General features: G+C 45.4%; 3 protein-coding genes across 5 annotated transcripts; 2 read left to right on the plus strand and 1 right to left on the minus strand.

Moving 5' to 3' along the window:
* Positions 1 to 35,543: 35,543 nt before the first annotated feature.
* LOC115079905 lies at positions 35,544 to 41,519 on the minus strand. Its single transcript, XM_029583856.1, has 2 exons — positions 41,390 to 41,519; positions 35,544 to 38,273 (listed from the first exon to the last, which is right to left on the minus strand). The coding sequence occupies exon 2, from the start codon at positions 37,963 to 37,965 to the stop codon at positions 36,724 to 36,726; it is 1,242 nt and encodes a 413-aa protein (XP_029439716.1). The 5' UTR covers positions 37,966 to 38,273; positions 41,390 to 41,519; the 3' UTR covers positions 35,544 to 36,723.
* A 72,464-nt stretch (positions 41,520 to 113,983) lies between these two features.
* On the plus strand, positions 113,984 to 197,753 carry NPM1 (nucleophosmin 1). Its single transcript, XM_029583629.1, has 11 exons — positions 113,984 to 114,134; positions 117,180 to 117,262; positions 124,347 to 124,466; positions 132,279 to 132,372; positions 139,227 to 139,336; positions 149,179 to 149,246; positions 155,483 to 155,549; positions 166,510 to 166,590; positions 173,282 to 173,386; positions 181,211 to 181,285; positions 197,408 to 197,753. Exons 1-11 carry the CDS (start codon positions 114,074 to 114,076, stop codon positions 197,456 to 197,458), a joined length of 915 nt encoding a protein of 304 aa, XP_029439489.1. The 5' UTR covers positions 113,984 to 114,073; the 3' UTR covers positions 197,459 to 197,753.
* Positions 197,754 to 218,168: 20,415 nt separating this feature from the next.
* FGF18 (fibroblast growth factor 18) lies at positions 218,169 to 464,398 on the plus strand. Of its 3 annotated transcripts, XM_029583966.1 has the most exons (5): positions 218,169 to 218,945; positions 219,136 to 219,172; positions 327,024 to 327,204; positions 425,130 to 425,236; positions 463,445 to 464,396. In XM_029583966.1, the coding sequence occupies exons 1-5, from the start codon at positions 218,914 to 218,916 to the stop codon at positions 463,709 to 463,711; spliced, it is 624 nt and encodes a 207-aa protein (XP_029439826.1). In that variant the 5' UTR covers positions 218,169 to 218,913; the 3' UTR covers positions 463,712 to 464,396. The 3 variants fall into 3 exon arrangements, with proteins under 3 accessions (XP_029439826.1, XP_029439827.1, XP_029439825.1); XM_029583967.1 differs by lacking the exons at positions 218,169 to 218,945; positions 219,136 to 219,172 and adding an exon at positions 253,322 to 253,440 and having other exon boundaries at positions 327,024 to 327,155; positions 425,135 to 425,236; positions 463,445 to 464,398; XM_029583965.1 differs by lacking the exons at positions 218,169 to 218,945; positions 219,136 to 219,172 and adding an exon at positions 253,322 to 253,440 and having other exon boundaries at positions 463,445 to 464,397.
* Positions 464,399 to 576,716: the final 112,318 nt, after the last annotated feature.

A 576,716-nucleotide genomic window follows, 5' to 3' on the forward strand; every position in this document is an offset into this window, starting at 1 on the left:
ATCTCAAAAAAAGATATAATTGCGATGGAGAAGGTACAGAGAAGGGCTACCAAAATGATAAGGGGAATGGAACAACTCCCCTATGAGGAAAGACTAAAGAGGTTAGGACTTTTCAGCTTGGAGAAGAGACGACTGAGGGGGGGATATGATAGAGGTGTTTAAAATCATGAGAGGTCTAGAACGGGTAGATGTGAATCGGTTATTTACTCTTTCGGATAGTAGAAGGACTAGGGGACACTCCATGAAGTTAGCATGGGGCACATTTAAAACTAATCGGAGAAAGTTCTTTTTTACTCAACGCACAATTAAACTCTGGAATTTGTTGCCAGAGAATGTGGTTCGTGCAGTTAGTATAGCTGTGTTTAAAAAAGGATTGGATAAGTTCTTGGAGGAGAAGTCCATTACCTGCTATTAAGTTCACTTAGAGAATAGCCACTGCCATTAGCAATGGTTACATGGAATAGACTTAGTTTTTGGGTACTTGCCAGGTTCTTATGGCCTGGATTGGCCACTGTTGGAAACAGGATGCTGGGCTTGATGGACCCTTGGTCTGACCCAGTATGGCATTTTCTTATGTTTCTTATGTTTCCCCAAAAGGGTATCAGGCAAATACTACCCCTAGCAGAAGGAATGGGGATTACTACCCTTAACCAATGAGTCTTGATGCTTTTGACACAATTGCCCAACAAATCAACCAAAAAATAAGGTGATAGTCAATGTAAACAAAAACTCCCATCTTACTGTAAATATTTTTGACTATATTGTTTTTGTTATTGTCACAAAATGCTATAACGCTTAATCATTCCAAATGGATTATTCTAGAATATACCTTCTATAAAAAAAACTTCTGAATCCAAAATAATTGTTGTCTCACAAAAAAACTTTTACCACAAAATGTGAAAAAATAATTTCTAAAAATGTTTGTGTGGAAAGGGTTGTGGTTTCATATTTATTTGATTACCACCCAATGTAACATAATCACTAACCTCCAACCTCCTTCCCAATAAACTCCACAACTGCAACACTGTTCTCCACTTCGACTGTGGGATAAAAAGGGGAATTGGATTCAGATGACAGCCAGTGCTGGGCCCCCACTTTTACGATCTGGGGCACTGATATTCAGACATAAGGGAAAAAGCATAGGACTGCTTCTTCGGCCAAGTCCAAAAGCAAGAACATCAAGCAGCATAGTCTGAATTATCAAGAAGGCTGCTCACTCCATAAAAATGTTGCTAGCAGTAATTTTGTTATGGGTTTGACAGTTGCTTAGTTTAGACTGTAAATATTATTACCCTTAACATAAAGCTTGGGGGTAATCTGCACGGAGCAGCAGTTACTACCAAAAGAAACTTGCTGGGCAGACTGGATGGACCATTTGGACTTTTTCTGCCTTTATTACTATGTAACTAAGAAGAGCAGCCTACTGTCAAGGTCAACACAAGTAAGCAACACAACAGCCGTCTTAACCTACAGGACCTGCAGTTTAGAGTACAAAGTACCCGGCCGGTAGCTCTTCAGAACAGGTTCCATTTACAATTACACCCTGTCTCCAGTCAACCAGTATGTAATCCACTCCATCACCTTGGTGCCCACTCCCAAGCTTCTCATTGTATTCATGAGACTCTTATGCGGGACCGGATCAAAAGCTTTACTGATATCCAAATAAATTACATCCAATGCTCTTCCTTTATTCAACTCTTTAGTCACCCAATCAAAAAAAAATCTATCAGATTTGTCTCACAGGACCTTCCCCTGGCAAAGCTATGCTGCCTTGGCTTGTACACTATCCTTTCCTTCAGCAGGGTCTCCATTCGTTTTCCCATCACCACGGTGAGCATAACCAGCCTGTAGTTTCCAGCCTCGGAGCACCATGCAGGGGTTCACAATTGCCCCAATAACTGCATCACCAAAATTCAAAAAACAGTCAAGACAGAGAACTGGTCTTTTTCTGCCAATAGTACTATGGGACCGATTGCCACTTTTGAGATGAACAAGTGATGATCCACGTGAACAGATAACAAATTAAATTAATTCTGCGTAAAACATTTAGCAGTTGAGCTCACGTGCAGGTGACCTGGATTTCATTCCTAGATTTAACGTCTGCTCATCCAGCCTGCAGAGGCTAAGGATGCAATGGAGGCAGCGTTCACTGCTGAGGTGGGGGGGAGAATTCCCATCATCATGCAGGAGCGACCCCCACAGATGGAGTTCAAGGAAGCCACGGTCTGGGGCCTTCTGCTGAGGCCCTGCTGCTCCAAGGGTTGAGTTATTGAGGGTGAAGGGGGGGATATAATTGGGGGGGGGGGGGGGGAGGGGGGGAAAGCTTGTCAATCACAAAAACCCACGGCACCTTGACCTGGGATCCCTACTGTCCTAAATGGCAGTGGGGTTGGAGCAGGTTATGACTGGGCTGGAAACTCAGGTGTGGAGAAAGGAGAGTCAAGCCCCCAAAAAACCCTGTGTGAAAGAGGCCTGAGCTAGTGAGGGCCGAGCTCTTTTTCTAAATCTCTGCCTGACATAAAATTGGGTTGTTTAGAAACTGGACTATGAGTCATTTGTCTTACAAAAATAAGCCCAGTGGAAATATTTCAAATTTGATCACATTTAATTCTTTGAACTTCTAGAAATTTAATTTAAAACAATTTACAGGAGAACGTTCGGGTGTAAAACTCAGTGAAGTTTATGGTCCCGCTCAGTCTGTTCTGCATTCTTCTAGTTGTTCTCCGGCTGTGGGGTGCTGGCAATCTTATCCACAGATGACCTGATCCTTGTATTTGCTGTTTTTCTTCATAGAGTAGTTTGACTTAAATGTGAAAGCTGTGATTTACACTAGAACTGAACCATGAGATCCTCTCAAAAAAAATGACATACCACTTTGCTCCAGATTTAAGGAGATTAGTGAACAAAAAGTGCACACAAATGCGAATAAAACTGTGCACACCAATTAGTGCTCCTGCATGCAAATCAAATGTTAATCAAGGCATTAGCTATTACTCCTCCAATGCAGAAGATGCATAGGCTTAACTTGTTTTCTGGAATCTGGAAACTTCGCTCTTGTTCAGAGGTGCCAGTAAAGTTTCTGGAGCCAGGGTACAATTATGGGGCTGAACCTGGAGTTTGTGGTGCAGAGGTCCTGTATTTGGAATTTATGCGCATAAACATGATTTATATGCATAAAATTTGTGAGCACAGCTTTTATGCTCATGAATTCTGTTTTCTGCACACAACGGGGTAGATTTTAAAAAAGAGCGCATAGCCGCACGTATCTTATAAAATCCTGGATCGGCGCGTGCAAAGCTGCCGATTTTGGGCAGCCTGCGCGCGCTGAGCCGCGCAGCCTGCCTCCGTTCCCTCCGAGGCCGCTCTGAAATCGAAGCGGCCTCGGAGGGAACTTTCTTTTGCCCTCCCCTCACCTTCCCCTCCCTTCCCCTACCTAACCCACCCCCCGGCCCTATCTAAAACCCCCCCTTACCTTTGTCCCTCGATTTACGCCTGCTAGAAGCAGATGTAAATCTACGCGCGCCAGTGGACTGCTGGCGTGCCGTCATCCGACCCGGGGGCTGGTCCGGAGGCCTCGACCATACCCCCGGGCCGGCGCCACGCCCCCAATCCCGCCCCCAAAATGCTACGTCCCGCCCCTGAAACGACGCGTCATTCGGCCCCGCCCCCTTAAAAAAAACCCGGGACTTACGCGTGTCCCGGGCTCTGCGCGCGCGAGGGCCCTGCTCGCGTAAATCCAGGTGGATTTACGTGAGCAGGGCATTTAAAATCCGCCCGAACATGTTTTGCGAGCACGTTTTTGAGCTAATGCATTTGTTAAACACTTGATGCTTTGGCATACTATTAACTTACTATAAAAAGGACAGAGACAGGATGGAGGCAGTCCAGAGAAGGGGGACCAAAATGGTGTGGGGTCTGTATCGGAAGACTTGTGAGGAGAGGCTGAAGGATCTGAATATGTGCACCCTGGAGGAGAGGAGGAGCAGGGGAGATATGAAACTGACCTTCAGATACCTGAAAGGTTTGAATGATGTACGACCCGCAAACCTTTTCCATTGGAAAACAAGCAGCAGACCTAGAAAACACAAAATGAAACTCCAGGGAGGATGACTTAGAACCAACATCAGGAAATATTTCTTCATGGAAAGGATGGTGGATGCCTAGAATGTTCTTCCGGAAGAGTTGATGAAGATGAAAACAGTAAAAGAATTCAAAAAGGCATGGGATAAACACTGTGGATCCCTAAAGGCTAGAGGAGGAAATGAAGGAGCTGGTGCATAGGAGGAACCTGCATGGAGCAGCAGCTCCTTCCCCTAACAGAAAGCATGGGGATTACTACCCCTAACCAATTAGCTGTCATGATTTTGACACAACTGCAACATCGCTCTCAGCTTTGACGGCAGGGGTGGGGGATGGGGGGGACCCTGGCTTTTACGCTCTGGGGTACTGATTCACAGACATTAGGGTAAAAGTGCAGGATCGCTTCTATGGCCAAATGCAAAAGCAAAACACGTCAAGCAGCATTGTCTGAATTATCAGGAAGGCTGCTCACCCTGTAAAAATGTTGATAGTAATTTAGATATGGGTTTGACAGTGCTTGGTTTTGATTGTTAATATTACTACCGTAATCTTAAGACTTGGGGGGATAACCCGCATGGAGCGGCAGGTACTTCCATAAGAAACTTGCCGTGCAGGCTGGATGGACTATTTGGTCTTTTTCTGCCGTCAATACTATGTTTGTAATTTATTTTTCCTGTCATTTTTTTCCAAAATTTGTAAATGCATTTTGGCCATCTCAGCCCATATTCCCAATCTGTCTCTTCAATGTAGAAATGGTTTGATTGTCTTTCAAAAAAAAAAAAACTAATGAAATTGGCCTCAGCACCGTTTCTGTGCAGAGTCTATGAGCGCTAAAGTGGTACTTACCATCACTGGTGTTAAAAGCAGCTTCTGAATTATGAAGCCATTTATCATCACCGCTGTCCAGAGTAAGTTTAAATGATCCTTATAATTCCTGTTTTACCAAATTTCCTTTCTCTCCTGAGGATCCTTCTGATTAACTTATGCACATTTAAGTGCTTTTTAAATTTATCTTTTATTGTCATTATGCCCTAAATTTCTCAGCAAGTCTCAAAAATGGATAATAAAACTTGAGATAAAATGCTTTGGTTTAAAATCAGTGCAGACATATCCCGCCAGAGCTAAAGGAATCATGTTTCATGTTTATAACAGTTGGACTTGCATCATTGCTACAGGATTGGAATTCTGTTCCAGGATGAGGTGAGGAATTCACCAATTTATTAACCAGTAACTTCTAACTCTAGCTGATCACATCCCGTTACTGGGCCAATCAGTTTATTTAGAATTAAGTGCTACCCTTTCGGATTGTCAGTTTATTGAGTGAAAACCTCATGGTAAAACAAATTAATCAATGAAAGTGAAATATAATCATTTTTCCAAGAATTAACTTTTCCATATTTACTGCATATGTCACCTTGATGAGACTGTTACAGACTTCATGTATGTTGCCAAACCAAAATACCAACTCCCAAATCCAAAAGCAGTGTCACAGCACTGAAGTACCTCACCCCAATCCCATACACAGGAGCAGTGTCACAGCACTGAAGTACCTCACCCCAATCCCATACACAGGAGCAGTGTCACAGCACTGACGTACCACACCCAATCCCATATACAGGGGCAGAGTCACAGCACTGACGTACCACACCCAATCCCATACATAGGAGCATTGTCACAGCATCGAAGTACCACACCCAATCCCATACACAGGAGCAGTGTCACAGTATCCCATACACAGGAGCAGTGTCACAGCATCCCATACACAGGGGCAGAGTCACAGCACTGATGTACCTCACCCCAATCCCATACACAGGAGCAGTGTCAAAGCATCAACATACCACACCCAATCCCATACACAGGAGCAGTGTCACAGCATCGACATACCACACCCAATCCCATACACAGGAGCAGTGTCACAGTACCATGTACCACACCCAATCCCATATACAGGAGCAGTGTTACAGCACCCATGTACCACACCCAATCCCATACACAGGAGCAGTGTCACAGCATCCCATACACAGGGGGCAGAGTCACAGCACCGACGTACCACACCCAATCCCATACACAGGAGCAGTTTCACGGCACCGACGTACCACACCCAATCCCATACACAGGAGCAGTTTCACGGCACCGACGTACTACACCCAATCCTATACACAGGAGCAGTGTCACGGCACCAACGTACCACACCCAATCTCATACACAGGAGCAGTGACACGGCACCGACGTACCACACCCAATCCCATACACAGGAGCAGTGTCACAGCACTGAAGTACCACACCCAATCCCATATACAGGGGCAGAGTCACAGCACTGACGTACCACACCCAATCCCATACATAGGAGCATTGTCACAGCATCGAAGTACCACACCCAATCCCATACACAGGAGCAGTGTCACAATATCCCATACACAGGAGCAGTGTCACAGCATCCCATACACAGGGGCAGAGTCACAGCACTGATGTACCTCACCCCAATCCCATACACAGGAGCAGTGTCAAAGCATCAACATACCACACCCAATCCCATACACAGGAGCAGTGTCACAGCATCGACATACCACACCCAATCCCATACACAGGAGCAGTGTCACAGTACCATGTACCACACCCAATCCCATATACAGGAGCAGTGTTACAGCACCCATGTACCACACCCAATCCCATACACAGGAGCAGTGTCACAGCATCCCATACACAGGGGGCAGAGTCACAGCACCGACGTACCACACCCAATCCCATACACAGGAGCAGTTTCACGGCACCGACGTACCACACCCAATCCCATACACAGGAGCAGTTTCACGGCACCGACGTACTACACCCAATCCTATACACAGGAGCAGTGTCACGGCACCAACGTACCACACCCAATCTCATACACAGGAGCAGTGACACGGCACCGACGTACCACACCCAATCCCATACACAGGAGCAGTGTCACAGCACCGTTGTACCACACCCAATCCCATACACAGGAGCAGTGTCACAGCACCGACGTACCACACCCAATCCCATACACAGGAGCAGTGTCACGGCACCGACGTACCACACCCAATCCCATACACAGGAGCAGTGTCACGGCACCGACGTAACACACCCAATCCCATACACAGGAGCAGTGTCATGGTACTGACGTACCACACCCAATCCCATACACAGGAGCAGTGTCACGGTACTGACGTACCACACCCAATCTCATACACAGGAGCAGTGTCACGGTACTGACGTACCACACCCAATCCCATACACAGGAGCAGTGTCACGGCACCGATGTACCACACTCAATACCACACCCAATCCCATACACAGGAGCAGTGTCACGGCACCAACGTACCACACTCAATCCCATATACAGGAGCAGTGTCACGGCACCGACGTACCGCACTCAATACCACACCCAATCCCATACACAGGACTGATGTCACAGAGCTGATGGTCACAGTGGAATAGAAGATGTTCTGATTGGGTTGAAAGAAACTTTTGGAAGCTGGAAAATGCTCATGATTTTTGGTTAAATAAAATGGAGCCCCTCACCCTTTTAAATAACACAGAGATAGAAACAAGGGATTTCCTGTATTTAGATCATTTAGTGATAGCAAACCATGCAGTAATTTGTTTCTTGTAATGGGCCTGGCATTTGGTGCTACAGTTCTACTGCTATTATAGAAATTAAAATATCACTTTACAACTGTCTGAGGGTGGAGTAAGCTGAAAGAAATATGATTAGAGAAACCAAGTTTGCAGGTCTCCATTAATCTAGCTATAAATGTCATCCTAAACAGACATGGTAAGGAAATGAATGAGAGCAAAAACAAAAAGGATGTTTTTATACAGGTACTAAAACAAACAAAATGAACTTTAGTATCATTTACAAATTAGGGTAACTGGCTAAAAAATACAATTTATCCTAACATAACTCACACAAAGTCGCAAATATAGTAGATCAGATAATATATAAAATTAAAAACAGTTAATCCATTTCTTCCACACCAACCCCCATAATATATCAAAATACACATACCAAAAAATCAGAAACATATACTGTATCAAAGAATCAAAACGACATATTAACCCTCAAACAAAATTAGATAATTTATTTAGTTAGTTATTTTATATACCATCGTTCCAAGTGAAGATCTGTTGTGTCCGTCGCTGCTCGACTCCCTCCCTCCACCCTCCTTACCACTGTGGCGACTCCCTCCGAGCCTGATGGACAGCTTGCTGCCGCGGCGTCTTCTTGCCATCTTCCTCCAGCGTCCCCGGAGCAGCACGACGCTGTGGATCCGCCATGTTCCTGATGATGTACGGCCTGCGCGCTCCGAATGATGTACCGGCAAGGGCGCGAACCTCGGGGGCATCCCCCTGAACTGACGTCAACCGCTTCCAATATAAAAGGTCTCAGAAATTGCTAACAGATCGAGTTAGCAAAGGATTTCGCTACCTAAGCTACTCTGCCTCCTCGGACTTAACAGGGGTACCCGCTCCTTGTGGGCCTCGCTCTCTTTTCTTTATTTCAGATTGCCGATAGGAACCGGTACTCGCTCCTCAAGGGCCCATGTTCCTGAAAACTCTGAAGATTCTCTACTGCCTGGAAGCTATTACAGATACAGACAATTGTGAGTTACCATCGCTCTCTCAGAGCTTTCCCTGGAACCAGGTACTCGCTCCTCGAGGGCCTAACCCTTTCCAGCTACTGAGCTTTCTAAAGACCTTATGTGAGATCTGTCATCCATTTCTGGATATGAACACAGCATACTCACCATCTTTAGTTTCTCCACAGCTCAGCAACTCTGGGATTACGGTTCCAGTACCTGAAGGACCTCAGCCCTGCCGGGCATAGTAGCTCACCACTGCCACCTCTGGTGGTTCTTCTAACCTGTCTAATAAAAGAATTATCTGTGTCTGTCTCCATACTCAAGCCTAACCGGTGGTCCCTCTCAGGATATCCTCCTGGGGGCGCAGTCTTCTGCCATCGGCCCAAGGATTCACCTATCTACATTCCTCTACAGCTGAGTGTCCTCTCCAAGCACTCCGCTGGTAACAGATGGCTACTCCTTTCCTACCAGGAGTCTTCAGCAACAGATTCATTAACAATTTGTTACTACTCCCTCTACAGGAGCTGAGCATATCACTTTACTATTTCTCCTTCCACAGGAGCAGATTCCTAACTCCGTACAGAGATTCATAAAAGCTTGCTAACTCCTCCTCCTTCAGGAACTAGTACACAACAGATTGCTACTCCTAGCTCTATTACAGAGCTTTCCTAACAAGATTGCTAACTCCTCCCCTTCATAGAAGTTTAACCATAACAGATTGCTAGCTCCTCCCTCCAGAGGAGCTCGCACATAACAAGATTGCTAACTCCTCCCCTTTTAGGAGTCGAAGCATAAGAGATTGCTAACTCCCTAGCAGATCTCTAACAAGATCACAATGGTTTACAAAAATAACAATCATCTTTGGGTCATTCCATAAATTGGTGTTAACACAATTTGCTATAGCAATTTTTCATTAATCTCACACATCAATACCACTATCAATATCAAGCACCATTCTTTTGATTATATAACAATAACAATCCAAGCCCTTCTCGTTGCGCTCCTGCTCGTGGGCCTAGCCGCGAGCAGGCACTTACCTCCGTGGCCCGGAGGCCACTATCTTGCCGCCAATGTTTGCCTCTTCCACGTGGCCTGGAGGCCGTGTTCCTTCTTCAGCACGGCAGGGCCGTGCCAGCGTTCCAGAGCGGCAGGAGCCGCTGACGTCATCGCTCCATGGAGGCCGCAGTCCCCGGCCTCACTTGCAGTTTGGAGCCACCCTCACTCTTTCTCCGTGGCGGCAGCCGCTTCCCACGTCGTGCCTGCTCCTGCTCAGCGTCTTCAGCGTCACCACTCTCCATGGTCCTGCACTTCCTGCTTCCTTCTCCTTAGGCACGGGGCCGCACCTCCTTCTGTGATTTAAAGGGCCCGCGGCCGGATATGCCCTGGGCCACACCTCTGGACTCCTCCCTGGGCGTCTCCTCCTTCGGCCCTAAAAAAGGGCTCCGTTGCCATTCCTTCCTTGCTTTCGCAAGGGGCTAGTCCTTCCAAGGACTTCTTGTCTTTGCTCCTGCCTGGCTTCTATGTGTCTTCATGGGATCCCTCGTCGTCTGTGTTCCTGGTCTCTGATGATGTTTCGTGTTCCTGTCCTGATGTTCCGTGATCCAGTCTTGATGTTCCATTATCCAAGTTCTGATGTTCCGCAACCCATTCCTGATGTTCCAAGTCCTGATGATCCAGTCCTGAAGATCCAAGTCTTGATGTTCCAGGTTCTGAGTAACGCGTGCCCCATTCCTTGTTTTTAAGTTCTGAGTTCCGGGTTCCAAGTTCCGAGTTTTAATTCTGTCCAGTTTCCTGTTCCGACCTTGGAGGATCCAAGGGGTTGCTTCGTTCCAAGTCCCATGTCTGATGTCCAGAGCTTGCCCCACTCCCCTCGTGGTCCGTGACCAGCCGATCGGCTGTGTAGGAGCGTAGGGGACAGTGTGGTCCGCGACCAGCCCGGCTGGGCTGTGTAGGGCGCCCAAGGGACCTTGCTCGCCTGTGTCTAAGTCTCCACGTTCCAAGTTCCTTGTCTGAGTCTCCACGTTCCAAGTTCCTCATCTGAGTCCTCATGCTCCAGAGTCTTCGTCCACTCTTGTCTCCTGTTCGGCAGGTCCAAAAGGGTTTGGAGTGGTTGGAGGACTACTCAGAAACCAACCTTGCGTGGTTGGCCTCATGGAGGCCGTGCAGGTCAGCAGGGGCTTGAGCTACCGATCTCCACCAGAGGAGGACCCGTCTCACCTGCCTCGGCATTTCCTGGAGCTCCTCTCCTGGTTCGCCAAGGTCCAAGGGCATACTTCTCCCTGGATTGGGAGTGCCCCCTAGCGCTCCCTCCTACGGCTCCAGAACACTTCTTACTTAAATCCAACCAACAACATCCCCTGGCATGGACTGTGCATCACTCCATAGGAGTTTTATTAGGGGGAATTTTTCAAGAAATTTTACATACTGCTTATTACATATATTATATATCACTGATCTCAATCCAGGTCATCAAAATCAGTAGGTGTACCTATCAAATAAGCATCCACAAATTGCAATTAAATCAAAGGGACAAAGCTGAAAAAACTTCAAACACAATTTAACCTTGAAAAATGCAATCAAGCAAAATATAACAAAAGAACATTTATTATTAACAAGAATACAAAAAAAAAGTGTTGATTGTGTATATTTTTTGTATATGTGGATTTTTTTAAAATTAATATTTTTAATGTATGTAGCCCAATACTGATTTGGTTCTAGGTACAGGAAGGAGGCTCATGGCCAAGAGCAGGCTCCATGAAACTGACTGACTGACTGAGGTAGGATTGCCAGTGATTCCAGATTTTCAAGACAGACTGATCCAGTCCTGATTTTACTTCATTACCTACTTGGACTTGTAGTTCTGCTATTCCTATTGACATCTCTAAGAAAAGCAAAACTCAACTCCAGGCAGGCAGTGGAGTAAAACTAGTTCTATTTTACAACAGTTTCAATCTAGTGCCACCTAATGATGGCACCGGGTCAATACATAGGCCTGAAGGGGGACGGGGGGTTCTTTTTTTTTGGAACCATGGGAAAAAAAACAATCTAACCTAATTTTAATGAAAACCAGTGTAACGTATCTGTAAATCAAAAATGAAAACCTCTCTAACCTGGCTCCCTTTGCTCCTCGGCAGGATCAGTGGATGCCTCAGCCGATGGTGGCAGTGTTGGGATGGCTGCCACATTTTCGTTGTGATTTAAGATCCATTATGAATTATCGTGAATCCTTTTGGATTCGGTATCTCCAGCGGGGAAGATTGAAGAACTCGATTGGTAGACATTATTGTGAGTTAGTTCCTACTGGATATTCATTGAGAACATTAAGTAAACAGCATTAAGTAAAAGAGCTTTCTCCACTGCCGGTCCCAAACTTTGGAACTCTCTCCCATCAGACCTCAGACTAGTGCAATGCCCTATTGTATTTAAGAAAAGACTCAAGACCTGGTTATTCAACCAAGCATTCTCCTAACTTCAGCTTTTATGTGTATTCCAACCTATGATCCCTTTCATTGGTAACCCCCAGAGAGAAATATTAAAACCTAGCCTTATGCCCACACCCGTTCTTAACTCCAGCCTACATTAGGCCCCATATCTTTTACTTTATGTTGTTAAGCCCAATTATTTTTTTCCAAGTTCAATCTACCTGTTTATTGTAAGTCATCCTCTTGTCATGGTTATTGTTTAGAATGTAAACCAACTTGATTAGTAATTCTGTTTACTGGAAAATCAGTATATAAAAGTGCTAAATAAACAAATAAATAAATAAATAAATAAACATTTAATTGGTTGTTGTTTCTTTAGTGATAATTCTGATTGGTTTGCTTTCAATCACATGGGTATGTTTAAATGGACACTAGAAGAATGTTTAGATTGGGTGTAAGAAGGTGACACATAGTAAGTAAAGATCCACTCCAGAAAAAAATGTTATGAGGCCATCGTGGATTAAACCCTGATCCCTGAGGAAGGATTTTTAAAAAATATTTTATATTTATTAAATTATATCATTTATTACAATGAAACAATCCCAAAAAAATAGAATCAATATAATACGTAAACATGGAATATTTCCAAAAAATATATCCGTAAATTCAAAACTTACTAGCCCATATCTAGGGGAAAAAGAAAGAAAAGAAAAAAAAAGAAAAAGAAAAAATGTAACAAACATTATAATAAACAAGATCCATGAGTAAGCCAGCTAATTTATTATCCAGCCATCATTATTACCCTACTAATCATTACTAAGGACAGTGGGAGTTTCCTGATTATTATCCCTTAGAAAGCGGTCTAAATACAAAGGATCAAGAAAAACAAATGTTTTATTCTGATGGGTTACTAAACATTTGCATGGAAATTTAAGAAAAACCTAGCTCCAATATCTAGAGCTCTTTGTTTAAGGGAAATAAAATGTTTCCTATGGGCTTGGGTAGCCCTGGAAACATCAGGAACGATTTGAATTTTTTGCTCACAAAAGGACAAATCTTTACATTGGAAATATTTATGAAAAACCAGATCTTTATCCTGTTTTAATGAGAAGGAAACTAATAAAGTAGCTCTAGTAGGAATATTGTCTAAAGAATCTTCTAAGAAGGTGGAAATACCTGGACTATGCAGGACATCCATTTCTCCTTCCTTATCAGAAACCATTTTCTTTTTAGGAAGATAATACAATTTAGAAAGAATAGGAATCTTCATCAAAATCTAATACTTCACAAATATACTTCCTAAATAGCTCTCTAGGTGAAAGTAATCGAGAAATAGGAAAATTAAAAAAGCGTATATTATAAGATCTCATTTCATTTTCTAATATCTCAATCTGATTATGAACAATAAGGTTATCCTTAATAAAGGATGTACAAACAGCTTGTAGTGAAGTTAACTGAGAATGAATTGTAGAAATAGAACCCTCTATGCTTTTGATCCTACTATCTTGATCTTCCATCTTAGCTCTCGCTTACATTGAGAAAATATGAATCTGAGACACTGAACTAGCTACGTTTTTATCAACCTTAGCAACCAATCTCCACCCATCCAAAAGAATAACATAAGTTGGTTCTTCAATTCCTTCGGCTACCCCACACAAAGGGGGAATTATTGAAGGAAGAGAGACAGCTGAGGGATTTATCCCTGAAGCCACCAATACTGGTGATCTAAGCTTCGACTGGTTCTCCACCCTAGGAGTCTCTGGAACCAGTTGAGGATAGGTGGCAGCCACTGCAGTATCATAAATATTCCTAGACAGTCAAATCTTCCAGCAGGCTAAAGAGGTGGCTGAATGGGCCCAGGACTTAAAGATATTCCAGAGAGTGAATTTTCACCCACACAGTCTCAGTTGGATGACTCACCGGTATGAGTAATGTAGTCATCCATGGGTCCATGAATTGCTGTGAAGGAAGGAGCAGGAGAGGAGGTCCTGGCTTTAAGTTTTCTCTTCTTCCCCATTTTGCGCCCAGGAGCTCGCCTCTTTGGCGCGCGGCTTTGGCTGCGCACTGCAGGGCCCTGAAATTTAAAGATCATCCGGGCGCTCTTAGATGACATCAGCAGGGCTCGACTGGGGGAGAGGGTGGCCTTACCACCTCTCTCCAGGGCCATGTCAGGTTCAACTTTATGAGATTACCACCTTCCACTACTTGTGATGACAGCCTATTTTTCTGTCCATGAATGTAGGTTATAGTGTGTGTTTCTAGTATTTTAATGCCACATTTTTTGTTAGTGGCAGACCTATGCCAGTTCATATTCTCAGGGGTGACTGACACATTCTCCTCAGAGGCAGTTTCCCGTAAGGTAACTGCCTCAGTGGTATTGGGATGAGGGGCATAGATTGGTAAGCAGAGAGAATGCACCCACACTACTGCACTGCAGTGCCCTATTGGTTTTCTTTGTGGTTTTTGTTTGGCATGCCAGACGAAGTTGTCACTTTATTGCCAGGTTTGGCAGTAAAGTTTTTTGCATTGGTGGTCTTGGGGACCTCTGAGATGTTATTGGAGGTCCCGCCTATTGAGGCCTGATCTTCCTCAGCACTGGTAGTTATGTTGCTGTGGTGGGTATCTGCAATTGGGTGGTGGATGGGGGTTCCCTGGTGGTGTCAACTGTGCAGGTCCTAGCAGCAGTGGTAGGGATGCTAGGACCTTGGCCCTCAGAGGTACAGGTGGATTTTGAGGTGGAGAACTTTGCAGCTGCTGAGGTGTTGGTAGCAACTGCAGATGAGGGGCCCACGGAGGAGAGAGGCTTGGGGTGGCAGCATTCCCCACCTCCTGGGAGAGGAAGCACTTCACCTTCTCTGTGCTATAGTATGCAGGGCCCTTTCATGTGGAATGACAAAAGAGCCCTTCACGTCCTCTCTTGCCTGTGGCAGCTTTATGGTCACCTGCAGTCTATAGGACAGGACATGGAATATAGTCCTGGTCTTGCACCTCAGCAGAAGCACAGTAATGAGAGAGCAGATCTCCCCCAGGGTGCACAGGTACCCCATTAATACAGCCTCAAATAGATAGGGTGGTGCATTTGATAGTACCACCCTGGTTCCAGGGACCTCCAGAGGCTCAATTGGTATGAAGAGCCCCTCCACCACTATGCCATTCACAATTGTCGCGTCACTAGGCACCTAACCCCATGCTTCCAGGTTAGCTAGTGGAAGGGGTAGGTGATGTATCTACTGGGAGAGGGGCCCTACTACCTGAACCTGACTGCTATGCTCCCCCTCTATTCCCCCCGGCAGTTCTAAAATGCCATGGTTTAACTGCAGCAGAGGTGGATGCAGTGACATGGGAGGAAGATGGTGACAAGATGTGCTTCCATTTACATCAGTGTGGTCTACAGGCCTCCGACTCTATCCAAAAGGTGGAGAAGAAGGGAGAAGTATTGCTAGTTGGAGATTTCAATCTGCCGGATGTGGATTGGAGTATCCCTTCTGTGGAATCTACAAAAAGTAGAGAAATAGTGGATGCTTTTCAAGGGGCTCTGTTCTAACAAATGATAGTAGAACTTATGAGGGAGGGTGTGATACTTGACCTAGTGCTCACAAATGGGGATAATGTCTCATATGTCCAAGTAGGTGCCCACCTGAGGACCAGTGATCATCAGATGCAAATAAAGAGAAGACACAAAAAGACCCGAGTTCTGAATTTCACAAATACAGACTTTGTCAAAATAGGAATGTTCCTAGAGGAAGAACTGGAAGACTGGGAGAAAATGGGTGGGTGCAGTGAAACCACAGTGTGCCAAATTGAAAGGAACTATAAGAAAGGCAACAAATCTGTGTTAGAAAAGTGAACAAAAGTAAGGAAAAAGAAACCGATCTGGCTCTCTAAGGAAGTGGCTGAAAAAATAAAGGCAAAAAGAACAATGTTCAAGAAGTATAAAGGATCCCAAAAAGAGGAATATGGGGAAGAATAACTGGTGAAACTGAGGGAGACGAAGAAAGAAATCAGGAAAACAAAAGGACAAGTGGAAGAAAGGATTGCCAAAGAGGTTAAGCGAGGTGACAAAACATTTTTCAGATATATTAGAGAAAGAAGAAAGGTCAGAAGTGGTATAGTGAAATTGAAAGGTGACAAGGAACTATGTGTGGAGAGAGATGAAGGAATGGCAGAAATATTAAATAAACAGTTTGGTGTTCACTAAAGAAGACCGTAGAGAAGACCGTAGATAGGGATGAGGTAGATGAAACTGTTTACAGAAAAGAATGTATGAGAAGGGCTAGGCAAACTGAAAGTGGACAAGGCCATGGGGCTGAATGAGGTACATCCCAGGATACTGAGGGAGTTCAGAAATGTGCTGGTGGGTCTGCTGAAGGACCTATTCAATAGATCCCTGGAAATGAGAGTGGTCCCACAAGATTGGAGAAGAACGGTGGTGGTCCCGCTTCACAAAGGTGGTAGTAGAAAGGAGGCTGGAAACTACAGACCAGTTAGCCTCACATCGGTGGTGGGAAAATTAATGGGGACCCTGCTGAAGGAAAGTAGAATGAACTATCTACAATCTGGTGGGTTGCTGGACCTGAGGTAGCATGGATTCACTAGGGGAAGGTCCTGTCAAACAAATCTGATTGATTTTTTTATTGTATTACTAGAGAATTGGATCGAGGAAGAGCGCTCGATGTGATCTTGGATTTCAGCAAAGCATTTGACATGGTGTCACACAGAAGGTTTGTGAGTGAGCACCAAGGTGGTGACATGGATTACAAACTGGTTGACCAATAGGAGACAGCATGTAATGGTAACTGGAACCTCTCTGAAGAGAAAGCCGTGTTAAACAGACTGCCACAGGGATCAGTGTTGGGACCAGTTCATTTCAATATCTTTCTGAGCGACATCGAGGAAAGGATAGAAAGTACAGTATGTCTATCTGCAGATGATACTAAGATCTGCAACAGAGTGGACATGCCTGAAAGAATAGAGAGAATGAAAAGTGATTTTAAAAAGCCTGAAGGGTAGTCGAGGATTTGGCAGCTGGGATTCAATGCCAAGAATTGCACAGTCATACATCTGGGATGCGGTAATCCAAAAGAACTGTATGTGATGGAGGGTAAAAGATTGATGTGCACGGATCAAAAGAAGAATCTTGGGGTGATAGAGTCTGGGGATCTGAAGATGGCAAAGCAATGTGACCAGGTGATAGCTAAAGCCAGAAAGAATGCTGGGCTGCATAGAGAGAGAGGAATAACCAGTAAGAAAAAGGAGGTGATAATGCCCTTGTACAGCTCCTTGGTGAGGCCTACCTGGAGTATTGTGTTCAGTTCTGAAGCCCGTAACTCAAAAGGCATAGAGATAGGATGGAGGCTATTCAGAGAAGGGCAACAAAAATGGTCTGAGGTCTGTATCTGAAGACCTATGAGGAGAGGCTGAAGGATCTGAATAAGTATGCCCTGGAAGAGAGGAGGTGCAGGAGAGAAATGATACAGACCTTCGGACACCTAAAAGGTTTCAATGATGTATGGACTTCGAACCTTTTCCGTTGGAAAGAAAACAATAGAACTAGGGGTCATGAAATCAAACTCCAGGGGGGACGACTCAGAACCAACATTAGGAAATATTACTTCACAGAGAGTCTGGTGGAGGCCTGGAATACCCTTCTAGAGGAGGTGGTGAAGAAGAAAACAGTAAAATAATTCAAAGCCGTATGGAATAAACACTGTGGATCTCTAAAGGCTAGAGGTCGGAAATTAGATAAGCTTGCAGGGGGGTAACTTGCTGGTAAGGCAGTTATTACCCTTAGCATAAGGCATGGAAATGACTACACTTAACTAATATGCTTTGATGCTTTTAATACAACTGCAACATTGCTCCCAGCTTAGACGGCAGGGGGAAAAGAGAAACTGGATTGATATAACAAACGAGAGCCCGACTTCCATGGTCTGGGATACTGATATGCAGACATAAGGACTGCTGCTATGGGCAAGTCCTAAAGGAAACGAAGAAAACATGCATGGAGGTAACTTGCTGGTGCGGCGGTTACTACCCTTAATCAATAAGCCTTGATACTTTTGATGCAACTCCAACATTGCTCTCTGCTTCAGCAGCAGGGGAAAAGGGGCATTGGATTCAGACAGCAACCAACAAGGACCCTGACTTTTACAGTCTGGGGAATTGATAAGCATGGGGGTAACCTGCACAGAGCAGCAGTTACTCCCCTTAACAGAAGGCATGGGACTACTACACCTAACCAATAAGCCTTGATGTTTTTGATGCAACTGCAACATTGCTCTCTGCTTTGGAGGGAAGTGAGGGTGGAGGAAAAGTGGGAAAGAGAAATTTGGACTCAGAGAAAACCAACATGAGCCATGAATTTTTTACGTAGTGTACTGATGCACAGACATTAAGGAAAAAACACAGGATTGTTTCTTCTGCCAAGTCCATAAGCAAGCACATCAAGCAGCACTAACTGATACATGGGGGTAAGCTGCACGACACGGCAGATACTACCATGGGAAGCTCGCTGGGCAGACTGGATGGACCACTGGTCCTTTTCTGCCATCATTTCTATGTTTCCCTGTTGCTGCCTGAAACGTACTGATATTGTCTGCAACAGCAGGGACACTACTTTTCTCTCTGGCCGGCAATGCAGTCACCTCTGAGCTGGAAGGAGTCTTACCAGCCAGAGTAGCTGCCTCAGCATTGGATGAAGTTGAGGCAGGAATGGTGTTAATAGTCACTGATATGGTTCCAGCTACTGAAGATTTCCTCAAAAGAGGGGTCTCTGTCTCAGGGTTTAGCAGTGCTGGGGCAGCAGGAGTGTGCCCAGCAGCGCAGGGATGATTTTATTCTTAGGTGCTGCTGAAGTTGAGGCTACACATTTGGGAGGTGTAGCAATTGGTGGTGCCTAGGGGTTGCTGCAGCTGATGTTCTTGGTGCAGCTTTATGGGTGCCAGAAAGAAGTTGGTGGATGTTTCCATTTGGCATAGACTTCTAACTGGCTCCTCTCTTGTGATTTCCCTCCAGCTTTACTGGAGCCCGTTTAAGGCTGCTTCTTCCTCATTGTCTTAGCTGATGTTTACTTCTTTTGAGGTAAGGGCAGTGGGGAATGGGATCAGAGTAATAAAATAAAAAGAAGGGTCCTTTTGAAAAAAAATATATATATAAACCAAAAAGTGATTTGTTTTATTTTATTTTGTAGCAATAAATGAAATATCTATGAAAACTAACAAAAAGTAAACTTGTGAATCAAAAACATTAAAGAAGGGAAGGCCCAAGGAAGTGAATGTTAAAAACAACTGAAAATTAAACTCTTTTTTAAAAAAGTGCTTGACTCCAATGCTCTACAGGGAGAGCTACTGCAGCAGGTGTCTGATAATTAGCTCAGCTGGGCTTCAGAGTTTGTAGCCCAGCTGAGTGGCCGAGTTACTCCCCCTCCAGGATCCTCAGTAAACAAAGAGGGAAAAAAAAGGTAAGAGTTGGGTGTTCTTTTAAGTTATAAAACTAAAATAAAATAGGCAAGGGTTGAAATTAAATAACTAATCAAACAAACAAAACAGTTGTGAGAGAATCCTGCACTTCAGCTCCTATGGGAGACTGAAGAACAGCACGAATGAATTTAAAACTTTAAATAAAATATTAAGATGAAAATGTGCCCTAGGATTAACCCTGCCTACATAAAGCTTCTCCCTAAAGCTAATGAGAGAGAGAGAGACTGCAGACAGTGTACAACAGACATTGTTTAAAAATACCATCTTAAAAGTGCAGACCATACATTAAGAAAGGAGGAAAGAAAGACAAATGATTACCAGCAAGGTTAAAAGGCAAGGTGAAAGAAGCTATTTTAACCAAAAAGAAGCTCCTTTGAAAACTGGAAAAAGGATCCATCTGAAAAAAACAAGAAAAAGCATAAGTATTGGTAAGTTAAATGTAAAACATTGATAAGACAGGCTAAGAGAGAATTTGAAAAGAAGTTGGCATAGAGAGAAAAACTCATAATAAAAACCTTTAAAAATATATCCAAAGCAGGAAGCCTATGAGGGAGTCTGATGGACTGTTAGATGATTGAGGAGTTAAAGGGGCACGTAGGGAATGTGGCACCCCTATGGGTTGGCCACTAGATATCACCAAGTCCCTGTATAGAACATACTTTCATTGAGCCTTTCATCCCTCACAGCCGCCCTCCCAACCTGAAAGGTCTGGATTGGATGTCTCAACATTATTTAGCCCAGCCATTTTAGGGCTCTTTGGGATCAGTTTTAGGAAGCCTTGTGACAGTAAGGATGGTTTGATTTTACATTCTGATGAGGCCTCCATTCTTCACCCTGGATTTTCAGTTGGAAGTGATACCTCATCATTCACTCCCTGCAAGAGGATCTTTCTCCTACTAATTTATAGAGAGAGATTTTTAACCTAATTCCCTTTGGGGTGAAAGGGCTCTCATCCAGGAGACTGAAGACCTATAAGTCCACACTAAACTCCAGGTGAGCAAGCAGCAGTGATGGATCCTGCTGCAAGAGATAGTGATGGCTAAAGATGTGTCCAGCCTTAGCTTTAGAAGTATTTTTTGGACACACAAAGTGTGGGGAGGTTTGTGGGTACCTCCTCCCCACTGGGATGCTGCGCTGGTATAGCCTGATCTCATCTGACTTTTCCCCAAGAGAAGACCCCAGTAGCAAGAAGCACGGATGAAGGAAAAGACCGGAAGACCCCAATCAGATCTCCACACTCATGGGACCAGGATGGGCTGGATGTCCAGAAAGGAGATGGATTAAGGTAGGACTGTTTTTGCTGTGAAGTTGGGGACCTCTCCAGTGAGATTCCCGGTTAGCCGCTGGGTGAGTTTTGTGCACTTAAAATCACCATGGGAGCTCTACCCAGATATCTAAAACTAAGGATACCTATCTACAGAGAAATACACACATGTACCAGCAGTCAAACTTCAACATTATGAATAAATTGACTTTTTAAAAAATTATTACCGATCAGTAAACTTTATTTTAACACCCAAAGCCTGGTCCTTTCTGATTTAACCCAGCATCTCACCCCTTGCGATGCAGCTGCTATCTACACACATTAAAAAAAAGACTCCATGGGCTGGGCCATAGGCAAGAGCTTCCCCACCTGGGATAGAGTCCATGCATGGGATGTAATTTGCTAGCTGGAGCAGCCCCCCCCAAAACAAATGTAGTGTGCCTTTGGGATTAAAACCCCTGGTAAGGGTTACATAAATTGGCACTCAAAGGATGTGGGGCTTGAAGCCATGGGAAAAATGTGCATTGTGGGGCAGATTTTAAAAAAGTACGCGCACTCAGCGCAAACAAGAGTACGCCGGATTTTAATAGATACGCGCGTAGCCTTTAAAATCCGGGGTCGGCGCGCGCTAGGTTGCACAAAATCGGCAGCCTGCGGTGCCGAGCCGTGCAGCCTGCCTCCGTTCCCTCCGAGGCCACTCCGAAATCGGAGCGGCCTCGGAGGGAACTTTCTTTCCGGCACCCCCCACCTTCCCTTTCCTTCCCCTAACTAATTCCCCCCCCCCTACCTTTATTTCAAAAGTTACGCCTGCGGGCCAGCAGCAGGCGCGCCATGTTCCGGTCTGGGGGCTGGTCCGGAGGCCGCAGCCACGCACCCCCATGACGCGCCGGCCACGACACGCCCCCGACACGCCCCCAGGAAAGCCCCGGGACTTACGCGCGCCACCAAGCCTATGCAACATAGGCTCGGCGCGCGCAGGGGGTGGAAGGGGCAGCTTTTCGGGGGTTACGCGCGTATCCATTTGAAAATCTGCCCCTGTGTTTTAATGAGAGGTATTATGTTTGGCATTTGTACAAGGAAGTAAGGGAAAATAACTGCGATATTTACAGCAAAATGGTGCTTATTCCCACACTTGAGCATTAGAAGGAAGAGAAGCGCACCAGAGAAGAATACATGTGTGATGTATGTATCTGACGTCGTCATAGCAAATGCGGCATACTACCAATAAAGCACTATAAACATGGCAGTTTGCTAGTGATATCATCCTCAGCATGAAGGACTGTGTGGTATGGGCATGGTACAGAACAGATCTGTGAGCGAAAGCTGTGATTCCTGACTACAAAAAGAATAAAGGGAACAATCTCTCTCCTCAAATACTACTATTTATTAAATACCTACGGACATTCTGATCTTGACCACAACCTTGCAGCTCCTGATGCCTTGTGCGAGGCAGCAAAACAAAAGCAGTATAGTTTTTAATGTTTAAACGGTTTTTATTAATTTTTAACAGCAGTGAATATGACAACATTGTGGAGGGTGGGTTTCTGAGCCCTCCTCAGGTCTTGACACTTTACAAAAAACAAACGTCAGGTTATTCCCTTCCCCTCCTGCCCCCCCCCCCCTCCCTCCCTGATCCCTACAAGGAACAGTGTGGTGAGTACAAGTCATCTAGTCAACATACTCTATCCAAAACATTCCACTTTACCAAACCAGAAAATCAATCGAGTGCAAGACTACGGATGCGATGTGGGAGTGACTGAAGGTAGGCCTGCCAGGTAGTAAGGAAGCGCCTATAGCGTGGCATTTGTCGAGAGGCCAGGCATTCCATTGACATCGTAGCATGTAAACAGTTTCTCCAAGCCCAAAAGGACGGGACATCAGAAGAACGCCAAACGGAGAGAATTACCTTTTTGCCCACAAGACAAGCTTTATGCAAAAGCATGCGCGAGCCAGGATCTCAGATCTGAATAGGGGATATACACCCAAACAGCAGCCAGAGGTGAGTCACTGGGAAAGCGACATCCAGTAGGTCAACCAGATAGTCCGCCACTCGGCACCAAAAGCGCAATATGGGAGGGCAAGACCAAAAAACATGAGACAGAGTACCCGTTGGAAAACCACATCGGATGCAATTCGCCGATTGAGCTATGGTTAAATGAAACGCCACGAGGCGACACATATGCCCGGCTCAAAAATTTAAATTGTAATTCTCTGTAATATGTGTTGACCGAGATCCTGGTTATGCGCCGAAAACAGACCTTTAAAACATTCTGAGTAACAACAAAGTCGACATCGCTATTCCAACGAGATTCCAGGATGGAGCACTTATCTCCTGCAGAGCGGTTTCAGAGATATTTATAATAGATCGACAAGGATGGGGCCTTAAGTTTTTCAAAGTGGAACATCTGATCCAGGGCATGAAACACTAAGGGATTTTTATGGGCGTCAGAGATGGCCCGGATATAATGTCCAATTTGTAGGTGCGCGAAAGTGTGTGTGACCCCCAATCCATATATGGCCTGGAAGTCCTTAAAAGGAACAATCTCCCCTTCTTGTGTGAGCAAGTGGCCCAGTCGAGTAATATCTCGGGATTCACAAACCTGAAAGCTAGAGGATTGTGTGCCTGGTGTAAATTCAGCATTCCCCGGACATTGGAAGAAAGTAGGCGCTCAAGGTGAGTATCTGCAAGAATTTTGTCACTCTCTTACAAGTTAGGCGAAGCGGACGCACAGCAGCATCCAGTGCCATGGTCCTACTGACACTCAAGTCTCCAAAGTTGTTGCAACAAACTCCTTGGCACTAATAAAAAAAACAACTGCACAATTCCAGTATCCACCCCATATAGGGCCCAAAGAGGGATAGAACAAGTCCAACCGTGGTATTACCAAACTAATGCGCTCGGGGAAGCGTCTCCGCCATGCCTGGTTCGGTAGCAGAAAGAAGAGACAGGCCGTCCTTTGTGATCCCAGCATTTTGATTACAAAAAAAATAGCGCCGGTCTCAGGGCAAGCATAAGTCACCGGGCCCAAAGAAAAGCTTCGTTAACATGGCAAGTCATCCCATTTCAAGGAGCAATAGAGTCCACAAATCCCTTTGCTAGATTCACCGAGTCAAAGTTGTGAATTTTATTGGCATGCCAGATCCGTAAATGTGCAGGGAACATCAGGGCAAATGTAATGCCTCGATTATGCAGTCGAACAGATAGGGGGAAAAACCCCTTCGCGCCTCTGATGGGTCTGGTAGAGTAATTCTGATTTGGAGCAGGAGGCCCTCTAGATCTCAGCCATATGTGCTGAATTTAGGATTTTTGCTATCACGAGCCGGGGGCACCCCGAGTTCGGAGCTCGCCCCCCAGCCGATGTGCATGCTCCACTACCAGCTTGCTCTGTAAATGCAGGAGTCCTAACACTTCTGGGAGCCATATTTAGATGTGATATTTTTGTATTTTTATTATTTTATATAATTTATAACACTTGTTTGTTTTAGTTTTTGTCAAATTTTTGTGCTTTTATTATGTATGTTTATTTTGTATATCACTTAGGCCTTTTGTGTTAAGCGATTAATAAATCTTTCTAAATGAAAAAATGAAAATGAAAAATGTTCGTCTATGTGCTCGGGGAACCCCAGGAACCGCAAGTTGTCCTGCCAGGCCCTGGAGGGCCTGCAGTGTTTTATCTCAGGCCGTCATCTTGGGGATGTCAGCATTCTCGGAATCCTCGAGCTCGGACATCCGCGCTTCCACCTGCTCCCGCCTCGGAGGTAGAGTAGCAAGAGATTCTCGGACCTCTCCCAGCTGCGCGGTTATTAAGGCCCATTTCTCGTCAAGCGCCTCTCGTATGGCGTCTTTAATATCAGCGATGGTAAGTGGCACCGAGGAGGGGGGAGACTCACTGTCAGGCGCGGTCGCCATCTTGGGATCCGGAACCCGCGGCATTTCTCTTTCGCTTTTTACACTTTTACTCATCGATGACAGCGTAGTCTTGCTCTGAGCTCGAGCTGTGGACATATGCCCTGTCCCTGGTGATGTCCCGTTCTAAAAATCTGGTCTGTGCGCGGTCAGATTACCCACGATTGGCAAAGTGGGCCTGGAGCTAGAAAATAATGCAACTTCCCAGCTACCACATCACGTGACCTCTCAGCAGTATAGTTTTTAAAGAGCATCATAGCTGATAAATTTGAGTTCTGGCCATCTACTTCTCAAACGGACAGCCCAACGGAGATGATTCGTGAAGAAGCGTATGCGGTACAAACCTTCTGAGGCCCGTGGATGAGTGAGACAGTGGTACCCAGTCATGTTTTTGGTGTGTGGACCCAGTCTTGTTTTTGGACTTACCGAGTTGGCGCGATCCATGCAATATAGAGCAGGTCTGCGAATGTCATTTGCCGGGACTGAAGATATTCTGGCAGCCGAGTGCACAGGCTGCTGAGCCTGCCAACGCCCTGCAATTGCCCTCTGTTTCAGGACATTGTGAGTCACCCTGGAGTCACCCTAGGATGGAGAGCTGGCCCCTCCACTACCAATGCTGTTCGCTAGATGGCGATTCACCAACCTGGTGATCAGACTTCTCTGGTAGAATTGGAGGAGAGCAGCAGCAGAACTGGGAAAGACAAGGTGACAAGTGAAAAACCTCTCTCGCTGAGAGTACCGTGTGCCCCAGTTGGAGCTAGCTCACCCAAGCCTGAGACAGGGTGTGGTCAGGTTTTCCTCAGCAGGTATAGGCCTGACGTGGTGGTGGAGGCTACTGTAGAAGAACACCCTGCAGGTAGGGCCAGTGGTGATCCTGGCAAACTCTCTTGGGCTGAGCAAATGGAAGCCCTAGAGCAACAAGAACTGGCTGGTGGATAATAAAATCGGTGGAGCTGACCGTGCAGCCATTAACCCCAATACAAATCCCACCTGGGCAACTTAAAGTTACATCTGCCTTTCATCTGGTTTGGGGCAGAGCGAAGTTGTTGGACATTGGATCCACCAGCTCAGTGTCCTCAGGCTGTCCGAGGCCTGCATCATTTTACTGAAAAGCTGAGCACTGGGAGTGGAGTATGGCTGTTATGCCAGCTCAGGCCAAGGAGCTGTATGGGGTAGTTAACCTCATGGTAAGGGGATACAAGACTTTCTGAGAGTTGTGCTGGATAGCGATGGAACTGCCTGCCCTGCCATCAAGTTCAGGAGTCTCCTCCAGAGCGGAGTCAGCGCTGCATAGTGTTTTGCTAAGTGCTTCAGGAAGGACAGCGACATCAGTAGCTGCTTTCCTTTCTGAGGCTTCGGATCTCTGCAGAGAAGAGGATCCCCTTGAACAGCCTTTACCCCTCTAAGGTGAGAGAGATCAGTCCTGAGCTGTGCCTAGTTCCTTGGTGAGAAACCAAACTCTTACAAGTTCTCTTGAGGACAGAGGATAGTTGACCGAAAGGTACAGGGTATTTTCAGCCTCCAGTACCCTTACATCCCTGTTCATGTGATGAACTTTGTAGAGGAGAACAGGGATGCCTGGCTGGCCAAGCATACAGACAGAACTAGTGTGAAGGACTCCACAAATCCCCCAGGAGTAAGGGGACATCCTGAGTGCCGGAGAGCTTTGGACTATAAAGTGTTGGACCTGTGACTAGAGTAGAACATAAAGAAACATGCTGTGAAGAGTGCTGAACAGAGGCATCACTACGTGAACTGCCTCCTTCTCAATGGAGTGACAATTAAAAAGCTGAGTCCTGAACATTACGAGCCCCGCAGGATTCCTAAGAAAGAGGCTGCCCCCAGTGAGGACAGAAAAGGACCAATGGTCCATCCAGTCTGCCCAGCAAGTTTAAGGTAGTAACTACTGTCGCTCTGTGCAGTTATCCCCAAACCTTATGATACCCATAAAAATTTCAGCTAGTAACATTTTTTTCTGGGCGATGAACTTTCTTGAAAATTCAGACAATGTTGCTTAACGTGCTTTGCTTAGGGACTTGGCCATAGAAGCAGTCCTGTGCTTTTTCCCATATGTCTGCGAATCAGTACCCCAGACTGTAGAAGTTGGGGCCCTCTTGGTTGTTGTCTGAATCCAATTCCTCTTTCCCCCCCTGCCGTCTCAGCGTGGAGCATATGTTAAGGGGTAGAAACTGCTGCACCAGCAAGTTATCCCCCTGCAAACTATTCTTCATTTCTGTTCTCTAACCGTTTAAGCAGGGAGCAATGTTGCAGATGCATTAAAAGCATCAAGGTTTATTGGTTAAGGATAGTAATTTCCATGCCTTCTGCTATGTGTAGTAACCGCCACATCAGCAAGTTACCCCCCTGCATGCTTTTCTCATTTCTGACCTCTAGTCTTTAGGGTCCGCTGTGTTTATCCCATGTCCCTTTGAATTCTTTGACTCTTTTTGTTACATGGGAGGTGCTTTTGTGTGCCCTTGGGCCTCAGCCCGACCCCAGATGGATCCAGGACCGAACCGAGGGTTGGCGACGTGTCCCAGGATAGCAGAGACACGGTCTTACCCTCTGCCGGGCCTGCAAGCTCCCAGCGCCAACAACAAGATGATGTTGGTAGAAGAATGGTCCTCCGACCGTTCCGAGCCCTTTCGGACCTGCCGCTTGGATCGGCATGGAGCAGCAGGCTGGCCTGAGGATGAGGGCAGACGGAGGCCTTGACACGAAGACATGACACCAAGGTTGATGCGACGGCATCACAGATGAGGGTTGAAGCGAAGACATGACACCAAGGCTGTTGAAGACATGACACCAGGGCTACTGAAGACATGACATCAAAGCTGATGCAACGGCATCAGAAACGAGACGAGGAACTTGACAACGTCCAGACAAGACAAGAAGCTGGGCAGGTAGACATTGGCACTGTCTCTCAGGGCACCCTACTCAGCCCACCTTCACGGGCGGACCCAATGGGCTGGTCGCGGACTACCCTGTCCCACTGCGCGCCCTACACAGCCCGAGGAGGCTGGTCACGGACCACTCGGAGAGCGGGACAAGCGCAGGGAAGAATCCAGCTGAGGCAGAACTTCGACGACGGAGCCAGATGTCATCCGAAGCAAGACAAGACGGCTCAGGAGCACAAGAACTTCGAAGTCCACTGCCGACATCTCCCATGACGGCCACCCGTCACCCGGAGATCCACGGCCAGCAGAACAGAAGGCTTCGGAGCAAGTATGAACACCAAGGAGGGCTAGAACACCAGGAAGTGAGACATCAGAAGATGAGACACCAGGACACCTGGACAGGGACCTCAGGCAATGAAGACATGGCATGACGAGACGAGGAGCTCCACGAAGAAGACAGAAGACCTGACTGAGTTCTGGCAGGCAGGAGCCTCTAGGACTGAAGTAACTCCGATGCAAGGCGAAGAGCAATTGCAAGACCAGCCCTTTTATAGGGCTGCAACAGGAAACAGTCACTAGGTGGGGGCCCAGGGCATATCCGGCCGTGGGCCCTTTAAATGTAGAAGAGAGGCATGGCCGCATGCCTAGAGGAAGCAGGAAGCTGTGCAGGACCGTGGACAGCGGTCCTGCACTGACGTAGCGACGTAGCAGCAGGGCTGGGCCTGAAGACAGGCCCCGATGACGGCAGCGGCTCCAGCCGCTGCAGGAGGCACCAGGGGTGGTTCCAGCCGCCAATCCAGGCCGGGGCTTGTGGCCTCCAGCCCCGGGGATCCTAAGGACGGAGGCGGCGGCTCCGTGCCGCAACGGACGGTGGAGAAGTCTGTGGCATCGGCCGCGGTGAAGCAAGACAAGGTGGGCGGCCTCCGGGCCGCAAAGGAAACTAAGTCCATGGCTCCAGCCGCATGGGAAGGCCCGACCTCAGCGGCGTCCGGCCGCGTCGGGCAGCAGGAAAAGGCAGCAAGGTGAGCGGAGCCTGCTCGCGGGGAAACCTGCGGGCAGCATTCATAACAGTTTTTTGTCTTCACCATATCCTCCGGAAGGGCATTCCAGGCCTCCACCACCCTTTCCATGAATAAATATTTCCTGATGTTGGTTCTGACTCGTCCCCCTGGAGTTTCATTTAGTGACCCCTAGTTCTATTGTTTTCTTTCTAATGGAAAAGGTTCAATATTTGTGCATTGTTAAAACCTTTCAGGTATCTGATGGTCTGTATCACATCTCCCCTGCACTTCCAGGGTATACTTATTCAGATCCTTCAGCCTCTTCTCGTAGGTCTTCTGATACAGACCACACATCATTTTGGTCACCCCTCTCTTGACTGCCCCCCCTCCTATCTCTATCCTTCTTGAGATATGATCTCCAGAACTGAACACAGTACTCCAGATGTGACCTCACCAAGTATCTGTATGAGGGCATTATAATCTCCTTTTTCTTACTTGTTATTCCTCTCTTTATGCAGCCCAGCATTCTTCTGGCTTTAGCTATCGCCTTGTCACATTGTTTTGCCATCTTCAGATCACCAGACTCTATCACCCCAAGATCCCTCTCTTGGTCTGTGCACATCAGTCTTTTACCCCCCATCACATACAGTTCTTTTGGATTACTGCACCCTAGATGCATGACTCTGTACTTCTTGGCATTGAATCCCAGCTGTCAAATCTTTGACCACTGTTCAAGCTTTCTTAAATCTCTTTTCATTCTCTCTACTCCTTCAGGCATGTCCACTCTGTTGCAGATCTTAGTATCATCTGCAAACAGACAATGTAACTGTCAAAGATATTGAACAAAACCGGTCTTACCGTGGATTCCTGTCCACTTAACACCGATCTCTCTCTTCAGAGTAGGTTCCATTTACCATTACGCGCTGCCTCCTATCAGTTTGTAATCTATGCCACCACCTTGGCGCTGGCTCCCAAGCTTCTTATTAAATACCCTGGTTTGTCTTTTTGTTGTTTGTCATGAGTTTCCTTTCTGGTTTGGTAAAGTTTCCTTTCTGGTTTGTCATGAGTTTCCTTTCTGGAGGTATTCTGCTGGTTTGGTAAAGTTCCATTTAAAGAAACTTCATGCCCTTCATGGGAGGGTGAAGAGTAGATATCCCCTCTGTGTGAGGGTGGACTGTCCTCTACGGAGAGAATTCTTCTGTCAAGGCCTGGACCAGAGACCAAGAAGAGTAGAAGGTTTCACAGAATTTCTGAACTTTCAGCCCTTTGGGGAAGGGACTTATAATTAAAATCACCTTCATCACAGGGATATTTATACTGATTCTAATGCAAATTTTCACACACACAAAAATAAAATCAGCCCTATCACTTCACTTCATGAATTCCCCACAGCTTTTTGAGAGTTTGATCATTAACTTGTAGGCCATTACCAGATATATAGGGGCGGATTTTCAGAGCCCTGCTCGCCGGGAAGCCTATTTTACATAGGCCTCCCGGCGCGCGCAGAGCCCCGGGACTCGCGTAAGTCCCGGGGTTTTCGGAGGGGGCGTGTCGGGGGGCGGGCCCGAACCGCGCGGCGTTTTTGGGGCGTGTCAGGAGCGTTCCGGGGGCGTGGCTACGGCCCGGGGCGGCCCGGGGGCGTGGCCGCGCCCTCCGGACCCGCCCCCAGGTCGCGTCCCGGCGCGCAGGAGGCCCGCTGACGCGCGGGGATTTACGCCTCCCTCTGGGAGGCGTAAATCCCCCGACAAAGGTAAGGGGGGGGTTTAGACAGGGCCGGGCGGGTGGGTTAGGTAGGGGAAGGGAGGGGAAGGTGAGGGGAGGGCAAAGGAAAGTTCCCTCCGAGGCCGCTCCGATTTCGGAGCGGCCTTGGAGGGAACGGGGGTAGGCTGCGCGGCTCGGCGCGCGCCGGCTATACGAAATCGATAGCCTTGCGCGCGCCGATCCAGGATTTTAGCGGATATCTACTAAAATCCAGCGTACTTTTGTTTGCGCCTGGAGCGCAAACAAAAGTAGGCTATTCGCGCTCGTTTTAAAATCCGCCCCATAGTGAATACACTAATACATTTAAAGAACCCTAATTTAAGACACATTCCTACTCCCATAGCACCCCAAAATTTAATTAGGAACTGAACAAATTTGAGATGAAGGCAGCAGTCCAGCAATTACAAGTTCATTCTCTCACAAACTCCCTCTTTCTCATATACATAGGCTCATTCTCCCTCATATAAACATGCTCTCTCACATACATGCGCACACACACATGTTTTTTCTCTGACTCACTCCCTCTCTCATACACATGCCCATGCAACAACTCTACAAATGAAAAGGCAGCACTGCAAATATTACACCAGGCAGTGGAACACCAATACACATCCTATTAGGAAAACAGAACAAGCCAGGCTGCTATAGATCCCTACACAAAAACTACATGCCAGCAAAATACCTCACCTCGGTCACATATGCAGAACTCAGAGAGAGCCTGACCAAATACAGAATAAAGAGATCAGAAAGTATTAACAGAAACGTTCTGAGAAGAACTGAACTGGAACCCAGAACAAGTAAGCCTCAATATGTACAGCAACAATGGAAAAAACAGAAATGTTACCATTCTTCATAAGTCCATAAACATCAAAAGGAGCGAGTACTGCTCTCCACAATCAATATTAGAGTCACCACGGAGATGCAGGAAAATTAAGTCAGTCCCAGAAATTCCAAATTTTAAATATGCAAATATTTTTATTCATCAAATCGGCAACTCCATTGCTCAAAAAGTACAGAATTTGTTTAACACAGGGTCCCCCGACATGGACCCGTGTTTCGCCAAACGCAGCTGCGTCGGGGGGGACGACAGTATATTCTTTGTGGCATTCAAACTAAAATTAAAAGGAAAAACAATAAATTAATACTTAAAGTAAGGGGCTGATTACAGAAGTAGATCCTATATTGTCAGAACAATAAATATAATGTACCATGTAGGTATGGCGTTTTTTATATTTCTAAACCACAGAGAGAGACAGTGCTTATGAAAGACATCGATAAACAAAAACAAAAACAAAAATCAGAACGGAATTCACCAAGTTATTAAGCACCAATTGGACACAAGAAATTTGTGGACATCAATATTGTGAACTCCTAACCTAAAAAATAGCGACAAAATATGAAGCATATAACAAATTAAATCATAAGTATATTTAGTAAGTTGTGCGGATCACAAGAGATCTTCCCTTAATCAAATAATTAATCGAAATAAATTGACTTTCAGTATGGACCTTATAACATATCTAAAGTTTAAATGCTTATCAGTAATTCTAATCGTGTATCGAAACAATATAAATAGAAAGCCGGGTACCTTTAAATTTCAGCGTCTTTGGCGGCAGTTTTGGCAAGGAGAGCCAAGAGCGCCGGCATTACCCAATATTTAAAGTGTCAAATTTGGCGCCAAAATTGACCAATCCGAGAAGGTCACCATAGTAACTTACATAAGAAATTGCCATGCTGGGTCTGACCAAGGGTCCATCAAGCCCAGCATCCTGTTTCCAACAGAGGCCAAACCAGGCCACAAGAACCTGGCAAGTACCCAAACACCAAGAAGATCCCATGTTACTGATGCCAGTAATAGCAGAAGCCATTCCCTAAGTCATCTTGATTAATAGTAGTTAATGGACTTCTCCTCCAAGAACTTATCCAAACCTTTTTTGAACCCAGCTACATTAACTGCACTAACTACATCCTCTGGCAACAAATTCCAGAGCTTAATTGTGTGTTGAGTGAAAAAGAAATTTCTCCGATTAGTCTTAAATGAACTACTTGCTAACTTCATGGAATGCCCCCTAGTCCTTCTATTATTCGAAAGTGTAAATAACTGAGTCACATCTACTCGTTCAAGACCTCTCATGATCTTAAAGGCCTCTATCATATCCCCCCTCAGCCGTCCCTTCTCCAAGCTGAACAGCCCTAACCTCTTCAGCCTTTCCTCATAGGGGAGCTGTTCCATCACCTTAAAGGATCGATACCCCCTACCTCTTATTGCGGAGCTGTTATGATCCGCAATAAGAGCAAGGAGCCCGGATTTTCTCCAAGCTCATTTTAGTGTTTTCCAAGGACCTTCAGATCCATCACCTAGACGTGGCTCGGGTACAATGCCTGGGCCTGCTTCATCTTCGCCACGAGCAGGCTGGGCTCCATTCGTGGCGTGCCGGGACTTGTTCCATCTTTGCCGCAAGCAGGATGGCCTTCGCTCACGGCATGCCAGGGCCTGCCAAATTCTGCGCAGAAAAGGGAATTGCTGTGCAGGAGGCAAATTCTGCGCAAATTCTGCAGCCCCCAGGAGCGCAGAATTCCCCGCAGGACTACAGGCTCCAGTTGAGAACCACAGCATAGGGCACTGCAATGTTCCCTCTAAGCTGCACATGTCATTTCAAACAAAAACGCATCCCTAGCACAGGAGTTCACTATCCGCAATCTAACATGGGGCCTGCCACAGTCCTGTGGTCTGAACTGCACCAGACGAGCAGATCTCAGGGAGTCCTCCAGGATCTTCCTGCCCCACCTCTGAAATTGCAAGAGGCCTGCAGCAAGTCCTGTGATTAGAACACAGGCAGCAGACTCCCGTGACTGGTCAGATGCTGTTATAAAGATGAAACCCCTGTTCATCGGGGGTCACCATCCAAGCTTCAGGGAGCCCGGGATACTCACCCAAAGTGAGGAAAGCAGTTCTCAGCTGGATCGTGGGCTGGGGGGAAGATATTCTGCAGGACCAAATGGGGGGCACAGGGCACACACACAGGCACTTCCAAAAAAGCCACTGTCCAAATCAAAGATTGTGCTCCAAATGAAAAGTTAATTTATTAGAAGTATCTTCAGTTATTGCAGAAAAAAAGTATAACCTGCAACTTCACAGCAAATCCAGCAAGACTTTGCTCTCAGTCTTCCAGAAAACCTCAGACAAATGATGTCCTAGTCTATATACACCACTCTCCATCCTATACAAGGCCACATTGACCCTCTTCTCTCATCAAACCCCCAGCAGTTCTCAGGGTACTCACTTTTACTCTCGGATGGCTTCAAGCTACACACTTCCCTTTCTTGTTGGAGGTTACAAGAAACTTTCAACCCTGTTTCCAGGATCCAACCAGGCACACGTGTTTTCTTTTCTGGTCCCAAACGGTCCCTTCACAGTTCCATTTCTTTTACGTACTTTTTACTCTTAGATCTTCCAGATACTTCACGCAGGCCCCCTGAGACACTGTTGGGAGTGTCCCTGGCACCCCAGGAGATGCTGCCTTCTCTTGGCTTGGTGACTCTGGGGGCGCCCCCAGGATAATATTCCCTTTCCAAAACCCAGCCCTTAGGGGGCCGAAGCAGTCTGTCAGTCAGACGCTCCCTCTGACCATTAGGTGACCCCCATACTTTCATCCCCCCCCCTATCAATTTCCTTTAGCAGGAAACAGCAAATTCTCCCCATTACACACTTTGCAATCTTCTCTGTGGCACGGAGAATATTTTCCCTTCCAAGACATTTTAGATTCCCCATTCTGTTCCACTACATAGGCAGAAAAAGGACAAAATGATGCATCCAGTTTGCCCAGTACTAGAAATGCTCTGTTCTACCTTGCCAGCTTTCTAGCCTTAGAACTTCCATTAAGGTAGCATTGCCTCTTGAAATATGTTTAAATAATTCAGAAAGCACAGAAAACAAACACAATCATTAAGATGCTCTTTGTTTCTTTTTTTGTTTTTATTTGATCATGGTTTGCAGAAACCCCCCCCCCCCCCAATTATCTATTTCTGAAAGTTATTCCTAATTAGTTACTCCAGCCACAAAAGATAAACGTAGATTAGGGAGTTGCTGAGTTGCTAAAGCTCAGAAATCTGTTCTAGAACCCAAACATCAAATAATAAAACCAGCACGACAGCTCCAGTAGTCTCCCGATACTCCCAATGAAGTTCGTGTACTGAAGTGCACGTTTTTTGTGCGCACTATCAGGTTTTTCAGGTGCTATTTTTCTACACATGCAGATGATCCCTGTAGAAAAACAGCATGCATAATTTAGCTATATAAAATTTTGCAAAAAAAGCCCCTGACCCTCCAAAAAGTTCTGCACATAGTTTTGCACATAGTTCACCTACATTGTAATAGTTTATTTATTTATTTATTTAGCATTTTTTTTATATACCGAGGTATAGCAGAGTTGCCTTCACTCCGGTGTTACATTGAACGATGTATGAAGTTTACAATTTAAAATTAACGATAAATAAAGACATAACAAGGAGAATGTATAACAAGATAACACAGGATAGAATCCTGATGTACATATAACTCATGAAGTATTAAAGGGTATCTGTATCATTGAAACAGGGAGATTGGAAAATAGCAGAATATAAAAGTATTTTCAAGTCATAGAGAGCTATCTTTAAAAGATTGGCTGAGTAGCCAGGGTTTTAGGTCTTTTTTGAAGGATTTTAAGTTTTCTTGATTGGTGAGGAAATGAGGTAACGAGTTCCAGAGCTTAGGGCCGATGATGGAGAAGGCTCTGTTTCTGGTGGAGGATAATTTAGCCTGAGGAAGTGAGGGAATCACTAGATTAATTTTGCTGGCAGTTCTTGTAGTTCGTTGAGAGCAATGAATGTGAATGATGTCATCAAAGGCGGAGTAGTCGGCTTTGTATATTACTTTGTGGAGAATGGTGAGAACTTTGAATTCTGCTCTTTTTTCAATAGGGAGCCACTGTAATTGGTTGAGAACAGGTGTAATGTGATCAGCTTTTCTTTTGCCTGTTAGTACTCTGGCTGCAGCATTCTGAAGGAGCTGTAAGGGTCTCAAAGAAGATTTTGGAAGGCCGATCAAAAGGGAGTTGCAGTAATCCAAACCTGAAAAAATGAGGGCTTGAAGGACGGTTTTGAAATCATGGGGGTGAAGTAGGGGTTTTAGATGTTTTATTATTTGAAGTTTGTGAAAGCCTTCCTTTATTTTTGTGGAGATGTGTTTTTTGTAGATTAGGTCAGTGTCTAACCAAACACCTAGGTCTTTAACGCTCTCTTTGAGATGGACGAGGGTCTTGTCAAAGTGGAAGGGTGGAATTGTTAAATGACCAGGATTTTTTTTGGCAATTAGGATACATTTGGTTTTGCTTGTATTTAGACATAATTTAAGATGGATTAGCAAGCTTCTGATTGCATCCAGGTGTGAGGCTGCTTTAGACATAGCATCTTCTATCGAGGAAGAAATAGGAATGAGTAATTGTATATCGTCTGCATACATGTAATACGTTATGTCAAGTCTAGATAAGAGATGGCATAGAGGGGTCAGGTAGATGTTGAATAAAATTGGTGAAAGTGCTGATCCTTGAGGTACACCAGTATCGAGGGGGATAGGAGACGAAGAACTACTGTTGTGAAAAACTTTGAAGTGTCTGTTACTGAGGAAGGATGTGAACCAACTGAGAGTTTTGCCAGCTAGTCCAATGGATTCTAGACAGGAGATGAGAATTTTATGATCCACTGTGTCGAAGGCTGCGGAGAGGTCTAAGAGTATCAGAAGGTATCCTTTTTTGTTGTCAAAACCTCTTAGGATGGTATTGGAGAGTTTAAGGAGGAGGGTTTCAGTGCTGTGGTTTTTTCTGAAGCCGAATTGGGAGGGGTAAAGAATTTTATTATCGTCTAGATGGTCGTTGAGTTGTTTCAAAGCCGCCTTCTCTATCATTTTTGCGAAGAAGGGTAGGTTGGAGATTGGGCGGTAATTGTTTAGGTCGTCTGGGTTGAGGTTTTTTTTTTTTTAATAAAGGAGTGACAGTGGCGATTTTTAACTTGGGAGGCAGCTCGCCTTCCTCAAGCGATTTGTTAATGATTGCTGAGATTGTTGGAGCTAAAGGATAGGCAATTTCTTTAAGAACTCGAGTGGGAATGGTGTCAAGTTCGTGACGTGAAGGATTGATTTTCTTCAACATTTTTTCTGTTTCTGTGATGGATATAGGTCTGAAGTCTAGCCAAGGAGGGATGTTATTTGATGAAGTTTGTAAATTGAAGATTGAAGAGGTGATGAAGGTGTTTGTTATTTTAGAGATTTTATCCTTAAAGTAGATGGCTAAATCTTGGCTTAGGTTTTTTTTTGGTAATAGAAGCGTTGGAGATGTGGATATCAGAGATGAGGTTGTTTACAAAGTTGAATAAGGATTTGGGTTTGTTAGAGGAATTTATAATTTTATTGCCGAAGTAGTTCCGTTTTGTGTTTTGGATAGATTTCTTGTAGGCTGCTAATTGTGAACGGTATTTTTGTAGTGTAGCAGGCAGCTTATTTTTTTGCCATTCTTTCTCTGTTTTCCTGAGAGCTGATTTCATATTTTTTAGGGTGGTGTTAAACCAGGGGTTTTGAATTTCTTTTTTGTTCTTTAGGTGTTTGATCTTCTCTGGGTTGATGTTGTTAGCGGTTGTTTCAGTGATTGAGGACCAAGATTGGATAGCGTTGTTTATGTTTGATAAGTCAAGATTCGCTAGTTGTAGTCCCAGCTCTTGAAGGAGAAGATTAATTTGATAAGGGGGACGGAATTTGAAGGATTTTTTTGAAGAGTTATTATTTGTTGGGTTGTTGAAGTTCGTTTGGGATTTGCAGAGTAAGAGATGGTGGTCAGACCATGGGACTGGGTTGTGAGAAATGGAAGAGTTCATGAAGTTGTTGGTGAAAATCAGGTCAAGAGTGTGACCTGCTTTGTGTGTGGGGTTGTTCACTTGAAGGATGAAGTTTAAACTTGATAGCATGTCGAGAAGAGTTTCGCAGCTAGAAGAACGGGGGTTGGCGTCTGTATGGAGGTTGAAGTCTCCAAGAATGATAACAGGTTTTTTTGTGTTGATGTTAGAGATGAGAAATTCAATGAGCGGAGAAATGTTGTTGTCTAGTAGTTTAGGAGGGCAATAAACGAGGCAGATTTGTAGATGTTGGGAGTCGAAGAGAGTAACTTCAAATTGTTTAGGGAGGTTATGTGGGATTATTTTCATTGAAAAGTGTTTTCTTATGATAAGTAGCAGGCCTCCTCCTCTTTTGTAGTTACGGGGAATTGAAAAGGTATCGTAGTCATTGTGGTTAAGGTGGTTCAGAATTACTTGATCGGTGTTTTTTAGCCAGGATTCAGTTATGGCGAAGAAGTCAGGATTGTTTTCTTGTAGTAAGTCAGAAATTAACATGTGTTTCTTAGACAAGGACTGAGCATTGATGAGAAGAAAGGTGAGACATAGAAAGTTTTTGTTGTTTTTCAGTAGGGGGATGTTTATAAGGTGGCTGTGTCTGTTTTGGAAATGAGGGTTGGAGAAAGTCGCCATCTTTGATTGGGTGAGGGAGAGGAAGAAGGAATCGGGAGAGGGGTACAGGAAGCGGAAAGTGACTGAAAGGACTGAGTGGTGGACGCTGGAAGTTGAATGCAGTCCGAGTGGTGGAAGCTAGAGGTTGAATGCAGTTCGGGTGGTGGAAGCTGGAGGTTGAATGCAGTCCTAGTGGAGGAAGCTGGAGGTTGAATGCAGTCCGAGTGGTGGAAGCTGAGGTTGAATGCAATCCGAGTGGAGGAAGCTGGAGGTTGAATGCAGTCCGAGTGGAGGAAGCTGGAGGTTGAATGCAGTCCGAGTGGTGGACGCTGGAAAAAAAAAAAGTTAATGAGCTGCTTTGCATAATGATTCTAAATACTTGATTTGAATAAAATTTCACGTGTGGAAAATTGCACATGAAATTGTATTCACTGCAAATGCAATAAACTTTGCAAAAGGTTTTTGGGGTCTGATTTTCAAAAACATTTATGCCCAGGAAGAAGACAGCACCACCCTGACAATTCAAATTATGAATACAGTATAAAGGGCTAAGAGGAGAAGCTTTCAGGAAGCAGCTCCCCGATACATACAAAGTATGAATACAGGATGAACCGCTGACTACAGACCTCAAGAGAGGAGAGAGCAGCATCTCGCTACACCCGTAGTATGAATACAGCATAAAAGGCTGACTACAGACCTCAAGAGAGGAGAGAACAGCATCCCGCTACACCCGTAGTATGAATACAGCATGAAAGGCTGAGTACAGACCTCAAGAGAGGAGAGAGCAGCATCCCGCTACACTCGTAGTATGAATACAGCATGAACGGCTGACCACAGACCTCAAGAGAGGAGAGAGCAGCATCCCGCTACACCCGTGGTATGAATACACCATGAACGGCTGACTACAGACCTCAAGAGAGGAGAAAGCAGCATCCCGCTACACCCGTAGTATGAATGCAGCATGAAAGGCTGACTACAGACCTCAAGAGAGGAGAGAGCAGCATCCCGCTACACCCGTAGTATGAATACAGCATGAAAGGCTGACTACAGACCTCGAGAGGAGAGAGCAGCATCCTGCTACACCCGTAGTATGAATACAGCATGAACAGCTGACTGGTATGAATACAGCATGAACAGCTGACTACAGACCTCAAGAGAGGAGAGAGCAGCATCCCGCTACACCCGTAGTATGAATACAGCATGAAAGGCTGACTACAGACCTCAAGAGAGGAGAGAGCAGCATCCCGATACACCCGTAGTATGAATACACCATGAACAGCTGACTGGTATGAATACAGCATGAACAGCTGACTACAGACCTCAAGAGAGGAGAGAGCAGCATCCCGCCGTGGTATGAATACACCATGAACGGCTGACTACAGACCTCAAGAGAGGAGAGAGCAGCATCCCGCTACACCCGTAGTATGAATACAGCATGAAAGGCTGACTACAGACCTCAAGAGAGGAGAGAGCAGCATCCCGCTACACCCGTAGTATGAATACAGCATGAACAGCTGACCACAGACCTCAAGAGAGGAGAGAGCAGCATCCCGCTACACCCGTGGTATGAATACACCATGAACGGCTGACTACAGACCTCAAGAGAGGAGAGAGCAGCATCCCGCTACACCCGTAGTATGAATACAGCATGAAAGGCTGACTACAGACCTCAAGAGAGGAGAGAGCAGCATCCCGCTACACCCGTAGTATGAATACAGCATGAACAGCTGACTGGTATGAATACAGCATGAACAGCTGACTACAGACCTCAAGAGAGGAGAGAGCAGCATCCCGCTACACCCGTGGTATGAATACACCATGAACAGCTGACTACAGACCTCAAGAGAGGAGAGAGCAGCATCCCGCTACACCCGTAGTATGAATACAGCATGAACGGCTGAAGGATAACCACACAACAAAGCACAGGAGGTTTATTTTCTAAAATATTCTGAGCTCCTGACTTAGCTGGCTAAATTAAGTTCATTTTGAGCTACAACTTGGCAGAGAAAAAGCTGAACTCTTGCTGGATAAATTTAGCTTTTGGAGTGCTCAGATTTGGCTTGGCAATCCTAGGGGTGCATTTACAAAATCTTTTTTTCCCTTTTCTATGTGTATGGGGAAACAATCTTAGTAAATCAGGCTCAGCCATCTAGCATTGAACATTTAGTACTTGTTGGCTAGGTTGGTATTCTGATCGAACACGACCCCCGGACGCTTATTTTTTGAGCAGCTAAATTCAGCTTTAGCTGCTCAATTGCAGGAAACGTCAGCAGCTTGATCTGCAACCCATCAATTTCCTGAATATCTCAAAAAGCAAGCATGAGTTAGTCCATAATCAGTACCGGCAAATAACATATTGTGAAAGCGCTGTGCGTTGATGTAACCCATATTCTGACTCTCTGAATGCTGCAGCCCAAATCAAATCACTCCATGCAGCTCACCATCACGGCAAGAAGCAGAAGCAGGTAACCCTAGCGCATACTGACAAAATTAGGAATTGTCAGCCCTATTAGGCAGCTAGATCTAGTGCTATATAAATGCTTTCATTCTTCCACATGTAACGCCCCTCTCAATGTACGGTTACTTAGTGCCAAGAAAGGCTGCATAAGAATAGCTCCCACTAGCACCCGGGTAGGAGGGGACAGAGTGCACTGCTGTGGGTTGCGTTTGCAGCTCTAGGAAACATAATCCAAGTGCCCCTGGTACTCTTTTCTCTGGGTCCCTGTGATTTGCACCCCGGTCTTGGGAATGGGGTACAGCAAGAAAATCACCACGCCAAATGCTTTTACTACCAACTTGGGAGTAAGACAATAGATTACAGTACTGAAAAGGCAGGAAGAGTGGCAAACGTAAAGGAAAAACAATATAAAGCAGTTAAGTACAATTTCTCTGGTAATGGTGTGGTACTTTAGAGATACTTTTCGGGTGACCAATAAGCCCTGGGACTATACATACTGGTGCAGTTAGAGAGGGATAATTAGGGGGAGCATCCACTCATGTGTAACCCTTTCTTGGTGGATGCACACATCCTAAAGGGCCGTAAAATAATGTACTAACCGGGGTTTGCTCCTCAGTCTGCTGCCCCACATTCTTTTCCCAAGGGGTGGGAGGTGAAGGAAAACCTTCTTGGCCCAGATAGGGTTGTGTAGTATCCCACAGGGGTGTGTTACCCTCGCTCTTCGGGACAGGGACACTTACAAACCAGGCCGGACTCTCTGGATGGATGTTTAAATGAAAGTTTACTTTGACTGAGTTTGAAATAATCAAGAGGTGCAGCAAATAAAATGTCCAGGTGCACTCAGGGCCCTGAGATGTACATGAGCCAGGATTTAATTGACCTTTAACTCTGTGGGGCTTGAAACTGGTTTATCCTCCATAGCAGGGAATGGAAGTGTCCCAAGTGGGCTGGGGGTGTCCTAACCGTTTTGGGAACCCTACCCAGTACCTGAGGTCCACGAAGAATCCCGTACTCCCTCCAGCCTGGCAGCGTCCTGTGTCCCGGGGGTGGAAACTCCGTTGGGGCCTCCAGATATCCTCCTTCTGTTTTCTCCTTTCAAACTCCCTCTTCAAAACAGATGCAGCCCTCAGGGAGGAAAGGCCAGCACTGAAAGCAGTCCTTACAGCTTCCTGTTCAGGGCAAGGAAGGGGCCAGAAACAGCTTCCTTTCCTTCTGGTAAAAAAAACTAAATCTGCACGGTCACTGCGGCCTCCTCTTGGGAAAGAGGCACAGAGCTCCCTCCTGAGCCACTGAGCAGGGGATTCTGCCTGTCAGAAGGCTCAGGGAAACCTGTGAGAAAACTTCAGACAAACGTCTTCCTCTCTCTCTCTCCCCCCCTCCAGTCTCCCTCTCTGTGCTAAACTGAGGGCCCAGCTTGGAGAGCTCACTGAAAACACCCCTCCTCCCTCGAAATCAAATCTACCCTGCCTCACTCTCACAAGGGCTCACCCCCACCCCGTGGCCTGGGAGATCGTCATCCATAGGCAGCCTCAGGGCGAGGGTCCATGCTGTCTTCACTTACGCTGATATAAATCCCAAGGGCTAGGAGCTAGGGTCAGTTAGTGGCTGACCAAAGGTCCGACCACACATGGGCAGGCCCTCCCATTGAGGGTGCTGTAATGGATCTCCCCTGCAGGAGGTTTTATAGCAGAGGGCTCTGGGGGCAGTCTTGGTTGGCAGTTTGAGAGTACGGTTGGAGATTTTCCTGAGTTGCATTTTGGGCTTATCTGGAGCCTCCGGTATAGGTCAGGGCTCCACCTGAGGTGCAGAGTGGTTGCCCAGGGGCTATAATTTGGATTTTTGGACGTTTGCTGAACACATGGGCCTTTCCAGGACTTAGGGATGGGGGAGCCCAGGCATGGGGATAAGAAGTGACTTTTTGCAAGGTATCTCCCGGTATTATCTGCATTTGGGGATCCAGAAGAAGTTGATTTTCCAAGACCTGGGAGGAAGTGGTTTCTGCCCCCCTCTTCGTACCCATCCATGGACCTGTGCGACCTGCAGCTCCTTCCAGGATCCCTTCCACCAGGGATCCCCATCAAGACCCAGGACATTTAGCTAGGAGTAAGAACTCATCTACAATTGGAGGGCACACAGTCTGAGTCTTTACCACCCCTGGGAAAAGAGAGAAATTCACTCCCTGTGCAGGGACAGATTTTTGCCACCTGGAAAGGGTTTTCCCATCCACTAAAGGGGCCCTGCCCACAGGGGAGTCCCCACTTAATCTAAGCCAGGAGGGTGGCTGCACTCCCGGCCTGTTCAAAAGCCTCTTGCACAGATAGAGATTGGTAACCAAAGAAAGAACTGTGGTGCTGGACATTCATATTTATTGGGCCATCAATTCATCGTTGTCTTCAGTGAAATAATTATTTTTTTGGACACTAATCCAGTGGTCCCGGCACCCATGGAATTGAAGGGAGAAAATCAGTCCCCCCCACCCTGGGACCTGGGAGGACCGCTTTCTGCACCTTGGGAGTTAAGGAAAGACTGCGAGCTAGTCAGGGTCCCTGCCCCACAGAAACTATAAATAACTTGATGGCCCTAGCCATGCTGGACCTGCACCCCGGGGTGGGGTTACACTAGGGTAGCAATGGCAATAAACAATACAGATCTCTAAAAGCAATAATAAAAATGCTTGCTTGGGCTATACTTTGTGAAGGATACCAAATTACACCTCAAAACCCTGAGGGGAACTTCACACACCCGCACACGAAAGGCACAAGATGTTGGTAAACCACCATCTCGAGAGTGCTGCTGCATTTTGGTGCGGAAAACCTCCAGTTCCATAAATACTCAACTTGCCCAGAGAAGCGGGAACCCCCACCAGCCCTGTAGTGGGTCCTCGTCCACCTGAATTGGTCTATTCTCAGTCTGGCACAACCAGCAGTGTCCCCGGAAACTTTAGTCCTGGGGGAATTCTGCGCTACTGCACAGAAAATGGCAGAGGAGACCCTGGCATGGCGCAAACGGAGCACGCGCTGCTCGTGGCAAAGATGAAGGCCCCGGTGAGAGTGTGTGTGTGTAAGGGGAGGGGTGTTAGAGAGGAAAGGGAGGGGGAGGAAGGGGGAGTGAGAGAGAAGGGGAGGGGTGTGAGAGAGGGGAAGGGGAGGAGGAGGGGGAGTGAGAAAGAGAAAGGGGAGTGAGAAGGGGAAGGGGAGGAAGGGAGAGGAGGAGAGTGAGAGAAGGGGAGGTGGTGTGAGAGAGGGGAAGGAGAGGGGTGTGAAAGAGAACAGGGGGAGTGAGTGAGAGAGCAGGGGGGCTGAGCAGAGGGGTGAGCAGGAGGGTGTGAGAGAGAGCAGGGGAGGTAAGAGAGAGCCGGAGGGGGGGGGGGGGGGAAGCAGGGCGTGTGAGAGAGCGAGCAGGGGGGATGAGATAGAACGGGGGGGGGGGGGTGCTTGAGTGTGGGTGCCAGAGAGAGGGAGCCTATATGATGAGAGTGTGAAGGAGTGTGTATGTATGTGTGAGAGATTGGGAGCTCATATGTATGAAAAAGGGATCGTGTGTATGTGAGGGTGGTAGCCTATGTTGAAGGCCTGTGTGAAGGGGTGCGTGAGAAGAGACATAGGTAGCCTGTGTGAAGGTGTATGCATGAGACAGAAAGGGAGTTTGTGAGGGTGAGTATGCAAGAGAGAGGGACCCTGTATAAGATGTGTGTGCAAGAGAGAGGGACCCTGAATGTGTATAAGATGTGTGTGTGTGTGCAAGAGTGAGGGACCCTGTATAAGATGTGTGTGCAAGAGAGTGAGGGAGCCTGTATGAGGGAGTGTTTATGTGCACTAGAGAGAGGGAGCATGTGTGTGAGACGAGGAGGGAGCCTACGTGAGGGGCAGTACTGAGAACAGGGTTAAACTCTGGGAGTGGCGATAGAGTGGAAGGGATTGAGCTGAGAGGTGGAGGGGAGAGATACTGGCAGATGGAGGAGTTGGGGCCTAAGAAGGCAAACTGGCCAGGGGAGTAGGGAAAGCGAAAGGAAGGGTCACTCTAGTGAAATTCTGCTCAAAATATTTAAAATTCTGCATCTTTAAGTAATAGCTTTCTGTATTAATTTAAAATGCAATTACTTAAAGATTCAAACTAAATTTCAAAAACTTGAGGAAAACTGCAAACAAGCAGATTTTATATTGACAATAACACTTAAAAGAAGACCATTCAAAAAAACAACAACCACTCAAGTTTTTGAAATTTTGTTTGAATATAAATTTGAGGAAGTGAGCCAGTATTGAGTAAAAATTACTTAAAGATTGTCATGTAAATTGTGTTATTTTGCCCAATATAAAATATGCAAAATTTTAAGATTTTATGCGCATAATTTGTTTTTTGCCCAGAATTTAAAACGTTTTTGCGCAGGAGTAAAACTTAACTGATGAGCCAGGTTAACAGTTACTGTGGCTGTGTATATGTTACAATGCAGCTCTGAGTTGGTTTGTATTTTTTCATTTCCTTAGCTCTGACAGGTCCAGCAAGCTTCTCTGCACTCAGAGTGCAGCCTTCTCTCCAGATTCTTCCCCGGGGACACTCTCCTTCCTTTATATCCTGTCTCTGGCTAACAGCACACACAGCACCACTGTGCTCCTTTTTCCTCATCTGGCTCTCCATTGGCTGGGTTCCCCTTGATTCTGCTTCCTGGATCTTTGTTGAGCTCCCATTCGCTGAATCAAGGCATGTGACCTCCTGGGTTACATCACTCTCAGGAAGAGAGGTCCTACACTGAAGCATGTGGTTCTGAAAAGGTGCAACTGCTGCAGTGAAACAAGTCTGGTAGCACCTTCAGAGTTTCTTCTGGTTTCTTTTATTATTTTTCCTAAAGATTGTGCCTCCCTCTTAATACGCAACTGGGAGTCAGTATAGCAATTCAATAACACTCGTTTTCCAAGCCCAAGCCTCACACAAATACATGCTCAAGAGGGCAGGGACCTGTACTGCAATACCCCGCAATACACATAATGTTAAAGTAAGATAAATAAAATATTTTTGAAGAAAACAGAAACGAGACCAGGGAATAAGACCAAGAAAGATAGCTGCCAGGCCAAGAAGCAGGTCAGCTATGCTGTGAAGGCCTGCAGGAGGCTGGCACTACTGCTTTAAGAGTCTAGTGAGCTCCAGCATCTGTGGGCTAGAAATTCAATCATCTGCAGCCCAACGATTCCCTGAATAACCATAAATGCAAGCACGAGTTATTTAATAGCAGTACCAGCAAATAACATATTGTGAGAACACTGTGCATTAATCTAACCCCAGTTCTGAATCCCTGAATGCTGCAGTCCAAATCAAAAGCAGAAAAGACAGAGGTTCACAGCATGCAGCTCACCATCACGGCAAGGAGAGCAAATTTATATGAAATGGAAGGGAGTGAAACCAAGCGCAGGCTGACAAAATTAAAAATTGTAGACATAAGCCCCTTCAAGCGATTTTACAGAATCAATATATTAATAACTTAGGAAACAAAGGCAGGGATTTACTCACCAGTTCCCCTCGTTCTTGTGCTGCAGAATCAACTTTTCTCCTTCACCCTGAGAGAGCAGGGGCTTGAAAACTCTTAACCCTTTGGTGGTGCAGGTGCAGCCAGGAGGAGAGTTCCCTTCAAGATACCGATGGCGATGTTGTCTCCCTCTGCAAATTCCCCAGGGTCCCGCTGCTACAGAGATTCTTTACCTCTCATACTTTTCCTTGCCAAAAACAGGGAGGACAATTTCCCCCCCCCCCCCCCCCCCCCCCCCCCCACTTATCTGCCGAAATCCCTTTGAAATTTGCCCCCTCCCCATCTCCAAACAGTGAGCTGGCAACCAGGCACCTCTTCGAGTCGATGAAAAGGAACTGCCCCCCCCCAGCACTGCTGCAACCCCCACCACCTGCCCTGATGTTCTCTCTTGAACTCTGGAAATCAAAATTGATAAGATGGGTTAACCTGTCAACTGACACTGTGCTCAAATGTACCCGCTAGAATTATTCCATTGTTATAAACGCATGCAACTCCTCTCTTACCCTCTCCGGAGTGTAACTTAGGCCCTCCTTAAAAGCCTGGGACCAGGAATTCACCTGGTCCACCTTAAACCACAGACAGGAAGGGAGTATCACCTTGAGGGTGGTCTGCTTAGAAAGGGGATAAGAAGCTTAGGCCATGGGAAAACCAGGAGGCCTCAGAAAAGAAGGAAGCCTGGAGAAAGCTAATACTGTTGAACTGTGAGTTTTCTTGCAGTCTATTTTGTGAACTGTGGAGATAAGCAGAGCTGCTTCTCTTCTGTTTCTTTTTATTAATAAAGAAGGTTTTTGAGAGAACAGCCAGAGTCCAGCCTGGATCTGTTCTCTGGCTAGCCCAAGGTCGCTCATGGTGTCACACCCTCTTTTCCTCCTTGGGTCTAGTGTGTGTTGCTCCTGCATTCCTGATTGCTCTGCATTCTAGCTTTTCCTGTTTTCCTGTCCCAGACTCCTGTGTTCAAGTTTGTTCCTGTGTTCCTGTTCCACCTTTGCCTTGCCCAGCCTGCTTTGCCTATCCTGACTTGTCCAGCTTGTCCAGTGTCCCCTGCATGTCTTCGTCCCTCTCCGGTCTGATCTGGTATTGACCTCTCGCCCTGGACCTGGCCACGCTTGCCTGCCTCCTGGACCTGAACTCTTGCCTTGGACCCAACCATGCTTGTCTGCGGCCTGCCCTGACTTTGACCTGTCTCCGGCTTCTCCGGTCTGCTGCCTATCCTGACCCTGGTGTGCCTTCGACTCTTGCTCTATTGACCGCCCTCAGGACTCAGTTAAGCCCTGCCACCCGCCAGAGCCCAAGGGCTCAAACTGTGGGGAAGGCATCTGGTATAGGTGAGGCTCAAACCTGTCCTGCTTCAGGGCATGTTTGCCAGCTGTTGACGTAGGCCTCGTAGGTTCAGCTACGAGGCAGTGTCAGCTAATCCCCAGCACTAAGGGCTCACTTCCATATCACTCATCACGGTTTGCTAAGGACATGAGTTTGGCGGCCTCATCCCACGCCTCCTGCATTGCTGGGTTAGTTCACCAGCTTCAACAGCAGCAAAACCAATTGAATACAATCTTCAGTGGATGGCTGCCCATCCTAGTCCTTAGATGCCTGCTTTGGCACCCATGGCACAGCCTACTCCTTCCATAGCCACTTCCTCCGAGGTATGATGAAGATCCCGTTAAATGTAGACACTTCTTAAAACAATGCTGGATGCAGTTTGAACTACAGGCACCATTGTTCCCATCTGATCTGGTCAAAGTTACCTGCATTCTGTCCTTGTTGGGTGGTCCCGCCCTAGCCTTTGGGAGAGAGAGGGGATCTGAACAACTTCATGTGCGAATTTTGCCTGATTTTTGATGAGCCAGGCTGCTCTTCTTCCATGGCACGCGAGCTCCTGCAGATCCGACAAGGCTCCAGGTCTGTTGGGGAGCATGCAGTTCATTTCCGCATCCTGGCCTCTAAACTTCAGTCAGACAGTGGTAGCCTAATTGCAATCTTTAGGAACACATTAAGAATGAGCTGGCTGGTCGGGATTTGCCTGATACCTTGGAGGGATTAGCCCAGCCATACGCCTGGATCTCAGGCTCGAGAGAAGGGCTTGGCTCTTCACCCTATTTGCCTCGCCCCTAATTTCCAGCGACTGGTGGCTTTCAGGTCACCACCTGGAGCTGGGACCGGCACCAGTCTTGGGCCCTATAAATTGTACCCAGGTATAGCACTTTCCCATTGGTTATGCTCCTTCCACCAGTTTTATGAGATACCAATTAATTCTACCTCTTCATTCAGTGCTGTATATTCTGTCATCTTAGTTTTTAGACTTATGGCATTAGCATTCACACATTTCAAGGTATGTCTTTTTTATTTGTATTAACAATCTGCTTAGCGGTTGACGGGGTAATTTGGAATCTTTTAACTCAGGTGGCTTTTTCTTTATAGGCATAGAGGCTACTTTTGCTTTTATTGGAACCTCTCTATTGGGATGCTCTTCCTCTATTAGTTTAGTATCCTTTGAAGATACCTCCCTCCGAACCATGCGCTGCTGAGTGACTGTCGGCTTTCCCTCATGCTCTAGTTTAAAAGCTGCTCTGCCTTCTTTTTGAAGGTTAGTGCCAGCAGCCTGGTTCCACCCTGGTTAAGATGGAGGCCCATCCTTTTGGAATTGGCTCCCCCCTTCCCCAAAATGTGGCCCAGTTCCTAGCAAACCTAAAGCCCTCTTCCCTGAACCATTGTCTCATCCTCCTTCCTAAACAGGTGAATCACAAAGTAATCTTCCCCTTCTGATGACAGCTCCTCTTCTTCTAAAGAATCCTCCTCCTCCTCCTCCTCCTCCTCCTCCTCTTCCTCCAGATCCTTCAAAGAACCTAGGGGAGAGTCTAGATCCTCCTCCCTGTCCTGCACCTCCCTGGACAGTCTCAGGCATTTGGGGGCAAAGGAACTTTGAGGGACTGCCCCGGAATGAGATTCAGTGATGACTTCCCCAGTGGCTAAAGCGCTACCCCCCCTCCCCCCAGGAAGCCCCACAGTATTTCCCATCAGACCCTTCTCTAAAGCCAGAACTACTTGCTGCATGAGCTGCCCAAGCAAATCCTGAGGAACTGGTGGGCCTTCTTCCTCCGGAGTCAGAATCTGAGGCCCCACATGCTCTCCCCCCCCCCCCCCCCAAGCATCTCCACAAAAGGGGGCCATGCACAGATGGTAAAATGGTGGTTTCCCGCCAGAGTTCTCCATGGTGATTGCTGACGCATCTCTCACCCAAGGCTGCTATGAAGGCCCCGTAGACTGCTCACAGACAGGACAGGAGGAGCTGGAAATGCAATTGGGAAGGCCTCCTCCACAAATCTTGCATCAGTGGCTGCGGGCTGGCATGGCCGCTGATTCCCCTCCCCTCTGACAGATGTGCCAGAACAAAAAATAAATACCTGGTCAAGCTTCTTCCCAAGCAAGATGATAAAGAAGTGCTAGATACACGTTTACTGCTTCTATAGGTGTAGCACATTCTTGCTAGTATGGCAGCAGCTACCAATTCTATCACCAATTAAAGCAATCATCATATTACTTTCTTTCCTCTGTATTGGTTTCTTCCTTCAGCGATTCAGACTTGATTTTTCCGTTCTTCCCCCTTATGTCCCTTTTACAAGAGTTCACATGCTTGTGCAATTGCCTGAAGGCTTTACACTTTCACGGCTGTAGTAATGGTGCTCCCAAAGTATACACTTTCAAGAACTACACAAATTCTAGAGAATGGCATTCGCAGCCCTTGAGGTGGTGGGAGGAGGGAGCACATGAGAATGGGGAAGAGAGTTTGCCGTGGCAGATTTGTACCCTCACCTGCTCTCAGGCATGGGCTCTGCTGACTGCCCTCCACCCCCATAAGATGACAGTGCCACACAGTAGGGCAGCTGCCCATAGGTACTTACCTACCCTGCCTTTTTGCTAAATCTGCCCCTGTGCTCACAATAGTGGGTTCCATAGGAAGCCATAGTCCGTGGCCCTTTGCTGAGGATTGTCTGTGATGGCTGAGATAGAATGGGTATTTAAAGGGATTAAAAACATAATAGGCAGTTGTAAATGAAGGCTCAGGGCATCACAGCCTCAGGTGAGGCTGGTTCTGATTGAACTGGAAGCACAAAAGGAGCAGGAGAAAAACTTCCTGGTAAAGGGAAAATATCGATATTCCTGAAGTTGGCAGTGATGCACATTTCCAAGTGTTCCGTTGTATCAGGCATTAGGTGTTAAGAGGCACAAGCCTTGTTAAATTCCAGGTACAATACTGCCACCTACTGGATCTTTGCTAACATGCATAGTACAGGAACTCGCCCAAAGGACGTTATATTTTATTTAATGAAGGGCAAGATCCTTAGCGAGCTCTTTTGGGTTCAGCTACTCTGAGGTGAAACTTATGAGTAATTTCTTTGCATTCTGGGAGGGTCTGAGACGATGTTTGTATAGATTAGTTTAATTAATACCTTGGCTCAAAATAAGAAGTGAAGCTAGTTCCTGCCACTGAAGCACTAATGACACCATCGATCCTGAGAAACACTGCAGGGACCTGCTATTATATCACAACCTGCTATTATAACATGGTCTTCTTCTGATGATGGATGATCATTTATTGCTTGACATTAAATGGGATGTGACATAAACAGATCTGACAGTTAGGCCTAGCCCACACTTGCTAGCTATTCTGTAGAATCGGATAAGTGTGCCCAAGCTGAGGCCATGTCAGAACGAAAAAGTAGACCAGAGTCACGATTAGTTTTACTGAGCTACTACCTGAAAGTTCATTGTTTTACAGTCTGCTACTGAAACTAAAATCCACAAAATTTAAACCCATTCATTAACATCTTTGGGTTCTGTTTGGCATCTCACTGGTTAAAATCCATTCATTCATCATGGAGAAGCTTCTGGAATAGACAGAGATAGGAAGAACTCTTACTAGGTAGGATAGACAATATGGGATGGAAGGAAATTTAAAGTCTATCGGGCCCACCACTGAGAGCTCGGGATAACTTCTGATCCCATTTGCTAGCAGGATTTATCAGCCCCAAATCTGGAGCTAAATACTGAGCAGTAAACACATCTTCAGCGCAATTAAGGCAAATGCCAGAAAGAAGAAGTGTGTTCACATAGTATCAAGAGCCGACCGGTCCACTGTAATCCCTAGGTTTTCACATTTTAGATCGACTTTTCAACCCCAAAACCTTTGGACAAATAAATGTATAAAACAAAAACAAATAGCAACGGCTGTAAAAGAAGATATGTGATGAACAAAGCAGATCTGGAATGACTTTCAAGAAAGTATTTGGCGCACGCAGGAAAAGGAGCCACCACAGTTGCTGCATTGTCACTCTCCACACTACCCATAGCTTAGCTCCCACACACACTGATTTCCCCAAATAAATGCACATCTTTAATTTGTCTCCTGGATCCTTCAGATCCAAATGTGTGCACTGCTACTCCAGAGGCCAGTGCACCGTTGCACTCTCCTTTATACACCTTTATAGTTTATTCTTTGCATACAGCCCCCACACACCCAAACCTATATATATATACTTTAAAAAATGAATATTACCAGGCAATCATTACAAGCAGCGGCTTTGGAAGCCGCAGGTGCTGCAGTCTTTGTTTGCAAAGCCCAGTTCTATCATCCATGGCCCTAAGCTACATCCAAAAAATTACCAAAAGAAAAAGTAAAACTTGAAATTTAGTCTTTTTTCTTTTTTTTTTATTTAAAGGCCCTAAATTGTAGTTGAGTTAGCTTGTGCTTAAATCTGGCACTGCTACCATCACTGTAGCTGTCCTTATCATCTGGACAGTTAAACACAACTTCCTGTTATTTCAAGGAAGCACTGCTGCAATATTCAAATGCTAGGATGGTCTGAGCTTGGATATACTTGACCACTGTAAAGTAGCTTTGCAAAAAGGAGGGGAGAATGAAAAGGTGCCATGGCACACCTTCAGCGGAGAAGCTCCTGAAAAAAGCAGCCCTGTCTTATGTTCTTATATGTGTGTTCTTGGGAAAGCCAGCACTTATCCCTGGGAGCGAACTGCAAGAAACAGATCAACTATTGGGCATCTGCCGGCTACGTGCGACCTGGCCTGGACACTGCTGGAGACAGGACCCTGGACCCAGGATGGCACTTCTCATGTCACTGCTGGCCAACAGCACAAACATGGTCAGAAGACAAATTTCAAAACATTTCTGCACGGACTTATAGGTGCATTCAGATGATTAGATGAAGTGTTCCCAGGGATGTATTTAGGTTAAGGAGGAAAATGAGCGTAGACTGTAATTTTTAACTTATGAGCATTATTTTCTATGAAAAAATTATCTGCCTAAAAGCAGGTGAAATTGTCCACAGGAACTTTCTACCCACAGTAAGTTTCAAAGTGAGACTGCGTGCATACTTTCATCTTCAGAATGAGTCCATGCGTAAAAAGTGCTTGCTAACTTTGTCCCAATGGGAGTCATTTTGTAACAGCATGCATATTTTCACCAATTTTCAAAGCAAACTGATATGCATGTTTGCTTTGAAAGTTGCTCCACCTAAATTATCTGAACACACTTACCCCTGCCATCATGTGTGCAGAAGTATTTCTTGAATTATTCACACACATTTTTGTTAGGAGTTCGCCTGCTACGCAGCCTTATCCTACCTTTATGACACCTCCCCACCAGCACGCACCTCTAGCCTTGTCAAGCTCATCCTCACTGCCCTTGCAATGCCCAGGTCCCAGCCCTATGTAAACCCGACTTGCCATAGTAGACTTGTCTTCTCATGGTGTAGCTTCCAGCTCCATGACCTGACTCTTGTTCTTGTCTTGCCTTGTGGCCTATGGGCCTTCTGTCTTGCCTTGCCTTGAGGTCCTTGGGCCTTTCTTGCCTTGTTCTCTGTTTTGAGGCCTCTGGCCTATTCTCTCTTGTATCCTGCCTTGAGGCCTTCGGGCCTATTCTACCTGTTCCAAGCCTTCCTTGCTGCCTTCGGGCTTCTGTGTTTTTTCTTTTTTTCTTTTTGTTCAGTGTTTCCCTTGTCTGCCTTGACTAAGTTTTGCCCTAGTTTGACTTGTTGATCTTGTCCTGTCTGTTCCAGTCTCCAGTCCTACTTGTACCAGAGTCCTGTCCTTGCCTTGTCTCATCCTTGTTTTGTCTAGTTTCGGGTCCTGCTTAGAATCCAGCCTTGCCTTATCCTACCTGCCAAGCCTGCTTTTGTCCAAGTTTTGTCTCTAGCCTTCCTTTATCCACACCTTGCCTGTGTGGACTCACCACTATGTGTTACGGAGATATGTGGAACCACGACAACTGATCGCTTACCTTGCCTCGTGGGGTTCGCGTAGTACAAGGTAGAACAGCCCACGGACCATAGTCCAAGACAGTCCGGGTCCGAGCGGTCAGCAGGCAGCCGGAACCAAGAGACCTATCCAGAGACAGGCTGCTGGCAGAGTAGTCAGAGGCAGTCCGGATCAGGGCAGGCAGCAGGCAGCGTAGTCAGGCAGTCCGGGTCTAGGCAGGCAGCAGGCAGCATAGTCAGAGCAATCCAGATCAGGGCAGTCCGGGTCTAGGCAGGCAGCAGGCAGAGTAGTCCGAACAATCCAGATCAGGGCAGGCAGCAGGCAGCGAGGTCGGGCAGTCCGGGTCTAGGCAGGCAGCAGGTGGTGTAGTCAGAGCAATCCAGATCAGGGCAGGCAGCAGGCAGTGAAGTCGAGCAGTCCGGGTCTAGCAGGCAACAGCAGCAGGAAAAACGGGCAAACAACTTCCCAAAGCTACTAGTGGCCGAAGCAGCGAGGAAGTGAAAGAGCTCTCTTTAAATAGCTCATCCTTCCCGCGCAGAACCTTGCTTCCGCCGGCGTCTGACGTCAACAAGGGGCATGGTCATGCCCCGATTCGTGCGCGCCGTGCTGAGAGGGAAGTCGGCGTCGGGGGAATTCGCCGGTGCCTTCAGGAACTCGCTTGCAGGTAACAGTACCCCCCCTGCAAGACCCTCCTCTCTTCTCTCTAGGTCTGGGCTTGAGAGGAAAACGCTGATGGAATTTCTTGAGCAAACGGGGTGCCTGAATATTATGAGCCGGCTCCCAAGAATTCTCCTCGGGTCCAAAATGTTTCCAGGAAATTAAATATTGTAGTTGCCCCCTACATCTTCTGGAATCCAATATCTCCTTAACCTCGAATTGAGCATCACTCTGTATTATGTGCGTATTGGGCTTCCTCCTTCTAGAAGGCCATGAAAAAACTGCAGGTTTAAGCAACGCCACATGGAAGATGTCATGAATCTGCAAAGAAGGTGGCAAACGTAATTTGAAGGTGACTGCATTGATCTGTTTCTCAATAGGGAAAGGCCCAATAAAGCGAGGAACAAATTTCAAGGAGGGTAGGCGCAAACGAAGATTGTGCGTACTTAACCAAACGAGGTCTCCTGCCTGAAATCGAGGAGCCGGGCACCTTTTCCTATCGGCTTGGACCTTCATTTTAGAGGCATTCTTTAGTAATAAGGCTCGGATCTCTTTCTATAATTTAGTCATAGAGGCGACAGTAGTGTTGACAGCTGGACATGTGGAAGGCGTTTCAATAGGTACCGGAAGTCGTGGATGCCTTCCAAAGACAAGAAAAAAAGGAGATTTCCCAGTAGCTTGAGCCTGAAGATTATTGTGACAGATTTCTGCCCAAACCAACAGAGAAGCCCAATTATCTTGTCACTGGTTAACATAGGATCGAAGAAAGGTTTTCAAAGATTGATTCGTATGTTCCGTAAGTCCATTGGTTTAGGGATGGTAGGCGGAAGAGAACGTAAGCTTAACTTTCAGAAGTTTACACAGTTCCCTCCAAAATCGAGCTGTAAATTGTATCCCTCTATCAGACACAATACTGAGAGGCAACCCATGGAGGCGAAAAATATGGTGAAGGAATAACCGAGCTAGTTCTGTTGCTGAAGGTAATCCAGGAAGCGGAATGAAATGAGCCATTCTGGAAAAACGGTCAATGACCACCCAAATAACTGTATTCTTGTCAGAAGCCGGCAGATCCGTGATAAAATCTGTGGCAATGTGAGTCCAAGGTTTGGTAGGGACTGGTAATGGTTGTAAAAGACCCAAGGGCTTCTGTCGAGGAGTCTTCTGAGTCGCGCATATAGAGCAGGAGTCTACATAGGCCTTAACGTCTTTCCTCCATTGTGGCCACCAATAATACCTAGAGATCAGGTCCTTGGTACGTGATACTCCCGCATGACCAGCAATTGGTTATCATGCGCCCAGTGAAGAACTTTTACTCTTAGACGTTTAGGGACCACTGTCTTACCGATGGGCACCGTAAATGTAGCCGCTATCTGTATCTGTGCTGGGTCTATTATGTAACGAGGAGGATCGGGCATATCGTCCAAATTAAAGCTTCTGGAGAGGGCTTTTGCCCGAAGGTTCTTCTGTGCAGGTCGAAAATGGAGAACAAAATTGAACCTGCTAAAAAAAAGGGCCCACCGAGCTTGTCGGGCGTTTAACCGTTGAGCTTTTGCAAGATATTCTAAATTTTTATGATCCGTGTAGACAGATACAGTGTGTCAAGCCCCCTCAAGAAGATGACACCATTCCTCAAAGTCTAATTTTATAGCCAAAAGTTCTTGATCTCCAATGGTATAGTTGTTCTCCGCCGCTGAAAACTTTTTTGAAAAGAAGGCACATGTCACTAGTCTCCCGTCATCCGTAGGTTGTAGCAACACTGCACCAACTCCGACTGCAGAGGCGTCCACTTCTAATATAAAAGGTTTGTTGGAATCGGGGCGTTGCAGACATGGATCCTTAATGAATTCTTTCTTTAATTTGCAAAAAGCATGAACAGCCTCCTCTGGCCACTCCTGGATAGAGGGTCCCTTTTTTGTGAGGGCGTTAAGTGGAGCCACCAAAGAAGAAAATTCCGGAATAGTCTATAGTAGTTGGAGAATCCCAGGAATCTTTGTAAGGCTTTTAATCCTCTGGGTTGCGGCCAGTCTACAATGGCTTTGAGTTTCTGTGGATCCATGGATAAGCCTTTATTGGAAATGATGTATCCCAGGAATGGTAACTGATTTTTGTGGAAGATACATTTTTCTAATTTGGCATAGAGTTTATGATCTCTAAGACAATGAAGAACTTGTCGCACATGCTCCTGGTGTTGTTCCAAGTTGTTGGAGAAAATTAAGATATCATATAAATAGACGATGATGTGAGAATACAGAATATCGCGAAATATGTCATTGATCATAGCCTGGAAGACGGCAGGAGCATTATATAGTCCAAAGGGCATTACTCTGTATTCATAATGTCCATTGTGCGTATTAAATGCCGTCTTCCATTTGTCTCCTTCCCGAATTTGAATTAAATTGTAGGCTCCCCTTAAATCTAACTTCGTAAAGACTTGAGCTCTTTTAATCCGGTCGAACAATTCTGAAATAAGAGGGATAGGATATCTGTTCTTCTTGGTAATGTTGTTTAACCCCCGGTAATCAATACAAGGTCTTAAGGACCCATCCTTCTTTTTAACAAAAAAGAATCCCGCTCCAGCTGGTGAGGTAGAAGGTCTTATGAATCCTCGTGCTAAATTTTCTTGAATATATTGGGTCAAAGCTGCCGACTCAGGTTCAGATAGAGCATAAATCCTGCCCCTTGGAGGAACTTTTCCAGGGATGATCTCAATAGCGCAATCGTAGTCTCGATGAGGTGGTAAAATTTCTGCTTGTTGTTGACTGAAAACATCTTTAAATTCTTCATATGGAGCGGGAATCCCAGAAGAAGTCTGTGTATAATGGATTTGACAATGAGGAATTTGTTTTAGGCAGTTTTGAAAACAAAATGGACTCCAACTGGTTAACTGAAGTGTCGCCCAATCTAGCTGGGGTTGGTGTTTACTTAACCACGGTAGACCTAATATTACTTGATTAACCGAGGATGGGAGTATATAAAGTTGAATGCTTTCTTGATGTAGTACTCCGGAATTCATAACAAGAGGTTTGGTAATGTGCGATATGCGAATTCCCAAGGGTTGTCCAGAAACAGAAGTGACGGATAGGGGAATAGGTAACGGTTCGACAGGAATCTTATGGCTTATTACCAGGCTTTCCTGTATGAAATTGCCAGCCGCCCCTGAGTCTATGAACGCCTGGAGGTGAATAGATGCATCCTTTATACGAATGGTTACTGGAATCAAGAGTTGGGGAGAGGAAATGACAGAACCCAGGGAGGCCTCTCCTACCCGACCTAGGTCCGGGAGTTCCCCGCTTTATTCGGACATCTATTAACAAAATGCCCTGCTCCCGCACAGTACATACAGAGATTCTTTAATCTTCGCCGTTGCCGTTCTTCCAGGGATAATCGGAATCTATCAGTCTGCATCGGTTCCTCTGCATTAGTGGAATCCTCAGCTGGTCGCGGTGCGACCATAGGTTGTTGAAAGGTGGGCGCTAGACGAAATGTCCTGCGAGTGGCAGACTGTTCTCGGGCTCTTTCTTGGAAACGTAAGTCCAGACGAATTGCTAAACGAATTAGTTCTTCCAAAGATTCTGGGGGATCTCTCCCGGCCAGTTCATCCTTTATTCTTTCAGACAATCCCTGTCGGAAGATGGCGGTGAGACTATCTTCCCCCCAAGCAAGTTCGGCCGCCAAGGTCCGAAATTGAATGGCGTACTCTCCCACAGATCGGGACCCTTGTCTAATTTGTAATAAGTCATTAGCTGCAGAAGAGGATCGTCCTGGTTCATCAAAGATGAGACGAAATTCCTTCAGAAATCGGTCTAGACTGTTCAGAATGAAATCGTCTCTTTCCCATAAAGGCGAAGCCCAAGCCAGTGCTGGGCCTTCCAGTAATGACAGAATGAAGGTCACCTTTGTCTTATCTGATGGAAACGCATACGGTTGAAGTGCAAAGTGCATTCGACACTTGTTAATGAAGCCCCGACATTGCGCTGAGTTTCCGTTAAATCGGGGTGGCGGTGGTAGAAGTATAGGGTTTGAACCAGCATTGTTGGGCGCTGCTGCAGCCATAGGTGCCTGAGCGATAGCATCCACACGAGCTACTAATCGATCCAATACTCCAGTTACTTGATCGAGGACCCCCTGGTATTGCTGTAACCGAGAGGCTAAGCCTGGGATGGCCTGAAGTGTGGTCAAATCGACTGGTTCCATGGCTTCGGCCAACTGTTACGGAGATATGTGGAACCATGACGACTGATCGCTTACCTTGCCTCGTGGGGTTCGCGTAGTACAAGGTAGAACAGCCCACGGACCGTAGTCCAAGACAGTCCGGGTCCGAGTGGTCAGCAGGCAGCCGGAACCAAGAGAACAATCCAGAGACAGGCTGCTGGCAGAGTAGTCAGAGGCAGTCCGGATCAGGGCAGGCAGCAGGCAGCGTAGTCAGAACAATCCAGATCAGGGCAGGCAGCATAGTCAGGCAGTCGGGTCTAGGCAGGCAGCAGGCAGCTTAGTCAGAGCAATCCAGATCAGGGCAGGCAGCAGGCAGCGTCGTCGGGCAGTCCGGGTCTAGGCAGGCAGCAGGCAGCGTAGTCCGAGCAATCCAGATCAGGGCAGGCAGCAGGCAGTGAGGTCGGGCAGTCCGGGTCTAGGCAGGCAGCAGGTGGTGTAGTCAGAGCAATCCAGATCAGGGCAGGCAGCAGGCAGCGTAGTCGAGCAGTCCGGGTCTAGCAGGAAAAACCGGCAAACAACTTCCCAAAGCTACTAGTGGCCGAAGCAGCGAGGAAGTGAAAGAGCTCTCTTTAAATAGCTCATCCTTCCCACGCAGAACCTTGCTTCCGCCGGCGTCTGACGTCAACAAGGGGCGTGGTCATGCCCTGATTTGCGCGCGCCACGCTGAGAGGGAAGTCGGTGTCGGGGGAATTCGCCAGTGCCTTCAGGAACTCGCTTGCAGGTAACACTATGATGTACTGCCACTGCAGAGACCTACTGGCCCCCAGACCCAGAGGCTCAACCTGCGGAGGAGGGGATTGGCTAGGCGGATGACTGACCCTTGTCTTGTCACGCATCCTCCCTTGCAGTGCTGTGCCGCTCCCCAGGTGGGTTTCCTGGACTCCAGGACCCAGAACATTTGGAAAATACAAAAATGTATATGTAAGTGAAAATCCCTCCCTAACCCACCCCCAAAAACTCCTCTTCTCTATCCAGGTAAATTTACATGCATACTGGACATAACCTGAATAAGTTTATCCACACATCAGGCAGATAACATATGTGACCCTTGCCACTATTTCTTCGTGTGCTATGTTTTATCATGGGGAAGTTTCCAGCAATGGGAGGTCAAGGGAGGAGTGATGTATAGAAGGATCCTTTCCTGAAAGGGGATGGGTTCAAAGGTGGTATAAAAGAACATAAGTTGCCATACTGGGTCAGACCAAGGGTCCATCAAGTCCAGCGTCCTGTTTCCAACAGTAACCAATGGAGGTCTCAAGTACCTGGCAGGATCCCAAATAGTAAATATATCCCATACTGCTATCATGTAGTGATAAGAAGTGGCTATTTCTTAAGTCTATTTGGTTAATAACAGTTCATGGACCTCTCCTCCAGGAATTTGTCCAAACGTTTTTTAAAGCCCGGCTATGCTAACTGCTTTAACCACAACTTCCAGCAATGAATTCCAGAGCTTAACTGTGCATTGAGTAAAAGGTTAAGGGGGGATATGATAGAGGTGTTTAACATCATGAGAGTCTAGAACGGGTAGATGTGAATCGGTTATTTACTCTTTCGGATAGTAGAAAGACTAGGGGGCACTCCATGAAGTTAGCATGGGGCACATTTAAAACTAATCGGAGAAAGTTCTTTTTTACTCAACGCACAATTAAACTCTGGAATTTGTTGCCAGAGGATGTGGTTAGTGCAGTTAGTATAGCTGTGTTTAAAAAAGGATTGGATAAGTTCTTGGAGGAGAAGTCCATTACCTGCTATTAAGTTCACTTAGAGAATAGCCACTGCCATTAGCAATGGTTACATGGAATAGACTTAGTTTTTGGGCACTTGCCAGGTTCTTATGGCCTGGATTGGCCACTGTTGGAAACAGGATGCTGGGCTTGATGGACCCTTGGTCTGACCCAGTATGGCATTTTCTTATGTTCTTATGTTCTCTGATTTGTTTTAAATGTGTACTTGCTAACTTCATGGAGTGCTCCCTAGTCCTTGTATTATCTGAAAAATTAAATAAGCGATTCACATTTACCAGTTCTAATCCTCTCAAAATTTTATAGACCTCTATCATATCCCTCCTAAGCTGTCTCAAAGCTAAGTAGCCCAAACATCTTTAGCCTTTCCTCATAGGAGAGCTATTCCATCCCCTTTATCATTTTGGTCGCTCTTCTTTGTACCTTTTCTAGTGCAACTAAATCTTTTTGAAATGTGGTCACTAGAACTGCATACAGCAGTGTTTCCCAACCCTCTCCTGGAGGCACACCTAACCAGTCAGGTTTTCAGAATATCCATAATGAATATGCATGAGAGAGATTTGCATACATTGGAGACCCAGGGTATGCAAATCAATCTCATGCATATTTATTGCGGCAATCCTGAAAACCTGACCGGCTAGGTGTGCCTCCAGGAGAGGGTTGGGAAACACTGGCATACAGTACTCATGGTGCAGTCTCAACAATGAGCACTACAGAGGCATTATGATATTCTCCATTTTATTCACCATTCCTTTCCTAATAATTCCTAACATTCTGTTTGCTTTTTTGACCGCCGCAGCACACTGAACAGACAATTTCAATGTATTGCCCATTTTCTTGAGTGGTAGGGAATATGGAACCTAACACTGTATAACTATGGAATGGATTATTTTACCCTGTGAGATAGTGCCCCTAGTATTCCCCTATTTACCTGTGCAGACCCAAGCTAGATGCCTGATCCACCTTAAATCCACTAAGGAGATTTATGCTCTATGGGCGGGATCCTGTGGGGCAGGTGGAGCTCAAAGGGCATAACGAGAGACTGGGGAATAAGAGCAGGGATCCAGGTGGGGATAACCAGACCAGGCCTGAGTCTGCAGGAGGAAGGCAGCTCCTATAACATAACACTGTCCAAGCACTGAGCTGAAAGCAGTATTGAACTGTAAGGAAAGAGAGTCCACTGTTCTGAGGGGAAGACAGTGTGAAGCTGTAATTAAGATATACTGTCTTAAGAAAGGCTGGAATCAGACTAGTTGGTCTCCAGGCCTGTGAGAATTACTGTTTGTTCCCACATATGGTATCGTGCATGGGATTTTTTTCTAAAGTTTTGCACAGAAAAAAAACAAACCGGACTCTGAGAAAGTGTTTGTTTGAAATACAGAAAGAGTTGTGAAGAGGACCTGTGGTTCTAAACATAGTACAGAACACAGGAGGCCTGTGGCTCTAAGTACAGAGTGCAGAGGTACACAGTGGTTTATGAAAGGGTGTCAGAAGCTGCACTGAAAGAAAACATCCTTTTACTTTCAGGTAGAGAGGAATGGGCTTGGTTGCAGGGACTGCTAGGAAGTGGTAGGTTTGTACCGGAGAAGCCCGGCTGGAGGTAGAAAGGGATTAAAAGCGATTTAGTTAATGCTGTTATGCAGGCATTTTTTTTACTTTTTTTTTTTTTTTGCCTTGAAAAAAGAGGAAGGGACCCTGGTGCTGCAGGGCTGTGCTGAACAAGGTGTGGCCCTGAAAAAGCTGCCACAGTGGGCTGTGAGTGTAGTGAATGGAAACAGGGTGAGCAAGCAAGCCACTCTGCAGGGAAGGTATGCAGCCACTAAGAAACCTGGCGTGGAGAGGTCAGGGTACTGCAGCACCAGAATGCAGCAGTCTGAGAGTATGAATAAAGGAAGCTGGCAAGCACTGATCCAGAGTCGGGAGAAGGGAGATAAGAAGTTATAAGAGAACCTTGCAAGGAGTCAGCAAGACTGGGCTGAGCAAAAACAGAACCAGGAAGCACAGGGGGTAGTGGTCAACATCTGTTTGGAGTGGACCCTCATGGCCTTGTCAAGAAGTGGCAACACAGACTACCCAGGAGGGGGCGCTACAGAGTGGCCAGCGGGCTGCCACACCGATTGGCCAGAGGATAGAATTATAGGTGGTCCTGAGGAAGACCCAGTAGGATGCCCAAACATTATAGAGAGTCCAGAGACTGCTTCCGTGAGAAGCCCCTAGAAGGGGGTGGTGAAGAACCCTGAGAAGTGGGTCCCGGAGAGCCCTGGAAAGGGCAACATAGACTGCCCAGAAGGAGGCAGTATTGAGAATTGAAAGCTGGCGTTACATGAGGTCCTGAGGAAGACCCTATAGGGTACCCAAACACTACTGACAGTCCAGAGACAACTCTTGTGAGAACCCCAGAGAGAGAGGGCACAGAAAGGCAAGTGAGGGATGCCATGGAGGTGGTGCTGCAGAGACCCCAGTGAGGGAGGCTGTGGAGGAGCCAGCGACCACCATGGGCAAGTGGCCAGAGATGGAAACTGCGGAGAGCCCAGGGGAAGGCACTAGTGTGTACAGAGGAGGAACCCACAGAAAGCCCAAAGGGAGGTACTACGGAGAACCTGGAGGAAAAGTTCACGGAGAGCCTAGAGGATGGCACTGTGAAGACTCCAGCAACTGACAATACAGAGAGCTAAGGAGGGGCTCTACATCAGAGATACCAGATGCCAGGAAGCAGGTGTAGCTGGTTACAGAGGAGCTAGCACTGGTGGTTCCCCAGTCAGTGCATAAAGCTCCATCGGGGAGGAATTTGAAACCAGAGCCAGCAAAGGAATTAGTTAAGACTGGGGATATGCACTGCACGAATGGCACACTGGATTGTGGTCATGACACTGTCAAGGATAAAACTAAGATGTGGGGTTGAGTGTGTCGTTAGGTCCCCGTTCCCAAGCGTAGCTAGTGGGAAGCCAGAGGAAGGGGAATTGGATGTCTTGGACTCTCCTGGATGGAATCCAGGAGGGACGCTTGGCCCAATGACGCCAAGCTGAGGGAAGGGGGTAAGTGAAATAGTGCCCTTAGTGTTATTCTATTTACCTGTGCAGGACCAGGCTAGATGCCTGGTCCACCTTAAGGACATAAGAAAATGCCATACTGGGTCAGACCAAGGGTCCATCAAGCCCAGCATCCTGTTTCCAACAGTGGCCAATCCAGGCCATAAAAACCTGGCAAGTACCCAAAAACTAAGTCTATTCCATGTAACCATTGCTAATGGCAGTGGCTATTCTCTAGGTGAACTTAATAGCAGGTAATGGACTTCTCCTCCAAGAACCTATCCAATCCTTTTTTAAACACAGCTATACTAACTGCACTAACCACATCCTCTGGCAACAAATTCCAGAGTTTAATTGTGCGTTGAGTAAAAAAGAACTTTCTCCGATTAGTTTTAAATGTGCCCCATGCTAACTTCATGGAGTGCCCCCTAGTCTTTCTACTATCCGAAAGAGTAAATAACCGATTCACATCTACCCGTTCTAGACCTCTCATGATTTTAAACACCTCTATCATATCCCCCCTCAGTCGTCTCTTCTCCAAGCTGAAAAGTCCTAACCTCTTTAGTCTTTCCTCATAGGGGAGTTGTTCCATTCCCCTTATCATTTTGGTAGCCCTTCTCTGTACCTTCTCCATCGCAATTATATCTTTTTTGAGATGCGGCGACCAGAATTGTACACAGTATTCAAGGTGCGGTCTCACCTTAAATCCACTAAGGAGAGTATGTTTTATAGATGGGATCCTGCGGGACAGGTGGAGCTCAGAGGGTGTAATCAGAGACTGGGGAATAAGAGCTGGGATCCAGATGGGGATAACCAGACCAGGCCCGAGTCTCCTGGAGGAAGGCAGCTCCTTTAACATAACACAGTCCAAACTCTGAGCTGTGATAAAACTGAACCATTAGTACTGAGGGATAATAGAAAGACTAGGGGGGCACTCCATGAAGTTAGCATGTGGCACATTTAAAACTAATCGGAGAAAGTTCTTTTTTACTCAACGCACAATTAAACTCTGGCATTTATTGCCAGAGGATGTGGTTAGTGCAGTTAGTATAGCTGTGTTTAAAAAAGGATTGGATAAGTTCTTGGAGGAGAAGTCCATTACCTGCTATTAATTAAATTGACTTAGAAAATAGCCACTGCTATTACTAGCAGCGGTAACATGGAATAGACTTAGTTTTTGGGTACTTGCCAGGTTCTTATGGCCTGGATTGGCCACTGTTGGAAACAGGATGCTGGGCTTGATGGACCCATGGTCTGACCCAGTATGGCATGTTTTTATGTTCTTATGAACTGTATGTAAAGAGAGTCCACTGTTCTGAGGGGAAGACAGTCTAGTGTTGTGCATGTATGAAGCTGTAATAAAGATATACTGTTTTTAAAAAGGCTGGAAGACTAGTTGGTCTCCAGGCCTTTGGGAATCACCGCTCGTTCCCGCATTACTTTGTGCATGTCCACATTAAATTTCATCTGCCATGTGGATGACCAGTCTTCTAGTCTTGCAAGGTCCTACTGTAATTTATTACAATCTGCTCTTGATTTAACTTGGAATAATTTTGTGTCATCTGCAAATTTGATCATCTCATTTAGCGTTCCCCTTTCCAGATCATTTATAAATATATTAAAAAGCACCGATCCCTGAAACACTCCACTATCTTTCTTCACTGAGAAAACTGACCATTTAAGCCTACTCTCTGTTTTCTATCTTTTCACTAGTTTGCAATCTGCAAAAGGACATTGCCTCTAATCCCATAACTTTTACATGTTCTTGACAAACGCCTTCTGAAAATTCAAAAACACTATGAGGTCCTGGTTAGCTGGATAACTTTTCTCATATATTCAGTGGGATAAACATCCTCGCTGAAAATTCGTGCCTTAAATAATCTGGCTAAATACAGCGCTATTCTGGAGGCGCCGGGAGCAAGGCGGAGGGTCGGATAAAATAGATATTGGGCGGGATGGGGAGGGTCAGAGGGGAATGCGCCACTATTCTTTCCGGTGGGTGGGTGTTTGTACCTGAAAACTGGGACCGAGGCTGGTGTACAACGCCGGCCCCTTCCTAGGTCTGTAAAAAGATTTAGGAGGAGGGGGTTGGAGATCATGGTTTTCGCACTACACTGAGGGGGAGGGAGGGAGGGGATTGCCCCACAGAAGCAGGACTAAATTTATCCAGTTAACCTAGCTGTATATACCCAATATTCAGCTGGATCAGTTGGATATTTTAGCCCCTCCCTGGAATGCCCCCCAAATACCCTTTGTTTCTCCAGCTAAATTATACCCAGATAATTACTTATCTGGTTATAATTTAGATAGATAAGTGGCTGAATATGCCATTTATGCCGATAACTTTTTCAGTTATTCATATAAATGGCTTTTGAATTTGGACCTCAACATCTACTGGCTCACCTTTCTCCACATATTTATTCACCCCTTGTGAGGGAGTGTATAAGAAACTCCCTCAAACGATCTTAAAGGACCGCTTACAGGTAGCTGGCCCGGTCCTCCTTAAGGATCAACACTGCAAGGGATTCTGGTCTAGGAGAGTTCCCTGTTTGTTTATTTATTTTATTTAATGGTTTTATATACCGTTTTACCAACATTAAATGCTGACCAAAGCGGTTTACAATACTTCCAAAAAAGAAAGATTAAATTCAAAGGAATAAAACTTCAATAAAATAAAAGCAAGAATAAAAATACAATAAATAATATTATTAATAACATAAAAATTAAGTGACATGGGATAAGAAATCTGGCTATTATTTTTTTAAAAACTTAAAGAGCAGAAAATAAAGCAAAGTATGATATATTCAGTATCACTGATCTACAGTAAGAATTAAATCTAGTACAGCTCAAATCCGATTACTGAGTGTAAACCAAGGCCTAAAAAAACCCCCAAAAAACCCAAAAACTCCTAAAGACTTGTTGGCAGGGCAGAGAGCTTGGAGAGGCCCCGGGAAGCAGAGAGAGAGCTACCGGTTACAAGGACCTCCCAAGAGTAAAGGTTTGAGCTATACCTGAAGTAAGGTGAGCAATATTGTTTTGTGTTACCTGAAATGAAGGCGTGTGGCCAGATTGTTCGATGTTAATCCCACTGTAAATAAAGTGTACTTAAGCAACAGCCAGAGCTTATCTGTTGTTTCTCTTGCTGTTATCAAGCTACTCACCACTGGAGCTGTACACCCCTTCAAAAATATGTAGCAGATTTGTAAGGCAAGACTTCCCTTGGGTAAATCCATGCTGGCTGTGTCCTATTAAACCATGTCTATCTATATGTTTTCTGATTTTGTTCTTTAGAATAGTTTCCACGATGTTTCCTGGCAATGAAGTCATGCTTGCCGGTCTATAGTTTCCCGGATCACCCCTGGAGCACCTTTTAAAGATTAGGATTACAATGGCCAATATGTATAATGAAAAATTTTAATGATTGGTTACAAATTACTAGTAATAAATCAAATTTCATTTTTTAGTTCTTTCAGAACCCTGGGGTGTATACTATCTGGTCCAGGTGATTTGCTACTCTTCAGTTTGTCAATCTGACTTACTACAACATCCAGGTTCACTGTGATTTGGTTCAGTTCATCTGAAAAATGTTACTGGAACGGATATCTCCCCAACAGCCTCATTAGTAAACACCGAAGCAAAGAATTAATTTAGTCTTTCCGCTATGGCCTTATCTTCCCTAAGTATCCCTTTAAGCCCTCGATCATCTAATGATCCAACTGATTTCCTCTCAGGCTTTCTGTTTTGAACATATTTTAAACAATTTTTGTTATGAGTTTTTGTCTCTACGGCCAGCTTCTTTTCAACTTCTCTTTTAGCCTGTCTTGTCAATGTTTTACATTTAACTTGCCAATGCATATGCATTTTCCTATTTTCTTCAGATGGCTTCTTCCAATTTTTGAAGGAAGTTCTTTTGACATGGTTAAAAGGCGAGGTGATAGAGGCCTAAAATAGCCTCTGTCACCTCTCCTTTTAACCATGTCAGGACCTGCAGTCATTTGACCTTCCTTCCATTTTTCTTAATGTGTGGAATACATCTGGATTGCGCTTCTAAGATGGTATTTTTAAATAATATCCATGACTGTTGTATACTCTTAACCTTTGTATTTATTTATTTCGAAGTTTTTTATATACCATGGCACGTTAATAACATCACCTCGGTTCACAATCAACAGTAAATCAGCAACAAGCTTTACAATCGAAAAGAGAAAAAAAAACAAAACTCGTGTGTACATAATAAATCAATTAAGAACAAATTAATGATATAGTTAAGCACTAATCAAATTAACTTAAAGATAATCATAATCTATTGAAGATAATAATAATATAATCCCAAATTGTAGCCACACCTTTCAGATTTTTTTCTATTTTCCTCGTTTTATCAAAGTCTCCCTTTTGAAAGAGCAGTGTGTGACATCTAAGGAGAATGCCCCCCCCCCCCTTGTAAGATTGCTTTTCATAGTGTTGAATATATTAGGCTTTTTGGGTTTTTTTTGGAGTTTTACACCAAGACACCTGATCCTACTCCTGTTGATGCAGAAGAAGACATCGAATACAAGGTAGATGCTATCCTTGACGTAAGAAAGAGAGGCAAAGTTTGGGAATACCTCCTGTCATGGGAGGGTTACGGACCTGAAGAAAACTCTTGGGAACCTTTGGCTAATATCATGGACAAGGAGATGCTGCATCAGTTCCACTGATCGCATCCTCAAAAACCAAGACCAGGTAGGGGGTCTGGAGGAGGCTCTTTGAAGGGGGGTACTGTTGCATCCGTCAGACTCAGACGGCTTCGTCCTCTGTGCCTCACCTTTCTTCATGCTTTCTCCACTAGCCTCGGGAAGATGGCTACCTCCGCGTCTGCAAGCTGTGCTCCCCGGCATCCCCGGAACGGCTATGGCAAGGCAATCTGCCATGTTTCTCCTGAGGGCCTCCTAGGGTGCGCGCACGCATGCCACCCACATCTTTATCCATGTCATGGCAGGAACCACGGGGGCGTCCCCCTCGAGTGATGTCATGCCATCCGGGTATTTAGCCTGCCCTTTGTTTGCTAACAAACGGAGTTAGCAAGAATTGGAATGCCTCCGGTCTAAGCTACTCTGCCGCTTCCTTGCTGCTGCTGGAAGCTCTCTCTGCCCTTCGGGGTCATTCTCCTAACTTGGGTACCCTCTCCTCGGGGGCCCTATGCTTTCTTCCAGGTACTCTCTTCTCGAGGGCCTGCGCTGTCTGCCTTGGTGCCTTTAATCCTACTACTTCTGCCTGCTGGGATCTACATCTATACAGCTACAACTTAGTGAGTATTCTAACCTTTGTCAGTCTGTCTCACCTACAGTTCCATACTGAGAATCTGCATCGGAACTCCCTATACCACCACTGTGGGACAGGTCTTCTCTGCCGAGGACCCCTACACTATCTCTACTGGATCAACTCACTGCTGCCACCTCTGGTGCTATCTTCAAGCTGTATAATAAAAGATAATCTTCTGTGTTTGCGTGTCTCAAGTCTAGCCTGGCGCTGCGGTTCCTCACGGGGCTCCTGCCTGTGGGCGTGACCATCGCCGCAGTGCCCCAGAATCCACTCAAACACCTCAAAACCATAACAACATGCAGTTACGGGACCTGGATGCCAGGCGGAGATTCTGGAGATTAAATGACAGCCTGTTAAAAGATGAGGATTTATGTAACACCTTGGCTTTTAATCTCCAACAATATTTCCATTTGAATACCTCTCCATCTCTGTCTCCAGGGTCCCTTTGAGAGGGCTCTAAAGCTGTGATGGGATTTAGTCCTTGTTTTTGAATTGGGTTGGGACACTATCAAGCACTGACAGTGTGTGTTAAGGTTAATGGGGGTTATGGTTTATATTTAGATGTGGGGAGAGGGACAAGGCCTTCTTTTGCTTCTAGGGTTCTCACGTCTCCTCAGATTACAGGGATCCAGGTAGGGGAATTAAATTTCAAGTTGTCACTTTTTGCTGATGACATTCTGTGTACCCTGACTGATCCCTTTTCTTCCCTTAGAGATATTACTGTAGAACTTGAGTATTTTAGCTCAGTTTCTGGAGATGAGGTCCACAAAATAATGATTACGTTCAAATAGGCCAAACATTCTGTTAAATATTTAGGAGTTCAGCTGAGCCCAAATGTTCAGGATCTCTTTTCTCTAAATTATATACCCTTAGTGAAGGCTCTGGAGACTGATATGGCAAAATGGGACAGGGAGCATTTTTCATGGTTGGGACATATTGCCATGCTGAAAATGAATGTTCTACCCCACTTGTATTTGTTTATGACTCTGCCAATTTTTTTATTTCTTCTGCAATCCTTCACACCTGGCAAAAGAAGGTTTTTGATTTTATCTGGAGGTGACGCCTGCCTAGAGTAACACGTCTTTTAAAGGTTCAGCCTAAAGTTAGGGGAGGCTTGGGCTGTGGAAAATGCTGTGTGATCTGCAGTACTGCTGTGGTCAAATTATTGATTGATTTTTGCCATGGTGGTATAGCCCTGTGTAATGGCCACAGTTTGCTGCTGTACAGCATGGATGTGCTATACCTGAGCCCTCCTCAATCGGATCAGCTCTGCCCAGTTATGGTATAACTACAGCCCGTGCCTCCTCTTGATGCAGTCAAGTATGGCATGCAGATTTGCATCCACTACTGCTGATGCTGCTGGTAGTGGGGTTGCAGGTTGCTGGGATGAGGTCTGTGGCGGCAATGCTGGCATTGATGGGCTCATGAGCTGAGCTTTCTGGGTATCATCTTGGAGAGGACACGTAGTGTGCTGAAGGCAGCTGGTGACTGTGCATCTTCTTCCCATGGCAGGGCATTGCCCTCTAATAAGCAGAACAAGTTGAGGCTCATGTCAAGGGATATGGGCACCACCAGTTGCTCAAGTAGTAGCTGCTGCTGCTCCTCCTCTTCCTCCATCCACTATGTCTCTGCCTCCAGCTGAAAGGAGATGCTGAGACCTAGGGCTGCATGGCTAGAACTGGGGGCAACCTGGGTGGCTGCTATGAAAACAAAGAAGATATAAGTATGAATGCCAACAGAGACCAAACCAGGCCACAAGAACCTGGCAATTACCCAAACACTAAGAAGATCCCATGCCACTGATGCAATTAATAGCAGTGGCTATTCCCTAAGTAAATTTGATTAATTACAGTTAATTGACTTATTCAAACCTTTTTTAAACCCAGCTACATTAACTGCACATCCAGAGGTAAATAAGAAGACCCTTATTGTGGCCCTTCACCATTACCTCTTGTTGGCTTTTTCACATTCCATATTGTTAGATAACGTCTACTTATATGGCCCTTTATGTCACCAGCCCTATACCTTAAAATCCAACACATGATATAGTGTGTGTATGTAGAGGGTGGGTGGTGTCATGGGTGAAATTAAAGTGCTCATAAGAACATTGGAACATAAGAAATTGCCATGCTGGGTCAGACCAAGGGTCCATCAAGCCCAGCATCCTGTTTCCAACAGTGGCCAATCCAGGCCATAAGAACCTGGCAAGTACCCAAAAACTAAGTATATTCCATGTTACCATTGCTAGTAATAGCAGTGGTTATTATCTAAGTCAACTTAATAAATAGCAGGTAAAGGACTTCTCCTCCAAGAACTTATCCAAACTAAACAGCCCTAACCTCTTCAGCCTTTCCTCATAAGGGAGCTGTTCCATCCCCTTTAACATTTTGGTTACCCTTCTCTGTACTTTCTCCATCGCAACTATATCTTTTTTGAGATGCGGTGACCAGAATTGTACACAGTATTCCAGGTGCGGTCTCACCCTGGAGCGATACAGAGACATTATGACATTTTCTGTTTTATTAACCATTCCCTTCCTAATAATTCCTAACATTCTGTTTGCTCTTTTGACTGCTGCAGCACACTGAGCCGACGATTTTTTTTTTTTTTTACTTTTTATTTTTAGAATTTTTTATACCATACAATACAGGTAAATTAAAGGCAAAATACAAAATAGGAGTTGCAGTTATTCTACCTAAATACATGTTATCTAACATAACTCTAACTGCTAGTTCGTTTTTATCCTATGTAATATTAAAGAAAAAGAAATTCCAAGATATGAACAACTTAAGCGGAACAATAAAGAAATAAAGTGTAAGAATATATAGCGGCTGTCATAGATCATTTTCCATTACATTCCGTAATCAAAAACAGATTAAACTGGAGACATCGAGGTACGTGCATCTAGGAAATTACATAACAATTCAGGTTCAAAGTAAACATTTTTAACACCCTTCATATTGACTATACATTGACATGGAAACCTGAGATTAAATCTGGCCCCCATACCCACTACTTCAGCTCGCATAGCTAAGAATTTTTTTCTTCGTTCCTGAGTGGAACGTGTAATATCTGGGAAAACCCAAACCAATTGACCAAAAAACTGAGATGTTCTGTTACGAAAAAAGGCTTTCAATAACATTTCTCTATCTTGAGAAAAAACACATTGTAGAAACAAAGTTCCTCGTCTTGTTATCTTTATTTCTGTGGATGTCTCCAGGAACTGCGTCAGATCTAATTCAGGTTCAGACACCTGACCAGGTTGTTCAATCCTTTCAGATTTTGTCATATAGACCTTAGCTATGGTAGGCGTCAATTCTTTAGGGGGTGAAGGAGAGAGAGAAAGGAGCTCGAGCCAGTTTCCTGGAGGTTATACTTACCTAACTAATTGCTTGGACTTTTTCTTGGCCCAACCGAGGGTGAGGCTGCTGTCCCGGCCCGTCGGAAAGGAGTCGCACATGTGACATCATCGAGGAGGGACCGGAAGGCCATAAAACCGGCCCCTCCTGCGCGTCTCTTTGGGGTGAAGGAGAGAGAGAAAGGAGCTCGAGCCAGTTTCCTGGAGGTTATACTTACCTAACTAATTGCTTGGACTTTTTCTTGGCCCAACCGAGGGTGAGGCTGCTGTCCCGGCCCGTCGGAAAGGAGTCGCACATGTGACATCATCGAGGAGGGACCGGAAGGCCATAAAACCGGCCCCTCCTGTGGCACGCAAGTGACGCCGGCGCGCTGCCGAAGCCGCGCGCGGCTTAGAGAAACATCGTGGACTCGAGAGGGCCATACATTAAATTAACTTGGAATTAGTAAGTAAAATTTGCTTCTCTTTGTATCTCTCTCCTAATCGCCCCCACTCAAAGTAATTCCAAGAGTTTAAAGAGTAATTAGTGGCATTGGAAGTAAGCCCCATACTTTATCTCTACTACATTTGTATTTTCTTAAATGCCACATTCTAAGAGAAAAGCTAGGATCAGGGAATTGGGATGAATACCCCTAACCCAGATTCCTCTCAACCTACCATCACGGGGTTTATGGTTCCAGTCGTGGATTCTTTAGCTCCACAGGCGTCCTTGGTGGTGATTCCACAGGAGCGGGTGGATCAGGCACCGGACATGCAGGTCACCTTAAGCCCAGGAGCTCAGTCTACCCCCCCCCCCCCCCTTTCCCTCTGAAGGTTTGAGGACATCAAGCAGTCTAGTGGGCAATGGAGAGTTATCTCCTATTGCAAGCAGAGCAGATCTAAGGATTAGCTCCGTTTTAGATCCCGGACTGGTGGGATCCCAGGAGGGCCTAGCACAGGGAGTAGATATGTCGTCTCCCTCTGCATTAAAGGCCTCTACTCCTAGAGGGAATATAGAAACACCGGGGGAATCAAAATGACAACAAGAGAATCAAGCTACAGTGCTGAATTTATTGCGCCCTGCTATTCCTAACCCACTGAGATAACTCTGGACTCTATTTGGAGTGCCATAATGGTACTGGAGAAATCCATTACTTCATTAGTAGATGTTACTTCAAATTCAGCTGGAAAACTATTAAATGTGGAAACAAATACCTCTTTAAATACCCAGAAAATTACAACTTTGGAATCTAAAGTTTCTCTTTTGCAACAAAATCAAAATCAATTGATAAAATCGGATCGGATACAACAACGTAAATTGGAAAATATTGAGAACTCTATTAGATACCAAAATTTGCGTATATTAAATTTTCCGATTTCGAAGTGGATTTCTCCTTTGGAAATGGTCAAAAAATATATATCGGAGATCCTAAAAATTCCTAAAGAATTGAGCCGACGATTTTAAAGTATTATCCACTATGATACCTAGATCTCTTTCCTGGGTGGTTCCTAATTTGGAACCTAACATCGTGTAACTACAGCAAGGGTTGTTTTTCCCTATGTGCAACACCTTGCACTTGTCCACATTAAATTTCATCTGCTATTTGGATGCCCAATCTTCCAGTCTTGCAAGGTCCTCCTGTAATGTATCACAATCCGCTTTTTTTTTTCTGTCCACTTAGTACAGTCAGGAGCGCAAGGGTATGTGACGACATTCATTTGTAGCTTACATTGTAAACCTTGAAAGTTGTGTACTTTGCCTTCTTAAGAAGGAATGACATGTGAAGTGAAAGGTTCCCAATCTGTACCTTCTTATAGGCAATGTTGCTAGCAAAGTGTGCAGAAATGCCATGCACAGAACTATTGGCAGTCAATTTAGTATTTCCATGTGTTTTCATAATTCCTTGCTTTTCCCCCAGGGAATGCTGTTTTGGCGTGGCTTCATCAGTTGGAAGTATGCATGCTGCTATGTTTCTTTTGATTATATTTTTACACATAGCAGCAAGCATACTTCCTGACGATGAAGCCACGCCAAAACACCGTTCCCTGGGGAGAAACCAAAGATTGGTCTAAAGACATGCAAGTGCTCAGTGTACTCCCACTACTACTTACTAAATGTGTGCATGGAATTTATACACAACTTGCTTGCAACTTTGCCTCTAACAATGTCCAGACCTGGGAACCTTTCACTGCACACCCCATGTGTTCTTACCAATTGCGATAATATTGTCATTTAACAATCTTACACATCTTTAGCGGTGTTATGGTGCACACTCTCAACCTGCTGCTTTAAAAGTAGGGATGATGTACCATATGCTGTGGAATGGGAAATCAGCAGAGGCCCTAGAAGGCTGCTGCAGCTGATGGGGACTTTGGTATATGGACACAATGTGAAAGCAGAGCCTTTAATTACATGTAATATAATGCCTCCCAAGGCAGGACAGTACAGGCATGGCAGGCTGTCTGAGGAAGTCTGCTTTGAGCACAGCACCAGCAGGATACCTCCTTGTCCTGTTCTCTGCACCTCTGCAGATGGTGCAGCACACAGGAATCAGTCACTCCTCATCCCTACTTGTCATACAGCAGCTGAGACAGTGTTGCATGATTCACCAAGTACACAGTGTACCGAAGCACACGTTTGCATACTGAACACGTGAAGCTCCTACAGTGTTCAATAAACAGGCTTGGTAATTAGGTATAGGCAGAAGACATGTAGGTTGGCACAGTAAGGGTATTGTGCTACATATGGCAGATAGACAGGTGTTCCCTTCCTTCGTGTTCACAGCACAGAGGGAGTAATAAAAAATGTGGGCTGGTGTGGCTACCTCTGTCAACTATGCATGATATTAAATATTATATACACACTAAGGGGCGGATTTTCAGAGCCCTGCTCGCCTAAATCCGCCTAAATCCGGGCGGATTTAGGCGAGCAGGGCCCTGCGCGCCGGTGCGCCTATGTTCAATAGGCCTACCGGCGCGCGCAGACCCCGGGACTCGCGTAAGTCCCGGGGTTTTCCGAGGGGTGTGTGTCGGGGGCGGGCCCGATCCGCGCGGCGTTTTCGGGGCGGGCCGTAGCGTTTCGGGGGCGGGCCCAGGGGCATGGTTACGGCCTGGGGCGGTCTGGGGGCGTGGCCGCGCCCTCCGGACCCGCCCCCAGGTTGCGTCCTGGCGCGCTAGCGGCCTGCTGGCGCGCGGGGATTTACGTCTCCCTCCAGGAGGCATAAATCCCCCGACAAAGGTAAGGGGGGGGGGTTTAGACAGGGCCGGGCGGGTGGGTTAGGTAGGGGAAGGGAGGGGAAGGTGAGGGGAGGGCAAAAGAAAGTTCCCTCTGAGGCCGCTCCGATTTTGGAGCGGCCTCGGAGGAAACGGAGGTAGGCTGCGCGGCTCGGCGCGCGCCGGCTATACGGAATCGATAGCCTGATGCGCCAACAAAAGTACGCCAAATCGCGCTATTTGAAAATCTATCCCTAAAGGATAAAATAATCATTTAAATAATCCTACCTACATTTTTAATGAAAATATATCAATTTATTTTTCCAAAACCCATATCAATTCCTACCTATACACATTAAAAACTATCTCACGCATCATCCATACAAACTCTATACCACAGTCACTCATTCATACATCATTAAAAACACAATGTATCAAATTGTACAAAATCACTGAAATATAACAATATACCATACACTTCTAATATATAATGACACATATAATCAATGTTTCAAATAGCTCTTTAAACATTAAATAGTTCATAAAATCATGACTAAAGGCAATAACTTCAAGAGTCTGTTTCAATAGTTCTAATCAAACGTTCTTCTTTGTATTACTCCGATTCAAATATGCTCTTAGCTCCTCCTTTATTCATGTAGGGAATCTTCTACAATATTTCCCAACAAAGAATTCTTCATTTTGTCCTCTTCAAAACGGGCTTCATCAGGGGAATACTAAATTCTTTGACCCTATAACATAAATTTAATAAAATCAACTGTTGCGATCCCGGGTCGGCCCCGGGATCGGCGCCTACCCGCTCGCGGTCCCGGCACCAGCCCGCGTTCCTCGGGCCTCCAGGGACCTCCGCCACCGCAGCCCCGACGTCGGCCGACCTCACCCGGGCCTGCAGGCTTCCCTACCGCCGCGTTTCCACCTCGCCGGAGCAGCCGGCGTCCCGCGGTGGCTGGCCCCACCCCCTAGGCGCACGCGCGTGCCTCTGCCTCGGATTTAAAGGGGCCAGCGCGGGAAAAGTCGGGGACTGCCTCCTATGACGTCAGACGCTGCAGGGCTACTTAAGCCCTGCAGTTGCCCCTCTTCTCTGCCTTGCAACGAGGTTCCCAGGTTTTCCTGTCTCCAGTTGCTGCGTTCCTGTGTCGTTTGGCTCTGCTTGGCTTCTGACCCCGGACTGGCTTACGTTGACTCTTTGGCTCCTGACCCCGGACTGGCTTACGGTGATTCTCTGGCTTCTGATCCCGGACTGGCTTACGTTGACTCTTTGGCTCCTGACCTCGGACTGGCTGACGGTGATCCTTTGGTTCTTGACTCTGGACTGGCGAGCGACGTCCCTCCGGCACTCAACCTTGGACTCCATCTGACTCTGCCCCCGCGGGCCCTCCTAAGTCCCAGCGGCCGGGTTCCTACGGGCTCCTCCTGGGGGAACTCCGGCTTCCAGGGTGAATCTCCTAAGTCCCAGCGGCCGAACTCCTACGAGCCCCTCTCGGGGGAGGATCGGCTTCCAGGGCGAAGATCTTCCCACTGCTGCGCCAACTCCATCGTCTCCTTCTTCCTCGCCAAGGCCCTTGGTCGCATAGGGCTTCCAGAGTTCCTCCTTCGGCCATCCACGAGTCTGTCCTTGCCGCCTCCCGGTCGGGGCCACTGCTGCAACCACCTTCAGCAATTCATCCTTCGGTTTCGATCGGCCCAAGGGTCCACGAATCCTACATCAACTATAGATACTAATGCTAGATAAAGACATAATTTATGATGAATATAAACTCTCACCACTTTCTCTGCATTATATCACCTTATCCTTATACAACCCAATCACTTCCGATTCAAACCAGAGTACTACATAATCGATACAAAGTATCACAAACTTTTTTGACTCCTTTATTTAATGATTCCATTGTTCAACTAAGTATTGTCAAAACCACTATATATATTCACACTGATTGGGAAATCTTTTAATTAAAGCCACTTAAAATAAATTAATCAATAAAGACACCTTAACCAAATGGTTCAATTAATATAAATTCTCCTACACAGAAAATGCTAAACTTAGCTAAATAAGTAAACACAAGATATTGCCTGAGGCGAGGACTGGTAAATAAAAACCATTATTACTTGCTTACTTTCAGATGCTTCTTAAATTACTAAAAAGAATACGGCAGGTGATGTGGTGAGCTGGGACAGCTGTGTCTGGGCTAGCTCTGGGTGCCACGTCCCTATATCCCCAGTGATTTTCCAACCTGGGCTGTTCTGAAGCCTTGCAAAGCAATTAGTAGACTCTTCTTATGTCAATCACTTCTTATATGCAAAAATCTCCCTCTTCTATGCGGAAACAAAAAGAAAAACCGCGTGCTCCGGAAGGCAAGATGGCGGCGGTTCCTGGAGCGGAGGCTGAGAAGAAAATGCCTAGCACCCGTCCATTGTGGAGATCAGAGAAGTGGTGATTGCAGCTTTGGAAGGTAAATTAGCCGGCATTTCTACACAAATAGAGTTTGCTCCCCACATTAACCAGTTTAAGAGAGAACGTCGATATTGGAAGACGACATGCTTGCCCTCACCAGACAAGTCTCATCAATGGAAAAATTATAAAAGACCATTCCGACAAGATCGACAATCTAGAAAACAGACCGCATCAATCCAACCTTCGCCTTGTCAGAGTTCCTGAAATGGTGGAAGAAAAACGCTTCGAGGTCTCCTGCTGGAGTAGCTTCCTGAGGCCTTTGGCCTACCCAACTTCTGGGAGGGGGGGTGGTAATGGAAATTGAGCGGGCACACAGGTTAGGCCCACATTCAACACTTTCTCAATGTCCAAGGACAGTGATCTTTAAAATCCTAAACTACTTTAGGATTTTAAAGATCACTGTCCTTGGACATTGAGAAAGTGTTGAATGTGGGCCTAACCTGTGTGCCCGCTCAATTTCCATTACCACCCCCCCTCCCAGAAGTTGGGTAGGCCAAAGGCCTCAGGAAGCTACTCCAGCAGGAGACCTCGAAGCGTTTTTCTTCCACCATTTCAGGAACTCTGACAAGGCGAAGGTTGGATTGATGCGGTCTGTTTTCTAGATTGTCGATCTTGTCGGAATGGTCTTTTATAATTTTTCCATTGATGAGACTTGTCTGGTGAGGGCAAGCATGTCGTCTTCCAATATCACAAGCAACGGATCTTACAGGCAGCGAGGAAACATCTGATCTACAATTTCAAGGTGCTCCAGTTTGTCTGACTCCGGATTATTCAACGAGAGTTTCGGCCATGAGAAGAGCTTTTTTGGTGGTTTGTGGCAAGCTGCTGCGCAAGCAAATCTGTTTTTCACTATTATTCCCCGCTAAGCGAGTATTATATGAAGGGAAATGGTCTTTATATGAGTCTCCTGAAGCTGCACAAAAATGGCTTGACAAGCTCAATAAGTGATTTTCAATTTTCTTCTTTTATTGATATCTCTTTGTTCTGATGCTGGGGAGCAGGGATGTGGCATGAGATAAAATTTGCATGTTATGGAGGCAGTATATGCAAATGTTCTCTCATGCATATTCATTGTGGATATCCTGAAAACTCGACTGGTTGGTGGGCCCCCAGGACAGGGTTGGGGACCACTGCTTTAGGGAGTGTGAAACTGCATAGAGAGTGGGCCATGGCTCCCCTATGAGGAAAGACTAAAGAGGTTAGGACTTTTCAGCTTGGAGAAGAGACGACTGAGGGGGGGATATGATAGAGGTGTTTAAAATCATGAGAGGTCTAGAACGGGTAGATGTGAATCGGTTATTTACTCTTTCGGATAGTAGAAAGACTAGGGGGCACTCCATGAAGTTAGCATGGGGCACATTTAAAACTAATCGGAGAAAGTTCTTTTTTACTCAACGCACAATTAAACTCTGGAATTTGTTGCCAGAGAATGTGGTTCGTGCAGTTAGTATAGCTGTGTTTAAAAAAGGATTGGATAAGTTCTTGGAGGAGAAGTCCATTACCTGCTATTAAGTTCACTTAGAGAATAGCCACTGCCATTAGCAATGGTTACATGGAATAGACTTAGTTTTTGGGTGCTTGCCAGGTTCTTATGGCCTGGATTGGCCACTGTTGGAAACAGGATGCTGGGCTTGATGGACCCTTGGTCTGACCCAGTATGGCATTTTCTTATGTTCTTATGTTCTTTTCCCCTGTGAAAGGCCAGAAGGGAGGGGTGGCAATACTCGTTAAAAAGAACATAGATTTTGTTGTGTCCAGTGAGTTGAAGGACCTAGATGGTCGTTATATCATTGTAATTGGCCATTTGGAGGGCAAACCGCTTACCCTATACAATATTTATGCTCCAAACACACCAGATCCTGCTTTTTTCATTATTATTAATTTGCTGCTCACTCATATGCAAGGCTCATTAATTGTAATGGGAGACTTTAATAGTATGTGCGATGCAACTCTAGAGACTTTAATAGTATGTACGATGCAACGCTAGACAAATCGATGCTTCCCAAATGTTTTAGGCAGCATGTAGAAATGGGTGTTAAGTACACTTCTCACCGAATACAGTTACTGGATATCTGGCAGGTATTACACTCTGAAATGTGGGAGTAAACACATGTCTCCCATGCTCATACAACTATGTCAAGGATAGATTATTGTTACGCTCTCCTTCTTCGAAGGGGAGGAGCTAGCAATCTGTTACGCTCGCCTCCTCCAGAGGGGAGGAATTAGCAATCTGCTGTCACTCACTCCACCAGGAGGGCGGAGTTGGCAAGCTGTTCTGCTATACTCCTGAAAGGGGAAGGAGTAGCGATATGACATGACCTGCTCCTCCAGAGGGGAGGAGTTAGCTATCTGTAGATCTGTTAGCGAACTGCTGTTAGATGCTCCTGTAAGGAAAGGAAGTAGCAAGCTGTTACCAATCTGCTAAGGATCTGTTATGGATCAACTCTACAAGGAAGAGGAGTTGGCAATAGGTATATAGTACTTCACTACTGAGATAGCAATCTATCATGCCCCCCGCTACGGAGTAGCAATTTGTATATATATAAGCTGCTGGCAAGTCTCAGAGAAAGAGAAGTAGCTGTCTATATAATACTTCTGTGAGCGGAGTCAGTGGTCTGTAGTGGTTGGCTCCCACAAGGTGACAATAGTGAAAGGAATGACCACTTGGAGGAAATGGTGAATCCCTGGGCCAATGGCAGATGACAGCGCCCCCAGGAAGAGATCCTGAGAGGAACCACCGGCTAGGCTAGAATATGAGATAAGCACAATAGTTCTTTATTAGACTGGAAGCTGGACCACCAGACACTGGACATTCCAGTGGGAGCACTGAGAGGAGAGGATCACCTTGCTGGTGGCTGAAAGGAATCAGTAAGTTTTTGCTTGGGACATTGTCTTTTTTAAAAGTATTGGGGCAAAGTTAACTATTTGGGAATATTATTTAGTGTGTTTGTGCTTTTAATAGTCAGTAAGGCAGTGAATAAACAAGTTAGACTGTATTTTTAAATAGTCAATAAGGCAGCTAGTAAGCAGTAGGTAGTGTTTTTTTTTTAAGTCTGTAAGGCAGCTAGTAAGCAGAACTGAGTGTTTGTATTTAAAAAAAAAACAAAAAAAAAACACAACCCCCCCCCCCAAAAAAAAAAGTAGCCAGAAGCTAGAAATAAGCTAGGAGCAGTGTATACCTAAGTAAAAAGGTTGAAAAGTTCAGCTCAGTTACTCACCTTGGAAAGGTGTTGAGGTAGTGTGATTTGGTTTGAATAGGTACCAACATTTGTTAATCAAGAGAGCAGTGAGTCTCTCTGGCTGACTAACTGAAGTTAGACTGTTTGTATTTCCCAACCCTCCCACCCCTCGCCCACTCACCCCTAGCTCATCCTTTAATTTATAGGCAGGTGCCACTTCCACAAAAAAACCCAAAAAAACAAAAACTTTATTGAGAGTTTGATCAGACCCCCAGTAGGCCACTACCAGACATATAGTGAATTCACTAATACATTTAAAGGACGTTAATTAGACACATTCCTACTCCCATAGCAACCTAAAACTTAACTAGGAACTGAACAAAATTGAGATGAAGGCAGCAGTCCAGCAGCAAGAGGGGGGCTTCCCAGTCTTTTGCATCGAGTGTCACATGTATGATTTTTTACCCACTGGTAAGAAGTTGTACATGTGCATGCGATGCAAAGAGCTCCTGGCTCTCAGAGAACGAGTCCGATCTCTGGAGGTTGGAATGGCAGACCTGGAAGAGCTGAGGCAGAGATGTATATAGATGAGACCTTCAGGGACATAGTAGCCAAGTCCCAACTTCAGACTGGCAGCCCTAGTGTTGCCTTGGAGGAAGAAGGTCTCATGATCAGAGAGCATCAACCGGGTGCAGCAGGAAAGGATCCTGTAGCAAGGACCTGCTCTCCAGGTGATGCATTGTCCTTTCACACTGAGGATATCTCCCCAAGGCCTACTGCCAAGGAGGGAAGGGTTAGGTCGGCCATCATAGTTGGTGATTCGATTATTAGGAATGTAGATAGCTGGGTGGCTGTTGGGCGTGAGAATCGCCTGGTAACATGCCTACCTGGTGCGAAGGTGGCGGACCTCACGCATCACCTAGATAGGATTTTAGACAGTGCTGGGGAGGAGCCGGCTGTATTGGTACATGTGGGCACCAACGATATAGGAAAATGTGGGAGGGAGGTTCTGGAAGCCAAATTTAGGCTCAGGGAGAAAGCTTAAATCCAGAACCTCCAGGATAGCATTCTCTGAAATGCTCCCTGTTCCATGCGCAGGTCACCAGAGGCAGGCAGAGCTCCGGAGTTTCAATGCGTGGATGAGACGATGGTGCAAGGAAGAGGGATTCAGTTTTGTTAGGAACTAGGGAACCTTTTGGGGGAGTCTCTTCCGAAGGGATGGGCTCCACCTTAACCAGGGTGGAACCAGACTGCTGGCGCTAACCTTTAAAAAGGAGATACAGCAGCTTTTAAACTAGAACAAAGGGGAAAGCCGACAGTCGCTCAGCAGCGCATGGTTTGGAGGGAGGTATCTTCAAAGGATACTAATGATGCATTAGAATTAGGGCATCCCGACAGTAAGGTTCCAATAATAAGAAAAGCAGTCCAAGTGCCTGTAACTAAAAACTCACCTGAGCTAAAAAATTCTAACTTATCCCTATCAATTAAAAAGCAGAATGAAAATACAAACAAAAAACAAACTTTGACATGTTTGTATGCTAATGCCAGAAGTCTAAGAAGTAAGATGGGAGAATTAGAATGTATAGCAGTGAATGATGACAGACTTAATTGGGATCTCAGAGACATGGTGGAAGGAGGATAACTAATGGGACAGTGCTATACCGGGGTACAAATTATATCGCAATGACAGAGAGGAGCACCCGGGAGGCGGTGTGGCGCTTTATGTCCGGGATGGCATAGAGTCCAACAGGATAAACATCCTGCATGAGACTAAATGCAAAATTGAATCTTTATGGGTAGAAATCCCTTGTGTGTCGGGGAAGACTATAGTGATAGGAGTATACTACCTTCCACCTTCCACCTGGTCAAGATGGTGAGACGGACAGTGGAATGCTAAGAGAAATTAGGGAAGCTAACCAAATTGGTAGTGCGGTAATAATGGGAGACTTCAATTATCCCAATATTGACTGGGTAAATGTATCATCGGGACACTCTAGAGAGATAACGTTCCTGGATGGAATAAATGATAGCTTTATGGAGCAATTGGTTCAGGAACCGACGAGAGAGGGAGCAATTTTAGATCTAATTCTCAGTGGAGCACAGAAATTGGTGAGAGAGATAACGGTGGTGGGGCCGTTTGGCAATAGTGATCATAATATGGTCAAATTTGAATTAATGACTGGAAGAGGAACAGTATGCAAATCCACGGCTCTCGTGCTAAACTTTCAAAAGGGAAACTTTGATAAAATGAGAAAAATTGTTAGAAAAAAACTGAAAGGAGCAGCTACAAAAGTAAAAAATGTCCAAGAGGCGTGGTCATTATTAAAAAATACCATTCTAGAAGCACAGTCCAGATGTATTCCACACAAGAAAGGTGGAAAGAAGGCAAAACGATTACCGGCATGGTTAAAAGGAGAGGGGAAAGAAGCTATTTTAGCCAAAAGATCTTCATTCAAAAATCGGAAGAAGGATCCAATAGAAGAAAATAGGATAATGCATAAACGTTGGCAAGTTATATGTAAGACATTGATAAGACAAGCTAAAAGAAAATTTGAAACGAAGTTGGCCATAGAGGCAAAAACTCACAGTAAAAACTTTTTAAAATATATCTGAAGCAGAAAGCCTGTGAGGGAATCAGTTGGACCGTTAGATGATCGAGGGGTTAAAGGGGCACTTAGAGAGGATAAGGCCATCGCGGAGAGATTAAATGATTTCTTTGCTTCGGTGTTTACTGAAGAGGATGTTGGGGAGGTACCCGTACTGGAGAAGGTTTTCATGGGCAATGATTCCGATGGACTGAATCAAATCACGGGGAACCTAGAAGATGTGGTAGACCTGATTGACAAACTGAAGAGTAGTAAATCACCTGGACCAGATAGTATACACCCCAGAGTTCTGAAGGAACTAAAAAATGAAATTTCAGACCTATTACTTGTAATTTCAGACCCTGTTACTTGTAATTTCCGTTGCTTTTGTTCCATGTAAACTGAGGTGATGTTTCGACTAACATCGGTATAGAAGACTTTTAAATAAATAAATAAATAAATAAATAAAATATTAGTAAAATTTTATAACCTATCATTAAAATCATCCGTTGTACCTGAAGACTGGAGGATAGCTAATGTAACCCCCATATTTAAAAAGGGCTCCAGGGGCGATCTGGGAAACTAGACCAGTTAGCCTGACTTCAGTGCCAGGAAAAATAGCGGAAAGTGTTCTAAACATCAAAATCACAGAACATATAGAAAGACATGGTTTAATGGAACAAAGTCAGCATGGCTTTACCCAAGGCAAGTCTTGCCTCACAAATCTGCTTCACTTTTTTGAAGGAGTTAATAACATGTGGATAAAGGTGAACCGGTAGATGTAGTATACTTGGATTTTCAGAAGGCATTTGACAAAGTTCCTCATGAGAGGCTTCTAGGAAAAGTAAAAAGTCATGGGATAGGTGGCGATGTCCTTTTGTGGATTGCAAACTGGCTAAAAGACAGGAAACAGAGAGTAGGATTAAATGGACAATTTTCTCAGTGGAAGGGAGTGGGCAGTGGAGTGCCTCAGGGATCTGTATTGGGACCCTTACTTTTTAATATATTTATAAATGATCTGGAAAGAAATATGACGAGTGAGATAATCAAATTTGCAGATGACACAAAATTATTCAGAGTAGTTAAATCACAAGCAGATTGTGATAAATTGCAGGAAGACCTTGTGAGACTGGAAAATTGGGCATCAAAATGGCAGATGAAATTTAATGTGGATAAGTGCAAGGTGATGCATATAGGGAAAAATAACCCATGCTATAGTTACACAATGTTAGATTCCATATTAGGTGCTACAACCCAAGAAAGAGATCAAGGCGTCATAGTGGATAACACATTGACGTCATCGGTTCAGTGTGCTGCGGCAGTCAAAAAAGCAAACAGAATGTTGGGAATTATTAGAAAGGGAATGGTGAATAAAACGGAAAATGTCATAATGCTTCTGTATAGCTCCATGGTGAGACTGCACCTTGAATACTGTGTACAATTCTGGTCGCCGCATCTCAAAAAAGATATAATTGCGATGGAGAAGGTACAGAGAAGGGCTACCAAAATGATAAGGGGAATGGAACAGCTCCCCTATGAGGAAAGACTAAAGAGGTTAGGACTTTTCAGCTTGGAGAAGAGATGGCTGAGGGGGGATATGATAGAGGTGTTTAAAATCATGAGAGGTCTAGAACGGGTAGGTATGAATCAGTTATTTACTCAGACTAGGGGGCACTTCATGAAGTTAGCAAGTAACACATTTAAGACTAATCGGAGAAAATTCTTTTTCACTCAACGCACAATAAAGCTCTGGAATTTGTTGCCAGAGAAGGTAGTTAGTGCAGTTAGTGTAGCTGGGTTCAAAAAAGGTTTGGATAAGTTCTTGGAGGAGAAGTCTATTACCTGCTAGTAATTAAGTTGACTTAGAAAATAGCCACTGCTATTATTAGCAACAATAACATGGAATAGACTTAGTTTTTGGGTACTTGCCAGGTTAAGAACATAAGAACATAAGAAATTGCCATGCTGGGACAGACCAAGGGTCAATCAAGCCCAGCATCCTGTTTCCAACAGAGGCCAAAAACCAGGCCACAAGAACCTGGCAATTACCCAAACACTAAGAAGAACCCATGCTACTGATGCAATTAATAGCCATTAATGGACTTCTCCTCCAAGAACTTATCCAAACCTTTTTTGAACCCAGCTACACTAACTGCACTAACTACCTTCTCTGGCAACAAATTCCAGAGCTTTATTGTGCGTTGAGTGAAAGACTTTTCTCCGATTAGTCTTATATGTGTTACTTGCTAACTTCATGGAATGCCCCCTAGTCATTCTATTATTCGAAAGGTTAAATAACCGAGTCACCTCTACTCGTTCAAGACCTCTCATGATCTTAAAGACCTCTATCATATAAGAACATAAGAACATAGGAAAATGCCATACTGGGTCAGACCAAGGGTCCATCAAGCCCAGCATCCTGTTTCCAACAGTGGCCAATCCAGGCCATAAGAACCTGGCAAGCACCCAAAAACTAAGTCCATTCCATGCAACCATTGCCAATGGCAGTGGCTATTCTCTAAGTGAACCTAATAGCAGGTAATGGACTTCTCCTCCAAGAACTTATCCAATCCTTTTTTAAACACAGCTATACTAACTGCACGAACCACATTCTCTGGCAACAAATTCCAGAGTTTAATTGTGCGTTGAGTAAAAAAGAACTTTCTCCGATTAGTTTTAAATGTGCCCCATGCTAACTTCATGGAGTGTCCCCTAGTCCTTCTACTATCCGAAAGAGTAAATAACCGATTCACATCTACCCGTTCTAGACCTCTCATGATTTTAAACACCTCTATCATATCCCCCCTCAGCCGTCTCTTCTCCAAGCTGAACAGCCCTAACCTCTTCAACCTTTCCTCATAGGGGAGCTGTTCCATCCCCTTTATCATTTTGGTTGCCCTTCTCTGTACCTTCTCCATCGCAACTATATCTTTTTTGAGATGCGGCGACCAGAATTGTACACAGTATTCAAGGTGCGGTCTCACCATGGAGCGATACAGAAGCATTATGACATTTTCCGTTCTATTAACCATTTCCTTCCTAATAATTCCTAACATTCTATTTGCTTTTTTGACTGCTGCAGCACACTGATGCCTAGATCTTTTTCCTGGGTGGTAGCTCCTAATATGGTTCTTATGGCCTGGATTGGCCACTGTTGGAAACAGGATGCTGGGCTTGATGGACCCTTGGTCTGACCCAGTATGGCATGTTCTTAGTAAGTCGCTGTGTCCGGCAAGGCTGAAGTCCTTATGATACTGGAATATAATCTCTGGGTCGCTGAGCTGTAGAGAGAGACTTGAAGTAGTGAGTAGACAGGGTATACTGGATACAGGATGGTACACTCACAATAGTAGATGTCTGCAATGGTCTCTATGCCACAGAGTCTTCAGTACATTCAGGAACAGTAGCCGTAGGTGAGCACTGGTTCCCACAAACAGTCTGTAATAAGAACTCACAATTGCTGTATATGAAATGACTTCTACAGTAGAAGAGAGTCTGTATAAGATTCTAGGAACATGGGCCCTCGTGGAGCGAGTACTGGTTCCTATCTGTAACCTTGCCAATGTAACTCTTGATCTCTGTACCTGCGATAACGTCTAGGACAGAAGGGAGTCTTCAGAGCTATAGGAATGTAGGCCCTCGTGGAGCGAGTACCGATTCCTATCTGCAATAGAACTCACTGTGTTCACATCTGCGATCGCTTCCAGGCAATGAGGAGTCTTCGAGTGTTCTGGCAATCTGAAATCAAGAATAGGGAGCGGAGCCCCCGTGGAGTGGGTACTCCTGGTAAGTTTGAAAAGGCTGAGCAGTGGGGACCGTTTCCCTGACTGACTCAGATCGTTGTTGCAAGTATTGTGGACTGCCAAAGCAAGTCCCGTTGGAGTTCCTTGCTAACTCGTTAGAGGTTAGCAAACAAAGACCTTTTAAAGTGCGAATGGATGACTTCACTACGGGGGGACGCCCCTGAGGTTTGCGCCCTTGCTGGTACAAAGTCTGGAGCGCATGCCCTTACGTCATCAGGAACATGGCGGATCCCTAGCATCAGGCCAGCCCAGGGGAATTGAGACCAAGAGGCGGAGAGAAGCCGTGGCTGCACTGTCCGTCAGAGCCAAAGGGAGTCACATCCCAGGTAGAGAGGGTGGAGCGAGGGGCAAGAAGAGGCACGAACGCAACAGTTATATCCTTATTTTATTTATTTGTATGTTTTTATATACAGAAGTTTAGCGCTGGCCTTCACTCCAGTTTACAGGAACAACAACAGTTTACATGAATAGTCAAACATATTACATTAAATAACTGTGGGAGGTGGTGCAGGCCATCACTCCGAAATACAAGTATAACAATGGTTTCCATGAACAGTCAAACGGTTTACATTAATAACTGTAGGAGAGGGTATAGCAAAAGTTTATATGAACAGTCTTACTATGTACATTATCTCACAAGATTTATTCCCTAAAGTAGATGCAGCGGATATAGGACCTATAGAAGTGGCAGACCATTCCCCAATATGGACAGATCTCTGGTTTTCTACTAATGGGTCACCCCCCAAAATGTAGCACTTTCCTAGCCACTTAACAGAAGACAAACACTTCCATCAGTTTCTGACCCAAAAATGGGAAGAATTTTTTCAAATTAATGTACAACATCAGGACAACCCCTCACTGTTTTGGGAAACCTGCAAAGCGGAATTGCGAGGGGAAATCATAGCGACCATTTTGGACTTGGAGGCCAAGCTGCAGGTAGCCAAATAGAATTTAGCAAAGGTCCCTTCTCAAATGCACAGGGATACATACTGGACTACTTTGAATGCTCTTAATACTCACATTTCAGAGCCCAAAAAGCCCTGCGGCTCTATGAGCACTCCTTCTTTAGATTTAGAAATAAATCTGGGAAACCCCTTGCACGGCTTGTCTCCATTAGGAAAGGGAAATCCCTAATCAGGCACTTAAAATCTAAGTCCGGCGACCTAGTTAGAACTGGACCCGAAATCTGTGAGACTCAGGCAGTTTTATGAGGATCTTTAGATTGGGTAACGCCAATGATGAAGCTAGATTTTTTGAAGATCTCCCTTTACCCAAAATTTCGGAGTCTCACTTAGCTTACTTAAATCGCCCGATGTCTGCGAGCGAAGTTTTGGCAGTGATAAAGAATAGCAAGTCTCACAAGACCCCTGGTCCCGACGGGTTCACAGCTGATTTTTATAAAATTCTATGCCCCCACTTAGTTGATCTCTTGAGCCATTTTTTCCAGGAAGCCTGCCAAAAACATGTGTCCCCCCCTGTTTTAATAAGGGGGGAATGAAGTGCACTGGTGATGGCTCTCAGGCCACATCATGCTAGGTAGGCCACACGGGCCTAATTTTCTGTCACTAACAAGCAGAACACATGGTGGTGGCCACATTTATTTGTATTTGTTTTTATATACCGATATTCAAACATAAGTATCACATCGGTTTACATAATAACTTAAGTGACAGTGTGACCACAGGTCATATTATCTTTACATTGTAACATTGTAACATAGTAAAAAACTGCATCTACGTATTGCTCTAACAATTATAATATTATTATACTGAAAAACAAACACGGCTAACATTATTGTGCAAAGGATGGGCCTTTGGTTGGAGCTGTATTGAGATCTCTAGTGGGTTATGTGTGGGGTTATAGAGCTGGTTGTTTGGGTTGGATCTCAGTGGCGAGGGTTAATTGTTGGCGGGATAGGCTTTTCGGAAAAGCCAGGTTTATAGTGCTTTCTTGAAGTTTTGTGAAGCGGGTTCTGTTCGGAGTTTTGCTGGCAGTTTGTTCCACAGTGCAGGGCCTGCTATTGAGATTTCGCGTTGTCGTGTTGAGGTGAGGTGGGCCTGTTTGATGGAGGGGATAGTGAGTAGTCCAATATTTTTTAGAGCGCAGGTTGTTGATGGATTTGTGCATGAGGGTGAGGGCTTTATATTGAATTCTGTGGGTTATGGAGAGCCAGTGTAGGTCTTTTAGTATGGGGGTGATGTGTGTGGAGCATTTGCAGTTTGTGAGGGATCTGGCTGTCGCATTTTGCAGTAGCTGGAGTGGCTGGAGGGTGGAGGCGGGGAGTCTGAGGAGGATGGAGTTACAGTAGTCTAGTTTCGATAGGATGAGGGCCTGGAGTATTGACTGGTAGTCTTGAGTGAGTAGTAGTGGTTTGATTTTTTTGAGAACTTGTAGTTTGAAGTAGCCCTCTTTTATTATAGTATTGATGAAGGTTTTCAGGTTGACTATAATCACTATAATCATTACATGTCTATCATGTAATGATTATAGTGAAAACTTTATTTCAAGTACACTGTTATGGCCCATCGTCAACACAAATCCTGAGCTGCCATATGTGTTTGTAATGCTACACAGTGAACTACTCAGCCAAGAAGTGATAAAAAGAAAAGGGATAGCGAGTAGAGGAGTAGCTAACATGCCTCAGGCAGACTACCCTGGAAGGGGAATTGGTATGTGAGGCCTATCAGCCAAAGTGTGTTAATATAAGGTTTTGCCGAATTTGGCTGCCACTCAGCATGGTCTCCTGGGCTTGTGCAGGGAGACATGGGGGATCCCGTGGGAGATTTGGACATAGGTCCATTGGTAGTCCGTAGCGTACAGCCACGTTACGGAAAAGTTTGGGTGGGGCATACATTAAAGCTCCACCTGTCTTGTACAAACAGAGAAAGCGACTTTTCAGAAGGCCGAAGGTGTATTCTATGACACAGAGGGTAGCACATAAGGCCTCGTATCTCGTCTGTGCTGGCGTGTTTGGCATGTGAGTAGGAGTGAGAAGCCAGGGCCTGCAACCGTACCCTGAGTCTCCTGCAGCAATGACAGAAGAAAGGCATTAATGTTTGCATCGTTACTGGCAGATGTGAATGGCTAACCACAAAATCCAGTAAGACTGTATAAGGTAGCCTGTACCTTTGCTGATCCTTCAAACCTGATTAATGTTGCCTGAGAGCATTTAACATTGTTGTTGGCTGCTATATGTGCAGGCAAGCTGTAGCCAAAAGGAGCTGATCTGTTCATTACTACAGCATCTGATGTGCCTATTGGAATTATTGTATGACAGGCCTTCACAACCCAGCAAAGGTTACTGGTGGGTAGCTGCCTGCCAGTCTTCAAGACATATGTAAGAGGTGAGACACCTGTGGTACCAGCAAATGGCATACCTCATGCGGTGCAGGTGAATGTCCATGGCAGCTGTGCAGTCTGTCCAGCATAGAAAACCATTAGTGAACCCCCACACAGGGAATATGACAGGCCTGCAACATGCACTACAGACTGCTCGTGGTACAGGTGTGTGAGGCTGTACAGAAACTGTAGGTGACTATCTTCCTGACGTCTCTGTTACAGCCCACACTTAAAGGTGCTGTGCTGGCAGTATGCACAGTGCACGGTTTGGATTCACCTGAGCTATTGTAACAGCTCCCAAGGGAAGGATAGGAACAAGGCCTTTCAGGTAATAAATACATGTTACATATATAATGAATCCTCACTTTAGGTCCTATGCCTTGTTTGCCCGCACTACTTTGGCAGGCCTCTGAAACATGGGTGGAAAAAGGCATGCCCTTGGGCAATGACCTGCATTCACAACCGCAAAGCCAGTTGTTATGCCACCAATCGTGTCTTCTCCCCACAGCCCTTCCCGCCCCATTTGGGCGCCATTATCCACACACCCATAGGGCAAGATGGAACTGAGAAAGAAAAGTGTGTCTTACCTACGAGCCAAGCATCACCGTACAGGCCGGCCTCAAAATTGTCAAAGAGGGACGATTGCCTAAGTATAGAGGAATCTTGCGCCACTCCCAGGTACCTGGCCACCATGTGCAGGATGCGCATTCGAGCATCACAGACCACTTGCAAGTTGAAGGAATAGAAGAGCTTTCTGTTGCGGTAAGTCTGACGGGGTTGAATGATGGCCACGTGAGTGCAGTCGATAGCTCCAATGACATTGGGAAAGTGTGCGAATGCATAAAACCTCTCCAAGTCCATCCTGTATGAGGAAATTTTATATATCAATTAATGCACTCAGTGACAGCTTCGATGACCTAGTCCAGACAGCGTGAGAATGTGCCTTGGGACTTTCCCCCATAACCACTACTGTGGTTTGGAAGAAGCCACTCGCCATGAAATAGAGGGCGGCCAAGAGTTTGGTGATTCCGGGGACGGTGTGGGACCTCATGGTGACAGGATCTAGAACCCCTCGGATGTCTTCATATAATTCTAGGATTGCCCGAGAGCTGAGACGATACCTGCTAATGACAAAGTCCTCGGTCATGCCCAACAAGGCTGTTCGTGGAGGAAAGATATGCTCCCTGTATCTCCTGGCCAGTGACAGCGGAGCCTCTGTCTGCACTACTGGTACTTCCCTTGGACGTCTTAGAAGTGGCCTTGGCTGTTGTTCTGGTTGTCCTTCTTTCACATCTTGTCGTCTGTGACGAGCCTGGCGAGGCATGGTGTGCTTGTACAAGTACACTTGACAGTGACAAAATGGTGTTAGGAAGGTTGTCCTGGTAAAAACAGACATTTTTATTGGTCCAGGAACGATTGGTAGGTGTGCTGGGATTGTTTGCAGTATTTATTGCGCTCGATAATACCGTGGCCCGCAATACTGCCCGCGATCTAACTGTACTGCCAAAAAAAAAAGGTGTAGCTAGTACCTGCGTTATTGACCCACGATAATGTGTGATACCTATCGCATGCCATGCTATCACCCCCTACATTTATCCAGCCCCAACTCCTCCCACTTGAATATCAATTTTGACATTTGCATATGCTATATGCGATAGGCCGTTTTAGCGAGCTGTGCGGTAGTACTGCATGTGATAATGCCATAGCGTGCGCAATAACGGCCTATCGCAATTTGATAAATGACCCTATTGGTTCAGTGTGCCACAAGGATCAAGCAAACTTGAAAATGTGCCCTGATATAAAAATGTATGAGAAGCTCTTCCCTAAGGAAAAGAATAAATGGACATAAATGTGACTTTAGAAATGACAACAATCAGAAACCAGTGGGTGAACATTTCAACCTTCCAGGACATTCTGGGGCCACTGCAATATCATGCACGTAAAAACGTGCACCCAGCTGGGAGCCTGTTCTATCAATCTATGTACATCCAGCTCTCCTGGGCACCCAATGCAATAATCAAATGAGCTGCTGTGCTAAAAAGGACGCGCTAGGGATACATTGTGCGTCCAGGAGATATGGCTGAGTGCAGTTTACAAAAACAGATGCTCAATATGAGCGTCCATTTTATCCCACAGCAGCTAATTTACCAGCACAATGTACATGGCCTGGAGTGTGTAGATTGTGGGTGTATATTGTGTGCCCAGAATTTTTTTTTTTTACATGAAGCCTTTTTATTTTTGCATGATGCTGCTTTCTGTAGCTCCTTCTTCTTAAGTATTACGATGATACTAAGTAGGAGGAACCACAGAAAAATAGTATTTTTGGTTTTATAGTTGAGCCTTGTCGCGCAGTAAAACTTTACGCCAGCTCCAGGGCAGGCATTAAATTTCATGGGTTAAAAAGTGTATGTTGGATGCACGGTGATTTTTTTTTTTTTGCATCGGGATGGGGATTGGGGGGGGGGGGGGGGGGGGGTTAATAGCTAATAGCCTCACCAACATGGCACGTTTGGGATGCACTGATCTCCTTATTGCATTGGGGGTTAGTCTAGAGCATCAAAAATGTGCATCCAACCGCGCTAGGCTGGGCGTGCTTTATTGCATCGGCCCCTCTATCTGACCTTACTCCTAAAAAGGAACATTCCAGCGTGAAACTGTTGAACTGGAACTCATCAAAAAAAATTAACACCATCAGTCTGGATCTGAACAGAAACAATGGCTTCATTGCACAACTACCTATCAGGGTGATCCAGTACTGAGCGGTAGGAAGAGCTGCGTTAGTGCCTACGGCACCCGCGGTTACCGCCCGCACAGTGCAGCTCACCTACCGCTTGATCCTGAAGCCTAATTATATGTAAATGTAAGCCGCGTCCAAAAAGCCTTAGGCCCGCGCAACCCAGGATACTGGATAGAGCGCCTATACAGGATCCTGGGTGCGCGGGGCTAAGGCTTCACGCCACGCTGGTATCTGTCATTTCAAATGGAAATGACAGATACCAGAAGTCGGGACTGCCAGTCCCCCTCCCCTCCTCCCGAAGCAGGGCGCGAAAAGCAGCCTTGCTCCGGGAGGAGGGGAGAAGAGACACTGACAGCGGCGAAGCTTTCCCCCAGCCCGAACCCGACCCGGACCCCCAACCGGACCCGGCCTGACCGCTGTCAGTCTGTTCCCCCTCCTCCCGGAGCAAGGCTGCTTTTCGCGCCCTGCTCCGGGAGAGGGGAGAAGATGACAGCGGCGAAACTGAGCGGCAAAGCCCGAACCCGACCCGGCGAAGCCCGAACCCGACCCGACCGGACCCCCAACCCCAAACCCGGACCCGACAAGCGACGAAACTGAGCGGCGAAACTAAAAAAAAAAGAAAAGCAAATTATTTTTTTTTTCCAAAATTGACAATTTTGGTTTTTTTCCAAAAGCGACTTACTTTTGGGATCTGTCAAGATCCCAAAAGTAAGTCGCTTTTGGACGCCAGCAAAACTTACTTTTTGCAGCCATCATCAGTAACACGACCTGGCTCCGTAGCTCCTCCCGACAAGATGGCCGCCTGCACGGGGAAAGCGCACAATTGGCCGCTGAAGACGTGACGTTGTGACGCCATGTCTTCAGCGGCCAATTGTGCGCTTTCCCCGTGCAGGCGGCCATCTTGTCGGGAGGAGCTACGGAGCCAGGTCGTGTTACTGATGATGGCTGCAAAAAGTAAGTTTTGCTGGCGTCCAAAGCGACTCACTTTTGGGATCTTGACAGATCCCAAAAGTAAGTCGCTTTTGGAAAAAAACCCAAAATTGTCAATTTTGAAAAAAAAAAAAAAATTGCTTTTCTTTTTTTTTTAGTTTCGCCGCTCAGTTTCGTCGCTTGTCGGGTCCGGGTTTGGGGTTGGGGGTCCGGGTTGGGTCGGGTTCGGGCTTCGCCGGGTCGGGTTCGGGCTTTGCCGCTCAGTTTCGCCGCTTGTCTCTTCTCCCCCCGCCCTCCGGGAGGGGGGAGAAGAGACAAGCGGCGAAACAACTTACTTGCACGGGGAAAGCGGTCTCCGTGGCAGCCCCAGTCCTCTCCCCTGCTCCCGAAGCCAAAAAAAAAAGCAAAAAAAACTTTGCAGCCCCCTCCGGACATCGGAGGGGGGCTGCAACTTTTTTTCGCTTTTTTTTTTTTTTTGCTTCGGGAGCAGGGGAGAGGACTGGGGCTGCCACGGAGAGCGGCACCCACGATCGTGGCCGGGGCAGGTGAGCGGGGGCTGGGGGAAAGCTTGCCACCTACCCTTACCCATGCCTCTACCGCCTGGGTCAGGGTAGGCGGTAAGTTTGCAGGTTAAACGCGCGACAAAACGGCAGGGAAAGGTAGCGTTAGTCGGGGCGCGGGTTACGGGATGCTAGGGGAATAGCTAATTGGCTCGTTTGCATGCAATATCGAGCTAATTCGCTCGTTTGCATGCAATATGCATGCCGCGGGCGGAAGGGGTTACCCGGGGAATTTAGGACGCGGTAGGAGTAGGTTAAAGGGGATTACGGGATCGCAGGAAGGGCTAACGCGGCCGGAACGTGAGTTAAAAGTGGCTTAGGAGCAGGGTAAACGCGGCCGCACTTTACAGGATAGGCCTGTATGAACCTAACTGTTCTCCCATCATTCTGTCTTTTCACACTTACCTCAGTCGTTAGTGGTCTGAATTTATAAAGCCATTATCCCCTTGTTTCCACACCTTGCCTGCCTATTCAATGCCTCCTCTTTGTTCTGTATCCTCCCCCATCCCCATACATTTTACTCTCCTCGTACTTCACTTCATGCACCTGAGGAAGCTCATGCCTCAATAAATTGGTTAGGCTGTAAGGGGCCACCCGCGAAAGGCCATTTATACCTACAGTACCTGAATGTAATCCACTTTGAAGTGCCAAAAAGCAGAATATAAAATAAATATATATGCTGTTTAAGTTTCTACATTGCTTAGAACAAGTTTTGCCATAATGCAGTTTATAAATGTTTTTAATATATAAATCATAATAGTAAAGACATACTAAGAAAAGAATATATCAAGATAGCTGAAAAATAGAACATTCAATAATTAAATTCAGAGAAACATTTTTCAAAAGATTCCAAAAATGAATGAAATATTTCAAAAGGGAAGACATGTCAAATAACCCCCAACAATTAAAACTAATAAGGATAAAAGAAGTTGGCCATTCTCCATACCTGGGAACTTTTGATTTCCATTGAGACTGTTATGGATTCGTCTTTGCCCTCTCTCTCATATACGCAGACACTAACACACACCTGCTCTTTCTCTCCTATACACACACTCTCACACTCACACGTTCTTCCGACGGGAAGACTCCTAGGTCCTCTCTGGGTGTGGGCCAATGCTGCTCCTGCTCCTTCTCTCTCACTCACCCACCTCCCTTCCCTTCCTGCTTCTCTCTTGTTCACACATTCACTTTCCTTTCTCACCCACTCTTCCTCCCTTTTCTTCCCTCCCTTCTAACCCACTCCTCCCTTTCCTCTCCGCTCACCCTTACTCTTTCCCTCTAACCCACTCCTCCTCCCTTTCCTTCCCTCCTCACCCCTCTCTCTCATCCCCTTTTCTTCCCTCTCATCCTTCCCATTCACTCATCCCCCTTTCCTTCCCCTCACTCATTCCTCCTCCCATCCTTTCCCTCCTCCTTCCCTTCCCCTCACTCACTCCTCCTCCCTCCCCTCACTCATTCCCCTCCTTTTCCCCTTACCCACTCCTCCCTTTCCTCCCCCTTCATTCACCCCCTCCCCTCAATCACAACCTTCTTCTTTCTCTTCTCTTCCCTTCAGCTCAGCTCAGCTCCCTTTTCCTCCTCTCCTTTGTCAATAAGAAGGAAGGAGAGGGGAAGGGAGGGTGGGGAAACAAGAAGAGCTGAGCGAGCGAGGCAGATGGGAAGAGGAAAGGATGCCTGCCTCAGTCCTTTCACCTCCTCCTCCACATCGCTACGGTTTTCTTCAGCCTGTGGAAAGGGGGGGGGGGGGGGGGCTCCAGAGGTGCATCATCACTGTGCCAGCATGGTTTCCTTCAGTACTGCCCATGGGGGTAGGGTGGGCACCTTGGCAGCACTCATTACCATGCTGCCGTGGTTAAAATGCAATAAGAGGGGAGTCACAGCGTGAGCATGTGAGACCCCCCTCCTGATGCTTGAGACTTGGCATGTTTGCGCTGATCTTCCAGCCCTAATGAGACTCCTGCTGCGCCTCTCTTAAGTCCGGGGGGGTCTTGGTCCCCCTGCCTCCCACCTTGGTACACCACTGGCTTTCTGTAATCATTTGCCTTAGAGACATTAATTGCCAGTCCTTGGGAAGTCAAAATAGCAGGGTGGTGTGTGCATTGTTTTTTCAGTTGTGACAGCGATTTGATTAGATCTGAGGCTCCGGCATTCTAAAGGAAGTGCAGAATCTCAAGGCAAACCCTGAAATGCTGCTGAAGTGGCCTGTATGGGCCACCTAAAAGGAAATCACCTGGGTTTGCATGGGCAAGAAGATGGAATCCCATCGACTCATGTGGCCAGAAGGAATAGGAGCAGTGTCGACCTGTGTGGCCGGAAGAAGGAAGAGTTCAGTCAGCCCCATAGCTGAAAGAAGGAGCAGGGGCAGTGTCAGCCTGCGGTGCCAAGAGAAGGAGAGGTCCACAGGAGAAGGCTGCTGCTACTGGTGGGTGCAGTGAGAAAAGAGAGAATGGATGAGCATGGATGAGAGAGTGTGTGTAGAAAGAGAGAAGTGTGAGTGGGTGTGTGTGTGTGTGTGTGAGAGAGTGTGTGTGGAAAAGAAAGAGAAGTGAGAGTGAAGGGGCATATATATGTGAGTATGGGTTTCCAACTTTCAATTCTTAAATTTCCGAACATTTGGAAATGCTGTTTAATATCTTCGCTGATGGAGTTTACACACACTTCTACCGTAACTATTGTCGCCACTCTTCACTATTAGAAAAACACGGAAATATTTATTTATTTTATAAGACGAAGGTCTTATCGTACCGGTTTACAAAAGAACAGGGGGAAACCAACTAACAATTTAAGTAACATTAAAAAGGGAGCGAAAAACCTGGATATATATAAGCATACAATTGCCCAGTTTACTTTCTGTGACAGTATCACAGACTCTAGTTCATCTCTGACTTTCCCCTCATTTCTTTGCAATTAATGATCCTCCGTACTTGTCCCATGCTTTCTTGAACTGTTGTTGTTTTGACCTCTATCACCTCCACTGGGAGGATATTCCTTGCATCCACCACCCTTTCTCTGATTTTATTCCTGAGTCTACTCCGTCAGGACCCCATATCATGACCACTAGTTCTCAAACTTCTTTACGCTGGAAAAGGTTTGCTTTTACCAGCTCAGGGGGCCCCAAATACCATTTTGTAAAATTTAGGCCTCTCATTAATTTGTGGGCTGACGTCTGTGTAAAAATTTCATGTATCTACTGTATTGAGGACCTTCCAAAGCGCACATTTGGTATAATTGTAGGGGAGGAGCTAACCTGTAGCTGGAGGGCTAAAATCAGGCCATTCCCTAATATTTTAGCCCTTCCTCTTTTTCTGTACAGTCCATACTCCTGGGAGAATTCTGCACTATTGCGGAGCGCAGAATTTCCATTTTTTGCGCAGAATTTGGAGCAGGCCCCGGTGCGCCATGAGCGGAGCCCATCCTCCTCACGGTGAAGATGGTACAGGTCCTGGCAGCCACGAATGGAGCTCATCCCGCTCACGGCAAAGATGGTGCAGGCTCCAGCAGATGCGAGCAGAGCCCATCCTGCTCATAGCAAAAATGGAGCAGGCCCTGCTCGAGGTGAAGATGGGGCAAGCCCCCTTAAGAATGAGTCTGTGTGTAAGGCGGCGAGCTTGTGTGTAGGAGTGTGTGTGTGTGTGCCAAAGAGAGGAAGCCTATGAAGAGATTGTGAAGGAGTGTGTATTGTTGCGCTCCGCTGCTAGCGGGTCCCGACCGCGAGCAGCCTCACTCACCCCACCATCCTGGCCCGACATTGCTGCAGGCCTCTTCCTTCTTTGCGGACTATGCCGCCCCGGAACGCTGCTGTTGCTCCCTTGCGGCCTGACGCCACTGTACATGGAAGGAGGGGCCACTGCTGTTTCTACGCGGCATGGAAGCCGCTGCCGGGACACCTCTTCTCGCTGCAAGGAGCTGCCATCATCGCTGCTGATTCCTCCTCTTCTTGCGGCTGGGAAGCTGTTGCCGTTGGTCCTCTCTTCATGGCCTGAGTGCCACCAACATTTCTCCTTGCAGTAGGAGTGCTGCTGATGCTGCCGTTCTTCTCCTGTCTGTCCTGGGTCCTGCATAGGCGCGCACGTGCCTCTTCTCATCATTTAAAGTGCCAGTGGCAGGAAAAGCCCCATGGCTCCAACAGATGATATCAACCAGTTCCATCACCAGCCCTATAAAAGGGCTCTGCTTGTTCTCAGGGCCTTCACATTGGGTCTTCACAGTTATCTGTGGTCTCTTCTCTTGTCAAGGTCCTCCATGGTCTCCTCGTGTCTAGATGGCTCTTCGTTAGATGTTCCTGGTCTTCTTCGTTGGATGTTCCTGATGTTCCTGGTCTCGTTCTTTATCGGAGCTCCGTCGCCTGTTCCATGTTCCTGATGTTCCATGTTCCTGATGTTACAGTCCTGGTCCTGATGTTCCCATCTCCTGCTCTGTCCTGCTTCCAGGTTTCCTGCTTGTCCACCTTTCCTGGCATGCCACCGTCATGGACCATGACCAGCCCATGGGGGGCTGTGTAGAGCGCTTCATAGCACAAGGCCTATCTTCACAATTGCAGCTCAAGTCTCCGGAAGGCCTTTGCTTTTAATGCCGAGGTCTATTCCTGAATCCGAGTTCTGAATCCTGAGTCTTGAATCCTTGAATCCTGTTCCCGGTCTTCAGAGTTCCTTGTTCCTGCTTCCGTCCATGCCCTAGACTCAAGCCAGAACCTGTTCTGCTTCAGAGTGCTCCGCGACCAGCCACAGGCAGCTGTGTAGGGCGTGCCTTGGTGCAAGCCTCTCCTGAATCTTCGTCATGTTTCCAGTTCCAAATTGTTACAATTCCCGGCCTCAAGAAGCCTGTTCCTACCTCCCAGCACCGGGCCTGGGCCGCAGCCTTTCTCGCTCTGGCCGCACCTGCCGGCAGCCTCCGTGGTCCTGCCGCTTCCCAGCTCAGCTCAGGACTGCTCCTCGCTTCCCCCTCCGCATGGGCCGCCTCCCAGCCGTGGCGAAGGAACAACACCATGCCGCCCTTGCCGTTGCAGTCGACTTGCTCGGCCCCTGCTCCTAGATGCGCACGTGCACAGCCAGTCAGAACTTAAAGGGGCCGCGGCAGGAAAAGTTCACACGACCCCTAGTGATGACGTTGCCAGCCTTTATATAAGATAAGCTCTGACAGTCAGAGCTTGCCTTGGCAATGGATCTCTTCGCTCTTGTTTCCTCGAGTTCCTGAGTTGCTGTTCCAATTCCTGCCTCCGTTCCTGCTCCGGATATCCTCATTCCTGTTCCTGCTTGTCCCTTGCTTCTTTGGATGGACCTCCACCTGCCTGACCTCTGGACCGGACCTAACAACGCATTCTGCTGCCTGCCTCTGACCCCTGGACCAGGCCTGGCCATGCTCTCCGCCTCTCACCTGGCCCATTGGACTGGATGTGATTCTGCTCTTAGCTTCGGCCTTGGGACTGTCTCTCCTGGTTGCCTCCGTGCTCTCTTGCCAACTCCCTGGGATCATCCATGCAGAGGCCCACCTAAGACCAGCCGGCCCTGGTACCCAAGGGCTCAACCTGCAGGGAACATGGGCTGGTAGTGGTGAAGCTCCAGCTGGCCTCTGCTTCCCATCTGGCCTCGCCACCTGACGGTGGGGACCTGTGGGGGTTGGGGCATCTCCTTACAGGCCATTCCAGGCCTGGCACTCAAGATGCAGCAACACAGCAGTATCTTGAGGCTTTGGCAGCTTCCATCGAGCGGCTAAATGCCCACCTTGATTCAGGTCACGTCCCTGCTGCGCCACCGTCAGCTCCCAGCCCCCGGCGCAGTCTTCACCTCCATAGTCACAACTTTCGCTCCAAGCTCCACCTCGCTTCAATGGTGACCCTTCGCAGTGCAGAGTTTTCATTAACCAAATCTATATGCACTTCATGCTTCAAGCCGCCACCTTTCCAAATGCCATGACGAAGACTACCTTCATCCTCTCACAACTTGAGGGCAGGGCCCTGTCCTGGGTTTCCCTGCTCTGGGAATGCTCTGACACCCTTTTCCAGGATCTGCCTCGTTTCATCGCCGAATTCCGGAAAACCTTCGACGACCCGGGGAGGGCCATGAATGCCAGCTACAACCTCCTGCCCCTCCGTCAGGGCTGATGGCCCCTCAGTGATTACATAATAGGATTTCATACGTTGGCCTCCGAGCTGGGTTGGCAAGAGGACTGCCTCTGTCCCATTTTCTGAATGGGCTATCTGCCCCACTAAAGGATGAACTCGCTGCCCGCGAATTGCCCAACTCCCTGGAGGGGCTGATCGACCTAGCCGGTCATATTGATCATCGAGCCCAAGAACGCAGCTGGGAGCTGCGGTCTTCCCGTCGTAACCCTTCCAAAGCATCCCATCCGATTCCCACTGGAGAAGGGCCCCCATAGGGAGCTTCTAGACCCCAAACTGAAGAGCCCATGCTGTTGGGTCAGGGCAAATTATCCCCCGAGGAACGCCTTCGCAGGAGACAGTTTGGGCTCTGTCTATATTGTGGAGCTGAGGGGCATCATTTGACCAAATGCCCAGTCTGTCCGGGAAACTCCCTGGCCTAGGGCCAGCAGGGGCCCTGACCCTAGGAACTGCCAATCCGGCCCTTCAGCTCTCTCTTCCAGCCAAACTCTCTTGCGGAACCCGCTCCTCTCCAACATTAGCCCTGGTCAACTCAGGAGCTGGCGGGAACTTCCTGTGGGATAACCTGGCACATCACCTGCAAATCCCCATCAAGATGCTCAAGGTACTCCTGTCCATTGCCTCCATATACGGGGATCCTCTGCCAGGGAGGATATCCCGGTCACTGTACCCATCCAACTGCAGGTTAGCGCCCTCCACCACGAGGAAATTGAGTTCTACGTTCTGGAAAAGTCCATCCGTCCGGTGGTTCTGGGCCTGCCATAGCTCCAACGCCACTCCCCCCAGTTCGACTGGGCCACCCTACAGCTCTGAAGCCTGTTGAACCAATGGAAGTCTCCCGGCCTCTCTCCCTTGCCTCTGCAACCCCTGGGATACAAGCACCTTACTCCAACTATGCCGACGTTTTCTCCAAACAGAAGGCCGACATCCTACTGCCTCTCTGAAAATTCGATTGTGCCATCAAACTGTTGCCCGGGACCTCTCCCTCTCGGGGTCAGGTCTAGCCACTTTCCATTCCCAAGACTCAGGCGATGGCCGACTACATCAAGGAAAACCTGCCGAAAGGCTTATCAGGCCCTCTTCCTCACCTGCAGGGGCTGGCTTCTTCTTCATAACCAAGAAGGACAGGTCCCTGCACTCCTGTATTGGTTACAGGGGCCTCAATGCCATCACCCGCAAAGATAAATATCTGCTACCCTTAATCAACAAGCTCTTCGACTGCCTGCAAGGCGCCACCATCTTTTCCAAGCTTGACTTAAGGGGCGCATACAACCTGGTCTGGTTTCGGCCCGTGGATTTTTGGAAGACCGCCTTCAACACTCGAGATGGGCATTATGAGTATCTCGTAATGCCCTTTGGCCTTTGCAATGCCCCGGTGATCTTCCAATGAATGATAAATGAAATATTCCAGGACCTGTTCTACTCCAAAGTACTTGTCTATCTGGATGACATCCTGTGCGCCAAGTCCTTCAGCGCCTCCGGGATCATTACTTGTATGCCAAACTGAACAAGTGTGTCTTTGAAAAACTGAGCCTACCTTTCCTCGGCTACATTGTATCCAGGAACGGTTTCGCCATAGACCCTGGCAAGCTTCAGTCAATCCGAGATTGGCCCCAGCCATCCAGCCTCGGCTCGCTCCAGCGCTTTCTGGGATTCGACAACTACTACCGCCAGTTCATCGCCAACTATTCCGTCATTGCAGTGCCCCTCACAGCCCTCACCAGAAGGGCGCAGACCCAAAGAATTGGACACCTGAAGCCATCTCGGCTTTTCAGACCCTCAAGGAGGCTTTTTTTTAAAAGATGGTGCCTGCAACACCCGGATCCCAGCCGGAAGTTCTTCGTTGAGGTGAATGTCTCCTTTGTGGGAGTTGGGGCCGTCCTCAGCCAATGCTCTTCCAAGGGCAAGCTCTATCCGTGCTTGTTTTATTCCCACAAGTTCTCTCCCACCAAAAGCAATTACGGAGTCGGCGATCGCGAGTTGCTCGCCATCAAGCTAGCCCTGAAAGAGTGGCGTCCCTGGCTCGAGGGAGCACAACACCAGTTCCTTGTCAACACTGACCACAAGAATCTCGAGCATCTGAAAGAAGGCCCAGCATCTCAATGCCAGGCATGCTCATTGGTCGTTCTTCTTTTCTCAAATTGATTTTGACCTCAGATACCGCCTGGGAGAAAAGAAACTACATGCAAACGCGCTCATTTGAACCAGAAGACGCAGCCGACGCTCCTCAAAACATTATCGATCCTGCTCGCATCCACCTGCTTGCCTCCACCCCAGTGCCCATAGAGAAGATGGTAGTTCCCCGAAGAATCTGCGACAAGGTCTTGCAATGGGCTCACAAGACCCGGCTCACTGGGCAACCCGGGCGGGCTTGCACCTTAAGTCTTCTTCAGCGGTACTACTGGTGACCCAACATGATCCAGGATGCTTGTGCCTACCTGGATTCCTGCGCCATGTGTGCCCAACAGAAGGTGCCCATGGGTCGGCCATGGGGGCTCCTCCAATCCTTACCCATTCCAAAGGCTCCATGGGTTCATGTATCCATGGACTTCGTGGTGGACCTCCCTAAGTTTGGCCATACCATGATCTGGGTAATCATGGACCGCTTCTCTAAAATGGCCCATTTTGTCCCTCTTCCTACTCTGCCATCTGCTCCTGAACTGGCCCACCTCTTCTTTGTCCATATCTTCCGGCTGCAATATCTGCCCAGGTATATCACCTCCAACTGCGGGCCCCAGTTTGTAGCCCGGTACTGGCGAGCCCTATGTCAAAGGTTCAGGGTAAAGTAATGCTTCATCACCGTGTACCATCCTCAAGCGAATGGGCAGGCAGAGCGCACTAATCGCTCCCTGAAAACCTTCCTACTCCAACAAGTGACAGGACAATTGGGTGCAACTGCTACCCTGGGTGGAATTTTAACATAATTCCCAACTCTGTAAATCCACCGGGGCCTCACCGTTCTCTATTGTCTACGGCCAACAGCCACAGCCTCTGCTGCCTGTACGACTATCCATTTCTTCTCCTGCGGCCCACACTACCGCCCAAGCCTGACATGCGGTATGGGTGCGTACGACCAAGATGCTCCATTAGGTCACCAACCGTGCCAAAAGAACCACGGACGCTCATCGCAGACCAGCACCCGTCTTCCACCCGGGAGATAAAGTGTGGCTGAGCACACACCACATACGCCTGAAATTGCCTTTGCAATGGTTGGCACCAAAGTACATTGGTCCATTCTCTGTTGCCAGATGCGTAGGACCAGTCTCCTACCTCCGACTTCCGCACTCCTTAAGCATCCACAACACATTCCACGTTTCCTTACTGAAGCCGCTGGTCCTTTCTTGGCCATCTCTCAAACCTCCCGAATCTCCTCCGCTGTCCTCAGACCCGGACCCTACCCACCAGGTGCAAGAGGTCCTCAACGTCTGGAAGAGAGGGCAAAGGTTGCCCTTCTCTCCTGGGAGGGATATGGCCCTGAAGAGAATTCATGGGAGCCAGCTTCTAGCATTCTGAACAAAGAACTTTTGAGACAGTTCCATGCACTTCATCCCGGTAAGCCCAGACCTCCCTGGGCAGGCCGTGGGGGGTACCGTTACAGCGTCTGGCCTCAAGAAGCCTGTTCCTACCTCCCAGCACCGGGTCCAGGCTGCGGATCTTCTCTCTCCGGCCGCACCTGCCGGCTGCGGCTGTGGTCCTGCCACTTCCCGGCTCTCTGGCTCAGCTCAGGACTGCTCCTTGCTTCCCCCTCAGTGATGGAGGGTTGCCACCGCTGCGACATCCGCATGAGCTGCCTCCCAGCCACGGCAAAGGAACGAAGCCATGCCGCCCTTGCCGTCGCAGCTGCCTTGCTCGGATCCTGCTCCTAGGCACGTGCACGCCGCCGGTCAGAGCTTATAGGGGCCGCGGCGGGAAAAGTTCCCGCGGCTCCTAGTGATGACGTTGCCAGTCTTGAGTATATAAGGCAAGCTCTGTGTTACAGATTTGATAGTGGAACCAAGGTAGAGAACCGCCTTACCTTATTTTGTGAGATGATCAGGGTTGTCCGAGAGCCAGTCCGGTCGGGGCAGGCAGCAGACAAAGTTCCAAAGCAAACAGATCCGAAGGCAGGCAGCGAGACAAGGCAGCTCTGAGGAGCAATCTGGGTCAAGACAAACAGCAAACAAGAATGCAGGGAGGGACCACCGAAGCTTCAGCACAAGCAAGCCTGTAGCCGAGGCGATGCTGTGCTGGAGAGTTCCCTTTAAATACAATATTTTTCCCGCACTACCGCAGGAACTTCCAGCTGGGCTGCTGACAACAAAAAGGGGGCGGAGTCATGCCGCGAGTCGCTCGGTGTTGCACCGAGCCGAACGATGCCGTCGAGCTGCATACCGCGGGAGCCTGATGGAGCCTTGCTGAATGGTAACACTCTGACAGTCAGAGCTTGCCTTGGCAACGGGTCTTCTCGCTCTTGTTTGCTCGAGTTCCTGAGTCGCTGTTCCAGGTCCTGCGTTCCTGTTCCTGCACCCGTCTCTTGCCTCCGTTCCTGCTCCGGATCTCCTTGTTCCTGTTCCCGCTTGTCCCTTGCTTCCTTGGACAGACCTCCTCCTGTCTGACCTCTGGACCGGACCTGACTACGCCTCTTGCCGCCTGTCTCTGACCCTGGCCCCTGGACCAGGCCTGGTCACACTCTCTGCCTCTTGCCTGGCCCACTGGGCTGGACGTGATTCTGCTCTTGGCTTCGGCCTCGGACCACTCTCTCCTGGTTGCCACGTGCTCTCTCACCAACTCCCTGAGATCATCCATGCAGAGGCCCACCTATGACCAAGGGTTCAACCTGCAGGGAATGTGGGCTGGTAGTAGCGAAGCTCCAGATGGCCTCTGCTTCCCATCTGGCCTCGCCACCCGACCGGTAGGGACCTGTGGGGATTCCCCCCACAGTTGGCGTCAACACCAAGGGTCCACGAACGCAACACAAGTCTTCACCTTTTCATCTGGAGTCTGCTTCGTTTCCGACGTGGTCCGCAACAAACCATGGGTAGCTGTGTAGGGTGCGCTGCGGTGCAGTACTCACCCTGTACTAGTGTCTGATTCCTCGTCTGAGTCTTCCAAGTTCCTCAGTTTCATGTCTCGTCTTGTTCCTGCCTTCAGCCTCCGTCTGGCCTCACGCACTCATCGTTCCCAAGCGTCGTGTCCGGAAGGGCTACCGAGTGGCTGGAGGCTACTTTTGAGACCAGCATTGCGTTGCTCAGTCTCACTTGTGCGTGTAGACCCAGTGGAAGTCTGAGCCTGCCTTGTTCCTGTTCCTCGAAGTTCCATGTCTCGATCCTGGTCCAGCCTTGCTCCAGCCCGTGCTTGGACACTCTCGCCTCCCATGGTGTGTGCCTTGGGGCTCCTCCCTGAGCTGTGCCGTGGCCCAAAAGATCACATCCCCCTAGAGCAAGTGTCCACACCCTCGCGTTCGCAGCAGGATGCAAAGGCGGTCGCAACATGTATATGTGTAAGAGATTGGGAGCTGGTGTGTGAAAAAGGGATTGTGTGTATGTGAGGGAGTGAAGGTGCTTGTTTGTGAGAGAGGGAGCCTTTGTGACTGTGTGTGTGTGAGAAAGAGAACCTGTGTGAAAGGGTGTATGTGAGAGAGAGAGAGCCTGTGTGAAGGGATGTTTGTGAAAGAGAAGGATCCTGTGTGTAGGGGTGTGTGAGAGAGAGAGAGAAATAGGTAGAATGTGCGAAGATGTATGCATGAGAGAGTGAGGAAGCCTGCATGGGTGTAGGTGCAATAGAGAGAGGGAGTGTGTGTGTGTGTGTGTGTGTGTGTGTGTGTGTGTGTGAGCATCCAAGAGGCAGCCTATATGAGGGGGTGTGTATGTGCATGACAGAGAGGAAGCTTGTTTGCATGAGAGAGGGACAGAGGGAGCCTGTGTGAGGGGCAGTACTGAAAAGAAGAGTCAAACTCTGAGAGTGGAGATAGAGTGGAAAGGGTTGAAGGGAGGAGGACAGAGACGGTGGAGGAGTTGGAGCTTGAGAGGGCAAAGTGCAAGGAGATTACAAGGAATTTAAAAGGAAAATTAAAACTTTTCTTTTTAAACTGGCTTTTAACAATATTCAGGTTTCATAAATGCACACTATTACACAACACACATAAACCAGCCCACTCACTGATACATAAATAGCTATTTTTTGTGTGGTCTTAGTTTGTTTTTATTTAGATGCTTTTATATTGAATTTAATTTGCTCGTTTGTTTTTTAAAAATATGTATGTTGAACCTATAAATTATTTATGTTTAGAAGTCTTATAAAAGCGGTATACAAACATTTTAAAATAAATAATAAATAAAGGAGACTGGCCAAGGGAGTAGGGAGAGAGGGTGGAAGGGACACTCTTACAGTGTACTTCTAGGTCATTTCTACTCAAAATATTTAAAACTCTGCATCTTTAAGTAATAAGAGCATAAAATATGCCATATTGGGTCAGACCAAGGGTTCATCAAGCCAAGCATCCTGTTTCCAATAGTGTCCAATCCAAGTCACAAGTACCTGCCAAGTACCCAAGCATTAAATAGATCCCATGCTACTAATGCTGGCAACAAGCAGGGACTATTCCCTAGGGATGTGAATCGTTTTTCAACGATTAAAATTATCGTCCGATAATGTTTATATCGTCTTAAATCGTTATAGAACACGATACAATAGAAATTCTAACGATTTATCGTTAAAAATCGTTAAATCGTGTTAGTGCGCACTAACTCGAGTTAGTGCGCACTAACTCCCCGTTAGTGCGCACTAACTCGATTTAGTGCGCACTAACTGAAAATGATACAAATAAACACTTTCCAGGTCACTGAAGGTCAGTTAGGAATGAATATGTGTTCCTATTGGCTGGCTGCCCTCTTATCTATTGATGTTACCAAGGTTACCACTGAGGTGATGGTTGGGGGGATGGGAAATGGAACTGGAAACTAACGAACACCAACAGAAAATGAAACAAAGTGTTCACACTTCCCAGGTCAGTAAAGGTCACTTAGGAATGAATATGTATGTATGTATTCCTATTGGCTGGCTGTGCTCCTATCTATTGATGTTACCAATATGGTTGGGGGGATGTGAAATGGAAACAGTTGGAAGCTTGACAAAAAAAGTAATGTAATGATCAGCACTCACGTGACTAGAACTTGTTTGTTTATTATTTTTGTTAGCAGGCACCTGAAATGCTAGTGCATGTTGAATTTGCCAATCACTGTGCATTTTAGAAAGGTGGTCCTGGCTGGAACTGTACACAGTTCAAATATATGTAATTGATTGTTGGTAAGTGTATTTTTTAAGTAGCCACACTGGCACCAGTATGTTTACTTTTCCTCCTACTTAACTCACTAGCTCAGCTTTGTAAGAAGGGCTTCTCTGCTTGTGTGTTGTTTTTGTTTGGTGTGAGGAGAGCAGAAACATCAGATCTTTATTCAATCTACTACAGTCATCTCTTACAGTGCCCTATCCCTATTAATACCAGGAGTGTTGTGATCTTCCTGCACACAGTGTCCTAACCCTGATACCAGTCTGAGACAGCTCCCTCCCTGCATTACTAGTGAGAGGCTGGCTTCACAGACAGGGGGGAGCTGCCTGACCCTCACTCCTGACTTCCCCCATGTCCCAGTTAGTGAATGGTGTGTGGGTGAGGGGGGGGGGGGGGGAGGATGGTGAAGTCTGAGACAGCTCCCTCCCTGCATTACTAGTGAGAGGCTGGCTTCACAGACAGGGGGGAGCTGCCTGACCCTCACTCCTGACTTCCCCCATGTCCCAGCTAGTGAATGGTGTGTGGGTGAGGGGGGGGGGGGGGGAGGATGGTGAAGTCTGAGACAGCTCCCTCCCTGCATTACTAGTGAGAGGCTGGCTTCACAGACAGGGGGGAGCTGCCTGACCCTCACTCCTGACTTCCCCCATGTCCCAGCTAGTGAATGGTGTGTGGGTGAGGGGGGGGGGGGAGGATGGTGAAGTCTGAGACAGCTCCCTCCCTGCATTACTAGTGAGAGGCTGGCTTCACAGACAGGGGGGAGCTGCCTGACCCTCACTCCTGACTTCCCCCATGTCCCAGCTAGTGAATGGTGTGTGGGTGAGGGGGGGGGGGGGAGGATGGTGAAGTCTGAGACAGCTCCCTCCCTGCATTACTAGTGAGAGGCTGGCTTCACAGACAGGGGGGAGCTGCCTGACCCTCACTCCTGACTTCCCCCATGTCCCAGCTAGTGAATGGTGTGTGGGTGAGGGGGGGGGGGGGAGGATGGTGAAGTCTGAGACAGCTCCCTCCCTGCATTACTAGTGAGAGGCTGGCTTCACAGACAGGGGGGAGCTGCCTGACCCTCACTCCTGACTTCCCCCATGTCCCAGCTAGTGAATGGTGTGTGGGTAAGGGGGGGGGGGGGGGAGGATGGTGAAGTCTGAGACAGCTCCCTCCCTGCATTACTAGTGAGAGGCTGGCTTCACAGACAGGGGGGAGCTGCCTGACCCTCACTCCTCCGGGGTATTGTGATCTTCCTGCACACAGTGCCCTATCCCTGATACCAGGGGTGTTGTGATCTTCCTGCATGCAGTGCCCTATCCCTATTAATACCAGGAGTGTTGTGATCTTCCTGCATGCAGTGCCCTATCCCTATTAATACCAGGAGTGTTGTGATCTTCCTGCATGCAGTGCCCTATCCCTGATATCGGGATGTGTGCAAGAAGATCACAACACCCCCGGTATCAGGAATAGGGCACTGTGTGCAGGAAGATCACAACACCCCCAGTATCAGGAATAGGGCACTGTGTGCAGGAAGATCACAACACCCCTGGTATTAGGGATAGGGCACTGTGTGCAGGAAGATCACAACACTCCTGGTATTAATAGGGATAGGGCACTGTGTGCAGGAAGATCACAATACCCCTGGTATCAGGGTTAGGGCACAAGTTCTAGTCACATTGACTGATCACATTACTTGTTTTGTCAAGCTACCAACTGTTTCCATTTCCCATCCCCCATATACTGTCAGTAGGAAACTTGGTAACATGAATAAATAAGAGGGCAGCCAATAGGAATACATATTCATTCCTAAACTGACCTTAACTGACCTGAAAAGTGTCAAATTGTATCATTTTCAGTTAGTGCGCACTAACTCCCAGTTAGTGCGCACTAACTCCCGTTAGTGCGCACTAATCGGAAAAAAACGATTTTTTAACGATTTTTTAACTAAAAAATCGTGCCTAAGACGATTTTCTTGCCCTGCCACACGATTTCTATCGTTAAGACGATATGGAAAACGATTCACATCCCTACTATTCCCTATTGATTAATAGCAGTTTATGGACATCACCTCCCGGAGCTTATCCAAATCATTTTTAAACCGAGTTTTTCTGTATTACATTTTAAATGAATTACTTATAGACTGTCATGTATATTGTATTATTTTGACCAATATAAAGAATGCAGAATTTGCAGAATTTTAAGTTATTTTGCACAGAATTTTAAATTTTTGTATGCAGAATTGTTATTTTTATTTTTGCACAGGATTCCCCCAGGAGAGAAAAATCTGTACAGTCCGGAAACCTCAAAACATTCAGCAACCCTACTGTGTATGCATATGTGTGGGAGAACGAAGAGTGTTGTGATTCTGCCCGCAGGGTCCTCCACCTACCTCGAATGCGGCCAGCGCCATCCCTCGCAGCAAGCCAAGCCGCGACGCTCCGGGCTCCCCCGCGGTCCTAGTGCCGCCGCCAGGAGTTCCTCCTTCGCGGCACGGAGCCGCTGCTGCAGCCAGTCTCTTCTCTTCGTGGCAGGGCTGCCGCCGCTGATGCTGCTGTCTTCTGGGCCTCCCAAGCGGCAGGGATGCTGCCGCTGATGTCCTGCTTCCTGCTTCTTCCTAGGCGCGGGCCTCTTCTCAGCATTTAAAGGACCAGCGGTGGGAAAAGCACCGCGGCCCTCTGTGATGACATCATCAGTCTCGTCTGCTTTAGCCCTATAAAAGGGCCCTTTGTCTGTCTCCTCTTGGCCTTGGCAAGGAGCCAGTCGCTCCTGGATGTTCCAGTCCATCGGTCCAGGAGGCTTCTGAGGTCCATCGCTTCTTCAAGGTCCTATGTTTCTCGTTGGAGCCCCTTTGTCTTCGTCTGAGCCTTCGTTCCTGGAAATCCTGATGTTCCATGTCCAGATGTTCTGTTGTTTTGTGGTTCCGTTCCTGAAAGCCCTGTTGTTCCCCATCCTGATGTTCCAGGAGTTCCGTGTTCCTGTTGTCTTGATCTTAACACCCTTGCCTTCACTTCTGCAGCCAGTTCCCAGGTTACTTGTGCCCACCTTTCCTGGCGTGCCATGTCGTGGTCCATGACCAGCCCCGGGGAGGCTGTGTAGGGCGCTTGGTGGTACAAGTCCTTCTTCTCATCTGCAGCGCAAGCCTCCGGGAGACTTCTGTTTTTAAAGCCCGAGTCCCCTTGTGCCTGCTCCGTCCATGCCTAAGACTCTACCAGAACCTACTCTGCTTCAGCGTGGTCCACGACCAGCCACAGGTGGCTGTGTAGGATGTGCCCCGGTGCAGGCCTCTACTGAATCTTCGTCATGTTCCAGTCTCAACTTCCATTACCTCATCTGGAGTCTGCTTCGCGTTCAGCGTGGTCCGCGACCAGCCATGGGCAGCTGTGTAGGGCGCGCTGCGGTGCAGTTCTCACCCAGTACTTCGCCTGACTCCGGAATCCCTGTCCAAGTCTTCTGAGTGACCCGAATCCCTGTCCGAGTCTTCTGAGTGACCTGCACCTTTGTCTGACTCCTGAGTATCCAGTCTTCGTCCGAGTCTTCTGAGTGTCCAAGTCTTCGTCCGAGTCACCTGACTCTTCGTCTGAATCTCTTGAGTATCCACATCTTCGTTGAGTCTCCTGAGTATCCAAGTCTTTGAGTATCCAAGTCTTCGTCTGAACCCTCTGAGTATCCTGAGTCTTCATCTGAGTCTTCTTGTTTGTGCCCTCAGCCTCCGTTCCCAAGCGGCGGGTCCGAAAGGGCTTTCGAGTGGCCGGAGGGCTACTCTCGTGACCAGCATTGCGTTGCTGGGTCACACTGGTGCGTGTGGGTAGAGTGGAGACTGGGCCCAGCCTTGCTCCTGTTCTGGATGCCCTCGCTTGTCTTCAGTCCAGCCCTGCTCCTGACCTGCCCATGCTCGGCCTCGGCACTTCTTCGGAGTTCCACTGGGGTCAAGCCGTGGCCCAGCAACACTCTCTCTCCCTGAAAGTGGAACCGCTTCCTAGCGCTTCCTAACAAAGAGTGCATGTGGGAATAAGCATATGATTTTTTTGTGTGTGTTTCTGTCTGTCTGTGTGGGGCAGGAGCGACAATGAGGAATGCACGTGATTATGTGGGTGTGTGTGAGAATGAGCATGCTTGTCAGTGAGAGTAAACATGTGAGGGTGTTAAAGTGTGTATGTGTGGATATGTGATATAAGAAAGTTTGTGTGCTCTGCCCCAATCCATGACTTTCTCAGGGTGAATGAAAATCAAAGGTTTCCAGGTGTGACGTATATTCACCTTTCTGAGGTCCAATTCTACAGCTCCATGGCTTGGTATGGACCGCATGTCTGTGTTAATGCTAAATAAAAAATAAATGACTACAAGCAACCTCATTTATGATTCAAATGCAGAGAGAGGTGGTGGTGGTGGTGGGCGGGACAGGGGGGCTTGAGGAGCTCCTCCCCTCTCCAGAGATTCGAAAGTTTTCATCCTCAGTTCCTGCCCTTGCACACTTACAGGCTGATACAATAAAGATGTGCGGAAAACGGGCGCATGATACAATATTTAAATGAGGGGGTTACGCTAAAAATGGCGGCGCTAGGGACAATTGCGCACCCCTAGCACCTCCTTGGCAGCAGACGTCCAGGAGAGGTGGCTGACAGTTGATTAGGAAAACGGATGCGCCATTTTACGAATGTCCCTTTTCCTAACCTGTGCACAGCCACAGGTTAGGAAAAGGGACTTAATATTGATATTAAGTAGGAGAATGTACAGAAAAGCAGTATTTTCTGTACATTTTCTGTACAATTTTTTGGGCTGCTCAGAAATTAACGCTTGCTCTGGACTGGTGTTACTTTCTGAGTTTTAAAACGTGTGGATTGGGTGCACAATTTTTTTTGTATTGGGGCGAATAGCTAATAGCCTCATCAACATGTATTTGCATATGATAAGCGCTATTAGTTTTGGGAGGTGGTTGGACGAGCTAATCCCCTTATGGTATAAGGGGTTGTGGATACATGCCCAACCGCAGGTTAAACAGTGCTCTCACAGCAGTCGGGCCGATGCAATATCAGCGTACATTAAAGGGCTGCTCATGATTGAGCGCCCGCTCCCTTAATGTGCGCAGATCCACCTCTCCAGGGCACCCAATTGCAAAATGCAAATGGGCTTCCATACAGGCCAATACAGTACAGTGCGCTCCGATGGAGCGCACTGTCACCCTGCTCTGGACGTGTGTTTTCCCTTACCCCTTATTCAGTAAGGGGAGGAAAATGCGCGTCCAACCTGCGGCACCTAATAGGGCCCTCAACATGCAAATGCATGTTGAGGGCCCTATTAAGTATGCACGCGGGATACAGAAAGTAAAATGTGCAGCCAAGCCGCACATTTTACTTTCAGAAATTAGCGCCGACCCAAAGATCGGCGCTAATTTCTTCCGGCACCGGGAAAGTGCACAGAAAAGCAGTAAAAACTGCTTTTCTGTGCACCCTCCGACTTAATATCATAGCAATATTAAGTCGGAGGTCCCGAAGAGTAAAAAAAGTTAAAAAAAAAAATTTTTTAATTCGGCCCGCGGCTGTCGGGCCGAAAACCGGATGCTCAATTTTGCTGGCGTCCGGTTTCCGAGCCCGTGGCTGTCAGCGGGCTCGAGAACCGACGCCGGCAAAATTGAGTGTCGGCTGTCGAACCCACTGACAGCCGCCCCTCCTTTTGCCCGTTTTTACCGCTGGGCCTAATTTAAATACTGAATCGCGCGCACCGGCCACTTGCCGGTGCGCGCGATTAGGCCCAGCGGACTTTACTGTATCAGCCTGATAGTAAAAAAGAAGGTGCTAGGGGAAATTACGCGACCCTAGCACCTCCTCAGCAGCAGGCGCCTGGAAGAGCCACTTAGGAAAACGAATGCTCAATTTTAGAGCGTCCTTTTTCCTAACCTGACTGCCAGCACACTTTTTTTTTTTTCTAATTTTTTTTTTTGGACGTTTCTAACTTTTTATTTCCTCTGACTTAATATCGCCACCATATTAAGTCGGGGGAAGTACAGAAAAGCAGTATTTTCTTTCTGTACACTTTTGGGGCTCCTCCGGCACACATCTTTTTTTTTTTTTTTTGCATAGGGGGGGGGGGGGCAGGAATCGATAACAGCCTCATTAACATACATTTACATGTGATGAGCACTATTACCTACGCGCGTTTTGGATACATCGGGGGGGGGGGGGGGGGTTATGAAGCACATCCAAAACAGGCGTCCAATCGCGTGTTAACCGTGCGTTGCAGCCAGTTTACGGTATAACATAAGCCCGTGTATTGTATCGGCCTGTAATTGAACCGAGCGCTCGCGCGGGCACCTGTTCTCGCGAGACACGCGAGTCTATAAAAGGAGACGGATGCGGCTGCGCGTGCTCTTTCAGCGCTGCTTTCCCGCCGTGAGACGTGTACCCTGCGGACCCAGGCCCAGTAATGGAGGACAGCATGGATGTGGAGAGCATGGCGCCGCTGCGACCGCAGAACTTTCTCTTTGGTAAGGAGGGCGAGGCACGGGGTCTCTCCAGGAGCCGCCTTTAGTCTCGTGGCGGCGTGGATGAAGAACGGGGGGTTCTCACGCTTTCCGCCGCGTGTCTCCAGCCCTCCGCTGCCAGCGCGACCTCGGTCCGGGCTGCATGCGTTGCAGGCCGTGGCGATCAGGGGAGGAGAGGGGGGAGCCCATCGTTTTCCGGGGGCCTATACCGAGAAAGTTATGAGAACAAATTAAACAAACAAACAAAAAAAAAAAAGCTGAGTAGAAAAATTGTACGGCCTGTAGCCGGAGCCTCCGTGCTCCCTTAAATTCACATGCGGGTATTGTTGCCAGATTTTAAATGGGATTTGTAGCCCAAAGTAAGACTAACTGTATCCAAAAGTAGTTCAAGTAATTGGTGGGGGTGTGGTCCAAGCCCCAAAGTAATCTAATCCTCAGAGTCTTTGTTTTTTGACTATTTTTCTTTGTTTGCTTTTTATTTACATTTAATACAAATGTTAGCTGTTCTATTTCATTTATCGTTTTTAGATTTATATTTTGTTTTCTTTGTCGTAATTTGTGCGATTGTGTATGGTTTTTGTTCCCTGCCGAGACTTTAGGATTGTGTGAGTTAGAAATTGGTTTAATAAAAAATCATAAAGACCAATATGAATGGTATTTTCAATAATTTTATTTAATTGGTTTTTTTTTTTACTATATCTGCAATGTGGTAACCTATCCAAACTGCATCAAGCAAAATTGAAGAGTTTGAACTTTTGTAATAGAAAATTCCTTATTAAAATATTTACCTATGTCATAATAGTACTAAGTGGAGTACAAGCTTTCAATACAATCTTAAAATACAAATTATAACAAATATAAAATTACAGTTGAACTTAGTTAAAATTAAAACTAATTAAACTTCTTGGAAAAGTAAAGTTTTGAGGTGCTTTCTAAAGTACTATATCTCTCTGATCGCAGTGGGCAAGGAATTCCAGCAAATAGGCACAAAAGCATACTAACCAAATGAGTGGCTTTAGCAAACAGAAACTGCTAAAGCTATGCAACTGTGTATATTAGCAGGGCAATCTTCAACCATTTCTGTACATAATTTCTAGAAATCCTAACAATCCAGGTGCTCACATAGCAGTTTGCCTGGCAGACTACAGGAGGGATCTGGGCAGTAACTATTTAGGTTATTGTATTTTTTATATTTCTTTTAACTGTTGTATTCCATTTCATTATATAAACCGTTATGATATATTCCCAATGATGGTCTATAAAAAATTATAAATAAATAATAAATAGATAATACTGTCGGATTCGAAGCTAGCATCTGGGTTTGTCTGACAGTCTCCAACTAGAAGTCCTATATTGCTGAAGTCCTCTGGCATGCTTTGCAGAGAACCTAGGAAGCCAGATGTTACACCTATTTCGGTAGATTTCCACGTAAAATTATGCATGTACCTTTGAAAATGTAAATATAACTATATAGATTACAGAGTGTTTTGTCAAAGCATTAAAAGGCTAATTTCAGGAGGGGGGAGGGTGAGCCAAGTGGATATAGGAAGTTGGAAAACAAGATTGCCTTGGATAAGGTGATTTCAGTCTGTGGCTAGCAGCTATGATGTATCCTTAGGGTGGACAGAATAACTGTTTAACTAGATGGGTAGGATAGTCTTTTTCCTGCTATCGTTTACAATGAAACTAAATGGCTTTTGAAAATTGCCAGCCCTATATATGCCCTGTATATAATTATACATGGCGTGGCAAATAATTTTATTTGTAGTGTGGAGGCATTTCTGGGTGTTTGGGGCATTTACATTTTCAAAGGTACATGCATAATTTTACGTGGAAATCTACCGAAATAGGTGTAAACTTATGTACTCATATTTAGGAAACTTTCAAAAGGGAAGGATTTCCCATTTGTAAATTGGTGTAAAGTCCATAGGTAAAAAGTACCCAGGGACTTTGCACTTAGATGATCAGTTTGAAAATTTCCCTGATAGATGCAAAATGCAACACTTAATTCTACTGATATCCTATTCCAATTCTCCCCTCCCCCCCCCTGCAAGTGCCCAAGAACTTCCTCCCTCACCCTTTTCTACTCTACCTCTCACCCATTCACTCCACCCTCACCTCTTTCTGCACCTATCCTTTCTACTCTTTTCTTTCCATGTCCCTTTCCTCAACCCATCTTTCCTTGTCCTCCCCCCTTTCCACTCTCACCATTTTTTCTCTTCTTGTCCCACAGTGCTACTCTTTACTGTCCTGTAGCAGGTTAACCCTTAGTTACCAGGCAAAAAGTCTTCACTTCCTTCTGCTGTTCTCCAGTTCCCAGGCAGCAGAAGGGTTTAGGAGGAGGTTAGGCACAAAGGGGCAGGTTGAGCAACTTTGGCAAGTTTAGGGCTAAGGGATGGAAAGAGCAGGCTGTGGGAGGGGGGGGGAGGGTGGATTTGCCACTTCAGTGGGCTAACAGCAGTGGAGCTCTGTGTATGCAGTGGGGGGCTGTGCAGCACTGCACCTTTGCACCCTACTTTGTAACAAGCCCAAGACAGGAAGACTGGGCTGTGCAGGTGGGATGGTGCTCATCTCAGTAATAAGCTGGGAGCGTGGTGTTGGTGGCGGCATGTTTCTATCAGCGACTCCTTTTGCACACTCCAACTGTCTCTGGCTGCTCCTCTTGCTCATCACATTTTGCAGGATGCAGGCCATGGTGAAGAAAAACAAGGCACCAGTCGGGAACACTAGTGTGCATGACTGAGTTGAAGACTTAGCCTAAAACTAGCCCAACCTGCATATATAACTTTCTCACACAAGAAAAAAGTAACCCAATTGGGCATGAAATAGCCTAATCTGGCAACTTTGGAGCTGAGATATGGTGGGGGTATTGTTCTTTTCATTACTTACGTTATATAGATGTCCAAGTAAATAAGACTGGAATATTGATGGTAGCAAATGAATTGTCCAGTTGATTAACTGGAAAGCATAAGTTTGTTGCTGTAAAAACGAAAACATATGAACAGATTTTGCTGAATTACAATTTTCTTCTGTGTGTACCTCTATTAGGCTGTGAACTGAAAGCAGACAAAAAGGAGTATCGGTTTACCATGGAAGATGATGAGAATGAGCATCAGTTATCTCTAAGGACAGTAAGTTGAGCACAGTATAAAGTGTGGCAGTGCACTAACATTCTTTCCTGAACATACCCAGATCAGTCCAGACAAATGGTTTTATTCATCCCTTCCAGCAGATGGAGGGGGAGAACAAAACTTCGGGCAATGCCACATATTTGAGTGCCACCTGCCAGTCCCTCAGTATTTCTCTACCTCCAAAAGATGGTAGAGTTGCTATTCCTGCAGTCCTGACTGACTGGTGGGCCGATTCAGTAAAGTCCGCAGGAGAGCGGGCGATTCAGTATTTAAATGAGGCCCGAAGGTAGAAACAGGCAAAAGGAGGAGCTAGGGACACTAGCGTGTCCCTAGCGCCTCCTTTTGGCCCGGAGCGATGGCTGTCAGCGGGTTTGACAGCCGACGCTTAATTTTGCCGGTGTCTGTTCTCAAGCCCGCTGACAGCCATGGGCTCAGAAACTGGACGCCGGCAAAATTGAGCGACCGGTTTTCTACCAGACAGCCGCCGGCCCATTTTTTTAAATTTACTTCTTTTACCCTTCGGGACCTCAGACTTAATATCGCCATATTAAGTCGGAGGTTGCACAGAAAAGCAATTTACTGCTTTTCTGTGCACTTTCCCGGTGCCCGAAGAAATTAGCGCCTACCTTTGGGTAGGCGCTAATTTCTGAAAGCAAAATGTGCGGCTTGGCTGCACATTTTGTTTTCTGAATCGCGCGGGAATACCTAATAGGGCCATTTACAATTTGAGGGCGCTATTAGGTTCGGTGGGTTGGATGCGCGTTTTCGGCCCCTTACTGAATAAGGGTTAAGGGAAAACGCGCATCTAGTGGCGGGTTAACAGTGCGCTCCGGAGCGCACTGTTAACCCGCCACTAGATGCACTATTGGCCTGTGGGTTTGTTGAAGAAAATTTGCTTCCTGAGGTGACATGTTCCTGTGCGAGGGCCATCCCTCGGGTGGAGCCGGGTGAACCCTGGCCTGTTCAGCCTGCAACCCTGGGACCCGATTAACGTGGTCTGGTTCCCTTGGAGTCTCCCGAAGCCCCTCCGCCAGCTACAAAAGGGAAGTACCCTAATTTTTTATTAGCTCCTTTTTATGGTAACAGGGTGCTTTAAGGCTCTGAGTATAAAAAATAAAAAAGTAAAGTAGCTATGTTGCAGCAGAGGCAGCTCAAGCGTCAGCGGCGGGCCTGCTTGTCATCGGCCGGAGTGGGATTGGCGGGGTCAGGGCCCGGATGGGAACCAGTACCTCCGTTTTGGAGCTCTTTGCCCTGCCGTTTTCAGTGCGTGATTTTCGGCCGGTGGGAAACTTTTTCTTTGAGATAGGCACCCTCTGTCGTGTCTTGTGCCTCCCGTGGCCGTGTGGTGGCCCCCCCCCTTGCGATCCCGGCTGCGTTGCTGCGTTTTTTTTGCCGTGGCATTGCTGGTAATTGTGTGTTAAAAATAAAGTGAAAAAAGAACAGCAGAAGGGATTGGGGTCTGGCAGAGAAACAGCTCAGGGAGGTTTGCTGAGCTTGTGGGAGTCGGGTGGCTCCTCTTAATGAGCTCTTCCTATGTGCAGCATGTGCAGAAGGGGGGGGGGGTAAGGGGTGTCAGCTAAAATGTTAAAACCCCCAGAGCAGCGCAAGACTGATCCTTGGTACTACAGGAACGAAAATTAGCAGGTAAGGAATAATTTTCTTCTATGGCTGCTGAAGCAGAGACAGAGCGGGGGGTGCCGCCTCGAGGGTTCGGGGGGCCCCTGCTATCTCTTCCTGTTTCAAAGTCCCAGCAGAGGCCAGAGGATCAGAATGGGGCAGGTCCTAGCAGCCCCAAGCACCCTTCGGGACCCCGGGGGGGGGGGGGGGGGGGGGTTCACCTAAATTTGTGTTTCTCATGCACGAAGCCTTTCTGGCTGAGCAGGAGGGAAAGTGTGGTTTGCAGATTAGCCCAATGGACTCTGCGTAGCGGAAGAAAGCTTCAGCCAAGGGGTGCGCGGGACTGTTCATTGTCTCCCAAGAGGGCCGGCCGGCGCGTGTGGAGTCTGCTTCGGAGGAGTCAGGCGAGTCTCAAGAGGAAGTAGACATCTATTTGGAGGCCGACCCTGATAAGGACCAGATAAGGGATCAACCTCTGGATCCCACTAGATGTGAAAACGGAGCTGGGAGCGGAGCCTGCGGAGGCAGAAGGCGATGATCCGCGAGTGATCAGTCTTCTTAGAAGGGAGGAGCTGCGTTTGCTTATCCCCCAGATGTTAAAGGAGTTGGGGGTCAAGCTGATGCTAGAGGATTTGGATGCAGAAAGGGTTAATCCGGTGGTAGATGGCATTAGGAACCCCCCCCCCCCCCCCCGTGCCTTTCAAATTCCTAAGAAAATTAGAAGTTGTTTGACCGGGAGTGGGATTCCCCTGACTGGATTGCGAGTCGGTGGGGTCATGACAAAGCTTTATCCGCTTATGCAGGAGCATTTGGATGTTCTTAAGCTTCCGAAAGTGGATGTGGCGGTTTCAGCGGTCACCAAGAAGACTACCATCCCGGTGGCTGGAGCTTCCACCCTGAAGGATGTTCAGGATCGGAAGCTGGAGGTGCACCTCAAGCCGGCCTTTGAGTTTCTGGGGTTAGGCCTGCGAGCGGCGGTCTGTCAGCCTCATGCAACGGGCCTGTTTGTGTTGGATCCAGAAGCCACAGGAACAGACTGCCTCTGTGATCCTGTCCCCAGTCCAGGCGGCTTGACTGGAGGCGGGGGTTGTGTATGGCGCTATTGCCTTATATGACCTGGTACGGGCCACTGCTCATGGTATGGTCTAGGTGGTGGCAGCCCGGCATCACTTGTGGTTGCGAAATTGGTCGGCTGATCTTTCGTCGAAATCACAAATTTTTAATTTGCCTTTTCAGGGAAAGCTTTTGTTTGGTGAGGATCTGGATCGCCTGATGAAGTCGCTAGTGGAGACAAAAGGAAATAGACTGCCGGAGGATCGGAAGTCAATCAGGAAGTCTTTCTCCTCACAGCCTCATTTTCGAGACTCAAGGTGTTTTCGTCTGACCAGATCCTCAGGGACCTTGGCTCCAAAACAGGCTTCGCATAGACAGCAGTCCTTTCGAGGGAGGGGCAGGTCATCTAGAGGCATGAGATCCGGCAGGTCCACTCTTTGGCTCTGGTAATCGGGGGCAGGCTAGCCCGATTTTACGGGGAGTGGACCAAAATAACATCCGACCAGTGGGTATTAAGCGTAGTGAGAGAAGGTTACGCCTTAGAATTTGGTCGTCCTCTCAGGCTGGCCTTTCTGGAGTTGTGCTGTCTTTCCTGAAACAAGCGGGCAGCGGTCCAGGAAACACTTCAGCCATTAAGTCTACAGGCTGTGCTGCCGGTGCCCGTGGCCGAACGGGGGCAAGGCAGATATTCCTTCTATTTTGTAATGCCAAAAAAGGAGAGAATTTTCCAGCCTATCCTGGATCTCAAAAAGGACAACCAGGCTTTGAATGAAGATGTTATGTACTGTAATTGCGTTATGTACTGTAATTGCGTTATGTACTGCGTTATGTACTGTAATTGCGGATGAAGACGTTATGTACTGTAATTGCGGTGGTAAGGAGCGGAGCGTTTTTGGCATCTCTGGATCTCACCAAAGCTTATCTTTATATCCCCATCCGGCAAGAACAGAAGTTCCTCAGGGTCATGGTGTTGGGGCAACATTATCAGTTTCAAGCGTTTCGCTTCGATCTGGCCACTGCTCCGCGTACCTTCACAAAGGTGATGGTGGCTTCGGCCCTGCGACAGGAGGGACTGCACCCGTACCTGGATGACTGGCTGATTCGGGGGAAGTCACTGGAAGAGTGTGTGCAGTCTGTGGACTGCGTGAGGTCTCTCCTGGAATCTCTGGGCTGGATCATCAACGTGCAGAAGTCATCTGCTGCCATCTCGTATCCTCGAGTACTTGGGAGCCCATTTCGACACCTTGCTGGGCAGGGTGTTCCTTATAGACAACAGGTTGAACAAAATCCAGGGGCAGATAGCTCGGCTTCTTCGTCTACTGCAGCCGAAGGTTTGGGAACTATTTGCAGGTCCTCGGCTCGATGGCATCCACGTTGGAACTGGTGCCGTGGGCGTTTGCTCATTTTGAGGTCCCTTCAGAGGGCGTTGCTGTCGCGCTGGAATCCTCGATCGCAGCAATACTTTTACCCCTTCCTCTGACGGATTCTGGCCTGGTTGACGCGGAGAAATCTGGAGAAGGGAATGCCTCTTGAAGTCCCGGATTGGGTGGTGGTCACCACGGATGCCAGTCTTCACGGATGGGGAGCAGTGTGCCTGGTCAAGTCGGCGCAGGGACTTTGGTCGACGACGGAACAGGAGTGGTCCATCAATCGACTGGAGATGAGTGGTGCGCAGGGCTCTGGAGTTTCTACCCTGGGTTCGCAGTTGGATGATATGAGTTTTTTTGGACAACTCGATCATTGTGGCTTACATCAACCGCCAGAGGGGAACCAAGAGTCCGGCGGTAGTGCAGGAGGCTCGACTGTTGTTTAAGGGGATCGCTGCCTCCCATGTAGCAGGAGTCGACAACGTCCAAGTGGATTATCTCAGCCGGCAGCAGTTAGATCCGGGGGAGTGAGAACTATCTCCGGAAGCCTGGAATCTTCTCTGGGATCGATGGGGGACTCCTCAGTTCAATCTGATGGCAACAAGTCTCAAGGCCAAGACGCAAAGGTTCTTCAGCCGTTGAAGGGAATCCGGGGCAGTAGGGATCGATGCTCTGGTATGCCCGTGGCCGATCGGAATTCTCCTGTACGTTTTTCCTCCGTGGCCTCTTATAGCAAGGGTACTCAGAGGGATAGAAAGTTATTGGGGGTCGGTCGTAGTAGTGGCTCCGGAATCGCCTCCTCGTCCTTGGTTCGCAGACCTCCTTCGGTTTGTGGACAGACCGGTTCGACTGTCCCACTTGCCGAATCTGTTACGTCAGGGTCCCATATTTTCGGATCGGGAGGATCACTTTTGTCTCGTGGCCTGGCTTTTGAGAAGAGGCGGTTGCGTGTGAGAAGTTACTCCGATCCGGTAATAGCTACACTACGCTTCTTCAAGCATGTCGTCCTTCTACCTCATTGGCTTATTTCAGAGTATGGAAGGTTTTTGAGATCTGGTGTGGACAACAGGGGTTGGACCCTTTTAGGTTTTCAGTCTCTCATATTTTGTCTTTTTTTGCAGGAGAGCTTAACCAAGGGGTTGGCCCATAGTTTTCTTCGAGTCCAGGTCTCAGCCTTAGGTTGTCTGAGGGAGAGTACAGGGAAAACTGTTGACTGCCCATCCGGATGTGGTGCATTTTTTGCGTGGAGTTAAGCATCTCCGTCCCCCTCTGCAGAATATTTGTCCGGAGTGGAATCTGTTTCGTGTTGAAGGTCCTTTGCGAGGAGCCCTTCGAGCCTTTGAGTCGCATGTCGGTGAAAAGCCTCACTCTGAAGATGTTCTTTTTGGTCGCTATCTGTTCAGCTAGGAGGATATCAGAGTTGCAGGCGCTTTCTTGTTGGGATCCATTTCTGCAGATTTCATTGGACAAGGTGTCTTTACGAACGGTGCCTTTGTTCCTTCCCAGAGTGGTGTCCAGTTTTCATGTGAACCAAACTGTGGAGTTGCCGGGATTTCCGGTTTGGTGTCGGGATCCCTCGATAGGTCGGGATCTCCATCTCTTAGATGTAAGACGGGTGATATTGCGCTACTTGAAACTCACTAATGAGTTCCGGCACTGTGATCATTGTTAGTCCTCTTCGGGGGTGCAAAGAAGGGAGAGAAGGCTTCAAAATCCTCTTTATCTCGGTGGATAAAAGAGATGATGGCGGCTTATGTCTCCAAGGGAAGACCAGTTCCGGGGGTTCTTTGGGCACATTTGACGTGGGCTCAGGCGACGTCTTGGGCTGAGTGTCAGTGTCCCAGGAGAATATGTAGAGCCGCGGTGTGGTCTTCATTACACACTTTCACCAAACATTATCATTTGGATTTGCGTGATTCGGAGGCTGTCCCCTTTGGGGAGAGTGTTCTGTGAGTGGGTCTTTCGTGTTCCCTCCTGGTGTAGGAGGGTTTTGGTACATCCCACTTGTCTGGACCGATCTGGGTATGCTCAGGAAAGGAAAATTGGTACTTACCTGCTAATATTTGTTCCTGTAATACAACAGATCAGTCCAGAGACCCGCTCTATGAATCTTTTGCCGAAAGACTGCTGTAGTTTTTTGTTTGCGATGCAGAGTTGCCATTTTTGGCTGACATTTTTCTCAATTACGGTTTTGTTGCATTGGTTTCCAGTTGGTCAGGGGTATCCATTTTGGGAGTTGCCCTTTTAAATAGTTTTCTTATCTTGGCTTGAGTACAGGTCAGTACTGAGGGACTGCAGGTGGCACTCTCGAATGTGGCAGTGCCCAGAGTTTTATTCTCTACCTCCATCTGCTGGTAGGGATGAATAAAACCACTTGTCTGGACTGATCTGTGGTATTACAGGAACGGAAATTAGCAGGTAAGTACCAATTTTCCTTTGTACTTTAAAAGATAAAGTATATGGTGTAGGTAAATAGGTGACAAACATAAGGAAACAAGATGTATTTACAAATGTTCATCTGATGCAGTGGGACTCTGTCATTTTTCATAATCCTACGTTAGATATGAACTGTCGTGAACTGATTTGTATTGCTGAAAATGGATCTTTATTATTCTCACATGTTGGAGCCCATTCTGCTAGTATTATATTAAGGTCTTGGTACATGGCTGTTATATGCTTGTATTGGTATTCTAAAGTGCTATCACATTTTTTTTTTTAAAATCGGGTTTGTGCAAACTTTGGGGCCTTAAGACCACATTGGGGAGCTGAGTACAAAGAGGAATGGGGGAGTGTGGAATCCAATGAGCCAATGACAACATCTTTGGTACGCTGTAGCTATGGCAAGGTTCACACTTGCAGCCATGGGCTGCATGTGGCCCAAGCTGTAATTTGCCCACCTCTCACCTAGGCATGTTTTGTGTGCATGCACCTAGGCTTATGATATTAGAATGTTTAGATATTGATGGCTTTCCCAGGGTAATATTTTTTCTTTCCCTGTACATACCCGGATCAGCTTTCCCAGTGTAATATTTTTTCTTTACTCACAGGTCAGTTTAGGAGTTGGGGCCAAAGATGATCTGCATGTTGTGGAAGCTGAAGGTCTCAATTATGAAGGAAAAGTCATCAAAGTCACGCTTGCATCTCTGAAAGCATCAGTGCAGCCAACGGTATGGGTATTTCCAGACTATAGACTTTGGTAGATGTAAAGGAGCAAAAAAGGTTCTGATCTTGAGAACCTACCCCAGAAGCTTCACATTTCTGTCATGGAAATGAATAATGGTCAGTCTAGACAGTTCAAAGTGGCATCTTTTCCTTCCCTAAGCTAACAGAACCATGGGAGTATTTCTCAGCTGTTTTAAAGCTTTTGTGCATATTAGCTCACACTTGAACATAACATGCTTTTATACATTTTATTTGATTCATGTTTTGCCTTTCAGGCATTTCAGAGTGGATCACTTTTGGGTACTGTAGCTATTTCCCTGTCCAGAGAGCTTACAATCTTAACTTTGCATTTGAAGCAATGGAGCATGAAGTGACTTGCCCAAAGATACAAGGAGCATCAGTGGAGCTTGTAGCCTGCTATTCTAATGAAGCTACTACTCCATACATTTGTGTGTAGTGGAAATTAAATTTGACAGAGTAGGTTTTTAGTATATTTTGTGACCCTGGTAGGAACAGTGGAGCAGATGTAACAAGCTATGCGTTAATTGTTTGCTGAAATTCAGCACATACCTTTTAACTTTAACTCCTAATGCACTAACAGGCTGATACTGTACTGTGTGCTGGCTGCAGTGCACGATTTAACCTGCAGTTTGGACATGTCCATAAACTCTGATGGAAAACGGGGGTTAGCACGTCCAAAACACATGTCTGTAATGGTGCTCATCACATGCAAATGCATGTTGATGAGGCTATTATCTATTCCCCCATGCAAAAATAAAAATGTTCGCCCAAGGCACACATTTTTACTCACCAAAATTAATGCCTGCTATGGAGCAGATGTTAATTTTGGAGGAGCCCAAAAGGTGTACAGAAAGGCAGAAAACTGCTTTTCTGTACTTCGACTTAATATCATGGTGATATTAAGTTGGAGGAACTAAATGTCCCCCAAAAAGTGTGCTGTGGTCAGGTTAGGAAAACAGATGCTCTAAAATTGAGTCTCTTTTCCTAATCTGCTGACAGCCACCTCTCTTGGGCGCCCACTGTCTGAGGTGCTTGGGGGGGGGAGGGGGGGGGTGAGGGCGCAGTTTCCCCTAGCGCCGCCTTTTTACCGTGGCAGCTTATTTGCATTTTGCAATTGGGTACCCTGGAGAGGTGGATCGGTGCATGTTAAGGGAGTGGGCGCTCAATGTGTGCTGAGATTGCATCTGTCTGCAAGTGCATAGTTAATGCATCAAGAGTTGGAAAAAAGTATTAATCCTACAATGTGTATAAAAAATTAGTGTGCCCAAGCTTTCTGTATGTATTTTATTTATTACAATTTCTATACCGGTATTTAGCATGGCCATCATATCTGTTTACATCATACATATAACAAAAATTAAAACACATAATGTTATCACAAACATTAAAACAATACTGATAAAATGTAACTTCTTATACATTTTTTAATTAGTCCTAAACATACAAACACATAGTGTGGGACATTCAGCAGACATTCTTACTCATAGTCTTTTTCAGGATGGATTTGTAATACTCAAGTACTGTTGCCTTCATTGAATGCCTGGTGAAACAGCATTGTGTGCATAAATAATTTTATGTATAGCAAACATTTCCTAGCATGTAGACAGATGGACTCAGGATCAGTGGGTCATGCTCCCCTGCCAGCAGATGGAGTTGGAGCAAGCAGACATCACAGTATATAGCACTGCAGTGACTCCAGCCTTGCCAGTTATTCTCAGACTCCAGCAGATAGTGGACGTGCAACTCCCTATGGGGATTGCTTAAGATTTTGGAAGGAGAGCTTTAAATTGAATAAAGAAAAGTCCTGCTCTCTTGTGTAATATCAAGTGATCCCCTCCCTCAGCTGAGAATTCCTGTGATCCCTTAGATGTGTGCCTTGGTCCTGTAGCTGGGTTTTCCGGCATGGGCTTAGCTGATTATACAGCTTAAAGGCTGCAGATGCAGGAGGCTGAGCGTGGTGGTGACAGCAGATGCCCTGCACCCAGAGACAGTTTCTGTACTCAGCCACTAAGTGCTGAGGTCTGGTAAGTTTAAAAAATGGAAGTTTTTTACCTTCTGAAACAGAGGCAGTTAGGGGTTTTAGGACTTCCTCTGGTCTCCGTGCTGGATCCGCTGGTAAGGCCCCTGGGGGGGGGGGGGGGCGGCTCAGCCTGGTAACGTCAAAGGAACTCCAGCAGTGGAAGGTGACGACCCGAAGGTAGTATGGCTTTTTTAAGAAGGATGAGCTGGCACCACTCATCCCGGCCATTCTTCAGGAGCTCGGCTTAGATGCTCTGCCGGTAGAGTCCCGGCTGGGAGCCAAAATGGATCCGGTTTTGTTGGGCCTCAGGTCTGGTGGCTTTCCCATTCCACCTTTCGGTGACTGACCTCCTATTCTGGGAAGGGGACACTCCGGATTTGGGTCTGAAGGTTAGTAAGGCCATGGACAAGCTATATCCTCTCCCAGAGGATGCTTTGGTGTTTCTCAGACTACCTAGAGTGGATGCAGCAGTGTCAGCCGTGACTAAGAAGTCGATGATTCCAGTCACGGGGGCTACAGCCCTTAAGGACGTACAGGATAGGAAACTGGAGCTTCAGCTTAAGAAGGTCTTTGAGGTCTCTATATATCACTGCGTTCGCGCAGCGATATGTAGTAATTTTGCCTTACGGGCGGGCCTGCGCTGGGCTCAGCAACTCCAGGCCAATGCCGATCTCTCAGAAGAAGAAGCTGCTCAAGCGAATCGTTTGGAGGTGGTGATCGCTTACAGCGCGGATGCGCTGTATGACCTTTTGCGCACGTCGGCCAGATCCATGGTCTCTGTTTCCGCGCACCGTCTCCTTTGGCTTCAGAATTGGGCGGCGGATGGTTCTTCCAAGGCTCACCTTGGCTCCCTTCCGTTCAAGGGAAAGTTGTTTGGCAAGCAGTTGGATGATCTGATGCAATCCCTCGGAGAAAACAAGGCTTATAAACTGCCTGAGGACAGGCCTCGGCCTTGGAATTCCTTTTCCAATAGGACCCTGTTCCGGGGAAACAGGAAGTCTCGTCCAGCGAGGTCTTCAGGGCCGTCTTACCGTACAAGCTCGTCCCGGCAGCCGTCTTGGCCTCAGTCCTTTCGTGGCAGAAGATTTGGGAAACAAAGTGGCCCTCCATTGGGAACGGGGGCTAAGACTTCCCAATGAAAATCGTCCGGTCCATTCCTCTCTGCAGGTTCCTCACCTGGTGCCAAACGGAGCCAGACTGGCGCTATTTGTCGAGGAATGGACCAAAATAACGTCGGACCAGTGGGTCCTCACCGTGATAAGTCAAGGTTACGCTTTAGATTTTGTACAGATTCCTGCAGACAAGTTCCTCGTCTCACCTTGCGAATACCGGGAGAAGCGAGTGGCTGTGCAGGGAACCCTACAGCGCCTGCAGGACTTGGGAGCGATAATCCCCGTGCCTCCCGAGCAACAACGCAAAGGCCGATACTTCATAGTCCCCGAAAAGGAGGTGACATTCAAGCCAATATTAGACTTGAAGAAGGTCAACAGGTGTCTTCGGATACCGCGCTTCAAAATGGAGATGATTCGGTCAATTTATTTATTTAAAGGCTTTTGTATACCGAAGTTCATGTACTAGTACATCGGTTTACACAGAACCAATATTGGAAAATTACATCAAACAAGTGGGTATAAAATAACAAGGCTAACTTTGTAGGAACTTAGAACTTGAGGTAAAGGAGAGAACAGGACCAAGTGGTAACAGATCAATGTAAAAAGTAAATAAAAATACAAATTCTTACAATAAATACAAATGCTTACAGATTACAGTCTTCAAAATCTAAGTTTACATCTTCAGAATAAGGTTTAAATCTACAAGAACTAACGGTTACATCTTCAAGGTTTGTATACTTCAAGGCTGAGGTTACATCTGACTTAAAAAGGTATTGGTGTAGCATGCTGTAAATTTAACGATTGGGAATATGAGACTAAGAAATACAATTAAGAGTTGTAGCATCAGACATCTGGTTAAAGTGATTATGAAAAGCATGAATGAGTCTAGTTCTGGGACGTGGCTCTGAGCGAAAACTTTAAGTGAAGGCTTTTGTAAAGAGCTAGGTTTTGAGTTTCTTTTTGAATGTTCGAGTACAGGTTTCAAGACGAATGTCCGTGGGGAGGGCATTCCAATGGAAGGGGCTGGCAGTCGAGAATGCACGTTTCATGAGTGAGGACTTGGCTGAAGGTACGTGTAAGGTGCCTAAGTAACTGTTGCCTTAGTTGTCGCCTTAGTTCGGCCAGGCGAATTCCTGGCCTCTCTGGATCTCACGGAAGCATATCTCCATATAGGCATTCAACCGTTTTACCAGAGGTTTCTCAGGTTCTGCATTCTGGGCAGGCACTATCAATTCCAAGCTCTCCCTTTAGGCTTCGCTACCGCTCCTCGCACATTCACTAAGGTGGTGGTGGTGGCGACACAGCTCCGGAGAGAGGGTTTCCTGGTGCATCCCTACTTGGACGATTGGCTGATGCGGGCGAAGTCCGAGCTGCAGTGTCAGATGGCGGTCACCAGGATCCTTCAACTCTTGCGCTCTCTCGGATGGATGGTCAACCTTGCCAAGAGTAATTTGACTCCTACTCAGTCCCTGGAGTTTCTGGGAGCACTGTTCGACACGAGGCAGGGCAAGGTATTTCTCACCAAGGAATGAGTGGTCAAGCTACAGTCATGTGAGGCACCTATTGTCCCTACAGATGCCTCAGGTACGAGATTACCTGAAGGTCTTGGGTTCCATGGCGTCCACGCTAGCTTTGGTTCCCTGGGCCTTCGCTCATCTGCGTCCTTTGCAAACAGCATTGCTGTCCCGCTGGAAGCCGGTGTCAGAACAATTTCATCTACCGCTCACGGACCAGGCGAGAGCCAGTCTCCACTGGTGGCTGGTATCGGATCATCTGATGGGTGGAGTGTCCCTGGTCATGCCCGACTGGACGGTAGTCACCACGGACGCCAGTCTCTCTGGATGGGGAGCGGTGTATCTTGGACGATCGGTGCAGGACAGTGGTCAAGGGCACAATCTCAGTGGTCCAATTGCTTGGAGACCAGGCAGTGGCTCTGGCTCTGCAATCCTTCCTCCCACTTCTTCGGGGGAAGGCGGTCAGAGTATTGTCGGACAATGCAGCTTCAGTGACATACATCAATCCCCAGGGCGGGACAAGGAGTTGGCTAGTGGTGATGGAGGCGCGACATTTGATGAGCTGGGGGGAGCGGAATCTCAGCAACATTGCGGCGTCTCACATTGCTGGGGTAGACAACGTTCAGGCAGACTTTTTCAGTCTGCACCATCTAGATCCCTGAGAATGGGAGCTAGCGGAGGAAGCGTTTCAACTCATCTGCGAAAGGTGGGACACACCACACATGGACCTGATGGCCACCTTCCAGAACGCAAAGGCTCCACGATTGTACAGCTGGCGCAGAGAGAGAGGGGCCGAAGGGGTCGATGTGCTAGCGCTTCCCTGGCCCACAAACGTGTTACTGTACATGTTCCCTCCCTGGTCCCTGATGGGCAAGGTGCTTCGGCGCATAGAACTTCATCCGGATGTGATTCTGGTGGCGCCGGAGTGGCCGCGGCGTCCGTGGTTCGCGGACCTCCTCCACTTGGCGGTCGAGCCGCCCCTTCGCTTTCGGGAGTCCACAGCTCTTCATCAAGGCCCCGTCTGTTTGGAGGAAGCGGATCACTTCTGTCTCGCGGCCTGGCTTTTGAAAGGCAACGCTTGAAGAATAAAGGGTATTTTGATGCGGTGGTAGCCACGTTGTTGAGGTCTAGGAAACAGTCTATGTCCTTAGCCTACGTTTGGGTCTGGACTGTGTTTGAAGACTGGTGTAGGGATCGCGGAATGGATCCCACGACGGCTTCAGTGTCCGATGTCCTACCTTTTCTCCAGGCAAGGTCTCTCTTGTAGTACCCTTCGGGTCCAGGTGGTGGCTCTTGGTTGTCTCCGAGGTAAGGTGCACAGGGTGTCTTTGGCTTTACACCCAGATGTAGTGCATTTTCTTCGGGGGCTAAGCATTTACGTCCTCCATTGCGCCATCCTTGCCCATCCTGGAACCTTAAGTGGGTGCTTTCGGCCTTATGTTCGCCGCCTTTTGAGCCTATCAAGCGGGCGACGCTGAAGGATCTTGCGCTAAAAGTGGTGTTCCTTGTCACGATTATTTCGGCTAGGTCAGTATCTGAATTGCAGGCTCTGACGTGCAGGGAGCTGTTTTTGCGAATCTCGGATTCAGGGGTATCCTTGAGGACAGTTCCTTCCTTTCTGCCTAAGGTGGTGTCTTTCCACTTGAATCAGTCGATTGAGCTTCCCTCCTTTCCAGAGGGAGAGCGGGCAGATCCTAGGGCGAGAGATTTACGGAAGCTGGATGTTCACAGGGTCCTGCTCAGATATCTTGAGGTTACAAATTCCTTCCGTGTCTCTGACCATCTTTGTCTTGTGTAATGGTCCAAAGAGGGGAGGTGCGGCTTCGAAAACCACGATCGCTTGCTGGCTCAAGGAGGCCATTGGATCTGCATACTTGCTGCGGGGGAAACCTGTTCCCGTGGGCCTTCAGGCTCATTCTACGCGGTCTCAGGCCGCTTCTTGGGCGGAATCTTCTCAGGTGTCGCCTCAGGAAATTTGCAGGGCGGCTACTTGGAAGTTGTTGCATTCTTTTGCAAGACATTACCGCTTGGATGTCCAAGCCTCGTCTTCGGGTGTTTTTGGTGAGGGAGTGCTCCAAGCGGGACTCTCTGGTTCCCACCCTCAGTAAGTTGGCTCTGGTACATCCCAGGTGTCTGGACTGATCTGGGTACGTACAGGGAAAGGAAAATTAGTTTCTTACCTGATAATTTTCGTTCCTGTAGTACCACTGATCAGTCCAGAGACCCGCCCATGTCTGTGTCCTCTGAAGTAACGAGAGTCCGCTTGTGGATTCAATTTTCTTGATATTAGTTATATTATCGTTCACTCCTTTGGCTCTGTGAGTTCTGTTCCAGTTGGGAGTTTGGACTGGGCCTTGTTTAGGCGAAACATAGGTAGTTTGGTTGTTCCATTCTGCTTTGACATTACGTAAGACTGAGAGGCTGTGGGTGGCACCCTGCTATATGTGGCCGAGCCCATCAAATCTTGCTCTGTCTCCATCTGCTGGTGCGGAGGCAAAACCCAGGTGTCTGGACTGATCCGGGTACTACAGGAACGAAAATTATCAGGTAAGAAACTAATTTTCCTTTATTTAAGCAAAGATATATCTACAATGTCTTTTCGAAGAGAATACTGAAGAGCTGAGGTTACTGCAGGGTTATATCTAGAGTGACGTCAGCATTGAAATCTGACTCAGTCTCTCATCTGCTAGCAGAAGAGCACAATACCCATTGGTCCTGAGCCCATCTGTCTACACTAAGGAAAACAAAATTATCAGGTAAGTAATTTCTCCATTTGGGGCCATTTGTTTACTGATCTGGCAAGACTAAAGGAATGGAAATTAACAGGGAAGTTGAAATGCCTTAAAGCTTTATAGACATACTAATGTTCTACTAGTGCTGTGTTCATTTCTTAGCCTATAATTATAGGAGAGAGCTTCCTTCTCACTGGCAGTTTCAGTGGCAGTGTCCTGTTGAAGAGCATTCCACTGCATAGGGAGTTGTCTGCAGAATTATGGGTCTTGCCGCCTTTAGCCAATGCAGTTAAGTTTCCACCTGTGCTTGCTATTCCTTTTTCAAAAACCTGGCTTTCTGCATAAGGGAAGAATTGTCTTCATAGTATGCAGACTATATTCTGTGATTCACTTAAGTATCCATGTTTTTTTATTTCAGGTTTCCTTAGGTGGCTTTGAGATTACCCCACCAGTAGTTTTGCGGTTAAAATCTGGTTCAGGACCTGTGTTTATAAGTGGACAACATTTAGTAGGTAAATATTTATTTATTTATTTATTTAAAAACTTTTATATACCGGTATTAGTATGCATACATCATACCGGTTTACAATGTAACTTTAAAGGTAGAAATTACAATGAACAGGGAGGGCGAACAAGGAGGAGTATACAAAGAGCAGGAGGTGGAGGAATTAAAGCAATAAATAAAAACTGCAACGGACTATTTACAGGAATATACAAGGCGTAGGCAAGATACTTGCCGAAGTCGGTGTACTTAATCAGGGTAGGCTTGTCGGAAGAGCCATGTTTTAAGTTTTTTTCTGAACTTGGCGTAACATGGCTCTAGCCTGAGAGTGGTAGGGAGGGTGTTCCATTGTTTAGGGCCTGCAATGGATAGTGCACGGTCCCTAGTAGAGGAGAGGTGGGCTTTTTTCAAAGGGGGAATGGAGAGGGTGCCTTTGTTGACAGTGCGAGTGGGTCGTTCAGTGCGTATAGGACGAAAGGGTTCATCCAACCAATTGGAATTGTGCGAGTGGATGGACTTGTGCACTATGGTTAGAATTTTGAAGAGAATTCGGGATGCGATGGGGAGCCAGTGGAGTTCTTTGAGTATTGGGGTAATGTGATCAGCTTTCCTTGAGTTGGTGATGACCCTGGCGATGGCATTCTGGAGCATTTGTAAGGGTTTGGTGGTGGAGGAGGGTAGGCCAAGGAAGAGGGCATTACAGTAGTCCAGCTTTGAGGAAAGGGTGGCTTGGACGACGGTGCGGAAGTCATGATAGTGGAGGAGGGGTCTGAGTTTCTTCAGGATGTGAAGCTTGAAGAAACCTTCTTTGAGGATGGAGTTGATCTGTTTTTTGAGATTGAGTTGTTGATCTATGATAACCCCAAGGTCTCTTACTGTGGGTTGGGGTGTTATGATGTTGAAAGCTGGATCGTTGGAGATCGGTGGTTTGGGAGGGAGGTGAGGAGAGATAAGGAGCAGCTCTGTTTTGGAGGAGTTTAGAGCGAGGTGGATGTTGGTGAGGAAGTCATTGATGTTGGCAAGACATGTGTTCCAGAAGGCAAGGGCATCTGAGAGAGAGTTGTGAATGGGAATGACGATTTGAACGTCATCTGCATAGAGGTAGAATTTGAGGCCGAGGTCTGTGAGGAGCTGACATAGAGGTGTGAGATAAATGTTGAAAAGGGTGGAGGAGAGGGAGGAGCCTTGTGGGACACCTTGAGACAAGGGATAGAGTGTGGAGTTGGCGTTTCCTATCTTGACGGAGAACTTTCTGTTAGATAAGTAGGATTTAAACCATAGTAGGGCTAGGCCTGAGATGCCTATTTCGGATAGCCGGTTGATGAGGAGGTTATGGTTGATGGTATCAAAGGCAGCTGAGATGTCGAGTAGGGCGAGGAGGTAACAGTTGCCTCGGTCCATGCCTATGAGTAAGTGGTCCGTGAGGGAGAGCAGGAGGGTTTCTGTATTGAGGTATTTACGGAAGCCGTATTGGGCTGGATGCAGAATGTTGTTGCTTTCTAGATATTCTGTAAGTTGGATGTTTACAATCTTTTCCATAATTTTGGATAGGAAGGGCAGGTTAGAGATAGGGCGGAAGTTAGCGGGGTCTTTAGGGTCTAGTGTTGGTTTTTTTAGGAGGGGCTTGACAATAGCTTGTTTAAGAGCATCTGGGACAGAGCCTGAAGAGAGGGAGGAGTTTATGATGTCTGCGATGGGTTTGGATATAGTGTTCGGGATGGAGAGGAGGGATTTTGTGGGAATGGTGTCTGAAGGGTGGGAAGCTGGTTTAAGTTTTCTGAGAATAGATTCCACTTCTTAGCGGAAGTCAGGTCAAGGGTTTGGAGGGTGGGTGAAGTGGGGGAAGGTTGGAGGGAGGGGGAAGGGGAGGTGGATGGAGAAGGGTGTTGAAATCTGCGGAGGATGTTGGTGATTTTTGTGAGGAAATACTGGGCGATTTCTTCGCTCTTAGTGGAGGCATCATTCTCAGGGATAGTGGGCTGAGAGGATTTGGTGAGGTTGGCAACATAATTGAAAAGGGCTTTCGGGTTGTACATGTATTGGTGGATCTTAGCTGAAAAGTAGTCTCTTTTTGTTTTGAGGGTGGTTATTCTATATTGGTGAAGGGTAGTTTTGAAACTTGAGGCGAGTTGGGGTGAGGGGGCTTTACGCCAGTTTCTCTCACGCTGCCTGAGGGTATTCTTTAGGGATCTTAGTTCAGTCGTGTACCAGGGTTGATGATTTTTTGTGGGTTGGGTAATGTTACGTCTGGAGATGGGGCATAGTTTGTCAGCAATTTCAAGAGTCATGCTGAGCCAGGATTTGATGGCAGTCTCTGGACTGGAGCAGTCAAGGCTAGTGGATGTGTTGGAAATGGCAAGAGCCAGTTCATCTCCAGAGCAGGGTTTCCTGAAGGTGAAGGTGGTGTTGTTTGAGGGAGTGGGGGTAGTAGGGAAGTTAAGGGGGAGGAGGGCTTTTATGAGGAAGTGGTCTGACCAAGGTACAGGGGAGCAGGTGGGGGGGTGGGATGGTAGGAAGCAGTGGTTGATGAATATAAGGTCAAGGGAGTGACCAGCTTGGTGCGTGGGGGAGGCAACAATTTGTCTAAGGCCTAGAGCTTGGAGTGCAGTAAGGAATGCCTCACAAGAAGGGGTAAGGGGGGTGGCATCGACATGGAGGTTGAAGTCTCCTAGTATGATGGAAGGGATTTCAATGTTTATGTTGGCAGATAAGAATTCAATTAAGGGGGAGGGGTCCCGTTCGATGGATCCAGGAGGGGCATAAATGAGACAGATTTGCAGTGAGGGGGCTTTGAAGAGGCCAATTTCTAGCTTGGAGGGTGATGTGGTGTGGGAGAGTTTGAGATTAAGGTGTTTCTTGAAGGCTAGGAGGATGCCACCTCCTCTTTTCTTGGGTCTTGGAATGGATAGGAATTCGTAGGATTGTGTAGGTAGCTGGTTCAGGAGGACAATGTCTGTTTCTTTGAGCCAGGTTTCCGTGATGGCACAGATGTCTGGCTTGGTGTCAGTGAGGAGGTCATTTAGGATGGGGGTTTTTTTGGAGAGTGATTGGGCGTTGAACAGAATGATGGAGAGGGTAGTGAGTCCAAGGAATTGGTTGAGGGGGGTAGTGAGGATAGGGAGGAGGGATTTGTAGGGGGGGGGGGGGGACGGGGGGGATGGGAATGGGGGTGTCTGTTGTGGGGGAGGTGGATGCGGTTGATGTGTTGTGTGGTCATAGTGGGTGGGTAGGCAAAGGAGGAGGGAGGGAGAGGGGGTAGGTAAAAAGGAAACTGAGAGGATATAGGGTAGTACAAGGCGGGGATTAAGGTATCAAGGAGTTAAACTGAGAGAAGGGCACTGAGGAAAGGGCACAAAGCTGATTAGGTAGGGTAAGAGGTGTAAATAGTGTACCATGCAGGTTATACAATGCAGGTCAGACAATGCAGGTTATACAGCTTAGATAACATGCACAAATAACAGAATAGAGCAATTTAAGGTGTTAGGGGGAGTAGTCCAGTGGCTGGGAGGCAGGCTCATGAGCACCTGTGAGAGGTGGGATAGGCACTTTGAGGAGGTGCCCACTCACTCGGAGGTCCTGGAGCTGGATGGGTCTTGGCTGAGAGGCTGGCAAGTGAGCGGCGATACTTCAGGGTCAAAAGGGACTGCTGGGTGAGAAGGAGGTCCGTGTAGTACTTTAGGGTCTTCCAGGGTCCTTCAGGGCAGTCCGAAGGGGCTGCCCGAAGGGGCGCTCAAAGGGGCAGGCCCCTTTGTCGCACTCCTTCGGCGCGTGACGCTTGACCAGGTTAGATTTTTATAGATGACTCTTTTTTGTGTCGCTCAAAAGTGATGTCATCAATATGGGTCTTAGCATCCAGCACAGAGATTTAAAAGCGGAGTCGTTAGAAGCAGGGCAGTCTTCCAGCTGGGGGAGGGGTCAACAGCCACGAGGTGGAGGAGGAGGAGAGGGTCCAATGGAGGGCTGGGTGCAGGAAACAGCTCAATCCAAGCCCTGGATCCTGGCTTGCAGAGCAGAGAAAAGAAAGGCAAGTACCTGTACGGAGATTTAAAAGCACATTCGTTAGAAGCAGGGCAGTCTTCCAGCTGGGGGAGGGGTCAACAGCCACGAGGTGGAGGAGGAGGAGAGGGTCCAATGGAGGGCTGGGTGCAGGAAACAGCTCAATCCAAGCCCTGGATCCTGGCTTGCAGAGCAGAGAAAAGAAAGGCAAGTACCTGTACGGAGATTTAAAAGCACATTCGTTAGAAGCAGGGCAGTCTTCCAGCTGGGGGAGGGGTCAACAGCCACGAGGAGGAGGAGAGGGTCCAATGGAGGGCTGGGTGCAGGAAACAGCTCAATCCAAGCCCTGGATCCTGGCTTGCAGAGCAGAGAAAAGAAAGGCAAGTACCTGTACGGAGATTTAAAAGCACATTCGTTAGAAGCTGGGCAGTCTTCCAGCTGGGGGAGGGGTCAACAGCCACGAGGTGGAGGAGGAGGAGAGGGTCCAATGGAGGGCTGGGTGCAGGAAACAGCTCAATCCAAGCCCTGGATCCTGGCTTGCAGAGCAGAGAAAAGAAAGGCAAGTACCTGTACGGAGATTTAAAAGCACATTCGTTAGAAGCAGGGCAGTCTTCCAGCTGGGGGAGGGGTCAACAGCCACGAGGTGGAGGAGGGCTGGGTGCAAGTTGAGTGCAAGTGGTTTTTCGTTTACAACTTTGAACACCAGTTCGACCCAAGGTTATATAAATTAGAACTGGCTTGGAAAATTGACCCAAAATTGGACTGCAAAATGAACTGGTCTAATTAGAGAGTATCCTTGAGGCAATATAAATCTATTGACTGACTTCACACATTAAACATAGCTGCCTCAAAAACCCAAATGTATTGCATGAACATGTCTACATGGGTATATATGCATTCTAACAAGTTCGTTCAGATTCATTTTTACTGTATGTATCAATGAAGCTGTAGTTTTACTGTAAGTTAATGCTCAGTTACGTTTCTCAAAATTTACCATAAGATTAGGAAATCTTTATAAAGGCAGCACAATGATATCTTAGAGGGCTAAGTTTTAAAATGAATTTTGTCAACTTTATCTATTCTGTAGGACATTAATCAAGCTCTTTGATTTACTGTATTTTTAAAGCCCACATTGAGTTAAAAATAAAAGGGCCAACATGGTTTTCAGCAATATCAGAGGTAATTACTGTTATGGCTACAAAAATATAAAAGCATACTTCTTCCCGTTTTTAGTCTCGAGTCAGTGTCCTTTTGCCTGTCAGCTTTTACAGATCTGTTGCTTGATATTGTGCAGCATAATTTTTGTGGTCTTCAATTAGGCACAAGGGGTAAGGGATTAAGAAACCATTTAAGTAGGCTTTATATTTTTAAACACGAAGAAATATATTTACCATAGCTGTTGGGTTTTTCAGTTTTGGGATTCTATGTATACTTTAATTTTAATTTAGGCTTTGGATTATTGATTGTGATTTTATAAGTACCACACTGGTTTTTCAGTTGAAGACATTGGATGCTTGGTTTTACTTAACTGTGGAATCTATCAAACTGTGCACTGTGTTGCTGCAGCTCTCACTTTTTTGAAGGGAGCTATTCACCAATACATGTATCTTTTACTACCATACCAGTCCATGCTTCCTGCCAGCAGGTGTAGACAGAACTACAAGCTGTCTGTTACTCAAGTACATGATCTTGTTTAGCAGCAAACCTTTCCAGTTTTTGTTCCAGCAGGTACAGACATATTTTGCTGTGCAGTGTTTGGAGAACTTAGGCTGACTGTTCTTGAAGAACCAGTAGAGCCCAAGGTGTGAGAGTACTCAAGTAGCCTCAGGTGGTATATTAAACCCAAGTAAAATGTTTTCTGGTGCAGGAGACTGCGTGGGCATCAGAGCTCAGCCTGCTGCGGCAGGGGGACACAAGATAGCTGATTCTCAAGCAGTGTCCCAAACTCTGCTTTCCTTGGGGAATCAGAGGCCCACCTGCCCAATGAAGACATTGCTCTGGTAGAGAGAGCTTTTCATAGAATATCTAGGAGATAATTACTTCTAGCCAGTCCACCTTGGGATGAAGGTAGTCAGAGGAGGAAGGGGAAATTCTCTCAGCAGGTAGTCCTCTTGTCTTCCAGCTGTTTAAAAGTGAGTCTCATATCCTAAGTGCTAAAATCCCTTATGACTTATGATCAGCAGATCAGGAATTCCAAATTAGATGGGAATCCCATTCTGAAGAGCTGCAGGTAACATCCAAAATCCTTTCCTTTGCACAGGGCTTATCTGCTACGTAATTAATGTAGAGTGGGAAGTCCCTGATGGTCTGAAAATGAGAAGTGATTAGAAAGCTTTATCTCCTAGCTTGATGGCCAAGAGCACATTACTGGGCCCCTAGGGTAGATGCCTTGCTTACAGGATAAGCAGGATGACAGTCCTCACGCATTGACATTTGATGAAGCCCAGCACAGAAAACTTGTTAGTTTCTAGAACATTGACCAAGTTTTAATGAACATTCCCAAGCATGCATTATGCCACATGGGGTTTCTTTAGGTTTTTTTTTCTGTGGAGCCCAGTGGTTGCGTTCTCTTGTTTCACCACTTTTCCTCAGAGTTTTTCCTTTTTTCTTAGAGAATTCTTTGCCTGGTGGTTGCAGAGTTCCCACTATTCTACCTTATGTTACTCCTGACTCTTTCCCTGAAACTTATACCATGACCTCTTGTTCACAGAAAAGAATGCTTTAGGTTTACTTCCTGTATCTGATTTATACCCGACGCAGGAATTAAACACCAGTCCCTCTGTGTGGCAACACTGCCACTGGGTCATAGGGCCATTCCTAGTAGTTGTATTCTTATATGCATTAAATAAGATGTCTTTACATTGTTAGCATTAGAGGAAGACCTAGAGTCTTCGGAGGATGAAGAGGAGAAGGAAGATGTGAAGACGTCCAAAACTGTTGTGAAGAGAGCAGCCCCTGGACTAGCTGCTAAATCCCCGGTAAGTTTCATGGCAGTTTTATTTTGAGACTGCTTTAACCTTGGAAGCTGTAAGATTCAGCTCCATTATCTGGCTGTGCATAAAAATTTGGTTTCATTAGACCCCAAAGGTGCTAGGTGGTTGAAAATTGATTTTTAAATGGTTTCTTCCCTTTCCTGGACAGCTTGTCTGAATAATATTTGGAAAAGGGCAAAATATTTCATTTTCTGAGCCATGCTATTCTATAGCCAGTGTGTGGGTCACTGCTATTGTAGCAGTTGCACGTCCTCCCCATGGAAGTGTGCTGTAATGGGCAAGAAACTCGAGCATAAGTCTTGTGTGTTTGGCAGAGCAAGGGGGGCTAATACATAATATGAAAGACTATCGGTGGGATAGGCAGAATAAAACAAAAATGTACAAATTCTTATGTCTTCATACCCTTGTAACTTTTCACAATCTCCTGGCTAAAAAGTTCAAATCAAAATGCATTAAAGTAGGAGCTTGCTACACTGGTCTGCATATTCTCCATTGACAAGCAGGCCTGAATTAGTCATGTGGATGTCATCTGACAAGGCCAAATGGACCCTTCTCTTTTCTCTCATAGAGCTTTTGCCCTGAGCATGTGAGGAGTTCCCTCGCAGGTGTAGCCTTGTGAGCTCCTCACTTTTTTGTCAAAGGCAGAACTAACCATAATCTATGGGTGATATCATCTGATATCACTGAACGGACTCTTCTCTCCACTGAGCATATGCTGGAGTTCCTGGGTAGGTAATACCTCAGAAGCCTCCTTGGTCATTTTTTGTCCAAGCATAGCTCAGATGTGCACTCACTTTCCAGTTCTTTTTCAAAATCCTTATTTTTTTTTTGCCTTGCTGCACTGCATCATCTACAACAGCACTTTTCTGTTCTCCAAAAAATAAAATAAAATTTTACCAACATGAATTAATCTCTGTAGTCTGGTATGGTAATGTCCCTCAATGAATATTCCCTGTACGTACCTGGATCAGTCCAGACTGGGTTTTGCCTCCCTTCCAGCAGATGGAGACACAGAAAAACTTGTAAGGCACCCCTCTTAACCTGATGTGCTACCTGCATCTCCTCAGTGTTTGTCTCCAGCAGATAGAAGTGGTGTAAAACCTGCGGTCTGCATCTTTTTATTGAGGTGTAGGCTAATCTTAAAAAAAGTGAGGAAGAGTAAAGTTTTACACAACCCCCCCCTCCCACCCGAAAGAGCAGTTTCCCGAGATCTTTGCAGAGCAGTGGATCCAGCCTCCCAGGGGGGTAGGCAGGTCCCAGGGAGACATCTCTCCTGGTAGCAGGCAGTTCTGGAGCTGGGGTTTATGATCCTGCGTGGCTCCACTTTGGTAAGACACCAGGGGTGATACGGTAGTCTGGTCCCTCCCTCTGTCCTGGTCGGCTCGAAGCAAAAAAAAAGCCTTCTGGTGGTTCAGCAGCTTCTGAAAAAAAAAAGGGGGGGGAGGTAGGAACAGAGCGGCCAGACCGGGAGTAGGAGTAGTGTTTTACTGTGGGAGCGCTCGGCCAGCGGGGCGCACGCTTTCGGCTTCAGCTGCGGTGCTCGCGCCATTTTCTTTTCTCGCTACCTCTCCCCCACACCAGTCATGCCGCGACAGTCTCGCTGTACCACCTGCGGGGAGTCCGATTCTCTGCTCTCCCACACAGGTCTGTGTTCGGTGCCTTCATGGCGGGGAAGGCACCTCGGATTTGTTGCCTGGGTCGTGGAAGAGGCAGGCTAATTGGGGCAGTCAGGCCGATCCTTTCCTGCTGAGTGCGGGAACGGCGGCCATCTTGGAGACTTTTGCTACGGCACAGGCAAGAGCATTAGGGGTAGGGGAACTCCCGACCTTTCTCCAGTCCCCGGCAGCCCACTGCCACCGGGGGGGGGGGGGGGGGGGGGGGGGCCTAAGGCTTTTTTGCTGGACTTTGTGCTCCTTATGCACAAAGCATTTCTTGCCACTCAGGCACACCAGAAGAGGGAGCTACTGTGCAAGGGTGACCTGAGGGACGCCCAAGTAAAGTTCCTAGGTCTCAGGACCCCCAGGGATCTCTACATGTAAAGAAGCTTTGAGGCTATTGCTTTCCTGGGGCTGGAGCCTCTGTATCTGACGGAGTGGGCCAGGCGGATGCGTCCCTGGCGCCTCCACTCCTCCCTGGGGGGGACCTGGATGAGGACCTTGGCAAGGCGATGATCCTAAGGTGGTCCGCCTGTTTCACAAGGAGGAATTGGACCCGTTTATTCCGTGGGTCTTGGCGGAGCTCTGAGTGGACCTTCCTCAAGAAGCACTTCTACAGGGTTCCGTGGACCCGGTTCTTGATGGGTTGCGGGGCTCCTCCAGGACTTTTCCTCTTCATCCCATGCTCCAACAGTTGATGACTCGGGAGTGGGATGTTGCAGATGCAGGCCTCCGAGTGGGGTGAGCGATGGAAAAGTTGTACCCATTGCCCGAGGAGATCTTGAGAGCTCTTGAGGTTCCCCAAGGTGATGCTTCTGTGTCAGCAGTCACAGAGGACTACGATCCCGGTTGCCGGGGCGGCGGCCCTGAAGGATCTCAAAGACAAAGTTGGAGGTTCTTCTAAAGAGGATTTTTGAGGTTTCCCCCCTGGGCATTCGGGCGGCCGTCTGCAGTAGCTTTATGCTCCGGGTTAGTTTACGTTGGGTGCAACAGTTAACTTCCCAGGAGCTTCCGCCTCAGGAATCGGTTCAGGCAGAGCGCCTGGAGGCAGCGGTCGCATATGGGGGCGGATGCTTTATATGATCTGCAGACTTCTTCCAGGACCATGGCATCGGCGGTCTCATCCAGGAGACTTCTTTGGCTACGCAACTGGTCGGCTGATGTCTCTAAGGCCCAGTTGAGCTCTTTACCTTTCAAGGGAAAGTTGCTTTTTGGAGAGGATTTGGAGCAGTTGATCAAGTCGCTGGGTGAAAAGAAGGTTCATAGTCTTCTGGAGGATAGGCCGAGGCCCTCCAGAGGATTTCCTATGGCCCGCACTCTGTTTCAGGTCCAAAGAAGATTCCGGCAGAATAGGACCCCTGGGGCGTCTCAGCGGCAATCTGCCGGTAGGGCTCAGCCCTGGTCTCATTTCTTTCGAGGTCGATGGCCCGCTAGAGACTGTGCCGGTTCTGCTTCCCTTGGGACCAAGTCAGCTCAGTGAGATGCGGTCGGCCCATTCCTCTGTTCCCAGAGTGGGAGGACGGCTGTCCGGATTTTACAAGGAATGGGTCAAGATAACCTCCGACCAATGGGTCCTCCATGTCATCAAACACTGTTATGTATTGGAATTTGCTTGGCCCATCCGAGACCTGTTTCTTGTGTCCCCTTGCGGTTCTCACGCCAAAGGACGGTTTGTGTGTCACTCTTGACCGGCTCCTGAGTCTGGGGGCCATTGAACCCGTCCCCCAGACGGCATGCATGAAAGGACAGTATTCCATCTACTTCATCGTCCTCAAGAAGGAGGGATCCTTCTGGCTGATCCTTAACCTTGGAAAGTTAAACAGGGCCCTCAAGATTCCACGTTTCAGGATGGAGACCCTAAGAACATAAGAACATAAGAAAATGCCATACTGGGTCAGACCAAGGGTCCATCAAGCCCAGCATCCTGTTTCCAACAGTGGCCAATCCAGGCCATAAGAACCTGGCAAGTACCCAAAAACTAAGTCTATTCCATGTAACCATTGCTAATGGCAGTGGCTATTCTCTAAGTGAACTTAATAGCAGGTAATGGACTTCTCCTCCAAGAACTTATCCAATCCTTTTTTAAACACAGCTATACTAACTGCACGAACCACATTCTCTGGCAACAAATTCCAGAGTTTAATTGTGCGTTGAGTAAAAAAGAACTTTCTCCGATTAGTTTTAAATGTGCCCCATGCTAACTTCATGGAGTGTCCCCTAGTCTTTCTACTATCCGAAAGAGTAAATAACCGATTCACATCTACCCGTTCTAGACCTCTCATGATTTTAAACACCTCTATCATATCCCCCCTCAGTCGTCTCTTCTCCAAGCTGAAAAGTCCTAACCTCTTTAGTCTTTCCTCATAGGGGAGTTGTTCCATTCCCCTTATCATTTTGGTAGCCCTTCTCTGTACCTTCTCCATCGCAATTATATCTTTTTTGAGATGCGGCGACCAGAATTGTACACAGTATTCAAGGTGCAGTCTCACCATGGAGCGATACAGAGGCATTATGACATTTTCCATTTTATTCATCATTCCTTTTCTAATAATTCCCAACATTCTGTTTGCTTTTTTGACTGCCGCAGCACACTGAACCGACGATTTCAATGTGTTATCCACTATGACACCTAGATCTCTTTCTTGGGTTGTAGCACCTAATATGGAACCCAACATCGTGTAATTATAGCATGGGTTATTTTTCCCTATATGCATCACCTTGCACTTATCCACATTAAATTTCATCTGCCATTTGGATGCCCAATTTTCCAGTCTCACAAGGTCTTCCTGCAATTTATCACAATCTGCTTGTGATTTAACTACTCTGAACAATTTTGTGTCATCTGCAAATTTGATTATCTCACTCGTCGTCTTTCTTTCCAGATCATTTATAAATATATTGAACAGTAAGGGTCCCAATACAGATCCCTGAGGCACTCCACTGTCCACTCCCTTCCACTGAGAAAATTGCCCATTTAATCCTACTCTCTGTTTCCTGTCTTTTAGCCAGTTTGCAATCCATGAAAGGACATCGCCACCTATCCCATGACTTTTTACTTTTCCTAGAAGCCTCTCATGAGGAACTTTGTCAAACGCCTTCTGAAAATCCAAGTATACTATATCTACCGGTTCACCTTTATCCACATGTTTATTAACTCCTTCAAAAAAGTGAAGCAGATTTGTGAGGCAAGACTTGCCCTGGCTAAAGCCATGCTGACTTTGTTCCATTAAACCGTCTTTCTATATGTTCTGTGATTTTGATGTTTAGAACACTTTCCAGTCATAGCTCAGTCATAGCGGTGGTCTGCAGCGGCGAGTTCTTGGCTTACCTGGACTTGACCGAGGCATACTTGCACGTAGCCATTCGCAAGGATCATCTGAGGTTTCTTCACTTCAAGATTCTCTGTAACCATTTCCAGTTTTGTGCTCTGCTGTTCGGGCTCGCGACAGCAACTCGTACATTCACCAAGGTGATGGTGGTAGTGGCAGCAGCCCTTTGGAGGGAGGATGTGCTAGTTCACCCTTATCTGGAGGACTGGCTCATTCAGGTGAAGTCGAAGGAGTTGTGCAAGGCAGCAGTCAGCAGAGATGTGGGTCTCCTGGAGTTGCTGGGATGGGTAGTCAATCAGGTGAAAACCAACCTTCTTCTGTCTCAGGTGTTGGACTTCTTGGGAGCCTGATTTGATACCTGAGTGGAGAAGGTATTCCTCCAAACAGACAGGATCACCAAGTTGACGCAACAAATCTGCCTGTTGTCGCTTCCGATCCCCACGGTTTGGGACTACTTGCAGGTCCTTGGTTCCATGGCATCCACTCTGGAGTTGGTCCCTTGGGTGTTTTCTCATGTGAGACCGTTGCAGAGTGCATTACTTTCTCGATGGGATCCGAATTCGGAGCAGTTTCAGATTCCATTGCCGCTCATAGAATCCGCAAGATCCAGTCTTGGCTGGTGGCTGATTCCAGAGCACCTGCGTCGTGGAGTGGATCTCTAAGTTCCTCAGCGGTCTGCCAATCACAGGCGGTCCAAGGAAACTGGTCGACGGAGGAGTTGCAGTGGTCTATCAATCGCCTGGACACGAAGGCAGTCCATCTGGCGCTACAGCTTTTTCTACCGATTGTATGCAAACGTGAGGTACGGGTGCTGTCAGACAATGCGACGGTGGCCTCCATCAACCGTCAGGGCGGCACCAAAAGTCACCCTGTAGCCGCAGAGGCGGCACGGCTCATGGACTGGGCGGAAAATCATCTTGCCATTCTGGCAGCATCACACATCGCAGGCACGGACAACATGCAGGCGGATTACTTGAGTCGACAACAGATCGATCCCAGGGAGTGGGAACTATCCGAGGAAGTGATGGCCCTCATTCGTAGGTGGGGCTTCCCCCATCTGGACTTGATGGCAACTCAGAGGAACACAAAGGCCCTCCCGCTTTTCCAGTTGCAGTTGGGGAACACAGAGCAGAAGGGGTCGACGCCTTGGTTCTCCCGTGGCTGACCAAGATTCTACTCTTCCGTCCGTCATTCCATATGACATGTTTTTCAGGGCAGAGGTGGATGGATGATCAGAAACACACAGGCTGCTGCCTGAAAGTCTTCACTAACTTTTTGGCAGTGCTGGTAGCATACTTACAACTTGGGAGAATGTATATCTGCTCATGCCTAGGCGAACGGCTGATGTCTAGACCTTAAACTCAGTCCTCAGTTCTTAAGTTAACACTTCTGGACATTGGATAGCTTTGGTGAAGGAAGATACTTTTCTTTCCATCAGATAATTGCTTGAGTCAATATTTTTGAGCCATATGGCAGCAGGGCTTGTAGAATCCTTATGCCCCTAAACCTGAGAGCTCTTCATCTGCTCACTGAATTCTGTTACTTTTCGCTTATTAATACCTTGATGGTGAGCATGTCCCTTCATGCATGATTAAACCTGTTGGTCTGGGGATTACGCCCCAGTTCTATTTTCTTCTGTATTGGTGTCGCTGCTGGTTACTTATGTTCAAGGACCATAGTCTATTATGGAATACTGTTTTTCCATATAAATCTCTTGGAGCTATGAACTATTTGTTTGCACTAGCAGTATTCTCCCATCTTATACAAAGAATGGGATAGTTGATCCAAACTGATAGTCTATGAAGTAAGGAGGCAGTGGGTCTGAGACTCTCGGCCAAGATTCTCAGCAGTTTAGGTATGAGCTCTTCGTTGCAAAGCCGCCTTCCACGGAATAGACCTTCCCAGAGTCTGACTCATTAGTGGATTACCTTTGCAGGGTCTTCTAACCTAAAATGGGCCACTCTTTTGGGCCCTCATCCTTAGTCCTTTTTCTGTTGAAAAATGTCAAGGCTGAAATAACACTGGTAAACAAAGTTTTTTTTTTCCTTCAGGCTTTTTGGTGCTCCAAATAGATTTTTTGATGCTGATCACAGATATTACTTTGAAATTTGTACATCACGTAAGGTTTTTGAGAAATGGTCAATTTTGTTACAATAATTTTGAAATTTTAAAACAATCTCGCGTACATAAATTTCTTGCTGGACAGGTAGTTTTTATGATTTTTAAAATTCATCATATTTTTGACGGCCATAAGCAACGTAACACGTAACAGATTAGCTTTTTAAAAAATACACCAAGAAACTCTGCCTGATCGTGCCAGAACTTGCTCAGGCAAGCCCCAGCTCGGCTGCAAGATTCCAACTTGTTTCCATGATGACGTTGGCCCACAAATCCGAGCTGTGATGGACAGCCACTTGGGTCTGCAAGGTATAGAACATGTTGCATGGACAGTCTTCAAGAATGTCTTAACTTTTTAGGCAGCTGTAAAGGCAGCAGACTGTCGAACAAGTTGAAAATCTGCTTCAGGCATACAAATTGATGAAGTGCAACATGTCATTGAAGATACACTTTTTTCATTCCCACTTGGACTTGGTGCTGTGAGTGACGAGCATGGTGAAATGTTTCATCAAGACATTGTCAAAATGGAGAAACTGTATCAAGGCAAGTGGAACCCCTCCATGCTGGGTGACTATTGTTGGACACTCATGGCAAAGCGTCGGACAGTGATTACAAACGAAAATCTGTGGCAAAACATTGTTTTCTTTTCTGGTGCCAACATTGCCATTATAGCTTATGCTGCTACAGACAAGTAACAATGCTTAATGTAGGTCATACTTTTCTGGCAAACGGTATGTGATGGACATAATGCATATTTGTGTTCAGCTTGTTAAAATCTACCTTCACCGAAGGTTGTGGAGGAAACAAAATGTTCCCAGAAATTTGTTTACCAGTGTAATTGGTTCCATCCTACAGAGTGAATACAGATTTACTCTGGCTATTTGGCTAACATGGGAGCATACTTACTGTCTGCATTTTCCACAACTGAATGCCCACAAGAATCCTTCAGAAAGTTCTTAGGCTTGGGATGATTTTTCTTCATTATAGCATGATTCACTCAGGGTGTGTTCCTCATGTCAATGTAGTTGATCCTCCTTCCGATTCCACTGAATCGCACTCACACCTTACTTCAGAGGAAAGCTCTACTTTATGAACGTTCCCTCACTGAAAGTGACAGTTGAGTGCTCTGTAATTTCCCTCTTTCACTATTCATAGGTCCAGGAATTCTATTTGAGGAGGAGGCTGTACCCCAAAGAGGAGTACAGATTTAGACAGAAGATATCATCATCCAGGTACCAGGCGTACTCTTCACCTGATCCATCAAGGATCTTGAAATTGACGGTTAAGTGCCAGTAAAACTTCCATAACAAGCTTTCCTATACTTGGAAGCAGCAAGCCATGACAGCAGTAAGGCACTAGCCTCTGTGAAGAAGCATTGCAACTTGTAGGTGAAAGATAGGTATAGACCTGTTTTATGCCTCTTGAAGTATCTTACCTAGAAGGTGGTGGTCCTAATTGCAATCTCTTTGACTAGATGAATAAGTAAATGCAGTTCTTTCACAACAGAAGGGTGCCCCACACTCATCTTGAACTTCAAGTGGTTTGTTCACCAAAATCATGCCATGTGTTCTGAGGGCTGTGCCACATTACTGGAGCACAGTTCTTACATTGCCAGGCCTCTCAGAATGTCTGTGTTCTATGAACCAGTTGGTCTGTGGGTAACAGTAACTGTTCATTCCTTGTCCAGCTGGCTAGTGGGCTGTTGTACACTGCGTGCATTCACTGGTCTTTATAGACTGTCAAGGCTCATCGTCAGAACCATATATATTTTTGTTGCTCTCCTGAGAGTAGTGCCATAGTCATCCTTAAAGCTGTAGCTTGATCACCTATATATTCCACGACTGTCTGTACAGTCTTCTGGATAGGTTGTACAAACAGCTTTGGTGTAACCTGTTGCCGGTAGTTTACTCTCCAGTAAGTGCTTCACTGAAATCCTCATCTTGGGACTTCCCCACATGTCATGGCTAATTCAGCCCTGCTTATTGACGGAGAAAACAAGTTTGTTTACTATAAATGATAGTCTTAGACAGCTGGATGAATTAGCTATGCTTAATTTCCACCCAGTACCCTGGAGAATCAACTGTAGAGCTAGATCTAGCTTTAGTATCAACTGAGGTTTAGTATCAAACTGAGGTTTTATTGACGGAGAAAACAAGTTTGTTTACTATAAATGATAGTCTTAGACAGTTGGATGAATTAGCTATGCTTAATTTCCACCCAGTACCCTGGAGAATCAACTGTACAGCTAGATCTAGCTTTAGTATCAACTGAGGAGCTCACAAGGCAATGCATACAAGCAAAAGCTCTGAGTTGGATATGGGTCCGTTTTGTGCTGTCAGATGACATCACCCCACGTGTCAAGGAAAATTCATCCTACTGTATGTGAGAACACTGTTTACCGTAAGCAAACTTGTTTTTGCCATCTCTACAGAGGGAACAATAGGCCTCAGAATTCAGATCCCAGCCACTGCTTCATAGAGGTGACACAAATTTCTGCTATTTGTCTCCAGTAACATTTTTAGTGGTATTTCTGGTTGCGCCTCTCTACTGCCATGGTCCCATTCATCTTACTTCTTGGTGTCAACAGGCCTGCATCCTTCTTTCTATTGATAGCACTTATAAGATTCATATCTCATTCCTGAGCTTGCATACTTGCATTTGGATGGCTTGAGCAGTGACTTGGGAAGCAAAATGGTTTCCTGAGCTGTTTAAAATTTTTTCTTAGAAAAAAGCAAAGCTGGAGGAAGACGATGAAGAAGATGAGGAAGATGATGATTTTGATGAAGAGGATGAGTGAGTATTTCTCATGCCATATTTGCTTCAGGTTTTAAGAATGTCTATAATAGCATCTGAGGACAATTTCTAAATCCTGTGGTCTTGTCTTCAGTTCCTGGACTTGCTCTTGCTTGGCCAGCTTATCTACCATTCTCATTTTTGTTTTAATCTATAGCACTTTCTTCTCTTGGTACTTGATATAGCACTATTGGTGTTTCTGCTGACTCACTAATCACTCATTTGCTGTTTTGGTAAACTATTTTCTGATCTCTTGCCTCTCACAGCCAGATTATTCCTAGGTTTTGTGCTTATTTGTTGAGTTTTATATACCATCATTCGGTGAAGCCATCACAATGGTTTACAAGATTCAAAAGGTAGTGTCTTAACATATGCGAATTAAGGGTATAACAGGATACATATTATATTCGAAAATGAGCGGATAAAGGGGATCGGAGTGGGTAAGGATTAGAGGGGTTGGGGGGGTGGAAGTGCTACGGAGGGGGGGGGGGTGAAAGGAAAGAGTGGGGAAAGGAGGGTTACAAAGGAGAGGAAATTAGTTAAACGTAAAGTTATTCTTTTTATAGACATAAAATCATTTTTGAATGAGAAGGGTTTGCTTGGGTGTTGGTTGATGTCTTGTTTTTGCGTGGTTTCGGTTGGTAATTCTGTTGGGTGTTTGTATGTTGTGATACTTGATTGTCAATGTAGACTTTGTAAAACAGCCATGTTTTTAGATCCTTTTTGAATGTTTTGAGTTTAGGTTGGGTTCTCAAATCTTTTGGGAGTGAGTTCCATATTTTAGGGCAGGCGATGGAAAATGCTCTTTCTCTGGTTGCTGTCAAGTGAGTATATCTGATGGGGGGGGAGGGGATGACTGTTAAACGGCCTGTTTGAACTTAAGTCTTTGGGGATTCTGGGGAGTTATGTTTGACCTTGATGTTCGTTGTGTAGTAATTTGTGTATGATGGTCATGGATTTGTGTTCAATTCGGGATTTAATTGGAAGCCAGTGTAGTGAAATCAGTATTGGCGTTATGTGATCATTCCTCTTAGTTCCAGTCAGAATTCTGGCTGCTGGGTTTTGCAGAATCTGGAGAGGTTTGATGTATGGTATTCCGTTCAGATGGGAGTTGCAGTAGTCGATGGTTGAGAATATGAGTAGCTGTAGTACAGTTTTGAAGTCAGGGTTAAGAAATGGTTTCAGACGTCTTAAGGTTAATAGTTTGTGATATCCTTCTTTGATTTTGTTTGATATATGGTTCTTGTAGGAAAGATCTTTGTCAATATACGATTGGTGCAGCTTCCTGACATTTGCAGGGCTGCTACCTGGAGTTCTCTCCACACCTTTGCAGCCCACTATTGCTTGGACAAAGCCGGAAGACAAGATTCCATCTTCGGCCAGTCTGTCCTTCGTAACCTATTTACAACGTGACGTATCTACACCCTTCCGCCTGCCCGGTGGGGTTCAGGATGCCCTCTACCAAATTCCACCCGTTGTGCCTGTTGCACACCTTTGGGTACATTTGGTGCATGTTCGGACATCCTCAGCTCCACCCATATGTGAGGACTACCATCCTTGTCCTGTGAGAAAGCAAATGTTGCTTACCTGTAACATAACAGGACAGCTTTTCATCACTGCTTGTAGCTTTTAAATAAGACTGAAGGGGGACCCCTGCTGGCTGCAGGGTTGGTGGCATGCTGGGCATGTCAAAGTTCTGGAAACTTTGACAAGTTTTCCGTGATTGGGCTCCATCCTGATGATGTCACCCATATGTGAGGACTAACATCCTGCTGTTCTGTGAGAACAACTGTTCCAGGTAAGTAACATTTGCTTTCTCCAATCTGAGGACTAACATCCTGCTTGTCCTAGGAGAAAGCGCAGTTGCTTATCCTTAACAGGTGTTCTAGGACAGCAGGATGTTCATCCTCAGGAAACCTGCCCACCACCCTGTGGAGTTGGTTTTTTCCTATGTTTTATTATTTTTTTTTTTTGCTCATACTTTGCTATACTACGAGACCTCGTGTGGACACGCTGATAGTGGCATGCTGGGCATTCTCAGTGTGCCAGTCAAATCTTCTAGAAACTGACAAACGTTTTCCCTGCTGGGCTCCATCTGATGTCACCCTTCTGTGAGGACTAACATCCTGCTATCCTAGAACACCTGTTTCAGGTAAGAAACTGCACTTTACCACCTCATCCAGTCAGGCCAATCCAGCCAATGGTGGTATGCTCACAGTCCAGCAGATGGAGCCAGATCAACTTGTGTTGTTATGCCTTATAAGTATCTGTGCCGACACCAGCCGGTAGGCAAGCATCCTGTGCTATGAACTTTGGCCCAGTAGGCTGGATTGGATAGATGCTTGCAGGGCTCCTGAGGTGAATTTTTCACTACCTCAGTTGAACAGTCCTTAGGAGTAATGAGTGGCTCTAGAAGCCTAGAGCTTCCTCCCTCCTATTGAGGGGATTCTGCACCTATGGCCTGCACAGAGGGGCAAGAGCAGATTCCTTCCCATCTTTCCTTGGAGTATGTGCTCCCTCTTCCTTCTCTCTGATTTGGGTGGCCACTGTTCTAGGCAGTGGCTGCAGGAAAGTGAAAACTGTTCCTTGCTGCTCTAGTAACTGATGCAACAGTAGCGATTTGTGCTGCTGAGACTTCAGGTAAACTGCAAAATTGGAAGTTTTACTCCTGTCAGAATTCTGCGCACGTTTAAAATTCTACAAAATTCTGCATACTCTCAGGCTGATGCAATAAAATGTGTGGGAGAGCCAGCGCTCCAAGGCGAGCGCCACTCTCCTGACGCATGCCCAGGCATACCTCCTGGGCGTGTGATTTTGTATTTAAATTAGGGCCCACACTAATAGAGGCAGTGGCTGTCAGTGGGTCTGACAGCTGACGCTTAATTTTACTGGCATCTGTTTTCAAATTCGCCGACAACCATGGGTTCGGAAAACAAATGCTGGCAAAATTGAGTGTCTGTTCGAACCCGCCGACTGGCGAACATATTTATTTTTTTTATTTTTGGTGCCTCCGACTTAATATCGCTATGATATTAAGTTGGAGGGTGTACAGAAAAGCAGTTTTTCTGCTTTTCTGTACACTTTTCCAGTGCTTTCTATGGTTAACGCCTGCCCTTGGGCAGGCATTAATTTGAGTTAAATGTATGGCTTCCGAGGTAATAACTAATAGGCTCATCAACATGCATTTGCATGTGATGAGCTCTATTAGTTTCAGGGTGGTTGGCAGCACGTTTTTCACACGCTGTTTCCCCTTACAGTATAAGGGGTGGTAATAGCGTGTCTAAAACGTGTGGCCAAACGGGGGCTTGCACCGTTCTGTGTCGGCCTGTCTATTAAAACCCGAAGTGAATTGGGTTATTTTAAATTATTTAAAATGCAGTACAGAAAAGTTATTACTCAAAGGTGCAGAGTTTTTTTTAAATATTTTGAGCAGAATTCCTCTAGAAGTACACTGTAAGGGTGTCCCTTCCACCTCCCTCCCTACTCCCCTGACCAGACCTTTCACTCTGCCCTTTTAGACCCCTTCCTCTGCTCTCCCCTATCTCCACTCCTGCTCCACGCTCAAGTCCTATTTCCACCTCCATGCCCAGTTTGACCCCTTTCTCATTCAGGCTTCCCTCTCATAAACACATCCTTTCACACAGGCTCTTCCTGTCTCACACACACACACACACCCTCTCACAGGCTCCCTTTGTACCTCTGACACACCCCTCTCACAGGCTTCCTCTTTCTCACATGCATATACTCTCACATAGGTTCTCTGTCCCACTCTCAAACCCCCCCCCCCCCCCCCCCGGCTCCCTCTGTCCTCACACCCTCACACAAGCATCCTCTCTATTGCGCGCACACACACCCTCACATAGGCTACACCTCTCTCTCATATACACAGTCCCTCACACAAAGGATCCAAATCTCTCATACTCACACAGGCACCCTCACAAGCACACTGCCTCACAAAGGCTCAAGAGCTTTCTTGCCTCTTCCACTGGGCCTTCTCTGTTGCTAGGCCTGCTGATCTTTGCCGCACTGCTCGTGGCCAGTTGATCCTCTGGTTTGATCTTCACCATGAGTGGGACAGACTCCGCTTGCGGCCAGCTGGTGCCCTGGGCCTGATCTTCGCCATGAGCAGGACAGACTCCACGTGCTCACAGGGCCTTTCTCTGAAAGTCTGCGCAAAAACTAAATTCTGCATGGAAGGGGAATTCTGCGCAAATTCTTTGCTCCGCAGTAGCGCAGAATTCCCTCAGTACTAAAGTTCTCTTGGGACCATGTTTTCCCTTAAAGAATTATGGTCAGCAAGATGGCACCTGCTGTAGAGCATAGGAGAAAAAACAATCTTTGTGCAGCCTGCAGCCTTTGGAAGGCAGGCAGAGGTGCGAGGCTGTGCTGTGTAAGTTTGGCTCGAGGTGATCTCTGGAGCCATAACTTTCTGTCCATGGGAGGGTCTAGGGCTGAGATCAAGGATGGGCTGCAGCTGTTTGGGAGCCCTCAGATCTCAAAAGCAGGCCTGGAGACCACTTTGCAACCATGGGATCAGTGAGATCTTGGGTTGCCTCCCCTCAGCCTGGAGCAGCATATTGGATTAGCAGTAGAAATTAGCACAGCTCCTGCTCCAATTTTTTGAGGCTCCTCTCTGTATTGTGCAGAGATTTCCAAAGAATTTTTCAAAACTTGTAAGCCTATTTTTGTCAGGATACTCCAGGTGTGTCTTCAGCCCTTCCAAAGTCCTCTGGTGGTTCTGCTAGGCAGGACAGAAAAAGGGCCAGAGTAAGGTTTTCAGAGAGGGGCTCTTCACCAGATTCCTTGGATGAGTTTAAGGCCCCACAGCGGGATTGTGATGAGGACTTTGAGGAGGGTATATGCTGCCCTGAAAGAGTCACTCTAATTCTGTGCCTCTTTCGTAAAGAGGAACTGTCCTCCCTAATTACGCAGTTCCTGCTTAAGCTGAATACTGGGGAGGACAATAAGGAAGAGCCTTCATGTCTGAGGACCCTATAATTCTCAGCATTCAGAAGTCATCTAGGTTTTTTTTCCTCTACACCAAATCATGAAGGATTTAATTGGTTTGGAGTGGGTAACGCCTGAAGCAAATTTTAAGGATGGCTGCTAGCTGGCTAGAGCTCTATCCTTTGGATACTTAGGAGTATGAGGAAACTCCACTTTTATCAGTGTAGATGCCTGTCCGCTCAGTAATTTGAGGACCACTATTGGGGTTGAATTGCTCTTGATGCTCAAAATTGGAAAATAGAATCTGTGCTTCCTGCAATATTGTGGCATGGTATGGTCTCCGCCTTGCCCAGGAGGTACAGGATAATTCTGATGAGGACTCTTTACAACTGGAACCAGGGGTTATGTACTTTGTGGATGCCCGTTTTGATTTGGTGCACCTCTCGGCGAGAACAGCTTCTTTTTCCTAGCGTGTAGCCAGATGGACTCGGGACCAATGAGCAGATGGAGATTGAGTCCAGTTTCAAAGCTGACATAACCTTAGATGTACCCCTGTAGTGACCTCAGCCCTTTAGTATCTCTCCGTTTCCTAACAAATGTGGATGTGCTTTCCCTTTCAGGATTGCTGTATAGAAGAAGAAATGTTACCTTTAAATTGGAGAAAGATTGAGCCCCGCTCTCCTAAAGGTCCCTCCCTAGTTGAGAATTCCTAAGGGGATTTCTGAGATCCCTCAGAGGTGTGCCTTGGTCCGGTAGCTGGTTCCCAGCGTGGACTTTGCTGCTGAAGCAGCTGAAAGTCAGCGAGTGCAAGAAGCTGAGCCATGGCGGTGACAGCCAAATCCCTCTGCCCCCGCAGAGGGATTTGGCTGTCTCTGTATTCAGCTGGTAAGTGCTGAGCCCAGGTGAGTTAAAAAAAAAAAAAAAAATTCCCCTTCAGAGACTGAGGGATTTCGGTAAGACTTCCTCTGGTCTCCTTGCTCATCGCACCGTTCCGATGTTCCCAATCCGTTGCTGTAAAGGATAAAATAATAAATAAGGGCTAGGGGGGTGGGGGAAGAACCTTGGATAAATGTGAATGAGGGCTCTTGTCATAAGCCCAGCTGGAGTAAGTTCTAATTAAGCTGGAAATTGGACCAAACCTGTCTTCCCTGCTGCCCCGAAACCCCAATAAAAATACATTTCAGCAAACTGTTAAAACAGATTTTTAAAATGCTGTGGGTAACTGCTTTTGCTTCTCTGAAAAAATGGCACAGACACCAATAGCTGTTAACATGGGCCCTTTGTTGTAGAGATGATTTTGATGATGATGAGGAAGATGATGAGGATGAAGAGGATGAAGACACGCCCGTGAAAAAAGTTAGTCACTAATTTTACTATCTGATTAGCTGAGCCTTTGAGTGGTTTCTCTTTGTAGAGGGAAAGATGTTGGTTATCTCAAACTTCTGTCGCATTAGATATGAACTTAATTTTTATCTGCTCTCCAGAGCAGAGAATGAAATGTGGGCTCTGATGTCCCTGTTTCCCATAGTGTGTGGAGATGTTCTTACTAAATTAGAACCTTTGCCCCTCACCTCTTTGAAACTTTACACTTGGGTAATGAAGATTGAATAAGGTAATTCTTTTGTTATCAAGCCTTGATACCATTATACAAGAATTTGATAGTGGTATTCTCAGAGGATAAGCAGGATGGTAGTCACACGTGGGTGAGGGCATGTGGTGTGGGGCATACTGGGCATGCTGAGTGTGGCAAGATATAGTTCTAGAAATGTTGACATGAGTTTTCTCTGGGGATCCATCTGCTGTCACACTCGTGTGAGGACTTAACATCCTGCTGTCCTTGGAGAATACCTGTTACAGGTAAGCAACTCTGCTTTATTTATGAAATAGTACTACTAGATATATCAGCCGTGTTCAGCACAGTTGACCATAAGATCCTTTTAGCTAGGCTTAATGCATTTGGTTTATCAGGTGTGATTTTTAAGTGGTTTAATCCTCTATCAAATGGGTTTCATAAAGAGGCTAGGCAGTGCTTTGTCAAATTTGCAGCCTGTGGCCACTGGAGTTCCTCAGGGCTCTGCATATTCGCAGCCCTATTCCATATTTACTTGTACCCTCTCTGTAAAATATTTGCATGTCTCAGCATAAATAACCAAGTTTACATTGACAAACAATTTTTCATTCCATTTGTTTCTTCATGGGAAAAAACCTTTGACCTAGTTTCACTGTTTAAAATTTGTGCTTTGCTTTGGTTATCTCAAAAATGCTAAATGTCCAATAAACTGAACTAATTTTGAGCAGCTATCCATTATCCAGTGCCCTGACTCTTTTATACTCCGATGGTTATGGCATTCCCATCTCTCAAACTGTTTGGAGCTTGGTTATATTTCCTGACTTCACGCTCATCCAGAGATTAAATCAGTAGTAAAATCCACTTTTTATAAATTACATCTACTTAGATGTCTAAAGCCTGTTAGAACTGCAGGACTATCCTTCAAGCACTTGTTAACTCTCTGAACTACTGCAATTCGTTCTATGTAGGTTTACCTGCAAACACTATTCGAACATAATGCCACAGCCAGGATTATAACAGGTATACGAATACATGATCATATTTATTCAGTCCTTGCCTCCAATAAAATGCTAAGTGCAGTATAAAGCTACTGCGTAATGATTTAGCAGTATTAGGTATATAAGGACCTTTATGTACCTTGCGGTCCGCTAATAAATAATCATAGTTCCTGAACATTAGTCCAGAAAAGTGGGTTGTGTATCTACCAGCAGGTGGAGTCAGAACAATTAGGCTACATATCAAGAGTGCCACCTGCAGTCACTCAGTATTTCTCTGAATCCAGCGGGTGGTACAGATGCACACCTGCAGTCTTTTAGTTATATTTTTTATTTAGTTTTGAATTTAATTTTTTGGTTTACAGTCGCTTCCTGAGGTGTTAGGCGGCTTCGTGGGCCATCCCTCAGTAGAAGCCGGGTGTCCGGGGAATTGGATATTCCTGTCAGGGTTTTGCCCGTCACAGTTCGGTGTCTGACGACCAGGGGCTCCTAGCTACTCATCACTGTCTCTACTACACCTGCTCCCTTGTCTCCTGCAACAGCTTTTCTCTGAGTCTTGGTAAAGTTTATTTTAAAAAAAAGCTGTTTTCACTGCGGCTGACTGACAGACTTCAGTGCTGAGGTAAGGAGAGGTGCAGGAGGGACGGGGTCTTTTAAGGCCAGCCGGGGAAGCTGTCAGCAGTGTTCCCCTCAGCTCCCGGGGCTTCGGGTTATTTTCTGAGGGCAAGGATGAGGTATTTTTCTCCGTGTGCCTCGTTTACTCGCCGCTTCCCTGCTGGGGGCCTTGCGTTTCACTATAGACAGGCTCCTTTCCTGCGGCATGGCTACGCATTTTTTTTTCTCCTCAGTTAATAGTCTCTTAGCCCGCACCACGAAAAGTTTGTTTTTCTGGTCCTGCCTGACTGAAATTTTCTCCTCGTCGCGGCTCTGAGCGTTTTTTATTCGCACCCTTCTCTATTTCACTTCAGACTATCGGCGCGCTGCTGCAGATGGGACCGAAAACAGATTCGCAGGTCTGCCGCGCGTGTGGGTCACACGGCCAGGTGTTAGATGCGGCCTCCTTATGCGCAGCATGTTCCCCAGGGTTAGAGGGCTCTTCAGGGCTTCTTGCCTCCTCCCTTGGGGAGGGAACGTCTCTCGCCTTTGGCTTCGCGTGACGAGGATTCTCCGCCTGTACTAGTCCTGGTGAGGGAAGACCTCACCAGGGGAACTGATATCACCCCAGCAGTTCTCCAGTGGGGGAGGGGGCCCAGAGGGGTGTTCCCCAGAATTTGTCATCCTTATGCACCAGGCTTTCCTGGCAATGAAATGCTCGGCGGTAAAGCGGTCCGGTCTCCTGGGGGCAGGTTCGTACCCGCCTGAGAAGAGGTCTGGGTATGGACCCTCGTCAGGACCTCCTTGATCAGGCTCACCCCACGGGATTCTCCCCAGGGTACACGAGATCTGATCCCAGGGTCTGGGGCTTCGCTGGCTTCTGGGGTAGTAGGGGCGGCAGACCCGGATCTGCGGCCGGATCCGGCTGATGTGGATACAGATGAGCCTGATGACCCTCCTGCGGAGGGGGGTGACCCCAGCGTGGTGCGTTTTTTCAAGCGGGATGAGTTAAGACCCCTTATTCCCCAGATCCTTGAAGTTCTGGGACTTAAGGTTTCTCAAGAAGAGTCTGACAACGAGGTCGTCAATCCAGTCCTCGACAGCATTAGGGGTCCCACAACATCTTTTCCTCTGTCTAAGAAGGTTTGCAAACTAGTGACCCGGGAGTGGGAGACTCTGGCTTGAAGATGGGCAGAGCCATGGCGAAACTGTACCTGTTATAGTCTGTTTTGGATTTACCGAAGATTCCAAAGGTGGACGCCGCGGTCTCCACAGTCACGAAAAAGACCACTATTCCGGTTGCTGGGGCGGCTGCCCTTAAGGATATGCAGGACTGCAAGCTGGAGATCCAGTTTGAAGCGAGCATTCGAGGTTGCCACGCTCAACCTTCGGGCAGCGGTTTGCGCTAGCCTCATGCAGAGGGGCCTGTCTGTTGGGTCCGGGAGTCGGCTGCCGGGGCTGGTACGAGCAACAGTGGGGCTCTACAGTCTGCCCGCCTAGAAGCAGGTATCGCTTAGTTTGCAGATGCTTTGTATGATCTGGTGTGGACCTCGGCGAGAGTTATGGTGTCCTTGGTGTCAGAGCGATGTTTCCTCTGGCTGTGAAATTGGGCGGCAGATTTGTCCTCCAAGTCCCAGCTTTGTAATCTACCCTTTAAACGCAAGCTCTTGTTTGGGGAAGGATCTGGATCAGCTGGTAAAGCTGCTTGCTGAATCCAAGGGCAATCGGTTGCTGGAAGATAAAAGATCTAAGAAAGTCTTCCCTCCTCGAGCTAGGTTTCGGGACTCTCGCCGCTTCAGAGCGGGTAGATACTCCGCACCTCCTGCTTCTAAACCTGCTTCGGGGATGACAGCAGTTCTTTCAAGGGGGTCGCCGGCCCGGAAAAGATTCGGGACATATTGTGCAGGAAGTAATAAACCCCCCCAATGAAGCCACGAGTACCCATTCCGTCGTCGAAGCTGTCTGAGGCAGATTATCCAACTTTTACACGGAATGGGCAAGAATTACATCAGACCGCTGGGTCTTAGAAGTGATCAAAGACAGGTATGCTCTGGAGTTCTCGTGCCCGGTCCGGGAGGTTTTTGTGGAGTCCCGAGTGGCCTCAAGTGTCAAGCGAGAGGCGGTCCAGGTGAGACTGCAACGACTTCTCGAGCTCAAAGCTATTGTCCCAGTTCCGGAGGCTCAACAGGGACGAGGTCAGTACTCCATGTACTTTGTAGTCCCCAAGAAGGAGGGCACGTTTCAGCCCATCCTCGGTCTGCAGAAGATGAACCGTTGCCTTCAGGTTCCTCGCTTTCATATGGAAACCCTGAGGACAGTGGCCGCGGTTCGAAAAGGGGAATTTCTTGCTTCTCTGGACCTCATGGAGGAGTATTTACACATTCCAATCCGGCTGAATCACCAGAGGTTTCTGCGGTTCAAGGTTTTGGGATGACACTTCCAATTTCGAGCCCCCCCCATATGCTCTTGCAACAGCGCCTCGCACGTTCACCAATGTGATGGTGGTGGCAGCCTTCCTTCTCAGGAGGGAATCTTGGTCCACCCGTACCTGGACGACTGGTTGATTCGCATGAAGTCTCTGGAGGACTGTGAGAAATCAGTGCACATGGTGATGTTCACATTGCAATCCCTAAGTTGGGTAATCAATGTGCAGAAGAGTCACTTGGAACCCACTCAGAAGTTGGTTTATCTCAGAGCACAATTTGATGCCTTGCTGGGCAAAGTGTTTCTAGTGGCAGACTGAATAGGAAAGTTGCAGGAACAAATACCTTCCTTTCTTCGAAGGAACAATCCCACAGTGTGGCATCATCTTCAGGTCCTGGGCTCCATGGCTTCAACTTTGAACTTGGTTCCTTGGGCATACTCTCACTTAAGACCTTTACAGCGTGCGCCTTTGTTTCACTGGAGCCCGGTGTCTGAGCAGTTCCATCTACCAATGCCTCTACTTCTGGAATCCAGAGCCAGTCTCATGGTGGCTGTCACTGGACAATCTGGAATGGGGGGTGGATTTGGACATTCTGAATTGGCTGATAATCTCCACCGATGCCAGCCTCTCAGGTTGAGGGACGGTGTGTGCAGACAGGTCCGCCCAAGGGCTCTGGTCGGCAATGGAAAGATCTTGGTCCATAAACCGGCTCGAGACCAGGGCTGTATGTCTGGCCCTGCGGGCATTTGAATGGTGTAAGTCTTCTCGGACAATGCGACAACGGTGGCGTACATCAACCGGCAAGGCGGGACTCGAAGTCCCGCCGTAGCACTGGAGGCACGTCTTCTGTTCACCTGAGCGGAGCACCATCTCAAGGGCATTGCCGCATCCCATGTCGCGGGAGTAGAGAATGTGCAAGCCGATTATCTCAGCCACTGGACCCAGGGGAATGGGAACTCTCGAGGCGTGGAATCTCATTTGTGCCAGATGGGGGAATTCGTCAGCTGGATCTGATGGCAACGCAGGCGAACGCAAAAACAGTTTGGTTTTTTTTCAGCCGTCGCAGAGAACAGGGCTCAGTGGGCATAGACGCTCTTGTGTGTCCTTGGCCCACGGGGATTCTTTTGTATGCCTTCCCACCCTGGCCCCTCATATGTCGGCTTCTCCGTCGCATAGAGCGGCATCTGGGAAGGGTGATTCTGGTGGCGCCAGAGTGGCCACGTTGTCCATGGTTCGTGGATCTGGTATGCTTATCCAAACCTTTTTTGAACCCAGCTACACTAACTGTACTAATCATATCCTCTGGCAACAAATTCCAGATCTTAATTGTGCTGAGTGAAAAATAATTCTCAGATTAGTCTTAAATGTTAGGCCTCATCGGAGGAGAGCATGGCTAGTCGGTGAGGTGACTCTAGCACTTCTGAGAGAGGCTCACATAGGAAGAGTTTCTCAAAGGGTCCTATGTTCAAAACTCTGACCTAACACCTCTGATTAGGATGACAGTGGTGAGGCTGTCAGTCAATCTTGCTTACACGCATGGGGTTAAACCATCCTCTTGCCTAAGAAGGAAGAATGTTTCATGTCGATTGATGTTGCCTGATACCATATGACTGCTTTTGGATATCGACGAAGCAGTGTTAGTTGTGACTGGGACACCAGTTATCCTGATACAGTGCTGAGGAAGCTGGCCTTGCTATGGCACATGGGGCCCAAACCCTTCAACTCATTGCAGAAAGGGATGACTTGAGACTTTAACAATGTGTTAGACCAGGAAAACTAAGTGCCAAATTTGGCAAATTTCTTTGGCTGTCCTAGGCAACAGTCGGCATAAAGGAAAAATCCAAGGACCATGGTCTGTGGCTGGATTAGTGGCAGGGCACAGTGCCCAGCCAGCAAGTGTCAACCAGTCAGAAAATGATAGCGGCGTCAGCCATGCGGTTATTTTATTTATTTATTTATTTAGTGGTGTTTTTTTTTTTATATATACCGCGGCACGTTAAAAACATCACCTCGGTTTACAATAAACAATAACACAGCAATAAGCTTTACATTCAACAGGAAATACAGTGTACAAAATGGTTCAATTATTAACAAGAATTTAAAACAAGTACAATAAACCAATGAACGAATGCAAAGAACAGTTCAATGTTAAATAGTAAGTCGAGTGTTAACCATGTGATCAGAGACAGTAAAGTCAATTTATAGCAGCGAGGTTATACGTAACCACTAATAATCGAGGCGGGCAACATGGAGATGCAATGCCTGCCCCCCCTCACCAGGCCAGATCTACATATGACAAGTGTAAGGTGGTAATTCTGGTGTATGTCACCCTCCACCGTGGCCCAAAAGAGGGCCATCCACCAATGGATGTACCACACCTCCAATGAAGACAGGGCGCCAATACACAGATTCAAACCCAAGCGATTCCGGTGAGGGCAGTAATCATGGCCCACATGGGTGGCCAGATGACGATCCCCTATACAGACGAAGGAGGAAGATAGACTCCGCAGACGGCTGCCGAGAAGCAGCACTTGTCTGGCAGTAGACAGGAGCCCAGGCCTCACACTGATTAGCCACAGCCTGTGCTGGGATTCCACAGTAAACGAACGTGGTGACACCTTACTCCTGAGAATGGGAATCTAGCCACGCAGTGGCAGGTTACCTCGTCAGGCAGGGGACTGCCCTGGCCACCAAAAGCAATAGGGAATCCAGCTCCCCCATCTGCCCACACGGGCTTCGCCTAGTACAAGATGCTTCCCTCTTCCCAGAGACGAATAGACTACTGTATAATTTCCTTGTATCCCACATACGAGGACCACTCAGACTAAGCTCGAATGGGATCGGTATCTCACACAGGACCTCTGGTCCCTGGAGACCATGGGACGTTTGCCTGGTTTGTCCACCCATTGGGAAGCTAACGCCCATTGACACACACGAGACCTGTCAGGAAGGTGAATCTTCCTCCACCTGATGAGCTCCTGCTAGCATCCAACATTTGGGAGGTTGAAGGACACATCAACATACCTGAACCTACTGATCTGGGAGTAGGGGAGTACCCTGCCTGGAAGGACTATCATGGTAATTGCCACCAAGTCAGAGCATTTGCGGCATCTATCACACTACGAGGGATGCGCTCGTCATGGACATTCGTGAGCCACCATGTGACCGTTGTTTCATGCCTTACACATTACACCCTGCTGATCAGCAGGTAGCTGCAGAGGGTAGAGAGGATAGACTCATCCTCTCTTAAGGACAAGTGAGAGACTGTTCGTGGCCACGAATCAGGTTGATCATGTCATTGGAAACTGGAAGAGGTGGTACGCTGCCCCCAGGGGGTGCTGATGCTCCAACCTTCCAGCTTGGAATTCCCCAAAGTCATGGCTAATTCATGCTGCTTATCTGCAGAAGAGCAAGTTTGCTTACCATAAACAGTGTTTTCCATTGCAGAATGAATTAGCCATGTAATCCCCACCCGCCTCCCCAGACAGTCTCCTGGACTCAGTCCAGAGCTTGGATAACAGACTGAGGCAGGAATGGGAGTCACATGAGAGATACTTCCACGCAGGCACATAGAGCCACAGCTCTGTGTTTTGAGAGAGCTCCGCCACCTAGAGCAGTGGTCCCCAACCTTTTTTTGCACCAGGGACCAGTTTCAAGCAAGACCATTTTTCCATGGCCCGGCAGGGCGGTGTGGAGGTGGGGCAGGGGAGGGGTTATGGATGGGGTTGGATTTTAGTGCATACTTTAATTATGACATTTATAAATCCTGCACCTCCAGTTCTCTAACTCTGTGCATCCACTGAAATTCCCCCAAACAATGGAGCTTGGATGTTTCCCTTACAGCTCATCATACTAAGATATTTTCAAATTCTGGTGTCACCTCACAGTAACAGCAGCACAAACACCTTCCACTGCCAGACACATTGTGAACTAACACAAAACCCCACAAAAAAACCACTCAAAATCTATGCTGCAATCCCATCGTAACATAACAGTAATAACACCAAGGACTCAAACAACAATAACCCTACCTGTGAATAAGCAAAGGTAAATATTACACTGGGTCCTAGGATAACAATACACCACCTACTGAGGAAACAAAACAAACCTGATTGCTATAGATCCCTATTCAGACACTACATGCTAGCAGAATCTCTCATCATGGTCACACTCACAGAGCAGAGACAGACCCTCACCAAATACAGAATACAAAATAAAGGAGCACAAATTAGAAAAAACTGAAATGGAAACCCCAAGAAGCCAGACTCCATGTATTAACAATGGAAAAACAGAACCACCATTCCTCATAAAACAAAATAAAAAAACATAAAGCATCAGTTATAATAGTAAAACATACTAATAAAAGAATACTTTAAAACTACTGATAAATAGAATTTCTATTAATTAAAATCATATACATTTTTTACAATTTCCCAAACACCAATAAAATATTTCAAAACAGCACATATATCAAATAACATCCAATAATTAAAACTAATAAGGATTTTAAAAAGCCCCTGCTGTGTCCATACGTGGGAGCTCTTGATTTCCAGTCACCCTGATATTATCGAGGATTAGGTTATCCTCTCTCACACATACTCACATGTCCATTCTCTCTCACACATACACTGTCACATACATACACATTCATGCTCTATCCACCATAACCTCTCGCTCAGACACACCCTCAGGCTGTAAGATACTCTCTCCTGCTCCACACACACCCCTCCCACACACACACACTCTTACTCCCCTGGATTTTCTCGTACACACACATGCTCTCACTCTCACTGGCTCCCTCACAACCTCAGAGCCTCTCATTCCTCTGCTGCCGCGTGGCTATTGGGGAAGTGCTGATTGCTGCTACTGGCACTGAAGCCCATTCTGCTGCCGCCTCTGTGCAGGCCCCGTGGGCTTCCACTTCTCCATGCTGATCTCGTACATTGTGAGATCTGCATAGAGAAAGTGCTACTCTTGCACATTCCCAAAGATTACATGTGCCAATCACTAAAAAGTAAATTTTTTTTTTTTTACATCTGCTGTCTGATCTTAGTTTTCTAATCGGTTGGTCACAGGCTTTTTTTTCCCCATCTTCCCTTTCTTATTTTTTTGCCAATTCCTTTTATATTGCCTTTTTTCTATTTCATTTCTCTCCATCTGTCTTCTTCCCTCAAACACAGTCAGGTTCTCATTCTCATATTCTCTCACACACTCACACACAGTCAGTCTCTCACTGGCACATGCTCTCTCATACAATCATTCATACACACTGTCTCTCAATGTCACATGCTGTCTCTCACATGCTGTGTCTGCAAACATTCAGGTCTTCACTCCCACACACAGTCTATCAACTCATCTCATACACGCACACATACACACTCTACAAATAGCCTCTCTCACACCTCTGGGCCTCCTCTTCACGGGCCACGCTGCTCCTCTTCTGCACGCGGCTGATGCTCCTCCTCCTTCCTGCCCATGCGGCTCCGGCAGTGTTTTTCTTCCAGGGCCGCGTGGGCAGAAGAAAAAGGAGCACCTGCACGTTTAGACTCGACTGTTATCTTCGGGCCGTGGTGATGTGAGCTCCACCACGGCCCTGCTGATCTTCTTGCTTTTCGGGTCATGTCTCCTCCCTTTTGGGGTTGGAGGAGGTGGGTCTCCAGCCTCGCCCCGCCTCCCCGCAGCAGCGGCAGCCAATGAACGGTAGCCGGGGCGAGCAGCGCTGCGGACCGGCAAAAAACCCCCGACGACCCAGTCCGGGACCGGTGGTTGGAGACCCTGGACCTAGAGGACCGGAGAAATGTTCCCAAAGTCATGGCTAACTTGTTCTTGTGACCTGTGATGAATGTAGTAATTACCCATCTTTGATTCATCTTCCCTCATTTTGACACCTCTCTACCAAGTTCTCATTGCACCACTGGGGCTCACTGTAGTGCTATGGAGATGACGTCAGCAGAGGCTGCAATGTAAGCTTATAAAAATGCATTTGTATGCTGCAGAATTCTTTCTTCCTGACAAGATGCTTGCTGGAGCTCTTCTATGAAGTTTAATAGCTTAAGCTAAATGAAGTTGTCCTGGTTGCTGAAATCTAAATAGTTTTTTTCCCTTTGATACAAAGATCTAACATTGAGCAAAACTTCTTTAAAAGCATTTGTAGGCTGCCACTCCAACTGTTGCTCCTTGTGGCCTTGGGCAAGTCACTCTCCATTGCCTCGAGTACAAACAGATTGTGAGCCCTTTTCAAGATAGTAGAAATACCTTTAGTACATGAATGTAAATCCACATTGAAGTGCTGACAAGCGGAATATAAAAATCTAAAATAACATACACAGTATATAAAAACATTCATTTACAAAGACAGACATTGCAGTTTCTCTTGAAATTGACATTTTTCCTTGTACTTAGCAAGGAAAAGTATTTGACAAATGAGGTGGGTAATCAAATAGTTGCAGACAAAGTAACTTGCTATTTTATTGCTGCTTTGCCCAGTGATGTAATGTGTTTTACTCTACTTCTAAAAGAGTGTGAACCATATTTTAATGTACTAGAAGTTTTAAGAAAAAGCCACTGTGAATCAAAACAAGCTAGCCTTAATATGTAGTAACTATAGAAACTGAGGTATAGATTTGGAGTCTTTGTTTTCAAAAGTGCTATTTGAGATTGTGGGAAGAATTTTGAATGTTCTGTTTTTGCAATTAAATCTTAAAATAGCCACTTAAATTTTTAACCCATTAGGATTCCAAAGCAAAGGCTCCACAGAAGGCGAGCCAAAATGGGAAAGCCAGCAAGCAGTCCACACCAGCACCTAAACAAACTGTGAGTTGCTGCAATCTGCTTCAGTGTCGTGGAGTGTTGGGACAAAGGCACCTTACTGTTAGGCGGGTCTAGGAGCATTTTATTCCAGCTCCAGCATCTTGAACCATGCTAAGTTAACTAGTTTCTCAAAAATACCAAAACATTTCTTACACAGGCCGATATAGTACAGTGCGCTACGGTAGAATGCACTGTTCGCCCGGGTTTGGAAGCGCGTTTGACGTGCTAGCTTTACGTGCTACAATAAGGGGTAATAGCTCGTCGAAAACGCACGTCCAACCCCCCCAAAACTAATAGCGCCTGCAACATGCAAATGCATGTTGATGGCCCTATTAGTTATTCCCGTGCGATACAGAAAGCAAAATGTGCAGCCAGGCCGCACATTTTACTTTCATAGCGATATTAAGTCTGAGGCCCCAAAAGAAAAAAAAAAGTAAAAATCGGCCCGCAGGTCGGAAGACGGATGCTCAATTATGCCGGTGTCTGTTTTCCGAACCCTTGGCTGTTAGCGGGTTTGAGAACCGCCGGCAAAATTGAGCGTCGGCTGTCAAACCTGCTGACAGCAGTCTCTCCTGTCAAAAAGGAGGCGCTAGGGATGCGCTAGTGTCCCTAGCGCCTCCTTTTACTGAGGCCCTAATTTGCATAGGCCACCCTCCTGAATCGCGTGCCCAGGAGAGTGGCCTGTGCGCTCTCCTGTGCGTTTTTCTGTATCGGCCTGTAAATATTTTTTCAGTTTTGGATTGTTTATGATCCATGTATCATAAATGGAGATTAGAACAGCCCCAGGATTGGTGTCCTGGCAGAGCAGGGATTAAAATGTTCATGAATCTTTTATTTCCTGACTCTAATGTTCAAGTTCTAAACTACTAGCTGAATCTTCTAAATTTGCTAGTCTGCTTGTCTTAGCCTTTGATTGTGTACTCAAATATTGCTTGTATTGCTGACTTTCCATTACGCTTTTGGTATTTTGTAGACCAATTCTGAAAAGTGTTCAGGTTTATAATGCTTCCTAGTTTATCCAGAATCAGTCTTGGTTCCCATGTCCAGTTTTGGTTTTCTTTCCTGTGCTTTAACCTGAGGGAAAGGTGCAGTTGGAGTACTCCATCCAATATGTGCCGTCATAAGCAGAGACCTTTTTGTGGTGGGGAACTAGTTATTCAGGTTGACTATCAAAGACTGACAGAATTTTTACAGCTTAACGCTTCTCTGTGCTTCGCTATCCGTGGTGTAATCAATCAGAATTTTGAGCTGTTGGAAGATACAAATTAAAGATGTAGTGATCTGTCTGTGGTATGTTAAATATGGTTGCTGAACATACTCTGATCAGTCCAAACAAGTGAGTTTTATTCATTCCTACCAGCAGATGGAGGCAGAGAATAAAACTTTGGGCACTGCCATTTATCCGAGAGTGCCACCTGCAGTCCCTTAGTATTTCTCTTCCTTCAGCAAATGGTAGAGGTGCCAAACCTGCAGTCCTGACATATTAGGATTTTTGGAGGACTTCTGCACCCTGAGGTGCCAGGTTCGTATGGAGGGCCATCCCTCGGGTTGAGCCGGGCGACCGGGAGGTTGGATATGCCTGCCAGGTTTTAGCCCGTGACCACTGACAGCCGTTGGGATTCAGGAAAGTATCGCACTGTTAAGTATCTTTGCCTTTGCCTGTGATTATATTTGCTGTGTCTTTATTTTATTTTTTTTGAGAAGCTCAGGAGCAGCGACAGCTCAGACTTAGTGTCTGAGCAGCCTGTCAGGCGGCCTGCTCGGTGGGATCGCCGAGAGTTGGCCCCGGAGGCATAGGGCTGTGCGGGGAGGAGGGATTGGAGCAGGTCGTGGTAGGAGGGTGTCCCTGGCCGGAGAAAGTACCTCCTTGTTTTTTGTGCCAGGGCGATCGCGTGCTTGTCCTGCAGTGGCAGGACCTTTGCGCGGTGGTGCGCCCTCTCGCTTCTGTGCCGGCTACGTGGTGTACCCCTCCCCCATGATTTTTGACGGACGGTGCCTTTTTTAGGACCAATGATGGCTAGGCCACTAGTGGAGGCCTGCTGGGCCTGCGGAGTGTGGTCTGCCTCTTAATTCTCTTTCCCTCTGCATGGTTTGTGCAGTGGGTGGGGGGAGGGGGCTTCTATCAAGTACTCTAAAACTTGGAGTCTCTCAGTCCGCGGAAGAATGGGGGCGGGGTGGCACAGGGACATGATTCTTCCTCCATGGAAGGGGATCTAGATAAAGCAGTACTTCCCCGGGGCTCCGGGGATTCCCCCCTTCCCCCGCGGTGCGGCTTCGGGTGGAGAGCCTGGTGGGATTGGGTCCCAGCAGTCCGGAAGGGCCCTTGGGAGACCCGGGAGGGTTTTTGCCTGAGTTGTCCTCTTCTAGGCCTTCCTAGCTTGGGAGGAGGGAAAGCGGTGATTTATGGACAGCCCAGCAGACTCCGCTAAGAGAGCAAGGGGGCTTCCTAAGAGTTCCGCGGGCTTGCGGGGCCAGTCTTGGGGGGGGGGGCCATCCGGCGAGACTGGACTCAGATTCTGAGGATTCGAATGAGCCTCAGGGTGAAGGGGGTTTATCTCCAGTGGGAGATCTGGATGGGGGGCACCTGGAGGACCCTAAGGAAGATCAGGGTGCCTTTGAGGGCATGAAAGTGGACGGTGATGACCTGAGGGTGATCCACCTGTTAAAAGAGGGAAGAGCTGCGCCCGCTTATCCCCCAGGTGTTGGAGGAATTGGGTTAAGCTCTCTGGAGGACTCTGGTAATTAAGGGGTTAATCCAGTGTTGGATGGACTAAGGAGACCCCCCCAGTGCTTTTCCCATTCCTAAGATCCAGAAGCTGATCAGCCGTCAGTGGGAGTCCCCAGACTCCGGCTTGAAAGTGGGAAGAGCGATGTCTATCCTTTGCAGGAACATTTAGATTCCCTTAGGGTCCCTAAGGTGGATGCCGCAGTTTTGGCGGTCACCAAGAAGACCACAGTTCTGGTCGCCGGCGCCACCACTCTGAAGGACGTTAAGGATCGGAAATTGGAGGTGCAGCTCAAGCAGGCTTTTGAGGTATCTACCCTGGGGCTCCGAGCGGCCGACTGCCAGCCTGATCAGCGAACCTATTTGTGTTGGATCCAGAGGCTGCAGGAACAATCTGCCACTGGGACGCTGTCCCCGGTCCAGGTGAGCCCGCCTTGAGGCGGGAGTCGCTTATGTGGCCGATGCCTTATGACCTCGCACGCACCACAGCTTGTGGCATGGTCTCTGTGGTGGCAGTGAGACGGCTGTTGTGGCTGTGCAACTGGTCGGCGGACCTTTAAGTCGCAGCTGTGTAACCTTCCTTTTAAGGGCAAGCTGTTCGGTGAGGACCTCAATCAGCTTAAGAAATCCTTGGGGGAGACCAAAGGCAACAGGCTGCTGGAGGATAAGAAGTTGACATGGAAGTCTTTCTCCTCTCGACACCGTTTTCGTGAGTCGAGGTGATTCCATCCTGGCAGATCTGCTGGGTCTTCAGCGACGAGGTCATAGAGTAGAAGGCAATCCTTTCGAGGCTCCGGAAGATCTGCTAGAGGCACTCAGGGAGCTGGCAGAGTTAAATTCTTCCAATAAAGTCAGGCAGGTCCACTCCTTGTCATTGGCAATTGGAGGCAGGCTGACCCGTTGAGGACCAAGATATCTCAGACCAGTGGGTGCTGGAAGTCATCGGTTTTCTCACCCTCTCCGGTCGGTCTTTCTGGAGTCGCGCTCTTTCCCAAAGCAAGCGGGTGGCAGTCCAGGAAGACCCTTCAAAGATTGTTAAGCCTATAGGTGGTAGTCCTGTACCCATTTCCGAACAGGGGCGAGGAAGGTACTCCATTATTTCGTGGTCCCCAAGAAAGAGGGCACCTTTCATCCTATCTGCACATCCCTATTCGACAGGACCACTAGAAGTTTCTAAGGTTCAAGGTGCTGGGCCAGCATTTCCACTTTTGGGCCCCTCCCCTTCGGCCTTGCCATGGCTCTTCAGACCTTCACAAAGGTGATGGTGGTTGTGGCAGCCCTGAATCAGGAAGGGGTCTTGGTGCACCCCTATCTGGATGACTGGCTGATCAGTGCAAAGTCACAGGAGGAGTGTGCATGGTCAGTATTCCGGGTGAGATCTCTCCTAGAATCATTGGGCTGGATCATCAATCTACCAGTCACCTTGTGCCTTCCCAATCCCTGGAGTACTTGGGCGCCGATTCGACACCCAGCAAGGCAGTGTGTTTCTCACCTCCGACAGGGTAGTGAAGATTCAAGCTCAGCTTGCTTGCTTCGCCTGCCGGTCCCCAAAGTCTGGGATTTACAGGTCCTGGGATCGATGGAGTCAACTTTGGAGCTGGTACCTTGGGCATTTGCTCATATGCGCCCCCTACAGAGAGTGGCATTGTCCCGCTGGAGCCCCCTATCAGAGCAGTATTTTCTGCCTCTGCCCCTTCTGGTGGAGGCCAGATCCAGTCTGACCTGGTGGATGACAAGAAGCAGTCTGGAGAAGGGGATGCCCCTTGAAGTCCCGGATTGGGTGGTGGTCACTACGGATGCCAGTCTTTGGGGCTGGGGTGCGGTGTGCCTGGGCAAGTCAGCGCAGGGTCTCTGGTCGGCGTTGGAACAGCCGTGGTACATCAATTGGTTGGAGAGGTGTTTCTCCCCTTGGTCTGCGATCGCATGGTGCGAGTGTTCAGACAACGCAACGACGGTGGCCTACATTAACCGCCAGGGGGATCCAAGAGTCCCGCTGTGGCTCGGGTGGCTCAACTATTTGTGTGGGCAGAGCTCCATCTTGAGGAGATTTGCTTCTCATGTCGCAGGAGTGGACAACATCCAAGCGGACTATCGCAGCCGACAGCAGTTGGACCCAGGGGAGTGGGAACTGTCCACGGAAGCCTGGGATCTCCTCTGCACCCGTTGGGGGACTTCTCAGCTGGACCTCATGGCGATGAGCCTCGACGCCAAGACGGAGAAGTTCTTCAGCCGCCGGAGGGAGTCAGGGGCGGTGGACCTTGATGCTCTCGTGTGCCCATGGCCATCCAGAATCCTTCTGTATGTCTTCCCTTCGTGGACCCTCATAGTGCGGGTACTCTGGAGAATGGAGGCTCATACAGGTTCTGTGGTGCTAGTTGCGCCGGAGTGGCCAAGACGTCCATGGTTTGCAGATCTGGTTCATCTAGCGGTGGATGAGCCCCTACGTCTAGCCCACTTGCAGGGACTGCTGCATCAAGGTCCCATCTTTTCAGATTGGGAGGATCGCTTCTGTCTCGAGGCCTGGCTTTTGAGAGGCAGTGATTGCGTTTGAAGGGGTATTCAGAACCGGTAACTGCTACCCTTCTTCAGACTAGATGTCCGGCTACCTCCCTGGCCTATTCCAGAGTATGGAAAGTGTTTGAGACCTGGTGTGGGCAATAGGGGTTGGATCCTCTGGTTCCCTTACCGCACATTTTGACCTTTTTGCAGCAGGGCTTGTCCAAAGTACTGGCTCCTAGTTTGCTTAGGGTCCGGGCTTCGGCTTTAGATTGTCTCAGGAGGAAGGTACAGGGCAAGGTACAGGACAAAAGATGCATTTTCTGAGGGGAGTTAAACATCTGTCCACCTCTTCGCAGTGCATGTCCGGAATAGTCTCAATTTGGTGTTGCGGGCCCTCTGCGAAGATCCTTTTGAACCGCTGGGTCGAGCATCTTTAAAGGTTCTTACCTTGAGCGCTGTCTTTTTGGTAGCTATTTGCTCGGCTATGAGGATTTTGGAGTTGCAGGCTTTTTCTTGCCATGATCAGTTTCTGCAGATTGTCTAAGGTTTCTTTACGGGATGGTGCCTTCATTCCTGCCTAAGGTGGTTTCTGCCTTTCATGCGGACCAGACTGTGGAGTTGCCAGGTTTCCCGGACTGGGCTCAGGATCCCTCTATGGGCAGGAATCTCCATCTTTTAGATGAGTGGCATGCCTTGTTGCGTTACTTGAAGGTCACCAACTCTGATCATTTATTTGTGCCCTTCGGGGGGGACAGGAAAGGGAGAGAAGGCGTCAAAGGCCTCCTTAGCTCGCTGGTTGACTAAGCATTACCGTTTGGATGTGTGCGCCCCAGAGGCCATTCCTTTTGGTGAGTGTTCTGAGAGCGGGTCTTTTGGGTTCCCATCCGGTATAGGGGTTTGGTACATCCCACTTGACTGGACTGATCTGGGTATGCTCAGGAAAGGAAAATTGGTTCTTACCTGCTAATTTTCGTTTCTGTAATACCACAGATGAGTCCAGAGGCCCACCCTTGGAGTCTGTGCGGAAAGACTGCTTGTTCTGTTGCTGGGCCTTTGGGCTCATACAAAGGTTTTTAAAGATCTATTGGGATTAACATGTTCTAGAGTTTGTGTTTGGTTATGCAGTTCAGGGGTATCCATCCCAGGGGCTTAGTTCGCCCGGTTAAGTTATCTTGGCTTGGGTACAGGTCAGTACTGAGGGACTGCAGGTGGCACTCTTGGATATATGGCAGTACCCAAAGTTTTGTTCTCTACCTCCATCTGCTGGGAGGGAAGAATAAAACCCACTTGTCTGGACTGATCTGTGGTATTACAGGAACGAAAATTAGCAGGTAAACCAATTTTCCTTTCTGGGATTGTGGTATTTTTGTCAAATAGGCTTTGAGGAGGGGAGAACATGAAAGGGTCTGATCTTTCCTAGTCATGAGCTTGCATGTAGTTGTCAGATCTAAAAATAGTTCTCTATTTCAGACTCCAGGTCAGAAAAAACAGGAGAAGCTGCAGACTCCAAAGACACCAAAACAGCCTTTGTCAATAGAGGACATTAAAGCAAAGATTCAGTCATCTGTAGAAAAGGTGAGTTCTTTAAACACTTCAAAAGGAGAAACTTGTTCTTACAATTTGTGCTGGTTTCTCATGGATCAGCCAAGGCTAATATGTCAGATGTTCTTGCTAGCACTAACTTTAAGGGCATTTGCTTGCTTTAGTCAGATTACTGAGACTGAGATGACAGTCAGGCTCTACTCCTGGAGAGCAGCAAGCAGGATAAGACACAACCACATACAGATGAGCCTCAAATATTTCCTAGATCAGACTGTATAGAGCTCTTGAGGGACCAGATTTTGATGCTCCCAGTATTACAGCAAAGCTTAGGGTGGCATGGTTAAGCTTTCCCCGTAGAATTGTAGTCTTGACTTTGCCAGATATATAAATGCTTTAAAAAAAAACCTATAGCTTAATCTGGATAACCTTGCAGCAGATGCATTCCAAACATGTCATTTGGCTTTCAAATTTATACACTGAAGTTTTCAAGCAGTTGGAATTTTTCAAATTGCTTTTTGGAAAAGGTAAACAAGGCTTTACTGTGATACCTTAATTCTTACATTTTTACATGCGAGAATAAATCTGTTACAGGAGCATCCCCATAAGCCTTGTATTTTGAATGTTAGAGAGCTGGGAATAGATGATGGTGAAGCTGGGCATTTCCCATGGGGCTGTGAACCATCAATGCATAGCTCTGGCTATCAGTATTGGCTACATCTTCCATTACAGGGAATGGCTGGACCATAGTTTCATTAACATGGAAATGTGATTTCAGAGCTGTGGAGAATTGAACAAATACTGCAATGGGGTGTAGTTCCCACATGCTGATTCTTGCGGTTTGGGATGCATGGAAAGCATTTGACAGCTTTGCCATCACTTAATGGGGAATGCTGGGGTTTTATGCTTCAATAGGATTTAACAGCTCCTCCTTTCTCCACTTGCCAGATAGCAGCAATGTTTCACAACATTGCTGTTTAGTAGTAAATACTGAAAATAATTTTATTTGAAGCGTTTGGAAAAAGATACAAAAGTCAGAACAGAAACATTTACGAGGACATGAACTTTATTATGATAAACTAAAACTATTTCCTAGTGTGTAGCCAGATGGACTCAGGACTAATGGGTATTGTGCTCTCCTGATAGCAGATGGGAGACTGAGTCAGATTTCAAAACTGATGTCAGTCTACATATACCCATGCAGCATGCCTAGCTCTTCAGTATTTCTCAGCCTCCCATAGCAGATGCGGACACTATCCCAGTCGAATAGTGTAACATTTACAAGAAAAGAAGAATTACCTTTAAGGAAGGGAGCCCCGCTTCTCCTGTGATGAAACCTAAGGGTCCCTCCCCCAGTTGAGTTTTCCGGAGGTGATTCGCAATCCCTCAGAGGTGAGCCTTGGTCCGCCGGCTGATTCCCGGTGTAGACTTAGCCCCCAGAGTGGCTGAAAGGCAGCGGGTGCAGTTTCGGGCGTGGTGGTGAAGGTATTCCCCTCTCCCCCTGCAGCTGGAGACCACCTGGCACGTGACCAGTAAGCACCAAGACCAGGTAAGATAGAAAATTTGACTTCTAAGGCTCCGGTCTCCAAGGCGTGAATAGCCGTACCGACCTTCCTCAGAGGGTTTAAATTGGGTTGAGCAGCCTCACTTTGGCTAGGCCCCGATTCATTGCGAGGCTCCACACACATGGAGACCCTCGGGGGGGGGTCGCCATCTTGCCGCCAGGATCGTCTGACCATTCCCCTCCCCTCGCCGACGGTACACACGGGACAGGCCTGAAGCCCAAGGCGCCTAACTTGAGCGTGACCCTAGGGATACACGCTTATCTGCGTGCAGATCTGAGTTGTGCGCATAGCGGCGCACACAACTAGGCTGCAGGCACAACTGGCGCATAACTGTGCCGCACGCAAAAAACTTGCTGCCCGCTCGCACAACTTGTGTACACTACATGCACATAACTTCTGCGCTCCCGGCGTGCATAACCCTCACATGGGCAAGTTTTTAAGCCCTACACGCTCACAAACAATGGCACCACCTTCCAAGAAGGCCAAGGGACCCTTCCTTTCCCCAGCCTGCCACTTGAACATAAGAACATAAGAAATTGCCATACTGGGTCAGACCAAGGGTCCATCAAGCCCAGCATCCTGTTTCCAACAGTGGCCAATCCAGGCCATAAGAACCTGGCAAGTACCCAAAAACTAAGTCTATTCCATGTAACCATTGCTAATGGCAGTGGCAGTGGCTATTCTCTAAGTTTGAGAGCTGCGCAGCCTGAATTTAGAATCCCTCGTGTGCCAACAGTGTGAACAGAACCAGGGAGAGCCAAATCAAGACCTCCCATAGCCAGGAGAGGGATCTGGAACCACTGATGATGGCACCCTGGACCTAAGTATTTCCACCTCTGCGCCCCCACTGGAAAGGTTCCTCCGGGGCTTCCACTACAATCCCTCCTGGTATCAACATGGACCCAGGAACCTTCTCCTAGGTGGAATTTTTTAAAGGGCTGCAAACCTTTGTCTAGGCTGTCCACTTGACTCAAACTCTGCTGGAAGCACAAGCCCTTCCCAGCACCTCCTGAGGCTCTCAAGACATGCCTCTCCTAACCAAGAGCCTTCCGGATGGGGATCCAGACACCTCAGATGAGGAAACAGACTCCCTGGAAGAAGGGGATATCCCCCCAGGACTGGAGCCATACCGGACCATGCTTTGATTCTTCCACAAGGACGAATTACCAGCCCTTGTGTCCCAGACTATGAAGACACTGGGTCTCCCAGGCGTGGAACCTACATCGGAACCAAAGAAGAATCCCATTTGGGGTACCTCCCTAAGGCCTCATGCTATTTTCCTATGTTGGAGCCCATCAAGGAACTGATTGACCTAGAATGGAATGCTCCAGGGGCCAGTTTTAAAGGGGGGGGGGTGGGCACTAGAAGCCCTGTACCTGCTGGAACCCACAGCTAAGGAACTTCTACGTTTCCTCAAAGTGGATGCTATGATCTGTGCAGTCTCAATGCACTACGATCCCAGTGGAGGGAGGAGTGGCACTGAAGGACGCCCAGGATAGAAGGCTGGAAGCCATCCTTAAGCAGTCCTTTGTTTCAGCAATGACGCTACAAATTGCTTCCTGCTGCGCATCGGTGGCACGTTCCTGTTTGATCCTCTCCACAGACGCTACCACGCCCGGAGAAGCGATGGAACCTGTGGTCCCCTTCCTCACCGATGCTACCGCAGACCTCGTGCGCACATCATCCAGAGGTGTCGTCGCCGCAGTGGCGGCCAGAAGACAATTATGGCTCTGAAATTGGTCTGCTGACGCGACTTCCAAAGCGAACCTCACAAAAATGCCCTTTAAAGGATCCCTCCTATTCCTGAACATACCCAGATCAGTCCAGAGAAGTAGGTTGTGTATCCCTACCAGCAGATGAAGTCAGAGAACAAAACTGGGCACTGCCATATATACAAGAGTGCCACCTGCAGTCCCTCAGTATTTCTCAGACTCCAGCAGATGGTAGAGATGCAATCCTGCAGTTTTGAGTTTTTCAGTTAGAATTTTTTCTTTTAGTTGCAGTCGCTTCCTGAGGTGTTAGGCACCTTCGTGGGCCATCCCCAAGCATCCGGGGGATTGGACATCTGTCAGGGTCTCGCCTGCCACGGTTCGGTGTGTAAAGGCCAGGGGCTCCTGGTTACTCACCACTGACACTGCTACAGCTGCTCCCTCAATCCCTGCTAGAGCATCCCCTGTCTTGCCTCAGTAAAGTTTAAAAAGAAAAAAAAGTAAAGTTTACACAGTCTGAGCATCTGGCCGGCTGCCTTTGGCTCTGAGGTAAGTAGTCTGTGCAGGGGAATCGGGTCCTCTGAGACTGTGCGGGGAGGCATTATTCAATCTTTCATTGTACCCAAGGAAGGTTTCTTTTGCCGCATCCTAGACATCAAGTGTCAACAGACACCCACATCTAATTCATTTCTGCATGGAAATCCTGCTCCGTGATAATGGCCATACAACCGGGAGAGTTCTTAACCTCCCTGGACCTCTGAGGCGTACCTTCATATTCCAATCCGGCAAGAACATCAGCGTTTCCTACACTTTGTGGTACTGGGCCGCCATTATCAGTTCCAGGTGTTGCCCTTTGGCCTGGACACCACCCCCACAATATATTCCAAGATTATGGTGGTCGTATCTGTACTTGGACAACTGGTTGATCTGGTTGAAGTCATGGGAAGAGTCTCCAGGTGACCAGCAGGATGAAGTCCCTGCTTCAGGAGCATGGTTGGGTCGCAAATATGGACAAAAGCAGCATCAAGCCCTCCCAGTCCTTGGAATATCTGGGAGTCCAGTTCGACACTAAGCAAGGCAAGCTCTCCCTCCCACCTTCACGGATAAGGAATTTGATATCAAGAGTGCGTTGTTTGACTAACACGATGCGCTCCAAGGTGTGGAGCTATATTCAGGTCCTTGGTTTGGTGTCAACCCTGGAGGGTAGTACTTTGAGTGAGGGCACACTTGCAGCTACTTCAACGCTCCCTGCTGTCACGTTGGAACCCGCTGTCTCAAGACTATTCAATTCACTTCCATCTACTGATGGAAGTATGTTCCCGGTTCCAGTGGTGGCCATAGGAAGCTCACCTGGGCAAGGGTATAAGCCTGTCCCTGTCCCCTGCCGAACTGGTTGGTCCTTACGACAGATGCGAGCCTCCGGGGTTGGGGAGCACTCTATCTGGAACTGATGGCCCAGGAGCGTTGGACCAAAGAAGAAACACTGGAACATAAGCTGCCTGAAAGCCCAGGTGGTCAGATTGACGTGTCAAAAGTTTAGCCACATGCTCCAACATCACACGTATCGCTTGACCCTGGACAACGCAATAACGGTAGCCTACATCAACTGCTAGGGGGGAACCAAGAGCAGCACGTGTTTCTGGAGGTATATCTCCTCCTGGAATGGGCAGAATTGAATCTACAGATGATCCTGGCCTCTCATATCGCAGGAAAAGACATCAGAGCAGACTTTCTAAGCAGGGAGAGTCTGGATCCAGGAGGATGGGCATTGTTGGCCAGAGCCTTTCAACTGCTGGTAGATCACTGGGGCCTCCTGTCCATTGACCTGCTAGCCGCATCTAACAATGTGAAGGTTTCCCAATTCTACAGTCGCGTAAGAGGTCAGTGGTCCCTGGGGATCGAAGCCCTTGTTCAGACCTGGCCAGAAGATTATTTCACTCGCCTTATTCCTTTCCCAGATCATTTATAAATATATTGAAAAGCACAGGTCCTAGTATAGATCCCTGAGGCACTCCACTGTATACCCTGTTCCACTGAGAAAATTGTCCATTTAATCTGTTTCCTGTCTTTTAACCAGCTTGTAATCCACAAAAGGACATCGCCACCAATCCCATAACTTACTTTTCTTAAAAGCCTCTCATGAGGAACTTTGTCAAATGCCTTCTGAAAATCCAAATCCAAAACAGCCACCGGTTCACCTATATGTACATGTTTATTAACCCCTTCAAAAAAGTGAAGCAGGTTTGTGAGGCAAGACTTGCCTTGGGTAAAGCCAGGCTGACTTTGTTTCATTAAACTGTCTTTCTATATGTTCTGTGATTTTGATCTTTAGAACACTTTCCACTATTTTTCCTGGCACTGAAGTCAGGCTGACTGGTCAGTAGTTTCCCGAATTACCCCGGAGCCCTTTTTAAATATTGGGGTTACATTAGCCACCCTCCAGTACAATGGATGACTTTAATGATACGTTGCAAATTTTAACTAATAGATCTGAAATTTAATTTTTTAGTTCCTTCAGAACACTGGGGTGTATACATCCTGTCCAGGTGATCAACTACTCTTCAGTTTCAGGCCCACCACATCTAAGTTCACTGTGATTTGGTTCAGTCCATCTGAATCATTACCCATGAAAACCTTCTCCAGAACGGGTATCTCCTCAACATCCTCTTCAGTAAACACCAAAGCAAAGAAATCATTTAATCTTTCCGCGATGGCCTTATCTTCTCTAAGTGCCCCTTTAACCCCTCGATCATCTAACGGTCCAACTGACTCCCTTGCAGGCTTTCTGCTTCGGATAAATTAAAAGTTTTACTGTGAGTTTTGTATCTACGGCCGACTTCTTTTCAAATTCTCTTAGCCTGTCTTATCAATGTCTTACATTTAATTTGCCAGTGCTTATGCTTTATCCTATTTTCTTCTGTTGGATCCTTCTTCCAATTTTTGAATGAAGATCTTTTGGCTAAAATAGCCTCTTTCACCTCACCTTTTAACCATGCCTGTAATTGTTTTGCCTAACTTCCACCTTAATGTATGGAATACATCTGATCTGTGCTTCTAGGATGGTATTTTTTTTAACAATGCCCACTCTTCTTGCACATTTTTTTTACCTTTGTAGCTGCTCCTTTCAGTGTGTTCCATTTTTCCCATTTTATTAAAGTTTCCCTTTTGAAAGTTTAGTGCTAGAGCCATAGATTTACTTACTGTTTCCCTTCCTGTCATTAATTCAAATATGATCACTATTGCTAAGTGGCCCCATCACAGTTACCTCTCACCAAATCCATCCAGGAACTTTATCTCTCTAGCATGTCATTATGTTACATTTACCCAGTCAGTATTGGGGTAATTGAAATCTCCCATTAGTGCACTACCAGTTTGGTTAGCTTCCCTAATTTCTCTTAGCATTTCACTGTCTTGTCTCACCATCTTGACCAGGTGGATGGTAGTATGCTCCTATCACTATAATCTTCCCCAACACACAAGGGATTTCTACCTATAAAGATTTGATTGTGCATTTAGTCTCATGCAGGATGTTTATCCTGTTGGACTCTTATGCCATCCCGAACATAAAGCGCCACACCGCCTCCCGGGTGCTCCTCTCTGTCACTGCGATATAATTTGTACCCCGGTATAGCACTGGCCCATTGGTTGTCCTCCTTCCACCATGTCTCTGAGATGCCAATTAAGTCTGTCATCATTCACTGCTATACATTCTAATTCTCCCATCTTTCTTCTTAGTCTTCTGGCATTAGCATACAAACATTTGAAAGTGTGTGTTTTGTTTGTATTTTCATTCTGCTTTCTAATTGATAGGGATCAATTGGAATCTTTTATGAAGGCAGGAAAGCCATTACCCTTTCAGGTAAAGCTCATTCCACTAGAGCTCAGGTAGTATCCTGGGCGGAAGCTAAACTGCTGTCTCCCGTCAACATTTGCTGAGCCGCGACGTGGTCCTCCTGCACACCTTCTCCAGGTTCTAGTGCCTGGACGGGCAGGCCCAAGAGGACGCAGCCTTTGCAAGGGCGGTGCTAACCGGACCGCAGGCAGCGTCCCGCCCCGATCGGGAGTAGCTTTTGTACATCCCATTGGTCCTGAGTCCATCTGGCGCTACACTAGAAAATGGAGAAATTACCTGATTTCCTTTTCCTTAGTGTAGACAGATGGACTCAGCATCCTGGCCTCGGCTGCCCAAGAACAGTGCCAAGGAATCTTCCTGTAGGTGAATATCGATTCCAAGAGGTTACGGGTAAGTTTTAATCAAATTTTTTCAGTAGTATGTCGACAATGTCTTTTAAACAGAATACAGAAGGACTGAGTTCACTACAGGGGTATATCTAAGGTGATGTCAGCTTTGAAACCTGATTCCGTCTCCATCTGATAGCAGGAGAGTATATAACCCATTGGTCCTGAGTCCATCTGTCTGCACTAAGGAAAGCAAAATTATCAGCTAAGTAATTTCTCCATTTGACGCCTAGAAATGTGCTTAAATACAGGAACCTTTAGGGTGGAGAAGAGCAGTACAGGAGTGGGCAAGTAACGTTTTGCCTTTGAATACATTTTTGTTAAAACTAGCTGTTTATCCACAACAGGGGGGTACCCTTCCAAAACTGGAGCCCAAATTTGTCAACTATGTGAAGAATTGCTTCAGGACTACTGACCAGAAAGTAAGTGTGAATAGGAATGCAATGAACTACTCTGGCATTTTACATTTTATGAGTGCTCTCTTCAGGTTTCCACCTTTGCCTGTTTTGAAGTGGTTGTCAAGAGACCACAAATTTGCATTCAAGAGAAATAGGAATTCCTAGGCTTTAGCTGGGCAGGGGATCCCTTGATTTTAAGTTCTGGTTAAGGGGTCTCTTGGCAGTGGAAATCAGTTGTGGTTTTAGTTGCTTATTTTGGCCTTCAGTTTTAGGGGGGATGGTTGGAATTGTGTATGTATATATAAAAACAGTTGTAAGGGAGTTTGATATGGAAAATGCTTTTCCTTCAAATATAGCCTGACTTTTGTGAAAGAAATAGCTGGAGACAGTAGAATGTAGATTTAAGCTGGCTGTTGCTTCACATATGATAAAAACCAAACTGTGCTGGAATTTCTCCGAATATTTTTTAAATCTTAATTGGTCTGCTTCCTTTGAGTGACTTGAGTTAAACTGGTTAAATACAAGTGCATTTGAAAAGTATTTCCCTGTAGCGGCCATAATTCAATCACAGCACCACCTACTGAGTGGTTTTATAGAAGACAGGGTTCAGCCAATATTTGCCCAACTGTACCACACCACCTTGCTTCCTTTACTAGCAATATAACTTTAAATGTGCAGTTTATAAAGCTATATACTTGCCACGTGGGTAATTAAAGACTTCATTTAAAAAATGGGGTTAGTGGAAATATACTTGTAATGGGTATGCTCTTGAGGGATTTGCGGGCAAGCTTACCGGTTGGTGCTTTTTCCGGCGCAGTTGGTATTTTCCTTTTTACTACTGTCTTTCCAGTCTATTCCCGGTGTGTTGTTCCAAGGTGGCTGCTAGCCATCGACCTTTTGCTGGCTTACTTTTATGGCAGCGTCCAGTTTTCGTCAGTGCCCCCAGTGCTCGTGGACCATGTCCATTACGGATCCACATGAGGTCTGCATCCGCATGAGGTCTGCATCTGCCTGTGAGCATCACATGATGTCTGCTTGTGTTAGCTATGCGATCAGATGACTTCCAAAGGTGTTATGCTTGGCTAGATAAGATAGAGAAACTTTTGGAGCCAAAGAAGTTTACTCCATCCACACCTGCTTCGGAATCTCCGATGCCCAGGGTCGAGGGGAACTGTTGAACACCCTGCCCCTTTCCACGCCCCTGGCAAGTTCTTCCAAGGAGTGAGGAGCTGGCAATCGCCCCTCACCGATCTCTCTGCTCTCCAGGACTTTTGGAATTCCAGCTTCCTCGGTGCTGGGGAAAGACTTGTGGAAAGTCCCGCAAGCATAGACACTGGTTGCTGTCTGCGCACGGCTCTGATTCTGGTGTGGCAGCTGTGGTAGCCGTGCCGCCACCTAAGAGACTCCATGGCAGGCCTGGGAGTCCCAGTCATTCCCATCGTTAGTAGTGCCGGGCACCGAGCCGCCTCAGGATTCTGTGGAGGCTCCGGTGAGTCCCCATCCCCCTCCATCAGTCCTGTCTTCACTGGACTTCCAGGAGGAGTTGGACTGCAGGGTGCAGAGTGTGGTGCTTTGAGCCCTGCAGGGCGTTGAACTGGCACCGGAGCCTGCACAGTCTCTTGACACCCCTGTTTGAGCAGCTGGACTTCATACTCTGTCCTTCCGATGCAACAGATGCCCAGGGGCTCTTCGGTTCCCCAGCAGCCACCTATGCCCTCTTTGGGACCGATTTCCATCACCATGTCCTCCAAGGAGGATGACACACAGCAGCCATCTATGCCATCCAGTCCTTTGGTCCTGTGACCAGAGTTCCCAGAGCCGGTGGCTGGGATGTCTGGTCTCTCATGGCCATCGGCACCATTGATGCTGGTAGGGCTCCCGGTACACTCGATGCCCTCTGTGTCTGCAAGGCCTTCGGTGCCCAGGCCCAGTGAGGACCTTAGCAAGGAGGAAGGCCTGTATGACACTTGGGAAGATGTCCTTCTCTGAAGGCTCTGGTGATCTCTCTGAGCCCTAGCCACCAGAAGAAAGGTGTCTATCTCCTCCAGAGTATCTCGCCTTTGCGGATTTTGTCCAGGCCATGGCTGAAGCCATCCCCTTCCAACTCCTCAGAGGAAGATACCCACCATAAGATGCTGGATGTGCTCCAGTTCGTTGATGCCCCAAAGGAGATAGTGGCTGTTCTGATCCGCGACATATTTAAGGAACTCTCCTTAAGATTAGGGAACACCCGATTATAGATTCCTCCCATAAATAGAAAGGCGGATGCCACCTATTTGGTACAGCAAGCCTTAGGGTTCGAACGATGCCACCTCCCTCACCAGCCAGGGGTAATAGTCTGCTCTTAAAAAGGCCAAGCATTCTTGCACCCATGCCTCCATCCCTTTGGGCCAGGAACACAAGGAGCTGTATGCCTTGGGTAAGAAAGTCTTTCAGGGTGCTATGCTCATCGCCCGTATCACTTCCTACCAGTTATATATGACCCAGTACAATCGGAACCTGTGGAAGCAAGTCCAAGAACCTCCTGAATGCCTACCACAGCAGCAACAGGAATTGTTCTCTGCAGTTCAACAGGGTCTAGAAGCTGGAAAATACAAGGTGAGATCCACCTATGATGTTTTTGAAACAGCAGCCAGGATGGCTGCAGTGGGGATCAGTGCCCGTAGAATGGCCTGGCTCCGCGCCTCAGACACTTGTTGAGGTACAGGAGACGTTGGCTAATCTTCCCTGTAAAGGAGAGAATCTCTTCGGGTATGAGGTCAGGGATGTGGCAGCTCAGTTAAAGGATCACCAGGAAACCCTTCAACAGCTGTCAGCTAGTGCTTCCGATCTGCCATCCTCTGCCATGAAGGACCAAGTTCCAGGAAGTCCTTTTACAGGCAGAGGAAATAATACCCTCCTGGGCTTGCACATCCTGGGCTGGTTCCAGCGGTCGCTCTGGTCAGCAGTGAACCCTCAACCCAGCCAACTCCCCAGCAAGCTCCAGCTTCAGGCTTTTGACTGGAGGCAAGGGAGCATGGGTTAACAAGTCATAACCCGGCGCATGATCCCCCAGAAGGGGACGAGTGTTTCGCCCACCACTGGCTGCTCATCACTTCCGGCCGATGGGTGCTCACCATCATTCAGCAGGGGTATTGTCTGAATTTCAGAGAAGTCAGAGCGAATTTTCCCCATGTCCATTGTGGAGTTCTTCTGCCCCACAGGAAATACTCTTGATAGAGCTTTCCGCTCTCCTGACAGCAGGAGAGGTAGAATCTGTTCCCCATTGTCAGCAAGGCCAAGGGTTCTAATCAAAGTATTTCCTGATACCAAGGGGAACTGGAGGCCTACGTCCCATTCTCTCCCTCAGGGACTTGAACAAATTCCTTTAAAGGGAAAAGTACAAAATGGTTTCTCTGGGCACTCTGATCCTGTTCCTCAGAAAAGGAGATTGGCTCTGCTTCCTCGATCTCAAGGAGGCTTACGCTCACATTGCAATCTTCCAAACCACAGGAAGGCTCACTACCAGCACAGAGTACTGCCATTTATTTATTTGTTGGCGCTTTTATATAATGTCAATCTGTAATACAGCCTTAACGGTCTACAGAGTAACAAGACATAATCATAAAATAAATTAAAAAAAATATTCATAATACAAACATTCAAACCAAAAATAAATGGTAGCAGAAAACATGGTCTTAAAATAAATTACAAAAAATGTTCTTAATGGAGGAGGAAGTGACGTCACCCTCAGGGATGGCTGCTTAATTCGTGAGCTCCTCCAACCTTAATCAGAATCCCTGAGATATCAAACCATCCGCATTGCTACCTCAGGCTAAAGTGCTTAATATTGCTGTCCCATCTTGCCCGGATGACTACGAGGCGAAAGCAAATTGATTTTCGCAAATATTCGTATCAAAAACTTGTGGAGCACGGGCCTACTCAGGAAGCCGAGATGGCGGAACAGGAGGTGGCTGATTCTGGGCCGGCAATTCAGGAGGCTCCGGCAGGAGTCGTTGACGGGTTATTACCGACTAAAGGAGAAATGAAAAGCTGGTTCTCCGAAATAAAACGGGAACTTACCTCGAATACGAGGGATATTATGGAATCGATTGAAGAGCTCAAGGGTGAGCTGGCTGACCACGGGCGCCGCATTTTTGAGCTGGAAACCCGTGTGGACGCCTCTGAGGACCATGTTAAAAAACTTCGGGAAAGTCAATCGTGCACCCAGGCGGACGTGGAGCGGATAAATGATAAACTGGAGGACCTCGAAAACTGCTCGCGCAGGAACAATTTACGATTTAGAGGTGTGCCGGAATCACCAGAGAACCAAAACTGTTCATCGGTGGTACAACAAATTTGTTCTATGCTGCTCGCATCTGACTCCACACAGCCCACTGGGGTTCTGGACGGTGAAATAAAAATCGACCGTGCCCATAGGGTCATGGGACCCCGTGCCGGTAACAAGCCCAAAGATCTCCTTGCCTGCTTTCATGATTTTCACAAGAAAGAACAGCTACTGAATATTGCGCGGAAGCAAGCCACGTGGCAATGGCAGGGGGAAGCCATAATGGTGTTTGCTGACTTGTCTCCCATTACAGTTAAGCGACGTCAGGAAATGCAACCGGTTACCAAATTGCTGAGGGAGGAAAATATAAGATATCGATGGCTGTACCCCTTTGGCTTGAGTTTCTCGTTGAAGGGTGAGACTCACCGTACCAAATCCTTACCGGAAGCGGCGGCCCTTCTCCACAATGCCGGTTTCCCTGGCTTGGATCAGTTCAAAACGGCGCCACAAGCAACCGCTCGATGAGAAGAATACCCAAAATGGCAACGGGTGCAGAAAGGGGATAAACGGTTGCAACGCAATGCCGATCCTTCTGTTCCTCATCATGCAAAGACCTGAGAGACTGGTATCTGTAAATGATTTGGGGGTACTGCTGGTACTCTGAGTACTCGGTATCATTGGCTGGTTTGACTTTTATACGCTTTGGGTTTGCAATTTCTAAGGGGAATTAAATGTACTTAATTGTTGTTTAATTTACACAGTTGGTTGGGCTGGAAGGGCAGTCTCACGGGGATGATTCTTCCTCCCTTCAGAAGCTATTTTGGATGCGAGCTGCATACCAAATACAGGGGAAAGGGGTAGAGCGGGAGGGGGGAGGGGGATTGGGGAAGGGGGAACGTCTCAACAATGCTAGGTTGCTCCAATATTTTAACCAGATTAAGGGGGTATCTTACGTTCCTCTATGCTGTGAGTATTGCCATGTCCTGCGGTGGTCCAGGGGTTGTTCTTCTCAGCGGGGTAGCGATGGTATTAGATAGGTTTCAGGACCAGTCATGGCTGCTTTGACGCTTCTGTCCCTTAATGTCAAGGGTCTTAATTCTCCATATAAAAGGCACTGTCTCTATTCTGATTTACTACACCATAGTGCCTCTATTATTTTCCTTCAGGAGACGCATTTAAAAAAACGTTATGAATCTCTCTTGAAACACCAGGCGTATCCAGCACAATATTGGGCAGCTAGACCTCTCACCCATAAATATCTAGGGGTTGGAATTCTAAACTCCAAAGATGTAATGTACGAAGAGGTGGCATGTTACAGGGACCCCGTGGGAGGCTATCTTATTCTTATTATTAATATTGGAGGGGAAAAGTTCACTTTAGTTAATATATATGCTCCTAACTCTGGTCAGGGGCTATTTCTCCAACATATCAGCCACTTGCTAGAGCAACACAGTGAGGGGCATTTAGTGGTCGGGGGCGACTTTAACTTGACCCTCAACCCTCATTTGGATAATTCCAGGGGTAGCGTTACTTCCTCTGGTACTTATCGTAGACTTTTTAAGTCCTTTATATCCCAATGGCACCTGATTGATGTCTGGCGATGTTGGAATCCTAAGGGCAAGGGTTATACATTTTATTCTAAAGTGCATCAGACATACTCCAGGATTGATGCTTTGCTAATCTCTAAAAGTTGTGTTAACTTAGTAGAGAATCCGGTTTTGGGGCCCATTACCTGGTCCGACCATGGTCCCATCATGTGTCAGGTAGTGCTCAGTTCTTATGATAAAGGCCTTCAATACTGGAAGTTAAATGAAAGTTTATTGGATGATGATTCTTTTGTGCAACAGCTACAAACGGGGATACAGGAGTACCTGGAACACAATGACACGTCTGACGTTTCCCCCATGACGCTGTGGGACTGCCTAAAGGCAGTACTCCAAGGTAAACTTATAGCCCGAGGGGCATATTTAAAAAAACAACGCAATAAAGTCAAAACAGATACTCTACAACTTTTACATAGATTAAGCTTACAACATCAGCGATCTGGAACTCCCACTTTACTGGAGGAGATAGATACACTGAGGGCACAGTTGGAAAAATTAGAATCCGCCCATATAGCGTATAAGCTAACGATCACCAAACAATTATATTATGAAGGGGGAAATAAAGCGGGAAAACAATTAGCAAGAAAGCTTAAGACTCAACAACTGCAGAATAATATCATCAAAATAAAGGATGAGTGCGGCAATATGCTCACTTCTAATACAGACATCAGGAAGAGATTTATCAGATTTTACTCTGCGTTATATACAGCTGAAGGACAGATTGAATTGGGAAAGATAGATTCTAATTTAGCCCAAACATCGCTCCCGGCCATATCCCCGTCCATTCAAGAATCTTTAGATCGTCATATTTCCCCGGCTGAAGTTACCTGGGCTATAAAAACTTTGAAAATGGGGAAATCTCCGGGGCTAGACGGGTTCACGGCTGCCTTTTATAAAAAGTTTAGTGGTTTGCTAACTCCCCTATTAGTAAATCTCTTTAATGCTCTCCAGGGAGACCTATCCCTTTCCTCTGCCGCCAATTTAGCTGGGGTGACTATCCTGGTGAAACCTGGAAGGGACCCTACTAATTGTGGTTCTTATCGACCTATTTCACTCATAAATTTAGATATGAAAATATTAGCAAAAATATTGGCAAACAGGCTAAATAATTATCTCCCTCAAATTATTCACTTGGATCAATCGGGGTTTATCCCAGGCCGAATGGCGTCAGACTACGTGAAAACTCATTGATCTCATAGGACTGGCTCGCGCGGAGCGTATTCCTTTGGCCCTTTTGGCAATAGATGCTGAGAAAGCTTTTGACATGGTCCATTGGCCTTTTCTGTTCCAGACAATGAAGGCTTTCCAGTTTGGTGAGAAATTCCTTCGTTGGGTAATGAAATTGTATGAGGCGCCTCAAGCATGCTTGAAAATTAATGGGGGATATTCCTCTCCTTTTCTTGTGGAACGGGGCACTCGTCAGGGATGCCCTCTATCTCCTTTACTATTTGCCCTCTTTTTAGAGCCTTTTACCCACCATATTAGGGCTAATACAAAGATCTCTGGATTAGGAGTGGGGTCCTTTTACTCTAAAATGTCCCTTTTCGCGGACGACATATTGTTTACCATTACTAACCCCAAAGTCTCTCTTGCGGCACTTACGGCAGAGATGAAATCATTCAGTGAGGTGTCCGGATTCAAAGTAAATTGGGACAAATCTGAGTTGCTAAATATAACTTTGTCTGCCTCGCTAGTGGATCAGCTTAAAAAGTCGCATCCATTTAAATGGGCCAAAGGGAAATTGAAATACTTGGGAATCTACATTGGTAGTCATTCAGATCTCTTTCGGCTTAATTATCCACCCTTGTTGTTGAAGATTTATAGAGAGCTGGAGGAATGGGATCGCTGCCATATCTCGTGGTTAGGACGCCTGGCCATCATAAAAATGAACATTCTCCCCAGACTTCTTTACCTCTTTCAGACCTTACCCTTGGTGGTGCCTACCAAATTGATTGCTAAATGGCAAGGCAGGTTGTTTAAATTCTTGTGGCGGGCTAAACAGCCCAGGATTAAAAGGACACTTTTATATTTCCCTAAATCTCAAGGCGGATTGGGGATGCCATACTTATTGGGATATTATGGAGCTGCCCATTTAAAGGCGGCAGTGGATTGGCATAACTCTCAGTTAATAAAGCCCTGGGTGCAGTTAGAACAGGAGCTAGTGGGTGGTCTCCCTTTATCCGCTCTTCTGTGGCAACCCCGTAAAACTTGGAATCCGAGGCCTACCCTTCCCGAGACTGTACTAGCGACGTTGGCCGTGTGGAACAGATGGCGGAGCGTGCTGGTGAATGACCGGGCTGTCTTTTCTAGCACGCATTTGTTCCACCACCAAGCTTTTTTACATGCTGGACAATCACAAAGGGCTTCCCGCTGGCAATCGTTGGGTATTACCAAGGTGGCACACTTGTGGGACCCGGGGGGCCTTGTTTCATTTCCTATCATACAAGAACGTTATCATGTGGACCCAAGAGATTATTACTTTTATTTACAAACGCGTCATTTTCTGACACATACACTTCAGATAGGAAATAGCCCCATGAGCACGTCTCCTTTTGAAGCGTTGTGCCTGCAGGCCCTATACCCACTGGAACCCTCAGCCAAAGAACCAGAGTTCCCAAAGTGGACTCCATGGTCTTCGCTGTCACAAAACACACTAACATTCCAGTCTGAGGAGCGGCACTCAAGGATGCCCAGGACAGATGTCAGGAATCCATCCTTAGTCATTTGATGCAGCAGCTATGTCACTACAGATCGCTGCCTGCTGTGCCGTGGTGACACGTGCCTGTTTATCACTTGCCAGGAACGCTACCACGTCCGTCGAAACATCAGAACCAGCGATATCCTTCCTCATGGATGCAATGTCCGACCTGGTGTGCACCTCAGCCAGGGGCGTCTCATCCATTGTGGCAGCCGGAAGGCAACTCTGGCTCCGAAGCTGGTCAGCCGACACGACCTCCAAGACGAAACTCACAAGAATGCCCTTTAAAGGGGCCCTCCTGTTCAGAAGTGAACTGGAGAAGTTAGCTGACAAATGGGGCGAATCCCCCAGTACCTCGGCTACCAGAGGACAAGAACAAAAGAAGCCAACGCCCCTCTCCCTGAACATCCAAGGGCAGAGGATCACAGCGTTTTAGGCCGTACAAGAATACATACCAAGCACCTCACCCCGCAGAGGTGCTTGGTACGCAAGAGGAGAGCTGTCTCAAGTCCAGGCCCCAGCTGCACCCCACAATAAGAATCAACCGACCCATCCACAGGAAGAAGCCATAGGGGGCAGGCTTGCCCTATTCTACCAAAGATGGGTCGAGATAACGTCGGACAAGTGGGTCTTAACCATCATTCGAGAGGGATACTATCTGGACTTCCACAGCATCCCTCCAAATTTGTGAAATCCCCCTTGCCACTCCCCCTCAGAGGACGGCAGTGGAAACCACAAAGACAAAATTGCTCTCCCTAGAGGCTATAACACCGGTGCCCACGCACCAACAAAATACTGGGCATTATTCCATCTATTTTATCGTCCCCAAGAAAGAGGGAACGTTCCGGCCCATCCTGGACCTCTAGTCTGTCGACCACTTCCTGAGGGTACCACACTTCTGCATGGAAACCCTTCGCTCGGTCATAAGGGCAGTACAGCTGGGAGAATTTCTGACCTCCCTGGACCTGTCAGAAGCCTATCTGCACATCCTGGTCCATCACGACCACCAGTGCTTTCAACGCTTCGCGATTATGGACCACCACTATCAGTTCCGGGCACTACCCTTCGGACTAGCCACTGCCCCTCGGACGTTCACAAAAATCATGGTTGTAGTGGCAGCGACACTGAGGAAAGAAGGAATCCTTGTACACCGTACCTGGACAATTGGCTGATCAGGACAAAATCTCCAGAAGAAAGTCATCAGGCGACCTCCAGAGTCAAGAATCTACTGCAGAATCTCGGGTGGGTCGTCAACACAACCAAGAGCTGCCTGCAGCCCTCCCAATCACTAGAATACCTGGGAGACCAGTTTGACACCCAACAAGACAAGGTCATCCTTCCCCTTACAAGGAGAAGGAAATTGATGGACCAATTGAGAACTATTGAACAGCACTCACCCCACGGTATGGGACTACCTCTAAGTCCTTGGCCTCATGACATCAACCCTAGAAGTTGTCCCATGGGCAAGGGCCCACATGCGACCACTACAATGTTCCCTACTATCACGATGGAATCAGATGTCCCAGCTCCTATGGTGGCTACAAGAAGACCATCTGAGTAAGGGAGTAAGACTATCCCCCACCGACCTGGGTCTTGCTCACCATAGATACGAGCCTATGAGGGTGGGGAGCCCACTGCCAGGAACTGACCGTCCAGGGACAATGGAACATCGCCCGCCTGGAAGCCTGGGCAGTCAGACTAGCCTGCCTACGATTCAGTTACAGACTCCGAGGAGAATCTGTCAGTCATGTTGGACAACAGCACAACAGTGGCCTACATCAACCGCCGGGGAGGAACCAGAAGCCAACAGGTTTATCTGGAAATAGACCCCCTAATAGCGTGGGCGGAAGCAAACCTGCAAGGGATCTCGGCCGCCCACATCACGGGAAAAGACATCACTGCGGGCTACCTCAGCAAAGAAAGTCTAGACCCAGGGGAATGGAAGCTGTCGACCACAGCCTTCCAGCTGATAATAAACCGCTGGGGATCTCCAGCCATGGATCTTCTGTCAACCCGGTCCAACTCCCAAGTTCCCAACTTCTTCAGTCGCAGATGAGTCACACAATCTCAGGGGATCAATGCCCTCATCCAAACCTGGCCACAGGAAGACCTGCTGTGTACGCCTTTCCTCCATGGCCACTACTGGGCAGGATCATCCGCAAGATAGAACACCTCAGGGGGGTTAGTACTTCTAGTGGCCCCGGACTGGCCAAAGAAGACCATGGTGCACGGACATGCGAAGACTTCTGGCGGGGAGCCCTCTCTTTGCCTCCACACAGGGATCTGCTCCAGCAAGGGCCTATCCTCCACGAAGACCCAACTCTATTCTCTCTTATGGTCTGGCTATTGAGAGGACGTGCCTGAAGAAGAGCGGATACTTGGGGGCAGTGATTGACACCTTGCTCCGAGCACGCAAGTTTTCCACGTCTCTAACCTACATACGAATATGGAGAATATTCGAAGCCTGCTGTGAAGACCGTGACATCCTTCGGACAGTCACAATTCCCACGATGCTGGAATTTCTGCAGGACGGCCTACAGAAGGGGGGTGTCTCTCAACTCCATCAAGGTTCAGGTTGCCGCGTTGGTCTGCTTCAGAGCCAAAGTGGACGGCATCAGTCTATCTTCACATCCAGATGTCTCCTGCTTCATGAGAAGTGTCAAGCAAATCTGACTGCCATTATAGTGGCCGGTACCTCTATGGAACCTCAATCTAGTTCTAGACTTCCTTCAGACCCACTCGCGGGCTATCTCTATGGCTTCTAACCCTGAAGACCGCATTCCTAGTGGCAATATGTTCAGCCCTTTGTATCTCCACAAGCACTATCCTGCCGGGAACCGTTCCTCAGACTCACTGGGATCCATACAGCTACGCACTGTCCCCTCCTTCCTTCCAAAGGTGGTTTCTCATTTCTATCTAAACCAAACCATCTCGCTGCCATCTCCAGATGAGCATAAGGACTCTGAAGACTCTCGCCTCCTTTGCCATCTTAACGTCGGCAGACTCCTAGTCTGATATCTGGAAAGGTCAGAATCCATATGAAAGACGGACCACCTATTCGTCCTTCACAGCAGGAAGAAACAAGGGGAAGCGGCCTCGTGGGCAACCATAGCCCACTGGATCAAAGAAGTAAGGCCGCCTACGTAGTGGCAGGGAAGCCCCCCACCTCTACAAGCCAAGGTCATTCCACAAGAGCTCAGGCAGTGTCCTGGGCAGAAACCAAGATGCTGTCACCTGCCGAGATCTGTTGGGCGGCGACATGGTCCTCCATTCACACCTTCTCTAGGTTCTACTGCCTGGATGTTCAGGCTCAGGAGGATACAGCATTTGCAAGGGCAGTACTAAGGGGGCCACAGGCAGCCTCCCATCTGGTTCGGGCGTAGCTTTTGTACATCCCATTGGTCCTGAGTCCATCTGCTACACGCTAGGAAATGGAGAAATTACTTAGCTGATAATTTAGTTTTCCTTAGTGTAGACAGATGGACAGTATCCCGACCACGGCTGCCTCAAAGTATGGAAACCTCGGGGGACAGTTCCTGAGAGCAAGACAAGCACAAGTAAGCCAGATGTTACCCCTAGTTAAGACACCCATAGTTACCGGGTGTTGGCATTTCTCGGTTGAGTTCACTGGCGGTCTCCAGCTAGAATTCACATCAACCAGTTCAAGCTAATCAAGTTATCCAAACACACAAATATATATCTACTATTGCTTTTTGAGGAGAATACTGAAGTACAGAGCTTCCTACACGGGTGTATGTGGTGCTGATGTCAGATTGGAATCTGACAGTCTCCAACTGCTATCGGGAGCACACTATACCCATTGGTCCTGAGTCCAGCTGTCTACACTAAGGAAAACTAAATTATCAGGTAAGTAATTTCTCCATTACTCCGCGTGCGGAAGTTCTCTACATCCCTAGCGTATGTGCGGGTCTGGAGAGTATTTGAGGCCTGGTGCAAGGAACGCGGTGTTCCCCCTGGGCAGTAAAGGTTCCAGTAATTCTGGAATTTTTGCAGGATGGCTTGAATAAAGGTTTGACCCTTAACGCCTTGAAGGTCCAAGTAGCAGCTTTCTCCTGTTTCAGGTGTGAGGTGCATGGAAAAACCCGCCTGTTGGCTCACCCAGAAGTGGTCTGTTTTTTGAAAGGGGTGAAGCACCTCCGGCCACCCCTATCATGGCTTGTTCCCTTGTGGAATCTTAATGTAGTATTGGAGTTTTTGGCAGGGCCCTCCTTTCGGCTGCTGCGCAGTTTTCCTTGCATTTATTAAAATGCAAGGAAATGGTGTTCCTGGTGGTTATATACTTGGCACATCGAATCTGTGAACTACAGTTTCTCCGGATGACTCCAGGAGCGTTACAGCTTCGTACCATTCCATCCTTGCCCAAGGTAGTCTTGGACTTTCATTTCAATCAGTCCATTTCGTTACCAACCCTGGATGTGGAAGAATACAGTCTTCTCCATCAATGAAACATCAGTCGGTTTTTGGTGTGCTATCTGGAAGTTTCAGAACCGGTCTGAAAGATGGACTGCCTGTTTGTCCTTCACAATAGAAGGAAGCAGGGCGAACCAGCTTCGTGGGCTACCATAGCTCGCTGGATTAAGGAGGTGGTCATGGGAGCCTATGTGGAGGTAGGAAAGCCATTACCTTCTCAGGTTAAAGTTCATTCCACTAGGGCTCAGGCGGTCTCATGGGTGGAAGCTAAACTGCTGTCTCCTGTTGACATCTGCCGAGCAGCGACATGGCGGTCCTTGCACACCTTCTCCAGGTTCTATTGCCTGGACGTGCAGGCCCAAGAGGATGCAGCCTTTGCAAGGGCAGTGTTAACTGGACCGCGGGCAGCCTCCCACCCCGATCTGGAGTAGCTTTTGTACATCCACTGGTCCTCCGGCTAGACGCTTGGAAATGGAGAAATTACTTACCTGATAATTTAGTTTTCCTTAGTGTAGACAGATGGACTCAGCATCCCAAAGATTCACCCATGGTATGATTGATTCCAAGAGATGGGGGGGGCCCTTGGCTTTCTTGGATGGCAGTGCCATTATTTGTGCGCGCTTAGAGCTTAAATGCTTGCCGGAGCGCGGAGTTATGAGCGCGGATGCGCTTGGTTAATGGCGTCGGATGTGCAGAAGTTATGCACACGGCACAGATATGTGCACAGTTGTTCGCGTCACCGTGCATACAAGCGAGATGTGCGCGCCACTGTGCACTTACCCCGTAGATAAGCGTTTAAGCTAGGCGCTTCGGGCCTCTGACCTGCTGCGTGCGTACCGCCCGTCGAGGGGGGGGGGGGAATGGCGCAGACCCCGAAGGCAAGATGGCGACACCCCCCTCCCCGGGAGGGTCTACAGGTGTGGACCCTCATACTGAATCGGGGCCTGCCCAAGGGGGGCTGCACAACCAGATTTTAAAACCTCTGAGGAAGGACGGTATGGCTATTCGAGCCTTGGAGACCGGAGACTTAGAAGTAAAGGTTTCTACCTAACCTGGTCTCAGTGCTTACTGGTCGTGTGCCGGGCGGTCTCCAACTGCGGGGGTAGAGGGAAATACCTTCACCGCCGTGCTTGAATCTGCACCCGCTGCCTTTCAGCTACCCTGGGGGCTAAGTCCATGCCGGGATTCAGACCAAGGCTCACCTCTGAGGAATATCGCGAATCAACCCCAGGAAAATCTTTGCTGGGGGAGGGACCATTAGGTTTCACCACAGGAGAAGCGGAGCTCTCTTGGTAAATTTTCTCTTTCTTGCTGAATATGTTACACTATTCTTGTTTGGGATAGTGTCTGCATCTGCTATGGAGACTGAGAAATACTGAGATAAGCACACTGCACGGCTATGTAGACTGACATCAGTTTTGAAATCTGACTCAGTCTCCCATCTGCTATCAGGAGAGCACAATATCCATTGGTCCTGAGTCAATCTGTCGACACTAAGGAAAACGAAATTATCAGGTAAGTAATTTCTCCATTCTTAATTCAAGCAAGTTTGGAAAAAATATATGAAAATATATATAAATATATGAGAATAATATAGCAGGGGAGAAGAAAAACTGATACTTCACGCATATCCAGCATAGCTCCCTGCTTCAACGGCAGGGGAGAAGAAAAACTCATACTACACGCATATCCAGCATAGCTCCCTGCTTCAACGGCAGGGGAGAAGAAAAACAACCAATAAGGGCTGAATAACATAGTCTGGGTAAAACAAATAAGCATGGGTGTAGCTTGCTTATTGCGGCGGTTACTTCCCCTACTACCCCTAACTAATCAAGCTTGATATTTCACTTGGATGCAGCTCCATCACTGCTCTCTACATTAATGGTGGGGGTGGAAGGGAAATAGAACCAAAGAGCTAAGAGAAACAGATAAGTATGAGAAAAAATGTGTGAAGCTTGCTGGGCAGACTGGATGGGCCGTTTGGTCTTCTTCTGCCGTCATTTCTATGTTTCTATATATATGTTAGAATAGTTAGCCTAGCATCAATGAATAAAGCCTCAGGAGAGCTAGATATATTGGCATTAGGGGACATGATATGAAGTTGCAAGGGTTATAAGTCAATTTTTTCTTGAAATGGGTGGTGCATACCTGGAATGCCCTCCTAGTATAGGAATAAAAGTATCAAAATGCAGAATGCACAGAATCCCTAGAATGGTAATGGAGCAATGGGGTAAATGCTCACAGTTACAAACCTAAACGAGGTGTGGGGTAGCTTGCACAGAGAAGTCTTGCTATGTAGACTTGGACCATTTGTATCATTTTCTGCTGTCATTTTCTATGTGACTGGTGTTTCCCAACCAATATGCCTTCAGACATGATTAGGTGGGCCATGGAAGTACTTGAGATCTGCTCAGCACATTACAGCAACACTAACAGTGGTTAAATATATAGGAGCTCTTTTCTGAAAATGTATAATTGTGCATGCCTCTTCTCCCTAGCCATAGTATGAGCCTGAGTATGCTAATCAATGGGTGGCATGTGGGGTATTGTGTAGAATACATGTTGCACAGCATCACCTCTTCTTCAGCTGCTACTTTTGAGTCCTACCAGTCTGTCCTATCCCTGGGCTGAATGAGATGAGCACTGAGCAGTGGATGTAACTTACTGAGTGTTGGGGAGTAGCAGCAAAGGAGCTCTGACAGCCACATTCAGCTGCCATGGTAAATGAGCTGGCTACCTGCAGCACACTGACTTCTGCCTTCTAAATAGAGCAGTGCTTCTCGACACAGTCCTCTGGGCACACTTAACCAATTAGGTTTTCTGGATATCCATAATGGTAGCAATGCATGGAAATCTCTCATGAATATTCATTGTGTGTTTTCTGAAAACCTGACTGGCTTAGGTGTGCCTGAGGACTGGATTAAGAAGCACTGGTAAAGAGGGAGAAAGATTCATTGTGACAGGTTCATGTATCTGTGCCCTCTCTCTCCCTTTGTTCTAAAATTTTAGAAGAAACTAGTGGAGCTTTCAATGCTTCCTTAGCTCTTCCTTTCGCCATATGAATCCTCTTCATGTACTGTGGAAGCTAGTGTGCCACATTTTAGTTGGGCATAAAAATATTAATAATTATTTTGTATTTCTTTCAGGTTATTCAAGATCTCTGGAAATGGAGACAGGCTCTGAAGGATGGGAAATAGTTAAATGTGCAGTTTTTTTTTTTTCATGGGATCTGCAACAGTCCTGTCTTTTTTTTTTTTTAATTTTTCATTTTTTAAATAAACGCTGAGAGAACTTTCCTTTCGGTCTGATACCAGTTGTCCAAAACCTTGTGGTGAGATTGTGTTGTCCAAAATGACTGTTAAATTTTAACATGTAATTCCACCCTTTTGCACATTTTAACTGTTTGGAATGTTGTGTTAAGGCTGTGGTGGTCAGGTGAATGGGAAAGGTGAGGTGATAAATGTAAATGTGAAAATAAAACCAGTATTTTGATATAGTTGACATTCATTTAAAAGGTGGTAATCATAATTGCCAAGTTACTGATTAACTTTGCAATAGTTGCTTGAGTTGTTAATATGCATGCATCCTAAAGTCCTACTATACTAAACACTTCATAGCTGTACGCAGTATACGCAGTGCTGTAAAAGAAAGTCCCCTGCTCACTACAACTTACTGTCTAATCAAGACAAAAAAGCAGGTCAAAAGCGTTGGGGAATTTCATTTATTAAGACAATGTCCTGCTTACAGCTTCATTAATTTTAACGAATCTGGGGTTAAGATTTAAAAGCAGCCTTATATCATGAGGCAGCCCATGCCCTACCACCTTTGTAGCCTATTCCATGCATTTTTCATTGATAAGCAGGCTGAATTAGCTATGCTATGTGGGTGACGACATGAAGGCACTCTGGACATCCACATCTTCAAGCTAAGGTTTTTGAACTTCACACGCAAAGTGCAAGTCCGGTCTCTTCAGTTAGTTTTTTTTCTGTGCTCAGGCATGGATCTCTTGATCTCTCCATGTCTCTTCACAATATCTTGTTTTCTTTTTTCAGTTGCATTAGTGATTCCCCAAACAGCCCTTTTCAGTGCTACGGTGTCAAACCCCAAAACAAAACAGTTTAAATACGGTCAGTGCAGACACGTCTGTATCTGACAACCATAATTACTGCTACATTTGCCTAGGTCCAGCCCATGACCAGGCAAAATGTAGCAAAATGTATGTCTCCTAGGGCAAGAAGACAGACTCTCTCTAGCCTCTGGGAGCAGGAAGGTACTTCATCGTCGGACAGGTATGCACCCTCTCCGAGGCACTCCGTTCACTCCTCCCTGGGACCCAAGTTGATGATGCAGGACGTACCCAGGAGAGTCTCATTGGAAGAGCCTAGGCTAAGAAACAATTCCTCAAGGGGTAGAGGTTGCCTAAAAAATCTAAATCAGCTTTGATTTCGAAAGCTCCTGAAAAAGGCATCAAAATTGCCATCGGAGCGCAGATGCCAGACTAAAGAACATGATGCATCAGAACTGTCAAAAAGCATTGAAACGTGCCGATACATGTGATGCATCTATGCGTTCTTTGACATTGACACAGCTCACAACACACGAAGCACCTGCAGCAAGACTAGCCAAGTTCTGCGCATTGACGCAATCAGTCTTTCTAAATCTGTCACAGTCTCCACAAAGCACTCTACTAAGCATGCAATATAAAAAAGCAAACATTTGCCTTACAGTCGAATCACACAAATCTTTGATCATGTCGACTGATACCTTCCAGGAGATTCTTCCTCAGCCTCTCTGGGTATCACCATGTACTATACCAATTAGCTCTAGATCAGCGTTATCACCTGAGGCTCAGTCCGTATGTTCTGGCTTGTCATCCTGTTCACACCTACAACACTTTATTCTTCAGGAGGATCTTTTACCAAAAGCTAGACTTCCTGACCAAGAACAGGGATCTTGGAAGCCGCAACAGTCTACCAAAATTTTAGCTGCAGAACTTCACGCTCAAGGAAGACGCTTTCATTCTCCTCGGGGGAGAACACCACCATAGGAATTCTGATTTACAGGTCATTCGATATCAACAAGCCATAGACCAGAGGATGTGGTTAGTGCAGTTAGTGTAGCTGGGTTCAAAAAAGGTTTGGATAAGTTCTTGGAGGAGAAGTCCATTAATGGCTATTAATCAATTATACTTAGGGAATAGCCACTGCTATTAATTGCATCAGTAGCATGGGTTCTTCTTAGTGTTTGGGTAATTGCCAGGTTCTTGTGGCCTGGTTTTGGCCTCTGTTGGAAACAGGATACTGGGCTTGATGGACCCTTGGTCTGACCCAGCATGGCAATTTCTTATGTTCTTATGTAGATCTCCTCTACCTTTAAGAATCTGTTCTCAGCGTTGCATCCAGAAATTTCTCCTCTGCACCTTCCCAGTCCAAATGGAGATGTAAATCCACCATCCAGTCTTCCTTCTGGGGAGCAACCAGCTCCGGAGGATCATCCTCATACAGTCCAACACTCTCCACTAGTCACTAACTACTGTTCTCCATGGGATTACTCTCCCATGTGATTATTTCCCAGCCAACTCAGTGTGAATCCCCTCTGATCACCCTGAGGAGCCTCCAGACCATTCCTTTCCTCCTGAGGATTTCACTTACTCAACATTTGTGGAAAAACTGGGCAATTTACTGGGAATGGACGTCCATAAGATCCCCTGAGTGTTGAAGTGTTCAGGTTACTAAGGATTCTATATGTATCAGCCAAGCCATCAGCTCTTCCATCACATAAGCTGCTGGATTCAGTCATGTCCAAGATGTGGGAGACCCTTAGTCAATTTATCCAGCCTCCAGGAAGTTAGATTTAAAGTTTAGACTACAAAAGTCTGCCACATACGGTGGTGGTCAGTTTACTCACCAATCAGTTGTTGTGGAGTTTGCGATGAAACAGGTGAAGTCTAAACTGTGCTTCTAGTCCTCTGTTGCAAGATATTGTCAAGAATTCAACAGCACCAATTTTATATGGTGGAGTACCTCTGAGACTTGACAACTGCTGAAGTCATTTTTATGCTGTGACTCAGGCCAACTGGTTATACCTCAGCTATTCTATGACCTGCAGGAAGGTCTACACTGCCTCCTCAGGGCAGTATATGAATCCTTTGAAGCTTCCTCCTGAACATCAGCTACTGCTATAGTGGTTCGTTGAATGGCCTGCCTCCATCAGAGAAGATGTACACAAGCTAACCAATCTTCCATGCTTTCCAGACACCTTGTTTGAGAAGCTTAGGGATACAGTGGTGCTATTAAAAGATCAGAACTTAGCTGTTCAGTCTTTCAGCAGTTTCTTCAAGATGCTACTATCAGTACAGGAAACTGTACAAATATTTTCTACCTTACAGACCACAACAGTTTCAACCATTCCATCAGCCATGTACCTAGACTCAACCAACTCCATCTAGAAACTGTCCAAGGGATAGAAAAAGGCCATCCCAGCCCTCACTTCAAAAAACTCCATTGTCTTTTTAAAGAACATTGAACCACAGCCGTATCTTCCAGTGGTGGGTAAGATATCCTTTGCCATGCAATGGAGTCACATCACCTTGGACCAATGAGTTTTCAGATTGTGAGTGTATATCACCTGAATTTTCTATCCCATCCTCTTCCACAACTTATCTGTTTCAAGGATTCTTCTTAGTCACTTCTTCTGGAGAGGAGATACATGTCCTTCTACATCAAAAGGCTGTTCAAGAAGTGCCCAAGCACCAGATAAATATGGGTTACTACTCCCTCATTACCAAATGCTCAGGGGATCTCTGCCCAATTCTGGATCTATGCTCCTTAAACAGATATCTTCGTAAAGAGATTCAAGATGACTTCCCTGAAAGTAGTACTCCTTTTAATGCAGGGGAATGATTGAATGTGCTTGTTAGAGCTCAAGGCCACCCATATTCCAATGCACCCCTCCTGTTGGCAATTCCTGTGCTTAAAAGTGAATTCCAGACGCTATTGATACAAAGTTCTGTCCTTTGGTCTATCCGCTGATCCTAGAGTCTTTACCAAGAGTTTGGCTGTGGCTGTGTCTCACCTAAGCCATTAGGGGATCTGCCTATTTCTTTATGTGGATGATTGGTTGAATGGTTGGGGGAAGTGTCTGTGTCAACATCTAGAATCTACAATCTCCTGCCTTGAGGCCCTGGGATTCCTCCCTAGCTATGAGAAATCAGTACTCTGACTCAGATTTTGCAATTTATAGGAGCCAGAATAGAGTTGATCCAGATCATCTCGAGCCTTCTGGCCCCCCTCCCCCGCGAAAGGATCAGTCATCTTTATCATTTCTGCACAGACATGCTCCTCTAAGGATCACGGCCTTTCAAGTACTAGTATTACAAGGTCACATAGCAGCTATCCATGTACTATTTCACATTTGTCTTCATATGCACAGTCTACAATGGGGACTAAAAGCACAATGACACAATATCCACTCAGATAACCATATCAAACTCCAAGGAGGTCATTCATTGATAGTTAAATCTGGAAGTCCTAATCATTGGATCACTTTGAAATTCCACCCACACTCATATTAACCACAGATGCTTCCACTCAGGTGTGGGGAGTGCATCTACTCCATTACAAGCGACAGGGTCAATAGTCGAAAGGTGAACTTGCCAAATAAATCTCTTGGAACTCAGGGCCACGAGATATGCCTTAATGACCTTTACACATCTATGAGGTCATACTGTCCTGATTCACATGCCAATCAGATTGCCATGTTACAGTATGGAGATGGGAATGGGTTCTAAATTCACTAACCTTGAAAGCCACATACTTACCGGGATAGTGAACACCTTAGCCAACCATCTCGCTGGACTTTCATCTCCACGAATGGTCTCAACCCATCAGTAGTTGACCAAATCTTTCTACACTGGGGTCAGCCTTGGAGAGATCTTTTTGCACAGAACAAAATCAGGTTCCTCAGTTTCCTTCCGTAAACCCAAGCTGTCTTAGGGCACAAGATGCCCTTCCTATGTTGTGGTCGACAGGTCTCCTTTATGCTTTCTCTGATTCCTCTCACCTCAAGAACAGTTCAGAAAATGATACTCGACAAAGTTTTTATGATACTCATAGCACCCGGATGGCTGAGATAACCCTGGTTTGCTTATCTTGTGCAATACTCCGAGACCAATCCCTTAGATCTCTGTCAAAACCCAGATTTCCTGACTAAAGGAAGGCTCTCTTCTGCAGCCTCTTCACTCCTCCCTCCATCTGTGGCCTGGATATTGTACATGAGGCTTTATAAACCTTAACACTTTCTGCAGTTTTCCAGAGGATTATCATAGCAGCAAGGAAACCATCAACCAGATGCAATTATTCCTTTAAATGGAGAAAATATGCTGACTGGGGTCAGTCGAAACAGCCCTTTCTCCTCGTCCACAGAAATCCTTTCCTACTTAATACATCTAACATGGGGTTAGCAGCATCATCAATTAGTTCATCTAAGTGCTGTTGCTGCGTATCATGAAAGGATCGAAGATTCTTCAGTAGCTTCTCATCCATTAGTTTCACATTTTATGAAAGGACTTTTTAATCTTTATCCTCCAATTCGCAAACCTCCAGGGCCCTGGGATTTGAATGTGGTCTTGTCAGCTCTGAAATCCCCTTTCGAACCACTTCAGTCTGTGCATTTGAAGTATCTCACTTGGAAAGTGGTTTTTCTCATAGCAATCACCTTGGCCCTCTATTGTGGGAAGGAGGGGAGGCATTAGTTCACTTTTCTCCCTACTTGGAATTTTACCACAACAGTCATAGTCAGGACTTAACCCAAGTTTCTGCCTAAAGTAGTTTCAGCTTTTCACATTAATGAAGACTTTTCATTATCCATTTTCTTTCCCAAACCTCACAGGAACAGAAGAGAATCTCTGCTCTATACTTTGGACTGTAAAACAGCTTTGGCTTACTATAAACAGCTTCACTGTTGAGCCTCACAACTGTTCATCTCATTTAACCCTGCTAGGAGTAGCAGTTTCAAAGAGAACAATCTCCAACTGGATCACAAATTGCAATCAATTCTGTCACTCCTCAGCACAACTGCCCTTATCCAGTTCAGTCACTGCTCATCAGGTGCGGGCTACAGCATCCTCTCTGGCACATCTCTGTAATGTTCCTATGGCAGACATCTGTAAAGCGGCTACTAGGTTATCAGTACACACCTTTACTGCACATTACTGCCTTGACCAACTATCGGCTTCAGCCAGTGGTCTGGGAAGAGTAGTTTTATCAAGTGTGCTTGGCCGATAAGACATGACCACGGGGAAGTAGGAAAGACTCAATGATGTTGCCTAAACAAAGGTTCATCAGCTGACTTCAATATATGGTTTTCTTTTTTCCTTTGGACTTGGAACTCCAAAATGGCATGGCTAATTCAGCCTGCTTATCAATGGAAAACAAGCAAGCTTGCTTACTATAAATGGTGTTCTCCGTAGATAGGATGAATTAGCCATGCATGCCCTTCCTCCCTGGATGTGTCTCCTGTGCAAGATTTCTCTTTCTGCTGCCTTCTATCTTTCTCAGTAACTGAAGAGACCAGGCAGGTGTGGCAGCTCAAAAACTTTAGCTTCGTGATGATGGCTAATTCATCCTGCTATCTACAGAAAACAGTTTCTGGTAAGCAAACTTGCTTCTACAATGCAAGCAAGTGGAAAGCAGTCAGGAATTGGCAGTATAGCAATATGACACAGATAGAAGTGATTTGCCTGTTGAGTGTACACGGAGGGGTGTAGAGAGATAGGAGAAAGGTAGAGAGGAGCTGAGGGTGGGAGGCCCTTTTACATGAATAAGAGGAACTTGAACTATATGTAGGAATGGATAGGGAGCCAATGTAGTGACTTGAGAACTGGGGTTATTTGGGTGTAGTGAACATAAGAATATGCCATGCTGGGTCAAACAAAGGGGTCTATGAAGCCCAGCATCCTGTTTCCAACAGAGGCCAAACCAGGCCACAAGAACCTGGCAAGTACCCAAACACAAGAAGATCCCTTGCTACTGATGCCAGTAATATCAGAGGCCATTTCCTAAGTCAACTTGATTAATAGCAGTTAATGGACTTCACCTCCAAGATTAAACCCAGCTACACTAGATGCACTAACCCCATCCTCTGGCAATAAATTCCAGAGCTTAAATGTGTGTTGAGTGAAAAAGAATTTTCTCCGATTAGTCTTAAATGTGATACCTGCTAACTTCATGGGAGTGCCCCCCTAGTCCTATTATCTGAAAGTGTAAATAACTGATTCACATCTACTCGTTTAAGACCTCTCATGATTTTAAAGACCTCTATCCTATCCCCCCTCAGCTGTCTCTTCTCCAAGCTGAACAGCCCTAACCTCTTCAGCCTTTCCTCATAGGGGAGTGTTCTACCCCCCTTTATCATTTTGGTTGCCCTTCTCTGTACCTTCTCCATCGCAACTATATCTTTTTTGAGATGCAGCGACCAGAATTGTACACAGTATTCAAGGTGCAGTCTCACCATGGAGCAATACTGAAGCATTATGACATTCCATTTTATTAAACATTCCCTTCCTAATAATTCCTAACATTGTTTGTTTTTTTTTTACTGCTGCAGCACACTGAGCCAATGATTTCAAAGTATTATCCACTATGATGCCTAGATCTTTTTCCTGGGTGGTAGCTTTTAATATGGAACCTAACATCGTGTAAATTTAGCATGGGTTATTTTTCCCTATATGCACACTGCACATGTCCACATTAAATTTCATCTGCCATTTGTATGCCCAATCTTCTAGTCTTGCAAGGTCCTCCTATACTGTATCACAATCCACTTGTGATTTAATTACTCTGAATAATTTTGTATCATCTGCAAATTTGATAACCTCATCATTGTATTCCTTTCCAGATCATTTATAAATATATTAAAAAGCACCGGTCCAAGTACAGATCCCTGAGGCACTCCACTGTTTACCCTTTTCCAGTGAGAAAATTGACCATTTAATCCTACTCTGTTTCCTGTCCTTTAACCAATTTGTAATCCATGAAAGGACATTGCCTCCTATCCCTTGACTTTTTAGTTTGGGACATTGTCAAACACCTTCTGAAAATCCAAATACACTACATCTACTGGGTCACTTTTAACCACATGTTTATTAACTCCTCCAAAAAAAAAAAAAAAAAAATGAAGCAGATTTGTTAAACAAGACTTCCTTTGGGTACATCCATGTTGACTGTGTTCCATTAAACCATGTCTTTCTATCTGCTCTATGATTTTGATCTTTAGAATAGTTTCCACTATTTTCCTGGCATTGAAGTCAGGCTCACTGGTCTATAGTTTTTCCAGGGTCTGAAGGCTTTTCAGCAGTGGTGCCCAGCGGAGGGAAAACAACCTACTAAGAAGGGGTTGTGTGGTCCAGACTCCCATTTGTCAGCCATTGCTAGCAAGTGCTGCAGGGAGGCTGTCCCTAGTGATGTTCCAGGGGACAGTGATGATACCTTGGATGACTCAGATAGGGACTTGGGTTTCTCCCCTTTGGAAGAGGGAGAAATTCCACCTGATTTGGAGCTGCATCAAACTTTACTCCTTTTTTTTTTCTTCCCCCAAAAAGATGAGTTGTCGAATCTGTTGACTCAGACCCTGAAGATACTCAGTATGGATGGGGTGATGCAGGCTTGCAAAAGAAAGATCCCATATTTGTCACCTTACCCAAGACATCCTGTTTGTTTCCCCTTCTAGATCTAATTCAAGAGTAGATTTGCTTTGATTGGAGGGCCCCAGGTCCACATTTTAAAAAAGGGGGGGGGGGAGGGGGGGCTTTAGTGGGTTTGTATCCCTTGGATCCGAAGTTAAGGAATAAGTTGCAATTCCCAAAGATGGATGCCTTGCTATACACTGTTACCAAGCAAGCCACCATTTCAGTAAGAGGAGCAGCTCTAAAAGATTCTCATGATAGATTTGAGGCTATCCTTAAGCAGGCCTTTCAGGCCAGGGCAATGAATTTGCAGATTGCTTGGGCTGGTTTACCTCTTTCTCGGGATGCAAGGAGTGGGGTCTGATGGAGGATTAGTGATGAAACCAGGTGCTACATTCTTAGTTGATGTGGGCTGTGACTTGGTATGGATGGTTGCTAGAGGGGTGACTTCCATGATAGTGGCTAAAAAGCCAGTTGTGGCTGTGAAATTGGTCGGAAGACACTATTTCCAAGTCCAATTTCACAAGGTTACCTTTAAGGCTTACCATTTATTCAGCAGTAAAAAAATGGTGATTTCCTAGCGTGTAGCAGATGGACTCAGGACCAATGGGTATAGTGTACTCCTGATAGCAGTTGGAGACTGATCAGATTTCAATCTGACGTCAGCCCCAGTACATATACCCCTGCAGGAAGTGCAGCTGTTTAGTATTTTCTGTCTCCTTAGCAGTTAGGGACTACCTGCATGATCTCACAGCGTTAGAGCAAATTCAACGGAGAAAAATCCTAAATTCAGAAGAAAACTTACCTCTACGGACAAGCCCCACTCTCCTGCGGTGATAACCTTGGGTCCCTCCCCCAGTTGAGAATTCCCGAGATGATTTCCGTGGTCCCTCGGAGGTAAGCCTCGGTCCGGCGGCCGATCCTCTGCAGGGACCTAGCCCCCAACCGGGTGCAGCTGAGAGGCAGCGGGTGCACCCTTGAGCGCGGCGGTGAAGGTATTTTTCCCTCTCCCCCCGCAGCCAGAGACCACCCAGAACGAAACCGGGAAGCGCCGAAGACAAGGTATGGTAGAAATCTTCGTCTAAGACTCCGGTCTCCGAGGTTCGAGGAGTCGCACAGGTTGCCGGCCAGGACCAGTGCCACCGAGTTGATCCGCCCTAGCAGGGCCAGGCCCCGGTTAGATTCAAGGGTCCTCCCATGTGGAGACTCTCTGAGGTGGTCACCATATTGCCCGCGTGGTCGCCATCGCCATTTTGGCCCTATTCGCCACTCTGTCCGCCGCCTCGACCCTGGTGCACAAGGCTCGCTAGGCGCACAAAAGTACATGTGCGCATGAGATACGCGCGCAGCATGAGCTTACTAGGCCGGGCGCATAACTGCGGCTTAAGCGCACACCTGCGCGCACACAACCCGCACACACATCGTCGACGCACTTAAGCGCATAAAGATTTATGCGCCATGGCATCACTGGAAACGGAGATCAAGGCTCAAGGCCTCTGCCCAGCATGCCATTTCAGAGCCGCACAAAACGAAGAGGCCAACGCCCTGTGCGTCCAGTGCGAGGAGGCCCTGGGAGATCCAGCCCAGGGCCAGTCCCACCCAGGGCCGAGTACTAGCTCCTCAATGAGTACGCTGGACCTAGCAAATTCCAGCAGGAATCCTCCTCAAACAGGGACCCCCAGGGACTCAGCGCCCCCTAGCTTGGACCCAGCATCCATCTCATGGGTGGAATTCTTCAAAGGCCTACACACCTTTGTTCACATGCAGACGGAGCCTCCGGAAAAACAGCCACAGCCTCCACCAGAAGACCTTCATGTCCCAGGCCCCTTTAGGCCCAGACAAATGTTTCCACTGCCCAGAAGTCCCACCTACGGGGACACGGATAACTCTGAAGAGGAATCAGAACCCCTAGAAGAGGGGGAACCCCCCCGGGGACAGAACCTCACCGGACCATGAGATGCTTCTTCACCAAGGATGAGCTCCCAGACCTGGTCACCCACAGCCTGAAGGAGCTTGCTATCCTGGGCACAAGCGCTTCAGGAGACCCTAAGACGAACCCCTGCTAGAGGGACTCCGCCAGACTTCCTGCCATTTCCCTCTGTTACAAGCCATCCAGCAGCTAATTGACCTGGAATGGAGTGCTCCAGAGTCTTCATTCAAAGGGGGACAGGCTATGGCAGCCAAGTATCCTCTGGACCCGGTGGCCAAAGACCTTCTGACATGCCCAAAAGTGGATGCCATGATCTGCGCGGTCTCGAAGCGCACCACCATCCCAATGGAGGGAGGTTCAGCGCTCAAAGATGCTCCTGACCGACGTCTGGTATCCATCCTCAAACAATCCTTTGCTGCCGCTATGTCCCTACAAATGGCCTGCTGCACCATGGTGACACGTGCCTGCCTATCACAGACCAGGAGCAACACCCCTGGGGAAGCCATGGAACCAGCAGTATCATTCCTTGCAGATCCTGCTTCTGATCTGGTGCGCACAGCGGCTAGAGGAGTGGCATCAGCTGTGGCAGCTAGGAGGCAACTCTGGCTCCGAAGCTGGTCAGCCGACGCATCATCCAAAACATGACTCACAAGGATGCCTTTCAAGGGATCCCTTCTATTTGGCAGCGAACTAGAGAAACTGGCTAACAAATGGGGAGAGTCCCCATTGCCGTGACTACCAGAGGACAGGAATAAGAAACACCAACGCCCCTTCCCCTGATCTTCCAGGGGCAGAGGTTTGCAGCGCTTCAATTCATACAGAAGCTCTTATCAAGCGCCTCATCCTACAGGCAGGAACCAGTCCTTTTGGAACAAGCACAACAAAAGGGGAACCAGCTCAGGCCCCAGCCGCATCCCACAATGAGATTCGGCTGACCCGTCCAAAGGAAGAAGCCATAGGGGGCAGAGTTGCCCTATTCTACCAAAGATGGGTCGAGATAACTTCGGACAAGTGGGTCCTAACCATCATTCGAGAGGGGTACTATTTGGACTTCCTCCGAACCCCTCCAGACAAGTTTTTGGAATCCCCTTGCCACGACCCCTCCAAGAGGGTGGCAGTGGAGGCGACTCTAACCAGATTACTGGCCCGAGAGGCCATAACCCCAGTGCTTCCGCAACAAATAAATACTGGACACTATTCAATCTATTTTATCATCCCCAAGAAAGAGGGAGCGTTCAGGCCCATCTTGGACCTCAAGTCAGTCAATCGCCACCTGAGGATCCCCCGCTTCCGCATGGAAGCCCTACGCTCTGTAATAAGGGCGATACAACCGTGAGAATTCCTCACATCCCTGGATCTGTCGGAAGCCTACCTACACATTCCGATCCATCAGGAACATCAGCGCTTCCTTTGCTTCAAAATCCTGGACCGTTGCTACCAGTTCCAGGCATTACCCTTCAGGTTAGCCACAGCACCCCGGACGTTCACCAAAATAATAGTGGTGGTGGCGGCAACACTGAGGAAGGAAGGAATCCTCGTACACCCTTACCTAGATGACTGGTTGATCAGAGCGAAATCCCCAGAGGAAAGTCGCCAAGCAACCAGCAGAGTCCAGACCCTACTGGAGAGTCTCGGATGGGTGGTCAACACAAACAAGAGCTGTCTGCAACCCTCACAGACCCTCAAATACTTAGGAGTCTGATTCGACACCAGGGAAGACAAGGTCATCCTGACACCAGCGAGGAGATTAAAACTGATGAGCCAGTTACGAACCCTGCTGAGCGAACATCGCCCCACAGCATGGGATTACCTACAAGTCCTCTGTCTCATGGCATCCATGCTGGAAGTAGTACCATGGGCACGAACTCATAGGCCCCTACAGCGCTCACTCCTATCACGATGGAGCCCACTGTCTCAGAACTACACCGTACGTCTACCGCTCCCGGGCAAAGTTTAAACCCAACTATGGGGGTGGCTACAAGATGACCACCTGAGCCAGGGAACAAGACTATCCTCACCGACCTGGATCCTGCTCACCACGGATGCCAGCTTACGAGGGTGGGAAGCACACTGCGAAGAGCAAACCGCCCAAGGGCAATGGAATGCAGAAGAGTCAGGGTGAAACATCAGTCACCTAGAAGCCAGGGCAGTCAGACTAGCCTGCCTACGGTTCGGTCACAGACTCCGAGACAAAGCGGTCAGGGTAATGTCGGACAACACTACAACAGTGGCATACATCAACCGTCAGGGAGGAACCAGAAACCAACAGGTGTCCCTGGAAATAGACCCCCTAATGTCATGGGCGGAAGGGAATCTCCAGGAGATCTCGGCCGTCCACATCGCTGGGAAAGACAACATCACGGCGGATTACCTCAGCAGAGAAAGTCTAGACCCAGGAGAATGGAAGCTGTCGACCACAGAGTTCCAACTGATAGTGAACTGTTTGGGGAACACCAACCATGGACCTTCTGGCAAACCGGTCCAACGCCCAAGTACCCAGTTACTTCAGCCGCAGACAGGAACCTCAGTCCCAAGGCATCAATACCCTGGTTCAGACATGGCCACAGGAACCTCTGCTATATGCCTTCCCACCATGGCCCCTACTAGGGGCGATCATTCATGATAAGTCTATACAGGGGACAGTTACTTCTTGTGGCCCTGGACTGGCCAAGACCACCATGGTACGCAGACATGCGGAGATTACTGACGGGAAATCCCCTGCCACTACCTCCACACAGAGACCTGCTCCAACAGGGACCGATCCTTTACGAGGACCCAGCTTGATTCTCTCTTACAGTCTGGCCATTGAGAGGGCTTGCCTGAGAAAGAGCGGATACTCGGGAGCTGTAATCGACACCATACTCCGAGCATGCAAATTCTCCACATCTCTAACATACACAAGGATGTGGAGAGTATTCGAAGCCTGGTGTGAGGACCACAACATCATACCTCGCTCAGTCAAAATCCCCGCGGTCTTGAAATTCCTACAGAACGGCCTACAGAAGGCATTGTCCATCAAGGTACAGGTAGCCGCATTATCATGCTACGGCGCCAAGAACGAGGGCGGAAGCATAGCCTCTCACCCGGATGTCTCCCGCTTCCTGAAAGGAGTTAAACACATCCGACCACCCCTAAAGTGTCCGGTACCTCTTTGGAGCCTCAACCTGGTCCTGGATTTCTTAGCAGGAGCCTCGTTCAGACCTCTCCGAGGCCTCTCTCCGACTGTTAACATTGAAAACAGCTTTCCTACTGGCAGTATGTTCAGCCTGTTGCATATCTGAGCTACAAGCACTGTCCTGTCGTGAGCTGTTCCTCAGGCTCACCCCTGGCACCATCCAGTTGCGCACGGTTCCCTCATTCCTCCCCAAAGTGGTGTCTCATTTCCACCTTAACCAAACCATCTCGCTACCATCGCCAGATGAACATAAGAATTCGGAAGAGGCCAAAAGTCTACGCCACCTCAACATCGGCAGACTCCTGGCCAGATATCTGGAGTTGTCGGAATCCATACGAAAGACAGACCACCTGTTCGTCCTTCACAGCTTGTCCACTCTGGAATTCTCCTCCCCGGGTAGGTAGGTTGCCTGAAGGATGATGAAGTGCTCCTCCGCCCATTCTAGGATGCACACCACTTCCCTGCACAACATCGAGGAACCGGACCCTCCTTCCTTGTTTATGTAGAACATAACAACCTGATTGTTCATGTGAACCATGACAGTTCTCCCTCGCAGGAACTCTTTGAACGTGTGTACGGCATTTACGATTGCTTGGAGCTCTAGGAGGTTTATCTGCTGGAGATTCTCCCAGCAGGACCAGAGTCCTTGTGTTTACGTGATCCAAATAGGCTCCCCACCCCTTGCTTGAAGCATCCATGTGAGGATTAACTGATGAGTTGGAGGGTGAAGTGGGGCCCTGACATAGAGAGCTGTGGGGCATAGCCACCAGTCCAGGTCCACTGTCAAGCTTCAGGTTAGATATACTCACTGGGACAGCGGATGTGAGATCTCTGTCCATTGAGATGTGAGCCCCCATTGCAGGCGCCATATGTGCAAATGTGTATGGGGCACCACATAGATGGCTGCTGCCATGAGGCCCAGGAGGGTCAAGAGCAGGCAGGCTGAAGTGTGAGTAGAGTCTCTCAGCTATATGGCCAGGTTGTGCAGTGCATGGGCCCTGTCTGCTGGAAGGAATTCTCTTCCCTGAGCTGCACTTATGCGGGCACCAATAAACTGTGGGTTCTGCGTTGGTCAGAGACTGGACTTCTCGTAATTGCTAATCAATAGGCATTTGATTGTAGTCTGTAAGTTGCTTTTAAGAGTGGCAGGCGTGGTGCTGATAAACTAATCATTGAGGTATGGGGACAACTGGATTCCCTGTTTCTTGAGGTGGGCCACTGCTACCGCTAAGGATTTGGTGAAGACTCTTGGGGCAGAAGAGAGACCGAAGGGGAGTACCTTGTATTGATAGTGGCAATTGTTGACCTGAAAGCACTGGTACTATCGGGAAGAACAGTGCATGGGAACGTGAGTATGCATCCTTGAGGTCCAGCAAGCACATCCAATCGGGCTGCAGGAAAGGAAGGATGGACTTGAGAGATGTCATTTTGAACTTCTCCTTCACCAGGAATTTGTTGAGAGCTCTTTAGTCCAAAATTGGATGGAATCCTCCTGATTTCTTGGGAATGAGGAAGTATTAGGAGTAGAATCCCTGGTCCAGTTGGGAGCTGAGGACCTGCTGGATCGAACGCTGCTGGAGCAGCATGGAGACCTCCTCCTGAAGCCAGCGATGGTTCCCTGAGGTGGACCGATGCATACTCACTCAGTGGGGAAGAGACGGTGTGCTCTTGAAATGCAGGGAATAGCCCTCTCTGACAATGGTGAGTACCCAACGGTTGGAGGTGATTGCTTCCTAAGTGTGGTAAAAACTGGAAATCCTCCCTCCTACATGCAGCAGTAAAAGCGGCCTATGTGCTCCTAAAATCCTTACTGGGTTTTTGTGTTACTCTGTGACAGGTGCTATTGTCTCTGGCTTCTCTGCCTGCCATGAGTCTGTTATGGCTGTGGTGGCTGAGACCAGGTTGGAGTATAAGAAGAGAATACGTGGAATACGGCCTATATGGTTGCCTCTGGAAGTAGGCCTTCCTGTACATTGGGTAATACTTTTTAGTCGCAGATTGTTCTGCAGGGGATGCCAGTGACAACACTGCAATGTTCTGTTCCTTTAATTGGGCCACTGTCTTGCGGAGCTTGCCCCCAAAGAGGTTGACTGGGAGACGAGGGAGGTCTGCCAATTTCTTACGGATGTCTTCTCGAATGGAGCTGGCCAATGCCACCTGCCACGGTATGAGCAGTGAATGCCTTAGACCTTCTTCTGTTTCATTAAACTCTTGAGGCAGGGCTTCCTCCAGCGAAGCGACAGCAAAGAAAGGCTTGAGCAACGAAGACATTCATAAAGGTACTGGATGATATAAAATTGGTGGTGTTGGATCTTGGCGTTCAGCATCCCCGCCTGGAACGCTCTTCTGCTGAAGTCATCCAAGTACTTACTTGTGTCCTGGAGGAGTGTTGGAATGTAAGCGTGATTTTTTGGCTCTCTTAATGGCCGACTCGACCACAATGGATGCATGTGGTAGCTGAACTATGCTATAAAATGCAGATTGCCGCATCTAGAACTTAAGGTCCATCTTGCGAGAGGTTACTTGCCCCAAGAAGAGGGACTCCCAAGCCTTTGTCATGACTGCATCTAACACAGCACGTGAAGGCAAGGCAGTTGGCAGTTGTATTTTGAAGATCTTTAGTATTCCTCAGCACGGGGGTGGGGGGGGGGGGGGGGTCTGGCACCTTTCGTGTCTTGATGTTGAGTCTGGAACCCACCTTCTCCATGCATTTTGAATAGGAGAGGTCCTCTGGAGGGGCGGCTGGCTCCGGTTTTTCTTCCGGTGGGTCAGATGGGGTACCCTGTTGAGGAACCTGGTGATGTGGGGGGTGAAAGGGAGTGCCCCAGAGCCGGGCTGCTGGATTGGCAGTCGGGATTAACGTCCTCTTGCGGAGGTGAAGGTGGCCTGCCCTGGAGGTAGTCCTCACATGGAATAAGGCAGAACTTGCTGTTCCCCTGATCAGGATCTTAGAGATCTGAGACATCACCTGAGAAGCTAAGGTCCCTTGCCCAGGGCAAGGTGACGAGTCTTCTTCCGGGGGGCCTTGGCAGTATTGCTGCCAGAAGGATGTCTGAGTCAGGGCCTCGGGGCCAGATCTTCACTCGTTCTATTGAAGCAGATCTCTTGTATCTTTTTTGAAGGGCTCCTGCCATCATCCCACCAATCTCTTCTGCCTGGAGACTGAAAACAAATCAGAGTAAACTTGGTCCGAGGAGAGAAAGGAGCCTGTGGATTCATAGTCAGACATCGGTACATTGTCTGAGAAAATGAGATCTAAGGGAAGATGGCCCCATGTGGTTCTGTGGTCGGGGCTGGATCCTCAGAGGATTTTGGATCCTGGTCACTTGCAGGTGGTTTTTGCGTGCATCTGCATCGGTGTTCTTGCTGATGAGTCATCCTGAGTCGATTCGGACGTCTTTCGGTGACTGTGCGTTGAGTGCTGAATCCTCCTTGTACTTCGATTTTGATGCATGTGTCAATGGTGCTTGACACGTGTGGTGCTTTTTGGGGCAGTGCGACACATTGGATGGCTGCATCGGCGCTTCGGCGCTGGACGATGCAGGGTGCCGTGGTGGATGTGTCTGTGCGTCTCCCGATGCTTTTGCACCTGGATGGTCTGGGAGCACTGAGAGGTGGAGGTTTTGCCTACTTGGCCCCATTGCTTATCCGGTGGTCCCACCGAGGATGCCCTTTTAGACATCTTGGACTGGTCCAGATGGGGCCTCTGAGAGAAGTGGGCCGACAGGCACTCTAAACTGGGGGCATAGGACCCTGAGTTATCTTCTCCTAGTCGAGCGATCTTGGTGACGTGCTGGGCCTAGGGGGACATGCGGCCGCAGTCCCAACATGCCATCTAGTTGTGGTCTGGACCGAGGCACAAATAGCAGCTGTACCTGTCGGTAACAGACGCCACACTGGCAGAATTTGAAGCCAGGTGGCCAAAGTGGCATGTTTTTGATCCTTTTTATTTTTTTTTTTGAACATGGTGCTCTCTGAGGAGAGGGAAAAAGCTCCACATGCAGCCTGAAGCATGGAAGAAACAGACTAAGGAGAAAATGGTGCTGCATGGGAAAGGACGCACAGCTGCACCCAGAGCAAAACTCAGTCATCTTTGTCAAGCTCTGCCCAGCTGTCCCGGAAGGACGTCCCCAGACAGCATGGCTAATTCAGCCTGCTTATCTACGGGGAAAGAAATGGCTTTGAATATTGGCCTTTTAAGACAGAACTCTGGAAAAGAAGCAATATGGGAAACAGTAGAAGGTAAGCAATGCAACTGTGTTATGATATTATTTTTCTATATTCCACCCTTCCCTCCCCCCTCCAATGGGCACGTACGGTTTTGTTTTTTCTTCAGTCTTTTATGCAGTGGCCATATAACTGTAAGGGAGAGAGAGCCAGTCCCAGTGGTGCCTGCTTGCATGCACAGAGGTGTAATCCTACTTTTCTTAGAGGAATCACAGCTCCATCACCATTCTCTTTTCAAATAAGCTGCAGTACTGCTTTCAGCTTCTTTTTTGTTTTATGGGCCTTCTGCCTGAGACTGAGAATCTGAACTGTAGGGAGGGAGAGGAGTGTTAACACCCTGTTACCTGACCACAATGGGGCCGCAATGAAGTAACCGCCATTGTCGCAGCAGGAATATTCTATCTCCCGCAAAAATAAATATTCATAAGTAAAAAAATAAATAAATCTCCATCTGTACCATGGAATGAAGCCAGGATGGGTTCAGCCTGAATATTTTCTTGGTGGCATAAACAGTCTGGCTCTGCCATGAATGAGTGTGACAAAAGTTGACAGCTGTCTGTAAATTTCCTGACACTAAAAAGAAACAAACAAAAAAACCCCCAAAACAAGCCTCTGTCTAAAAATAATTTGTCAGTAAAATATCATGAGGGATGGGGTCTGTTTCTAGCACTGTGGCCACAACGATCTGGTAAGCTGTACTAGAGAGTTGGGGGACCAGATCTGACACTATAAAGTCCAGCTGTGCCCAAAATGGTGGTAAAACCATGTTTCATGTATTGGCAACCCTGCCTGTGAGTCTTTGCAGACTGGTGATCTTTAACATATTTATTTATTTATTTGCAGTTTTTATATACCAACATTTGTTTAGTAACCTCACATCGGTTCAGAGATAACAGAAACATTGCAGCTGTGAGAACTAGAACAAACATATGCAACAGTGCTTTACAATAAACATTTACAATAATCAATAAACTTTACAATAAACTTGTTAATGAAAATATGCTTTACAATAAACATTTACAATAATCAATAAACTTTACAATAAACTTAACGAAAATATGCAACAGTGCTTTATAATAAACTTATTTAACCAGGGGGGGGGAGGAGGGGTAACAGTGGAAACAATGGAAGGGAAATCAAATAGCGGTACATAGCAAAAAAAACATAGGGAAGGGAACTATGAAGGCAGCAGCTGCACGCACTCAGGCAGTACAAGTCACTTTCAAATTGTTCTGTAGCTGAATCCCCGAGGTTTGAAGAGTGACTTGCAGCCATTTGATTTTAAAACCATTTATTTACACCAGGGTTATTGAGAAGAATGCAGTGGATGAGGGGTGTGATGGCTGCAATACCAGGCTTTTCCCACTAGATGGCAAGCGAAGTGTTTTGAAACTTAATATTTGGAGCCTGGGACGCGAGGACCTGTTTTTGTAGTAAAACCTAAAAAATTCATTCTGATATTAATATAAAAACGTAGACGAGTTGGCAGAAACAAAATCGGCTGCAAGAACTTAGTTTTCCACCAGTTTAATCGATGCCAAATGACTTCTGTAACGTGTTTTACTTGCAGGTTGAAACCCGTTTTTAGGTTGAGCACTGCGGTGCGGGACGCGCGCACAAGTGCAAGGTCCGAGGTGGCACTAGGTGGTCTTTTTTACTGTGACTTAGCTCAAACATTTCCAGGCCGTGCCACGATCCTGATCGTTCTGCTTTGATTGAAACATGACTTTAAACAAGCTAATGGCTGGATTTTTTTCTGAAAGTTAAATCCGAAGGCTGATTTTATTTTTTTTAAGTGGCCGCAAGTGAAGCAGCACTGAGCATCTTGCAGATACGTTGCCTGCCGTGATCCCTGGGCGGGTGATTGCTGGCGAGTTAAAGTGTTTCTAACACTTCCAGCCCGGGCGAACGCCGCATTCCCTCAGCCCTGGCTGGCTCGCCGAGCTGTCATTTGGCAGCGGCCCTGCAAAAGCTGCTGTTAAGCGTGGGATCCGGGCTGCAGACGCTGCTGCTGCCAATCAACAAGCAAGGTGGAAGCCCCGGGCTGGGAGCTGCAGACTGGGGCAGGTTCTCCTCTGCTCCCGGCGCTCCCTCCCTTCTCGGCAGCTCGAATGTTGGCCCAGATTTGCTGAAAGGGGGGGGGGGGAGGTTTCTCCTATCTCTCTGGGCAAGGAGAGAGCGGAGGCTGCCCCCGGGGGTGGGGGAGTCCCACCGGCCAGGAGCCGAGAGTTTGTTTTCTTTGCTGGATATGCCAGGAGCTTTTACCTTGCGCTTGCCATCAGAGCCCCCTTTCCCCCACTTAAGTCCTGCACTTTTTTTTTTTTTTGTAAAGATGATTCATGGCTTATGTTAGAAATATGAACTTTTGTTTTTATTTCACTGGTCTGGATCAGGAATGACGACCCGCCTTCACCAGATTCAAGAGCCTTTTTTTTCCCTGCAGTTCTTCCTGTTCTGTAGAGCACAGCACACTTTTCTCCTCTCACTTTTTTTTTTATAGTCCAAAATTGAGAACATTCAGTTTTAATAAACTCCAGCCCCCACCCTCCATCCGATGCGCTTTATTAGTCCTGCCAACGGCAGCCTTTGCCCCGTTTATTTCATCTATTTTATTTCCCCCAGCCAGAGCTGATTACCTAATAACGGGATGTGTTGATTTTTATATTATCGCTTTATCCCCATTCCAGGCTATTGTCGCTATTTGTCTCTTGCGGGTTTGAGTGTTAAAAGGGGGGGGTCACAGGTGCGGGGAGAGAGATCGGGGGTGAAACAGAAGCTTAGGTGGTCGGGGGGCAGATCTCGGGAAAGATTTGGGCAGACAGGACGGGGGCGGAGGTCACCAAGGAGCAGGACGATGCGGGAGGGGGGGCGAGCTTTAGAGTGAAGAGCAGAGTGCGCGAGATCGTGAGGGGGGACTCGCAGGCGTGGAGAGAGATCGGGGCGGGGGTCGCTGCTGCTGCTGCTCGGCGCTCTCTTGGGTAGCCGGTGATGCTGAGGATGGAGGATGCAGGGCGAGGGGCAGCACCTGGAAGAGATCAGGAGTGAGAGAGAGAAGAGAGAGAGAGAGAGAGCGAGCGCTTCCCAGCCACCGAGCGTCTGCAGCCAGTTCCCCTCCCTCCCTCCCTGGAACTGACTAGCACTGGGTGCACTTTCCAACCCCCACCCTAGCCCTCCTCCCCGGTGACATCTGAAGAACCGCGTCGATCCAGGGACCTGTGAGCTGCCTCCTGTCATGCTCCTACCGAAATAACCTCCGGCAAAGCATTAGCGCGTCCGAAGGGGTGGACTATCCGGGACCGGAGCGGGGAGCGAGGGAAGAGCAGCCATCGGGGCCCGGAGTGCTCCATCCTCCTGAGGATTTCCCCCCCTCCCAGGGCTGGGCTACCGATCCCCGTCTCTCGTGGGCAGCGCCTCCGAGCCCTTTCCCCTGCACGGGCCCCGGGGGCCGGGGAGGGCTGATGCCTGACGGAGGCTCTCGGACCCAGAGCCAGGATCGCAGCTCGGCAGCCCGGGGCAGCAGCGCCAAGCGCGACCGCTGGAAACCTGCGGGATAATTTGCCTCACGTGTTGGGAGCAGCCTGGGATTGAGTGAAGAACTTGATGTGCTAGAAAACCACTTAACCTTCCTTCCTCAGCGATGTATTCGCTCTTCTCAGCCTGCACTTGCATGTAAGGATCAGTCTGAATTTTTTTTTTTTTTAAACTTTCATCCTTTTTAGCGGCGTTTTCTATGGTAATCGGTTTAATTAAGCGCTAATGTTTTAAAGGGGACCTGCAAAGATGTGTGTGCTTGCTCCTGTCCTTGAAACCTGCTTCTCACCACATCATTTGTTCTGTTGCTTTTTTTTTCCCCCTCCAGATGTTTACATTTCCTGCTGATGTGCTTTCAGCTACAGGTATGTGGGGCATTCTCTCTTTCTCTTTGTTGTGCTGTATCGGAAAGGGACTTGGGTTTCTCTCCTTTACCGAGGCTGCCCGGAAGCCATGTGGCGGTGCCCTGCTCTGTACTGAGCTCGGGCTGCCTGGCCAGACCCGCTGGGCAATAATGCATTGATCTGACTATGGAGGGGACCCAAAGCCAGGGCGGGTATCTGTGGCACTTTGGTCCCGGTTACTTTAGGGAAGGATGACTGATACTCTTGCTTTGCAATCGGTGCCCCTGAGAGCTGTTTACTGAGGAACTTTTGCTTAAGAGAAGTTTTCTTAGCCAGGGAAAGAAGACCTTTCCATCTGCCAAGGGGCGGAGGTGCTGCTTTGCTTTCTTTTTTTATTTTTTTGCGTGCATGGATGGTGTTGGTAGTAAGAGTGCAAGGTGGGTCGGTGCGGATCGGAGGCGGGCCCGCCAGAGGAGGGTTTCCAACATTCCCAGCCTCTCGGCAACCTCGCAAAATCCGCTTGTTTTAATTTCACGTTAACCCTCTAGGGGCGAGTGCAGCCCCGCAGCCACACACACACACACACACTGCTACACAAAAGGCACCTATGGACCCGCACGCGTTTATAGCCCACACCCTCCCCCCCAGCGCGCGCACCGGTCCATCGGTGCTACAAATTGCCAAATCTGCTACAATTATGGAAATGCTTTCCTGGTGACCTTCCTGCCCCCGCGATTGTAAACAGAGCAAATGGAAAGAGGCAGCGCCTGAGTCCCAGGGGTCAGGACCGCGGAGAGCCGGGAATGCACCTGTCAGTGCAGCCCCCCCCCCCCCCCTCCAGGCAGGCTAAATGGCAGATGCCCTGCAAAAAAAAAGAGCAAGCGCAGCAATGCACAGCTGGAAAGCGCGCTCTCCCGGGGCCGGCTCTCCGCAGTAAGGACACGGATCTGGGATTGTGGCAACTGCACGTAATCCAAGTTTCGTTGGCTCTCGGTGCATCGGCGCAGAGCTGGGCAGGCTGCCTGGAAAGCACTTGCTAAAATCTGATCTTCAGCGGCTTTAGAACTTCGCAGGCTGTTGGCGTCGGTGCAGCGGGAGCTCGCGGCCTCCCCGAGCAATAAAAGAATCCGAAAGGGAGGGCCGGGCGGCGCGAGGCGAGGGGAGCCCTGCGTCGCAGCCCGAGCTGGAGCGCGGCTCGGGGTGGGCGGGGAGGAAGGGGCAGGAGAGAAGGCTCAGCGCCCCGGCACCTGCAGAATGAGGGTCGCTGGCACACGAAATGCTCGAATTAGCCCAAGTTTGAAACTTTAGCAGCAGTCATCACAGCTCAGAAGCTTCACATTTGTGCTGATTCAACCATTTTTTTTTTTGTGTGCGTGGGGTTTTTTTGTTGGGGGTTTTTTTTTACCATTTTTTTTTTTTTAAATATAGGCGTGTGTTTTCACTATTAACGAACTGTGTTTTCATGGGAGAGAAACATAATGAAACAGGCTGGTGGCTGCTTATAGATGCACAGCTTTATTGAGGCAGGAGCGGTTTGGACAGGAGTCTGCGGTGTCAGACGTGCACTGCTCCCTTCCGCCTCTGTGACCTTTTTCCTACTGCAGACGGACAGGGCGCGCTCTCTCTCTCTCTCTCACTCTCTCTCTCTCTGAGACTTCCACGGACTTTTAGCCTGAGATCGGATTCTGTTCTGTAAATGCGTGGTATTTATTTAAAATCACTTACATCCCGCGCCCCCTGAGTGGGTAACAAAAAACAAACCAGAATCTGTAAAATTCCCAAGAATCAAGAGACCTGGTTCCATGATGGGACGGGGGAGAGGGCGCATTTGCTCGATGGCTCAATCTCCGAAAGCTTGGCTGCAGGAGCAGCTTTTTACAGCTTTCCTGAGCTCCTGTGCGGGATGTCAGAGCCGCGGCTGCTGTGAGAGACGCAGGCGCAGGTGTCGTTTCTCTTCCAAAGGGGCCGCACGTATCGCTTTCCTTTAGACTTTGTGGGTTAAAATAAATCTGAGGAAAACCAGAGCTTAAGATAAAAAAACAACAAGGTGTGGGGTAGTGGGGAAGGCAGCAAGGGGTAACGACTGAGCCTGTGCTCCACTGAACTTACAGTGCTCTCACTAAAAAAACCCAAAAAACCCAAACCCCCCAACAGAACAGTGCAGGGCACCTCTCACCGAGGAGCAGGAGAGCTCTCCACACCCCTAAGCTTTGGGCAGAAAGGGCATCGCCCCTGACCGTCCCGGAACTGCCCAACAAGCCAGTGCTGCTGACTCAGCGGCTCTGCAGCCTCGCCAGTGCACTGCCTGCTCGTTCAGGGCATCCTTTGCACATTTTGTGCTGATTTTGCATTTGTAGGCCTTTTGTGCTTCTTCTTTATTTTGCATTACATGGTTGTTTTTTTTTTTATTGTACACTGCTTCCTGCATTGAAAGGGCCAGGGTATCCAACTGGAAGCCGAAATGGAAATGGCGTTTGCGCTTCTTTGGGGAGAAATCTGCGCTGTCTCGGTGTTACCTAAGGACAGCAAACATGATAAAGGGGATTGGAAAGCTTCCTGCAGGAGAGGGGCTAAGCAGATGAGGGCTCTTCAGCTTGGAAAAGAGACAGCTGAGAGGGGATAGGATCTGAAATGTATAAAATCATGAGGGTTGGAACTGGTAAATAAGAAATGATGATTTACCCTTTCAAACGCTAGGACTGGGGGACACTCCATGAAAGTAGCAACCGGCAGATTTAATACAAATCATGGGGAGCATTTTTTTTCACTGAGCGCACAATCAAGCTATGGAATCTGCTGGCAATTACCATACGGGCCGATGCAATAGAGGCATCTGCACTGGGCGCCCGTTTTTCTAACGCGCGCCCATCCACCTGTCCCGGGCACGCGATGCGATATGCAAATGAACAGCCATGTTAAAAAGGACACGCTAGGGGGAATTGCGCGACCAGAAGATGTGGCTGTGCGCACAGCTGCAGGTTAGGAAAACTGACCCTCAATTAATGAGCATCCCTTTTCCAAATCTGCACACAGCCATGGGCTGTCAAGACTTTTTTTTTTCATGTTGCTGCTTTCTGTGGTTGCTCCTATTTAATATGATATTAAGCCGTATTTTCTGCTTTTCTGTTGATGGTTTGGGGCACCACAAGACAACGCCAGCTCTGGGGCTGGCATTAATTTTTGAGGGGTAAAATGTGTGCATTGGGTGCACGGTGATTTTTTTTTTTTTTTTTTTACATTGGGGGTACTAGCTAAGTAGCTAATAGCCTCATCAACGTGGCATTTACATGTGGTGAGTGCTGTTAGCTACGCTCAGGTTTGGATGCATTTTTTGGATGCACTGATCCCATTATTCCATCGGGAGTTATTCTAGCACATCCAAAATGCGCGTCCAGCTGCACACAAAGCTGTGCCCTAGGCTGAGTGCCCTATATTGCATTGGTCCCACAGTGAGGGGTCAAAAGAGGATCGGACAGTTTCTGAAGGACACATCCATAAACAGGTATTAGCCAGGAAGATTTGAGAAGGCCGGCACTTATCCCTGGGCGTGTGAACTAAAAGAAAGATCTGCCGGGTACTTGTGATCCGGCCTGGCCACTGTTGGAGGCAGGATGCTGGGTTTGATGGACTTTGCTCTGACTCAGCATGGCACTTCTTATGTCGGTGCTCTTTCACTGTTATCTGTGTTATGTCTGCACTGGATCCATGCTGGCTCCGGAGCTGCTGCTAGCACTCTGGACGGCGGCCATTGTTCAGTGACATCAGCTGCTGACTGATGACATCATCTCAGGAAATGGCACAGTCTGAGCTCTGCAGGGGAGATGAACCAGGGCTGTCGGAGGGAGATCTTCCCATGCCTCCTCCTCTTACTAGGAGAGCTGCTCCTCTGCTCTGTCTGGTAGAAGTTTCATTCAGTGTTTCCTGGGCATCCACCTATTCACATTTTTTTTTTTAAACAAAGTGCTTTAGAAGTTTCTTAAGTCGCAGTGCGACTTGTTTTCTTTGCAGCTTCAGCTGCGCAAGAAACCTTAGTCAAACTGGACTATGGGCAAAGGTTCTAGAAGCAATGGAACTGATTTACATTTATTTCAATTTATTATTTCCTTAAAGCAAAAGGTCTGAGTGATGTACAAGTCAAAACATTGAAATTCCCAAAATGTTGTACATGACAAAGTCCATAACCATACAAGAATAAGAGCTCAAGCAAGTGCAAAAATTGTACTCGCCGAGTCCAGGCCAAATTAGAAGGGTGTCTCCATTATAATATAGAGCCTACTCTCATTACAGAAAAGCTCGTTTAAATACAAATGTTTTCAGAGGGCCTCAGACTGAGCCACAATTCTAGTGGAAAAGAGGTCCCTAAAGCTGGAGCTGCTACAGAAAAGGCGGACTCTCTGGTCAGATTTCAAGGAAGGGACACCCAGCATGGCTCCCTGCCATGACCTTAGTAAACGTGAGGGCTGCTCCAGTTTAAGGAGCGCATTGGACCAAGGACGGGAGCCAACATTAATAAGTCTAAATGCAGTCATTCCGGGTTTAGATGCCAATCACTGTTGTAAAGGGAGCCAGTGTAGATGCACAAGAGTCGGCATAACTTGCTCATTGTGCTTGACTCCAGTAATCAGATGAGCAGTTGCATTTAATAAATTGGAGAGGTCTGCAAAGAAACATCTGGAAGTCCAAGATAAAGAGCATTACAATAATCCACATGAGGAAAAGTAGAGCCTTGAACAAGTGTCTGAAAATCAGTTTCATGCAAAAGATGCTTTAATCCTGAGCGTGCTGGTAATTTGTAGAAGCTCGTTTTAGTAATGGACTTAATGTGCGTGCGAAATGGAAGGTGAGGATCCAACCAAACAGCCAAACTCTTCATGCTTTGATGAATACAAAAAAGGCACATTCTCCAGAACGACTGAAGAATGCTGAATCCTGGAATGTACCCTGTGAATAAGAGAGAATTCAGTTTTAGACCTGTTCATAGATAATTGATTGTGGTGAAGCCACCACTTAAGAGTTGAGATAACAAATTTGCAGACAGTCAAGTGTCTTGCCATGTTGTATGAAGACAAAAAATGTGTAGCTTAGCGAAATATACTTTGTATCCATCGCACAGATTTATACATTTATTTGCCTTTTAAAGGGACCATTAGACTGGGGGGAAACGTTTTCAGGCCGATACAATAAAGCGCACTCGGCCTAGCACACGGCTTAACGAGTGCTTGGACGCGCTAGGCTAATACCCAATGCAATAAGGGGATTAGCGCGTCCAAAACGTGTGGCCAAACTCATGCATAGCTAACAGCGCTCATTACATGTAAATGCCATGAAGATGAGGCTATTAACGATTCCCAGCCCCCTGCCCCGATGCAGGAAATTGCTGATCAGCAAATGCACCCATGTTAATGTGGAAAATTCTAACGCCAGCCCCGGAGCTGGCATTGTTATCCCATGAGTCAAGGGCCTGTTATCCGAGCGGCCATTTTCTTCTACTTCCTACTTGCAAAACTGGGTTTGGACCTTAAAGGACTTCAGAGCGCAGACTCTGGGTGGTTTCTGGAGCAAGCACAAAATACTTTGAGGCAAACCTGGAAGAAGGAAGACTGAGAATGAAAGGATAAATAGGGAGGGTATCTATGGCTCTTTAGCTCCCTGCTGGATCAATGACGATGCGCCGGCTTTTCTTTTGTGGGGTGAGAAAACGGATGCTCGTATTGAGCGTCTGTTTCCCTAATGTGCGCACAGCCACAGCTCCCCTGGGCGCCCCATGCTTTTGAGCGCTAGGGGACGCACGAGTTTCCCTGGCATGTCCTTTTTAACACAGCTGTTCATTAAAATATTGCATCACGCGCCCAGGGGAGGTGGATGTGCGCTCGTTTTAACTGCGTTTTTATTGCATCGGCCCCTTTGTGTGTGTGTGTGAGTGTGTGTGTGAGTGTGTGAGAGAGTGTGAGAGTGGATTGGATCTGTAACTCGCTCAGAGCTATTTTTTGATGGAGCCTTGTAGTAAAGTGTACACAAATTCTGTTTTTGTTTGCTGGCTGAGGGTGAAGCAGGCATCCTGGATTCAGCCTTCATTTTTAAATGATTTATTTACTATGGCTACCTGCTGACCTCGGCACTACTGTGCCCATCCCCGTCCTCTCCATTTAGAAAAGGTCACCAACAAAAGACGCTTAAAAGCACATAAAACCGAACCATACGTGTGAGAGAATCCACCTTGCAGCATGGCTGGCTCCTGTATATAATCCATCCTGCTCAGGGCAGGGGGTGCATGGCGCTGCCATCTCAGTGTCTGCAGATGCTGTAAGGTTTGGCGAGCCTGGCTGGAACGGTTTTTGATTCTGCCCACTTGATCAGAGCCGGCAGCTCAGCCAAGCCAGAAGTCATAATGCCTGCAGCTTGGGTAGACCATGAAAGAAAGCTCTGCTCCCGAAATGCAAAATGCTGCCCTCTGGGAACCCGGGCAGTGTAACTGCAGAGCTCTGCTTCACGAGGATTTTCCGAGTGGAAGAAGGGGGCAAAAACCTGCAGATACCCAGAGGGAATTGGAAGCCGCCATGGTTGGAAATCAAATCGACGCAGTTTAGAGAAACTGGGCCCAAGCTTTAAAGTCCAGCAAAACAAACTGGGGTCAAAATGGATTGGGATGGCAGTGAGAAAAGCATTGACCTTTCTTGGTGACCCAGAATCAGCTGACGGCACGGCAGGGCTAAAAATCTTTTTAAAGAAATTAGGGTATAAGGAGAGCAATGGCTTCTAGACCTGATGAGGGGACTGCAAGCTGGACAATTGCCCAGGGTCCTTGGCATTGAGGCAGAGCTTCAGGGCGCCTGGCACTAGCCCGGCCGTGGGCCCCGGGGTGTCTGACTCAGGCCCTGCAGGCCCCCTCAGTACTCTGCCTGGAAGAGCAAGTCTCCAAAAGCCATCCTGTTCGTTTTATGGAAGCAGCCCCAGTATCTCCCTTTCTGTAGAAGTAATTCCTGGAATATTCTGCTTATAAGAACATTTTTTTTTTTTTTTTTGCCTGAGCTCCGCAATAATCCCCTTGTAATATCTGCTGGGATGATGAATTGGTTTGGGTCTGCCATGCTGCGACTCTCGGCGCCCCCTTCAGGCTGAGCACAGGCTGCCTGGCTTGGGGCCTTTGACTTTTTGCTAATTTCAAGGCCTTTGGCTTAAGCTGTGAGCGGGGATGGACGGGCTTTGGTTGCCAGGCCTGCAGCGGGTCACTGAGAGTGCAGCCCCCCCCCACGGTCCTCCTGGCCCAGGATGTTTGCATAATTGCAGGTCGGTCACGCTGCACTGCACCGTCTCTTCCTGGCCATTGTCCTCTCTCTCTTACCTGATCCAGTCACAAAGACCCTTTCAGCCGCTTTCTCACCTGACTGACTCCTTCCCATAGGCGACAGTGCTCTCCAGGGCCCCCCGATTTCCAGCTGCTCCTACACCTTCCCCCCAACTGGGGCTGGAACGCCTGGAGCCTCCATCCTGCACCCCCCCTCTCCCCCCTCCCACCTCCTGCCCAGCTCATTTCTCCCTCTGAGCGTGAAAGGGGTGCCCTTCTCAGCCAGGGGGGCAGGGGGTCCTCAGTGACAAAAATAATATTGAGTCAACGTGATAAAATAACTGCGAGGGAGGTCTCTCAGCTAGTAATACACTTCAGTAATGAATGCAAGCCTTCTCCCCACAAGCTACAGAGAAAGGGAGAACCCTTCTGGGCTAGGACAATAGAAACTTCTTTGTGTGAACCAGGAAAATGTGGTTGTGATTTGCATCGTGGATGGTTTATGGCTTGGTTTCAAGGTACAATGCTTTGCCTCGGTTTGCAGAAATGCCGAGAATAAAGCTTAAGGGGGTGAGTCCTCGGCAAACATGGTACAGGGGGTCTCCAGACCGTCTCATAACGGCCAGCCCAGGAGCATACCCGGGAAGGGATAGCACCTTTTCTAGTGCTACGCAGATACCTGACTGCACTATGCAGCTGAAGAGGACGTAACGGGGAAAGGAGCAAAAGAGCAAACTAATCCACCTCCTACCGTCTCTCCCAATCACGTTGCTATCCAAAGAGGACCTTTTACTGCCACTGGTGCTTCACCCTAATACTCCCCCCCTACCTCTCCCACCCTACGTCTACTGGTTCACCACCCTTCCCATATCGCTGAACTCCACCGCTCCCATCCTGCCACTCTGAAAGGTGAATTTTAAGAGACGCGGGTGCAAAACCGGCAGATGCGCGCGCGTATGGCAGACACGCGTTTGTCCTCTTTTATAAAGCTCGCACACGCGCGCTCAAGTACTGGAGTGTGAAGGAAGTGGCGTGCCTAGAAACAGGTGTGACGGAGGCGGGGCAGAAGCGTTCCAGGGTGGGGCCCACAGTTACGTGCGCAAGCAGCACGCGCAGGGCTCCTACCAGCTAATTACTGACCGGGTGAAAGGTCAGGGCACACGGGGGGGGGGGGTGTCCTAGATAGACTGGGCAAACTGGTGGACTAATTGGTTAAACTGGTGATTTCCTGCACGCACGCATCTTACAAAATATGCTGACTTACGAAGGTATGGGCTGAGGCATGCTAAGGAAAATACGCAAATATTTCCTCGTGCAACTGCTTAAAATTAGGGGCACCCATGTGCACAAAGAAGAATATTTGTTATAATATGTGCACACTTGCGTGAACAGTACAAAATAATACTAGGGCACGTGCACTCCTGCTCACATAGGGGCAGATGCTCGTTTCCTTTTCCCTTAGCATACTCCTCCCACTTCACCACCCCTAACGTATTGACCTCAGCCGACCACTTTTAGCATCCTTCTCTATTGCTCCCGACCTACTGCTCCCATCGTGTTGCTTGACCCTACCACTCCCATCACTTGTACAGTATTGCTGCTTCACTACGCTCCACCTTAGCATGGCGCTGCCACGCCACTGTTCCCCGCCAAGCTGCTTCCAGAAATTCTTCTGGCTCTGCTCGCTTCAGACTCCCCGTGGCAGGGATTCTCAGCCATCTCGGTCACCCCGTTAAAGCAAAAGGGCCTAAAACATCTCTCCCAGTACAATTATATCGAATGCAGAGTAGACACAAGGCAACATTACAGACGGGACCCTGATTCCCAGCTCGCCCAGGCCCAGGGATCTGCAGCCTTTCACTGAAGAGGCCTTTCTGGATTTTGTATGTGACCAAGAGCCCCGTCACCCATTTGAAAATTTTTTTTTAAATTTATTTTAGATTTATATTCCAGTTTTGCACTTTTTTCATGCTTCAAAGTGGATTACATTCAGGTACTGTAGGTATTAATATTAATACATCCCCCCCAAACACACACACATGATACGTGCATACGTGTAGGGGATCATTTTCAAGGCCATTGCATAAAGCACTGCTCTATTAAATGTGCCATTTCTTCTGTGTAGATGTCTGTTTTGTGCGTCCTTTTGTGTGGGGGCAGAGTGTGGATTGACCTGCTCCCTTTTGATTTTAAAACGTATGCATGTAAACCAATACACGCAAGTTACCCCATGCCAGGCGCAGGCGTGTCTTTATGGGGCAGTTTGTGTGCGTCATTTTCAAAGCGAACGTATTGTGCCATTTTGCTTTGAAAATGTGTGGAACGTCTGCAGGTAAAAGTACCCGCAGGCGTCCTCCTACCTGAGGGCCATCTTCAGAGTTAGGTCTGCGGGTGAAACACTGCTTTCCCCGTGAAATGAACTTTCTGAAAATTGCTCACCTGCTGTGCAGGTGAATGTGCGATGCACGTTGGCTCCCAACAGACGTCCTCTTTACCTGCATGATGCAGTGGTGGGATTAGGTCGAAGGATGAAATCCCCGGCAGAAAAAGGAGGTGCAGATCTCTAGGGGTTTATCCCCCGGTGATGTATCTCCATAGTTCTGGTGCAAACCCTGCGGGGTGAGAACTAGCTCTGGTATTTACAGCAGTGTGCCGAGTCTAATTATTGCCCCATAATGCAGATACGAAATGCCTAACAGATCTATAATGTATTACAAACTCATTGTGCGAAAGAGAGAAATGTGTGGGAGAATAAAACTAAAACTTTCACAATAAGTCTCTTCTGTTCGGTCTTTTTCACATAGTCCCAGCCCTCTTCCACACGTTCTCCCAGTAAGATCTGAAGTCCCCCATCGCATCCAGGTCCCCGCTCCTCTCCCCGGAGCGATTCTTGCTGCTGTCAGAAAGGAAGGTTCTCTTGGAAGGCCAAGCGAGCAGCAGCCCCTTTTCCAGGCGCTGGGATAACGGGGGCCGCCCCATGAACAGTGGGGAATCTTGTGGGACCTGCGAGCCCGAGAGGTGAAGCTGCCTAGTATAAGATCATGATCTCCTCTGCTGGGGTTAGGAGGGCAGGGGGAATAAAGCCACATGTGATCAGGAGCGCCCGGGGAGAGATCCCTGCGCTAACCCCAGTGATTAGAAACCACACCTTGAAATATAGTGTGGATAACAGGAACCAAAGACCGGAAGCTCTAAGAGGCACTGTTTAATACAAAGGGAGTTTTGCGCTACGTGTATCAGGTCTTGCTTTCCCTCTCTGAAGTCTTACTGTGATTCTCGGCCATTGCCTATAGGGCGATAGGTTTTAAAATAAATATATAAACACACAGCTGTGGAAGATCCTGCATAGGGAGACCCAGTTACAGAAAGACTATCTTTGTTTCAGCAGGCAATTAAAATAGTGTAAATATAGCTTGATTTGTCCTGTGGGATTTGGAGTATCCTGATGGGTGCTGATATACAGAATTTAATTTAGGTGAATTTTATTAGTGAAAGTGTGATTATTATTTAAGTAAAGAGGGTTTTATTAAAGGATGCTTCCCTCTTAGATGGTTTTGTGTGTTGCTAAATCAGTGCTTAGTGGTATGTTGTACTGGTTTTTATTTACATATTGATTATGGTGTTTTTATTATGTAGCAAGCTTTAATTTGTAATTTGTTTTGTAGATCGATGTCAGCAGTATTTTTTACCTTCTTTTTATTAGCAAGAAGTAGAAGTACAGTACGAACAAACAACCAAGTTACCAGTTCCATCAATCCTCAGTAAGTCCTAAGTTCCATAATAGCCGTCATATCCCAGTAGAGGTGCCCTCACTTCTTCCAGATAAGCTACAAAATGAATCCTCAGTTCACCGTTGTGTCTTCCGGCACCGATGAGAAAAGGCCCCCAGATCTGCCAGAAGGCTTTAGCAGAAGAACTAGTTTTCAGCAGGATAGATTTAGCTTTTATTTTTTTTTATTTCAAGTCTAAGCTAATGTTTATTTTTGGAATAACCATTAACTGTAATGAGATGACACATTTGAAATTGTCCATCCAGAAAGTCACAGTTCTCCCATTATAAATTCATTAGCACACTCAGTGCAGCAAGATTCTCCCTGTGCATAAGGCTGGGTTCAGAGATCCTCAATAACCCTTAAGGAAAAGGCACTCATCTGCTACTTATTTCTGTATCTCACGTTTTAGTTTTGCCCAACACAATACATTAATTATATCACGAGGGGGAAAACAGTCTGAAGTGGTGGAATTAGCACCCGAACCATCAGACTGCTTACACACACCCACGTTACACCCTTACACTCCCTCCAACTCCAGCTTGCCGCACACATGGGCATCTCTACATGGCTCTCTTTCTGGACTTTCTTTCAATTTAGCTCGCCTTCAGTCTGTGCTTGCTATTTCCGCCCCTTCCTGCTCCCTCAGCTCACCGGGCCCAGCTATTCCTTCTTTTCAGAGAAATCGCCATTGCCGCGCCTGCATTGCCAGATTCCCTCCCTGTAGACGTAGTTACAGAGATGTGATCTAACTTTCCACCAAATGGTAAAAGTAATGCAGGCCTTTGCTAAGGCTAAGAATTCATATATTTGTAATGAGATTTGTTTCATATACTCTGCTGAGAACCTGATTGTGGCTTGATGGATTATAAATGTTTAAATGAATGAATCTGTGTGGCACAGCATCTTGCAATGAGGGTTTTCCTGGGGAACACCTAGGTGTGCTCATAACACTGGAACACGGTCCTGGCACAAGGGGCTCTTCCATGCACATATATTGCAGGGCCTGGCAGACTTAAGACTTCCAATATTTCGTTTTAAATTGTGGATAAGTGCAAAGTGATGCACAGCAGGAAGAGCAAACCAAAATATTAGCTACAGAGTGCAAGTCTCCGCATCCGTGTGGATAATATGTTAAAATCCTCTGCTCAGTGTGTGGCGGCAGCCAAGAAAGCCAGCCGAATGCTAGGCCTTATCAGGAAAGGAAGGGAGAATAAAACAGAGGGTGTCGTCGTGCCCTGTGGTGAAACCAATTCTGAAGGTGCAGAGAAGGGCGACCGAAAGGGTAAAGGGGATGAAACTATTCCCATGTGAGGAAAGGCTAAGGAGGTTAGGGCTCTTCAGCTTGGAGAAGAGGCGGCTGAGGGGGATATGATAGAGGTCTTTAAGATCATGAGAGGAGTGGAATGGGTAAATACGAATCGGTTGTTTACTCTTTCTAAAAGTACACTGAATGAAATTACTAGGCAATGCATTCAAGACAAATAGAATAACTTTTTTTTTTTACTCGAAGCATAATGAAACTCTGGAATTGGTTGTTGGAGGATATGGGATGTAGCTGGGTTTAAAAAAAAAAAAAGGTGTGGGCAAGATCCTGGAAGAAAGTCTCTAAACCATTATTGAGGTGGATTTGGAGAAATTCACTGCCTGACCTTAGGATCAGCGACATGGAGTCTGTTGGCTTCCTGGGATCCTGCCAGTGGGACAGGACTTGGTCTGAACCAGCGTGGCAAATATTTATAGGAGATTGAGCATTTCAAACCCAGGAAACAAGCAGCACGAAACTGAATCCCGTCCTGGTTTTCAGGAGGAGGCTGGCAGGGTGGTGCATGGCCAGGGACCGTGCTCTCTGGGAATTTATCAGTGCTTGTTATAACCAGCAAAACAGGGAGAAAATCAGCGGGGGAAAAAGTTACTTTTTTTCTGATTTTTTTTTTTCCTTTTTGTTATAAGAAACAGTGATAAATTCCCAGGAAAAATGTAACAAAAATGGAAAAGGAAGATCCGTGGGTAAAGCTTAGGGCACAAAGCAGCGAATCCTAGAGATGCCGTTCACCTGCCTTCTCCCTTCACTATGTGGTCTTGAGCAAGTTGTCTCCCCTTCCTTGTGCTGATATTTATGATTATAAGCTCTTCTGAACAGGAACCTTCTCACGAAGGTCTTTTCTTACTGTGCCTTCGGTAGTTCTGCCCACCCAGTGGCATCCAGGACTGGGTGGATACGGAGCGTCTTGCCGTAAAGGAGCCGTGCAGTAGAATCGCCATTTTCCGCCCCTTGCCAGCTCACCTGTTGCGATTGACGGGCTCTTTTCATACGCGGGCCGTGCCTTGCAGGCAGAACCGAGGGCCACCAGCTTGTAATACTTTTCTGCAAATTGCTATGAACACAGCCAGCTGCAGTTCAGCTTTCAGAAATGCTTTGTACCAAAAAAAAAAAAGGAATATTTTAAAGGAGCAGAGCAGGGCCTATGGCCAGAAAATCAATCCCAAGTATCAGAGAATAAAGATTACTAGTGACGAGTGGTGGCGGGAGAATGGCCCCAGCTCTTAAAGCCAGGCTTGATGTTTACCACTGATAGACCCCCCCCGGGTTCCTAATTTCACTAATGGCAGATGGTTGGGGAAGGGATTTGTTAAGACAGCAGTGAGTGGATTTTAACAAGATTTAAGGCTGCAAAAAGTGATCCACTCATGGCAAAAGCTTGGCAGTGGCAAATGCAACTGAATGAAGGATTCTGTGCATATTCTGGGACTCCCGCGTGGGTGGCAGAGCAGCAGCGTTACAGACCGAAGGCACAGGCCTTGGCCCAGACAGCTCTGCATGAGCTACGGTTTGCATTTTCTGGCTGCAGCATCACTGCTTGGAAACAAACAGCAACTATTACTATCGTACCCAGACCTTCTGGGATAATAACCAGCCAAGCATGGTCTCCTTTTTTAGCCGGGGTACGCATGGCCTCTGTACTGCGTGCGCATGTGCAAATGACACTTCGTGCTGCAGAACCACAGATAGGGATTGTGTGTGTGTGGGGGGGGGGGGGGGGTGTAGTGCAGACGTGATTGTCGTTTCTATCACAAAACTCTTTTTCGCTCGAGCTTGTTCAGTCTTGTATCAGCTAACATTACCCACTGGCTTAATTACCAGCCTTGCTACAGTGCTCATACTAAACAGCTTTATTAATACTGCATCTTTCACACAATATAATTAAGGCTTCTGATTTTAGGTTTTAACCAGTAAACCCCGATAAAACATGCCGGAAACCCATTGCTTCCCTTCGTACTCTCACCCTGTCTTGGATCCTCCACTTTGCTTTTGTATGTTTTCCACACTGACTCCTCAGCGGCACCGATGTATTTCTCATCTGGAACAGGTACCCAACAATAGTGCCTGCACTGCCAATGCTCCAGTTTTTGGTATCCCCATAGAGCCTCTCGCTGGAAAATAAACACCTACATTTGCAATTAATAAACACCTAAAATTAGAAGCCTTAAGTAAGATCTTTAATTAGACAAAGACAAAAAAGAAGTCATAAATATTATTTTAAAACAACTGACAGGACAGTAAAAGACCTTTATAGAGAAAGGAGGCCTGGAGAGGAGCAGCCATGGTGATAAACAGCGAGACCCTGACGAGCTATGGAAGACAGGCCAAGGGGAAGAGTCAAGAAGGGAGGCAAATAAGGGAGCAGGAAATCAAAGAAATGGCAGACTGCAAGGAGAGAGATACTAGCTGGAGTGCAGGAGAGAGAAGAGTAACCTCCTTTTATGGCCACACCGGGGTGGGCTTACACACAGCAAGAAGGAGCCTGATGCACCAGTTCCAAGCACACGGCACAGCCAGGTGGAACGCACGGAGTCGGGAATTGGCGGTAGAGGAGAAGGGCACGGATAGGAGTGACTTGCCCAATGAGCGGTGCATGAGGGAGGGGTGTAGAGAGAGAGATGGGCGAGGTAGTGAGGTGCTGCAGAGGGGAAGGCATTTCTAGGTGAGAAAGAGGAGCTTAAACTATATGTGGGAGTGTATAGGGAGCCAATGCAGTGACTTTAAAAGAAGGGTTATGTGGGCATAGCGACTGGCGAAGGATAAGTTGTGCAGCTGAATTTAAGACAGATTGCAATGAAGAGAGCTGGCTTGCTGGAAGACCTGTAAGGAGCAGGTCTGAACTTAACCTTCCAAATATTGGCACTTACCTGGATAAGTAGCACCACCCCGAACGGTCATGGCTTGCCCACAAGATATCTGACTATCAAACTTATCCAGACAAGTGGCGACCACTGAATGTAGCCAGATAAGTAGGGACTTATCTGGCTAAGTAGCACAGACTATTGACCTCTGGGGCAGTTTTACCATTCCAGTCAGGGGGGAGAGTATAGCCCGAGGGACCCTATGCTGCAGAGTTTACAGGTAGTACTTCCTCTCCTGCCAGCAGTGAATGGAGAAGGGGGTAAAGGCAAGCGTTACAACACAGCTTTGGGTAGAGTGTTGGGAGTCTGAGAAGAGCAAGCTCTGCTCTTTAGGGAGTGTCAGTAAATCTTGCTGTGAGCTGTGGAGAGAGACGGCACCTCCCACCTAAAGTGTGTCTGTGCTGGAGTCCGGGCTCTGAAGCCTTAGTAGACAATTTCAGACCAGGAGGGGAAACAACTAGTGTGACTGCATCACTATAACTTAGTGAGGTAGAACGTATGCTGTTAACTTATATTAACCAGGGAGACTTGGGGAAATCCACTTCTTATCTCTGGGATCCTGCCAGGTACTTGTGACCTGGATTGGCCACTGTTGGAAACAGGATACTGGGCTTGGTGGACCCTTGGTCTGACCCAGTATGGTGGTTCTTATGCTCTAACTGGAAACTGAGATGTAATTTTCCAAGGGGCATGCAGGCGTACATTGACGCATGTGCGTCGGCGTGCACCCAGGGACGTGACTATTGTACAGTGTATGCGCACAAACATGTGTATGTTACAAAATAGCCTGGGCACGCGTATGTGTGTGCCCTATTTTGCAACTGGGCGCGTACTGCCTCGCACATCGTAAGTGGGGGAACGTTATAACCTGTGTGCATCCACGCCATGTCCAGTTTTACCGATTCATCCCCCAGTTCACCCAGTGTAGAGCTGGATTTTCGAACCCCTCCCCCCTCCTGGTTTAATAGTCTGCACTCTGGATCCTTGAAATCCCCTCAGGAATGGCTGTGGTTTTGTTGTTTTTTGTTACACCTCCTCCATAGCAGAAGCAAAGTTTCACGGGTAAGTATTTGTGTGCACAAGCCTACGCCTGAACTGGTCTTTTATAACACTATCCCTTCCAGGTCAATTTCATTCTATCCCACATTGCTTAATAATCCTTGAATTACTTTCAATTTACCTCCTCCCAATATGTCAACCACTTGCTATATGTTTGATCCTAATCTCCTATTTATATGATTTCTGCTATTTAAAATTGTACATATGTTATAAGGTGCTACTTAATTTATTCAATTTTTTCCAAGTTCCTCATTTTCCCTGTTCTATGTAAGACACTTGTGTTAAGTCATTTTTAAGTTTTATATAAACCGAGGTGATTAGTAACATTGTTACCAGAACCTCGGTATATAAAAATGTTAAATAAATAAATAAATAAACATCTCTTGGGCCCTGTCCGCACCACGCCCTTTCCTCAATCGGAGAGAGAGATTCGCGCATCAGGAGATACGCGCGCATGTAGGTGGCTTTTAAAATCTGCTGGGGGTGCGCCTATCTCCCAATTCTGGTGCACACTGGGCTTATAAAATGTACCTTTGTGTCTCGGGGATAATGGAGAGAAGGCACAAGTTAAGAACAGGCGTGCACCAAAGGCTGTATCAGCGCACGATTGTTCTCAAGGAGTGTGTCTCGGTCTTTTGTACACTACAACTCACCAGTGTAGGGAGCCTGACCAGGGTCCGGAGGGTTTTCCCTCCAATCTATTGACTAGCTGGTTGGGACCTCTCTCTGGGTTGTTTTTGGGTTTAAGATTTTCATGGAAAGAGCCTTACTGAACACCTGGGTCACGGGGAACCCTTGTTTCTGGGACGCTCAGGAATAGGGAAGACTTGCCCATCGGAGGTAGTGGCTCTTTATAAGGAGGAACTCCGCTGTTGTTCTTGGTTAAATGGGAAAAGGACATTGAGTTAAAAGATCCAGGAGGAAGATTGCTTGACTGCCCCTTCCTTCCTGTATTGGAGAAGGGCAAGTCTCCTGCATCCAGAGATCCCTCCCATCAGGTCCAGAACAGAGACTGAGAAACCTAAAAGGAATTTGAAGAGCTATCTGTGAGTAAAATCTGTAAAGATCATTGAGGGCACCCATCTGGAGTCTTCACCCTCTGGAGGGAGAGAACATGTTCTCTCCATGCAAGGACAGAGTACGTTTTGGCATCTCTGGAAGGGCTTTTTTTGCTCAGCATATAGGGTTGCCCGGCTCCCGGGACCTCCATTCCAACTAAACCAGGAGGGTGGATGGATCCCCAGCCTGCACCGACGGAAAGGAATCAAGGAAGCCTGTGGTGCTGGAACCCTATCTATTGTGCCATTTGCATCACTGTTGACAGTAAAAAGACTTTAATTTCAGATCAGTGACTCCAGAGCATTTATTTGGGGGCCCAACATCCAACACCGTGAAGAAAATTGCCCCTCTCCCAGGGACAACCAGAGGGAAGTCAGTCACCCCGGTCCTGGGCCCTGAAAGTTCACTCTGTTCCCCCACACCCTGGGGAAAGAGTCAGATAGAAGAGCTAGCCAGAGTCCCGGCCCCAAACGTTTTATGGCTCCACCCATGCGGGACAGGCACACCGAGATGGGATTACCTATAAAATCAGAATCCGGACTATAACCAGGGAAGTACTGGGAGCAGGACCTTGCCAGAATTTCAGAGAGTGAAGACTTTTATTGATCTCTATTTTAAATGAAATGTTCTCAAAACAATGCTGGTACCATCTGATGGTTTGTTCATATTTTTATGTCTGTGCTTTGTACGACTCTTGTATTATTTTGTACATTTGTTTTGTATTTTGTGTTCTTAGTGTTCCAGATGGGTAATTAAGAAACTGAAATAAATTCATGCTGGCTTTCCCATACCAACCCCCAAAAAAAAGCTTGGCAGCAGAAAGTCAGTAGAAACAGGGATATATTCACTAAACTTCAGACTTACATTAATTAGTGTGTATTTGCCAAATCTTTTAGGTCATGTGGTAAAATTGCATTTAATGTGCAATTCACTGTCTTACACAGAGCATGCAAGAGCTTAGGGAAGACAAGGATAAATGAATTCTTTACTTCGGTGTTTACCGAGAGGACATACCCGTAAGGTCAAATGATTGCTCAGATTGACTGGGTGGCATTTTTGTAGATGTTGCATGTTTGAATGTAGCTAGCTGATCGCTTCTTTTGAACAAGGTAAATAGTTGGGAGGTAGGCAGGCACAGAATCTTACCAATGCTGGTCTGAGCCTTTGATGGAACAGATAGGTGGTGAGAGTAGCACTGTGAGTGTACATTTGATTTATGAAGCATAAATTGGATTTAAGAGGTGTAATAGTTTTTGGTTGAGAGAGTGATTTCATGATATGATTTATTGTTTGTAGGCAGACAGTTCGAGCCACAGTGGGGTCATGGCGATACTGGACAATAGAATGGCGTATTAATAAGAGCGAGATGGAGTTGTGATAGTTCCATGTAGGAGTGCAGTATATGATGATAAGGTACTTCAGCGTCTGTTTTTTTAAAAAAATAATTATATATTACTGCGAGTTGAGAAACAGGCATGATATATTATAAGAGATTATGGTTAATCTTGCTTTGGCAGACTGTTATACAGTTCTGTTGAGAAAGGCAGATGTTGTTCGGCCATTCAAGCATTAAAATATTGGAAAAAAGGAGCTGCAGCTCATGAGGAAGCACTGTGATTGAATTTCCCCCTATCGAAGCCTTAAAGTAGCGAAACAAATTGGATCCTGTTATTTGTTGTGATAGGTTATGGTTTATGGGATATATTTTGTTAATAAGATGAGTGTGAGAAATGATATGGTAGAATGTAATATGTGTATATTGGTGAGTGGTAAAAATATTTGGAGTTTATGGAATAGCTGATCAATATTTTTATCGATACATTGGTTTATACATTGGTGCTGTTTATAGTGTTTTTTTAATGTTTAATACACTGTATATTGTATGTAAAATCAATGGTATTTTAGTAAAGTTTTGAATAAACAAGTATTAAATTGAGATTCCTTGTTTAGGTATTGTGTAAGGACATGCCCATGCCAGAAAAGATATTTAATGGTAACGATTTGCAGGAACTAAAACAAATGGTGAAGCTGGAAGATGTATTAGGGAAAATTGACAAACTGAAGATTAGCCAATTACCTGAACTAGATTGTTTAGATCTGAGTTCTGAAAGAACTAAAAAATAAAATTGCAGCTTTATTACTAGTAATTTGTAACAACATTAAAATCCTGAAGTTTGGAGGGTGGTCAATGTAATGCTAATCATTTACTGGGCTCCAAAAGTGATCCAGGAAACCATAGAGCAATGTGCTTGATAACAGTGCTGGGAAACATCATAGTAACTATTCTAAGGAATAAAATTACAGAACATGCAGATAAACACGGTTTAATGGGGCACAGCTAGCATGGATTTACCTAAAGGAAGTCTTACCTCACTAATCTGCTATACATTTTTAAGGCATGTGTAAATGTGGATAAAGATGAGCCGGTGGATATAGTATATCTGGATTTTCAGAAGGTATTTGTCAAAGTCCCACATGAGACTCCTCGGAAAATTAAAAAGTCATGGGATAGGAGGAAATGTCCTGTTGTGGATTGCAAACTGGTTAAATGATAGGAAACAGAGAGTAGAACTAAATGGTCAGTTTTGCCAAAGGAGGAACATAAGAACATAAATTGCCATACTGGGTCAGACCAAGGGTCCATCAAGCCCAGCATCCTGTTTCCAACAGAGGCCAAACCAGGCCACAAGAACCTGACAATTACCAAACACTAAGAAGATCCCATGTTACTGATGCAATTAATAGCAGTGGCTATTCCCTAAGTAAACTTGATTAATAGCAGTTAATGGACTTCTCCTCCAAGAACTTATCCAAACCTTTTTTGAACCCAGCTACACTAACTGCACTAACCACATCCTCTGGCAACAAATTCCAGAGCTTTATTGTGCATTGAGTGAAAAAGAATTTTCTCCGATTAGTCTTAAATGTGTTACTTGCTAACTTCATGGAATGCCCCCTAGTCCTTCTATTATTCAAAAGTGTAAATAACCGATTCTCATCTACTGGTTCTAGACCTCTCATGATTTTAAACACCTCTATCATATCCCCCCTCAACCGTCTCTTCTCCAAGCTGAACAGTCCTAATCTCTTCAGCCTTTCCTCATAGGGGAGCTGTTCCATCCCCTTTATCATTTTGGTTGCCCTTCTCTTTACTTTCTCCATCGCAAGGAGCCTCATGCTTGCCAGGGCTGCTTCGAAATCTATGTAAGGAGTGCAGTGAGGCAGGAGCATTGGTGGGAGAACACTGAGGGTGTGAGCACTGCATGGGGGGATAGAGGGATGAAAGCACTGAGGGCACTAGGCAGAGGGCAGATAGAGATGAGATCACTGAGTGCAGGGCCCTGGCAGGAGAGCAGAGCAGCCAGGGCTGGGGTTGGGGATAGGGATATTGGTGGATGGGGGGGAGAGAGATGACAGCCTTGGGCAGGGAAGAAAGATGAAAGAATGGTAGGAGGACTGAGGGGGGTGGGGTTTGTGTTGGAGCCCCAAAATAAAAATGTGTACTGGATCCCATGTGATCAATGCTTGGCCACTGGGAGCTTTCATATGCAGACAGTGCTGGGGAGAAGCTGTGCCGTGGCACTTTGAGCCAGCACTAACCCCATCCAGAATGTGTCCTGCGGTGTGCTGAGAATCCCTCCATGCCAGCCTAGGGCAGGGGGTCAGGAATGGGTTTACCACAAGCTCGTGCCGTAGGAAAGCTCAGGCAGGGCTCATGTTCCTGTTGGCCTGCTGATTGTAGGAACAAGGGGGATTATTCTTCCAGTGCCGGGAATGCTGCCTTCCTGATTCCCAGCCTGGGATTTGCTGCACTGTGCTGTCATTTGCTTGGTGCAGTTTCCTATCGACTAACTGTACAAGAAATGCTGATGTATGTAATGGCACTTTCTGACCTCAAGGTCCTGACCTCACTTTGATTAGCCAGACTTCCCCGCAGCTGCGATCAGAGCAGCAAACAGCCTTTTGGCAATCAATAGCCTGTCAGACCGGCAGTGCTCAGCCATAGCCCCTTCTTGGAAATGGACAAAGCATTATGCTGTATATACAAGAAAACACATGAGGTGTGGTTTGTATGGGGGGGCATGTGGTGTCCTAATCTCGGAAAGAGCATTGCTTGATGTGTTCAGAAGGAAGTGTGGTATAGCATACGTTGGAGAGAGCCTTGCATTGCGTATACAGGGGAGAGTATTGTGTAGTGTGTACTGGGGAGAGCGTTATTTCTTTTAAGTGATTTCTATCCTGTGCCCTCCATGGTTCATAAAAACACACGTAATCCACAGTCACATACAATAATAACAATAAAACATACAATACGATCAAACTTAAAATTGTTTATCAGTCACTTAATGTTGCTCTATAAGACAGAGAATTGTTACTTGGAGTATTTATTGTTCCTGGAAATCCTTAAATGCTTTTTTGAACACATTTTAAGAATCTTCCTGAACTCTTTTTGGGTCTGTAATACGCTGGAGCTGTAGTGGTAAATTGTTACAGTCTGTGGTTCCTGCCATATGTAGTGTGTACTGGGGAGAACATTATGTAGTGTGTGCTGGGGAGAGTGTTATGTAGTGTGTGCTGGGGAGAGAGTTGTATGGAATGTACTGGGGAGAGTGTTATGTAGTATGTGCTGGGGAGAGAGTTGTGCGGAATGAACTGGGGAGAGTGTTATGTAGTATGTGCTGGGGAGAGAGTTGTGCGGAATGAACTGGGGAGAGTGTTATGTAGTGTGTGCTGGGGAGGGAGTTGTGTGGAATGTACTGGGGAGAGTGTTATGTAGTGTGTGCTGGGGAGGGAGTTGCGTGGAATGTACGGGGAGGGTGTTATGTAGTGTGTGCTGGGGAGGGAGTTGTATAGAATGTACCGGGGAGCGTGTTATGTAGTGTGTGCTGGGGAGAGAGTTGCGTGGAATGTACCGGGGAGGGTGTTATGTAGTGTGTGCTGGGGAGAGAGTTGCGTGGGATGTATTAGGGAGCATGTTATGTAGTGTGTGCTGGGGAGAGAGTTGCGTGGAATGTACCGGGGAGGGTGTTATGTAGTGTGTGCTGGGGAGGGAGTTGCGTGGGATGTACTAGGGAGCATATTATGTAGTGTGTGCTGGGGAGAGAGTTGTATGGCGTGTACTGGGGAGAACATTATGCAATGTAAGAATGTTGTGTGTTGTGTACTGGAATAAGTATTGCATGATTGTGCTGAAAGGAGCACTGTGTGATGTGCATTGATGATAACATTGCCTGGTGTGTATTGGAGAGAGTGCTGTGTGTTATGTACTGGAGTAAGCTTTACATGGTGTCTCCCAGCTGCTATAAATGTGGGAAAGCATTGCCTGGTGTATTAACAATAATAACCTCGGGCTTTTTAGAAATGCATCTTAAATTTAGTTGAAAGGTTGCACACCATAAGAGAGTCAGCCTGAGTTAGATATGTGGAATCTTTGGCGGTCATGGTATTTGATTGAACAGACATAAAAGTTATCCAAAGTTACAGTATACAAACCAGGAGACCAAAGTCTCTTCTTTATATGCAGAAACATGGAAAGAGTACCACATTCACTCTGAGTAAAGGTTTGTGTTTTGTGGATACCTGTTGGGCAGTCACTGAATGCCCTGCCTTAAATATTTGTCCACTCAGTGCATCCTCAGGGGAGGAATTGATTAGTGGAAGAATTAAGTTGAGCCACCTACTGACTCGGGCGTGTTACAGAGCAGGGGCCAGTGCCCAGAATATCACAGATGAAGCTGTCTCCTGCTCTACCTTTCTTCTATTAATGCTGGAAAAGAAGAGAAGATGGACATAGTAAAGTGAGGGAAATCTTTTACATGCTCAGACCTGCCCACAGGCTCCAGGTCAGGGGTCGCAGCATTCCTGTATGCCCATATCCCAGAACACATTGTCATGATACAAGTCCCTCTCACTCTCCTCTCACGCCCTATCTCCTCCTGCTTCCAGACCCTGATCAGGGCCAGTGCCACTTCAGCTACATTTTGCTCCCTGGGCCTTCACTGGGGATGAAGATACTTTTCTTGTCAGTTGCTCCCCAGGCTATCTTGCCAACCAAGAAGATGGATTCTCTCCGGACAAACGGGCAAGCACATTTATTGGGACCCTGAGCAGGAGTATAAATGTTGTACTTTGGGTATACATGCTGCATGCATGGGGTATGGAAATGCATGGCATGCAGGTATACATGCTGCATACTAGGAGCTTCATTCATTCTGTCACATAGCTGACTTAATCTAAATAGCCATTATTACTAGCATGGCCATTGACCAAACATCCTGAGGCCAATATTCAAAGGCATTTAGCTAGATAACTCACAAATCATCTGGCTAAATACTAATGTTTCATAATCACCTTTACCAGCTAACCTTTAGCCAGATAAATCATTCAGCTAAAAATAAGCCAAAATATGGGTGTTACAGGGGTGTTCCTGGTAGGGACAAGGTAGCCGAGAAACTTATCTGGCTAACTCCACTATTAGGAATTAACCGAATAATTTAATTGGCTACCTCTAAACCTACCCTGAAGCAAATCTAACGTTATCTATAAATGTGTTCCCAGATATCATTAGCCGTAATATTTTATTTATTTATTTATTTGATTTTACATACAGACATTCGATTTGACATGACATATATCGGTTTACGGAGAAAACAAATGTGCTAGTAACAACGATGTTGGCACATTATTCATTACAGTAAAACTTAGAAATACATTAACTGATTTTAAGTAAAAACAAATACAATTATTTTAAATAAAAAATTAAATTATAAAAAATTAAATTGTAAATAAATTATAAAACACATAAAATGTATTCTAAAAATTATTTTAGAATTGTTATTATATTATAATTATTATAAAAACATTATTATAAAAAATTAAATGATAAAAAATTAAATTATTTTAAATAAAAATATAGCAGTTACAAGTCGATGAGGGAGGGAGGCAGGTACAGGAAGGTTCACTGTGGCAAAAATGATTCAGAACCGGGGAAGGAGAGCCAAGCACAGACTCCTATTTGTAAAGAATCCTTTGAGAGGTTTGCAGAGGTGGAGGCTCAGAGTCAGGGCACTTATTTTTTCATTGAATGAGGGGGGTGTTGGGAATACGGCTGCCTACCCCATCCTCCACCTTTTTATAAAGCTTGTCACTACTTGACCAGATAACTTTAAACCTAGCCGGCGATATTCATAAACTAGCCAGCTAAAGGTAGCGAGGTAACTTTAATTGGGAATATTCAGCAAAACATTTATCCTACTGTCTGAACTTTAGCTAATTAAGGTATCTGCTGTTGGCTTTTTTGAATGTTATCAAACACCACCTTGGGAATCATTACCTAATACCCCATCAAATTTTCATCAGAAATATCACATATTTTTTAACTGACGTTTAATACATTTTAATACATAAGTCCAAAAACTCAAACTATCATATTATAACAATGGATTCACAAGAATGTTTTTATTATATATTGCATTTACCCCACATACCACATAAACTATTAACTTATTACATATCAACCAACAATATAATATGTATAATATGACACTGAATTGGACAACATTAATTCAGTCTTTTTAACATCCTTTTAATATCCTTTTAACATCATCAAAATCCCATATCCCCTGGACTTATGTATTAAACGTCAGTTAAAAAATATGTGATATTTCTGATGAAAATTTGATGGGGTATTAGGTAATGATTCCCAAGGTGGTGTTTGATGTCTAAATTGGGGGGATCAGGTAGTGACTCTCGTTGTTGAGTGCCGTTTTTTGAATGCTAGCCTTCCCTGTCTCCTAGGTCCCATGTAGCCTGCCAAACAGACCTGACTATGTCAGCACCTGCATTTCTGCTAGGACTTCTCATTATTAAAGGATTTGCAGCCTTAGTAGACATGCAGAAGCTCACATTGCAAGGTTTATCTGGCCGACTATGCAGGGCATCCAGGAGGCTGACTACATTGTGATAGCTATTTCTGTTGCAGGAATAAATAAATAAATAAAAAAGGTGTAGCAGTAGTACATGAGGTTTTGAGATCTCCCATGTGACTTCTTAAGATGTCGGATTTGAGCTATACCACATCTTTATTCTTGGGGCAAAGTTCGAGGATTGACCCTTGAACCCCCAATGACTTTAATGTTCATCTTTGTGGGGGGGGGGGGGGGGGGGGGGTATCACCGTGTGTGATTTTTAACTTTTTTTTTTTTTTTTACATGGAGGAATTGGGGTTGTCTCCAGTGGTATTCATGCATGCAAATCACATGCAAAGCAGGTCATTGCAATAGGAGAGGGTACCAGGGCTGGGCCATGCAAATGATCCCAGATATTATGCGATAAATGCTGTTTAATGTGTTAGAGCACTACCACAGCTTGATGCATCTCACAATTAGCCAGGTAAGTGCCGATTTTCAGCTAAAATAGCTAGATAAGTCTAGGATAGCTGTTTAGTTGTCCTGTTAGCTAGATAAACTTAATAAACTAAGTATAAGATAGAGTATATTCACAGGCATGGCCATGCTGGTTCACATTATATGGTAACAAACCAAGAGAGAATTATCAGATCCCCCAATCAATTTGAATAATAATACATCAGTATTGGGAATCACATCTATTAAATCACACAACCCTTGTTACGCTCCCCGTCCGCGGCTGTCCCACGCATGGGCCTGCTCACCTTCACAGTCCCATGGCAGGTCCCGGGTCGGCCTCCCTAGTGGTAGTTGCCAGCTCCTCTAGGCCCTGGCTTCCCGTGGCGGTGGTCTCCGGCCCTTCTACTGCGCGCCAGGCCTCATGCTTGGCGTCCTTAACGATGCTGGCCATGCCCCTACGCACACACGCGCGTTCCTTGCCTTGTCATCGCCTATGTTGTTCCAGTCCTCCTTACTCCATCGGACCTCTAGTCTCAAACCCGATCGTGCTCTCCGTGATGGTGGGCACGCTGGACTTCTCCTCTTCCAGGAGACCCTGTGAGGCCCACCTAAGTCCAAGCGGCCTGGGTCCCTACGGGCTCCTCCCGGGAGGACCTCAGACTTCCAGTGGTGAAGCTCATCCGAGCCTCTGTCTCCTCCAGTGCTCCGCCCCCTGGGGGCAGTTGCCTTGTTCCCTATCAGGAGGTGTCTCTCCACTGCCCCAGGACAAGGCTCCACCTCCGAGCGCAACAACCCTGTATTAATTTGTACATAAATCAATATACAAATCATATCTCAATTTTAATACAAAAGATATTTCACAAAATATGTTAATAATTTTATTTATTGCATTTTATCCCTTTGTAAACATAATTTTTTAATGTATAAATTTGTGTGTATAAATTAATACAGGGTTGTATGATTTAATAGATGTGATTCCCATTATGATGTGTTATTATTCATGCTGGTTCACAGCCAATGTTTTCAGGTAAATTACTATTTATCTGCATCTGCTTTGGAAATTGTCTTCCCAAAGCTATCGCATCTTACAAAGACTCCAGTTTTCTGTAGGACTAAATACAGCTAAGTGCAGGGCCATCGGGACCATTTGGCGGACTAGGTGGCTGCCAGGGGTGCCATAATGCGATGCCAGGGTGGCATTTTTGAAATAGGAGGCTGGAGAGGTGGGTGCGGGGATGCGGCTGAGATTGCGGATGCGGACGGTGCAGTAAAGGTGTGTTCTGTGCAAGTTGTGTGGGGGGAGTGTCGAGAGAGAGAGATGTGATGATGGTGTCACTGCCTCGGGTGGCTACACACCCTTCAAGTGGCACTGGTTATACATGACATGAAAATGCAGCAGCAAAATCTTATTTGAACTGGGAGCATTGTCCTAGGATGTCTCTTATATTATATGGTACCAGTAGCTGCAGCTTAGGCAGCTTGTATGTGGCTCCCTCTTAGTCCGGACTATGACTCACCGCTATGCTTAGAGAGGAGAGTATTTAATAATATGATTTACCTTTGGGTTCGTGGCCTGAATGGGGGATGAGACAGGGTCCCGGACACCCTGATACCACAATTAAATGCCCTTTCCAAACAACCTCTTGCTTGAGGCACCACAGACCAGATAAAATCATCACACCAGAATATTTATTTATTTATTTAACAGCTCTTAATATACCGGCGTTCGTGGGGCACATCACGCCGGTTTACAACAAAACTTGAGAAAGGAGGAAAATTACAAAAAACAGGGGGCGGGTGTGGGAGCAGGTGAGAAAGAGGGCGGGGGGAGGGGGGATAGACAGAAGAAGAAGGGATAGAAGCAGAGAAGATAGAGAAGAGTAACCATAATTGAGGAGGAAAAAGTTATTTACAGCAGAATAACTGCAGAGGTGAAATTATTTAAAGCAGGTTATAAACTACAACTTCAGTTTGTTAGATACAAAAAATATTCAGATAGCATGCTAATGAGAAATTACGTTCATAGGAGCATTCAAAATATTGCGAAGGATGAGGAGAAGCGGGGGGGGGGGGGGGGAAGGTGTCTATGGGGGGTTGGTTTCAGGGTAGGCCTGTCTGAAAAGCCAGGTCTTGATGCCTTTTTTGAAACTGGGCAGGGGAGGGTTCAAGGTGGAGGTGAGTGGGGAGGGGAGTTCCAGAGGGCAGGGCCTGCGATGGTGAAGGCTCTTTCCCTGGTGATGGAGAGGTGCGCAAGTCTTGGGGGGGGGGGGGGGTGTGTGTAGCTCATCACATGTAATTCATGTTGATGAGGCTATTACCTGTGATACAACCTCAGATTTAAAAAAAAAAAAAGTTTGCCTGCAAAAAAAAAAATTAACGCCTGCCTGGAGCAGGCATTTTATTTATTTATTTTATCTATGTAAAATCTTTTCTATACCATAATTTAGTTATATACCATCACAATGTTTACATATAAGGCCACCTAATTCAGTAGCTGAATGTGATACATTGGTACATTCTAACAAGTGATGAAATTTGGTTTATTGTCATATAGAAGGTCTTTGATATTGGGAACTTCTTGTGATTGATTGCTCGTTTACTAGAAGGAATGTTAACATAGTAGATTGTTTATGGATGTATCCTTGTGTCATTGGCCCTTTTTATCTATATAAGGTTACTCTGTATCATTTTTCTAGTATCTCTCGTTAGATTTCTGTCTTTGTTTTCTTTAAAAAAATCATTCCCCTATATTTACCTCTGTTCAGGCAGACTTAATTGCTTGCATTACTGGATCTTTCTTTCCATATCCATGTCCATTGTCAATCAATTTCGTGGGTGATTTAATTGGTTGTCCTCAGGGTCTCTGGGGTGTACGAAGGAGTGTACAAAGGGGCATGCCCCTTTGGTGCGTGACGCCTCCGGCTCTCCTCCGCGGTTTTAAATCCCCTCTCTTGGCGCGCTTTCCGACGTCGATGACGTCAGTGGTCATCAGCCAAGGGGGAGGAGCGCGTCTGTCCTTCCGGGGTCCTGGGGCGTCCTTGGAAACGGCGTCTGTAGTGAGAAGGGAGAGAGAAGAGCAGAGAAAACCAGGTGAAACAGAGAGGGAGGCAGGGGATACAAAGAGGGAGGGAGAGCAGAAAGAAATGCAGAGCCTTTGGTGATTCTTGCAGGCAGGTCATCCAGCTTGCAGGGCACTGCTGGAGGAGCCGCAAAAAATTACAGAAAAGCAGAAAAGCCTGCTTTTCTGTTCCTTTTTTCGGATCCTCTGACTTAATATCATTGCAATATTAAGTTGGAGGAACTGAAATAGGAGAGTTAAAAAAAAAAAAAAAAAAAAGTGTGCCAGCGGTCAGATTAGGAAAAGGGACGCTCATAAAATTGTCAATTTTCCTAATCTAACAGCCACCTCTCCTGGGCACTTGCTGCTCAGGAGCCGCTAGGGTGCATAATTTTCCCCTAGTGCCTCCTTTTTACTGTGACACCCGATTTCAAATTAAATTGGGCGCCAGGGAGAGGTGGATCGGCACGTGTTACAGGAGTGGGCACTGATATTGTATCAGCCTGCTAGCCTTTTCTTCCTTAAAGGGTCTCCCAGCTTACTCTTCTGCTGGCTATGTCCTGCTGGTCTCTGGACAGGCTTTTTTCAACTTAACACTGTGAGTGCTGGATGCTGGTTCTTGCAGAACATTTTTCATTCATAGGAGAGCCCACAGATGTATTTTTATATTCCTTCACCTTGACTGGTGGCTTGCGGTCTCTGCAGGGTTGAAAAACCCTTTCTAGCAGGTCCAAAACACAGCACTCTGATCCAGACGCAGCTTGGTCCACATTGTAAGCCTCCAACACATAAGCTCGGGGGAGCAGGAACCTGGTTTTTAGTAGCTTTCTACATGTAGTGAGTAGATGGAAGTTTGCTTGAAGGCTGAGCAGGAGCTGAGCACCCAAACACCTTCATGAGCTGAACACAAACTCCATCATGGACCAAGCCTGCCACACAAAATTAGTTTACTGCGTGCTCAGCTTCTTTCAGCAGGTAGTCCCTAACGACTCCTTTAGAATGCAGCTGTAAATTCAGTATACGGCTGCAAGAAAGGTTGATGACTTTAGTTAAGACTTTCCTTGGTTGCTACTTGACACATCCTTCTCAGGCTCGAGCATCTGCCTGTATTTATATTTACATTGAATTATCCAGTGGGGTTCCTGATAAAATACCGCCTGCCAGCTTAGGCCTGTGTTTGTGCAATTAACCAAAGCCTCTTCCTCCCTAGCAAGCAGAATACATTATTGACATTGATTTGCTGAGTAATAATGGCTCATCCAGCCCTCCCGTAAATTAGGAACCAGAGTGCTCTTTCCAAGCTGTAATCTTTTCCCTGTTAGGTAAGTTTTACGCTGGACAAGACCCAGTAGAGGTTCTGATGGTATCCTCGCCACTCAGAGAGAAACAATGTGTTCTCTAGCCAGGGCGACCCACTGGAATGGAAAAGAGGGAAAAGATGGTCTGTCCTGTAGGTTGACGTGAATTGTATTTAGCTCGTTCATCATCAGCCGCAGATGGTGCGCCAGGTTGCGCATTCAGTGTATCAGGTATGCTGTATATATTTGTTGGTTTCTGATACTCTTGGGTACATCCATTCTTGGGTACATCCATTCTATGACCTTGGTATTCCTTTGATGGTCAAGGTGGGCGTTGTGCGATCAGGCTCTTGAAAGTGTAGTCACAGCAGTCTGAGGGCCCTTGAGTTTGTCACTATTAGCACACGCCGCATCGTTACTCTTATTGTGATGTCTAGTCTAGCTCCCCGGGAAGCCCTACCAGCACATCACTGCATTTAGAGGGGAAAGACAAATTAATTAATGCCTCATATATTTGCCACATGGGGCATTTCCTTTTTTTTTTGTCTTTTCACCACTTCGTTCCCTCAGAGGTCACTTGTCTAGATGGCATGCCTGGGCAGCTTGGGGAGGGGGGCGTACCCTTGCTAGGCTGGAGGAATACATTCTCCAAGGTGCACCGTCAGTACCACTCATTTGCCAGCATAGGCTGTTACAATAATGGCAGCCATCTTCCCTCACTTCCCAGTCCTGTGTACATTTTCTCCGCGGTATGCCCAGGCTTGACTGACCCTGAATCCCCTATACTACAGGACTACTACTTGAACTGTGGGTCTGGGCCTGCTGAATTAGCTCTGCCTCCAGTCTGTGACAGATTTAGGATTTTGTCACCCCTAAGCACTTTTGGTGCTGTTGCTCTCATTCCTCCTTCTAGAGCAGGGATAGCAGAGCAGACAGTCTAAGGCATAACCTTCTTTGCTCTGCTCTATCTGCTCCAGGCTCACCTCCTCCCCCTCAGGTTCCTGAATGACGGAGCAGAGGGGCTGGATTAGGGGCAGTCACCCTGCTGGGTGTTCTGGTGTCACCCCGATCCTCCTGTTCCCTGCACAGGACAGGAGGGGAGGGACTGAAATCTCCTTTCTAGCCTCTCCCATCCCCAATCCCCTTCTCTCCTCTCCTCTCTTCTCCGCTCCCCTTCCCAATCCCCTTCCCTCCTTTTCTCTGAATTGGGAGGGAAGGGGCTGAAGCAGGAAGCAGAAGGATCTTTTCTGCTGAGTGAGATCAAGCACAGCTGGTAGGTAGCAAATCTTCAGCTGTACTGCTGTTCCTCAGATTTTTGCCACCCTAGGCACAGGCCCATTGTGCTTATTGGCAAATCTAGGCCTGCCTCCAGTGAAGTGCTAAATGCGTCATAGTCTGGCAGGCTGGAGTCAGAGAGTACCACCGCAGAGGTGATACAGGATCACAGGGAAGGACTGGAGCTGGTCTTCTGTCTAACCAACTCCTTTCCCCCACAGGTTGAGCCCTCAAGTTCTGGGGCCAGTAGGACTTGTCTTCTGCAGAACATCATGGCTGGAGTAGGCACAGACTAGGAGCTGTGTACAGGCTGGGAGCTGGAGTCAGGTTCAGGCAGGGCTGAACCAAGGGCAAGGCCTGGGAAACAGACAAGGGACTGAACTGGGCTGGGTAAGACAAGGACTTGACAAGATATGGACAGGTCTGGAAAAGGACAGGACTAGGACAGAAGGACATGCAATAGTAAACAAGAAAGCTTGATAGGGCACAAGACAGGGCTCGGTAACCCTAGTAGGCTCAAAGGCCACCAGGACAGGTAGACCCAGAAGGCTACAGAGCAAGGCAAGAAGTCAAGGTTGACTTTAGAACCGTTCTACTAGCCCTCATACTCTCTGAACTGGATTACTGCAACTCATTATACATAGGCCTTCCAGATTCAACACATCGTCCACTACCGTTCGTTCAAAATGCTGCAGTCCACCTCCTAACAAATGTTAAAATCAGAGAACACATCGTGCCAGTCCTCACTGATCTTCATTGGCTTTCAATCCAACAACGTACTCATTACAAAATTCTAACATTGATTTTCAATTTAATTCATAATCCCTCTGCAGTCTAGTTATGTACGTCTCTACGTTTATACCAACCCTTGCGTCAATTACGTTCAGCAGTTAAAAACCTGCTTCAGATCCCAACATTCAAAATAACCAGGCTTGATATAACCAGAAAACGAGATTTTTCAGTGGCAGGTTCATCTCTCTGGGACTCCATCCCAGCAACTCTCTTGACCAACCCCAAAGAATTTAGAAAAAAACTAAAAACCTACTTATGGTCTATCACTTTCAGTACATCACCTTTTAACTGATATTCTTCTTTTGTTTATATACTTAAAGTATTCAACGTTTTTATACTGTAACAACCACTGTATTATCTTGTATTAATTTTGTTTTTTATTATGTATGTTATACTATGTAAACTGCCTAGATCTCATTTTGTATAAATGGTACACAAAAAATTTTAAATAAATAAGGTAAGCCGAAAGATAAGACAGGCCTGGGTGGGCTGCAAGGCAGAATAAGGCAAGGCTGGCCAGGTTAGAGAGCCGAGGTGCCTCAATAGGCACCCAAAGAATGGAATATGGGTTAAGTAGGGCTGGGTCATCAGGCGATCCGAGAGGCGGTAACTTGTGCAACTGGGAATATGGCTCGCTGAAGATCCCTGGTTCAGGGGAGGCTGTGCAACAAGCAGAATCGTAAAAGTAACCCCCCGTTTAAGACTACCTCTTCTTGGGTCCCTATAGACAGTAAGTTGGATATTTGAGGTGTAAGCAGAAGCTTTAAGTGCCTGGCCAGGAGGTTCTGGGTTAAAGTTTCTCCAAAGCTGAGGTACTGGGGCAGAGTATCTGGGGCAGAAGCCTTGAAAAAGGTTTGTTTGCACTGAATCAGGTTCTCTCAGGTCCTGAAGTGCTGAGTCCCTCTGATGCCAGATGTATTTATTTATTTATAACATTTTATATACCATCATTTAGAGAGGTTCCATCACAACGATTTACACTATCTTAAAAACATAAAACAGTACCATAAAAGTCAAAAACGTAAAACAACAGATATTAACTGTTATACTTCAAATCACAAAACATTAAAAACAAATTAATAAAGAACAGCATCCCTCTGGTGCCTGGTGGTTGAAATGGGCAGATTGGGCTCCTCCCGGAGTGGGTCAAGTGGCCTGGACACCTCCTGAAGAGGACTGGTTGCAGGGACTGGATCATCTGGCTGCAGAGACAGTGTAGACAAAGCTGAATCTAGAGTCTTGGGAACAATGGCTGAAACAACCTGAACCAGATTCAGAGAAACTGGGCTGGTCTTAGCTGATGGACCTGATTTAATCAGGCAGGATCCTGAGGACAGGTGTGAGAAAAGCACTCATCTTGGAGTCAGAGCTGATCTCCTTAAGAGTACACTGCAAGCAGCAGATTCAACCTGCTTCCCTAGGGCTGAACTAACAGCTTCTGTCTGCACCAGAACTGCAGACTGATACAGTGGCCCTGGAACAGGATTACCCTGTGCACTTATTTGCGCTTGACTATCTGGACTGGACCCAGGTACAGACTGCAGCTGAATAGCTATGATTTTCAAAGAGGCTGTGCTGCTCTTGAGAGGCAACTCTCCTGCTGTTTAAAGTTTGTATCGTAGGAGCTGGTTTTGAAACTGCAGTAATCTGACATAGCAGCAGAAGAAAAAAAGAGAGTGCTACATACTGAAACAGGATTTGCCCTTGCAGGTAAGGTATTTAAGTTAATTTGGCAAATTGTGGTTGTGTTAGCTGTGCTTTCCAAGGGGAGACTCTGCTGGATATGAAAGCAGAATTTACCTTCAAAGGTGCTGGTTTGAATTTTCTTTGGCTGATTTTACTTGTGTCTGGATGGGCTCTGCTTTTCGAGGAAGATGGGCCGGGTGCTTCCTCAGCAGCTTGCGCGCTGACAGACACCAGTGTTTATTGTTTGGAAGGCATTTTCCAAGAATCGCAACTGAAATAGGTTTCTGTGAACTGAGGATTTGCAAGCCGGCACCTTTTACATATCCACAAAGCAGGGTTGGGAAAATGGCACCTGAAAGGAAAAGGGTTTGGTGTGTTCCAGATTTGGAAAGCAGGGCAGACTTCATGCAACAGAGCATTCAGGTGCTGCAGCTGGAGCAGGCTTTGCCCTTAGAGGTACCGAGTTGAAATCACTTTGGCAGATTGTGACTGGATTTACTGTGGTTTTCAGGGAAGTTGTGCTGTGTATTTTTTCAGAGGGCTATTTCCTGTTGTTTAAGTCTAGAGCTTGTGGCCTGGGTCTCAGCTTGAGTGTAGTACAGAGTTCACCACTTTGCATCCACCAGACTGGGTTTAGAGAGCTACACTTAGTACATTCCAGGAATGGTGGTGGGATCAGACACGGACACTGCTTACAAAAATAGGTAGTGGTACAAAACCTTTTTCTTTTCTCACCAGGCTGATAGGGAGTCCTGCACACACTCCTGTAGGGGTTGTTTGGCTTCTTCATTAGGTCAGTCTGGCAGGCTGGAGTCAGGGAGCACCTCCGCAGAGGTGGTATAGGACCGCAGGACTGGAACTGGTCTTCTGCCTATCCAGCCCCCTCCCGCAGGTTGAACTCTTGGATTCTGGGGGCAGGTAGGACTTGTCTCCTGCAGAACATCATGGTTGGAGCAGGCACAGGCTGGGAGCTGTGTACAGGCTGGGACTTGGTCCAAGCACTTGGCAGAAAGGCTGGTATAGAGGACAGGCAGGGGCTAGATACAAGCAGAGCTGAACAAAGGACAAGGGCAAGGCCTGGGAAACAGACAAGGGACTGAACTGGGCTGGTCAGGACAATGATTGAACAAGATAAGGACAGAACTAGGGCATGCAACAATAATCAAGAAGGCCCAACAGGCTAGGTAACTCTAGTAGGTTTGAAGACCACAAGGCAAGTAGGCCCAGAAGGCCACTGAGCAATGAAGGAAAGCCTAGAAGGATGCAGATCAAGGCAAGGAAACCTGGAAGGCTTACAAAGAAAGGCAGGAGATCTGAATAGGTCACAAGGCCGACCAAGTCAGAGAACTGAAGTGGCTCAAGGAAGAGGCACTGAGGGAATGGACAGGTTTGGGGTAAGTAGGGCTGGGGCTGAGGCATCAGGTGATCAGCGAGGAGATAACTTGTACAACTGGGAGTGGGCTCTCCGAGGATCCGTGATGGAGGGTAGGCTGCGCAGCAGGCAGAGCCATAACATAATGAATACGTGGAAATAGAATGATTGGAAATGCTTCAGCCACAGGTCCCTAATCTGAAATTTCTCCTCTAGACTGGATCTCCCATCTAAGAGGACATGGGCTGTATTTCAAAGGCTGACACTGCTGGAAACTTGTGGGGCCTGCTGGAGTCTCAGATCCTGAAAATGGCAGAGGAACCAGCAGAAAGCAAAGTCATGGACTGTGGAAATAATGGAAACCCCAGCAAAGAGCAGAGTGCAGGAGGTTGTGGCATTAGAATATCTGCTCTTCTTTGTCCTCTGTTTGTTTAGTGAAAGATGCAAGGTGCTGGATTAGAAAGTGATGTGCTGGGCCGAGGGTCTGTTTGCTGGAGGTCCCGGGAATATCTTCCTCTTGTGCTGCTCCTGTGACATCATCATCAGCCCGTACCCTATTTAAACGAGGAGGTAGCGGCGCACAGTCACCGGCGCACTGCTGAAGCTCACGCGCCAAAGGGGCGTGCCCCTTGGGAAGAGTTTGGAAGGCTCCTGTTCTTTTGGATGGGAAGGACAAGGAAGACTACGCCTGCAGTGAGCAGAGTGAAGGGACCAATGGGTAATCATTTGACCCCGAGAGTCCATTCCTGATATTTCGTTTTCATCGGGGGCCTCAGTTAGGCGAGCAGAGCGCACAGTTTTACCATCAGTTTTATGTGTGTAAACCCTACTTCCAAATCAGCAAGGAGGTTTGCACCCAAAAATGTGGGCCTAGAACTGTAGGAGGAAGGAGATCCCCTGCTAGTGAAAGCATTGACTATTACCCCTCCCCCTTCCTAATGCAGGGAAGTGCTCTGGCTTGACTCCTGGAAATGGTACTCCTGGTCTGTCTCTGGGCAGAAGCAAGAGTTCTGGGGCTGGGGTTTTCTGATATATGCAGATAAACCATGTTTTGCTGAGCACTAAGCCTTTTCTTTGTGCACATTTTCTGGTTTGTGCACATCGGTTAACTCCTGATGCATTAGCATGCCATTAGCATAACTCCTGATGCATTAGCATGCCATTAACTTATTGCATCGGGAGCTAAAAAAAAAAAAAAAAGCTTGTGCATTAAGAAACTGAGCTGTGCACAGTTTAACGCTTACATCTGCCCCAAAGGTAGCAAGGGATGGTGGCAGGGAAGGGAGCCTGCACCTTTACTAAATGGGGTTTCTGTTCTGAAACCATTGGGTGCCCAGGCCTCTCACTTTTGCTTGGAGCCAAAGCTCCAGTGAGCGATTTCTTGTCACGAGGTCTGTTCTACAGTACTTTTGGGCTTGTTTTAAATGTGGGTTGAAATGGTTGAAAACTTGCTTGTATTGCACTTCAGAATTGGTGTGAAACTCGTTCATCAAGCAACCTGAAGGAGGGCCCTGTTGTAAAGCAGTGAGTAGGATTCAAATCCTTTTCTTCGCTGAATGAGCAGCAGAACAAGGACGTGAATGAGAATCAAATAATCAGATCTCAGCTGCTGGGAGTCCCGTCTTATGAACCAGTCCTGCTTTTACCCCCAGTGGATTTCTGGATTTCCAATTTCTCCATGAAAAGCAGGTAGAATGAGATAAAACCAGGAGTGGCTGAACCTGACCCTTATGCAGGGGCAGATTCCCGTTGACGACCGGTCCGGGGATTCGCCGCCCAGGCCGGCCCAGGAGATACCATGTGGTCTGCCAAGCGTGGCTCTGTCACGGCCTTGCTCGGTAGACCACGTGACTAGAGCGACTGGCCCACCGGGGGATGCCCGATCCCCGATAGGCCAATCCACCCCTGCCCTTATGGGAAAAAGCTATCTGGTCATCTTACTCTTCTACAATGGTCCAGAGTCTGAAAAGTGACGAGTAGGGAATGTTTGACTATAGCCTTCTGTTGAAGCCACTCATAAAATGATCACCACGCTCAGGAACTCTTCTTTGCACATGAGGGCTGCTCTCACTGGATGATCGCCATACTCAAGGGCTGATGTCTCTGCTGGGGCAGGTGGCTTTTGCTGAGTGATCATCATGCTCAGAGAATTGTTTACTGATGAGGGTCACGGGGTGATCACTGTGCTGATGGCCTCATGCCTCTTGCTGGTGAGGGTCATCCTTGCTAGATCAATGTACTTGGGACTTTGTATTGTGCCAGCAAGAGTCTTTGGGTGATCACAATGAGGAAGGACGTGGGTCTGCTGGTGAAGGTTGCTCTCACTAGATGAATGCTGTTCTCTTGTACTTGTGTCTTTGTTGATGAGGGTCCTTGCTGAGGGCTCCCCATGTTCACGGACTGCTGGTGACGATCACTCTCACTGGGTGACCTTCATGCTCAGGAACTTGTGATTGCTGGTGAAGGTTGCATTCGTTGGGTGATACCTGCGCTTAGGCACTCATGTCTGTTGGTGAGAATCTCCCTCACTGAGTGATCACCGTGCTAACGTATCATAACATCTGATGGCAAATAAGGACAATAGGCCCAAACATCCTGCCCCATTCTTATTACACTGGTTTTCTATTATTTTGAGTTAGGTGAGCCTATATATTCTTCACCAGCTCTGCCCCCATGGCTTTTAACCAGCCTCTCAATCCTATTTCTACCACAACCTTCTCACTATCTATTCCAAGTATGTTAAACATTTTTACAATGCTGGCCACTACTATTCTAGCCTTTATTATCTTCCTCTGTGATTCTTACAAGTCCCAGACTTATTACAACACTTGAGAGGTTCTGATGATTTACCATGAAGTTTTGTATAATCCACACAGCCACCAGAACTAGTGAGGCTATTGACTGAAATATCTGACTACTCTGGGCTTGTATTTTTGTTTTAACTTTATTTTGAGCTTGTTAATGTTATGGTTGAATCCATGGCTGCTCCATGCAGGTGACCCTAGCCCGGTGTAGCTATACCCTTTGCCCATTGGCTCGTATTTTCCCCTCTTTGGCCCTTGTGAAGATCCACAGGACTGAACAAACACTGAAGCCCCTCCCTCATTTCTTCTACCTCTTACCCTGCACCTGTACTCCGCATCTGTCCCAAGTAGATTTCAGTTCTGTCTACCTCTGGAGGCTATTCCAGGTATCCATCACACTCGCAGGCTTCATTTGCACCTTCCTCCTTGTAACTTCATGTCATGACCCCATGTACTTTCTTTTCTATAGAAAATTCACCTTCTGTACTTATTTATTTGTTTGTTTGTTTAAAAATGTTTCTATACTGCTTTTACAAACATAGTTTAATCAAAACGGTGTACAATGTGTCAATTGAAACTAAAAATGTAAAAATAAAAAACTCTTAAAAATTACAAAAAACATATATAAAATAATAAAATTAAAATCTTGAAGTCTGTCAGATATTTGACTGCTTGTTACTTATCCCCTTTCCCATCTTTTTTCCACTGAGTACATTGAGTCTTAATCTTCTCCATTCACCATGAGTTAGTTACCAGCACCTCTTCCAAGTGGTCATAGATCACCCTTACACCATCTTGCCTTGGCCTCTCTGGCTGTCTTTTTTTCTGTAGGTCGACATAGAAGATCTTCTTTCAGGAATCTTTCATGTTCCGTTCTTTCTGTATGTTGCTTCCCTTATTCTTTATGATACTCGAATTTTTTGGAATAGATATTCAATTCTTTTCTTATACCTTCATTCCTAATCCTATCTTGTCTATTACATCCTTTAACTGATTGTAAACATTTTATTTCTGTTGACATCTTTTTTATGCAGAAGCCATATTTTGCATCTCTAAAGGTGGTGCTGTTATAACTTTATAAAATAAGTGGTGTTTCTCATGTAATTTTCCCCCTCCATGTTCTATGGATGGTATCACATATTGATTAAAATCAATGTAACTTTTTATTCTCATTGTCAGAACTAGAAGTAATGTCACAACCAAGAGAATTTAAAATACGAAACATGTTCAAGAATATTGTTATCAATGATAGTCTTAGCTCTAATAGGCCATTTCCTTAGTTTATAGTTCTTACTCAAAGCATAATTAAGCTCTGGAATTCATTGCCAGAGGATGTGGTAAAAGCTATTACTGTAGCTGAGTTTAAAAAAAAAAAGGTTTGGACAAGTTCCTGAAGGAAAAGTCCATTAAACATTAAGGTAGAGTTGCAGAAATCCATAGCTTATTCTTGGAATAAACAGCTTGGAATCTATCTACCCCATGGGATCCTGCCAAGTACCTGTGACCTGGCTTGGCCACTGTTGGAAACAAGTTACTGGGCTTGATGAAACTTTGCTCTGACCCGTATGGGAAGTCTTATTTTATGCTGGTGGACCCTTGGACCGAGGGGGAGATGGTGCTTACCTGTAGGGAGGAGCCCCACAGATCCCCACCGTCAGTAGGCGGAGCTGGTGGAAGCAGAGGCCCAGTTGGAACTTCATCAATACCAGCCCACATTCCCCTTAGGTTGAGCCCTTGGGTGCCCGGGCAGGCTGGTATTAGGAGGGGCCTCTGCGGTGATGGAAGTCCAGGCAGCAGAACACTGCAGCTAGCATGCTGAGGGGTCAGCGGAGGAACAGCCAGGAGTCAGGAGATGCTGAGCGAATTAGGTACACAGGCAGTGGTCAAGGTAGGTGGTGAGAAGCTCAAGGTCGTAATCCAGTCTGGGGTCAAGCCAAAGATCAATCCGAAGGGGAGACAAGGAGGAAGGCAAGGACCACAGACGAAGGACGGGATGCTGGAGAGCTAGACCAGGAAGACAAGAACTCAGGAAACAAACTGAAAAGCTGGGTATCCAGAACAGGAACTCAGGAAGTGAGAAGCAGGGTACAGGAACCTGGAATGCAGGCAAACCGCTACTCCCAAAGGAGTCAACCTATTGCCAAGGCAAGAACTGAAGGCAGGAGCCGATCTTAAATAGTCCTAGGGGTGATGAGGTCATCAATGGGCATCAGACCCCGTGTCCCGCTGTTGGCCCTTTAAGAAGGGCAGGATCTGGAGCACGCACACCTACGGGAGTGGTGTATTGGGGCCAGAGGAATCGCGGCGGCAGCCATGCGAGCAGGGGGGGACTCTGTTTAGTGCCCCTGCACAGGTCCTGACTTCCCCGGCATCTGGGAAAGTCGAGGTGAGTGCGGCAGCTTGCGGGAGGCTGTGAGTCACCAAGCGCAACAGTAATTGATAAACTGATTTGAGGTTCAGTTTCAGTTTTGTAGTATAACTTGGTTATCAGCAAAAATTACAATATTTATAAATATATTGTTCAATGTAATTCCAGGGTCAACTAAGCTCTTCCATTCTCCAAGAAGATCCTCAGTATAGATATTAGATTTGTTTCAATCAGTTTTTTTTAATCCTCTTTGAGGTTTGTGTTTCAGTAGCCCTTCTCTGAACTGTTTCCACCCCCTCGATGTCCCTATGAAGGTATAACCTCCAGAATGGAGCTTAGTATTCAAGGGGGGGTCTCACTAGCGACTACATAAGATCAAACTTACCTCCTTTTTTTTTTTTTTTTTTTTCCCCCTACTGATGATACCTCTATTTATGAAACCTGGTATAGGATTAACTTTCCAGTTGCTATCTTGAGGTCGTCAGTGATGATTACTCCTAGATCTTTCTCATTTGGCATTTTCCAGTTCTTGTTCTAATTTCTATGTGGCTACTGGAGTTTTGCATCCCAAATGTGGGATTTGACACTTTTTGAGCCTTTGACTATTGTTCCAGAGGTCTATATTCAGCCACTGTGCAACTCTGCAAGTTAGCTGGATAAACTTATCTGGCCAACTTAAACCTAGATTCATCATTTTGCTATCAATATAGCAAAAATAGTGCCTGTGATTTAAAAAAAAAAAAAAAAAAAGGCACTTTTTAGGCTGCCGCTGGCTGGAGAGAGAGACTCTTTATAAAGCTCTCGTATAAGTAAACTATTTATACCACTGTAGGAGGAGCAGCTAGTAACTCGAGGTGAGGTTTTGGTTGTGGGCTAGATTTTGGGGGGCAGATTTACATGCACAGTCAGAGGTACAGACAGCACAGTACACATCAGTGAAGGTTTGATATGATTTGGAGTGAGGAAAGGTACAGAAAGATGAGATTTCTACTTTGTACTCTCAACCTAGCTTGATAGCAACTAGGTAGATGAATCAAGCTAGGTTGAGAGTACATTGTACAAATCTCTTCTTTTTATACCTTTCCTCACTCCAAATCACATTAAATCTTTACGGATGGTAAACTGTGCTGTTCGTACAGCTGACTGTGCATGTAAAACTGCCCCCCAAAACCTACCACACCACCATAACCTTACCCCTACTTACTAGTTGCCCCTCTTACAGTGTGCCTCCCCAGAGGATCTCTCTCTCTCCCCACGCAATGTTAAACACCCCTCATTGTCATAAACTCCTCCCTTTTGAGTAAATTTTGAAAATTTGCATAGGCATCTCGCGATACGTTATCTCATGCGTTATGGCGTTATTATGGGCGTTAGGGTCCTAACGCGATTTGATTAATGACCCTGTTAGTTAGCCAGTAACTTTAGGACAGGTCTATAGACCAAATAGAGGCAGCCGCATAAGTTATCTGGCTAACTCTGAATATAAGAGTAAGCCGGATAACTTAGCCAGATAACTTAACTCTTCCCCATTACGCCCATTCCCCTACCACAACCAGATAAATAAATATTTATCCAGCTAAGTGGCAGTTGCTGACCATGACTGATTACACTGGGCAACAATGAAAGTGTTACTGACCTAAAAAGGTCCTACTCTGAAGTATCTTGATGTGCTGAACACGAATATGACCATGAAAAGTTTTTATTGGCTCTCGTTTTGAAGATATTTAATATAGTTCACTTTCTATGTTTAGTCATGTAAATTTATCCAGTAGGACTGTAAATAAGCCTAGAATGATGTAATATTGCATCATATTGCATAATACCATCAAGCACACATCATCCAGAGTTTATTACATCATTTTCTGATGCAATGCAGTTCTATTGCCATGCTGCTGCTGAGTAAGCTGAGGTCAGCAGTGTACTATATGAAGCCCAGTCAGAAAGGGTGAGCATTTGAAATATTCATGCTGGCTGACTACTACTGGACACTCCGCAGAGATGCTCCCGAACAGGTGTACAAGAGACAAGCAAAGAAATCTAAGACGTAGTCTATGACTTCATTTTTCAAACAGTATTAACCATAGGTCTCCTACTATTGGCATGCAGTTCAAGATGTAATTATATTATTGCATATTACAAAAAAACTAGAGCCAATTTTGCATTTTCACAGTCACATTCGTGTTTAGCACATGGAAATGTATAAGAATTGACTAATTTCATTTCCGTAACATGACTTTTGTGAAAATTTGTTGCCCAGTGTTTAAAACGTGCCACTCTTCTGGATAAGTTGGAACTTATTAGGCTAAGTGGTGCAGAATATGGACTTTCCAATGTTTTGCAAGTCCTCCTTTCATTATTTTCACACGTTCCAATTACAGATTATGTATCATCTGCAGATAAGCAGGTTTTTCCTTCAGGTACCTCAACAATATCTGATACTGTCTCTGCTGATGAGGGTTTCTTTTGTTGGTGATCACTGCAAAAAGGCTTTAGTAGTTTGTGAAGGTCTCGTTTGTTGAGTGAACGCTGTGCTAAAGGACTTGTCTTTACTTGCCAGGGTGGCCCTTGCTGGGAAACTATTATTGGAATATACTTTTTTGTAAATTGCTTTGGGTTGTTTCTCAGTACAAGGAAGAATATTTTATTTCTAATCTAACATTAATGTTATCTGCTGCTGATGGCCTTGTTCAATGGGTGATTACCCTACCCAGGAATTCATCTCTTTGCTAGTGAGGATTGCCCTCTCTATGCAGCTCTGGACTGAAATACTCCTATCTGTGTTTTGATGGTGAAGGGATGCTTTAGTTGGGTGAAGGACTCATCTCCCTGATGCTGAGGGTTGTCCTTGCTGCTTGATCACTATACTTGGGAACTCATATTTGTTGGTGAGATTCATACTCAATGGGTAATCACTGTGCTAGGAAAGTCATGTCTACTGGTGTGGGTCACTAGATGAGGAATCACCATACACAGATACTTGTGTTTTTGCTGATTAGCATCACTCTAGCAAGGTGATCATTGAACAGCGGGATTGTGAGGGTCACTCTGGCTGGGTGGTCACTGTGCATAAGAACATAAGTTATGCCATACTGGGTCAGACCAAGGGTCCATCAAGCCCAGCATCCTGTTTTCAACAGTGGCCAATCCAGGCTTCAAGTAACTGGCAAGTACCTAAACATTAAATAGATCCCATGCTACTATTGCCAGCAACAAGCAGTGGGTATTCTCTATTGATTAACAGCAGTTCATGGACTTCTTCTCCAGGAACTTAGCCAAACCTTTTGTAAACCGAATTACATTAACTGCCTTAACCACATCTTCTTGCAACGAATTCCAGAGCTTAATTGTGCGTTGAGTGAAAAAGAATTTTCTTAGATTTATTTTAAATGTGCTACTTGCTAACTTCATGGAGTGCCCCCTAGCCCTTGTATTATCCAAAAGAGTAAATAACCGATTAACATTTACCCGTTCAAGCCCTTTCATGGTTTTGTAGACCTCTATCATATCCCCACCTTGACCATCTCCAAATTGATCAGCCCTAACCTTTTAGCCTTTCCTCATAGGGGAATGTTCTATCCCCATTATCATTTTGATCCTGTTCTCTGTAATTTATCTTTTTTTGAGATGTACGACCAGAACTGCATACAGTATTCAAGGTGTGGTCTCACCATGGACCGATACAGAGCTATTAGGACATCTTCTATTTTATTTGTCATTCTATTCCCAATAATTCCTAAAATTCTGTTTGCTGTTTTGATTGCCACAGCACACTGAGCTGATGATTTCAATATAATATCAACTATGATGCCTAGATCTTTTTCCTGGGTGGTAACTCCTAATATGAGACCTAACATATGCATTACCTTGCACTTATCCACATTAAATTTCATCTGCCATTTGGTCGCCCGATCTTCCAGTCTCACAAGGTCCTCCTGCAATTTATCACATTCTGCTTGAGATTTAACTACTCTGCATAATTTTGTCATCCACAAATTTGATCACCTCACTCATCGTATTCCTTTCCAGATCATTTATAAATATAGGGGCGGATTTTAAGAGCCCTGCGCGCCGGTGCGCCTATGTTAAATAGGCCTACCGGCGCGCGCAGAGCCCCGGGACTCGCGTAAGTCCCGGGGTTTTCCGAGGGGGGCGGGCCTGGGGGCGTGGTTTCGGCCCGGGGCGGTCCGGGGGCGTGGCCGCGCCCTCCGGAACCGCCCCCGGGTTGCGTCTATGCGCGCCAGCGGCCCACTGGCGCGCGGGGATTTACTTCTCCCTCTGGGAGGCGTAAATCCCCCAACAAAGGTAGGGGGGGGTTTAGACAGGGCCGGGGGGGTGGGTTAGGTAGAGGAAGGGAGGGGAAGGTGAGGGGAGGGCGTTAGCAAATTCCCTCCGAGGCCGCTCCGAAATCGGAGCGGCCTTGGAGGGAACGGCGGCAGGCTGCGCGGCTCGGCACTCGCCAGCTACACGGAATAGGTAGCCTTGCGCGCGCCGATCCAGGAAAATCCCGCGTACTTTTGTTTGCGCCTGGAGCGCCAACAAAAGTACACGAATGCGCAGTTTTTTAAAATCCTACCCCATATTGAAAAGCACCGGTCCAAGTACAGATCCCTGAGGCACTCCACTGTTTACCCTTTTCCACTGAGAAAATTGACCATTTAATCCTACTCTCTGTTTCCTGTCTTTTAACCAGTTTGCAATCCACGAAAGGAAATCGCCACCTATCCCATGACTTTTTAGTTTTCCTAGAAGCCTCTCATGAGGAACTTTGTCAAACGCCTTCTGAAAATCCAAGTATACTACATCTACCGGTTCACCTTTATCCACATGTTTATTAACTCCTTCAAAAAAGTGAAGCAGATTTGTGAGGCAAGACTTCCCTTGGGTTTATCCATGCTGGCTGTGTCCCATTAAACTTCGTCTATCTAAATGTTTTGTGATATTATTCTTTATAACAGTTTCCACAATTTTTCATGGCACTCAAGGGCGGATTGCTGGAAAATATCGGCCCGAGGGATTTTTTCAAAACTGGCCCATGGGGTACCTGACGCCCTCATGCACTTTCCCTGCAGCACATGTATCTTCCGGCCATGGCAGGATGGGCTCTGCCGTGGCCTTATAGGCCTCCAGGGCCAGTGCTAGCTTTTTTGCTGCCCTGTGTGAACAATTACTGTGCTTCCCCCGTCTCCCCCCTCCACCCCCAGCATCATTCAGTCTCTGTCCCGTGCCCATCAAAAATAAGCCCAGCTCCCTCCAGCAATCTATAGTTTTAAAAACTGACACCCCCCAAATGGGAACCCATAGTCAAGGGAAGGGTATTAGGCATCCTAAGCAAACCTTACAGCCTTGCATGCACACACCACACGCACACACACACGCACACACACACACACACACATCCTCTACAGACATGCACATGATTCAATTATGCATTTATAACAGATTTTACATGAAAAAAGAACATTCAAAAGCACAGTCTTCTAAGGCAAAATATCACTTACAGCATGCATGTTATATTTATATACACGGCTGTGATACCAACCAGAAAATCCTGCAAAAAGTCACTTGGATCTCCTATGGAATTACATTTTTTGTAATGTGTGCTGGGTGTGAGCTTGGCCCTCAGAAAGCCATGAATAAACGTAATTACCATTATAATATAGTAAATCCTACAATCCAACATGAAAAAAAGCTATATTCAAATTCTGGGGTCACCTCACCAAAAAAAAAAAAAAAAAAAAAAAAAGACCCTCTATCACTGCTAAACATTTTGTGAAGTAGCACAAACCCATGCAGAAAAAAAAAAAAGGTGCCTAGAACCTTGCCCCAAACCATATAACAGGACTCAGGTAATAGCAACCTTATGAAAAAGCAGCAATGCAAATACTACAGCAAGCCTTAGAACATTAATACACCACCTACTGGGGTAACAGAACAAGCCAGTCTGCTACAAATCTCTCCAGAGAAACTACACGCTAGCAGCAATACTGCACCTCAGTCACACACAGGCAGAACACAGACAGACCCTTACCTAATACAGAAATAAGGGACTATAATTTAGAAATAGAAATCTGCAAACAAAACCGAAATAGTCTGAGAAACCAGACTCTGAACAGTGGAAGGCTAAAGAGCAAAATACAAAATTGTAAGAAATCCACGTACCCAAAGATGGCATATTCCAATTGCTAAAATCTAAAATAAATAAATAAATAAATGAATGAATAAATATATATTAAAAAAGAAAATATATATATATAATTTATTTATTTTTTTTTACCTTTCCTGTTCTTTTTATTTTTCTAATCAGTTATTCCAGGTCTTTTTTTCCACTTCCCCTTGTCAGTCTTTTTCCTAATTTTTTCTCCAGGGTCACTCTTCTCTTTCTTCTTCTTTTCTCTCCTATCTTCTTCCCTTCCTCGTCCTCTCACACAAACCCAAAGGGACCGATGCAATACAGTGCGTTCAGCCGAGCGCACTCTTTAACCGCAGTTGGACGCGGGTTGTGTAGGCGCTACCTTATCTCCCTATGCAATGCACATCCAAGGCGGGGGCGAAACTAATAGTGCTCATCACATGCAAATGCCTATGAATAAGTTATTCACTCATTCACATGCATTTGCGCCCAGAAATTAACACCTGCACGGAGCAGGCATTAATTGCTGAGCGCTCCCAAACGTTGTACAGAAAAGCAGAAAAAACTGCTTTTCTGTACATCCTCCTTCTTAATGTCATTGCGATATTAAGCAGAAGGAACAAATCTTTAAAAAAATAAAAAAAACAAAAAACTGCCAGCGGTCAGGCTCAGGAAATGGATGCTCAGTTAACAAGCGTCCATTTCCTGAACCACTAGCTGTGCGCCAATTAGGAAAACAGATGCTGATAATTTCAGCGTCTGTTTTTCTAACCAGTGGACGGCCGACTGCTCGAGGGCTCCCGTTCTCAAGGAGGCGCTAGGGCACGCAGGCGACCCTAGCGCCTTCTTGATAATGCGACCCCTAATTTAAATATTGCATGATCCCCCCCCCCCCCCCAGGAGGGTTGCCCGGGGGCGCATTAGGAAAGCGGGCACTGAGTGTTCAGCGCCTTCTTTCAGCACGCATTTATTGCATCGGCTGGTTAGGCTCATGCTTTCTCTCACTCTCCTACATAGAAACATAGAAATGACGGCAGAAGAAGACCAAATGGCCCATCCAGTCTGCCCAGCAAGCTTCCCTCATTTCTTCTCCCATACTTATCTGTTTCTCTTAGCTCTTGGTTCTAATTCCCTTCCACCCCCGCCATTAATGTAGAGAGCGGTGGAGGAGCTGCATCCAAGTGAAATATCTAGCTTGATTAGTTAGAGGTAGTAGGAGTAGTAACCGCCGCAATAAGCAAGCTACACCCATGCTTATTGTTTTTACCCAGATTATGTTATACAGCCCTTATTGGTTGTTTATCTTCTCCCCTGCCGTTGAAGCAGGGAGCTATGCTGGATATGCATCGAAAGTGAAGTATCAGGCACATTTGGTTTGGGGTAGTAACCGCCGTGACAAGCCAGCTACTCCCCGCTTTGAGTGTGAATCCTTTTTTCTTCTCCCCTGCCGTTGAAGTTTTGCTGGATATGCGTGAAGTATCAGTTTTTCTTTTCCCCTGCCGTTGAAGCAGAGAGCTATGCTGGAAATTCGTGATGTATCAGTCTTTCTCCCATGCCGTTGAAGTAGAGAGCCATGCTGGATATGCGTCGAGAGTGAAGTATCAGGTACATTTGGTTTGGGGTAGTAACCGCCGTAACAAGCCAGCTACTCCCGTCTTTGTGAGTGCAAATCCTTTTTTCCACATTTCCTCTTGCTGTTGAATCTTAGAGTGATGTTGGAGTCACAGTAACCATGTGTATGTTTATTGACTAAGGGTATTGTCTCCAGGCAGTAGCCATCATTCTGGCGAGTCACCCACTCTTCATTGGCGGCCTCTTGACTTTATGGATCCACAGTGTTTATCCCACGCCCCTTTGAAGTCCTTCACAGTTCTGGTCTTCACCACTTCCTCCGGAAGGGCATTCCAGGCATCCACCACCCTCTCCGTGAAGAAATACTTCCTGACATTGGTTCTGAATCTTCCTCCCTGGAGCTTCAAATCGTGACCCCTGGTTCTGCTGATTTTTTTCTTATGGTAAAGGTTTGTCGTTGCCTTTGGATCATTAAAACCTTTCAAGTATCTGAAAGTCTGTATCATATCACCTCTGCTCCTCCTTTCCTCCAGGGTGTACATATTTAGATTCTTCAATCTCTCCTCATAAGTCATTTGATGAAGACCTTCCACCTTTTTGGTCACCCTTCTCTGTACCGCTTCCATCTTGTCTTTGTCTTTTTGTAGATACGGTCTCCAGAACTGAACACAGTACTCCAAGTGAGGCCTCACCAAGGACCTGTACAAGGGAATAATCACTTCCCTTTTCTTACTCGATATTCCTCTCTCTATGCAGCCCAGCATTCTTCTGGCTTTTGCTATCGCCTTGTCGCATTGTTTCGCAGACTTCATATCATTAGACACTATCACCCCAAGGTCCCTCTCCTGCTCCGTGCACGTCAGCCTTTCCCCCCCCATCGAATACAGTTCATTCGGATTTCCGCTCCCCATATGCATGACTTTGCACTTCTTGGCATTGAATCTCAGCTGCCATATCTTCGACCACTCTTCCAGTTTCCTTAGATCCCGTCTCATTCTCTCCACTCCTTCCGGCGTGTCCACTCTGTTGCAGATCTTAGTGTCATCCGCAAAAAGACAAACCTTACCTTCTATCCCATCCGCAATGTCGCTCACAAAGATATTGAACAGGACCGGTCCCAACACCGATCCTTGCGGTACACCACTTAAAACCGCTCTCTCTTCAGAGAAGGTTCCGTTTACCATCACACATTGTCTTCTGTCCGTCAACCAATTTGCAATCCAGGTCACCACCTTGTCACTCACTCCCAAGCTTCTCGTTTTATTCACCAGTCTCCTGTGCGGAACCGTATCAAAAGCTTTGCTGAAATCCAAGTATATGACATCGAGCGCTCTTCCTTGGTCCAATTCCTTGGTTACCCAGTCAAAAAAGCTACACACACAAGCTCACTCTCACGTGTTCTACCACACCCACCCACACACACACACACCCAGGCTCCCATTCTCACTCGCACGCACCGGGGGCTCACTGCCAAACCCCTTCTTCACCGCCACGGGGACGGGCTCCTGTGGCAGCCTTCCTTCAGCCATTCTTCTTTGCCGCCCCGCAGCCTCTCATAGAAACATAGAAATGATGGCAGAAGAAGACCAAACGGCCCATCCAGTCTGCCCAGCAAGCCATGCACTCTTTTTTTTTTTTTTCTCATACTTGTTACGCCTGGCTTTTAGTACCCCTTAGTTCCATTTCCCCTCCACCCCACCACCAATGTAGAGAGCAGTGCCAGAACCACATCCAAGTGAATATCTAGCTTAATTAGGGGTAGTAACCACAGCAATAAGCAGGCTACACCCATGCCTTTGTCCACTCAGACTAGGTAATTCAGACCTTGTTGGTGTTGTCCATATACAGATCCTCTTTTCCACATTCCCCCTGCCACTGAAGCAGAGAGCTATGCTGGATATGCATTGAAAGTAAAGTATCGGCTTATTTGGTTTTGGGGAAGTAACCGCCGTAACAAGCAAGCTACACCTCGCTTTTTTGTGAATGCAAATCCTTTTTTTTTTCTTCCACATTACCTCTCGCCATTGAAGCCCAGAGCAATGATGGAGTCTCATTAACCGTGTGTATGTACACTGAACAAGGGTATTATCTCCAGGTAGTAGCCCTCATTCTCGTGAGCCACATTAACAATCAACAAATATTGAACAAGCCTAATAATTGGCAATACCTAGAGCCTATGTCCTCACCGGTAATTTTACATACTCTTACCCACCCCTCTGCTTTTTTTTTTGGAGATGGCAGCCCTCCATCTTTCCGCTCCGTGAAGGTGGAACACCGACCTCTCCTTCTGCTGCCGCTGCCCTCCCAGGTGTGCTGGGATTAAAAAAAAAAATCACTTGATGGGAGTGACCGGCCCCCCTGGGGAAGGCTGATCCCTCGATAGGGCAATCTGCTCCTGTTAGCACTGAAGTCAGGCTCACCGGACTATAGCTTCCTGGATCACCTCTGGAGCTCTTTTTTTAAATATCGGGGTTACATTGGCCACCTCCCAGTCTTCAGGTACAACAGATAATTTTAATGACAGGTTACAAATTACTTGAAATAGGTCTGAAATTTCATTTTTAAGTTCTTTGAGAGCGCTGGTCCAGATGCTTTTACTACTCTTCAGTTTGTCAATCTGGCCTATTATATCTTCCAGGCTCACCTTGATTGGGTTCAGTTCATTCAAATCATCGCCCTTGAAAACCCTCTGAATGGTATCTCTCCATCCTCATCAGTAAACACCAAAGCAATGAATACATTTAGTCTTTCTGCCATGGCCTTATCTTCCCTAAGTGCCCCTCTAGCCCCTCACTCATCCAGCGGTCCAACCCCCTCCCTCCCAGGCTTCCTGCTTCGCATAGGCGGTTTCTGTTGAGGAGGGCCTTTCTTGCCTGGTGCTCACTGTGCTTATGAATGGATGGGTAATCATGGTGCTAAGGGACTTGTCTCTGCTCTCACTGGATTGATCACCGTGCTGAGCCATGTCTGCTGGTGAGGGTCCCGCTGGCTGAAGGATTTGCTTTTGCATCACTGGCTGGGTGATCCGAGGGACGCTCTTGCTGGGTGCTCACCTCGCAGAGGCACCTGTGGTGGGGCTGGTTAGGGTGAATGAGCTCCATGCTCTGAAACTCAGGGTCTCCAGCAGCAGCAGCCTTCGCATTTTTGGGTTATTAAAGCTTCCCTGCTTGTTGTGGTGCCCTGGTCTCCATCATGCGATGTCTGGCTATGTCACAGCTCGAGAATGTCGTCCGGGAGAGGACTTCTCGCAAGCTCTGGGTGAGTTGACCTCATTCTTTCCAGCTGCAGCCCAGACCCATGAGGTGTAGGAAAGGGTGGGGAGCGTTTGCTCGCTGCGTCTTTCCTTTGCTCCCCAGCCTTCACAGCATTTTCAGCGTCTTTCAGTACAGAAACCCATTCTGACAAGCAGCTGGTAATACCATCCTAAGCTAAGCTTTTATCATCTGCTCTGTGCATGCTTTAATGTGCAGAGAATATTCTGGCATTCACAACTTGATGTGAGATGATAAAAGTGAAAATGTGGTTCTGCAGTGCTGAATACCTGCAAATGTGCATCACTCTCCTCCCCACAATGTGCAATGCCCTCCTCCCCACTGTGCATCGTTACTCCTCACTGGGCATTGCACCCTCCCCACCCACAATGTATACTGCTCTCCCTCCCCACTATCCTCGTATACCTTGCAGTCCCACCATCATGTGTGCCGCCTTTCTCCCCACTGTGCCTTGTACCCTTTCCTCCCATAATATGCGTCCTCCTCCTCCTCCTTTCAGGGTGCTTGCTATCTGCGCTCTCCCCACAATGTCTATCACTGTCCTCCCCACTGTGGTGCACGACCCCTCTTCCCACTGTCCACGGTCTGCCTTACTGTGCATGTTCACCACCACCGCACTGTGCACTGCAGCTCTCCTCGGGAAAACCCCCGCGGCTCGGCCTGTGGTGAGGAGGGAACGGCGGGAGCCAGGAGAAGGCTGTGACGCTGACTGTAGCGAGAGGATGCAGGCAGGAATGGAGAGAAATTCCAGAGGAAGGGAAGAGGCGGAGGAATGCAGTTCCTCCCTCAGCTGGTGGAAATGCTTGCGGGGCCCAGAAAGCAGGGAAACTTTCTGTAGCTGTTTTGGAATGACATCCGTGCTGGATGTTCCCGCCCTTGGTGACGGTCATCCATCTGGAAGCTGGAAAACTGAAAGCACTTCGCGGCTTTGTGTGAAAGATCTAGGTCACTGAACATTCAAGGCAAAGGCGTTGCAGTTCCTTTGAATGGCGGCCCCTGGACATCAGTCAGCAGGGCCGGCTCTGAGTCCATTCTTGTCCCTCGCCCACGTTAGTGCCTTAGTGGGGAGGAGGGATGGGGAGGTGGCAGGGCAACAGTGCAGGATGGGGGGGGGGAGAGCACTCTCATTAGGGATTCAGCACCTGGGGAGGTGCAGGAAATCCTGAATTTAACAAAGCTGCTCTTTTAGCCCCCTAGGTCCCAGGTGGTGCCTGCTCTGATGGGAGTCTGTCCTGCCTCACAGGCCAATACAGTACAGTGCACTCCGGCGGAGCGCACTGTTAACCCGCAATTGCGCTAGCGTTGCCCCTTATTCAGTAAGGAGTCAAAAATGTGCATCCAACACCCCCCCCCCCCCCCCCCCGAACCTAATAGCGCCCGCAACATGCAAATGCACATTGATGGCCCTATTAGGTATTCCCGTGCGATTCAGAAAGCAAAATGTGCAGCCAAGCCATACATCTTACTCTCAGAAATTAGCGCCTACCCAAAGGTAAAAACTGCTTTTCTGTGCACCCTCCGACTTAATATCATGGCGATATTAAGTCAGAGGTCCCAAAAGTTACAAAAAGTAAAAAAAAAAATAAAAATTTGAAGTTGGCCCACGGCTCGCGGGTTGAAAACCGGATGCTCAATTTTGCCGGTGTCCGGTTTCTGAACCTATGGCTGTCAGCGGGTTTGAGAACAGACACCGGCAAAATTGAGCGTCGGCTGTTAAACCCGCTGACAGCCGCCGCTCCTGTCTGAAAAGAGGCGCTAGGGACGCGCTAGTGTCCCTAGTGCCTCTTTTTACCGCCGGCCCTAATTTGAATAATGAATCACGCGCACAGGAGAGTGGCCTGTGCGCTCGCCGGGAGAGCGGGCATTCGCCCGCTCTCCTGCAGCTTTTACTGTATCGGCCGTCAGTGAGCCTTTCTGAGTGACCCTTCTCTGCTCAGGGAATTCCTGCTCCTGGCTGGGATGCGCAGTAAAAGCGTTTTCGTCCACATCATTGAATGTTGGTTAGAAAGGGAGAGGGTGAAAGAGGAAGTAGGAAAATCAAGGAGATACTGAAAAGTTGCTGAGCATTTCCCGATTAAAATGGGGCACAGGAAACAGCCAGTAATGGCTATCTAGGGCTTCTACTTTTAGGTTTTTAGAAATGTAAATATCGGTAGGTTTTTTTTTCCGCCAGCAATTAGAGTTTCTTTGGGATATGGTGCAGATACTATTGCTTGGATACCTTTTCTGGCTGCCATATCCAAAGCCCCGCCAGTCTCTCTCGCTGACCACTGGGAGGAGGGAAAGGGGAATGGATTCTCAGCTGCTAAGGAGCCGTCTGTGCCCACAAGATGGGCAGTGGTGCTTATCCAATTAACACCTATTTGGGCATGGGGGGGGGAGCGGTGTTAGTGTTTGCTCTTTAAAACCCAAGGGAAGGAAGCTTTATCTTCTGGCCAACTCTGCAGGGCACTTCTGCCAAGACAGGAAAAACAAGGAGTCCGAGTAAAAAGGACGAAAAGAGCCTTGTCTTCAGGCTGCAATTGTGGAGGAGGAGCCGGCTGTCAACCAGGTGTTAAATCCGGCTGCTACTCCATATGACCTCGGGCAAAGCGGGTTATCCGTTATCACCTCAAGTAGGAACCTAGGGCCCTGTTTACTAAGCACTGTCTCACAGACACAAAGGGGCCGATGCAGTGCGCTGCGCTCAGCCGAGCGCACTGTTAAACACGTGGTCGGACGCACGTTTTGAACGTGCGTCCTCAGCCCCGTATGCTTTAAGGGGATTAGCGCCTCCACAACACGCATCCAACGTGCCGGGAAACTAATAGCGCTCATCACATGCAGTAAAAAAATGTATGTCCAATACACACATTTTTGCACTCAGAAATTAATGCCTGTCCGGAGCAGGCGTTAATTTCTGAGCACCTCAAAAGGTTGTACAGAAAAGCAGAAAATACTGCTTTCCTGTACATCCTCTGACTTAATATTGTGGCAATATTAAGTTGGAGGAACGAAAGATTTAGAAAAATTTTTTTTTTAAAGTCCTGGCATTCAAGTTCAGTTAACCAGGGTCCATTTTCCGAACTTGTGGCTGTGCGCCGATTAGGAAACGGACACTGATAAATTCAGCATCCATTTCCTTAACCAGCAGACAGCCAACCTCATCCGGGCGCCGGCTGTGAAGGAGGCGCTAGGGGTGCGCAATCGACCCTAGCACCTCCTAGAGAGAGTGACCACTAATTAAAATATTGTATGGCACCCCCAGAAGGAGGTGCCTGGGGGTGCGTTAGGAAAGTGGGCACTGAACACTGAGTGCCTGCTTTCAACACTTTTTTTTTTTTTAACATCGGCCCCAAATGGGAGAAAACCTTTAGCAAATAGGCCCCTTAGACTGGGGACAGGGAAATGGCTCCAGCACCTGAAAAGTGGAATATAAATCAAATAAAAGCAGCTGCAGAACTATGGCAATGACTTCTGTTATGTGGCTGTGCTGCTGGTGTCTTACATTCACAGCTATGTGTAGAAATGCAGTAAAAGTCACCCTGGCTTTCACATTTAAATGGCAGCAGCAGCAGCTCTAGCCTAGTACCAATGATACTAAGCAGAAGGTGCACCTTGGTATAGAAAATCTTGCTCTGGTACTGCAGTGGACTTCATTTTGTGCCAAAAGCCAGAATGAAATATGGACTTTGATTGCTGGTATATGTGTGCTTTGCAACTTTCAGATCATATCTGCTCAGTTACATATTTAAGTCAATTTTACAATGAAATCCTGCAAGGAGAAATTGGAATAGTCTTCCTATGTAGTGCTGAACCACATGGGAGGGGGAGGATCATGGCCAGAGAGTTGAACTATGGGCAGAAGTAGTCCTAGGATGTGAGTCAAGACTTTTACCCCTGCGGCTGTGTAACCTTGAGTTTCACTAACCTGCCTAGGTACTGCCACCTCGTGTTTTTATATAGGTTGTAGTCTTGTAACTCCAGGTTATCTGTAACCTTCATTCTCATAGATCATGAGAGCTGTATTATGGGAGGTTTGACCTACTGTGATTGGACCCTTCTTGCTTTTCATGTCCTGTCTCAGGATAGAAGTCCTACATCTATCCTGACTGGTCACACCAGAACATAAGGAGTGCCATGCTGGGTCAGATCAGAGTCCATCAAGCCCAGAATCCTGTCTCCAACAGTCGTCAGTCTGGGTTGCAAGTACCTGGCAGATCTTCAATAGTTTATCTATTTCTATCTCACACCCAAGATTAAGTGCTAGCTTTCCCAAATCTTCCTGGCTAATACCTGTTTATGGATGTTTCCTTCAGGAACTTGTCCAATCCTCTTTTGAACCCCACATCTACTAGTTGCCTTGACCACATCTACTAGTATTTATTATATTTTATTTCATTTTATTTATATACTTATTGCTCCGTTCACCCCTTCTTTATTTTCCTACTCCAAGTTAAGGCTTCCTTGTTATAATGTAACTGTATGCTCCGTATCTCTTGTTGATTGGTTAATTGTATACTCTGCTTAGTTCATTGTAAACCGAATTGATTTGATTTGTATCAAGAAAGTCGGTATATAAAAGCCTTAATAAATAAAATAAATAAATAAAAATCTTCTGGCAATAGATTCCATAGCTTTAATAGTGCAATGAATGAAAGAAAAACTTCCCATGATTTTTAAAAAATATGCTGGTGTTATGATTGTTGCTCATGGGACAGCCGCACTTACCCTGATGGCTGCAGCCTTACCTTTGGCCGGGATGCTGTCATGGCGATCATGCCTTCCTCCTATCAAATTCACCTGACAACCCCAGCTATATCAGGCCCGCAGCAGGAAAGAGCCGTGGTGCCTATTTATGACGTCAGTATCTTTGGTCCTATAAGATGGCATCTCTGACCTCACTTCATTGCCTCAGCAAATAGGCAATGCTTGGTTCTTGCCAGGGGTCTGCAGCCTTGCCTGCCTCATTAGCCTGGCCGGTTCTTGCCAGGGGTCTGCAGCCTTGCCTGACTCGTCAGCCTGGTCTCTAACCTTGCTTTACTCCAGCCTTGCCTGCCTCGTCAGCCTGGTCTCTAACCTTGCTTTACTCCAGCCTTGCCTGCCTCGTCAGCCTGGTCTCCCACCTTGCTTTACTCCAGCCTTGCCTGCCTTGCTTTACTCCAGCCTTGCCTGCCTCGTCAGCCTGGTCTCCCGCCTTGCTTTACTCCAGCCTGGTCTCCCGCCTTGCTTTACTCCAGCCTTGCCTGCCTCGTCAGCCTGGTCTCCCGCCTTGCTTTACTCCAGCCTTGCCTGCCTCGTCAGCCTGGTTCCCGCCTTGCCCCATCCTGTTCGTCTTTCTCCCTGGCCTCCAGCCTGCCCCATCCTGTTCGTCTTTCTCCCTGGCCTCCAGCCTGCCCCATCCTGTTCGTCTTTCTCCCTGGCCTTGTCTGTCTCTTGTGTCAGTCTTGCCCGTGTCCCAGAGTCTTGTCCTGGTTGTTTCTGTCTTGTCATCCTTATTCTCCTGTGCTCCGCTCTTCTGTTTGCGCTTACTAAGACTCTTTTCAATTCTCTGCTGGCTACCTGGATCTGACTCTAGCCTTGGACTTGACTTCTTGTCAGCCACCTGCCCAGACTTTCAGACCATTCCAGACTCTGCCCTAGCACGGCCCACATAGACTCTTTCACCCGCTGTTGGCATAGACCTTGGGACTCTGACCACAAGGTTGCACCAATTGTGCTGCAGCAAAAGGGCCTCACGTTCATGTTGTCCACAACAGCTGGTTCCTAGTTTCCTAGTCTGTGTTGTTTGAAAGGGTAAATTACTGTTTCCTATTTGCTCACACCACTCCACTCATGATTTAATAAATCTCAATCATATATCCTAAATACCCGGTGCAGAAAAGAGGCAGAGAAGGAAAAAAAAACAAAAAAAAACAAAAAACCAAGGATACAAAACAGTGACACCAGACCAGCAATACAATAGAACGCCACGAACTAAAGATATTCTATCATCATATTCCAGCGGCCTAAGTCTCGCCTGGGACAAAGGTGAGGAATATTCCGTTATCCTCCAGCAACTCAAACCCGCTACCTAATCTATCCCCTCCACAGAACGACCGGAAGAAATGCTAACTCATCAGATTCCCATCAGATACCAACGTCTCCTCACTAACTCATATCCTGATCGAGAAAGACCTTCAAGAAGTCATAGATCCCTCATTCCTATCATGGCCACTCCCCTTACCCAGTTCTTAGGACTCTCCCTTCTTACAGTAACACTATTTGACGCACATCCTCAACGACTATCTACTGGATTCCGCCCCAGATATCTGTGCCATCACAGAAACTTGGTTAAAAAATTCAGACATTGCGCTAATTAACCAATTACCTATACACAAGTACGACTTTTTACCATTCCACAGACACAAAAAAAGAGGAGGCGGTTTACTATTAGCTACAAAAAAAGAACTCAGACTTACTTCACATACCATCAGAACAGAGTCAAAACTGGAACTGGGCCTAGGCAAATCGCATCATCTTCAAATACTACTAGTCTACGCTTCCCCAGGATTACTAGAAGCTGACGCCTCTCCTCTTATTGAAACCATCGTGAAGCACATCGATACTGACCTTCCGACCATGATCATGGGAGATTTCAATTTACATACTGATGCCTCGCCCCGCTCCCCCAACTGCGAAATATTCCTCAGCTCCCTCAGCGCAATGGGATTCACGCAGATCGTCAAACCTACACACAAAGCAGGACATACGCTGGACCTCATCTTTATTAATTCGAAACTCTCCTGTTCCTCAGCTCCCTCATGTACTCCAGTCCCCTGGTCAGATCACTGTCAGATAACCACCAAGATCGCCGCAAAACAACAGACTCACAGCCAGCAGTATCCCTCTACCATCCACTTCAAGAAAGCTTGCCCTTCCAAGATCCTCAGCGACAATCTGGCAAAAGAACTCTCAAACCTCGACTTATCCAATCCCAATTCAGCTGTTCTCTCCTGGCACAACATTACGGAAACAGTAGCAAACAAATTATGCCCCGCAGTCTCCAAAATTATAAATCCAGTAAAAAAAAAGGAAACCAACCCTGGTTCTCTACAGAGCTCAAGCAGATGAAACAAGTCCTTCGACACAAGGAAAATAATTGGCGCAAAGCCCCCAACCCCTCTACACTATCGACCTACAAAGGAACCTTACATCACTACAGGACCTCTATTCTAAAGTCAAAGAGAGAATACTACGCCAACAAAATACACGATCTTCAATATGATGCCAAGGCGCTGTTCTCTTATGTGGCTCAAATTACTAAGCCATCTCCATCATCAATACCAGATGATCAGGCACAATCTAAGGCCAACGAACTTGCATCATTCTTTCAACAGAAGATTTCAAACACGCTGGCTCTTCTACCAACCAATACTACCCCTTGCCCGACATTCTTTAACACTCACTCCTGCACGGGAGTTAAACTCAACAACTTCGAATTAACATCCTCAAAGGAGATAGAAGCCCTCCTCAAGAGACAGAAACCCTCTAGTCACCCAGATGACAACATACCATCTAAACTTCTGCTACTGATTCCTAACTGTATCTCAGGCCCCCTTGCCAATGTTATAAACTGCTCTTTAGCCCAAGGGTTGTACCCAGACAGCCTTAAAACTGCCTCTCTGAAACCCCTCCTTCAGAAACCCAATTTAGACCCCAAAGAACTTTCCAACTTCTGCCCCATCTCGAATCTCCCTTTCCTCGCCAAATTAACAGAGAAACTGGTGAATTCTCAGCTTTCCGAATTTCTAGAAGAACACAACATCCTATTCCCATCCCAAAACGGATTCCGAAAATCTCGCAGTACTGAAACTCTTCTCATATCACTAACAGACCATATAATCATGGGATTAGACAAGGGCTATTCCTTTCTCCTGGTACTCCTAGACATTTCAGCGGCATTTGACACCGTCAACCACTCCATCCTCCTCAAGCGCCTAGCCGACATAGGGATAGCTGGTTTAGCCCATAGCTGGTTAACGTCATTTCTATATAACAGAAGCTTCAAAGTTAAAATCAACGATAAAGAATCGCCTTCGACCAGATCCTCAATTGGTGTTCCCCAAGGATCCTCGTTATCACCCACACTCTTTAACATTTACCTCCTCCCCCTCTGCCAGCTTCTAACAGACCTCAACCTAATTCATTACCTGTATGCAGATGACGTGCAGATTCTGATTCCTATAACAGAATCCATCGCTAAATCTCTCACGCACTGGAACAAATGCCTAGAATCAATCACCAGTCTTCTCAACAGTCTTAATCTGGTACTTAATGCAGCCAAGACCGAACTCCTCCTCATCTCCCCCAACCAAGACAACTCACTCCCTCAGACAATCCACAATATCCAACTCACACACACCCATGTGAGAGACCTCGGAGTCCTACTCGATAATCGCCTAAACCTCAAGAACATGATCAACCCCACAACCAAAGACTGTTTCTATAGACTCCAGGTTCTAAAAAGGCTCAAACCTTTACTATTCTTCCATGACTTTAGGACGGTTCTGCAAGCGGTGCTATTTTCCAAAATAGATTACTGCAGTGCTCTACTCATGGGTCTACCCAACTCCTCCACCAAGCCTCTACAGTTGATACAGAATACCGCGGCAAGACTCCTAACCAACACCAAACGTGGAGAACACATCTCACCCATACTCCGTAACTTACATTGGCTTCCAGTGAACTTCAGAATCCTCCACAAATCGCTCACCATAATCCACAAATCAATTTATAATCACCTTCATCTGGACCTGGAATACCCTCTCAAACTCCATACCTCCAATCGACCAACAAGAGAACTATACAAAGGAACCCTACAAGCACCGCCTTCCAAAGCAACACGCCTCATCTCGACCAAAGAACGATCCTTCTCTACAGCAGGCCCAGCTGCCTGGAATAACATACCTCCAGACCTTAGGCTGGAACCCTGCCTCCTAACATTCAGGAAAAAGCTGAAGACATGGCTTTTCCGCCAAGCATTCTCAGATCCCCTGGATACACACTAGACCGAACATCAACTTGTACTATGAGTCTTGTACTATGAATCTTGAACTATGAATCACTATACCCCCTCCAACACTTAATAAGACCCTTTATCATATTGTTTACACTTCTGGTTTCTGCATTCCTATGCCTTTTTCCTTCCAACAATATACAGCTCCAAGTTTACCTACCTTGTTAAATGTAACTTTATTCTTCCGGTTTTTTACTATTATTTACTATTATTTACTGTTTTTTGTTACTATTGTTACTATTACCCTGTTCGATGTAAACCGGTCTGATATGGTCTTCCAACCATGAAGATCGGTATAGAAAAGCGTTAAATAAATAAATATCCTCTCTGTCTCTCTTCAAAGCTAAAGAGCCCTAATCTGTTCAGCAATTCTCTGTACCTTATACAGAATCTAGAAATCTGCTATATCATTTTTTTTAAATTTATTTTTATCATATTTGAACAAAATCCAAGAAAAACAAGAAAAGTGTTAATAAATAAATAAATCATATTGTATCACACACAGGGGAAAAAAAAATAACTACACAAAAGTCCACAAATATAAAGGAGGGGGGAGGAATATACACAATTCAAAGGAAAAGAAAAGCAAGAAATAAAGGGGAAGCTCAATGATTTATCAGCCCTTAAATACATCGAAGCTATTTACCCAAGAACATTAAGGCAAAATTCAAACATTTTCAGAGAAAGCCTTTCCCGCAAGAAAAGCAGACAAATGAGCAGGTAAAAAAAAATACATAATTAACATTTCGATATTTAACTAAACATTTGGCTGGATATTTTAAATAAAACAATGCACCAATTTGAGTGTCTTGAGGTTTTAACAATATAAATTGCCTTCGTCTCAATTGAGTGACCCATGCTACATCTGGAAAAATACTTATTTTACGATGGTAGAACTCATCTTTATGTTCGAAAAATAATTTCATAAGCCAAGCTTTATCAGGTTCCAAGGCCAGATTAACTACCAATGTAGCTACGCTGACCTGACCCTCACCAGAATCTTCTAAGATAGCAGTAAGGTTGCCAATGTCCAAAGGAGTGGATGAGCTATATCTTCCTCTAGACCTGCAGGTTTATCCTTACAGGAAACCAGTAAGTAGAAAGCATGGGCAACTAGAGGAATAGATTCAACTGGAACCTTTAAAACTTCAAGTACTTCTGAAGCATTTCTTGGGGGGAAATAATTTCAGTCTTAGGAAAATTAATCAAATGGAGATTCTTGGCTTTGGAAAGATTTTCAAATTTTCAAGTTTCCTATGAATGAGAGTTATTTTTAATTAGAGCAGAGACATTTGTTTGTAATTGCTCCACTTCATCTATACTTTTAGTATGTTCTGACAATTTCTCCTGAACATCGAGACGCAGATTAGTATCTTTTTTTTTTTTCTATATTAATAACAACTTGGGAGATCTGTGTGGTCAAAGTTCTCCCAAGTCCTTCAATCACCAGCCATATTGACTCCAAGGAAAACTCTTGAGCTTTAGGCAATGTGAAAAACAGTACCTGTAGCCTGATCTGAGCCTTCAAACAGTTGGGCTCCCTCTTGAAAAATTACCAACTCTTGGGCATCCAAATGGGTAGTCTTCGGCAGCCTGACCATTGTCTCTTCAGGACAGCATGCTCTTGCCATCATAGGGGGGTTCAATCCGGGTCCTCCACGATGCGTTGGCAAGAATGATGTCCTCAACTGGGGTGAAGAGCTTCCTCCAGTCAAAATCGCCAGAGCTCTCTTCAACTCTGGACTCAACAAGATGTCCGCTGAAGGAGATGGTAGCAAACCCTTCCCTACTATCTCATTTCAAGGCAAACTCATGAAGGCATTTGGCTGGGCACTTTCCCATATTACAAAGCACTTGATAGGCCCTGATGGAATATCAGAGAGCTCAGTTGGGTAAGCTCTTACTTTCCCCTTTTGCTTCACCAAATTAGCAAGAGAAGGAGAGCAGGCTAGAAAGAAGAATTGGAAGGAAGGGGGCTCACTCACAAGAAAGATCAGTGAAATGCTGCCACATTGCTCCACCCCTCTGCTATGTCTTCTTTTTGAGATGGGGCAACCAGAGCTACACACAAGTCAAAGTATGATTGCACCATGGATCTATACAAAGGCATTATGACATTCTCAGCTTTGTTCTCTATTCCTTTCTAAATAATTCCTAACATTCCATTTGTATTTTTGGCTGCTACTGCACATTGAGCCAAAGATTTCAAGGTATTGCCCATCATGACTCCAAAGTCATTTTCCTGGGTGGTGACTCCTAACATGGAACCCACCATTGTGTACCTGTAGTTGGGATTATTTTTCCTACATGCATTAAGAACATAAGAAATTGCCATACTGGGTTAGACCAAGGGTCCATCGAGCCCAGCATCCTGTTTCCAACAGTGGCCAATCCAGGCCATAAGAACCTGACAAGTACCCACATTAGAGTGCATCTGCCATTTAGATGCCCAATCTCTTGTCTCACAAGTTCTTCTGCAGTTCCTTCCTATCTTAATGACTCCAAACTAGTTTGTGACATCTTTAAATTTGTTAACCTCATTTGTTTCTTTCTGCAGATATTCCACTAACAACCATTCTCCATTTGGAAAACTGACCATTTAGTCTTACCTTGGTGTAACATTGGCCCCCTGCTACCATGGCTATTTTAAATGATAGCTGGCAAATCACCAGAACCAGGTTTATTTCATGTTTGAGTTCCTTTAGAACTCTTGGGTGAATACCATCCAATCCTGGTCATTTGTTATTCTTTAGGCTGTCAGTCTGATTTATTATATCCTCCAGTTTCACAGTGATTTTGTTTTTACTCAGAATCATCACCATCAGAAAATGGTTCTAGTGTGTGTGTATGACCCCCCTTAGAAGCAAAGAATTCACTAAGTGTTTTTGCTGTTTCCTTGTCTTTCCTGAGCATTTTTTTATCCCTTTGTCATCTAGTGGTTTTATCCCTTGGTTCAGCTGACTCCTTCAGCTTCTTTTCAAATTCTTTTAGTATGCTTAATTATGTTTTTACATCTAATTTGTCAGTGCATATGCTAGTAACATAGTAAATGATTGAAGAAAAAGACCCAAGAGCTCCATCCAGTTTGCCGAGCAAGCTTTATATATGTATTCTTTTAATTCTTTTTTTTAATTCTGTTAATGTAGTAACTACTGCTCTGTCAGGTTACCCCTTATCTTCATTTCCATCCTTTAGCCACTAGAGATCCTCTTTGTTTATCCCAAACAGTTTTGAATTCCATTATTTCTCGTCTAAAACTACCTCTACCGGAAGGCCATTCCATGCATCTACCACTCTTTCCGTGAAGAAGCATTTCCTGATCCCTAATTCTACAGTTTTGCTTCCATTGGAAAAGGCTTGATTCCCACGTATCATTTATACTCTTCCAGTATTTAAATGTCTGTTTCACATCACCCCTGTCCCTCCTCTCCGACAGGGTATACATATTTCGGTCCTTCAGTCTCTCCTCATATAGCTTTTGATGCAGACCCCACATTTTGGTTGTCTCATTGGACTGCTTCGATCCCATCTCGATGGTCTTTAGAACTTAACACAGTATTCCAGAAGAGGACTCACCAAAGGTATGTACAGAGGAAATATTTCCTCCTTTTTCCTGCTGCTTATGCCTCTTTTGATAGTCCAACATTCTTCTGACCTTAGTTACTGCCTTGTCGTTTTGCTGCTTTCAGATCATCTGACACTATCAGACTGTTGTATTTCGTATTGTAACCCCCCGTTTTTGTAAGTAGTAACTTCTTTCAGAGCACACAACTAATTCATATCTTTAGGGGCTGCTCGAACTAGCAATTCCATCCCACGCTGACTCTTAATCCCTGGGGGAGTGTTGTTGTAGGAGGAAGTTCTCGCTTATGGCCCAGATGATGAGGAAAGGTCACCAGTATGTCAGAACTGTAGGTGCTTCATCGCTGTTCTTTAAAATTTTAAATGGATTTGATATCACCACCTCTTTCTGTTAGAGTTACAACTTCCAGTACTGTCAAATAAATGCTGATGCTCCAAACAATGTTTTACAATGGGCGCTTAGATCTCCCTTTGCTTGTCTAGATGGAATAGAAAAACTTTTCAATAAATAAAATATAAATAAATAAAAGCGTTGCTTGTACAAAAATGGCCACATATTCATTTATACGGGCCTTGTGCGAGCAACACACATTTTAAGAAGTATGCACGTAATACCCAGGCATGCGTCAAGAATGGGGCGGAAAGGGGCGGGTATGGGAGTTCTGAGGTGAGGCCAAGTCTTATCCGCAAAAGTCTGCATTTAAAAAAAACAAATGACCATGGTGTGTGTCCTGATGAGGAGCAAGTCCGGAGATCTTGAGTTTTAGGGTGTTTATCACAGTGTGAGGGTTCGGGGGTCAAGTGGGGGGGGCTTTCAAGATGAAGAAGCAGAGGGGTCTTGAAGACCTCGATATGAACTGGGCAAACTGGTGGACTACTTGGAAAAACTGTTTTCCCCTCACGTGAGCAGGTTTTAAAATTTGCCTGCATACATGCGTAAACGTCGCTAAAGCCCTAGCCGAAATATGGGGCTGACGCAATAAATTTGCATAGAAAGCGGGTGCTGAATAGTCAGCGCCCGCTTTAACGTGCCCCAGGCGCCCCCAAAGGGGGCGCCATGCAATATTTAAATTAGGGGGTCACGTTACCAAGGAGGTGCTAGTTACGGAAACTGATTGGTTTCCGTAACTAGGCCATCTGCCGGTTAGGAAAACCGACGCCGGGGGTTCAGGAAACGGACACTTGTCAGTTGAGCATCAGTTTCCTGCACCCGACTTTCAACTGTATTTTTCTTTTTTTAAAACCTTTTTTCTTTTTCATAAAATTTATTTAAGCATTTCAAACAAGTACAGAAAAGCATTTTTTTTTCTGCTTATTTTACATGCGCTCAGCTATTAACGTCTGCTCCAGGCAGGTGTTAATTGCTGAGTGTTAAATGTGCGTCTTAGACGCACACTTTTTTTTTTTTTTGCATCTGGAGTGAATGCTAATAGCCTCAATCACATGTGTTTGCATGTGATTAGCGCTATTCGACTCACTCTGCGTTGGACACGCATTAAATAGGCGCTAATCCCCTTATTGCATTAGGGGATTCATTAGTGCCTATTCAACCCGCATCCGAATGCGGGTTATACAGTGTGCTGAGCGCACTGTATTGCATCGGCCCCTATATGTGAGGGGGGGTACTTGTGAGCACAATTTAAAATTGCAGCTTTCCTAGCATGTAGACACTCAGGACCAGTGGGTTTTTGCTTCCCTGCCAGCAGATGGAGCAAGCTGGCATCATAGTATATATAACCCTGCAGTTACCCAGTATTCTCTGTCTCCAGCAGATGGTGGATGTGCATCTCCCTTGGGGATTGCATTGAGCTTTTTGAAGGGAGAAATTTGACGTTCTAAATTCAGGAAAAGAAAGCCCCATTCTCCTGCGGTGATACCTAAAGGTCCCTCCCCCAGTTGAGAATTTCTGAGGCAATTTCCCTCAGAGGTGCACCTTGGTCCGGTAGCTGGGCTTCCCGGCGTGGACTTAGTTGCCAGTTCATCTGAAAGACAGCGGGTGTAGGAGGCCGAACATGGCGGAGATGGCAGATGCCCTCTCCCCCCACAGCCAGAGACCATCTCTGTGTTCAGCTGGTAAGCGCTGAGCTCAGGTAAAGTTAAAAAAAAAAAAAAAAAAAGTTTTACCTGAATCAGAGAGAGAGGGGTTTCAGGACTTCCTCTGGTTTCCGTTTGTAGCGCGCTATGCTGGTGTTCATTCCTGCTCCCGTTGGAGTTGGGGAACTGGAGAGCCTGGCGGTTGAGTGGCCCCCGGTGGGCTAGGCCCTGCACTTGAGCTTTTATCTTGCACGCTGTGTGATAGGCTGCGGCGGCCATTTTTGTGCGCTCTTGTGCGTGTTCTGCTGCCCTCTGTAGGCCGTCAGTGTGTGCATTATGTTGGCTCTGAGCACGTGTTGTGAGCTCGGTTTTTGGGCGCACTTTTTACATGCACAAATTTTTTTTTACACACTTAACTTGGCACACCAGGTTGTGGGTGCGTCTTGTTGTGCTTTCTTGCGCTTATTTTTTGGGTGTGTTTCATTTTTGAGTGTGAGCTCATTTACCACAGCGATAATGCCGGTAAGCAAGAAGCCTATTATCTTCCTATTTGTGTTGCCTGACATATTAAGGCTTCTCAGCCTGACCTGGCTTTTAACCTGTCAGTGCTGCTCAGACATTCAGGGAGAGTTGTCTTCCTCGGACTTTTCTAAGCCTAGGTCTTCCCATACTGATGATGGATTGGTCATGGCCTTGACTGGGGAACGCCAGATCTTGATTCTCCCTTGACTGGCTCCTTCGCTGGCAAGGGCAATTCTTTGGGACCAGCTCCAGTTCCTTCTAGGCTTGGTCTGGAACCGGCCGCTTTTTCTTGGGTGGAATTTTTCAAGGTTTACAAGCCTTTCTTCAGGCACAGTTCTCCACTTCACACATTTCTGTCCAGTCGGACCCTCAGTGGCTCCTCCCTCTTTCAGTCCTATGCTTAAACGCCAGGGCTTGCCTCGGCTATCTGCAGGTATTCCCGACAGGAATCCGGATAGCAGTGATGAATGATGTTGATCCTTATTCCCTGGAAGATGGGGAAATTCCTCCAGGGCTGGAACCAAATCAAACCATGTTGCAGTTCTTTCATTGAAATGAATTGCTGGCCCTGATTTCCCAAACATTGAAACAGCTGGATGTTCCTGGTTTGGATGCTATGTCAAAGCTGAGGAAGAATCCCATTTTGGTTTCCTTACAAAAAGCCTCTTGTTTTTTCCCAGTGATGGATGCCATCCAGGAATTGATTGATCTGGAATGGGCTGCCCCAGAGGCAAATTTTAAATATGGTCAAACATTGGAAGGCCTGTTCCCCCTGGATCCAGTTCTGAGAGAGTGTTTGTGTTTTCCCAAAGTGGATGCTCTGGTATATGCCGAGTCTATGCGGACAACTATCCCCTTAGAGGGAGGAGCGGCCTTGAAGGATGTACATGATAGAAGGACTGAGGCTATTCTTAAGCAAGCCTTTGAGGCAGTGGCGATGAATTTACAGATTGTCTCCTGTTGCGCCCTAGTGGCGAAATCTTGTCTGCTTCTCTCTCAGGAGGCTGATGAGTCTGAAGGGAATTCCAGAGCGGTTATGGAGCCTTCTGCCGCCATTTTAGCAGGCACAGGCTGTGATTTGGTCCGAACCTTGGCCAGAGGAATGGCTTCGGTGATAGTGGCCAAGCGTCAACTCTGGTTGCAAAATTGGTCAGCTGAATTGGTCAGCAAAATTGGTCAGCAAAATTCCAAAGCCAATCATACCAAGATGCTCTTTAAAGGCTCGCTCTTGTTTGGGAGTAAGTAGGAGAAACTGGCCAGTAAGTGCAGCGAGTCATCTCATTTGCTGGAGGATAAGAAACTGTAACTGTATGAGGTGTTGTTTCCGGGGTTTCAGGCATTTTTGTTCCTACAGAGGGATGGCCTTACAGCGAATTTGGCCTTTTGGTAGGTCTGTCCTATCGTCCCTGGCAGCCCAGGAGAAGAGTGGGCTTGGGTGGTGGACCTTCCTGAGCTTCCCAATGAAGGTTTGCTGACCCACCTTCTAGGACATCAGGGGAAGTCTCTCTCTTATTGGAGGTGGGTCAAGATCATGTTGGACCAGTCGGTCCTGGAGGTGATACGCGAAGGGTATGCACTGGAATTTCACTGTATTCTTCAGGGCATGTTCATGGTGTCCCCTTACCACTCCCCACAGAAGAAGCAGGCAGAGGAGTTCATGATTCAAAGGCTCCTCAGACTGAGGGCTGTGGTTCCTGTGCCCATGTCTCAAAGTATGGGGTGATATTCCATTTATTTTGCTGTGCCCAAGAAGGAGGGCTCCTTTTTTCCCATCTTGGATCTCAATATGGTCAACCATCACTTGAAGGTGACTCATTTTCGAATGGAAACCATACGCTCTGTAATAATGTCAGTGCAGTTGGGGGAATTTCTGACCCCCTTGGATCTGTCAGAGGCTTACCTCCATCTTCCCATCTGATTGGAACCCCAATGCTTTCTACGCTTTGTGGTGTTGGGGTGCCATTATCAGTTTCAGGCACTGCCTTTTGGTCTCTCCATTGCTCCCAGACGATTATGGTGGTGGTAGCAGCAGCCTTGCAAAAAGAAGGAATCCTGGTGTACCCGTATTTGGATGACTGGCTGATTCAAGCCAAGTCTCAGGAGGAGAACCGACTGGTGACACATAAGGTGATCTCCTTATTTCAGGAGCACAGTGGGGTGGTGAACCTGACCAAGAGCAATCTTCATCCAACTAAGTCATAGGAGACATGGGACAAGATAGAGTTTTCCTATTGGAAGTTCTGATCCAGAGGTTGATATCTCAAGTGCGTCAGTTGATGAACACCATACGCCCGACGGTGTGGTCCTACCTACAGTTACTCAGTTTGATGGCAGCTACCCTGGAAATGGTGCCATGGGCAAGTGTGCATATGCGTCCTCTTCAGTGCTCTCTGCTGTCTTGTTGGAACCTGCAGTCTCAGGATTATGCGGTTCTGCTGCACTTGCTGATGGAAATCGGCTCCTGCCTCCAGTGGTGGTTGCAGGAGGATCATCTGAGAAAGGGAGTTCCCTTGTCCTCTCTCTCCTGGTTGGTACAACAGATGCGAGTATCCATGTTTGGGGGCTCACTGTCTGGAGTTAATGGCCCAGGGGTGCTGGGATGCCGAAGACTCCCGCTGGAACATCAGTCGCCTGGAGGCTCAGGCCGTATGGCTGGCATGCTTGCAGTTCAGCCACAGGCTGCGGAATCAAGTGGTTTGCATGATGTAAGACAGCGCGATGACGGTGGCCTATATCATTCGACAGGGAGGAATCAAGAGCCAGCAAGTGTTGCAGGAAATAGACCAGCTGATGGAATGGGCAGAAGGTCATCTGCAGATCTCTGCCTCTCACATTGCAGGAAAAGATAATGTAAGAGCGGACAAAATGATAAAGGGGATGGAACAGCTCCCCTATGAGGAAAGGCTGAAGAGGTTAGGGCTATTCAGCTTGAAGAAGAGATGGCTGAGGGGAGGGGGGGGGGGGGGCGGATATGAAAGAGGTCTTTAAGATCATGAGAGGTCTTGAACAAATAGATGTGAATCGGTTATTTACAATTTTTGAAGGACTAGGGGGCATTCCATGAAGTTATCAAGTAGCACATTTAAGACTAATCAGAGAAAAATCTTTTTCACTCAATGCACAATAATGCTCTGGAATTTGTTGCCAGAGGATGTGGTTAGTGCAGATAGTGAAGTTGGGTTCAAAAAGGGTTTGGATAAGTTCTTGGAGGAGAAGTCCATTAACTGCTATTAATCAAGTTTACTTGGGGAATAGCCACTGCTATTAAATGCATCAGTAGCATGGGATCTTCTTAGTGTTTGGGTAATTGCCAGGGAGTGTTCTGTCCCCAGCAGTGGGTACATGTTTGTATCTGTATATATTGTAGTTTAACTGTGTTTAGTGCAGTCCTCCCTTCTGAGGATTCTTGATACTGAAACACTTTTTGTAACCCATGATAAAAGTCTGTGAGCCTTTGCCCTTAAGAGAATCTCCCTCCCTCCTCCACTTTCTCTCACTATCGGAAGAGCTTGAATGCCCCTCAATCGAACTTGAGTCTTCCTAGGTGCCTTATAGGCTCAAGGGACTGTCCTTCATGCTCTTCCTGTGTCACATGATTCTTAGGCTCGCTGCCATTGGACCTTGCCCCCTGCCCCCAGCTTGTGGAGACGTTTCCCTTAGCAGCTCTCCACGAGAGCCCAGTCTTGCCTATGCTTTCTTCAGAGCCAGCAGCGCTCTGTAAAACTCCCTGAAACGATCGAGTTTTTACCTTCTTTTTTACTGTCTTTGTTACGATCCTGCCCGCGAGGAGTGCGGGCAGGCCCTCACCTTCACGCGGCCAGCCGGGCCGCTGACGTCGCCGCTGCTGCGGCGGTCCCTTGGGGGCATCTGGGCTCCTCCCCGGCTGCCTTCTGCTTCATGCAGCGGGGTCGATCCCCCGCAAGCTCTCCCTCGCGGTCAGGACCCCCGCTGCTGCTCCTGTGCTCCCCAGCGTGTTGCCGACGATCCCGGGGTCCTCCGCCGGCAGGGAGGGCGTCCCTGCCGGTGCCTGCAGCTCCCCACCTTGCCTGCGGTCTGCAACCGCTCTTCCAGCCTCCCTGCAACCAGCCTTACCTCTCTGCCTGCAGCCTGCTACAGCTACCGGCTTTTCCTGCAGTCAGCCTTCTACAGCTCTCTTCCTGCTCTCCTGCTTTCGTCCTTGTAGCTGGAAGCCGCTCCAGCAGCCTGCCACTTCTCCAGCTCCAGGGCAGGCCTGCTTCGCTGCTTGCCTGCTTCCATGGATCCTCCACGTGGCGGAGGACGCCGCCAGCTTCCAGCACTCATCTCTCCAGCTTCCTAGGGCGCGAGCGCGCGCCTCTCGTCTGTTCTTCAAGGGCCAGCCAGGTGTGGCCCCTGCTGGCTCCTCCCTGGGCGTTGTCCACCTCAGCTCTACAAAGGGATTCAACGTTCAGTCTGTCTTTGCCTTCGCAAGGAGTTGGTCACTCCTGAGACCCTCGTTCCAGGAGCTGCCTTGAGTTCCAGCCTTCTGCAAGGTCTAAGTGTTCTATGTTTTCCTGTCGGAGCTTCTTGTCCAGTTGTTCCAGTCCTGATGTCTCCAGTTGTTCCAGTCCTGATGTTCGCTTGTTCCTGTTCCTGCCTTGAGGTCTGATTCCTATCTGGTATCCATGATCCAGTCCAGATATTACAAGCCTTGCACCTTGTTCCTGAAACTCGCCTGAAAGCTAAGTACCTTGCCCTTGAACCTCTTGAAAGCTAGCACCTTGATCTTGTGTCCTCCAATGTCCTGGTACCTCGCGGCAAGCCACGCCGTGGTCCGTGACAGCCCTCGGGACGGGCTGATTAGGGCCATCTGTGACGCAAGCCATGTACCTCGTTTCTACGTCTCTGAGAAGTCCTTGTTCCTGACCCTGTCTCCTGCTTTGGCTGCCGGTGTGCAGCAAACCAGCTTCTTCCCTGTTACCTTGATGTCGGTGCCAGATCCAGTTCCTGATCCAGTCCCATATGTTCTGCCCTTCGTCTTCGTCTGGCTCCTGAGCCTTCTGGCCTGTTGGGCCCAGGAGTGGCCAACAGGTGGGATTCGTCCCTGTGCTTTGGAGCTTCCCTTCCTGCCAGCCGACGGGGCTTCGGATGTCAGTATCCCAGCATCGGAGTTCGCTTCGCCTGGATCTCTCCTGCATTTTCCCATTCTCAGTGTGGTCCATGACCTGCCCTCCAAGGCAGTGTTGGGGATGCGTGGGACAGGGTGGCCCGTGACTCAGTCCCAGGAGTGGTCTGAGCAGGGTACCCTGAGGGACTGTGCGCATGTCTTCCTTCAGTCCTTGTTCCTGAGTCTACATCTGCACCTTCAGTACCTCGCTTCTGAATCTACCTCTGCACCTTCAGTACCTTGCTTCTGAGTCTACGTCAACACGCCCAGTATCTTGTCTCTGAGTCTTCGTCTGCACTTCCAGTACCTTGCTTCTGAGTCTACGTCTGCACTCCCAGTACCTTGCTTCTGAGTCTACGTCTGCACTCCCAGTACCCTGTTCCTGAGTCTCATCTGAATCTATGTTCCAGTCTTCGCTGTCCTGGCCTCTGTCCGGCCTGCCGCTTCGTGCCGTACCCTGCGGCAGGTCCGAAAGGGCTGAGAACGGTCGGAGGACTGTTCACAAGACCAACATTGCGTTGTTGGGTCTTCCGAAGCGTGCAGGTCCGGAGGAGGGCCTGTCGCCTGGTCATCACTCCAGTCTTGCTTCCATCCTACCCATGCTCGGGCATGTCACGCCTCCCGCGGCCCTCTTTGGAATCCTCTGGGGTTGAGCCGCGGCCCAAGGACACACCTCTCTCAGGAAGTGGGATCGCTCTCCGAGCGCTTCGCAACAGTCTTCTTCTGAAGACTAAATCAGCCTCATATCCCTCAAGCTCCCTACTTCCACCATAAACTAATTCCTGCAACTCAAGAGACTTCCTTCTCCCTCCTGCTACCCTGTCTCCAGTTACCAAAGATCTTTGCCTTGGGGCTTATGTTTGAGATGCAACAATTGTAAGTAGAATCTACCTGTACAATAAATAATTTCAAACTTAAAGAATCTTTGTCTTGAGGACTGATTGGAAAGAAAGTTTATCTGCCTGGCAAACTCTGATGTCTGTCTGATCCAGAACACCAGGTTCTTGTGGCCTGGTTTGGCCTCTGTTGGAAACAGGATGCTGGGCTTGATGGACCCTTGATCTGCCCCGGTATGGCAATTTCTTATATTCTTATGTTCTTATTGTAGGTTTTAAGAATATGAGTATGGTATGAATGGTGTGATGTGTGGATTAGATTATCGCGGGAAAATGGGGGGTTGTTTTAAATCACATGCTGTTTGTATACAATAATGTATTAATAAATGGATAACTTGCAATAAAGTTAATGGTCTTACTCATATCAGACCACGTGTGGGATCATAGTTTTACAATGAGATGGTTAGTCGATTTCTTTAGTTATTTAAGGATAGTACTACATAGAGGCTCGATGCAATTATATAAAATGCATTTCCAAAAATTATTGGGGATTACAAAAACAATACTGCAAAATTGGAAAGATTTTCTTTTATCTTTGACAGGAAGGATGAATCTTTTCTAAATGATTATTCTGTCTAAATGGCGCTATATGGTTCAAACGATCCCGTTTATATTTCTAGAGCAGACGTGCCAAAAACCAAGGATAGCCTTGACCAAGTTAACCTGTAAATGGGATAAGGTGGGGTTAGGACTAGCAAACCTGAAGTTGTATAACATAGCATGTAATTTGTGGTATGTTGCTGATTGATTACTAGGGGTACAGAGCTTTATTTTTCCTCTGGGACTGAGATATGCTTTGCATTCTTCATTAGTTTCTCTGCCTAATAATTACAAGTAGCCCCTTGGTGTCACCTCTGGTTAAATCTTGGAAATATCTTTGCTGCTTGCTCCAATTAAAGAGCTCAATATGACAATTCCTGCCTATTGTTGGCAATAAACACTTTTTTGCCTGGGACCCACAGCAGGAGTTTTAGGATGTGGAATGCTCAAGGATTGAAAGTGATAGCGTGATTTTTGTAATGAAGAGGGAATAGGGTTGCCAACGTTTCTACACTGAAGGACCGAGGTGTGTGAATCTCCCCTCATTTGAATACATTTGAATAAAACGTATTCAAATGTTGTTGGTTTTCGGATTGTGGGTCTGTAGTCTATTGGAGGCACAGTGGTGCTGAGCCAGACAGTGCAGGCCCCGGGTCACCCCCAGGTGACGGCAGCAGGAGCAGGTCTCAGCTCTGTCACAGTCACTGCAAGCTACACGCACAGTAGCAGTGGCAGACACTGTAGGAGCAGTTCCTTTTCTTGGTCAGTGACTGCAAGCAGCTTGCAGAAGGAGGCAGCGTAGACCTGCCAGCAGCAGCACTGCACCAGCGGTAAGAGGATGTTGAAGCACTGTCCCAGCTGCCTGGCCCTGGTGGCAACAGAAGGCTGAGTTACCACTACCAGCAGTGGCAGCAAAAAGGGCGAACACATGAACTACCTTTTTAAATTCTTCTTTTTTTAACTTACAGCAAAAATTGCATCTTTACGATGTAACTTCTTCTGCAAGCAAGTTGTAGGAAGGGGGGAAATCAACGCAGCATGACTCAGCTACCTGCAGCATTCTAGTTGGTGGGCCAATTGGAGTAATTTGATTGGTACCTGGCCTGGAGCAAGAGGTAATGTGATTGGTCCCCGCTGCGGCCACCATATTTTAGCTCTGCTGGATTTTACAGTGTCTGGTTACACTTGTAACCAGACAGTGTACAGCTGAGGGGAAAATCGGACTGTCTGGTTCAAAACCAAGCAGTTGGTCACCCTAAGAGGGAAACACAAGATCTTTCCAAGACATAGATGTTTATGCACCAGTTCAAATTCAGCTATTTGCTTACTTGCAAATTCGACATTATATTCAGTCCCTGAAAGTGCGGGATTGGGGTAATGAAAAAGATTTTTAATGGATTTATTTGTCAAGGACCCAGATTGCCATACAACATAAGAACATGCCATACTGGGTCAGACCAAGGGTCCATCAAGCCCAGCATCCTGTTTCCAACAGTGGCCAATCCAGGCCATAAGAACCTGGCAAGTACCCAAAAACTAAGTCTATTCCATGTAACCATTGCTAATGGCAGTGGCTATTCTCTAAGTGAACTTAATAGCAGGTAATGGACTTCTCCAAGAACTTATCCAATCCTTTTTTAAACACAGCTATACTAACTGCACTAACCACATCCTCTGGCAACAAATTCCAGAATTTAATTGTGCATTGAGTGAAAAAGAATTTTCTCCAATTAGTTTTAAATGTGCTACTTGCTAACTTCATGGAGTGCCCCCTGGTCCTATTATCCGAAAGAGTAAATAACCGATTCACATCTACCCATTCTAGATCTCTCATGATTTTAAACACCTCTATCATATCCCCCCTCAGTCGTCTCTTCTCCAAGCTGAAAAGTCCTAACCTCTTTAGTCTTTCCTCATAGGGGAGCTGTTCCATTCCCCTTATCATTTTGGCTGCCCTTCTCTGTACCTTCTCCATTGCAATTATATCTTTTTGAGTTGCGGCGACCAGAATTGTACACAGTGTATCTTCCCTATACCACACTTTAGTAGGAAAGACACCATGTGAAGGGCATGAAAAGATTCTGTGAGGTTGGAAGGCGGAAATTGAAATAAATTTGACAGAGTTCCAATATGCTCAGGGCTTTAAAAGAATAAGATCTCTCACTGGTAATGTTGCATTGCAGGAAATGCAATATAAATGTTCAATGTGGTACTATTGTCCTCAAAAACTAGCCTTCATGATGAAGCTTGCTGTATCCGATCAGTGTGTTAAATGCAAAGCACGTTCTGGATCCCGGGGCCATCAATTTTGGGGCTGTTCGGTGATTAGTAAACTTTGGAAATCTGTTGTAAGATGCATTCATCAGATTACAAATGTTTTGCTCCCAGTCCAGGCTCCAGTGCTCTTGGTTGATATTGTGGGTGGAGCTGCTCTTGGTGAAAAATCTGTGAGACTTTGGATAAGTAAAGGTCTTGTGTTGGCAGAGAAAGCCGTACCTCAGTATTGGCTACGGGAAGAGGGATCAGCTTGACCGTGTGTGCATAAGCGAGCAGTGCATGGAAAAGACTGATTTACGTAAAAGAAAAGTCATCTTATTAGTTTGGGACCTTTATTGCAATCCCTGTTCCATAAAGCTTGCAGTTTAATTCTGAATGATTTCTAATGAAACGTACTACGGTGCTGTGTGTGACCTGAGGGGAAAGATGATTTCATTCTGTGATGGGGGCACTGGGTAGTGTCAACCAGTGGTCCTGAATATGGTGCATATTCCTGTGATGGATGGTTTGTATATGTTGTGGAAAATAAAAGAAATTTAAATATAAAGTAACGAGAGATGGCTACAGGCCTCCTTGCTTTAAAAAAAAAAAAAAAAAAAAAAAAGTACATTACCCCTTCTGCCCTCCCACCCACCCGCGTTATTACCTAAGTAACTCTGGAAGCGGCCAGGATCGCATAGCTCAGCGATCCCGGCAGGACAAGGGGGCTGATTATGAAGGTTACGGGTGGGAGGGAGGGGGATCTGCCCGGGTGGGGGGGGGGGGGGGGAAGGGGTAATAGAAAGGGGTTTTTTCTTTTTTTTTTTTTTTAGCAGGTAGGGAAGGAAGGCCTGGGCCGGTGGCGAGCCACTTGTTACTTTAAATGCAAATTTTCAGTTGCGGCAGCTTTCTTGGTCAGCGGTGGTAGAGGGGAGGGCCATTTGGTGTGGGGGTGGGCATTGGGCCGGGAATCCTGCGACTTGGTGGTTTTTTTTTCGTTGCGCTACTTAACCTGGATATATCTGAAGATAGAAGAGTATGTAGCAAGTCATCTGGCCATATGAGGTTTGTTCAGCGAGACGCTTATCCTGCTAAATATATGGGACAAGTTATCTGGTTAACTTTAGCCGGATGACTTGTCCACTAAATGACTTACTGAATATTGACCTCATGTCTAGCTCAAAGTTAATTTGCACACCTCAAATATATTGCCAATTATCTACCCCAGTTTAAAGTAGAAACTTAGCCAGTTAATCTTGTGCTGAGCAGGTGTGCATGAAGACGACTTGGGGCTGATCTCAGGCACTCACTCCCCACTGCTCTTGGGTCTTCATTCTGGAGACTCTGGGTCCTGTCCTGTCGCACAGAGGACGGTCGGCTGGACCTCCAGTGGGCAAATGAAGGTTAATACCATTGTCTCAGGGCGGCAGAAGCAGAGCTTATAAAAGCCTCTACAAACTGTGCAGGCAAAGGACAGGAGTGAAGATTGGCTTAGCCTGCAAATGCTGGTGCGAGGATGAGATTGGTTAATGGAGCAGGGCCATGCTGAGCTGAGCTCAGCCTTGAGCTTCATTAAAAGTCTCGGGTGCAAAGTCCCATGTCTGAAATGTGCATGTGTGGTAATATGGGAAGAGGAGCGCCTACATCTCCACAATCTCCTTCGGCAGAACTTCATGCATACGCACAGGATCAAAAGCCAATATTAATTGGAGATTGTCCCAGTCCACTGGCATAGGATTGGTGGGTTTCTGATATGACTTCTTAGCTAGTACATGTATGTAGATTTTCACATGGATGATAACGAGGGCAGGAAGACATCAGTTGAATGGAATTACGCCTCATTTCTGGATGCAAGGTTTGTCAAGGGCACAGCTTAGCAAGTCTGAGTCTTGTCAGTACAAGCTAAATCGTAAGGTGAAGCCAGATTGCTAGATATGGAGAACAATAGCAGCTTTTCTGTGCAGTACGCTGGCATTCGTATTAAAACGGTAGGGGCCATCACCTGGCTTGTCTTCCATCTTGGGTTGCTCGGGTCTGCACACAATTTGGTTCAGTTGCACACTCCTTTTAGGGTGAGTGGCTTATCCCTAAAGCCCCCCTTTGAGATGGGATGCATTACCTTTTAAACCTAACTAGCAAATATAGTTCTGCAAGTTGAACTAAAATAATTTTTTCATTTCATTGCTTAATATCAATGTAAAAATGAATAAAATAAGCACAATCAGACATTTTCCATTGGAGCAAATGGGTGCTCTAATAGAATATCATATTAATTGATGAATATTTTAAAGTAGTGTGATAAAATTGTGCATGAGTAAATATATTTCACTTAACAGACTGTGAAAAATGAAAATAAAAAGTTTAGCATGAGCTAAGTGTGTTATATCGGATTACTGATACTGCTGTCTAGCTCTCTAAGTCATTGGTGAGAGCTTGACTAGGTGGAACAAAAATATATTCCTCATTGAACACTTAAGGATACACAAATTATGTCCATTAAGTTCAATGGCTTGTGCGTATAAATTAATTAAAGTCGCAGTATCCCTTGGTGTTGTACCAGTGTTTTACTCTGATGTATCTGTAACCCGGGTGCCTTTTCAGGTTAGTAGAAATCCCTGGAAAGTGTTAGTGCAGTTAGATAATTAGGGGAGGATCCATTCGTGTTCAGCCCCTCCCCTGGAGGGTGCAGGAGCGGACTTCCCTCTCAGAGCTCCGCCGAGGGCTCTGGGCGCAGTCTGTTTGCAGTTCAGGAGGAAGGTTGGAGATTTTCTCCTCAGTTGTGTTTTGGCCTACCTGGGGGCCTGGGCTCCATTCTGCCTGGAATCCTTCAGGGCAGGGTGAGGGCTCCACTACCGTACTCTTCTCCCAAGGTGATTGTCCTGGGAATATTTTGGACTTTACTTGGTAGGATCCTGGGCCTTTCCTGGATCCCAGGGCATGGGGGAGCCCTGTGTCTGGGACACCCAGGGATAGGGAAGACCTGCTTCTGAAGTGGTGGTGATCCATTGCAAGGGACAATTCCACTCTTATTTCCTTTTTGGGAGCCAGAAGAAGTTATTTTTGAAGATCTGGGAGGAAGGGTTTTCTGCCTCTCTTCCTACCCATAAGCGGCCCTGTGAAGCAGCAGTCCATCCAGGATACCTCCCAAAAGGGATCCCCATCGAGGAAACAGAACTGCTAACCATGAGTGAGAATGATTTACAATTTAACGGACACCCAAGCGCGTTCAGGCCCCTGGGGAGGGAGAGGGAATTTGTTCTTTGTGCAGGGACCGGTTTTGTCCAGCTTGGAAGGGGTTTCCTGACCATCTAAGGTTTGCTCTGTCCACTGGGGCTGCCATTCTCTAAGTCCAGACGGGCGGAAAGCTTCCTTGCCTACTAGAAGACTTCTGCACTGATAGAGGATTAAAGAATTTTAACCAGAGAAGAGAAGACTGTGGCTCATGGTATATTTATTTGCGCCATTATCCAACTGATGTTTACAGTAAAGATTTTAAGTTCCCTGGAAAGTGTTAGTGCAGTTAGATAATTAGAGGAGGATCCATTCATGTTCATCCCTCCCCTGGAGGGTGCAGGAGCGGACGTCCCTCTCAGAGTTTTATAGCAGAGCTCCGCCGAGGGCTCTGGGCGCAGTGGATCCACTCAGCGCTCAGCAAATAGGACTCCTCCCCCAGGGATACCAAAAGGGAAGTTAGGCACCCCTGCACTGGGATCTGAGAGGAACCCTTTCATCCCCAAACCAAAGGGTTCTGGGAAAAGGGGCAAAGAAAAAGCTAGTCCGGGTCCCAGTCCTAAAGAGACTATAAATAACGTTATGGCCCCAAGCAGGCCATGCTGGGGGTTACATATCTGAACTGAGGTACTTTGCATGTCAGCTTGTAACTCCAGAACGCTATTCTGTAAGTTTTTCGCAAAACGTGGCACTTGCTATGAGCAACAAAGTCCATGTTCAAAAGCATTTAGCCAGCTAACTCAGGAAAAACCACAAAATGGCTGATTACAAAGGGCCTGAGTAACCAATCCCTGCTCTCCTAAGAGGGGATGGCTAGCTCAAGATGCTTTAGAAAAGGGAAATAGACTGAGGGGTTTGGGTCACTTGTAATAAAACGTAACCGTTTTTATTATTGGTGCATGGAAGTTGTTTTCCTCTCCTGCAGATGCGAAAATGTATCTTCAACAGTGGCCCGAGAACTCTGCAAAATGGGGAGCCGCTTCTCCGTGCTCACATCCAGGCACTTAGGCGCTAGAGCAAGTAAAATCAAAGGGAGTTTGTCCATGTGCAGGACCCGCTCCCCGACTCTTTCTGACAGCAACGAGGCAGGCCAAGCACTGAATGCAGACGAAACGTCGTTTCCCAGGACAGTACCCGCTTCCATCGCCTGAGGTCTGGAGTCTGAGCGGTCTTGACAGCAGGCTGCAAAGTGGGGCTCTGGTATTTTTGTGCACCCTTTTCAATCCCTAAAAGGGTAAATACTTGGGACCAGGCTCTCTTCCCACCCTCCATGTGATCTGTTGACTGTTGTGTGCAGTATTTGCTTGTTCTGCATTTACTATAGTTGGGTAAGTGCGATGCTGCGGTATCTGGCCTGATACTGTCTTTTGTGGGGTATGCTGGGGTGTAAGTGTGCTGACCTTATGGGGAGGGTTTGGTCCGATATGGGAGTGGGGGGTGGGCAGGGGAGGGTATGCAGTTAGTTTTGTGGGGTTGGCCTTGTTGGGAGTCTCGGGAAGATGGCATGATTTTTTTTTTTTTTTTGGAGGGGGGATATGTTTTGTGGAAATATACCGTGCTATTATTATATTTAATGCTTACTAGATGGGCTGTCTTTGGCTGTGCACCTGGAATGTAAAGGGACGAAGAAAGTGATCCATAGACTGAAACAATTGAATGTGGACATTAGTTTTTATTCAAGAAATGCATTGGCCAGAAGTTTCTGAGGTATATAAGCTTAAGGCAAAATGGATTGCAGAATGCTCTTCTTTTAAAGGGAAGAAAAGAAGGCGGGTTGCTATCTTTATTAAGAACATAAGACCATGCCATACTGGGTCAGACCAAGGGTCCATCAAGCCCAGCATCCTGTTTCCAACAGTGGCCAATCCAGGCCAGAAGAACCTGGCAATTACCCAAAAACTAAGTCTGTTCCATGTAACCATTGCTAATGGCAGTGGCTATTCTCTAAGTGAACTTAATAGCAGGTAATGGACTTCTCCTCCAAGAACTTATCCAATCCTTTTAAAACACAGCTACACTAACTGCACTAACCACATCCTCTGGCAACAAATTCCAGAGTTTAATTGTGCGTTGAGTAAAAAAGAACTTTCTCCGATTAGTTTTAAATGTGCCCCATGCTAACTTCATGGAGTGTCCCCTAGTCTTTCTACTATCCGAAAGAGTAAATAACCGATTCACATCTACCCGTTCTAGAGCTCTCATGATTTTAAACACCTCTATCATATCCCCCCTCAGCCGTCTCTTCTCCAAGCTGAAAAGTCCTAACCTCTTTAGTCTTTCCTCACAGGGGAGCTGTTCCATTCCCCTTATTTTGGTCGCCCTTCTCTGTACCTGTACTCTGTATTGCGTGAACTGTTAATTTCCATTCTGAAAAAATAATTTGTGATCCCAAGGGGAGATTTTTGATTAGAGGGTGGTTGGATGGGAATATGGTCACTATGTTTAATGTATATGCACCTAATGCATGGTCTAAACACATTTTTCATTTGCTATCCATGGAAGGAAGGGGGCCTTATTGGTGAGTAGAGACTTCAAAGTTGTTTTGGACCCTAATTTGGACAGAAGTGGTATGTCAAGTCTGGGGAATTGTGGAAAAGGCACTTCTAAGTTTTTGCAGAATAATCTTAGGGATATTGGGTTAATGGATGTTTGGCAAAGGTGCCATGCAGGGAAAAAAAGATTTACTTTTTTTTTTCTGCTCCACATCACTCATACACCAGAACTGATATATGGTGGTTGGGACATGAAGAATATGTGACAGGTCACACACTGTGAAACTGATACTTTTACAGTTTTGGGCCATGTATCGATCACCATTGATTGACAGTGGGCATCAGGCTCTCAGTTGGTCAGAAGCTGTTGGAGATTGAATGATTCTCTCCTGCAAGATGCTGATATGTCAGATAGTTCATAGTTGGGATGAGTTATTGGAATTTAATGACTTACCTGAGACTGATTTTAAGACCTTGTGGAAAGCTAAGAATGCCACCATAAGAGGGCATCTTATTTCAGTTGCCTTCAAAAAGAGGGAAAAGGAGGCCAAACTTACTGAATTATTGAAGGTTACAGGAATTAGAGAGAGCATAAATAGTCAGGGCAGGATTCGGTATTCAGAGAATTGTTAGTTTCTTAGCATCCAGTCAGATGAATCCAGAACAAGTGGGTTATACACTCCTACCAGCAGATGGAGACAGAGCAAGCTGACATCACAGTACATATACCCCTGCAGTGACATCAGCCTGCCAGTATTCTCCATCTCCATCAGATGGTGGACATGCATCTCCCTGCTGGGTATTGCTTCAGTTTTAAGAAGGAGAATTTTGGATGGAAAATTAATGCCCCATTCTCTTGCAGTGATAGCAAATAGTCCCTCCCCAGTTGAGAATTCCTAAGGTGATTTCCTTGGTTTCTCAGATGTGTGCCTTGGTCCAGTAGCTGGTTTTGCCAGTGTGGACTTAGCTGCTTAGGCAGCTGAAAGGCAGCGGGTGCAGGAAGGAGAGCGTGGCGGTGACGGCAGATGCCCTCTCCCCCTGGAGCTGGAGACAGTCTCTGTGCTTGCCCAGGTAAGGATGAGCTCCGATAAGTTAAAAAAATATATATAGAGACAGTGGGAGGTTTTACTGTCTGGTCTCCGAGCTTGGTGCCCCAATCTGACATTCATTTCACTCCGTGGGAGGTTGAGGGACATGGGCAGCCTGGTGGGTTGATCAGCCTGTGTTGGCTATGCCCTACTCCAAGGCTTTTCACTGCACGCAATGTGGTAGGTCACAACAGCATTTCACGTGCTTTGAGGCTGTCCTCTATAGGCTTGTCGGTTTAGCGTATGCACTTCACTGTGCATCCAGTTGTTCGCACAGTAAAGCTTTGAATTCTGGGCGCCCATGTTCACTGCTGCCTATTGCCTGCATGCTTGTTTTTGTACATGTTTCCTTTGGTGAGCGCTTAAGTCTTGGACGCATAATTTTTGGGCGTATAGTTGACACCTAGGGTATGTGCGCTAGTGTGGGACACAATTTTTGGCCGCCAAGTTAAGCGCATATATATATGTGTGTGTGTATAAAAAGCAGTTTGTGCACGCCTCCAGCCACCACTTAGCGCATTGTTAGCCATAATAGCACCTGTGCTTAAGAAGCCTCAGCACCCCTCTCTTTGCACTGATTGTCATATTTGGGCGTCTCAGTCAGGAGTGCCTGCTGAATTGTGCCAGTGCTGTTTTGGAGGCTCAAGGTGAATTGTCTTTTTCTGATTTTGCTAAGCCTGGTTCTTCCCAGCTGGATGTGGGTCTGGGTAAAAATGTCTTGGATGGGCACCTGAATTTGGAACTCCCCTAACTGGTTCATTAGCAGGGGAAGGTAGCTCAGTGAGTATTCCTCAGGTATCTTCTGGTCTGGAAGCTTCTACTCTTCCTGGGTAGAATTTTTTCAAGGGTTACAATCATTTTTTCAGGCGCAATCCTCTGTTCTGTCCCTTGCTTCTAAAGCAGAGACACAAGTGTGGAACCTTGCCTGGACCTTCTGTTCTGTGCCGGAGTACACCCTGAGCGACAGCGGCTCTTCTGGTTGGAGATCTGGATGATGACGCCGATCCTGCTTCTCTTGAGGATGGAGAAATCCCACCAGATTGGGACCATAGAGAACCCTGTTGCAGTTCTTTCATAGGGATGAACTGCCAGCCTTGATTTCACAGACCTTGACCATGCTTGGAGTTCCTGGGGCAGATTCCGTTTCTGAGCCAAAAAAAAAAAATCCTATTTTAGTTTCCATGTGTAAAGCCTCTTATTTTTCTTTTACCTGTGATGGAAGCCATTCAAGAATTAATTGATCTTCAGTGGGGTGCTCCAGAGTCTAATTTCAAAGGGGGTCATATTTTGGAAGACCTATACCCTCTGGACCCAGTGATAAGAGAGCACTTAACATTTTCACACTGGTGTGTGCGATCTCCAAGCGGACCACTATTCCCTTGGAAGGAGGAGCAGCTTTGAAGGATGCTCATGATAGAAAGAGTAAGCCTATCCTTAAGCAGGCGTTTGAAGCTGTGGCAATGTCCTTGCAGATCACTTCTTGTTCTTTGGTGGTTTACTCTTGTTTGCTTCTCTCCTAGGAGGTTGATGACTGGAGTAAATCCCAGGTCAGTAATGGAATCATTTGCTGCCTTTTTGGCTGATGCTAGTTGTGGTTTGGTCTGCCAGAGGAGTGGCTTTGATTGTGGTGGCCAGGCACCAGTTATGGGTTGAGAAATTGGTTGGCCGATGTGACCTCCAAGACTAATCTCACCAAATTGCCTTTTCACAGATCACTCTTTGTTTGGCAGCAAGTTAGAGAAACTGACCAATAAGTGGGGGTGAATCTCCGGTTCCTCATTTGCCGGAAAATGAAATAGGTGCAGTGCTCCCTTATCATGAGTGATCATTCTAGAGGATCCAGCCATTTTCATTCCTATAGAGGAGCAGCATTTCAGAGGACTTGGCCCTTCAGTACGTCTCGGTCCTTTCGTCCCCAACAGTCCAGAAAAGGCACAGGCTTGGGTGATGGTTCCTCCCGACCCTCCCAATTAAGATTTGCTGACCCACCCCCAAGAACAGGAGAGAGGGGTCACCTCTCATTTATCAGAGGTGGGTCAAGGTCACATTGGATCAGTGGGTTCTGGAGGTAAGAGAAGGTTATGTGATGGAGTTTTGCAGTATTCCTTGGGATGTGTTCATGGTGTCTCCCTGCCACTCCCCGCAGAAGAAGCAGGAGGTGGAGGTTATATTGATAAGGCTCCTCAGTCTAAGGGCTGTAGTCCCAGTGTCCTCATCTCAACTATGGGGTGATATTCCATTTATTTCATTGTGCCAAAGAAGGAGGGGTCCTTTTATCCCATCCTGAACCTCAAAGGCTTCAACCGTCATCTGCGAGTGAGGCATTTTTGCATGTGCTCAGTGATAACGACTGTGCAGTCGGGGGAATTCCTGACCTCCCTTGATCTGTCCGAGGTATATCTTCACATTCTCATCAGACTAGAGCATCAACGATTCCTGCAGTTTGCAATTCTAGGATGCCTCTTTTACTTTCAGGTGCTGCCCTTTGGTGTAGCCACTGCTCCCAGAATCTTTTCCAAGATAATGGTGGTAGTTGCGGCAGCATTGAAAAAGGATGGAATCCTGGTTATACACGTATTTGGACGACTGGCTGATTCACGCCAAGTTGCTGGAAGAGAGCCACCCAATAACATGCAAGGTGAACCTGGTCAAGAGAAGCCTTCAGCCTACTCAGTCACTGGAATACCTGGGGGTTTGGTTCGACATGTAGCAAGACAAGGTGTTCCTGCCGGAAGCTCAAATTCAGAAATTGCTATCTCAAATCAGTCTGAACACTCTGCACCTGACTGTATGGCCTTACCTGCAGGTCCTTGGCTTAATGGTGGCGATCTTGGAAGTCGTACCATGGATGAGGATACATATGCGCCCTCTTCAGCACTCCCTACTGTCTTGGTGGAATACGCAGTCTCAGGACTATTTGGTTTGGCTACACCTGCCATGGAGGTCTCCTTCCAACTGCAGTGGTGGCTACAGGTGGATCATCTATGGTAGGGAGTCTCCTTGTTCCCAACGGACTGGCTAGTAATAACAACAGATGTGAATCTCCTAGGTTGTTAGGAGCTGACGGCGCAAGGGCGCGGGAATGCAGAACAGCCCCTCTGGAACATCAATCAGCTAGAAGCCAGGGCCGTCTGGTTAGCATGTTTGCAGTTTGACGACAGCTGTAAGGTCAATCAGTCTGAATAAAATCGAACAATGCAACAACCACAGTTTACTTCAATTGGCTGGAGGTATCAGGAGCCAGCAGGTCTTTCTGGAAATAGATCAACTTATGGAACAGGTTGAGGTGCATCTTCAGATGCTCTCAACCTCACACATTGCAGGCAAAGGCAACGTCAGAGTAGACTTTTTCAGAAGAGGGAGTCTGGACCCAGGAGAGTGGGCATTGTCAGGTGAGGTGTTTCAGCTGATTCAGGATTGCCGTGGTCTCCCATTCTTGTACCTGTTGGCGACTCTGTGCAATGTGAAAGTTCAGCGATTCTTCAGCCACAGAAGAGATCTGAGGTCATTGTGGATTGATGCCCTGGTGAAGGAGTGACCGGAAGACAAGCTGATGTTTGCCTTTCCTCCATGGCCCATGTTAGGCAGATTGATTCGAAGGATCGAACGCCACAGAAGGATGGTGCTCTTGGTCATTCCAGATTGGCCCAGGAGATCTACAGAGGTATGCAGATCTACAGAGGTTTCTGGTGAATTTGCCTCTTTGACTTCCAGCGCATAGGAACCTGTTGAGCAGGAGCCTGTCATTCACAAAGATTTGTCACTTGTCTTATGATTTGCCCTTTGAAAGGGCTTGCTTGCTGAAACTCTGCGGCAGTGATTTCCACTTTGCTAAGAGCTAGAAAGTTCTCCTCTTCCTTGGCCTAAGTGGAGAGTATTTGAGGTCTGGTGTGCGTGCCGTCAAGATTCTGCTTCTTTTGGAATTTTGCAGGATGGTTTGAATAAAGGCTTGGTTCTTGATTCCTTAAAGATACAAGTAGCGGCTCTTGCCTGTTTCAGGGGTCAGATAAATGGTGGCTCCTTGTTGACTAATTGTGATGTGGCCCATTTTCTGAAAGGAGTGAAACATTTTATTTGCTGACCTTAAAAATGATGTTCCTGGTGGCAATTTGTTCGGTGCATAGGGTTTCCGAACTACAGGCCTTGTCTTGTCAGGAGCAATTTCTTCAGGTGAGTTCAGGGGTGGTACAGCTGCGTACTGTTCTTTCCTTTTTACTGAAGTTGGTCTGATGTGACCTTTGGATGTCAAGAGACACATTGTCAGGTATCTGGAGGTTACTGAGCCTTTGTGGAAGTCGAATCGCTTATTTGTCCTTCCTTGTGGTACTAGACAGGGAGAGCTAGCCTTGCGTGATATAATAGCTCGCTGGATTAAGGAGGTATTCATGGCTGCGTACATTTATTTTATTTATTTATTTATTGGGTCATATACTGTCACTGAGATTCCATCGTAACGGTTTACAACAATAAATACATTATAAACAGTAAAACAGCCAGGTAAAACATAAAATAATATAAAACTTAAAAGATTACAACTAATAGTGACATTTCATAAAATGGATGCTGGAGAGCTGTTACCTAGTTAGATTCGGGCTCAGGCAGTGTCATAGGCAGAAGTTAAATTGTTGTCTCCTGTCACAATAATCTAGTCTGTCCACATTTGCTTTTGAAGAGAATATTGGCGGGCTGAGGTCACTGCAGGGGTATATATATTGTGATGTTAGCTTGCTCCGTCTCCATATGCTGATAAAGTCCATGACCCACTTGTTCTGGATTCATCTGACTGTCCTAAAGAAAAGGAAATTATCAGGTAAGTAGTAATTTCTCATTACATGCCTAATACAATGGACCCAGAAAACAGCAAAGAAGGCAATCTATGAACGCTGTGAGAGTTCAAAATAGAATACATGCCAAATGTCCTTAAAAATACTTTATTATGATGGAGACAAACTGCAGTTTTTAAGGAGATTTGGCATCTATTCTATTAGGCCTAATACAATGCCTTCTTGACTAAGAGATTTGGATACTTAATATTTTGAGAAATATTAGTGCAACAGCTTAGATGGAGGGCTAACAATGTGATCAAAGGAATCAAGGTGGGAAGGAAACTAGTGGATTCCCTTGTGGCAATTGCTGATGTCTTTACAAATTTTTTAGCAAAATTTATATTCCTGTCAATGGAAGGATGTGGCTGAAATTAGGTTTTCTGAAATATATTCCTCTGCCTAGGCTTAATGGTAAAGACAGAGATAGATTTGATGCTCCAATTATGGAATTTGAGGTGTTAGAAGCTATTAAAGTATTGAAAAGCAGGAAGGCTAATAGTAAGAATGAATTTAGCACTGAGTATTACAAGAAGTTTTGAGAGGTTGGCTTCCACTATTTCAGAATGTGTTAGTGGATGGTTTATTGTGCCTCCTGTCATCCTATTTCCTTATTGACCACTGACTTTTGTTTGCAAAATTGTTAGCAAATAGATTGGATAGAATGATGAAGAAATGTATTCAAAGGGATCAAACAAGTTTCATTTTGGGTAGGTATTCCAGTGATAGCATGCTGAGGATGTTAGCTATAATAGGGTCAGTGTCTGACAAAGGTGGAGATTCAATGATATCATCTTTATCAAACGTTTTATCCGCATCTAGAGTTGAGTGGAGCTTTTTAGAGAAAATTTTGGGGGAATTCAGGTTTGGTTTTAGAAATAATTTGGGGGTTAAAGCATTTTATAAATCCTTCAGAGTAAAGGTGCGAGGTAAGGGTGTGTCCTCGGACAGGTTTGACTTACATAGGGGAATTAGGCAGGACTGCCTTTATCACCTCTGCCTTTTCCTCTTGTAATTGAACCCCTGGCAGAACATATTAGAAGAGCAGATTGTATCAAAGATAATAAGTTTCAGGGCCAGGAGCATAAAGTGGTATATCGGTCAATGTTTTGGTTTATATGTCAGAACTCACAGTATCTACCCTGCCTTGCTGGAAAAACTGGAAGTTTTTGGGGAGGTATCTGGGTAAAAAAATCTTAAATCTAAAATTATGCCATTGACTAGGACAAACTTTGGTAAACTCTGAGGAAGTTTGCAGTGCCCTTTTAAATGGACAAGCAAGAATTTGAAGTACCTTGGGGTAAGAATGTCTGCAAATCTAAGAACATAAAAAAATAAGAATTGTCATACTGGGTCAGACCAAGGGTCCATCAAGCCCAGCATCCTGTTTCCAACAGTGGCCAATCCAAGTCACAAGTATCTGGCAAGTACCCAAACATTAGATAGATCACAAGCTATTATTGTTTTTTAATTACCATCATAGCAGTTTATGGATTTTTCCTCTAAGAACTTATCCAAACCTTTTTTTAAACCCAGTTACACTAACTGCTGTAACCACTATGCACTGAGTGAAAGAATTTTCTTCGATTTGTTTTAAATGAGCTATTTGCTAGCTTCATGGCATATCCCCTAGTCGTCCTATTATCTGAGAGAATAAATAAGCGATTTACATTAACTTGTTCAAGTCATTTCATGATTTTGTAGACTTCTATCATTTCCCTCCTCAGTTGTCTCTTCTCCAAACTGAACAACTCTAACTCCTTTAGCCTTTCCTCATAGGGTAGCCGTTCCATGCCCCTTATCATTTTGGTCACTCTTCTCTGCACTTTCTCCAGTGCAGCTGTATCCTTTTTGAGATGCGGTGACCAGAACTGCACACAGTATTCAAAGTATGGCCTCACCATGGAGCGATACAGAGGCATTATGTCATCCTCTGTTTTATTTTCCATTCCCTTCTTAATTCCTAACATCCTGTTTGCTTTTTTGATCGCCACAGTACACTGGGCCAATGATTTCAATGTATGAGGATCTACCAGCTGAATTATCTTCTTTTGTTGAAAGTGCTTAAGGAAGATGTTTAAAATGGAAAAGATATCTGAGTTGGTTAGGTAGAGCATATGCTGTTTGTATGAATTGGCTACCAAGACTTGTTTGTTTATAATGTTCCCTTACAATTGCCCACTCTAATTTTTAATACCTTAAACAACCTGATATAGATGGGTTAAGTAGTGCAGATTAGTTAAATAATTTTGCCAAGAATCAAGGCAGATGGAGGACTCAATCTTCCCAACTTTCATGACTATTATAAAACTGAGTTGTTTAATATATTAGCTCAGTGGCAGTTCCCAGATGATGATCAGCATTGGATGGATTCTGAACGGCAAGCATTATGTAGTAGAAGTGGGTGGTTCCCTTTGAGTAATTGCACCAAAAAGATCAATGGTTCAGAGATTGCCTTGAGGGAATGATGGGCTCAAAAGAAAATTGGGCTTGGGAAATTGTTGAGAGTATCCATAATAGGGTGCAAGGAGTTGTGTAGGATCTGGCACCCCTGTATCAGGGACATAAATTATAACTTTGTAGTTGAAGATTGTCTTAGTTATTCACTTAAGGAACCTTTTGTACATGGACAGATTTTAAATCTAAATTTAATTTGGAGCATTTTTCCCCTTTTTACATTTTTTCAGTTAAGAGATGTAGACAATAGAGCGGATGTGCAAGGTCAGTTGTCAAGATCCCCCTTGATTCTAGAAAAGATGATTTTTCTCAATACTAATCTGAAGGGACTGATTACTAAAATGTATTAAACTTTACAGGGGGTTAAAGACTAGAATCAGCCGGGAAACACAACAGGATCAGATATTGATTGACTTCTCGAAATGTTCAAGATCTTTAGAGATTGAGTAACAGCAATATAAGAGCATAGCCTGCTAAACCGTGACATTCTCGGAGTTAATCATTATGGAACTGCAACAACCAAAGGAAATGTTGAAGCTTAATACGGAGATTACTTGAGCTATTAAGTTGGATCTTTCAGCGAACGAAATGGTGGCACTGCAGAGAGATGTGGAATATCTCTCTAACAGAAATCATAGGAACAACCTATGTGTATTGGGGATTTCAGTAGGAAAAGGCTTGTATATCCTCATCTTTCTATGCACCCTAATTCTGGCATGCTTACAACTTTCCTTTGACTTACCGCTTGAAATTGAGCGTGCACACTGGCTTCCCCTTTTGACCGCTATCCCATGTGCCCTACCCACAGCCGTTGATTTTGAAAGTACTGCGATACCAACAAGCCGTGGTGATTTTCCAAGCAGCAAAGTCAGGACTGCCTATTCACTATGATTTGATGCGTTTTCTGTTTGTTCGGGATCTATCAAAAATGACAGCTTAGAGGAAGAAAGCTTTTTTTTGGCACTGAGGTCCCAGTTTTACTTTGTAATGTCTATGCTCTTAACTTAAATGTTTCTTCTTTCTTTCATGGTGTCTTAACTGTTCTGTTTAAACATGATGCTCTTCCAATAATACTGGGGGATGATTTCAACAAGCTTTTTGATTTAATTATGGACCAACAATCTTCCTGCCCTAGCAGAATTTCTCCTTCATACACAGCTTTTTATAATAATATGGATACCCATGGTTTCATTGATCCATGGAGACTTTGACACTTGACTCATAGATTTTATTTTTTATTGATTCCCACGTCAGTCGTATTCTTGCATTGACTACTTTTAATATATAAAAGTCTTTTGAATCCCACTTTTTTGACTAAAATTTACCCTATTTTAATATCTGATCATGCTTTAATTTCCCTGTCTATTCACTGGGATCTTCCTCCTTCTGATGTCCCAAGCTGGTGTTTTAATGCCGAAGTTTTGGAAGACTCCACTTTTATTGCTCAAACTTCTGAAGAAATTCGTAAATTTTTTGCCATCAATGCAATACCTGAAACTCCCCTCTGTACTGTGTGGGAGGCTTTTAAAGTACCTCACTGAGGTTTGGTTATTAGTTATTCAGCAAAACTCAAGACAATGTAGAACCAGATTAGACTCTAGTTCCTTACAAGCTAACACTATAGATAAACTTAAATACCGATATAACAAATTTCTAAGTACTTCTGCTGGCAAATATATTTTTCTTCAAAATTCCAGATATTATGCAGAGAATAACAAAGCTGGAAGACTATTAGGTGCTCATTTGCAGGGGCAAAAAGAATATAGAAGGATTGTCACTCTTAAGTCAAAATCAGCTGCTTTGGTTACCAAATGGGATGATATTTTGCAGCAGTTTTGTGAATTTTACACTGCAGTGTACTCCTCTGAATTGTGACATGAGCCATCTTTAATCACAAATTTTCTTTCACGCCTGGATCATCCAAGTTTGAACCTCATAGACAGTGAAATCTTGAATTCACCCTTGACTTTGTCTGGACTCTGAAGTGGGTAAGGCTCTTTCCTCCCTTCAGCTTGGTAAAGCCCCTGGGGTGGATGGGTTCACGGTTGAATTTTATAAGGTATTTTCTTCCCTTTTGGTTCCTAAATTACATTTGTTTCTATCTATGTGTTCCAGGGGTTGTCTTTCAACACATTTTAATGAAGCTAAAATTGTGGTATTCCCTTAACCCAATATAGATCCTCTATCTCCCTCCAATTACAGACCAATTTCCCTTCTCAATATTGATTATAAGATTCTAGCTAAAATATTGCCCTTCAGATTAGAGCACATTCTGGATAAACTTATATACCTGACTCACACAGGTTTTATGAAGGCTCGTTACATCACTGATACCTCTTATCTGTTTCTTAACTTCAGGCTTCTAATAAGCTGACCATCCCAATGGTTGCAATTTCATTAGATGCCGAAAAAGCTTTTGACTGTTTTGAATGGGTTTATTTGATGCCCTCTGTTGGTTTGGTTATGGCCATTCTTTTATTTCTTATGTTGGCTCTTTATATTGTTCCCCTACCTTATAATTAATGGGAAATTATCTGAAACTTTTAGTTTACAAAGAGGTATAATGCTAGGTTGTCCTCGCTCCCTGTGTCCTTTTAATTTATCATTAGAACCATTACTGCTTGTTTTCATGATGGGATCCGCTGGGTCAGGGTATATATTATAATAATGCAGAATATAAACTGTCAATGTATGCGGATGATGTTTTACTATGTCTTTCAGCCAAAACAGTGTGGCCGGTCATCATGCAGCATATTGTCTCCTTTTCTCCCATTTCCGGATACCACATAAATTGGAATAAATCTGAAATGATGACCCTTACTATATATGCAGATCTCTTTGCTTCTGCTTCTGACTTTCATTGGATTCCTAATGGCCTAAAATACTTGGGCATGTATTTTTATCCAACACTTAATTTAATGATTGCTAAAGCTGCAGATAAGATAGTCCTATGGAAACAGATTTAGTTGCATGTTTGTTACCACTTCATCTCTCGTGGTGGGGCTGCTTGGATACAGTTAAAATGGTTGTAGCTCCTAAAGTTAACGTCTTACTTAGTATGCTTCCTAATAATTTTTTTTTTTTAGATAAAACATTTTATAGATGGTGGTGTTTCTCACTTTTTGTGGAAGAATAAACAGTCTCTGATTGCCCTGTCTAAGCTTAAATTACCCAGAGATAGCATGGAGTTAATTTCCCTGATTTTCATGCTTATCGTACCACCTTCATTTTGTGCCAAGGTAGTGCTTGGTTGACGGAGCACCTTTATAGATGTCCACAAACTGATTTGGTATGAAGTTGAAGCAGGTGTCACCTTTCCTCTGCTTTTGTGTGCAGTTGCTGACCTCCACTCTTTCTCTCGCCTGCATGATCAGCCCATTATACCGGCAACCTGTTATCTGTTTAGACAACTTGAATTGATCATTGACAATCTCTCTTTACATTGGGATGCTTTTTCATTAACTCAGATTTGGCTCAATTCTCATTTAATTGATGAAAAAATTCTTAATTGGATACGTTGGTATTTGGTCCCTAGCTCAATCAAGGGTCAATTTTCGAAGGCCCGTCGGAACATTCATGTGAGTGTGGTTTCTAGTGTGCACATATAGACGCGACTATTCTATAACATGTCCACAGGTATCAACTTCATATGTACCAAATTCTTTTTTGCCTGCTAAACATGGACTCTAGCAGTCCTAAGTGAATTTCCACTGACAGAACATCGTCCCAACCTTTGACTCTTTCAAGAAGCACAGATATTTTCTGTGTAAACATGCCTCTGAGACAAAAGTATAATCATCCCCATTAAATTACAGGGTGTGCTCCCCTGTCATTTGGAAGCTGTATCTTGTGGATACAGCTTCCAAACTGCAACAAGCCAGAGAGACTGTATGCAGTGTAACAAAGGAAAAAGAGAAACAAATCAAGTAATATAAAATCAGTAGCAGTAAAACCATACTAACAAAAAGAACAGATTTCAAAATAGCTGAGGAATGGAATATCCAATAATTAAAAACAGATAAAAAAAATTTCTAGATGCTAATAAAATATTTCAAAATAGTAGACATAAAGACCCAATAATGAAAGATAAGGATAAAAAAAATGCTTTGCTTTGCATACTTTGGAACGTTTGATATCCAGGTGCCCTGAGATTGTTTTGAATTCGCAGGAGGAGGGATGGTTTGGTTGCAACTTTCTCTTTCCTCTGGCAGACACAAGCTCTCTCTTTCTTTCATTGGCTCTCAATCACACATATTTAACATGCTGTTTCTCACTTACATAGGCTCTCAATCATGCACATATACATATGCTTTTCTCTCTTATATAGGCTCTTAATCACACATTTACATACATACTCTTTTCTAGGGATGTGCAGACAAAAAGTTTATGTTCATAAGTCCATAAGTCGAAAGGGGGGGGGGGTCAATTTCGGTCAATATGGACATATGGAGAATTCCATAAGTTGAGTCTATGTCCATACGTGCACCGATTCCCTAAATAAAAATTTAAACCCCTCACCCTCCTTAATCCCCCCCCAAGACTTACCAAAACTCCCTGGTGGTCGAGCGGGGAGTCAGGACGCCATTTCTGTATTCCTTTGCGAAGAGCACGTGACGTCGGCGTCACGTGATTCCCCGCGCGTTCACTCTGGGACCCTCGTTCGACTCAACCGGAACTTTTGGCCAGCTTGGGGGGGTCAGGAGGCCCCCCCCAAGCTGGCCCCCCACAAGCTGGACGTAGGCGTCACATCGGCGTCCGCGTCACTCCGACGTGACGCCGACGTCACGTGCTCCTCGCAAAGGAATACAGAAATGGCGTCCTGACTCCCCGCTCGACCTCCAGGGAGTTTTGGTAAGTCTTGGGGGGGGATTAAGGAGGGTGAGGGGTTTAAATTTTTATTTAGGATCAACAATCGCGATTTCCAACGTATTCAACATAGCTATGTTGAATACGTTGGAAATCCGATCGTTTTCGCCTCATCACTTTTTTAAGTTAAAAAAAAAAATTACGTTGCGTTTTACATATGCGTTCAAAACGAATGCACACCCCTACTCTTTTCACACACACACACAGGCTTTCAATCAGACACGTACATACTTGCTGTTCCTTTCTCTCACTCACAGACTCTCATTCACACACTTACATGCATGCTCTCGAGCACATACTCACATGCTTTCTCACCTACTCCGGCTCTCAATCACACACAGACACACATGCTCTCTCTTACTTATACAGACAGGCTCTTAATCAAACATACGTGATCTCTCGCTCACTTACAGATACAGGTTCTCTATCACACTTACATTCATGCTATTTCTCACACAAAGGCTCTCAATCACACACATACTCTTTCACACAAATAGGTCTTCAATCACACATTTACACATACAAGCTCTCAATACTCACTTTTACATGCTGTTTCTCTCTCTCTCTCTCTCTCTCTCTCTCACACACACACACACACACACACACACACACACACACACACACACACACACACACACACAATCTCAAACACATATGCTTGCTCACTCATTCTCTCTCTCACCGAACTAGCAGCAGCAACAGCCTCCTTCATTTCCTGCTTTTGCGGCAGCAGCAGTCTCTTCCACTTCCAGCCTCACAGCCTCGAGAAAGCACTTCTATCCATTGTGGGGGCTGACGTTACTCCTCTTTTGCTCCGCGCCATGCTTCTCTTCTTCAGGCCACACCTCTCTTCTTCGAGCCAATGATGCACACACTAGCATGGCCTTTTCTTCCTGCATGCACGGCACTTCCTTTTCAGGGCTGCGGGGGTGGGGGGCGGGAAGAAGAGACTATGCTGGTGCCATTGACTCCAGCTCTCCTGCCACGTTCCACCTGGGCTATCGGCATTTTAAACCTGAGCGGAGGATGAGTTCTTATTTTGCTGGGGCAGGGGCATCAGCGGGGGACTGGAAAATGTTGTGACACCGGTTGAGAACCACTGTGCTATAGAACGAAGACCACTGATAGCTACCCTCTGGACCAACTCCAACTGGTTTATATCATTTTAGTGGACCTTATTCTATTATTCTATTTCCTTAGTTTTCTTTTTTTTTTTTTTATTCTTTATTTCTCAATTTTCAAATGTAAAGTACATATAATTATAATTGAACTTACATACGAAATGTTTGGTCTGGATAGATTACAAAATAAAAGAATACTTCATATCAATAAATTCAATAATAGAAAAAACATTAATCATTTCCAGGCACATTAGTATTAAGCATAAGTGAGGGTTCATTACACGTGATGAAATTTATTGGGAGTTTATACAAAAGAAAAATTTGCTCAAAAAGGGCATCATATAAACTTGCTTATTTTCTTGTCTATTTATTGCTTAACTCAAAATTGGGGATGAGGTTGGGACCTTCCTCTGTTCTAAGAAATTCTTAAGTTGATCGGGCGAGAAAAAAATGTAAACATCATTCTGTTTTCTTAAGACGCACTTGCACGGAAATCTAAGGGTAAAAATATAACCCTCATCAATAACCCCTTGGCATAAAGCCAAAAAGGCTTTCCTCCGTAATTGTGTTGTTAGAGCTAGATTGGGGAATATTTTAACCTGTTTACCCATGAAATTAACAGGATATTTTTGAAAATAAGTTTTCATTATTAAGTTTATATCCTCGAATAGAGAGAAATTTACCAAAAGTGTGCCCCAATCTATTATTTGGGCACTAGATTCAAGGAAGTTTGTCAAATCTCCCTGAAAGGGCTGTTCTAGTCTATCACTTACATTTCTTTTCTTAGGTATAAAATAACAATTTACTATCGTTATTCTTTCACTAGAATCAGAGCCAAGAATTTCCACAAGTAACTTTTTAAGAGTGGTATAGGGCAATTCCCCAATCACTCTGGGAAAATTAAGAATTCTTAAATTATACTTCTTGGCTGTATTCTCCAATGATTCCAATCTTCTTGAAATAGCTTCTCTATCTTTGACCACAGCCACATGGAAATCCATATTATTCTTTTGGGATTTCTCTAATTCTTTTGTCCTGTCTTCTATTTCTTTAATTTGTTTCTGTGTTTGCAGTTTGTCTTGTTGTGTTCCTATTATTAGACTGTCCACTTTCCTTTCTAGCCCCTTAATATTAGCAAACATCCCTTCCATCATTCCCCAAAGCGAGTCAAGCGTAACCACTGCTGGGCGGGGGGGGGGGGGGGTAAACCTACATTGCTATCTTGGACAACATGATCTAAATTCCCTCTCAAGGGGGTTTCTAATTTCAAGTCTCCTTCTCCTCCACTTCTTGAAATTATGTCCAGTATAGCAGCGGCTCCCTCTACGATGGAATCAACACTAGCCCCGACAGGGCTTATCACCGCTGGTCTTTGTGTAGGGGGTATGGCGATGTTAGGGCTCAGCGAGGCCTCGTCTGTAGGCACATTCATCCCTCCCTGGATGAGTGGCACATCAGAGTCTTTGGACTTCGCCTCACTTAAAGCAGGAGAAAGGAGGAACCTGCTGATTTTCCTGCTGAATTGGGGATGGCAAGGGAAGTGAGGGAAAAACCCGCACTTTGCCCTTGCGTTTTGGAGGCATGATTCAGTCAAATTAAGAAAAGGAACAATTCAGCGGTTTCTCCACCAATTATGACGCCAAATCACATGCAATGGATGATCAGCAGGGAAAGCAATATCATTCAAAAATGAAATAAATCAGTACCTTATCAGACCAGCTAAGATAGTCACCGAGATCCGGCGATTCCGGGCGAAGCCGGGCAAAGCCGTCTCGCTGCGCGCCCCTTTAGCGCGCGCGGCTTCAGCGGCGCGCCACTAAGCAACTCACTTAAGAGGGTAACTTCCGGGATCTGCCTCAGGGTCCGCCCCTCACGTCGCAACGTCGGCGGGTCAGCTGGAGCTCACAGTCGGGCAAGGAGATTCCCTGCCCCGTTCTCGACAGCCTCAGGTGCTGGTCAGTTCTTTTCTCTGCGCCCTCGGTTTGAAATCTCAGGAGGCCCCGCTTAAGAGGGTAACTTCCGGGATCCGCCTCAGGGTCCGCCCCTCACGTCGCAACGTCGGCGGGTCAGCTGGAGCTCACAGTCGGGCAAGGAGATTCCCTGCCCCGTTCTCGACAGCCTCAGGTGCTGGTCAGTTCTTTTCTCTGCGCCCTCGGTTTGAAATCTCAGGAGGCCCCGCTTAAGAGGGTAACTTCCGGGATCCGCCTCAGGGTCCGCCCCTCACGTCGCAACGTCGGCGGGTCAGCTGGAGCTCACAGTCGGGCAAGGAGATTCCCTGCCCCGTTCTCGACAGCCTCAGGTGCTGGTCAGTTATTTTCTCTGCGCCCTCCTTAGTTTTCTTTTTATTTTATTTTATGTTTTTATTATGTTTTATTTCAATGTATTTTATTTGATTGTTTATTGTATCTTAAATTGCATTTTAGCTATTGTACACCATTAAGACTGTCTACTGATTGATGGTATATAAAAGTAATAAATAAATCATTTTGAAGGTGTGGTCTCTAAAACTGTACAAAGTATTCCAAATGAGATCTCACCAGGGACCTAATACAGGGACAACATTACCTCCCTTTTTCTGCTGACCATTCCTCTCTCTATGCATCCAAGCATATTTCTGGCTTTTTAAGTTCATGGATATGATCATTCCCAGATCCTGCATCTCTTTCATACATAAAAGAATTTCACCCCTATACTGTACCTCTGTTGGATTTTTGCATCCTAAATGCATAATGCTGTATTTTTTAGCATTAAATCTTAGTTGCCCAATCCTAAACCATTCCTCAACCTTTACTAGAATCATTTTCATGCTTTCACATCAATCTGGTTGTCTACCCTGTTTCAGATTTTGGTATCATCCGCAAAACACAAACGTCCTGACTATCTTTCTGCAATATCACTGATGAAAATGTTGAAAAGAACTGGTCCAAGGACTGATCCCTGCATCACACTTCTTTGGAGTGAATTCCATTTACCGCTACCCTTTGTCACATCCCCTTCAACCAGTTGGTCATTTTAGGGCCCATACCAAGGGTTCTTAGCTATTTATAAGTTACCTATGCAGAACCGTGTCAAAGGCCTTACTGATATCTAAGTAAAATACATCTGGCGCTCTCCCCAATCCAATTTTCTGGTCACCCAATTAAAGAAATTGTTCACATTCATTTGACATGACCCAGCCTCTGGTAAATGTCTGCTGCCTCAGATCTTGTAATCCATTGGATTCCAGAAACTATACTGTCCTCTGTTCTAGCAGCGATTCCAATAATTTGCTCATAACAGAGTTTGGACTAACCGGGCTGTTCCTTATTTCCACTTTTGTGAAGTCCTCCGGAGCTATTCCATATTCTAAGGATGCAAGGGGGCCGTTGCTGTCACTTGGGGGTGGAGGGAGGTGGCTGTTGCTGTCCCTTGGGAGGGGGGGTAGGGGGGTGGAGGGATCAGGCTCAGGGGCCAGGGTATAGATCTAATCAGATTGCTCCCATCTTTCATCCCCAAAAATCCTCATATTACCCATGTTTGTCATATCTGCATCCATTTGTCCTCTGATGGTCCCGGGAGCTGGAGAAGTTGTAGTTCTACATTTCCTTCTTCTTCCCATTGGGCACAAGGGGCATGCTCCTTTGGCACGTGGCTTTGGCTGCATGCCAGCAGTTTCGCACCGCTGCCGTCACTCTTAAATACCTGCACAGCCCTGGCTGACGTCACAGCAGGCGGGTGACGGGGCCTCGACGCAGAGGGCCATCCAGGAAACCGACAAGCATCCCCAGATCTTCCTCTCTCCAGGCAGATGTTGCGGCATATGCACTCTGCTGGTGCATTTTTTAAATCTCTGGAGCGTGTGGGCGTTGCTCCAGTCTTGCAAGAGAGCCCTAGTGTATTGCTTGAAAAGGACTCAGCTTCTTAGCTGTTCACATCCTTTGATTCCAATTGATTGGGACAGGTAGTTGCCAAAAGAACTCTGTTTGGTTTTGCAGTGCACTGTTATGCTCAGTCTGGCTTCTGGAGTAGACTCTATCAAGGCTCAAGTGAGAGCCAGGGCCACTTCCATTGAAGACATTTGCAAAGTTCCTACTTGGTAGTCACTTCACACCTTTATGTCCCACATTATTCCTTAAAGGTTCGGTAGCTTTGAGCAAGCAGTTTTGCACAGCCTGCTCACCCAGTAGTCCACTCTCCACTGGTGGGGTCCAGGTTGCTCATTTGGTAATTGCTCCACAGTACTATCCTCTGCTTGGGATTCTCCATGCATTATGGTTAATTTCATGCTTGCTTGCAATGGAGAAAGAAAGACTGCTTCCCAGTAAACTGGGCTCTCTGTAGGCAGCAGGATGCATCAGCTATCCTTAATTCCTGCCTGTCTCCCTGGAGACTACCTTGCTAAAGCTATGCTATGGAAGTGGCTGAAAGGCTCATGAGGCAGCGCATGAGAACTCCTGCACGTGCTCAGTACAGTCTTTTCGGAGCACTGAGAGCTGGGTCACTCACTGTTGGCACCACTGGATGATATGACCCACGCATTATGACTAATTCATCCTGCTGTCTATGGAGGACCCTGTTTACAGGTAAGCAAACATGCTTTCTTCACACTGTTTAGTCCTGCTTCTGTCCATATAAAATGCAACCCCACATTCCAGAATACTGTGAGACTAGAGCGGTAATAGCGAACTCCAGTCCTCGACTGCCACAGACCGGCCAGGCTTTCAGGATATCTACAATGAGCGAGATTTGCCTGCACTCATGCATAGTCATGGTGGATATCCTGAAAACCTAGCCTGTTTGTGGCACTCAAGGACTGGCGTTCGCCAGCACTGGACTAGAGAGTTCCCGAGGGCCTGGAACCCCCCCCCCTTGACATACTGACAGCTCCATCTGACATGTGCTGTGCGTCTGATGTACTTCTTCACATTTTCATTACTGGAATTGAGAGGAAGCAGCTTCCATCTCTGAGTTTTTGAGGGGAAATGTTAAAACTGGGTGATTGTGTTTTTCCTTATTAGCTTGAGTGCTTGCTTGCTTGCTGATGGCTACCTAAACTGTCCAGTGCCCTTCCAGGCAGCTGATAGTGCATTAGCAAGCCATTCTCAAATGAATTTACTGTGGTAATGCAGAGGCTCTTAAGGAAAATCAATTCTTGAAAAGTCAGCTGTAACATAAAAGCAATTTGAGTTTCACTTTGGGTCAGCGGCAGAACATCGGAGGATGTAAGAGTAGGGGGTAAGGGAGGAAGCACAGATGGATGCACACCTTGCCCTTGCCACCCACGTCCCAGGCCTGCACCTGGAGGTGCTGCAGTATGGGCGCGTTGTGTTTTCACCAGTGAGCACTGACCTCATGGTTCATCAAGGAAACATGAAACTGAAAGGTGGCTTCTTCCTACACCTAGTCCATATTCTGTGAATTTCATGGCATTTGTGATGTTAGATATGTGCTTGAAACCTCCTGTTCTGTTAGTAGAGCCCTTGCCTTCAGACTGGCTGCCTAGGTTAGAGCGCGGCCAAGCACAGTTATCCAATAATGTTCTGCATTGCCAACTAGGGATCTGGGTTCCATTCCCGGCTCAGGCTCCTGAGAGGCAGGATCGAGCAAAGTGCTGTCCTTGAAACCTCGGGTTGCCAGCTGACCCCAGGTCGACTAAACAGACTGATCCAGTCTTGGCTTTGCCCCATTGCATGCAGGGATTTGTAGTTGCTTGTCCCATTGATTTCTCTACACATGCAAGGGGTCAAAACCAGGACTGCATCAGCCAGTCCTAGTAATAAACCAAGGAGTAGCAAGTAGAAGTAGCTTTCCAGGGAGCTGCAACCCCTCTCCCAGTCATTGCAATAGGTTGGAGACCATATGTTGAATATTTTTTTATTTAGATTTTTATATTCCAGTTTTGCACACTTTTCAGCACTTCAAAGCAGATTACATTCAGATACTGCAGGTATTTCCCTATCCCCAGAGGGCTTACAATCAGAGGGGTAGATTTTAATAAAGTACGTCCGCGCACCAGGCGTGAACAAGAGTACGCCGGATTTTAATAGATACATGCGTAGCCGCGCATATCCTTTAAAATCCGGCAAGGCTGTGCAAAATCGGCAGCCTGCGCGCGCCGAGCCGTGCAGCCTGCCTCTGTTCCCTCCGAGGCCGCTCCGAAATCGGAGCGGCCTCGGAGGGAACTTTCCACCCACCCCACCAGCCCTATCTAACCCCCCCTACCTTTGTTGTAAAAGTTACGCCTGCCCAAGGCGTAACTTTTGGGGGCGTGGCTGCTGGTCCGGAGGCAGCAGCCACGCCCCCGGGCCGGAACCACGCCCGCGGCCCCGCCCCCGATGACGCGCCGGCCGCAACACGCCCCCCCCCCCCAGGAAAGCCCGGGACTTACGCGCGTCCCGGGGCTTTGCGCGCGCCGGCAGCCTATGCAACATAGGCTGCCGGCGCGCGCAGGGGGAGTTTGGGGAGGTTTTCGGGGGGTACGCGTGAACCCCTTGGAAAATCTGCCCCTAAATTTGTACCTGAGGCAATGGAGGGTAAAGTGACTTGCCCAAGGTCACAAGGAGTGACAGCAGGACTTGAACCCTGGTCTCCTGGTTTGCTGATCTAACCACTAGGCTACTCCTCCACATCCTGACGTCTGTTCATGACAGCGCTGAGAGGCAGAGGGAAGGAGCAGACAGTGTCCTGTGCATGTTTGATTGTCATGAGGTTGTTTTCTGAATGTGTGTGTATGGATTCACCATGTCTGTTTAGTGAGGGGGTAAGTTGTAATCATGTGCACAAATTATCCCAGTTTTCAACGTGAACTTGCATGCATAAATTTGCTTAGAAAATTATCCCAACGCACAGCAACACCTACTTGATTGTGTGTGGAGTTTTTCTGAGAAAATGTTTGCATGCACTTTTCAAAATCAAAAAGTCCGTGCCCCCAGAATGTCTCTCTACATATTGCCGGGCCGTTTCTGTGTGCGGAGCACTGCTTTACCAGTCTGTGTGATGTATTTAGTGCCTGCATGCTAGCAGGCCGATGCGGTATCAGCGGGCGTTAAATGGGCACTCACGATTGAGCGCCTGCTCCCTTAATGTGCTCCAGCCCACCTCTCCCGGGTGCCCGATTTAATATTTAAATCAGGTGCCGTGGTGAAAAGGAGGCACTAGGGGAAATTGCACACCCCTAGCGCCTCCTTGGCAGCAGGCACCCGGGAAAAGTGGGTTAGGAAAATGGATGCTTATTAATTGAGCGTCCCTTTTCCTAACCTGACTGCTGGCACCTTTTTTTTTTTTAATTTTTTTTGGAGACATTTCTAATTTTTTAGTTCTTCCAACTTAATATCGCCACGATATTAAGTTGGAGGAGGTACAGAAAAGCAGTATTTTCTGCTTTTCTGCACACTTTTTGGGCTCCTCTAAAATGAACACCTCCTTAGGGCAGGAATTAATTTTGGCGAGTAAAAATGTGGGCATTGGGCGCACATCTTTTTTTTTTTTTTTTTTGCATCAGGGGAATAGATAATAACCTCATCAACATGCATTTACATGTGGTGAGCGCTATTACCCACGCGCGCGTTTTGGACGTGCTAACCCCTGTTTTGCAGGCGGATCCAATCATGCGTTGAGCCGTGCGCTGCGGCCATCGCACGGTGTTGCATGGGCCCGTATGTTATTTCACATTGGATATGTTCAGTAACTGCATGACAAACAGCTGTTATGAACTGTACACATTTTATTTCTGCAATGAAGAACCTGCCCAGAATTCCCCCTTACCCTTCGAATTTGGGCAGTTACCTGTGCCAAGACACTAGAGTCCTTACACTTCTCCTTACCATTAGCTGTTCCAGGGACGATGTGGATGAGACGGCAAGCAGCAGAACAAAATAGTAGAGGGCTAGCTTGTTGGGCAGGGATGGCCGGCTGGTTAGGGGAGCTGGCTAACGTAACGGGCTGGCGTGCTGGAGGCTGGGAAGGATGGAGGAGTCGTCTGGCTGGCTGAATAGAGCAGGAGTTGACTTGCTGGCTGGGCTATGGGGCAGGCTCGCTGGGTGGGTGATACAAGCAGTAACTTTCTGGCTGAGAGGGGACTAGCTGACTGGGGTGAGAGTGCACGTCGAGGAAGAGAAATTGGTGGGGACGAGCTGGGGATATGGAAATAGAGAAGATGTGCGCAGGGGGTAGAGAAGGATAGAAAAGGGAGGGGGAGGGGGGCAGTGTTCCCTCTAAGCTGCACGGGTGTTGCTGCAGCGGTTTCGTGGTTTGAACATGCCCGGCAGGCACATCCCTCAGGACTCCTGGTGGTCCTGCCTGCCTCGTGTGGTTCAAACAGTGAGACAGCTGCAGTGCCACCCACTGGTAAGAATGCAGCTGGTGTACTCCAGTGCGGCTTAGGGGGGAACATTGGGCGGGGGCACGAGCTGGGGGGCAAGGGGAGTGGGGTTCAGATGAGTAATCACTGCCTTATGATTAGGGTTCAAGGGTATTGTGGAATTACATATGGCAAGCCACAAATCCGGAGAGGAGCTCTATGCTGCAGGCAGCACTGATGTCTTGCATTTCTGGCAACAACCCTGGCCATCACTATGTGGCTGCAAGTATTGGCAGCTGCGTGATGTTGGCTCTTCAGACTGCTAAATTAAAATCCCCCAAAACCAGAAGCCCTAGTTATGGTGCTCCTGGGGGAATTTTAACACTGCATCTTTCAGAAATACACGTGTCCTGGACTATAGTTTGTTTATTATTCAACGGCAATCATTTTGTGAGAATCGTTGGTTCCACAGCCAGGACCTCCTCTCAGTGATCAAGCCAGCCCTTTCAGACAGAAGCCCTCAGAACATAAGAACTTGCCATGCTGGGTCAGACCAAGGGTCCATCAAGCCCAGTATCCTGTTTCCAACAGATCCATAAAACAAATAGGTACATAGATTAAATATTGAAAAATTATAAAATTAAAAATCTTGAAAAACAATTCAAAAAGTATTTTAAAACAAGACAAATTATTTTATTATACATTTTTTACCTTACCCTGAAACAAAATAAAATTTCAGCCTATCCCTAAAATAAGACAACATTGCTGTTTAGTACATTATGGATAGAATTTCTACATTTCTACATCCAGCATACTAAACCTACAATATCACAAAATATATTTATAAATGAAATAAAATCGCTTAACAAATACACATATAGTTCATAGACACTTACCTTTGATGTAATGCGGTAGCTCTTGCAGTCTACCGTAAAGCTCTTTCAAAATCAAGATGATGTTGCCAAATGCAATTCAAACACCAAAACTCCTCATTCACCTCTCTAAAGAAAAACCTTGTCCTGAAGGCCATTGTCTCCATGAGACTTTATTCACAGAGCTATCCTAATATTGTTTATAATTGTCTTGCTTTATTCAAAGAACAAAATCCCTCAAGGCCAAATCCCAGTGCTAGCTTTTCGGCAAGTTGCCTTCATCAGGCGAGATGTGCAGTATAGGGTACACAGTTCACTTGGACAAAGCTAGTCTCCCAAACATTTTACAGATTGGAAATGAAATGTCTAATTTTTATAATCTTTCAATAGTTATTGAATCTAATGTCTCGTCCTGTTTTATGGATCTAATTTGGTTGTAGCAGAATTTTGAATATTGGGTGCAGAATTTTTTTTATCTTGTGTAGAATTCCCCCAGGAGTTTAATTTTAACCAATGGCAAGTCATCTAACCATCAGTGTCCATAGACAGCTGGGAGAAAAATACAAGCATTGACTCCACCCCCATTCCCACACTGGTGGCCAAGAAGGAGGGCTGCAAGGCTGCTGGAGGACCCCATCTCAATGGCAGAGGACCACAAGGTAGGTGCCCGTTCTCCTGCTCCTTCGCTGTGTTGGCGTTCAGTAGCTAAACCATGTGCAGCTAGCACTACTCTTTGCTGATCTTGCGAGATTTGACTAGCACAGGGGCCAACACCAAGAGGAGGAGCAGCAGAATGGACTCTCCTATCTGCTTCCAATGATGTGTGTGTGTGTGAATGAATGAGAGACTGACTAAATGTGAATGGAAACCTAGCTGGTTGTGTGTGTGTGTGTGAATGGGAACCTGCCTGGTTGTGTGTGTGTGTGTGTGTGTGTGTGTATGAATGGGAAACTGCCTTTGCCTATGTGAAGAAAATTAGTGTTGCCCCACTAATCCATGACATGCTCAGGGTTACTGGAGATGAGGTTTTCAGCTGTGGAGAGTGGTGAATTTTCTTGTTTTAATTATTGGGTATCTGTCTGCCATTTTGAAATATTTTATTTCTGTTTGGAAAATGTTTTAAATTTTGTATGAGCTCTTATTGGATGTTGTTCTCTTCCTTAGCTCATTGGAAATATTCCTTTTATCAGTATGGTTTTACTAAAAGGATTGATTTATATTCCTTGATTTTATTGTTTAATGATTTATGAGGACTGGTGTTTTTCTCCATTGCTGCATTACATACAGAATGTGACTTATTGCAGTTTCCAATTCATTTTCCGTCTGTATGTTTCTATTTATACTTTATGGTCTCAGCATTTGGTGAGGGTGAGTCTGTATTATGAATGTTTAACTGAGGTGGGTATTCTGCAAGCTTGTAGGGATTTATAGCAGCCTGGTTTGTTCTGTTTTTCCCCTAGGGCATGAATTGGGGTGTTAAGGTCTAGTTATTAGTATGGTTTACTTATATGATTGATTTATATTTCTTGATTTTGTTTTATGACGAATGATGATGCTGTTTTTGCATTATTGCACTGCATATGAGTCAGCTGTGAAGTCTTGGAGGGGAGAGGAGACTCGAGAGCAAGACTGGGGACTGGGAGGGAAGAGAGAGCAAGACTGCGGGGGATTGGAAGGGAAGATGGAGCAAGACTGGGGACTGGGAGGGGAGAGGGAGCAAGACGGATGGGGACTGGGAGGGGAGAGGGAGCAAGACGGATGGGGACTGGGAGGGGAGAGGGAGCAAGACGGATGGGGACTGGGTGAGTAGAACTGGTCTCCTTCTTTATCAGAAGCCTTTTTTGTTTGCTTGCTATACTACCACACAGGGAAGGAGCAAAGCTGGTGGTCTGTCTTCAGGCAGGGAAGCGTTTGCCCTCTAGGCAGCTCACAGCTGTCAGTTCATTGGGGGGGTTTGTAGTGCGACGTTCTGGGACTGTAAGCATTTTTAACAAGGAGGATTGGGGAGGGGGCACAGGGAAAGTAACATAAATGCATTGGCCCCCGGGCGCCAGAGACCCTCACTATACCTCTGCCAGACTCTATAGTCAACGGGCCGATATAGTAAAGTGCGCTCCAGTGGAGCGCACTGTTAGCCTGGGTTTGGCCGCGTGTTTTCGACGCGCTAGCTTTACCCTTTATACAGTAAGGGGTAATAGCGCATCTAAAATGCGCGGCCAACCCCCCGAAACTAATAGCGCCCCCAACATGCAAATGCGCGTTGATGGCCCTATTAATTATTCCCGCGCGGTACAGAAAGCAAAATGTGCAGCGAAGCCACACATTTTACTTTCAAAAATTAATGCCTGCCCAAAGGCAGGCGTTAATTTCTGCCGGCGCCGGGGAAGTGTACAGAGAAGCAGTAAAATCTGCTTCTCTGTATACCCTCCGACTTAATATCATAGCGATATTAAGTCGGAGGTCCCAAAAATAAAAAAAAAATGTAAAATTTAAAAAAATAAAATTTAAAATGTGCCCGTGGTTTGGAAGATGGACGCTCAATTATGCTGGCGTCCATTTTCTGAACCCGTGGCTGCCAGCGGGCTCGAGAACAGACGCCGGAAAAATTGAGCATCGGCTGTCAAACCCGCTGTCAGCCGCCACTTCTGTCAAAAAGGAGGTGCTAGGGAAGCGCTAGTGTCCCTAGCTCCTCCTATTACTGCAGGCCATCATTTAAATACTTGATCGCACGCCCAGGAGAGTGGCCTGGGCGCGCTTTGGGAGAGCGAGCGCTCGCCTCGGAGCGCCGGCTCTCCCGCGGGTTTTACTGTATCGGCCCTATTCAGGGCCAGGTTTAGTAGTGCCGGCTTATTTATGTATTGAAAGGGAGGGGGTAAGTGCAACCTTGTGAGTTCTCTATGTAATTCAGGAGTTTACCAAGCTGACTTGAAGATTTCCAAGTTTCCTAAAGCTCTGCTGATTTTGCTGTAGGCTCGGATGCATTAGACAGATCCTCAAGGGCTAAGATAATTGGAGTCTCCGAGAAATGCAGACTGCAAGGCCAGAAAAGAGCAGTGTGGTGTCGGCAAAATGGAAACTGTAAAGAGAGAAATATTGGAGAGCAGTGACCTACACAATGCAGGAGCTGACAGTGCTGGAGGACATTCCAGTAAAATGTAGGCCGCAGGGGCTGGAAATGTCACAGGAGAGAGTGCAGGGGGCTGAAGATCCAGGAGACTCCTCAGGGTGGGGAACACTTGATTGATTGTGGCAGGCGGATTCTTGTCTGCTTTCTGAAACTCTCTTGTCTGGCTCTCACCAGATATTTGTAGCTGAGGAGAACGTGGATTTTCGGATACACGTGGAGAATCAGACGAGAGCCCGAGATGACGTGAGCAGGAAGCAGCTGCGGCTCTACCAGCTATACAGCCGGACGAGCGGAAAGCACATCCAGGTACTCGGCAGGCGAATCAGTGCCAAAGGAGAGGATGGGGATAAATATGGTAAGAATATCATCATGAAAGGCACCGTATGGTGGGTGGTGCTCAGGGCTCTGAATATCAGAGGCGGGGGAAACTCCCCCAAGCTTTGGTGAGATAGGGCACAGTTACATTCCCCACCTCCACAGCAGCAGCTGATTGATTTAAGATGCTTTTGTTTTTTTGTGTTTCTGCACATGTAACCTTTGTACATTTTACTAGGTATGCTCATGCTCACACTTGACACCTGTATCTTTCTCTAGGAGTGTCGTGGGCACATGTGTCACTTAGACAGTTTTCTGGGCATACGATCTAATCAGTCCTTACTGAAAGCTGTAGAGCAGGGGTGCCCAAGCTTTCACAAATCAAGAGCTACAAAACCACAATAGCAGAGAGCCGCCATACCTTTCATGAGCAGGAGTGGGTTGGGGGGGCATGTGGAAGTTGCCCCCAAAAGAATAGGCCAACTCTCTTACACACACACATTCTGCTGTTGTTTGGCTGCTCAGGTGCTCATTCAGTGAGTGCCTCCCAACTCAGCATTGCCATATCATTATGTAAAGTTCTTTTCTGTCAGCCCTTTTGTAGCTTGCAGCAGTTTCCTCTATATCCCACCCTTTCTCGGCATCCTGCACTCCAGGAGAATCCTTGGTTCCACAGCCAGGAGCTCCTCTCAGTGATCAAGCCAGCTCTTCCAGACAGAAGCCCTCAGTACATAAGAAATTTCCATGCTGGGTCAGACCAAGGGTCCACCAAGCCCAGCATCCTGTTTCCAACAGAGGCCAAACCAGGCCACAAGAACCTGGCAATTATCCAAACACCAAGAAGATCCCATGCCACTGATGCAATTAATAGCAGTGGCTATTCCCTAAGTAAACTTGATTAATAGCCATTAATGGACTTCTCCTCCAAGAACTTATCCAAACCTTTTTTGAACCCAACTTCACTATCTGCACTAACCACATCCTTTGGCAACAAATTCCAGAGCTTTATTGTACGTTGAGTGAAAAAGAATTTTCTCCGATTAGTCTTAAATGTGCTACTTGCTAATTTCATGGAGTGCCCCCTAGTCCTTCTATTATTTGAAAGTGTAAATAACTGAGTCACATCTACTCGTTCAAGACCTCTCATGATCTTAAAGACCTCTATCATATCCCCCCTCAGCCATTTCTTCTCCAAGCTGAAAAGTCCTAAACTCTTTAGTCTTTCCTCATAGGGGAGCTGTTCCATTCCCCTTATCATTTTGGTAGCCCTTCTCTGTACCTTTTCCATCGCAACTATATCTTTTTTGAGATGCGGCGACCAGAATTGTACACAGTATTCAAGGTGCGGTCTCACCATGGAGCGATACAGAGGCATTATGACATTTTCCGTTCTATTAACCATTCCCTTTCTAATAATTCCTAACATTCTGTTTGCTTTTTTGACTGCTGCAGCACACTGAGCTGATGATTTTAAAGTATTATCCACTATGATGCCTAGATCTTTTTCCTGGGTGGTAGCTCCTAATATGGAACCTAACATCGTGTAATAGAGCAAGGGTTATTTTTCCCTATATGCAACACCTTGTACTTGTCCACATTAAATTTCATCTGCCTTTGGATGCCCAATCTTCCAGTCTTGCAAGGTCTTCCTGTAATGTATCACAGTCTGCTTGTGATTTAACTACTCTGAATAATTTTGTATCATCTACAAATTTGATAACCTCACAGAAAGCCATGATTAAGCTGAATTATAATATTTCCCATATCAAAACAGCATGAACTGACAGCACTCAAACATTAACAACTCTATCTATGAAAAAGCAACACTGCAAATATTATACCATGCCCTAAATCACCAGTACACCTCCTGTTAGGAAGCTATTTAGATCTCTACACAGAAACTACGTTAGCAGAATACCTCATCTTGGTCACACATGCAGACTGACCCTCACCATAAAGAGACCATAGAAACATGCAAACAAAAAGTGAACTGGAAACCACAACAAGTCGGACTTTGTATTATTCACTTCAACAGTGGAAAAACAGAAACATCACCATTACTCATAAAACAAACAATAAAATCAAGAAAAATAAAATAAACAAAATAGCAAAAGAATACTAATAATTCTAATACTAATAATTCTAATACTAATAATACTAATAATTCTAATACTAATAATAATTCCTCCGGACGCCACAGCGAGACGAGGGCGACTCGGAGCGGTGCCAGGCCTGCGCGATCGGCGCCGGAGACCCGCCGGGGTAAGGCCTGCTTAACTGCACACTTACCCACGACCGCCTCCGACCCCGACCACGAGGCAGCCCCTGCCTTCCGCCGCTGTCTCGCCATCCTGCCGACCTTCCTCCGCCGCCAAGGGAACACGCTGCACGCTGCCGACGTCCAGCCAATCAGGGGACAGCCCTGATTGGCCTTTAAAGCTGCGAACCTCCCGATCGAAGTCCCTTCCTCCGGACGCCACAGCGAGACGAGGGCAACTCGGAGCGGTGCCAGGCCTGCGCGATCGGCGCCGGAGACCCGCCGGGGTAAGGCCTGCTTAACTGCACACTTGCCCACGACCGCCTCCGACCCCGACCACGAGGCAGCCCCTGCCTTCCGCCGCTGTCTCGCCATCCTGCCGACCTTCCTCCGCCGCCGAGGGAACACGCTGCACGCTGCCGACGTCCAGCCAATCAGGGGACAGCCCTGATTGGCCTTTAAAGCTGCGAACCTCCCGATCGAAGTCCCTTCCTCCGGACGCCACAGCGAGACGAGGGCAACTCGGAGCGGTGCCAGGCCTGCGCGATCGGCGCTGGAGACCCGCCGGGGTAAGGCCTGCTTAACTGCACGCTTACCCACGACCGCCTCCGACCCCGACCACGAGGCAGCCCCTGCCTTCCGCCGCTGTCTCGCCATCCTGCCGACCTTCCTCCGCCGCCGAGGGAACACGCTGCACGCTGCCGACGTCCAGCCAATCAGGGGACAGCCCTGATTGGCCTTTAAAGCTGCGAACCTCCCGATCGAAGTCCCTTCCTCCGGACGCCACAGCGAGACGAGGGCAACTCGGAGCGGTGCCAGGCCTGCGCGATCGGCGCCGGAGACCCGCCGGGGTAAGGCCTGCTTAACTGCACACTTACCCACGACCGCCTCCGACCCCGACCACGAGGCAGCCCCTGCCTTCCGCCGCTGTCTCGCCATCCTGCCGACCTTCCTCCGCCGCCGAGGGAACACGCTGCACGCTGCCGACGTCCAGCCAATCAGGGGACAGCCCTGATTGGCCTTTAAAGCTGCGAACCTCCCGATCGAAGTCCCTTCCTCCGGACGCCACAGCGAGACGAGGGCAACTCGGAGCGGTGCCAGGCCTGCGCGATCGGCGCCGGAGACCCGCCGGGGTAAGGCCTGCTTAACTGCACTTTTACCCACGACCGCCTCCGACCCCGACCACGAGGCAGCCCCTGCCTTCCGCCGCTGTCTCGCCATCCTGCCGACCTTCCTCCGCCGCCGAGGGAACACGCTGCACGCTGCCGACGTCCAGCCAATCAGGGGACAGCCCTGATTGGCCTTTAAAGCTGCGAACCTCCCGATCGAAGTCCCTTCCTCCGGACGCCACAGCGAGACGAGGGCAACTCGGAGCGGTGCCAGGCCTGCGCGATCGGCGCCGGAGACCCGCCGGGGTAAGGCCTGCTTAACTGCACACTTGCCCACGACCGCCTCCGACCCCGACCACGAGGCAGCCCCTGCCTTCCGCCGCTGTCTCGCCATCCTGCCGACCTTCCTCCGCCGCCGAGGGAACACGCTGCACGCTGCCGACGTCCAGCCAATCAGGGGACAGCCCTGATTGGCCTTTAAAGCTGAGAACCTCCCAGGCGCCGCGCGCCGAGCGTCGCGCGCCGAAGGAGTGCGACAAAGGAGCCTGCTCCTTTGTGCGCTCCTTCGTCCACTCCCTATGTGTACTCCCGCATACTTTTCTGTTTCCACAACCCTCCCCACCAATCCCTCCACAACCCACCACAACCCTCAGCAACCTTCCAATCCCCTATATTTGCCTCCCAGCACTCAACCCATGAATCTTCTAAAAGCAATCTCACAACTCACAACAATATAACCCCTCACACAAAAAACACACACAATGGCCTTAGCCCAATACATCCCCAAACTACCTCATCGCTACAACCACCACCACACTCCTAAAGCCACACCCATCACTAGACGCCTCACCAAAATCCACACCAACCCTAACATACCCTATACCACAATCACACTCATTACACTACTCCTCATCAATGCACAATCGATCACCAAAAAAATGCCAATCATCCATGACATACTCACAGACGACCAACCAGACATATTCTGCATAACCGAATCCTGGCTGAAACACTCCGACACTGTCCTACTCAATCAACTACCCAGAAATACATACAACATATTCTCCATTCCCAGAAACAAAAGAAAAGGAGGTGGCCTACTATTCCTAGCTCACAAAAAACTTAAATTCTCCTCCCACTCCCTTAACTTACCACCTCCACTCGAAACCAACCTATTCAAATCTAAACATCTCCAAATCCTCCTCCTCTACGCCCCACCTGGATGCCTACAGCACAACCTCTCTCCCCTAATCGAATCCATCACAGCCCACATCAACTTACAAGAGCCAGCCATTATACTAGGAGACTTCAATCTCCATATCGACTCCCATCCACTTTCTCCAACCAGTGAACTACTCCTATCCACCATGTCTGCCATTGGATTCACCCAAATCATCAACACGCCCACACAAAAAGCGGGCCACACCCTGGACCTAATCTTCCTAAACAACAAAATATCCGCAACTGGACCACCCTCCACAACCCCCATCCCATGGTCCGACCACAGCCTCATACAAGCCAAGCTTCAACTCCAATCAAACCCACAAAAAACAGAATCATCGAATTCACCAAACCATGCTCCAGTGAAGATATCGCCGAACTGTTACCGGAGGCACTAAAAACAATCAACCTAAATGACGCCAACACCGCCACAAACTCCTGGATATCCATCAACGCAGACATAGCCAACACATTATGTCCCACGATAAAAAAGGAAATCAAACAATCTACAAAGCAAAAAGCCCCATGGTACACCCAAGAACTGAAAACCTCAAAGCGAACACTGAGACAAACTGAAAAACAATGGAGACGAACCCCCACCTCAAACCTGAAAGACAAATACAGAACGCTACTACACAACTATACAACAGATCTCAACACAGCAAAGCGCAATTTCTACACGTCAAGAATTCATGATTACCAATTTAACCCAAGGACCCTCTTCGCCTATGTCAAAGATTTAACCAACCCCATCCAAAATGACACAACGCCTAACTCCAGCAACATCTCCAGCGAAAAACTAGCTCAATTCTTCAAGGACAAAGTCGACAACATTATTGCCAAGATTCCACAAACCCACAACGACCCCACTGCCATCCACCCCCCCATCCACATATGGTCACAATTCGCACCTGTTGCTTCTACAGAAATCGAACCCATCATCAAAAAAACCAACCCTGCATCCCACCCATTAGACCCCATCCCCGTCAAAACCCTAAAACTCATCAGAGAGATCATTGTCAAACCAATAACCTACATCATCAACTTATCCCTCGAACAAGGAATCTTCCCAGAAAAACTCAAAAATGCCATCATCAAACCAATCATCAAAAAACCTCAACTCGACAAATCAGACCCAGCAAACTACAGACCAGTCTCTAACCTCCCATTCCTAGCAAAAATCATAGAAAAAACAGTCAACAACCAACTCACAGACCACCTTGAAACCCATAATGTTCTTCAGCCAGCACAGCACGGTTTCAGAAAATTCCTCAGCACTGAAACCCTCCTCCTCTCCCTTACTGATACCATCCTCAGAGGCCGTGACAAAGGCAAATCGTTCCTCCTGATACTCCTCGACATATCAGCCGCCTTTGACACCATCAATCACAGAACACTCCTCACCAGACTTAAAGAAATTGGTCTTCAAGACACCACAATCAAATGGTTCAAATCCTACCTCTCAAACAGATCCTACATCGTCAAGACAAACTCATCCGAATCCTCTCAAGTGCCCCTCACACATGGGGTCCCACAGGGTTCTTCCCTTTCCTCAACCCTCTTTAACATTTACCTCCTCCCACTATGCAAATACCTTTCAGATGCAAACCTCACCTACTTCGTCTATGCAGACGACATACAAATACTTCTCCCCATAAACAAGTCCATCCAACTCACCATGGAAAAATGGAACAACCTCAGCTCAAATCTGTCCCAATTACTATCCCAACTATCACTATGCCTCAACCAAGCCAAAACAGAAATCCTTCACATCCACGATGACCGTCCCTCTTATCCCCTCAAGTGCACCCCCTCCAACCACCCAGGAACCTCAATCAACACGGGAGTGCCACAGATCTCACAAATCTCACTCACTCCATCCACAAGAAACCTAGGAGTAACAATTGACAGCCAACTCAACTTTCAACGACACATCTCCAATACAATTAAGGATGGATTCTTCAAACTCCAAACCCTGAAAAAACTTAAACCCCTTCTCCAAGCGCACGACTTCCGAACAGTCCTTCAATCAATTATCCTCTCAAAACTCGACTACTGCAACTCCCTTCTCATCGGCCTACCAGAAATCCACATCAGACCCCTCCAAGTTCTACAAAATGCCGCCGCCAGAATCATCACCAACAACAAAAAATCCTCCCACATCACACCTACCCTCAAAGAACTCCACTGGCTACCCATCACACAAAGAATCCATTACAAAACACTCACCCTCATGCACAAAAAAATACACAACAACAAAATGAACTGGCTAAACAACGCAATACATCCACACCCCACACAAAGAACCCTCAGATCCACCAACACTGGCCTCCTAGCCATCCCCAATCTCAAATCTGCACACCTCAACGCAACCCGCAAACGAGCCATAACAATAGCGGGACCCACCCTATGGAACACCCTCCCCACCTGTCTCAGAAATGAACCATCACTGCAAACCTTCAAAAAACACCTAAAAACATGGCTGTTTTTAAAAACCTTCCCACCCGACCCTTAACCTGCCCGAACGCAACCCACCTCATCCCATACTCAAGTCTTCTCACCCCCCTGAATCCCTCACTCCGCTACTTCCTCCCACCCCACCTTCCCCCCTCCCTTCCCTCATCCCCCCCACCTCTATTCCTAAATTACCTACCCAACTAGTCCCTTATCCCAATTTTATTTTATCAACAACACATTCATGTACATATGTTATTTTCTATAACCTTTTGTTATATCCTATAACCTTTTGTTCCATGTACCACTGTTATAATATGTTATAATTGTTTTTTGTAAAATAGGGCGGACTACGCCCTATTCCCTTGGTTATCTGGAAACCGATGTGATATCTCGATTGAATGTCGGTATATAAAAGAAATAAATAAAATAATAATAATAAAAAGAACATTTCAAACAGTTGATGAATAAAATAATATCCAATAACTAAAGTGATATAATGTTTAAAAATTTCTCAAACAGCAATAAAAGTTTTCAGAACAGCAGATACTTCAAATAACAAAGAATCAAAATTAATAAGGATTAAAAAATTCTCAGCTCTCCATACACTCACGCATGCTCACTGACACACACTCTCATACATGCTCAATCTCTCACACACACACACTCTCTCCAATTCTCACAGATACATAGGCTCTCTGACGCATACACATGCTCACAGATGCATTCACATGCTCACTGACACACACTCTCATACATGCTCACTCTCTCACACACACACACTCTCTCCAATGCTCACAGATACACAGGCTCTCTGACACATACACATGCTCACAGATATATACATTTTTTTTTTTTTTTTTGCCGTACCCTGAGGATGAGGGGCCATAAGCAGAGGAGAGCAGTTGGAGCTCTAGAGGCAGCAGGAATGTTTCCCGCCGCCGCAGCAGGAGACATAGACCTGTTTGCGTATTAGCATTCAGCAGTTGAGGATTTTACTTGAGAGCCACATGTTGGCCACCCTTTCCTTACAATGTACGCAGTACACCATAAGCCAATCTTCTGAGCTCCTGATGTAGTCACCAACAGCGCATTTTCAGCTGTAGCCTAGCTGGCTGAATTCTGGCCGCACGTTGCTTAATGCTAGGCAGCTAATAGAAAGCTGACTCGATTTAAGTCAGTTATTCCTGTGCACAAGGATAGCCGAATAACTTGTGAGGTCCGTATTAGAAGCGTTTAGCTGGCTAACTCTGGTTTAACTCACATGGGACAGGTGAATAATCTGTGCGGTGGCAATGAAGGAAACAGCCCATCACTTGCCTTGGAGGTATTTTTTCCTTCTTTGCTACTTAAGATCTCAGATGGGATATCTCTTTAACTGATATCAAATGCTATATTCACACAGTCCTTAAAATATACAAGAGCCCCCGGGAAGAGTTCCTGCAAACCACGGGGGCCGAACAGCGTTCCCGAAATCACTGCATGGAAATTTGAAAATACAATTTCCAAAGATATATTTCCAAAGGCAGTTGGATTTAAAAAATATATATATTTTCTCTATTTTGGCATTGCATTTTGTGTCCACATCACCAATAGAGTAATTTAGGGTAGCCGGGAGAGTAGGCAATAAGCTGGAAGCCAAGTTTCCACAGTCAATTGCAGCTTAATTTGCATTCTGATTTATCTTATGAGGCTCATTATGAAATAGTAAATTCCAGGTGCTGGACCCAGCAATAAAGCCTCCGGCCAAGCTCCTGACGGGGGTTCTGGTGCTGACACACATGAAGAAGCTAATTAGAACCAGGATCCAGAAGTTAAGGCTTGCCCTACTGACATGAGCCCATTTGGTCTGCACAGTTGCATTCTGGGTGCAACGCCGTCGATCCCAGTTGATCTCCAATTTCCCCTCATTTCTTGGTAATGAGGGATCCTTTGTGCTTAACCCATATATTTGGGTGTACTCTGTTTGCATTGCGTATTTTCTGTGTATATTATATCCACTCCTTTGATGCACACTGCATAGGTTGCATGCACATCTTGGTGCATTGCGTGTACTTTTGTACATATCGGGGGTTATTTTCACTAAGCACTGCACTTATACAGCAGGAGTGGACAGATACCATTCAGTCCAGTTGATTTGTTACTCTATATTTTGTCAGTTTTTTCAATTACACCTTTCATTCACTTTCACATGGGCCGATACAGTAAAAAACGCGGGAGAGCGGGCAAGCAATACAGTAAAAAAATGTATTTAAATTAGGCCCGGTGGTAAAAAGAGGCGCTAGGGACACTAGCACGTCCCTAGCGCCTCTTTTTGGACAGGAACGGCGGCTGTCAGCGGGTTTGACAGCCGACGCTCAATTTTGCTGGCGTCTGTTCTTGAGCCCGCTGACAGCCATGGGCTCGGAAACCGGACGCCGGCAAAATTGAGCGTCCGGTTTTCGGCCCAACAGCCGCCGGCCCATTTTAAATTTTTTCTTCTTTTTTTTTTTTTTTTTTTACTTTTTTTTACCCTTCGGGACCTCTGACTTAATATCGCTATGATATTAAGTCGGAGGGTGCACAGAAAAGCAGTTTTTGCTGCATTTCTGTGCACTTTCCCGGTGCCGGCAGAAACTAGCGCCTACATTTGGGTCGGCGCTAATTTCTGAAAGTAAAATGTGCGGCTTGGCTGCATATTTTACTTTCTGTATCCCGTGCGCATACCTAATAGGGCCATCAACGGGCATTTGCATGTTGAGGGCACTATTAGGTGCCGCGGGTTGGACGCGCGTTTTCCTCCCCTTACTAAATAAGGGGTAAGGGAAAACGTGCGTCCAAGAGCAGGCTAACAGTGCGCTCCGTCGGAGCGCACTGTACTGTATCGGCCTGAATGTGATTTGCTTCACTTCCTCTGAACCATCACCATCAAAAACTTCCAGTGTGGGACCAAAACAAGAATTAATTTTTCTGTTCTGTTCTTTTCCTTTTTTAGCACCCTTTTTAATCTGGTCTTCTAGTAGTCCCACTGCATAACTCACAGGCTTCAAATGTATTTGAAAAAGCTTTTATTATTAATTTTTTGCTCTATGGCAAGCTTCTTTTCAAATTCTTTCATGTCCTGCATTAATGTTTTTCATCTAACTGGGATAAAAGATCTCATCTTAAATGGGATGAAAGATTTTTATTGTCCTCTTAATATTTGCTCTTCGGCACTGATAAACAGAGATGAAGCATCCAACATCAGATCTTAAACTATGAATGCTTCACTTTCTGAAGGAACCCTCCCAGGCATGCTAAAAACCGCTGTCATCCGGCCTTTATTAGAAAAAAGCCTGACGTGGCTCCATTAGATCCTACCGACCTATTTCATATTTTTCCCTGCTATCTAGAATTTTGGTCCAACTCCAAATCACATTGACATTAATCACCTTCTCAACAATGCTGTTTGGATTTTTGTCCTTTACTTCTGAGTACTTTTGACACCATTTATCAGGGCTTCAATAAGGGCTATTTGCTAGTTTTACTCAACTTATCATCAGCCTTTGATACCATCATTCATGACGTCCTACTAGCTAGTCTAGAATCTGAGGGTTTCTGCAACTGTTCTCTCATGGTTCACCTCTTATTTATCAGGTCATTCTTTCAGAGTTATGACTGGTAGCATATCCTTTGGTTTGTACCCATTGCCTACTGGAGTCCCTCAAGGATCCTCAGTTTCAGTTATGCTTTTCAATCTCTATCTGGTCCCACTTTGTGAAGGTATGGCAGGCCTAGATATTTCATTTAAACAGTACACTGATGATGATGATCAGTGTTTTTCCACCATGGATCAGGCTGTACAAAAACTGGCCGCCTTTCATGGAGCAAATTAAGAGGTGGCTGAGATCTAATAAACTAGCCTTTAATATCAGTAAGACCGAATTTTCTTTTACTATCACGCATGCCTCCTGAGAACTACCTTAGTAATCTAATCTTTGATAATTGCATTATTCCCATTAAACGTCAGGTTTGTGATTTGTGTCATAATAGATTTATCACTATCACTTTGTCCGCACATTAACTATGTGGTCTAGTCTTCATACTTCAAATTGCGAATTCTGCATTTTCTTAGACCTTTTCTTGACCGTGCCAACTCTCGTATGGTGAGTCAAGCTATGATACTCCCATCCATTGACTTTTGCAAAGTGGTATTCTTTGGTCTACCCCAATCTCATTTAAAAGTATTACAGCTCATCCAAAATTCTGCTGCACGTTTAATCTCTGTCTCCTCTAGTGATCATGTAACTCCAATCTCTGCTAGTCTTCATTGGCTTCCAATAACATGGAGATTGAAGTTTAAAATTGTTTCCCTCTTTTTTACGGTTTATCACAATTTTGATCCTTCTAGTATTCAAGGATTAATTAAAAAGTACCTCCCTTCTCGGGTAGAACACCATAGGTCCTCACCGACAGCTGGTGGAGGTTGGTTGGGAAGAGATTGGCTTCACCTCTACCAGTCCCTTTCCCCACTGGTTGAGGTGGGGAACTTATGGCAGGACGTATGCGTGATCTTTGAGGGAAGGCATAAATGAAGGTCCAGGGGCAAGCGGCAATCAGAATAGTCAGTCCAGGCAAGGGGTCAGAGGCAGGCAACGATCAAGGTATAGTCAATATCAGGGGTCAATCCGGGTGGTCAGTCCGAAGAGAAGACAAGAACGGGGACAGGAGAGACTGACATGCAGGATGGGAGGGGAAGCAAGAGGAACTGGATATGATTGATGTTGATTTTAACTATTTTCCATAATACATGAAACACCCCAGTCTATTATTTCTCCTGTTTGTCCTGAGTAGAATGTAAGCTCTGTTGAGCAGGGACTGTGTACTGAGTTGGGATATGTGATAGCACACCCAGTTATTTCTAATGGGGCCTGTTTCCTGGTAAAGTAAATTGCTGCATGACGCACCTCTGTTAGTTATTCAGCTTGCTGCAGTTTTTCATGCTGTCAAAATCCCCCAAAAGATATTCAGATATTCGAACTGGCTTGAGAATATTGGGCCTGGTTTGGGGAGGATCAGCTGGCATGAGGAATATTTGGCCTTGTTTGGGGGGGTGTTATGTCTTGTATAGATTTGCTTCTGTGAAGCAGATCTTTGCACATCTCCGCATTTCACACAGCGGCTGGTGTGGGGCGTGTAATCTGTCGGTCTGCGTTGAACAGAATTGCTGAGCTTTAAATTTTGCTGATTGCAGTTTCTGAGAATGCACGTAGCCCTGTACCATTGTAGCCACTTTTTCTGAATCTCTTTGCTCGGACTGGAAAATGACATTTTACAGAGGCATTTCAGTCTCATGCTCAATACCCTCAAAAGGGGAAAATGAGTTTTTTTTTATTGAAGTTATTTTTCGGCGCTGGTGTGGTGGCTCCTCAGTGCTGCTGTTTGACTCTCAAGACCATCTGTAGTGGAGGAAGAGGGGTAGATGGTGTGGAGGGCAGGATTCACAGCCTTTTGGGGGAGGGAGTTCCTACTAACCAAGGGCAAAGGATAAAAAAAAATGGGGGGTGGTAGTCCCTGATGGAGGCTCATGGCACTGTATTTCAGGCAGAGGTTGGAGCAGGAGAAATCTGCCAGGCTGAGAAAATGTTCCCTTTGTATTCCACTAGAGCACTATTAACATCCCCAGTGGTACCCCAAGCCCCTGTGGAGTCTGTCGGGAATTCCCATGACCTTATGCGTCGTCTTGACAGTATCTGCAGGGGTTTAGAGGTCACCCAGATGTGTGGTAGCTTGCAGCAGGCTCCAGATGTGCTGAGAAAAGAACAAGATTTAATCGAAAAATGATTGTCCCCATCGGAGGGCAGGGCCTGCAGAATATTTGTGTTACAACTCCGTCACAGAACGGTTTCTTTTTGCTGATACTCTGAATATTGGAAAGGGAGTGCGGTTTGAAATGTGTTGCCTATGAGTCCAGCTCTCAGTGGACGGGGGAGCACAGCGCGACTGTCAGCATCGCATTTTGGCCTACATGTGTCTCGTGGTGTGCCAGCTGAGCCAGGGAGGTCATGAAGGCCTGGAAAGGGCGTTTTCAGCCTTTCACCGCAGAGGTGCTCCGTCCGGGCGAGGCACGTTGGAAGGCTGTGTGTGTGTGTGAGTGTGCATGCATGAAGCTTGCCCTGCTGCTGCCTGTGCTGGACGTGGGCAATGTATGGGAGGGATGCTTCAGAAAAAGTGCTTTTCTCTTCCTAAGTATAGTGCTTGGGAAGAACGGTTGATGGTGATGTGGACAGGGAAAGAGGCTTGTTATCAGGGGCCGCTCTTAACTGTTCTTGGAAAGCAAATCAGAATGCGCTCTGGATGCGTTCTCCCAGCCCATCCTGCTTTGTGTGCATTCAGATGGCTGGTGAATTTCATGTGTGTACCAGGCAGTTTAATGCTCTTGATCTATGCAGTGAAACGCTTTCATAGATTTTTTTTACCACCTTACCAGTATGCCGAAGCGGTTTACAATTGAAACATCCATAAGACCAAATAAAATTGGTCTGAAATTGGTTTCAAGTAAGACCAAATAAAATTGGTCTTAAGGATGTTTCAGTTGTAACAAACAATAAAAATTGAACAAATACATCATTAAAAGTATAAACAGGTTAAAAACCATAAAATCACGTAAGCAAATAAGACCAACAAATGGCAATGACCCCTTTTGCATAATAACACAGCAGCTAATCAGTCTCACGTTGTCCAGCATGTAATTAAATATCGAAGGCGTGTTGCATCGGATGTGCCTTTAACAAGCTCCTGGACTTCAGCAGAAGAAGCTTCATCCTTGTTCTCCCCGGGCAGTAAGGTCCAGAGCTGAGGACCTCATACACTCAGAAGCTTCTCACGGAGTTCACCAGCTTGCATTTGTTTAAATGACTGCACGGTTAGTAAATTCTGGAAAGATGATCTTAGAGTCTGGGACGGTTGGTACATTTTTAGAGCAGCATTAAAAGTCACTGGGGCGAACCCTTGTAACGCCTTTGAAAACTGGGAGAAGAATTTTGAATTTAATTCTCCAAGCAGTTGGTAGCCAATGAAGGCTCATCAGGACAAGTGAGAGATGGTGTCTCACGGGTGTGCCTATCGCGACCTGATCGGCTACGTTGTGCCCAAATTGCAATGGGCTGCAATGTGGACCGAGGCAAGCCTAGGTACGACGAGTTACAATAGTCAAAGGAGACCATCTTAAGTGCTTATGTCGGGAAATAGTAATGATTAATGGTTTGTATCTTATTTGCTTTTTATTATTGAATGTATTTATAAATGTACTGATTTATATGTTGTAATCTGCCTCGTGCATTAATTGATATAGGCAGAATAGAAACATTTTGAAATAAATGTCAATCATTTTCGGTTAGGTATTACCTTAACCAGCGTAACATTTGCAGCTTATGGAAAGCGGACTCGACCACTTAGTTTGTTTGTGGTTGCAACGATAGCGTACTTGATTAGAAATCGAAGTTACAGTATCCTTTACTGTCAGAGGATTGGGCGTGTCAGAAGCTGGACGTCTTGCTGTCTTTTCAACATTAGCAATAAGTTGACCCTTAGCCAGGATTTTACTGGCCACAGACCTTCAGAAACCCAATTAAGGGTTTTATATTTGTGGGCACAAAAAATTGGACATTGTCCACATATAATCTGTACCCAACATGCAGACTAGCTAGTACGTGACAGATGGGAGTAATATAGACATTAGAAAGGGTTGGAGATAACATGAAGCCCTGCAGGACATGCATCTGGCAATACCGACTGATTCCATTCCATTAGTAAAAAAAAAAAGTCAATCATTTGTGGACCACTTCCCCAATTCCTACCTCTCTTACCCGCTTCAATAATAAAGCACACGCCACGGTGTCGAAAGCTGCTGGCGAATCTAAAATAATGAAAGGCTCTCCAGAAAATTTCCAACAAGAGTCTCTGAACTATGACCTGCTCTAAGGACATAGTTCAGACATGGTGAGGGTCAAAGCTGACTAAGACGTTTGCTAAAAATGGGAGATTAGAAATTGGTCAGAGGCTTTTTAGGCCATTGGTATCAGCTTTAGATTTGTTTTTTTTAAACTGGTGGAACAGCAGCTGATTGCAAAGTGTCAGGTACCTGGTCCTCTATGAGGGAATAGCTCACAAAATACTTATATATTTAGCTAAATCCTTTCTCAAACATTTAATGCATTAGAGCAATCATTTAAGGGGCAATAACCTCTGTTTAATGTCAACATAGTATCCTCAATCTCTTTAATTGATACCTCTGAGAAAGCATCCATTGCATTGGGGTTATCTACAGTACTGTAACCCCACCTTGGTGTGAGTGTCCTGCAGAAAAGTATTTGTGAGCTCTTGGGGGCAGGAACCCTGGCTAGCTCTTCTCTGTGCCCCTTTCCCCAGGGTGTGGATCCTTTGGCTTGGGGGGAGGGGGGGAAGGATTCCTTTCGGGTCCCAGGTCAGGGATGGCTAACTTCCTCTTGGTTATCCTTGGGAGAGGGGTCATTTCTCTTTCTGTGTGCTCAGATAAACCACTGGACGCCCTGGATTAGTGTCCAAATTTACATTTATTTATTTATTTATTTATTTATTTATTTATTTAAAGTTTTTTATATACCGCCGCTCATCAAAGATATCACGTCGGTGTACAATGAACAGGAACTTACGCCGGAGCGTTATACATTTAACAGGGTTAAATAAACATTATACATATAACAAAAGTAAGAATATATATATTTAAACATAAAACAAGTAGAATCTTTTAAAACCAAACTATCATTTAGGTTTAACTGAGCTAAGTTAAACAGGACTGGAAAGTAAAGGGATATTAGGAAATTAGGTATGAGAGTAGGGACAGGTTAGGAGGGGTTGGAATTATAAATTAGGGGTGATAAGAGAGGGAAGAAAGCGCTTAAGGTGCATTTAAGAGCAAATGTATGGAATGGTATTTACAGTAAGGGCATAAAAAGGGGAACTTAGATATAGTGTAGAGAAAGGGGGTGTTGGGTAAATAAGGCAGGGCATATAAAGGGAAGAACGACATATATATTTCAGGTATAGGCATGTGTAAATAACCATGTCTTGAGTTTTTGCTTGAAGGTTTTGGAAGAAGATGGCAAAAAAAAAAAAAGAAGATGGCAAAACAAATGTTTCCAGCACCACAGCCTCTCTTCTCTTAATTACAGGTATCTGTGCAGGAGAAATGGGCAAGGGATCCTACCCACCCTCCCGAGTTAGGTGAGATGGAGGTCCCGCTGGGCAGGAAACCCAAAAATGCTGCCCTTGCACCGAGAGGAATCCTTCCTCTCTCCCCGGGGGCTGAAGACTCCGGTACTCATGCTTGGGTAGCAGCTCTTCTCTTCTTTGCATTGATCTCGGTCTCTGCCTCTCCTCTGGATCCCGTATAGGCAGACCTGGGAACTCTCTGGATCTGGCCCAGGGACTCCAAAGGAATTACCGGGTCTCCGGGCCAGTACCGGCAAACTCCGGGTGCTGCAGCAAAAGCAACCTGGCCGGACCTGGGAAGAGGAAAGGATCATCCCTGGTCTCGCACGGCCGGAAAAGGAGGAACTCAGCTGATTTCTACTCTTGACGCTTATCACCCTCCTCCACCTGCTCCTGCACAGCCTTTCCAGTCGTCCCATGCAATGTTTCCAGCCCCTTGCCCGCCCCATCCTGTTCACCTTGGACAGTCGGCGTCACGGTTTCCTGCCCATGCTCCAAACGAGGAGTGAAAAACAGGCAGCGTCCGCTTCCGCAGCACAGGAGGAGGAGGAGGAAAGCAGTCAGCCTGAAGGAAGAGGCTGCTGCTGCTCCAGGAGCCCAAGTTAGAGGCTGCTGCTGCTGGCGGGGTTTGAAAGGGGGAGAGAGAGAATGAATGAGTGTGTTTGTGTAGGAAGAAGAGACCTGAGAGTGTATGTGGGTGAGTAGGAGAGATCTGAGTGCAAGTGAGCATGGGTGTGAAATGGGTGGTGTATGGAAGAGAGAGAAGCGAGTGAGTGACTGTACAGGTGGGAGAATGGGAGAAGTAAAGGTATAAATGAGCATGGGAGAGAGAGAGCAGTGAAAGTGAGTGTGAACATGTAAGAGTGGTAGGGTGTATGAGAGCAAATTTGTGCGCCCATGGTCCCACTGTGCTGTTGCCCCGCGCCCTCCCCCCTCCCCCCCCCACTAATCCACGGTAATCTCAGGGCGACTGGAAGTCAAACGTTCCCAGGTACGCTTATAGGAGGGATCTCTGGGGCAGGAAGAGGCAGCCAAAATTCTTCCTCCTGGATGGGTGAACTTTATCCTCAGCTGAATATAATAGCAGAGTTACTTCTTGCAGCGGATCATCACTTTGGATGGGCAGGCCTTCCCTATCCCCGGGCGTCTCGAACACAGTGTTCCCCATTCCCTGAATCCAAGAAAGGCCCACGAAATGGCCCAAATTCTGAAAACAACCCGGAGGCGTCTCCAAATCAGCTAGGAAGCAGACGGGCAGGAATGCCAGGTTGGGTTAGCCTGTTCCCTGTGACTGGGTCTGAGAAGCACTAAATAAGGCCAGCTCCTAACTCGCCCAAAACGTACAAAGGATTGCCCCCAAACTCTCAGGAGGGGAGGCCGTTCCCTGGCTCCTGGAGTTTGAATGGGTCCTGCCCTCTTGCTAGTGCTTCCCTGGGCACACTGGCAACTGAAGAAGGGCTCTTGGTTACCGCAGGATCAGTAGAGAAGTTTAAGCCCTAACTTTACCATCAAAGAAAGATCCAAAAGCCTCAGCGTCCTTGGCTGGGCATGTTAAAGATTTTACAATATAACAGAGTTCTCTAGAACGATTAGAAGCTGCTCAGAGAGAAACTGGCATTTCAGACTACCCGATTGTACCCGAAAATCATTGTTTGATCAAATAAACATCACGGTCACCGGATGTTTGGGACGTGCGCCAATGACGCTCACAGCCTCTTACTTCTTGTTTCAAAAACATGAATTCTGGTCCAAATCAAGGGGCTTTGGGTTCCCTCGCTGTTATTTGTACCCTAATAGGGGCAACCTGACGAGAGAGTTTCCAGCAAGCAGTGTAATTCTTAACAGTTGATGTGACATATTTGCTGCAGGTCACGCATGGACCAGGTGTTTAGCTCTCTCGATGTACATAAAAACCATAAGAACTTTATATACAGGGTCAGATCAAGGGTCCATCAAGCCCAGTATCTTGTGTGCAACAGTGGCCAATCCAAGTCACAAGCACCTGACAAGATCCCAAATATTAAATAGACCCCATGCTGCTATTGTGCAGTGACCAGTAGTGACTATTTCTTAACCAATTGTGTCCCAGTGTCCTATTTAGAGAGAGATTCTTAAATTTAGGACATAATGGGTTAAAGCTACTTGGTTAATAACAATTTATTGACTTCTCCAGGAATTTGTCCAAACCTATTTTAAACCCAGCTACACTAACTGCCTTAACCACATCCTCTAGTAACGAATTCCAGAGCTTAATTGTGCATTGATTTGAAAAAGAATATCTCAGATTTGTTTGAAATGTGCTGCATATTTCATGGAATGCCCCCTAGTCTTTGTATTATCTGAAAGAGTAAATAACTGACTTTTACATTAAGCTATTCTATTCCACTCACGATTTTATAGATATTAATCATATCCTCCCTCAGATGTCTTGTCTCCAAACTGAAAAGGCCCAGTGTTTTTAGCCTTTCCTCATAGCGAAGCTGTTCCACCCCCTTTATCATTTTGGTTGCCCTTCTGTGTACCTTTTCTAATGCAACTATATCTTTCTCAAGATGCGGTGACTTGAACTGCACATAGTACTCTAAGTGCAGACTCACCATGGAGTGACTCAAGGGCATTATGACATTCACTATTTTATTCTCCATTCCTTTCTTAATAATCCCTAACATTGTTTGCTTTATTGACCGCTGCTGCTCACTAAACTGAGGATTTCAAAGTATTGTCCACTATGACGCCAGTCTCCTTTTCCTGAGCGGTAACTCCTAATATGGAACCTAACATTGTGTAACTGAAGTGTGGGTTACTTTTCCCCATGTGCATCACTTTGCACTTATCCACATTAAATTGCTTCTGCCATTTAAATGCTCGGCCTTCCAGGCTTGCAATTTTTCACAATCCGCTTATGACTTAACCACTCAGAATAATCTTGTATCATCTGCAAATTTGATAACTTCACTCAGTGTTCTCTTTTCCACATCACTGATATATAGTAAATATATTAAAAAGCACTTCACTGCTAACCCTTCTCCACTGAGAAAACTGACCATTTAGACTTTCTCTGTTTCCTGTCTTTTAATCCGTTTGCAATACAAAATAGGACATCGCCTCCTATCCCATGACTCTTTCATTTTCTCAGGAGTCTCTCATGGGGCACCTTGTCAAACTCCAAATACACTATATCCACCGGCTCACCTTTATCCACGTGTTTATTAACCCCCTTCAAAAAACGCAGCAGTTTGGTGAGGCAAGACTTTGCTTCTGTAAATCCATGCTGCTTGTGTCCCATCAAAACTTTTCTCTATATTCTGTGATTTTTGTTCTTTAGTTTCCACAATTTTCTTCTGGCTCTGTATGCTGGGAAGTGCTTGCTGCAAATTGCATGTGTAACAGGTTGTGTAGTTCTTAACATTTCATGTGCTGCAGGTCACCTAACTCTCTCGATGTATGATGTGACAGGTTTGCTGCAGGTCACTTGTTTAGCAGGTCACCTAATTCTCTGGATGTATGATGTGACACGTTTGCTGCAGGTGCTGCAGGTCACATGTTTAGCAGGTCACCTAACTCTCTGGATGTATGATGTGACACGTTTGCTGCAGGTGCTGCAGGTCACATGTTTAGCAGGTCACCTAACTCTCTGGATGTATGATGTGACACGTGTGCTGCAGGTCACATGTTTAGCAGGTAACCTAACTCTCTCGATGTATGATGTGACACGTTTGCTGCAGGTGCTGCAGGTCACATGTTTAGCAGGTCACCTAACTCTCTGGATGTATGATGTGACACGTTTGCTGCAGGTGCTGCAGGTCACATGTTTAGCAGGTCACCTAACTCTCTGGATGTATGATGTGACACGTGTGCTGCAGGTCACATGTTTAGCAGGTCACCTAACTCTCTCAATGTATGATGTGACACGTGTGCTGCAGGTCACATGTTTAGCAGGTCACCTAACTCTCTCGATGTATGATGTGACACGTGTGCTGCAGGTCACATGTTTAGCATGTAACCTAACTCTCTCGATGTATGATGTGACACGTTTGCTGCAGGTCACATGTTTAGCATGTAACCTAACTCTCTCGATGTATGATGTGACACGTGTGCTGCAGGTCACATGTTTAGCATGTAACCTAACTCTCTCGATGTATGATGTGACACGTTTGCAGGTCACATGTTTAGCAGGTAACCTAACTCTCTCGATGTATGATGTGACACGTGTGCTGCAGGTCACATGTTTAGCAGGTAACCTAACTCTCTCGATGTATGATGTGACACGTTTGCTGCAGGTCACATGTTTAGCAGGTAACCTAACTCTCTCGATGTATGATGTGACACGTGTGCTGCAGGTCACATGTTTAGCAGGTCACCTAACTCTCTGGATGTATGATGTGACACGTTTGCTGCAGGTCACATGTTTAGCAGGTCACCTAACTCTCTGGATGTATGATGTGACACGTTTGCTGCAGGTCACATGTTTAGCAGGTCACCTAACTCTCTGGATGTATGATGTGACACGTTTGCTGCAGGTGCTGCAGGTCACATGTTTAGCAGGTCACCTAACTCTCTGGATGTATGATGTGACACGTTTGCTGCAGGTCACATGTTTAGCAGGTAACCTAACTCTCTCGATGTATGATGTGACAGGTTTGCTGCAGGTGCTGCAGGTCACATGTTTAGCAGGTCACCTAACTCTCTCGATGTATGATGTGACAGGTTTGCTGCAGGTCAGTGGTGTGAAGATAGGACTGAGTGTTGGAAGGGCTTCAGTGGCAGAGATTGCTCTACGGTGTATGTATGTGGCATCCTCTGGCACGCAGTATAGCTCTCTTCACATTTGAAATGACATGCTTGCTGCAGGTCATGCATGTAGCAGGCAGTTTAACTCTCGCTGTATGCTGTGACACACTTCCTGCAGGTTACATGTGTAGAAAGCAGCTTATTAACATTTGATGTGACACGCTTGTTTCAAGAAGATAACTTTGCCAATATGCCTGGTGCACATTTTGATTTTGGGTGTCCCAGGACAAATACACACATTCCCCTCTTCCCATTTTGCCTCGTGATCTCCCCTCTCCCCCAACTAATGTTCTCAACTCCCTAGCCCTGGAAGCTACCCTCTCTTCCTCTGGGAGCCTTGCACTCACTGCTCTTACCTCTCTCCCCCTCTGCCCAGTGTTTTCACCCCTTTCTCCTTGCAGTGCTCTCACCTCTCATCCCTCTGCCTAGTGCTGCTTTCCTCTCCCCCCCCATCCAGTGCAGTCACTTCCCACTCCCCTTGTACCCAGTGCACACCCCACTCAGTATACTTATCCCCTCCATCACAGTGCTGTCACCCTACTCTTTTACCCAGTGTGCTCACCTCTCTTCCCACCCAGAATTCTCGTCCTGTCCCTCCGTGCTCTCATCCCCTCTTCCCCCTTGCTCTTAGCTCTCTGCAGACCTGTGCACTGGGCATGGGCAGATCTGCTGAGCATGAGATGCCTTCTCCCACCTCCTAATGCTGATTTGCTCACTCTGCAAGCGGCAGGGAAGCGGCAGCAGCGCCTGCCGGAGCCAGAGAAGGAGACAGGGGAGGCAGTAAGGGAGCAGACTTTTCCTGCCCGTCGTACTAAGGGTTCCCACCCGTGAAGTTGGCTCTTGCAGCAGGGCACCCTTCGCTCTGGGGGGGCCGATTACCTGCTGCTTGCCATGAAATTCAGGATTAGTCACAGAAAAAAAAAAGGTTAGGGCTGGGTCACAGAATTGGCTGACTCTCTGCAAATTTGGAACTTAAACTTGCAGATATGGGATCCTGAGAGAAAGTGACCTTGAGGTCCCTGGGTCAGCTGCACCTCGTGTACAGCTCCTTAACACGCTGCCATGGGCCGAAAGGAAAGCCATAGTTTGTTGGCCTTTGTGGTCAAACCTTTTGCTTCCTGCTCACGGGCTTTTTCAGCCCTTTCCCTTACTTCCTAGATATCACGGATGCATCGAGAAATTCTGTGCAAAAGTTCAGATTCACTTTTTGAGCACGCACTGCACCAACAACCTTTAAAAGGCACTGATTTACCCAGGGGACACACACTGCATCGATAATGCAAAGGCTCCGGTTTATCAAGGAGTTGTACACTGCACCAATAATACTGCAAAGGCACTGATTTACCGCTCTCCTGAGCCGTTTATGCTATAATCATACTTTGGGTGACTCAGGGGGTTGCTATCCCCTTCCCCGAGGTCTCTTTAACTTCATATTTGTTGCTTTCTTTTCTCGGGAGGTCTCTTGAGCTGTTCATGCTTGATTTGGATGTAACCCCTGGGCATGTCCCCCAAAGCTCCCATCTCATGTTTTTCAGGGCCCTTATTAACCCACACCCCTCTCTGTAAGACGTATTGCACACCTTGTAAACAGCACTTACAATCTCCCGACATAGACATCAGCAATTATCACGCTCGAGACTGTGTGTGCTCCAACGCAACTTTACTGAGCGGTTGTGAAAGCGTTCAATAGATTTCCACAGCTTGAAAATCAAAATTGTGACCAGTTCTTCCAGAAACAGTTCCTCCAGTTGTTCCAGCCAATTCTTTGAATAATTTGGCTCCTTAATTACTGCTCCTCTCTACCATTTGAGTGCCCAGCTCATGCTGTTTTTACTACTTGTTTCTCCATGGGAGTGGAGGGAACATTTCGTCACGTATTTTACCAGCAACAACAGCCCTACCTCTCATAGCTTTCCCCGCCGTCTTCACTTTTTTCCACCAAATGGGCACCTCAGCACACTTCTCTAGTGATGTAGCTTGTCCCCCGTTTCGGTGCTTTATCCTGGAGCAGGGGTGCTGTGGGTCCACGTTCAGGTCCGGACGGGAGGAAGATTTCTCTTCCAGGACCCCTGGTGCTATCCATCGTGGTCTCAGTGACTACTTCACACTGCATATTGACGATTTCCAGAAGGTGCCAGATAGTGAAAAATAAAAGCAGGGAAGCCAAAACAAACTCAACTGGAAGAAACCAGAAATCACAGAAGTCAATCCAGCCCAGTAAGTCCACATTTGGGTCAAACTCAATGAAAACACTGGACTCTGCATTTGGTGTTCAAATAAGAATCTTTACTGTAACTTAAAAGGATCTAAGTGAAGATGACAAAAATAAGAATCGGCACACATCAAAAAGCAAATGGTTTCTCTGTCCATAAGAACATAAGAAAATGCCATACTGGGTCAGACCAAGGGTCCATCAAGCCCAGCATCCTGTTTCCAACAGTGGCCAATCCAGGCCATAAGAACCTGGCAAGTACCCAAAAACTAAGTCTATTCCATGTAACCATTGCTAATGGCAGTGGCTATTCTCTAAGTGAACTTAATAGCAGGTAATGGACTTCTCCTCCAAGAACTTATCCAATCCTTTTTTAAACACAGCTATACTAACTGCACGAACCACATTCTCTGGCAACAAATTCCAGAGTTTAATTGTGCGTTGAGTAAAAAAGAACTTTCTCCGATTAGTTTTAAATGTGCCCCGTGCTAACTTCATGGAGTGTCCCCTAGTCTTTCTACTATCCGAAAGAGTAAATAACCGATTCACATCTACCCGTTCTAGACCTCTCATGATTTTAAACACCTCTATCATATCCCCCCTCAGTCGTCTCTTCTCCAAGCTGAAAAGTCCTATCCTCTTTAGTCTTTCCTCATAGGGGAGTTGTTCCATTCCCCTTATCATTTTGGTTGCCCTTCTCTGTACCTTCTCCATCGCAATTATATCTTTTTTGAGATGTGGCGACCAGAATTGTACACAGTATTCAAGGTGCGGTCTCACCATGGAGCGATACAGAGGCATTATGACATTTTCCGTTTTATTCATCATTCCTTTTCTAATAATTCCCAACATTCTGTTTGCTTTTTTGACTGCCGCAGCACACTAAACCGAAGATTTCAATGTGTTATCCACTATGACACCTAGATCTCTTTCTTGGGTTGTAGCACCTAATATGGAACCCAACATCGTGTAATTATAGCATGGGTTATTTTTCCCTATATGCATCACCCTGCACTTATCCACATTAAATTTCATCTGCCATTTGGATGCCCAATTTTCCAGTCTCACAAGGTCTTCCTGCAATTTATCACAATCTGCTTGTGATTTAACTACTCTGAACAATTTTGTGTCATCTGCAAATTTGATTATCTCACTCGTCGTATTTCTTTCCAGATCATTTATAAAGATATTGAACAGTAAGGGTCCCAATACAGATCCCTGAGGCACTCCACTGTCCACTCCCTTCCACTGAGAAAATTGTCCATTTAATCCTACTCTCTGTTTCCTGTCTTTTAGCCAGTTTGCAATCCACGAAAGGACATCGCCACCTATCCCATTACTTTTTACTTTTCCTAGAAGCCTCTCATGAGGAACTTTGTCAAACGCCTTCTGAAAATCCAAATATACTATATCTACCGGTTCACCTTTATCCACATGTTTATTAACTCCTTCAAAAAAGTGAAGCAGATTTGTGAGGCAAGACTTGCCCTGGGTAAAGCCATGCTGACTTTGTTCCATTAAACCATGTCTTTCTATATGTTCTGTGATTTTGATGTATAGAACACTTTCCACTATTTTTCCTGGCACTGAAGTCAGGCTAACCGGTCTGTAGTTTCCCGGATCGCCCCGGAGCCCTTTTTAAATATTGGGGTTACATTTGCTATCCTCCAGTCTTCAGGTACAATGGATGATTTTAATGATAAGTTACAAATTTTTACTAATAGGTCTGAAATTTCATTTTTTAGTTCCTTCAGAACTCTGGGGTGTATACCATCCGGTCCAGGTGATTTACTACTCTTCAGTTTGTCAATCAGGCCTACCACATCTTCTAGGTTCACCATGATTTGATTCAGTCCATCTGAATCATTACCCATGAAAACCTTCTCCATTACGGGTACCTCCCCAACATCCTCTTCAGTAAACACCGAAGCAAAGAAATCATTTAATCTTTCCGCGATGGCCTTATCTTCTCTAAGTGCCCCTTTAACCCCTCGATCATCTAACGGTCCAACTGACTCCCTCACAGGCTTTCTGCTTCGGATATATTTAAAAAAGTTTTTACTGTGAGTTTTTGCCTCTACAGCCAACTTCTTTTCAAATTCTCTCTTAGCCTGTCTTATCAATGTCTTACATTTAACTTGCCAATGTTTATGCTTTATCCTATTTTCTTCTGTTGGATCCTTCTTCCAATTTTTGAATGAAGATCTTTTGGCTAAAATAGCTTCTTTCACCTCCCCTTTTAACCATGCCGGTAATCGTTTTGCCTTCTTTCCACCTTTCTTAATGTGTGGAATACATCTGGACTGTGCTTCTAGAATGGTATTTTTTAACAATGACCACGCCTCTTGGACATTTTTTACTTTTGTAGCTGCTCCTTTCAGTTTTTTTCTAACAATTTTTCTCATTTTATCAAAGTTTCCCTTTTGAAAGTTTAGCACGAGAGCCTTGGATTTGCACACTGTTCCTTTTCCAGTCATTAAATCAAATTTGATCATATTATGATCACTATTGCCAAGCGGCCCCACCACCATTACCTCTCTCACCAAGTCCTGTGATCCACTGAGAATTAGATCTAAAATTGCTCCCTCTCTCATCGGTTCCTGAACCAATTGCTCCATAAAGCTATCATTTATTCCATCCAGGAACGTTATCTCTCTAGCGTGACCCGATGATACATTTACCCAGTCTATATTGGGGTAATTGAAGTCTCCCATTATTACTGCACTACCAATTTGGTTAGCTTCCATAATTTCTCTTAGCATTTCACCGCCCATCTCACCATCTTGACCAGGTGGACGGTAGTATACCCCTATCACTGTAGTCTTCCCTGATACACAAGGGATTTCTACCCATAAAGATTCAATTTTGTATTTAGTCTCATGCAGGATGTTTATCCTGTTGGACTCTATGCCATCCCGGACATAAAGCGCCACACCTCCTCCCGACTTCTCCTCTCTGTCATTGCGATATAATTTGTACCCCGGTATAGCACTGTCCCATTGGTTATTCTCTTTCCACCATGTCTCTGAGATGCCAATTAAGTCTATGTCATCATTCACTGCTATACATTCTAATTCTCCCATCTTACTTCTTAGACTTCTGGCATTAGCATACAAACATTTCAAAGTTTGTTTTTTGTTTGTATTTTTATTCTGCTTTTTAATTGATAGGGATAAGTTAGAATTTTTTAGCTCAGGTGAGTTTTTAGTTACAGGCACTTGGACTACTTTTCTAATTATTGGAACCTCACTGTCGGGATGCCCTAATTCTAATGCATCATTAGTATCCTTTAAAGATACATCTCTCCGAACCATGCGCTGCTGAGCGACTGTTGGCTTTCCCCTTTGTTCTAGTTTAAAAGCTGCTCTATCTCCTTTTTAAAGGTTAGCGCCAGCAGTCTGGTTCCACCCTGGTTAAGGTGGAGCCCATCCCTTCGGAAGAGACTCCCCCTTCCCCAAAAGGTTCCCCAGTTCCTAACAAAACTGAATCCCTCTTCCTTGCACCATCGTCTCATCCACGCATTGAGACTCCGGAGCTCTGCCTGCCTCTGGTGACCTGCGCGTGGCACAGGGAGCATTTCAGAGAATGCTACCCTGGAGGTTCTGGATCTAATCTTTCTACCTAAGAGCCTAAATTTGGCTTCCAGAACCTCCCTCCCACATTTTCCTATGTCGTTGGTGCCCACGTGTACCACGACAGCCGGCTCCTCCCCAGCACTGTCTAAAATCCTATCTAGGTGACGCGTGAGGTCCGCCACCTTCGCACCAGGTAGGCATGTTACCAGGCGATCCTCACGCCCACCCGCCACCCAGCTATCTCCATTCCTAATAATCGAATCCTAATAATCGAATCACCAACCATCCTAACTCTGCTCATTTTCCTTCTTGCTCTTGCACCTTCCTCCTGATTGAAATATCCTCATCAGTGAGAGCGGGAGACCTAAACTGTAGTTCCAGTTCATGCCTGGTCTGGAAAAATCCCCAAGTAAAAATATCCCAAAGAGGGTTCCAACAATCAAAAATCTTCAACGGTAACTCAGCTATCAAAAATACAAGTCTCTTGAGTTAGTGGCTCAAATGTTTACATCCTTCTCTTCCCCCAATCTATTAACTGGTTGAATGGGTTAAATGTTCTCTGATTTCCAGTCCTTTGGGATACTGGGGGGATGCCCTTCCCTCAGGCATTGGTCAGTCAAAATCAAAACTCTTCTCAAAAACCTCTTCCTCAAAACCTCTTTACAAAAAAAGTGCCTTCTGTGAAATCCTGGGGGAATCTCCAGCTCTCCAACCACCTTGCTTTGAGATCCTGCGGAAATCTCTTGTCCTGTTGCCTTGACATCCTTGAGGAGTCTCTGGCCTCCTCCTTCCTCCTCCTTAGCTCCTGACCCACTCTTCCTCTGACGCCTTCCCACTGAAGCACTGGGCGTGCGCCAGAATGGTGGGGCTATAACAATGGGAGGAATCAAAAATACGAAAACTCCTACTGCCCCTAGATAAAAAAAAAATCGCATAGGGATAATGTTAGTGACTGGCATAACCCGGTCATACTAAGTCCTTATCCTCTTCTCCCTGAATATGGACAGGAGTCCATTCTTGATGCCATCTCCCGAACGATTCCTCTCCTCGAACCAGCAGCAGCTGAACCCATGGGCCCTGGGGTACTCAGTAATACCAAAACAGAAGTGGTAGGAAGGGTGGAAAAAGGAGAGTCCTTCTCTGGCACCTGAAACACTTTCCAAAAACATTTATTTATTTAAAATGTGTATATTGCAAATCATAATTTCTAAGCGGATCACAACTGGACATTCACAATTCCAGTTTACAAAGAACAGATCATATCACATACATTTGATGAGCACATCCATCATATTAGTAAAAACTCATTTTCTAATGTAATTTTACTCCCTGACCATAGCACCCTGATTTTCACAATGCCTTAATTTCAACTGACAAAAGATATCAATCTATGCATAGTTTCATCTATAGTTTTTGCCACAATTACCATTATGAAGGATACAGATATTTTCATGTAATTGTGCTTTTTCTATTGCCATTGTCATTATGAAGGAGACAAACAGACCATCCAGTTCTGTACTACTGGACAAAACTGCAGTGCTAGGCCCCCTTTCTCTCCGTTCTTGTGCCAAATCTTTTTGTAGACAGACACCAGAGGCCTGACCCAGAAAATAATCACAAATATACAGCATGGAATATGCTGCCCTTAAAAAGTTAATTTAGTAATTCAATTAAGAATCCACACCCTAAAATGGTGGCAGGGATTATAAAGACTCTAAGCAAATCTTCTGCGTTTCCCACATGGGGAGCAACACCCAGATCTCTGCGTCACTACTCTCTCTGTACCTCTCCAGCCTTTCTGGTAAGGAAACCAAAGGTTCCTTGCATGTCAGGGTGTTGCTTTGTCCTCCCTTGATGTTTCTTTTATGTTTAAACGGTTTTTATTGTTTTTAATAAGATCAACAGAACAATCCTGAGGTGGGAAGGTCTCTGAACATGACCCCATCTTTGTCTAGTTATTATGCGCGGTTGCGACAGAGCTTGGGGGGAGACATGTGTGTGCTCTTGGCTTCACGTTGGAATACGGATGGGGACTTTGTTCTTACTCCGGCTATTATCAGGGTCTGTTTTCGCTGTGCAGCCAGGATCTCGTTCAACCAATACTATAGAGAACTGCAATATAAGTTTTTGAGTCGGGCGTATGTATCCCCCCAGATAGCGTTTCATTTAAAAATTGCATCCAAGGCTGTACTCATACTTTGGGTGTATCTCAGTCTTGCTGTCCCGGCCCCTGAAGTCTCTCTTGAGTCATTCAAGACTGCATTTACACTTTGGGTGTCTCAGGACACCGTTAGTGCAAGTTTCTGATAATGAACCGCACAGTTAAAAGCTGGGGTAGGACCCTATGTTCCCACAACCAATCCATGTCCCTACATTAATGCATGGTGGGAGTATGGCAGACCGAGCAGTGTTTCCCTGGCTGGAGACTGAAAGCCACACTGACTCCAGCCTTTCTGGTGCAGATAAAACTTTATTAAGCAAACACAATACTTCACAATGGACTTCCTATCTTAGCAGTAGTCACTTCCACACACAGGGGCTGTAGGATACCTTGCTTCTGGTCGGTGTACACTCACTCCCTTCTGGTTTGGACAGAGTGCTTTATAGGAGGCATAGGGACCTCCTGAACACAGCTGGGCTTGACTCTTATCCCAGCCCCAGCTGAGTCTCACCCACAGAGCTCTCTCCATCTGTGGGATTTAAGGTGGATCAGGCTCCATGCCGTGTCCTGCACAGGTTTAAACACGGTTGCTCTGTCACAGGGAGTTTCAACCCTAAGTGGCAGTGGTATGACTGCACCGGGCTTCCAAGAAGGCTGGGGTGGCCTGTATGCAGGGATGATGTCAATGAGCAGGGGGAGGCTGGATTTTTTTTTTCAAACAGCCTCACTAACCTTGGGGAGCCTGGGTGATTGAAGCTCTGGTCTTTTTTTTTTTTTTTTTTAATTCTTTATTTATAGACTTTTCTAGATTTTACAAACCAGTTCATAACAGAAATTAAGGATATTTCACATTCAATATTTTACAACTTACAGAAATTCTCCAAAATATTATTCTATTGATAATATCCTGTTAACCATCAATGATTCTAATCTCAGGCTTAGAATATGGGAGTTTTACAATCTATAATCAATTTATAAGAGAAAACATAAGATTAAGTGGTCACAAGATACCTGCTCTACTTATAGTTATGTCTCTGGGGATGATGTAATATGCTTTTTGGATTCTATAAACCTTGCTAGCTGCTCTGGAATGAAAAAAATATTACATTCATCTCTCCTTTTTACTAAGCATTTGCAAGGAAAACTTAATAAAAACATATAGCCTAATGCAATCACATCTTGACGTAAAGCCAGAAAACGTTTACGTCTTTGCTGAGTTATTAACGCTAGGTCTGGAAATATTTTAACATTCAAATCATAATATTTTATGGGATATTTTCTAAAATATATTTTCATTATTTTGTTTACATCGGATCTTGTAATTAGAGAGACCAACAACGTTCCCTTATCAATTACCACCAATTCTGAGTTCTCAAGAAAATTCGTCAAGTCATCTTGGAACGGTATGTTGGAATCTCTATTTACCCTTCTAGAGATGGGCAAGAAATAACAAGTATTTACAACAGGCATATCAGAATCCGTAAAGCCCAAAATCTCACAAAAAAACTTTTAAGAGTAATATACGGTGTTTCTCCTATAATTTGTGGAAAATTCAGAATACGAAGATTTAGACTCGGCATTATTCTCAAGAGTTTCAATACGTCTCGCCAGTATATCTCGGTCTTTAACTACAACTGCTTTGAATTCTTTTTTCATCTTTTTTTTTCCAATTCAGAGATCCTGTTATTTGTAGCGTTTAGTTTCTCTTTCATTTCAGTCAGTTCTTGATGTTTAATGTTAGCATGGTCTAATTTTTGATAAGCAATCCTCATCTCAGTTTGAAAGCCAACCACCAAATCTCAGAGCCCATCTAGGGTCACCAAAGGGAGATGGCTCGGGTCACCACCGGTCTCGCCGATTGCGCCACTCTCCCCTGTACCTGCCATATTTCACAGTCCGGGTTCGGTGGTGCTCTGTCTAGGTCGCTGCCCCAAACTTGATGTTTCTCCTCCAGCTTCATCTCTCTCAGCGAGCCCCAAAATAGGGCTTACCTCCGGAGGTGTCAGATTTCGTGACGTCTCTCCAGTGGTGTTCCCTTCTACCTCGAATCCACGTCCGGAAGTGAGATCATTTCCCGATCCTTCTTCGAGGTCCTCTCCGTTCCCTCTCTGGCCGGCGGTCTCCTCAGATCGGAACTCAGTAACGCCTCCTCTGGGGGCAGGGGAGTCTCTCCCCTGCCGCTCTGCCCTCCAGGCTCCTCGGCTCCTGGATCTTCAGCAGGTACGGACATGAAGTGTGTAATTTCTAACTGGATAGGTGAGGGTAATGGCTCCATAGAGTATACCCTCACCTTACCCTTGAGTTTAGGTGGCATTGTTCAGTTTTACAATGGAAAAATTTAGAAATTTTAGCACCAATCTTACAAGCATCAGGCTTGTGCCGCCATCTTGACCGGAAGCCCTCTCGACGCTCTGGTCTTAGAAGAAGCAAGTTGAAGATGGCAAGAATTGGAGTGCAGAGATGGAGGAGGGCAGATTTTGGGTGTGCTTGGGACAGATATGGAGGGCAGTGGTAGGGAAAAGACTGAAAGGTCAGGTAAAAAAAAAGGCATGGAAAAGGAATTTAAAATGGGCACCTACCCAAAATGGATGACCCTTAGCTGAGCAGACTAGTTTTTACTTGCTGTCATTTACCGTGTTACTAACTGGAACCAAAAGGCCTAAGCAATAAGCATGAACCACTCCTTTGAATTTTGTCCTAGTGTTAGGCTCTTTCCAGATTCCTGTTCTCATTTTGGAAGTGTACCGCTCTGATGTACCCCGGTGTCCCTCCATGCCTCGCTCTATGACTGCCCAACCTCTCATGTACCACACTGTTTCAGGCCTTGTGTACTTTTCTATCTGTCTTCCTGGCCTTCCCTTGTGTAGCGCATTATTCCAGCCCAGCAGCTCAATATACATTTCTCTATGGCTGCTCAGACCTGCCTCATATATTACAGTCCCAGTTTGTGTTTTGCTCTCTCGTGTGTGTCACCAACCAGTCTCTCATCATATACTGTTCTGTTACTGCCCACTCTCTCCTCGTGTGCCATTTGGTCACTGCCCAGCCTCTACTTATGTGCCCTGGTCTCTCCTCATATGCTGCTCTATTGCTGCCTGGCCTGGTCTTCATGCTCTCTCCTGTCACTGCCTGGCCCCTTCTGTTGTACTGTAGCCTTGTCTTGCTGCTTGGCTAAAATCAATATCTGCCTCTCAGCAGGAAATGATGGCAGGGGGTTTGCAGGAGGGCTGCTGCCATTCCTGCTCCCAGGGTTAAATTACTGTGCTCTCTGGCTGCAGCCAGCATTAAACTAATTGACAACTAGCTTTAAATATAACCCCATATCAATCAGATTCATTGATTTTTCTCTTTTTTTCCTCACGTGCTGAACTGCCTCCCCAGGGTTGTGAAGGAAATTCCTGGCCTGATGAAGGCATGGTGTTTCTTGACAGGAATCCGTTATTAGCCGTGGCTGACTCTACCTGGGGGGCGCAGAGTTTGAAGATAAATGTTCTTTGCAGTCCTGTGTAAGAGAATCAGCCTGAGGCGGCAGAGAGGAGGGTATTGATTTTGTTTGACTTCCGAGTTGCTCTTGTGAACTGAGCATGGTGCTGGGAAGGGGGGCTGAGAGGCAGGATTACTGTTGCACACTGACTGTCATGCTGGGGTGCAGTGCTTGGAGAAGTCACCATTTTCCTTTTTATACTGAAGAGTTCCCACTATTTTGGCAAGGATTGCCTCTGTTATAAAGAGCATTTCCCCTGCTACGATGAGCATTCCTATTATGGGGAGCTTCTGTTCAACATCCCCATTTACAGTGACCCAGCTCCAGATCATTCTACAGCTGCTAGCCTAATGCAACATGAAGACATTTCACATGAAAAATCACCATGTGTGTCACTCAACCAGGGTTTCTTCAGTCCACCACATCATTGCAGGCCTAGGTGATGCTGTTCCGTCCTTTGTGATCAGTGAGGGGTGAAGTCCCCCAGCGTTATCACAGGCTGAAGTGACTCCATGCCTTTCCTATGTGGTTTCCATAGGATCAGGTCTCCCTGCATCATCGACGGCCCAGGTAATGCTGTCCCTTTCATGGGGTAAAGTCTCCCAACATTAGCACTGGCACATGCGACATAGATGCCAATTCATCCATTTGGAGACTGGAAAGAACTCCTTATCCCAAAGAAATTGTGCAGAGTCAGAGGTACAACTTGACCACCACCTGTCAATGGAAACCCACATCTCAGCAGTGGTAATGACCTCATTAATGCATTTGCAACAGGTTTGTCAATGGCGCAATTCCTTTGAAAAACTCAATCTATCATCATATACTCATTGACCACCAACCACCCAGACTAGTGCAACTCCTTATTCTCAACATAGCTTTAAGAGCCTCCAACTTCTTCAGAACATGGCAGCCAGACTCAGTGGTAGGAGCTAAATCCTCAGACTACCAGAATATCAATTCTGCATAAATTATGCTGGCTCCCATCGAAATATGAGCCAAGTTCAAATCACTATACTGCACATTCAAAGGATGAACCAACTGGATCTTTTCCAATTTCAGCTAAACTGAATTCCATTAAGAGAACTTTGCTCATACTAACGGGCTCTCTTGGCCTCCTCTCTACTGTCAGCACAACTAACTTGCATGAGGCTATGTACATTTATCTGCTTTGCACCGAAATTATGGAACAAATTCCACATGAGCCACACATGGAAATATGTTGCCTTATCTTCTGCAAGAAAACTATTTAACCAGGTTTTCCCTTAATCGCTATAAAAAGGCTTTCCCTCCAGCTATTGCCCTGGCTGCTCCCAGCTATTCTAATTTTAAAGATCGTCTTTGAGTTTGCTTGTATTACTTGATTTTGTTCTCGTATTGCTAACTATACCTTTTCTGTGCTTAATGTATCTTGAATCACTTTATTGTAATCTGCCATATGCTTTATCTTAGGAAAAGGTGAAATATCAAACGAATACAAATAAACAGATGAACGTCTAGTGGGGCAGGCTGCAAATACAAACATTTGCTATTCAGAGCCAAAGCAGGAGCTGTTTGGAACTTTGTTTACAGAATTACAGCTGTTTGGAGCTATTTGGAGTGCTGAATAGAGGTAAATTGGATGCAAATGAACACATAATGAAACTGAAGAACACATTAGCTATCTCATTTTCCTATGCATAACTCTCATTATCATTTGACCTGACATGTGGAAAAATATGGGGCCTGTTTTGTCAGCAAAATCTAAGGCAAAGCAAATAAATAAATACATAAACAATACCTGCCCAGAAACTTCAGACCCTACTGCACCTTATTTGCATCCTCTCTGAAATACTGATCTGCCTTGGATCCATAGGAATCAAAAGGAAGAACCCCAGCACTTACACATGTATGAAAAAAAAAATGCTTGTTCCAGGGCAAACATCAATAGCTTAGGAAGGTAGCGAGTATCAAGTGCTGTAGTTTTAATAAGCTAACATGCATACAAACATCATCTCTCCCATCACCGTATTGGATTCCGAGCTGTCCTGGTCATAAAGGGGTACCAAGCCACCCTCGGGTGATTTACACATCTCTCTCTAAATTCTGTACATTCCGGAACAAAGGCAGGAAATATTTATTTATTTTATTTATCGTGTTTTGTATCCCGTCATTCGGTTTCGCCATCAGAACGGTTTACAGAATCATGGGGCAGTTGTATAAACATCAGCACAGCATCTTATCATGGAGTGTAAGTTGATGACATATAAAAGTTATCGATTGTGAGGCTCATTATATACAGCAAGGATATTACATATATACTGATGTTACATATAGAAAGGGTGGAGGATGCATGGAATGCCCTCCCAGTAAAGATGAGAACGGTACTGGAATTCAGAAACACAGAGGATCCCTAGTGGCTGAAGGATGGAAAGGAAGCTAAGGAGTAACCTGCACATTAACAGAATAAAAAATACATGAATTCATCTATTCTTTTAATAAAGCTTGCTGGGCAGACTGGATTTACCACTTGGGTTTTTTTTTTTTTGTTTTTTTTTACTGTTATTTACTATGTTGACAGCAACTCCACTTTTTCAATGCTAGGGTGGCCTTCCAGTGCTGATACCCTTTAACCAGGGCAAAATAGCTTTGTAAGACTGAGAGGGTTAAAAAGTCCCCTATCTGTCCTTACATGCTATGCTACATGAGACATCTTACACAAAGATGCACCTGAGGAAAAAAAAAAAGGACATAGCATTGTCACTGCAGTGCAATAGAAATGGTATTTACAGAAAAAATGATCTGCTTGTTCATAACCACACTTAGAAAGCACACCGCTTCCACAGAACTCTTCACTATCCGAGTTCTCCATCTTCCTCATACATGTTTGTCTCTTCTTCCTGCATAACCCCTTCCTCTGACCAGGGAAGAATGATTGACACAAACGTGTAACATGCAGCGCACAATGAGCATCTCGTTGACCTTCATGGGTGCAATGATTAGGAAGCCTTTGGTATGATCTACTGAATACTTTCTAGTAGGCGAATGGTGTTTTCTCAGGCTCCTGGTGGAGTGATGGATACCTTCCTCTATTCTTAGGAGGAATGGAGGAAGATAAATAGCAGCCAGGTCACAGGAAGTAACCATTATAGTCATAGCGAGGACTCTGCGTTAATATGTGGGTATTGTATTAGAAACCAGGAAATGTGTGGGTACTGTGTTCAGCACCAGAAGATCTGGATGTTTAGGCTGGGGCAAATGCTTGTAGTTCTGCTAGATTGCTTTCTAACTTCTTGAAGCAACAATCGATAGCCCCCATGATGTTACATAAGCAAACAATGTCCAAGCAACCCCTTGCACCTCCCTCCTTTCTTACTCAGTATTGTGTTCATGGAGCCTTAGGCTGAGGTGGGATTGGCACAACCTGCCCTGAAAGTTCCCACTATCAGCACGTGGATCCAGCCAAAGCAGAGACCCTGCTGAGGCTTCACCTATACCAGCCCTCGTTCCCCCTGGTGTTGCGCCTTTGGGTGCCGAGGTCGGCAGGTCTTAAGGTGGGGTCGCTGCTGGTGGAATGCAGGCTTGTAGGTAGGCAGAGATCAAGTGGGTCTGGAAGCAGGCAGTGGTCAGTGACAGGGGCAATCAAGCATGTTCTGAGGTCATACAGTGGTCTGTGGCAGGCAGCGGTCAAGCATATTCTGAGGACAGGCTGAGGTCAACCCAGGTATCCATCTGAAGTGAAGGAGGGATGGATAGAGGAGAAGCACAGAAGGCAAGGCTCACTGAAGACCATGTAGGACCTGAAGATGAGACACTGAAGATGAGACGCTGGGGCATACTTCAGCTGGGTGGCTACCCTTTTATAGGGCAGCCTTGGTGACATCATCTCTAAGGTCCTCGGGGACTTTCCTGCCATGTTCCTTTTAAATGTGGCAACATGGCACATGCGTGCCTAGAGGGAGGCACAGCACTCTGGAATTGGTGATGTTCTGCCACATGAAGGCCAACCGGCTCCTCGCACCTGTGAGCAGTGTTCCATCACGCAAAGAGGCAAGTGGTGCTTTGGGGCCTTGGCAGCTAGCCCGGGGTTGAAGGTAAGTCGCGGTTCATGGGGTTTTCCTCAAACTGCCAAATGCAACAGTAGCCCCTTAAGCCCCCTCCCTGAGGCTTTGAGGTCCTGTTGGTGAAATTCTCTCAAGAGGTTATGGTCCGAGATGTTGAAGCCTGGCTCTCAGGAATTTTCTTCTGGTCTGTAGTTCTTCCATTAAATCCTTTTTCCCCTATGATGGGAGTCTAACACTTCCTTAACTTGTATACCGTATTTCCATCAATAGCCACATGCTGTGGTTCAGGTGGTGCCCTAAAGGGCCATGAGAGTACCACTGGTTGAGTAGCAATACATAGAAAACATTATAGAAACATAGAAATGACGGCAGAAGAAGACCAAACGGCCCATCCAGTCTGCTCAGCAAGCTTTCGCACTCTCTTTTTTTTTTTTCTCATACATATCTGTTACTCTTGGCTCTTAGTAACCTTTTGGTTCTATTTCCCTTCCACCCCCACCATTAATGTAGAGAGCAGTGATGGAGCTGCATCTAAGTGAAATATCTAGCTTAATTAGTTAGGGGTAGTAACCACTGCAATAAGCAAGCTACACCCATGCATATTTGTTTATTATGATGAATCTTTAATGCTGACGGTAATTTTAAGAACATAAGAAATTGCCATGCTTGGTCAGATCAAGGATCCATCAAGCCCAGCATCCTGTTTCCAACAGAGGCCAAACCAGGCCACAAGAACCTGGCAATTACCCAAACACTAAAAGATCCCATGCCACTGATGCAATTAATAGCAGTGGCTATTCCCAAAGTAAATTTGATTAATAGCCGTTAATGGATTTCTCCTCCAAGAACTTATCCAAACCTTTTTTGAACCCAGCTACACTAACTGCACTAACCACATCCTCTGGCAACAAATTCCAGAGCTTTATTGTGCGTTGAGTGAAAAAGAATTTTCTCCGATTAGACTTAAATGTGCTACTTGCTAACTTCATGGAATGCCCCTTAGTCCTTCTATTATTCGAAAGTGTAAATAACCGATTCACATCTATTCGTTCAAGACCTCTCATGATCTTAAAGGCCTCTATCATATCCCCCCCTCATCTGTCTCTTCTCCAAGCTGAACAGCACTAACCTCTTCAGCCTTTCCTCATAGGGGAGCTGTTCCATCCCCTTTATCATTTTGGTTGCCCTTCTCTGTACCTTCTCCATTGCAACTATATCTTTTTTGAGATGTGGCGACCAGAATTGTACACAGTATTCCAGGTGCGGTCTCACCATGGAGCGATTATAGAGGCATTATGACATTTTCCGTTTTATTAACCATTCCCTTCCTAATAATTCCTAACATTCTGTTTGCTTTTTTGACTGCTGCAGCACACTGAGCCGAAGATTTTAAAGTATTATCCACTATGATGCCTAGATCTTTTTCCTGGGTGGTAGCTCCTAATATGGAACCTAACATCGTATAACTACAGCAAGGGTGGTTATTCCCTATATGCAACACCTTGCACTTGTCCACATTAAATTTCATCTGCCATTTGGATGCCCAATCTTCCAGTCTTGCAAGGTCCTCCTGTAATGTATCACAATCCGCTTGTGATTTAACTACTCTGAATAATTTTGTATCATCTGCAAATTTGATAACCTCACTCATCGTATTCCTTTCCAGATCATTTATATATATATATATATATATATATATATATATATATATATATATATTGAAAAGCACAGGTCCAAGTACAGATCCCTGAGGCACTCCACTGTTTACCCTTTTCCACTGAGAAAATTGACCATTTAATCCTACTCTCTGGTTCCTGTCTTTTAACCAGTTTGTAATCCACGAAAGGACATTGCCTCCTATCTCATGACTTTTTAGTTTTCTTAGAAGCCTTTCATGAGGGACTTTGTCAAACGCCTTCTGAAAATCCAAATACACTACATCTATCGGTTCACCTTTATCCACATATTTATTAACCCCTTTGAAAAAATGAAGCAGATTTGTTAGGCAAGATTTCCCTTGGGTAAATCCATGTTGACTGTTCCGTTAAACCATTTCTTTCTATATGCTCTATGATTTTGATCTTGAGAATAGTTTCCACTATTTTTCCCGGCACTATTTTATTTTACCCGGCTCACTGGTCTATAGTTACCCGGTTTGCCCCTGGAGCCCTTTTTAAATATTGGGGTTACATTGGCCACCCTCCAGTCTTCAGGTACAATGGATGATTTTAATGATAGGTTACAAATTTTAACTAATAGATCAGAAATTTCATTTTTGAGTTCCTTTGGTACCCTAGGATGCATATCATCCGGTCCAGTTGATTTGCTACTCTTTAGTTTGTCAATCTGGCCTACTACATCCTCCAGGTTCACAATGATTTCGTTCAGTTCGTCTGACTCATCACCCCTGAAAACCATCTCCGGAACTGGTATCTTCCCAACATCCTCATCAGTAAACACGGAAGCAAAGAATTCATTTAGATTTTCTGCAATGGCCTTATCTTCCCTAAGAGCCCCTTTAACCCCTCTGTCATCTAATGGTCCAACCGACTCCCTCACAGGTTTCTTGCTTTGGATATATTTTAAAAAGTTTTTATGAGTTTTTGCCTCTATGGCCAACTTCATTTCAAATTCTCTCTTCGCCTGTCTTATCAATGTTTTACACTTAACTTAACAATGCTTATGCTTTAACCTATTTTCTTCAGATGGATCCTTCTTCCAATTTTTGAAGGATGTTTTTTTGGCTAAAATAGCCTCTTTCACCTCACCTTTTAACTATGATGGTAATTGTTTTGCCTTCCTTCCACCTTTCTTAAAATGTGGAATACATATGGACTGTGCCTCTAGGATTGTATTTTTAAACAATGTCATGCCTGTTGAACACGTTTAACCTTTGCAGCTGCACCTTTCAGTTTTTTTCTAACTATTTTCCTCATTTTATCAAAGCTTCCCTTTTGAAAGTTTAGTGTTAGAGCTGCAGATTTACTTATTGTCCCCCTTCCAGTTATTAGTTTAAATTTGATCATGTTATGATCACTGTTGCCAAGTGGCCCCACCACCATTACCTCTCTCACCAAATCTTGCGTTCCACTAAGAATTAAATCTAAAATAGCTCCCTCTCTTGTTGGTTCCTGAACCAATTGCTCCATGAAGTAGTCATTTATTACATCCAGGAACTTTGTCTCTAGCAAGACCTGACATTTACCCAGTCAATATTGGGGTAATTGAAATCTCCCATTATTATTGCATTACCAGTTGGCGTAATACAGGGAAAGGTCGACGTAACGCATGGAAGGGAGTCGTAGATGAAAAGGCTGAGTACTCAGCCAGAATGTTTGCCCAGTTCTGAACTGGGGAGCTGATCTCTGATAGGTGTCTGACATCATCTTGACTTGGTAGGTGATGTCTGTTCCCATAGTTCATGCAATTCCTAGGAGGCAAGGTGAGCCGCTGATGGAAGGCACTGTCACAGGCAGAGGCATAGAAGATAGTGGTTGTTTCCCAAAGACCAGCTGAAATGGGGAAGATCTGGTGACTGCGTTAATATGAGTATTATGAGAGAACTCTGGCCATGGCAGAAGTGGCCCAGTTGTCCTGGTGCTTGTTAGATATGAGCAGAGGAAGTTCTTGAGGGTGCGATTGGTATGCTCTGCTTGTCCGTTACCTTGCAGGTGATAGGTTATGGTGCAATCAAGCGTAATGCCGAACATCTTGCAGAGGGAGTGCCAATAGCACGCAGTGAACTGGACTCCTCTGTCACAATATGTGCTTGGGCAAGCCTTGGGGAGTGAAAAGATGTGCCTTGATGTCTTGCTTCATTTTGGGTCACCAATAGTGTGGTTGAAGCAATTCAAGAGTTCATGTGTCCTCGGCCAGCACAATAGGATCTGTTCCGCAGGTATCTGCATGACCTCTAGATAAAACTTTTTAAGCAACTTGAGTGGCACAAAGTTTAGAAAAATTTAAAAAATTGTAAATTAAGTCTTCCCTAGTAATTCTCAAAGTTTTCCATCCTCCTATGTAACACTTCTTTATACTTTATCAAGTTAGAATCACATTGCAGTAACTTATTAACCTGGTTCTCAAAATTCAATAATTTCATCTCAAGATCATTAAACATTTGTAAATGAGAAGCTAATTGAGTTGAAAGGTCACTCATAGTCATTAAAGCATCATCAATTTTAATAGTCAAAGATCTCTCAAGGCCAGTTATTGCCATCCATATGGTCTAAAGTTATTAGTGATGGTTTAATAGGAGTAGAGGAATTAGCAGATCTTATAGAGCCTTCTGGGCCAAAGTCCTAGAGATGTACTGATGTATTCACAGGTCCTGTTCTCTTCTCAAGTTCAACGTTTTGGTCTTTTAAGGTACTGCATTCAATCATACCAGCCTCCTTTAAAGCATTACTGAAAGTTTGTACTGTGGTATGTCAACTGAGATCCCAGACCAAAACTTTGCTGGAAGTATCTACAATAAAATGTTACCGTTTTATATAAGACCTGGGAGCATACTTTTACTATGGCCGGCCCTATGTTATTGAATAGCCTACCTGAGGAGATTTGACTAGGGGAATGTATAGAGATCATTTAGAATAAAGGTAAAGTCATTTGTATTCAAACAGGCCTTTGGAATGAACTAGTTTTATCAGATATTTGATCAGTATTGAGCCAATATGTTTTATGAAGACACGAGTTCATTTACGATCAGCATATGGTGTAAGATTTTTGCAGCGTGGCTATATGTTATTTCTTCCTCTGTTTTTAGTTATTTGGTTATGTGATATTTTATCATATTAAGTCAAAGGTCATGAATGCTTTAATTTATCTTGTTTTATTTATTTTACCTGGTTATGAGTGTCTTTTGTAAGTTGCCTAGAAAGTTGTGATAGTAGAGCTATACATTTTATAAATAAGTTACCAGGAGGAGAATTTGTAACAGTTCAGTCCATCTACTTCCTCTCTGAGAATACTGCAAATTCCACTGTGCCCAGCACAGGGCTTAAAGGGACTGAGGCCTCTTAACGAGTGGCAATATATCTGCCAAACTGCAAAGGCCTTGAATTCAAACCTTGATTTAACATCAGGAAAAATTATAGAGGCTGAGACAATCCCGTCATGCCAGAACTGGATGAGAGGGCTCGGATATTCCCTTTCCTCTTCTTGCCCATATCTAAAAACGAGCAAGTACATACATGAGAAACCTGACTCAAACTTCTCCCTAGGGGGTGTGTGGCTTTGGCAGTGCGCCAGTGGCTGGCATCGCAAGTCAACGCCTTAAATAGGGGAATTAGGCTGCCAAAAGATGACATCAGACACAGAGTCAGAAGTGGTCCCAGGCAGGAACCCCCAGTAGAAAGATACTGGTGCTTTCTTGCCTCCTATGATCATCTCCTGCACAGGATAATTTTTCTGACCAAAATCTATGTGCATAGTTTTGAAAATCCAAAACTGTTGATGTCATTTTCTATTCCAACTTAACCCTGCCCTAGGAATAATGTGGGTAGACGTACACAGGTGGTGGAAATATGCACTTACTTTTACTTGCAATTTTCAGATAGCTGACTTGTTACCTGCAGAAATACATTTTAAAATTGCCTTTTGAAGAGGGAGAGCATTACTAATGGTATGCATCAGGGGATTGGTCCTTAGACTGAATTTTTTTCAACATTTTCATGAGCGACATCACAGAAAGATTGTCAGGAACGATGTCTTTTTGCCGATTATACCAAAATCTGCAAAAGGATAGACAGCCAGGAAGGTATAAAAAAACATGAGGAGGATCTAGTGAAGCTTGAGGAATGGTCTAGGGTCTGGCAGCTAAGATTTATTACTAAAAAAAATGCAGAGTAATGCATTTAGGATGCAAAATACCAAGAGAAAGATACAGTATTGGAGGTGAAATTCTTCTAAATATGAAAGAAGAGCGGGATCTGGGGTGATTGTATCTGATGAACTTAAGGAGGCCAAACAGGTGGATAAAGCAACCTTTAAAAGCCAGAAAGATATTTGGCTGCATAGGGAGAGGAATGGTCAGCAGAAAAAGGGGATGATATTGCCCCTTTATAGGTCCCGTGTACAATTCTAGAGACCACAACTTCAAAAGAATGTAAACAGGATGGTGTTGGTTCAGAGGATAGCTACTAAAATGGTCTCATTCTAAAGCTTATAGGGACAGACATAAAGATCTATACTTGTATACCCTGGAGGAAAAGCGAGATAGGGGGGAGATATGATAAAAACATTCAAATATCTCAAAGGTTTCCATGCACTGGAGGTGAATCTCTTTCAATGGAAAGAAGACTTTAGAATGAGGGGCCTTGCAATGACTTTGAATAAGGGTAGACTAAGAAGTAATCTTAGGAAATATTTTTGTACAGAGAGGGTAGTGGATGCATGGAACTGCCTCCCAGTGGAGATGGTGGAGACAAAAACAATATCTGAATTCAGGAAAGCATGGGATAAAAACAGGGGATCTCTAAGGAAATGATAGAAATTATAAAACTAAATTAATTGGGCTGATGGGCAGATTGGATGGGGCATACCGTCTTTTTCTGCTGTCATATTCTGTGTTTCTATGAATACCAAATATCCTCTCTCATGACGGGAGGTATTTGGGAAAAGCCATTTTTCTTCAAATAGAAGTCAAGACTACTGAGAGTGAATTGAGACCATGGTTTCCCCTCTCCATGATCTGTAGAGGTTGACGTCTCCTGACATCAGCATAGGACCCTCTTGCTGCTTGACCAGTACTGTGTGATGTCCTCCAAAGTTAGCACCAAAGTGAGCGATGCTGTCCCTAACTACTGACATCTGTGTTGTCATGAGATTCTGTCTAGTCCACTTCAGTTCAGCCTTGGTTTTTAAACCTCATCTCATTGCATTCAGATCTTTACTGTTCTTAATTGAGGTAATAGGAACCTATCAGACTACTTAGGAACAGAAGGTCAGGGCCAAAAATCTTCTTCAGTATGCCAATAGGTACATTGATTGCGTCTTGGAGGGGCCTTTTGCCATCCCCTGAGTGCTGCTGGATGTCTGTCTGGAAGAGTTGTTGAGTGCTTACATGTAGGCTCAGAGGAAAAACGTCTTATACTTTTGCTTATTCTTGGCCTGTCTTTCCCCGTGGTGGTTCTTTTTCCTATTGCCAGGATTCATTTTACCTCACTGCAGGCACACACTGGCACTGATTCATGTGTGCCCAGGATGGTAACAGATTGTGGCACTGAGTGACTGGCAGCTGGAGCTGCCCTTGCTGCTGCTTCGGTTTCACCCCTACTAGGAGAGAGTCATTTTCGGTGACATTTCAGTATCCCACTGAAGGGGCCACATTTGGAAAACTAAAAGTCAAGCTAAAACCATGTTAGATAGAGAGAAGCTGTTACTAATTGCGTGCCACTGCAACCCAAATCCAAAGAATGTCATCCTAAGGAGTTTTTTTTTTCAGTTTCTCGGTACCACATCTTCATCCCCTTGTCTCTTAAGCTTCCATTTCTGTTCCTTTCCTTATCATATGCAGTTTTTCATTTTTCTATTCCTAGGAGTACTGACTGTCATCAGATAAGGACCATGTGCGGCACTCGGTCTGCCCATTGCTGCTGCCAGAGCTCTTCATGAGGAGGTACTACGTCTGCTCTGTTCTGGGCTCTTGGAACAACCTCTGTTTCCAGCAAAATGCTGAACAGTGCTGTGAAGGACGTGCTCAGCACCTCCTGGAGCTGCTTCAATTCACATTGCCTTGACTACTTAAAAAAATGTTGTCAGTTCAGATTCTTTAGTTATGTATTTATTATATTTGTGAGATGCCTATCCAGTATAGGAACATAAAATTTGCCATACGGGTCAGACCAAAGGCCCATCAAAAGCCCAGGACCTAGTTTCCAAATGTGGCCAATCCAGGTCACAAGTACCTGGCAGGATCCCAAGGGGTAGATAGATTCCAAGTGCTTAACCCAAGGATAAGCAGTGGATTTCCCCAAGTCCAACTAAATGGTTTATGGACTTTTCTTTCAGGAACGTGTCCAAACCATTTTTTAAAACCCAGCTATACTAACAGCTTTTACCACATCCTCTGTCAATGAATTCTAGAGCTTAATTATACATTGAGTAAAAAAAGAAAAGTCTCCTATTTCTCTTAAATGTATTACCTAGTAACGTCATTGCATGTCCCCTAGTCTTTGTATATTTTAAAGAAGTAAACAACCGATTCGCATTTACCTGTTCCACTCCTCATTATCATATCTTCCCTCAACTGTCTCTTCTCCAGGCTGAAGAGTCCTAACCTCTTTAGCCTTTCCTCATAGGAAAAGTGTTCCATCCCCTTTATCATTTTGGTCACCCTTCTCTGTACCTTTTCTAATTCTGCTATAGTATTTCTTTTTTGAGATGTAGTGACCAGAATTGCACACAATATTCAAGATGAGGTCACACCATGGAGCGATACAGAGGCAGTATAATATTCTCTGTTTTATTCTCCATTCCTTTCCTAATAATTCTTAGCTCTCTGTTTTCTTCTCCATTCCTTTCCTAATAATTCTTAGCATTCTGTTTTCTATCTTGGCTGCCGCTGCACACTGAACAGAGGGTTTCAACATGTTAACCACGATGATGCCTAAATCCTTTTCCTGAATTGTGACTCCTAATATGGAAGCTTGCATTGTGTAGCTATAATTTTGGTTACTCTTCCCTATGTGCATCACTTTGCTCTTGTCCTGATTATGTTTCATCTGCCATTTGCATGCCCAGTTGCCCAGTTTTGCAAGCTCCTCTTGAGAGTTAACAACTTTGAATAATTTTGTGTCATCGACAAATTCGATCACCTCACATTGTTCCTTGTTTCCAGGTCATTTATGGATATATTAGAAAGCAGTGGTCCCAGAACAGACCCCTGGGGCACTCCACTATCCACCTTTCTGCAATGGGAAAATTTACCATTTATCCCTACTCTCTGTTTTCTATCTTTTAACCAGTTCCCAATTCACAATAGGACACTGCCCCCTATCCCATGACTTTTTAATCTCATAAGAAGTCTCTCATAAAGAACTTTGTAAAATGCTTTCTGGAGATCCAAATACATTATATCAACTGGTTCACCTTTATCCACCTGCTTATTTACACCCTCAAAAAATGTAACAGATTGGTGAGGCAAGACTTCCCTTGGCTAAATCCATGTTGGCTTTCTCCCATTAAACTCTCTCTATTCTTTATTGAAGATAACATATACTACTTAATGTCAGTCTTTCACGTCCTTGTCCCATCACCCTCTCCTTGTAATGTGAAAATCAAGCAAAATGTTTATTCAAGTTATCTGCTGTCTCGTCCCCCTGTCCCTCTCTCACATGCTTGGCACGGTGATGTGTTGCCATCTCTGTGCTTTTTTTTTTGTTACTGCCTGTATTTTGTCTGTTTCGTAGATCTGGGGCTTGCTAGAAGCAGAGAGAGAGTCCGTACAGTTATTCCTTCCTCTTCCCTGTGCAGTAATGTCCCTTCGGAGGAGCCCCTCCCCTCCCCCACTCTGTTAACTATGCATATTCTCCGCATTTAAATGCAAGTCTTCTAATTTGCATGTCTGAGCCTATAATTAAACCAAGCATGCTATTTCTTTACACATGATTAAACCAGGACCCTACAGAAGGTACCTCAGCATATTTTAGAAGGCCGGGAGAGTTGTGTTTTTTTTTTTTAATAGGACATCTCCCGTGATTCTTTGACAACAGCCTATTGAGGGGATGTGGCTTTCCAGCTTTAGTGAGGTGAGAGCTGCCATACCCTGGCAGACAGCTGGCACCCACTGCAAGGGCTTAACCCTTCACCTGCTGAGCGTACAGCCTGGCAGACATTTGCAACAGCAGGGCATGCACAGCAAGGAGTTAAGCCTGCAGGGGGACAGGAAGAGATTAGGCCTGAGCCTTACAGTATTGACCTTACAGAACAGCATTCCATGACAAGATTTGGCTTGGTGTAAAGCTTCCTTAAAAAAAAAAATGACACATCACCTTAGCGTGCTCTGATTCTGTGCTAATTTCACATTTATTTCTCTGGTGCGAAAGAACCAGCGTGGGCAGGTCCTGAAAGGGCATACAGAGGTGTAATGCAGCTGGAGTCTCAGGCTGAACAATGACACCTGACCCTTCAGTCTTGCGATTGACCCTTCAGTCTTGTGGCCCTCTCTCACAGACTCTCATCCCCAGGATGAGAGTCTGTGAGAGAGGGGCCTCATGTGAGGATTCTCGTAAACCTTAACACGAAGAGTAGCGAAGAAGAGCTCCCTCTGGCTTTGTGGGAGTGTGATACAATTTGCCTGCACAGCTATGGAACGGCACAGTTTTTGCCCAAGTATTTAATTTCCTCTGATTTCTAGAAAACAAAACTTGTACAAAAGCCCTGTGGGACTTTTCCCCGAGCCTTAAATTCTGCATTTATTTAGTTATTTGAAATCTTACATTCTGCTCTTCGGTGCGGATTACATAACGTTCAGAAAACATAATGCACTTGCCACCAAAATTCAACATTTTTTTTACATTAGACAGAGAACCCAAAAAGTGCAATAAAAGTACTATAAGCATCATGAAGGAAAGCATCTTAACCATAAATTTGATGGTACAAAAGTTTTTCATGTACAAGAAGCAAACATTTTCAGTGGTGCGGAGGCTTCTGTTAAAAAAAAAAAAAGAAAAAAAAAGGGCAAGAGATTTGGTTCAAAGCATGTAGAGTCAGGATTAACATCAGAAAATATTTCTTCATAGAAAGTGGTGGATTTAATTTAATTAAAAAAAAAAACCTTTCCCGATGAAAAATCAGAAGGTGAGCTGCAATCAGTAATGCATGGAACAGCCTCTCAGGGGATGTAGTAGAGGCAGAAACCAGTAACAGAATTCAAGACAGCCTGGGATAAGAAGCTCCTTAGGTGTGAAGAAGTGAGGGGAAAGCCAGAGATCAGAGGAAACAGGGCAGACTAGTGGGCCATAAAATACTGAAAAACAAACATTCACAACTTGATCATGCAAAAAAAAAAAAAAAGAGACATTGTCTGAATTAGTTTCCTTTCTATAAAGTAATGTCCCCATTATAGTGAACATTAAAGGGCTGTGCCATCACAGCAGGTTCTGCAAATCCGTGGCTGCCACTGGGGCTTCTCAGATGCCATGTGCCAGCTTTGATAAAATCTTTTCTTGTCCTTTTTTTTTTTTTTTTTTTTTCAGAGCAACCTTAAGCTTGCCATACTGGGTCAGATCAAGGGTCCAATAAGCCCATTATTCTGTTTCCAACAGTTGCCAAGCCAGGTCACAAGTACCTGGCAGGATCCCAAGGGGTAGATAGAGTCCAAGCTGCTTATCCCAAGAATTAGCAGTGGATTCTGCAACTCTACCTTAAAGGTCTGGATAAGTTCTTGGAGGAGAAGACCATTAACAGCTATTAATCAAGTTGACTTAGGGAATAGCCACTGCTATTAATTGCATCAGTAGCATGGGATCTTCTTAGTGTTTGGGTAATTGCCAGGTTCTTGTGGCCTGGTTTGGCCTCTGTTGGAAACAGGATACTGGGCTTGATGGACCCTTGGTCTGACCCAGCATGGCAATTTCTTATGTTCTTATGTTCTAATGGTTAATGGACTTTTCCTCCAGGAACTTGTCCAAACCTTTTTTAAGAAAATACAAGACATTTCAATTATTACCAAAAGGCTGTTTTGAGAATTTCTCAAATGAAACAATGGATTGAGGCAATTGCAGATATGATTTGAGAAATTTCAAATTTAATCTTACATTTAGCCCTGTAGCTGTCAGCAGAGCCCTTTTAGTCCGCGTTTCTTTTCCCGCTCTGGCATTAGAATGGGTCGGAGATCGGATGTCCTGGGCAGTGCGCACGCTGCTTTCATCCTGTGAGCCCTGATCTCTCTGTACATCTCTAGTGGCAGGTTTGCACATTTTCCAGTGGAGGGGGGTCCTACTATCTTCCCTTCTGATGGGAGCCCGTCACGCCCCACAGCAAGGTGTGATGCTGACTCTGTGCGTCAGCGTCTGCCTGGATTTCCTGTGCTGGCAAGAATCCACTCTCCCATGCTGCCGTTATCAGTCATTCCTCTTCAGCTCCGCTACTGTTTATATGTCAGATCGGCTCAGATCTTTTCTATTTCCTACTGAATTTATGGATGCAGATTCTGAGAACATTCCTCTGAGGGCCTTGATCAGTAACTTTCTTCTTTCCCATAGGTACTGAATGGGAAAACGTATTTAGTAAGGAGCTAAGTGCAGAATGTAAGCCCTCTGACTGACACAAGACCCAGAACTCACACTTGTCAGCCAAAACAGCTCAAAGATGATTCTTGTGCACAGCAGTTCTGCTATTTATTTTACAGAATTTATTGCCCACCATCTTGCCAGATTCTGTTCATGGTGGATTACAAACAAGGCACAACACAAATTACAATAGCAAACAATTCAAAATTAAAATACATCAACATATTCATATATTACAATCGAAAGCTTCATAAAAAAAAAAAAGGATCTTTAAAACCTTCCTTAAACTTGTATTGTGTACTACTGCTTAACGTTTCTATAGCGCTATCAGCACTGTACAAGCAACGGACAAAAAATATAGTTCCTGCTCTATAGAGCTTACAATCTAATAAGACAAACCCCAAGAACTTGGGGTATTTCATAAAACAAGACAATGCTTAAAAAGAAAAGAAAGTTAGTTAACAAGACTAAAAATAAGCAGGCATAAGATTTAAAGGTGGTTTCAAAAAAGTGGCTTTTTAGATTAGGCAAGAGAGGGAGCATGACGCACTGGTTTAGGAAGACTATTCCAAGCCCAAGGAAATTCCCACAGTCGGGAATTGGTGGTAGAAATAGTAAATATAAATGGGCTTGGACCGACGTGCCGCAAATGCGCAGTAGAGAGCAGCTCTACCGCGCAGGCGCAAGAGCACGTCGGTCAGATGGCAGCAACATGGTGCTGGGAAGGAATGGAGCAGCGGAGGGCTGCTCGGAAGCGGCGACGGCAGCAGCACAGAAGGTCTCCGGGGGGTCTCTCTCGCGCGCATGCCTCATCACTGAGAGTCAGGCGGGCCAGCAACGAGCCCGGTGGAGAGGCGCGCATGAGAGAGAGACCCCTGGAGACCTCCCATGGAGCGGCGGTGGTGGTATCTATGAGTCAGGCGGGCCAGCAACGAGCCCGGTGGTGAGGCGCGCGTTCTGGATAAAAGAAGAGGGCGTGGAGGAGGGCTGAGGGAGAGGGAATGGGTTGTGGAGTAGGTGGGAGGGGAAGGAAAGGGAAGATGAGAAGGGATGGAAGGAAGAGGATGTGAGAAAGTGGGAAGGGTGGAGTGGAGGAGGGCTGAGGGAGAGGGGAGAAGGGGAAGGAAAGGGAAGGTGAGAAGGGAAGGAAAAGGGAAGAGGATATGACTGAACAAGTGGGAAGGGTAAGAAGTTTTGGAGGAGGAGGGCTGGGAGAGGGAAGGGGTTGTAGATGAGAGGGGATGGAAGGAAAAGGGAAGCTGTGGCTCTAACCGTGTCGGTCTGACCGATGGAATCTCGCCCATTTTAACGGGCTTAACAGCTGGTAGTACATATTTCATGTGAGTAGTGTTGTGCAGAACTATGATGCTGTCTGTACAGTATATTGCGGGCGTACCCTATAGTGCTATGGGTTTGCTGGAGGCGGGACCCCTACGTTCCACATTTATACAGCTGCAGCAATTACAGCACAGAATCATGGGAAATTGCTTACCACTGTTATTGGTGCAGTTCCTCCCTCTGCCACTGGCCCTCCCAATCTTCCTCTCTCTCACTTTCAATGCTGACACTCTCAACCCTCCAGGTCCACCTCTGATGGCTCTCCCAACCCTCTCCTCCTAGGTCCCACCTCCACTATAGTCTAGACTGGGGCCATGCATCAGGGCCCTTTTTGAGGCTTTGCAATCATTGGCCTTGAATGCGGCCACCAGGTGTCACTTTGAGCCAAAGATCCTGACTCACTCCCCTCCGCAGCATCCCCACTCCCATCTGACCCTGGAGTCAGGGATAGGACTAGGGATGGAACTTGCCATCTGAGCTGCTGGACCAGCCATGTTCCTTCCTTTTGAACCCTTCTCAGTCACTCATCACCTCCTGCTTAAACTACTGCATCCTACTCCTCACAGGTCTGCAGTGGATTGTTTATCTCCACCACAGCTGCACGACTTATCTTTTCTTATTTTATTTTTTCTTTGCTTACCATAAACAGGGTGTTCTGTAGACAGCACGAATAATAAGCCATGCTTAATATCAGGCGGCCTCTCCGGAGAGTTGACTATCTAGCTAAAGCTGAGCTCACGAGGCAGCACACACGCAGGAACTCCCACACATGTTCAGTGGTAAAAACTTTACCGAGCTAGAGACCATTTGGTGCTGTCGTATGATGTTACCCATGTGTCATGGCTAATTCATTCTACTGTCTTCAGAGAACTCCATTTATGATAAGAAAACTCGCATTTGTACTAGGAGACAGTTCCTGTTCAAGCCAGGCGTGAATACCCTGCATTTGCACAGGGTGGCGGCGGCGGCAGCAGGAGAGGCTGCAGGGGAGCCCAAGCCGCTGCGGGCCCCTGGCGGAGTTCAACCTGCTGGCAGCCGAAAATAAGGAGAGGCTGCAGTGTTCCCTCTAAACTGCATATGTGCTTGCGTGCAACTTGTCCTGCGAGTACACACAACTTCCACTCCCCCCCCCGAGAGCAGGAAGGCCAGTGGGCTGTGGTGGAGTTCATCCCAGCATGGCCTGAAGACAAGAGGAGGCAGTGTGTGTGTGTTTGTATGTGTGTGTGTGAGAGAGCCTGTGAGTTTCTTTGTGAGAGCATGTGCACTGGTGTGTGTGTGTCTGTGAGTGTCATACACAGGCTGTCACAGGCTTACACACAAACACACACATAATGTTTCTATGTATCTCTCTCTCACATGCAGAAACACACTCCCTCTCTCTCACAGGGTATGTGAGAAATAGGGAGTGTGTGAGAGAATGAATGTATTATAGTGTGTTTGTGTGTGTATGAGAGAGCCTGTGAGTTTCTTTGTCAGAGCATGTGCACTGGTGTGTGTGTGTCTGTGAGTGTTACACACAAACACACACATAATGTTTCTATGTATCTCTCTCTCACACGCAGAAACACACTCCCTCTCTCTCATAGGGAGTGTGTGAGAGAATGAATGTATTATAGTGTGTTTGTGTGCGTGTGAGAGAGATTTTGTGAGGCTCTACATCCCCCCCAATCCATGACAATGTCAAGAAGATGGAAATCAAAAGACCTCGGCAAGCAGGTTTTTAAAAATCCTTATTAGTTTTAATTATTGGGTGTAATTTGATGTCTCTGCTGTTTTGAAATATTTTATTGTTTTTTTGGAAAACAGAACATTTTTTAAGTTAGTGGATTTGTTATTCAGATAATTTGAAATAATTTATTGGTGTTTTTCTATTAACTGGTTTGAAATATTCTTTTTATGAATATGATTTCACTTTTTTATATTTCTTGATTTTATTTCATGTTTTATGAAGAATGGCTTATTGTAGGTTTTGTTTAGTTCTTCTCGGCATGTTTCTATTTATACTTTTATGTCTCTTTATTCTGTATTTGGTCCGGGTGCTGTCTGTGTTCTGCATATGTGACCGAGATGAGGTATTTTGCTAGCATGTTATTTCTGTGTAGGGATCTATAGCAGCCTGGTTTCCTAATAAGAGTTGTATTGGTGTTCTAGGGCCTGGTGTAATGTGTGCACTGTTGCCTTTTCATAGATAAGGTTGATAGGGTTGTTTTAGTATGGGAGGTTTACTATATTGTAATGGAAATTCTGTTTTTTCTGAGGGCCAAGCCCACACCCAGCACACATTACAAAAAGTCTAATTCCATAGGATTTCCAAATGTCTTTGTTTTGCAGAGTTTTCTGGTTGGCACCAAGGCAGTGCATGTAAATATGCATGCTGTGATATTTTTGCCTCCGACTGTACTTTTGAATATTCTTTTTTCATGTCAAATGTATTAGAAATACATAATTTGGGTGCGTCTGCAGAGGGGGTGGGAGTATTTGGGGGGTGGGTGGGATGGCATGTGTGCAAGGCTGTAAGGTTTGCCTAGAGTACCTAACACCCTTCCCTTGACCATGGGTTCTCTGGGGGGCTGGACGGGTGTCTCCTTTTTAGAACAGAGACTGCTGGAGGGAGTTGGCCTTTGTGATTTGTTTTTTTCATGTGGGGGATTCTGTTGGCTGGTGCCCTCTGTCCTTGCTCCCTGACGTTTTCTACACAGATTTGGGCTCAGTATATGCTTCATGCCTGAAGGATGGATAAGTGTCCGATTCAGGCTCGTGTCATGGCTTCAGGTATGAGATCCTTTCCTTCTCTTCAGAGTCTGACGTGTTTCTTTTAGGTTTTGATCAAAGTAGAAATCAGTCTGAGTTGCTTCCCTGCCTCTCAGTTAAGTATTCTGGGTCCGATGGTAGAGCGAGCCCAGGGGACTGCAAATCACCAGATCAGCCGTTTGCAACTGAGGCAGGATTTCGGGTGGACCCACAGCTGCAGGCCCCAGGTGTTTGTCTTATGACTCCTGGCTGTTCTGCCCAAGCTGCCTGAGATGACATACAGAGGGCTTGATTTATGGCCCTTGCATGAGTCTGGCCTTGTCCAGGCCCCACTTGTGTACATAGTGCGATGAGCTCATTAAGGCTGTAAATTCCATCACAGGCTTTGTGATGTCACCAAGTTCTTTGATGAACATTAATATCTGCTTGTACATTCAGTATCTGCTCTGACATGCAGTGAGCACGCTAGTGGAGTCATTCATTGCTGTAGAAAATGAATCTAGTAACATCGGTTTATTTCTTACTAGGAAGTGAGCAGATAATATATAACATAGTAATGACGGCAGAAAAGAACCAAATGTCCATCCAGTCCATTTATTAGCAAGCTGCCCATGGCTGTGTGAGGGACAGGATGATGTTTCTTGTGAAGCAGTTTCATCCTTTTAGAAATATTCTTAAATCTTACAGCTTGATTTCAGATTCCTTGAGTAGAAACCATCTTGATTGTAATAGTGCGTTAGAAAAAATTCATAATGTTAAACTTTCAAGTGGGCTTAGTCCAAGTTTCTTATCCAACTTCATTGAGTTGTAGCTCATAGGAAAACTATTGATTTTTAAGAAGTATTTAAAAAAAGCTGTGAGGTTTTTGTTTTTTTTGCATATGTGCTATATGGTGGCAGTGGAAGGCAGGCGATGGGTGCAGATTGTGCCCAGGAAGGGCTGCTGTATCACAGACTGTGCATGCAGGCATGGATCCTCAGCTCTCATCAGCTCACATGAGCTGCAGCATGCACACTAGCAAGAACACCAGCCACTTAGGTCAGGGGACGTATTGATACTTTACCACTTTCAATAATCAGATAAGCAACAATTCAGTTTAATGCTTCAGTCAAACCTTGACCCAGGCACTGGTAAATGCTGAGTTTGATCCATGGCTCAATAACCTTTTGTTGATGGATCTGGAAGAACATGGTCTTTCTCTGCCCTTCAACACAAAATCGGAATAAAAAGATTTGTAAGACTGGCAGAGGACCCAGGTTGGATTCCCAGGCCGAGATTGTTCCTTGTGCTGACCAAAGCTTTGGGGGCTGCAGAAGCAGAGCTCACAGCCCTTGGGAGAGGGCAGTTTCAACCATTCGGGCCGACGTAATAAAGTGGTTTGACTCATGTCCATAACCCCCCCAATGCAATAAGGGGATCAGCGCCTCCAAAATGCACGTCCAAACAAAGGCATAGATGATAACGCTCATCACATGTAAAGGCCATGTAGATGAGGCTATTAGCTATTACTCCACGATGCAAAAAGTCGCATCAAATTTTATGCCTGCCCCAGAGCAGCCTTAAAGTCTTGCTACACATCAAGGGGGTCTATTTAAAAACAAAACCTAGGATTGTCGCGATAAAAGTAGGGGGAACCACGAAAGCATCCTGGAAAAAAATTTCTGGGCACACATAATATACATGCTCCGGCCGTGTATATTGTGCCAGTAAATTCGCTGCTGCGGGATAAAACAAGACGCTCGTAAATTGAGCGTCCGTTTTGATTACCTGCACACAGCCACGTCTCCTGGGTGCCTGATGCTAGGGATGCACAATTTATCCCTAGCGCATCCGTTTTAGCGCGGCAGCTCATTTACATATTACATTGGGCACTCAGGAGAGGTGGATGTGTGCACGTTAAAAAAAAAACAAACAAAAAAACCAGGCACCCAGTTTGGACGCAGGTTTTTACGCACACTTTATTGCATAGGCCTTGTTTTAAAATGACATTCTGTGGTTGGCTTCAGGGCCCATGATTGTTTAATTAAAATTGCTTGTATCCCACTTATATTACAACTGCACTAAGCAGATCTGACGATAAACAGAAACACATTTAGGAGGGAGTCATGGTGCATTGCTCCTGGCCGAGGACTGCGATGGCTGGGCTAGAGTAAGGGAACGATATAAATTAGTGGCAAAAGCTCTGGATAATTGCATATCAAGGCTCATGGTGCCATGACCAAACCCAGAGGCCAGTTCTGAGTCAGCTGGAGGTCTAATGGAGCAAGAAGCAGTGTACCAGCCAAAAACCACATCTTAAATATTTGTCATGCGAAAGATTGTTCAGTAACAACTCTATCAGCTAAATGGTTAGTGTATTTTGGATTATAGTCAGCTTTTTCTTTAGTTTATTTAAAATGGATCACAACAAAAATTATAAGCAAACAAGTACGCACTAAGACATAAAAAGCAAAATACAGTACATGAAATGAAATATTAACAAGTAAATAGTAAAATAAAATAAGCAAGATTTAAGCCCCAGATATAAGCTAATATAGACCAATCAATATAGGTACACCCATAGCTTAAATCAGCTAGACGAGAAAGCAAACCAAAAATGTTAAACAATACATACAAATTCTTATAACACAAGTTATATGTAGCTAATACAGAGCAGAAATCCTGTGGCAGATCAATAGTGATTTTTTAGCTGTCTCTTGTCATCACTTTGATACTAAAGCTGAAATAATGGATTTGTCTATGTAGCATTTCCTGAGCCATCGGAGACATTTTTCTCTATAGGTACTCTTTAATTTATTCAATATTTTTATCCTTTATAATTCTCTTTTTTTCAGCAGTTTTGTCTTTATTATAATTGGCCGGCAGGTTGTTAACTCCCTGTCTTGTGCAGGTTCTCAGTTTCAGCCAAAAGGCCATCCCGGGACTATCCTCCATTCATAGCTCAGACCTTGGCCAAAAAGAAGCCTATTTTTTCATCAAAATAAATATTGATAGAAATTTGAAATATTAAATTAAGCATCAATGCCAGTGTGTTAGATTACAATGTAGTTAATTCAATTACATCACTGTTTTGTATGACAAGATTATGGAAGCAATTACATTCTTGAAAATTTGACCTGAGAGTTAAACAATTTTTAATGTAAAACCAGAGAGGATAATAGTCAAATTCATGTCCGGTGTGTTATAATTAATACAAATGTCCAACTATATAACTGGCAGAGAAAACATTTATATTTTGCAATTAGGACTTTTTTTGTTGTTGTAGTGTTCACTCATCTTCCTCTCCAGGCTCATTGATAATGACATAGGCATGGAGCAAGCTATGGACTAGCTTGTTGCTGGCCTGGATGGACACTGCCTCCATCTGGAGCACAGGACAGTTCCTGACAAAAAAAAAAAAAGAGAATGTCCTTGATTCAGCAAAGGAATCTTCAACCATCTTGGATAGCTTTGTCTTTGGAAAAGTCTGTAGAACATAGTGGGCTGCAGTCTCTGAAGTTTGTAGTCCATGACCTTCAGTAAGTCCTGTACAAAATGGTATTTCCAAAACAGGTGAAGGGTTGTGTCTTCTGCTGTGCAAACCCTCATATAGTGCCTCTGTCTGCTGAGACCTTTCACGCACAAATGAGTGCCCTTCTGGGCAGGCTGGCCTACATGGCCACCCATGCAGTGATTCTGCTACACCATGCTGCATCTACCTGCAAATGGGCAATACTATTCCTTGTCTCAGTCTGAAGCTAACATGCTCTGTATGCAAACCTCGTTCTTGGAGGTGGCGGTAAGTCTGTCTGAATGACTTATGGAGTAACGTTTGCAGACATTGTTCTAGCATTTTGATACTTTAATTTTCTTGTAACTCACTGACTCAATAGCATGGACAAATGAGAAGAAATGCATTTCTAATAGTTGGTTAAAGACCACCTAGATGCAAGTTTCTTTTAAAAACCGATTTCTCTTCTTCTCCTCCCTGCTAAGGGACAGATTCATTAAGGCTTTTTTTCCCATTCTGTTTCTATGGGAAAAGACTAATAAATCAGGTCTTAACTTTGTACCTGAGGGTAAAGTGACTTGCTCAAGGTCGCAAGGAACATATGAGGGAATGTATTGGAAACTCCCTCAGAACACCATAAGGGACTGGCCATAGCTATCTGGCCCTGTCCTCCTTAAGAACCAGCCCCACAAGGGATTCTGGACAGACAACTTGTGTGAAATGTTTGAAAATCCATTTAAGAAGCTGTTGCGGTATGCATTTATATTGGCTTTTTCGCTCTGTAAATAAAAATTTGTGAGTGAGAGACAGCTAGTCTGCCTGCATCCATTCCTCCTGTTCCCAAGCCAACGCCACTCCCAGCTACTACATATGGTGGCAGCAGTGGGACTCCCCCATGTCAGCAGGAAGCGCAGATAGAAGCCCACAACCACAGGAAAATAAGGAACTTTTTTCTTCCCTCTTTTTTTTTTTTTTTTTTAACTGTCCTGGGCCTGACGGTTCTGTTACTCAGGCATTTTTAAATTACAGCAGGCCAAGGGGGCTAGCCCCACCTATATAGTTAAGGGGTCTTGGTCAGTAAGGGCTGGACAGGCCAGAAAGGCTTTTTTTGTTGTTGTTTTTTCCCTCTCTCCTTACCCCTGAGAGTCACCTAATTTCACTGCTAGTGTATTTGAGAAGCAGCTAAAATGGAGCAGGTTATACAGCTCCTAGCTGCAGGGCAGCAACAACTGCAGACCACTGTACAAAACTAAATTGGCCATCAACAGGTACTCCGAGAGAAAGTTATGCAGCAAAACACGGGGTTATCCCAGATTCCTATAGTACCTGAATGTAATTCGCTTTGAAGTGCTGAAAAAAGTGCAAAACGTGGAATATAAAAATCTAAATAAATAAAATAAATAAAAATAGCACAGGCCATGCAAACCGTTGAAACCAAGCCACCTCCTTTGTCACCAGTAATATTTAAGATGGTTCTGGGAGAAGATCCTGAGTGTTTTCTGAAGAATTTTGAGCAGACTGCTGACTGGCAGGGTGGCTGGAAGATAGATAGATCTGGGGAACCTACTTACAGGGAGGAGTCAAGCTGCCTTTTAAACCGCCAGCCTGGAAGGAAGGGCCACATAAGCAGACGTCAAAACAGCCATCCTTGAGAGAGTGGAATTTACCCAGGAAGCCTACTGATAGCAAGTTCAGTGAGGAGTGCTTCAAATTGGGGAAAACCCACTGAACCTTTTTCACAGACCAAAGAAGTGGCTTGGAAGTGGCTGTATCTGGAAGGGAAGACCAGAGTGGAGATACCCAAACAGTTTTGCTAGAACAGTTCCTAGGTGGTCTAGAATGGCCAATGCAGCAGTGGGCATGCCAATACCCAAATTTTATGCTAGAACCAACGTTAGAATTTGCAGAGGCTTATTACCAGGCCCAGTCCATGCTTGAATTGCCATGCTTGAATTGGCCCCTGTGACATAGTGAGGGCAAAGGCGATCGGCGCCATTTTGAGTACTGGCATCGGACGGCCGGCGTGCAGGAGGTCGCTCCCGGACCCCCGCTGGACTTTTGGCAAGTCTTGTGGGGGTCAGGAGGCCCCCCCAAGCTGGCCAAAGTCCCTGGGGGTCCAACGGGGGTCCCGGAGCGACCTCCTGCACGCCGGCCGTCCGATGCCAGTACTCAAAATGGCGCCGATAGCCTTTGCCCATACTATGTCACAGGGGCTACCGGTGCCATTGGTCAGCCCCTGTCACATGGTAGGAGCACAAGATGGCACCGATGACCATGTGACAGGGGCTGACCAATGGCACCGGTAGCCCCTGTGACAAAGGCTAACGGCGCCATGATGAAACCGGCACCGAGAGTGGGAGAGTGCAGGGGATGGTTCCCGGACTCCCCGCTGGACCACCAGGGAGTTTTGGTAAGTCTTGGGGGGGGTCAGGAGGGTGGGGGTTTGTAGCTAATTTTAATTTTAGCTGGGACACGAATAGAAATCGCCGTATTAATGCATCGGGGCGCCATACGGCCGAATGTAACATATCTGCTGCCCGACGAATCCGAATCACGAATGCAACGTATGGCGTCCCTCTGCACATCCCTAGTACTGCTACAGAATATAAAGATCCAAACTGTGGTGGCTGCTCTAATGGAGGTGTTTTCCCAACTTGACTATACAAGGAAATCTTGACTGATCAGGGGACCCTGTTCATTTTCAATGTAATGAAACAACTCTGCACTTTGTTCAAGGTAAAATCTCTGCATACCTCAGTGTATAATCCACAGACTGATGGTCTTGTTGAGTGCTTTAATAGAATGTTCAAACAAATGTTGAGAAAATTTGTGGATGAAGATAGCAAGAACTGGGATTTGTTGCTACCCTACGTGTTGTTCACAGTCCATGAAGTACCCCAGAGCATGATGGGATTTTCCCCTTTTGAGTTACTGTAAGGGAGGAGACCGAGAGGAATCTTGGACATAGCTTGCGAGACTTGGGGGAGCTGAACCCCAGGCAGAACTTAGTCGACTGTTATGTGGGTGCAGGAACGAGAGAAAAAAACTGGAGAGGCTGCCTGCCTATGCTTATAGAAGACTCTCAGACTACCCAAGCATGAGTGTTCAATTGCTCCATGGTTCAGGGAGTGTTTCAGCCCAGAGATTGCATCTTGGTTCTCCTCCAGTCTTTGGAAAGCAAGTTGTTATCCCACTGGCAGGGCCATACAAAGTCTGAGAAGACATGCTCAATTGACTACAAAATAGCCCAGCCAGAAAACTCAGATTTACCATACAAATCTTCTGAAGAAGTGGGTTGCTCTAGTCTGTGGACTGGTACAAGAGGAAGCTTTTGGTCCAGAAGTCCTCCGTGAAGTCAATCAAACCCAGATACCTTTTGGAGAGGAACTCTCCACCATCCAGACTTAAAGCAGCTAGTGAAGTGAAACAAAGATGTTTTCTCCAACTTAACGGGTTGAACTCACCTTGAGCAGCAAGACATCATTACGTCTCCTGGGGTTGTCGTGCAGCAGTGCAGTATCTGATTCCTGAGGCCAGGCACTGGGTCATCGAAGCCAAAGTGAGGGAGATGCTCAGGCTATAGAGGATTCTAACAGTGACTGGTCCTCTCCCATCATAATGGTGCCAAAGCCAGATGGAAGCATCAGGTTTTGTATTGACTTAAAAAAAAAATTTTTTTTAAGTCAACAAAGTCTCAAAGCTCGATGTATACCCCATGCCCCAAGTGAACAAGCTTATTGAGTGACTGGGATTGACCCATTTCATTTCCACCTTGGATCTCACAAAAGGGTATTGGAAGGTGGCTCTCATTTCTATTTATTTATTTAGTGATTTTTATATACCGTGGCACGTAAAGATATACATCACCTCGGTTTACAGTAAACAATAAATTAGCAACAGGCTTTACATGCAACAGGCTTTACAGGAAGTAAACAAATGACAGCAACAGGCTTCACATAAATAACGGATTTCAGGAGTGCCTAATATAACTCCTTTAACTATTAAGAACAAATGCATATTCTAATTCAATAACGAAGCAGGAGAGATAATAAGCAATTAACCTGCTACAGGCCTATTCCATTAGTTAATGTCAAGTCACAAATATTGCAAATAGGGATAGCAGGTGTAAAGGGAGAACAGAGCAATTAGCAGATTGAAACAAACATAGGGGAGAGAAAAGGAACAGGGAGCTAGTGAAAAGTAAACAAGAAAATGGCATTTCAGATTAATCGATGATCATTGCGTGAATGCTTGTTCATGCCATTGGTGAAGGAGAAGACTGCATTCCCTATGTCAGATGGACTCTTCCAGTTCACTTTCCTCCCTTTTAGACTCCACGGGGCCCCTGCAATGTTTCATTGCTTGGTTTTTTGCTAATTTGCTGCTCCTTCTTCAAGATTATGCAGCTGCCTACTTGGATGACATCGAGGTGTACAGTCCAGACTGGAGGACACATCTAAGCCAACTAGGCCATACTAAAAAGTCTGAGGAAAGCAGAACTGATAGCCAACCCCAAGAAGTGCTTGCTAATAGGGCAAGAAGTCCAGTATCTCAGCTATACCCTTAGGAAGGGGAAGGAAGATCCACCCACAGATCCAGAAGGTCAAGGCGATCACCCACATGCCAGTCCTGCAAACAAAAGCAAAAGTGGGACTTTTCTAGGCCTCACACAATATTATAGAAGGTTCATTACCAATTACCCAGAGAAGGCTAAGCCTCTCACATGGCTGCTGTTGAAGAAAGCCCCAGAGAAGGTCCAATGGTCTTCCGAAGCTGACAAGGCCTTCCAGGCTCTGAAAGGAGCATTATGATTTGAACTGGTTCTGATAAGTCCACCAAACTTTTCATGGTGCAAACCAATATCTCAGTTGTAGGCTTGGGGGCAATCTTAGTCCAAGAGAAGGATGGGCAAGAACACTCCATGGCATACATTATCTGGAAGCTGATGCCATGAAAGAAGCATTACTTAACATTTACCTGTTCTAGACCTCTCATGATTTTAAAGACCTCTATCATATTCCCCCCCCCCCCTCAGCCGTCTCTTCTCCAAGCTGAACAGCCCTAACCTCTTCAGCCTTTCCTCATAGGGGAGCTGTTTCATCCCCTTTATCATTTTGGTTGCCCTTCTCTGTACCTTCTCCATCGCAACTATATCTTTTTATGCTGTGACCAGAATTGTACACAGTATTCAAGGTGCGGTCTCACCATGGAGTGATACAGAGCATTATGACATTTTCCGTTTTATTCACCATTCCCTTCCTAATAATTCCTAACATTCTGTTTGCTTTTTTGACCACCGCTTAGTAAGGCTTTCGCAGTACTTTGGTAGGGTACAAATTTGTGTCACTGACAAGATTTCACTTGTGGAATAATATGTGCCTCATAGTATACCTCATCCCAAGTGCTTGCATCCTGACATGATGCAGGTAGGAGAACTTTTTAATCAGGAACTTTCACAACAGGATGTTTTCTCAGTCAGACAATCTCAGGAGCAATTCTGGAACCGGCGACTCTTTTAAGCCTACATTCCAAAGGGAATGAAGGCTTCTGGGATTGCTTTGTCTGGCAGTGTATGAGTGTGTGTGTGTGTGTGTGTGTGTGTGTGTGTGTGTGGGTCCATGTTCCTCCCGCTCCCATTAACTTCTCTGTTTGGTGTCCTATCGACCCTAAATTTGGAGGGTGTGTTGGCGGAGAGATAAGGAGGGTAACTGGGGTTGGGGGGGGGGGCCTTTTCGACTCCATACATACAATGTGCATGAATCACGGACACGCATGCACATCCTGAAAGGAGCCACTTCTCGTTTGTTACATCCAGCAGACACTGCAGGCCCAGTTCTCCCATTAATGCACAGATTGACTGCGTGCACCATCTTGTGAACAGTGTCGTGGTATTAGCAGCTCTGTATCATGTCAGCTGTACGCACATTTGTAATATTTACCTCTTTACTTTTTAAGACTAGGTTTCCTTCTGCTGCTTGCTTTTGTTATTTCGTTTCTCCATTTCGGCTCTATTCTTGTTCCTTGGCCATTTCCTTGCACTTTCCTTTGTTGGCTTTCTTCCCTCTCCTGCTCCTCTGTCATGTCCTCTCTCTGATTGCTCCCTCTTCGATGATGCGTCTTCTCTTCATTCCATCCCCCTTTCTCCTCCCTAGCCTTCCCTCCCTCTCTCTTTCTCCTGTTCCTCCCTCAGCACGTCGGCCTTGCTTTCCCTTCATCTTCTGTCTCTGCTCTCCCTCTTTCTCCCCCCGCAGTGCACGATGGCCTGATGCCCCGGGTCCCTGAGCGTTCTGAGCCCCCCATGCACAGGACAGGAGTTTTCTTGCAGCTGCTCCCTTTGGCTTCACTTCAGCTCAGGCAGGCTGCAGGGGACAGTGAAATGCCAGCTTCTATGGTACATTTCATTTGCTTGCACTCGGGACTGGACTGGGAACTTTGCAGGTAAGCTGTGCTGGAAATGAAATCCAGCTTTAACAGTCCTGAATGATAAATATCCAGATTCATAGTTAAGACTGGAGTGTGTCACAAGCCTTGCGTAATTCTGGCAGGATTCCCTCTTCATTAGGTCATAAACGTGACAGGGTCATTGTATCCTAGTGTATGTAATGCTTGTGTAATTAGCTTTAACCTGTTTGGCAAGCTGTGCGTTTTGAACAGATTTCAAGTATTCTTAACTAGAGAGAGAAGTATGAGTCCTCCCTTGGCAGTAGTGCAGTTCTAGTAGCCATATTGGAATATGCAATGCCTTTGAAAGGACCCAATAAAATGCTTTAGGTAGGGGAGCTTTGGTGGCCACTTCTTCAGATGTGAAGAATCAAAATTAAACATTTTACAGATGAGACAGCTGGTTGGTGCTCATCTAATCATGTTCATTTGGCTTTTAAACCTCCAGCCCATTGATTGCACCTGAAATTCCAAGGAACTCTAGTGGGGGAACTCCAGGGGTGAGGCCATTGGATGATGATGTGGCACAAGTCCTAGGACATGAGTTCAAGAGACTTTTCTTTGCTCTTGACTGTGTGACTACAGCAAGGTCACATGAGTCTTAACCTGACTTCCTGGTCAAAAGTGAAAAAAATCAGATCTCTTGCCCAGTTTCATCACTTCCTTCTAGTTGCAAGCTTGACTCTGAATCATTGATGTTGGTTACTCATTGGTAGACACAATGGAAATAGAGGGGCTTTTTTTTTCTAGAAAAAGTGCCAATACTTACATGCAGTGTGCAGGGCCACCTTGCAGGGAAAGGAAAGGGTGATTGCACACCCCCACCCGCTGCAATCACCTGAAAAGCCTGTGAAAAGGCTACTTTGCAAATATTCCACTGGTCCATAGAACACCAGTACCCCTCCTATTGGGGAAATAGAACAAGCCAGACTGCTACAGATCCCTGCACAGAACCTACTGTACATGTTAGTAGAATCCCTCACCTCGCTCACACATATGCAGTACATGGACAGATCTTCACCAAATACAGAATAAGGATCCACAAATTAGAAACAGAAATGTGCAGACAAAAATTGAACTGGAAACCCCCAAGAGGCCAGCCTCCGAGAGGTCAATATTCAAAACATGCTCAGCGCTATTGAGCCGCATAAGTATAGCTTATGCAATTAAATAGTGGCCTCTGAATAAGCACCTATGTTCAGCGGCCGCCGCTTAACCGCATAAGTTGTGGGTGGATTGGGGCAGAGCAAATTAACCATATAAGTTATGTGGCTAGCTAGCGATATTCATCTTATACGACTAAATTAGACCAGCTGTACAGCAAGTCTAATTTAGCAGGTTATAGCTTATACAGCTAAGTGCAGTTATATACGTGTAGATTCAGTAGCTTAAATATTCCGCTGAATATTGCATCTAAGTTAGTTGCATGTGTCTCTCTGGCTAACTTTGAAAAACGGCTAAAGTTTGAATATCTAGCCCTGACTGGAGAAATGGGAAAGGAAATACATTTTCTCCTGTACCTAGTCTTTCTTGACGTAAGCGATAGGGTACAAACATTTTCTTGCATGCTGATGTTAGAGGCATGGGTGATCACTGGAATACAGTCATACAGGGCTATAATCTGAAGGACTGGTGTCCCGTGGTGCTGACCGGAGAGGATCCCAGGTTCCCTCTGTCCGCAGATTGTGCTTCCTAGGGTAGTTGCTCACTGAAGGACTCCTCAAACTGCAATGAGGTTGTTGCTTCTGCAGTTGCCTCCGGGTAGGCACACACACCAAGTCCAGCTTCTTTATAATGTCCAGCACCACAGTTCAACGCTAACTCAGCTCCAAAGCAAGAAATAACAAAGAAGTCTGTATCCAAAATGCAATAAGGGAGCCCTAGGCGTGGAGAGCTCCCCCCCTTGCACTGGCCGTCCACACAATGTCAGTTTAGGCTCTACTTCAGTTCAAAAATGCAAACAATACAAGTTATGAATTCACTCAGTTCGGTGGGGAAAACAAACCAGCTTAGTCTTCCGGAAAACACATCGCTGTGCTAGGCAGTAGCACAACACACCCCTTCTCTCCACAGTTGTGCTGCAGGCAACGGTCTTCCCAGTCCTTTTACAAAAACAAGCCAGTCAAAAGAAAGAAACAGCCAAAACCCAGAATAATTACACTTACCCTGTGTCCATGTCTGCAGATGTAGTTTCCACTGCAGGAATGTCCACCTCCATGTCTTCCTCCTCCCCTGGGAATTTGAGCTCAACTTTAAACTCCTCTGTGTTGCCTCTAACTTCCTCGTCTGTGATCATGGGCCCACGTGTGTGTGTGATCCCTCCCCCAGGGTGCCAGCCCCACGTGGCCAATCAAGCCTCTCTGTGTCTTCCCATTGGCCTACCCCCACCTCAAGGAACCTGGGAAATGTAGTCCTGCCAAGATCCTTTGACTGTCTCTGCTGTCTGGGACCTGATTATCGGCCCCCCCAAACTATCAAGGACCCCCCTCGACCTCCCTGTCCCCTTCCCCACAGCCTAAGCAGGCTAGATATGATCCAGCCGGTTCTATTCTGTGCAGCACCAAAAAAAGCGATGGCCGAGTTGGTACACCATGCGGTGCACCGAGCCACCCTTTCAGGCTGACTGGACACACCATGGCGGAGAGTATTGAGTGGTGCGCTGAAGCCCCGGTGGGAGGCATTCTACTCTGAACGAATCCCAAAAACCACTGGGGACATATGCTGACGCCTCACTCACGGGACCATAGCTACCAGCGGCCTGCTGGATCATATCAGGGGAACAGGAGGAGGGTGCCAATTCTGCGGGGCAGAGGACACGTTGTTTCACATTTTTCTACGGGCCAGAGACCCATCTAGTGAGCTTCTTACTAGCCATGGCGAAACTCGTCATCCATAAAACCAGGAACGAGAAGCTGAATGGTGGCAGCCCAGGAGACTGCGGGATTCTTTTTCGTGCATTGGTGTGGTTTAGACTACAGGCAGAGTACCAGCCTGCAGCAGCCACTAATACCATCGCTGAGGTCAAATGGAAGTGGGCGGTTAATGCTGGACTCTGCTTGGTGGACCTCACACCTCAGCCCTCCTTGGTCCTGCTTACCTAGAGTCACATAGGTCCTTGATTTCAGGGCAGTGGCGCATGTCCTTTTTTAAGCACGTGTATGGGAAGAGTGAGGCGTTCCCGCCCTTAGCCAGTCATGAGCCTTGGGGTCCCGCTTGGGCAAACAGAAGGAACCCCAAAGCCTCCCTGCTCCCATTCCCTCCTCTCAGGCCCATGAAGACGGCCAACCCCTCCTCAAATGTCTTGGAGCGAGCTGGCGAATGTCATCCCCGCCCCCCCCCCCCCCCCATGCTCCTACCATCTGAGCTCAGGAGACGGGGAACCTCCGGACAAAGCACAAGTCATGGAAAGAACAATGGCATCATTTTTCAGGGCACTTTATGTGGCCACCTGTGGGATGCCGTGGCTGCAAAGGATGCTGAATGATTTCTGGTTGTGAAGGAGGCCACCTCTGGTGGCCTCCCTCGTGGGATATTTTGAGATTGCCTTGAGATATCGTCTCTGCTGTCTGAGTTTGTCCTGGACCCTCCCTGGGGTGATCCTGGCCCGGTTTTCTTCCCTGGGCACATCGTGAACCTCATCTCAACGGGTCAGGAATGGAACTGGAAAAACAACTGTGGCTCCCTTCCTACAGAATAATATGCCAGCAGAATCCCTCACCTCAGCACACAGACAGGATCCACAAATTAGAAATAGAAACGTGCAGACAAAAATTGAACTGGAAACTCCAAAAAGTCAGTCTTTATGCAATGCAGCATCAAAGAAAGAGAAACAGAAATGCATTTCCTCCTGTACTGTGCAAAACACAAAGAGATCAGAGATGCCACACTCTCCCATTCCCACAGCTGACCGATTCTAGTCACTAAACCAGAAGGAAAAGGTCGTTTTCTCTCCCTTTGTTGCCTGAGCACTCTGGACCCTCACCTGCTATAACATACAAAGGATCCTGTTTTCTCCAGAACCAAAACTGTGCATCACGTATCTAATGTTAGCTCGTATCTAATGTTAGCTCGTATCTAATGTTAGCACATATCGTGTGTGATTAGTGCGGTGACAACCGAAAATCTGACTCAAGTACCCCAAGCACGTGCGAGAGACCAAGAACTGAGCAAAGCATCCTTCATCCTTTCCAGTGCTCGCTAACCCTGGCAAACCCGGTCATGCCCGAGGCCTCACATCTGAGGGGAGTGGCTCTGATTGAATTTCAACATTTGACCATGTAGCTAATTCCCCCAACGATTATTAGAAAGGCTCCTGATACAACTTTAATTACAGTTTCATGGCTGCTGCAAAAAGAAATTGAAATGGAAAATGTCTAACTTACTTGTAGGTCATCAAAATTAGGCCTCTGTGTGGCCCCAAATAACTCTTTGCCCAGGTCCTGAACAAGCATAAGGCCACCACTACCTGGGATGCCTGCTCTGCCAATTTATCCTGTCAGGTAACAGGTTTTCCAATGAAATGTTTTCAAATCTTTTGCATTTCTTGCTCTTTTATACTCCTTATTCTAATCTTTTCTTTCTTTCTCCTGATAGCAGCTTCATTTCTTTCCTTTTGTTATTTTCCTTTTTTTATCTTTTCCTTTCTTTTCCCTGTTTCATCTCCTCTGATTTTTTTCTAGTCTTTCTTCTAGATGTTTCTATACTGCTGCACCTTTCTTCTCTTGCTGATCTCATTCCCAGGCGCCTGTCTGCCTCCCCTCCTCACGAATCTCCCTCATCCTCGTGCACACTTCACTCCCCTTCTAACACGCGTGCACCCTCCTCAGATTTCTCACATACGCACCTGGCTCCCCTTTGCTCTCATACACTGCTCACTTATTCCTCCGTCACACGTATGCCCTTCCCTCATCTCTCTTCTCTACCTCTCCTTCCTTTCCTCATTGTTCTCCAGCCTCCCTCCTTCTGTCCAGCTTTTTCCATTCCCCCTCTCTGCTTCATCTGCCTTCTACCCTTCCTCCTTCAATTCTCTCTCTTCTCCACCGCTCGCTCCTTTGTCTTTGTTTCCACACACCGTTATGTCTTCCTCCATCTTTTTTCCCCCTCTCCCTTCCTTTCTTCCTTCCCTCATCCCTTTCTCTTCCACCCAAGCCTCTCCTGAAGTGCAGCGGCGGGTACAGGCTGGGAACAGATGCGGCGTTGCCTCAGCCCTGTCCCTGTGGCCGGCTTTCTCCCTTTAGCCGCTGCACTTCCTGTTCAAAGGAGGTGGGGGGGCCGCAGGGACAGGCTGGGGCAGCGCTGCACCTGTTCAGAGATCCGGCTGCCTGCGCTGCTGCTCCACGCGGCTACAAACGGGGCAGGAGGAAAATGAGATGGCAACAAGCCTGGCGCCACCACCGTAACCACAGGCCCTGATATCACTTCCTGAGTGCCAGGCAGCACATATCACCTGAAAAACGCAAATAGCCCTGCAAATACAGTACATTAAAAAAAAAAACAAACTACTGATCAGACACAAAGTATAAGCTGTCTGAGCAGCTCCCGCTCGTCTCACACTAGGGGAATAATTGTCTATTTTAGCATGACACTTATACATATTTCTTGGCCACATATTGATTTTTATTAATTTGTGGAAAGCATAAAAACATTCATTCCACAATGTGCAGTAGTTGGTTAGAGCTGATAGTTTTATTAGGTTAATGAATATTTAAAGGCGCAAGCTTTCAAGAGTATTAAGATCCCTTTGTCAGCCAATGGCTTAGTCCTGAAGGTTTGCATCTAATAAACATTTAATTTAATTTAAAACAGAATTTATAACCTGCCCCTTTCAGCAACTGGCAATACAAAGCAGCTCACCCCAAAAGGTAACACACAGTTGTGGTTTAAAAACATATTATTCTTTTATAAAGTCCTCATTGCTACTCAACTACTGTGTTGGCGTTCCTTCATTTTCTTTTATTTGGATTTGTTGACTATCACGGTACTTTTTCTCTGTGTGTGTCTCTCTCTTGATCGATTCCATCAATTATTTGTTTTCTCTGCATCCTTAAGTGCAATACATAAAAAAATGCCATACCAGGTCAGACCATTGGTGCAAGAAGTCCAGCATCCTGTCTCCGACCGTGGCCAAGCCAGGTTGTTTGGAAAATGTACCCAACGTATCTTAATGGGGAGCTAACTCCCAGCTGCTGGCATTAAGAGGATTCCCTGAGCCACCTGGCTAATAGTTGCTAATGTACCTGTCCTTGTCTAATAGTTTTTTAAACCCACCTAGCCTAGAGGTCTTCACCACATTTTCTGCAACAAATCCTACAGCTTAATTGTGGGTAGACTAAACACATATTTTCTTTAGTTCAGTTTAAATCTACCACGAGATGGTTACGTAGAGTGTCCCTTAGTCCTCGTATTAGCTGAAAGGGTAAATAATAGGGATGTGCAGAGGGACGCCATACGTTGCATTCGGGATTCGTATTCATCGGGGGGGCAGATACGTTGCATTCGGCAAGGGGGCCCCCCGATAAGTTTAACCGTTAATTCCTATTCGTTTCCCCGCTAAAATTAAATTAACTACAACCCCCCACCCTCCTGACCCCCCCCCAAGACTTACCAAAACTCCCTGGTGGTCCAGCGGGGGGTCCGGGAGCCATCCCCTGCACTCATACCCTTGGTTGTCGGTTTCAAAATGGCGCCGATAGCCTTTGACCTATTATGTCACAGGGGCTACCGGTGCCATTGGTCAGCCCTTGTCACATGGCCATCGGCGCCATCTTGTGCTCTTACCATGTGACAGGGGCTGTCCAATGGCACCGGTAGCCCCTGTGACATAGTAAGGGCAAAGGCTATCGGCGCCATTTTGATTACTGGCAGCTGACGTCCCGAGTGCAGGAGATCTCTTCTGGACCCCCGCTGGACCACCAGGGACTTTTGGAAAGTCTTGGGGGACCCTCCTGACCCCCACAAGAGTTGCCAAAAGTCTAGCGGGGGTCCGGGAGCGCCCTCCTGCACTCCGGCTGTCGGATGCCAGTATTCAAAATGGCGCCGATCGCCTTTGCCCTCACTATGTCACAAGGGCCGACGGTCGGCCCCTGTGACATAGTGAGGGCAAAGGCGATCGGCTGCCAGTATTCAAAATGGCGCCGACCGTCAGCCCCATCGTTGTATTCATGGGGAATCGCGATATGTTTCGCTTCCCCACGAATACAACGAATAGGGCCCTATACATTGCGGAGTCCCGATTTGTAGGGAACGAATGCACACCCTTAGTAAATAATTGTTTCCTGATACCTGTTCCACCCCACTCAGGATTTTATAACTCTCACAGCTGTTCTCCGCCCTGTTTAGCCTTTCTTTATAGGGGAACTGTTCAATCCCCTTTATTTTTGTTGCCCTTCTTTGCACCTTTTCTAGTTCTGTTTTATTATGTGCCTTTATTTTTATTTTTTTCTTTTATTTTTCCTGGAATAGCCTCAGCCATTTCAAATAAACCATGCTCTACTTTTTTTTCAGGCCAGTGAATAAACTATACCACTAGTGACCAGGCCCAATATCTTCTAATTCTGTCAGGGGCCAGTCTTGATCTGGGGGCCTGGTCGGGCAGAGAGGCTCGTGCTTTGCTCCCCAGCCATTCGAGGATCCTGAATGGCTGGGGAGCCTCTTGCTACTGAACTTACCACTGCAGGATTGTACCATTTCCTCCTGAGTATGGATTTCAATGAGATTTGTTCTACTCAAGCAGCCCTACCCTTGGAGTGTGTGCATTGCTACAAAAACAACCCCATTCCTAAGGTAAGGGGATTAGTCGCAGCCAGGCTAAAAGGGGTTGCTGAGAACAGCAAGTTGTTCAGTACCTAACCCTCTTGTTTCCTAGTTTGCCTTGCATTGTCTCCAAATTACTTTGTCCTAGCCTTGCTCCCTGCTTCAGTCACAGGACCCTGCCTAGTTTCCAGTTGCCTTACTTGCATCCAGCCTGCCAAGTTCAAAGCTATAGTTCTCTGATCCAATCCTGACTCTATTCTTCAAATCCAGCCCTTATGCTAGTCCCTGCTCCAATCTACATATCCAGTACTTGCTCCAGTCCTGGCTCTAGTCTGCAGATCCAGCCCTTGCTCCAGTCTTGGCTTAGATCTAGTCCTTGTTTGCAGATCCAGCTCTCACTCCAATCCTGACTCCAAACTGCAGATCTAGTACTTGCTACAATCTTTGCTCCAAGCTTCAGCACTAGTTTCTCCTCTGAGTTCTGGTTCCAGTTCCAAGTCCTAGCTGCAGCTCCATGTTCAAGTTTCAGACTCCATTTCCTGTTCTGAGCTCCAAGTTCCATCTCAGGCTCCAGTTCCAGATACCAGCCTCCAGTCCTTGCTCCAGCATGCTAGGATTTCTCTTTGCCTCAGCCCTAAACTCCTACCAGTGAGTAGCAACATGGCTGAGGAATTTAACAATTCTTTGTGCTGGACAGGGCTGGGGTCAGTAGGCAGGTAGTACTAGAGTCCCTGGGTGGTGGAGAGAGAGAGGAATTCCCAACCATCGCACAGTGGCAATGCTTGGTAGCTGGAGTCTCAGGGTATTTGTGTACCAGGTTCTAGAGGGAGCTAGGATCTGTGGCTCTTGGCCGAGCACTGTTTCTACTGGGCTAGATGGGAAAGGGGTTAAAATGGAGGATTGGGTATTTGTCAATGTAGGCTCATGGATGCCATAAGCTTGGTAGAGTGAGATCAAGTTGTGCTGAAAGCCAAAATTAGCAGGAGGAGGCTGCCAAACTAAAAAAAAACAAAACAAAAACCTTAACAATAATGATCCCTCCAACTAGCAACAACCACACCCTAGGCAGAACTCTTTACTTCCTCATTTTTCTTCAGTGGACTTGTTCCCCTTGCTGAGAAGCACTAGATCTTGTGGAACAGTTCATATGCATTGTGGACAATAGTAGAAATGTGTGCTAGTTGATGTCTCAGTATTTGGAATGTGTTTGAAAGGTACGTTTAATCCAAATCCTTAAGTAATTTGGCACAAGGTATTTGTTACTCAACCAGCCACCACTTCCTCCTAGACCTGAACTTCTAGGCTGTACCCTTTGCTCTTTCCTGCTCTGTATGCCAGGGTTGCTCTCCCTGTTGCTTTTTGGTTCTCATTTCCCCCCTTTCATGAGGATGGGGGAGACTGTAAATATCATTTGACATTTTCTCCTTATTCCAAATTTCTCACTGGCACTGAAATGTTTGGTTAGCTGGAAGATAGCTTTTCAGCATATATCCTTTTCACCTAGACATTCACGGAATTTCACTTGCTTCCAGCGGGAGTTCTCAGGAAAGTTTAGGTTAAATGGGCCAATAAGAGGAAAGCATGGAACAGAAGATTTTCCCCTTGAAAAAATGTCTTTATTTTTAGAAAAAAAAGGTGAAAATATCTAAATGTGAAAGACTTTAAACAATAATAGCTGATGTAGTCTAGACTGCAGTGGCTTTCATGCTAAATACAGGAATCACCCCATAACTCAACCTCCAGACACCTATCTGAGTAATCAAATTCAGACCTCATCTTGCACAACTCCTGCTACATGAGGTACTGTATAACGTGGAGTCGGGCAGGACATCTAAAACTCTGAGAAGAGGGAGAATGAATCCCTGGACCTAGTAGATGTGTGAAGTTGTTTGAGATCTCTTGTTTGTGAATATAGTTACCCAAGTTTACTGCTGTCTTCAGATGTTGTAGCCCAGGGATAATAAAAGCTCAGCAGAAGCCAGCTACTAATGGCACCATTCAACCTGAGAGCTGAAAAGTGGGCCCTGCATCCTTAGCCTCTTTCTTCTACATGTGTCACATCTCTGACTACTAATTGAATAGCACTTTGAAAGCATCCAACTGGTAGTTTGGGGGGGGGGGGGGATGAGTCAGGTCCCAGTTGTAACAGTGTTTTCTACAATGAGACCACTTGAATGGTGAAGAGAAGGCTTTCTACCTTTTTCCCATATTGGTTATAGTTGCTTTTCTTCCAAAACTGGATTTACAAGCCAAAAATACCAGGACTAGCTCAGCTTGTCCCTTGTGACAAAGAGGTCTCTGATCATTTATTTATTTATTTATTTATTTATTTATTTATTTTTAGATTTTTATATACCGGTGTTCCTATATGAAATAAAGATCACATCGGTTTACATTGAAACAGAACATGAAAATTGCCAAAAGGCATTACATAGAACAAGGTTATGAAACTTGGAACAGTGTACATAAGTTCAAAATTTAATGATAACGTTGTAACATTGATGACCAAAAGATAAAGGAGAAAAAAAAAAAAAAAGACTTAAACAATTAAGTTGACAGGTCTTATTGAGCATAAAAATTATAACGTATAAGTGATATAATGTGAAGCTTATCTAATGTGAAGCTTATCTAATGTGAAGCTTACTAAGACATCTTGTACAAGATTTTTGCTTTATTCTATGAAAGTGTTGCATCTAAAAACTATGTTACCGAACCTTATGGCACCTGTGTAAAATGATAGATTTTAATAGCATTACTTTTTGTGCCTTACTGTAAACCGTTGTGACGGTACCCACCTTAACGACGGTATAGAAAAAGATTTAAATAAATAAATAAATAAATCTATGGACCCTTGGACCGAGGCACGATTGGCTGTATCTGCAGGGTGGAGCCCTGCAGGTGGACCCAGGCAAGGCAGAGACCCAACAGGACCTTCACCTATACCAGCCCTCATTCTCCTCAGGTTGAGTCTTTGGATGTTGGGGCTGGCAGGACTTAGTGGGGTCTCTTCTGGTGGCTGAAGCAAAAGTCCATGGTTAGCTTGGGTCATAGGCAGGTGGCAATAAGACATGTGCTAGATCCAGGCAATGATCAGGGGCAGACAGCAATCAGGTGTCTGAGGTCCAGGCAATGGTCAGAGACCAGCAACTGTCAGTGGTGCCCAAGATCCAAGCTGAGGTCAAAATAAAATATCCATGCAAGGGAGGAGGCAAGGGATGGATAGGGAGGACAGTAGGGGAGGACAAGAACAGGCAGCAGCAAGGCTGGACAAGCTGTTGAGGACTGAAGACAAACTGGATGAAGCTTGAAGCAACATCTCATGGTAGTGGGACCTGTTGCTGAGCAGTGAAAGAACGCTAGCAAGGGCCTTTTATAGGCCTAAGCACGTGATGTCATCCAAGGGCACCATGAGGCTTTTCTCGCTGTGGGTCCTTTAAATCCAGTGATGTCGGGCGCATGTGTGCCCAAAGATGAGTGCAGTTTGTTGTGTCGGCGGCGACCTGCTGTGTGGGTCCCTAGTGGCATGTTATTGTGTAAGAGCACAGCATTGCACTGCAATGAGGGCAGGAGGGGCTTGGCCAGAAGGGTGAGTGTGGCGGTTTGCGGGGACAGCCTGTGGACCACCAAATGTAATGTAAAGTGAGTTATAAACTCTATGGATATTCCAGCATCACTTCTCGCATGTCTGATTCAATGAGAGTAATTTTATAACAACTCATGCAGTTTTTGCTTTGCCAAAGAGCATAAGTTGTTGCGATTTTCAAAGAACTTTTGTGCATAGGTTCACTTTGAAAATTATCCCTAAGAACACACACAAACAGCAGCAGAAATTTACACCTGCTTTTTATGTGTTAATTTATGCACTTATTTTTTAAAATAAAAATCTGATCTCTGCCCTTGAGAGCACCTAGTTTTGTACATACACCAGTATGCATGAAATCAAATTATAGGCATGCTTCTATGCGCACAACCCCTGCGCAATTTTATAATAAACCATTTGTGCATATCAGCGGCTTTGAAAACTACCTAAAAAATGTTATAGTGACAGAGTTGTTAGGAATGAATTCATGACTTCCCTGATGCATCTCTCTATATTCATTTATTTATTTATAATAACATACCCCGCCCAATTACAAGACATCTGTTCTGGGTGGTCACAGTCTAACATACACAATATAAAACAAACATAATAAAACAGTAAATCAAATCAAATAAAAGCTTCCCAGATAGATAGAGATAAAGTTCTATTGGATGGATGAGGCTAATTTTGAACTGTGTGCATAATGCAGCACATACACACATAAGCCGGCGTGTCTAAAGTTCCACCTGCATTCTATAACATAAGAACATAAGACTTGCCATACTGGTGTAACCCTCAGTGGGGATTTTAATCCCAAGGGCACACAAACACATTTTATTTTTCTTCGGGGCTGCTCTGGCTAGCCAATCCTGGGGGGGTTCTTTTTATGGGGGAAAGCTCTCGCTTGTGGCCTGGACCATGGTGTCTTGCTTCCAGTGTGTGTGTAGACTGCAGGTGCATCCCATGAGGTGAGAGGCTGTGATAAATTGGTCAGGACCAGGCTCTGGGTGTTAAAGTAAAAGTTTAATGATTGGTAAGCATTAAATTAAGTTAATTTGTCCTTAAGAGTGAAGTTACACACTGTTGGTACAAATGTAGCTCTCTGTAGGTAGGTGAACATTTATTCAGGCATCTGGATAGAGCTCCCATGGTGATATTTACTATGCAAAGCTCACCCAGCGGCTAACCAGGAATCCTATTGGAGAGGTCCCCAACTAGTCTTGCCTTAGGTCATCTTCTCCTCGACACCCAGCCCACCCTGGTCCCATGGAGTGGAGATTCAGTTGGGGGTCTACCAATCTGGTTCTTTCATCCGTAGTTGATATTTTTGGGGACTTCTCTTGGGGGAGAAGCCAGAGGGGATCAGACTACCACAGCACTGCATCCCAGTTGGGAGGGGTGGATCCAAAAACCTCCTCACATGGTTCAGGTTCAAAAAATACTTCTAATGGTAAACTTGGATCTATCTTCAGCCATCACTGTCTCAGCAGGATCTATCATTGGTGCTTGTCACCTTGGGCTTAGAGTGGGCTTGTGGGTCTTCCGTCCCCTGGATGAGAGCCCTCTCGCCCCACGAAGGTATCTGGCGTAAAAATGTATCACACTGTAAATTAGTAGGAGAAGGACCTTCTGGCAGGGAGTGCACAATGAGCTATCACTTCTAATTTACCAGTAAATTTTAGAATCCTATACAAATCAATCACCCTAATTCACAAAACCATCCATCATCAACTTCAACTCGACTTGGAAATCCCATTCAAACTCCACTCCTCTAACAGACCAACTAGAGAGGTTCTCAAAGGCTCTCTACAATTTCCTCCGACTAAGGCCACACGTCTCTCCACGACCAAAGACAGAGCTTTTTCGATAGCAGGCCCATCTATTTGGAATAACATCCCTGCAAACCTCAGATTGGAACCCTGCCTCTTAACTTTCAGAAAAAGACTCAAGACGTGGCTCTTCCACCAAGCCTTCTCCGATCCTTCAGACAATCACTAATGGCTTCCACTCTCATCCGGCCTTGGCATTTATTTTCATGAACTATGGACTCTGGTACCTCCAGGTTAAAGCACTTTCAAGCTTTAACCCATTCTCTCTATCATATCTTTCATAATTAATACTTGCCTTTATCTTCCTTCCAGCTTGTTTTTAAGCTTCCAAGTTCTTGACTCCCGTTGATTGTAACTTTTTGACTTATTCCTATCTATGGTTATTTATTGTTTACCTGAATTGTTCCTTCAGTTATACCCTCTGTTAAATGTAAACCGATCCGATATGGTTATTTACTATGAAGGTCGGTATAAAAAACTGTTAAATAAATAAATAAATAACTGAAACGCCTTCTGGGTGAAGGGTGTAAAACTTAGTAATCTTTACTCTTCCAAGGCTTTCTCAAACTGATCCCCAAGTGTCCTAAAATGGCTGGGCTAAATAGTATTGCGACATCTAACCAGAGCCCTCCAGGAGGGAGGGACTGAGGGGGAGGGATAGCTCTGTAATAGTGTTTTCTATACAGGGACAGTAACCTGGTGGGGGTTTGCCACACTGGGTCAGATCAAAGATCCATCAAGCCCAGTATACTGTTTCCAACAGTGGCCAATCCAGGACTAAAGTACCTGGCAAGTACCCAAAAACTAAGTCTATCCCATGCTACTGATGCTAGTAATAGCAGTGGCTATTTTCTAAGTCAACTTGATTAATAGCAGGTAATGGACTTCTCCTCCAAGAACTTATCCAAATCTTTTTTAAACCCAGCTACCCTAACTGCACTAACCACATCCTCTGGCAACAAATTCCAGAGTTTAATTGTGCATTGAGTGAAAAAGAGCTTTCTCCGATTAGTTTTAAATGTGCCACATGCTAACTTCATGGAGTGCCCCCTAGTCCTTCTGTTATCTGAAAGAGTAAATAACCGATTCACATTTACCCGTTCTAAACCTCTCATGATTTTAAACATCTCTATCATATCTCCCCTCAGCCATCTTTTCTCTAAGCTGAACAGCCCTAACCTCTTTAGGCCTTCCTCATAGGGGAGCTGTTCCATCCCCTATATCATTTTGGTCGCTCTTCTCTGTACCTTCTCCATCGCAATTATATCTTTTTTTGAGATGCGGTGACCAGAATTGTACACAATATTCAAGGTGCGGTCTCACCATGGAGCGATACAGAGGCATTATGGTATTTTCCATTTTATTCACTATTCCCTTCCTAATAATTCCTAACATTGTTTGCTTTTTTGACTACCACAGCACACTGAGCTGACAATTTCAATGTGTTATCCACTATGACACCTAGATCTCTTTCCTGGGTGGTAGCTCCTAATATGGAATCTAACATCTAGTAACTAAGCATGGGTTATTTTTCCCTATATGCTTCATCTTGCACTTATCCACATTAAATTTCTTCTGCCATTTTGATGCCCAATTTTCTAGTCTCGAGGTCCTCCTGCAATTTATCACAATCCGTTTGTGATTTAACTACTCTGAATAATTTTGTATCATCTGCAAATTTGATTACCTTTCCAGATCATTTATAAATATTTTGAAAAGCACCGGTCCCAGTACAGATCCCTGAGGCACTCCTGTCCACTCCCTTCCACTGAGAAAATTGTCCATTTAATCCTACTCTCTGTTTCCTGTCTTTTAACCAGTTTGTAATCCACGAAAGGACATCGCCACCTATCCCATGACTTTTTATTTTTCCTAAAAGCCTCTCATGAGGAACTTTGTCAAATGCTGAAAATCCTAGTATACTACATCTACCGGTTCACCTTTATCCACATGTTTATTAACTCCTTCAAAAAATTGAAGCAGATTTGTGAGGCAAGACTTGCCTTGGGTAAAGCCATGCTGACTTTGTTCCAATAAACCATGTCTTTTTATATGTTCTGTGATTTTGATGTTTAGAACACTTTCCACTATTTTTCCTGGCATCAAAAAATTATTTCAAAACAGACAAATCAAATAATAGAGATGTGCTTCGGGTAAAAATTTCGTGTCGGGCTTTGTTTCATGGCCCCTCTGCAGGAATTTCATTTTTCTCGCAGTTTGGGGTTTTTTTTCGGGGGCTCCGATTTTTGGGTTAGTGCGCACTATCAGGAGTTAGCGTGCACTAACTCCCGTTAGCGTGCACTAACTGAAAAATGATTTTTTTCCTAATTTTCAGAAAACATTCAATCGTTTTTCGGTTCTCCTGAACCATTCTGAATTAGGCAATATCGTTGGCATTGCCTAATTCTGGAAAAACAATTGCACACCCCTATCAAATAATACCCAATAATTAAAACTAGCAAGGATAAAAAAATCCCCAGTTCTTCACACCTGGGAACTTTTGATTTCCAGGCGCCCTGAAATTGTTATGGATTAGCAGGTGGGGTGGGGAGGAAGGGTTGTGGTTCACAAATTTTCTCCTTTTTCTCATATGTACACACAGGCTGTCCCACACACTCATGGGCTCACTTATGAATTATCACACACACAGGTTCATTCTCTTGCTCAACACATACCCTCACTCACTTCCACATATGATTCCTCTCTGTCTCTCTCTCTCAAACACTGACACTCAAGCTCCCTCTCTCTTAAAAACATATACACTCTCACAGGCTCCCTCTGTCTCACTCACATACATCCTCATACAGGCTCCCTCTCTCTTACAGAGACAGTTGCAGAATCTCTCTCATACACTCTCACAGGCTTCCTCTGTCTCACTTACACACACCCCCTCATACAGGCTCTCTCTCTCTCTTACACACACACTTGCAGAATCCCTCTCATACACACTCACAGGCTCTCTCTCCCTGTCAGTCACTTAGACATTCAGACTCCCTCATATACACACATACACTTAGCATACCACACTTCCTCTCACTCGAATACAAGCACACAGTGTGTCTCTCTCAGTCTAGGCCTCTCCCTGATGACTTTATTTATTTATTTATTTAAAATTCTTATATACCGACATTCCTGTAGAGTATACAGATCATACCGGTTTACAGTACAACAGAACCTTCGCATGGGGGCAATACAATGAATATTTGTAAATTAGAAATTTTGAGACAAGTAACAAATACAACCTAAGTATATAAACATATCCAACCCATGTACCTGTTCAACAAAATAAATAGCATATAAAATAACTAATACTGACTAACATGTGAAATAGGGGGACTTCTGCCATGGATGGGATTTCTGCCTGCGGCCCCACCAGGCTTTTCTCCACTATATCTGGCCATGGGCAAGATGGGGTCCACCCGCAGTCCCACCAGCCTTTTTCTGCTGTGTCTTCGCCGTGGGTGGGATAGGTTCTACCCATGGCCCTGTTGGTCCTTTTTCTGCTACATCTTCAGCTGCAGGTGGGATGGGCTCCATCCACGGCTCTGTCACATCTTCATTTGCAGATGAGATGGGCTTCGCCCTCAGGCTCACCACGTCTTTGGCCATAGGCAGGATGAACTCTGCCTGCGGCCCCACTGAGCCTTTCCGTGACTCGTCTTGGGCTGTGAACAAGATGGGGTCCCACCCACGGTCCACTTGGCCTTTCTACTTTGTCTCTGGCTGCCAGCCAGGGGCTTGATCTGGCAGTTATCCACCTCCTAAGGGCTGTTGCTCCAGGTGACTGCTTAGTTCATCTAATGGAAACACCAGCCCTGATTTTTATTGACTAAGTTTATGCATATAGTGGAAATACTAGAAATGTAATTCTGAAAATAGTTACATGCAGCAAATGTTTGATTATAGCAGCTTACCTAAGCATGTCAAGGCATTTGAGATGATTGCAAACATACTTCCAACACCAGTTTGCCGAAACTTCCACCAGTTGACCCAGTTCTTCACCAGTATACACGTACTCTCCACCAATTCACCCACACTCTCCACCACTTGTTACAGATCCCCCACCCAAAAACTACAGACAAGAGATGTCAAATTTCCTATCTGCAACTTGATTAGCAAGTGTAAAAGCATATGTATGTTTGATCATGTACGCATCTGCATACTCCATTTATAAAATATTTAAATATGCACATATTCAAACCCTGCCCCAGAATAGCCTCGAAATGCCCTTTGTACATGCCTACCACTCTCACCATGTCTGAAAATTCCCTTACTGTGCACAGAGACTACTGACACGCACATTTTGCTGATTTTACACACGCATCTCCTGTGTAAGTCTTGGAATATTTATTATTTATTTATTTATACCGATTTTCCTGCATAAAATGCATATCAAACTGGTTTACAATGAAACAGAATAAGCAGGAAGTAAATTCCTTAGTCTAATACATTTAAATGTCAATAATGAAATAATTTTAAACAAAGCAAAAAGCTAAATAACATTAATAAAAGTTAAATTATTAACATAAACATACTCCCTATATGTAGAGCAGTAATAAAACAGCTTTTTCTAAATGAAGTTTCTGTGACCCATTGTAATGGCAGATTGACTTTCTATCCCACAGAGCTAAAAAGGGGAGGTGAGAGCCCTAGATTTTACAATTTCCTCCCTCTCTGTTTTTCTGCCCATTTCTTAACCCTTAAACCACACACAAAAGAAGAACTAATAGTTTATAATAGATTTTTTAAGCATTTATTTGTGCAATAACATATTCAACACCTATCTAGACAATTAAAATCTAACATACACACACATTACACATAAAACCATGTAAGTACACATTTCAAACTCATTACATATTCATAAATGTTTTTAAACAATACAAGTTATTGATTCATAATCAGTTCAAATACGTCATCTATAAAGTGATGAATTTGAAAATTTTATCCAAAAAACACATGATATTCTAAAATCCACTCCTTATCCAAAAAGCACAAGATATTTAGAAGACAAGTCCTTTGTTTCACCCTCTTATCTTGAGGGCTTCCTCAGGGACTGACTCAACACGAAACAATCTTCAGAAAATCTTCAATAAGGAGACTCCAATGGAATCAATTTGATCTTATTATTCCTCTCATCAATGTGACTTCTCCAGTCACTGAAACTTAGTAAATCTTCATTATCAATTTCAACAAGATAATTCTAAATAGAATAAAAATATTATAAGTATCTTATTTCCACATAAAGGATATGTACTGTATTTCACTGAAATGCCTAAGACAAAACTGCTGTATAAGTGCTTTGACCCACTGGGTATCCATAAATATCTGCTACTAAATTTCTCCACCAAATGGAAATGTCAAACTGTGACGAGAGATCGCCAACAAATCTCATAAGATCTCCTATACCACGGATGGCCAGTGGTATAGGAGATCTTATGAGATTTGTTGGCGATCTCTTATCGGTTCCTGAACCAATTAAAAATATATCTAAAATTGCGATATCTGGGGCACACAAATATCTATTTAGCATGGTTTAGAAAAAGATATTTGGAGCAATGAGGATGCGAAGCTACCATAGATGTTCCATTAGTGCGCTTTGCTCCACTACCATCCACTGCATTTATTCACTTCCTGGGCCCCCCGCCCCCTGCCCTCATCCTGATTTATTTACTCTATTCAGAGCAGGCATAATGCTTTTGGCCTCTTTTTGCCATATAGCTCCCAATATCTTCTCTGGGAGGGAAAATGTGAACTTTATTTTCTTTAATGTCATAGAAAATTTCTAGAAGGGTGGTGCTTTGTCTGGGATGACAAAGAATCCAACAAGATAAAGATCAATCAAGAGACTAAATGCACAGTAGAATCTTTAAGGGTAGAAATCCTGTGTGTGTTGGGTAAGAGAATAGTGATAGGAGTATACTACCATCCACCTGGCCAAAATATGACAGGTGATGCAAGAGATATAAGGTAAGCTAACCAATTTGACAGTGTAGCAGTAATGGAAGATTTCAATTACCCCAATATTGACTAGGTAAATGTAACACAGGGCATGCTAGAGATAAAAAGTTCCTGGACAAAATAAACGACTGCTTCATGGAGCAATTGGTTCAGGAACCAACGAGCTATTTTAGATCTAATTTTTTGTGGAACACAGGATTTTGTGAGAGAGGTAACTGGTAGTGCCACTTGGCAATAGTGATCATAACATGATCATAAGAACATAAGAATTTTCATACTTGGTCAGACCAAAGGTCCACCAAGCCCAGTACCCTGTTTCGAACAGTGACCAAGGGGTTAAAGGGGTACTTAGGGAAGACAGATCTCAGAAGGTGTTTGACGAAGTCCCACATGAGAGGCTTCTAAGAAAACTAAAAAAGTCATGGGATAGGAGGCGATGTCCTTTCGTGGATTACAAACTGGTTAAAAGACAGGAAACAGAGTGGGATTAAATGGTCAATTTTCTCAGTGGAAAAGGGTAAACAGTGGAGTGCCTCATGGATCTGTTCTTGGACCGGTGCGTTTCATATATATATATAAATGTTCTGGAAAGGAATATGACGAGTGAGGTTATCAAATTTGCGGACGATACAAAATTATTCTGAGTAATTAAATCACAAGCGGATTGTGATACATTACAGGAGGACCTTGCAAGACTGGAAGTTTGGGCATCCAAATGGCAGATGAAATTTAGTGTGGACAAGTGCAAAGTGTTGCACATAGGGAAAAATAACCCTTGCTGTAGTTACACGATGTTAGGTTCCATAGTAGGAACTACCACCCAGGAAAAAGATCTAAACATCATAATGGATAATACTTTAAAATCGTCGGCTCAGTGTGCTGCAGCAGTCAAAAAAGCAAACAGAATGTTAGGAATTATTAGGAAGGGAATGGTTAATAAAATGGAAAATGTCATAATGCCTCTGTATCGCTCCATGGTGAGACCGCACCTTGATTATCGTGTACAATTTTGGTCAGCGCATCTCAAAAAAGATATAGTTGCAATAGAGAAGGTACAGAGAAGGGCAACCAAAATGATAAAGGAGGATGGAACAGCTCCCCTATGAGGAAAGGCTGAAGAGGTTAGGGCTGTTTAGCTTGGAGAAGAGATGGCTGAGGGGGGATATGATAGGATCTTTAAGATCATGAGAGGTCTTGAACAAGTAGATGTGAATCGGTTATTTACACTTTCGGATAATAGAAGAACTAGGGGGCATTCCATGAAGTTAGCAAGTAGCACATTTAAGACTAATCGGAGAAAATTCTTTTTCACTCAACGCACAATTAAGCTCTGGAATTTGTTGCCAGAGGATGTGGTTAGTGCAGTTAGTGTAGCTGGGTTCAAAAAAGGTTTGGATAAGTTCTTGGATAAGTCCATTAACTGCTATTAGTCAAGTTTACTTAGGGAATAGCCACTGCTATTAATTTCATCAGTAGCATGGGATCTTATTGGTGTTTGGATATTTGCCAGGATCTTGTGACCTGGTTTGGCCTCTGTTGGAAACAGGATGCTGGGCTTGATGGACCTTTGGTCTGACCCAGCATGGCAATATCTTATGTTCTTATGTCTGGTTTCTACTCCTCCGGGAGTTGTCCATCTGGAAACCAATGAGACCCCAGATCTCAATTCGCAGGATCTATTTATTTATTTTATTTAGGCGTTTTATATACCGTCATTCCAAAAGAAGATCAAAACGGTTTACAAAATCTGTATTCATATTCATGGTCAACGAACACATATTTTGTGTCAACATTCGCTTTTTATTTCTATTGTTATACTCGGGAGAGCAGTGGACCCTTGGGCCAGCCTGGAGGAGGAGAGTTCTTACTGGGAAGGCCGGGTGGCGGAGCAGGAGCTGGTGATGTGAGGTTTTCAGCCACGCGAACCTTGGGACCCCCCCCCCCCCCCCCCGGCCTGTAGGGGCCGGGCCGCAGGAACTACTACCGGAAGCAGGGGTGTCGGTGGTACTGGAACAGCGGCAGAGCAGGGACACTAGGCAGTGGTCCAGGCCTAGGAGGCAGCAGCAGGGTTGATAGACGAAGCCAGTGAAGTCAGGGGCAATCTGAGGTCGTGGCTGGCAGCGATCAGGAGTATCAGGAACAAACCAGAGTCAGGAACCAGGTATCAGCAGCAGAGCCGGAGGGCAGAGGCAAGAGCAGTCAAGAGCAGATCCGAGGTCGTGGCAGGCAGCTATCAGGAATATCAGGAACAAACCGGAGTCAGGAACCAGGTATCAGCAGAAGCAGAACAGGAGCGCAACTAATTCACAGCAGGAACCTCTTTGCAAGGCGAATCACGAGAGTCAGACGCCCGGTATAAATATTCTGCCGGCGTCTGACGTCACTCCGGGGGGCTGTCCAGGACTTCCGGGTGTGGGGCCTCAAGTGCCGTGCTTACGCGTGCGCGTGGCAGATGCGGTGGGCGGAGTCAGCGGAGCCTCCGGCGGCATTCCCACGAGGAGACGCCGCGGCCATGCAGCCTACTGAGCCAGGGGAGTGGCGTTCCTTACCACGGCCTGGAAGGAGGTAAGCGGCCTCGAGCCCGACTGAGAGGGAGGTGATCAGGAGCACAACATCTATGCAACAGTGAATATTCTAGTTGTTAATCATATATATATTATTTATTTATTTAATTTATTTACATTCTTTTAATATACCGATGCTCAAGACCAAGTCTTATCGTACCGGTGTACAATAAACTAGGGGGTAAAACCTGTTAACACAGAAAGCGAAAGTTACATTAAAACAGGGAATGTAGAACAAGGCCGTTTGAAGAAGAGGGATAGATTAAACAATTTCTAACTGGAGAGCAAAGCAGATAAGCAGAGAGCAATTGCTTACATAGTAAAAATATATACAGTTAACATAGAGGTGTCTATTTGACAAGTTAATATTTAGGATATTACAGTAGCTATTATATAATCAAGTTCATATTCATATGTATAATGGTCGACATAACAGTAAATACAAGTTCTAATTCTACTCACACTACACTTTACATAGTTAATTTCTGTAGTGGTTTTACTAGACTTGAGGGTAAGCCTAGTAGAAGGGGTTTGCAGTAATCTAAATTTGAAAATATAAATGTTTGTAAGACAGTATGGATGGACCTGTCTTGTTAACAATGGTTTTAGTCAATGTAGTCTCAGCTTGGAGTATCCTGTTTTGATTAATTTGCTTCTATATTTTTTCATAGTGAAGTTCTCATCGATCTGAACTCCTAGGTCTCTTACTTGATCTGAGTGAGTGATATTAGTAATTCTAGGTTTAGGATTGGCGGTTTGATAATCTGTTCTCTCCTTAACCACACAATTTCCTTTTTTGGTGGGGTTTAGTTAGTTTCAGTTGAGAAAACCTTTGTTCTATGGCCTTCATGTATGTTTTTTTGAATGTTTTGTTGAAAGGGATGTAGAATTGTTTGTCATCTGCATATAGGAAAAATTTGATTCCTAGATTTGCTAGTAATACGCAAATAGGCAGCAGATAGATGTGGAATAGAGTGGCTGAGAGTGCTGATCCTTGGGAGAGATGCCTGTATTGATTGTTAAGGTGTCTGAAATTTGATTACCCAGTTTGAATTGGAATGTCCTATCTTTTAGGAAGGAGGAGAACCATTTGTTAAGATTTCCATCTATTCCAATTTCTTTCAGCTGGTGACATAGCAGGGTATGGTCAACTCTGTCAAATGCTGCTGTAAAATCTATTAGTACCAGGATAATTCGTCATTGTCAAAGCCTTGTAGTATAGGGTCGGCTAGGGAAATGAGTAGGGTTTCAGTTGATCAATATTTTCTGAATCCGAATTGGTTTGGTTATAGTAAATTGTTGTCCTCTAGGTGATTCTCTAATTGTACTAAAGCTGCTTTTTCTAGGAATTTTGCGATGAAAGGCAAGTTGGATATTGGTCTGTAATTGTCCCAACCATCGATTCTGCCAGTTTTGTTTTTTAGCATTGGTTTAATAACAGCTTGCTTTGCCCTATTGGGGACCAATCCTTCTGCTAGCGCAGAGCTTTCCAAACTTTTCATGTTGGTGACACACTTTTTAGACAAACATAATTTCACGACACAGTAATTCAGTCTACTAGCAAACCAGAGGTTAAAAGTTAAACGAACGAAACATATTTCGACAATTTATGTATGTTTCCTTAAATATATACATAATAAAATGTTTCACGACACAACCTATCTCATGAAAACCTTTCATTTATATTAAAAATATATAATATTCCAAGGTTCATGTTATTGTTATAATTTATGAGTAACAATAATAAAACAAATTGTCTGGCCCCCCACACTCATCTCTCTTCCCCCCCAGCACGTCTGTCCCCCACACACTCATTTCTCTCCCCCCAGCACGTCTGTCCCCCACACACTCATTTCTCTCCCCCCCAGTACATGTCTCGCCCCCACACTCATGTACCTCTTCTTTTTGATTGTTGCCTGTTACGAGCGCGCGCGGGCGCGGTCGTCTCAGGCGGGTGGTGAGCCCTTGGGCCACGGCAGGACCCCAGGAGGAGCCCAAGGCCACACCGTGGGAGGTGAGCTGAGCAGGCATGGTGAGCCAGGCAGGCAGGAACAGAAGCAGGGAGTCCGACCCTCAGCCGGACCTGCATGCCCATGGTAGCCAACACGGGGAAGTTGACTAATGAACGGTCCTCCGACTGTTCCCGGCCCTTTCGGACCTGCCGCAGGGAACTGCAATGGGCAGCAGGCCGGACAGAGGCGAGGGCAGACAGAGTCCTTAAACAGAAGACATCAGACAGGGGCTGAAGCAGACACTGTAGACAAGGCTGGACGGAAACATGGCACTGTCCATCAGGGCGCCCTACTCAGCCCACCCATGGGACTGAGTCACGGACCACCCTGTCCTAGACGCGCCCTACACAGCCCAGGAAGGCTGGTCGCGGACCACGCTGAGAAGGAGGGTGCAGGGAAACTCCAGGCGAACAGGAACTCCGATGCTGGGATACTCACATCCAAAGTCCTTACGGCTGGCAGGCAGGGAAGCTCCAGAGCCCGGGGGAAGAATCCCTCCTGTTGGCCACTTCAGGGCCCAACAGGCCAGAAGGCTCAGGAGCCAGACAGGACGTAGGTCAGAACAAGCGGAACTGGATCAGGATCAGGCAGCTTCAGGATCAGACATCAGGAAACACATCAAGGCAGACATCAGGCAACATGGAGGACCTGGACCGGCAAGGTTACAGACAACTGTAATGCACAATCCGAAGGCCCGGTGCAAGTGAACAGACAGTCCTTAAATACTGGAGGTAGAAGGCAACTCCCTGGGAGGAGCTTGCCAGGACCGCCCACCGCTGGTCCTATAAGTCAGGTGGAGAGCTGCGGGCCAGCCCCTAGGAGAAGGGCGTCGCCAAACAGGAAGTCCAAACGCTGAGGCATGCAAGCCACAGGCACAGCTAGGCCTCTCAGGCCCTGGAGCAAGTCCTGGAAGATGCGCAGGCGAGGCCCTGGCTTCAAGGCGGCCTCAGGAGGAAGGTAAGAGACCTCCTGCAGCGCAGCAGCAGGGGGGATCGCAACAGTTGCCAGTTAAGTGTTTCACTCCCTTCAGGGTTCAAGCCTGCCGTGCTGCATAAAACCTTCCAGGATCACCAAACACTGTTGCTTGCAGTCAGTACTCCTCATGGCCAGGCCTCATCAGCAGCAGCAGCCAATGCAAGGGCAGCTAGGCTCGTTCCACCCACCAAGTCCCCCAAAAAATGCGATTGACAGCAAAAATCACCTAATAATAAGCAACCCATAAACTGAAAAAAAAAAAAGTGAATCTCTAGAAAAAAAAGCCCAAACTTGCGTCAGAGTTGACCGGGCTTGCGCGACACACCTGCACACTGCAGGCGACACACTAACGTGTCCCGACACACAGTTTGGAAAGCTCTGTGCTAGCGAATGGTTTATTATGGTTGTAAATATTGGGGATATTACGCTGTTTACAGTTTTCAGGGCACTTGCAGGGATAGGGTCTAGTGGGTGTGAAGTGGGCTTTAGTTTAGTGATGATTTGATTTATTTCATGGTTAGATACTAGGTCGAATGAATTCCATTTTATTTGACCAAATTTTTCTTCAGGCTGTTTTATTAGTGGGGAATTGTGCTTTAAGTGTATTGATTTTGTTTAACAATGAATTAGCATATTCATTGCATGAGTTATTTGTAAAATCATAGTTATTTGAGATGGCAGAGGATGGGTCCTTGATTAGGTTTTTCACTGTTTCAAAGAGTAGTTTTGAATTAAATATTACACCATGAACCTGTTTTGCTTAGTATTCTTTCTTTGTTTTATTGATTTGTTCGTAGTATTTTGTTAATAGGGATTTATATTTTTCTAGGGATTCCATAGATTGATTTTTCCTCCATTTCTTTTCAGATTGTCTCAGGGTCTGTTTGGTGTGTCTTAGCTTTTCACTATACCAAGGTTTCTTTTGTTTAGTTGAGTTGCCTGCATTTTGGAACATTTTTGTCTGGATTGGGCATAGGGTATCCACTATTTCATTTATGATTTTATCCCAGGAGTCAAATGATGAGGATGCATTATTGTGATTGAACTCCGTTATTTTGTTTTCAATAATTTATTTGAGTGTTTCAGGTTCTATTTTTTTTTCTGTATGTGAAGGATTTATTATTGTTTGAGTTTTTGTTGTGTGGTGAGGAGAGTTACTTCTGCCTTTATTAGCTGGTGGTCAGACCAGGGCAATATTTTGTGAGAAGAATTGATTATACAATTATTGCGATTGGCAAAAATTAGATCAAGGATGTGTCCTGCATTATGAGTGGGGTTGGATACAAATTGTGACCAACCCATGGCTTCCATAGCATCTAGAAAGATTTCACATGCTGTCAATTTAGGGGTGCTGTCTTACATGCCTCCTACGATTAGAGTTGATTCTAGAGCTGAAAACGTTTTAGTGAAGATTTTGATTAGTGCTGAGCATTCTTTTTGGAGTGTTCCAGGTGGGTTATAGATCAAACCGATATCTGGAAGTGATTTTAGTATTGCAATCTCATTGGGCAGGTTTATCTCAGCTTTGTAAGGTTTGTTTAAGTTCTTTTTTGGAGATTATTAAAAGACCCCCCACCTTTTTGTTTCTGTCTGGGGAAGTGAAAGATATCATAGTTGGTGTTATCAATTTGGTTTAGGATGTCGTTGTCTTTCAGCCATGTTTCAGTAATGCAGAAGATAGTTGGATTTAGTTCCTCTAGTAGGTCTAGTAGGTCGTTTAACAGTTGGGATTTTTTATTTATAACGATTGAGTGAACATTAAGCTGGAAGAAATTATATGAGAATTGTTATTTATCTTGGGATAGATCAGGTTTGTCCTCGCTCTTTGCTTGTGTTTTGAGGTTCTCTGGTGGTTTCTATGGTTTCCTTGACCAATGATTGTTTCAGTGAGGTGGACCGGTTCCATGTTATGATATGCTTGGTTATGGTAGAAATTAGAATTTAAAATTAACTTGCTTCAGGCGTGTACGAAGAGGCAGGCTCCTTTGATGTGCACCTTCGTGCGCATGCCTGCAGTGTTGCAGCCACTTCCTTGTGGTTGTTGTTGGTGGTGGTGGGCGGGTACAGGGCAGTGGACGGGCAGAAGGAGGACCAATGGATTGTCTGGCGCCAGCATCTGCCTGAGCTGCTTCCTTCGGAGGGGGGTTGGTAGCGCCCTCGGCTTGCTCCTCAAACTGCTCCGGGTGCCAGTGGTTAGAGCAGGCAGGTAGGAAACCTGCTCTTTGTGTGGCATTGCAGCCACTTCCTTGTGGCCATTGGCGGTGGTGGGTGGGCACAGAATCTGGGCAGGCTGCGGCATTCCAAACTCCAGGCCCTGTTGCTCCTAGCCTGGATGTTGAGAGGCTGATTCTGCAGCTACAGGATCTTTCCAAAGATGTGTCTCAGGTCCTTGTAGCTTCTCAAAAGCTGGACTGAAGTGGAGGAGGTTTTCTGTGTGGTATGAGCAGAAGGCCCTAGATCCTTTCTTCTGCCCCACACAAAAACTGCTTGATTACCTTCTGCACCTGTCAGAGACTGGCCTAAAAACAAACTCTGTTAAAGTTCATCTAAATGCAAGTAGAGCATACCACCGAGGTGTATATGCTACGCCCATCCCTATACAGCCTATAGTTGTATACTTCATGCGGGGCCTGCTTCAGTTAAAGCCTCCTTTGAGGCTTCCTGCTGTGTCTTGGGACCTCAATGTGGTGCTAGCTCAGCTGATGAAAGCTCCTTTTGAGCTGCTGCGCACCTGTGACCTGAAGTACCTGACCTGGAAGGTCATATTTTTGGTGGCAGTCACTTCAGCGCACAGGGTCAGTGAGCTTCAGGCCTTAGTGACTTATCCACCTTATACCAAGTATTATCACGCATCCCAAGTTCCTGCCTAAGGTGTTGATGGACTTCCATCTTAATCACACTCGTCCTGCCAACATTCTTTTCCAGGCCCCATTCACACCAAGGCAAATGAGCACTGCACAATTTGGATTACAAGAGAGCTTTAGCCTTCTACCTGGAGCGGACAGAAGTCCATAGACAGTTCCCCCACCTTTTTTTTTTTGGGAGTTGCCATTGCCAAACAGACAGTATCCAATTGGCTAGCAGATTTCATCTCCTTCTGTTATGCCCAGGCAGGGCTGCATCTTGGGGGTCATGTCAAAGCTCATTTTGTCAGAGCCATGGCAACATCAGTTGTCCACTTGCAAGCAGCTCCCGTGGAGGAGATCTGCAAGCTGTGACGTGGAGTTCCTTCCACACATTCGCATCACACTACTGTCTGACGGGCTCCAGCCAATGACTAACATCCTGCTGTCCTAGGAGAACTCCTGTTACAGGTAAGCAACCCTGCGTTCTCCAAGTTGCAAGTATTGTACAGAAGAGCTGGCAATTTGCAGGTTACAATAATCAAGACAGGTTGTCACTACAGCACGGGTGGCCATAGCCAGGTTTTCACTTGGAGGGTAGGCTTGCAAGTAACGAATCATTATAGATTCTTAAAGCAGGTTCTCACAACATAATCTGATTATGAAAAAAAAAAAACCAGATCTGAGTTTGCAGATATGCCAAGAATTTTGACATCAGTCTTTGTGGTTCCTTCACTGATTAAACGAGGTACAGTCAAAGAAAGTGAAGGCTTTGTAACCCACATCACCTCAGTTTTTAGTGGGGTAACCTTCAATTTATTAGTTGTAAGCCATTCAAATGTTTTTTTCAAGAATAAAGAAGTTTGATCAATTGCCTGTGATCTTGTTCTACTTAACTCCCAGTAAAGTTGCTAGTCATCAGCTTGTGACAAGAATCCAAATGATCAAATAAGCTTTTCCAGGGGCTGCATATAAATATTGAATAAAATCGGTGACAGGAAATTCCACATTCCAATGACCTCCTGTAAAGAGAGATCTGATAAGAGAGGAAGACCAAGTATTTAACCAGAGATACCAAAGACCCGAAACTAATTCAGAAGGTTCTTATGATCCAAGCTATCAAATGCTGCGATGGATCTAAAAGGATAATTACAGAATCTCTTCCCCAATCTAAACTTCTTTGCAGGTCAGCTGTCAATGCAAGAAGCACTGTTTTTGTGCCTTGGCTCTTTGAAAACCCTGCTTGAGCAACATTTTAAAAGTTCTGAGCTTCTAGCAATCTTTCCAAAGCAGACTGGGTTTCTGAGCTGCCTTTGCCTTTTGCAGCAAAAGGAATCACTGAATCCCAATCTTTAGGTGTTGGAAATAGTCATTAGAAGAATCCCCTGGCATTCTGGGGGAATGACTAGCTGGTAACTCAAAGTCCTGGCTTTACCCCTCTGTAGTGCTGTTTACATCACGGAAACCAGAGCTCAAGTCCGTGCATGTGGTAAGACCAGGACTGGCATTCTGCCTGCTGAGACCAGCTTCCTTCCTCAGGCAACAAGCTTGTTTCGTTCAACATTTGAAGGCCTTAGAAAAACCTCATTTCTCCCCAGATACTTTATCAAGTTTGTTTTAACTTACCTTATATTTGGTGGGCTGACATGTTCCCCTTCTAACGTTTGAACATTGAAAGATGACAAAAACTATCCAGAAACCCAACGAAATTCTGAGCCACATCTGCATTTTATATTCTCCCTCCTCTTCTGAAAGCCCCATCTGTGTATCACTTTCCATGCAGGTCTGATCAGTCACCCATCGCCTGCAGACGTCAGCTATGGCCCAAGGGTGAGGGGGGCCAGCTCTCCTCTCTCTGCTTTCCAGTGTTTTGTCTTTGTGTTCCTTTGGGAGCTGGCCATGTACTCGCTCTGTGTGCTCTCTCTCTGTGTGGCTGTATTTCTGAGCAGCTGTCTCTGTATGGATGATCCTCTGGGGCTAGTCATGTGCTGTCTCTGTGTAGAAGTGTCTCTCAGGGGCTGTCTGTGTATGCATTGTGTAGATATAACTCTGAGGAACTGTTTTTCTGGGTGAAGGTGTCAGTGAGGGGCAGAAATCTGACTAGGGCAGGAAAACGTAAGTGCACTAGCATTGTGGTTACTGCAGTGTGCTACATAATCATGTGATGTCACCAAGCAGGATGCATTATGGAAATACAGTTTAGAACAGTTCTTTCTTAAGAACTGAGATTACACCAAATTGTTCCAGTATCTTAGTAATATTGTAGAATGTGCAACAGAAAAGAATTGTTAAAGCAAACCTTGCATAGAAGGCACTGAGTAACTTTTGCCTGGTTTTAAAGTCGGTCCTTTGACCCCAGTTTTATTTTTGTAAAGGTTTCTCTCTGACAAGTAGGACTGAATTAGCCATGCCACATGATGACAACATCAGGACCCTTCTGTCCTAGCTCATAGAGCTTCTGATCTACTGAGCACGTGCAGGAGTTCTCGAGCTAGCTCTGCCTCGTGAGCCTGTCTTTTTTTCATCTGAGCTCCAGCACAGATATATGCTTTTTCTTTCTAAATTTAAGTTTTTTGTACTGGAATCTTTTGGTTTCCATTCATTTTGAGTTGCCTCCCTGCTTCAGCCATCCCTCAACAGCACTGTTCAGTGCTGCATGCACACAAAAAAAGGAAATTTCTTAAACATTATGTCTGGTTTTAAGAATACCACACCCAGCGACTTCAAGGACTGCATCTGTGAATGGAAGATGACAATAATCGATGGATATGACATTTATTATATGTGTCTGGGGCCAGACCACGATGCAGCTAATTGCTATGATTGCGACTGGGTGTCACCAAGGTCCCAGAGGAACAGGGCCTGGAAAATGGAAACACTTCGCAAGTTGGTGAAGAGCAGTAATTGTTACTCATCTTGGAATGGGGCCTCCTCTGGCTTCTTCCATGCTGAGCTGAGCAGGAGCTCTTCGAGTAACAAGAGCTCCTGCTCAGCTCAGCACCTCATCCTGTGGTGCTGGTTCCCAGATGTGTCTTGCTGCTGGGGTCAAACAAAGCACAGAAGCACTGAGAACAAGTGTTTGTGAGCCCTTTGCCAGCCCCACAAGGCTCATTGACACATAAAAGTGCTATTCATTAAAGCTGGCAGCACAGTTGGCACCATTGAAGCCAGGGATGGGCACAGTCCCATTGACGCACCCAGTACTGTTGATGCATTGAGCCTCAGCATCAACACATCAGGGACTAGTGAAGCATCGCTTATCCTTGCCATCAATGTACTTAACAGCATTTCGTCTGGACCTGACCTCTGTTCTTGCTTCATCCTTCCAGAACCCTTCGTCTCCGCTGCCACCTGGCACTCTGCCTCTGAATATCTTCTCTGGGATCAACCACATGGAGGCTCACCTAAGTTCAGCCTGCCCCCATTACTGTGGGGAACGAGGGCTGGTATTGGCGAAGCTCCAGTCGGCCTCCGCTTCCTGCTTCGTCTTGCCTCCCAACGGTGAGGACCCATGGGGGCTTCCTCCATGGGTGATGCCAACACCACCTTGGGCCAGGGGTCCACCTCTGCAACAGGCTGCCAAGGCCATGGACCCAGCGGAGCCATCAGCCCTCCAGGCCATTCCGGGCCTGGCTCTGATGATCTGGGAACAGCAGCGGTTCCTTGAGGTGTTGGCTACATCCATCAAGTGCCTCAATGCTCATCTGGACTCTCATCCAGGCCCAGTGGCTTCCATGCCTGTCTTGTCCAGTTCTCCAGCGCTGGCTACTTTGGTCAGGGCCTCACTTTCTCTGCCTGCCCCGCCCCATTTTAATGGGGATCCGAAGCTTTGTAGGGGCTTCATAAACCAATGTTATATGCAGTTTGCTTTGCAACCGTCCATATTCCAGGATGGCATCATGAAGGTGACTTTCATCCTCTCTCGCCTAGAAGGCAAGGCACTGGCTTGGGCTTCTCCCTTGTGAGAGCGAGCGGACTTTCTTCTCCAAGAGTTACCACGCTTTGTCACCACATTTCAAAGGACTTTTGATGATCCAGGAAGGCAGGCAACAGCGAGTTCGGACCTTCTGCACCTGCGGCATCAGTTCATGGTAGTGGAATCAGCACTGAAATGATTGAAGAAGACCAGAATTTTCTACACTTGGCAAGGACCCTAGACTATTGAATAATTTTGGGCAGAAGGTTTTTCAGAGCTTGATGCTCAGTGCCTGTATCATGGCTCACCTGTTCTGTATAGTGTAATATTTATACAATTGCGTTGAGAAACTGAAATCCTTTTTGGAGTCACTGCGCGAAGAATGGGCAGATTTTTAATGTGCTGTTCTGGATGCAGAGGATTGTGAATGTCATCTACTCCTTTTCATGTATGAGTCATTTGATACCACAACCAGATCTTGTGCAGCACCATTGGAGCACGCTGGCTGGCTTGGTTGAGAGCCAGCAATCTGCAAGATGATGTGCATGACAAGTTGGCTGATGTGTCCTGTTCTGGAGACAAGCTCAGGGAAAACAGTCAACCAAATTAAGGAGTAGCATGTTGCTGTCCAGTCTCTTTCAACAGTTTCTGAACAACCATCTTAATCCAGGCATTCTTACTTTGCTTTGGAATACTCCTACTTCCAGAGATGCCCCTTCTTCAATTTCAGAGGTATCATTCACCACCTGCAATCTACAGCAGCATCTTCCAGCTCGAGGATGACAGCAGAAGAGATGTCATCTGAAGATGCCTCTACAAGCACAGTCGAAGCCTAACTTTTGACCAGTCGTGATTCTCAAGCCTTGACTACTTCATTAGGGATGAGGATTCACCTTTATCTGAAGGAGATATGTAAGATCATTAAGGACTGTTGAGACCGCAAGACTGTAGAATCTGGTTATTTTTTGCGCTTCTCCCAGTCTCCAACACTGCACCATTGTGTGGCCTTCAATCCAGATCCATTCACCCAGTTCCATTCAAGGTGTAGTCACTTCTCAGCTAATGGGTGAAAAATCATGTTCCCCTCAGTCACCATGGCAGGGTAATTCTACTCCCACTATCCTCAGGAAGTCAATGGGATTAAGATCCATCCTAGATTTATGAAATCTGAACAAGTATGTTGTGATAGACGTTCAAAATGAACTCCCACTCCATTTTATCCTTCATTCAAGCAAGAGACTGGATGTGTGCCATGGATCTGAAGGACGTATGCTCACATATGACTACATCACTTCCCTTGGCAATGTGTCCAATCTGCAGTGGATTGCTCTCACTACTAAAACAAAGTTCTTCCTTTCAGACTTCCTTAAGGGTCTTCACAAAATGCCTAACAGTAGTAGCAGCACACCATCAGGGGATTTGTATATTTCTCTACCTGAACAACAGGTTAGTTATGGGGCCTTCTCAGGTAGGGGTACTGGACACCCTACAGAAGATGATCCAACATCATAAGGCACATGGGTTCATTGTCAACTTTGTCAAATGAAACCTTGTTTCTACCCAAAGCATCAAGTTCATAGAAGCATGGATAAACTCTCTGGAAGAGAAAACATTCCTTCTGGAGCAAGCATTCTGCCTTTGCACCTTGACTCACAGCCTATTACAGCAGTAGCAGGTCTCAGCCAGGGAGGTGTTATGTGTCCTGGGTCACAAGGCGGCAGCAGTACTTGTCACCATGATCCATCTCAACATGCAGATTTTTCAGTGGGTCCTCCACATTCAGTGGGATAAAGGGTCACCACGGAAATGAAGTCTCTCCAGTGGTCAATAGTCCAGATGTCCTAGAGATGGGAACTCCCATTTGGCTTCTACCCCATCAAGTAACTCTGGCAATCAGAGTATGGGGTGCACACATGGGTCCTTTGTGAATCCCAGGAACCTTTTGTCAACAGAATATCTGTTTTAGATCAATCTTCTGGAGCTTTGTGCAATCAGACATGCATTGAGAATGTTTTCGCAACTCCTTTAGGGAAAGAGAATTCTAATCCAAATCAACAATCAGGTAGAATTTTCTATGTAAACAAGCAAGAGGGCACAGGATTGTGGACCCCCTTCCAGGAATTCCTGAGAATTTGAGACTGGGCTTGCAGCCATAAAGCCTTGCATCAAGCAACTTATCTTCCTGGGACCTCCAACATGCTGGTAGATAGCCTCAGCAGAGTGTTTTGTCCTCACGAGTGATCTCTAGATCAAACAATGATAGGTTATTCGATCTCTAGGGTCGCCTGTAAATCAATTAATTTATTTGCATTAGATGACAACAGGTAGGTAGAAAGATTCTGCTCCATTATTTGAAGCAAGTTCAGATCTGCTTCAGATGCTTTTCTACTTAAATGAGTTGCAGATCTACTGTATGCTTTTCCACCAATTCCACTGGTAGCCAGAACAGTGCAGAAAGTGCTCAAGAATCAAGTGCGCTTGATCTTCATTGCTCCAGTATCACCCAGACAAGTGTGGTTCTCGTACTTTGATCCCTTTGGGATCCAGTCCAACTAACATAGGAGGAGTGTCATCTATGTCAACCAAACCTTTCCTCTCTCAACTGGACGGCATGGATGTTGAGTGCACACTGATGTCACTACTGTCATTATCCTAGGAAGTTGAGGATATTGTAATCTCTGCCGGGAAGTCTTGAACCAGTAAAGCATACAATTTTAAGTGGAAAAGATATTCATCTTTGTGACAAGCAAGCTCTCTGGACCCATTTTGCTGTAATCCAAAGGAGTTGCTTTTTCTCCCTCTCTTCCTCAGGTCTCAGTACATCATCGATCAAAGTGCATCTCAGTCCATTGTGGTTTACCATATTCAAGTGGATGGCAAACCGATACCCATACATTGTTTTTAGTGGAGACTACCAAGCTAAAGCTAAGCTCTTCAATCAACTGAGGGGCTCACTAGGCAGCGCCCATGTGGGAACTCCCGCACACGCTCAGTAGAGCAAAAGATCTATGAGCTAGGAGAGGATAGTCCATTCAGTGCTGTTGGATGACATCACCACTTGCCATGGCTAATTCATCCTGCTGTCTACAGAGAACTCCATTTACAGTAAGCAAACTTGCTTTACTTGCACCATTTCTTCCCGTGGACTTTTTTTCCTGTCAGAAGTTGTAGGAAATTAAATCCTTGGGTAAAATATGTATTGTTTCATAAAAGTGCAATAAATGGATTTGCAGACTATCTGCATGATTTTCTTTAATTTCGCTGGAGACTTAAATTTGAGTTGAAGTAATCTGGGTACTTTTCTGCTGCTGTCCTCATAGATTATGTCTGGTTGGTATTTTGAAAAACCTCAGCATTGCCGTTTTGTTAAATAGATAATAAATAAGTGAAAGCTAATACCACCTTATTTACCATCTTATAGATCTGCTAAGGGTGCTTGCAGTGTTAGGGGAGAAAGGAAGGAAAAGTTGTATAACATTGCGAGAAGGCTTAAACGGCAGTGATTCCCTAATTTGTCTTACTGGCCCTAAAGCCATTTGGGTTATCAGAAAATCAACATTGAAAATGAATGATTTTACACATATTGGGTCTCCGACATATTTGCATATGTCGGAGGCCCAATATGTGTAAAATCATATTTTTTTATGGATATCCTGAAAACCAGACGTGTATGCAAAGCACTGCTGAATGTGGAGAAATATGGCTGTCCGGGTTTCCACCTGTCACCCTGTTTAAATGTCTCTCTCCCTTCTCTCTTTCCAAGCCCAGCTTCTAGTGGAAACCGACACATTTGGCAGCCAAGTCCGGATCAAGGGCAAGGAGACCGACTTCTACCTGTGCATGAACAGGAAGGGTAAACTGGTGGGGAAGGTAAGTGTGAGAGGACGTGATGAGGCGCTCAGAGCACTGCTCAGGCGAAGCGAGTGAAAAGTGTAGAGCCCACTGCTGACTCCCAGCTACAGGCTCCACGTGGAGATAAAGGGCCTGCTCGGGTAGACCTGCTGCTGTACATGGACACTCCTCACCAGCCCTTCCAGTGGTGACCCAAACAGATTCCCTCTGCTGAAACAGCAAGGCTTGTAGAGTGTACTGGCAGGGCTAGATACAAAGACATAATATCAGGGATAGGCTGAGCCAGGGCCACTGGGGTAGGAGGTTAAGTGCAAGACCAGTTCAGACTCCCCAAACCTCAGCGCCTGGATCCCCCTGGCTGCAGCGGTCGGCTGAATCCCCTAGGGCACAGGTGATGCATTCATGTTCCCTGGTAACTGGAAGTGGCTGGGTCCGTCTCTCCTCAGAGGTTTCCAGTGGTCCAGGGACCAAAAGTGTGCACCTAATGATGGCTCTGGTTCACGCACAGCTGCCTTCTTTTATGCAGATTATCTAGCGATGAGTGAAGACCTTGCTGCTATTAAGTATGGATGGGATTATATTTTCTGAAACTTAGGCTAAAACAGACTAGAGTGGGGAAGCCAGGGGCACAAGAGCGAAACTGTTTTTATTTATCGGTAGGGGTTACAGTCCCTGAAGGACTTGTGAGTAATGTTAGTGATATGGTGCCACAAATTTGCTCCATTTTTAGGACCGGTTTCATTCATTTGCCATTAAACAATTATGGCCATTTTTGCATAGAGATGATTTTGGAAAGGTAGGGCTTGAGGAAACACAGGTACTACTATGGTGGGTCAGACCAGCAGTCCATGGAGCCCAGCACACTGTGTCTGACAGTGGCCAGTCCTGATTGCTTGGAAGTCCTTGGTAGATTATACTAGGAAAGCCTCTCCCAGACAGAATAGCTGGAGGTATCCAAGTCTCCTGGCTAATATTCGATTATGAACCTGTCCAAACTTTTTAAAACTTGGCTATATTACTCTCATTCAAAAAACAAATGTAAGACATGGTTGCTCGAGCAGGCCTTCATCCAGCCAGATTAATCTCTTGTTATTGCTACTTTCCCCTTTGCTAAGGATATCTTAAGGAGTTTAATTTTATTATTTATTTTTGTCTTGTTTTAATTTAATTTTATTTACATTGTATTTTATTGACTGATTATTGTAGTGATTAGTTTAGTAATTTGCAATTTTGTATTAATCTATTTTTAAATTAGTTTTATTTAATAACTCCAAGGGCAATGTTTCTTATTTTGGTATTGAATACTAATTTTATGAATTTTTCTGATAATGATTTTAACTATTTAATTGCATCTAATGTTTTTTACTGTATTGTAAACCGACATGAAGTTAACACGGTATATCAAAGTGACTAAATAAAGAAATAAAATATTACTATTTATTTAAAAAATTTCTGGACCTCTTAGCCCAAAAGGTTTAAGCACTTTTTAATAATAAAACAAAAACATACACATACTTGGCCACATTTTCTGGCAACAAATTCCATAGTTTAATTATGCATTGACCGAAGAAAACCTCTTACATTTGTTTTAAAACAGCTACTAGTTAATTTCATTGTGTCCCCTAGTCCTAGGCACCATATTAAAGAGTAAATAACGTTCCTTGCTTACTTGTTGCGCCTCTGTCATATCCCCTCAGCTATCTCTTTTCCAATCTGAAGATCACTTTTTCCGAGATGCTCCATCCCCTTTCTCACTTTTCTCGCCCTCCTGTGCAATGTCACTTTTGATATGGGGTGACCAGAATAGCACACAGAACTCAAGCTGCGGTCGCACCATGGATTGATATACTGGCATTGTGTATGATATTCCCCACTTTTGTTTTCTATTCCTTTCTGAATTATTCCTAATATGCTATTTCTTGTTTTTTTCTTACTGCTGATGCACACTGAGGACTTCAATGTTCTGCCCACAGTGACTGTAAGGTCCATTTAACATAGTAACAGTAATGCTGGCAGAAAAGGACCAAATGGTCCGTCCAGTCTGCCCAGCAAGCTTCTTAAGTTAGTAACCGCCACTCTATTCAGGCTACTCCCATGTTTCCCTTAAGGGGCAGTAACCCATAAAAAACTTCTGCTAGCAACATTTTTTACTGGGTGATGACCTTTCTTGAAAATTCAGTGCTGCTTGACGTGCATTGCTTATGGACTTGCCCGTAGAAACAGTGCTGTGCTTTTTCCCTTATGCCTGAGTATCAGTACCCCAGATCATAGACTTCAGGGCTCTCTTACTTGTGTCTGAATCCAATTCCCCTTCCCCCCCCCCCCCCCCCCCCGCCATCGAAGTGGAGAGCAATGTTGAAGATGCATTTAAGTAAAAAGAAAATACCTACTAAGGTTATATCACCTTCATATAGCAGTGGGTCCACAACAAAGTTTGTGTTTCAAACCCACCTTTAGTGCTCATACAGTTAGAATCATCGGTCAGTTTTTTAGCGTTTTTCTTTCATGTGCCAACAAATTAATTTTCAACATGCACTGAAATCATACTTATATCTTATCAGGAATGAATAAATCAGGTGGAACAGAAAAATCAAATCTTTGTGCACAACTTCTTATGCACAGAGAGATTTATTAATTCCTGGCGCTATATGATTTCAGTGTTGGTTGAAAATTGATTTGTTGGCACACGAAAGAAAACGCAAAAAAAATTGATTCCACTCCCATAGCACATATGAACTATATTTCACCCACTATTGAACTCCTGTCTTCCTATGGTGGCCGTTGATTCTAACTGTATGAGCACTAAGGTTGGGTTTGAAACACAAACCTTGTTGTGGCCCCACTGCTATATGAAGGTCACTATTTGTGATAACATATAACCTTAAATGGTATTTTCTTTCTGATTTTTATTCTTTGAGTATAAGTGAGATGGTAATTTACTTATGAGACACTGATTATTTCACTTTTGGGTTCTGTTTGCGCTAAAGATGCATTTAAAGTATCAAGGCTTATTGGTTAAGGGTAATAAGCTCCATGCCTTCTGCTAAAGATAGGAACTGCCGCACCAGCACGTTACCTCCCCTCCCCGGCATGCTTTTCTTCATTTCCGACCTCTAGCCTTTAGAGATCCGAGGTGTTTATCCCATGCCCCTTTGACTGTTTTCGTCTTCACCAGCTGACAGCATGCATCGAGCTGGTACCCGCGCTTATTTACTTCTGCTCTTGATGAAGTGCAAGCCTGAAGAAATCTCATTTCAGGCCTAAACCAACTGGGTGAGGGGGTCTGGGTAAACTGGGGAGAGTCCAGGCTGAAGAAACAGAGTGATCTGGATGATCGAGAAATAAACTGGGCAAACTGGTGGACCAATTTGTCAAACTGGCTTTTTCCATCTGCTTAGCTGTGCGCGTTAAAGCTGACAAATTCCTAAGAAAGATACGTGAATAACGTGTAACTGCTTAAAATTAGCGCACATACACGCGCTAGATGTATGCGCACACTTGCACGGATGTTTTAAAATTCTTGTGCATGTGCACTCGGGTTAATGCACACAGAAACAGTTACAAACCTAAACAAAGGGCATGGGGGTGACCTGTACCGAGCCAGGCCCAGGTTTAGTAATCGGCAACACAGACAATGGTTTAGGGGGCCATATTTCAAAGGTGCTGATTACCCAGGCCAAAGAGGAGCCTGCTTTGCTTGCTAAAGGGCCGTGTGCCAACGCAGCTGCACAAGAGCGCTACCATGAGACACTGTATATGGGGGCCTGGCCCTGCACAGAGCACCAGTTACAATCCTGAAAAATCCTGCTGGGCAGACTGGATGGGCCATTTTTCTCTTTTTCTGTTGTCATTTTTATTTAGCTATGTAACTGATTTCTTTGCAAACTTTTGCAAGCTTCTTGCTTCTGATGTAATTGAAAAAGGTTTTATTATTAGTTTTTGCCTCCATGGCAAGATTTTTCTCCAATTGTTTCATGGTCTGTCTTATTGTTTATATCTAACTTACCAGTGCTTTGTTACACCGGTCAGCCACGGAGGCCGTGGTCGACAGAGCTCACCTGCTACAGCTGCGGCCCGTTGCTTTCCAGGGCTCCGACGCAGAACGCAGGGGCATGCCCACTCTTCCCGAGGCCTGCTCCGGCATCGGGAGGCCTCTCTCTGCAGCAGGAACACCGCCGCTGCTGAAGCCCTGCCCCCGATGTCTCTTAGATGCGCACGACGAAGCCTGCCCCTTTCTTGAAGGGGCCAGTGCGGGAAACCTTGGACAGCTCCCCGGATGTTCTCCACCCTTACCGGGGTATTTAAGGCTCTAACTCAGATGAAACCACTGAGTTAGCAAGGACTTCGGTTTAGCTACTCTGACAGCTCTAAGCTGCTCGCTTAGACGACTCACTACCCTTCGGGGGCCTCTCGCATCCAACAACCCTTCAGGGTTTCTATTAACTAGACAACCACTCCTCGGGGGTCTCTCTCTCTATTTAGTTCAGGATCTTCTGTACCATCAGGACTCGCTCCTCAAGGGCCTATCAGTCCAGTTTATCCTGCACCACGGACCTTCGGTCCCACCATCTCCTTTGCCAGGAAGACGCCCACACTACGCTCCTGTGAGTACCTCTATGATCTAGTGCTCCAACTCCACCCACCAGGCTAGGTTATTCCCACACTGTGGGTTCCTATCTACCTTGAACTTCTACATCTGAGACTATCTGAGCATATTGGCACATTGCTGGACTTTAGTGCCTTTCCTTCCTGCTTCAAACCATCTATCTACAGCAATACAAAAAAGCTTTCCTCCTACAAGTGTCTGCTTTCTGAGTTTAGCCTATCGCTGTGGTTCCCCATGGGGCCCCTCCCGATGGGAGGAGTCATCTCCATTGCGACTAAGGGTCCACACGATGCCACAAACACAACAGATTGCTAACTCCATGGACTCTGCTCATCTCAATGCTCTACAGGCCATTCCAGGCCTGGCCCAGAGAAGCCAAGAACAGCAAAGGTTCCTGGAGGCACTATCAACTTCTATTGACCATCTGAATGCCCAACTGGATTCTCAAGCAGAAGAGTTGATGGTACTCCAATCTTTTCCTGGCCTTATGCAGAGGGTTCAAACCTCCAGACCTCATTAGAGCTAGTGATGGCGGTTGTTCATTGCTTAAACCTTTGTCAGGATCTCTTGAAGAAACATGATGCTTCTTCTTCACCAGCTGTCTCTTCTATTATCTCCAGACCTAATCGTGCAGTGATTCTGCTACCTAACCCACCTCGCTACTCCAGAGACCCAAAACGCTGCCGGGGCTTCTTAAATCAGTGCCATATGCACTTCAGCCGGCATTGTTCCCGAACGATTCGGTAAAGACCACCTTCATTCTTTCTCTCTTGGATGGGAAGGCCCTAGCATGGGCTTCACCATTATGGGAACACTCCGATCCTTTGCTGTCTAATCTGCCACTGTTTGTCTCTGCCTTTAAACAGGTTTTCGAGGAACCCGGCAGGTTACCAGCGATGGGTTCCGATCTTCTTAATCTCCAAGGATCTCGGTCCGTAGGTGAATACGCTATTGAATTTCGCACCATGGCCACAGAATTAAACTGGCAAGGGAGCAGTTTAAACGCCATATTCTTGGAGGGATTAACTCCCCAGATCAAAGATGAACTGGCAGCCAAGGAACTTCCCACTTCCCTTGAGGGACTCATAGATCTCACGGGTAAAATCGATCGGAGACTCCAGGAACGGGCTCGGGAGAACTATACGAGATGACGTGGACGCTTCTCTGACTCTTTTTTCCTGCCAGAGGACTCTGCTTCTCCCGGGGAAGAACCAATGCAACTGGGTCAAACCTGTGTTTCGGCGGCCGTAACCACACCGCACCGTCAACCTGGTTGTGACAATAACACTGGATATCCCGTTCCTCCGCTTCCGGAACAGAAAAAGAGACTGTCATGTCAAGAGACCGCTGAGGTCATTACCCGTGATCGCACATCGGGTTCACCCCTATTTCTTCTACCTGCTTCCTTGGAATTGTCTGCCATCAGTATTTCCACGCAGGCTTTGGTGGATTCGGGTGCTGGAGCAAATTTTATCCGGCAAGACCTCGTGGATCATTATCGACTTCTCTCCTCGTCAGTGAACTCCCCATTGGTTCTTTCATCAGTACACGGGAATCCTCTTCCTGGTAAAGTCACACAACCATTATCATTGAAGATTGGGACAACTCACGTCTAACATCTTTCCTTCGTCATCCTACCTGAGGCTGTGAGCCCTATAATTTTGGGGCTGCCTTGGCTACAAAGACATCAACCTCAGTTTGACTGGTCCTCTCATGATCAGATCCAGTGGGGATCTCGCTGTTTGAAGACTTGCTTAAAAGCCCCAGGATTATTTCGGGCCATGACAGTTGCTACTGCCATGTCGGAGCCCTTACTCCACTGTGAGAGTTCCAAAGGGATTCTCAGGAGGTCTGACTCTTCTGGGGTATCTGTTCTACAAGACAGGTTTGTGCAGTTAAAGGAACAGTTGATCCACAAAAATTCGGAGAACAAGGAACTGGTGAAATCACATGATCGAGCCACACAAGGCCTCCTAGCCATACTGGCTTACAAGGAACAGGAGATCCAGCATCTACATGCTCTCTTGCAGCAGGGGAGTGTGCGTGGAGACCCTGACATATTTCCATCAATTATCATGGAATCCGAGATTCCCTCACAAGATACACCTGAGATACTCTCTTCCTTACATGCCACGTCTCGGATTCTCATGATGACGAGAAAGATTGGATTACAGAAGATGAGGAGGACTATCTGATGGAGGATGACGACCCATCAGAGGGAGCTCTTGAAGAGGGGGGTACTGTTACACTAGTCGGCCATGAAGGCCGTGGTCGATCGAGCTCACCTGTTACAGCTGTGGTCCGTTGCTCTCCAGGGCTCTGACTCAGAACGCAGGGGCACGCCTGCTCTTCCCGAGGCCTGCTCCAATGTCGGGAGGCCTCTCTCCGTGGCAGGAACGCCGCAGCTGCTGAAACCCCGCCCCCAACATCTCTTAGATGCGCACGACGAAGCCTGCCCCTTTCTTAAAGGGGCCAGTGCAGGAAATCTTGGACAGCTCCCCGGATGTTCTCCACCCTTACCGGGGTATTTAAGGCTCTAACTCAGATGAAACCACTGAGTTAGCAAGGACTTCGGTTTAGCTCCTCTGACCGCTCTAAGTTGCTCGCTTAGATGCCTCACTACCCTTCGGGGGCCTCTCACTTCCAACAACCCTTCGGGGTTTCTACTAACCAGACAACCGCTCCTCAGGGGTTTCTCTCTATTTAATTCAGGATCTTCTGTACTATCAGGTAATCACTCCTCGAGGGCCTATGTGAGTACCTCTACGATCCAGTTCTCCAACTCCACCCACCAGGCTCGGCTATTCCCACACTGCGGGTTCCTGTCTACCTTGAACATCTGGGTGAGACTTCTACATCTGAGACTGTCTGAGCGTATTGGCACCTTGCTGGACTTCAGTGCCTTTCCTTCCTGCCTCATACCATCTATCTACAGCAGTACAATAAAGCTTTCCACCTATGTGTCTGCTCTTTGAGTTTAGCCTATCGCTGTGGTTCCCCACAGGACCCCTCCCTATGGGAGGAGTCATCTCCATTGTGACTAAGGGTTCACACGATGCCACAAACACATGCTTTATGCTCTCTTCCTGTTTTCATCCTTTGGACTTACTTTCCATTCTTTAAAATGTCTTTTTGACTTTAACAATGCTGGCAGTCATTTGATCTTTCTTCAACTTTTTTTTTAATGTGTAGAATACATTTTATCTGGGTTTCCAACCTGGTATTTTTATGCAATCTGCATGCCTCATGAAAAACTGTAACCCTTGCAACTGATCTTTTTCGCTTTTTTCTAACTAATTTCTTTATCATAGTTTTTCTTTTTAAAGTGAAATGCTACTGCAGTAGTTTTATTTCATATTTTCCTCCAGCGATTATGTCAAATGTTGTTGCATATGGTCACTATGGCCACGCAGCCTCACCACAGCTAGGCCTTACACCAGAACCTCCAGTCCACTGAGAACAAAGTCTAACATAGCTCCCCCTCTTGTTAGTTCCAAGACCATGAAGCAGTCATTACTAGCATCTAGAAATGTCACCTCTTTAGCATGCCCAGATGAAACATATACCCACTCAATATTGGGGTAATTGAAATCTCCCATGATTATTGTGCTGCCAGTTTTATTTGTCTTTCTAATCTGTTAGCATTTTTTATCCTGGTTGGGCAGATTGTGGTATACTTCTTTTGCAATACTCTTTCCTTTCATTTCTATCCTTAGGGATCCTGGAGTGCATTTCCTTTCCTGGAGAACTTTTATCTACTTGATGCTAAACTGTCCACTGCATATAGTGCCACCCCATCAGCAATCTGACCTGGTTTGGTTAGCCTGTTTCCACCAGGCCTCTTATGTCTATACCTTCATTTAGTGCCATACATTCTAACTTCCCAATCTTATTTCTTTAGACTTCTGGCATTTCCATGAAGAAGACAAAATCTACGCTTTTTCTTGCTATGTGCAACCTGGTGTTAGTAGCAGTTGTACAGATAATTTGGGAGCATTTATATATTTTGCTGTTCGTATAAATTTGCCTGAGCTTTTGCCATGTCCTCTCTATCAGGATACTCTAATTTCCCTGTTTGGACAGTATCTCACTCTGAATGATGTGCTCCTGGGGAACGCTCAGCTTGTATCTATGAACTAGTTTAAGTGGTGCTCTGTCTCCTCCTTAATTTGTGCCAGCAGCTGGGTACCACCCTGGTTAAGGTGGAGTCCATCCCCAAAATGTTCCCCAGGTCATAAGAAATCTAAAGCTTTCCCCTCTACACCATTGTCTTATCCTTGCACTAACTCCCGAGCTCAGCCTTCCTCCCGGCTCTGCGGCTAGAAGCATTTCTGCTACCCTGGAGGTTTTTTATTTTAATTTCCTACCTAACAGCCTAAATGTGTCTTTCGGAACATTTTTCCTGCATTTTCTTATGTCATTAGTGCCCACATGTACCATGGCATCCAACTCCTCCCCAGCAAAATCTAAAATCTGATCTAGGTGGTGCATGAGGTCTGTTAACTTGGCACCAAGCAGGCAAGATCCCAAGCAATCCTCAAGCCCACTAGTCAGCCAGCCATCGGCATTGCTAACGACTGAATCAAAAGTAGCAGCCCTGTCTGCTCTGTCCTGAAGATCTATCCTCGGTGCAAGAGGATAACGCAGGTCTCAGCTGCACGACCACATCCTGCCACTCTAAAGCGATGCCCTCCTGCCTGGTGGCCATGCTACTCCAAAGCAGCACAGGGTGGGTTAGGGTGGAGGTGGAGCACCTTGGAAAGCTAGGGTCTCTCTACACCAGATTCACACATTTGAGCTCCCCTCCCCCCAACGCTAAACAAGCAATGTACATCGACACTCAGTGCAAACGTCCGCCACTCTGCCACTGGACTGCTTTCTGCATATTTTTATTTCCAAGTTATTAAAGTTGTTGAACAGGTAGGGAATGCTTAATAAGTTAAGGTTCCCTAAATGTATTGGGTTTATTTTATGTTTCCTCTGCCAATGAGCTAAAATTGATATACAGTTAATCAAAAGTTAAGGCTAGGATGAACTTTTCACTTTTAAATGTTAGACACTTGTTTAAGGTACAGATATATTCCTGTTCCTATATTCATCCACTCCCCATAGACTCTGGGATGGTAATTTTGAAACAGCCGTGTGGGCGCCCACATGTACGTGTGTATGCCGGCTCGTGCTGATGGATGTGGCCATTTCATAACATACACGTGTGTCTGTGTGTATGATATAAAATAGGCTGTACACGCATACATGTGTGTGCAATTTTATATGGACACGCGCATGTGTGCGCAAATGCTGGCTCTACTGCGTAAGTGGGGGGATTTTATTAGATCCGCAGACCGACGCAATAACCAGTTTCCAAAGTCCGCTCCCAGTTGCCTGGATAAAGGATAGGACTTCCTAAGCCCCCTAGTTAATGCACCTTCCTTTTAGCCCCAACCTTTAAAACCCCGTTATTTTTGTTTCGTTACTTACGCGCCATCCATAGCAGAAGTAGTGACACAATAGGGGATCCCGGCGTGCGCTTTTCACGTTGCGGACTGCACCATCTACGGCCCGCCTATACCCACCCCCTTTTTTTTTTGTTGCCTCTCCCATTTGATGCGTGGACTGGGAGATACGCACATACTTGGGCGCTCCCTAAAATCCGCACGGCGCGCACCGGCCCAAGATACCCGCATATCTCTCGGCTTTCGCGTGCGCTTTGAAAATTCACCTATAATTGGGAGAAACTGTCCATACTTAACGAAGATTTGAAACTGGGTATGAGGAAAAACACAAACCACTAATCTAACGTTCAAAGAAACAGCTTATCACACCTCTCTTCAGCAAACAATTATTTTAATAGCTTTTACACATGCGCCACAGCAATATTTTTACAGCTTTAGTACCTTCCCCACAACAAATGTACATCCCTACAGAAACAATTAATGTGTTAGCTTGTTCACATTCTCCACGGCAAGCATAATACTTTTGCAAGTTAGACACAACCCAGCTCCTACCTAGTACACGCGCCTTTGCTCCTGCTGCTGTCCACAATTCCCCCCAGACTGCTGCTATCAACACAAGATTAGATTACTGTAATGTCTTCTTGATTGGGCTCAAAAGAAATATTTTCATTGTTTGCAACCAGTCTAGGATGAGGCCTCCTGCATCATAGTAGGCTGCAGCTTTGGTGACTGGCTGATTCCTGATTTGGCTCATTTGCATTGGTTGCCTATTGAATACGGTTTACAACTGGAAATTGTATGTTTAGTTTTGAAATCGTTATATGGTTTTGTTCCAATGTATTTGTAAGATCAGTTAAACACCTGCAAGCCTAAATGTACAATTATTCTAGGAAACTTTCATTAGAAGACCCATTTTCGAAAACTGTTCACTTGGGTAACTCTTCAATGTGCTGATATGTGCTTTTGCAGTCGGTTACTTTTAAGAGGTTAATACATCAGCTTTCTAGTTGTTAAGAAGCTAGGGAAGACTTTACTCAAACATTTAACTGAGTGTCCCTTTTCAGCTCTGAGGGAATGCTTTGTATTGGTTTTAAATATATTATTGTGTATTTGGCCTGATTGTGTTCCTATTTTTGATTGTTCATCTTATAGTCGATGCATTTATTTATCTTGTTTTCTATTCTGTTTTACTTGGTTCCAGTTTTATTTTTAGCCTTCTGTTTTATATGGCTCCCTTGATCTGACTTTACTGATTGCTTATGCTCTGTTTGTTGTTTGAGTTTTATGCAGTAGTGTTATTTTTATCTTTTGCTCTCTCTAATTGTTGTTATTAATTTTGTGCCTGGAATTTATCCAGATTTTATTGTGACTTTTATGGTTGTTTCTCACCTAGCGTGCCTTTTTGACAAGTAAGAGTGTCTAGGAAATTTGATGAAATAAATCTCTCTCTATAAATCACATGCTGCGAGTCTGCTAGGCAGAAAGCCTCATGGTAACAGCAGAGACATGTAGTAGGGAGCAGCACAGGGCCTGTTTTAGTAATGCAGTCAGGACCGCTGCAGCAAAAGCTCATGTTGGAATTCGAGGCTCTTATTAGCCGGGGCCTCACGGTTCTAGTGTTACAGAAATATGTTATTACTGTGGATTCTTGCTGATCGGCAGCGTATCGTCAGTCAGACTCTGTCCATCCAGGGAGCTGGCTCAGAATATGAAGCCGTTTTATGGTGTGAGACAGCGTCTAACAAGTCCAGCTGAAACTGAAGTCTCATCAGGTGGGAGGTCCGCTAGAATTTTATCAAACACACAGATATGAAACGCTGCCTCTCCAGTGTATTCGTGCACTGTTAATGTACAGTCTGGGAGATATTGAATAACCTGATTGAAAAAAGGAGAATTCTTTTCTTATGAGCTAGCTATGGGCTGATTGGCCTCCAGTAAGTCAGAGACAGCACGTAAAGAGAACCTGCTACTGCATGTGATCTCTACTTTGTAATTCCTGGAGGAAGGGAAAAATACTAAATTGAATCAGAGTGCCAAAATAAGGTTAGGATTGTTGTTTTCCAGTTTAAATAAAGGGCAGGGGCCTGGTATCATTAGCAGACTTTGTGAAAGGTATGCTGACCTCCTCATGCAGCCACTGAAAGACACCTCCATAGTCACTGAGAGACACCTCGGCAGTATAGTGGCAATCAATGAGAGACACCTCTGTGTAGTGGCAGTCACTGAGAGACACCTCCACACTACAGTGACAGTCACTGAGAGACACCTCTGCAGTACAATGACAATTACTGAGAGACACCTCTGTGTAGTGGCAGTCATTGAGAGACACCTCCACACTACAGTGACAGTCACTGAGAGACACCTCTGTGTAGTGGCAGTCATTGAGAGACATCTCCACACTACAGTGACAATTACTGAGAGACACCTCTGTGTAGTGGCAGTCACTGAGAGACACCTCCACACTACAGTGACAGTCACTGAGAGACACCTCTGTGTAGTGGCAGTCACTGAGACACCTCCACACTACAGTGACAGTCACTGAGACACACCTCCTCAGTACAGTGACTGTCACTGAGAGACACCTCCTCAGTACAGTGACAATTACTGAGAGACACCTCTGTGTAGTGGCAGTCACTGAGAGACACCTCCACACTACAGTGACAGTCACTGAGAGACACCTCCACAGTGTAGTGGCAGTCACTGAGACACACCTCCACGGTACAGTGACTGTCACTGAGAGACACCTCCACAGTACAGTGACTGTCACTGAGAGACACCTCCACAGTGTAGTGGCAGTCACTGAGACACTCTGCCACAGTACAGTGACAGTCACTGAGACACACCTCCACAGTACAGTGACAATTACTGAGAGACACCTCTGTTTAGTGGCGGTCATTGAGAGACACCTCCACACTACAGTGACAATTACTGAGAGATACCTCTGTTTAGTGGCAGTCATTGAGAGACACCTCCACACTACAGTGACAGTCACTGAGAGACACCTCTGTGTAGTGGCAGTCATTGAGAGACATCTCCACACTACAGTGACAATTACTGAGAGACACCTCTGTGTAGTGGCAGTCATTGAAAGACACCTCCACACTACAGTGACAGTCACTGAGAGACATCTCTGCAGTACAGTGACAATTACTGAGAGACACCTCTGTGTAGTGGCAGTCATTGAAAGACACCTCTGCAGTACAGTAACAATTACTGAGAGACACCTGTGTAGTGACAGTCACTGAGAGACATCTCCATACTACAGTGGCTGTCACTGAAAGACATCTCTGTGTAGTAACAGTCACTGAGAGAAACCTCCGCAGTATAGTGACAGTCACTGAGAGACACCTCCGCAGTACAGTGACAGTCATGAGAGACACCTCTGTGTAGTGGCAGTCACTGAGAGACATCTCTGCAGTAGTAGCAGTTACTGAGAGACACAACCACAGTACAGTGGCAATCACTGAGAGACATCTCTGTGTAATGGTAGTCCCTGAGAGACATCTCTGCAGTACAGTGGCAGCCACTGAGAGACACCTCCGCAGTACAGTGACAGTTATGAGTGACACCTCTGTGTAGTGGCAGTCACGGAGAGACATCTCTGCAGTAGAAGCAGTTACTGAGAGACACCTCCGCAGTACAGTGACAGCCCCTAAAAGACAGGTACAGCCACAATAGAGCCACTGAGAAAAATCTTCACTGTACAGTGACAGTCACAGAGATGCTGCTGCTATTATACAGTGATGGTCATTGAGAGACATTTAACAGGTCACCTCAGCTCATTGTCCTCTCTGACACTTAGCTGCATTTTGTTCCTTGTGAAATATGACTGAAGTGCTTGTGTCCTACTAAGAATTCACCTGACCCCATTCTGGCCTTCTTAGTGCAGTCTGACCATTATATATCCTGGTTTAGTTATGGGGAAATTAAATTGTCCCACTCCAGTCAGGTAAACTCAAATACCTCTCCCTTCCTTGGTGTCTTGTCAGCGTGTAAAGACAAAATACAGCACAGGAATCTCCCCATTAACTCCGGACTCTTCCAGGTGCAGGAGAGGCAATGGTTTTGATTGAGAACTTCCTGTTGCCTGCCCTGGGTGTATGGGGCGGTGCCAGGACGCTGACCTGCATGAGAGAGATGGGGGCTGCTGATGGCCTGACTGCTCCCTTGCACCTGTCATTCATTCGGCAGCAATAACAGCAGGGTGCGCCACAAGAACCTGAGGCAGGTGGGCTTATGTCAGACCTCCACCCACAGAGTTCAAAGCAGAAAGATGGAGGGAGGGGCCGATGGTCGCCCCCTCCTTGCACAGAACTGCCGGTAGATTACGCTTCCAATACTGCTGTCAGAGCAATGTGTGAAGCCGCTGGGAGCAGAACAACAATTAAATAGTTATCCAGGTACCCATTCCCTGATACCTTTATACCTGATTATGGCCACGTCTACAGTTAGCCAAGTAAATAATTTGGCTAACTCAGCAGAGAATTGTACTTTCTTCAATGAGTGTCTATGAGCTTGCAAACTAGCCAAGGTTTGCCCACTAGGGGGGGCCGATGTAATATTATTCGCGGAAAGCGGGCGCTGACTTTTCAGTGCCCGCTTTCTTAACGCACGCATGACTGACCGCAAGGCCGATAAGCAAGGGAGCAGTCAGGCCATCAACAGCCCCCATCTCTCTCACAGACCCTCCATGCAGGTCACACTTCTGACTTCTGAACAGTGCTGCAGGCCATGATCCTATCCAAACTGGACTACTGCAACGCTATCCTACTAGGCCTCCCAAAAAACACCCTTCAACCGTTACAGCTCCTACAGAATGCTGCCGCACGCATTCTCACAAATACTCACCGTCATGACCACATCACCCCAGTTCTTCAATCCCTACACTGGCTCCCAGTAAACTCCAGGATAATCTATAAATCCCTCACCCTCATACACAAAGCCATTCACAACCAAAACATGCACTGGTTCCCTGAACATCTCCACCTCCACAACACAACCAGACCAACCAGAAAACAGCACCAAGCCAAACTCCTGACACCCTCCCCTAAATTCATCAAACATGCCACGATCAGAGAAAGATCATTCATTATAGCAGGCACTTCCCACTGGAACAAAATGCCACCCCTCCTACGCCAGGAACCTTGCCATAAAAAATTCAAACAGAATCTTGAAAACCTGGCTCTTCAAATTAGCATACCCCGACTAACCAACCACGCCCAAAGATACATACCCGACCCTCACACCCCTCCCGACTGACACGCCTCTACTAAGCTTAGTGACCCCCCTCATCCCCGCCCCCCCCCTACTTCCCTGCTCCCCTCCCTTCCTCCTTCCACCCTCCCCTCTTCCTCCTCCCCTCTTGTCCCAACCTTCCCCAACGTCCTTCTACCTTTCCATTACCGCCCATATACTCTGTTGCCCTGTGAATAGTTAATGAACCTATTCTCTTTTACTCTCCTTAAGAGTTTATCATATAACCACCTGTCTCAAGTTGAATTAATTGTCATAATGTTTATATATTCTAATTTATTGTAAAGCTAAATAATGTCTATGTTTTCTATCCTAAATCATTGTAAAGCCTGTTGCTACGTTACGTTACATTGTGAACCGGGGTGATGTTTTTAACGTGCCCCGGTATATAAAAAACTATTAAATAAATAAATAAATAACTACAGGCAGCCGGTTGAAAACCGACGCCGAGTTTATTGGCGTTGGTTTTCATTACTGCAGCTGGCTGGTTATGAAAATCGACACCGAGCATATCGGCGTCGGTCTTCAAAGCGGCCGGCAGAGATTTTTTTTTTCTTTTTAAAAAAGTACAGAAAAGCAGCTTTTTCTGCTTTTCTGTACTTTTTTTCAGTGCGCTTAATAGCTGAGCGATAAATGTGCGTCTGAGACGCACATTTATTTTTTTGCATTTGGAGTGAATGAGTAATAGCCTCATTCACATGCATTTGCATGTGATGAGCGCTAGCTCGTTCACTCCGCATTGGACGCGCGTTAAATAGGCGCTAATCCCCCTATTGCATTAGGGGGTGGATTAGCGCCTATTTAACCCGCATCCGACAGCGGGTTAAACAGTGCGCTCGTTGCATCGGCCCCTAGGCTTGTAAAGAAACACACGAGTTGAAAAATGCTATGTAGAGCTGCCAGATTGATGTCTCTGAAGCAAACCTTGTAATGTGGCGACCTGAAACCAGACATGCATAGGACCATGGAGGGGAGATGCCAGCACACAAGGACCACTGGGTTCACCCAGTCTGCCCATTTGCATGTGAACACTGTGCTGTCACAGCTCTTACTTGATCTGTTGTCGCTTCCTCTCTTTTTCTACCACTAAATGCCTTTTGTGTGTCTCTCAAACAGTGCAGAGTATGAAGGCGAGCAGCACTAAGAAAGGGAGAGAGAGGCCAGGGACAGCAGTGTGCAGGACAAGAGGGAGAGCAGTGTGCAGGGTGAGGCAGAGCAGGTGGGGTCAGCTTGATTTGGGACTTGCAACCATACTGACTGTTCTTGTCAGGGGATATTGGGGATTTTTCAAGCTTTTGCTCTAGGGCACTGGTCCATTGGCTCAGTGCTATGTATGGCCGTGTGCAAGATCTTGGTTTCGTTCTGGAGACCAGCTTCCTCCTCTTGGGCAAACTGGGGCAGGAGATAGTACAGAGGCAGCGCTCACAGCTCCTAACTATTGCTTAACAGCAATACCTCCTGGCCATGTCAGGGTCAAGTTAGTGGTCCCAACCCCAGTATTATTCCTGTGATGGCTACATGAGGCTGAGAGGGAAGAGTAAAAGAAAAAATGGGAGGATTAATCTCTGGTAACTGTGAATGAAGGCTCTGCCAAGATGAAAAACCCAGAGGATGGGCGCTGCAAATCCAAAACTTAGTTTTTCTCCAGATTCATCAATGAAAATATCCCAGTGGGTTGAAGCAAAGGCTCGAGACTGGAGCCAGTTTTGCCTCAGAAGAAGTACTTAATAAGGGGTAGATTTTCAAAGGGTTGTGCGCGTAAGATATGTGCGCAACCCCCGAAAACCTACCCCTGCCCCCCTCCTGCGCCGAGCCTATTTTGCATAGGCTCGGCAGCGCACACAAGCCCCGGGACGCATGTATGTCCCAGGGCTTGCAAAAAGGGGCGGGGTGTGGGTGGTCCGGGGCGGGGCGTGGCCTGAGCCTCCATTTGCCGCTGTGCCCGAGATTGCGGGCCGGCCAACAGTGGGCGCGCGTAACTTCTTCAACAAAGGTAAGGGGGGGTTCTAGGTAGGACCGGTGGGCAAGTTAGGTAGGGGAAGGTGCGGGGGGGAGGGTGGGAGGGAATGGAGGCAGGCTGCGCGGCTCGGCGCACGCAAGTTGCACAATTGTGCACCCCCTTGCGTGCGCCGACCCTGGATTTTATAACATGCGCGCGACTGCGCGCGCATGTTATAAAATCGGGCGAAGATTTGTTCCTGCCGGGTTGCACAAACAAATCTGCGCCTGCGCGCAGGTTTTAAAATCTGCCCTAAGCTTTCCGTCACAATTTGATGCTTAGTTTAGTGCTTGTGAATAATTCACTTTCTTCACTGATCCTCTGGTGCACAGAGAACAAATCCAGTTCTTGAGTGCAACTGGTTTGATTCTTTTCTGGAGTAGAAAAGGTGTTTTGGGTTTGCTATGAGTGACAGGGGGACGTTTTAGACAAATTTAGAATTTAGTTGCGTTGTTGGCGGTTTGAGTTTTTTTTTCCTTGTAACTGACAGTTGGAGAATTAAGTTTTTGTTTTACCATTAAAAGAACTTTCCCAGCTAGATGTGCTCCTGTCAGGTTCTCAGACAGACTATATCTGAAATCCCAATCTCTTTCAGATTCTTAGCATTATTTAAACACAGGGATAGCAACTTGAGTTTGCAGGTTCACTTCAAGAACTCAAATGCAAGATCTCCTTGAGCATAGGTAACAATTAGAGCTTGGTAAAAAAACAAAAAACAAACAAACCCAAAAAACCCCATAGTAAATCTGATAGAACATCCCTGATGTGAAAATTGAGGCTATCGGTCTGAATCAGTAAATACTGCCCTGCCTCCCAACCTCTGCTGCCCCACAGACCTTTTCCATCAATATAAGGGCTGGTCCAAGTCCTGTTTATGGTAGCAGCGGTGGCAACATGCTCTGAAGGTGTGCATGCTAGGGACTAAGTCAGCATGCTTCTATTCCCAGTCCTCACCTTCCATATGGAAACCATGGTGCCTGGCTCAGTCTTCAGCCTGCGCACCTACCTGTTATGGTTAAGCGGTGTTTGGGTGGATTCTTGGGTACTATGGCAGATGACCACGCCCACAGAGAGGAGCCCCGTGGGGAGCCACCGTACTGGGCTAGACTCAGGACGCACAAACACAGAATTAGATCTTTTATTGTACAGAGGTGGCAGTAGTGAGGTAGTCTGGATGTAGCAGTCTGGGGACCCTTGGCAGAGGGGACTCTTCTCACCCCATTGGTATAGGGGAATTCCGGTGTAGGCTTCCCAGCAAGGCAATGCTGTAGATGAGTCAGACTGAGAGTTAGATTACTCACTAGATGGTAGCTGTAGGTATGCGATTCCACCAGGCTGAATTAGATGGTACTGGAAGGGAGAGCAGGCCCTTGAGGAGCGAGTACCTGATCCCTGTAAGGCACCTGAAATAAAGCAGAGGGCCCCCGAGGAGTGGGTACCCAGGTTAGTCAATACCCCGAAGGGCAGGGAGAGAGCTTCCAGTGGCAGCAAGGAAGCAGCAGAGTAGCTTAGACCAGACGAGAACAATCCATTTCCAGTCCAAGTCCTTGCTAACTCGATTAACTAGCACGTAAGGGCAGGCTAAATACCTGGATGGCGTGATGTCACTTGAGGGGGACGCCCCCAAGGTTCGCGCCAAAGTTGGAATAAAGATGAGGGTAGCGTGCGAACCCTATTAGGTCCTTGGGAGGAGCATGGCGGGAGGCAGCACCATAGCCGTTCCGGGGATGCCGGAAAGGGCAGCTTGCAGACGCGGCGGTAGCCATTTTCCCAAGGTAAGCGGGAGGAGCCGTGAACAAGGTGAGGCAAACGGGGCAAAGCCGTCTAGGATCGATGGATGCAACACTACCGTGATCGAGCCTTGAACTGGCCTCTGCATTGATAGGAAAGTTTATTCTGGGTCAGGGAGCTTCATATTCTGTCCCCTACTTCAGAAGCATCTTTGATCTACAATATCTTATAGTTTGCTGAAAGTGGTGTGGTTACCATGTTAGCCTTTTTGGATAGTTGGAGATAAAGGTCAACAAACAAGAGGTGACACTACTGCCAATAAAATGGTGTCACTTATGACTTGTTTGGTGACCTTTGTTTCCATGTATCATAAAAGCGGGAGATGCTAATACATTTTGGATAGTAGCTAGAGTTTTCAATAAATTTAGCTTCTTTAGAAAGACCCTAATGAATTGCGCAAAAGTCCATTAGAATTGGGAGTTATCTTCTTCTGGAGAGGAACCAACCATATGCCGGCAAACTAAACAGTAAATCAGTCTGTCTCTGGAACTGGGGGACTACAACCCTGATAGCTACCTTCTACAGTCTCTGTCCAATAGAAGATCTCTTCCAGCTGCCAATGCTCCCTTCTACAGCCTCTGTCCAATAGAAAATCTCTTTAAGGTCTGTGTTCCCTTCCAGGCACTTAATGCAATATATTTTGGTATTTTCTGCATATATTTCTTTGTATTTCAGAATTTTCACAGAAGAAAAATTCACACGCACATGATTTGGACACATGGTAACATACACAAAAAAGATGAATTACAATAAGTTTGAAACTTTTCATAATAGGTGGTTGAGACAGAGTGTACTAACAACCCCCCTCATCTTACCTTAAGGAGCCCATTTCAGGCTTTTAACCCTTAAGGAATAGGACCACAAGGGATTCTGGGGGAAGGGGGGGTTCCCTTTGCCCTGCCATAAGAGCCTAGGCTTAGAGAGCTTGGGGAGGCCCCAGGGAGCTGGTGGAACCTCATGATACATGCAGACAGTGGACATTTATCTCTTAGTTGTGCCTGACGCAAGGTAAGCTACTATTTCGATTCTTGTATTTTTGACCCATTGTAAATAAATACATGCACCATAACTAAGCTGGTCCAGTCTTATTGCATTCCTAAACTATTCCTGTGGTGGCAGCAGGCCCGGATATGCTACAGCGGGTATTGTGTGAGGGCTCCATCTTGGTGTCCTAGTCCTCACTAGTCTACTAGTGGACATTGTATAGACCTGAAATCTTTGCTTATTCTTTACTGATTAACTAATCATACTGCTTCCTCTGAACATGTCTATTTCATACCCTCCCTATTTCTCCTTGACTCTAGGGTATGCATATTTTATTAAGGCCCTTCTCATCTCATCTGACTTTTGGTGCAGACCATGCACCATTTTGATTACCTTTCTCCAGACCTAGTCTCTCTCTCTCCTTCTGGTAATGTATGTTTACATGCCTATGTGTGTCATTTGTAATTTATGCTGGACAGATTTGTAATTCAGATGCAGCAGAATATAAACATTTAAATAAATAAAGCCATATCTCAGAAAGGATAGAGTTAATCTACAGGTGGCCCAGAGAAAGGAAACCAAAGTGGTGAGGAATCTGCACCAAAAAATTATATGAGATGAGATTTGAGGACCTAAATATGTTTACCCTAGAGAAGAGGAGAGATAGGGGACATAGAGATATGTAAATACCTGAAAGGTATTAACAATGCACAATTAACAAATCTTTTTCTTTGGAAAGGAAGTTGAAAAACTAAAGTTCATGATGTGACGCTCCAAGGTAGTAGACTTAGGAACAATATTGGGAATTGTTTTTCTAGGATGGGTGACAGATGCCTGGAATGCACTTCTAGAGGAAGTGGTGGAGACAAATTTAGTCATGGAAATGAGAAAAGCATGGGATAAGCAAAGAAGATCCTTAGTGGCAAAGGATGGTAATGAAATATTGGGGTAACCTGCACAGAGGTCGTTCAGCCGAAAACAGCAGTGCTGTGACTGCATTGTGCTTCTAAGAAGGCATCGTGGTGGTTAAACCCTAAACAGCCCTGAGCCGACAAGAATGTGTTGGGGTAATCTGCACGGAGGAACCGTAGTTGAAACCAGGAAGCATGGAGAAGGTGGATTATTTTACAACAGCTTCACTAACCTTGGGGATTACTACAGAACTTGGTAATAATTGTTCTGGTAAGAAGCAAAGTTGAAGATAGCAAGGCCTGAAATGGTCCATTGGAAGTGGTGGAGGCCATTACTGAAACACATTTGGGGCCAAAGTGAATTAATTTCAATCAGGAAGAGAAGATAGGTCGTTTTGGTCTTTATTTGCTGTCATTTACTACGTTACCATATGGCATGAATTGTGACCATAATGTAAGTAAAATGCTAATGTGGGCTCAGTGTATCATGGTCTTGTAGTGAAATAAAAAGCAGAATATAAATTAAATAAATAAATAATGACGAGAAGCTGTGCCCTTAATAACACTACTAAAGATGGCTGAATGTCCAGCTGAAAGGATCAGGCCTTTTTGAATTCCTTCACTGTTTTTGACCACCTCCTCCGGAAGGGCATTCCAGTCATCCACTACCCTCTCCATGAAGAAATATTTCCTGACATTGGATCTGAGTCGTACCCCCCTGGAATTTCATTTTGTGTCCCCTAGTTCTACTCTTTCCTTTGTGTCCCCTAGTTCTACTCTTTCCTTTGTGCATCTTTAAAACCTTTCAGGTATCTGAAGTTCTGTATCCCATCTCCCCTGCACCTCCTTTCCTCCAGGGTGTACATATGCAGATCCTTCAGCCTTTCCTCATACATCTTTCAGTACTGACCCCACACCATTTTGGTCATTCTTCTCTGGACCTCCTGTCTCTGTCCCTTTTGAGATAAGGTCTCCAGCACTGAACACAGTACTCCAGGTGAGGCCTCACCAAGGACCTGTACAAGGGGATTATCGCCTCCTTTTTCCTGCTGGTTATTCCTCTCTCTATGTAGCCCAGCATCTTCCTATTGCACAGCTTTACAGAGACTCTTAATTTTTAGTCTGAAGTAAATGTATTTATTCTGTCTATTTTTGTTCATTTGTTTATTTTAATATGCATAGTTTATCAATTAATGAGAGCTATTATGTGATAAGTTGTTGCCTGCTTATCGGTTTGTTCTGGTTTATAATTTTTCCAATTAATTTCTTGTATAATTATTCTGATGTTCTCCACCTTGGGCTTTTCTGGAAGTATAAATATATTAACTATATAAATAAATATTCAGCGGCAGACTTGTCTGGATAAAGTTGTACGAATAATTTTATCTGGATGACTTTAGGATAGTCTTTCTATCCGGGCAGACTTAACCACATTAGTGTAGCTGGACATCCCTGACTGTTTAATCACACACTGGGAACACCTCTAGCCCTGTGTCTTTTTTTGCCTGCTCATTGGGACAGGGGGGAGGGGGACAAAGTTTAAACCACGCAGATTAGCCAGACAGATCTTTTGAATATTGACCTTTGTGAGTTTAAAATGCATCATTCAGCCACGGGGGTGCTTTCACCTAACTGGAGAATCAGTTGCCGTGAATGTTAAGCATGGGTTTCCCTTTAAAGAAAGCAGCTCATCGTGTTAGGTCAATCTAGAAGCTTGCAAAATGGAAACCAACTGGGACCTGATTGCATAGTTACTGTGTTCTGCATCTTCCATTATATAGTTTGAGTAAAAACTAAAAGTAGTTTTCCTTTTGATTCTGTTGTACCCCGCATTGCTAACAAAAGGTAAAAACATACTAATACTGAGAAAATAAACTTTGGCTTCGTTAAAGATGTTTTGGCTTTTGTGTATAATGAGGAAGGTTGTTGTTGTAACCCAAGCGTTTCATTAAAACAGCAAACGCTGTTCTTGGGAATGCAGGCAAGTGCCCACCTGGGAACAGCATCTCTCTCCTGCCAGGGCAGTATAAAGAGTGAGTCTTTTATCTCCTTCCTATCCCAGCCTGCAGCTGGGCAGCAAACACACCACCAGGCCATTAGAGGTACCATAAAACAGCAAGAAGCAGGCCAAGGGAGAAGGAGCAAATGGTTTAGCACTTTCCATCTGTAGAAGATCCAACACAAGATATTTCACAGTTGAGATTTATTGGGGGGGGGGGAACCAAATGCTAGCAATATAACTCTGGTCATTTCTTACTAAGAGATGTGGGTCAGCGTTAGGGGCCTGAGGTGTATCAACAGCATGTGTGCTTTTACTTCAGCACGGACCCAATAGAACTTATTAATTGTACTAAAAAGAAATGTTTAGGAGCTGCAGCAGTGGAACATACATTGTCTGTCTCCCTACCTTAGGTAATTCAGCTTCTCCCTTTGCATTCGTAGGACCACAGCTCCCCTCTGCCCTGCAGGTCCAGAGGGTCCTCACCCCTGCTCTATCTTACAGTCCTCCCCAGCTATGTAGCCTCAGCTTAGTTCCTTCTGCATTTTAACATGCTTTTCTCACATTTTCCTGAGTTTCGAAACGTTTGCCTGACTGTTGACTGTTCTTTATAATCTCTCTGCTTCACTCATAAGCATGCATGGTGGCTGCCCCCAGCAGGTCAGGAAATGCAGCAGTAGTGACAGTAGAGAGGACAGCTGAGGAGAAGGTGGGGAGATGGGAGGCTACTCTTGGCATACGGTATGTATGCATGAATCTAGTGCAGAGTCTTTCAGAATTTGATAGTTTAATCCACAAGATCTCAGGAAACTCATGCGTCTCCATTTGCCTTTTGCTGGATACTGTCCAACACGTTCAGCACTTTGATAGTCTGGATGATACAGAGGTGATGCCTCCCTGGACCTGTAGGGCAGATGAGAGCTGGGGCCCTAAGCATGCAAGGGAAGAAAAAAACTGAATTATCTAAGGCAAAGAGACAGACCATGTATGTTTCAGTGCTGCAGTTCCTAAACAAAACATCTCAGTTAAGCTGTGGAATTTTTTGCCAATGGACGTGATCAATGTGACTAGCATAGCAGGGATTAAAAGAGATTTGGACAAGTTCCTGGAGGAAAAGTCCATAAACAATTATTAGCCAGGTGGACTTGGGGAAAACCACAGCTTATCACTGGGAGTGAGCAAAAAGGAGCTGGATTTACTTCCACTGAATACTTCCTAGTGACCCGGATTGGCCACTGTCATAGACAGGATGCTAGGTATAATGGTCATTTGCTGTGAACCCAGCATGGCACTGCTTATGTTTTACCTAATTATTCTGTGTCCTAGCAAAAGCCTCAAATGTCCAGCAGAGCTTGGAGCACTTTAGAGTATGACCGAGTTAGAAGTAACAAGGGGCAGCAGGTAGCAAGTGTTTCCTGAAAAAGGGAAAAGTGTATACTGGGTAAAACTGCAGCTCGGAGCAAGGTGGCCCACATGCCATAAACAGGAAGTCCCATAAACTCTGCCTGTGATGTGATGTGCAGAAATCACAAGATAGACCAGGGGATAACATGTAATAAAAGTTTGCCAGAATCCAGGCTTAAAGAGATCCTTTTCAAATGACCTCTGTTCAAACTGAAAATGTTTCTGAAATACAATTTTGTTCCTGGCACAAGAATCAGGTAAAGCATTAATTTTCTGGCAGGTTTCAGCAGGTCAGGGGATAGGGTGGAATAGGGACCTGTTGATTTCTTCTCTGGACTTGCCCCTCATGATAGGATTGGCTGGGCCATGACACGCATCCCCTTTCATTCATACCCTGGCCTGGGAGACATGCTTACCAGGATACCATGAGGTATTGATTGGGTAAATGTCACATCAGGACATGCAAGGGAGGTAAAGTTCCTAGAGGCCATTAATGACTGCATGCTACTGATGCCAGTAATAACAGAGGCCATTACCTAAATCAACGATTAATAGCAGTTAATGGACTTCTCCTCCAAGAACTTATCCAAACCTTTTTTGAACCCAGCTACACTAACTGTACTAACCACATCCTCTGGCAACAAATTCCAGAACCCAATTGTACGTTGAGTGAAAAAGAATTTTCTCCGATTAGTCTTAAATGTGCTACTTGCTAACTTCATGGAGTCCTCCCTAGTCCTTCTATTATCCAAAAGTGTAAATAACCAATTCACATCTACTCGTTCAAGACCTCTCATTATTTTAAAGACCTCTATCATATCCCCCCTCAGCCATCTCTTTTTCCATGCTGAACAGCCCTAACCTCTTCAGCCTTTCCTCATAGGGGAGTTGTTCCATCCCCTTTATCATTTTGGTTGCCCTTCTCTGTACCTTCTCCATCGCAATGATATCTTTTTTGAGATGTGGTGACCAGAATTGTACACAGTATTCAAAGTGCGGTATCACCATGGAGCGATTATAGAGGCATTATGACATTTTCCGTTTTATTAACCATTCCCTTCCTAATAATTCCTAACATTCTGTTTGCTATTTATATGGTTAAGTTAGCCAGATAAATGATGCCACACAGTTAATGCCCAATGCCCATCCACTGATTATCTGGCTAATTAGTTAGCCGAATAAGTGACTTGTCTAGCTAAGTGGCGGCCGCTGAACATAGCCAGATATTTAGTGGTTGCCACTTAGCCAGATAATTCAGATTTATCTGGCTGTAGCATTTGAATATTGGACTCATCATCTTGGAAGCCCTGATAAAATGTATTCCATGCATTAAACAAGGTTAAAAGAAGATCAAACTACCAAAATAAATCTTTTTCAAAAAATGGAAAGCAGACCCAGATAAACAAAATAGGGAAGAACATAAAACACTGTCAAGTCAGTTGTACAACAGTAACAAGGCAGGAAAAGAATCTGAAAAGAAGCTTGCCATGAGGTAAAAACTACTAATATAATATTTTTCAAGTACATTTGAAGCAAAAAGCCTCTGAGGGAAGTCCAGTTTGGACTGCTTGGTGTCTAAAGGGTAAAAAGAACTGGATTAGAAACTGGCTGAGTGGAAGGTGACAAAGGATATTGTTAAATAGAGTCCATTCTAAGGAGGGGATAATTACTAATAATGTGCCTCAGAGATCAGTCTTGTGATCGGTTCTTTTCAAGATTTTCATTAGCAACACAGCAGAAGGTTTGTCGGAAAAGATTTGTCTTTCTGTCAATGATACCAAAATCTGCAACAAGATAGACAGCCAGGAAAGTGTGGATAACATGAGGAGGGTTCTATCAAAGCTCAAGGAATGGTCAAGAGACTAAGGGCTAAGATTTAATGCTAAAAAAATGCAGAGTAATTCATTTAGGCTGCAAAAACCCAAGAGAGAGGTATAGTAATAGAAGCAAAATTCTTCTAAGCACAAAAGAAGAGTGGGATCTGGGAGTGAATATATTTAATAGTCTCACGGTGGCTAAACAGGTAGATAATGTGACAGCAAAAGCCAGAGGGATGCCTGGCTGCATAAGGAAGAGGAATGGTTAGTATAAAAAGAAAGATGATATTACCCCTGTATAGGTCCCTGATGAGACCTCATTTTGAATATTGTGCACAATTCTAGAGACCACACCTTCACAAGGATATAAACTGGTTGGAGTCTGTCCAGAGTGCGGCTACTAAAATAATCAGTGGTCTTTGTTCTAATGCATATGGGGATAGACTCAAAGATCTAAACATATATACCCTAGAAGAAAAGCAGGATAGAGGAGAAATGATAGAGAGATTTAAATATCTCAAAGGTTTCCATGCACAGGAGGCCAGCCAATTTCAGTGGAAAAGAGGACAAGGAGTCATGGGATGAGGATGAAAGGGGCTAGATTCAGGAGTAATCTTAGGGAATATTTCTGTACAGAGAGGGTAGCGATGATGGAATGACCTACCTTGGAGGTGGTGGAGGCACAACTGGTATCTGAATTCAAGAAAACATGGGATAAATTCGGGGAATCTCTGAGGAAGTGATAGGATTTGTAAGGGCCAGATAAATTGGATGGATGTTCATACTAGATGGGCCATATGATCTTTTTCTGCCATCATGTTTCTATGTTTCACTGGGAGGATAAGGAAATAGAAAAATTTAAAAAAATATTTACCTAAGAAGATTTTTACAGAAGAGGATCTTGGGGACATACACCAGAAACATTCTTTGACAGTGATGATTCTGAACAACTAAAGCAAATCACTGTGAAACTAGAAGATTAATAAATCAAATTGACAAACTAAAGAATAACAAATCACCAGATCAGATGGTATTTACCCCAAAGTTCCAAAAGAACTCAAATATGAAATTATAAACCTGTTACTAATAATCTCTAACCTATCATTTAAAACAGTCACATTAATTGTAGACTGGAGGGAGGCCAATTCTCTGAGACAAAAATTCACATTGTACTGTATTAGGACATATAACAGAGCCACATTTCACAGATGCATCAACCCCCAGGACAGCATGAACATGACTCATATTTTCCATTATCCTTAAAGAAACATTACATTCATACCCCATTCACACCCACAGCTGGCCATCATTGTTGATTACCACTACAGTTTAACCCCGAAAGTCACGCATGGTGCTACCCACAGGATCTAGAAAGCCTAAATATAACCTTATATACTTTTCAGCACCTTAGACCAAAGATCTAAATATTCCCACATATTTTTAAAAGAGCTTCTCAGGCAAAATGGTACAAGATATTCTTTGAAACAGAATTGCTAGCCATATAGAAGGACATGGCTTATTGGAGAAGCATCATGGTTTTAACAAAAGAAAGTGTTGCCTTACTAATTTATTATGCATATTTCATTGTATTTAATATTATAATTAACTTGCTTAGATTAAGTAAAACTATTAGATTATTTTGAAAGTATAAATATATATGCAGATAAGTTCAAAAACACAGACTTTGATGAACTGGGGAAGTACCTGGAGGAAGAACTAGAAGGCTGGGAGAACAAGAGAGATGTGGAACAACAGTGGACCAAACTAAAAGGAGCAATCACCAAGGCAACTAATCTATATGTTAGAAAAGTAAAGAAAAGCAAGAGAAAAATGAAACCTATCTGGTTCTCAAAGGAGGTGGCTGACAAAATAAAAGCTAAAAGAACAGCATTCAAGAAATATAAAGGATCCCAAAGGGAGGAGCACAAGGAAGAATATCTGGTAGAACTGAGGGAGACGAAGAAAGTAATCAAGAAAGCGAAAAGTCAAGTGGAAGAAAAGATTGCCAAAGAGGGAAAGCGAAGGGACAAAACATTTTTCAGATCCATCAGTGAAAGGAGAAAAGTCCAAAGTGGTATACTGAAATTGAAAGGTGAAAAGGATCAATGGGTGGAGACAGATGAAGAAATGGTAGAAATATTAAACAAATATTTGGTATTCACTAAAGAAGACCCCGGAGAAGGACTGACGCTAGTTAACAAGAAACTAGAGGGGAGTGGAATAGATGAAACTCCGTTTATGGAAGAGAATGTATGGGAAGAGCTAGGAAAACTGAAGGTGGACAAAGCCAAGGGCCCTGATGAGGTTCATCCCAGGATACTGAGGGAGCTCAGAGATGTGCTGGCGGCTCCGCTGAGTGACCTGTTCAATAGATCCCTGGAAATGGTAGTGGTGCCGAGTGATTGGAGAAGAGCGACGGTGGTCCTGCTTCACAAGAGTGGAAGCAGAGAGAAGGCTGGAAACTACAGGCCGGTTAGCCTCACCTCGGTGGTGGGAAAAGTATTGGAGTTGCTGCTGAAGGAAAGAATAGTGAACTATCTACAAGCAGCAGAATTGATGGACCAGAGGCAGCATGGTTTCACCAAGGGAAGGTCCTGTCAGACAAATCTGATCGACTTTTTTGATTGGATGACTAAGGAATTGGATCGAGGAAGAGCGCTCAATGTCATCTACTTGGATTTTAGCAAAGCTTTTGATAAGGTCCCACATAGGAGGCTTGTGAATAAAACGAGAAGCTTGGGTGTGAGTGCCAAGGTGGTGGCCTGGATAGCAAACTGGTTGAAGGATACAAGACAATGTGTGATGGTAAATGGAATTTACTCTAAAGTGAGAGCGGTGATGAGCGGAGTGCCACAAGGGTTGGTGTTGGGACCTGTCCTGTTCAATATCTTTGTGAGCGACATTGCGGATGAGATAGAAGGTAAGGTTTGTCCAATTGTGGATGGTACTAAGATCTGCAACAGAGTGAACACACCAGAAGGAGTGGAGAGAATGAGACAGGATTTAAGGAAGCTGGAAGACTGGTCGAAGTTATGGCAGCTGAGATTCAATGCCAAGAAGTGCAGAGTCATGCATATGGGCTGTGGAAATCCAAAAGAATTGTATTGGATGGGGGGTGAAGGGCTGATGTGCATGGAGCAGGAGAGAGACCTTGGGGTGATAGTGTCTAATGATCTGATGTCGGCGAAACAATGTGACAAGGTGATAGCTAAAGCTAGAAGAATGCTGGGCTGCATAGAGAGAGGAATATCGAGTAAGAAAAGGGAAGTAATTATCCCCTTATACAGGTCCTTGGTGAGGCCTAACCTGGAGTACTGTGCTCAGTTCTGGAGGCCATATCTCCGAAGGGGCAGAGACAGGATGGAGAAGGGCGACCAAAAAGGTGGATGGTCTTCATCGAATGACTTATGAGGAGAGATTAAAGAATCTAAATATGTATACCCTGGAGGAAAGGAGGAGCAGGGGTAATATGATACAGATGTTCAGATACTTTAAAAGTTTTAATGATCCAAAGTCAACGACAAACCTTTTCCGTTGGAAAAACAATCAGCAGAACCAGGGGTCACGATTTAAAACTCCAGGGAGGAAGACTCAGAACCAATGTCAGGAAGTATTTCTTCACGGAGAGGGTGGTAGATGCCTGGAATACCCTTCCGGAGAAAGTGGTGAAGACCAAAATTGTGAAGGATTTCAAAGGAGCGTGGGATAAACACTGTGGATCCATAAAGCCTGGAGGATGGGAATGAAGAGAAGAGGTATGGGGGTGGCTTGCAGGAATGACAGCTACTACCTGGTGATTAATACCCTTATTCAATAAACGTTCACACGGTTAATGCGACTCCAAAATTGCTCTATGCTTCAACGGCAAGAGGAAATGTGGAAGAGGATTTGCATTCAGACAACAACCAACAAGAACTGAATTTCACAGTCTGGGTAAACAAATAAGCATGGGAGTAGCTTGCTTATTGCGGCGGTTACTACCCCAAACCAATTAAGCCTGTTACTTCACTTGGAAAGCATATCCAGTGTAGCTCACTGCTTCAACGGCATGGAGAATGAAGAAAAGAGGATTTATATTCAGACAACAACCAAGAGTGACTGAATTGCACAGTCTAGGTAAACAAATAAGCATGGGAGTAGCTTGCTTATTGCATCGATTACTACCCCTAACAAATTAAGCCAGAAACTTCACTTTGAATGCATATCCAGTGCAGCTCACTGCTTCAACGGCAGGGGGGAATGAAGAAATAGGATTTATATCCAGACATCTAACAAGGCATTGATCTGAGCAGTATAAGTTCCTGTTCACTGTACACTGACGTGATATCTCTGAGCGGTGGTATATAAAAAACTATAAATAAATAAATAAATAAAAATAAGTATACAAACATCGGGGTAACTTGCTCGATACGATGGTTACTACCCTCAAACATTAACCCTTATACTTCACTTTGATGCAGCTCCAACACTGCTCTCTGCATCAATGGCGGGGGTGGAAGGAAATTAGAATCGAAAAGTTACCAATAAGGGCCCTGAACTCAGTGGTCGGAGTAACAGATATGTATGAGAAAATAAGTGTGAAAGCTTGCTGGGCAGACTGGATGGGCTTATTGGTCTTCTTCTACCGTCATTTCTATGTTTTTATGTTTCTATATGCCCATTTGTAGGCTGCCTAGAGCTAGTAACAAAGCAATGAAAGAAGACCACCAAATGGTTTATCCAGTCTATCCAGCAAGGGTAGTAATATCTACAATCAAAATCAAGCAACGGTCAAACCTATAATAAAATTACTGCTAGCAACATTTTTACAGGGTGAGCAGCCTTCTTGATAATTCAGACAATGCTGCTTGATGTTCTTTGCTTTGGGACTTGGCCATAAAAGCAGTCCTGCGCTTTTACCCTAATGTCTGCGTATCAGTACCCCTGGACTGTAAAAGTCAGGGCCCAGCATTGGCTGCTGTTTGTATCTAATTCTCCTTTTTTCCCCTCTGCTGAAATAGTGATATTGCAGTTGTGTCAAAAGCATGAAAGCTAATTGGTTAAGGGTAGTAAGCCCCATGCCTTCTGTTAAGGGTATTAACTGCTGCTTTATGCAGGTTACCCCTATATCATATCTCCCCTGCACCTCCTCTTTTCCTTATGTATACATATTAAGAATCTTCATCTCTCCTCATAAATCTTCCAATACTGACCCCCACACCATTTTTGTCGCCCTGTTGACCGCCTCCATCCTGTTTCTAACCTTTTTGAGATACAGATTCCAGAACGGAACACAGTACTCCAGGTGAGGTCTCCTCATTTTCCTCCTCATTATCCCCTCCTTTTTCTTATTGGCTATTGCTCTCTCTGTGCAGCCCAGCATTCTTCTGGCTTTAGCTATCATCATCTTGCTCCATCATCTTCAGATCCCCAGTCTTTCACCCTGCATCACATACAGCTCTCTTGGATTACCGCACCCCAGATGCATGTTTCTGCACTTCTTGGCATTGAATCGCAGCTGTGAAATCTTCGACCACTCTTCAAGATTCCTTATCACTTTTCATTTTCTCTATTGCTTCAGGTGTGTCTACTCTGTTGCAGATCTTAGTATCATCTGCTGTGATTGTAAGCAGCCTCTAAATGTCCTATAAATAAATGAGCTGAGTGTTTTCAAAGCAAATTTAGGCACACATTTTCACTTTGAAAATACTCAGTAAAGTATGTATGTAAAATGTACACAGGCTGTTTTGAGACTTATCCTCCTAGTGCATTTGGATTTTCAGAAGGTATTTGACAAGGTCTCCAGGAAAAGAAAAGGTCATGGGATAGGAGGCAGAGCCTTATTGAGGATTGGTAACTGGATCAAAATACAAAAGGTAGGACTAAATGGTCAGTTTTCCAAATGAAGAAAGGTCGTTAGTGAGGAGCCCCAGGGGTCCGCATTGGGACCTGAGCTGTCTAGCATATTCATACATGACCTGGAGAAAGAAATGACTGAGGCGACCAGGTTTGCAGATGTCATTAAAACAGCAGAAGATTGTGTAGAACTGAAGACAGGCTTGGGAAGACTAGGATGCTTGCCTCTGAATGGCAGATGCAATTTAATGTGGACAAATGCAAAGCAATTAGCAGAGAGAAAAATGCTGGGTTCTATCTTGCCATCACCCAGGGAAAGGACCTGCAAGTCCTTGTGGACAATATCTTGAAATGTTCACCTCAGGGGGTGGTGGTGGTGGCCAAAAAGGCAAATAGAACGTTAGGAAGTAGTTGGAAAGGAACAGAGAACAAAAGAGAATATCATAATGCCTTTGTATAGATTTATGGTGAGACTGTACCTTGAATATTATGCGCCGTTCTGGTCGCCCAATCTCCAAAAAGGCATAGCGGATATAGAAAAGGTACAGAGAAGGATGACAAAAATGATAAAGGGAATGGAAAAGCTTCCTTAGGGGAAAGGCTAAACAGATTAGGGCTCTCTATGCATGTAAAATATACCCAGGCATTTCGAGAATTCTCCTCCTAGTGTATTTGGGTTTTCAGAAGGTGTTTGACAAAGACCTTCTGAAAGGCTCTTCGGGAAATTAAAAAATCATGGGATAGGAGGCAGTATCCTGTTGCAGATTGGTAACTGGTTAAAGGACAGGAACAGAGGGTAGAACTAAGTGGTCAGTTTTCCAAATGGAGAAAGGTCATTATTCCCAGGTGCGCTTTAACACAGTCATATATGATTCAGAAAGCAGAGCAATGAGTGAGGTGATCAAATTTGCAGATGACAAAATGATTCCAAATTATTAAAGCCACAATGGATTGTAAACAACTGGAGAAGAACCTTGTGAGACTAGGAGACTGGGCAACTGAATGGCAGATGAAATGTAATGTTAAAAAGAGCAAAGTGATGCACATAAGGAAAAATAATTCCGGCTACTGGTACACAGTTCTGGGTTCTGTACTGGGAGTCTGCCCAGAAAAAGGACCTGGGAGTTCTTATGTAAAAATACTCAATGTTCGGTGCTCCAAAAAGCAAGTAGAATGTTGGGAATTATTTGGAGAGGAATGAATGAAACATGCATTGCCTTTATACCAAGCCATGCTGTGACTGCACCTTGAGTACGGTGTGCAGTTCTGGTTGCCTGAGAAAAGGTGCAGAGAAAGGTGATCAAAATGATAGAGAACTCCCTTATGAAGAAAGGCTAAATAGGTTAGAGCTCTTCAGCTTTGAAAAGAGAGAACTTAGAGAGGATATGATAGTTTATAAAATCATGAGGGATGTGGAATGGCTCAATAGATTAGTTATTTTTTAAAAATATTAAAAAAGGGGATACCCCATGAAATTTAAAACAAGTTATAGAAAGTATTTTTTTCTCTTGGCAAACAATCCAGCTGTGGAATCTATTGCCAGAGGTTGTGGCAAAGGCTACTTATTATGGCGGAGTTTATAAAGGGTTTGGAAAAATCCATAAACAGCCAGGTAAACTTGAGAAAGTAATCACTTATCCTTGGGAGCGAGCAACAAGAAGTAGATCTACTTTTGGGATCTACCGGATGCTTGTGACCCAGACTGGCCATAGTTGGAGCCAGGATGCTGGGCTCGATGGAGCTTGGTCTGGCCTAGCATGGCATAGCATATATTCAAAAACAGGAAAAACAAATAACAAATTGCCATCACAAACAGGTTCCTTAGATTTCTGTGACTGTGCATAAAAGGAGGGGAATGAATTGAGGAACCTTTCTGATTGGCTGAGAGAGGATTGGAAAAATCCTCACTGAAGTCTGAATTGTATGTACTGAAACATAAACAGGTCAGAATATTGTGACCTTGGCTATGGAGCATATAGCTAAAGTCACAATGCATAACAGCACATTCTCAATATGAGTGAAGGGCTGTGCCTCCCAGCTGTATGTATGCTACTTACATATAATGTTGACACAACTATACCAGTATTATGAAAATCCAGATAGCGTATCGGAATTTCACAGATTATTTCTTGGCCATTTGGCTAAGATTAAATGTAAGGTCAAACTAGGACTGGATCAACCTGCCTTGACAAAATGGATCCAGGGTACATTCCTAATCTTCTTTACAATTAGTGTCTTTTTTTCTATCGATTCTTTCAATTCCCTCCTCCCATTGCTCTCTGTTCACTGCGTCCCTCCTGCTCACTCTCCCAATCTTACTCTGTCACTGAATGTGCCCTCCAAGAAAAAACATACTTGTGCCATAGACTCTCATCTGTTGATGTGAGATGGCACATTAGTACAGAGAGTAGCCCCGGTGGCAGTACTGCAGCTGGCAAAGAGATGTTATCACTTTCCTGCTCCCGAACAGTCATGGCAGAGAGAGCACAACAGTTTGAGAAAGCGGGAAGTTCTTTCTGTTGTTGGCACAGAATGTTGGGAATTATTAGGAAGGGAATGGTGAATAAAACGGAAAATGTCATAATGCCTCTGTATCGCTCCATGGTGAGACCGCACCTTGAATACTGTGTACAATTCTGGTCGCAGCATAAAAAGATATAGTTGCGATGGAGAAGGTACAGAGAAGGGCAACCAAAATGATAAAGGGGATGGAACAGTTCCCCTATGAGGAAAGACTAAAGAGGTTAGGCCTGTTCATCTTGAAGAAGAGACGGTCTAGAATGTGTAACTGTGACACGGTTATTTACTCTTTCTGATAATAGAAGGACTAGGGGGCACTCCATAAAGTTAGCATGTAGCACATTTAAAACTAATCGGAGAAAGTTCTTTTGCACTCAATGCACAATTAAACTCTGGAATTTGCTGCCAGGGGATGTAGTTAGAGCAGTTAATGTAGCTGGGTTTAAAAAAGGATTGGATAAGTTCTTGGAGGAGAAGTCCATTACCTGCTAGTAATTAAGTTTACTTAGAAAATAGCCACTGCTATTACTAGCAACAGTATTTATTTTATTTATTTATTTAGGCATTTTTGTATACCGACCTTCCTCACAAGATATCAAGTCTGTTTACAATACAAAATATACATTGCACAAGCAACTCTAATAAAATTACAATAAATGAAATCTCATAATATAAAATCATAATAACAATATAAAATTAATCAAATAAAACAAACTTTAACAATAAAACCATACTAAACTATTACTAAACATATCATTCCTTTTAAGATCTAAAAAATTTTCAATTTGCTAGTTAAAACTAATTTTACTAATCTCTAATTTGGCCCTTTTCATCAGCTAACAGTTACTAACCTATCTTTTCTAATTCCCCTATTTCAGCATCTACTAACTACACTTCTCAACATCATAAATAGCAGCAGGAATGTTGGACTATATATTAATTAACAGCTAGTCTTGTTTAAATCAGTAAAGGACTGTTCAAATAACCAGGTCTTAAGTAGTTTTTTAAACTTCTGAATACATGGTTCTGATCTAATCTCGAGTGGTAATGCATTCCAAATTTTAGGCCCTGCTAGAGAGAGAGTCCTCTCCCTAACTGAGCTCAAATGAGCAACTCTCGGGGAAGGGATTGTAAGCAGAGATTTCCCTGATGATCTCAAGTTATGTGCAGGGGTATGAATACGCAAGGAAGCATTTTAACCATTCATTGTTGCTGCCATATACCGTTTTATGTATTATCATTAAACATTTGTAGTGGATTCTTGCATTAATTGGCAACCAATGCAACTCTTTCAAAACGGAGGTGATATGATCGTATTTTCTCTTATTAGACAGAACCCGCGCAGCTGCATTTTGTAGTAGCTGTAGAGGATGCAAAGTTGAAAGTGGAACTCCCAACAAAAGAGCGTTACAATAATCCAGTTTTGGTGATATAATTGCCTGAAGCACTGTACGAAAATCTCCTGTATGTAACAGCGGTCTTAATTTTTTCAGAATTTGCAGTTTATAAAAGCTATCTCTATTTATGGCCTTTATCGCAGCTTTCATATTCAGTTCTGCATCAAGGATGGGGCCCAGATCTCTTACTTCATACTTAATCTCATAAGATGGTGCTAACGACTTGATTTCTATTTCAGTTTTCTCAGTTACTTTATTAGTTAAATAAAGTATTTCAGTTTTTGAACTGTTTAAGGACAGTGACATATGTGTTAACAGTTGTTTTATGGAAGTAAGATATACTTCCCATAACTTTAGAGTGGACTGAAGTGAATCGTTTATAGGTAATAAAATTTGTACATCGTCTGCAAATAAATAATGAACCAAACCTAATCCGGCTAAAAATCTACACAAAGGGGCCATGTATATGTTAAAAAGTGTAGGGGACAATGAAGAGCCCTGAGGGACCCCTGTTTGTATCTCAACCGGCTCCGATTCTACTGTGCCCAATTTTACTTTAAATGATCTATTAGTTTCCTCATGAGGAAACTAATATAATATATTGATGTGATATTACCTGTATTTTTGACATAAGTTATCATAAGGTTGACTCCATTTTATTTCTGTGTAAAAATTGTTTATTGTGATTAAATATGTAAACAATAAATGATCTATTAGATAGAAATGATCTCATCCAATTGAGAGTCGTATCTTTCATCCCAATTTCTTTCAGTCTATCTATCAGGGCTTCATGATTGATGGTATCAAAAGCGGCCAATATATCCAATAAGATCAATAAATATGATTTATGTTGGTCAAATCCTCTTTGAATCATATCGGTTAATGAGATTAATAACGTTTCTGTATTATGACATCTACGAAATCCATACTGCGAAGGAAAAAGTAGATGGTTTTCCTCAAGATACTCTGTCAACTGTCTATTTACCACCTTCTCTAGTAGCTTGGCCACAAATGGGAGTATTGAGATGGGACGATAGTTTGTCATAACTTGCGGATCAAGTTGTTCTTTCTTTAATAATGGTTTTACTATGGCACATTTTAACGGATCTGGAAATATACCCTCCTCTAGTGATATATTGATAATATCTGCCAATGGTTTAGCTATGATATCTGGAATTGTTTGGGATAGACTTAATTGGGTACTTGCCAGGTTCTTATGACCTGGATTGGCCACTGTTGGAGACAGGATGCTGGGCTTGATGGACCCTTGGTCTGACCCAGTATGGCATGTTCTTATGTAGGACTCTGCTCTTTGTACTAGCCTGCTCAGGGCTCTAGAAGAGCGTTCTCCTAAAGATGACTTAGGGCTTTAGAAGATAATTCTCCTAGAGCTTCTTGGGGGGCTCTAGAAGAGCATTCTGAGGCAGCTCAGGGCTCTATAAAAAAGTTCTCATAGTGGTGGCTTGAGGTTCTAGGAAAGTGTTCTCTGGAGTTGACCTAGATCAGTGGTTCTCAAGCCAGTCCTAGGGATTCACACAGCCAATTGGGTTTTCACGACAACCACAATAACTATACATGAGATAGAGCTGCATACACTGGAAGCAATATATACAAATCTATTTTATGCATATTCACTATAGATCTCATGAAAACCTGACTGGGTGTGTCCCAAGGACTGGGTTGGAAACCATTGCTGTAGAAAATTATTCTGCTATGGGAGTTTGGGGAGGGCTGTGGAGCAGCAGCTACCTATAGCAAGGATAGGCAATTCCAGTCCTCGAGCGCCACAGGCAGGTCTGTTTTTCAGGATATACACAATTAATGTGCATGGGAGTGTATGCAAATTTATATATATCATATATATTTATTGTGAATATCTTCATAATCAGATCTATTTATGACTCTCCACTCCTGGCCTACAGAGGGTGGGCAATTCCAGTCCTCGAGGGCCACCAACTGGTTGGGTTCTCAGGATATCCCTACTGAATATGCATGAGACATTTTTGCATACAGCTGAAGCAGTGTGCATGCAGATCTGTCACATACATACTCATTAAGGGTTTCCTGAAAACCTGACTGGTTGTGGCCTTTTATTATTTTATTTATTTAAATCTCTCCTCCACTGCCTTCTGATCAGTAGACTAATCAGTGGTGCACAACAAAATTGCCTACCCTTAGCCTAGGGAGTAGCTTGTTGCTGTGTTGGTTATTTTTGGAAGTCCTGCTCATTTCCTCTTTCTCCTCTTCTCTTCTGCAGCCTGATGGCACCAGCAAAGAGTGTGTCTTCATTGAGAAAGTGCTGGAAAACAACTACACGGCCTTAATGTCAGCAAAATATTCAGGCTGGTATATCGGCTTCACTAAGAGAGGAAGACCACGGAAAGGCCCAAAGACACGGGAGAACCAGCAAGATGTTCATTTTATGAAAAGATCCCCAAAAGGTATAGTGGAGTTACAAAAACCTTTCAAGTACACCACAGTGACGAAGAGGACTAAACGAATACGACCCACTCATCCCAGTTAGAAGGAGAGAGAGCCACATGAGACAATGTGCCGACAAGTGACAAAACTGCACCAGAGGAATATTTTTACATTAAAAATAAGGAAGAATCTTTATTTTTGTACTTTGTGTTTTTAACTGAACAGAGAACACTGGGGAAGTTGTAGGACATTTATTGTGACTTGAAACAAGACAGTAAGACGCCGCCTGCTCTATTTAAATCAACTCTTGGCTTTAGGTGCTTAGATGTGACTCCTGGACTGAACGACCGCTAGTGGACCCCCTCCAGGGAGGAGGAAACCAAAGAGAAGCTGAAGAGTCCTTTCTGAAACCCCACACAACTAATGCCGCTAGCAGTGAGCTGCTCGCTGGCTGTGCCCTGGGGGGACGAGGCCTGTGACGCTGCGCTGACCCCAGTGCCTCAGACTTTCCCTTCCTCCCTTGCCTACCTTTCTTGACATAAGGCGTCACAGCTGTGTGATCCCTGCAATGCGCTCAGTTTTGGAAAATGCTGCTACCACATTCAAGTGACTGTATTGATGATCTAGTAGACCAATGATAAGGGAATATTGTAAAACCAGCTATATTATATATATATTATATATATATATATATATATATAAAAGCTATTTATTTCACCTTTCTGTATATTGCAGTTCCATGAACCATGTATTAACTGCCTCAACAATTAAAAGAAATATTATTTAAAATGCATGTTCCCAATTAATGCTGCCAAAACTCTTGTTTCTCTTTTTGTGGTGTTTCAACTCGGCCCATGAAGTGACAGCATCATTGACTCAGCAGCACTGGCACTTGCTAGCTTGGGGTGGGCAAATGTTTTTTTTTGGGCTGGGGCCATATTATTGGATCTTGTCTGCAACAGGGGCTCTGGGGGCTTTCAGGGTGGGGGTCCTTAATAAATACACACAACTTCTCTGAAATCTTTTTATTTCAATACTTAAAGATGTACAACCATAAAAAAAAAAAAAATAGCGTTACAACCGTATAAGAAGTTATATTAAAAAAAACCCCATTAAAGATCTTTTGTAACACAGTAAACATTAAAAATGAATTATCAGTTTTGAAATTAATGAATACATTTTGTTTCATAAGTAAAAGAGACAAAGCAGCAGGCACAGTAACAAAAATAGAGGGGGAAAACCAGCACCAACAGAGATGTATTAGCAGTACTAAAATAAAATTTAGCTATAACAAGAAAATGTAGAACACATGGGCTCAAGAACAATGAAACTGTTCCTCACAAGTCTTCAAGCAGTATAATCATCTGCAATACCCTGCCCACCTGTCGAGCTTTCACAGTGTTCATTTTTTTAAAGGTAGAAACGAGGGCTAACGAGCACAACAACAGGCGACTAAAGAAAAGACACAGATTCCATTCAGCTGTTTTTTATTTTGGCCATCTTTGTGCTCGTTAGTCCTTCTCAACCTCAAGCTCCACAGGTAGGATAGGGAAATTGCAGGCTGTCCTTGGGCTCATTATCCAGCTGATTAGATAGCATTGCAGGATCTGTGCTTGTCTTCAGCGGTCCATGCCGATACCGCCTACACCAATGTCATCAACAGCAGCCCAAAATGACACACCAATGCACGAGGCTTTACCCAAGGCAAGTCTTGTCTCACAAATCTGCTTCACCTTTTTGAAGGAGTTAATAAACATGTGGATAAAGGTGAACCTGTAGATGTAATGTACTTGGATTTTCAGAAGGCGTTTGACAAAGTTCTCATGAGAGGCTTCTAGGAAAAGTAAAACGTCATGGGATAGGTGGTGATGTCCTTTCGTGGATTACAACCTGGCTAAAAGACAGGAAATAGAGTAGGATTAAATGGACAATTTTCTCAGTGGAAGGGAGTAGGCAGTGGAGTGCCTCAGGGATCTGTATTGGGACCCGTACTTTTCAATATATTTATAAATGATCTGGAAAGAAATACAACAAGTGAGGTAATCAAATTTGCAGATGATACAAAATTGTTCAGAGTAGTTAAATCACAAGCAGATTGTGATAAATTGCAGGAAGACCTTGTGAGACTGGAAAATTGGGTATCCAAATGGCAGATGAAATGTAATGTGGATAAGTGCAAGGTGATGCATATAGGGAAAAATAACCCATGCTGTAGTTACACAATGTTGGGTTCCATATTAGGACCTACCACCCAAGAAAGAGATCTAGGCTTCATAGTGGATTACGCATTGAAATCGTCGGTTCAGTGTGCTGCGGCAGTCAAAAAAGCAAACAGAATGTTGGGAATTATTAGAAAGGGAATGGTGAATAAAACGGAAAATGTCATAATGCCTCTGTATCGCTCCATGGTGAGACCACACCTTGAATACTGTGTACAATTCTGGTCGCCGCATCTCAAAAAAGATATAATTGCGATGAAGAAGGTACAGAGAAGGGCAACCAAAATGATAAAGGGAATGGAACAGCTCCCCTATGAGGAAAGATTAAGGTTAGGACTTTTCAGCTTGGAGAAGAGACGGCTGAGGGGGGATATGATAGAGGTGTTTAAAATCATAAGAGGTCTAGAACGGATTAATGTGAATCGGTTATTTACTCTTTTGGATAATAGACTAGGGGGCACTCCATGAAGTTAGCATGTGGCACATTTTAAACTAATCGGAGAAAGTTCTTTTTCACTCAACGCACAATTAAACTCTGGAATTTGTTGCCAGAGGATGTGGTTCGTGCAGTTAGTATAGCTGTGTTTAAAAAAGGATTGGATAAGTTCTTGGAGGAGAAGTCCATTACCTGCTATTAATTAAGTTGACTTGGAAAATAGCCACTGCTATTACTAGCAACAGTAGCATGGAATAGACTTAGTTTTTGGGTAGTTGCCAGGTTCTTATGGCCTGGATTAGCCACTGTTGGAAACAAGATGCTTGATGGACCCTTGGTCTGACCCATTAATGCTTGTTCTTATGTGACCGTAGGCCACTGATGACAGTGCTGGCAGTGGCCCGGAGATAATGGAAAAGAAGAATGAGATAGGTAGGCTGCATCGATCACAGGGATAGGCTGTGGACCATAGTTTGCTACTCCTGTACTAGCTTCTGGGCTCAATTATTTCTTCTTCTGCTCATATTCCTAGGTTTATATAATTTATTTTTTGTTCTAAGGTGTTTACTTTGTGTTGTCTCTTTGCTTTTTGGAATTATAGGTTAAAACTACACCATCTTTTCCTAAAGTCTTCTTATCAGAGTCTGCTGTTCACCTCTCCATTTTGTAATCATGCTATAATTATGTGCTGCCTATATGGGTAACTGATGAAGATCTACTCTTCAGCTGTCTGTGCAGTATTCAAGCGTTACAGATTACCAGTGTAACCCCTGCATGGGGCTCCGATGAGGTCCATTCTTCAGCTATTCGTGCCATGTTCCAGTTTTAGGAATCTCATTGTGATGCCGGCATGGGGGGCTTCTGATGAAGATCAGCAGAACAGCACTTCCGATGTAGTTAGTCATAACGGTGGGAGGTTCTAAGCAAGAGCAGTTTTCAAAAACCTTATATACTAACATCTCCTCAGAAATTAGGAATATAAGAAATGCCATGCTGGGTCAGACCAAGTTCCATTGAGCCCGAAATCCTGTCTCCAGCAGTGACCAGTCCTGGTCACAAGTACTCCAATAGCTAATCTATTTCTTCTAGCTCACTCCCAGGGGTAAAGCCTTTTCCTTCAGGAACTTGGTCCTATCTCTTTTGAGCCTTACTATATTCATTACATTGATCATGTCCTGCGACAACAGATTCCAGAACTTGATTTGGGGGCTGAGGGAAAAATACTTCATACAATCAGGGCCGGCGGAAGCACTAGGCCTAGGGTGCTGACCATTAGGGGGTGCAAGCCATGTGGAGCCGTGAGTGGCGCTGCTGTGGCGGCAAAGAGGAGTGGAGATTGGCAATTGTATTGTTGCTTTAAAATGTTTTGCCCATGTTTCTAGATCTTTACCATTTTTAATGACTGTTCCAGATGCTCTCTGTTTTCCCTCTCTCTCTTCAGGGACAGATTGCAGGAAAATATCAGCCCAGGGGATTTTTTTCAAAATCGGCCCATGGGGTCACTGACACACTCATGTACTTTCCCTGGAGCACATGTCAACAGCTCCCAAAAGCAAGCCAAGTTAACCCTTGGAACCCAGCATAATTGAGCCAAAATATCTTCAAAATAAACTTCATCTTTCCTAAATAACTAAAAGGTTGAGGACATTCTGAGCAGGGATGAGCAGAGCTGCAGCCTGTTCCATCCATGCACATTGGTTGGGCCCCTACACATCTGCTTATATATCTTATAGAGATATATCCTGGATATATCTTGACCCAATTGCAAGTAATGACACTGCCAGCCAGCGTCAGACACACACACGCTCAGTCACAAGCAGATTTTTAGATTGCAGAAACTTTATTGGCACATGCACACTGATATAGACACATTCTTTCTCTCACCCACAAAGATATATCCACACACAGAGTATGTGTGTCTGTCTGAGAGAGAGATACCCACACACACTTTCTCTAACTGACAAAGTGTGTATGGGTGTGGATCTCTCTCAATCTTTCTGACACGGACACACAAACACTCTCTCTGACATGCTACTATTGTGCTGCTGCTTATGTACTCACACAGTGATTGCCCCCAGTCTGGCACTGCTACATCATGGTGTAAATGTTCTTGCTTTCTGCCAGCACTTCCCCATTCTGCAGCAGCCTCTGCCCTTTTCCAATCCCTTTCTCTAGGAGACTCGCTGGTTCCCCAGCCAGCTGCTTCTCTCAGAGCTCAGTGCAGTCACCTCAGACAGAAGCCTCCCCAACACTGCACAGGCACTTCCTCCTGGCTTACCCCTTTCCATCCTGTGTCTGTAGCTTGCCTCCACTTCTCCGTAACCCTCCCACCACTCTAGTGCAATCCCATTTATTGCAGGCTACAGAGTCTGCTGCTTTTATGGTTCTCTAAGCTCTGCTCTTTCTACCGACTCCAGGGAAGAAGGGGGGGGGGGACGGGGGTACGGGGGGACACCATACTATTCCCTAGGCCAGGGGTCAGGAACCTTTTTGGCTGAGAGAGCCATAAACGCCACATATTTTAAAATGTAATTCCATGAGAGCCATACAATATGTTTAAAACTAAATACAAGTAAATGTGTGCATTTTATGTAAGATCACACTTTTAAAGTACAATAAGTCTCTGAAAATATTACACCAGGCCTTAAGACACCAATACATCTCCTATTAGGAAAACGGACCAAGTCAGGCTGCTATAGAGTCCTACACAGAAACTACACGCCAGCAGAAAACCTCACCTGAATCACGTGCTGTCCCTCACCTAACATAGAATAAAGAGACCAAAACGCATAACAAGAAGCATGCAGACAAAAACTGAATTGGAAACTGCAACAAGCCAGAGTCTCTGTATGCAGTGTAACAAAGGAAAAAAGAAACATCACACATCCTTATAAAACAAATCAAGAAATATAAAATCATCAGCAGTAAAACTGTACTAACAAAAAGAACATATTTCGAAACAGCTGATGAGTGGAATATCCAATAATTAAAAACTCATATAAAACATTTCCAGATACCAACAAAATATTTCAAAATAGCAGACACAAAGATCCAGTAATGAAAAATAATAAGGATACAAAAATTTTTTTGCTCTGCATACCTGGGAACGTTTGATATCCAGGTGTCCTGAGATTGTTCTGAATTAGCAGGAGGTGGGGTGGTTTGCTTGGAACTTTCTCCTCTCTCAGTCACATACCAGCGCTCTCTCTCACACTGGCTCTCAATGACACACCTATACACACATGCTCTCAGTCACTCACATATACAAATGTTTTTTCTCTCTCACTTATATAGGCTCTTAATTACACATTTACACACATGCTGTCTATCTTTTCACGCTTACACACACACAGGCTTTCAATCACATAAATACATGCTGTCTTTTTCTCTCACACACAGACTCTCATTCACATGCTTACAAACATGTCCTCTCTTTCTCTCATTTACACACAGGCTCTCAATCACATACTCACATGCTCCCTCACCTAAATCAGCTCTCAATCACACACAGACACACATGGTCTCTCTCTCTCATTTAAACACAGGCTCTCAATCACATACTCACATGCTCCCTCACCTAAATCAGCTCTCAATCACACAGACACACATGGTCTCTCTCTCTCATTTAAACACAGGCTCTCAATCACATACTCACATGCTCCATCACCTAAACCAGCTGTCAATCAGACACAGACACACATGATCTCTCTCTTACTTATACACACAGGCTCTTAATCATACATACACATGATCTCTCTCACACACAAAGGATCTCAATCATACACACATACTCTTTCAAACAAACAGGTTTTCAATTACAAACTTACACATACAGGTTCCCAATGGTAAACTTACATTCATGCTCTCTCTCTCACAGGCAGGATCTCAATCACAGACATACTCTCTTTCACATATACAGGCTCTCAATCATTCACATGCATGCAATCTCTCACTCACACACACACAGGATCTCAAACACACATGCTTGCTCGCTCATTCACTCTCTCTCTCCCCCCCCCCCCCCCCCCCCCGGGAACTCGCGGCAGCAGCAGCCCCCTCCCAACGCTAACCTCCTTCATTTTCAGCCCTCGCGGAGGCGAAGGCGGAGTCCCATCGGCCGCGGTTGAAGATTTTCATTTTCCTCCGAGCCGCGCTGCAGTCTTCTTCCCGCGCAGGCACCCGATGCTCTCCACTTCCTCTTCCGGGCCGCGGGAAGAAGAGAGCACCGGCGTGCTCTCTTCTTCCCGCGGCACGGAAGAGGAAGTGGAGAGCATCGGGTGCCTGCGCGGGAAGACCCGCGCAGGCACCCGATGACTCCAGCGCTGGCACCCGGCTGACACCCGATGACTCCCGCGCAGGCACCCGGATGACTCCAGTCGGCGTGCTCTCTTCTCCTCCCCCCGCGGCCCGGAAGAGGAAGTGGTGAGCATCGGGTGCCTGCGCGGAAGAAGAGACCACGCTAGTGTGGTCTCTTCTTCCCGCGCAGGCACCCGATGCTCTCCACTTCCTCTTCCGGGCCGCGGGTGGGGGGGAGGAGAAGAGAGCACGCCGGTGCCGCTGACTCCAGCTGTCCTGCCGCGTTCCGCCCGGGCTGACAGCATTTTAAGCCCGGGCGGCGGAGGACCGGGGAGCAGCTGGGTCAGCGGGGAACCGCGAAGTATGGCGACACGTGTCTGCGAGCCAGATGCAGCCCTCAAAAGAGCCATATCTGGCTCGCGAGCCATGGGTTCCCGACCCCTGCCCTAGGCCAAGAATGGAGAGAGCCACTAACCCAAAGTAGCACTATTCCAGATGGAATCCTGCTTTTCCTTGTGGAGCCAGGGTTGGTGCAAGGGTATTAGGTGTCATAGGTGAACCTTATAGCCTTGCACACACTCCTGGCCCCCACCCTCCCCACAAATAAAATATATGAATTTATAGTAACATTTTACATGAAAGAACATTCAGTGTTCTAAGGTAAAAATATCACTTACAATATATATATTATTTACATGCACTGCTATGGTATCACAGTCATATGATATTAGGACTATTGTAAAGCATGTCAGCCTTCAGAAAGCTTTAAGTAAACTGAATTACAATATAGTAAAACTTCCATAGGAAAACAGCATTAACTGCCAGCACTCAAACAGTAACAACCCTACTTATGAAAAGGCAACACTGCAAATATTACACCAGGCCCTAAAACAGCAATGCACCTGATATTAGAAAAACAGAACAGAGCAAGCGAAGCTGTTATAGATCCCTACACAGAAACTACATGCTTGCAGAATACCTCACCTGAGTCGCACATGCAGAACACACAGACACTCACCGAATACAGAATAAAGAGACGATAAATTATAACCAGAAACATGCAGAAAAAACCAGAATCTGAAACCATAACAAGACAGACTCCATATGCAATGGAACAATGGAAAACCAAAAATATTACCATTCCTCATTAAACCTCAAACAATAAAATCAAAATATATAAACCATTAATCATAATAGAAAACCATACTCATAAAAAGAATAAATATTTCACAGCAGCTGATGAACAGAACACCCAATGATTAAAAACATACATTGCTTTTTTTCATTTTCCAAACATCAATAAAATATTTCAAAACAGCAGACATATCAAATAACACCAAATAATTAAAACTAAGGCTAAACATTTATGCCCTGCTCTTTCCATACTTGGGAACATTAGATTCCAGTCACCCTGAGATTGTCATGGATTAGTCAGGGATAGGAGCCGAGGTATGCACAAACTTTCTCCTTTCTCTCATATACTTTATACACACTTTAACATACATATTCATTCTTATACAAACTCCCTTTTTCCTAGCGTGTAGACAGATGGACTCAGGACGTGGGTTATGCACCTCTGGCAGCAGATGGAGACGGAGCAAGTTGACGTCACAGTACATATACCCCTGCAGTGATGTCAGCCCACCAGTATTCTCCGTCTCCAGCAGATGGTGGACGTGCATCTCCCTATGGGAATTGCTTCAGATTTTAGAAGGAGAATTTTATTTAAAAAAAAAAAAAAAAAATAGCCTCGCTCTCCTGCAGTGATACCAAATGGGCCCCAGTTGAGAATTCCTGAGGTGATTTTCGTGGTCCCTCAGATTTGTGCCTTTGTCCGGTAGCTGTTTTTTCCCGGTGTGGACTTATCTAATTGTGCAGCTTAAAGGCTGAGGATGCAGGAAGCCGAACATAGCAGTGATGGCAGATGCCCTTTCCTCCCGCAGACGGAGACCATCTCTGTATTCAGCTGGGAAAGGCTGAGCTCAAACAAAAAAAAAAAAGTCAGAGACAGTGCAGAGGATTTCTTCCAGTCTTTGTGCTTGGCATGCCATTCTGACATTCATTCCTGCTCCCGTGGGGGTTAAGGGAACTGGGCAGCCTGGCAGGTTGGGCAGCCTGGCTGGGCTAGGCCCCGCTATTAGGCTTTTTCCTGCACGCTGCGTGGTAGGGCCCGGCAGCATTTTCATGTGCTTCTGTGCATGTTTGGCTGCCCTCTACAGGAATGTTGGTGTGTGCAGAGCATCTGGCTCTGCCTACGACTTGTGCACCCAGAATTGGGTGCTCTTCCTGTGCGCACTTTTTTTTAAGCGTATCTGTGGTGCACCCAGATTTTGGCGCACTGTTTGTGTGTTTGCTTTTTGCGGCACATAAACTTGGGACGCTAACTTTTGTGCGCATAAAATTTGTGCACCTGAAATTTTTGAGTGCGAGCCAGCTGGATGCACATTCACAGGCAACTGACGAACTTAATGGGGCCGGTGAACAAGAAACCTAACTGCCTTTCTGTGTTGCCTGTCATATTCAGGCATTCAGCCTGGAGTGTACTCTAACATGTGTTAGCGCTGCTTAGAGGCAGAGGGAGAATTATCTTCCTCTAATTTTGCTAAGCCTCGTTCTTCCCAGCCTGATGATGGTCTGGTTAAGGACTTCTCTGGAGCAACTCCGGACCTTGGAACTCCCTTGACTGGTTCCTCCACTGGAGTTGGCAGCTCAGTGGGCCCCACTCCAGTACTTTCTGGTTTTGGCCTGGATCTTTCTGCCTTTTCTTGGGTAGAATTTTTTCCAAGAATGCAATCCTTTCTTCAGGCGCCGTCCTCAGCTTCGACCAATCCTATGAGGACGAATCCTCAGCTGGTGGCTCCTCCTTCTTCCAATCCTATGTTTAAGCACCGAAGCACGCCTTGGTTAGCTGCAGGTATTCCCAACAGGATCCAGATGGCACTCATGATGAGGCAGACCATGACTCCCTGGAAGATGGGGAAATTCCTCCGGGACTGGAACCGTATCAGACCATGTTGCGGTTCTTTCATAGAGATGAACTACCAGCCCTGATTTCCCAGACCTTGAAGATGCTGGGAGTACCTGGGACAGGTTCCATGTCTGAGCCAAAGAAGAATCTCATTTTGGTTTCTTTCCACAAAGCCTCTTGTTTTTTTCCCTATTATGGAAGCCATTCAAGAATTGATTGATCTTGATTGGGACACTCCAGAAGCAAATTTCAAAAGGGGTTGGACATTGGAAGGCCTGTACCCCCTGGATCCAATGTTGAGAGAGTGTTTGCCTTTTCTGAAAGTGGATGTACTGGTCTGCACCGTCTCTAAGTAGACAACTATTCCCATGGAGGGAGGAGCGGCCTTGAAGGATGTACATGATAGGAGAATGGAGGCCATCCTCAAATAAGCATTTGAAGCAGTGGCAATGACATTGTAGATAACTTCCTGTTGTTCCCTGGTGTCTTGCTCTTGTCTGCTTCTTTCTCGGGAGGTTGATGATTCTGAGGTGAATTCCAGAGCAATTATGGAACCTGCCGTCACGTTTTTAGCAGATGCGGGCTGCGATTTGGTCTGTTCCTCGACTAGAGGAGTGGCTTCGGTAATAGTGGCCAGACTCCAGTTATGTCTGTGTAATTGGTGGGCCAACGCAACTTCCAAAGCTAACCTTACAAAGTTGCCCTTTAAAAGGCTCCCTCTTGTTTGGGAGCAAGTTGGAGAAACTGGCCAGTAAGTGGGGCGAATCCCCGGTTCCTCAGTTACTGGAGGATAAGAAGCAGTTCTTGTGCACCTTTGGTATGATGGTCATGTTATGGGTTCCAAGTGGTTTCATCCCTACAGACCTTTCAGAAGACTCGGCCTTTCAGAAGGTCTCAGTCCTTTTGTCCCAGACAACCCAAGAGAGGCAAGGGTATGGGTGGCAGATCCTCCTGAGCCTCACAAGGAAGGTTTGCTGACCCACCCTCTGGGACAAGTGATAGGGGAACATCCCTGTTAGCACCGCCGGCTGCGGCAGGCCGTGACCGGGGCTGGGTGTCATGGCTACTGGCTGCGGCGGGCCGCAACCTGGGTCCGGTCGGCGACAGCGGCAAAGATAAAACTCACCTGAGGCTTCGGGCTTCATCGAGGGCTCCTGCGGTGTAGGCAGCCCTCTTCAGTTTCTCCTGCAGGCTGCTCCACAGTCAGGCTCGGCTGCATGGTGCCTCGGTCGGGTCGGCTCCTCCCCCTCTGATCCTCAGACCTTGCCTTGGTATCAAGGTTCCTGGCTGGTATTGTCCCGAGCTTCTTGTTCCTGGTTCTTCGTCCCGCTCTGCTTCCCTGCTCCATTGGAATGACTCTTGGCTTTGACTTCTGGACCGGCGTTTGTGTTTTCTATGGCTTGATCCTGGTATGGCTTGCGATCCTTCTCCTGATTTCTCCTGGACTGGCTTTGGACCCTTCTCCTGCTTTGATCTTGGACTGGATTTCGACCCTTCTTGTGTACCGAACCCGTGGACCGGCTTTGGACCAATCTGTGACTCTGTCCTCAAGACTACTATGACCTGCTGGAGGCACCAGCCGTCTGGAACCCATGACCCGCAGGAGGCGCCTGCATCCAGACCTTTCTTCAGTCTTCAAAGAAGTCTCCTAAGTCCCAGCGGCCAGTTCCCTACGGGTTTCTCCTGGGGGGATCTCGAGCTTCCAGGGTGAAGTCTTCGTTCAACAGCTACAGCCTTCGGCCTCGTCCTTCGACGGTAGAGACCTAAGGGGATTGTTTCCCTTTTAGGTAGCGCTGACTCTACCTCAGAACAGGGGTCCACCTTCTGATTCATAACAATCCCTTTCTCTTATCAGAGGTGGGTCAAAATCACATCGGATCAGTGGGTCCTAGAGGTGATACGAGAAGCATATGCATTTGAATTTTGCAGTGTTCATGGTGTCTCCTTGCCACTCCCCGCAGAAGAAGCAGGCAGTGGAATCGACCCTGTCATGGCTGCTCAGTCTGAGGGCTGTGGTTCCAGTGTCTATGACTCGGGAAAGTACGGGGCAATATTCTATTTATTTTGTTGTGCCCAAGAAGGAGGGCTCCTGTATCTCAAAGGAGTCAACCATCATTTGCAGGTGATTATTTTCACATGAAAAACTTGTGCTCTGTGATAGTGGCTGTGCAGTTGGGGGGAATATCTGACCTCTCTGGATCTGTCCGAGGCCTACCTCCATATTCCCATCTGGTTGGAGCACCAATGTTTTCTGCATTTCACGGTGCTGGGACACCATTATCAGTTTTGGGCGATGCCTTTTGGCCGAGCCACTACTCCCAGAACTTTTTCCAAGGTTATGGTGGTGGTGGCAGCAGAGTTGAGAGAGGATGGGATCCTAGTACACCCATATTTGGATGACTGACTGATTCGAGCCGAGTCTCTGGAAGAGAGCCAACTGGTGACCTGTAAGGTGATCTCCTTGTTGCAGGAGCATGGTTGGTTAGTGAAACCTGGCCAAGAGCAGTCTTCAATCTTCCCAGTCATTGAAGTACCTGGGTATTCAGTTCAACATGAGGCAAGGCAAAGTTTTTCTTCCAAAAGCTCAGATTCAGAAGTTGATGTCACAAGTGTGTCTTTTGGTGAACATTATACACTTGACAGTGTGGCCCTATCTTCATGTACTCGGTTTGATGGCAGCAACCCTGGAAATAATGCCATGGGCAAGAGTGCATATGCATCCTCTTCAGCACTCCCTGCTGTCTCGTTGGAACCCAAGGTCTCGAGTATTCTGTTTGGCTCCGCTTGCTGATGGAAATCTGCTCTCACTTGCAGTGGTGGTTGCAGGAGGATCATCTGACGACGCTGGACTGGTTGGTACTCATGACAGATGTGATTCTCCAGGGCTGGGGTGCTCACTGTCAGGAACTAATGGTGCAAGGGCACTGGAATACAGAAGAGTGTCTGTGGAACATCAATTGCCTGGAAGCCCAAGCGATTCAGCTGGCATGCTTGCAGTTCAGCGGTCCTAATAATGTTGTACAACACAACGACAGTGGCTTACATCAACCAGCAGGGAGGAGCCAAGAGCCAGCAAGTGTTGCTGGAAATAGATCAACATGGAATGGGCAGAAGGGCATCTCCAGGTGATTTCAGCCTCTCACATTGCAGGAAAAGACAACATAAGAGCAGACTTTCTCAGCCAGGAGAGTCTGGACCCAGGAGAATGGGTGTTGTTAGATGAGGCATTTTGGCTGATAGTGGATCACTGGGGCCTTCCATTCCTAGACTTGTTGGCGATTTCTTGCAATGTGAAGTTTCTTTACTTCTTCATTCGCAGGAGAGATTTGAAGTCCCTCGGTATCGATGCTCTTGTACAAGTCTGGCCAGAAGACAAGCTGCTGTATGCCTTTCCCCTGTGGCCCCTGCTGAGCAGAATTGTTTTCAGGATCGAAGGCCACATGGGGATGGTGCTCCTGGTGACATCAGATTGGCCCAGAAGACTATGATATGCGGATCTGCGAAGGCTTGTGGTAGAGACCCCCCCCCCCTTCATCTTCCGCTGCACAATACCTCTGCTGCAACCTCTGTTGCAGTAGGGGTCTGTCCTTTACAAAGATCTGACTTGTTTTTGTCTTATGGTATAGCCTTTGAAGGGACTCGCTTGTTGAAATGTGGTTATTCTTCTGCGGTGATTGCCACCTTACCTGAAGCTTGAAAGTTCTCCACTTCCTTACTAGGTGCAGGTTTGGTGAGTGTTTGAGGCTTGGTGTGAGGATTGAGGTGTTCTTCCTCGTTCAGTGAAGATCCCGCTCATTTTGGATTTTTTGCAGAATAGATTAAATAAGGGCTTGGCCCTTAATTCCTTGAAGGTACAGGTTGCGATTCTTGCCTGTTTCATAGGTCATATCAATGGTGAATCCTTATCTCATCCTGATGTGGCCCATTTCTTGAAGGGAGTAAATAATCTTCATCCTCCCTTGTGGTTACTGGTTCCCTTGTGGAATCTTAACCTGGTGTTGGATTTCTTGGTGGGCCCTATGTTTCAACCACTGTGTAACCTTTCCTTATAGCTATTGACCTTGTTTCTGGTGATGATATGTTCTGTGCGCCAAATTTCCAAGCTGCAGGCCTTGTCATGCTGGGAGCCATTCTTTTGGGTGACTCCAGGAGTGATACAGCTGCGTATTGTTCCTTCTTTCTTGCCTAAAGTGGTCTCTGATTTTCACTTGAATCTGCCTATTTCCTTGTCATCCTTGGATAAGGGAAAAGATGCAGAAGAGTATCACCTGTTGCGTCCTTTGGATGTCAAGAGACATGACCTGTGGTATCTGTAGGTTTCTAAACCTTTCCAAAAGACAGGTCTCCTGTTTGTTCTTCATGGTGGAAGAAAGCAGGGTAAACCAGCTTTGCAGGCTTCAATAGCTCGCTGGATTAAGGAAGTAGTCACGGCTGTGTATGTGGAGGCTGAAAAGCTATTGCTTACTCAGGTTAGGGTCATTGCACTAAAGTTCAGGCAGTGTCATGGGCGGAGGTTAGATTGTCTCCTGTCGACATTTGCCGAGCTGCGAAGTGGTCCTCCTTAATCACTTTTTCCAGGTATTATTGTCTGGATGTAAAGGCCTGGGAGGACTCAGCCTTTGCATGTGCAGTGTTGACTGGACGGCAAGAAGCCTCCCACCCTAGTCGGGAGTAGCTTGAGTACATCCCACTGGTCCTAAGGCCATCTGTCTACACACTAGGAAAGGAGAAATTACTACATACCTGATAATTTTGTGTTCCTTAGTGTAGACAGATGGACTTAGGACCCTTTGCTGTTAATTGATTGGTTTAATGGTCCTCCTATCGGACTATGTGTTCCAGGGGATTACTGGTGTTCACCCAGTCCCTACATTGGGGTACATACATTCATTACCTGAGTTCAGTGTTTCCTGTTGGTTAAGTACAGTGGTTGACTGTACTTAATGGTTGACTGTTTTTAATCAAGTTTTTTGCTAGTTTATTCACAGTTGCTTTTAAAGAGAATACTGGCAGACTGATGTTGCTGCAGGGGTGTATATTCTGTGACGTTAGCTTGCTCCATCTCCATCTGCTGGCAGAGGTGCATAACCCATTGGTCCTGAGTCCACCTGTCTACACTAAGGAAAACAAAATTATCGGGTAAGTAGTAACTTTTCCATATTCTCTCTCATAAGCATGCAGACTGGCTCACAAACTCGCTCACACACATGTTCATGACTTGCTCTTGCTCATACACATGCTCACTGGTTTAAATAGTCTTCTTGCTCATATAGGCCATGGCAAGATTTATTTATTTATCTGATTTTTAGATTCTGCTTTATGGCACTTCAAAGTGGATTGTAAGCCCTTTGGGGATAGGGAAATACCTACAGTACCTGAATGTAATCTGCTTTGAAGTGCCAAAAAGCGGAATATAAACATGTAAATTAAATAAATCCAAATCCGTAAGAGTACCAGATATTCCTAATTCTTTTTTACATCTATTAAACCTTTTCCATCTTATTTTATTGAATTAGATTTCTTAACCATCTTTCTATAAGTGCTCAAGCCTGGAAACAGCTAAAACCCAAAATACAATCCAATATCATAAAATGATATAACCTATAAGAAGATCATGTCATTTAAACACATAAAATAACAGGTGAGCCCCAATAAAAACTAAAAGATTAAAACCTCAGTCATAATAATACAGTAAATGACAGCCGATAAAAAAAAACCCCAAATGATCCATTCAGCCCAGCAAAATATTTAAAGTTGTAGCTACCGCTCTATGCAGGTTACCCCCATGCAGAAATGTTATACCTAGCCACTAGGGATCTCTAGCCACTAGTGATCCTCTGTATTTATCCCATGCCCTTTTGAAATCCATTATTCTTCTTGTCTTCACAATTTCTTCAGGGAGGGCATATAATCACCCCTGTCATGAAATAATACTTCCTGACGTTGAGTCTCAACCCTTTGTTTCATATGATGACTCATAGTTCTATAGCTTCCTTTCCATTGGAAAAGATTTGATTCCTGTACATTAATATCTTTTAGGTATTTAAAAATCTGTATTATATATTCCCTGGCTCTTCTCTCCTCCAGGGTATACATATTTAGGTCCTCCAGTCTCACTTGATGAGACAGATCCCACATGATTTTGTTTGCTTTTCTCTGGTCTGCTTTTACCCTTTTTGAAATATAGTCTCCAGAGCTAAACACCATAATAATAATGCTTACATCACAGCTATAATTTAAAAAACCACTATAAAAATCTATTTAAAATGCCTTGATGTTTGTATTCTTTGGTTTGTCCAAATTTCATTTTTGTTTTGTTGGTGTGTGTTTCAGATTCACCCCTCCTCTCCTGTTCCTTGCAAGCTTACCGAGGAAAGGAGAGTGACTGGAACAGTTAACAGGGTTTTCCCAGAGACCCAGCTATTGATGCAAATTATCCGAGTCTCTGGGTGAAATCCGGAGAGTTGCCAGGAATTATTTTAGGTCCTGTTAGTACTATAAAATCAGCATATCACAAGCTCATCAAGTTTATGCCATTGATGTTTGCCTTCCTATTCTTACAGAGCTTCTGTTAATAGCACATTCTCCATCAACCAACAGGACTAAATCAGCCATAACCAGTGGATAATGTTATCTGACATCACCAACATAGACTAAGCTCTGAGTTTAACAGTGTTTCTGAGGATGTGTGCTCACTGCCTTGTGAGCCCCTCGGTCTCTTTGCCTGAGCTACCATATGTACAGATTCCCTCTTTCTCCATATTTTTTATAGTTTTTCACTAATTTCTTTTTTGTGCCACTGCCTCAGCAGCCCCTCAAAAAGAACTTTCAAAATCTACTTTTCAAAATTCTAAATGAAAAAGTCTAAATCCAAGAAAGCCTCCATTAGTGGGTTCAAGGCCTTCCGTATCCATCATGGGCATGAGTGTCATCTACTAGTGCCTGGTCATGGACCGCAACATCTCAAACTGTTCTAACTGTGGCAGAATGTTCCTATGGGCAGACTTGTACCTAGATGGAGAGCTACAGAAAATAGCATCAGTAACGTTATTTAAGACCCCAAAGCATCAGCATCAAGGCTGGCAGAATAGCCAGTCTGCCTTCTGGAGTAAGACCTCTTTTGGAAACATTCGAATTTGCACCAGGAGTCAGCCTTCCCCTCTTCCCACAGGTCTGTCTGTAAAACTCTCTCTCTGTTGGTGCCATCTCATGGATCAGCCACAGGCGAGGATTTGAGTTTTGTGTGGGAAGGATAAGGTAAAAAGAAGAGTGCCTAAGCAGTATGAGGGATTCCGTCTGGGTCTGTCTGTGTTGGAAAAAGACAGTGTCATTGGTGCATGGCTGTGTTGGAGTGGGGTCCAACTCAACATTGAGAAAGGGTGTCTGGCCTCAGTGAAAAGCTCTTTAGTTCAGATGGCATTGTCCTCCACGGCATGGACAGCCTCCATGGTAGCTTGTGCTTCCCAAATGTTCCAGTGTTGGCACTATCCAGGGTGTCTTCAAGTTGCCTCAATGTACAGTACACTGGTGCCTGCCAAGGCACAGTTATTTTCCTTGGTGTGGAGCATATTGTCATGGAGTGCCTTGATTCTGGGAGGAAAGAATATCATTGATGGAAAGTATGGCCTTGGCGTGTTGAGAATCCTTGCAGGTGAGAATGGTTTGGCCAGATTCAGGCCAACAGAGAGAGCATTGGTGCAGTTGTTGTAGACCATGTTGGCACCAATTGTATCCCTGGCCCAAGTGCCCACACCAACATGTTCCTCTCAGTGACCTTCAGCTACTGCAGGTCCAAGAAAATGATGAGTCCATATGGGTGACAGAGGAGGATGTTTACCCACCTACTCCAGGGTAGAGTGCCCTTCCGCAAATGGTGGCCCAGCTCTCCCAGATGGTGAGGATTTTCTTTACCTCCTTACTAAACTAAACTAATAAAGTTGGTAGAGAGAGGTCTGGATATCACCTGCTTTTACGGCTTGGAAGGGTCCTCCTTGCCCTTAGGTAACCTGCATGTAGCAGAAGTTATAACACTAAATACCTTGCTGGGCAGAATGTGATCTCACCAGCTTAGCATCCTAGGTGACCATCAATGCTTGTTGTATGTGATTTAATTGATTTAATGTCTGGAATCAGAAATGAAAAGATTTGGCTTTGTGCACAGAAGAACCAAAGTGAGCCCAGCTTAGAAAAATCTGCTTTTTTACAAGAATGAGGCTTTATTTACAATAGCCAGATGTATCAAGAGGAAGACAGCAACTGCATAAACTCTTAGTATCAACTGTTGCTCCATGCCAGTTTAAGGAATAATTGCCCATGGATAAAATCTAGTGTTGGATAGCAGAGTAAACGTCTTTGGCTGGAGACATAAGCCACACTGACTCCAGCCTTCTTTAAGAACATAAGAAATTGCCATGCTGGGTCAGACCAAGGGTCCATCAAGCCCAGCATCCTGTTTCCAACAGTGGCCAAAACCAGGCCACAAGAACCTGGCAATTACCCAAACACTAAGAAGATCCCATGCTACTGATGCAATTAATAGCAGTGGCTATTCCCTAAGTAAAATTGATTAATAGCCATTAATGGACTTCTCCTCCAAGAACTTATCCAAACCTTTTTTGAACCCAGCTACACTAACTGCACTAACCACATCCTCTTGCAACAAATTCCAGAGCTTTATTGTGCGTTGAGTGAAAAAGAATTTTCTCCGATTAGTCTTAAATGTGCTACTTGCTAACCTCATTTACATATTGTATATCTAGCATTTACACCAAGTAAACTGTTTCCCTTCAGCAGCCTGCTCACACAGCATTCACTTCATCTTAGGGCAGAGATGTGTTCAGGAGCTTCCCAGCTGGGCCTGCACCTTATTCTTGCACAGCATGGGCCTGCCCACAGAGCTCTCACCTGTCCACTCCTTTCTATTGAACCTGTCAGGGCGAATGTACCTACTCACCCTGGATCCCTTCCAGGGAAGTAATTTTTCTTCCCCATGTACTTCTGGATTAAATGGTCTATTTTCACAGTGGAAAAAGGTAAACAGTGGAGTGCTTTTTAATATATTTATAAATGATCTGGAAAGGGGTATGACGAATGAGGTGATCAAATTTGCAGATGACAAAATTATTTAGAGTAGTTAAATCACAAGCAGATTGTGATAAATTGCAGGAGGATCTTGTGAGTCTGGAAGATTGGGTGTCCAAATGGCAGATGAAATTTAATGTGGACAAGTGCAAAGTGATGCATATAGGGAAAAATAACCCTTGCTGTAGTTACACAATGTTAGGTTTTATCTTAGGAGTTAACTCCTAGGAAAGAGATCTAGGTGTCATAGTAGATAATACATTGAAGTCGTCAGCTCAGTGTGCTGTGGCAGTCCAAAAAGCAAACAATACAGTAAAATCGCGGGAGAGCGGGCGAGCGCACAGGCCACACTCCTGTGCGCGTGATACAGTATTTTAATTTATTTAAATTAGGCCCGCCGGTAAAAAGAGGCGCTAGGGACACTAGCGTGTCCCTAGCACCTTTTTTGACGGAAGCGGCAGCTGTCAGCGGGTTTGACAGCCGACGCTCAATTTTGCTGGCATTGGTTCTCGAGCCCGCTGACAGCCACGGGTTCGGAAACCGGACGCTGGCAAAATTGGTTTTTGACCCGCCAGCTGCGGGCCCATTTAAAATTTTTGTTTTTTTTATTTTTTACTTTTTTATCGGGACCTCTGACTTATCGCCATGATATTAAGTTGGAGGGTGCACAGAAAAGTAGTTTTTACTAGGGATGTGAATCGTTTTAGGACGATTAAAATTATCGTCCGATAATTTTAATATCGTCTTAAACCGTTATGGAACACAATACAATAGAGATTCTAACGATTTATCGTTATAAATCGTTAGAATCGTGAGCCGGCACACTAAAACCCCCTAAAACCCCCCCCCGACCCTTTAAATTAAATCCCCCCCCCCCCCGAACCCCCCCCCCCCAATGACTTAAATAACCTGCGGGTCCAGCGGCGGTCCGGAACGGCAGCGGTCTGGAACGGGCTCCTGCTACTGAATCTTGTTGTCTTCAGCCGGCGCCATTTTCCAAAATGGCGCCGAAAAATGGCGGCGGCCATAGACGAACACGATTGGACGGCAGGAGGTCCTTCCGGACCCCCGCTGGACTTTTGGCAAGTCTTGTGGGGGTCAGGAGGCCCCCCCCAAGCTGGCCAAAAGTTCCTGGAGGTCCAGCGGGGGTCAGGGAGCGATTTCCCGCCGCGAATCGTTTTCGTACGGAAAATGGCGCCGGCAGGAGATCGACTGCAGGAGGTCGTTCAGCGAGGGTTCCGGCGCCTCGCTGAACGACCTCCTGCAGTCGATCTCCTGCCGGCGCCATTTTCCGTACGAAAACGATTCGCGGCGGGAAATCGCTCCCTGACCCCCGCTGGACCTCCAGGAACTTTTGGCCAGCTTGGGGGGGCCTCCTGACCCCCACAAGACTTGCCAAAAGTCCAGCGGGGGTCCGGAAGGACCTCCTGCCATCCAATCGTGTTCGTCTATGGCCGCTGCCATTTTTCGGCGCCATTTTGGAAAATGGCGCCGGCTGAAGACAACAAGATTCAGTAGTAGGAGCCCGTTCCGGACCGCTGCCGTTCCGGACCGCCGCTGGACCCGCAGGTCATTTAAGTCATTTGGGGGGGGGTTCGGGAGGGTGGGGGATTTAATTTAAAGGGTCGGGGGTGGGTTTTAGGGGGTTTTAATGTGCCGGTTTTGCGATTTTACGTTTTTTCGTTTTTTCATGATATTTTACCCCCCCAAACGGCAACAATATGATTCCCTCCCCCTCCCAGCCGAAATCGATCGTTAAGACGATCGAGGACACGATTCACATCCCTAGTTTTTACTGCTTTTCTGTGCACTTTCCCGGTGCCCGGAGAAATTAGCGCCTACCTTCGTCTGCAGTGCCTCCCTCTAGCCATTCTACAGTGTCTATCTGGCCGCTCTACAGATCTTCCCTCTGACCATTCTGCAGCACCTTCCTCTGGCCACTGCAGTACCTTTGTCTAGCCATTTTGCAGTTTCTCCATCTGGCCACACTGCAGTGCCTTAACTTGGCTTCTCTATGTAGCCTCCCTCAGGCCACTCTGTACTGCCTCCTTCAGGCCAGTCTGTAAAGTTCCACCATGAACTCTCCTGCACATGTCATAGTCACCACAGGTTTATTCACTTTCGTTATAGTCAGCTGTGCTTGTTCTTGCAACTCTGACTTTTCTTCCACCACCTGTTCCAGCAGTTTGTTCACTGGCTCCATGCCAGGTCTCTCCCTAGCCTCAGCACCTTTGCTATCATTTTCTTCTTCACTTTTATCTCTCTGGAGGGTAAAGCACCAGTCAGGTGATTCATACAGCTGCTGCACTTCCTTTGCTTCCAGCTGCAGTAAGTGCTTCCCTGGCCTTACTTCTGGGAAGCTGGCAGTTAGGAGCACCCAGTTTGCCCCCTGTTCCATATGCCCAAGCATTCTGTAATTTTACAAGGCTCTCTTGCAATTGCCTCTGGCCTTTCAAATAGGTTTGAAGCCAAACTTCTATTTCTATAGACAAGGATGACTTCCAGCTAGCTTACTTCTGGAGGGCTATGCCCTGTTCAAACACATACACCACAAATGGTTCCTCTTTTTATTCTCTCCCTCTACAGAAAAAGACAAAAACCAAAATAACCCCTGCTTATACATCAATAACTCACTTTATAGACCCTATCTGAGCAAGTGGAGCTTCTTTCCTTACTTGCAATAATGCTTTTAAAGCTGTTTTTTTTTTTTTCTACTCTGCTTTTCCTGAGCCATAGTCTTTTAATCTTCTCAGTGCTCTGTGAAGAAGCTTAGCAGCACTGCTTCTGCCCCAAACTGCTTCTTTGGGCAGGATTCACACAACAAACTTTTCTTTTTCTTCTCTTGTCTTTATTCCTGACTTGGAAACTTGCTCACTCACTCCCTCACACAGGCTCCCTCTCTCTCTCACACACACATACACACCCTTTTACACAGTCCCTCTCTCCCCCACATAAACAGCATTCTCACTCTCACACACACAATTCCTCTCTCACACAAGCTCCCAATCTTTTACTCACATATACACACCCTCTCTCTCTCTCTTGTTCTATCTCTCTCTCTCTCTCTCTAACACACACACACACACACACACACAAACAAAACCACCCTCACACACATACTTTCCTGTCTGTCTTACATAGGCTCATCTCTCTGCTGCAGGAGCGATGGGCTTGGCCTGTATTGATCCTGGGCCTCTTGCTTTTCTCTCTCTCCAGGCAAAATCTTCGACCATGAGTGGGATGGGGCTCCATTAGGGGCCCACAGGATCCCTTCTTTCCTCAGCTGCGAGATGGATGAGTTCTGCTCACGGCCCACTGGGCCATTTCCATCCTCAGCTGCAAGTGGGATGGGCTCTGCTCACGGCCCGCTGAGCCTCTTCCATCCTCAACCATGCGTGGGATGGTCTCCACTTGTGGTCTTCAGAGACTCTTCCATCCTTGGCCACAAGGGAGATGGACTCCACTCGGGGCCCTCTGTGCTTCTTCCATGCTCGGTCATGAATGGGGTGGTCTCTGCTCATGGCCTGCTGGGCCTCTCACCAAATTCTGCATGAAATATTAAAATTCTGCACAGGAGGGGAATTCTGCACAAATTTTATGCTGCACAGTTGCACAGAATTCCCCCCAGGAGTAACTTTATTTATACATACCTCCAGCTGCATGCTCACACAGCATTCACTTCACCTTCAGACAGAGATCTGTCAGAAGCTGCATTCTCTTGGAGACTTGGGGCCTGCCTCTTCCCAGCTGAGTCTGCACCCTTATTCCTGCACAGCAAGGTCCTACTCACAGAGCTCTCTTTCTCTCTGGGATTTATATTAGACCAGGCTAGATGCCTGGTCTTGCACAGGTTAAGGAGGGGTTTTGGGGCCACTCCTTTAGACACAAGGCAGTTTATACAGAATAAAATAATTTACAGTAAGATCAATAAAACAAGTCAAAATGATTTGCAATTGGACAAATCATAACCATACATAATAGAATCAGTATTTATTCATTCCTTCTGGCTGGCGATAGAAAGACAAGAGTGAACTGCCCTGCCCTTCCACTATCAGGTTCTTTTCAGAACTTCAGGTTCTGAAAAGAATCAAACCGCTCCTTCACGTGCGAGACTTCAGAACGGTCCTTCAAGCAGTTATCTTTTCTAAGATAGACTACTGCAATTCTATCTTACTATGTCTCCCTTCCGCTTCCATTAAACCCCTTCAGATGCTCAGCTGCGAGAATTCTGACTAACACCAGAAGAAGAGATCACATCTCTCCCTCTCTCAAGAACTTACACTGGCTGCCAATACATTTTAGAATTATCCACAAATCCATCACTATCATCTATAAAGCTATCCATCACCATGCTATGCTTGATCTACAAATACCACTCAGACGACACACATCCACCAGACCCATCAGAGAAGCCTACAGAGGATCACTCCTCGTTCCCCAAACCAAAACTACTCACCATTTAACTTTCAGAGACCGAGCCTTTTCCACAGCCGGACCTTCTCTATGGAATTCTATTCCTCCGGATCTGAGACAAGAACCATGCCTACCTACTTTCAGAAAAAGGCTTAAGACTTGGCTATTTAAGCAAGCCTTCCCAGATCCCAATTGAATGACAGCAACATCTTATAAGAGACTTCACAATATAATGTAAATAGTTAATCCTAACTGCTCGGTTATCTTACTCTAATTCTCTCCCCAGTTATATGATCCTTGTTGTAATGTAACTTTATGAACTCTTTGCACTTGTTTATGTTCCGTTTTTTGTTCACACCCCCTTGTTATATGTAAACTGGCATGATGTGGTTTTTAATCACGAATGCCGGTATAGAAAAACTTTAAATAAATAAATAAATAAATCATAAGGAAACGATCAAACTTCTTTGAAGAAATGTGAACATCTATATGTTTACTGTAAGATATATAGAAACATAGATGTGACGGCAGAAGAAGACCAAACGGCCCATCCAGTCTGCCCAGCAAGCTTTCACACCTATTTGTTTTCATATTCTGTTACTCTGACCGCTGAGGTCAGGGCCCTTATTGGTAACATTTTGTTCCAATCCCCTTTCACCCCCATCATCGATGCAGACAGCAGTGCTGGAGCTGCATCTAAGTGAAGTATCTAGCTAATTGGTTTGGGGTAGTAACCGCTGTAATAAGCAAGCTACTCCCATTTGTTTACCCTGCATGTGCAATTCAGCCATTGTTGGTTGTCTGAATAAAAATCCTCTTTACTTAATTCCCTCTGTTGCTGAAGCAGTGAGCTGCGCTGAATACTTATTCAAAGTCAAGTATCATGCTTAATTGATTCGGGGTAGTAGCCACCGTAACAAGCAAGCTACACCCATGCTTATTTGTTTACCCAGACTATGTAATTCATTCCTTGTTGGTTGATGCTGATATAAATCATCTTTTCTTCATTCTCTCTGCCGTTGAAGCAGAGAGCTATGTTGGATGTGCATTGCAAGTGAAGTATCAGGCTTAATTGATTCGGGGTTAGTAAGTGCCGTAACAAGCCAGCTACTCCTATGCTTATCTGTTTACCCAGACTATGTAATTCATTCCTTGTTGGTTGATGCTGAAAATAAATCATCTTTTCTTCATTTTCCCTGCCGTTGAAGCAGAGAGCTATGCTGGATGTGCATTGAAAGTGAAGTATCAGGCTTATTTGTTTTGGGGTAGTAACCGCCGTAACAAGCAAGCTACTCCCCTGCTTTTTTGTGGATGCAAATCCTTTTTTCCACATTTCCTCTTGCCGTTGAAGCATAGAGCAATATTGGAGTCGCATTAACTGTGTGTATGTTTATTGAATAAGGATATTAATCTCCAGGTAGTAGCTGTCATTCCCGCAAGCAAGCCACCCCTTGCCTCTTCTCTTCATTCACATCCTCTAGACTTTATGGATCCACAGTGTTTATCCCACGCCCCTTTGAAATCCTTCACAGTTTTGGTCTTCACCACTTCCTCCGGAAGGGCATTCCAGGCATCCACCACCCTCTCCATGAAGAAATACTTCCTGACATTGGTTCTGAGTCTTCCTCCCTGGAGTTTTAAATCATGACCCCTGGTTCTGCTGATTTTTTTTGCAACGGAAAAGGTTTGTCATTGTGTTTGGATCATTAAAACCTTTCAAGTATCTGAAAGTTTGAATCATATCACCCCTGCTCCTCCTTTCCTCCAGGGTGTACATATTTAGATTCTTCAATCTCTCCTCATAAGTCATTCTATGAAGACCTTCCACCTTTTTGGTCGCCCTTCTCTGGACCGCCTCGATCCTGTCTCTGTCCCTTCAGAGATACAGTCTCCAGAACTGAACACAGTACTCCAGGTGAGGCCTCACCAAGGACCTGTACAAGGGGATTATCACGTCCCTTTTCTTACTCGATATTCCTCTCTCTATGCAGCCCAGCTTTCTTCTGGCTTTAGCTATCGCCTTGTCACATTGTTTTGCCGACTTCAGATCATTAGAGACTATCACCCCAAGGTCTCTCTCCTGCTCTGTACATATCAGCCCTTCTCCCCCCATCAAATACAGTTCTTTCGGATTTCCACACCCCATGTGCATGACTCTGCACTTCTTGGCATTGAATCTCAGCTGCCATATCTTCGACCATTCTTCCAGCTTCCTTAAATCCCGTCTCATTCTCTCCACTCCTTCCAGCGTGTCCACTCTGTTGCAGATCTTAGTGTCACCCGCAAAAAGACAAACCTTACCTTCTATCCTGTCCGCAATGTCGCTCACATTGAACAGGACCGGTCCCAACACCGATCCCTGCGGCACTCCGCTCAACACCGCTCTCTCTTCAGAGTAAGTTCCATTTACCATCACACATTGTTTTCTCTCCGTCAACCAGTTTGCAATCCAGGTCACCACCTCGGCACTCACTCCTAAGCTTCTTATTTTATTCACCAGTCTCCTGTGCGGGACTGTATCAAAAGCCTTGCTGAAATCCAAGTAGATGACATCGAGCGCTCTTCCTTGATCCAATTCCTTAGTTACCCAGTCAAAAAAGTCAATCAGATTTGTCTGACAGGATCTTCCCCTGGTGAATCTATGCTGCCTCTGGTCCAGCAATTCTGCTGGACCAGAGGCAACAGAGGCAGCAGGATCCCTTGAATGCACCACTGATGGGTTATAATTAGCACTCCATGCAAGGTCCTCCCCATGCAGAAATATTTCACCAAAAGTTACCCTGGTTCTTCATTTCCATCCTTTAGCCACTAGAGAACTTCTGCATTTATCCCACTCCCTTCTGAATTCCGTTACCTCTCTTTTTTTCACCACCTCTTCTGGGAGGGTATTCCAGGCATGCGCGCACCACCTTTTCCATTAAAAAATATTTCCTGTCATTGTTCTTGAATTTCATATGAACCCCTAGTTCGACATCTTCTTTTCCAGTGCAAAAGGTTTGATTCTAGCGCATTATTAATACCTTTCAGGTATTTAAAAGTTTGTATCATATTTCTCTGTCCTCTAGTATGGCCTACATTTGTCTGTGGCAGGAAAGAGGATGCTAAGTCAGAAATTCAGATCATACATTATCAGGCATTTAAACTAGAGAGCGGGGATGGCAGGAGATAGCCAGTGAAACTGGCAGCTCACCCCCAAGAAATTCAGGAAGATGGGAAGAGAAAATAATATAATCAATCAGTTCAAAACAGCAGAAAAAGAGACTAGGAATAACAGCTAGAAAATTATGACCCAAAAATGCTCGTAATCTGGGCAATAAAATCCCAGACCTGCAGGTCCTAATGGTGGAGGTGGATTTGGACATTGTTGCTGGTTTATTGATTCTCATGATTGTTTAAGATGGACAGAGAGGACAGAAAAGGTGTAGTAGTGTTTTGGTCAAAAACAATATCTAAGCTACTGAATTGCAAGGGACTTGGGAACCGTCTTAAAAAAAGAAAATAGTGCTTCCATTTTTACTGGTATGATCTACACGACTCCTTCTCAAAGAAGAACTGGACAGACATCTGATAGACCTTTAGAAGGTGGGAAAGAAGGGAGAAGTGTTGCTTGTTGGAGATTTTAATCTGTTGGATGTGGAGTGGAGAAGAGACAAATGAGGGTGGGGGGGGGGGGGGTATATGATAGAGGTCTACAAAATCATGAAAGGACTTGAACAGATAAATGTAAATCAGTTATTTACTCTCTCAGACAGTGAGGGAGTCGGTTGGACCATTAGATGACCGAGGGGTTAAAGGGGCTCTTAGGGAAGATAAGGCCATTGCAGAAAGACTAAATTAATTCTTTGCTTCCGTGTTTACTAATGAGGATGTTGGGGAGATACCAGTTCCGGAGATGGTTTTCAGGGATGATGAGTCAGATGAACTGAACGAAATCACTGTGAACCTGGAAGATGTAGTAGGCCAGATTGACAAAGAATAGCAAATCACCTGGACCGGATGGTATGCATCCTAGGGTACTGAAGGAACTCAAAAATGAAATTTCTGATCTATTAGTTAAAATTTGTAACCTATTATTAAAATCATCCATTGTACCTGAAGATTGGAGGATGGCCAATGTAACCCCAATATTTAAAAAAGGTTCCAGGGGCGATCCGGGTAACTATAGACCAGTGAGCCTGACTTCAGTGCTGGGAAAAATAGTGGAAACTATTCTCAAGATCAAAATCGTAGAGCATATAGAAAGACATGGTTTAATGGAACACAGTCAACATGGGAATTCTTGCCTAACATGGGAATTCTTGCCTAACATGGGAATTCTTGCCTAACAAATCTGCTTCATTATTTTGAAGGGGATAATAAACATGTGGATGAAGGTGAACCGGTAGATGTAGGGTATTTGGATTTTCAGAAGGCATTTGACAAACGCCTCATTAGAGGCTTCTACGAAAACTAAAAAGTCATGGGATAGGAGGCGATGTCCTTTCGTGGATTACAAACTGGTTAAAAGGAAACAGAGTAGGATTAAATAGTCAATTTTCTCAGTGGAAAAGGGTAAACAGTAGAGTGTCTCAGGGATCTGTACTTGGACCGGTGCTTTTCAATATATATATAAATGATCTGGAAAGGAATACGACGAGTGAAGTTATCAAATTTGCGGATGATACAAAATTATTCAGAGTAGTTAAATCACAAGCGGGCGGTGATACATTATAGGAGGACCTTGCAAGACTGGAAGATTGGGCATCCAAATGGCAGATGAAATTTAATGTTGACAAGTGCAAGGTGTTGCATATAGGAAAAAATTACCCTTGCTGTAGTTACACGATGTTAGGTTCCATATTAGGAGCTACCACCCAGGAATAAGATCTAGGCATTAGAGTGGATACTACTTTAAAATCATCGGCTCAGTGTGCTGCAATAGTCAAAAAAGCCAACAGAATGTTAGGAATTATTAGGAAGGGAATGGTTAATAAAATGGAAAATGTCATAATGCCTCTATATCGCTCCATGCTGAGACCGCACCTTGAATACTGTGTACAATTCTGGTCGCCGCATCTCAAAAAAGATATAGTTGCGATGGAGAAGGTACAGAGAAGGGCAACCAAAATGATAAAGGGGATGGAACAGCTCCCCTATGAGGAAAGGCTGAAGAGGTTAGGGCTGTTCAGCTTGGAGAAGAGACAGCTGAGGGGGGATATGATAGAGGTCTTTAAGATCATGAGAGGTCTTGAACGAGTAGATGTGACTCGGTTATTTACACGTTCGAATAATAGAAGGACTAGGGGGCATTCCATGAAGTTAGCAAGTAGCACATTTAAGACTAATTGTAGAAAATTATTTTTCACTCAATGCACGATAAAGCTCTGGAATTTGTTGCCAGAGGATGTGGTTAGTGCAGTTAGTGTAGCTGGGTTCAAAAAAGGTTTGGATAAGTTTTTGGAGAAGTGCATTAACAGCTATTAATCAAGTTTACTTAGGGAATAGCCACTTCTATTAATTGTATCAGTAGCATGGGATCTTCTTAGTGTTTGGGTAATTGTCAGGTTCTTGTGGCCTGGTTTGGCCTCTGCTGGAAACAGGATGCTGGGCTTGATGGACCCTTGGTCTGGCCCAGCATGGCAATTTCTTATGTACTTAGCAAGAAGCTTATTTTGGAGAAAATTATTTTTCACTCAGTGCACAATTAAGCTCTGGAATTCATTGCCAGAGGATGTGGTTATGGCAGTTAGTGTAACTGGGTTTAAAAAAGGTATGGCTAAGTTCCTAGAGGAGAAGTCCACAAACTGCTATTAATAAATAAGGAATAGTAGCTTGGGATCTATTTAATGTTTGGGTACTTGCCAGGTACTTGTGATTTGGATTGGCCACTGTTGGAAACAGGATGCTGGGCTTGATGGACCCTTGGTCTGACCCAGTATGGCATGTCTTATGGTCTTATATACATATCTAGGTCCTCCAGTTTTATTTCATGACTAATAGTGCAGACTCTCCTCCATTTTGGTTGTCTTCCTCTGGATCACTATTAACCTGTTTCTATCCTTTTTGAGAAATTGACTCCAAAATTGAACACAGTATTCAAGTTGAGGCCTCACCAATGACATGTACAGTAGTATTATCACCTCTCATTTCCTGCTGGTTATGCTTCTCTTTCTACACCCCTGCAACCCTCTGGCCCTAGTCACTGCCCTTTCACATTGCTTCACTACCTTCAGACCATCAAACTATCACCTCAAGTTCTCTATCACAGTCCATGCATATCAGTCTCTCGCCGCCCCCCCCCCCCCCCCCATCACATACACCTCTTATCGATTTCTGAATTCCAAAATGCATGAGACCACACTTGTTCACATTACATAAGAAATTGCCATACTGGGTCAGACCATCAAGCCCAGCATCCTGTTTCCAACCATGGCCAATCCACCCTATAAGTACCTGGCAAGTACCCATACATTAAATAGATCCCAAGCTACTATTCCTTATTGATTAATCACAGTATATGGACTTCTCCTCTAGGAGCTTATCCAAAACATCTTTGGTGTTCGCCTGAACGGGATGAGATCTTCCTGGAGTCCTTCAAGAGCGAGGCCCTTGTCCTCTGTAGTCCCTGGGCCACAATCTCCAGGTTTCCGCGGGGCTCTCTTACTCCCAGATCCTTAACCAGTTTATCCAATTCCTCCCTGAACAGCAGCTTTCCTGAATTGGTTTTGGAAGCTGAATCTGCTGCCCTGTTCTTCAGCCAGAGAAGGTGTCTCTACATGATCTCTGTCACAGCTTGCTTGGCCGACACTCTTATGAGGTCTTACAAGATATCCACCATAAAGATGGCTGCCGACTCCATGAGAATCCAATCTACCATATTACATGTGGGTTTTGCTTCTTTATGACCCTGCACCCTGGGCTGGGCCCAGATTAATAAGGCCCTGGCGACATAGCCTCTGTAGATGGTCGCCTGCAGAACCAGAGCCGACAACTCAAAGCCCTTCTTCAGCAAAATCTCTACCCTCCTATCCTTGTTTTTTTTTTCCTTTCAGGACCGCTCCTCCATTCACTGGAATAGTAGTCTCTTTGGCTACTGCTGAGATGGCAGCATCTACCTTAGGAGGTGTAAATATTTTTCCTTGTCTTGCTGCTGTATCAAATATAATTTCTGCATGATCCTGAGTCTCCTAAGCCTTGATTCTGACATCTCCCATTCAGCAGTCAGCAGAGTGGATGGGAAAGACCTTAGCCAGTGTCTTTATTCCTGTTAGAATGGTGTTGCCCCTCTTTTTAGTTTTGGGGTGCTCCTCTTTCAAATTCAGCACCTGGGTGACCCTTGAGCTCTTCTGGCCAAAAAAGGTGCACTGCTGAATCCTTAATTTCTCCTTCCTCTTCTAAGACTGCCTCCTCCTGAGGACTCCTCTTCCTCCTCCACTTCTCCCAGGCTGCCTGCCCTGTAGGCCTGTCCCCTGGGTGTGCTGCTTTGGTCTGCTTTAGGTGCCTATAGGCCTGGTGCAGAACCAGGATAAAGCCCAGGGAGAACTCCGAGGCTTCCCCCTGAGGAGATCTCATGCACAGTGACTGCTTAGCTAGTCCTGCCCCTCCCTCCAATGCTGACGAGTGCCTTGATCGGCCATCGCTCTCTCCAGCAGCGCTGGACAGGATGCGCTCACACTGCATTGCTTGCTCGCTCCAGCTCTGCCCCCTCTTCAGCCAGGGTCTACTTATTGACATCATAGTTGCTGCAAACAGAGCCCACTACACTGGGGATCTGGTGGGCACTGTACCTCACACAGTTCCTCCCCTTCTCCATGGCCAGCGACAGCTGAGACCACTTTTTTTTTAACTCACATTTTGAGAGAATTCCAGGAGTCCAAACCACCTTGGTTGCCTTGGGGAGTGAAGATCAGGCCTACAGAAACTGTTGTCCCATGGTGTCCCCCTGGCTCCAAGGGAAAATGACCTTACAGAAGGCCGTTGCCCTGGGCCACTCCTTCTGCTGTTGGACCAGCTCTGTCTGAGCCCCTTACCATCAGCTGGAGGCAGAAACTACTGACCTCCTATCCACCGAGCCAGCCCCCGTGGTGGTGACGACAGAAAGGAAGCCTCCACAGACCGCCCCACCCACTGGCAGGAAGGGAAACCCTACAAGCCACCGGTCTAGCAGGATGAAAAGAGAGAATGCAGTCCTTACCTAGAGAGCTCAGGGTCTCATAATTCTCCTTTACATCCCTGTAAAGCTCCTCCTGACCTTCATCTAAACACCCCGACTCCTCCTGGGAGAAAGAGACTGTGAGGTCCTCAAATGTCACTGGCACTTCGTTCTCCAGCGCCTGCAGCTATTTAGCATGAGCAGAGATTTTCTTCTCCTGGGTCTCTGAGCACAGTGAGGAGATTTCCCCATGAGTCATTTCCAACTTGCTGCGAATTGTCATTTCTAGCCGGACCAGATCCATTCACAAAGAGTCCAAAGTTCTGGACTGCAGTGGATCTGGAAAGGGGGAAACAGCCACACCTGTAACATTTTCTGATCTTGAATTTTAACTGCCAAGAATTCAATCACTCTTCAAGCTATTTTAGATCACTTCTCATCTATTCTACTTCAGAGGAGAACTCTATTGCAGATCTTAGTGTCATCTTTAAAAAGACAAACGTTTCCTTCTAAGCCCTCTGCAATATTGCTCACAAACATATTGATCAGAACCGGCCCCAGAACCAATCCCTGAGACACTCCACTAATCACCCTTCTCTTCTCAGGATGAGTTCCATTGTCACTAGCCACTGCTGTCTGTCAGTTAAACAATTTCTAATCCATTTCATTACCATGGGACCCACTTCTAGGCCTATATCAAAAGCTTTGCTGAAATCTAAGTAAACCGCATAAAATGCCTGCCATTAAACTAGTTTTCTAGTCACCTAATAAAAATAAAAAAAAGATATGTTTGACAAATTGTCTCTGGTAAAGCCATGTTACCTCAGATCCTGCAAACCACAGAAATGTGGATAGTTCACTATCCTTTCTTTCTACAGAATATCCACACCACTGAGGTAAGGCTAACCAGCTTGTTTCCAACCTCTTCTCTGCTACCACTTTTGTGATGTGGGACCACAACCGCCATTTTCCAATCTTGTGGCACCACTCCCATCTCCAAGCATCCATTTAATAGGTCCTTCAGTGGACAATCCAACGCCTCTCTGAGATCCTTTAGTATCCTGGGATGTATCTCATCAGGCCTCATGGCCTGCCCACTTTCAGTTTTGCTAATTCTTCTGTAAATGGGGTGGTATATCCCCACTCCCATCTGTACCCATGCCAACCAGCAGTGGCCATTCTCTAAGGTATTCTATGTATTGTTCCTTGTTACCTTTCATAAGAACAGAAGATTTACCATATTGGGTCAGAGAATAGGTCTATCAAGCCCAATATCCTGTTTCTAATAGTGGTTAATCGAGGTCACAGATATCTGGCAGTATCCCAGAAAGTTGATAGATTTCATGCTGCTTACCCCAGGAATAAATAGTGGACTTCCCCATGTCCACCTTATTAAAGGGTTATGGACTTTTCTTCTTGGAACTTATCTAAACCTTCTTTAAAGCCAACTACAGTAATAGCTTTTACCACATGCTCCAGCAACTAATTCCAGTGCCTAAATTATGTATTGAGTATAAAAGTATTTTCTCATATTTGTTTTAAATGTATTACCTAATAACTTCATTTCATGTCCCCTAGTCTTTGTACTTTTTGAAGAGTAAACAACTAGTTCACATTTACCCTTTCCTTACCACTCATTATTTTTTAGACCTCTATCATATCTCATAACAATATAAGAAATTTCTATACTGGGTCAGACCAAGGGCCCATCAAGCCCAGCATCCTGTTTCCAACAGAGGCCAATCCAAGCTACAACTATCTGGCAATTACCCAAACACTAAGTAGATCCCATGCTACTGATGCAATTAATAGCAACTTGATTAATAGCAGTTAATGGACTTCTGCTCCAAGAACTTATCCAAACCTTTTTTTAAACCCAGCTACACTAACTTCTCTAACCACATCCTCTGGCAACAAATTCCAGAGCATTAATTGTGTATTGAGTGAAAAAGAATTTTCTCCGATTAGACTTACATGTGCTACTTGCTAACTTCATGGAATGCTCCCTAGTCCTTCTATTATCCGAAAGAGTAAATAACCGAGTCACATTTACCCATTCTAGACCTCTCATGATTTTAAACATCTCTATCATATCCCCCCCTCAGCCATCTCTTCTCCAAGCTGAACAGCCCTAACCTTTTTAGCCTTGCCTCATAGAGGAGCAGTTCCATCCCCTTTATCATTTTGGTCACCCTTCTCTGTACTTTATCCAGTGCAACTATATCTTTTTTGAGATGTAGCGACCAGATTTGTACACAGTACTCAAGGTGCGGTCTCACTATGGAGCGATACAGAGGCATTATGACATTTTCTGTTTTATTCACCATTCCCTTCCTAATAATTCCTAACATTCTGTTTGCTTTTTTGACTGCTGCAGTAAACTGAGACAGTGATTTCAATGTATTATCCACTATGACACCTAGATCTTTTTCCTGGGTGGTAGTTCCTAATATGGAACCTAACAATGTGTAACTACAGGATGAGTTTTTCTCTATATTTATTTTTATTTAGATTTTTATTATTCTGCTTTTCACACTTTTTTCAGCATTTCAAAGCAGATTACATTCAGGTACTGTAGATACCTAAATACATCACCTTGCACTTTACATTAAATTTCATCTACCCTTTGGATGCCCAATCTCGCAAGATTCTCCTGCAATTTATCACAATCTGCTTATGCTTTAACTACTGTGAATTATTTTGTATCATCTCCAAATTTGACTACCTCACTTGTATTCCTTTTCAAATCATTTATAAATATATTGAAAAGCACTGGTCCAAGTACAGATCCCTGAAGCACTCCACTGTTTACCCTTTTCCATTGAAAAATTTGACCATTTAATCCTACTCTGTTTCCTGTCTTTTTAACCAGTTTGTAATCCATGTAACATAGTAACATAGTAAAGACAGCAGAAAAAGACCAAAATGGTCCATCTAGTCTGCCCAGCAAGCCCAGTGAGCTTCTCAAGGTAGTAACTGCCGCTCCATGCAGGCTACTCTCATATTTCTCTTAAGGGTAGTAACCTCCGCTTTGTGCCCATTAAGCTTTTTTATTTATTCCCATCCTCTAGCCTTTTAGGGATCCACAGTGTTTATCCCATGCCCCTTTGAAATCCTTCACAGTTTTAGTCTTTACCACTTCCTCCAGAAGGGCATGCCAGGCATTTACCACCCTCTCAGTGAAGAAATATTTCCTGACATTGGTTATAAGTCTTCCTCCCTGGAGTTTCAAATCATGACCCCCTTGTTCTACTAAATTGTTTCAATGGAAAAGATTTGTTGATGACCATGGATCATTAAAACCTTTCAAGTATCTGAAGGTCTGTATCATATAACCCCTGTTTCTCCTCTCCTCCAGGGTATACATATTCAGGTTCTTCAACCTCTCCTCATAAGTCATTCGATGGAGGCTACCAACCATTTTGGTCGCCCTTCTCTGGACTGCCTCTATCCTGTCTGTCTCCTTTGAGATACGGTCTCCAGAACTGAACATAGTACTCCAGGTGAGGCCTCATCAAGGACTTGTACAAGAGGATTATCACTTCCCTTTTCTTACTAGATATTCCTCTCTCTATGCAGCCCAGCATTCTTCTGGCTTTGGCTATCGCCGTGTCACACTGCTTCATCGACTTCAGGTCATTAGACACTATCACCCCAAGGTTTCTCTCCTGCTCTAAGCACATCAGAAAGGACATCACCTCCTATCCCATGACTTTTTAGTTTTCTTAGAAGCCTCTCATGAGGGACTTTATCAAATGCCTTCTGAAAATCCAAATACACTACATCTACTGGTTCACCTTTATCCACATGCTTATTAACCCTTCAAAAAAATGAAGCAGAATTGTGAGGCAAGACTTCCTTTGGGTAAATCCATGCTGACTGTGTTCCATTAAACCATGTCTTTCTATATGCTCTGTGATTTTGATCTTTAGAATAGTTTCCACTATTTTTCCCAGCACTGAAGTCAGGCTCACTGGTCTATAGTTTCCTGGATCGCCCCGGAGCCCCTTTTTAAATATTGGGCTTACTTTGGCCACCCTCCATTCTTCAGGTACAATGGATGATTGTAATGATAGATTAAAAATTTTAATTAATTCTGAAATGTCATTTTTTAGTTCCTTCAGAACCCTGGGGTGCATACCATCTGGCCCAGGTGATTTGATACTCTTTAGTTTGTCAATCTGGCCCACTACATCTTCCAGGTTGACAGTGATTTGGTTCAGTTCATCTGCCTCATCACCCTTGAAAACCATCTCTGGAACTGGTATCTCCCTTACATCCTCATTAGTAAGCACAGACGCAAAGAATTAATTTAGTCTTTCTATAATCTCCCTCTCAGCTGTCTCTTCTCCAAGCTGAAGAACCCTAACCTCTTTAGTCTTTCCTCATAGGTGAATCATTCCATCTCCTTTATCATTTTGGTGACACTTCTGTGTACCTTTTTAATTCTGCTGTATCATTTTTGAGATGCAGTGACCAGAATTGCACATAATATTCAAGATGTGATCAAACCATAGAGCTATAGAGTCATTATGATATTCTCTGTTTTATTCTCCATTCTTTTCCTAATAATTCCTAACATTCTGGTTGCTTTCTTTGCTGCCGCCAATCACTGAGCAGAGGATTTTAACAAATTCATGATGCCTAGATCCTTTTCCTGGGTGGTGACTCCCAATGTGGAACCTTGCATTTTGTAGCTATAATTTGAATTGTTCTTCCCTTTGTTCATCACTTTGCACATGCCCACATTTAAATGTCAGCTGCCATTTGGATGCCCAGTCTCCCAGTGTTGCAAGGTCCTCTATAACTGACATGAGTAGACATGTTGTCATTATGTGTTTGTGGCGTTATAAAAATTGATCCCTTGTGTAGATTTCTACAAGTATCCCTGAAGCAGTCATATAGGTGAAACGTGTGGATCATTGGATTTGACGTCATCTTGTGGTCATCTTCTGATTCTTATGCAAGTTAAGTTTTTCTAACATTTTTTTCACTAATAACTTTGAAGTATTTTGGGAATTGTTGAACCTAAAAGAAAAAATTACAAACTTTAAGGTGGTTTTTTGATTAATGATTTTGTTTGTCAATTTCAGTATCTAACCAAAGTCAGTATTTTTGAAAGCCAGGACTTTGATGTTTGTGTGACTTCTTTTTGCTTTGACCATTATATCAGCCCACACTGTCTGATAATCACTGGTGCTTAGTTGGGCCCTACCTGGTCATTAGAGAACCAGTCTCCCTTAGTGAGTATCAGGTCCAGCATCGTCATTCCCCTCATGATTTCCATCCTCAATTGTTTGAGCAGAGTCCCTTGAAGGACATCCACAATCTCTCCAGATTCTGCAGAAGGGATACTTCAGGCCATATCAGTCAGGTTAAACTCACCTTCCTTCTCACCTTTTGGATGTCTTCGGCCAGATTTCTCTCCAGTTTTTCCATCTGAGTCAGAGACCTCTAGATTACACCAGTGTAAATGGAAGTGCCATCACGGTTTTTTTTTCAAGACAGTCCATAAGTGCTTCCTCCTTTCCCCATGTTCCCTGCATTTCTGTTGCTTGAATATTTCATTTTATATGAAGATGCACTCCTCCCCCTTATCTGTCATCTCTATCCTTCCTGAATAGGTTATAGTCTGGTTTAGCCATATCCCATTCATAAAAATCATTGAACCACATCTCTGTAAAAGCAGCACTATCCACCAAGTCTGCCTCCACCACATGTGCCTACATATCTGAAACTTTATTGCCCAGACTATGAGCATGTGCACTTAGTTTTCCAGCTGTATTTCCTGGTTTTCTTTTCTGTCCTTTTGCTGTAAAGTGGACTATTATGCTGATTTCTTTTATTTTCTCCACCCACCATCAGTTTATTAAGGATTTTCTTTTTTCCTTTGATGGGAGAAAGTTTTTTGTAATAAATGCTACCTATTGTGTTTTATCTGGAACAAGATTATTCAGTATGATTTGTCTAATACTTTTATAACCCCTCCACATCTGCTGAGTGGCAAGATACAGAAGTGAGCGTGGATTATAATAAAGAGAATATAAAGACAATACAGGCTTGTGAAATGTGGTATTACAGAAGAATTCTGGAAATCACCTGAAATGAAAGAGTGCACAAGATGATGGAGCACAGACAATCCCTGGTGGAAGACCTGGCCAAAAGGAAAATTAAATTTGCTGGTCAGGTACTTGGAGGTTCTGGTGGAAAATCTGCTAACTTACAGCCTGATTCGCTAAAGCTTTTATTTCCCTCCTAGTGAATCAGGCCTTTCGTATACTGGAGTGCGTGGTAGCAGGCACAAGAGAGAGGAAACCAGAGAGCAAGCAGGGTCAGTGACACAAATAATTTGTCAAGATCTGGAATTATGGGAGAAGCGAAGAGGAAAACGGGGTCCAGAGAAAGCCGGCACACTGCTGAAGACGGCACTTGATGAGTATACGCTTTAAAGTGCTTTTGCTTGTTAGATGAATCATTCTAATATGTTTACAAAAAATCCCTGTACTTTACACATTGAAGTGATTATCAGTACAGTTGCCAGTTTAAATTGTTTAACATCTGTGGCTAATCATACATTATAGACAGCTATGCTTGAATATAGGAGTTTTAGTTATCTGGCCTTGTGTGACTGGATAACTTGTTACTTAACAGATATCGTCAAACGATTTCTGGTTAAATAGCGCTGTAAAATTTCTTTTTTTTTTTAAAGTAGTAGTAAAGCCATCCATCTAAATGGCTGTGAGGTCATTAATCAAAGCCCTTTAGATGGATACTTCACAAATTATCCACCTAAATGGCAAGTTTCTGAATATTTATTTGGCTATAATCTACCCAGATAAAAAAAAAGAAGCATTCCGGGGGCATTTCAGGAGAAATTAAGTTATTTAGCTAAGATGGTCATGGATTATCTCTGAAGAGAAAATGTGGACGAGGCAGAGTCAGGATATTATGCTCTTGGGTGGCCCCCAGAGCAGCCAGCAGAAAGAAACTTGCCCCAGACTGGCAGGGAGGACCTGGACTGGGCACCTAGGAAGTAATGCCCTAAACATATTTATTACCCTCTTTGGGCCTTCAGGACAAGATTCATGGGGAGCTCAGCATTAATCTAGTCCTCCTTTGATTTCTGACTAGTCTTTTTGCTTTCATGCTAGTCCAAAGCCACCCTGTGACTCAAGAAATCCTTTCCCTACAGATGAGCCTGGGAATGCAAATGGAGCTTCTAACCTTCAGGCTCATCCGGTCTTTTCATTTTTGGGCTTCCAAGACTGAGAAGTCACAATGCACATATTGATTGGGCTAGTAGGCAGGTAATTACCTTGTCTCTTGTGTGCCCACTGCCTCTGGGTAACCAAATGGAGTAGGTCCCAAAAAGTTCTCCGTGTGGTTATCCTTTTTCTCGTAGTCCAGAACTATCAGCTTTTGTGCCTAGGAAGCATGAGACATACTGGAGATGTCTTCAAGAAGTGCAGTGCTGACTGGCTTCCCCACACGGACTATAATTGCTCAATTTATTATTTATTGTATTTCAAAACCTTTTTAGACTGTCTCCCTGGTTGTCCAAAGTGGTATACAAAATAAAAGCTCATCATTTCAACAATATAAATAAAGCAGAAGCAGACTAGACCAGAAAGCAACATATAATTCCAATGTACCTGATTCCAGATTCCAGAATACCATATGGTTGCCTTTATTTTGAACCTAAGCTGGCTACCCTATGGGAGTACTTAAAGGAGAATCAAGTGTAAAGAATTCTTATGAAGGTCAACGTCACCAGCTGGTTTCCTAGTACTTTTTTTGTAAAAAAGAAAGATAAAACGCGGTCTGTGTATGGTCGACCCATCTCTTAATCAAATCACTGTCCAGGACCAGAACCTGCTGCCTTTCCAAGCTCCTTGATCAAATTTGAACTGCCTGTATCTTTTCCAAGTTAGACCTCTGGGATGCTTACAATTTACTGCAACTCCAAGCTGGAGATAAATGTAAAACCATCTTTTGAACTTTGTATCTGCATTTCAAGTACTGTGCTGTGCTCTTTGGCCTTACTAAGGAGCCCTTCCAATTGTTGAAAGATATAGTCTGAGATCTCTTGTTCCATTATGTAGTAGTTTATCTAAACGATATCCTCATCTATTCGGAGAGAATGGAACTCTATCAACATTTAATCTGTATACTGGAGAAACTCTGAGAGCATGGACTGTATGCAAAACTAGAAAAGTGCCTTTTCGATCAACAGGAGGTAGAATTCCTTGGCTATATCATGTTCTTCTGAGAGATTAAAATGGATCCCTGGAACTTTCAGTTATGGCTGCTGGATAACTGGACACAGGGGCAAGGAGCTCTAGACAGAATCCCCACATTTCTTGCCATTAACATTTAATCCGCCCTGAAAACCCTAATTTGCGAAGCTATTTATTCCCAACATAGATCAGAGCTGAATTTTTGTGATACATGCAAAATCTCAGCGAAGCGCACAGGAGGAAGCAAAGATCAGCAATTTGCAGCAGGCCGCTGAAGGTAGCAGGAAACAGCTTCTGATGGCGATGTCTGCCGAGATGTTGCAATAAATTACAAAGGCCGTTTCCACAACTTTCCACGAGTGCCTAATCTAATTACAGTCAGCGATGGATGAAATTAAGAGCACTTTAGAATCTAATGCAAAGCATATGGAGGCAGTAGAAAACAGTCTCCAGTCAAGAGGATCACATAGTAGCCACTGAACAACAAATTGCAGTCTTAAAAACTCAAAGTTTATTGAGCAGTTGGGTGATCAAGAAAATCGCAATTGAAACAATATATGAATTATCGGTTTACCTGAATCAGTGGAAGACTCTGCCCTTGCTGAAATCCTGGAAGTCTGGCTGCTGCGTGAGTTAGGCCTGGCTGGACAGGAGGCCACATTTGTCTGTGAGTGTGCGCATTGCATCCGTCCAAAGCAGGATCAGAAAAGGAAGACCTAGGCCAGTGATAGCTTGAATGCTGAATTGGGCGCGCAAAGTAAAGTTGTTGCAAGTTTTTCAGAAGATGCAGAAAGTTGAATACAATGGCCACAAATTGTTGTTCAATCATTTTTTTACAACACATGGTCTCTTTGCAGAAGAAAATGTTTGATCATGTACTGCCGGGGAATTGAGTTTGCACTTTTGTAGCCAGCTAAACTGAGTTTTTTTTAATGAAGATTTGTGAGATTTTTCATTGATAAAGCTATAGCATTTGTGGAGCAACTTAACGTGGCAGCAGACTGAACCTAGAAGTTCTTTGTCTCTTCAGTCAGTTCAATTACTAGGAGTTACAATGTAGTGCTGCTTTTATCTTCATGAGGCGAGATATCATACAGCCCTTATGGGATTAAACTGCTATGGATATGCTACCTTACTGATTGTTGAAGCCTACTAGTATGCAAGTTTGATGTTTGGACATATTGACAGTTTGTAAGTTTTAATTGTTAATGGCTAGTTATACTTTGCAATGTATTGAATGGTGGGGGTCCTCTGTCCGGGCACACCTCAAGTGGAGTGGGAGGTACAATGGTGGGTGTGGACCCTTGGAGCTTAATGTTTCATGAGTTTGTGTAGATGGTGGGGATGTTGGTGTGTGTTTGGCAGTATGCATGGCAATGTGAATAGGGGGTATCATTGGGCTCAGGAGTATGGTAAAGATGGGATTGTTACAAAGCTGATTTGAGAGCCCAAAGTGTCTAGGCTGGGATGCACTTGGGGAGTTTTTTGTGGATTTGATACAGCCTACCTTGTTGGGCTGCATATGCTTGTTCATTTTTATATTAGACAATGGTTAAGGTAAATGTCTGCACTCTAAATGTTGATGGCACGCACTCCCCAATTGAAAGGAAAAAGTTGACCATGAGGGTCATTTATCAAAATGCGGTAAGGCGTTTTCGCATGCGTTAAGGGCTTATCGCATGCGATAAGCCCTTAACGCATGCAAAAACGTGTTTACCGCATGCGATCGCACCATATCGTATGGTGTGATGCAAATTCCAAAAATAGGGGCGGAGAGTGGGCTGGGTTAGCCTGCCTGCGAAGAGCTAATGCACAGCCATAACACCGATTTTAACAACACCTCTTTAGGTTGCGTTAGCTGCTGTGACGTCACATTGCCCTTTGCGATGTGTCCCGTAAGGCTTAATTCAGACAATTTGAAGGCTCCAGAGGAGGGAGGGAGGGAGAGAGAAAGAGAGAGAGAGAGAGAGGCCATAATAGCATGGCCCATAGGCAGGTATTTGTATCCCTAGGGTAGGCCCACCTAGTAACTCGAGGTGGGGATTAGGTAAGTGTGTAGGGGGTTAGGGGCCACTTTGACATGCTACGTGACACCTACGAACAGAACAGTGGTCTCTTGTGAAGATTTGCTGGCCTTCGGAGTGAGGAAACTCACTCCAAGATGAGATTTGGACAATGTTCTCTCCACCTAGCTTGATGTTACCCAGGTAGAGAGTCCATCAAGCTAGGTGGAGAGAACCTTGCCCAAATCTCATCTTGGAGTGAGTTTCCTCACTCCGAAGGCCAGCAAATCTTCACAAGAGACCACTGTTCTGTTCGTAGGTGTCACGTAGCATGTCAAAGTGGCCCCTAATCCCCTACACACACTTACCTAATCCCCACCTCGAGTTACTAGGTGGGTCTACCCTAGGGATACAAATACCTGCCTATGGGCCATGCTGTCATGGCCAACCAGTCTCTCTCTCTCTCTCTCTCTCTCTCTCTCTCTCTCTCTCTCTCTCTCTCTCTCTCTCGTTCGTGTGTCTAGGACCATTAACAATGGTTCCCTGGTGGTTGAAATACAGAATCTGAAATGGTATCGCAATTTGCACTAACTTAGCTCTTCGCACAGGTAATTAGCGCAAATTGTGATAAATCCTATATTAGCATAAAACACACCCCTTTTGCTATCGCAAGCGGTACTTACCGCATTTTGATAAATGACCCCCCATGTTTGTATGGCAAAAATGTCATATTGTTATGATTCAGGAAACACATCTGACCAAGGAAGAGCATCTTAAATTGAAAAAGACTGGGTGGGGAAAATGCTATTTCTCCTTGTACACTCACAGGCAAAGAGGGGTAGCAATATTAGTACATAAACAGTTGTCTTTCAGTTGGAGCACCAACTAGTGGAAGAGGAGGGTAGATACATTATCATCTTTGGAAACCTATATGGTTTACATATAGGTTTTTGTGTATTATTTATTTATTTTATTTATTTTGAATTTTTATATACCGACATTCTTGTATCAGATACCACATGTTTTTTGGGGTTTTTTTTTTGCAAAATGGTATCCATCCTGCTCTGTTTTCCTGACTATAAGATGTAATGTTCATTATTGTATGTTTTTTAAAAAAATAAAAACAGATTTATCATAAGTCTTGCTGAGGCATTTTATAATAATTGTAATGATTTTAAGAGACATGCGGGAAGACCGAGTAATAGGGAGTTACAGTAGTCTAGGTTTGAGAGAAGTAGATTTGGCAATACAGTATGGAAGTCTTCGAAAGTTAATAAAGGTTTCAGCTGATGTAATATACGTAACTTGGCATAGTCCGCATTGCACAATTTTTTTATGTGCTTTTTCATTGTCAGGTTTTCAACTAGCTGGATATATAAATCCTGTACTTGATCTGAGGGAGTAATTTGAAAATTACCCAGGTCAAGAGCTGGAAGTTTAACTGTAGAAGAATTTCTGCTTAACCAAATGATTTCTGTCTTTTTTGGGTTTAATGTTTAAGTTGAGATAGTTCATGTTGTATTGCTTTCATAGGATTTGAGAGTGTTGATGCAGTATTTTCAGATGATTTGGAGAATGGAATGTAAAACTGTCATCAGCATTCAGGAAGAAGGTAATTCCTAAATCATCCAATAATTTACACAATGGGTGCAAATAAATATTGAACAGTGTAGCGGAGAGGGCTAAATCTTGAGGGACACCTATATCAATATGGAAAGTATCAGATATGTGATTGCCCAAATTTGACTTGGAATGTCCTATTAGATAGAAAGGAAGAGAGCCATCTGAGGACACTACCGTCATTCCCAGTATTACTCAGCTGATGGCACAACAGGGTATGATCCGCGATCAGTACAAGAAGGTAAAATTCCTCAGCATCAAACCCTCATAGAACAGTCCATTAATGAAAGGAGTAGTCTCTGTTGAACAATGTTTCCTAAATCCAAATTGGTTTGGGAAGAGAATATTGTGATCTTCCAAATGATTTACAAGTTGAGAGAACACTGTTTTTTCAAGTATTTTTGAGAGAGGACAAATTGGATATTGTATGTCCCAATCGTCAATTCTGCCATTTTTATTTTTTAGGATTGGTTTAATCACAGCTTGTTTTAACCCATATGTAACAGATCCTTCTGATAGAGAATGATTAATTAGGTTTGCAGTTGTCGGAGTGATAACACTATGTTCTTGCTTCAAGGAACTGGCTAGGATTGGGTCACGTGAGTGATTAGCAGGATTAATTTTTGTAATGATTTGACTAATTTCAAGATTAGTTATTCTGTTGAACATGGTCCATTAACTAGGCCATTTGATTCTGCAGCTGCTTTTGAGGGAGAAAAGGTAGGGAATTGAGTTTTCAGCCTATTGATTTTATCTAATAAAGATATTGCATATTAATTGCAAGAGTCCTTTGAGGTTATTGTTTTTCGAGATGGAAGATGAAGGGTCCTTAATTAGATGTTTAAAACATCAAAGACCAATTTAGAATTAAATAATACCCCATGAATCTGTTTAGCATAGTAATCTTTTTTTGCTTTATAGTTTGTGCACGGTATTTTGTTAGGAGAGATTTATATTTTCCTAGGGCTTCAGAAGATGGGTGTTTCCGCCATTGTTTCTCAAATTTTCTAAAGGTCTGTTTCATGCATCTTAAATCATAATTGTACCAGGGCTTCTTATGTTTAGAGGTATTCCGTTCTTTATTAATAGTTTTCGTCTGGACTGGATTGAGGTTTTCAGCTATGTCATTAACAATCTGTTCCCAGGAATCAAATGCCAAAGAGGCATTAGCTTGATGTAATACAATGCGCTTAATTTCCATTGATTCTGCAAGTACCTCTGTGTCTGTCTTTTTCCTGAAGGTAAACATTTTGTTATCTATACTTTTATGAGTTGGGGTGAGAAAAGTTATTTCTGCCTTTATTAATTAATGATCGGACCAGGGTAATAGTGTGGGAAGTGTTGATTAGATAGTTCCTGGTATTGGCAAATATTAGGTCTAGAATGTGTCCTGCTTTATGAAACAAATTGGGACCATCCCAAAGCTTCCATTGTCTCTAAAACAATTTCACGATTTATCTACATGTAGGTTAGTCTCCTACAATTAAGGTAGCGTCTGGTGATGGAATCACCTTAGCGAATAATTCAGTGGTGAGTAATCTTTTTGTAGTATTTATTGGGGACCATAGACCAGACCTATGTTTAGTTATGGTGATTTTAGAATTGCTACTTCATAGGGATGTCAAGGTAAATCTCAACTTTGTAAAGTATTCTTGTAAAAAAAAAAAAAAAAAAAATTATTATTAAGCCCCCACCTTTTCGTTTAGGTCTAGGAAAATGAAATGCATAGTAGTTAGGATGTGAAATTTGGTTTAAGAGCACATTACCATTATCATTCAGTCAGGATTCAGAAATGCAAAAGATGTGGGTTTTAAATCCTTTAGCAGGTCATTTAATCAGAGGGATTTTCTTCTTGTACAGCGACTGAACATTTAATAGGAGCAGAGCAAACATTAAGCACGAGAAGATAGCAGAAGAGATGTTACTTATCATAGGGAAGACCAAATTTGGGATCCTTCTGATACTCTTTAGCTCACCATACAGTCCCTGTCCTAGCGTATCTGATCCATTATAGTAGCAATGACGACCGGGGTGCAATTGAACAAGCATTTCGGGAGTGCACTTCGGGTCTGTGCAAAGGGGCACAGAAAGGGGCAAGCCCATTTGTTGTGCTCCTTTGTGCACATGCCTAACGGTGCAAGCGCCTTTGTCTTTGCTGCCATGGTGAAGGGGTACCGCTGGAAGGCTGGCGGTGGGCAGGCCCCGCTTAGTTGGCACCGGCATCTCCCTGCTCGTTCCGGAGGGGAGCAACCTCACCTTATTGATCAGCCGGTGATAGAATCCAGTGAGGAAGGCCAGGAAGCTGCTGCTCTGTTCGCTCTAGTCACTACCACAGTCACCTTCGTGCCGGCCACGCTGGTCTGTGTTGCTGCCATGGTGAAGGGGTGTCGTTGTTTGGAAGTATTAAGATTGTGAGTTTTCAAAGGTCACTTGATCTGAAAAGGTCACTTGATCTGAAGAGGTGAGATTACTGGTTCCTGGGCAAGTAGTCACTGGTTTGATATTTTCCCCCCACCCCCTATCTCCTACTCATGCCAGTTACTTCATTTGTGATAGATAACCCCTCCCAGATGGGAGGAAAATCTTCAAAATAAGTTATAGTGATTTAGAAGGATATACAGCTAACCCTGATTTTGGTGATTAATTAATTTTAGTCTTGTTGCTGATTACAAACTAATATGTCACCTAGTTATCAATTTAAAAACCTTAGATTTAAAAGACATCAAATAAATAATTTAAAAACCATTAAACTGTGACATATAGCAACTTAATCAGCTTTTAAAACTTTAGCAAATCAATAAAATTAAGATGCAGACAGTCCAGTAGAGAGTTGGGGGCTATTCAGTCTTTTGCACTGAATGCCACATTTATCATTGTCTACCTTTTGGTGAGAGGTTGTTTGTGTACACCTTATGCAAAGAGCTCCTGGCTCTCAGAGAACGAGTCTGATCTCTGGAGGGGCTGACGCAGAGCTGGAGGAGATGACACAGAGATGTATGTAGAGAGAACCTTCATAGACCTAGTAGAGTGGTCCCGACAACTCAGTGCTCATTTTGGAACATCAAGGTCACCTGGCAGGAGACCATCACCATGGTATGGGAGGAAGTCATCATGTATCTAGAACCTGCCTTCCATCAAGGATGTGTCTCCAGGGCCATGTGCCCAAGAGGGGGAAGGGTTAGGTCAGCTGAAGGGTAGCTGGTGGGTGTGAGGATCACTTGGTAATTTGTCTGCCTGGTGTGAAGGTAGCATTCCTCTCGCCACCTAGATAAAATTTTGGAGAGTGCTGGGGAGGAGCTGTCTATCATCGTACATATGGGTACCACTGGCATAAGAAGGTGCAGGAAGGAGGTTCTGGAGATTAAATTGTCTTTTAAGTAGGAAACTGAAATCCATAGCCTCCAAGCTTGCATTCTCAGAAATGCTCCCCGTTCCATGCGCGGGACCCCAGAGTCTCAATGCATGGAAGAGATTAAAGTGCAGGGCAGAAGGTTTTAGATTTGTTAGAAACTTTGGAACATTCTGTGGATGGGGGATTCTATTTTGACAGGATGGGCTCCACCTTAACCAGAGTGGAACCAGGCTGCTGGCACTTAGATTTAAAAAGGAGAGAAAGCACCTTTTAAACTAGACCATTGGGGAAAGCAGACAATCGCTTAGAAGCACATGGCTTGGAGGGATGTATCTTCCAAAGATTCTTGCAGGACAGGTTAGTTAGAATATCCTAATAAAGAGGTTGTATTTAAGGTTCAAGAAGCCCAATTGGATGAAGACAAAGAGCACCCAGATCTGAATGACTCTAAATTGCCTGTACCATTTGCTAACAAGTAGGTTGTGAACACAAAGAGAGGTGAAAGTACAAAGTCTGAACAGTAAGACTGGTGAGTTAGACTGTATGGCATTATATGGGGATATAGACATTATGGGCATTTCAGAGAAGGAGGAGGATAACCAGTGGGACACTGTGTTCCAGGGTATAAATTATATCAACGTGATGGGGTAGCTCTATATGTAAAAGATGGCATAGAGTAAAGCATTACTCTATGCCATCCTGCAGGAAACAAAATGTGGCGTGGAATCCTTATGAACACAAATTCCATGTGTGATGGGTAAGAGTATAGCAGTGATTGTATACTACCAGCCAAAATGAAGAAACAGACTGTGACATGATAGCTTAAGTTAAAAAGCAAATACATTTTGCAACAAAATATTAATGGGAGATCTCAAATACTAGGGATGTGCAGAGAGACCGCATACATTACATTCGGTATTCGTATTCGTGGGGGGGGGGCAGATACGTTGGATTTGGCAAGGGGGGCCCCGATCCGTTCATGCGTTCCATTCTTATTCGTTTATCGGCTAAAATTTAATTAACTACAACCCCCCCCCTCCTGACCCCCCCCCCAAGACTTGCCAAAACTCCCTGGTGGTTCAGCGGGGGTCCGGGAACCATCTACTGCACTCACGGCGTCGGCTGCTGGTATTCAAAATGGTGCCGATAGCCTTTGACCTTACTATATCACAGGGGCTACCGGTGCCTTTGGTCGGCACCTGTCACATGGTAGGAGCAATGGACGGCTGGCGCCATCTTGTGCTCCTACCATGTGACAGGAGCTGACCAATGGCACCGGTAGCCCCTCTGACATAGTAAGGGCAAAGGCTATCGGCGCCATTTTGAATTCTGGCAGCCGACGGCCCGAGTGCAGGAGATGGCTCCAGGACTCCCGCTGGACCACCAGGTACTTTTGGCAAGTCTTGGGGGGGTCAGGAGGGTGGGGGTTTTGTTTAAATTCACTCCTTTAGACGGCCAAATAATTCGGTGAAGATTCATTGTATTCGTGGGAATCGCGATACGTTTCGCTTCCCCATGAATACAACTAATATGGCCCTATACGTTGTGGATTGCCAATATGTTGCAAACAAATGCACACCCCTATCAAATACCCCATATCCACTGAGCTTGTAGCCATATAAGTTGAATACTAATTTGCTAGCTGTACTATGGATTGATTTCTTGCTGACGTTGTTCTTTTCTTCTGCATTTCTGTGTTTTTGCAAGATTTGAAATCTTGATTATATTTGTCCTAGCTTGATAGCATCTTTGTAAGTTACTGAAACTAAAAAACACCCCAAACACTTGTATTTTCTGGCAGGCCGATGCTATATAATGCGCTGAGCCTAGCGCACAGGCTAATGAGCTCTTGGATGTGCCTTTTGGATGCGCTAGGCTAACACCCCCGATGCAGTAAGGGGATGAGCATGTCCAAAACGTGCATCCAAACCATCACGTAGCTAATAGCGCTCATCACATGTAAATGCGTGTAGATGAGTCTGTTAGCTATTTCCCCCAATGCAAAGAATCGCCATGCGCCCGATGCGCACATTTTAATTAGGAAAACTTAACACTTGCCTCTGCCTCGATTTGCAGTGTAAGTGTCAGAGCTATAGCGAGAAGAAAAAGGAATTGCAAGGCCTGGGCATTACATACGTTTTTCTCTACCCTGCTCGGCTAAAGGTGTTTCAAGAGGGCAAGGCTCAGGTATTTGCAACCGTGAAGGAGGTACTGGAGTTTGTCAAAGCGGAGAAAAGGTGGCAGGCGCTGCAGGCCTAACAGCCACTTGGATTCATCAGGAGAGATCTGTGTTGGCCTCTGTCACCTTACAATCAGCCAGCATGTGGTTCAGCGAGCATAGGAGGGCTATCTGAGTACGGAATGCTTAACGACCTTTTCGAGATGAATAATGTTTTTTGCTTTCTTCACTCTGGGCTACTTTGAACTATTATTTGGTTGTTTGGGGACCATGGGAAGCCGCAGAGACTGAGAAAAAACTGGTGCCGTATGTGTATGCAGTTAAGGTGGTGTCAGCTCCCACTTTTTTTTTTGTTTTGTTTTGTTTTCTGTTGGGCTGTTGACGCTGGCCTCGTCCCTGAGCTACCTGTTTTCATTGGCAGTGCACATATGCGGGTGTCCTTTGCAAGCACCATTGTGAACCACATGCCTCTAGTGGGCAGCACAAAGAATTCGGACCTCAATTTTTAAAATTTTTTTTGGGGGGGGATAGGAAAAACTCTAGTGTGTCTTTGTCTTGCTGTGTACATTTGTATGCTATTTTGGGGAGTTTGGTGTGGGGGAGGGGATGGAAATGATGGCTTTAAGGGTAGAGAATGGGGAAGTGGACATATTGGCGAGGGGAGATGGGAGTTTATGTGGTCCTGGGGAGAGGGTGGTGATATGGCTGGGTCTTGACGATTGGCTCACTGGGGGGGGGGGGGGGCAAGGGTGTTAGCAATAAAGGGGTGTATCCTGGTGGTTGAAGACAGCTAGCATGGGGTAGGGCAAGAAGGCTATAAGAAGCGAGTGGGTTTAGTGGTTTTGTCAGGTTTTTGTGTTTACAAAGTGGTTATGGGGGAGTGTTTGCGATTAAAGTTCAGCCACATACCACAAAATGTTTTTGGGCGTTGGTGGCAAGGGAAGGGAATAGGTGATTTTTTTTTTCAATGGACACATTTTTTACTATATATTATCTGTTATAAATGGAGGGGTATCCTGCTATATTGTACTTTTACCACACAAATGTCTGGGCAGGTTCATATTTTCTCTATCAATATAAGGGGTATTTCACATATTAAACAACAACGTGCGGATATAGTCTTCCCTGTCAAGAGCCAAGAGTGATAAAATGCAGAGGGAATGGGTGGGCCAGGTGTACTCCACTCCTTTTTCAATGCGGAGCAGCGGGGTCAATATTTTGTTCCACAAGCAATTGCCTGTGCAGGTCTTAAGTACAAAAATGGATGGAGATGGCAGATGTATTATTATGCATTGTATCATTCATGCTCAGGAGCTAGTGCTGGTTAATGTTTATGGTCCCAACCAAGATCATAATATTCTCTTTGCTGCCCTTATGCAGGAGTTGGGGGGGCTTTGTTGGCCTTCCCTTAATTATTGGGGGGGGGACTGGATCTTTCTAAAGACAGGTCGGGGGTCTCGGGACCAGAGGCTTTGACTTCTATGGTTAAGATGCTCTCTTTGTGCGATATCTGGAGAGCTAACAATCTTGCAGGAGAGACTATACCTTTTTTCTCCGTGACACAACTCATATAGCCGCATTGATTATTTCCTTTGCTCTGATAGACTACATTCTATAGTCATGAACTCTGATATCCTTCCTTGTCAGCTTTCGGACCATCACCCTAGTTTTCTTTCATTGCCCTCTCAGGCCTCGCGCATGTGGAGTCTGAATGTATCTTTAGTAAAGATGTGAGGACTTCTTGCAGATGATTTCAGTGGTTATTCAAGATTTTAATTCACATGACACCACTATATATGATCCAGGATTACGGTGAAGAACTCTTAAAGCTATTCTTCAGGTAAGGAAGATCAATTTTGCCAGCTATGTTAAGAAAGTGTGTATAGCAGAGGATACAACTTGAGAAGCTAGAAAAGGAACATAAAAACCCCTCATCTCATCATGTATATAAACAGCTGGTGAGCATTAGGGATCAACTGAGATTTCTGCAAGTAAACAGGATAGAAAAGGCCATGCACTGTACTAGACAGAGGCACTACAAGCATGGTAATAGAGCAGGGGCTCTCCTAGCTAGAGCGGCATACCGAAAGATTACACCAACTATCATTCATAGGTTGCAAGGACAGGCTGGTGGGTATGCCACAAATTATAGGGAAAAGGGGGGAAATCATTCAGGAATATTTTAAGTTGTTATATTCTGACTCATAGTCTTGTGCGCCTACTGTGGCGTGGGAATTCCTGGATAAGGTGCAGTTACCACATTTGGTGCAGGAGGCAGTAGAGATGTTAAAGGCTCCCCTGTTTTCTTTGGAGGTTCAGAAGGCAATCGGGGAATTACCAGCAGGCAAGAGCCCTGGTCTGGATGGATATCTGGAGTTTTACAAGAAATGTATTGATGTGCTGGTCGAGATTTTTAATTTTCTCCAGGGGACCCCATCAGCAATGGTAGAGCTTAATGAGGCTAGTATAAGCTTCTTTATAAAAAGAAGGGGGATGAGTCCAACATGGGAGTGTATTGGCCTATATCCCTTCTCAATAGGGATTTCAAAATACTGGCTAAAGCGTTGCAATTGCGTATGGAATATATTATGGCCCTTCTGATTCACCAGAATCAGATAGGATTCATGAAAGGTTGTCAGTCAGTGCATAATATACTCAGGCTGTTGAATTTGTTACATATCAGTGAGGTTAGGAAAATGGTAGGTGTGGTGTTCTCTAGATTTCGCATTTATTGACTTGACTGCAATTCCATTAAAACATCAAAGCGGTTTACAAAAATATAAATAGGATAATGTAACCATAATACATCTGTGCTATATTTTGTGTAGATTTTAACGCTAATAGATAACAATCATTTTTGCATACTTTTGCTCATTAGCAAAGATTTTATGTTAAAACTAATGCAAGCTTGCTAACTTGCGTTAACCACTTGCAATAGATAATGTAGGCATTTAATACACATCAAGGTCTTCACTACTATTAGTGTCCTGTCATATACCGACCCCAAAATTAGTGGCAATATGAGATCTGCTGTAACTCTGCAGGACAGGATTTTAAACAAATTATCCAAGCAGATAAAAGTCTGAACAAGGCTTTTGACAGGATACAATGGATTTACCTGTTTGAAGTGTAATATAAATTTGGGTTCCCAGGGGAACTTGATGGATTAGAGCTTTGTATTTTTTTGCCTCAGGCTTTAGTATGGGTTAATGACTTTTGTATGCCCAAGTTTCCCATCGCTCGTGGTACTAGGCAGGGATATCTCCTTTCCCCGTTTCTTTTTAAGTTGGCAATAGAACCCCTCGCTCAAATAATTAGGGATAGTCCATCAATTTCTGGGTTTAAGGATGAGGGAGTTGAACATAAGATATCCCTATATGGAGTCGATATTTTGCTTTTGTCACGGGATGGTGTCGGCCCAAGTTTGCTGAAGTTTCTAGGGGAATATGGGATGGTCTCTGGTTATAAAAGTAATTTTTTTTAAAATTTAATTTATCAATTTCAAAATTTACAGACATCAAACAGTGCCATAGAAAATTAGGTTCAGTGATTGCATACATTTCTTTAAACAATTTTCTTTCCATAATATTCTAATCAAAACTGCCTATTTGTTACTCATATACAATAAGGAGGAGATATAAGATTAATTAGAGCAATTACATTTCAACTTTACAAAGTAATAGAGAGTAAGGCAGTTTTTACATTAATAGCCAACAATTGCTTCATCCTGTATCTTGAGTCCATTGATGTAATTCCATAAAGCTTTCTAGTCGTTTTGGCTCAAAGAAAACATATCTAACACCCTCAACTTCCATGACACATTTACATGGAAACCGCACTATTATTTGGGCCCCTCATTGCCTAACTTGTGGAACAAACTCAGGAATTTTTTTCTCCTTCTTTGTGTCTCTTTGGCAACATCAGGGTATACCCAGATCTTCTGACTAAGGTAGAGGACACTGAAGACGTTTTTTTAGTTATGTTATCCCTATCAAAGGGTAACATAAAATTAACAAGTAAAGTTCCTCTTCCTTCTACTTGTGTATCAAGTGAGGCTTCCAGAAATCCAGTGATATTCAAAGTCTTTTCTTTTGTTTCCAGCTGGTTTCCACTTCCCTCTCTGAATCCGGATACAAAATATACTTTATTTAGCATCGTTGTTCTTCCATAGGAATCAGTAAAACTTCCTTTAAGTAATGTTTAAACTGTTCTTTTGCAGATGATATTTTACATTTTGGAAAATTTAACACTCTAATATTTTGATATCTAGATTCATTTTCTAGTATTTCCACTCTTCTGCTTAGCGCTGTTTCCCCTTTTATTATAACATTTTGAACAGATTATAATTGTTCCATTTTTTCCTCCATTTGATCCATTTTTCCGATTGTATAGTTACTACAGATTTTAAATTATTATACGATTCCTGTGTTCCTTTTATTGCCTCTGTTAAAGTCATTCAATAATTTTGTAGTGTTGAAATGGCAAACCACAATGATTCTAATTTTATATTTTTTGGCTTCTCCAACTGTTTCAAAGAAGGGAAAGTTACTGGTTGTAACACAATATTTAAATCCTCACGGGCTCCCGGTACCTCTGCTGAAACTTTTGGGGTAACCCCTTCACCTCCCTCAGTTCAATCACCTTCAGAGGTCAGCCCCCCCCCCCCTCATCGGGGTGGAAATCATTATTTCCTCCTCCATAGCAAGGCCGTTGATAGTGCCAGCTAAACCCTCCTCAGAGGTACTCACTCCGCTTGTTGCAATCCGTTTCAGGAGTGATTCTGGGTTAGCTGCTGCTACCTTTGCTGGGGAGGGGAGGGCGTCAGTGGCACTCCAGGACTAAGCGATGTTTCCTCCATTAGCGATGCTGTCTGCTCTCCGGCCGCTACAAGCATGGGACACTCTGGAGTTCTGTCTGCCAGTGAGTAGTACCCCGCAATGGTGGTTTGTACCAAGGGAGGATTTGGAGTGGCCGAGGAACCTTCTCTTATCCTCCCTTTTCTTTTCATATGAGGAATTCCTGTTTAAGACAAATATTTAAGCCAACTTGCGGGAGCTCCAAACTCAGCGTCCTCTCATGTTGGCACCATCTAGGATCTCCTACAAAATTAATTTTGCAAAGTCCAAAATGATGACTCTGGGTGGCAAAGTATATATCTCTAAGTGCCTGTTAGGTTTTTCTAGGGTCTCAGAGGGTATTACTTATCTTGGGATGGAAGTGTCACGTAGATTTCCGTTCTGTACAAGTTAAACTACATTCCAGTATTGGACAAGATCTGGAGAGATTTCAAAGAGTGGATTAATTTTTTCTATCTTTTGGGCGGATCACATGATTCTGATTAAGATGAATACTCTCCCCAGATTGTTGTTTCTGTTCCAACATGTTCCAAAGTGTTCTGTGCGATGTTCCGTTGCGAATGTTTGTTTTATTTGGCGGGGGAGTGGTGTGTATTTCTATGGATACTTTGTATCAGCCTAAGAGGCAGAGGGGAATGGGATTGCCTGACCAAGTGACTCATATTGCTTGTATTCGAGATTGATACTGTCTGGTTACAAATACAAGGTGGGTGCAATTAGAATGAGTTGAGACTGTTCACAATGCCAAGTACGTCTCCAGCTATGTGAAGAGTTTTACATAGCCACCCTGTAATTTTGCACACTATTAAGCTGTGGTGGGACGTATGCAGGTACCTTGGTTTGCCAGCGGAGGCTCTGTCTCCTATTTTGCCATTAGCCAAGAACCTGAGGGATCATACTGTTCTTTCTTTCTGGATATGAGGCATTGTCAGCAGCAGGGTTGCGATTTATTTGGCAGATGGAATAGTATCCTTTTTGGAATTGTGTGACAGATGTCAGGTGGAGTATGGGTCGCATTCGCTTTTTTTTTTTTACAAATCAGAGATGCACTGATTCATACTCAAGGCACAGGATGGGAACCTTGGTTCCCAAAGGCAGTTGAAAGGTTTTTATGTGATAAGGAGGTCAGGGGGAAAACATTGTCTTAACATTAAAATAACAGATGAAGTTACAGAAAGGTACCAGCATCTCATAGATGCATGGAATGAAGTCCTCCACATAAGCTTGGATGGGAATGATTGGGATGTAATTTGACGGGATGCACATTGTCTCCATATGAGTAAGAATGTATAGGTACCCACCTTTCTTCACAAAACCTTCTAAGATAGCTTTTCCATGTTGTTGGAGGGGCTGTGGCTTGAAAGGGTCTTATTTGCAAATGTGATGGATCTGCCATGAATTACAATCATTTTGGTCGACAATTGAAACAACCATTCAGACCATTATTAAGAAGAATTTCTCCCTGACTCCCACCCTGGGCTTGTTGGGCATATGGGGGGAGTTGGAGGGTTTTTTGGCAAGCAGGGAGAGCCAGCTGGCAAATCACTGTATCCACGCAGCTCGCTTCACAGTAGCCACGTTTTGGAAGTGGGTTCCTGCGATTTCTCATTGGGAGTCTCAATTGGTTGAAATAGCACTTACTGAAAGGCTTACTCTCTCCGGGACAAGACGATAAGTACAATCTGATTTGGAAACAATTTTGGGGCTATAAGGGATGAGGAAATTAAGTCTTGCATTTGTGGCTCAGATAGGGCAGTATTCTTTAAAGGTTTGTTTAGATGAGAAGCAACCTCGTATGTAAGATGCCACCTCGACGAGAAGTTTATATATATTATTTTGACTTTGCATTATAGCTGAGAAGTTGCAGAGAATTGTTTTCATATTGAGTGTATGTTGTCTGAAATTTGTTAAAATACATTACAAAAAAAAAAAGAAAATAGGCAAGCGCATAAATACTGGCAAGTTAGATGTAAAAAATAGTTAGTCATGCCAAGAGAGACTATGAGATAAAGTTTGCCAGTGAGGCAAAAAGTAATATTAAAAACTCAAATACTTTCGAAGTAAAAATCCTGTGTTAAGTCAGTTGGGCCGCTAGATGACAGAGTGTAAACGGGGTGCTCATCCATTCAATAAAAAAAAAATCAATGAAATTTGTCTGGCAGGACCTTCCTCTAATGAATTCATGCTGCCTCAGGTCCAGCATCCCACCAGATTGCAGATAGTTCAAATCTCCATTAATTTTCCCACCACTGAGGTGAGGTTAACCAACCTGTTGTTTCCAGGCTCTCCTCTGCTACCGCCCTTGTGAAGTGGGACCACAACCACTCTTTTCCAATCTTGAAGCACTACTTGTGTTTCCAGGGATCTATTGAACAGGTCTTTCAGCAGACCTACCAGAAGGAACAGATAAAAACAAGGCCTGGATTTCTTCCTATTTCTCCCCTTGATCACTTCTGTAGGCACAGAGAAGAACCAATAGCTGGACCACAGCTCTTTAAATCTAACTGCCCTGCAGTTAGACTCTTGAGCACTGCCTGTTTACTTTCAAATCTTGGGTTCAGAGACCTAATTTGGAATACTGTGTAAGATTCTGGAGACCCGCACCTTCAGAAGGATATAAACAGGATTGAGTCTGTCCAGAGGGAGGCTACTAAAATAGTCAGTGGGCTTCATTCTAAATTATATGGGGATAGTCTTAAGGATCTAAACATAAACACCCTACAGGAAAGTGAGATAGGGAAAATATGATAAACATTTAAATATCTCAAGATTTCCATGCATAGGAGGTGAGCCTCTTTCAATGGATGAGGCTCTAGAATGAGGGGTCATAGGATGAGGGTAAAAGGGGGTAGACTCGGGAGTAATCTTAGGAAATATTTCTTTACAGAGAGGATAGTGGATGCATGGAACAGCCTCTCAGTGGAGGTGGTGAAACAAAAACAGTATCTGAATTTAAGAAAACATGAGATAAATACAGGGGATCACTAAGAGTGATAGGAATTCTAAAGCAAAATTAATTGGGTGGATGGGCAGACTAGATGGCCATATGGTCTTTTTCTGCCATCATGTTTCTATGTTTCTATTTTACAGCAGAAATGGTACAGCCTTGAGAGAGATTGAATAAATGCCAAACAACCTTGAAACAATTTAACAGCTGGAATTAACTTTACTCTACCAAAAGGGAGGAATTAGGTTACATTGGGCAGACAAGTTACGAAAAAGCTGTTTCTGAGTTAGAAGCTACTGAGTACCTGCTGCACTGGGTGAGCCACATCAGGACTGTAGCAAGGGCAGAAAGCGGCATCTGCCCTATGCACATCCCTAAGAGGGGTGCCAAATAGGGCCCTATATGTTCATTTATTATAGCTATAATACTATACACTTAAAATTAGTAGTAAATAATGTAAAATATGGTCCTGAGTCACACCTATATAATTTATACCAGCTCTCTGGGGTGGAAAGTCATCTAAAGCTTGGCAGCTGGTCTTTGTGGCTGGCCTGGATCCAGAAGAAGGGTCGCCCCCTGCCCGCAGAGAAGGGCAAGGATTCAGAGCAAAAAAAAGAGGCTGAGGAGAGGGAATGAAAAAAAATAGCAACTCCTTCTTTGAAAATAAAGACCAAAACACACACTAAAAGAGCAAAATATAAAAATACAAAATAGAGAATACAAAGAAAATAAAGCTATAAAAGGGGGAAAAAAAAAGTGCCTAGGCTCATACAAATTTTGGCTGTTGGCCAAGCTTTTTAAATATATTTCCACCTAACTGTGAAAACAGTGCTGTACCAGAAAATAAACACATCTGTTTACAGTAAAAAAGAGAGCAAAGTGCAGATGCAGTAGAAAATGTGTGCAGGAGTCTGACTGTGCAGTGTATGGCAGAGCAGGAGAATGAGGTTGTACATGTGCAACACGGAGGGAGGGAGAGGAGGGGCTGTACTCATGATCAGTACCGGAGGAAATCGTGTTATATGTGTATTGTATAGTATATAACATTGTAATCAGATAGTCTGTGCCTATAATGGCACAGAGAAATCAAGCAGAAAGGCTATGTATGCATAGCCCCACCCAGAGATGTGGCCTGTGTGGTAACTGATCCCCACTTTATCACGAATGTGGGCCCTTGGGCTATAGAGTGGTTGACACAGCCTGGCAGGTGAACCTAATAGGCCTACAATGACAGCAGGTGGACTCGCTCATACTAGGACTGGAGCTGGGGCTTCACATATATCAGCTCCGTTCCCCATGGTTTGAGCCCTTGGGTTCCAGAGGCTGGCAGGGCTTAGGTGAGAATCCCATAAGGAGTGGTCAGACTAAGTCAAGTCTTGGCCAGAGGCCAGGGCTGGCAGCAAGTAAAGGTATCTGGGTCCAGGCCAAGGTCAGGGCAGGCAGCGAGCAATCAGTATCTGGGTCCAGGCCAGGATCAGAGCAGGTGGCAGACCAGAAGAGTAGTCTGTATCCATTGCAGAGGTCAGAATCAGGAATCAGCCAAAGACAGATGGACAAGCCAAGGCATGGCACAGAGGACCAAGACAAGGCAGAAACCATCAGGACAAGGTACAGGGAGGTAGGACAAGGAAACCACAGGCAAGGCAAAGGAGACATCGAGCATGGCAAAGACAACAAGCTTGGCAAAGCACAAAGACAGAAGAAGCAACCTGCACTGCAGTAGCAAGAGGACATGTTGCTGAAGTGTCTGTCAGGAGCAAGACTGGAGTTTAAATACCCAGCATCCTTGCTGTGAGAGAGGTTCAGCGTTGTCCTATGGCATTCAGGGTAAGTGTAGTCTGTCATGCAGCCATCTCATGCCTGGCGCATGTTACAGTATCCCCCCTTGTAAGCCCCGTCCCCAGGGCTCTGGGCCCAGGCTTGCGAAGGAAGAAGCGATGGAACTCTTGGGTGAGGCGGGGAGCCTGAATGTCAGATGCAGGTATCCAAGAATTTTCTTCAGGCCTATATCCTTTCCAAGCGATGAGGATAGTAGAGCGAGATATATTTGGAAAATCACCTGAGCCTCGTACTCTTTCCTCCTCTGAATACATGTCTGTTGGTTTAGGAAGTAGTCGTGAGAGCCAAGATAAAAGTAAAGGCTTAAGGAGAGATACATGGAAAACATTATGGATCTTGAGGGTCGGTGGCAATTGTAATTGGTACACCACTGATCCAATCTGTTGAGTGATGGGAAATGGGCTGATGAAATGAGGTGAGAATTTGATAAATGGACACTTCAGTCATAGGTTGTCAGTAGTATGCCATACCAAATCCCCAGGTCTGAGAAGATGGGCCGGCCAGCATTTTTTGTCGGCTTGCCTCTTGTACATTTCTGTGGCTGAGATGAGGAGTTGCCAGGTCTTCTGCCACAATGTTTCAGGGTCTTGGCCCACGATGTCAGCTGAGGGACATGGAACTGTGATCGGTAAAGGCAGTGGTACCTGTGGATGTCTGGCATACAGGATCTGGAAGGGGGATGACCCCATGGAGTCTCCAATGTGATTGTTATGGCAGACCACTGCCCAGGGGAGGAGCAATGCCCAATTGTCCTGCTGCTCATTTGCAATAGGCCCTTAGGAATCCTTTGAGGGTCTGGTTAGATCTTTGTCCATTCAGTAATTTGTGGATGATACACTGTGGAGAGATCCAACAAAATTCCAAATTTCTTGCACAGACTTATCCAAAATCTTGCCTTGAACTGTATTCCATGTTTGGGGAGAATATATTTGGGCAAGCCACGAAGGGGAAAGATATGCTGAAAAAAGGGATGAGCCAGTTCTGGAGCTGAAGGAAGTCTGGGAAGTGGTATAAAATGAGCCTTTTTGAGAATCAGTCTACCATGACCCAGATGGTAGTGCAGCCATTGGAAGGAGGAAGCTTGGTGACAAAGTCCATAGCCACATGGTTCCAGGGTTTCTCAGGGGCTGGCAATGACTGTAACAACCCCAAGGGTGAGCATGGGAGTACTTATTAACTGCATAATTGGGACAGGATTCCACCTAAAGGCATACATCCTGCCCTTACTTAAGGCCACAAGTAATGGTGAAGGAGCAGTTCCATTGTTTTGGTGACCCTGGATGGCCTGCCAGGAGGTAATAATGGGCCAATTTAAGTACTTTCTCCTGTAGGCATTTGGTGACCACTGTCTTCCAAGGTGGTACAGGTACTGCCACAACCATCACAGTCCTTGGCAGATTGATGATGTGGCAAGGAGGTTCAGGGAAGTCTTCAAATTCGGACTGTGAAAGGACGTCAGCCCGCTGGTTATTCTTTGCTGATCAGTACCAGAGTTCAAAGTCAAAGCAAAGTGGGCATGACATGTGTCACTGGGCTTGCTGTAAGTACTGTAGGTTTTTATGGTCAGTGACCTTGTGTTTTGCTCCCTTTGATATGTGTTGCCACTCCTCTAGGGCCAGTTTCACCGCCAGGAGCTCCCTGTCCCCAATGGTATAATTCCTTTCTGTGGAGGTGAATTTCTAGGAAAAAAAGAAACAAAACATTTATTTATTTATTTATTTTATTTAAGTTTTTTATATACCAACATTCAAGACAGTAGTCCCATCATGCTGGTTCACAAGAAACAGGGGTGCAGTTATAATAAAACTTTACAATTTGAACAATAGTGCAGAAAAGCAGTTACATATAACAAGGAAATCAATAACTTGGAGTGAGAAGGAAAACATGAGGGTTTCTTTATCATTGTGCTGTGTGAGGACAGCCCCTGCCCCAGTGGCAGAGGCATCTATCTCCTTGATAAGGGACCTGTGTTGGGGACCCAGGTCTTTGAGAAGGGCCTGCTTAAGGCACTGGAAGGCTTGGATAGCTTTTTCTGACCAATTCTTGGTATAAGGGCAGTGGGAGAAGCAGCCAATGTGAAGTAACAATGTACAAATTGCTGGTAGTAATTGTTGAAGCATAGAAATCTTTGCACAGCCTTGAACCCCCACCGGCTGAGGCCATTCAAGAATGGCCTTGACTTTTCCCGGGTTCATGTGTGGGCCACAATGGGAGATAATATAGCCCAGAAAGGGTACTGTAGGTTTTATGGTTGGTGAAGAATGTGACTAGGGGGCTTGCTCCCTCCAATAGTTGGCATCCAGGGCCAGTTTCACTGCCAGGAGCTCCCTGTCCTGTTCAAATGTATACTTTTCACATTTGGCATGCAGGTGATTCTCCCTGAACCTCCGCAGCACCTGTTTCATATGCTCATGGTTTTGGGCCAGAGAGCATGAAAAAAATGAAAATATCATCCAGGTACACTAGTACATGAGAATAGAGGAGATCTCTGAAAATCTCATTGACCATGTGTTGGAAGATGGTGGAAGCATTGCAAAGACCAAAGAGTCTCTGGCATTGGTGGCATATAAAGAGCAATAAATAAGTAAATACAATAGGAAAAACATAAATTTTCAAAAATCAAGTTAAAAAAAATAGAAAACAAAAACCCCAGAGTCCGCCCCAACCCTTGTCATTTATTATAATATTTAGCCCCCCACCAGTTGACCCATCCCCACCCCCCCAACCTCCTTCAGGACTCACCAAAAATGCCTGGTGGTCAAGCGGGAGTTTCAGGAGCAACCTCTTGCTCCCAGGCCAGTGGCTGCCATTAATCAAAATGGTGCCAGCCGCCCTTTGCCACAATCTTGTGACAGGGCTATCAGTGCCATTGGACAGCTCCTGTCATATAGTAATGACAATGGGCCCTCTTGTCTTCTTGGTACCAGCACAGGTGACAACTTCATCCATGAGATTTTGATTCATCACTACTGGATATCAACAGCCATTTTCAATATCGTCTGTATATGGAGATGCTTTGCCGGGATATGATGCAAGAGCCACTACACCCCTCAGTATGCAAACAGGGATTTTACATGAAGAACAATTCAGTCTAAGTTTTACCTAAGGTAGTCAATGCCATCATCTTAAGCCTACTGTGGTTTATACTACATCAGCCACACATTGATTGGGCTACATTACAGATCGTCAAGTGGAGCTCTAGCTGTCATGAGCAGTGCCTCACCAAAATCTCACCTGTATCCTTGGCCCAGATAGTTAAATCAGAACTCCCGTGTCTACCACCACAATATACCAAGTTTGCAGATGTGTTCAGCAAACAGCAGGTGGAGGTCCTGCTGCCTCATCACTCCTACAACTGTGCCATAGACTTGGTCCCTGGCAAGGTTCCAACCAGAAGCAAAGTATACCATAAAACAGGTTAAGAGAAAATTTGAAAAGAAGTTGGCCATAGAGGCAAAACCTCATAATAAAGACTTTTTAAAATATATCTGAAGGAGGAAGCCTGCAAGGGAGTTGGTTGGATGGTTAAATGATCAGAGGGTTAAAGGGACACTTAGGGAAGAAGGCCATCATGGAAAGACTAAATTAATTCTTTGCTATAAGAACATAAGAAAATGCCATACTTGGTCAGACCAAGGGTCCAGCAAGCCCAGCATCCTGTTTCCAACAGTGGCCAATCTAGGCCATAAGAACCTGGCAATTACCCAAAAACTAAGTCTATTTCATGTTACCATTGCTAATGGCAGTGGCTATTCTCTAAGGGGCGGATTTTAAAACCCCTGCGCACGCCGGTGCGCCTATTTTGCATAGGCCGCCGGCGCACGTAAAGCCCCGGGACGCGCGTAAGTCCCGGGGCTTTCGAAAAGGGGAGGGAGGGGGCGTGTCCGGGGCGTTCCCCAAATGACGCGACGTTTCGGGGGCGCGCCCGGGGGCGTGGCACCAGCCCGGGGGCGTGGTCGAGGCCTCCGGACCATGCCCCCGGGACCGGAGGACGGAGCCGGGCTGCCGGTGATGCGAGCAAAGTTAAGGGGGGGGGTTTAGATAGGGCCGGGGGGGGTGGGTTAGGTAGGGGAAGGGAGGGGAAGGTGGGGGGAGGGTGAAGAAAAGTTCCCTCCGAGGCCGCTCCGAAATCGGAGCGGCCTCGGAGGGAACAGGCAGGCCGCGCTGGGCTCGGCGCGCGCAGGTTGCACAAATGTGCACCCCCTTGCGCGCGCCGACCCCGGATTTTATAAGATACGCGTGGCTACGCGCCGGTGGCGCGAACAAAAGTACCCGAGCGCGTAGTGTTTGAAAATCCGCCCCTAAGTGAACTTAATAGCAGGTAATGGACTTCTCCTCCAAGAACTTATCCAATCCTTTTTTAAACACAGCTATACTAACTGCACTAACAACATCCTCTGGCAACAAATTCCAGAGTTTAATTGTGCGTTGAATAAAAAAGAACTTTCTCCGATTAGTTTTAAATGTGCCCCCTGCTAACTTCATGGAGTGCCCCCTAGTCTTTCTACTATCCGAAAGAGTAAATAACCGATTCACATCTACCCGTTCTAGACATCTCATGATTTTAAACACCTCTATCATATCCCCCCTCAGTCATCTCCAAGCTGAAAAGTCCTAACCTCTTTAGTCTTTCCTCATAGGGGAGTTGTTCCATTCCCCTTATCATTTTGGTAGCCCTTCTCTGTACCTTCTCCATCGCAATTATATCTTTTTGAGATGCGACGACCAGAATTGTACACAGTATTCAAGGTGCGGTCTCACCATGGAGCGATACAAAGGCATTATGACATTTTCCATTTTATTCACCATTCCCTTTCTAATAATTCCCAACATCCTGCTTGCTTTTTTGACTGCCGCAGCACACTGAACCAACAATTTCAATGTGTTATCCACTATGACACCTAGATCTCTTTCTTGGGTTGTAGCACCTAATATGGAACCCAACATTGTGTAATTATAGCATGGGTTATTTTTCCCTATATGCATCACGTTGCACTTATCCACATTAAATTTCATCTGCCATTTGGATGCCAAATTTTCCAGTCTCACAAGGTTTTCCTGCAATTTATCACAATCTGCTTGTGATTTAACTACTCTGAACAATTTTGTGTCATCTGCAAATTTGATTATCTCACTTGTCGTATTTCTTTCCAGATCATTGATAAATATATTGAAAAGTAAGGGTCCCAATACAGATCCTTGAGGTACTCCACTGTCCACTCCCTTCCACTGAGAAAATTGTCCATTTAATCCTACTCTCTGTTTCCTGTCTTTTAGCCAGTTTACAATCCATGAAAGGACATTGCCACCTATCTCATGACTTTTTACTTTTCCTAGAAGCCTCTCATGAGGAACTTTGTCAAATGCCTTCTGTCAATCAGGCCTACCACATCTTCTAGGTTCACCGTGATTTGATTCAGTCCATCTGAATCATTACCCATGAAAACCTTCTCCATTACGGGTACCTCCCCAACATCCTCTTCAATAAACACCGAAGCAAAGAAATCATTTAATCTTTCCACGATGGCCTTATCTTCTCTAAGTACCCCTTTAACCCCTCGATCATCTAACGGTCCAACTGACTCCCTCACAGGCTTTCTGCTTCGGATATGTTTAAAAAAGTTTTTACTGTGAGTTTTTGCCTCTACAGCCAACTTCTTTTCAAATTCTCTCTTAGCCTGTCTTATCACTTACATTTAACTTGCCAACATTTATGCTTTATCCTATTTTCTTCTGTTGGATCCTTCTTCCAATTTTTGAATGAAGATCTTTTGGCTAAAATAGCTTCTTTCCCCTCCCCTTTTAACCATGCTGATAATCGTTCTGCCTTCTTTCCACCTTTCTTAATGTGTGGAATACATCTGGACTGTGCTTCTAGAATGGTATTTTTTAACAATGACCACGCCTCTTGGACATTTTTTACTTTTGTAGCTGCTCCTTTCAGTTTTTTCTAACAATTTTTCTCATTTTATGAAAGTTTCCCTTTTGAAAGTTTAGCACGAGAGCCTTGGATTTGCACACTGTTCCTCTTCCAGACATTAAATCAAATTTGATCATATTATGTTACCTCTCTCACCAAGTCCTGTGCTCCACTGAGAATTAGATCTAAAATTGCTCCCTCTCTCGTCGGTTCCTGAACCAATTGCTCCATAAAGCTATCATTTATTCCATCCAGGAACGTTATCTCTTTAGTGTGACCCGATGATACATTTACCCAGTCAATATTGGGGTAATTGAAGTCTTATCAAAACAAACGACATGGTTCAAAATATTTTTCTTATTTGAAATGCTGCAATACTATATATTGCTGTATATTATTTCAAAGAAATTTTTTTTAAAAGTTAGGGACCATCATACCACCCGCTGTGCTTCCAAGTTAGAACTTGTGTGTTTGGCACTTTATCGGGTCATCTTTAATCATCAGTCCAAATGAGTCCAACATCCAAACATGCAAATTTTGACTTTTTTAACTTTTTTAAACTTTTTGTAAAAGATATGAAAAATATAACTTCCCTTCGGAGTCAGTAGTCCGACGCGCGCGTTTCGCAACACTGCTGCTTCAGAGACATACGCTTTTTTGACTCTCCAATCCTGCACTTCCATGCATCTTGCACACGGGACGGTAGACAATACTTCTTCAATAGTACTTCTATTAGAATTGTAGGTCCATTGTTATTTTGGACCCGATGCCATTCCTCCGCGCAAAGGTTTATTTGGCCAAATAAACTTTTGCCAAACCAGGCCACAAGAACCTGGCAAGTACCCAAACACTAGGAAGATCCCATGCTACTGATGTAATCAATAGCAGTGGCTATTCCCTAAGTAAACTTGATTAATAGCAGTCAATGGACTTCTCCGCCAAGAACTTATCCAAACCTTTTTTGAACCCAGCTACACTAACTGCACTAACCACATCCTCTGGCAACAAATTCCAGAGCTTAATTGTGCATTGAGTGAAAAAGAATTTTCTCTGATTAGTCTTAAATGTGCTACTGGAATATTGTGTACAATTCTGGTCGCTGCATCTCAAAAAAGATATAATTGCGATGGAGAAGGTACAGAGAAGGGCAAACAAAATGATAAAGGAGATGGAACAGCTCCCCTATGAGGAAAGGCTGAAGAGGTTAGGGCTGTTCAGCTTGGAGAAGAGACGGCTGAGGGGGGATATGATAGAGGTCTTTAAGATCATGAGAGGTCTTGAACGAGTAGATGTGAATCGGTTAATTACACTTTCCAATAATAGAAGGACTAGAGGGCATTCCATGAAGTTAGCAAGTAACACATTTAAGACTAATTGGAGAAAATTCTTTTTCACTCAACGCACAATAAAGCTCTGGAATTTGTTGCCAGAGGATGTGGTTAGTGCAGTTAGTGTAGCTGGGTTCAAAAAAGGTTTGGATAAGTTCTTGGAGGAGAAGTCCATTAACGGCTATTAATCAAGTTTACTTAGGGAATAGCCACTGCTATTAATTGCATCAGTAGCATGGGATCTTCTTAGTGTTTGGGTAATTGCCAGGTTCTTGTGGCCTGGTATGGCCTCTGTTAGAAACAGGATGCTGGCCTTGATGGACCCTTGGTCTGACTCAGCATGGCAATTTCTTATCTTCTTATGTTCTAAACTAGCAACTGACAGATTTAATTCAAATCATAGGAAATATATATTTTTTTCACTCAGCACACAATCATGCTATGGAATCTGTTCCTGGAGGATGTGGTCAAGACAACTAATCTTGTGGAGTTAAAAAGAGGGTTGAAGAAGTTCCTAAAGGAAAAGTCCATAAACAGTTATTAGCCAGGAGTCTTCGGAAAGCCATTATTTATCCCTGCGATTGAAATAAATCAGCTATTTGGGATCTGCCGGGTACTTGTGCCTTGGGCTGGACACTGCTGGAGACAGGATGCTGGGCTCGATGGATTTTGGTCCGCCATGGCACTTCTTATGTTATTATGTTTTCTTAGAGCAAATGGGCAAAATAATTTGGGAGAAGAGAATAATGAGAGAGAAAACTGAAGAGTACACAACAAGCAGAAGGTGCAATTAGTGTACAGTGGAAAATACACACTATGGAAGTTGATATTCAAAGAGATTGTCCAGGTAACTTTCTGAGTTACCAGGATAAATCCCCGTCCTCTTCCGTGGCCTGGGGGCCGCTCCAGAGCTCCTCTTCATGTGGCCTGGAAGCTGCCATCATCTTCAGTCTTTTTTCTTCATGGCAGGATCTGCCTCCGATGCCTCGGGCCTGCTTCAGTTCCTCTTCACAGCATAGCTGCTGTCCGAGGTCCTGCCTTCTTCCTTAGGTGCGGGGTCGTGCCTCTCCATAGGATTTAAAGGTCCAGTCCATGTGATGTCATCGAGGCGTTTCCTCTTTAGCCCTAGAAAAGGGCTCAGCTTTCAGTCAGTCTTCTCCTTCGCAATGAATTGGTCATGGAGTCTGACCTCTCCTGGATCTTCAGTTCCAGCTCTTCATTCGAGGAGTCCTCCGTGATCCTTCTTCACTTCTTCGAGGCACTCTGTTCCTCGTTGATACTCCTCGTCTTTGTCCATGGTTCCTGAACCTTCATCTTGATCTTCATTTCATGTCCTGGTCTCTTGACGGATCCCGTCCTCTTGTCTTCAGATGTCCTGGTGTCTCCGTGTCTCCATGTCCAGACATCTCCTTGTTTCTGGATGTCCAGACATTCCCTTGTCTTTGGATTTCCAGATGTCTCCACCCTCTGATGTCTTCGTCCGTCATGTTCCAGATGTCCCTGCGGTACTCTTCCCTAGAAGTCCCTGATGTCCAGATGCCTTAGATGTCCAGATGTCCTGATGTCCTTTCATATCCGATGTTCTACATTCCAGTCCTGATGTTCCAAATCTTGACCTTGATGTCCTGAGTTCCAAGTCCTGATTTTGATGTTCCAAGTCTCAATCCTGATGTCCTTCATCCAATCCTGATCCTGAAGTACCGTCAGTTCCTGGTTCCGGGTTCAGTTTCGCTCACCCTGGACCTCGTCTCCAGCTGACATTTCCTGGGAGTAAATCCGTATCAATCCACTATCCGTTTCCTAGTGGCTGGAGTCCTCTTCTGGCAGGACCTGTCTTCGATCACTGCCCAGATTCCTCCTTCATCCTGAGCCTCAGTCTTGTGCTTGTTCCGCTTTCTGCATGGTCCATGACCAGTCTCTTCAAGTTGTGTAGGGCGTGCCATGGGACAGGGTGGTCCGTAACCAGCCCACGTCAGCTGTGTAGGGTGCCCTGAGGGGCAGTGCCTGTATAAGTCTCCTTGTCCTTGCTCCTTCCAGATTCCAAGAATCCTTTTCTCGTTCCATCCGAGTTCCGAGTTCCAAGCCCTTGTCTGAAGTCCTTCAAGTTCCAAGTCTTCATGTGAGCCTTTCCAAGTTCCCAAGTCTTTGTGTGAGCCTTTCCAAGTCTTTGTATGAGCCATTCCAAGTTCCAAGTCTTCGTTTGAGTCTTCCAAGTTCCAAGTGTCCTCGTCTCGTCTGAGTTTCAAGTTCCAAGTGTCCTCGTCTCATTTGAGTTTCAAGTTCCAAGTATCCTCGCCTTGTTCAAGTCTTCAAGCCTAGTCCATTGCCTGTCTTCGACCTCTGTCCATCCTGCCGCATCAGCCGCGCCCTAGTCACAGGTATGGAGGGCTATCCCAGAGACCAGCATTGCGTTGCTGGGTCTCTACTGGTGTGTGCAGGTTCGGCAGAGGTTAGGGTGGTGGTCAGCCTGCTCCTCCCATGCTTGGACATGTCTTGCCTGCTGCGGCGCTTCCACGGAGCTCCTCTCTGCAGTCGCGTCGTGGTCCAAGGGCACACATCTCCCTGGAATCGGGAGCGCTCCCTAGCATTCCCTTCCACAGATTCCAACAGTTTGCACCGTGGTCTTCTCTTGACTTCAGCTGGGGTGTACCAGCAGCCCTGTGGCCTCTTCCTGACTTTGGCTGCCAGCTAGTTGGGGTTCTCTGGTGACTCCAAGGTCGCCTTTGGACTTTAACCTCTAGTGAGCTGGGGGTGCATTGGCCCTGCGGCCTCTTCCATACTTTGACCATTGGTGGGTTAGGATCCACCTGTGGTTCCCATGCTGCCACCATCTCCGAGCCATCACCCTGTGCAAGCGCACAGCTTGCACACTGGGTTGCGATGGCCCTGGGGCTCTGTTTGCAACTTTGACTAAGGTTGTAACCCTCTATCTGCCAGACAGTATGCAGGGTCTTTTCAAACCATCACAATAAACATTGCTGCACCATTTTCATGTTGGAAGACATATTATACAAAGTATTCTCAAAGAATAATTTATGTGTAACCCCTGTGATGTTTGAACCCAGATAAGAGCTCCAGAGGCCATATTTCAAACTTCTATTTAGATGGACACTGTAGTTATTCCATTAGATATATTTCCCAAGGTTTCTGCATTGAGGGAAAGATTCCTTACAAGACCCCCTCACAGTCTCTTGCACACAGCACTGATAATCAGCATAGAGGATAACAATGTCACTATTCAATAAGACACATGAGAGTTTGGCGCTTTCCAACATTTCTCTTTTACTGATAAGGTGCAATAATGATAAAGTCTTTATGTTTCTGTACTTTACTTTCCAGATGATAAAAATAATTGTAATACGTTTGTGACCAGTCTTTCTTATGTTCTGATATCTATCCAATTTATTTAGTTCTTCTAGTTACTTGATTTCTTCCCTCCCAATGGATTTCAGAGCAAGTGGGGTACTTCCCTCCCAACATAGATGAAGTATCAATGTGGAACTTTAAAGTTTTAGCCTTTTATCTCCTACTGCCTCATGTAGTATCAAGGGTGATATCTCATACTCCTTTTTCTCCCAGTTTGCAGTAGATACTCATGGGCTATTAATGTGGTCCATCTCCTCTCCTCCTCCTTCCCCTTTCTCCTTTTTCCTTCTCTCAGGGTGGCTGGAAGTCATCCTCTCCTTGGATTCTGATGAACTCAAGTCCCTCTTGCAAGAAGGGAACCTCTTCCATTATTTAGAAGAGAAAACTCGAAACAATTGAGTCCAAATGGATTTTGCACGCCAAACTTGAAAAAGTTAAAGTGGCATGAGAGGGTGAAAAGAAACTCTCATCCAAAATAAGTCTTCATGGAGCTTAAAGTTAAGACTTAGAAAAGTGAGAGCACATCTTAAGACATGCTGCCTCCTTGAAATCAAAAGGATCCACAAGAGCAAAATGGTGATCTCTCTAGAAAAACCCTACCATTGGCAACGGCCACATGGGGAAGCTGCAAGCACAGCCAACACCAATCTATCCCCAAACCTAAATGGTATATTACTTATCCAGTATTAGTAGGGGATTAACAATATCCCTACATATGCATTTACACAAATGTTTTGATAGCAAGGAAGAATACATTACAAAAGGAGAAATCTAGTTCCATGATTGATGGACTATATTGAAAGTTTGGTCTAGTGATCTATAATTGAAGTAAGCAACATGGAGATATCCAAATGTGAGGAGGCTCAGGAAATACTGTCAAGGTTTATAGTCAGTTGATGGCTGGCTAGGAAAGTTGGCTAGATAAATTTATCCAACTGTCTTAGCTGAGATACTTAGTGGTATGTGTGCACCACTGAATATATCCAGCTATCATACAGTTAGTTGGATACGTTTATGTGTTAGCTTAAGGACTGCTGCTCAGCTGCCCTAAAATTATTTAGCTATGTTAACCAGATAACTCTGAAAATCGGCATCTGGCTAATTTAGCCGGATAAAAGGCTCTGTTCTGGAATGCCTCCACCTGCTCAGAGCTAGCCACATAGGACTGAAGATGAGGGTGAGGGCCAGAGTTCCTAGGATGGAGGGGAAGGGATATAGAGAGAGGAGTGAGAGAGAGGACCAGGGACTGAGGGAGAGGGGATGTGGGAGATAGGTGCCAGGGAGTAGAAGAGAGAGGGAGAAATAGGGACTGAGGGAGCGTGTACCTCAGTTAGGGTGAAGATGAAAGGGAACAGATTGAAGTTGGAGGAAGGGGACTGGTTATTAGGTAAAGAGGGAGCAGGGTGAGAGGACCAGGAATAGTGGAAGATGGAGATGACTGGGGATGGAGTGGCAGAGAAAATCCTGGATTTGTTGGTGGTGGTAGTATGTATATGTGTGTGTGGTGGTGGTGGTGGAGGGGTAATGGTGAAATCCAGGAAAATAATCTCTGTGTATCTGGATGAGGAATGGAGGACACAGCATAGGAAAAATGAGAAAAAGAGGGAGCAATTGGGAAAGGTGAGCAGGCAGGAATAGGAAGAGGAGACAGAGGAAGAGAAGAAAGGGGAGAAACAGAAGAAGAGCACAGAAAGAGAAGGAATGAAGAGGAAGTATTAAAATATCCACCTTGAAGGAAAGAGCAAGAACTAAAACAGAAAAGAATAAAGCACACCAGAGAGAGAGAAGAAAAGACTACAGAATGAGAAAAAGATACATTGATCTAGAAAATCAAGCCAGAGACACAAAGTTTGGAAACTTTTTTTTTTATCTGATAGAGAATTCTAATAACTCATCAGTGTAAAATATCTTGGGATCCAGCTGAAAGTCTCTCAGACAGAATTTGTATGTTGGAAACAGTTGGATTATTTTGGCCAATTTTTTTTTTCTGGTGCATAATTAACAGGGCCAGTACAAGAGTATTCAATGCCCTTAGCAAACCTCTAGTAATTTACTCCCTCCCCCTATTGTTGGAAGCTCCAGCACAGCGCTCCCTCCTATCAGTGGTAGCAACTGCAGCACAGTGTTTTATCTTTATCTTTTGCACATTTTTATATTGCCTAATGCCAAAGCTCTAGGCAATTTACAAAGAAATATTTATAATAAAATCACAAAATAAAAGCATCATAAAAACATTAAAATCATAAAAATAATAACAAGTGAAAAAGATAAAAGATATTGTAACATAAACAAAGTCAAATTTAAATATGGAAATAAGGCCTATATAGCCAGAGCTCATATAGCAGATTGCCTAGCAGATGAATAAAATTACACAAAAGCCAACCAAAAGAAATGTCTTCTTTGCGATATTGGCTTTGGTACAGCATCTTCTGAGCCTTACTCTGACTGTATTATGCTTTAGGTGACTACCTAGTTTGCCTAATGGAAGCACTGGCCTTGATAATTAATTCTCTAGTATGTAGGATATACCAACCAACTTTGGCTTTGTATTGGATTAAAAAAGATTGTGGTAAAATTTAAAGAATGTGCTTTGTTATATTTTTTTATTTTATTTAATTTTTATTTAAAATCTTTTCTATACCATCGCTAAGTCATATACCATCGCAACGGTTTACATGTAGGCACATAAATTAATGTAGGTGAGGGCGTACAATAGTACATTCTAACAGGTGCCGCTAAAGGTTCGGTTACAATATATCATTAAAGACAATCAATTGTTTAGTGGGGTAGGTCATGACCAATTGTACCAGTGAGGTACCTTTCACGTGCAAAATTCACTATTCATAGTATTACAATTATGTTTATAGTGATGTAGAGTTCGTGGATCACTCTACTGTACAATCCTGAATGCTGTGCGCCAGCGTTCTTCTGCCTGTTTCTAAATATTTCCTATTCTCCCGTCTCTTTATAAAATACTTGTTTGAAAATCCATGTTTGAGATCTCTTTGTAATCTGATCTCTAGAGGCATTGTGTTCCAAAGTATTGGGGCCTGCTAGTGATAAAGGCCCTTTCTCTCACTTGGGTTAATCTTGAGTCGATTACTGCAGTTTTTCATGGGGACAATCCACTGGACAATAACCATCTCTCCCTCAAATGACCTGTTTACTGGCACTTCGGGGAACAAGTATCACAGATTTGCCTACTAGAAATATGGTAGTCACCACATTGGTCACCTGTAAATGGTGTTTGAACACTTATTGCTGGAAAAAATAGGTCCATGAAAAATTATTAGAATCTGTAGGGGAGAGGACAGCAAAAGAGGTAGCACCAGCCCAGACTACACCATTAGGAGAAAAGGAGTCAGAGCCAAATAGATGCAGTAAGTGAGAAGGAGCTTTACACTAATTATCCCAATTCATGTAAATTGTATAGTAGTGTCTAGTTATTAATTGTTAGCTCATCCATTAAGTTCCAACAGTACTAGTTGTTAGATGATCCCTAATCAATTTTAGTGTTTTGTTCCTATGGAGTATGTAGATAGCCATCCTTGGGGGGTAAGTTGATACTTTGACCCTGAAATTCCTTGCAAGCCATTTTGATGTAAGACTGGTGAGCACTGCTGTGGGCTCTGAATAAAAGCCAGTTAGTAAGCACACTAACAGTGTTAAGTTATTACACTGGCAACAAGGATAAAATGTAAACTGAAATAAAAGGAAGCTATCATCAGGATGATAATTTATGGAACAATAGCTAGGTGTGATGGCACTGATGAGTGGACTAGTTATATGGAATATCTGAGACATTTGTAACAAAATCACTGATGAAGGCAGGCAGCTCTCCCTTCTCTTCACAGTCTGTGGACAGAAAACCTATTCAATGATTCGGAAACTGGTTACTCCAGCTTTGCCTGACATGAAAACCCTAAAAGCACTGCGTGACTTCATGCAGAACCTGGCCCTTTGTTATTGTGCAGGCTTTGAAGTTTCACATCGGACAGCACCAGCCAGGAAAATCCATTGCTGCTTATGTGGTGGAACTGCACCCTCTGGCTGGGTTTTGTGATTTCGGTAATTCTCTGGACAGACAACTTTGTGACTAGTTGGTGAATGGTGCTTCATTATAAACCTTGTGGAGTCAGACTTACAGATCTAAACATGTACACCCTGGGAGAAAGGAGAGAGAGAAGAGATACAATAGGGACATTTAAATATCTACAAGGAATAAATGTATAGGAGGCTAGCTTTTTTCAAAGGGAAGAAGGCACTGAAACGAGAAGACATAAAATGATGAATTTTTCTCTCCTTTGTCTAGTAGCAGTTCGGGCTCAATTTGTTTATTCAGAATCAGAACTGGATATGTGTGCTGTAGGGATCTTCACGTGTCAAGATGAAACACTTATGTGAAGCAGAAATGACTTGGGGGTTCTTCTGAGGAAGCATGCTAGGACTACTTGGGAAACTGGGATAGAAATCAATAAACATATACACAGTTACAAGGTATATAACCAGCACAACAGAGAGAAAGAAAGGTGGAGACTAGACTCACTAGTACAGGATACATCCTATCTAGTAGCCCTTGCAGACCCACCCCTTCCCCCTACATGGTCAGAAAACAGGGCTTGGAGTGGAGGGGACTCTGCCGTCTGTGCTGCAGATGACCACCTGCCATTGATCCTCTAACACTGTGGAGAAATGTAACAAGCTATTTCTTTACAGAAAGGGTTGTGGTCACATGAAATGGCCTTCCTATAGAGGTGATGGAGACAAGAATAGTATGAATTCAAAAGAGCATGGGACAGGTAAAGAGAATCTCTGAGGGAGAGGAAGAGATTATAAAGCTGAGCAGGAGATATGGATGGGCAGACTGGATAAGCCATTTAGTCTTTATCTGTCTTCGTGATCTATATTTCTATGAATGGCAGACCCCTGTGCTAGATTTTTAAAAAGTAATGAAGATTGCCTTGACTATAGAGGGAGGCAGGGCCACTTACCGCAACAGCAGAGGCTTACAATCCCTCAATATGCAAGTGATCTGTGATGCCAAGGGCATCATTATGAACATCGTGCCACAGTTCCCAGGATCAACTTATGATGCCAACATTCTCTTACAATCAAAAATTCATGACCGCTTCCAGGAAGGGACACATCACTGGGGGATGGCTTCTAGGTAGGAAGGCACCTATCACTTCTACCACATATCAATTTCCCTTCTTCTTATTGTCTTCCTTCTATTTAGGTTAACTGAGTATTGATGATGCAGGCCTGCTCAAAACTAGTCCTGTGAACTGTCCTACTCTAAGACCCAAAAGGTGTATCTAACCAGCTTTTCTGTTGCTTCTCCTCTACAGGTGACAGAGGCTATCCACTTGGAAACCTGGCTTATGATCCCCATAGCTACCCCAGGGACTGCAGCTGAGTGTTGCTACAACAGGGCACACTGGAAGACCAGGAGTGCCATTGAGAGAACCTTTGATTTACTTAAAACACATTTCCACTATCTGGACAGATCAGGAGGATGCCTTCTTTACAGCCTACCTAAAGTCTGAGATCTTTCTAGCCTACAGTATTCTACATAACCTTGCCAAAACCAGTTGCATGCCTCCTCCAGAGGGGACAGCAAGAGAATCAGGATGAAGAGGAGGAGGAAGAGAAACTGACTCATAATTGTAGGAGATATTCTCATTAGTTAAAGGCAGGCTATACAAGAAAGGAGCACTCTGATAAAAAGACAGTAGAATCTATATGGGTAGAAATCCCATGTGTGTTGGGTAAGAGTATAGTGATAGGAGTATACTACCATCCACCTGGCCAAAATGATGAAACGGATGATGAAATGCTAAGAGAAATCAGGGAAGCAAACCAATTTGGCAGTGCAATAATAATGGGAGATTTCAATTACCTCATATAAATACGTTGTGAAGCTACAATTTCTCCTTCAATATGCTGTATATTATTCATGTAAATTAATTTGTGTGAAGGACCGTCATAACACCCACTGTATACTAGCTGTTTTAGCTTTGTATTAACCGCTATGGGTCATTTTTAATCATCGGTCCAAGTCCTTTTATTAATAATTATACTTTTTCATTTTTTCATTTATTGCTTTTTTTGGTTTTCAATTTTTCTTAAAATTAATGTGGAACTGATACTTCCCTTGGTAGGTGACAATGCTGCCGCGCTTCAGAAAATCCAGTTCTTTTGATGGCGCTGCCGCACTTCAGAGAATTAATCTTCTTTTTTAACTCTCAATCACTGGCTCCCCTTCCCATTCAGTCACACCCTTCCCCCCCACCCCTTCTCTCTCACTCACTTCCTCCCTTCCACTCATGCCTTCCCTTCCCTTTCAGTAACTCCCCCTCCTCTACCTCTGCTGCTGGGCGGGGTGAGATCCCCTGCTGGCCAAAGGCAGGGCTGGTGGTAGCATTTTTGCTGCCCCCCCCTCCTTGATCCTTTAAAAAACAAACAAAACAACATAGAATGTTGTTTTTCCCAGTAAACCAAACACAATAGAAACTGTCAGTCTCGCACTCTGTCGCAGGACCCCTTCCCCACCGAAAAAAGCTATGCTCCCACCAGCAATATTAACTTTTAAAACTGAGCCCCCCCTGAACCTCAATATCAAAATTGGGCAGGAGTCCTCCACTAACCGGTATGTAAAAATGATGCCAGCTGACAGAAATGCATACACTGCTATGATGCCACCTAGTAAACTCATAGGGGTAGATTTTAAAAGGCTGCACGCGGACGAACATGTGCATGCACTACCTGGTGCGCACACATATACAATATACACCGGATTTTATAACTTGCGCGCGCAAGTTATAAAATCCGGGGTCGGCTCGCGCAAGGGGATGCACAATTGTGCACCTTGCGCGCGCCGAGCTGAACTGCCTTCCCCCATTCCCTCCCCCCTGGCCTGACCTTCCCACCCCTTCCCCTAACCTTCCTCCCCCTAGCCCTACTCTAACCCCCCTGACCCTTGTCTTACCTTTTGCGCCTGCCTCGCGAAACCCCCCCACCCGCTTAAATCCTCTGGATTTACGCACATAGGGCTTTTAAAAATCCGCCCCATAATGTATTGGGCCTATTGTAGCATGTCTTGGATGTGGGTTTTGTCCTCAGTCTTGAGTAAATTAAATGCCAATGATGATATAGTAAACTTCCTATACTAGAACAGTATTAACTGCCAGCATTCAAACAGGAAAGGCACTTTACAAATATTACACCAGGCCTTAAAACAACAATACATGTTCTGAGGGAAAAACAGAACAAACCAGGCTGCTATAAATCCCTACATAGAAACTACCCAGCCTCAGTTAAACATGCAGAACACAGACTCACTCTCACCAAATACAGAATAAAGAGACCATAAAGTATAAATATAGATGGAAACTGCAATGTCAGATTCAGTATATAATGCAGCAATGCAAAAACAAACATCACCGGTCCTCAAAAATCATAAAACAGTAAAATCAAGGAATATAAATCAATCCTATTAGTAAAAACATACAATAAAAATATTTCCAATGAGCATGTTGCATTTGGCAGTCTGTGGGCTTCTCCTGCGAACCGCTACAATTACATATCAGGTTGTGCCTCCCCCACCACTCCCCAAAGCCACCAAACTGCCTTTCTTTCCAGTGTGCCAGGATGCTGAGCCTCGACATGGCAGGACACCAGAGAAGAATCCTGCGGCAGGATGAGACTGCCAGTGCTGTGCCCAGCTCCTCCTGGGGTGCGCACGTGCGCTAGACCTTATTACTTTCAAAGGGCTCATGGTGGGAAAGCCTTGAAGATGCCACTAGATATCACTCCTCCTGGCCTATATAGGTCCTTGGCAGAGGCTCCACAAGTGTCTTGACAACAGGTCTCCCTTCAATTTCATAGTGTGAGTTGCCTTAGCATCTGCATCCCCAGTTACAGTTCTTGCCTTCATCTTCAGATCCTGTGGTTCTTATCTATGTCTCCAGTTCTTGTGGTCCCTCTTCTGTTCTCCAGAACCAGCACCAGTATCTTCAGGTCTTTGCTTCCTCTTTGTGTCCTCACCTATCTGTCCCATCTTGCCCTTCAGACAGATATGCTATTGACCATTGCCTGATTCTTGGACCTTCCTGAATGCTGCCCGCCTCTGACCTCAGCCTGCTTTGGCTTTGCCTGTACCACATCTGTTCCATCCCAGTGAACCCAATAGACTTTCTGATCATCAGCAGAAGCCTCCCATCTAAGATCTGCCAGCCCAGGCACCCAAAGGTTAAACCTGAGGAGAATGTGGGCTGGTAAAGGTGAAGCTCCAGTTGGGCCTCTGCCTCATCTGACTGACTGCCAATGATGGGGACCTGCAAGGCTCCTCCCTGCAGGTTGCACCAAATCCACCTCTGTGCAAGGGTCCACGAACCCAACAGATTGCCAAGGCCATGGATCCGGTAGACTTGACATCCCTGCAGGCTATCCCAGATCTTACTCATAAGCTACAAGAACAGTAAAATATTCTAGAGATCCTGGCGACCTCTATGGACCAGCTATCCACACAGCTGGACACGGTCACTCCTCCATCTGCTCCTCTACCTCCTGCACCTGTGGTGCTACCACCTACTGCCTCTAGCCAGCCCATACTGCAATACTAAGACTTTGCTGCTTTTACTATTTGATGTTTTTAGGAAGGAGTTTTAATGCAGTTCTGAAATTTTTCTTGTTCTCTTGGATTTAATGGCAGCTTTCAATACTTTTGATCATTCAGTTCTAATAAAGTGTCTCAGTAACATTGGGATAGGTAAAACCATCTTGAACTGGTTCTCTTCAATTTTGAAAGATTGAACACAGTCTATAATTTTTTCAGAAGACAGTTCCAACAGTTTTAAATTAAATACAGGGGTGCCCCCAGGGAAGATAAGGCCATTGTAGAAAGACTAAATGAATTCTTTGCTTCCGTGTTTACTAATGAGGATGTTGGGGAGATACCAGTTCCAGAAATGGTTTTCAAGGGTGATGAGTCAGACGAACTGAACCAAATCACTGTGAACCTGGAAGATATAGTAGGCCAGATTGACAAACTAGAGTAGCAAATCAACTGGACCGGATGGTATGCATCCTAGGGTACTGAAGGAACTTAAAAATGAAATTTCTGATCTATTAGTTAAAATTTGTAATCTATCATTAAATCATCCATTGTACCTGAAGACTGGAGGGTGGCCAATGTAACCCCAATATTTAAAAAGGGTTCCATTGAGCCTGACGTCAGGGGTTCCAGTGAGCCTGACTTCAGTGCCGGGAAAAATAGTGGAAACTATTCTAAAGATCAAAATCGTAGAGCATATAGAAAGACATGGTTTAATGGAGCACAGTCAACATGGATTTACCCAAGGGAAGTCTTGCCTAACAAATCTGCTTCATTTTTTGAAGGGGTTAATAAACATGTGGATAAAGGTGAACCATTAGATGTAGTATATTTGGATTTTCAGAAGGCGTTTGACAAAGTCCCTCATGAGAAACTTCTAAGAAAACGAAAACGTCATGGGATAGGAGGCGATGTCCTTTCGTGGATTATAAACTGGTTAAAAGACAAGAAACAGAGAGTAGGATTACATGGTCAATTTTCTCAGTGGAAAAGATTAAACAGTGGAGTGCCTCTGGGATCTGTACTTGGACCGGTGCTTTTCAATATATATATATATATATATATATAAACTAACTAGTAGTACCCCGCCACGCGTTGCAGTGGCAGTCAGGTTCTTTTCCCTCCCTCCCCCTTCCCCTTGCTCATTTACCTCAGTCACTCATCCTCCTCCCCCTTGGTCACTCACCCCCCCTTCCCTCCCCTGTCCCCACTCCAACTCTCTCCCCTCACACTCACCTCTCCCCTCATTCTCCCTCCCCTGACACTCACCTCCCCCCGCCTACTGCCTACCCTTCAGATCAGAAAACTTTTGTCTTTCTATATCTGTGGGAACCCCCCCACCCCCAAAAACCCCCCTAATCCCAACCCTTTAAATCAAATAATAACCCCCCCTCCTGCCCCCCCCCCCAAGACCTTGGGAAATTAAAATTGTTGGTGCTACATGTGGTCTGTCCCTGGGCATCTGTGCGCGTTATGTAGCCAAATAGGGGAGTGACTAACCAAATTTGCACTCCCAAATTTGTTTTGTGGTCTGGGGAGGGCTATTTTGGTGCGTTCCCGAGATCGTGCAAGTTTAGTGTATGTATTTGTGTGTGAACCTCCCCCTTCCCCCAAAAAACAACCCTATGAGAAACGTTCTCTTAAACTAACCACCCCACCCTCTCCTGCCCCCTCCTCCCCCAGCCCTGCGAAAAACAGTAGCCCACCCCCCTGCCCCCCCCAGAGTTGCCGAATAAATTAAACCTGCCCCCCTCGTGATCCCTCCCCAAGATGTTCGCAATAAATTCATTATCACCCCCACCCTCCAGACTCCCTGAGACCTGATAAAAATGTCAGCCGGTGGAGCAGTCATTCAGGAGCGGTCCGGGAGCGATGTATTGGCGTTGGTCCGTCGGCAGCGAGCACTGAAACGGGTTCCGACGGCCCTTTGCCCTTAATATGTCAGTGGGGTAAAGCAATGGCAGCGGTAGGTCCTCTGACATAGTAAGGGAAAGGGCCGCCGGCTGCCAGTCCTGAAAATGGCGCCGAGGGGCCCTCGCCCTTACTATGTCACATGGGCTACTGCCATCATTGGTGTCCCCGAGTGGCACAGTAAGGGAAAGGGCCGTCAGCACCATGTTGACTGCTGGCAGCCGACGGCCTTAGTGCAGGAGATGTGTCCCGGACAGGTCCTGGCCCCCCGCTGGAGCCTCCCGGACTTCTGTCAGGTTTTGTGTGTGTTGTGAGGGCCTGGGAAGTAAATAAATTTGGCATGTGTGTGGGGGGTGTGAGGAGGGTGGTTTTGTGTGTGTTGGGAGGCTGTGGGAAGTAAATCAATTTGGCATGTGTGTGGGGGGTGTGAGGAGGGTGGTGGGTGTATTTTATCTGTAAAGGAAATAGTTATCTTCCGGCGAAAAAAGTGCGTGAATGTGTTAAAATGGAAGTGAAACATGGACCTGGACTGGCGAAATGATTAGTGTAGTGTGTGTTAGTGTAAGGTGCAACAGATGGCGCTTACGTCCAGCAGATGTCGCAGTTTTCTCGAAAAAATCTTTAAACCTATTTTACCTGTCACAGGTGTGACATATCTGTAATGTAAGTACAGAAGAACCTTCCTGTATGCGAAATGAAGGTTGTGTCCAAATTTGAAAGCAATCGGTTCAGTGGTTTCTGAGATTGATTTTGTCCAAACTATTTAGCATTTTTATTTATATAGAAGATGATCTTTAAGGGAATATGATGAGTGAGGTTATGAAATTTGCGGATGATGCAAAATTATTCAGAGTAGTTAAATCACAAGCGGATTGTGATACATTATAGGAGGACCTTGCAAGACTGGAAGATTGGGCATCCAAATGGCAGATGAACTTTAATGTGGACAAATGCAAGGTGTTGCATATAGGGAAAAATAACCCTTGCTGTCGTTACACGATGTCAGGTTCCATATTAGGAGCTACCACCCAGGAAATAGATCTAGGCATCATAGTGGGTAATACTTTAGAATTGTTGGCTCAGTGTGCTGAAGCAGTCAAAAAAGCAAACAGAATGTTAGGAATTATTAGAAAGGGAACGGTTAAAACGGAAAATGTCATAATAGCTCTGTATCGCTTCATGGTGAGACCACACCTTGAATACTGTGTACAATTCTGGTCACCGCATCTCAAAAAAGATATAGTTGTGATGGAGAAGGTACAGAGAAGGGCAACCAAAATGATAAAGGGGATGGAACAGTTCCCCTGTGAGGAAAGGCTGAAGAAGTTAGGGCTGTTCAGCTTGGAGAAGAGACGGCTGAGGGGGGATATGATAGAGGTCTTTAAGATCATGAGAGGTCTTGAACGAGTAGATGTGAATCGGTTATTTACACTTTTGGATAATAGAAGGACTAGGGAGCATTCCATGAAGTTAGCAAGTAGCACATTTCAGACTAATCAGAGAAAATTCTTTTTCATTCAATGCACAATTAAGCTCTGGAATTTGTTGCCAGAGGATGTGGTTAGTGCAGTTAGCGTAGCTGGGTTCAAAAAGGTTTGGATAAGTTCTTGGAGAAGTCCATTAACTGCTATTAATCAAGTTTACTTAGGGAATAGCCACTGCTATTAATTGCATCAGTAGCAAGGGATCTTCTTGGTGTTTGGGTAATTGCCATGTTCTTGTGGCCTGGTTTGGCCTCTGTTGGAAACAGGATGTTGGGCTTGATGGACCCTTGGTCTGACCCAGCATGGCAATTTCTTATCTCTGATCTGTTGTATTTTTTTGAGTTTGGATGTAGGGTATCATTTTTTTGCTGGTGATTTACAATTTTTGTGCCTGGAACTGATTCTTTTGATTGTTCTCTTAAGAGAATAACTGTATGAATACTCTGATAGAATTTTTGATGAATAACAAATTGCTTTTAAATATGGTAAAGCCAGAAATCGTATATTTGTCAAGATATCATGACCTGGATGTTCCTAAATGTTTGTTAATAGATGGAACTGAGATACCAGTATTTACTGAGGCACGGAATCTTGGAATTATGGATTTCACACTGTCTTTAAAGTCTCATATTGCCAAAGTAGTGAAAGGAGGCCTATTTTAAACTACATATGTTGAGAAGATTGCATCCTTTTTTTAAGCTAAGCTGATTTAAAAACATCCTTAGATTACTGTAATGCTCTTTATTTTGGCCTATCACAGAAATACATTAAGGCCCTACATTTTATTCGAAACACAGCTGCAAGAAGTGTGGATGGGACTCCAAGTCACAAACATATTTCACCAACTTTGATGAAGTTACATTGGTTACCCATTAAATGGAGGATATCATTCAAGATCTTAATGTTGGTATTTAAGGGTTTGAATGGTTTAGTTCCTTCAAGTTTCAATGCAGCATTAAGTTTTATTGTCTGGTGAGGTCTTTGAGATCTGTGAGCCAGAATTTATTGAATTTTCCATCTTTTAAATTTATTAGATTGGACGATTCTCTTGAAAGATTTTATGTCCAGAGTCCTGAGCTTTGGAATGCTCTGCCTTGTGGGCTAAAGGAAGTGTCTTCTTTCTTGAAATTTAGGAAATTGTTTTTGTTTTCCTTGGCCTTTTCTGAATGATATTTGATAAAAAAAAGGCAGTATTACATCGAAATTGCTCCATTGAGGAATTAAGATCTCCAGTATGAAAAGATATTAAATATCAAGGGGGTATGTTTGAACAGTAGATAATCTTGTATAATTGTAGGTCAATTCATTGGAAATGAAGTTGGTGAAATTGAATATTTTGGGCATGGGCTAAGGTGTTGAGATAGAGGGAATCTTTTTTGAAGTATTGATGCATATGTTCATTTGGTCGATTTGTCTGTTCAATATTTTAATATGCATAATTTGTTTAACAGCAACAAGCTTTACAATCGAAAAGAGAAAAAACTCGTGAGTACATAAGAAATCAATTAAGAACAAATTTAAAGACATAGTTAAGCACTAATCAAATTAACTTAAAGATAATCATAATCTATTGAAAATAATAATAATATAATCCCAAATGATCTATTGGAGAAGCATATAAAATCCCAAATGATCTATTGGAGAAGCAGTACAAGTAATAGGTATTTCAGTAAATGGAGAAGATCATTGTGAGTATGCTTGTTCGAACAGCCAAGTCCTGAGGCTCTGCCTGAATCCCCCATGGCAGGGTTCAAGACGCAGGCCAGCGGGCACCCCGCTCCGGATACCGGGGATTATGATTGACAGTATATAAATTTTAAATAAATATATTGCTGGCCCCGCCCCGATACATTGGGGATTCCAAGCAATGCCATGGCTTCCTGAACCACTGTTGTTCCCAGATGATTTAACAAAGACCACCTACATTCTCTCGCTTTTGGATGGGAAGACCTTAGTATGAGTGTTCTCCCTGTGGGATCGTGTAGACCCTTTGTGGCGTGACTTGCAACAATTTATGGACCTGTTCAAGATGGTCTTTGAGGAACCTGCCAAACTTCTATTATGTGTTCAGACTTACCCCTCCTCCACCAAGGTACCAAAACTCTGGCCAAATATGCCATTGAATTCCAAACCTTGGCAACAGAACTCAATTGCTGGGAGGACTGTCTTATTACTATACTCCTTAAGGTTGTTTCCTTCAAAATTAAGAATGAGCTCACTGCTCGGGACCTTCCAGCCTCACTGGAGGGGCTCATCGAATTGACCAGGAAAATTGGCTGCCAACTCTGGCAGAGGGCATGGGAGGTTCACCCTCTGTGTAGAACCTTTATCATCCTGGTTCCAGCAGTCACTTTCACCTCCAGCTCCCTCTTCCTTGACCTCTTCTGAAGAACCTGTGTTGATGGGCCGCAGCCATCTGGCCCCTGATAAGAGGTTTCATTGAAAGCAGCAGGGACTGTGTTTATATTGTGCTGGCCGAGGTCTTCTCTTGGCCCAATGCTCGCTGAAATTGGGAAACTCCAACAGCTAGGGTCCTTTAGCTCCTCAGCTACTCCTGCTGGTGCCCATAAAGTTGGGTCCCATCATCTTCTCCACTCAGGCATTTGTGGACTCCGGTTCTGGCAGGAACTTCATTTTGAAGGAACTCATGGATCAGCTCCTCATTTCCATCGTCCAAAGAAACTCTCCTCTGATCATCTCTTCTATCCATAGAGATTCTCTTCCTTGCTAGATTACATTAAGTACCACACCGATGACATTATGCACAGGCCTCCTCCACCAGGAAAGAATCACCTTCCAGCAATCCTCAGGACTACCACCCCATCGTGCTGGTGTTATCCTGGCTTCAAGAACATCATCCACAATTCAACTGGGCTACTCTCTAGCTTTCCAGGTAGGGCCCAAAATGTATGAATTCCTGCCTGAAGCTTTTGAGACGTCCTCACTGCCCCCACACTATACAGGTTTTCAGGTCATCTTTTGTCAAAGGACAGCTCTCTCAGACCCTGCATTAATTATTGGGGCCTGAACACAATCAAGAAAAAGGACCACTATCCCTTACTATTGATATTGGAGCTCTTCGACCACCTTCAAGGCATGAAGATCTTTACCAAACTAGACCTCAGAGAGGCATATAACCTTGTGCGATTAAGGTGGGCGATGAGTGGAAAATACTTTTTAATGCTCATGAGGGACACTATAAATATCTAGTCATGCCCTATTGCTTATATAACACACCAGCAGTTTTCCAAAAAATGGTCAATGAAATTTTTCGTGACCTATTTTATACATGTGTAGCATGTACTTAGTAATTTCTTCTCAAGATTTCAACACCCACCACTGAGATGTGCACACAGTCCTGCAATCCCTGCCAGGGACCAATTTGTTCACCAAGCTGGAAAAGTGCATTTCTGAGCATGAAGAGCTCCCCTTCCTGGGATACATCATCTCAAGTGATGGATTTCAAATGGACTGTGACAAAGTAAAAGCAATTTGGGATTGGCTTTGCCAATTTCTCCCAAACTACTCATCCGTGTGGTTTCCCCCTCACTGCTCTCACCCACAAGGGTTCCAGCACTAGACTGGCTCCCCCAAAGCCTTAGAAGCTTTCCAAAATCTGAAGAATGCCTTTTTGGAAGGGCCCTGTCTGCGCCAACCAGACTCCATGCAACCCTTCATCCTGGAAGTTGATGCCTCGACATTGGGTGTCAGGGCAATATTAAGCCAACATTCTCCAAAAGGAGCACTTTGCCCTTGTTTTTTCTTTTCAAACAAGTACTTGCCTGTGGAACACAACTGCATTATCGGTGATCAAGAACTCCTTGCCGTGAAACCGGCTCTTAAAGAGTGGTATCATCTAATCAAGGGAGCTTAATAACATATCACTATATATATGAATCACAAAAACCTCGAACATCTTCACCAAGCTCAGCAACTAAATGCAAGACAGGCTCGCTGGTCCTTGTTTTTTGCTCACTTCAAATTCAAATTGCGGTACTGCCCCACGCTCAAGAACCAGTGAGCAGATGCTCTCTCATGCTCCTTCCAGACTGAGGACACCCCAGAGCCTCCCAGTCATATCATCGACTCTGCTGACATACTTCTGGCTAATTCCATGATCATCCCTACAGGAAATATGGTCGTTGTACCTTCCTGTCTGCATGAAAAAGTGTTGAAATGGGTCCATGATGCCCATGTCACAGGTCACCCTTGGCAGGCATACACCCTTGAATTGCTTCAGCGGTACTACTGGTGGCCCCAAATTAAGTAAAATGACAAAGCTTAAGTTGATTCATGCTCAACCTGTGCACAGCCAAAACCACTACATGGCTGACCCTGGTGGGGGCTGTTACAGCCATTGCCAGTGCTCAGGGAACCCTGGACCCACCTGTCCACGGGTTTCATCATGGACCTTCCTATCTCAAATGGTGCTACTCTGATATGGATAATCATAAATCATTTCTCTAAAATTGCACACCGTTTTACTACTGGGCCTCCCATCTGCACCTGAGTTGGCACACCTCATGTCTTCCATCTGTATGGTCTTCCCAAGCACATATTATCAGAGAAGTACACTTTACCACAATGTACTGGTGCTCCCTGTGCAAGAAATTTAGCATTCATGGTAGTATAACCCCACCCCAGTGTGCAAGTCTAGCATGGGTGAGGCCATAAGGATATTTGTACTCTTCAGGGCAAGAACCATGACTAGCTCTTGTTACCTCCTTTGCTCTCCAAGGTGTGCATTCGCTGGTTTGGGAGAAGAAAGGAGTCCTTTCAGGTCCCAATGTTACAGAGGTGGATTCTTTGCACATTCCCTTGTGTTTCCCTTGGGGAGGATGTTTGCCCCGATGTGGGTACAGTGAGTGTAGAATTAAATACTCTGGAGCCACTTGGTTAGTATCCAAAATAAAAGTCTTTACTGTTAAGCACTGATGGTGAATGTCACAAAATTCAAACTGCAGCACCACAGAAACTGCTTTTCAATTCTTTGACAGTCTCTTTCCTCTATCTCTGCAGGACTCACATATCAGGGCATGGAGAACATTCACTCTCTTGGTTTAAAATGAAGTGCAGCTCCAAGATGGGCAGGGTCTTTAGAATGGTCAAAACCCCTTCCAAGCTGATAAAAAATAGCAAAGGCTATGGCACAAAGAGTAAATCTTCTCTTTCTCTCTCCAGGGTGGTGAACACCAGATGGGTGTCCCCAGTAATGTTGTTTCCTTTACTCATGATTAGCAGATCATCAGGATCTTCTTGATCTTACACAATCTCTTTACTACTCTCTCTGGATCCTTGATATAAGGGATCCTCTTTGAAAAAAGCAGTTCTCTTGCATGTAGCAGGAAGGAAGTGGCAGCCAAAACCATCTTCCTGGATCTTCTAACAAAACAGATTATTTTCTCCAAAAACTGATATTAACACCAGAGTTGTTCCTTGCAGTGTATCACTGTCACCCCCTTCCTCACCGATGTTATGGAGGGCAGGTCTTCCCCATCCCTGGGTGTCCCAGACACAGGGTTCTGAAGTCACTGTGCCCAAAAAAGGCCCAGATGTCTCACAAGGCTCCTACCATGAAAAATCTCAAAACCCTCAAAAGTAACCCAGAGGGATATCCCAACCAGCTAGTGAGTAGACTGGAAGGAAATCTGACCCTGGTCAGAACCAACAGACTGGGTTAGCCTGCCTTTACTGACTAGGCCTGTAAAACAACAAAAGGTAAACTCCTAACACCACTGCACTCTGTGCTAACCTAAAGGGACTACCTTCCGAGCTCACTGTGGAGACTTCCAAGGGGATGGTCATTCCAGACACCCAGAAAGAGGAGCTGTATTTGAATGATACCGCCCTCTGTTCTAACCTATTATCTCTCTAACTAAACAGGGACTCAACCAGGTCTTAATGGTGACGTGACCGTAAGATCTGTCACACTAGATTTCACAACCATTTACCATCCCCAAGGAAACGGACAAGCTGAGCCTACCAACTGGACCCTTAAGACTTTTCTACGTTCATACATCAATGAGCACCAAGCCAATTGGGCCACTCTTGCCATGGGCTGAGTTCACCCATAATACCCATGTCAAGGCAGCTATCAGATCCTCTGTCTTCCTACTGGTCTACGGGAAACAGCCATTGCCTCCTTTGCCACTGCTTGAGATAATGCCTATGCAGTGGCTAAGCTGGCAGTCCAGGAATTACAAGAACTATGGGCACAAACCAATTTGTGCATCCAAAAGGCCACTGATAGAGCCAGGAGAATGGCAGATGCCCACAGAAGACCAGCCCCTCAATTTAAAGTTGGAGAGAAAGTATGGCTCAGCAAACATCATTTAGGCCTGTGGGTGCCTTCCATGCACCTGGCCCCATACTACATTGGACCTTTTTCAGTACTACGACAACTGGGACCCATCATGTACCAGTTGAAGTTGGCACCAACACAAGAAACAAGTCAAGGAAATCCTAGACTTTGCCTCAGGTACAAAAAAATCAAATATCTCTCTTGGAAGGATTATGGCCCAGAGGAAAACTCCTGAAAGCTGGGTACCCCAAGAAAATCTGAGCTTCAAGGAAGGGGTTTAAGGGGGGGGGGGTGTTTCTATTGCCTCTGGTCATCTGTAGGCTCCTTCCGTAAACTGCCATGCTTACCTCTCAAGTTGGGCCTCCCTTGTTGCTCCCTGAAGCTGCCAAATTGTCCACTCTTCCATCATAGTGGGACACTGCTGAACACTCCTATGGCAGGAAACCACTGCCAGCAGCAGACCCCGCACCTCCTAGGATGCATGTATGCCCAGGAAAGCCCAAGAGGTGCCTCTGGTTGACATCACTCCTTCTGGCCTATATAAGGCCTTGGCAATTGCTCCACTGGTGCCTCTGCAACAGGTCTCTGTACAGCTTCATAGTGAGTTGCGTCAATGTCTGTATCCTCAGTTCCAATTTCTGCCTTCATCCTCAGTGCCTGTGGTCCTTGTCTACCTCTCGTTCTTCTGGTCCCTTTCTCTTCTCCACAGCCAGCATCAGTGTCTTCAGGTCTTTGCTTCCTCTTCGTGTCCTCACCTGCCTTGATCCTTGCCTTCCTGCACTACCTATCCATCCTGCCTTGCTCTTAGGACGGATACCTAGTATTGACCTCTGCCTGACCCTTGGATCTTCTTGAACACCACCCACGTCTGACCTCAGCCTGATTTGACTTTGCCTGCACTGCATCTGCTCCAGCCCAGTGACCCCAACACACCTTCCAATCATCCACAGAGACACCCATCTAAGACCTGTCTGCCCCGGCACCCAAAGGCTCAACTCAAGGGGAATGTGGGCTTGTAAAGGGAAGGCTCCAGTTGGGCCTTTGCCTTGTCTGACTCTGCCTGCTGATGGTGGGGACCTGCAGAGAGGAGCCCTGCAGGTTGCACCAACTCCATCTCTGTTCAAGGGTTCACGAGCCAACAGAGCCAAGGAATAGAATAACATTTAATAATTGAGAGCGCATACAAAATTTAAAATTTTTTCCAAACAACAATTAAATATTTCCAAATGACAGACACAGACACTCAATAATTAAAAACAACAAGGATGGAAAATTCACCAATCTAAAACTGAGAACTTAATTTCCGGTCACCCTGAGCATGGATTAGTGGAGCAGCATAAACTTTCTTTATACACACACACAGGAAGGCTCACATTTACACACACTTTAGACAGGTTCTCATTTATACCCACCCCAGTCAGGTTCCCTTTGACACACACACACACACCATATGCACACACAAATATCCAGTTAGGTTCCCATTCTCACATGCATCCAGTCAGATTCCCAGGCACACACACATACATACATACACACACACACACAGGCAGATTCCCATTCACATACCCACCCTAGTCAGGTTCCCATTCTCACACATACACACAGTCAGGTTCCCATTCGTACACACACACATCCAGTCTCTCATTCATTCAGACATACCCACACCCCCTCCCATTGGGAGCAGATAGGGGAACCCATTCTGCTGCTTCTTCTTGTGTGCCAGTCCCTGTGCTAGTCAAATCATGTGGTACTAGCACTTCCTCTATGCTGATATTGTATATCTCAAGATCGGCATAGAGTAGTGCTAGCTGCATGTGGTTAGTCTATTGAACGCTGGCACAGTGAAGGAGCAGGAGAATGGGTACCCTCCATCTGGGCCTCTTTTCTTGGCCGCTGGTGAGATGAGGTCTACTGGCAGCCTCGTGGATCTTCTCTTCTGCTCAGCCACTGTCACCTCCACTGGGTGTGCACACACAATAGTGTTGGGCCTGGATGCGGCTCTCTTCCACCTCTGTCACTAAGTGTGATGGGATTCCCTGGTAGCTGCTGGGCCTTGTCTCAGCTGGTGTTAAGGGTTAAGACCATGCATACTGGTATCCTGCCCAGGGACTTTGACCTAGGGGACTAATCTCATATAAACACACACAATTACTGGGATTATACCTGGGGGCTTGAACCCAGGAGTTTATCCCCTACACAAATAGCCACACGCATTACTGGGATTACACCTGGGTGCTTGAACCCAGGAGTTTATCCCTACACAAAGAGCTGCATACAAATTTGGATGCAGTACCTCAATGTCCCAGGTAAGAAAGTAAGTTTATTTGAGCAATAGAAGGATAGAAAAAATAAAATCAGATTGTATAAAAGAAGTAATGGTAGATAATAACAACTGCTAAATAAATATAAAAAGTTTACATTTCCAAAGGATCAGCCATACCATCATGTCCAGGGCTCATTCTCCACTCTTTTTGTCGCTGTCTCTCCTTATACACTACAAACGCTTGTGAAAGCAGTGGTGTTCTCTTCCTCTGAGTTCTTATCAGATTTCAGACACAGCTGTGTGGCCTTCTCTGGCCTTCTCATTTTCTCTCAGGCTTTAGTATAAGTTAATTGCTAGTTTTCTCATCATAGACTTAGTGGAATAACTAAATAGATTCTTGCGTATTCGTAAACATTTCACAGTGCAAGACAGTAAACAGGAGTTCACTCAGAGGTTGGCCTGAGGCCTTCAAACTAGTTTGTGTCTGGGTGAAAACTCTGAATCCATATGGCCTATCCTCTGTATACATCCTCAGCAAAAGTAACAAAAAATGACTCCAATAACTGAGTGGGATGGAATGGGACCTCCTGTAGGGGGAGCCTGGGGGCCCCTGCTCTTAGCCCTGCAGGCTATAGAATGTGGGGTCATGGGATGAGGGTGAAAGGGGGTAAACTCAGGAGTAATCTTAAAGAATATTTCTTTACAGAGATGGTAGTGGATGCATGGACAACCTCTCATTGGAGTTGGTCGAGACAAAAATGATATCTGAGTTGAAGAAAGCATGGGATAAATACAGAGGATCTCTGAAGCAGTGATGGGAATTGTAAATTTAGATAAACTGGACAGATGGGCAGACTAGAAAGGCCATATGGTCTTTTCCTGCTGTCATGTTTCAATCTAATTAAGACTAAGGATAAAAGAAGTTATCCGCTCTCTCTAGATGGGTAATTTCCAGTCACTGAGATTGTTGTGGATTAGCTGGGGGAGGAGGGGGCACACAATCTTTGCCCTCTCTCTCTCTCTCATATACAGAACACTAACACACACATTCATTCTCTCATACAGACACTCACACATTCTTCTCCCCCTCTGGAATGCACAAGTTGTGGCAGCCTCCGCTTTCAGCCCACATAGCCGACAGGATTGCTCCTCTTCCCTCTCAGGCTTTGGGCCAGTGCTGGTCCTGCTCTTTTCTTCTGGCAACCTGGGTCAATGCTGCTCCTTTCCCTCTCACTCATCCCTCCTCCCTTCTGTTCCTTTCTTCCCCTCTCACCCCTTTCTCTCTCTCTCTCTCTCTCCTCCTCCCTTCCCTTCCCTTTCTTTTCCTGCCCTCCCCTCTCACTCATCCTCTTCCATTAAAAACAGCCCCCCTATCTTCCCTCTTCTCTCCTTCAACCCCTTTCCTCACTCACAGACCCTCTTCCCTTCCATGTACTCAGCTCAGCTCCCCTTTCCTGTCCTCCCTTTTCAGCAAGAAGGAAAGGGAGCTGAGTGAGTGAGGAGGGGGCTGGGAAGGAATGGGGAGACGGTGAGATGAGGCAGGGAAGTGAGAGGTTCTCACTCCCTCTTCCCTTCTGTTCTCTTCCACTGCCTATCTCCCTTCAGTCTGTAGGGATGTGCAGGCTCTTTGGTGTTGCGATGGTTTTCTTCAGGCCACAGGGGATGGGAACCTCTTGGGTAGATCAGCACTGCACCAGCAGGTTTTGCTTCAGCAAACGAAGGATGGGAAACCCAGAGGCACAGCAGCACCATACTACTGCATGAGACTGGGAAACCATATGACCAGAGGGACCAGCCCACCGGGGGATGCTCTATTCCCCAGTAAGCTAATTCACCCTGTGTGTCTACTTAGGCACATAAATGCTCTATCACAGGTAGGTTTGAAAATAAGGCTCCCTGTGCATAAAATTACAATAGGGGCAGATTTTTAAAGGGTTACACGCGTAACCCCCGAAAAGCTGCCCCTGCGTGCGCACAAGCCCCGGGACACGCGTATGTCCTGGGGATTTCCAAAATGGGCGGCCAGGGGGCGTGGCTGGGGCGTGATGGTGGTCCGGGGGTGTGGATGGGGCCATGGCGGTGGTCCTGGGGTGGGTCTGGGGGCGTGGTGGCAGTCCATGGGCGTGTCCGGGGGCGTTCCTCAGGCAGGCGTAACTCACCGAAATAAGATAGGGGGGGATTTAGGTAGGGCTGGGGGGTGGGTTAGATAGGGGAAGGGAGGGAAAGGTGGGGAAAGTGGGGGGGGAGGCAAAAAAGAGTTCCCTCTGAGGCCGCTCCGATTTCGGAGCGGCCTCGGAGGGAGCAGGGAAAGCCATCGGGGCTCCCCTAGGGCTCGGCGCGCGCAAGGTGCACAAGTGTGCACCCCTTTGCGTGCGCCGACCCTGGATTTTATAACATGCGCATGGCTGCTTGCGCATGCTATAAAATCGGGCGTAGATTTGTGCGTGCTGGGTTGCATGCACGAATACACACCCACACGTAAGTTTTAAAATCTGGCCCATATAGCGCTAATATATGCATAACATTATGCTAAGAGGGTAAATTTTAAAACTGCTCATGTGGGCCCATATACACATATATATGAGTGCATGGTAATGTACTACTGTATTTATAACCTACATGCTAATGATATGCACAGGTTATAAAATACAAGTACATATGTGCACATATATGCTCACCTATGTAAAATCCGCAAACTGCACAAGTTTGGCACTTAGTTGGATAAGTCTGAAAAGTGCTATTTGTCCATCTGAGTAGCACTTTATGGACTTATCCAGGTATATAAGATAGCTGGATGTCTACAACAAAAAATGCTAGTTATCTGGGTAAGTTCAAATTTGTCCATTTAAGTAGTAGCAAAACATAGAAACATAGACACATGGCAGAAAAAGACCATCTGGCCTATCCAGTCTGCCCATCTGGCTAATTAATTTAGCATGATAATTCTCATCACTTCCTTAGAGATCCCCTGTATTTATCCCTTGCATTCTTATGTTCTTATGAATTCAGATGCTGTTTTCATTTCCACCACCTCCACTGGGAGGACGTTCCATGTATCCGCCATCCTCTTTGTAAAGAAATATTTCCTAACATTACTGCTGAATCTACCTCCTTTCATCCTCATGACCCCTCATTCTACAGCCTCTTTTCCATTGAAAAAGGCTCAACACCTGTGCATTGAAACCTTTGAGCTATTTGAATGTCTCTATCATATCTCCCTTTTCCTCTAGGGTATACATGGGTAGATCTTTATCCCCATATGCTTTAGAATGAAGACCACTGACCATTTTAGTGGCCACCCTCTGGACCGACTCCATCCTGTTTATGTCCTTTTGAAGGTGTGGTCGCCAGAATTGTACACACTATTCCAAGTGACGTCTCACCAGGAACCTATTCAAGGGCAATATCACCTCCTTTTTTCAGCTAATCATTCTTCTTATGCAGCCAAGCATCTTTCTGGCTTTTACTGTCGCTTTATCCATCTGTTTGGCCACCTTAAGAACATCATTAGCCTGATAATTTCACTACCCCTCCTTGTGACTTTGGGCCAGTCATTTTACCTCAAATTTACAAATTTATGGGATCATTCTTGATTTTCACAATGTGCTGGTATTGCACGCGATACTGGTCGCATTGCAGCAGTATTATTCTAATTAGGGGAAGGGGAGGGGTTTGGGCAGAATTATCTCCTGGCAGTGCTGTGGGCGATAATGTTTTTGTCACATTGCCAGCAGCACCGCGGGAGATTATACCATCTTTTCCCGTGGCGCTATGGGGGTGATAATGTGTGGCGTGGCTGCACCCCGGTGGGCGAAACCACACCCTGTGATGCAGCCGGTTGCCCATTATTGATCCCCCCTCTGCCCCTTTAGTTTGCGCCCATATATAGCAGAATGATGAATCCAGGGGTGAGATTGTAAACCCACAGGGAATAGGGAAATCTTTCAATGGTACTTCTATTCCGATTCAAAATAACGTCAATAGTCTAGGAGTGATCATTAACTCTGATTTATCGCTGACAAAACACATTTCTTCGGTCATAAAAAAATCTTTTTTCAAACTTCATCTTTTGAAGCGTTTACGTCCCCTTTTATTTCCTCAAGATTTTCGTACAATATTGCAATCATTAATATTCTCAGGTATAGACTATTGCAATGCCCTCTACATCGGCTTGCCTGACTCCTCAATACACCCACTACAATTAGTGCAAAACTCAGCAGCCAGAATTCTTGTCTGTTCATCTCGCAGAAATCATATCTCGCCTATACTTGCTTCCCTTCCCTGGCTTCCGATAAAATTTAGGCTCATGTATAAAGTCTTAACAATTATTCACACTCTCATCCATAATACTTCTTCTATGTGGCTTTGTTTGAAATTACGTATTTATAAACCAGCTAGACAACTGCGGTCTTTTACTCTTTACTAAAAATCTCTTAGATGTCCCTACTGTCAAATTAGCAAGACTTGAATTTACTCGGAAAAGAGCTTTCTCTGTTGTAGGCCCCTATCTTTGGAACTTTCTACCGGACTCCTTGTGACTTATACCATCATTGCAACGATTTAAGAAATCCTTAAAAACATATTTGTTCCAAAAAGCTTTTAGGATTTCCTCTTCAAAATAATCATTCAATACACTCATTTATAATTATTACTACAACTTTTCCCCCATTAATTCATACCAAGATTTCATTACGGAGGTGTCTTCTTTGTTTGTTTTCTCTGCTTAAGAAAAAGGATGTATTTAAGATTTTTGTTTGATTATTGTTTTTAGTGACAATTTTATTTAAATTATGTATGTTTAAATATGTAAACCGTTTTGACTAAATTTCTATTTGTAAAGGCGGTATACAAACATTTCTAAATAAATAAATACTTACAGTACCTGAATGTAATCTGCTTTGAAATGCTGAAAAGTGGAATATTAATCAAATATGTGTGCAGAACTGATATATCCGCATATTTTGTACTTTGGATTTTAAAGGGATACATAAATAGGTTTTACTCACGTTACTTAGACATATTTATCCCCCATAAATTGACTTTTACATACATATGTTATAGGATTTTATAACAATAGTGCAGCAATGAAACTATCAGTTTTACCAATTAGTCTACCAGTTCACCCAATCCATCTGTGGCTCATGAAGACCCTTTTGGCTTTTCAGCCTGAGTCCCTCCATTTTGCCCAGACCCCCCCCCCCCCCCTAGTCATTTTTTTCACTTTCAAGATGTTTCTGATCACTTACACCAGATATTGAGCAGGAGTAAATAGATTTAAGCATGTCAGTGTGGCAGGTTGTAAAATAGCAACTTATGCATGTACATTGTGGCCCCTTCCCAGAATGCCCCTGGCCCCACGCTTTGTTTTATTTATTTTTTATTTATTTAAAATCTTTTCTATACCGTCGTTAAGTTATTTACCATCACAACGGTTTACAAAAAAGGCACATATAGTAACACTAAGGGGCAGATTTTATAAAACTACGCGAGTGCGTGCTTTTGTTCGCGCACCAGGCGCAAACAAAAGTACGCTGGATTTCAATAGATATGCACGTAGCCCGCATATCTGTTAAAATCCGGGGTCGGCACGCACAAGGCTGCCCAAAATCGGCAGCCTGCGCACGCCGAGCCGAGCAGCCTGCCTCTGTTCCCTCCGAGGCCGCTCCAAAGTCGGAGCGGCCTTGGAGGGAACTTTCCTTCCACCCCCGGCCCTATCTAACCCCCCCTACCTTTGTTGCACAAGTTACGCCTTCCCGAGGCAGGAATAACTTGCGCGCGCCGGGCCGGCCACCGGCGTGCCATGGTCCGGTCTGGGGGCTGGTCCGGAGGCCGCGGCCACACCCCCGGAATGCCCCCGATGACGCGCCGGCCGTGACACGCCCCCCCAGGAAAGCCCCGAGACTTAGGCGCGTCCCGGGGCTTTGCGCGCGCCGGAAGACTATGCAAGATAGGCTCGGCGTGCGCAGGGGGGGGTTTGGGGTAGGTTTTCGGGGGTTATGCACGTAACCTACACGTGTAACCCTTTCAAAATCTACCCCTAAATATTTAAGTAGGTAAAACGTTATAGACGTGCCACAGATGATTCGGTTACAAATGTATTCTAATATAAAATTAACTGATGAGTTTGTTTGTCTTGTCCATTTGATATGTGTCAAGGTTGACTTACATGTATGTCTCTTATGCAGTTCTTATGCTACTTAAAGTTAACAGTGAGATTTGTATACAAACATAACAAATAGGCACATAGTAAACTAAGTGCTGAGTTCTGCATTTAAGATGCTCGCCTTTATTTATTTTCTCCGTTCTCTTTATTAAACGCCTGTTTAAAAAGCCACGTTTTCCAACTACCTTTAAATAGTTTAAAATTTCTCTGCCATCTTATCTCAAGAGGCATTGAATTCCACAAGTTGGGTCCCATATTACATGTGCATGTTTGTTTACTTGTGGTCCCTGATATGTGTGCATATGTTGTGGTTTTTCCAATAGTATCTACTCATGTATATGCCATTTTACTCATGCATGTGCTATTTTCTACTTTTAGATTTGAAAATTCACCCCAAAGAGGGTAACTTTACTGGGAAAAGTACTGCAGGAAAAGTAAGTGCAAGGCTGCATGAGCAAGTTTTCAACGGGGATTTATAAAATACCCTAGGACTTCACACTTCTGCTGGTAGTTTGAACATTGACCACATAGGATTATTTTCCCTTTGGGCATCATTTTACACTTCTCCACATTTAGTTTCCTCTGCCATTCATTTGTCCAGTCTCTGTCTCTTGCAATGTGCTGCCGTTTTAACAGCTTGGAATACTTTTCTGTCATTTGCAAATTTGATCACTTTCACTTGTTTCCTTTTCCAAATCATTAATGAACCTGTTAAACAGCACAGGTCCCAGTACAGATCCCTCTACTATTGATCATTCTCTGTTGGGAAAACTGACCATTTGTCTGACCTTCCATTTCCTGTCTTTTAACCAGTTATCAATCCTCAATAGGATATTGTCTCCTATCCCATGACTTTTTAATTTCCTGAGTAGTATCTCATGGGGGGACTTGTCAAATGCCTGCTGAAAATCCAGGCATTTGACAAGTTGACTCATCCTTATCCTCATGTTTTATTAATACCTTAAAAAAAAAATCTAATAGCTTGGCAAGGCAAGACTTCCCTTTGTTAACACAAAGTTGAGCTATGTCCTTATGGTGAGTAATTTTGTTTTTAAGAATAGCTTCTATCATTTTGCCCAGCACCGATAGTAAATGTTGCATCATTTTCTCCTGCTGTTTGTTACTTTTCTATTCAAGAAATGGACTTTTTGGAGCAGAGATCCAAGTGGCATTGATTGATTAAGTGATTCAGGGCCCAGCTGTATGCAGGCAATACTCTGATAACATGCAGAATATAGATTGAACACAGGGAAGGGGATGGCTATAATAAAAGGTATATACTTTTATTCTGCAAAATAAGTGTAACTATTATGCATTAAAATATTAAGATAAAGAAAGAAGTCTTTGCATCTGCAGAAATGATTTAACTGAGAAATGTACACCAATTTAAGAAGGTTGAAATCAAATATGAGTCTTGCTATGTCTTCTATAAAACTGCAAAGCCACTCGCTATAAGTTTCAAATTATGCCTTAAAGGTTGGAAGCAATAAACCATCTACAAAGGCTTTTAAAAACGAGGTAATTACATAATTAGCACTGTAGTGGTAACTATCCCAGCATGAACTACAACCAAATCAGCAGCAGGTTTTGCAAGAAGGGGTATTATCAGAATCCTTAACTAGGCCTCATAAGTTACACAGATACAATCAACACATTAAAGCTACCAGAAAACGGGAAAGAGAGGCAAACCCTTTAAAAGAAACAATAGTAAATGAGGTGCTAAAGATATAAAAAGCCTAACAATTTAATTAGGCAGCATGTCTGTTCCAGATGTTAGTCTGCAAGTGTCGAAACCTGGCTAGGCCTCAAGGCTCTGAGCTCACACTGACCCCAGGAGGCGAACTTTATCAGGAGTTAAGGTTTCTTCTTTCTGCAAAGTGCATGATGGTTATCAATTGAAAGGCAAGGTAAGGTGGCACATTGTTTCTTTTTCATACAATCTTACGTTTTTCAGTGTTGTAGTATTGGATAAGAATTTGATCTGGGTTTGAAGAGTCCTGATGGTCTTAATTACTGCTGCATTCAGTTTCTTTGGCATCATCCAGTTTTCCTGTTTAACTTTAAGACCAAACTGATTTGGACTTTATAATGTGCAGATAAGCTTCCTTCTGTAGGAGATGCCACATTAATACAGGATAATCAGATGTACACATGTACTGCACTTGTGATCAGAGGTATCCATTGTAGACCAGCCATAGAAAGCTTACAATTACAAGTCGGAGATGTGAGCTGTTTAGCCAATCAAATTACTGCATCAGCTAAACATTCCAGTTTTTTTTTTTTTTTTTTAAGTGAAAACACATGGAAGCAATTGAAAGCTGCAAGATCATCTTTTGGAAAACTAAGATAATGTTTTAACTCTGAATTTGCCTGAGGGTGTCCTTATTGGTGAAAAAAAGAGAGAGAGGGGGGCACCTGCTCCCTGTCTAAATGAAGTAATGGTTTTGTCACCTTGTGGTTCTTTGTAATCTTCAGTTGTAAGGTTGTTCATTCCAAGCCTTCTAAAATCAAAATTCCAGGTAGATGAGCTAAAATCCTTGCTATCGCTTCATTACTTTTCTACCTGATTTCAATGATTTTCTTTTCTCTCAAAGACCAGACTGGAACTTGGAATAGAGTATTCAGAGAGGCACACGAGAGAGCTGCCGTGCAGAGTCTCCACACTCGGAAAACTTCTCCTGGCTACGCTTTACTCTGTTCTGCAAATTCCCAAGCAGCAGAGCAGTCAATTAGAAAGGAAGTGGCAGAGGAGCAAAACGGAGGACAATGAGCAGGCACTTATTTATTTATTTATGTTCAAATTTATCGGCCACACTAACCCATGACCTAGGAGGCTTACATAAAAAAAAAAAAAAATCAAAGCTATCCATGAACATGACATATTTAAAAGAAATATATAAAACAAATAAAGATAAAATAATTGGTCAAAAGTGAGCTACCCATAATAAAACATTGTACAAGATAATCTATGCAAATTAATAAAACTGTTTCAATAAATGTGTGTTTAATTATTTCTTGAACATTTTACTGCATGCCTGCTTTTGCAAATTAACTGGCAATTAGGTCCACAATTTGGCACATGGACTTCTCCTCCAAGAACCAATCCTTTTTTAAACACAGCTACACTAACTGCACTAACCACATCCCCTGGCAACAAATTCCAGAGTTTAATTGTGCATTGAGTAAAAAAGAACTTTCTCCGATTAGTTTTAAATGTGCCACATGGTAACTTCATGCATGGAGTGCCCCCTAGTCTTTCTACTATCCAAAAGAGTAAATAACCGATTCACATCTACCCGTTCTAGACCTCTCATGATTTTAAACACCCCTATCGTATCCCCCCATCAGCCGTCTCTTCTCCAAGCTGAACAGCCCTAACCTCTTTAGTCTTTCCTCATAGGGGAGCTGTTCCATCCCCTTTATTATTTTGGTTGTCCTTCTCTGTTCCTTCTCCATCGCAATTATATTTATTTATTTATTTATTTATTTGAAACTTTTATATATTTATTTATTTATTTATTTAATGGCTTTTATATACCGACGAACGTTGGGAACATCTCATCGGTTTACAGAGAACACAAAATTTAGCAACAGGCTTTACAATTAACGCATGATTATATGAAGAACAGTTAAACCAATAGTGATTACATATAATAGCTTCGTTTTTACAAGTAATATATGGGTAAGGAGGGTAGGTAAGGAAGGTTAGCTAACTTGGAGGAGCAGAAAAATCTGAATATAGGGGGGATATCTACATTTATAGGGTAAATATACATGAGTATGAGATTATATCGTCCTTTGTAATCTCCTTATTTACACTTAATGGAAAGAATGAGGGAAAGGGGGAATATGTACAGAGGAAAGGAGGTGGAAAGGCAAAGGGGAGGAAGGGGGGTGGGGAAGGGGAGGAAGAGTCAATGGAAAGGATGGGGCCTTGAAGAGTATGAGGGGTGGGGAGGGGGGTGGGGTTGGAGTGGGAGAGAGGGAGAAGGGGCGCAGGATAGGAGTAGGGGGAATGTTAGGTGAGTGGGCGTAGGTTAGGTGTATACCGGCATTAGTAAGCATACATCATACCGGTTCACATTGTAACTAGAAGGCTGAAATTACAATCTTTTTTGAGATGCAGTGACCAGAATTGTACACAGTATTCAAGGTGCGGTCTCAGCATGGAGGGATACAGAGGCATTATGACATTTTCCGTTTTATTCACCATTCCCTTTCTAATAATTTCCAACATTCTGTTTGCTTTTTTGACTGCCGCAGCACACTGAACAGATGATTTCAATGTGTTATCCACTATTTATTTATTTATTTACTCGATTTTCTATACCGATGTTTGGTGTTGACCTTCACAATGGTTTACAAGTTCTTATGTAGAAATAAAATACAATAAAATTAATAAAATAGTACATGCTTAATACAAAGAAACTCATAACAGTATAAAATAACAGAACTTAAAATTAATCTAAAAAAATAATCTCATATCCCCAGTTATTGTTGCACTTGGGGGTGGACCCTTGTCCTGGGGCAAGGATGGAATGGCTCCTGAAAGGGAACAGGAGGTAACTGGCCACAAGGGGCAGAGCAATAAAGGAGACAGAAGCTAGGTAGAGCTTCACCACTGGAAGCCTGAGGTCCCTCCCGGGAGGAGCCATTGGGACCTGGGCCGCTTGGACTTAGGTGGGCCTCGCAGGGTCTCCTGGGAGAATGGAAGTCTGGCATGCCCACAGACACAGAAGGAGCGCGGTCAGGTTTGAGCTGGAGCAGGGAAAACCAGAACAGAGTTGGTGATGACAAGTCGAGCAACAGAGCCAGAATCTGGAGGTGAGGTCAGGCAGATGAAAAGTCAATGTTCAGTCACCAAAGCAAGGGTCAGATGTAGTCAGAGGCAAGTGAGCAGGTCTGGAACAGGCTGAGGTCCTTGAGGCAGGTAGCACAGGCCAGGGTCTTTGAGACAGGAACTAGCTGGAGTTGTAGACAGATCAGTCCGGGGTACTTCCTGGGAAGGCAGATAGACAGGAACAGAAGGATCCTGGAACGAGACCAGAAACAATCTAGCATACAAGCCAACCCAAAGCAGTGCTCAATCTTAATCCTACCAGGCCACCAGCAGGAACATGGAAGACCAGATGGAACAGAACCAATCAACAGAAGCAAGGTCCAGGGTGAGCAGCTAAACAAGGCAGAGATATTCCAGTTCCAGTCAATGTAGATGTTCTTGGAATTCTTGACGTGGGAGCTGGGACCCACAAGCTTGAAAACCAATTTTCTTGGATTCAGGAATGTGTGGGCTGGGATCCACAAACTTGGAATCAATTCTTGGAAGCACCAAGAGTGGGACTAGATCCCATGACCTTCAGGTCAAGGTCTCTTAACTTTAGGCATTGCACCACATGCCAAGGCAAGGAAGTGAAATCAGGAACTTCCTTATATTGTAGATCAATCAGGGCGCACCGTGGAACCCAGGCCCGCTCTCAGCCCTACAAATGGGGCAGGCTGCGCACGCATATGGGCATGGCTAGCATGGAGGGAGACGCTGAACCTCAGTGTGAGGCCTGGTGCGCAGTGGAAGGCCCAGTGACCGCTGCCACCGTGGGACACCGGGGCGTAGCTGGGCTAGCAACTACCGTGAGGGAGGTCGTCCCAGGACCCACCGAGGAACTCTGCAGGTGAGCGGTCCCGTGCGCTCACCTGCATAGTTATAGCATAAAATGGTTCATAGCAAGATCTAAATAAGAAAACATAAAAAGCATAAAAATATAAAAATATAAAATCAAATTGTGAAATTACTGGCTAACATTTAATTCAAACGCAGGATTAAAAAGCCAAGTTTTTAATGCTTTCTTAAATGCTTTCAAATCTTTCTGAAGTCGAAGCTCAGTAGGTAACATGTTCCATAACTTTGAACCAGCTAATGATAGAGCTCTTTCCCTGACTGAAGTAAGTTTTGCAGAGGGAAACAGAAGGAATCGTAAGAAGACCTTTATTGGCTGAACGCAGATTTCATTGCGGGGTGTGGATGCGTATAACTGTGTTTATCCAGTCAACGTAATCTGCATAAATCGCTTTATGAATCAGACATAAGGTTCTATATTTGATTCTATACTCGACAGGTAGCCAATGAAGACCTAATAGAACTGGGGTGATATGATCTCTTTTATTAGTTCCGGACAGAATTCTAGCCGCAGAATTCTGGAATATTTGAAGTGGTCTGAGTGATGCTTGTGGTAAACCAAGATATAAAGAATTGCAATAGTCTAAATTAGTGAATAATAAGGCCTGCAGTACGGTCCTAAATTCATTTTGATTTAATAGCAGTTTCAGGCGTCTAAGTATTAACAATTTGTGATACTCTTCTTGTATCTTAGTGGATATATGTTTTTTTTAAAGTAAGTTCAGGGTCAAGCCAAATGCCTAAATCTCTGACTTTTTCCCTAGGGTAACAGAAGAGTTTTCTAAGTTGAAAACTTTCATTGGTCAGTTGGGATCATTTTATGTTCCAGCAGCATTATTTCGGTGTTTTCAACATTTAAACAGAGTTTCATTTGTTTTAACAGTCGTTTTACAATATTTAAATACATTTTGGTGACTTTAAAAGTATGTTCAATGGATTTGTTTATTGGTATGATGATTTGGATATTGTCTGCATAGATGTAATAGTTAAGCTGTAGACCTGAAAGTATGTTGTGTTCCGCGGCCGTGGCCGTCCACGACCGCAGCTCCCTACCTGAGTTCCGACGGCGGGCCGCCACAACAACGTCGGGGGAGGTTGTCCTACTTATGTGCCCGGTGCCCCTGCGCGTCGGTGCGGGCCTCCGGGCTGGTCGCCAGGTTGGGAGCCGTCCCTGCTCCTCCCTCATGGCAGCTAGCAGCTCTCCTCCGCGGCCCGAGATCCAAGATGGCCGCCGCCATCTTAGACACGAGCCGTGCCTCCTCACCAGAATTAAAGGGACCTCGTCCCTTTAATTGTCTACAGCTGATTTCAATTCACTGGGCCAGAGGAAGTATAAAAGGATACTTCCTCTGATCATTCCTTGACTTGGCAACGTCTTCCTACACTGTCTAAGTCTGCTTGCTTCGGTGAGTCTTCTAGTGTCTTGTATCGTTGTTCCTGGTTCCTGTCTCGTCTTGGTGTTCCTGGTTCCTGACTTCGGATTGGCAAGCGGTGATTCTCTGGTGTGCGACTTCGGATTGGCAAGTGGTGATTCTCTGGTGTGTGACTTCAGTCTGGCAAGTGGTGATCCCTCGGTGTGTGACCTCGGACTGGTAAGCAACGACCCTCTGGCACTTGACCTTGGACTTCTTCTTGACCATCGTCTCCAAGGTCCCACCTAAGTCCCAGCGGCCCGGGTCCCTACTGGCTCCTCCCGGGGGGACCGCAGGCTTCCAGGGGTGAAGCTCCAGTCAGCCCTTGCATCAAACGCTCAACTCCTCGACCTCTCAAAGGTCCACCTAAGTCCCAGTGGTCCGGGTCCCTACGGGCTCCTCCTGGGGAGACCGCAGGCTTCCAGTGGCGAAGACACAGTTCCTTTCCTCGATGTCATGACTCTTCGTCTGCCTCTACAGTCGCCTCAGTCTCCAGTGCCGAGGGCCAGCTGGTCACGTCTTCTGTTCCTGCCTCGCCACCTGACGGGAGAATCTACGGATCTTCCTCCTAAGGTATACCATCCTCCCGTCGGCCCAAGGGTTCACAAGCCTGAGTATAACAGAGTAAGTGACAAAGTGGCAACATGTAGATATTAAAAAAAGTGTAGCAGATAATGATGATCCTTGGGGTACTCCTGTTTCAAGTGGAAATATATTGGAATATGTGTTGTTATTGTAAACTTGATATGATTGATTACTGAGATAAGAGGTGAACCATTCCAAAGTTTTATCTTTGAGGCCAATTTCAGATTAACTGTATCATATGCTGCTGAGAAATCAAGCAGAACTAAGATATAACGTCCAATATCAAAACCTTTTAGAATTGTGTTGGATATGGATAATAAGAGAGTTTCGGTGCTGAAATTTTTCCGAAACCCGAATTGTGTCAGATATAGGACATCATTATTTTCTATATGTTCCAATATGTGGCAATAAAAGAGAGGTCAGTTATTTAATACAGATGGATCTAAGTTATTCTTTTTTTAAAATAGGTTTAATGGTGGCCTGTTTGTCTGGTAGTACACCTTTATGCAAAGATTTGTTAGTTATATCAGCTATAAATGGGGCAATTAGTGTGCCAATTTGTTTTAAGGCTGAGATCGGAATTAAATCATTTGGGTGATTAGCAGGATTAAGGGCTGGATTCACTAACCCTGATCTTGATTAATTTCCATTTCTCAGTAACATCATCAATTAAAGTTTAAGGCTAGGCTCTTTCCCAACCGAATTAAAGGCAGCCAGTATTCATCTGATATTTAAAAAAAAGGTCACACTTGGATCCAACCATCTCTGAGAATTATAGGCCCATTTCAAACTTGCCATCTCTTTCTAAAATCATAGAAATTGTTGTATTCACCCAACTTTCAGCTTTTCTGGATAAAACCCATGTTCTTCACTCAAAACAGTCAGGCTATCATAGGGCTTTCAGTACTGAAACCACATAGACAGCACTTCCGTTGGAAACTGGTCTACATGTGGTTAAAGGAAGGACTCTCTTGTCATCTTTTTAGACATGTTAGCCATCTTCAATATCATTGATCATCATTTACCTACTACCTGTTTAATTGATATTGATCTTTCTGGTTCACATTAAAGTGGTTCAAACCTTTTCTGACCAACAGAGTTTTTCCGGTTAAGTAGAATTCCGAATCATCTCAGCCCTGTTCCCTTTCTTGCAGTGTCACACAAAGTTCTGTCCTGTCACCCATTCTCTTTAACCTTTACCTCTCACCATTGGCAACATTAATTCAAAGTCTCTGTTATAGTCTTTTCTTCTATGCTGATGGCATCCAAGTTGTTGCTAGTGTCAACCCTAAATAGTTCCATTCCTCTAGCTGACTTTAATGATTCTAACAAAGATTGCAAGCTGGTTTTTCTCTTTTAGAAAGGAAAAACCAGAAAAAAAATCTGAAGCTAAATGATTCTCCAGGAAATCTGATCCTAAGACCCTTTCTTCCTCTTCAATGGCAGGTGCTACTATCATGCTTACAGACTCTATTACCATTTTAGGAATCAAGTTAGTTAGATTCAGCTCTAAATTTTTCTGGTCAGGTTTCAGCACTCGTACAAAAATCTTTTTACTTTCTTAGACTGGTTTATAGGGTGAGACCTTATCTGAATGAGCATGATTTTAACACTTTAATATACTCTCTTGCCTTAAAGCAATTAGGCTACTGCAATTTTCTGTATCAAGATCTTTCTTCCAATTTAACCCATACATATTATATTATGCAAAATACTACAGCCAAGTTGCTCTTTGGTAAAAATAAATTTGACGTTTCTCCCTTCTACAAGACTTCACTGGTTTCCAATTTCCAGTTGCATTCAGCTTACATTAGGATATTCCATGGTCAAAGCTGGGGTATTCCACTATATCTAGCAAAACGTCTAGTTCCTCATCAACTTACCAGAACTCTACTCTCTTTACAACAAGAACTTAGATTACCATCACTGAAAGAAATTAGTTTAGAAGGCACACAAGACATTTTCCTTTTCTAGTTTCCAGCCTATTTTGAGCTTCGGAATTGGGGTTTTATAATCAATTTTAATGAAATGTGGGTAGACATCCTCAAAAGGTAGAAGGCCAAGTGGCACCAAAAGTGGCTTGAAAAGCCTAAGGCACAATGAGAGGAGCAAATCAGTAACAAAAATGGCAAGAAAACCACAAGGCTTCAAAAGAGAGTATCAATAACAATAGCATGAATCCCAAAAGTGGCTTGAGAGGGACAAAATGGCACCAAGTGTGGCAAGAACATTCTTTTTTCCCCCATATCTTTGTGGTGATGTATATCACATACACTTAAACAGTATTAATATGAACATAGTGGTCCAGTATGCTGGACCACTATGAACATAGTGGTCTGTATGCTCGTTCTGATTTGTGCACAATCCTAGAAATTCAATAAAAGAAATGTAAACATAATGGGGGTAATTTTCAAAGGAGTTACGCATGTAAATGTGACATACTATCGTAGCAATTTTCAAAAGCTATTTACTTGAGTAAAGTGCACTTACTTGAGTAAATCCTATGGACAATTCAATGGCATATATTGTAGCAATTTTGAAAAGCCCACTTACTTGAGTAAAGTGTATTTACTCGAGCAAAAAACAGTTTTGCTCGAGTAAATGCTTTTTAAAATCAGGCCCAATATGAACATAGTTATCAGTGTAATATTAGTGCATCACCCTCTTTTAAAGTTATAAAACACAGATACTGTTACTACAGCTAACATACACATGGACAACAACCATACACTCATCATTCAACCACCAATCACCAGGATACCTCAATTTCTATAAAACTATTATATATTTGTATTGTTTATATATTTTTTCCAGGCCAAGCATATGATTCACATCACTTTATGAACATTTTCTCATCTAGCTCTTCGATGGATCTCCATTTCTGCATTTGATTAATCCAGGCTTGATAAGATGGAGAATTCTCATTCACCAAACCCTGTAAAATTACCAATTTTGCCAACAATATTTCAATCTGCATACATTTCTTGTTACCCATAGATAGCAATGTTGTCCACGTAATGTCTCCCAACACCAATGTTTCTCCTAGAAAAGGTAGTCAGATGTGAATAATTCCAAAAATCACGTCCAATACAGCTGGCCAAAAATCATATAATCGAGGACATAACATAAAATTGTGTCAAATTAGCACGTGCCATATTACATTTTACAATTGATCAGATGTCAAAAGACCTATTTGAAAAAGCTTTGCCACTGTAAAATAACTTCTATGAATAATATGACATTGGATCTCTTATAATTTAGTATTTACTGTAGTTTGCTTTAAGTTTACGAGTAGTTTGCTCAACTGTTCACTATTTAAATTAGTCCAAACTTATCAGACCATTAATTTGCTAATTTCGATAAAGTGGCTTGGGATGACTTTACCAGTCTTAACTTATTCCAATAGGAAATTTTATTGCAACTTTTACCCACTCCCAGTAATAAGAAAGAAATAGAATTAGCATTGAAAAGGTTAGGCATTTGCCTTAACAAAGATGAGACATAGGGCCTCATTTTCTAAAGTATTGCAGGCCTGTGATACTTTAGAAAATCGCGCTAATGGGGGGGTGGGGGGTCGACACGGGGGGGGGGGCGGCCCTGCACTAGCCGGCAGTGATCGCACCGCTGCGGTGCGATCACTGCTGGTTTCGCACCCAATAGCGCCACCATAGACGATGTAGCTATAGGACGCGAAAAGGCACCTACCTTTTCGCTGTCTGCGGCGCCTACCGGAGTCGGCCCCGGTGACGCCTCGACTCCTCCTCTTCCGGGGCTGACTCCGCCCCGATTTAGGTAGCGCAGGTGTGCGCTACCTTTGCAAGCTATCGCTGTTAGCGCAAGCCTGCGATAGCTTTAGAAAATGAGGCCCATAGTGCCTAACCTGCACATATGCATACAAATGTGGCTTAGGAAAATCCTAAATTCTTTTTAATTGGTCAAATGAGAATATACAATCTTCTGCAATAGAAACATTTCCGAGAAATTTCCCCCTCCGTTCTTGAAAAACAATATTTTGTTTACCAGGTTCAAAATCAAGATTCCCTACAAATGGCAATAAGCCTGAATATTTATAATTGGTTCCCCACCAGGAACATAAAAATTTCCAAGCATTACGCACACCTTGGAAGAGAGGATAAGTTTTAACAGCTGCTGGCAAATCTGCACTAGGCAAGTATAATGCCATCCATGGAGAGAGGAGAAACAAAATTGACTCAATCAGTCCTGGTGTACAAAATTGATAGGTGATTAATTTCCCATTCTCTTGTATATCTAAACTGGCATGCAACATTATAGAATTGAAAGTCAGGCAAGCCTCTGGCCCCCCATAGCACCTTCTTGTTGTAGAGTTGTATAGCTGATGCACCTAGCTTTATTCTTCCATAGAAAACCTATTACTAATCATTGTAATCGCTTTATATCTGCCATCTGAAGCTAACAAGGCCAACATATGAAGTTTATATAAGAACCTTGGAAATAAAACCATTTTAAACAGTGCTGCTTTGCCAAACATTGAAAGTGGAAGTTCCATCCAAAACTGCAATGTTTCCTGTATTGAGTCAACTACTGGAATAATATTTAACAAATATCTCTTTATAATTAGAAGAAAAGATATGTAAAACTAGACGAGATTCATCTCAAGGGAAAATGTCCTGGCCAAGATTCTTTAATAACTTGGATATAATGCAAGAGCTTCTGATTTATTATACTTAATGGACAATCCTGCAAATGAGCCAAACATGTGAACATTTTTCATAATAGCAGGTAGAATGCAACAGTATCTGAAACAAAAGAATGTCATCTGCGAACATACATATTTTCTGTTCGAAATTACCAAAACAAAGACCATGAAAATTGGTGTGTCAGCGCTCAGTTTGACAACCAATAGTTCCACAGATAGGACATATGAAAGAGGTGACAACAGGCATCTTTATCGTGTCCCACCCTCTAATATAAAGGGGGCTGAGATTGGACCGTTTACTGTCAGTCGTGCAATAGGATTCACATTTAGTAAGTGCAACCATTGTCAAAATTCACCTTCAAATCCATAACATGTAACCTTAAGAGATCGAGCCCTTTCTACAGCTGGTCCACTGTTATGGAACTCCATCCCACCCGATCTCAGACAGGAGCCCTGCCTCCCAACCTTCAGAAAAAGACTTAAGACTTGGCTGTTCAAGCAAGCCTTCCCAGACACAATATAATGTCTTCACCTACTACATATTTAAAACAAGCAGCTTTTCTCTTTCTCTCTGTACATAGTTTGTAGCCGTTACTAATCTCTTCCTTTATTTCCATCTTCTCCCAGTTCATCAGTCCCTGTTATTTGTAACTGCTTTTTCCTGCACGATAGTTCCAGTTTGATGTATTTATTGCACTCCTGTTTATATGTAAACCAGCATGATGTGATTTTCATGAATGCCGGTATATAAAAATCTTAAATAAATAAACAAATAAATAAATAACGTTCTAATACCCAGAATAAATATTTCCACTGTACATTGTCAAACGCGTTTTTGGTGTCTAGACTAATAATCAGAGTATCTATTTCTTTGGAAGATGAGAGCCAAAGTGCATGCACTAATATTCTGATATTACAAACACCATGTCTCCCCCTCACAAAGTCAACCTGATCAGGTACCACCAAGGCAGGCACAATTAAACTGAGTCTTTTTGCCAAGATGGAGGCCAACAACTTGAGGTCCACATTTATAAGTGAGATGGGGCTATAACTTTCCAGTAAAGTTAAGTCTTTGCCCTTCTTTGGCAACACTGTGATTAAAGCTTGGTTAGTAATGTCAGAGAATGTGCCACCTCTAAAGCATAATTATAAAACCGCAGAGAGGGATTCCGTTGACCTTAATAATCTTTTAAAATTCTGGACTGTATCCATGTAAAGCTGGTGCCTTTCCCAATTTCAACTGCCCAATGCCTGATCCAATTCAAACTGATTGGTTTATTTAAATTGGCAATTTGAGAACTGGAAAGAGAAGGCAGGGAAATATTTTCAAAGAATTTGTCACAAACATCCTCTGGTATTTGTTTCCCCATATATAAGGACTAGTAATACTAAAATAAAAATCTGCAATATTCCCTCAGTATTAGTGACCATTTTTGGCTTATTAGAATTTATTCACATTACATAATGTTTGAGTTGGGCATTTTTGAGTAATCATATCAGCACTGTGTTGGCCTTATTAGCATAGCTAAACAGTCGTGCCTTTGTCCATTGGTGATCTTTGTGCTCTTTGAAATAACAATTGATTTAACTGATATTTATTGTTAGCATATCTAAGATCCTTCTAAACCTGTTTGCATGTGTTGTTTTTTTAATGACAAGCAATAATAATGGGAGATTTCAATTACTAAACAAAACCAATGGGAACTACAAATTTATATCTTAATGAAGCCTAAATACCAAAATGAAGGTGTCAGCAAGCCAGACGGATGTTTCAAAGGAAACCAACCGGTCTTCTCAATCATTCACCTTCATAAAACCTTTATTATACTATTCAGAAAATCTTCAAAAAATGTTTTTTCAATATATATATATTTTTAAATGTTTATCCCCAGTCCATAGAGTATGTTCAATAGCAATCCCTTAAGTGCTTGTTATAAAAAGCAGCCCAACACGGCCGATGTTTCGCAACAGCAGTGCTTCTTCAGGGGCATTAGAAAATTCATTAAAGAAGGAATTTATGCCTAAAAACACAATATCAAAAGGCCTTTTAAAATGGTGCAATGTCAACAACAAAAGGCAACAGTACTTATCTTTCTGAAAGGCTACCGTCTCAATTTGGACTCAGCATCTCGGCCATCTCTTCGCAGAATGGAGGAACCGAAGCCGATGTCAATGTTTCTTTAAAAACCCAGCTAGCACAAGATGTAAGTCTTTGACGTCACTAGAATGCAAATCAAAGGTAATAGACCAACTCATCATAGAATGTTTTCAGATTTATTTATTTATTTATTTATTTACTTTTATATACTGCGGCTCGTTGGCAAACATCACCTCGGTTTACAATGAACATTAAGTGAGCAACAGGCTTTACAATCCAACATATTTAAGAAAGGATACAATAGCTGATAACATTCAAATTATAGTATAATAAAAACCAAACTAGACAGCTAGGGCGTATAGTACTGGGGATCAACTTAAAGGAACATTATTAACAGTACAGAAATTTTTTAGGTCCATATTAGTCATATTGCAGGAAGATAGGACACCATAGGGTGTTTAGCGTAATTGAAAGTAACTGATTGGAATGGGAAGAAAGTATTATATACATTTCATAAAATAATTTAATATCTTTGCCCTTACTATGTCATATGGGCCAACGTTGCCCGTATGACATAGTGAGGGCAAAGGTAGCGCCGGCACCATTTTGAATATTGGCAATACGGCCCGCATGCAGGAGGTCGCTCCCGGACCCCCGCTGGACTTTTGGCAAGTCTTGTGGGGGTCAGGAGGCCCCCCCAAGCTGGCCAAAAGTCCCTGGGGGTCCAGCGAGGGTCCGGGAGCGATCTCCTGCACTCGTGACGTTGGGTGCCAGAAACCAAAATGGTGCCGGCGCTACCTTTGCCCTGTCATATGGTAAGGGCAAAGGGCCACCGGCGCCATTTCTATTAACGCAGCCCGAGAGCAGGAGATCGTGCCGGGATCCCCCCACTGGACCCCAGGTAATTTAAAACATTTTGGGGGGGTTTGGGAGGGTGGGGGATTTGTTTTAAAGGGTCGGAATGGGTTTTAGGGTTGTTTTGGTGTGCCGGTTTTCCCGCCCTCCCCCGATAAAATGATTTTTTAACCAAAAAAAACCATGACGATCAGATTTCCCCCCCCCCCCCCCCCCCACCTCAGCCAAAATCGATCGTTAAGACGATCGGTCACACGATTCACATCCCTAGCAGAGACAGACCCTCACCAAATACAGAATACAAAATAAAGGAGCACAAATTAGAAAAAACTGAAATGGAAACCCCAAGAAGCCAGACTCTGTGTATTAACAATGGAAAAACAGAACCACCATTCCTCATAAAACAAATAAAATCAAGAAACATAAAGCATCAGTTATAATAGTAAAACCATACTAATAAAAGAATACTTTAAAACTACTGATAAATAGAATTTCTATTAATTAAAATCATACACATTTTTTACAATTTCCCAAACACCAATAAAATATTAGCACATATATCAAATAACACACAATAATTAAAACTAATAAGGATTTTAAAAAGCCCCTGCTGTCCATACATGGGAGCTCTTGATTTCCAGTCACCCTGATATTGTCGAGGATTAGGAGGTTATCCTCTCTCTCTCACACATACTCACATGTCCATTCTTTCTCACACATACATTGTCACATACATACACATTCATGCTCTTATACCCAACCATAACCTCTCGCTCTCACAGACACTGACACACTCTCTCCCTCTCCACACACACCCCTCCCACACACACACTCTTACTCCCCTGGATTTTCTGATACACACTCATGCTCTCACTCTCACTGGCTCCCTCACAACCTCAGAGTCTCTCTCATTCCTCTGCTGCCACTGCCACTGCTGCCGCGTGGCTATTGGGGAGGTGCTGATTGCTGCTATTGGCACTGAAGCCCATTTTGCTGCCTCCTCTGTGCAGGCCCCATGGGCTTCCAGTTCCTCCATGCTGATCTCGTACATTGTGAGATCTGCATAGAGAAAGTGCTACTCTTGCACATTCCCAAAGATTACATGTGCCAATCAGTAAAAAGTAATTTATTATTTTTTTTATCTTTGCTGTCTGATCTTAGTTTTCGAATCGGTTGGTCACAGGCTTTTTTCCCCCACCTTCCCTTTCTTATTTTTTTGCCATTCCTTTTATATTGCCTTCTATTTCTTTTCTCTCCATCTGTCTTCTTCCCTCAAACACACAGTCAAGTTCTCATTCTCACATGCTTTCTCTCTCTCTCTCTCTCTCACAAACACACACACACACAGGCTCTCTCTCTCACATGCTCTCTCTCACACAATCATTCATACACACAGTCTTTCACTGGCACACACTGCCTGAGTCTCACACACACAGGCTCTCTCTCTCCCACATGCTGTCTTGCTCAATCACAGGCTCTCACTGTCACATGCTGTCTCTCTCACACACACACACACACAGGCTCTCAAATGCTGTCTCTGCAAACATTCAGGTCTTCACTCCCACACACAGTCTATCAACTCATCTCATACATGCACACATACACACTCTACAAACCCTCAGCCTCTCTCTCACCTTTGGGCCTCCTCTTCACGGGCCGCTGCAGGATGGGCTCTGCAGTGGCCCTGGTCTTCTCGGGCCGTGCTGCTCCTCTTCTACATGCAGCTGATGCTCCTCCTCCTTCCTGCCCGTGCGGCTCCGGCAACATTTTTCTTCCGGGACCGCGTGGGCAGAAAGGAGGAGGAGCACCTGCACGTTTAGACTCGACTGTTTTCTTGGGGCCGTGGTGATGTGAGCTCCACCACGGCCCTGCTGATCTT

This window comes from Rhinatrema bivittatum, chromosome 18, assembly GCF_901001135.1.
Source record: "Rhinatrema bivittatum chromosome 18, aRhiBiv1.1, whole genome shotgun sequence".
Classification (NCBI taxonomy): domain Eukaryota; kingdom Metazoa; phylum Chordata; class Amphibia; order Gymnophiona; family Rhinatrematidae; genus Rhinatrema; species Rhinatrema bivittatum.

Bases quoted from the DNA above. Each gene is read 5' to 3' on its own strand.
- NPM1 (XM_029583629.1), top strand. From the start codon at position 114,074: ATGGAGGACAGCATGGATGTGGAGAGCATGGCGCCGCTGCGACCGCAG. The intron at 114,135-117,179 runs GTAAGGAGGGCG...TACCTCTATTAG, and splicing joins ACCGCAGAACTTTCTCTTTG to GCTGTGAACTGAAAGCAGAC. The intron at 139,337-149,178 runs GTAAGTTTCATG...ATTTTTTCTTAG, and splicing joins GACTAGCTGCTAAATCCCCG to AAAAAAGCAAAGCTGGAGGA.
- FGF18 (XM_029583965.1), top strand. From the start codon at position 253,330: ATGGCACCTGAAAGGAAAAGGGTTTGGTGTGTTCCAGATTTGGAAAGC. The intron at 327,205-425,129 runs GTAAGAATATCA...TCTCTTTCCAAG, and splicing joins AGAGGATGGGGATAAATATG to CCCAGCTTCTAGTGGAAACC. The intron at 425,237-463,444 runs GTAAGTGTGAGA...TCTCTTCTGCAG, and splicing joins AGGGTAAACTGGTGGGGAAG to CCTGATGGCACCAGCAAAGA.
- LOC115079905 (XM_029583856.1), bottom strand. From the start codon at position 37,965: ATGGCGACTTTCTCCAACCCTCATTTCCAAAACAGACACAGCCACCTT.